The sequence below is a fragment of the Balearica regulorum genome, chromosome 8, assembly GCF_011004875.1.
Source record: "Balearica regulorum gibbericeps isolate bBalReg1 chromosome 8, bBalReg1.pri, whole genome shotgun sequence".
Classification (NCBI taxonomy): Eukaryota; Metazoa; Chordata; class Aves; order Gruiformes; family Gruidae; genus Balearica; species Balearica regulorum.
The window spans coordinates 859,281-1,359,641 of NC_046191.1; the positions used below are offsets into that span (position 1 = coordinate 859,281).

General features: G+C 46.2%; 3 protein-coding genes and 1 long non-coding RNA gene across 4 annotated transcripts; 3 read left to right on the forward strand and 1 right to left on the reverse strand.

Annotated features, from left to right (window-relative positions):
• The first annotated feature begins 54,750 nt into the window (after positions 1–54,750).
• Positions 54,751–344,988, forward strand: NEGR1 (neuronal growth regulator 1). Its single transcript, XM_075759106.1, has 7 exons — positions 54,751–55,172; positions 188,374–188,606; positions 234,979–235,104; positions 251,941–252,072; positions 278,441–278,561; positions 283,508–283,659; positions 344,396–344,988. Exons 1-7 carry the CDS (start codon positions 54,862–54,864, stop codon positions 344,518–344,520), a joined length of 1,200 nt encoding a protein of 399 aa, XP_075615221.1. The 5' UTR covers positions 54,751–54,861; the 3' UTR covers positions 344,521–344,988.
• Positions 344,989–420,336: 75,348 nt separating this feature from the next.
• On the forward strand, positions 420,337–431,847 carry ZRANB2 (zinc finger RANBP2-type containing 2). Its single transcript, XM_075759107.1, has 10 exons — positions 420,337–420,457; positions 420,850–420,902; positions 421,050–421,158; positions 422,432–422,514; positions 423,690–423,766; positions 424,343–424,480; positions 425,270–425,442; positions 427,562–427,648; positions 429,372–429,536; positions 430,054–431,847. The coding sequence occupies exons 1-10, from the start codon at positions 420,402–420,404 to the stop codon at positions 430,115–430,117; spliced, it is 1,005 nt and encodes a 334-aa protein (XP_075615222.1). The 5' UTR covers positions 420,337–420,401; the 3' UTR covers positions 430,118–431,847.
• A 2,679-nt stretch (positions 431,848–434,526) lies between these two features.
• PTGER3 (prostaglandin E receptor 3) lies at positions 434,527–447,103 on the forward strand. The gene is made up of 2 exons (XM_010311135.2): positions 434,527–435,450; positions 443,932–447,103. The coding sequence occupies exons 1-2, from the start codon at positions 434,614–434,616 to the stop codon at positions 444,217–444,219; spliced, it is 1,125 nt and encodes a 374-aa protein (XP_010309437.2). The 5' UTR covers positions 434,527–434,613; the 3' UTR covers positions 444,220–447,103.
• Positions 447,104–462,101: 14,998 nt separating this feature from the next.
• On the reverse strand, positions 462,102–463,718 carry LOC142602837 (uncharacterized). Its single transcript, XR_012836657.1, has 3 exons — positions 463,573–463,718; positions 462,814–463,063; positions 462,102–462,216 (listed from the first exon to the last, which is right to left on the reverse strand). It is a non-coding gene; the product is annotated as an uncharacterized LOC142602837 (long non-coding RNA).
• Positions 463,719–500,361: the final 36,643 nt, after the last annotated feature.

The following is a 500,361-nucleotide window of genomic DNA, read 5'->3' on the forward strand; positions in this document are numbered from 1 at the left end:
TTCCGTCGTCGGGAGGCAGAGGCACCAGTCTGTGGGAGCGGTGAGGAGCCGCGGCAGGAGCGGTGGCAGGTAGCGGGACTGGCCAGGTCTCGAGGGCAGAGCTCCCCCGGGACAGCCGAGCCGGGGAGCCCTGCCACCCCAGCACCCAGCAAGAGATGCTCCCTGTCCTGGGAAATGTCATTGATATCCCACAGCCCCCAAAAAAACCCCCAAACGACCTACAAGACGTTCCCTTTCTCTCAAATGCAATCAAAGGATTTATTTTGGTGTGGGACATTTTCATGGAGTGAGAATCTTCCCAAAAGCTAGCCCTTCCTTCAGGGAAAAAAATCCAGGTTGTGGCGAGCTGTAATTGCAAAGCATCCACTGCCTTTATTCCATGAAACCTTTGGTGACAACGAGCCCCTGTAGAGAAAACAGGGATGGAAATTTCCAGCAGAGCTGTGGGAACGGATGGTTTTTTTATGCTTGTGACTTTCAGAGGCACTTTGACAGACCCTGAGTTGGAGAGCTAAATTTTGTTTTCTTTTTATACTACCCACAGTAAAAAAAAAAATAAAAAAAAAAAATCCAGTCTTCAAATCTTAGGAACTTTTTTTTTTACCAGCAATAGTGGGAGTTGCATACCGAGGTGAAGAATAGTGTATGATCTTACAGTACATTTTAAATAGCTTCTGAAACATAAGCAACCCTAATTAACATTCTTATGGTACTGGAATTATAACAAGAAAGGCAATTTAATCTGTAAAACTCTATTTGTCACAATGACAATGATGAACAGAGGAAGAAAATGTTAGGAGGAAAATAGAAGAAGGAGTGAAAAGAAGGAAGAGTAGCTGCATCTCCAACGGTTATTAAGTGGGTGATAAAAATATTTTTGGAGAATGATGAAGACAAAGCAAAAACAACTGACCGTTGAACTAAGCCAGACAATTGGGGAATTCCTCTTTCTCCAAGTCCTTTCTTCTGTGAAACGCTTTAATTCAGGTCTGCTTTCCCTTAATCTTCACACAAACTGGAATAGATAAGAGAACAATAACGTCGCGATGCAAGCAAACTAAAACAATTCTTTAATCCTCTGGCCCACCTACATTCATGAACATCTTTGTGCATCTGTTTATGAAGTGGCAGAGTTCATGGCAAAGATTTCCTTTATTGGTTTTGAACAGCTTCAAGGACACCGACGGCACTCAAAAAATAGGGAGCTGTATCTAAATACTGATCGTTTCTCCAACCTCTATCAAGCTTGGCTCCAGCCAGAGAGCCCCCGAGGTGGAAGATGCCGAGCAGCAGGCTGCAGTGATCAAAGCAGCAATCTGAGGGAGGCATGGGCAATTGGAGATCAATTTTTCAACCCCAAGAGGCAGGAATTGTGCTATTTAAAAAGAGTTTCTTTTTCTTTTTTTTTTTTTTTCCCATTTTCTCCTGAACATGACTTCAATTACTTTTTGCTTTCAGGCTTCTCTGTCCTGAACTTTTCCTCACCTGCTAGTTAGACTCCAAAAGGAAAAATAGGGACCCTTACATGGATTTTGGACTGTTTCTCTTCAGTCCAGTTGCAAAAATATACTGAAATAAGCTACTGCCTTGGCAGACTTGCAAGAGCAGCCATAGAAAGGCAAGCAGCTCCTGCAGAGCTTCCTTTCGGAGGGGGTTCAAAACGAAGTTAGCAAGTGCAGATGGCACGTGGTACCTGAAACTGGGGCGGCTGGTCTTACGGTTTGCTGATTTTATGGGGCCATAAACTGGACACCAGTGTCCAACAGTTTCAATTTCTATTGCGCCGTTACTGTCAGCGTATGAAGTTGTTATTGAACTGGAGAGTTTTGCAGTCCCTGAAGTGCTGCGGCAAAGCAGACAAGCTGTAATTGCACCCAAAGGGACCAAGCTGCGGCGTCCGCCTCGGCGCCCGGACCTCTGCACGGTGCACGGCTGCTCGGGAACTGCTCGGTGCTGGGGCTGGGACCACGCGCACCAGCCCCTTCGATTTCCTTCTGATTTAGGTTCTTTGGGCTGGAGCGTTTGTAACACCCCGGGCTCCCGTGCGTATTTAGCTCACGTTGCAGCTGCTCAGAGACGGGTGGCTTGCGTGGCTACTTTCTTTGTATTTCCCCACGAAAACAGCTCCTCTGCTTTCTGTAAGAGCCCTGCAGCAGGGCTCCGGCCGCGTGCTCCCGCGCTGCCGGGCTGCGTGCCGCGTGGGGCTGGGACGCCTTTCCCGATCGATGGGAACATCTCGCTGGAGTGCCCGGCTCCATGTTTACACAGCTTGTTTGTTTGCTTAACTGGTCTCAATTTGTATTTTATGCATTGAGGTATTCTGCTCAGTTAACGCAGCTCCCCCAGGGCTCTTTGTTCAGGGCTCTTTAGCATTCCTACGACCCCAATAGCTTCAGCTTTTTCAGATTTTTCGGCTCAGTTTTCACCACTTGCTGATACTGATCCTCCGCCCACCTTTATTTATTTATCTGATTCTGGTTAGCCTATCTGATGGAAACGCACAGATGTAAATGTCCCAATATTTATTTTTAAACTTAATGCTCCACAGAAGGATTTGTTATTAACGGGAGCACCTGGCCATAGAGGCATTGCTCATTCTTCTGAAATACAGATTGATGATGATCGCGTTGCTTTTGCAGATGCTGCTGCAATGTTTATTCAAGTGATGTCTTCCATGCACCATGCATCATCTCTAGCTAGAAACCTATATTACTCTTTAATAAATATTGTCCCTCTAATGTCTTGGCGTGAGGAGATTTATGCACTGATTACTTCTTTAATCTTATTTGTTTAAGGAGCTCTTGTTTACAGAGCCCCTGACAGAGCTTCATGGATGGCAAACTGTGCCAAACGCTCCAGGGTCTTTTATCCCCTGCAGACATCGGCTGCGCCCGCTGCCCCAGCTCCGCAGCCACCGCCGAGTGCCAAGGGGGCTGCTGGTCCAAGGGCTGCGCTGGAAACCTCCCGGGGACACGGGCCGTACTGGAGAGCCTCCTTCTTCCCTTCCCCAGGGTCATTTTGTGACTTGCAACAGGAAACACATTAGTCAGCGGCAGCTTCTCACCCTGCCCAACATAAGGCAGTTCCCCTAAATACGGGAATTAACCGCTGCGTTGCTCTGCAGGCAGAAATTGCTTTTAACAGCTGCCCGAGGCTGAAAAACACCTTCCTGTCCACCGGCACTCTTCTCGAGGTGATGTCTGTCTCCTGCATGCTACGGCCATTAGTTCAGCACTCTTTATTTGTTGATTTTACTGCGGATTCAGAAACCTTTTTACTCTTCAATGGCGAAACTCCCCAGACTTCACTATGGCCTTTAGCCTAAACGAGGAGCGGGGAGCTTCATTTGGAGAGCGACTCCAAAAATGTGGTCTGATCATCTCTGTGATTTCCTTGAACATTTGACCTGTTGATTTCATAAAAGTACATGAGATCCGTTTCTGAAATGGCAGCTTTTAAATTTCATGATTAAATCAGGTAAGATGAAATGTTTAATTATTATAGAAACTTTCTAACATGTTAGTCTTCGTTATACCCTGTTGTTTCAATAATGGAGCAGATACCGTATTTCTTAGTGTAGATGTAATTAAATAGCCACTGCTACATCTTCCTGGGGAATGTAAAGCAGAGGCTATACTTGTGACACAGTATGAAAGATAAAATAATTCATTATCAATATTTTTGAATGTCCTGTCATACTGAGACGATTTTTTTACTCCTACCTAATGCAAAGTACAGCATAAAGACAATGTGGTACTCTCACCATAGGGACCCCAACGGAGAAAAATAAGTTCGTCTTCCCTCTCCTGTTACCTGCAAATGCCTTCATGGTCTTTGTGGCCTCCGACAACAGTTGCTGTCCCTACATTTCAAATAGACAGACACAATAAAGCTGAAAGATGGACAGACCACGATTGTGTGTGAAAAATGAATGAGGACCTTTAAAAGCAACACCTGATATGGCAGCCTGCTAGGACACTACGTGCAGCGGGTCTGTGGGTGGTCACCTTCCAAGGGAGGTGTCCAACCTCCAGCTGCAAGGCACGTGAAGTAAAACAGCCTCGGGGGCTGCACCCCGCGGTCCAACGCTGCGGGGCCAGACGGGCTGTGCTGGGGTGGGACGCCCTGCGCGGGGCAGGAGACGTGCTGCCCACCCGGCACCGGCTCACCCGTCCGCAGGAGTTCTAACCGAAAGCAGCGCGCGCTCGGGGTTTCTGCGGTGGGTTACCAGCGCTGCCCCGGTGCCTGGGGGCTGACCGCGTCTGAGCCCCAAATGCTGCGCTGTGGCAGGTGAAGCGACCCCCTGCCCTCGGGCTGGCTGCTGCTGGCAGCGGGCTCTTGGGGATGAGCGCGAGTGGGACCAGCTCGGCTGTGAAGTGGGCTGGGGAGGTGGAAACCCACCTTTATCCGTCCACCCCTTTTACGTCTTTGCTGCCCGTCCCTGCCCCTCGCAAGCAGGGGAACACCCCAGTCAGGTTGGTATGTTTGGGGAAAGCTGTTCCTACTGAAGCAGCCCAAAGCGGAGCCAAAAGGGTGCCAGAGAGCCTGGGGTCCCGTCTGAGCTCAGTCCCGGCTCCTTCCACATCCTGCGGTGCCTGCTGGCTGCCCAACCCGTGGGAGCTGGGCTCCACGAGGCTCAGTAACAGCCAGGATCTGCGTCCCCGGGCAGTTCATCTCAGTCGCATCCTCACGCGATGTCCCCAGGGCACAGGCCATCCTCCTGCCCCTCCCCGGGCCGGTCCCCTCCCGCCGGACCCCCCCTTGGCTGGGCAGCCGTGGCCGGAGGGTGCTGCTCAGAGGGGGGGCAGCGCCAGGCGCTGGGTCATGGGTGCTCAGCCCCGGCTCGGCCCTCCTCCCCACGCTGCTTACTCCCAGGACACCACCTTTGTTTCTAGGAGCTATTTCAAAGTGGGAGCAGGGCGTCGAGGCGGCCTTTTTTTTATGGGATAAAGCAGACAGGGTAAATCCTGCGCGTTTACCCCCTGCGAGCAACAGCTCAGCCCCAGCCTACACCGCAGCTCTCAGCTGAAGCGCAGTGAATGCCACAGCCACTCCGATGAGGAGGAATACCCGGCTTTCCCGCTTCGGCCGGGCAGCGGCAGGCCGTGCGTCTGATAAGGCGGCGGATGGTGCAGCCGCAGATCGGCTGGCCAAGGCTGCCTCTTGGTTTCAGTCCCCGTCTGTTCCCAGCAAAATGCAACTACGGGACTCGTGCTTTGAAAAATGTGAAGAAATTTTAAGTGTCTGTTGCTAAAAAGTTAACCTGTTTCAAAAAGCGCTGCATTAGTTTGATGGTTGCATCGTGAGATATGGTTTGGTGCTCCGTGGGTTAATTACTCAGAGGTTCAGGTTTCATTTAGCGGTCATTGATTTTTCTTTCTAATTTACATGTAGAGAATAATGTTTGTTAGTGTAAAGTTGAAAGAAAAATGAAAAATTGGCGATATTTTTAGTTTGGCTAACAAGGCACTACAGGCGGGATGAGACCTCTAAACATGCAAGTAATCCCACGTTAATGATCTCATTCTCACCTTCGGGTTAATCATATAGACAAATAGCAAGGCAAATCCTGGAATACTTATTCAGTGCTGAAATAGTAGAGGAGTGGCAGAGCTGGCTTCCCAGAAAGCCACGGTAAAAAATAAAATTTTCCATGGTGGCACTTGAAAGCGGTTCTGCCTTTTTCATTGGTTTTTCATTATTCATATTTTACTGTAGGATAGATATCTTAAAAGATTATTCTATTATTTATTGTTTTGTAGGTTGGGAATTAATTTACATATATTACTGCAAGGAAGTCCCCATTGGTAAGGCTCTTGCTGGAAAAAGGTTATTTGTAATGACCAAATTCGTCACTGTTTGGAATCTCATAAAGGTCACAATAGAAGGTTTTCACTTGCTTTAAATAAAATTCTGTGTTTTAAAAAGAAATGTGCTTAACTTTCATTTCATAGAAATATCAAACCTGTTTGCACTATAATTTACTTTTTGAGCTCTTGACATTTACCCAGCTGCCTGTCTTTGGAGAACAATCTCTTGATTTGGCTGGGAAGCGCTCGCAAGAACACTGTCAATTACAAATTAGAGCGTGATGCTGCGCAAAGCGCCCGCATCCTGCCGGCACGCAGCGCCCTGGGCAGCGCTCGGGCCGTCCCGTGTGCCCGGGCTGGGGCTGCTCCCCGGGACCACGACGTCTGTGCCGGGCAAGCACGGCGTCATCCCGGCCGGCACTGCCTTCCTGCTAATTAGATGTGACTAGGGAGCCGAACGGCACAGCCTGCCACTTGGCACGGCCGTCCTCGTCAGCGTACGCGGGCGTGTAAGCGGGTGCAGAGCCTCAAGTCCTCGTGGGAAGTTCCACCCAGAGAACCGCGGCTGCTCTTCATCCCCCAGTGCAGAGGACACCCCCGGGGGGGGCACGAGCCACCGCCACCTCCCGCTGCCAGGGAAGCCACAGCCAGGGGGGCTTTTATTTATTTAAAATAATATTTTCTTTTCGTGGCAGATGCATAATGCGCTGCACTTTGCCCCTTGTACCAGGTGGAGTTCAGTCCTCCACAAGTCATCAACGCTTGAGACCTACTATTTGCTGCTTCTGTTATCCAGCTGTTAGGGTCAAGTTTAAATTATAGCTTTTCGCAGTTAACTGTTGGGTTTACAGCAGATTAAACATTTTATTTACCTGCCATCATTATCTTAAGAGGATACTCACACCCTTCCATGGGCCCCTGCTGCCTGTGACTCTTAACAGCAGAGCGGGGTGTCTGGGGGGGGGGTGGCACCAGCATCCCACAGAGGGGATCCGAGCCAGGGACTGTGGAGGGGACTCGAGCTGCAGCAGCACTTTGCTGTTGGAAAAGACTGCTCTTCATCTGTTGACTGAACTATTTTTCCAGCAACCTGAACCTTTTTAGTAACAGCCTTTCAAATTGCTTATCAGGGTATTGGAGGTGCATGCATCAGGGCTTAAATCGCATTATCGATACAGTAATGTGCCCAGGGAGCAGAGCCATTCACCGTGGAGTCAGTGCTGTGTGAGGAGTAACAGTATTTAAAAGCCTAGTGCTGGATTAAGAAAGCAACTGAGTTAATGGGAGGCTCATTTAAACCGCACAAGCAAGCTGAGAGAGTGGGATCAGTCCAATTAGTTCCAGAAATACATCTGTGTAACATTTCCATCAGCTAAGGAAGGAGAAGATAGAAGCACTATACCACCCTGCATGTTCAATGCCAAAATAATAGTTATTTTCTCAGGATACATATCGGAGGGTGACTGCCAGCAGCTGCTAATTAACCCTTTCACGTGCCCACCCACTCAATTTGCTCCTGCCCCGCTCTCCAAGGGCATGCCCTGGGGCTGCCTGCAAGGGCCCTGGCCCTTCCTCCTCCTCCTCCTCCTGCCCCCAGGCCACTGACCCAGACCCCCCCAGTTCCCGGGGAGGTGGTGGCACCTCCCTGCACCGCTCTTGCCCGCAGCCCTGTCCGCAGGTGGCGGAGAGGAGCAGCGAAGCACCCGGGGTCCTGCGGGGGCACAACCCGCCCCAACCCCCCCCCCCCGGCCCCGAGTGACGGCGGCTGCACGGGGAGCCCACCCCCCAGGGGCTGCCCCTCTCCACCCCCCTGCTCCGGGACGGGGGCACCTGGGGCTCCGGGCTGCTCTTCGGGCATCTGAGCCCAAAGCCGGGAGCGGCTGGGGGGCTTGGTGCGGCTGGAAGGTGCAGGAAGTTGGGGGGTTTGTGCTGGAGCTAAATGCAGCCGTGGAAGTGAAGGACGTAAAGTAATGAAACTTGCCTAAAACCTCTGAAGGGTGAGTGTTGTATACGCTTATTTTTTATTTATTTATTTATCTGTTTATTTATTTATTTATGCTGGTTGGACTGGCCTGGGAGCTTAGCAGTATTCTAAATAATGAATAACGTTCAAACTGCCTTTTCCTTGCTTAAAGGAAACCTTTCCTGGTACACATGAATGAGGGCTAAAATGAAAACTATCATCTCTTATTAAAAAAAAGAAAAGGTAGGCTTGAGGCTGTGTTTTAGAATACAATTGTATTATATAAGCATCCGAGGGATGCGTGTGCTGGCTGAACCATTGTTCATTTTGCTGGAAAGATTATAAAATGCTGGTCTGCTTTTCTCCTGGTTTAACCTGGTGGTGTTCAGAGAGATATATTGATCTGAATTGAAGTGATATATCGTCCGGGCATCACACACACATGTGCTATAATCTCAATTTAGCCATTACCGTGAACATGTCATAAAGGATAAATAACTAACGTCAAGCAGATGTATTCAGAACTGATTTGGAATTGGGTGCAACAAGTGATCCTTTAGTCTGTTCTTCACAATTCTGATGGATCTCAGCGCAAACAGCACAGTGCCAGCGTCTGGAAACTAAGACATTGGGCATGAACCAATTTTCTGCTTTTACTTTCATTGTCTCCAATGACTTTTTTTTTTTTTTTTTCATTGATACAAGTAAAATTCGGGCAACTCTTGTTGTGTCTCCGCGTGGGAATGCCGCTCAGACCCGCGGGGGTGGGGGCCGGCGCCTGGCTCTCACCCGGCCCCCGAGCAGATGCCGCCGGCCATCCTCCTCCGGCCATCCTCCTCCGGCCATCCTCCTCCGGCCATCCTCCTCCGGCCATCCTCCGGCCATCCTCCGGCCGCGCCGGGCTGCAAAGCGAGGGAGAAGCGTCTTAGCCATTAACGAGTTATTTACTGAAAGCCTGTCCTGCCTTCTGGGGCAGTACGCTTGTTTGTAGCAAAAGTGTTTGTAATCTCTGATTGCCATCGGATAAATCTTTGTGTTTTGATACACGGTGCTTATGGTCCTCTTCCCTTTCATGACAGAAACAAATAGAGGATGATTTCTGCTCTGCCCTTCTTTGTGAGTGTGCTTCCCATTCAAACTGGGATTGGCGAGCTCTCTGCTGCAAAGATGTTTTTCTCAGCCGAGCCTAATCCTCCCCACTTGACTTTTTGAAATGCCATGCATCTCGGTGATTGAAGACAAAGCAGCTAAAGGTGCAGGAAGCGCTTCTGATGGCTGCCCTGCACCAGCTAATGAGGGATCGTTGCACAACCTGTGTTTAAAAATGCATGGCGTGGGGCAGGGCTGCACTGGGGGCCTGCCTTTCTGAATGCTTGCAACTGCACTGCGGAGGGATGCATCGGACTCCATCCGAACCAGCTATGCAAATTGCCCTACTCATCAACCGCGGGCTTCGGGAATATAGCTATAAAAATCATAACAAAAAATGTCAGGAACTTGCTCTTCAGCAAGCTGGCTCAACAAATGAGCAGTCTGTTTTCCACCTGGGGAGATGCAATCTACATCTACAGAGAGCTCACCAGAACATTTTGAACGTATATCTAATTAGCTCATGCTTTTCCCCAAAATGCTCCCATTTGGGACGGGAGCGATACACTTTGACGAGTCATTTGCTATTAGTTAATTCTGCGTGTTATCTGCTTCTCGCAGACGGTGCGAGAGCGCTCCGGGGAAACGAGCCCTGACTTGGCTTGATGTGGGGATCGCTGCGTGAAAGTCCGTGGGCTGGGGCGGTCCAGCGTGGTGGTCCTGCCCGCCCCGTGAGGTGGCAGCCAGCATCCCGTGTGTTCCGGACATCTCCGTCATGAGTCACTGGACGGACAGGGGAATGAGAATTGTCGGCTAAACTTGTCGCTTTTAGATGAGTTTCTCCATAAACTTACATTTGTTGGCAAATACACGCCACCGCTGTTTGTTGCAGTGCCTGGGAGGTGTTAGAAGACCGTAAAGCGTGCTTGGAGAGACAGGAAACGTTTTTGCCCCCAGATTTAGAGACCAAGTTGTCCACTTCTCACTCCTGTTCGTTCCCTGGGTTTCGGCACCCGCCGTGCCCGTGAGTGGGTCAGGTCTAACATAGCACCTGGAAGATTTCTCTTAAAGCCTTATAAATGTTATCTCTGCTTACCTCTGCAGCAAGCTATCAAGCGTAGGCACTTGGCTTAAAAAAAAGTCTGCGCGCATGCATGCATAATATACATATTGTGTGTTTGTGTGTATTAAAATTATGGCCCCAAAGCTTTTCAGGCACTTGGGAATTTCATTATAAATATTTAGCAAGTATTTCTCCACTCAGATAAAACATGAGACGATTCTTACCACATCACACCCTTCTGTGCACTGTCATTTTATTTTATGTGAGCTGTCGGGCATGATTTTGAATATAAGGAAAACTCTTTTGGAAAAGACAGGCTTGCTTGTTTTATGGCAAATAGCTCCTGTGTTCACCTTGATACTCACTAGAAGCAAAAGCAAGCTAACTTCTAACAGAGGAAAATACCAAGGTTTTTACCACCAGACTGACTTCTTTCTACCGTATAGCAGTAGATGGGGAGGGGGGGCAGAGACCAAAAGCCCCAGCTGGTCTCCTGTGTCTGAAGCATTTGAGGAGCACAGCGAGCGTGTCGCAAGCCTCAGCGGTGCTCTTCCCAGGGTCTGCTCCATCCATTTCCAAAGTAGCATTTTTAATAAGACACAATGGGCTGATACAGGGCTATCAAATGCACTGTGATTTTTTTTTTTTCTTCTTCTTTTCTTTTTTTCCCCCCTCCTTCTTCCTCCCCCCTTCTCTAAATTGATGTGAAAATCTGGCCTGTTTATAACTACCAAACTATATCTATGAGAAGTCTTGACAACTTTTTAATGACATCCTTAATGTAATAATTGTAGGAATGAAGCCAATAAAAAAGAACCTCTTATTGTTTTGAACAATGCAAATTTAATACATTGGGAATTAAAGTTTGAGCTTAATGAAGAAAAGTAATTTAGATGTAAACAACTGGTTGGAGTCAAAAGCCTGGGGATTTCAACAGACCATTATACATGACAGCAAATGCTTTTAAAACTGAGTTATCTAACAGCTTTACAGCAGTTCCCAAAATGACCGAACTGATCTACTTCAGACCGTGTGCTTCAACATGGGAAAGCAGAGCGCAGCCGCTGATCTTCAGGTTTTCACCTGCTGAATGTCATAGGTTACTTTATTTAATTAGCATAACTAATGTGAAATATATGGATGTATAAACGTTCATGACATAACGTGTATAATGCGTTGCCATATTCATGGATCCCTTTTATTTTTAAATGGCCCATCAAGTGACTGTATCGACTGTTAATGCACGAGCAGTTCCACTTTCCTCGCTCCTTCCAGCGAGCTCTCCTGTACAGTAGAGCTGATTGAAGTGGGATATGGAGGAAAGCCCCCCCGCCCTTTTTTTTTTTCCTACAAAATAATTAAAACAATAGCAAGGTGCAAAGGTCAATGTTCTGTGCTTAATTACTTTGGGGTGTCCTGGGGCTTGTTCGGAGCCGGTTTGAGGTTCCTGCTCCCAAGCTCTGGTGTTGCACCCTGGAGGTACAGCACGAGCAGCAACGCTGTTCGCTTGCCTACAGCTTTCAGGTGCTCTGCCTTAAAACGGCACCGGAGTCTGCGCTGGGATGCTCGTCTTATGCGAGGGTGACAGGCTTAGCCCTCGCCATCCCGGGCACCCATGGTGGAAAACACGGCTGCGAGCCTAATTCACACTGACTTCCCAAATTCCCCGTCCACAAAAGCAGGAGGAGACCTGCTCGACAGCCAGCAGCCTGACCAAGGTTATTCAGGAGCTCTTTGCTATTCCTTCTGTCAGTCCAGCAGTTTTTCCATCTGTCTATCTCATTATTTTGGAACAGGAAGTTTAGAGCAAATTACATGCTAATTATAGCACTGCTTAGCATCTACGTCTTCAGAGTGTTGCACTCAGGAATAAGACTGTCAAAATTATGTTAACAAATGAGAACGTGTCACAGGAAAAGCGCTCTTCCTTGTACGCGTTTTATATAAAATGTATATCTTCTAAGTCATTATTTTGGCTAAAAAAAATGATTTGTTAATACTTCACCCTAAGAAAAAAATATGTAAAGGTTTACAGTTGAAGTCAACAGCAAAAACCTGGCTGCCAGGGTGAGATGCATGGTTTCATAAAGTGCAACTCCCTGCTGCATGAACAGCCATCGCAAAGCCCCTGTAAAGAATGGCTTCAGGAAGAGAGGTAGGAGAACACTGTGCCAATAGGTAAATGGGTCAAGCTGAGCTCATGGTCAGCCATGTACTATATTGTGACATGCGGTCACAACTCTGAGATCAAGGGAGACTGCTTCCTGGCATGATGAGATTTTTTTTTTTTTTCCCTTTGGTATAAATATTGTTTTCCTCCCATCTAGTCAATTGGCTTTAAATTACAAGGGAGTCTAATGAAGAGAAAGAGATCTGCATGAAAATATTAATGTATCTTCAGAACAAGTTTAACTTTTTTTGTTGAAGTATTTAGACACTGCCATGAAGCACAGAATTAGATGGTTAATATTGCTCATGCTTTGTGGCGTTACTGACCGTTCTGATTCTGGCTGGTGACTGTCTCGGTGGAGAGAACGCGTGAGCCCCAGGGCAGATCTCCGAGCCAGGAGGGCTGCGCTCCTGGACGATGGTCGGCTCAGCACCTCGCGCTCGGGTCTGCTCCATGGGGATCGTTACAAGTTTCCTTTGGGTAACTGCTGCGCTGGTTAGGGAAGTTCAGCACATCCTCTCTGCTACTCGCAGGTGCTTTTCCCCTGCCCGCAGCACAGCGATGCGGACGGGACCCCGGGCTGTCCCCTCGGAGCAAAGCCGGAGGTGAGAGGCAGGGGGGAGGTCGGGGAAGGCGGCAGCGGCTCCTCGCCCGCGAGTCGACCCGTAGTGACGGCCGACCCTCTCTCTGTGAGCTGGAGAACAAGGAGATGCGGCGTTGTGTGAGTGCCAGCAGGTTAGACGCGAGGGAACGGGTATCCGCTCGTGCAGGACCCTGCGCTGTGGTTCCCGCTTCACGCGCAGAACCCAGGCACCGCCGCGGGAACCAGCGGTGGCTTTGCCGGCTCTGAGCACCGGGGAGAAGGCGCCGTGTTGCACAGTCGCTCCTGACGAGGAGAGCAGCTCTCCGGGCACGCATTTCCCTCTCTGAGAACGGGGCAAGGTGGAGCTTTGCACCTGATAAACGTTGTAATGGCGAAGTGGTTTGCTAAAGGAAGGTGTGAAAACTGTGGATGTTGTAGGCCAGCCTGCGTAAACTTATTTCCAAAGCACATTCTTAGCTTGATCGTGGACTTCTCAGAATAAAGACTTTATATTTCATGCCTCTGATCCCTGTCTGGGGCACTGCAACAGTAATAGAAAATGTAATGGTGGAATTGGGCTGAACATCTCAACTTCTATAGGCTTAAAGTCACAAATTAGTATGAAGATGGAAGTTTGCCTTAAGTTGTCTTAGGTTTTAATGGAGTTTACCTTTTTCTTTTTTTTAAAATGGAGTGTGTGCGTATGTAATTCCTTCTCTGGCAAACTGAGCACTTGACCAAGAATGGGTCAGTTCTTCTAAATTCCTGTTCATGTTAATGGGAGAGAATACTATTGGAGTGCATAAGCTTTACATAATAAACACAGAGAGTAAGCCTGAAGTCGTCTAGTCTAGCCCTAAGGCATGATCAAATGTAACAAAGCCACTGTGGAGCGGTGTCTCTTTAAAAATCTCCAGATATAATACAGCATCCTTCAGTCCTTCATATCCTTGCGATTTACGCCAGCTACCTTTCTTAGAGGACTTTGGAAAGGCATGTTTATGATTGGACATTTTCATGTACTTTCAGGGCTATTTTTTTATAAATATATTTATATGTTTATACCAAAGAAGTAATTTGCACACACTACTGGTATTTTCTATGACTACATATATGTGCCATTCATCTCTATGCCGGGGTAATTCCCACCACTGTTGCAGGAAGCAGAGGGTTTCAATGTCCATTTTTCTGTCCACGGATTAGTATATGGCTTTCCAGGGGACTGCTTTTATGTAAGTGGAATAAATATGCACAAATGAGAGTTCTAAATACTTGAAAGACTAAAAAAAAAATAATCTTACTTTTCATTTCTAGGAGTAGTTTCTCTCCCTGTAAATGCATCTTTACTGTGCATGCACCCTCCCCGGTGACTCTCCTCGCCTGGCAGACATCTCCCCTTGCGTGGAGGAAGAGAAGGGTTCGTACCCCAGAACGCCGCTTGCATAATGCCCCTGGGAGCTCACTTAGGATATATGGGTGGGGGGATTTTCCAAGGTAAAGTGAGTGCTGCAAAAGGCTGTTATGACTCAACCCCTAGCTCAGCAATCTCATCGTGCACTTAATATTAGTTTACAAGCTGGAGGGTAGTAAGTGCTGGCGGCAAAACAAACGGGCGCTGCATTAGCGCAGGTGGGAGGGAGCAGGAGCTGCGACATCTGCTGAAAGCCAGGGAGAGAGCTGCCCTAAAGCCAGCCTTACCTGGGCACAGCCCTGACTTCGGAACCTCCTCTGCTGATGGGCGATGAAATGAAGGGTACTTCTGAGCAAAATTGCATCTCCCCTTCTCTATATGAATTTTAAAGATTTATTGCATCAGTTGATCATAGAGAAACTTGTTCAAATGAATTTCATGGACTAATTGAAGCAATCATTACTTATTTTGTAAGGCAGGGCTTTGACACACACAAACCTTTCGGCTTAGTCCCCCTGGTATTTAGGGAGACAGATAACGGTTGCTCTCCTACAAATATCTTGCAGTTGCCAGTGAAAAGGCTGTTAGAAGAAACCCCGCTAGCCCCATCATCCCAACTGGGACTGGGTAGCTGGGGCTGCCCCCTTGGCCCCACGAGGCTGTGGTCGGCGGTGGGGGTGCTCCGCGGCGCCCGCCCTTCCCCTCCCACAGCACCACGGGGAACGGGGTGCTCAGCCTGAGGGATGCAGGGTCCATCAAGCTTGTGGATACCCCGTGTCGTGCTCCAAAACCAGAAGTAAGAGGTTGTTTCACGTAAAGTGAGCATCTGCCTGTCCAGACCTGGTACGCCCTGTGAGTTTTGCCATGGTCTGTTTAACTTATTAAAAGCTCGTTGCTTTTCATGAGTTTGTTTAAGGCTGCCGTAAACTTAACCACTGGGCAGAGAAAACTAACGTGCTATCGGCTCGTTTTCCTAGGAGGTGTTAAAGTGCCTTTTAGATACTAAACAAATTCTTTCTGCTCTGACTTGCGCCTCGTACCGATCCCGGCTCGTACCCGTGTTGCTCAGCTCCCAAGCTGCAAGCTCATGAGAGACGATTCCGAACAGAAATTTTATGTATGTACACGTTTGTGCGTGTATACCTATACGCACGCAGAAGAGGGTGTCTCTTCAGGCTGTGCTGGGTTCCGGAGGCAGCCCAGGGCTGTGACTCCAGCTGCTGGGGTGGAGGAAGATGATGATGATGCTGGGAGAAGGAGAACAGCACTGCCCGCTCCCCAGAGAGCTCCTGCAGCCTGGGAAGAGAGGGGCTCTGAGCAGCCCGACACGGGTGGGCAGCGCTGCTCTTCCTTCACACGCATCGCTCCTGCTGTCTCTAATGCCTGGCACTGCAGAAAATTGGGGATCATGGCTCAAAAAGAGTCCCGTTGTGTCACGGCAGTGCCCGGGGTGGGCGGCTGGGCAGGGCTGACCGTGCCAAGCGCTGTTGGTCCCTGGAGCGATCTCCATCCACATCACCAGACCTGCAGGAAAGTTGAAAGCACAATCAAGCATCCGGCAAAGGACAAAACGTACAAATTAAACCTTGGGAAAACCAACGCACTTAGAGCTGCCTGCCTAATTCCACAGGCTTTGTTCACAGATGGTTTTATTTAGATCTATGAGTTAGTGTAAAGTGATAAAAGAGAAACACTTGCTGGATAAATCACAGCACCAGAGCTGGGACTGTGTGAACTCTCCAATTAAACTTGACAACTCCTTAAAAAATTTAATCCCACAGATGCAATATGACAATTCCCAAAGTGTAGAATGAACGTGGTATGTTATATTCAGCTGCTGCTTCGCAGGACTGCCGAGTCGGCATTGTGCTTGAATAGTAGAAGGTGGGGAAAATTCAGTTAACACATTGACACCATATGCGAAAGCCTGTTTGTGTCACTAGGGTGTAAATGAAAATAATTTGGAACTTAAATGTTTACCAGTGGGCTTTATTTTCCTTCCATTTTCCTACTGGATAAGGGCAGCATCAGCAAGACTCAAAAGGCCTTACAGGAACTGACAAACGGCTTCTCCTTTTGTCAGAAAATTTCAAGAAAAAAAGAAAGAAAAAGCCAGGAGATTAGTTCTTACCTGCTACCGGACAACTGCCACTGTTTTTTAAAGTACTCCTTAATTTATCTCAAGTGTTTAATTTAAACTTTCCAGTAGCTGTGGTTTTGCGTTCTCCCCAGGTATTTGAGATGTTCAGCACTGTGATTAATTGGGCAGGCATGATTTCTTGTATTTAGAGACCACTTGAAAGTGGAAGTGAGAAATGAATTGCACCAGAAGGGTTTGGTCTATCTTTATTAATAGAGCAGATTAGATGGATCATGAAAACAATCTTCTAATTCGTAAGAGTCAATCTCATCTCTTGTTCAACAGGAGTTGTGATTATTGAACTTGAACCCCTGAAGCGTGGTGCCCGAGGGCCGCTCTCGGCAGCGGAGCAGCGCTGGGAGGGTGGGCGTGCAGACGGCAGGCTGGTGGGCTGCAGCGGCGGGTACCCTACGGAGCATCTCTCTGTGCAGCTCGGGGCCGAGCCAGCCGGCGTGGCTGCCCTGCGCGCCAGCTCTGCCGTCCTGCAGCCAGATCCCAACCCGTGCCGAGGCGCGGGGTGATGGCGAGGGGGAGGAGGGTTTCCCACAGGGAAATGTGGAAGCAGCTCCGAGCCCCGTTAAACTCTTACGTCACCCGGCGTCAGCGTCTCTCGTGCCTGCTGGTGTTCGTCTCGACGAGCAGACCTTGCTCTGCAGGCACAAAAGCAGGCGGAGGCTCCCAGCATCGTTCTTTTCCTAACGCGAATGTTAAAGTGGCACTAATTTTAGTTCACTTCTACATAGAAAAAAAAAAGATAGGAAAAGGTACAAAATACCTATGTGTTTACAACATTTGTGTGATAAAACTACTTCTGCCATGCTTGTCAGAGTATTTTAGTACAATTTCTATGGGAAAGATTTTTATTCTGCATAATACTTGAATATATGTAAAAATAACTTTACTCCATCACGTTTGAAGGTTTTGCTCAATGGGAAAAGTTGGAGGGGAGATGAAAGAAAAAGTGGTTTGTTGTTGTTTTTTTTTTTTTAAAAAGTGGGGAAAATAATTTCCTGTTATTTAAGCATTATGAATGAGAAGGAACTTGACTCTCGCTAGAGAGCTGTTCCAGATGTCTGAAAGAGACCACATCGTGATGGAGTCAACATACTTCTGTGCTGGGTAGAAAACTGGCTGGAAGGCTGAGCCCAGAGAGTGGTGGTGAACAGAGTTAAATCCCGTTGGCGGCCGGTCACAAGCGGTGTTCCCCAGGGCTCAGTCTTGGGCCAGTCCTCTTTAATATCTTTACCAATGATCTGGGTGAGGGGATCGAGTGCACCCTCAGTAAGTTTGCAGATGACACCAGGTTGGACAGGAGTTGATCTGCTGGAGGGCAGGAAGGCTCTGCAGAGGGATCTGGACAGGCTGGATCCATGGGCCAAGGCAACTGTATGAGGTTCAACAAGGCTCAGTGCCGGGTCCTGCACTTGGGTGAGAACAACCCCAGGCAAGGCTACAGCCTTGGGAAGGGTGGCTGGGAAGCTGGCTGGTGGAAAAGGACTTGGGGGTGCTGGTTAACAGTTGGTGAACATGAGCCAGCAGTGTGGCCAAGCTGGCCAACAGCATCCTGGCTTGTATCAGGAATAGTGTGGCCAGCAGGACCAGGGCAGGGACCGTCTGTACTGGGCACTGGTGTGTTCAGTTTTGGGCCCCTCACTCCAAGGACATTGAGGTGCCGGAGCATGGCCAGAGATGGGCAACGAAGCTGGTGAAGGGTCTGGAGCACAGGTCTGATGAGGAGCGGCTGAGGGAACTGGGGTGGTTTAGTCTGGAGAAGAGGAAGGTGAGGGGAGACCTGATCGCTCTCTACAACTCCCTGAAAGGAGATTGTGGTGAAGTGGGTGTTGGCCTCTTCTCCCAAGTAACAAGGGACAGGATGAGAGGAAACGGCCTCAAGTTGTGCCAGGGGAGGTTTAGATTGGATGTTAGGAAAAATTTCTTCACCCAAAGGGCTGTCAAGCACGGGGACAGGCTGCCCAGGGAAGTGATGGAGTCCCCATCCCTGGAGGGGTTTAGAAGACACGTAGATGTGGTGCTTGGAGACATGGTTTAGTGGTGGGCTTGGCAGTGCTGGGTTAACGGTTGGACTTGATGATCTTAAAAGTCTTTTCCAACCTGAACAATTCTGTGATTCTACTAATGGCAGAAGAAAGGACCATAGTTTGGTTTTTTTGTTTGTTTGGGGTTTGTTTTTTTTTTTTCAAATGGTCTAGCTACTTCATCTGAAATTCAAGTATGACAATAAATCACCCCAGAATCATGTATTCAGTAGGCAACAGCCTCTCATTTTTCTTTCCTTGTTACATCTCTTCTACATTCATCCACTGACTTTGACTTAAATATAAATATCTTCCAGTTGTTATGAGAATGGCATGAGGTCTATTACAAATGCAGAGGAGTTAAGCAAGCAGCACTGAAATCTGTATTCAGATTAACATTCAATTTACAGTGAGACGCGGTGTGAAATACCTGGAGTCCTAAGTATCTTTTTTTTTTGTTTTTTCTCCCCTGGACGTTTATTTTAAATCTTGTTTGGGTTAAATGATAAGGATGTACTTGCTACTCAAAGTCAAGCATAGCAACCATGTGACAAAAGGAGACATAAAATAATAGCGATGATTTTGCATCCTGACACAAACTAAAAAATTGTTGCTGAATGCATATCATAACTTGCCCTTCTCATTTTCTGAAACAGCCATTGCCCCATAAAGCAAATATGTGTAGCTTGGAGAGTATTAGCTTGTTCATCCACCTCCTTCTTATAATGTAATTGCTGTAGCAATGTTTTACATATCTTAGATTTAATGACTTAGTAGTAATCAGGATAATTTGCATATTTGGTGCAGAAACTAAGCTGGAGAACTTTTAAGGTATCCTGGGTTTAAAAAAAAATAAAGTTGTATCCTTCGTGTGTTTCTGGGCCCACGTTCCGCTGCAAGCGGAGGCTGACTCCTTGTCTCCCCGTCGCTGTTCGGGTGGTGGTTACAGCGCGCCAGATGTTATTTACGGTTAGCAGAGATCACGCTCCTGAGGTGACCCACTTTCCATGGGTCCGGCCATTATGGCAGGGCTTCATCTGGTTTTAACTCTCGCAATGCGGTAATCCTCTTGCTGGGACAGACGATTTATTGTAACCAACGCCACGTCTTGAAATGGGGCCTTGAAGTAATAAATTGCAGTAATGTGAGGTGGTTATGACATATAAAAATGCTCTGCAATTTTTCATGCTTATTAAATAATTGCAACTAGTGCGCTTTTTAAATTAGTTCCTTATCAGTACTTGCCAACTATTTCAAATAACAGCAACTAGAGAATTGTTTTCATTGGACTAAGACGTGTATGCTATTTTAGGTAGGGTTTGACATCGTTATGAAGGTGTCCAGAACTTGGCTTTATTCCTTTCCCTACAGTGATATTATAGGAGGAAACCCCCTCTGCTATACGATTTAACAACAAATGATTAAAAGCAGTAGCACTCTGGTCCCCCCAGCGCCGGCAGCAGAAGCTGATGTCATTTCGTGGGGTGACTTTGCGCGTGTACTGGGGTCTTGTATGAGCAAGAGCGAGCGATGAGAGTGAACTCCGAGGTTAGCCGTGCCCGGGGGGGTCACTCCTCGTTACCCATCCAAGTGCCTGGAGGACACGGCATCCGGAGGGACTGCTGCCTTCCCTCTTCACTGATGGCAAAAGGAGGCGTAGGGAGCTGTCTGCTTGTTTGTAAAATTAAGCCTTTTTTTATACCTCACAAAGTGCACTGCTTGTTGCAAATCATAATGAAAAACAGGGAAAATATTGTATGTTAGAAAAGAAAATGCTGCAGGATTCACTTCCTTCGTGTAACCGTGTCTCCGTCTCCAGAAGCACGTTGCCGTGGTTTTGGTGGGTGCAGAGGGCTGGCGAAGGGCTGCAGCCCGGGTTACACACCTGGATGCGGGGAGCAACCCTCAGCTCTGCGCAGAGGTGGGACAGGGCTCCAGCACGGTTTGCGTGCTGAGCTCGTCACGGACAATTAAAAAAGTACATCAGAAAAAATGGAGGGGAACAGAGAAGCCAGGTAGGTATTTGACCACGTTGGAGAAGCTCCTGAGGAGAAGCTGTTCATGTAATTGGTTTCTTTCAAACACTTACTGAACTTGCTAACTTGCTCGAAGGCTTCTTAGGCTTTGAGGTCTGGGTGGGGGATCGCCTGCGGGAGGATGCTGCGGCGGTCATGGCTGCTCCGCAGACGGCCGAGCTCGACCTCCTGCTATGGCCAGTTTTCCTCACCAGAGTTTGGGTCTCTACATGTCTTGCGTTCCTCAAGGATGCCACTCAATGCTGACGTGACAAATGTCATCGTACCTCGTTTCAAACTTTTAAATCTGAACGCGAGGTTCCACGTTAACCTTGCTCAGGAATCTCCTTACGCCTTCCTGTGGCACGCTGATGAACGCGCCGACGCACTCTGCATCACTGGGACATTTTCATGTCTGTGCTCAGAGTGATTAATTGCTGTAACCAACACTTTTAAAATGCAAAGGCAATTAAATAAATCATTTTATGTACACTCCTCTTCATATGAATCAATAGATGTTAAAGTGTCTCTAAAGCCTTATTTATCTTGCATTAAATCAACTGTAATTGTAAAAACATTCTGCAGCATCTGTGATCCAAATGTTGTTGCTGTTTGATCCTTTCCAGTCGCTGCTAGGGTGCAAGGCTCTCATTCAGGCAGAGTTCTAATTTCTGTTAACTTTATGGCTATGTAGTTATAATAGCTATACGATTAGCCAAGGAACTAGTGAATAGGAGAGAGGAAAGCCTGAAAATATGCTTTCCCCATCACATTTTTAAGACCTCATGAAACGTATGCGTTTGGACCACTGATCTAAGTTCTGAGCCTCACTTCCAGGCTCTTCCTTTTTCATTGCCCACCTACCCCGACACGGACAGCCCTCATGGAACCGGAGGTTCCTGCTGGGGTCCAGCAGCTTCTCTGAAACCTTTCGCCTGTACCTTGTCCTTCACAACGTATGAAGATGGCGAGCCCAAAAAACCCCTCCAGACCCCCTAATTCCGACGGCCTTGGAGCGGGAGGGTGGGTTTATGTCCTGTTAGAGCTGTTTAACAGTGCACAACAACTGCCAGAGGTGCCGAAAAGAGTGAAATGCCCGCGTCTGTGAGCGCTTCGCCTCTCGCAAGGAAGCAGCTGCATTAAAAAGATACAGCCCCGTTTCTTTCCCTGGAGGAGCACGTAACAAAAAGCCCCAGCTTACGTGATAGCTTTTTTTAGAATACTTTCAACCGTTTTGCAAAAGAGAGAGTATGCTTTGGCTTTGACAGTGTTAATCGCTATTGGAAGAAAAAATGAACTCTTTGAGTAATTATAGTTAACGCCTCCATTACAGCCAGCTCGGTGTGCAGGACACACGGAAAGCCGTGCAGAAAGAGAGGGAGAGCCGAAAACTGCTCCGAGGGGAGGAGCGGACGAGAAGAACCAGGAACTTGTGTCCTTGACCCTGTGAAAAATGAAAATGAAAGTCTTCTCCACTCTGGGTTTTTTTCCCCAGAATACAGCGAATGCACTAATCCGCAGGTACCTCGCAGGAGGGTGAGCCCAGCTCTAAATCTGTGAAGGATTATTAAGAGCAGGGTGTGAAAGGTGCTACCCAATAATTAATTTATGAGCGTGGCTGTCTGATGAGCAGCATCCCGGCGCCGCTCCGACAGGCTCCTTCCCCCCGAGCGTGCCTGCTGGGCCAGGCAGGGGTGCGAACCGGGGCGCAGGTGGGGCTCCCGGGGAGCGCAGCCAGCAGGGATTTGTTTCGGTAATCCCTTGAAGCCGGTAGCCATCAGGATGTGAAGGACGATGTATAGCAACATCAGCTGTCTCGGTTCTTTTACCGTCTCTGAAATTGAGGTGTGAAAGTTGGTGAAGATGGCGTTGCCCTCAAAACAGAAACGCAAGGGAATTCACATAGCTGGAGGGATTTATACCCAGTCAACGGCTAAAAGGTTGGAATCGTTGGCAGAGCTGTTGCTTCACAGCTGTATTGAAATTGCGCTTTGCATAGTTAAACGTCTCTCCTCCTGGTCGGGGGCTGGGGAAGGCAGTGCAGGAGGAGGTGCGGCTCGGTGGTGGCTTGCAGGGCTGCGGCGGCATTGCCTCCAGCTGTGTCCCGTCCGTCCCGTGCCGTCGCTCCCGTCCCGTGCCCCGCACCAGCCGCTGCTCTGCTGCCCCGGGGTTTCAAACCCCACCACCGCCACTCGCTGGCACTGCCCCAGGGCGGCCGGAGATGGTGACGGCTTCTGAGGTAACGTGTACGTAGGGGATAGGGGCTTCCTCTTTTTTCTTTTGGATAATATTTTAATGCAAAGTAGAAGTTACATTTAAATGGAGAGTTTAGTCTGTGAGACAATAGGTCAAACCTTGGGAAAACCAACACGAAAAGCAACAAGTCTCCTTTACTTTCCATCCCCCTTTCTTCGGAGAGTGGGCTGGGGTTTCAGGAACAAGCACAGCAGTATTGAAGCCCCGTGCCCAGCTCTGCTGATGACTCCCTGTTGCTGTTCATCGAGAGCCAGCGGGTGTTTCCAAACCGATTGACTAACTCCTGGCCTCCTTCCAGTGTCGAGCGCTGGCCTGGCCGGTCGCTAGCTTTCTGGAGACCCCTCTCTCCACCCCTTAATTGCAGATATTTTTGTCTTTCAGTCCTTTATGACCTTCCTTGTCCTCTGCAATTGCTTGTCTACTTCGTGACTCTCTCAGGATTAATTTCATTAGGCTCCAAAAGGTGCTTAGTGTGTTTCAGACCTCTTTATTTTCCAAATTGGGCCTAGGGGCTGAACCTCTGAAGTTAAAATTAATTGCATTATGCATCTGGTTATGATCGACAACTCTTTTATGAAGAGTTACCTTAAAAAAAAAAGAAAAGTGCAGATTATTTTGACCCTCTCTGGGCCATCATCCAGGAAACAGTGGACCCACATAGCGCTTCATCTTTCTCTTCTGATACATTCATGGTTCCCAGATAAACGAGTTTAAGCACCAGAAGCACAACAGCCACAGCAGCGTGGAGTTTAGTACGAGCTAAGTCGCTCCCCTTTGCAGACACACCGCTCAGACATGATGCTTGCTAATACACGCCCCTTGTTGTTAAGAGGTAACAAATATTAGGAATATCATGCTTATTTTAGGGAAAAAAATTCTTACATAGAAAATACATAGTAGTATGTAGGTCTTAGCAATGGTTGACTTCTTCACGTGACACCTACAAATTGAAGTGTTAAAGATTTTATGAAGATGAGACACAAATAATGGCTTTGAGGAGAAAACTGATGGATTTATTTTATATATGGTTTTCAAATTCAGATTCATGTCTTCCTGCCCACTCCCAGCGAGCGCTTTGAGGCAGGAGGCTTGAGCTTCTGCTGGGCTCCAGAGCAGAGGCTGCTGTTCAGAAATTGGTCATTTTTATATAGAGCTATAGCTAATAACTTCAAATATTATCAGAATGAGGTTACTGCTTTCACATCTTTCCTGGTGTTCTTCTCCCGATGAAGGCATGTAGGAAGCTTAGAGAATAAATTATATAAAAATCTCTAAAATTTGCGTAGGCTGACTCATCAAATGCTTCCTTTCTTTACTAGTGAAAACACTTTGTGTTTCCATGAGAAAGTAAAAAACTCTGCTCCAGCTCAGCCAGTTATTATTGCAAGTGGCCTTCTTATTAAGCAATTAATGGCAAGCAATTTTTGGTTAATAATTTGGTCAATTTAACCTGAACAAATGATACCAGTGGATCTTAAATACCCCTTTGAATACAGCCACTGCTAAAACCCTTACTGCATGTTTGGCAGGTGAGAAGTTGACCTGGTTACTGGAATGTACTGGGTGATTTTTTTTTTTTAATTCAAAGAGAACCATCTGGGGAAAAAAAAACCACCAAAAAAACCCAACCCAAACCCCAAAAAACCCAGGAGAGAACAGAACGGCCGTGGGTAGCTGCTCTCAGCAGGCACCCGTTGCTGGGTAAGGGACGTTTTGGATGCGTGGAGGTCCTCAGGACCTTAACTCACCTTCACCCAAGCTTGCACGACTGGAGGGGGGCTGACGCTCAGAAACCAGGAGGGGGAAAATCACATTAGCAGGACTAACGCGCTGGCTTCCTCCCTCCTGGGGGGAGCACTTTCGCAGGATGGGAAGAAGCCACTTAGGGAAATCAGGCTGAAATAGCCAGGATGCTGCTGCAGCACTGCCCAAGCTTTACTGCAGCTGATAACAAACCTGCCTGGGTCACCCTACTCTGGTGAAAAGTCCCTATATGAAAGATAATTCCGTACACAGAACACTTTGAAATAGCTCTTCCATGCTGCTATTGTGTTGTTTTGATAAATAATTCTTTGTTTTTAGGAAATTGTCTGATAACTTTGTATCTCTAGTCTTTAAATCCTGCCAGAGTGGGCTGTGAATTCCTAAGCTTATTGGAAATGGGGTTAACAAGCTAGATCCAACCAAGAGGCTGTCTAAGAGTGGGTAAATTTACTCCATGACAATAAGATATTATGTCTTACAGCTTTAGGAGTAACGTTGGAGAAAGAGGACTGAGCTATAGCAATAGCCTGTGCCATTTTTTCCATGTCTTATTTGCATGACGGTGTGACTAGACCATAAATTATTTAGGCATGACTTTTTAACGTATGGTTTATGGAATTTAGATCATGATTTCAGCAAGAAACCCAGAAAGGGCTGGTTTCTTTGCAGTTCCAACTCTCGGGGGACATCTGCTTTTCATTATCACATGCAATTGTGTACTTGAGGCAGCTGAGTCTGTTTGCACTCCCAATGTACAGCAAAAATCCTTCAAGGCTGAAATTGGAACTGATAGAAATATCAATGGCTTTAAAAAGCTGCTTATATGTCTGCACTTCTCTGCCCTAGATAATAAGTAGGCTCTTGGTAGCAGGAGAGGAATACATGAATATCGTGTTCATGTATGATTTAAAAACACAGAACCAGAAGACAGAAAAGCCCTTCGGGTCTCCACCTCTGTTGTGAACACGCCTAGGCTGGCCAGATTTCTCCAGTTTATCAGGGATTCTGAAAAATCCTGCTGGATTTCAACCCTCAAGTCCTCCCTGTACTTTGAGATAAGCATTCCCAGAGCAGGATGCTTCTCTCCGGCGTTTACTGAATTGCTAGGTTTGCCTACGTATGGGTGAAAGGATTTGTATCTGCGATCTTCATTTCATCTTCCCGGCTAATAAAATTCCAGTTGTTGTTTCTCCCATGCAGTAACGCGTTCCTGTGCTTATCGTGTGCAGTGTCTATGGCTCGGTGGCCAGGTGTCCCTGGGAATACCCCAGGGTCCCCCTGTACGTCCAGCTAGTGCCACCCGCACTCATCGGGTGAAGGCTTTTTCCTCCTGCGTGCGGAAGTAGCAATGCGACGAGGAGGAAGGATGCGTGGTCCTGTGGTGTTCCCACAGAAAAGCTAGTGTGGTTTTAGCAGCTGTTCAGCCCCTGGGCGCTGACGGAGGCGGCTGGCGAGTGGCACTGCTGGCAGGGCTGGGCAGGGAGGATGGTGGTGGCACCGCTCCTGTGTTGGACTGACCGGCACGTGGGAAAGGTGGCCGAGGCTGCCCGTACCTCTGCGCCTGTGCTCAGTGTTTCTGAACGTCTGGTTGCCTCTGGTCTCGCCCTGCCACTGAGAGCTGATAAGGAAGATGTCATGAAGTGGTTTCGTACATGGTTTCTCATGCAGTGCATCGATGCACATTTAGTTTTTGTAGAAAACTTTCATCATTTGATTAGAGAAAGGCTGTGCTGAGCAGCAGCATGAGAGATTTGGATAGACTCAAAAATCCCACTCCTACTTGGGGCAGAGCTGTCTTCTGGGAACCGGCGGGTACTGATGTACCCACCACCACGAACTGAGGTCGCTAGGGGAAGAGATGCTCCGCTGTGTGCACCTCTGGTCCAGAGCCAACCCATGTGTTCAGGAGGAACAAACCGTACCTGTGCCATGCCCAGCTTGGTGCTTCTGCTGCTGGAGGGACGGTCCTTGAGGCTGGGCTCTGCTCGCACCGTCCCTGCTCGGTCTCAGCAAGGCATGTAGCTGGGTTGGAGGCCCGCGTCCAGAGGAGCAGCACCATGCCCAGTATCTCCTGGGCGTTGGCATCAGTCTTCCAACAGCTCCCATGTCCTCAGTCATGGCGCGTTTCCTGTAGGAATAAACCCAGCTCCCTTACCCTTTGCTGTCCCGCCTAAGCGTTTGTAAGACCAGAACTTGATCCTTCAGATTTCAGCAGGTTTTGGTGCCTTGAGCCGTGTTCCCCACACGGACAATACAGAATGATTTAACTACGCAGCAGTCCAGCTGAGAGGTAAGAGCTGCCTGCCTGGAGAAGGCAGGGTCTCACCTGAGAGTCCCTGCTTTTTTTATTTTTTGAATGATGTAACTTATTAAAAAGCTCAACTTGGCCATTTCAATTGGTTGTCACAAGTTTAAAAAAAAAATAAAAAAAAATGCATGGCTCACTTTAAATATATGAAAAAAAAAATAGTAGTGGAGAGCATTAAAACTTTTCCAGGAATTATGTTTAGCCTGTAGACTCTCATTGGTAGTGATGGTCATATTATATCATCTTTTTCTAAAAATTTATGTAAATGTGACAAGATTCAAATTGTTGCCTTACAGTGCTAGTATAATTTTACTGTATTTCCCTGATTGCACATTATTCTATATTCTTGGAGTATTTTTGTTTGATCTCTTGAATGATAATTACTATCACTTCTTCATACGTTTTTCATCATTCATATGTGTTTCTTCTTCGAATCTATTTCAGGCCGCAGAAGGAAAAGGATTTTTTCCCTCCAAAGCTGATGCTAACTAAACCCCTTATTTAGCTGTTTAAAGCTAAACCACATTCTCTCAACCAGTTAAAATCTTTTTTTTCCTCTTTAAACCAATTTTGAGAAATAAATAATGCTTATCTATTGCTAGATTTTTTTTTTTTCAAACTAACTTGCCAGCTTGATGCTTTTAGATGTGTGTTCCTTGGCTGAAAGTTTTGGAGACTGCTCAGATGATTCTACTGATGTTGTCTTAAACATTCTTGTTAAAAGCTCACTTTGTATTATGAAAGTGAAAATGCAAGTTCATCTTGCTAACAGGGTAATGTGAAATGGAAGTATTTTGCATTTTACTGAAATGATGTGCAATTCCTCAAACCAGTATGGGAAAATAACCGCTCACATTTGAAGAATTGGTTCTGTTCAACTCCTTTGATTCCAAGCCAGGAGTCTACGCTTGCGGTGGAATCGGTTACCTTTTGGCAGGAAGCGCATCGCTTTGCTGGGAGTTGTGTCCCTCTCCCGCACCCCCAGCGCTTCCCTTCGCCCCACCCTGCTAAAAGTCGTTACGGGGTCCCGCAGGATTGGGATGCGAGGGTCCTGGGCTCCGTGTCACTGACCCTGACAAGCCTGCTCAACTTCTATGCAAACCAAAAAAAAAAAAAAAAAAAAAGTATTCTTTTCCCTGAGGTGCTATGGAGCTTTCTTTAATGCGTACAAACCGTCCTGGGGTTCTCAGCAAAACAAAACCACGTGTTGCGCTGAAGTGCCTTTTCTTTCACTTCACCTGGGGCAGGGACGCTGCAGATTAATGGAGCAGAACCCAGACCCAATCCATCCTGCGGTTGTGGTTTGATCGTGCCGCAGCTTCCACACTTATCTTTGTCGACACAGCTAGCAGCCTGGTGTTTGGGAGAAGGGGGTAGTAGTTCTAGCAGGGCTGTCACACACTAAATCAATTCTGCATTTGGTAAAATAGATCAAATTCTCCACGCACCTTCTCCGGGCTCGGTGCGATGCTGCTCCGGACTGTGTTTCGGTACCTGTTGGTCTCAGCTCCTCTCAGTCCCCGTCTCCACCGATGTTCGCTGCGCCGGATCCGTCGCTGCTTTACATCTTTGACAGGCACCTCCTCTCTCACGCTGCTGCCCTGCCCTAAACTGCGTCCTCTGGGGATGCTCTGCGGCCCTGCAGCCGGAGCCGCGTTTCCCAGGCCGTTACTGCCAAGGTTTTTGTGTGCCTAACAAAGCATCCGCATATCTGATGTAAAAGACAAAACCAAAAGATGTTTTCGCTCCCTGTGCACCAGTCACCCCAGTCACCCCACCCCTGCAGCCAGGGCCAGGCTCCGGCGTGGGTGGGAGCACCCGGGGTTCTGCAGTGGGGGCAGCACCCAGCTCCCCGGCTCTGGACGTGCCTTTCGGCAAGTCCTGCCCCAACACGGCGGGGAGGGTGTTTGCAACAGCCCTGGCGCAGGGAAACACGTACGGAGCGTGGGATTCCTTTTAACACGATAGAGCCCGTCATTGAGCAAGCCCGCACGTGGATCGGTGCAAAAGAAAAGCAGGTTTGTACTTACCTGTATAAACATAGATCATTTACGAACGTGGTGTTCGTAATCCACGTGGGAGGGCCCATGAGAAACAACACTGACAAAACAAGCAGGAAGGCATAGCAATAAATCAGGAAGTAAATCATTCATTTAGTCCTCTTAGAAACAGATTCATTTTTTTCAATGGCTTTTAATCTTGTTTTCAATAAGAAAAACCTAATGCTAGCAGTTCCTGATGTCTGCTGCTCAAAATCCAGACTTGGGGGGTCCAGGGGGAGAAAGCCATTCACAGGCTTATATTTTATGTTTAAGATATCCCTTGCTGCTGCTAACAATCAATCCAAACCATAGCCTCAACCAGCTGAAGGAATGTCCTGCGGAATATACGTGTCTCTGCTCCGTGTGTGTTCTCTGGGCTTTATTTTGAACACTGAGAGCCAACCAGTAACGAGCTAGCCCTGTTTTCTCCTGCAAATCTCTACTCCGTGTGAGTCATTCTTGTTTTCCTCGTCCTTCTTCTGAACATTTTGTATAAAATCACAATTATTTATTTATTTTTACCTCTCGTATCCCTACTATTGTTTCATAGGGCAGCATTTAAACCTGGAACGTGAATAGCTGAATTATGTAAATTAGATAGCGCAGTTGTACTCTAGCTCTTCTACTCATGTGTTATAGAAAAGCAGACTGTCTTCAGATGAAAATACTGTTCAAATCTTTCATATATTTAAGTGCTTTTATTTTTCTTACCTAGCAGGCTGAGTTTTTGTGGCCAAGGACACAACTTATTTTAGCGTGCATCTTTGCTTGGTCCATTTCTTGGCCATTTTAGGTCAGCAACCATTATCAGTGTCTATCAGTGGTTACTTGGCTTTTTTAAAAATATATATTTCAAAAGTGCATTTTCATGTCTGTGCCAGGGCTCACTGGTAGCCGTTGTGATTGTTTGCTATGAAGTACTAAACAGTAAGACAGAATTCATGCGAAGCCACCTCCAAGGTCTGAAGGCTAATAGCAAGACAGCTGTCGCAATGGGAACGGTGTGAATAAACTTGCTGAACTGAGCAGTGGGCTTATTGCAGCTGTTTCAGACATTGACCACAAGGAGGGACACAGCAATTTCTTTTCAAAGAGATTTGGGTTCTTTTTTCCCTAATTAAAATAATGAAATGGTATTTAATTACAAGACTTCAACTGAGTCTTTACTACATCTCGGAAACTGATTTCTTTGGATTGTCACATATTGTTTCCACCTATGATGCCGTGTGTCGCAGGAGTAGACCTGGTTCCTGAATTTCAGTGTGCAGTATGTTGCTGTGCACACCAAGAAGCTGCTGAGCAAAACCAGTAGTTTGATAATAAATGCAAGTATAGGTGGTATTTTTCAGTGTTCGTGATATAACCTGCCACATGCATAGCATCTTTACGCTTTTTACCTTTTCCATTCCTGTCTGAGCTATCTTTAATAACTTTACAAGTGTCTGTAGCTATAAACATTAATTTGAGTTTTACATTCAAATATGTGTATTTAAGCTTTTAAGCTCACCTTCAGCTGCGTGCTGAGAAATAGTATCAATTTTGTCTCCTTAGAGGCTTGGTGCCAACGTGCTCGCAAGTTGTCACACTGCAGAAATGTTCTGTTTGTAGAAATGGGCCTCAGACATTTTGGAAACGCTTCTCTGCCTGCAGCATCCTGCAAATGTGCGAGGAGGAAGATCCAGAGCCTGTCCCTCGCTGGAAAGGTGGCTTCTCTAGAGAGCAAAAGCAACTCTTGCTTTTGTTAATCCAAGTCAATAGAACCTAGCTTAGATGTTGACAAGCATGTCCCTGGCCATCCCCTTGAGTGGAAGACAAGCACTAACAAAGCAACATGACCACGAGGGTCATCTCGTCCTCCCATGAGCCCTTCTCCTCCTGGGAGATGACAGAATCGAGGCGTGACTTCCCGAAGCCTGACAGAGCTTCACCGTCTGTGTGCCTGTCGGTGCAAGGGGATCAAGACCTTGCCGCTGTCTGAATCCAAGAGATTCATAGGGAAATGTGTGAGGGAGGTCATCCCAGAGGACCCTGAGCGCTTGTTTGTTTAAGGCTGAATTCTTTTTAGAAGCTTGCTTGCCCCCAACACTGTTTGACATCAGTATCTCTCCTCTGTGCTTCCTTACTATGTCTTCCCTCAAAATTCCCCTTCTGTTTTCTTCCGTGCTGTGGACGTCACTGGGAATCAAGTCATCCTTTGAGACATGTGTTGCCATCTCCCCCATATGTATTGCTTCTTTTCAGGGTAGAAATTATGGATAAAGGGGAAAGACCTATGTAGGTAAACACAGGTACAGTTTTTTTGTTTCCTGTTTTAAAGGCTAAGGGTGTTTTTTCAGGACTCATATTCTGTTTTGAGAAGATAAGGCTGAAGAGCCTGGTGAAGGCTGAGAAGGAACTGAGGACTCACAGCAAGCCTTCTAGGATTAAGAATAGCTTGAATGATGGAGTCAGGGTCAGAGGAGGAGACAATTTTCCATGTAGTCTGTCCAAGTTCGTTGAAGGAAGCCTGAGGATGGACAATTTTAGGTTTTCATCTCACTGGTTGATTGGCTGCTCCTCCTGAAAAATTTATGACATTGTGGCTTGTTTGCTACCCAGGACCCACAGGTTCGAGTTTTTGGGTTGTTATTTTATACATATACTGCACTCTGCTATTTTTTTCCTGTTGCTCTTGGAGCACCTCTTTATCCAAGATGAATTTAAAGTATTAGTGGTTGAGCTCAGATCACCGTTCCCGTGGTTTGCTCGTGTGTCTGTGTGTTCAGTTGGGAAATGGAGTCAGCGCTGGATTTCCCCGCGCCCCTCCACTATAAAACTACAGATAGAGTCTGTCGGTCTCAGCCCCACCAGCGCTGAAGACAGTGTTTCTGGGTGAAACCATGGCCCATCCCAGGTATAATTAACTAATTAAGATAAAATCTAACTACAAGTGTCTGTGTACGTACACATGCGTAGATACACACATGAAAATCGGTATATCAAAGTTTAAAAAAGCTGTTGCAAAAGGATAGTGGATAAAGACTGCCAGAAAAAGGATGTGTTCTGGTCCTTTAAGTCTAGTTCCGATTAGAGTTCGTAGAGCGGGAATGAGTTGAAAGATAAATGTCATAGGAAAAGTGTAACTACGCTCAGGGCTTTAAATGATCAAAGCATTCTCTTGAAAAGTCTGTTGTCAAATTTTGACGCTGTGTCACAACTCTTTGTGTCATTCCTGAAGTAAAAAACAAAATATTGATGATTTTTGGAGATACAAACAAAATCATCCAAATCTGGAAGGTAGAAACACAGCTGCTTATTAGGAGGTTTTTTCCCTTAAAATATGTATTTTAACTGCCTAGATATAGTGTTCATTACTGCAGGCAAAATGAAATCTGCACATATTGAATTGCCTCTGGCTAGCAAATGTATTTCTGGGGTACATAATATTTTAAGCAGGTAGCACAGAACAAGTCTGCAAGTCAATCTGTCTACAACTAATCAAGTATTCACAGCATACTTCTAGCAAAATATTTTTAAAGGAAAAGTCACTTGCCAGTCACTAACAAGCATACAGATAAATTAAAGAAGTGATGTCTATGGCAAAAATAAGAAGTTTACAGTGTGATTTCTAATAAAAAAATCAAACCTAGCTTGTTAAAAAGATCTCTAGTCCATGCACCCGCTTGCTAAAAAATCCATCAATTGACTATATTTTTAATAAGGCTGTAGATTTGATGACTAAGAGCTGCGATTTGTAAAGAGTTTTAGTTTTAGCTGACCCAGACTCTGCATCTGAATTTGGTCAAAGTAAGCATTTTGTCTCATTTCGCCATCCACAGAGTGGGTTTGGTGAAAAATACTTCTCTTTTGTCAAGGGTTTTAAGATTTTCACAAGAAAAGTGTTAACAAATATACCTGTGTTTGAGGGCCAAGCCTTAAATAATGATTTCTTTCATACTTCACAAGGACTTTCTTTGAAGTCTATTGCACCACACAGAACAATAAAGACTAATCTTGCTGTAGCGTGCAGTCCTTCTAAAAGTGTAAATCTTCACCCGTTGCTACAAACCTGTTTTTCTACAGTGCGTTAGTCAGCACGACTGTGCCAGAAATACAGTTGTGTGTCCTGGTACCTTCAGAAAAGCTCCCGTTTTCCCTGACTGCGATGTGAACCTGACGTGTCATGTCCGAGTATCATCTGTACGGTTGAAGAGCGACCCCAGTAAATACGGGGGATATTTCTAAACTCACAGAGCGTGGAAGAAACGGGAGTGAATATACACTATCTACTATCATTTACGGAGGTGTCTCTTCGTTCCCTGATGTTCAGATTTGTCAGCTAATATCATGATTCCTTTTATTGAGTGATGCTGTAGAAGTATCTAAAAGATTTTCTTAGATATTTAACGTACTGGAAATGTCTGATCTTTATGGATGGTTGTTATTTGCAAACTCAGTTATACAACTTCCACAGACTTGTACTTTTAAGACTGTTTGAAAAGAGCGTCCACTGCTGTTGCACTGGAGCTTACAGGAGGAAAGCGGACGATGCTGGAGTGTCTTCTGCTCTTCATTGTGTAACGAGTTCCAGCCCACTCCGCGGACTGTGGCTTTGGCATCTTCAGAGTTTGCTGTACAAGGCAGGAACTTGGTGCTGAAACAACTTTCCTTCACAAACTCTCTCTGCAGGAAGTTTGGGTATATCAAGCGAAGCCTCGTTCAACTTGTTTTCAAACCGCCGGTGATCAGAGTTACTGCTACGACTTGTGCCACAGTGGTTATTCGGCATTACCTAGAGGAACCCAGCGATGGCTTCTCTCTGAATATGGGTGCGTTTGAATGTGCAAAGCTCTCAGGTGTCAGAGGAGTGATAGTTTTGTCCTCTAGAAAATTTCTTAGATTCAACAGGCAGCTAAAATCCAGAATAAATGAAAACATCTAGAACCACTAATGCTGGAAAACAACTTTTCTCCTTTTCCTCCCCTCCAACTTTCCATATCCTGATGTTTCTTGTGACTTCTCATTATCCCAAATCTAATGTGGAGGTCATTAGAGAGCTGAGCTGCAGGCGCACCTCCGTATTTGCTGTCTCCTCGAAGAGAAGCTGCTGTGCCCCTCCAGCTCAGCCCACGCCAGCCCAGTGGCCCCCCAGGGCTGCACCGAGGGCAGCACTTGCTGGAGGTGCCGAAAATAAAAGCATAGCTTAGCAACACAGAGGTTGTCGTGCTAGCCATAGCTGTGGACACTTCAAAATACTTTGGGCTTGAAAAAACAGCCGTTATAGTTACCATCTGTTATCCAGCTGCATGGAGGCAGTAGGAAAATGTGTACATTTCTGTTCATTTTAATAAGGATATGTTAAAATTCTCAGAGGGGACATGCCTTTAGCCTGAAGCAGTGCAATAAGCTATGCAGATAGTGTGTTTTTAAATTTAATTCATATGACTTCAGTATTAGAATGCGTCACCATTAAAGGCATCTAGAATTATTAATATTTCTGGTAAATATCTAAGGTTTTATGCTTTTATCCACACAGACACCTGATACAAAGTCAATCTGTTTTCTAATGCTCTTCACCTGATCTGTTAGAACTCTGCTAAGTACTGATGGCATCCGAGCAGGTAATGAACTTGGCTTCTGAGAGATAATACGATTTATCATATTGACAAATGCATAGACTTTATGAATAAGTTTTTGTATAACTGCACAACAGCAAAAACATCGTGGAAGACCTTCTGAATTTTTGTGCCTGACACCCCAAACAGATGAGTATCAGGGCGATTGAAATGACAGGCTCATTAGTATTTTAAGAGAGTTATAAATGGAGAACAGCAGTAACGTGGAGCTAGTCAACGGGTTTCAAAGGAGAGCAGGCTCAAAGAGTCGCAGAAAGCAGACGGACCGAGGCTGAGACACGCTTGCAGGCGGTTAAGGGACCGAAGAGGTGCACTTTCCCCAAAGTCTTGCCGAGCTGCGGCCGGTGAGAGCCTGCGTTACCTTCACAAGCCCTGGTCTTGGGAGAGGCTCTCCTGCTCACGGCGGTGAAGGTCCGTGTCCCCACCAAGCAGCAGCCTGAGCCCGAAGGATGCTCGAGGAGCCCGGGCTGCCCCTCTCCCGCTGTGCCGCCCCATCGGAGGGGGGCATCGCTGGGATACACCCCACAGCTTCGACTCTGGAGAGGTCAGCCAAAACCTGGTAAAGTATTACTGCGCGGCCAGTGACTCGTAACTGCCTGTGCACGAGCTAGATGCGTTTTACTGCAGAGCATCCATTGAACAGCAACGCGCACCAGAGCGTTTTGTCTGCACCAGGGCATCTAGATGTCTAAATACCACTGCAAAGTAGTGTCACCACCTATGTTTCCATAATCCTTTAATCATAACCTTTCTTTTCAGAGTAAACTAAACTCTTAAATTGTTGTATTGTTGCAGTATAAATCTGGCTGTTAGGTAGGCAGTACCTTGCCAAGAGATTGTTATCTTTTTTTTTTTTTTCCCCAGTGCCTCTAGTATAGATAAGGAGATGTTTGTTGCCTCGTTGCCTTCTGAAAGATAGTATTACTGATGAGAAGTCAGTTGTGCAATGCTCCACCTAACACCGAGCTGTTGATCAATAAAAGCCAACAAACCAGATTTGAATTTTATGGAATTAATTTCAAACAGCTAATATTAACCTGTGCTTCCAAATCAGGTCCCAACTTGATTGTTTTGGCTGCATCCAAGCTGCCTCTATGGAAAACAATCTGCGCAGTATTGCGAAGTGATCTTATTTTATTTATCTATCTGTTTTTAATGGTGAAAGAAGCATTTCTGTGTTCTTTTCTACATTGTTTTCCCCTGTGCAGCTGCAGGACTTATCCTGATCTCTTTGTACAGTTTCTGCAAAGATTCCTTTCATACTCCACAAAGAAATGCGATTACTGCAGTGTTCCTTAGAAAGAGCTGTCCTGTTGCTGTTGAAAATAACGCTCAAAATACAACAAAGTGGTTTGCTCAGTGAAGATAATCTTATCTTTAGAGTGTAACCAGTGAGTGATCCCCAGTAATGGGATAGATTTCTGGTGTTACACATGTAGTAGCTAGTACTAGGAGGAATCTGGTGCTTTGCCTTTTTTCTTCTGGGACTGTTCGGGCGCTGCTGAGGTCCCCGGGCCACCCCAGGTCTGCCTGGCCCCGCTGCCACGCCGGGAAGCGATGCTCAAGCGCCTCCATCCCTGACGGAGCTCTGCTCTGGGATTGACACTGCTGCTTTTCTGGCCTGGAAAAGAAAGGCAGAGCAATTAGTAGCATGCAGGACCTAATCCATTCTAATTAGAGGCTGTTATCCGTGTTTACCTCCCCACAGTTGCGCACAGCCTCCTAAGGAAGACTTGGGGAATTTTGATCTAGCTGCCACCTGCCAGACAGGCAGTGTGCCGTGTACGTGGCGCTGAGCAGAGTCGTGGCCATGTGCAAAGGCATGGTCACCTTTTCACAACAAAAATAAATCTAAAAAAATAATTATAATTCCATATTGACTGCTTTGACTTTATTGGATGTCCCTGCAATGAAAATATCATCAATCAAAGTGCTGAACTGAATATAGTATTGGGCTTAATTCCACTATTTTTTGCTTTGCCTCATTGGGATACTTCCTGAGCAAGGTGGTACGCAGTATTACTGAAAAGTCACTCTTCTTTCCTAGCTTTTATAGAAATAATCAAAATCATTGGATCAGATTTTTTTTTTTTTTTGTAAAACACTTTTCCTGTATAAGTTCTTCATCAAAAGAAAGGAAATAACTTGTCACTTAACTTATTAAATGATGGATTTTTAAAATGGATTTTGCCACTTATTCATGTTTGAAATATATATTGATGACAAAGATCAAAATCTTTCTGGAATTTGAGGGGGAAAAAAAATCCATTTTGAAATTCACCTGTCACGCATTCATTCCTTGTGGGATCTTGAAGACTTACGACATTTTCATTTGATATTAACCGAAATGGCACCCAGGAGAGGCAGGAGCAACCCCCACTGACTCCCAGAGGCATTTGGGCATCTCTCCTCCTAGATTTGGAGAGCTGTGGGGGTTTATCCAGGTATCCTGTATCATCATCTTGACGCCCAAAGGGATTTTCAAAGGATGATCGTATACTCATTATGTTTCAGGCAGGAAACATGTATGACCTATTCTGGAACAGTAAAACATTTTCTTGATGTCAGTCCCCAGTTAATGAAAGTGAGAAGACAATTACAGCAAGCTTTTCAAAAAAGCATGGCTTTTCTGTTTGGAAACCTCTGGCAAGGATCTCTTGCAAGAAGAGAAGTAAGACCGATGGAGCGTAAAGCCAGCAAAAGATACTGTTGACTGTGTAGATTCATAGTACAGCTTTCTTAATGAGATTACAGCCAAAAATGGTCATTCAGGATCTGAATAAAAGTAAATAAATAAATATATGTTGGAAGCTGATAACCTACAGCAAATTAAATTGGCCAACACAAATGCATTGAACATGTTGAAATTCTGTTCGTAGCCAATAACACGTCCCTTAGTGTTTGTAAGCCACTGGTGATATACGGTGCAATGCATACAAACTATTCAGTCTACAGTACACCACCAGCATTTATAACTACTGTCCAAAAAAAATTTTTTTTTACTTAAAATTATTACATTTTTCCTGTAAGTGCCACTAAAATTCAGAACAATCCTCATCAAAATGTAAATTTTTGTTGAAAATCATCTTCCATAAAAGTGCGAGCCACCTCTATTTTATGTTGGACCTGCCTTTCATTTCTGTAAATCGTTCCCATTGATTTACCTTCCGTGCTGTTTGGGAAAGAGATTTTATTTGTTGTATATCTGCAACACTGGCTGCTAGTAGTGGTAGTTGGGTTTAGCATTTCATATGTGTATCGCAGTGATTATACCGTGCTAAGGGTTAGCTACATATTCACAAATGGTAGAATTAAATGTCGTGTATCGAATATGCTTGAGATTTATTCAGCTGAAATATTAAACAACTAAATTTCAGTTTTTAATTGGAATAATGAGAAAAGTAAGAGGTCTAGGTTTTCTCTGGCCATAAAAATCATAAGTAGACCTCTCTTCTTTTTTCCCCGTTACTTTGCTTTGGTATTTATATTTGCTTTTTTTAAGTAGTACAACCCTAAATTAAGGGTTGACAACTTAATTACATGTGATTGATATGCTTATTTTGAGTGAGTCATTACCAGAATGTAAACTGCACATGCTCTTCTTTTTTGCATTTGCCGTTTGCAAGTAGAGGCAGGGGAGGAAGGCGTGCCGGTTCCAGAGCATCTGCCCGGCTCCCGCAGTGAAAACACGTGAGATGGGGTCGTCCTGCAGCAACGCCGAGCCCGTCGCTGGCGACGTGGCGTGCCTGGAAACCGCCTCGCCTCGCTGAGTCTCTGAACGCGGGTGACTCTGAGCGCTACGTGCTTGGGAGTGAAAGTCAGCCGGCCTCATAGGCACGGGTATGGAAACCGGGCAGGAGGAATTTCCTGCTTTCCCTAGAAACGTTAGCCGACGCAAACCAGAGCAGAAGGAACAACGCCAGCAGTGTTGTCTTCTGGCAGGGTCTGGAAGCAGCTTCCTACTTTCTGAAACGTAAACCCACCCCATTTCAGAGAAACTGCACAGCGAATGCCAACGGTCCCAAACAGACAAAAAATCCCCCAAAGTTATCAGCAAACTTCTTCCAGCTGTAGTTGACTGAGCTTTGCTCAAACACATCTAACTCCTCCCTTTCCGTAAACTCGTGCTGTCTGCCCGGGTTTGTTCAGAAGCTCATAACTTTTGTTAGATGATGTTTGTCAGCAGGAGGGCTTCCCATGAAGATTTTTCTCAAACATCTGGAACGTTGTCAGTAAGCAATACCGGTAAAGACAATACTTTTGCTGACGGAGAAATGCCACTTCAGCGAAGGGCTGTAACATAATTCTGTAACAAGCTGTATGATGTCTACAGAGCTTTTCTTAATGTTACAGCTTTAAATGTGTCACAGTTTGGAGGGGGATCAAACTACTTGGTTGCTTTAAACTTGACTCAGGTCTACTTGAAAATTAATGGATTGTTTGTAATTGTGTGTAATGGTTGCTGTGGCAGTGTTACAGGGACAAAGTCTGGTTTCAAAGTTGATTTGAAAGCTCAGTTCACTCTGAAGGCATGTCACTCCTTATCCGTCTGATGTCACACGTGGGGTAATGTTTGTGACACGGGCTTTATCTTCCCCTGGGAGCAGAGCAGCTAACACTGAAATTTTAGGCATCATTCCTTCTAATAAATGAAGTAGCCCATAAAAAATTAAATAACTGCCACTGAATTGTCAAGACTTTCATGCTTTCAAAGTCTTTCAAAAGCCCTGGAACAAATTTTGGTACCCTGTTTGATTTTCCTTCTAGCCAACACAAACACAAGAATGAAAAATGTGCATTTCTCAATAATTCAGGGCAGAATTATTATGTTTCTCGCTAAAGATGTACATCATCGTGCAGAGCTGCTGGAGTGTGAAGGGTCACACAATTTCTGAGACAAACTGAAGTATGTGTTTCCAGAAAAAGGCTGTGCGAAGTAGACTGTCACTGTAGGTGACATAGCTTAAATCTGGTTTAAAATTCTGTATGAAACAGATTTGCACTCAAACTTTTTTTTTTTAATAATATGGTTCTTCCAACAAAAACAACTCAAGCACTTGTTGTGAAAAATAACTCTTTGACCAAAAATTCTCAGTTGTCAAATAATGTCTCGGATTTCTTTTTACAAGAACATTTTCTTTTCACGAATACCAGCCCCACCACTCACCTACTGAATAAACCACCGCGCGTATAAAGTTGAGACTTCTCTGCTTCAGCCTGTCTTGACTAAAACCAGTAACAACATTCCGACCTCGAGAACCACGCGCGGGCAGGCGCGGTACTTCCAGAGTTTACGGTTCCGGTGTTCTCCGCAGCGGTTGATCCAAACTGCGGTCGGGCTGCGTGCGTGTGCTTCTGGTCTCTGACGAGAACACGACAAAGGGCGCCGGTTCCTCCGCCGTCCGTAGGCAGCGCGGCGGCCCCACGCTCGTACCGTCGGTGGGGTCGCGCCAGCCAGGGAGGAGTCCTGCCTTTGGCAGTTCCTGTCTCTTGCCAAGCAGAAGTGAGACTCCTTTTTATTGTAATGCAACAAAGGTTAATTTGTTCTAGGATTAAGTGGACAGAAATTGCCATTTGATCAATTTTCATTCATCGCAGGACTGGATAGTGGCTGACTATTTGGAGGGTGCTAGAATATTAACCTAAATTCGTCTTCTTGCTCAGCTCTCAGTTGAATGCCAAAACCAGAGCTATTTTTACATATGCTGCTTAAAATCCCTTTGAAGATGAAACACCCCTTCCGTGTGTTTACTCGCTAGGAAGCTTAGAGCCCAGACTGTGGGTAAAGTTTCTTCAGTTCAATATAGGAAAAGCCAGTGACTGTACAGCTACAAGTACATTCCTCTCTCTTTTTTTTCCCCAAAGTTATTTAATTACAAGTTTCAGAAGTAATTGGAACTGAATTTGAGGGGTAAAAGATAATGTTTTCTTGAAGCAACATACAACTAAATTAATGAAAATGGTTGGTTTAGGGTCAGTACTCTTCTCATGATACCTGCCTCTATAAATACAGCTATATTAACAGAGGCTTCTTAAAGAGGTCTGGATAACAGCTGACTGTCACTTCTTGAGTCACACACACGCTGAAAATAAACTTTGAAAACATGTCCCACTCAGTATTACTCGTATGGCTTAAGACAGCAGAAATTTAAGAATTGCAGTCGTCTTGAAGTACACAGGGTAAATATATGCCAGGGAGGAGTGGAGGAGAACATAATCGGATAACAAAAGGTTTCTCTAAAAACGGAAATAAACCTATGTATTGGAAACTGTGGTGTTTAAGAAAACTTCTGAAAAGATGTTAGTGAAATAGTAAGTCTGTTGCACTTTCTCAAGCTAGTTGGTATTAAAACGCAGCTTTTTCTCTCGCTTTTGATTTCAATAAACACTAAATACTTAGTTTGTATATAGTCATTACAGGAACACAAGTATCATACATAACCTAATAGGATTTGTTTTCTTTCCTAGGTGTCTCAGCATATTTTAAATGCTTTAAAATGCTCCTCGTGACTCCTTGATGGAGAGACTATCGATGGCCAACAGCTCTGGGCACAGGCAAGCTCGTGCATCTGTAAGGTCGTGTTCCTGGCAAGGTCTGGCACTCTGTGCGTGTCTGCAGATGGAAGGAGCCAGCGGATGGAGAATTTCCATCCTGGCCCATCAACAGCCCGAGGGAGCGCGCTGGGATGCACCGGCATCCTCGGGATTAAGCTGGAAAGGGCATTTGGTTACTGCGTAATGCTCAGAAAGCAAACATCTCTTGGAGGAACAGACTGGGAAAGGGAATGTGCGTGGCCCACCGGCGAACGGAAAGCCATTGTGCGTGGGCCCTTCTTCCGTGGATGTTGCTTGCAGAGATAATGAAAAGGAGAGAGCTGGGCCTTCCTGGCCCGTGTGGTGCAAGATGGTGTTGCGCTGTGCAGATTACGCAGGAATACCAAATCTGCTGCCAGAGGACCACCGTCCGACGGACTGGCCAAAGGCACCCTGGGAAGGCTACCGAATGGGACGCGTAATGGTAAAAAATGTTCAACTCTGCGGCAAAGAGAGAAAGATTGGTTCCTGGCTCCAGAGAGGCTTTGCTCCTCGCGCCGTCCGCAAGGAGATGACGGCCGCTACGACTGGCGTTGAGGTAAGGAGGCTTATTTTATTTTCTTATAAACGAAGTGTTTCAGTAACGTATAATCACTGCACAGCAGAAGAGCGCTGGCATTACGGTCAGGGAACGCCTTTCTATCCATGCGCTATCTGCGGGAAAACCTTGTGCGGCTGGTGTAAACCATCGGTGGGTCGTTGAACCTCTCTGGGCTCCGCCGGAGCCGGCAGCTCTCTGGAAGCTCCTGCTATAACCAGTGCAGTCTTCCGTGCCGTGCTTCCTGCTCTTGTTAAGGAGTTGCTCCACCGTTTGCGATTCTACTGAGAATATACCCTGAGGAAAGGTGGTGTTGCTCCTCGATAGTTGCACAGGATGAAGTTACTGAATGATACGTCTCTCAAAAGAAAGAGTCCCTTCGCGCGAGTAGAAATGTGATGGTTGGGTTATCTGGTAGGCTTTTCCTGCAGAAAAATGAAATTTATCCTTTAAGACAACCACCTTCTTTGATTTTTCTTGTTTTTCCTTTTAAGAAAACGGAGAGGGAACAACTTGATTTGTAAGAAAACTGTAAAAAAGGAACAAGTATTTGGACAACTGGTATACTTTAATAGTGTGAATGAAAGAATGAGGGCTTTTATGGATTTTTGGGGAATTCCAAAAGGAGAGTCTGTATTTAATTAAAATATAGCCATGGCAGGAAACCCCAGCCACAGGTTCTTTGGCCATAAGCATATCCAAACCTGGTGCACTTACAAGACCTCACAACAAGCAATTTTTGCATTTTTTTTTTCTTTGAGGAAGGGAAATATTTTTGTGTCACCTATTTTACATCGTTCTGTGTTGAGGCAGGGGTTTTGCAATCTCCATGTTTTATCAATATGTACAGTTAACTGCTGAATGTGTTTCCATTGTTGAAATTTTTTATTTCCTGGTTTTGCGAGCTAAATTGTTTTGGTAGCATTATTTAGTAGCATGATATGTTTATTCTAGTGTGTAACAATCCTATTTAGCTGTTCTTCACTATGCCCCAAGGTTTGGTACCCCATTTCATTACCATCCTTTCTTTGTCCACCAGCTAGCGCACCTGAGTATTGACCTCCAGGTGTTCTGATTTCACATGAATACGGAATGTTTCATCTGCAGAAGAGCAGTAGTTTTGTCTACCAGCTGAGTCAGCTATTTCCTTAATATAGTTACACTCTATCTGCAAATTTGCCGTGATCCTTGTTTCGTTGCACTGACTTCATTTGATCCACCATTTTAGGTGGAAATGAGAAGGGTGCTGCCAGCACAGAGGAATCGTGTTCAGTATTTCTTGTTTGCCTGTACGCGACGTGGTGAGCTGCAGAGCTGTCGATAAGCCTTCTGCGCTGTCAGGAGCCGGCTCTGGGCTCGCCATCTCCTCTGGCTTTTTGTTCTCCCTTGCCACGTGCGTTACTTTCTCTTCACCAGCATCGCAATGGTGTGGGGTTTTTTCAGTGATATGGTTCTTTCTGTTTGAATTTCAGTAGTAAACATCTTCAGACTTCATACCCGTGCATTAGGATTCCCGTACTTCTGGTACATCGTAACCTCTGGGAATTGTGTGTGAATGACACAGCATTGCTTTTGTACTAGAGGTGTTATTTCAAACTGCTATGGCTAATTACTAACAAATGATGAGAATTTGAACATCAGTTCCTAGTTTTTGCTCTGGGCAAACCCACTTTTCATAAATCTTCTGTGTTTTGTTTCCTGGAGGGGGTCAAATGCTGTTGGCGTTCATTGTAATTGCTCATTCTTCTGCCTTCCATGTACACGGAAGAGCCACAATCAGTTCTGGGATTTCAATTAAGCATTGAAATTATGTCCAAGATTATTTAAAATAATAATTATTGCATTGTTTAAATTGGTTCTTTTGTTGTTGATCCACCAGACTCAAACGTTTGGACCTTATGCGCATGGACAAGTAGAGTATCTCTGCCTATACACCTACTGATGACATCGGTGCTTACAGCTTACCACTGGCGTCATTGTCTGTGATTTATTCCGGACTAGACTTAGTTCACCTATATATTAGAGTTTACTATCTATGCTGTAATCTCTCCTCCTGTTGTGATGCTTTCCAAAAACACTAGTCATGAAAGCCAGTAATTAATTTTTAGAGCCAAACAGGTTAAGCGAATGCTGAATTTGAATATCCCTTCTGTTTAAGTTCATAAATCTATGAAAACAGAAAGTTGCTGCTGGTTTTGTACCTGCAGGCACCCAATCTTTGAACGTATAGGTGGGAAATAGGAAGCACCGTGTGACGCGGCAATATGGAGACTGCTGCTATAGTACTGATTGCTGTGCCATGTTGTGGGGTTTTAAACTTTAAAACAGATACCAAAAAATTGGAAAGCTATAAGAGAAAATATGACAAAGAACGGTTCAAGGTCTGAAAAACATGACTTCACAATTACAAGCTTAAAGGTAAAGGTGAAGAGTTGCTCCTTGCCTACCAGCAGCTACGTGGGCAAGATTTCTGACGGTGTCATGATTCTTCAATGAAAGAGGCATACCAGGAGTAACGGCAGCCACAAAGATGCCCCCGAAAAATCTTGAAAAAGTAGGAGTGACCTACCTAGGGGCATCGTAGAGTCTCAGACATACAAGTTTTGTTCATTTATTTTAAATCAAGATTTAATTTATTTTAAGGCAAGCCCAGTTTCCTGTGACTTGGCATTTCAAGATTGAATTCTTGGTGTCTGACAAAGGATAAGCTCATGTGGCGGTTTTTGTCTCAAGTGGAGCACTAATCGAGTGTCTCTGGTTCCTTAATTTCATAATGTTGGTAGGAACATATTATCATTTAGACCTTTGTCTTTGTGTCAAATGTGATTGAAATCAGTCAACCAGTTTCAAAGCTGTTCACGGTAGATAGGCACACAAATACAAATATATCTGGTGACGTAAGCCTCATTTTCTTAGAAAAAACAGGATAAAAAAATATGCTAAAGCTTACACAGATTTATGCTTGATGTAAAACTTCTTGCGGTGCTATGGTCAGGCATTTTATTGATATTTTGACTTGCAAAATAGTAATTTAAAAAATTCTAGGTAGGTCAATAGAGACGTTCACTTTTAGGACAATAATATCTGACTCAGCCTTTTAAAGTTCCTCTGATTTTGAATTTAGATTTACTATTTTGAAATGTGCTAATGAGCCTGTTTCATTGGTGGGTGTTATATAGGTGATTTTTGGGGTTTCTTTGGAATAACTGAAAATATTTTCTTTAACTGATGTTGACAAGCTTCTCTTCAAAATTTAGCCTTTCAAACAGATTTATTGATCTGTATCATCACATTCAGTAGTAGTCTCCATGTTACCTTCGAACAAAATTTGTTAAGATTACGTCTTTTGAATCTCTCTGCATGAAGCGTATATTTATGTGTGTAAGCATGCATATACAGATAAGTTATGTACGAGAAATAAGAAGTATGTGTGCTGGCAAGGTATACTTGTTTGATGAATTAAGCTTATTTTGTAAGTCCACCGTGTCCTAGCAGATTGTGGTTCATTTCTCACAGTTATTTAAATTTATTTGACAGATACAGTATCTTTTTAAAATGCCACACTGAGGATGGAGTGTGAATATTCAAAATACAAGCCATACTGCTTGCTTGAGATTGGTGAGATAAATCATGGTTTGTAGTGGTTAGTTTGGGGCTCTGTTTGTTCTACTGTTACTTCTCTTCTCATACAAATTCTTTAATATTCAGAAGGATAATTGGTCTGATAATGTGACCATGAAATTCCATTTCCATTCTTGACCATACATGCGTCCGAAGTTGACTTTATTTTCATTGTTTGATTCATGCGTTTTTCCTAATAATGTCATAACTGTACTCCTATTGTTGAACCCAAATGGCGCAGGTGCGTTTTCACTTAACAACGCTGTGAGAAGCGGAGATTGATTTTTCAGGGAAGTGATCAACCTTTCTGATGGCTGGTTTCTGTCCACCACAGCCACTCCTGGCAGATTCTGAAACCCCTGTTGTTAGTCAAAAGAAATGACTGATATGCAAATATTGTTTCCTATAGACTCCAGCGGTGCTGTGATTCGAGCATCAATTATGGAAGTGCTATAAGGCATTTCTTTGTACCATTGCTCAGAGATTTACAAAGTCACTATCTGGAGATTCCTTGGGTTTTTAATCTTAATACCTGGGGAGAAAACATGCAATCCACACAGACTTCCGATCTGATATTTTATTAATGAGATTAAATGAGTAAGCTAAATTATACATGTAAATCAAATAGAGAACAGAGTAGGAGAATATGAAGTCAGCACATTAATCAATGTATCAGGTTGGTTTATTTGATATGCTGTGATCTGTGGTCTTCGTATTCTCCATCCAGTGTGCTGCATACCAAAAAACCAGTAATCCCCCCCTTGAAAAACTCATTTCATATCATATCACTTCTCCCCTTGCTACAGGATAACAGACCTTGAGAATAAGGGAAGAGCATTATGGAAATCTACTTGATTTTAGGAAGCTTGATATTTTCCTGCAAAACATTTTCGTAAAGAAAGCTATTACACAAGTTAGGGAGATAAAGCTACTCTGGAATGGATGCATGATGGTTTGGAAAATCCTGCTCGGTGGAGTTACTGGTGGTCACTGTCAAAACGGCATGATGCACCGACCACGTGCTGCACCTCTGGGCTCTGGCTTGCATTGCTACTGCTCTGAATATTAGAAACACCAAATGATGACGGCTCAGAGGAACCTTTCCAGGGTGTCTAGTACAGCCCGCTGCTCGGAGCAGGGCCAGATCTGAAGTTGGATCAGGTTGATTAGGGTTATGGGCTTGCAGAGGTTTCGGTGGTAAAGATGTACCCAAGTGACCCCAAGGTAGCAGGGGCAATAAGCGCTGCCGAGCAGCTAGAGATCTTCCAGAAGACACCACCAAGAAAGACTGGTGGGGTAGCAGTATAGATTGGAAGAATTTGATTTGATTAGCCTAAAGAATTAAAGAATAATGCTTTTAGATGGGCAATTTAAATGTGACAGCTAGTGTGTACTCTTTATTGCGCTTTAAAAAGAAAAACCAGGAGATCCCGTAATATTATACTGGAGATGGCTGTGTCCCAAAGGAAAGTGTGTGAGTCATACTCTGGGACAGAAAAAATAATTTATTTTTTTTTTGGTTGGGTCATAAAGCAGGGGGTGGCGTCCCCTAATTGTAATAATAAGGATAGGGCTGATTATTGTAATACTGGTGGAGCCTTAGAATATCCTAACTTTAGCTATCCTTACTACCTGATCCTGGGTTAGAGCATCCTAACTTTTCCGATCCCTCTTGCTTTGCATACGCAGTCCCTGTCCTTCCATCCTCCGAGGCACAGGAGCATATGCCGCTTTTCTCCCAAGGTCAAAGCATTTGCGTGAGATGTCAGAGGTTATTTAGACAAAATGCTCCCCGATGAACAAATGAAATCCTAACACGAAGGAATGATCTGGGCTGCTGAGCACAGATTCACAGATTGTCCACACTTGTTAAGTTTTGACATGTAGCACATCCTGTCTTGTCCAAGTTATAAACTCTGACTGTAATATTGAGGCATCCCAATACAAGCCATTGTAAAATACAAAAGTCTTGATTAGGAAATGTGGTTTAAAATTTGACAGTTCCAGTAATGACTATTCTGCGCATCTCCAATCTGAAAAATACCACAGGAACAACTACAGTTTGTTTTATAAGTTTGAAATACACTGCATATATAATCCTTAGGCTCATAAAATGGTCTTATATTAGCAGCAAGGATACTTGGAAAAATGTTTGTGCGCTTCCTTAACACTAAAAAAAGCATTTTGGTTATAAGCACTACACCACGCTGTTAAACTAAGTGCCTTGACTTGCTTCGAGCACAGAAAGTTGCAAATTTTTGCACCACAAACCCCAGATTTCCTTCCTCTGCTCCACTTCCAGACCCAACAAGGAGGATATTTCCTCACCGTAGAACTGTAGCCAGAAGATGTATTTCTAGTAAGGCAGGATGCTCGTGTCTTGTCACCATTTTTTCTGAAATTTATTTAAAGCTCCCTCTTTGCATAGCAAACTCTGCTCTTTACCTTTGTGAATCAGAGAGCTCCAAACAATTAAAAAACCCCAACGCTTTCTATGCACATTGGGAATCTGTGTCTTTGCAGAGTTCTTCAATCTGAAGCTTCTTGTGGATGTTTTCAAACTGCACTCACTATGTCTTAAAATAGGAAAATGTAGGCTGATCACAAGTTGACAGTATTATCTATGTATTTGGCATCAATATTAGTGAGCTTCTGTCATTTGGCAATTATTTCCATAGTATACCATATGGTGCAGAAAATGTTTTCATTCACCCACATATGACTAAAGTTTTATTGATAGCCTTGTGCTGTGTGCAATCTTATCCCGGAGGGGCTTGGTTGAGCCAACCAAGAACCTAGAGACACGTGTGCACTTGTGTCAGGCAGAAGGGTCTAGATTTCAGGAGGAATATCTTGCCTAAGCGTGGCATTTCCATGCTTCTGTTGGGTTAAGAAAGCTGATTTATGAGGTGCTGGGTCAGTACTGCTCTTCCTGCCACCTTTGTAGATGCTTTGTAGAAGAAATTGTTCCACCTTTTTTTTTTTTCTTTTTTTTTTTTCTTTTTTTCCGCTGCACTGCTGAGTCTTCCTGCTCGAATGATGGACAGAAGATGGAAATGACTCCTGCCTCCTGCCTTTCGGTGTATATCACTGCGCATGTAGCGTAACTGTCTTTCCACTGCGGTGGGGGGTGCAGCACAAGTCAAGTCTTCTCAGACATGAGAGAATCCAGAGAAGTGACATTATGAATGCCTCGTGTCTGAGAAAGGTATAATTAGAGCTTGTGTTTTATAAATAGGCACCCGTGGATTCACTCCTCCTTTGAGAGTTCTCGGTAATATGCATTTTCTGCAGTCTAATATGGGCTGAGCTTGTTCTGCAGCCTTGTTCTGTCAATTTAAAAACTCAAATAAGATGACGACTCAAATCTATGGAAATTAGAGTCCCTTCGTTCTGGTGCTAATGGAACTACTGGCTTACAGCTCGTAGGTGCTACCTTAGATGATACCACACTGGGATTCTTCCAATTTTTGAAGTATGTGAAATAATTTTGTAGAGTATTTTACTGAGCACTTCTGTACATAGTCACGTAATAGACTATGCAGAAAATGGAAAATGCATTTTATGGAGATTTCAGCATTTCCTTTCAATCCTATTAGCGAAAAAACCCACTGTAGTGCCATGAATTCTGAAGTTATCTGTGAAAGCGATACTTATTTGAAAGGAAATTTCTGTTGATTTCAATACTTGGCAAAATCGCTATTTCCATTTTTCATGTATAAGAGATTTAGACAGTAGATATTGGAAAGGAGACATACAAGAACGTTTATTTAAAAATGTGAAAGCACTGGGTCTGTGTTTTCTGAGATTTATCCTTTCCTTGCCTTTCTCTGCATCCCCTCACCTCTTTTCAAATGAAATTTTCAGGGAATGCATTTTGTGAAGCCTTTTCATACTGTAACCGATGATCCAGCGGGATTGATCTAGGTGAGCTCTTTTACATAGCGGTTCTGCAGAAACATCAGAAATTGCTCTTTGAGAACTAAAGCTGGCAAATTCTTTGGGTGCCTTGGGTTGTTTGTTCACATTTTGGGCAACTTGAGACACGTTGTAAGAACATTGAGCAATGGCTGGATGCTTCTCGGAAGACTTTGCACTACAGCATAGTAATAAAGTCTTGTCCTTAGTTATGTGATGTTTTTGCCACGGGAGAGGAAGGCAGAAAAGCAGATATATTAGAAAATATTACCTGAGAATGTTAATTACCTGAGAGTTCCTAAGCTAATAGAAATCTTTACTTTTATTTTTTTTCTTCATAAAGATTTTAAATTAAATTTTTTACCTCTGGAAATGCTTTATTCATTACCTGTAAGTTTCTATTGTTCTTTGACCACTGTAAAAATGTTTCAAAATGCCGAAGTGTTTGTGAATTTGGACACAAAACATGACTCTGAAAATTCAGCGTAGGGGGTTTTGTTGTTCTTTCTTTTTTTTTTTTTTTTTGTTGTGTCGCATCCACGTCCCATCATCCCATATGTCCGTCTGTCCATCCCTGCCTGTTCTCTCTTCCTCCCCAGTTTAAAATGACTATCATCTGCTTAGGAAGCAGAAGCAAAGCTTTTATTATCAGGGACTTTTATTATCAGATGCTATGGATGATGCTAACCGAAGTCATTTGGCAGCTAGGTGGAAACACGTTGAACACTTTGAGATGCATATCTCAAAATCAAACAAATGTATATATGGAAATTGCCCGTTTGATTCTCGCAGAGCTCTGTAAAAGGATTTTGATTAGAGCCATTAACAGAATTACAGGACAGAATGCCTTCCACCACCACAGCATGATTGTTTTAAAAGAGGAGACACACCTTGCAGATGCTGCTGCGTGGATGTTGTTGGGAAGTGGAAGGATGACGTGCCTGTTTCCCGTCAGCGGTAAAGTGTGTAGAAACAGAGCCAGTTCCTTGACGGAGCCTCGCGCGGGGCAGTTAGCAGCTGGCGAGCGCTGTCCGAGGCACACAGGGCCACCAAACCAACTGGAACTCAGCGTGGCCAGGAATTGAAAAGACCGTGACTAAAACTGAAGAGTTCATTGAAAACCAGCAACCCACCAACCAGCCGCTGTGTCAGTGAGGGGTTCCCCTGAGCAGGTTGTTCCCCCAAAGCCCTGCGCCTGGATCCGGGCAGGCCAGGCAGCGTGCCACCGCGCTCTGCCCGCAGGCACCAGCCACCCGTGGGTGTGCTCGGCGCGTCGCCTGTTACCTCTTCCCGCGCGGAGTGCCGGTTACGCGATGCAGATCAAAAGTACGGATTCTCTTGGAGTTTGTTCCAGTCATTCAACTTCCATATTTTGTCGCTAGCAAGAAGGAACACTCCCAGGGGAGTTAAGCACACAGAAGGAAATGAAGCAAAAAGCCAAGTGTGAAGTTTGTGAATCAGTCTTGAGTATCTGTGCAAACTGTTAAACGAATACTTGCAAACAACAAATAAATTTAGCTTTTCTAAATGGGTCTAAACAAAAATATGCAGTTGAATCACAAGAAGTATCACGTGGCTGTACCCACCGCTACTAAGTTTGAAGTACCTAGCTCTTTCGGGTGAAACCAACGTGCTAAAATAGCCACATGCAATTCATAGCCCACTAGCTAATGTCAAAGGTTTCTGTCTTTCCTCCATGGAAATAATTTTTCTATGTGTGTACACATCTGGTGTGAGATTATTGTCTTTTTTTTTTTTTTTTTCTTCCCCTGCAAGCTCGCTAGACTTGGGAGGAGGTAGGAAGATTCAGATGAAAGAATTCAGTCTCTAGAGCAACACTGATTGGCATAACTGCTATTGACTCCTGACCTGCTCTTTTTTCCATTGATCTGCAAATAGCATGAAAGCCAGGGATGTGAATCTAAAAATGAACAAAACAAAATAAAAAGCTTCATCTTGGCTATTGTTGATTGAGATTTGTATGCTCTGGCACGAAATTAAGAGAATGTTGTTGGAGGAATGGTTTTTGTCCTTCTTATTCAAAGAGGGGCAAATTATTTGATTGTTTGTTAAGGTCAAGTAAAAGCAACATCATGTGACTCATTAAAGGTTACAGAGCTCTCCCTAAAATTAGATCTCGACTATTGTATCACATCTCTCTCTGGATGATCTGAGTACTTAATGTACCAGAACATTCAAATGGCTTCTTACATGGGACAGCTGTGTGAATTTTTTCACATGTAACAACTGATTCCCATGTGGTTACGGGTGTTCCTCCTCTTGACACCAACACAACACATTTGCTAAAGTTGCATCATAGCTTGGAAAGGTATTTCCCCCAAAGTTTAAGAAATAGCACTGAAGATCACATTCATAAATGTTTTATTTCAAAAATTAAGTGATTTGGCAAATGTTGTCTGACCAGCTGCGTGTCTGTTACAGGAGGAACTACATTTCACTCTAGACTGCAAGTCTGTAAGATGAGAGACTGATCTGATGGATCTGAACTATCTTTTTTTTTTTTTCCTCCTCTAAAAAGACTGGCATTATCTAGTTTGGGTACATAGCACGACTGAGATAAAAGGAAGAACAGAAAACCTTGAGAAACAGGTGTGTTGGTTTTTGTTTGTTTTGGTTTTTTAACTTCCCCCACTCAAAACATTTAATGTGAAAAATAGTGAAGTGTGGACTGATTCGGGAAACAGCGGAAGGGTCTGTTTTTGCAGCAGAGAGGAGGGATTCCACTGCTTATTACTTTGGCTAAGCCAGTCTGCTGTTATCAGAGGGCAGGTAAGGCAATTATCACTTGTTTTGGCAAATGAAACATAACATCCTGGGAAAAGGAAGCAAGATGAAGCCCTTGAGGTGCTCTTCTCAGAGCAACGGAATGGAAGCCATGCAAAGGAGATGGCTATTTAATGGAATGTAACCTTGGAGGGAAAAAGTGTGAGGAAAAGCCATAGAAAGGTCTTCAGGACCCGTTGAAGTAGGACAGATGCTGGTGGGTTTGTCATCTGTGTCTTGTACACAAAACCTCCTCAGTGAAGATTTCTCTGTACTCTTTTGTCTTGCCGCTGTTGTGACAAGAGTATGTTGATGCGGGCAGGTAAGCATTTGTTGTCGGGTTGAGCTGGCTGGTTTTTCAGGCGACGCTTCCCCATACACACATGATTTGGGAGAATATTCAGAGATCTAAATGCAGGATCTCGGCTTAGGAGTCCAGTGATTTGAAAAGGAGGCAAAGGTTTTGCTGACAGCATCTGAGAAGTAGGGGATCCACCTCTGAATAGCAACGGGGATGGCGAATGGATGACTGGCCTGGAGTCCTGAGGCTGGGTGAAAGACGATGTTTTCTGCTGGGGTCTGGTTAAAGAATTGCTTCAGTACTGCTCACCTGGTTTCCAGCTTTATCGACAGCATGAGTCTATACAACAGCACACTGCAAGAGCAGCCAGAAGAGCAGTTTGATGCATTAAGAGTGATAGAAGAAACATCCAGTATACCTGAGCATGCGACTGGGGCAGGTACCACCCTCGGATCCACAGCAGAGCCATGCTATACGCTTGGCTGTGAGATAAACCACTTCCATGCCAGTAATCCAGCCGGCAGGGAACGCGCAAAACAAGGTTGTGGAGTCTCCGTCTCTGGAGATATTCAAAAGCTGACTAAAAATGGTCCTGGGCAACCAGCTCTAGGTGTCCCTGCTTGAGCAGAGGGGTTGGAGAAGGTGACCTGTGGAGGTCCCTGCCAGCCTCAACCATACTGTGATTCTAGATAGTTATGCCAAAGACAGAAAATGGCTCTTGAAGCTGAGATATTGCCACAGGTGGAATATCAGAGAAGAAACTGAGACCAAAATCACTGGGTTACTCTGGAAACAGACATCCTGAGGATGCGGTGTTTGAAGAACTGCTTTGACACCGCTGATGTCAGAGCTTGATGCGTGATGGTAAAAATGATATCTGAGAACTATGCAGACAGGACGTTTACAGCTGTTTGGCTTGTGATGTTTTGTGGTTGCTCACTGCAAGAAGGATACATGTCTGGAAAGGTCCTACAGGAGATTAGTGCCTATCTTTGAATGCGGGATGATGACAGTGTGAGGTGTGGGACGGCTCCACGTGCTTTTAACAACTCCCAGTTAACGAAAGCAACTGAGACGTACAGTTGGAGCCTGTCCTGTTGGCAAGCCCGTTTCAAAATGCATGGTGTTGCCTGGGAAATATTCCTAACAATTTTTTTTGACAGTAGATGTTGAACTCCTGCTTGCAGGAAGTTCCTATTGTCATGATCCCAACGGATGGGCATCGCATGCTACGGCAGTTGCATGTATGCGAGCAGAGAGAACTGTCTCACGGCGGAGTTGTATTTAATGTTAAAAAGGCGTTACTGTATTATAGCAATCGTACTGACGGCAAGTCTTCCACATCCGAGATTTGTGAGCCAATCTCTCTCTCTTCCCCTCTCTCTTTCCTTATCAAGGAAACTCTGTAGCATCATGTGCCGCAGAAGTGGAGGAAGAATTCCCTTTTGTGTACGCTAGGATTTCTTTTGGCAGCTGGAAAGATCTAATGCAATGGGATGCAGTAAGGAGGGGGAAAGCTCACAGGAGGAGGAATACGGGTTTATCAAAAGAGCGAGCATTGGAAGTATCATGATTATTAAAGATTTTTTTACTTGCAACCTTCTACTCTCAAATCCTTCTGATGCAAATTGTGAGTAGGAAAAAATGGTGCACCAGAAAAATGTGTACTCTGTGGCAGCTGATGAGAGAGAAAGTACCGCGGGAAAATCAGTGCGCGTAGTACCACGGGCTGGCAGCGTGGGGTGGCAGAGCTGCTGTGAAGGAACAATTACAACATTGTGTTGGCCAGATGTGCATGAATTACTGTGAGAATGTTTCAACGCTGCCCTTAATGTCAGAGCAGTCCTGCAATTCCTGTTACATAACAGTGCATCGCTTATGCAACTTCTCTCAAACCGGCGGGAGGAGAGTAATTCCTGCACGAGGTCCAGCCTGATCCCGGAGAGGTGCAGCCTCCTGTCCTGTGATGAACGGTTAGGCTGGAAAGTGGGCGTCTGGGTAAACAAACCGAGCACACAGAATTCCTCACTTAGCGGCGTTTGTCAGAGGCTGACAACGTTCTGAGCGTGTGTTTAACACGCAGGAGAAAGCGACAGGAGGAGAAAAGGCTGCTAATTTTTGTGTGTTACAAAAAATAATCTGTCAGTGGTTCGGGGTTTGGTTTTTTTTCCCCCTCTCTTTTTTCCCCTGCTGTCCTGGTAGAATGTTGGGAAATGGAACCCCAAATATCGGAGTGGCAGATCGTGTATATTCCAGAAACGACTGGATCGTTTCTTTGGAAATTTTAGCAGCTCCCGGGGGAGGAGGAAGCCTCACCGTGGAGCTGTTGGTGCAATTTCCAGCGCTCCTGCCCGAAGCAATGTTTGACTTGCTGGCTTTTGGCAAAGTGGTAAATTTTTATTAAATCTTAAGGGGAGAGAGCGGTACCAAGGAGCAATTTCTGACGCGACGCGGCACACGACTACGCTGCGAAAGCGGGCGATGCCAGGCCCGCACCGCCCGCGGGGGTCCGCCGGTGCCGAACGGCCCCGAGCCCCCGGCGGGCAGCGGGGAGGGGGGGGTGGCTGTGCGGGGTGTGGGTGCGGGGAGGGGGGGCTGCAGGCCGGGATGCCGAGGGGCGGGACGGCGGCGGGGTAGAGGTGTGTGTGCGGGGGGTGGTGACGGGGGGGGGGGGGAGCACCGGCTCCGCGGAGCGGCGGGCAGGGCGGCGCGCATCCCTCCGCCGCCGCCGGGACGGTTGCCAGGGCGACGGCTGCGTGGCAACGGGCTGGCAGCGGGGGCCGCCCGCCGCCGAGCCGCCGCCGCGGCGCTCAGAGCGGACGCGCTGCCCTGCTCGCTAGATGCTGCGGTGGCCGCCCGGGAGCAGCCACGCTCCGCGCTCGGCCGCCACCGACCGCGGGCACCAACCAGGGGCCGCCGCAGCTACCGGGGGCAGCTCTCGGCCTCCGCCGGGCCCGGGGGCAGCGCGGAGCGGCGCGGAGATGGTGCCGCTGGTGCGGAGCGCCGGGGGCTCCCACCAGTGGCTGGCGATCGTGTTCCTCGGCCTTTGCTGTTTCCTGCCCCCCGGGCGATTCGCCGCTCCGGGTGGAGACTTCCCCGGGGCGGCCGTGGACAATCTGGTGGTCAGGAAGGGGGACACGGCGGTGCTTAGGTAGGAGGCGATCGCGGCCGCGATGGGGGGGTGGGGGTGGGGGTGGATTAGGGGCGCACGGAGTCGCCCGACCGGCCTCTCCGCCGCCGCATCCCCGAGAGCGGTCGGGGCTCCCGGTAGGGAGCCCCGACCGCTCTCGGGGATGCGGCGGCGCGGTTTGCCCCCCGGGAGGGTCGGGGGATGCCGCCGGAGCCGTTCGCCCGGTCCCCGGGGGGTGTGGGTGTGCGGGTCCCGCTGCGCGCTGGAAGTGTTTTCCCGATTTTTTAACTCCCATCTGTTCAGTCAAGCGCGGTCTGTCGGTCGAAGTTTGGAAATGGGCTGCTGGGTGAAATGATGCAGTTTTGGCTGCCGGCAGCAGTTCCGGGCTCCGCAGTCCGAGCGTCGCTGGCAGGGTATCGCTGGGCTGCAACACGGTGCTGAGGATTACGCCCTGTCAGAAGTATTTGCGATTTTTTTAATTTTAATTTTTGTTCACGTCTTGGCATTTCTCAGCGATGAACGTGGAAAGCTAGCTTTACGCCATTAGGAGATTACATGATCGCCGTAGCTCTGTTACTGCTGCTCCTAATGAACCTCGCGCTCCCCGTGCTTACAGCATCTTCTCTTCGGTCCGGTTGACTGGAGCAAATTTTGTTTACCAGTAGTCGTACACCATACTTAATCTGCTTGAATCCTTCTTTCCGATTGAGTTCATTAATCCCCTGGCTCGCTTTGATTATTTTTCCCCCCCAAATCTAACTTTTTATTCATGCCTTGTACTTTTGTCGTGATAATGTTGTAGTTCAAGAAAAATACGTTTTCTCGTTATCTGGAATATGATTGCAGTGGGTTGAACCTCACTGCTTGTGATAAATCTCCGATTTAATTGGCAGTAGTTTTAAGCTATGAAATATCTGGCTGTATTATTTACTGTTGTGGTGTCACTCAGGTCTCCAGATTACAAAGTATTTTAGCCATCTGCCTTTTTAATGATCCTACAATCTCCTGTAAAATACTGCATGAGGTATTTTCAGTAGGAATTTGGAATCGTTTTACAGCAAGTCAGCCTGCTTCTGGTGTAGTAGCTACTGAAAATACAGTAGATGTCTATGTAGGGCAGCTGACAAGTATTTTTTATATATACCTCAGTTACACTCTGTATTTTGAGATGTCCTGAAGTCCTTGCGTTTTCTGTCTGCAGAACTGGAGAACCAAAAGAAATAATAATTAAAAAAAAAAGTATTTTATTTGTACTGTTTCAGAGTTAAAGGTTGCAGAGAAGGTAACTTGGTGAGTTGGCGGCAGTTTAGGCGGATACTCGGCCAGCGCTAACCGTTATTAGGATGTAAACAAATCTATGTTTAGAACTACCTTGTTCAAGAATTGTGGCATTACTTGAAAGGTTACCTGCCGGTGGGTCTCAGCTGGAATACGTTCTGTTTCCTAGGCCTGAGATTGTGTCTGAAACTCAGTGTCTGTGCAGCTGCATAGGTTACATAAATGAAATTAGAGCTTTAAGATTTAAACATTACTTTGGTCTCCCAAGGGAGGCAGAGTATCTGTTTTGTAAAGAGGTGCTGCTAAAGGAAACATAACCATCACTACTGAACTCTGGAACAAAGCAGCTAGATGGTGAAACAACGTGCCTTACATCTGGTTTTTCATTCTTCTTGCTCTATGATTAACTTTCATTTCGTACGCCTTTTGTAGGCTTTCTTGCAAATCAGAGTTTATTTTGTTTTCAGCTGGTATTGCCGCTCGAAAGGGGAAATGTAGGATCACTGTAGGAAAGCACTTTGAGAAGAGTATGCAGAGGATGGGTAGGGCTGTTTATCTTGAGTCTCTCGCTGCACATCGTCACCGCTCCTCCTGAATCTTTCCTCAGTGGGTATTTGTAACATCAGTATACTTCAATATACAGTCAAATAATTGCTATTAGTATCCTGAGTATTTGAAGCTGGCGATTTATTTAAATACAAGTCCCGGTGAGCTGGATAAGCAATTTGGGTGTTAGAAAAGGAGTTTTTGTTTTTTTTTTTTCCTTCCAGCTCCGTAGCCACCTGAATTTAGCTCGTCTCAGTTACTGTACGTTGCAGCATCCGAAGTTGGCTGCGCGCTGTAGTTCCCAGCCTCTCACGGCAAGATGGCCCTCAGCTCCCGGCTGCTGCACGTGTTGATTCACCTCTCAGCACCAGGCTGCTCCGATTTTACCTGTTCTCCGGCAAGGAGGGCTTCAGAAGTTACCTCCTTACTTTGTAACAAAGGCAGCCCCGTGCTTAAAGCACCTAGCGCTCCTCTCTTAAATAATTAACGCTAGAACATGGGAGTAATTCCCATGGCTTTGAGTCAGCGTTTTCTTGGCTGCAGAAGATTAGGGTGATTGATGTGACGCGCGGTTAGGCGGAGGCGTCCCCTAAGGAGAGGGCGTTGCGGGCGCTGCGGGAGCGCGCACCCTGCGCGGCGCGCGGGGCGGCACGGGGCTTTCGCCCAGCCCTGCAGCTTCGTTACCTATCGACCCACGTTTTGAGGTCTGCAAGGAGCGTGAATAAACAGGGCCAGCTGCGCTGAACTGAGGATGAACTTCTACTTGCGCGTCTCCTTTTGAGCTAAGGTATTAGGGAAAAAAGCGCGTCGCCTGTTGCAGTGAGTGCGGTGGCAGACTGAGCGAGCCGGGTTCCATTCTCAGTTCTCGCATTAAGTTTTCATTGTCTTTACTAAAGATGAGGAATAAAGCCTCCTTTAACCGCTGAGGTTTTCCAGTGAAAGCCTCTAAGTGTTAACTCAAAAGAAGTACTGCAGCTCCCTCATTTTGAAAAGGTTAATTCGTAGGAAAGCGTAGTGAGTCAATCTAGCACGCAGCGTTTTTCCTAGTGGAAGCGAAGCTGCAAGCATCGCTCCCTGCCCGGTCCTCTTGCGCAGCCAGGTCCCCCGTCACCCCTCGCCCTCGCTGCACACCGCGACGTGGGCGCAGTCCCCGTCCTTGCCTCCCGGACCGCCGCGGGGCTGGGCCACGCTTCGCCGGTGCCGGTGCCGCGGTGCTGGGATGCTCGTGGGGCTCCCACGGCCTCCCTGGCCGGCGCTGCCCGCCGCTGGCAGAAGACGGGGCACCCCAGGCTTCTCACCTCCAGATGGACTGGCCCAACAGGCAGCTTGCCAAGAATGTCACCTGGCACCTGTTTTGGTGGGGAAAACATCGTAGCCGTTATTTTTTAAAGAAAATCTCTCGTTAGCCAAGGTGTTCTTTCTGATGATGAGGTATTTCTGTCGTCTCAATAATTAAAACCTGGTTCCTTTTTTTTTGTTTTCAATCAGCGATTGATCCATGCAGTCCCAACACTATTTGTGCCACTGTTTATTGAAGTTATAAGAAATTTTATCAGGAATGCAGTTGTTTTGTATGGCAAAATAATTTTGGGAAGCCACTTATTTTAGAAGTCCTGCATCTTTTCTATATTCTTCCCAGGCATGCAGTTAAGATTTAAAGAGAACACAGGAGGAAGTTATAAAAACATCATTTTATTACAAGAATAAATCGCTGCATCACAAACAGCTAGATATACAGGACACAGTCTGTATTTTCAGAACTGGATTTCTCTAGTGACCCTTTTCAAGACCCCCCTCTCAGGAGAGGGACCACCGTAGGTTTGAGCACGTCCGTAACGCTGACAGCAGAAGCGGCGAGTTCGGAGCGGGAGCGTTTTAATCGCAGAGCAGTTTGCTGGGAGCCGGGCTGGGTAACCCGCCGCTCCTGCCTCGCTGCCCCTGCGCGGGGCTGCACCCAGGGCTGGGTGCTCGGGGACTCTGCTGCGCGGGGGCTGCTCATCCCCCTCCCGCGGGCCCTGCCTGGAGAGCTGGCCGCCGGGGTTGCAGCAAGAGGCGTTTTTCTGCTTCGGGGAGAAATAAAAAAGAATTTCCCTCTGACTTGCTGTGCTGATGCTTATCTACGTGACGGCTGATTGGCGTGTGCGGCTCTCTTGGCGTTATACATCCACGAAAACGGGTATATGTTTATTAACAGCTCCTACATACCTCATCTGCAAATTGTAAAAAACTTCCCCTTAGATATCTAAATGTACAAATCTGAAGATGATCCAAATGGCTTTCTCCAGCAAGCAAAGTTTTTTATCCTGCATTTCATTTTTCTTAAAGCTTGTGGATAATAAAAGCTAGTTTACCTGATAGTACTTTTACACTGTGTAATCTCAGTAAGTTAAGTTTTAGAAGTTGACACAGTTTTAAAAAAAGCAAAAGATTTTTTTACCACTGTGTGATTATAGAGTGATTTATGAAATATATGCTCTGCAATACATAAAATAATGTGAATTCTTCACTGCAAAGAGTTAAACCTTGAGCTGGGACCGTTGGATCGAGGTTCCCAAAGGCTGCCAGTGAAGAGTAGGAGCGGTGGAAGCTGCAAAGCAGATAACCATGTCCGGTTGTGATTACAGAGCCGACGGCAGTTCTTGTCAAACCTGGCTGGGAAAACCAGGCTCAGTTCTAGGCCAGGCTTGTTAACCGGCAGATTGAACTTCATCCACATTGTTTTGACCACAGTAGTTTCTTTTGCCCATCCTGTGTGAATTTTATCTGAGGTTTAGGGCAGAAACAGTCATCTGAAAAGGGTGATTATAGGAGTTGTGGTTTTTTTTTTTTTGTCATATGTCAGGAGGTTTGGGGTGGTTTGGTTTGTTTTCTCAGTTTGAAATTCTCTGCCTGCAGCCGGGCTGCTTCTCCCTCCACCTCGGAGTTTCAGGTCTCTGTCGTGCGCCGTCGCGCTCTCCCCTGCCTCGGAGACTTGGGGCACCCATCGAAGGCTCCGCCTGCGCCGGCAGGAAACGGGGGACGGGCTGCGCGCAGCAGCTGCCGGTTTTACTGGTGTGTTTTACTGGCGTTAAACGGTTTGGCACAGGGTAGGCAGCTGATCCGAAACTATCCGTCTCTTTTGGTAGCTGCTTTTAGAGTTACTCAGCAGCTTCTTTTCCGTAAGTTTTTACTGCTGGTGGAAGAAGTTGCCATCTGGGGAATGGGAGCAGCAGCTCCTGGGTCCTCCGTGTCTCTCGGCGTCCTCGTGCGGGAGAGCCGCTGCCCCGGACGCAGCAAGCGTGCCTTCTGCCGCCCTGAGGGGGGCCGAGCTTTTCAGCCCTGAGACCCCCGGGTGGCACAGGAGGCGCGCAAGGCAGCGTGTCGGGGAAAGGCTGCTCCTTGTGCGGCACTGACGATGACTCAGTGCTTCACTGTGGCTCCCTCGAGCTTCGCAGAGGTCTCAGTTCTCACCGTCTATTGAAAACGACTTTCCCAGCTGTGTGTCATCTTCTTCACTCAGTACGAGTGAAGAACAAAACGGGATGCTCCCTGTTCTCCACCATGACTCTGCTCTGATGAGCGTTGACGGGTCAGGGGAGGGATGTTCACCTAATATAATTTTTCCAAACTAGGTGCCTTTAGGGGTACCAAATGCAGGGTCTCTGAAATCAGAGCCTGGTATGGGGATGAGCTCCCTTTTGGCAGGAGAAGTTTGGCAGCAGCATCTTAACCCACATCTCCTGCTTCTCTGGCTTCCAAACCACTCTGACTCCAGGTGCTCAAGAATGAAACTACAGTGTTATGGTCATCATCATGGATTTTATTTTTGGGGGGCTCCTTGCCAGCACTTCTCAAGCTATGACATCCCATGGGTGCCCAGATCAGTGGTCCTGAGGAACATCCAGCGGCTCTGGTGGAGATCGCTGCAGGTGCCTGTGGGACGTGAGTGCCTGTGTCAAGCAGGTCAAGCAGGTCAAGCAGGCTTCGACTCCGAAGCTGCTCAGGTCCTCGGGGGGATGTAGGTGCCTCATTCATATTTAAATTGCTGAGGGGGGCTAGTGACTTTTGGGGATTGGGAATTACTTGCCGGTTTTGCCTTCTCTTCCAAGAAGAGCTGCCCTTTATAGCCAACAGTCTTTGCCAAGGAGCAACGGTGGTCATGGAAAGCTGGTGACACATCTGCCAAACGTTCTCAGTCTGCTGCCATTTGTATTACTGAGAATTGGGCATTTGGAATGAAAGTTCTGCAGTATGAATAGCAGGTGAATATCAAGTATATATAGCATATTTAAATTTTAAGATAATACATATATTCTAGCGTTACAGTCCCTCTGATGCGTGTCCGCACGCCGGCGTTGGATACAGCTGGGTGCACCCATGTATAAATGCAGATATGTCTGCAGAGGGACGGGTGGTGTAATAAATACAAAAATTTTCTTCTTTGTGATTTTAAAACTCGACTTCCATACTCTTTTGGTATTCTTGTGCAGTTCAGCACCATAAATTATTTGGCTATGTGGAGCTTTGTTCCTACCTCTCTGAAATGTGACTGTGGTACCTGTAGACATATGTGCACACCCCCCATAAAATTAAGCTGTTGTTTGGGTAAGACTTTCACGTTCCAAATCCCTGTCAGTTATTAAACAAGCACATTATGGTGCTTGCCTCTTGTCTGTGCAGTAATAATAAATAAATTCAGAGTAAATTAAAATAATTTATCATTTTAAACGATCGCAAATGTTTCAGATGTTGTGCAGAGGAACTAACAAAACAAGGAATCAGTAAGGAACGAAAACCAGAATTGGTTCCAAAGGGCTGGTCTGTTGAGGAAAAACCAGAGACTTAAATTACTTTCCTCTTGTCATCTTGCGTAAGAGTTGAGTGCAGCCGATATCCCAGGGAAACAAGTCTCGGGGGTTCAGGCTGACTCGTTTCAGAGGCCAGCCAGCGACGCGCAGCGCTGCTTACCACTGTCTGTCCTGGCAGAACTGTGACCCAGCGCGGTGCTTGGAACCTAAAGTCTGTGCTGCGGCAGGCTGGGAGCGTCACTTCGGAGACATGCCAGCTCTTTTTGAGACTTGCGGAGGGAGATGGGTGAGCACAGTGAGCCGCGCACCCCACGTGTGCAGGCAGGTCCCGGCCGTAGACTGGAGGTCCTGCCTCGGCCAGGCAGGCTGGGAGCCCTCCCGCACTGGCAGGCGGTTGCCCACGCTGTTCCTCCTCCCTGGCACGGCTTGGCCCGTGCCCGCTGCCGCTCCTGCGCACGTGCTGCAGTCTTCTGTTATCGCGGGGCGTCCTTGTGAAGGATCCCCTCTCGTGCCCCTCCATAACGGGGCCGTCGCTCCTCGCGGTAAGGGAAGGAGAAGGGATAGGTGATGCACAGCATCCTCCCCGCTGCTCTGGCCACTGAGCCAGCTGCCACCGGCAGCCGCCCCCTCCAGACCCCCGCAGTGCGTGCCCTGAGAACGAACGTCATTTTGCTCAGAGCTGGAGGGGCTCCAGGCAGCGGCAGGGGGACCTGAACGCAGGGGCAGGTTAATGCGGCTGGCCACAGCCCTGGATAAACTCAGCGAGATTTTGCAGGTGACAGCAGCGGCGGTGGACTCGCCCGCGATGAGGTAGCGCCGCACTAATCGATCAGGTAATTGATCGTATCCATCGCAGGCTGCTGGTGCTGGAGCTGCCGGCTCCTTTACCTTGCTTCATCTCTGAGTCAAAACGATCTGCAAAGATAAGGTTGAAAGACAAAGCTCTGTCTCCCCGTGAGAAAGCTGGTCCTCACGCGCAAGGTGGGGAGAAACGCTTGTTAAATACCCCTCTGCTCAGGCACTGCCTCTTGGCAGGGGTGGAGAGGGTCCAGCGTCCTCTTCAGCTCTGGCTCTGGCAGCCGTTTAGCAGGGCTGACCACCGTAACGTCCACGTACCTGTGAGGACAGAAGGGTCGCCCTCGGAGGCAGAGGGAGGAACTCTTCAGATCTGCAAAACTTCCATTTCCTCCAGCTCAACCCAGACGTCAGTCCAAGGCTCACGCTAACTCAGTGACGTGCTGACGTAAGGTTGTGATCACGGGGACAGTCCTCCTCTGCCTCGTGGAGCTGTGCCTGCTCCATCTGTTAGCGTGGGGCGGCCACCCCGAGCCCTCGCTGCCGAGCCGCCTCGGGAGCAAAGACCGTGGGGGGGGCCAGGGTGACCCTTTGCTGGGGCCAGTACGGGTGTGCCATCGCACCCTGCACACCAGGCTGCTCGGTACGGGTGTGCCATCGCACCCTGCACACCAGGCTGCTCGGTACGGGTGTGCCATCGCACCCTGCACACCGGGCTGCTCGGTACGGGTGTGCCATCGCACCCTGCACACAGGGCTGCTCGGTACGGGTGTGCCATCGCACCCTGCATCACCGGGCTGCTCGGTACGGGTGTGCCATTGCACCCTGCACACCGGGCTGCTCGGTACGGGTGTGCCATCGCACCCTGCGTTACCTGGCTGCTCGGTACGGGTGTGCCATCGCACCCTGCGTTACCCGGCTGCTCGGTACGGGTGTGCCATCGCACCCTGCGTCACCAGGCTGCTTGGTATGGGTGTGCCATCACACCCTGCGTTACCCGGCTGCTCGGTACGGGTGTGCCATCGCACCCGGCATCACCGGGTGTGCCATCGCACCCTGCATGCCGCATGGCAGAGCGCGGCCTGAGCAGACCCTCCCTCTTGCGTCTCTTCTGCACAGACGTACCGAATCACACTCACATTTATCCTACCGTATCAGAAACTATCAGGCTATCTTCATTTGTCTTTTTTTCAAGTATTTTTCAACTCAGCAGAAAAAATACTTCTTCCTTTGACTGGGTGCACAGTTTTTTCCCAACACTACAGCCGCAGAGCGGGCTGGATTCGTTAGTGCGCCTGCATTTGCACGTGGGTGGATGTGTAAAACAGGCCCAAGGAAACGTTGAGCCGTCGCAGTAGTGTTTCTTGGTGCTCTTTCAGTAGTGCTTTGTGAATACGTAACAGCGCACGGAGCCGGTTGATGGCTGCCGTTGCTCTAGCTGTACCTCTGGGTTAGTGCGGTGTGTTACAACGCCGGTGGAGGTTTGGTGGTGACTTACACACGAGAACGGCCCACCAGAGAGCTAAACTCGAGTTTTGATTTTTATACCCGCAAAACTGTTAAAAAAATGTAAGATGATGAAGTAGAACATGCTCTGTTTTATAACAGAAAAACAGTCGATCTATTTTAAAAGATTTTCCCTTGGCAACAGCAGACAATCTGGTGGTCAGACAGCCAAACAGCTATCATTAGTCATGCATAATTAAAACAAAGAGAGTATCCAACTGTTAGCAGTAACAGTTTTGTCTTGGAAAATATCTCATTAGCATACAATACTTCTTGCAGAAATCTCCAGTAGTTTTTTCTCATGAAGATGCCGATGTAAATGAAGAAAATTCTATATATTTATGTATATATGCTGTATTTTTCTCTATACTTATGTAAATATACAGGAATACAATAACTGTCCAGTTTAGTATGGCATCTGTGATATGCCTGCTAAATTTACATAATGCAATTCTGTCAAAAGTAGGCAGGAACGTTATTCCCTCTACAAAACATAGGCATACATAATTTACTGTACAGTTGTATGCCTTTGATATTTCACTGGCTTCATCTTAAAAAAAGTTTTTAAACTGAATATAATTCACCATCATAAAACCGCACTGGAGACCGAAGTCCTCCCTTTCTGACCACCTGGTTTTCACTTGACACGAACGCTCCTGTTAAATTTATTCCGGGTACGGAGATGCCGATGCAGACCTTTGCCCTTTATTTCCTCGGAAAGGACTGACTGACAGCTTTGCGGTGCTGCACGGCACTGCTCTCCAGGCTTGCTTTAGATGCGTGAGGTATGGAGGAGCGATGGTTCTTCGGGCACGGTGCCGGTAAGGAGCTCCAGAGGTGCCGACGTCGGTGCCCGGTCCTGCCGTCAGCGCAGAGCCCGGAGGCGCTGGGATGCTCGCAGGCAGGGTAGCAATAGGAGCCAGGTAAGAGTGAGAAATACCCAGTTAAAGAAGAAAACAAGGCTTTAAACCACACTCCTATTTCTTCTGATTGGAGAGGGGAGCACCTGTAAACCAGAGGTCTGGAGACGCCCTGGAGCCTTGCTGCCAGCTGCGGATTTAGCATATTTAATTAAGCAAGAATGACACGGAGGACAGTTCTTCACATGGTTGAAGAAGGGAAGGGGAAGTTTCAAACCAAGTTCTGGTTGATTTAGTGTGGCGAAGGTGTCTGTGATTACACAAAGGGAAGCAGCGGTTATGTGCCGCTGGCCCCAGCAGCAGACGGCTCCCAGCTCCGGGGGGGCCCTGCCCTGCCCCCCTGCCGATGGCCCTTGCGGGGTGTGCGGGAGCGTGCGCGGAGTGTATGGAGTTAGTTATGTTTCTGATACCTGCTGGAAAGGGCTACTCCATCCATCCATCCATCCATCCATCCATCCATCCATCCATCCATCCGCTATTTGTTCTGTTGTGGAATAAAAATTTTGCTGGAGTAAACGAAGCAATATTTTTCTAAACCATTTTTTCCCCTTTTTTCCCTCTCTTTCTGCTTTGCCATGATGGTTGCCTAGAACCTTGTCTTCCACTTGTCTTTCTCCCCTGTGGTAAGAAACGGTCCATGTGCCAGTAGGCTTTGTACGATAAGGTTCCTTGTGACAGCTCGGTGCATTTAAAATCTGAGCAGGTAGTCCAGTACAACCCTTCTGTGAAAGCTCCAATAATTTTTTTAGCAGGTTTTAATAAGCTACCAGCTGAAGTGCTAAAATATCTATGAAGAGCTTTTACCTGTGTTTTAATAACACCGGTGGAAGTTTGCAGAGACAACATGTTAGAGCACTTCATTTGCTTGGGATCAGAAGCACAGGAACAAGCAGTGCTTACCTGTTCTCTGCAATTTGTGGTTTAATTTAGGGAAATTTACTCTCCTCTTTCAGAGAAAGAGACCTGGTAGCAGCAGAAGCACTCTCAGGAAAGGTGCACCAGCCCCAAATGGTAATTGCTCCGGAGCAGCCAGTCCCGCTGCTTCACCGTCCCAGCACACGTGCTGGTCTGAACTGGGGGCAGCTCCTTCAGGGAGCCAGACGAAGAGCAACAGCCTTCAAACCCCGTGCAGAGCTTTTTTAACTCTCAGGCGGGCTCTGCCCAGGGCAGACGATGGGTACCACCGCTTGTGTACGTGGGCACCGGGTGCAGCATCCCCGGGGGTGCCCAGCGCGGGTGCGTGCAGAGCAGAGGCTGGCACTGCTGCAGGGTGGTGCCCAGGCGCCAAAATCCTGCCCCGGGCACTTACCTTCTCCGGTCGTCGTGGCACGTGTGCCCAAAGTTGCAGCCTGGAGATGTTCATCGGAGGCGTAGTCACTGTGCGGTTGCGTAAAGGCACGGAGGGGTCTGGTCCGGGGCGGTCAGCCGGGCGGCTCTGGGCTCTGCATCTTCTGTTTCTTCACGGTCCCTTGCTAGCTGGAAAAGCCCTTGGTAGCTGTGAACCGCCGGAGGGTGAAGCCCCGTGTGCGATGTGTGGTGTGGGACGCAGACGCAGCAGCAGGCAGTGCTGCTGGAGCAGGGTGCGAGGAGCTGGCTGGGACGCAGCCGTCGGGGGAAGTGGCGCTGCCGCGGGCTGGCATCCTGAAACCGAAATGCCAATTTGCTAGTTGTAATTATCAGAAAGACGTTTAATGGGGAAGCGTCTAGCTGAACGCATTATGTTTGCTCGTTCTTTGTGACTGATGCTACCCAGTAGAAATGTTCAACTTGACACAGGAGCTCCAGACGTAACCTTAGCTTTCAGGCAATTGTGGTGTCACTTAATTTTAAAATAGAGCTGTAAATGCATGATGGAAAAATAAAAACATTAAATGTTGCAACCAATACTTTTGGTAAGTGGTACATCGCAGTCTTGGAATAAACACATTTTATGTTTGTGACACAGTTCAAAATAAAGTGTATATTCTTACCGATGTAATTCAATACCAGACCAGATTTTCTGTAATATGTGCTATAGAACAGCATGTCCTGTGCTGATGGAAGCTCCCTGGATCGGCGGCGGGTGGGAGCTGGGGAGGGTGCTGGGGAGGGTGCTGGGGAGGGTGCGTGTGGGTGTGCGGAGGGCGAGGTCTGTGCTAAGAGCAGTAGTGGGCTCGAGAACGAATGGCACCGGTCTCCCAGCTGTGCACTGCACCACACAGTACTCGCCTCAGCCCCTTCCCGGGGGACCGGCATGGTTGGTGCCTCCGCAGTCGCTTCGTCTGCTTTCCTCGCCCTGGACCTGCCGAGGCCGAGACTCCTCCGAGAGGCTGTGTGTCCGCGATGCATCCCATGGTCCGTGATGCACCGCCCGGCCGGTGTCCTGGCTCAGTGTCCTTTACACCAGCGGTACTCGTGCAGTGGGCTCACAGGTTCTCTGGTGAGGCTCCAGAAAGGTACGGGTGAAGCAGACTGTGAAGCACGGATGAATGGGCCATACTGCACTAAAGACTCGGCAAGATGTGGAACTGCTAATTTTCTCCAAATTGGCCGAATAAAGGTCAAGAACGTCTTCTTGCCAGCAGAGGAGAGGAGAATAACTCCCATGCCGTGGCCCATGGGAGCATGAAGGAGAACAGCAGAGGTTCGAGTGCCTCGGAGGAAGGATGAAAGGATGGGAAATTTTCCATACAGCTTTTTCTGCCAGTTCCAGGAAACCCAGAACTGAAGATGGCAGAGGTCATCGGTTGCGCCGAGCTGCTGGATTCCTCACCGCGAGTGAGCCTGCAGGGCTCTGATCTGCTTGGACTACAGGGCGCGCGTGGAAGCGTCGGCTTTGGCCAATGGCACGTTCACCCAACGACCACCACAAGAGCTGGGACAGCCTTTTGGTACCCTGGGCTTGGGGGCGGGACTGGTGCTATGATGCTGAGAGGAAAACGTGGAGTTTAACCAAGAATAAACATCGAAGTAACACAGCTTTCAAAGAGCTGCTTGTTGGATTTTTTTAAATTCTAGAAGTTGTGTTGACTCATCTTTGTGCCAGTCCCTCAAATCATGCTTATGTAAGCATTTCCTAATGATTTTTTTTGGTTTCTTGCCTATAAGTGAAGGTAAACTTAAGGAGTAGAAGGAGACTTGCTCTACCAGATTTTTAGATTGATAAGGTGCCTTTAGCTTAATTATAACAGAAATTGGGAAATGGTCCTAAAAGAGGTTGAACAGTGTCAACACACTTTGAAATAAATTACAGGTGAGGTTGTCCTGGGCTTTGAGTGCTTAAAGTCTTTAGGAGGTTGAATGCAACTCTCAACGAAATCCCAAAATAATTTGATATCCTGACCTGAGGCAATACGAAGTTTCCAAAGGCAGCGAGAAAGATGGATGTCTTGGCAAAAACAAACAGATAAATAAAAGCGCTGTCTTCTGTGTTTGTCTGCTGTGTCACAAAATCTGAAAGGTTGAGGTCTCTTCTGCAAGATCAATGAACCCAGCTTTACTGAAAGATTTCAGAGAGGCAACTCTATCAGGTCTAAAAGCAATTATTTCAGTTACTCCGTTCCTAACCATCATAATATAGCAGTTTTTAATGAGGGATTTGGATCAGATGAACTAAATTAGTTAAAAAATGAGCACAACTGTACGTGGAGGTCTCAGAAAGGACTTGCATTATTAAATTGACTTATTTTAGGGTCTGTGCTTATAAAGTATTGAGTTCGCTTACTTATGTACTTTAATAGATGTGATGAAAAATCTCATACCAGTGGGAGTTAAAAATGCAGTAGTTTTGCAGTTATCGTGTTGCTTACAGAATGAAATAATACATAATAATGCAATAATTAAAACATTTCTTTGTGTAATATTAATGCTAAATATTTCTGTTTATAAATTTAAAATGGTGGTATAATACATTTACAAAATTATAGGTTAATTTATTAAAAGTACATATGCATTTATCTTGATGTGTTGTGTCATAATTATCTTTCACTTATCATCGGAATTAAATCAGTAAACTGGGAAAATCATGTACTTTTAAATGTGTTATATAGAGAGAAATGTTCAAGTGTTTCACTGTCTAGCTACTACTTTAGGTTGTCTGGATATAAGTTAAATTGTATTGCAGCACTTAAGGCACACCTTTTATGATTGGACTCACCAGGCCACTTCTAATCACACTCCCACTTCAGCAGTGTAATTCTCTTATAATTCTTGTTCGAGACTGTTATTAAGTAAATCTAAAATTAAATATTAAAAATGTCATTGAAATGCTAATATAAACAGTGGGAAAAAAAGACTGATTAGTTTTCTTTCAGGTATCAAGGGTCTCTCATATCACAGTTCTTGTTTTATGATATATAAATAGACTTTTAGGTGCTGTGGGCAGTGATTGTAGGAAGCCACTGTGACATTCAAAATCTTTTAAGTGTGCTGTACCAACGTGTGAAAGCTAGCTTGCACACCTCTGCTATAGAAATTATCATTATATTCCTCTCCACAAAGAAAATCCCAACCTTTACAATTCAAGTTACTTTCATTCTTCAGGATTTTTTTTTTAAAATGCATTTTTGGGTGTAAATTTACATAACAGTTTGAGAAACATAGTGTATGCTGTTCAAATAATCCTGAAAAATTCTTCAGAAGATGTTGGTATGTCTAATTACACCATGCCCCATTAAGTCTGGAAGTCCTTTAGGGTGGTTTCTGGAGAGAAAGGGGCATGAAGTAAAATGTTGAGTTGATAATTCAGCTAGAAATCAGAAGATTAGCATCCTGTCCTGACCTCTACAAGGCCGTCACCCTCCAGGATTTTGGAAACACATAATGCTTATTAGAAAAAAATGAGAGCTTATCTACTAGGAAGACATTTACCTTGCACTCGTCCAGTCTTGCGTGGAGAGAGGCTGTTTGGTTTTTATTCGTTAACCTCACGGTTGAGGAGCTGCCGGACTGGGAACACGTCCTCTGTATAAAGCAATGTCTCTGATTCTCATGGAATCATAGAAAGGTTTGGGTGGGCAGGGACCTCCCAGCCCATCCAGTGCCACCCCTGCCATGGGCAGGGACACCCTCCACTAGCCCAGGTTGCCCAAAGCCCCATCCAACCTGGCCTTGAACACTGCCAGGGAGCCAGGGGCAGCCACAGCTTCTCTGGGCACCCTGTGCCAGGGCCTCACCGCCCTCACAGGGAAGAATATAGAATCATGGAGAGATCATCTGAAAGGCTTTTTGTTATTGGAGAGCTCTGTTTGCTTTCTGCAGTGGTCCAGCCGCTCCTCACCCCACAGTCAAGATCGGATTGCGACTTCTGCTTTTGACAGAACTTTGATTCTCTACTGGGCAGATAAAAAGAAGGGCACATAGAGCAGAAAAGAACGTTTACCAATAAATAAGAAACACACCAGGCATATTAGTACACTGGAAGGAGTAATTCCCAGTGCTGGGACAGATCACAGGGTTCCGATGACCGAGCAGCCCGCACCTGCCGTGGCAGGACATTGCGTTGGTCCTTCCCTGCTCCATCTCCAAGCCCTGCACTACCACAGCCCCGCGGCTCTGATGGGCGAGCGGGTCCTGGGGCTTCCCACGCGGACTCCGGGCATCATCCCACGTCACCCAGCGTGTACAGGTTCCACTGCCGTGAAAAGCAAAGAGTCTTTTATCTATTTTCCTCTGTAGCTGGTGAACTTTGCTTTTCTGCCCGTGACCTGTGGACAGGTGCGTAGCGGGATCAGAGTCAGGTGAGAGGAGAGAAGGTGATGGGAAATGACCGGTGGGGAAGGAATAGGTCACCAGTTCACAGGTGCGGAGCTTTGGTCACACTCGCAGGAGCCCGGCTGATGAGTAAATATGTTATGAAAGTGACCTAATTATGACGAGCAATTTTCCCCCTGGCTGGAACTATTGGACTAGAAAATTGTACTAGACTTTTCATTCTGAGACTATAACATAGTGGAGGAAGAGAGGACAAAGTATATGTTTTGTCACAGCTGCTTTTTTTTTTAGTATAGTATCTTGCACATGGCTGGAAATTAGTTTAAAATTAATTTAATTAATTGTATTTAATTTGCGACTGTTTTTTTACCTGCATAAACACCCTTTATGTTACATTTCTGCTGGTATGAAGGTGTGTGCACGCGAAAGACAAAGCACAACCTGCAAATGGAATTTGGATAACCAGGTCATTTGGGGTGGGCTGTGGCTCGGGGTGCCCCGGGCTGGGGTGGGTGCGTTGGGCTGAGCCTCCCCCCAGGACCTTCTGGGGAGCGGTGAAGGCTGGAGCACCTCTCCTGTGAAGAGAGCAGCTGTGGCTGCCCCTGGCTCCCTGGCAGTGTCCAAGGCCAGGTTGGATGGGGCTTTGGGCAACCTGGGCTAGTGGAGGGCGTCCCTGCCCATGGCAGGGGTGGCACTGGGTGGGCTGGGAGGTCCCTGCCCACCCAAACCAGTCTGGGGTTCTGGGATTCTGGGATGCTGTCTGCAGTGAGTGCGAAGGCGTGAAGAGGCAAGGGCAGAGGAAGAGGAGGGCAGGCATCACGAGCGCCCTGAGCCTGTACGTGAGTATCTATGAAAGGCCAAAAACTGCTCAAAATTTAAAATTAAACTTGGGGTGCAGGCGTGGAGCAGAGAAGATCCAAGAGTCTTTAGCATAGATTCAGTAGGTGGATTTTCTGATTTTTTTTTTCCTTACATGCTCTTTTCAGGAGATACAAACCCTGCAGCTCTCACGCAGGCTGCGGTAGCAGAGGGAGCACGGGCAGAGCCGCGGCGGTGCCGGTGCCGGTGTGGCTGCGTTAGGCAGCCTGGCGTGGTCCAGCCCCCCGCACACGGGTGACAGTCCGGTGACCCGGGGTACGCTCAGGGTGCTGGGATTATTTCCTACAGATTGCAGAACTGGTTTTGGAATTTTTTTCCTCTTCCTCTTTCATGTGTTATACTCAAATATCTGATTTTTTTTATTTTTTTGTCTCTAACACATTTGCGATTCATTTGTACTGATTTTATCAACGGGTAATGGATTTAAAATGCATCTTGGGTTTGGAGGTGTAAAGAGCACTTGCTGTGATATTCATCTCATTGAGTGCAGTAGTTTTGTGTAAATATTTCAAGTTAACATGCATTCTTTGATAAATACCAATAAGGCTTAAGTGGTAATATAAATAATTAGTATCTTCGGATGCCTGGCCTTTCTAAATATAGGTAACTGGCATACCAGAGTAGTTTTACTACCTGCATGTTATTTTTTCCTGTGCCTGTGGCCTTCTCCCCCCAGCAGTAGTTCACCTTTCCCTCCCTACCAGCTATTTTAGCGTTAATGTTTACTGCAATGAAGCTATTCATGCCCAGGGAACACATTATTCTGTTTATGAAAATAGTAATAACTCTGAACACTGCATATGTATTTGGGACTCAATTCAAATAACTCTTGAAATATCACATTTCCAATGGACTGTGCTGATTCCTGCTTTTTTAATATTAGCTAGGTAAAGTGAACAGTGAAGGAGAAGATTTTATATAACAAAATCTATTTTTAATTCAAATACGGTACTTCTGGAATGACTGTCTTGAAAAGCATACTTTTTAATATTTTAGACACATCCAAATACCGTTTCTTTTTACAAGATTAACCAAGTGAAGGATCAGAAGGAATATTGTTTTGAAGTGTTGATGAAAATAATGCTTGTGTAGAAAAGTGGAATATAATGTTAAGGATGGTTCAGTGCATTTATCTCTGTGACTCGAGGAAGTCGTAGCGCGCAGAAGAGCCAAGTCTCAAGTGCTGACCAAGTGGGAGGAGATACTCAGATGGTCCTTCATGGACTCCAGATGGTATTTTGATGTCAAATGCGTGGATAGTTGACCTGCTTATTATAGCTGCAGTGAATCCTGCAGCGAATCCACTGTCTCACACAGATTACAGCTCACGATAAAATATTTTTGGGTTGCGATGCTTAGAATTGTAAATGGATAAACCAAACCCAACCACCAGACAAAACACAGGCATAAAGCTTCAGGTGTTCACTAACTGCGAGTGTGTTTGAAAGCCCTGTGATTCCTTTTGGGGAGGCAGGGGGGAAGTGGAATAAGCTTAGATTCTTAACATTTTTTGCAAACCTTTTGAACTCTTAGATTGAGCATAATACATTGAAATAGTACAAAGTAGTATTATTTTTATAGTAGCAAATGATGTGCAGTATTTACTGTTGATCAAAGTTTCTCTTACCTAGAATACAGTTTCTGCGTAAATGTTTGCTGTCTTTGGAGAGGACTTGACACATTATTCATAAATCAGAAGCAGATAAATTACAATATCCAAAGCACATCTGCTAGTAAAAAGTTTGACTGGGTGCAGAGAAGCAATACAAATATATTCACAGCAGAATAAAGGATTCCTTTTTCTATTTAAGAATATTAATTTGACGGCATAATTTGACTACTACATGTTTAATGATATACATCTATACCTGTGTGATGGCAGAATCGACAACATTCTTTCTTTTGCTTCGTCTGGATGAGAATCAGTAATCTTCATGTAAAATAACAGCAGGAATTCAGCGCACTGATTTGTGAAGTTGTCAACCCTTGTATAAAGTTACAGCGTCTTGTGCATCGGTTAGCGTAATCGGTGGATAATAAAGAGCACCACTCAATTAACAAATAAGTGCCGTTGGCAGTACTGAAGTATAATTCTGGCTGTTTTTAATAGGTGATGCCTTCGTAGGGCTGGCTGTAGTTATTAGAAGATAATAAGTCGTGGGAAGGAACGGTGTCGGGAACGTGCAGCTCGAGTGCCTGCTGCTGACCGTCGCCCTGGCGCGTGCCGAGCGCCGGACCCGAGCGGCAGCGGGTGCCCTGGGGTGGCTGGTGGAAGGTGGGATATCTGGGGGCACTTCTCCTTCTGCCGGCTCCGGTTCCTGCAGACAGGCACGTTTCCTGCATCTCTTGTCCTGTAAGAATCATTTTTTGGTTTGGTTGGTTGGTTTGGTGTTTGGATTTTTTTGTTCGCTTTTTCTTTGCTTTTGTTGTTGGCTTTTTTTTTGTTTGTTTTGTTTTTCTGGCAGCAATGTATAATATTGCAGATTAAGAGTTATTTTCTAAAAATATTGACTGTAGCTGACCCCCACCTCCCGCAGACGAACATGGTTCCCCTGTCTAGCAAAGCTTTGTGATGCTGTACTGGGGGAGCTGTACTTTCTAGCATTCGTCTGTCTTTAAGGAAAAGTAGGTAGTTCCTGTCATGGTTCCAAAAACATTTTCACTAGCAAAGTTCTTTAAATAGTGCTCACTGAGTGAAGCTGCTAATTTGCATGACAGCTTGATTAAACGTAACCTGGTTCCACACTTAATTTATTTTGAAACTGTCCAATATTTTCATTCCATCCCATTAATTTTAAATTAGCAGACTAGCTTGATTAGATTATTTAAGAAAAAAGGTAATTTTATTATCTTCATTTGTGTAAGTTCAAATCCATACTGCAAAGGCATCTGAAAGTGGTTATAAATAACAAAAGTGTTTGCACCAGCATAAAGGTCTATTGAACCTGTTAGTGCGATGCATAATGAAATGAAGAATTAAGTCTATTAATGATCTTCTTTAAGTTCAGCAGAAGTTGGGCTGCAAATTTGGCTCCATATTGCAATATATATTCCACATTACAGTGTATATTCCTGACTCTGTGGTTTCTGGGAGAACTGAACCTGCAAAGATGCTATTTAATAGTACATTTTACAGAGATTTTCAAGAGGGGTCCATTTGCAATAGAATGCGGGAAGTGCTTTGGAGCTGGTTCGTAATTGCATGCGAGATTGCCAGCAAGACTTGTTTTGAACAATTAATGATACTGATACAAGTCAGTGTCTTTATGCTTATGTCTTTTGCTATAGGAAAAGCAAACCCGAAACATTCCCAGTAGGACACCAAGACTAGCATTGGCGTTTGTTCCTCTTTGCCGTCTTCCTAATCCCGAGTGTTGTGAAGACAAAGCGATTTGTCTATGTCTGTTCTGCCGGATGGCGGAGCGACAGGGCTGCCCTGCGTCCCACGGCACCCAGCCCGAGGTTGTGAACCACGTCCACTGCTTCGCTGCCCTCCGGGTGTCTGCGGGGGTGGAACAGTCCCAGATCCTCGCTTTTTCAGTGGATCTCGGAGAAATCGGCTCTTTGCTTTCCATTACGCTGGGGGTGGGATGCGTCGTGTTTGTACCGCGTCCTGCCGAAAAGGGTTCCAGCAAGATCTTTTCAAATTTATTTCTACGCTCATTTAATTAGCTTCTCCTTCCAGGGCAAGTCTTGCAGAGCAGTTAACAGAATATTTCAGATTTCTTATGAAAACGGACCCAATAGTTTAGGTTATCTACCTTCTGTTCCGAAAGGATGTTTGCATGAGTACGGCTGGGAATACTTCTCCTAGGTAAAGATTGTATTAGACATGATAAAATATATTCAGGTCACTGGTTGGAATGCCATTGTCGTTATTAGTGTCTCAGCACAAGAACAAATATGTATTATTTGTATTAAATTATACTTTCAGAGTACTGGAAACAATAGAGGAGTTTTGGTTTGCAGTATGGCTAAGGATTCATGGGCAGCGCTAAATACTTCTTTTTTATTTATTTCTTTAGATCCATATTAAAATTGTGTTGATTATTCATTGACTATATTAATTAATTGTAAAGGATTTTTAGAAACTGCCTTTTAGTAATATCTTGAAAATAATCGATGTGCTGTGGGAGCCTGCGGTTTATTTTCCAAAGTGATTGTAGCAATTAGGAGCCTAAATATTTTTTATTTTCCTGTATCTGAGTAATTTTGGAAAACAGGGAAAGAGGCTTTTGAAACTTGTAACCCGCTGATGGATGAAACGCGCTGAGACTCGGGCACTGCCGGGGCGCTGTGGGTTGAGCTGGCGGGAAGAACATCGCTCCCAAAGGCGGCGAGGGCACCCGGCTTGGGCTGCGCCCAGCTCGTGTCTGCAGCCGTACCGGCTTCGATTTCCAACCTGCAGGCCGTTGTTCCTAAAGGTATTTGGGAACATACGTGTATTTGTTTGAAACTCGTCCGTGGGGTGTTGAGTTCTACAAAACATCCGGAAGATTTTTCAGTTCTAAAGGCAGCAGTGATTTTTAGATCGGTTACGGTAAACTGGATATGTCGAGTGCTGATTGTTGGCTTTGGGGTTTTTCTGGGCACAGGGATTTTCTGTCAGGAACAGCAGAGGTAACAACAACATATAAAGACCAGATGGGCTGTGAAATATGACTGATATTTGTGCTAGTGCGTCACATGCAATGTTTCATCAGGGTGGGTTCAGCTTGCTTCACTGCTGGAGATTAATTACATTGCCTAGATTAGGACCCCACTCTATTGCTTTAGCTACTCTAAAAAAAAAGAAAAAAAGGGCAGGGAATGTTTTCAGACTGATCCAGCTGCCTGAAATCTGTCCATGAACATCTTGCGATGGGTGGGATGGTCTGTATCATTAAACTAAAATAATTTGTATCCCAAGAAAGTATTTGTTAATTTATGGGCTCTGAGACTGGTGGTCTAAACAAGACGAACCAATCCCAAACCCATAAAACCACGTTGGAGACAATCATATCCTCCTGGAGTGACGTATGGCAGACATGAACATCTCAGATCCACTGAATATTGCCTGGGCAAGGAGCTCAATACATTTCATGGTAACATTAAACCTGAATGTGTAGAGGGGAGACGGGAGTTTTGCCAAAACATAGTCAGTTTTCATTTTTTATGATCTGTCATCCAGCTTTAACATCAGTAGCTGCACTCATCCTGAAATCTTCTTCACTCATGACTCTCTGTCCTCTCTGGTTGTTTTTGTAATTATTATTATTATTATTATTTCCTTCTGAAGAGTCCTATTCCGCACGTTCGCTGTGCAGGAAGGCTTTGGATCCCCTCGGTTACTCCCTCATTTCCTATCTCTCTGCTCTTCAAAATGTAACTTGCTATCTCCGTGAAGATGACACACAGATACCTTTTCATTTCAGATTTGCATCCTAGATTTGCAAACTACAATCTCCACTTTATCTCCTGAAATCTCCTTGTAGGTACGTGCCGAGGCGCTGAAGCGTTGTGTTTTTAAAAAGATCGCCTGTCTTTCATTTCTGCCTGTCTCCCATAAACGCCTTTTCGATGACCATCCTGCCGGTAAGCCAGCAGCCTGGGTGTCCGGACCCTCTCTTGGTTCGCTCTAAACCTTGCTGATGCTTTCTGCATTACATCCCTGTGAAATGAAAACTCCGATTCAGGCTTTTTCATCTTGATTAATGAATTGTTTTTCCTTCTGATTTTAAGAAACACCATCTTGCATTGTGACGTTTCTTCAGACCTCTGTGACAAACGTTTTTTCAGACCGTCCTCTTGGTACCCTGCTTCAGTTTCCTCTGGTTCCAGCCTCTCCACTCATCGGGATAATGTATTTGCCTTAACAGTCAGGTTATCAGGTAGTAATAACCAGCCATGAAAATGAATGTCTTTAATTTGGCCACTGCCCTGGCTGTGACAGTGACAAAGACAGCTCATTGCCTGTGCTGGGCTGTAGAGCGCTCCATAGGTCTTCATTTGCAGCTCTGGCTGCGAGGTTTGCGATTACGGAACGGAAAACAATGAAGACAGAGAGGAGAACATTTTACATTTGAATGAGAGGACCAAGACATGTGACGCCAAATATACTTCTAAAAGATAATTTATTTCCCAAATCACTTTAACTTTGGAATTTGAATAGTAGTTATGGATGGAAACCACCTGCATTTAATCAGGAAGTGAGCGAGCGCTGAAGAAAATACTATGGGCGTGCTGGTAAATATTTATTTGTGATAGATGTGCGTAAGTGAAAGACAGAATTCAGCATTCACTAGGGCTGAATCCATCTTGTGATGTAATTTACAATTTCCAAATTATGAATATATGTATGAGTGGCTCAATATAGACTGTGCTGTGAATACTAGTAGTTGAAGGTCATGCCATATATCATTGGAAAGCTAATTTTCCTGATATATATAATAAGGTTTCACATTTGATCTCTATAGAATGATTACTGGAGCATTTTAACATTCTATTATTGTATAAATAAATGTAAGTATGTAAATATTTTTCTTAGACTTGATGAAGCAAGTACCTTTTCTGTGATGTATCTGAAATCAGATGTTGCTGATCCCAGGGATGTTCATGTCTATGAAACCATAACAGTGGGACAGGAGAGAGAGTAAATTGCCTGTCTGTGCATCATTTTAAACATTTTTCAATAACTTCTCTACTTTTGGAAAGAAGTGGACTGATGTCGCTTGGGAATCATTAAATGCTTTCTGCGGCAGACGTTGTACACTTATCTATGAAGGGTGACCCATCTGTGAGCCAGCAGATCTGGATGCTCGGAACCTTGGAGTGCTGCGAGACTTGGTTGAGATCACCAGTCCATAGATGTTATTCCATAGTAATGTACAATCTCAAATAATTCTGTGAAAAATCCAACAGATTCAAGTAGTTAACAAAACCAATTCAATGTATTTTTTTTTGCGTTCTTTTGTGAGAAAGGAACTATTTCAAAGCTGTCACAATCTTCTGAGATTAGTCTGAAAGGTCACCTGTAATAAGCACTGCCTATTACTGCTGTTTGATTTAGTAGTATAAAAACTCTGCTTTCTTAAAAAAAAAAAACAAAAGGCAAGCTGCAGGTTCAGTAAGGTTATGGTAAGCGGATTAAGGTCTGAATGGTTAACCGACCTGAGAAAAATCATCGCTGTGGAGTCAGCACGGAGTGGGGGTGGAAGGGTATTTCTGGTAGGGCTCTTCAGCAGTGAGCAACAGGAGCAGCTCGCTTTGGTGTTTGCACAGATATTTTGAAATTTGATACAAAATTATTGATGATAAAATTAGAAAATGAGAGAGTGATGAGTGGAATAGGATATAATGAAGAGGAAATCTTCTCAAAGGGAACATCTCGGTAAGCTGGATCCATTCTAAAATGGAGTTTATGTTGGGTCCTAATATAACACTATGGCAGTTCCCACACTAACAGGATCCAGAGCCGTGCACGTGTGGAGCGATGAATAGGAATACAAATGCTTGCTGAGACAGGTAGTGGAATATGATGTATAGTTCTGGCGCATATTTTCTCAAAGATGCTAAAATAACAGAAAGATGGCAGGAGACAGAGAAAAATATTATATGGAAAATAAAAATATTTCCAGGGAGAAGCTTAAAGAACTCAGTCTAATTAGTTTAGCAGAATAGAAATAAGCAACCTCGTTGTGTTGAAGAATGTTTTTATGTCAAAAAAACTCAGAAAATTCAATCTTGGCAAAAAAGCCGTAATGAAAACTAATGACTAAAAGCTGAAATGGAACAGTTTAAACATAAATACAAAGCAAGTGTTTTATAGCTAATTAACTACTGGAATCAGTGATCAAAGAAATAGAAGACTTCTTATCTGCTGTGGGTGGTTGCCTCTCCAGAAGATACATGTAGGCCCTTTTTGGGCTGAATGATGTCAGAAAGGTGGTTCTGTCCTTAGGCAGGGTTGTGGGGGAGGCTCCCTTTTACCCAGGGAAGGGGGCCGCTGTGTTCTGCGGAGCCTCGGCTCCCCTCACTAGCACCGTGTGTGTCCGTCGGAGCAGAGGACTGCCATTTGCTCATTCGAAAATTTCCTGTATCAAAACCTTTTTTCAGAGTGTTGCTGGCTGTTTCTGTGAAATTAATTCAGATCTTTAAGATATATTAAATTAATATTTAATTTTAAGGTTAAAATTCTAATTTCTTTAATGACCTAAATAAAATCTGTGGTGTGTAGGAGTGTGGTTGAGAATATTTTAGCGTAGGTTGTAAGCATGGAAAAACCCCTGAAACGTGTTCAAGAGACACTTGACCTGTGCCTTGCCGTCATCACACCTGCGGCACAGGTTGCAAAGTGCGACCGCGCTGATTCGAGCTGCCTGTGGAGTCAACCTAGTAAAATAAAAGCATTTCTTTGCCTTTCCCCCCATTATTTAGCAAACAATTTATTCATGTGTCCTCTGTTCATAAACCCATAAATCTTTTCTACAAGTAAACAGTCCAATTTATCTTTAATACTCAATTTTATCTTTAGATTGTGGAAGGCAGTACTTTTTAGAACCAGTGATTTCTGTCAGCAAAAAAAATGATGCCTTTGCATCCCCGTGTGATGGGCTCCTGTTTCATTCCAGAAAACCTGGCAGTGGGGACGTTTCCCTGCTCCGCTGGTACAGAGTCCTGAAGAGCGTTTGTATGAATTGTTTCACTGACAGCTTTCCATCCCGTAAGCATTTTAAAATATTGCAAGTAAACAAACCCAAAAAGCCAAGCCTGGAGCAGCAGCCGCTGCTCTGTTTTTATATTCTTTTTGGGCTCTTTTGTAGCTCGGCTTTGACTTTGTCACCTGCGTGGATAATGAACGCCGGGAGAGCCGGCTGCCACCACCGGCTAGCCGAGCGGGCTAATTGGAGGGGACTGCATTGGTGACAATTAGGAGGAAGAACAGCGGAGCAGATCAATATCCTTGAGAGCAGAGTTCTGTCCTTTGGGAATCTGTGCCAGAACGGGGCTGCCATCTTACAGGGAGATGAGGATACAGCCGATTGCTGTTGGTAATTTATTTGCTTTAACTTTCAAAACTATCAAGTATCAGATAAATAGTTCATGTAATAAACTGCATTAAAGGTTCAAGTACCAAATTTGGGCTGATAGTCTGCTGGCAGTTTCAAGATGCTACAGTGATTATGCATTTATATTATTTTCCTCTGTAAGAGCCTAACATTTATAGGCTGGATGTGCTTCTCAGTATTATAATTATTGTGAAGGTGATTGCACGTCTGCTTCCTGCGCCTTGAGGATGAGCAGAACGTTGCCGTGAGACGGCATCTTCCCGTTTCCCAAGGGGGCTGAGAGGAGCCTCCTGGCCTGTGCCGCCGCACCGGGCGCAGGACGCCTGGGGACGGATCCGGAGCAGGGGGAGGTGTCCCGGCCGGCAGCGCGGGTCAGTGCGGTGCCTGTGCCTGGGCAGGTGTGGTGCTGGTGCTGTGCCATGTTGTGCAGTGCTGGTGCGGTGCAGTGCTGGTGCCATGCAGTGCTGGTGTGGTGCTGGTGCCAGGTGGTGCTGGTGTGGTGCAGTGTGGTGTGCTGCTGGTGTCGTGCGGTGCTGGTGTGGTGCTGGTGCGGTGCAGTGCTGGTGTGGTGCTGTGTGGCGCTGCGTGGTGCTGGTGCGGTGCAGTGCGGTGCAGTGTGGTGCCATGCGGTGCTGGTGCAGTGCGGTGCGGTGCGGCGGTGCTCCCGGAGCAGGATGCAGCGTGCCCTGGCGCAGTGCGGCCGCCGTCCCGCGCGCAGCCCCCGTCCCTGGCAGCCCGAGGGGTCCGGCACTCGCTCCGGGCTCTGCTGCTCTCCTGGAGACGGAGCCTCCGGTCTGCGGCAGGAGACGCGCCCGTGTCTCTCGCCCGTCGCTGGGGACTCCTCGTCCCTGCGGCACCATCTCCCGCTAGCTACCTGCGCTCCTTCGTTACGGCACCGGCTGTGTGAAATGAATGAGTTTGTGCAGAAGCGCTCGCAGGGGCTGCTGAGGCAGAGGCTGCAGGAACAGGCACCGTTCTGCCCGCGCCGCTGTGATGGCTTCCCCGTCACTGAGGCTGTCGGAGGCGGATATGTCTATGAAGTTCTGGGTTTACTGAGCTGGTCTTGTCGAAATGCCAGTTGAGAACCGGTTTTCGGGGCCGGCAAATTGCTGCCGCAAAGGCGAGCTGGCTGGGCCGACGGAGGGCACAGGGTGAGCCGGGTAAAACGGGCTCGAAGCTTTCTGCATATTTTCAGAGTATAAAATATTGCTGAAAGTTTTCAGGAAGTTTCAGCTGATGTACCAGGTCTGCGGGGAGGGATCCTGGCAGGCAACACCGGGGTATTTCGAGGGCGATACAGACCTGCCTGCCTGCCTGCTCCTGGCATTACCCGGGTTTAATGAAGATATCCTATAATCTTGAGGATCCAATTTACTAACTGTCAGTGTTAATGTAATCTCTATAGAAGTAAAACTCCGCGTTTGACGTTAACATGGACGTAGACAGAATCCATTTCAGGTGAACGCAAAAATTCGGTCTGTGAGGTACCTGTGACTGTCACAGGTGAAAATATTTGCTAATGAAGTGTGCATTAGTCTTAGACAGGTAGAGAACTCCCTTAGTCTCTTAATTTACTTTGAATAATTCATTAGCTAGCACTCTTCACCCATGACAGTCATAGGTAAATCCCAGACTGGAGCTGCTAATTAAAGTTGCGAGATGAAGGGAAGCTACTAACGAGATGCTAGACGAGTCCTCGAACAATACAGAGGTAATTCCAAGCACATAAAGTTTTATTGTTGGTTTTCACACGAGGCTAAAGAAACGTGGGAGAATTTACACTTGTTACCACAAATAATTAGAAATGCGTGTGATGCAGATGCGAGGCTGGACGAGGGCAGCACGCTTCCCCAGGACCAGCGGGTACCTGCGGCACGTAGATGGGTCCTTAGGCATCATTCGACGTATTGATATGAAAAATTGTGCAATATTTCACATTTAACTTTAAAAAAAAGATAACGAATCTATGTGGATTTTATCAGACACATTCATGGATAAATATATAGCTAAAATACGACCTATGTCTGCTTAACAAAAACTTGTTACCCGTGCGATGATCTGTACGTGCACTGTTGTCAAGTGGAACTAAATAGTGAGCTTATGGAATGAAAACATATAGGTACAGTTTTGGATAGTAGAAATCAATATTTCTTCTTGTTTCTTTTACGGTGTGAAAATTAGAAATTTCCAAATTAATGTTTTGTGGAAGAGTACAGAAGATTGCACCTGTGTTGTTCCTGTTGCCTGTGTTGTTCCTGTTGCCTGGCTGATTCAGTACACAGAAATGTTTGATGTTGCAATACATTTAAATATGTTTTATGTTAGTTAGGAGCAAGATATCTAGAAATCTGTATGGGGATACGGGGTAGGATAAAAACACACTTTTAACCATTATTTTCAATATACAAACTACAACATGCTATTCAGACAACATCGAATGCGTTAAAGCAGTTTATCTAATTAAAGAAAATGTCTCATAAAAAATCTGTATAGCAGAGCTGCGTTGGACATGGGAAAAGTGAGTGTGGGGAGGGCCTCGTCCAAAGGGACAGCAGGATCAGGATGAGGATCAGGGTCAGGATCAGGGCCAGGGTCAGGATCAGTTTGGTGCGTTCGCTAGTCCTGCTCACGGCACGGCTGGAGCAGCGGCCCCGGCCCCGCAAGCGGCAGGGCAGGGATGTGCAGGGATCCTCTCCAGCCCGGCTGGGTGCAGAACGAGGTGCTGGGCTACAACCTCGCGAGCCTCCGTCTCTGACAGCAAAGCCCACCCAAGGGGATCCCAGTCCCTCCGGTTGCTTCTCGCCCTGCACAGCCGGTGCAGCGAGTTGTGGTTTGCACTGGGAGCATCTCTGGCTTTAGGGAAGGAGCAGCATGTGACACCCTCCCGGTAGGTTCTTCCTGAACTGGTTATTTCTCCAATTCACTGTTCAGCCACCCGAAACGTGATGGCCGGCTTGCAATGCAGCGAGAGCGGAGACGAAGCCTTGGCGTCTGCGCAAGGGCAGGACTGCAGTCGGGTGGCGGAGGACTGCGTTTCAGAACGCCACGGGCATTTGTAGGGCTAGGATCAAAAAGTAACGTGCCAGAAGAGCAGAACATGAAGTGTTTGACATAGAAAAAGTGCAGTGGCAGTGGTAAGGATGTTAAGATTACCAAAAAATGCATCTCGTCTTGGTGAAATACTGGGTAAAGCAAAAGCAAACTGAGTTTTACAGCACTTCAGTTTACCAGCCGCAGCAAACCCCACGTTGCGGGGGGGGGAAGAAACATAAACTACCGTACAACTACACTTGGCTCGTACGCGCTAAAAAGTAAACCTCTCCAGGGATTCTCTGTGATTTAGTGCAGTCTCGGTTTGCTGGAGGGATCCTGGCTGGTTGTGTTGGCAGCTCCTCACCGGTCGTGCCTGTGCCACGCGCTGTCCTGAACTATTACAGCTGAGGAACAAATATCTTACTGACGTTGTTCGTCATCATCCAAAGGAGATGGCCAGCTCCTCCAGTTGCTAATGAAGTTTGGAGTTTGGAGAACTTGAGCAGATAATATATTTTCATCATTTTTCTGTGTGATACCAGCAAATGTGGAAAGTATGATTTTAAAATCAGCGTGTTGACGCTATATAAGATTTCACTTGGAGGCTCTCTGCTAATTGCTGTTCTGATAAGCTTGGTGGTCCTGGCGCGCAGGTCTCTGCTGATGGTCTGAGGCAGCGGTGTTCCTTCCAGATGAACGTGAATTTCTGATTTCTGCCGTGCGTCAGGTGATTTTGCACTGACTGAAAGTGCTTTCGACCAAAGCCAAGTTATGATTCATTTCCCGTCTGTATTCAAGCAGGCTCTATTTTTGTGCTTACATAAAGAATGGGGTGACTACGGAGAATTTGCATGCTCTCCTGAGAGTCTTTCCAACTGCAGGTGATGGAGATGAAACAACCCCATGTCTATCCAATAATAAGACAGTATCCATTTCCCTACATCAGATTAATCAACCACACATCTAAAAAGGTGAACAAACTGTAGCATCTGCTAAGAAAAAAGAAAGACAAAAATAAATCAAGGGTTTGATTTGTACAGAACATTACTCAAGTATTTCAGAGTGTTTGTGCATGAGGGAGTTAAAAACGAGTTTGTTTTCTGCTGCAGTCTTTGCTCTGCAGCAATTTAAGAGAGGACCTCAGTAAATTAAAGGAGAAATGAGTAACAGTCACATCCTGAAAAGTGTCAGCAATGGCTGGTACATTCATTGTCTGGAGCTCTGCTCTCTGTGAGTGCCGAGCATCCGCTCAGCTCTTATGTTTGACCTAGACAACAACAACAAAAAAAAGCTCCTGCTAGCCACAAAGATGGTGCAACCATCTGATCATTTTAATTCTGATAAAGGTTCAAGAGTTAAAAGCCATGAGTTAAATTTATTGCTTAGTTGGTTTGATGTGCCTGTAGCTGCGACAGATCGTTGATTGACAGCGGGGACATGCCCCTCTACGTATTTTTAAAGAGATCTCAGAGTTCAGTGAGACCACAGAACAGTTGCTTCCATCATGGAGAGAAATCCGCTTTTCATATGTCCTCCTGCTGTTCTCCTGCTTCCTCTACAGAAAATACTGAATTTAAGACATTTTGGGTTTTCCAGATTCAAATCATTGTCTCACGGAGTATTCTAACAGAAAGAGCAAAGAAGGTTCAGTGGTGTGGTTTTATGCCTGGAAAGAAACTCAGAGACTCACAAAGTGCAGTTGTAATTATGGAATGGTCCCAAAAGCAACGGGACCCAGATACCTCATGGTCTGTGCAAATGCTTACCCGTGCAAAGCCCAGTCGCAGGTCTGAGTGCGGAACTAGGAAATCAAGACCGTTCCTTGTGCTCCAGTTTCACACCTACGGCCTGAAGCGGTAAAGAAGCAAACTTCCCCACGGATCCCCTTTGGCTCGATGACTAAATTCCCTTTCAACAGAGAGACATGTTGTGGAAACATTTAAATCATAGAATTGATAGCAATTTGTTCAGAGTTTTTATAGCTTTCTTGGATCGCCTAAAGATGCTGAAATGTTTTCTTTCACTTCAGTCTTGCTTTGACTTTGAAGAGGATGAAATGTGGCTGTACGCTTCAGGGGTGACACCGTTTAAAAAGAATCTTTGTATGTAAAGTACTTAATATACAGGGAAGGGAGGAATAATAAAAGCCTTATAAGCATTTGATGGTTTGATGCCGCGTGTTCTTCTAAGTCAGGATCAGAGCGGTCAGGCTCCCACAGGATGTCTCGCCTCGCCACGCTCTCAGCCCAGCCGCCGGGCATCCCCCTCCCGAGGGCACGAGCCACGGGGTCCTGGCCACGGCTGCCGTCCCGGTCGTGAGCGGCGACGTGCCCACTTCCCGGGCCTGGGGGATGATGAAGGCTTCGGGTCCAAACGCGTATGATACATTTAGCATGCCTTACTCTATCAGCTCAAATCACACGAGTGTTACAGCGGTGAATGATTCTGTACAGCGTCTCCTTGATGGTGATGGAATAACTATTAGGTTTCTCTTGCTAAGGAAGAGCTTGACGAAGTCCCGGTGGATGAGGGGGATTACTTTATTTCAAGCCTTGTTTTAATTCCTCTAGATCACCTATGTTCCAAAAGTAATATTTAGAAGATGTACAAAGTCATTGCCTTTTCACCCTACAGCCTTACTTTCCGTCGGAGCGATGCCTCACCTGCTGAACCCCAGTATTATTGTCTACTTCCACTTAAGCTGCAGGAATTATGTTGTTAAACAGTGCACTAACTCAGACGAGCAGTGGTTCTTTATGGTGCAGCCTGGCTTTAACCATGCCCATCGCTTTTACAAGTCCGCCTGTGATTTAGCAGTTTAAACCGTGCTGTCCCCTGGCAGACAGGGCTTGGGGTAGCAAACTTGGGAAAGATCTTGTGCAATAGCTTATTTCCTGTGAAAATGAGGAAATGTTAACATTGCACCTTTGTAATAAAGTACATTGAATTGTAAATGAAAAGCACATAGTTGTGATTTAAAATGCAAGCAGCTCCTGCAAATCAATACTAGCTATATAAAAAGAGTTCAAAATGATAATACAAATTAATCCTAGAGAGAAATATTCATAGTAGTCATGATACACTGATTTCTGCCAGTCACAGCTTGATTGCATTTACAGTTAACATTTGCGGTACTCAATAAATCCATGACTGGAAGATAATGCTCACATCTGAACCAAATACATCGTTGAAAAAGCCTTAAGACCATGAAATACAGAGCAAACCCCACGCCTTGCCTCTTCGCTCAGTTCCAGTTCCAGGGCTGAGGGTTTTTCCGGGCTTGGCCCAGCAGTGCCTTTGCGCTCGAGCAGCGTGCTTCAGCAGATCAGCTCTGGTCCAGGGGGAGGGCCGGACCTCTGGCTTCATCTCCCCCAAGGCTTTTAGCCTCCTTTGACCTTGGCAATCCGTAAGCGTCTGCTTCAGTTTCCCAGCGGTATATTAAAAGATAATAAAGTCTGTAGTCGGAGCTGTCGATGGGAAGGTGCTCCGCTGGCGGGAGCAGAGCGGGCTCCTCCGGCCAGCATCCTCGGAGGGGAGAAGCAGCAGGCGGGGGCGGAGGGAGGGGGCGGCATCCCGGGGGCCGGGCGGCAGCATCCCGCGCTCTGCAGGGGTACCAAAGGCTCGGGGGAGCCGCTGCAGGAGTGCGGAGGGTTTCCATCTCCAAGGCTGCACAGGCCATTTCTCACCGACGTCCTGGGATGGCAGTTTGCTTACCTGGGGCTGATCTGGACTGAAACTTCGTCAGAGAGAGGATCCTCTCCACAGGGCTCCTCGATCTATTGCACAGGAAAGAGGGACGGCGGATACGGTCCTTGTCTGTGCCCAAGTACAGCGAGGCAGCGCTTTGACATGCAGGCGATTGAGGCGGCCGTCTCTGCAGTCTGAAAGCAGCAGGGCTGCTTATTTTAGTCAGCCGGTCGCGTTAAATTGTGACCTTAAGTCAGACCGTTTTAAGGACTGTGCGATCATTCCCATTTCTCCTCGGCATGGACTGGTTTGGTTCATGATCTGCTGCATGTGAAAAGGGATAGAGCTCTGCCCGGGTATCCCAGGAAGAAACAGTTTGCCTTAATCTGAAATGAGGATCTTTGAGAGCGTGCCTCTCGCTTTCCACGGGCTGCGGCTCCCCTGCTTTTTCTCCTGTCACCTGGAAAAGGAGGTTTTCTGTTGGTAAAAAAAGGAGGTTTTCTGTTGGTAAAAAAGGAGGTTTTCTGTTGGTACTCGTGCAGCGAGGGCCCGTATCTTCTGCATGTCCCCTAGGACAGCTTCCCTGCCCGTGCATCGAGGAGAGGTAGTGCTTTCGTCAGGTGCACGTGCTCAGTTTTCACCAAACCGGCATTATTTATGGCAGAAGGAGCAGCCTTGAACTTCCCTGCTCCAGCGCTGGGATTCCTGCGAGAGTAAAGGCGGAGAGCCCATGGGAGCCGTGAGAGCCCTTCTCTTCTCACCGTATTTGCTTCATTTTGGGGTTCGAGACTTGAGCTCTTCCATGTGGAAGCTACTCTCATCCTGAAGATCCGCTCATGTCAGCTGTCCATGAATGGGCTGAGTTAGTGCTGATGATTTCTAAAGTACCTTCAAAACACAGAATAGATTTTAAACAACGAATTTGCTCCTTTTTCTTTTTCTTTCTTTAAATCAAACAAGGCATGTTTGGACAATGAATTAAATACTTGCAGAAACCTTAGAAAAGTATATGAAAATTTGCAGATGTTTTCTTAGAGGGGCTTTTTAAATATATGTTTTGATATGTAGCACACTACTAAATGTACACAACAATCTTAAGTGATTTCTAAATCCAGGCTTCGCTGCAAAACATGTGCCTTCTCCAGTACCTCTACAAAATTCAACCTCCAGTGAATATTTTGCATCGCATTCTTTCCGTATCACATCCTTCTAAATTCCTTTACCCCTTACTACGATCTCCATCGAGCCCTGTGCTGACACGCTTTCATGTAGGTGTGTTTCTGGGGGGTTATTTTGCTTTTTTTCTCGAGATCAGCATGTGGGTGCAGTAGATCTTGGCTGGCCTTGGCCGCAGCTGGCAGGATGCTCGGCAGCACGAGCCCCTGGTCCGCGGGCATCACGCTCTGCGGGGCGAGCGCAGCCCGGAGCTGCAGCCGTGCCGGGGGCAAAACAGGGACCGAGCGCGTTGGTCTGTGCTCCCGGGCGCGTCGCGGGCTGGGGCACGGTGGGCTTCGGCATCCGCGCTAAAGGAAAGCCGGGAAACAGCTTCGCATGCGGAAGTGCTGCTGATGGTTTCGAGATGATGAAGTTGGTATCTTCTCCTTCTCTTTCTCCCATTCTTCTTCTTAATATGAGGATTTTTATTTTGTTGATTCATAGGTTATCTAAATATGAATAGGTTCACATCAGTCAGCACTGCTAGTACCACAAAATGAATATAAATGTTGTGTTCGGTACTTTCCTAAAAGAATGAATGTGTGTCTGAAATGTAAATCCGCATTCTGCAGTCTTTCCTCATGAATCCTTGAAGCCTAACTCTTTAGAGTTGGGATTTTTTTAAACATTAGTCAATAATTTTGCTCTAGACCTCTAAATCGGTTTGCAAGAATTTATGTTATCTGTGGCATTCTGTTAATTCCAGTGGATGGTAACAATCCAGTATTATACAAAGCATAAAAGTTAGAAATGAGAAGTCTTTGCTCTTTCCTCCAGATGAATGTTGGAAATGTATAGAGTCTATTAAGATTTTCTATTTATTCAGTGACCAAGGTTTAAGTTGCACATGGCAATTACTCAGTGTTCTTCATACTAGCGTATTCTGGCGCACTGAGGGAAAATTATGGTGCGCTTTTGATAGTTTTAGAAAATGAACGGGAGCCAGATCCAGTAGCGTTTTGCACCGTGCGGAGGCTCTGGGGAGTAAAAAGAGCCTGCATGCTGGTGCATGTACAAAAAAAATGCATGCTGGTTTGTAGCAGCTACCATTGTCATTAAGACATCAAAGGTGAAATTAAAAGTTTCCTACAATTCCTATTTGTAAAACCAGAAAAAAACCCCTCCTTGAACCTAAAAACCTTCCCCTCCAAATCATGGCCCCTAAGTGCTGATTCAAAAGAAGAAAAAACATCTTCTCATTCCCGTTTGGCCCACAGTAGCCCAAGATTGACCCCCTCCTGCCCAGACGCCTGCTGTGGCGTCACTGGGAGATTTGCCTCGGTGACCGGTTGCGGCACAATCCCACGCTCTGTCACCCGCCAGCGCCGGGTTTGGGGGTCACGCGCGCGCCTGGGGTGCTGCCCTGCCCCGGAACATCCCGCGGGAGATGCTGCCTGGGTCTGTTATTGTGCCAGGAGAGCTGCTGACTGGTGAAAAACCACCTTGCTACAGTATCTCGGGGGTTTTTTTTGCAACATCTTTACAAATATTTGTATTTAAAGCTTTCTCATTAGAATTAATGACAAGTAATATGCGCAAGGAATCATTAGCAGAAAATGCGATTATTGCGTCTTACATTTAAAATGATTTAAGTCAGTATTCTTGACAAATAAAGCAGCTGACCTTTTATTAAAAGGGATGATTGGTGTTAGTAATTAAAGAAAGACACACTAAACGCAATACATCTTCAAAGTATCCCTGTATAATTTGTCTTTTCTTGCCTCATTTGAAAACCTTTCTTGCTTTTTTGAGGAGCTCTTCTAAGGATTCTGAGGAACTGAAATATTTTGCTGTTTAGTGAATTGAAAAATAATTTCCTAACCTTAGCCATAAAAGTTCTTGGAGATATGCGGGCTTCTTCACAACACGAGAAATCCCCTTTGTTGCAGCACTTTTGTCATCTGGAAAAAAAAAAAATCTTCCCTAGATGTTGTTGGAAAGAAAAGTGATCGTGGATGGTATTACAGAAGTCCAAGAGCCGAGACACCGGACTTCCATCACTGTAAAAAGTGTGTTTTCAGCTCTCTTGAGCTGTCCCTTCTGCCCAGGACACGGCAGCGGTGTCGGGTGCGTGGGCAACGTGAAGGCCATTGCAGCAATCCCTGTTTCCAATCAAAGAAAAAGAAAATATGGCTGAATAAGCTGTGTGCAGTCCCGGACGAGGAGCTGCAGAGCTGAATGTTTGCTCACTGTAGTTACAAACCTGCAATGTATTTTTAATCAAACCGACAGTTTGAAAATCTGGGGTGTTTTGACTTCCACTTTGACTTTCCACAGTGGAAAGTCACTGTGGTGATTTTGCTGTTACAATACTTGTATTTTACAAGGTATGTAAACTTATTTTTCCCACTCAGTCATTTTAATTGTTATAGGCAAATGAATCATCGATGCACACTTCTTTTACTGATTCTCAAGCAGCTCTCGTGTTGTAAAGGAAATACACTTAAGTGTGTTTTATGTTCATGAATTAAATCATCTCTATCATAGGCTTATGAGTGTTAGAACATCAGTATTCCATCACCAAAGTCGTCTCCCTTTCTGAAGTTTAAGATGGTGAAATCTCGATGCCATAGAAATCAGAGGGGACAGGAATCTGACATCCGATTTTATAAGTAGTGGAAGTCTTTGTTACTTAGATTAGAAACCCGTGGTCTTTCAGTCTTAAAGAAAAAGGAAAACAAAGTTTTTCCCTCCTCCTCGTCATCCTCACCGTGAATGCGCAGGAGCAGTGTAATGTACGTGCGGTATACAATAAAAAATGCCAAAGTTTTTCTTGCCTTCTTCAAGAAGAAAAAACAAACAACAAAAATAAAATGATACAGCATTAAGGCAGACCAGTAATTTTCTTCACATATGAAAGAACAGAATATTTCTTCTGGCTGTCTGAAATTTCTGCTTCAGCAGCTTTCCCTGCTCTGATGCTCAGGAAGGTAACACTGACAGTGATGAAATCGTGTCTCACCAGGTAATAGCTGTAGTTCTGCTGCGGTTCTCCCAGGAGCCTCGGGACACGATGGGCAGGAGATGGCCGCGTGTCAGCTGGCGTGTCGGATCAGCTCTGGGCTTCCTCAGTAACCAGGGTCAGGGCTCCAGCCACGACTCCGGCTTTTTTGGGCTCTTCAGCTACTCTGCCCCCCATAGATGAAGGCTGATCTCCAGTGGTGTCCTCCCTTCTCTCCTTTCTGCCTTCACCTTCATATAGAAATAAGTCTGATTGTTACGGGCATTGATTTAGTCTATATGAAGGGGAAGTCGGACTAGATGACCTTCAGAGCTCCCTTCCAACCTAAATTATTCCGGGGTCCTAATCCATATAGTTTTCTATTCCAGTAAACTCCAGCAAATTATTTAAATTTATTTTCATGCAGTAGATGCTCATCAAGGTGTTAGAAGTATGAATTCACGTTCCACTTCCATGCTGATGTCCAAGCCTGCTCAGGGTCAGTCACAACATCTGTATCATGTTTTATCAACTGAGATCAAATGTTGCTGCTACCCTTGGTTGAATGTTAAAATTCACACTGCTTTTTCCCAAGAAATGTCCAAGAGACGCCGTTGAGTGCTCTACCTTGCTGGAAGAGGCCAGACCTTACCATGGGCAGCAGCAGAGCTCCAGCTGGTGTCAGCAGAGCTGGGATGTGCTTCTCAGAGTTGCTGTCAGTGGAAATACGAAGCAAGTCAAGAACAGGAAGAAAAAGGTTTTTGTAACCGCAGTCAAAACAGTGCAATAAATTATTGAGGAGACTGTCGAAGTTCAGTCACGAAAGGCTTTCGGAGAGGTGGAACATCTTTCAGTGATGCACTACGGTTGGTTTTGATTTTGAATAGGAAAACAGATCCCTGAGTTACCTCTTGCAATATTTCTGATGAGCTTTCACTCATTCTGTGTGTTAATATGAAAACAACATGTGGTGAGCACCCTGCATTATGAGTGGCTTTCTATAAATTAAAATTGATTTTTATAGCCTTTGAACTATAGCTGGTAAAGCTCTAGTTCTCACTGACTTTCCTTTCTGTGGTCCTACATAAAATAGTAGTGGCTGGAGTTTAACTTATTTCAGAGTGTTTGAAGATGAAGACAGATGCCTGAGCGACTTTTGTGTCTTATTTCAGTGAGAATTAAGTCAATAGTGCTGAGTAGCCACTTCTTAAATTCCATGTTTGTCTTTAGGCACTTTAGGTGTCATTTTTAGTCTTGCCACTAGCATACTCTACACAACAAAAATTTTCAGTGGTGAGACTAGCTCTTCTCTTACTTAAAATTTACTGAGATTTGTTCCTGTTTTCCTTGCCACCTGAATTTTCCATTTCCCTCATAGAAATTATGATAGTAAATGTTGGTATTATAAGTGAAAGTTTTGACTTGTATCAGAATTAAAGAGAATAGATTCAACTGATCCGTATCATCTGAGCTCAAAAGCAGACTCTTTTTCTATTGTGTAGCGTTAGTGAACCGGTACATCTGACTTTATATTTTCTTGGATTAATTTCTCAAGCAATACTTGAAAGTCTGAAGCTTAGTGCATTTTAATTTAGGGTAGTAGCTTTTGACGTGCACATAAACATTCACCAAGGATCTTGCTCAGTCTGTGGTGATTGCATTGAATGAGGTGAATGAATATTAAGAGCAGACTCCAAGGCAACTTGATACAGCTTCAATGATGTCAATGAAACTATGGCAATTTAGGTGATTTAGGTCGAGAATAAGTCTAAAATATAAAATAATGATATGGAAGCACCCACAAGTACAAGTAAATATAGTTTCTATTCAGGAACGTCCTGCCTCACTGTACAACTACAGCTAGGTCAGATGCCCACACGTTAAGCATTGTACGGTGAAACTTGTGTGTGCCAGTTGCTGAGCAAACTCCAAGTGACTATTCAGGCCCTTGGGCTTTCTGGGGGGGTGGAGGAGAAGAAGCTGCGTGAGATGCAGGGCGGGAATTTGGTGTGCGGAGCAGAGAGATGCTCATCACTCGGGCAGCTGCTGACAGCTTGGCACAAGGTGAAGGAAGAGATAGATGGACATCGCAGTTTGGGGGTTTGGCATCCCCAATTCACCACCCACACACTCATTTATATTTGCATAATATGTTTTTAAACATTGCCATTTGCATTCGCTGGCATTTTTAAACCATATTATCTGCATATAAATACGTGGATTGTGGCTAAGATGAAGGGTCCTCAGACACATCCGCAAGTCTGAAAAAAGGCACAGTTTTATTATTGCCTGTTCATATGTTCTGCGTGTCTGTAAAAATGAGGTGTTTGCGTGCTTCCTTAGCTTTGGTTACAACGTGGGGACAAAGTTTCATTTGGAGATATTGCCATGTTGTTTTGAGAGAATCTAAGACTAGCCTGGTTTGCAATGTTTTGGAAATCAAATTCCTTCCCTCATCATATGAACAACATTGTACTCTTCCTTCTCTTCTTCAAACGATACATGCGGTATAGAAAAAGTATAATGGAGTTAAAATTTTCACACTTTGTGGTACATATTGCAGTTAGCAGCTGGTTTTGCACTCAAGCTTACTTTTACACTCTTAATGCGAGAAGCATTCATTTTGCCAGGATGAGCTGTAACAGAGCATAGCTTTACAGTCCGGAAGGAGGATGAGCTTTTTGTCATGAACAAGAAACGAAGATGCAGCAATATTGGGGCAGTGCATTTTGCGTAAAGACACGGGTAGGTCGTGTGCTGTGCCTGATGCAGCAGTGCCCGGCTGTCTAACGCAGCTCTGTCCTGCAGTTCACAAAACTGCATGTTGAAGCGCCTCGTTTTTATATGCTTCTCAACTGAATCTGGAGAGGAATTTTTTATTTTTTAAAATAATTTTGATTCTTCATTCGGTTTCTGCTAAGTTTATCAACGAACAGAGCGCGCTGAGAAACTGTGGGCATTCTCGTGTAACCACATCTCCACTCTAAAATCCCCCAGTTCTGCTCAACTGCTGCTCATCTTCTCTCTTTGTGCAGCATCTCCCTTGGGTGTGGATGCCTGTGGCGGGTGGGGATTGTTGTAAGGACTCTCCACCGATGACTCATGGGATGGGAATGTTGAGCGGTCCTGCCATGCAAATTCAACTCTTTCCTGAATAGAATTTGATCAGGAAAAGAAAATGGCATGTTTCAGTGCAGCACAAAGGCTGCATTGACTGTCATTTACAAAACAGTTCAGAAATTAGTAACTGTTAATTTTGGGTGACTAGCTGTACTTGTATTGCCTCCTGAACACACTAGGGGAACAAATCCCGCAATAAAGGATTGAGCCCTGGGTTTTCTGCAGTGAAGGCTTCCTGTAAGGATTTTGTGAGATCTTGCATTTGTTTTCTTCTTCAATTTTTCCTCTCTCAGACACACATTCTTATGATGAGTAAAGGGAGGATAGCAAGTGATAGCGAGACTATTAGTGAGAAAACAGATTTACTTTTGTAACTCTCGCAGAAATGACAGTAGAAACACAGCAGAGGGGCCATGGCAGTCAACAAGGCAGGGCTGAATCAGCATCATAGAATCAGTCATAGAACCATGGAATTCCAGCCTGGTTTGGGTGGGCAGGGACCTCCCAGCCCATCCAGTGCCACCCCTGCCATGGGCAGGGACACCCTCCACTAGCCCAGGTTGCCCAAAGCCCCATCCAACCTGGCCTTGAACACTGCCAGGGAGCCAGGGGCAGCCACAGCTCCTCTGGGCACCCTGGGCCAGGGCCTCAGCACCCTCACAGGGAAGGATTTCTGCCTCCCATCCCATCTCCATCTCCCCTCCTGCAGCTTCAGGCCATTCCCCTTGGCCTGTCACTCCCTGCCCTTGGCACCAGCCCCTCTCCAGCTTTCCTGGAGCCCCTGCAGGGACTGGAAGGGGCTCTAAGGTCTCCCCGCAGCCTTCTCTTCTCCAGGCTGAACCAGCCCAACTCTCTCAGCCTGTCTCCATAGCAGAGGTGCTCCAGCCCTCGGATCATCTCCGTGGCCTCCTCTGGACTTGGTCCAACAGGTCCATGTAGTGGAACCACCTTACACCTAGGCAAGTGCATGGGGAAGTGTGGGTGGGACAGCCCTGGGGAATGGTTCCTTGGCCTTACTGGGCGTCAACATGCTGGGTGCCTCTCTGAAATGCCTCGACACTAACGTGCACAGCATGGGGATCGGACAGGAGGAGCTGGAAGTCTATGCAGGCGCATAGTTGTGACTTTGCTGGAATCGCAGAGATGTGGTGGGACAGCTCTCACAACTGGGGTGCCACCATGGGGTTCCTTCCCCTCCACCCAGCACTGGTGAGGCCACCCCAGGAGTGCTGGCTCCAGTGCTGGGCTCCCCAGGGCTGGAGAGACGTGGACAGACTGGAGAGAGTCCAGCAAAGGGTCACCGAGATGATAAAGGGACTGGAGCATCATCTCCTATGAGGAAAGTAAAATATGCAAGATAATGTCTATCTTCACTAGCATTGCAGTCAGTGAAACTGTAGGAGTTTGAAAGACCGAATTTTGCTTATAGCTGGCTTTTATTTACACGCAGCACAAAGGCATGCATTATATATTACACCAGGGCAAACCATCCTTTTCCTGCGCAGAAATCTGGATGGTTTTCACCAAGTTCATCTGTATCAGAACTCATGAGAAAAAAATGCAGTAAGACATACATCCTTGTGGAAGGCAGGCGCCGTGACTTGGAGCATGAACAAATGGTTTTTCTAGTTGTAGGAAATAATACTATTTTTCCTCCATCTTAGCTCTCTGCCTCCTGCAACTTTTGTCTTTTCCCGTCACATGGTGTTCGCAGCGAGTGTGAATTCAGATGGTGAAACATGCTGTGAGACAGCCACCGTCTTTGTCTTTTTCAGCTGGCTGGAATAGGAGCATGCTCAAGAACGATTTATCTTAAGAGCAAGTTTTTTAATTGCTTCTTGTATTTTCAGACCTTCACCTGTCTGATGCTTTTGGATTTGAGGTGTTGCCCGCTTCGCGTGCCCGTTGGCGGGGCTGCAGCAGGGCGCCGGTGGGAGCGTTGTGCGTGGGCAGGCACGAAGTGGACCCTGAGCGAAGGACTCTTTGGCTGGCGCAACGCTTTGTTCACTGCATCATTGCGTCTTTTCCCCTTTCTTCGTGAGCACGATTAGTACATTTCCCAGAGCCCTTCAGATTGTTAACATCGTTTGGATCAGGTTTCTTTTTCTGATTGTCAGTCTTATTTTTCATACCTCCTGCTTTGAGGCAGATTTTCACTTATTGCCTAATCATTATTAAGAGATGACAACAAAAATATGTTCTGTTACCTTCCTCCTCTCAGTGTGAGCTCTCTTTAGCTTTGAAGTGTTATATAAAAAATAAGATAAGTTTGTGATTGGGCATCTTTGCTTTATGTGAGACATTTTTTTCTTTTAACAAGATGTGCTCTGCAGTTGCGAGTCATTTCTAGATCCTTTCTAGTTAAATTGGTGATGTTTTCTTGCAGCAACCTCTGGATACCAAAGCTAGTTGCTTCCTGTGGTGTCACTTATACAACCAAGATGAAGGGCAGAAATTCAGAATCTCATAAATTGTCAGTATTACTACGTGTTTTAAAACTCTCTGGAGTGGCGTCATCTTGTATCAACATTACATTATTGCTCTGGGACTGTGAACTTCCATAAGAAACAGTGGAACAAAGGGTGCTGGGAATGTTTGTGGTCGGGTTAGGTGGGCTGCAGGTGGAGGTGGCCTAAGAGCATGTAGAATAAGCCTCTGAGATCAGGGCTCCGTGTCCTAGAGAAAATCTAAATGACCACTTAGACCGAGTCCTTGTGCCAGGAGGTTTGCAGCGCAAAGAAAAAGACGGGGACACCCCAGAGATGAGCAAAGGAGAGGCACGAGGGTGAACTGATTGCTCACGTCATCGGAAGGTGGGAGGGAGAAGCCCTGAGCAGAGCTGACTGCAGAGTCCGTGCAGTGGCCGTGGGCTCTGTGGGTGGGTGGGTGCGTGGGTGGGCTGTGTCCTGCCCACGGCGGGATGCGGGGAGGGGGCAGCCGCAGGGTGCATGAGCAGCTCCCTCCGGGTGGCCATGGAAGGTGGCCACAGGGTTTAGATTTCCCCTCTTCTTTGTTGTCGTGCCCTTCAGTTCACCGAGACGCAGCGGTGCGGGAGTTGCTCGTTTAATAAGAGTACAGCAGGCAAATTTCTGGAAGGAGAGGGGGTCGGACCGCGGCAAGGCTCTGCGCTAGACCCTCCCCTCCCACCGCCTGAAAGGCACGTCACACTGGCATTGATTATACACAAATATGTGCATTTAGCTGCAATTTCGAGCTGCTTTCAGTGGTGGGATCCGTGGGGAAGGCAGGAGTGCAAACATTATTTGCTCTCCACAGGGTAAATACCTTTTGTGTTGCAGGCGGTGGTGGAAAGTTTGTGTGTGCATTGCACTTACCAACGAGTGCTTAAATCATGAATGCTGTTAGATTCCCTCTAATTGCCTCGGAGATGCCGTGACTCGTCTCGTTACTGCCAGCTCCTGTTTCCATGGGAGACGGTGACTTCTGATCCCGAGAACTTGAGCTTAGACATATTAATGGTGTTTGGTTATCGCGCGGTAACAACTCCATTAACTCACGGCGGTGCCGCCAGGGCGCAGAGCGGGTGCACGCACCGGTGGCCACGGGAGACGCGGGGCTGTGCAGGACCCACACCGCCCTGGGACAGCGCTGCACCGGGACATCTGCAATGGAAGAGGGAATGTATGCCCCGCGAGAGCTAGGTCACAGGATTTTTTTTGGAAAAAAACATAGTTTTGTTTAATTTCCACAACAAAGAAACAGAAGTAGTTTTAAATTGTGAGCACTTTCCACGACCCTTTCCATGGTTCCATTTGACTAATGTGTTTTCTTGGTAGTGGGCCCCAAACATCACAAGCGTTCCCACACTAGTTAGCTGCATTTTGTCTCCAGCGCACTGTTAAATGAGCTTTTTCTTCAAAAATTAATGGCCCAGCAAAGGAGGTCTGTGGCTACCTGCCTGTAATGATGTGTTGGATTTGTCAAGTTTTAATGTACTGAAATTCAGGATTAAACAGCTTTCTGTAAGAGATTTTTTATCCACTAACAAATATTTTTGTATATTTTTAGAAGAAATTGAATTTTATCATTTCTACATATTTTTCATTTTCTCCTTTGATTGAAGCATGACTGTTCTTTAAACCAGAATACTTTCCTGAGCTTTCACGGGCACCTGGCTCCCTGTACAGCGGTGCTGGGGGACTGAGCTGCTGGGCAGGTGCCTCATGAAGGCACACCAGCCGCATTTCCGGTGATTTTCCCTCTTCTCGGCAAATACACTCAGCTGAGGGAATTCGAGGGAATTCGTCGATGATGTGTCTCCCCACGACTTTCTGGATCCTTCCCTCCCTCCTTTTCTTGCTGCCAGCAAAGGGAAGCCCAAGCCCCGCAGATGCTCCTGGCCTTCGCCATCCCGTCTGTTTGCTTTTTCATCGTTCAGGCGTTATCATTTCAAGGCGAAAACTGCTCCTACCATTCCTAGTGCTGCAGGGTTTGCTCTCCTTACAAACTTGTCCCAGTGAAAAACTTCAGAAAAGATTGAACTTCCCAAGCAAGCCTGGAGAGAGCTCGCAATTAATTAAGGCAGCCGGTGCTTTTACATGAAACGTGGTGTAAGCTCAGGTGCATTTTGGTTTAAAATCACAAGTGAGAGGTATCTACCCAAAGCCCTGCGACACGGCGGCAGAGACACGAGCACCTCTGCCGAGCGTGACTGCAGCCAGCGACGCGCCCGGCGCCGCTTTGGAAATGCGGAGGGAGACATTTGGTTGGCGTGTTGGCCCTTGGATACACACAGCAGGGAGGCCTTTATCAGACGAAGTCTGTACAAGCAAGAACAGAGGTATCTAATAAATAAAATCCCAAACGTCTGAAAGCTAAATGTGTCACTGAGCTTTTCCATATGGTTATTTTCTCCTGCAAGTCTAGTATTTGACCCGTGGTTGTCAGAGTGCTCAGAGCTTCACCGAGAGAGAGATGCCCCATTTCATCTCCTGTCCTCATTTTTTAACCCTTGCAATGCAACATATTGTTTCCAAAACTATTGCCAAATCTGTTGCCGGAACAAAGCAAAGAACCATCCGCGCCCGTTTGCTCTGGGATGTGCGGGTGCCACGGAGCCCAGCACGGCCGTCGCGCCCTTGGGGCTGAAGCCCACGGGAACGCTGCAGCTTCTCTCACCTTGGGTTCGCGCCGTCGGGACCCGGGTTTCTGGCTCCCAAACCACCCAGGAGAACGGCCGTGCCTTTGCTGTCCAGCCTGTCGTCAAGTAAAGCACTTCCCTTGTTTCTGCACGCATCCCAAATTAATTACAGCTTTGGAAAAACTATAGTGGAAAGAAGGCGAGCAAGAAAAACATTTCCTTCTCTCTTCTTCTGTCTCAAACTATATTTTTTCTGTTTAACTGCCTTTCCCAGCTGAACACTTTAGGAAATTTAAAAGTGTTTTTGATACGGTATTCTAGTGAGAAGAGTTATCACCAAATGGCCTGTTCTTTTAGCAGTAATATCGTTCATGCATCCGCACCTGCCTCTCCATCCGTGGCAGCAGCTGTTTGAGTTGGAAACGGGAATGAAACCTTGATGGTTTCGTACCCCGAACCATCGCGCACGCAGTGGCGCAGCCGCTGCCGTCTGCCTGGGCTCCGGGTGACTTTCCAGAGGTGGAAAGCTGTGTTTGTGGGGACGCTGAGCAGCTTTTGCTTAGAAAAAATAAAGGTGGCTGATTTTTACATAAAGAGTTCAGCGTAAAAATTCCCTAAAGTGAATGAACGGTCAAGCTGCAATGAGCTAGTCTCGCAGAGGTTTAACTCCGAGCTGCCCGGCCGATGCGGGATGCTGTACGGGCGGCACGTGCTGGCTCTGCCAGCTCCGCGTGAGATGCGTTACGTGCACAAATCCCTCAGCTGCACTGCAGTTCAGGCACCATCGCATCCCTGTGCTTGACAGGCTGCGGTTAGTGCTATCGAAGCCCAGCTAAACACTCCCCTGAAGGGCCTTGCAACTTTGTTTTCCCTCCTAAAACCCCATAGTTTTATTCTGAAAGAACTCTGATACACCCAGATGTAGCCAAAGTGATTTTTCTCCATTAGGGTGGAGCCTCATTCCTTTTCTGTTGCTTTTTCGTGCTAGTTTTTATAGCGTGGTTTGAGAAGATTCAGCCATTTTATTCCTACTCCATTAAAAAATAAAACAGTGGTGCAAGCTAAGTATTATTTTGAAAAATAAGGTGTGAGGAATTGGCTGTGATTGCACAGTGGTGAAAAAAAATTTTGTATTTTATTGGAAAAATAATAAGTATGGATCGGTTCTGCTGTAAGGAGCAAGCTAGTCTTATTAAAGCAATCTAACTATATATATAAAAAGGGCAAATGTTTGTGGAAATGCTGCAGAGGGGAACAGGGCTTACCTTGCCTATCACTGGCAAAACGTAATTTTTAAGGTTAATCTAAATTCTCTTTCTCTCTCCGAAAAGTGTTTAGTATTCCTTGGAAGCTCTATTGATCAAGGAACTCTACTTAGAGTTGAAAACCGTCTGAGCTGTTTTTACAAGCGGGTTTTGTAAATGACAGATGAAATTGGGATGTTGGCTCGTGCCAGAGTCACCGTGTCAGCCGAACCCCACCGTTACAGATTTTCCTTCGCTTCTGCATTTGCTCTTATTCATCATGTGCTGGGGTGGGGGAATGAACAAAGTACATGGTAGAAATCAGTACAGGACAAATTTTTTCTACGCATAGCAAAGAATTAAATCTGATTTACTGACAAAGATTTTGATTTTTTTTTTTTTTTTTTTTTTTGGCAAAGATTTTGCCCGTTTGCTGTCGGTGTTGGGCAGCAGCCTGTGCTCCCCGTGCCCTGTTTTTAAATTATAGAGAAGTACTCACTGAGAACAATAAATACCGCTTCAGAGCTGCGTTTCTCCGCAGTGGGTTTCGGCGGTGCCCTGCTGAAGTGCGGGAGGGTTCGGTCACGTTCGGTGCTCAGACCCACAGGATGGAGCAGGATGGGGCTGTGTCACTTGCACGCGTGGCCGGGCACGACTGTGCACGTCACTCTGTACACACCGTGCTGGGAGTTACAGCAAAGATGTATTTATGAATGAGACATACAGTTCTTCTGGCAGTTTGCCTAACTCCCTCAGTATAAAACACAAGTTTTCAAAGCTAATGTATTTGCCAAGTGTTAATTATTAAAAATAAAATCTGACTGTCTTTGGATTATTGACTAAGCCACTAATTACTGATTTAGTTGCTCTTGAAATAATGTCCTTTAAATAAATGGCAGTTTGGATGTATTCAATAAATTATTGTCCTTTATTGAATGGTATTATTAATCTCCCATCACCATTTAAGTATTAGAATTTGAAACGAGCCATTCTTGGTGTTCAAGATATTGTTCACTTAGTCAAATCTTAAAGCAGGGTTTTGTGTTGTGAATACCTAATGTATATATTTATCAATATTTCTATAGTACTTGGCATTGAAGAACAAAAGCCTCTTGCTGCATATCCTCCATGTACCCTCCACAAATCCATGACTCAGTATCTTTTTGCGATTAAGTTGTTAGAAATTTGAGAGGAATAGAGAACGTAGACAGAAAATCAGCCCTTGAGAGCAACATACTTTGAGAATCTGTGAAAGGAAAAAGAGAAGTTTGACAGTGAGGACTCAAATTTATAGGCAGATATTAAAAGAAATTAAGACATCCTCTTTGACACAGAAAGGTGTCTGAAGTGTGAAACGGATTATCGGATCCAAGGACTAAACCTGCCAAGCATTGATGATGGTATGATGATACTGCCCGTCTGAAAGTGAAAACACAACGTGCTGGTAAACCTGGGTAGCTACAAGCTGAAATTTCCAATCCAGGCTTGCACTGAATCCTCTTCAAATTGTGTTCAATGTTTAGATTTGTCTTAATATAGAGCATTTTACCCATTTAATCTATAACTTCTGCTTGTCTAAGGAATATGGGCTTTCTCTGTTCTTGCTATACTGTTTATACTATCCTTGACTATGCAAAATATGGATAACCACCTCCATCCCTCGGTATTTTACCTATGGGAAAGACATACAGCTCCTAATGTAGAGATAGACCAGTCTTCAGTTTAGAAAGGGTGTTCTGTTCCCCCAAATGGGGAAGGATCCAGCAACGTGATAGGTAAAATATTGCGCTGTATCTAGGGGAATTGCTTTATCGTTTCTGCATAGCTTGCAGCTCTTGTTAGTGGAGTTACTGATGTGCTGCGGTTGAGGATTTGGCCCTATATATTTGATCATGGCACTAAGATTATGATAATTAAAATACAGTGGCTTATTCCTTTAATCTAGAAGATTAAAAAGATTTTCAAAGGAACTATCTTGACAGACCATATTGTTTCATGCAAAGTAACTTTTTAATATGTTTCCATCCTACATATTTTTAAATCTCAGATTCCTGAAGAAGCTCAACTCTGATGTTGATCTCGTGTACTTACTGACACCTCTTACTCTTCAGACACGGTGCAAGACGTGGGCTGAATGGAACCACGTTGTCACAGAGCTTGTTTTTACTCTACGTCTTGACCATAGTTGTATGTTGTTGTTATCTGCACATGCTCTGATAAAAGCGAATTTAGAACTACTCAGTACTCAGATACTTTCCAAAGGTCCACTGAATTTCTCATGTAAGACTAAAATACAACATATGTGCTTTGAAGTATTATATTTAACATCAGAAGAAGATTTTCTGGACTGGGAAATTTGCAATGATCAAGCAGCTTCACTCAAATGTGACCTGAAATTTGCCTCACATAGTCTCAGAAAATTCTGTCCTTTTAATCCAGTTCCCTTTCTCTGCAATTACTTTTAAACATGGTTAGTGCAAAGATTTTCTATTCCAATCACTTAAACCACTATCATTAATGGAGAAAGCTCAGCCAGGATTCTTTTTTTCGTTATGCATTCCTTTTTAAAGAAAATAATAAATAGCTTTTTCTTCCCCAGTCAGTGTGTCAGTTACAAATTCATGGTATCTGTCCAGGTTGAAAGGCTTGTTCTTCCTGACAGGTGTCAGGTTCACTGGTGATGCAAATTAATATTAAAGAACGATAAATGAATGACAGAGGAAATCTTGAAAATCTCAGCCTAAGACACTCAGCTGTGGACTTTTAATGCCTATAAAATATGAATTGCAACTAGACAAATTACTGAAGGATTCAGAGCATTGATATGTGAAGAGAACGAGAAGATCCAGCTGACAGGCTCATAGAAGAGAGACCAAAGCATTTTAGATGCCACCTGGACATATAAATAGTTTCCATACGAGAGTGGTACTTGTGGTACTTGGGTAGTTTAGTGTAAGAACTAAAATTTCAGTCATTATTACTCAGTTATTGCTTATAACACTTCTCAGCTAAATTATTTTACAGATACATACCTCTAAATGCTACTGCTTGAAAATACAACTTTTATCATAAAACCCATGGATGTGTATTTAGGACTGAAATTAAACAGAGAAAACTGTGCTAATTACCCAGGGCAAACTAGCATTTTGAGGATGTTTCTGTTGCCCAAACAATTTTTGGCATTATTCTTTATATTTAACATTGCATTTTCACTTTAGCTGAATGGAATGAGCCAGTGCCACAGGCTTCCAATTCCCCCTTGACCTGCATGAGGATTCTCTGCTAGTTAGTCTCAGAGGAGAGTGCTCCCGCAGGAGCAGCCTTTTCCTGTGAAGGCAATGTTTCCTTCATGTGAAATGGTTCCCTCGTGTAAGGCGTCTGATGCGTTATTGCTCCAAAAGTGTAATAAACAGAAAGGTTGAATCAGGCTGCATATATATGTGGGTTATGAATGTGACAGTAAGTGACTGTCCGTGATAACTGTAAGACAAGACAGAAGAAGGTACTCATTACTGGTGGTTATTGTCCATGCTGAATTGCTGAGCTCTTATTTATATTTTCTGAAATGTTTTTGCAAGGCGTGCTGCAGGCAGCAGCCATTCCCTGTGGGTGTGCGTACGTGTCTACCTGAACGGTGAAAGCAGATTCGTAGGGCTCCCAGGTTTCTGCATGGGATGTCATGCAGAGAAACGCAGACGGGGATTCTGAGCGGTGATGCACAATGTCTGATGCTGTTGGGATGCAGGTTGCAGCCCGGAGGTGCTGGGCTCATTAGACGTGCACAGCTCGCTCAATCAAAGCATCCGTTTCTTCAGGACTTCCAGGCGTTTGGTCTTCTGCCTGACATCAGAAACTTTCAGGCAGCCGCATAGTCAATTGTGAGGTTTTTTTGTTTATCCAAGGCAGATCTTTCCAAGTCTGAAGGGGAAATTTGTCCATGGAAATCTATATTTATGATGGTTTTAAGACATCCTTAAATATTCCATCTTCAGCAATTTACATTTTCATATGTTTGTAACAAGGACTGATGCTGTACAGACAGATCTTGTTCCTGGCCACAGGGTGTTTTTAGAAGGTTATCAGCCAGGCATATTGGTGGTGTTATTTGTGTAATGTCCATAACTGCTGGGCTTTTGGTTCAGTTTAGTAACAATGGTTAACGTACCCTGTTAGGTCTTTTACTGTTATCTAAATGCTGGCAACAAAAGCACCTTAAAAAATGACATCTATCTTACTACATTTCCTTCTACGTCATCTCAGAAAAAAGTGCAAGTCATTTGACATGGTCAACAGACTGTCATTTTTCATGAGAGGGGAAGTGTTCACCATCTAGACTCATCAGACCTTGTCTCACGAGTAACATAAGGTCTTCTTAAACTCAGATAATACTTCACAGAATCCCAGACTGGTTTGGGTGGGCAGGGACCTCCCAGCCCACCCAGTGCCACCCCTGCCATGGGCAGGGACACCCTCCACTAGCCCAGGTTGCCCAAAGCCCCATCCAACCTGGCCTTGAACACTGACAGGGAGCCAGGGGCAGCCACAGCTTCTCGGGGCACCCTCTGCCAGGGCCTCAGCACCCTCCCAGGGAAGGATTGCTGCCTCCCATCCCATCTCCATCTCCCCTCCTGCAGCTTCAGGCCATTCCCCTTGGCCTGTCACTCCCTGCCCTTGTCACCAGCCCCTCTCCAGCTTTCCTGGAGCCCCTGCAGGGACTGGAAGGGGCTCTAAGGTCTCCCCGCAGCCTTCTCTTCTCCAGGCTGAACAATCCCAACTCTCTCAGCCTGTCTCCATAGCAGAGGTGCTCCAGCCCTCGGATCATCTCCATGGCCTTCTCTGGACTCGCTCCAACAGCTCCATGTCCTTCTTGTCCTGGGGACCCCCGAGCTGGACGCAGCACTGCAGGGGGGTCTCACCAGAGCAGAGGGACAGAATCCCCTCCCTCGACCTGCTGCTCATGCTGCTGGACACACAGCCCAGGACACAGGTGGCTTTCTGGGCTGTGAGCACACATTGCTGGGTCGTGTTGAGCTTCTCATCCACCAACACCCCCAAGTCCTCCTCCTCAGGGCTGCTCTCCATCCATTCTCTGCCCAGCCTGGAGCTGTCCTTGGGGTTGCCCTGTACAACCGTATAATTTCCTCTACAACCATATAATCTCAGAAATAGCGTTTGCTTACACTGCCTCCACGCTGTCTCACTTGTGTCTGTTCCTATTGCCCTGTGCAGTTTCCCCGGGTTTTTGTGGCACTGCCTTTTTTTTTGGGTTGCAATCGTCAATGTCCAGCACAGGGAAGCGAAGGTCGATTCAGGGAGTGCTGACTGCCACTGGCACAGCTTTTCTCCAGCCCTGCAGCGAGAGGGAGCTGCTCTGTTACGTGTTTCTTCCCTCCTTTGTCTGCCAAAGAGTAAGGGCTGAACCCAGCCCTACCTCTGCATGGTGCTCAGCTCCAGGACACCAGCCCGAGAAGCCCTGGTCCACCTTCCAGAAATAAATCTGAGAAGTGGTGTGGTTATAATGTCTGTGTGAAATCCTCCTTCGTGGGGAGGTGCAAAGGAGCTCCTTGATCTGGCGAGGAGGGTATCACAGAAATTACTGAGTAGAGTGATTAAAGTGGACATTTTCAAATTAGGAATTGATCAGACTTTTGAAATGGCGAAGGTAGTTATCCATGGAAACGAAGCTACAGAGAAGTACGTTCTCCATCTCTGATTGCCTGCAGTCCAAGCGTAGGTGCTTGTCTGAGCGGTGTGGCACGAGTTGCCTGAGTTAGTGCAGGGAGGATTGGAGTACAGTCAGTGTCCTGGTTTGGAGGTTATGAGATATTGCCTGGAACTGCTTTCATGGTAGGAGTTTAATTTACTGACTGCTCCGGTGCTGGCGGCATCAAATGTTCGTAATGGGATTCAGTGGTCCTCGTGTCCTCACCCGTAATTGTGCTCGAGGCTGAGCCCAGGCTCAGGATCTCCATCCCAGATAATGCTGAAAGGACAGAGGGATGCCACTCTAGTCCACTTTGACATGAACTCTTTCCCCATCACCTGCAAGACATCTCAGCGCTTCTGTGAGCTTTTTTGGTGTGTTGACACCTCCGTAGGTTCACAGCCCTTCTTTCACGTGAGCAAATGCCAGCATTTCCCATCACTTGCCTGCTGTTCCCCAGAGCGATTACTTGCATTATGCCAATAAAGTCGTTAGTTAAGGGTCTGTGTGCTGCAACAGAGCGTGGAAACGGTGTGGGGAGCAGAAGTAAAGACTTGCGTTTAATAATTTGCTATAGTTCCCTCCTGGTATTAGGCTTAATTGTTCTTTGACTCTAATGCAGAGATGCGTTAAAAAGATGGCTCTATATTTCTTACAAAGATGGCTTTATATCCTTTACAAAGATGGCTGTCCAAAACCCATTCATAGAGGTAGTTGTTACAGAGTCTTTACATTGATTCATCCCTTTTTTATGAGGCACTGGCTTTTTTATGGTCCCATTCACCCTTTTTTTTTGCTATGAATTTTTAATTATTACCTCAGCGTCGCTGGGAAAAGCTGTAATTGTCTGAGTATTGGTTATAAAGATTTACTTTTGTTGGAGTCCTGTGGTACTTTACTGCTATAAAATGCAGTATTGTAGAATAGCACATGAAAATTTAGGTTGAGTAATTTTTTAGAATCAATAAATGCATACATGACTGCAGCTGCAGATATGTTTGAAGGCTTACGTACCACATCCGTCATTTATACTGAAACTCAGTCAGATATACAGAGCATTGCTATCTCAGCTCTCGTGGTGGGGACAGGACCGCTCTTGCTTACAGAAAATAAATTTATTGACATCTTGGTCTGTATTGATTAAAGCACAGCTCTTCTTTGGGCGTGCATTTTCCTGTGTTTTAACAAGACAATGCTATGGACAGTAACCTGAAACAGTGGAGAGATTTATTCAAGTGACCGCCCTGGGCACCGTGGAGGTTGGAAGGTCCGTAGTTAGCACACCTGCAGGTTTGCGTTTAACTCACACTATGAGGGTGAGACCAGTCAATAATAAATAACAGGGAAGGCCCCGGTAACTTGTCCGTGGCTATTGCCGTGCCCTCCCCATGCAACAGCTCCCTGTTGCAGTGCAGCCTGGGGGCACCGAGGAACAGAATATCAGGTAGGTGCATACCTTTCTGGGTCTGTTCTCCAGGAGGAATCAGTGTTCCAGAAGTCAGGTTTTACACAGTATTACCTATGAGTGTTCTGTTTGGTTTTTCCCTGATATATTTTTAATGGCATAACTCTTGAATTGCTTCTGGTCAATAACCCCTTTTTATTGTTGGTTATCTTTTATATGTAATACAATGAATTAATTATAATGGGGAAAAAAAATCTTTTGAAATACAGTTTCTGTCTGTGCTTCTCAAGCATATCTGTTTAGTGAGACAAAATAAAATGAAGTAAAAATCTAATATCAAATCAAATCAAATCTCCCTGAGGGGGGGTGCTTTGTTTCCTTGGAAGTTCAGCATAAATATGTACACCACTCATCCCAAATGTTCGGAAATAAACAAAAGTGAAAATTATTACTATTCGCCGTAGCCCTCATCCTGCTTTAACAATGTGGTACCGGCTGGACCATATTTTGTTTTGGCAATCGTAAAGACCGTGGTGGTGGAGTAAGGGGTGCTGCTGTGTGGGCTGTCTTCTCCTTCTTCTGCTGGAGTAGCCCTGGGGTAAGCTCTTGTGACGTTCCGAGTACTCCTGGGTGTGTGCAAGTTCTACAAAAAGGAATTATTTTCTGACCCGCACACGTTAATCACACCCTAGTTAATGCGCTTGAGATCTGGGGTGGGAGAGGTGAGAGATCTGGATGTCGGATGAGCCACGTTGCAGTCGCTGGGATGTTTGTACGGCTCCCGCCCGGGCTTGGGATAAATGCAGAGGTTCGGTCCCCACAGCTTTCTCTCCGGGTCCTTTCCTGAACACTGCGCTTATGTTAAACTTCGAGAAGGTGAGAGCCTAACCTTCGTTCCATTTCTGCACTGGACGGACCCTTCGGAATGACACCGCCGTTCTTCCTGAAGGGATGGCCTCATAGTTCATTACGTATGCAAATCAGGCAATTACTTGGTGGTTTGCAATTGCATGCACATTTTTGCATGGGTAATTCTGAAAATTGTGCCTCAGGTGTTAAATGTTAATCTTTTTCCACACATGCCACTCAATTATTTATTTTAATGCCTTTTTTTTCACATACGAATCTATGTATGCCTTGGCATGAGCAAAAAATTACATCCCTTGAAGATGCAGCACTATTAGAAGATAATTGCAATTTCCCATAGGAGGGAAGAATAGTTATTTTTATTTTTGATCTATAGTTTGTTTTATAATAGGAATAAGCTCTTTGTACAATATTTGCAATAAAAAAGCTTTGAGATTGATTAAATGCCTCAGGTTCCTCTTGGCCATTAATCAAACTTGGCAGCCATTTATTGTTTTGAACAGCGCAAAGCAGTAGAGATAATCCTTTAAATATAAGAAGTCCCTTCAATATAATGAAGTATAAATACTGGTGTGGTGATGTAAAAGTTATGTCTTTTAGTAATGACATAGTAATAATGTATTACTAGTAACCGACGCTCATAGTTTTTATTTGCTGACAAGCATAGGTTGTTTACCATTTATGTGCAAACAGTTTTTACTCAAAACAGATCTACCTTGTTACTTCTAGGTAGTTTAAAAAATAAAAGAAAGAAAGGAAAAAATGATTGGATAAAAGGAAAGAGGAAAAACCAAATCTGCTGCTACAGGGCCTCCCTCCCCACACCTCCAGACCAGCGCTTTTATTCAGATCACTGCAAATCTTCTTACGACATTGTTTCCCTCACCGATTTCAGAGAACAGCCCTTTACGTTAAATACTGGCAGTAGTCATCATTTCCTTTCCGAGTGCAGAGCTGCAGCTCGGCCGCTGGCCGGATTCTGGTCCTTTGGTAACGGCCAAGACTCTAGTCCCACCATCAGCAGGGGCCAAAAACACCGTTGGGTGAGCGTGGAGGAGTGAACAGAGCACCGTGATTCCTGAGGATGAGTGAGATTTTGTGTTATAGAATCCCAGAACCCCAGACTGGTTTGGGTGGGCAGGGACCTCCCGGCCCACCCAGTGCCACCCCTGCCATGGGCAGGGACACCCTCCACTAGCCCAGGTTGCCCAAAGCCCCATCCAACCTGGTCTTAAACACTTCCATATTGTGTTGCATTACAGCAAAATGCTGCAAAATGTTTTGAAGTATGTGTGAGGCTGCATAACAAACAAATTTAAATGCAAATGTCCCCAGAAGCTGTTCCCATTGCAGTGTGACAGTGAACCATTTTCTGGGCTCCCCAGATACCTGCGCAGCATCTTACCTTCCTGTGGCAAACTGCCCCAACTGTCCGGTTTCTTTTTAATTGTAGACAAAAAAGACCTTTCTGGAACATGCACCAGAATTTTTTTTTTTACTGGAGCTTTGGATTTTTGTAGGACTCTTGCTTACCCTAAATATTTTTCCTTCCTAGTCTCTGTCTGTTTACGGCTAGACCCAATTAGTCAGGCATCAATCAGTGCCGAGCTCTCGGCCCCAGGTTTAATGATGGCTTGCTTTGAAGCCTGCGTTGTTACGTCTGAGAGTCAGGCAACCGGTCTCCGTTGCCTGCTTGTGAGAGCTACACAAATTGCTTTACACAAGTGCTTGCTCTCTGTTGTGCTTTATTTGACATGTGAAGGGTCCCGCTTCTTGTCGGAGGCACTGGTACAGGGGCTGGAGCCTTGGCGATGGAGATCACACCCTCGATGGAGTTCAGAGCAAGGGGTAGCTCGTGTCCTTAGCGGACAGAGATCGCCTGTGACAGCAGTTTAATCTGCTTCCAAATGCACGAAGCGTACTGCACTTGCCGTGTGACCCTCTGGTTTGTGAGAGGTCTGAGCGAGGCATGGCCAGCGGTGGACACCCCAGTCCCGACGTGGCACCTCGGGCCATGTGGGCTTCACTAGCAGCCAGGACTCAGGTTCTGAGTGGAAGACTTTCCTAGTTACGATGTGTGCTCATGGAAGTCAGGTTTGGAAGCCCCAGTGATGTCCACAGATGCTCCACAAGGACCTCTTTTCCTTTATATATACAGTTCTTAAAACTTGACTCCTGGAGTTCTGCTGATTTTTTATTAGTAGTATTTTTGATCTTGATCTGTACATCTATTGATAACTACGTTTTTCATACTACTACTCAGACAGGGCCTAAAAATACAAAATTTACCCACTTCTGAAGCATCCTTCTATGTATGAGCACAGGAGAGTGCTGAGGACAAAGCACCTTGCCGTTCAGGTTATTACAGATGTGCACGCTTCCTTTTCCCGATCAGGGGAATCGCTGCTGGAGCCTGCAGGAGGGCTGCCGTGCCCTCCGCTCTCTGCGCTTCACCGCTCACCCCTCAGACTGCAAGTTACACAGAAAATCCCAGAAGTGACAAAAGAGAGGATGTGAGAGTCCGTTTTATGTAACTTCAGCCCCAAAGTTCACGGCTAACTGCGGGCGGAGGGCAGCAACGCCGGCGACGGGCAGCGGCCAAAGAGGCTTTGCTGCTGCTGCTGCTGCTGCTGCTGCTGCTGCTGCTTGGTGGGCTGGCACGCCTCGGCACTGGGACGCCTCTTGTTCTGTAGCCGGGATGATCGTGGACTGAAGTCACTCGCAGGAACACAAATTTGGCACGTTCAGCAGCCGAGAGCGGGCTCAAGAGCCGTGTCCGGGGGGGGGGAGGCATCCGCGGCCCCGGAGCAGCAGTCTGCAGCCGCTGCCTCGGTGTAACGTACCTGGGTTATTCTGAGAAGGCACTACAACGTAAAACATTCAGGCTGAGCAATGAAACAAAAAACGTAAAAACCACCCTCACCTGGTTCCACACGGCGTAAGCATCACAGAGCGGGGCAAGCAAGCAGCGGGGGCTGCGTGATGGCCCCGGCGCCGCAGGCGGTTGTTGGCAGGGGCGGTTTTTGGGGATGTGATGGTCCCCGTCTCTGGCTCCGCACCCCTCGCCGGAGGCTGGAGCAGAGCTGCAGCCCCTGGGAGCAGCCGTGCACGCCTTGGGCTCTGGGGTCAGGTCACTCGTTCTGGGCGCTGTAAATCCTTAATGTGGTATTTAGACAGATAATCTGGACAGCGCGAGGGATTAACTCTCCATTAACCGCCTCTGTCCTTGTGCCAGACTCCCTGCTCTCGCCATGACATCCCTATGGCAGCGTGGAAAGGGCTCTGTCTCCCAGCTTGTTCCTCATCAGCTGGTGAGTTCAGTTTGCCGTCCCCATGCCTCCCACATCTGCACACGCCGCGGCTGGTGCCGCTTTCCAGCGCCGAGGGTGCGTGCCGCACCGCGCTGCCGCCCATCACCATCTCTCCAAAATACACGCCATGCCTGCCCTGCGTGTCATGTGCAGAGCTTCGTCTCATGGCTCAGTCTGTTTTTTCATATTATATTTAATTTTGTCTTGACTTTTAAGGACCAGAACAGTCCTGATCCCTTACGGCAGCAGACTGCCTACCTGAACTGAACATTCGAGACGTGCGGCACTTTCACAGCAGGTATATTCCTGCTCTCTACAATTTGGCACACTTAACATAAAACTTTCTTTAAATATTTATAATGTTGCCAATGAAATTCAAGTATGAGGAATAATAATTAGGCTGGAAAAAAAAATCACAGCCCCATGACATAGGTAAACTTAACCTGTATTGAGCTAAACTTGAAAAGCAAGATAGGTCAAAGCGATATTTTATTTCTTTGCAGTCACATATTGACAATTGATAAAATACTGGACAAAATTTTGCAGGTTGCAGCTTATTTTCACATGTGGCAATCTGGGTTCCTCCCTCAAGCTTATCGTATAAACCGACTGGTTTAATTTAGGAGAAATATCACTTTCAGTAGGAGCCGTAGCAAGCTTTCTGTTTTCTGAAGCTTCCTTTCTTGCCTGTCATCATGGCACCACTGCCAGGTTTCAGACAGCACTGGCCTCTCGCAAGGATCCATCACCTTTTGACTATGACACATATTTGCTCTGCCTCCCCCGGACTGCAGACGGGTGGTCCGCACACAGGTCTGCTCTGGTCCGGGGGACGGAGGGGCTCAGCGCCGCGCCAGCGTCCCTTGCTCCCGCTAAAGATGCAGGGCATCTGCGGTGGATTTGCGGTCATTTGGCATTTCACTTTTTACTCATTATTTCGTTGTCAAGCACATGGTTCCCTTCAAAACTTAGTGGTGGCCACTGGCTGGAAGCACATATATTATCTTGAAACTTCGGGGACAGAAAAGGTATTGGTTCCAGGTCCGGAAAATGCATGGGGAACCTTAGAAGTTATTTGTCTGAGAAATTAAAGTCATCATTGGGAGTGGATAGTATTTACAGTATCTCTCTAGTTTTATTTCACAGCTTCAGTGTAAATCCTCACTTCCATATAAATTTATTATTTACCTTTGTTACTGGAAACCTAGTGTCACGTTATTTATCAAATATACTGTGTATGATTATATTTCAACTTCAAATTATTACTGGCAGATATGCCCATTTCCTGGCACCTCTCTTTATTACGCTTTGTACTCAGCAATTCATTTTTCCTGATCAAGTCAGTGTGTCAGGCATGCAGGTTTCATGATTTATTACTATGCGTCAATATTTTTTGTCATGAGTATCCAGCTGTTCTCCAGCTGTTATTTTAGCATGTGTTTTGCTTTTAGAAGGTTTTAACTGTACTGTAAAAGCTCTAATGTAATTCGTCTCTGTAATCCAATGCGATTATGTTGTGTGCCGTAATCATTACTGGTAGTCCTTTTGCTCTTCTTTTTTGTTTTGAATATATATATATCTCCTATAGCAAATGGCAAATATTTCTTCCTCTACTTAGTTGGAACATCAAAGAAAAGTCTAATTTTAGTTCAGGTAGTTCAGAGGTCAAAACAAACAGTACTTAAATATATAGTGAACAGTGAGCAATAGCATTATAAGGGAAATTATGTTCTTACATAGCACTAGTGCCTGTAGAGGTTTAACAGCAACTGTTTCAAGTCATGTTCATCGTTATAAGCATTTTCAGATACGTTTATTTAAGTACATGTATTTATCTTGGGGTATAATTTTAAAATTTGACTGTATCTTCAGTTGGTCACCCTAATTCAACCTGCGATACATTCAAGGAAATTCTTCCGTAAGAGGAAGGGTATTTTTCCCCTCTCAAAGTGTTTATTAAGTCCGGTTACATTATTTTATACACAGTCAAATGCTGCCTAATTTGTGCCTTCAGTGAAAATGTTGCATCAAGCTAATTGCAGATGTCAGTTTTTCTGCTATATTTGATCAAAAAGCTAAGTTAGTTTCATCCAGGGGCTTTCTGTTAGTTTGTGCTCGTCAGAAGGTTTGGTGGTGTAGGGTTTTTTTCAGGACAGCGGGCTTACTTTATGCAATAAAAGAGAAAAAACCATTTTACAATGAGAATGCTTGAGCAGCAAAACAAGTTGTCCAGGTTGCCACAGCTCCATCTTTGGGGATACTCAAACCCAACTGGGCACGGTCCTGGGCACCCTGCTCCAGCCGACCCTGCTTTGGGCAGGGCTTGCACTAGCACCTCGCCAGAGGTCTTTTCCAACCTCGGCTCTTCTCTGATAAAATGTGATAGTGATTTCTTACTAAGCAGTTTTGTACAAATATTTTTCCTATAAGTACTAAATTCTCCATCGTAGGTGTAAAACCACACTCAAAGTATTACAAACAACAGAAATGTCCTTAATGCACGTTGTAAAGCATTAACAATTTAAAATTTTTCATAATAATTTTGAAAATTTGTAAGTCAAATTATTTCTATTTGTCAGATGTACTATTGCATCGCTCTGCCAGTGATGTCACACCTCCACTGCAGTCCCTGACACTCTTTGTGGCTTTCTCCGGTGTTGGTAGGTGCACAGGACGCTGCTCGAGGGACCACAGCTTTCTTCTTTCTCTCTCCCTAGAGGTAATTCCAGCTCAGTTGTAGGTCAGCTTTGGTGTTTTTCCGTGACGTCCTGGAGCCAGGACAGCATCCCTGCTCCGGGTGGTGGAGCACTAGCGTTTTTAACGGAAAAGTTACTTTTCCAGCAGTGGACGCAGCTGGGCGTGCTGGCCCTGGGGTGGGACAGCACAGCTGGAATAGCGTGGGAGGGTGAGCGGGGCACGGGAGCTGGGTACTGCTGGGGAGCTGATACCGCTGCGAAAACTTGGTGTTGGGTTTGGCGTGTTTTGTTGGGTTAGTTCTCGGTAAGTTATCCTGGGCACTGTTTACAGAGTATACCAAAACCGCATTTTGCCTGCTGAGGAAGGAACTGTTTAATGAGTTTTGTATTTGGGTTACGTGACTGCATGTAGGAGGAAAAGGTTGGAGTAAAGTTGTGTATTCATTTTTGTATTTTTTCCTCTTCATGACAGTAGTGCCAATTATTTTCAACCGTGCAGTCTTCCAGAAAACGAAGTGAGGTTTTGCAGTTGTTTCCCGGCCTTGCGGTGGTCCGGTCGCACTGCAGTGGTGTGTCCGGCCGGGCAGTGCCGGTCCAGCTGTAGCTTTTCACTTCTGCGCGGTCCCGTCCTGGTCACCGAGATGACGGGGAGCGATGTGAGCCGAGCCGCAGCCTGCGGCCGGGCGTCCCAGCCCTTCTCGGTGACGTTTCTGTTGGAAGTGGCTAGGATTGCTTCGCTTCCGTTTTGGGAAATGGGCTCAAATGCAAATTTATTACATTTATTCTTAGGCATTAAATGGTGATGTGAAGCCGGGCAGCGCCGGGGCGGATTCTGGGGGGAGCACGGGTTTGCTGGGTTGCATCTCTTGGCAGTGCCCTGAGGATCTGATCCTCTGCCTGTTCTCAGAAGAGTCAGAGCTCCCTCTGCTTGCACGCCACTTATGCATCGGTTTAATTACATTTGCATTAGTATGTAAAGGCATTCGACATAAAAAATGTTTAGATCTGTATCTATTTTAAAGATGGTAACTCTGAATAAGATTAAAACCGCTGAGAAACCAGGATGCACGTGCTGTTTGGAACTGTATGTAGCTATGGAGGTTTCCAATATACATTGTTGCCAGTAAATTTGAAAAAAATAGAGAAAGGTAGATATCTTTATCTGCATTGTGAATTAAAATTAATTTCCAGTTTGTAAAAAAGTAATGCATTACTGTGATCAATTTAAATTCTTGTCTTAATTAATGACTTTGGTGATACAAAGCTTAATATCAGCTCAGGATACTATCCAAAATTCCCTAAGTTAGTGGTTTTTTTTTTCTTTATCTCAAAGTATAAGAGAAAAATATCATGTGGAAACAATCTTCTTGTACCAGATTGGAAGTGACTTGTGTATTAAACTTATAAGAGGCGTCTTTCTTGTGCTTTAATTATACAAAGACAGTATGTCTGCAGTGCTGTCACATTGTGTTCAGTGAAATGACTTGTCTGGGTTGCTATTCCAGTAAATCGGAAGTAATTGAGCAGGGATTATCCATGGCAGCGGAGACACAGCCATTCCCTTTGTTAAGCCAGCTCGACAAAGACTTTTTTTGTGAATAAGCATAAAGTTTTTTCTAAGGACTGGGACTCAAATCTGCAGCCTCTCTGCCCAGCGCTCGAGCCACCTAGTTTTGCGTGTGCCCGCGAGGGCCGTGCCGTTCCCAGTGGGTCCGGAGGGATCGCTAGCTGTAGGGGAAGGTCTCTGTGTGTTCACCACGCTGGGATTTCCCATTTGCCAGCACTCGGAGAGCACTGTATTATAAATGAGAGCAGCTTGCCGGGAGCTGGGCATTCTTCTTGTCTGGAAACAGCTGAAGTCAACGTGTTCTGATAAATTTGCAATGATATCTAAGAGCGGGTTTATTTCAAGTGCTGCTTCCACGCAGAGAGGAACCCTTCTTTAATTGTTACTTTCCTCCCGAGGTGGAGATTTGTAAATGTGTTCTTGTGAGACTCTTCGCAGCAACTTGTCGACATCTGAATTTTGAGGCGCTTTTCTGGGGGTGTGTGACAGCTTCAGCAAGTTACTAAAAAAGTGCACCTGTGTTCACAATAACCACCCAGTTTCTCTATTTTGAGAAAGATTAAATAAAATCCTTGTAATTATATCCTTCCATACTTCCCCACGCTAGGACTGCTTGGGGGTGGTAGTGTCTCCAAAGATACGGGTCTGTAGAACACTAGTCAGTGGGAGAAAAACCATGTCCCTTGTTAGTACAAGCAAAACAAAAAAATCCCAACCAAACAACCCCCCCAAAAAAACCAGAACGAGCAAACAAAACAAAAAAAAAAGAATGAGAGAGAACAAAAGTCTTCCAGGTGTGTTTTTGGGCCTGGGGGAGGATGCTCTCTACACGGATGCCGTGTTCCCATGGCATCTCTCCAAGGCAACGTGGATCTGCAATGGGACGGGACATCTAAAGTTTGGATCATCTGAATCCTTACCTCACAGCACTGAAGTGCTCTGACAAGCCTTGCAAAGAACACGTAGCACATCATTTAAGGGGTACCGCAGGGAATGTGGAAGCTACATTGGATCTAAATGTAGGTAAACTTGTCCGTGGGGTAAATCTGCCGGGCCTGTGTCGGTTTGCTAGGCTACGGACTTATGTTCAGAGAGTAAGGAAAGAAACTGCAGTAAGGGAATGAAATACTACATGCACAAGGAAATTCAAAGTAAATTTGTATTTTCAGGCTTAGGAGGTAAACGCTGTTGAGTTAAATATATCCTTTATTTTCAAAATGCACGGTAAGAATAGAAAATAACTGATGTACCGTCACGCCAAAGGTCTGTGTGGTCTGAATAGGTATTTTCCATAAAAGCTGAAGCCAGCAGCCGATGTTACTGCTAGTGAACCGAAGGGAAAGGCAGCGAAGTGCCCGTGGGCAGCGCTTCCCTTTCCCATTGGAATTCAGGTCAGGACTCTGCGAAATAACGGGAACGGGGCACGGTCCAGCGCTGCCAAGCACTGCGGGGCGGGGGAGCCGCTCCCCGGCCAGAAAGGGAGGAGAGGGACTGCCTGCAACTCGTACCAAAATGTGGAGTGCCAATTTATGTTCGTATTTATAACGGTTATTAATTGCTCAGTTTATAACCCAATTTACAAAATCTCAGTGGAGTGGTCAGCTTAATTAATCAGGTTATAACTGCTCTGCACTGAGAAAGATTAAAAAGGGAGACACATGTAGGAAAAGAAAAGAAAGTGAACGGGAAGATATGTCTTTCAAATGTTGCTGCCTGTAAGTATTTGAATATTCAGGTTAATAGTGTTGTGCAGCCGTGGTGAGTGAGGGCTGTGGGAGGATGCTCAGAGGAGCGGCAGTATCTTAGTGAGAGACCTGCCAATAAACCTGCGAACAAGGACAGGCTTCCCGAACCATCATCCATTCCAGTTAGAAACAGATACTCATTTCTGTATCATAAATTAATTAAATACGAGTATTTGGGGTAAAGTATTACCTCTCCTTTTTTCTCTGAGTATTCAAAAAGTAGCGGGGTCTGCTCTAACTAAAGGGCTTCTCCAATGCATAAAATATAGTTTCAATAAACTGAAATTTTGGGAAATGCATCTGTTGTTTGCTGTTCACACTGATGAATCGCGTGTGACTGCGCTGGCCGGGGGCTGCCGGGCTGTGTGTGAACCTGCACCCCCCGAAGCACATCGGGGAAGTTTTCAGCGTGGGGCCCGGAGCATCCTTTGTGCCAGGGTGCTGGAGCAGCCTGATCTCGACAGGGTTTACTGCACGCGGTCCCATGCCAGGCAGATCACGGGCCGTCAGCAGCTCGTGAACCTCTGGTACGTCACCCCTCCCTCTCCTCCATCAAACGCCGCTGGTCGCGGAAGCAGCCTTCGTGCTGGTGGCCAGCTTCGGGTGTACAGGCTGACGGGACGTGAGCTCCACCGGGTCCGCTGCCGCTTTGTTGGGTGAAGGGCAGCTAGACAGGCCTGTTATTGTTGAATTATTACTGAATTATTTGCAGGCAGTAACCACCGTATATTTTCTAATTCCTGTAGTCTGTGTACCTGAGAGCCGCACTGTCTTTCTATATCAAATTGTTGGTTTCTTCACCCTGAAATACTTTTGCATGCAGGTAGAAACAAGCTATTAGTTTTACCACTGGCTTGTTGCCATCATGCTAAAAGTGACGTACGCAATAGTAGAAAGCGTAAGTGTCTTGGAAATGCTGTTTAATTTCCAACCGCTCTCTTCTGACTTCTGCGTATTGCATAGATGGTTATCCTTTGCTGTGCTGGATTGCGTGAGGGCTTCGTAAAGGCTCGCTCACCCAGAGTTCCTGGGCGGCCCTTGAGGGCAAAGCCCAGCTCCTTCAAGAACTTCATCATATTTAACCCCTGAGGCCTTAAGTAGGAAAAGCATGTAATAAAATGCAACTGCCAGTAGGCTTTTTTGTAGATATTGTGGCTTTTGAGCCCAAGTGGCCTTTCTCCTTGTCATATAAGGTTGCTGCACGTTAAGGAGGGCTCCAAGACTTGCATATGGCAGGTCTGCAGGAGGACCGCAAGTGTGTTATGCGTGGTACTACCTTCCCAATGAACGACCTCGAGGGCACCGTGCACCATCTGTGCTTCCTCGGCAAACTAATAGAGATCTCTCCGATAATCATGAAGAATATCTGGTGCGGATCATGCTGCTGCTCTTCCCTGGCGCTTCTCCTGAGCACGTGGGCTCCCGTGCTCCGGGGGAGCTGTCGGGAGGTTTCAGAGGTGGCTGTAGCTGCCGACGGAGCACGTGGCGGGTCTGGGCAGAGCGGGGGGTTCCAGGCAAATCTGCTCGGTGGTCTGATGAGGAGTAAGGCAAAATAACCTACCTAGGTAGAGCTGGTTTTAGGATACAAAGTCAAAACTGCTGATGGAATGTCAGTGCACAGGAGAGCGGGAGCTAGCAGAAATACATTGCCTGCACTTTCCAAGTGTCTCTGGCCACTGGCTTTGCAGACTCTCCCGATCGGCTCCACGTTTGTTGGGTTGCTCAGTTCATCCATCCACAAGGCTACTCCCCTGCTCGGCTCCTGCCGGGGTGCTGCTCATCCTGGTAAAACCACCCGCTGTTCCTCTCTTTGGGAAAGAGCAGGAGAAGATGTAATCTACATAGCTTTTTGCTGAGTTCAGGAAATACACGTGTCGGGAAGCAATATAGCCACGCCATAACTTTCACATTTTTCAATGTTTGTAGAAAGCCTTAGAGAATTTGTTTCCTGTTGTGAAGGAAGGGATGTATAACCTAAGGCAGTGCCACCTTAGGCTTTTACGGTGGAAATTGCAGTAGGAAGTCGAAACAGAGAAGAAAGAAAACAGGCAGAAAAGGAACGTCCATGAAGCCGACCTGGTGGGTGGGTCACGGCTCCACCTTCACTGAAACTCCTCAATAGATCGTCGCTGCTTCTCTTAATTTTCCTTATCCAATAAACACGATTTTCCAAGAGCAGAGGAATGTTGCAAGGAGAGATATTCATTGCTTGATATTTCTTAGATAAAAAGAGTTTTGGAAGGTAAAGTATCTTACATGCCTTTCCATTTTACAATTATTTTTCAGTAAATTACCTAGATATTCTTTTTCTACTTTCAATTCTCAAATATCTCTGCAGGCATTATATAGGATTCAACCATATTTATTAAAAGAGAGAGCCTTTGTGTTTATGACCCTCACGTAGTTCAGCTTCTTTTTTCCAAGGTAAAAAAAGCAAACACAGCGTGCTCGGTGTGCATCTAATTTACAGGTGGTTCATGTCCTCTGCAACTTCAGGCTGGTAAATCCATCCTGATTGCTGCTAGGGTTTTGGTTTCCACATTGCGCTGCACAAATTTAGATGTATGGTGCTGAAGGAAGTGGCTATCATTTCTGATTTCCAAGCTTCACGAGAGTCATTTGTGAGGTGCAAAAAATGAAACTGCACTGGGACCAAAAGTTCAGGAGCTCCGGAGAAGTAACGTGCTTTGAGTGATGTGAGATACAGTTTTCTCCCCTATCATACAAATTATGAAGGAAACGAGATTGAACAATGAAACCCAGCAACAGCCAAGTCAGAAAAGTTTATTATATCTGTCGCTTCCACAGAAGTCAAAGCTTTGCTTGCATAAAAGCAGTATATTCTGGATATAAATAGTATGCCCTGACAGTGATATGGTGTCTGCACAAATACAGAGTTTGATTACGGCACCATTTGTTGCTCTGGATCTATAAACAGTCTCCCTGCATGCATGTAGCGGTGATAAAAAAATCAGTTTTATTTTTATATATATATATATATATATATTTAAAATCCCTCTGGAAGATAAATCTGCTGAAGGGAAGCAAAATGAAGGCTGTACCCTGGAGCTCCGCTGGCCTCTAGCCCGATGCACTTGGCGATGGTGCAACGCACGTGTCCCGTGAGCCCGAGCCTGCGCGGCGGGGAGCAGCGGGCACCCGGCGGGGAAGGGGCGGGAGGATGTCACCCCGCTTGTCAAAACCGGCCTGATTTCTCTCTCGGATTTGTTGGAAGCATTTTTAAAAAATACCAGGGGTGAGGATTTTCTAACTATTTTTAAATTTATTAACAAAAAGCACGGTTAAGAGCAGGCTCCTGAGCCCCTGTGTTAAATAAATTTCTCGGGATCTGATTTCACCAGGTTCCTTGCTTTTCTTTGCAGCAAAGGAGGGAAGTCCTGCGTCCGGGAGAGTTCGTTTTCAAACCCAGGGGGGCAGTTCTGGAGGGACTCTTTGGGTGGATGGCATCCTCCAGTGCCCACAGACCCGAGCTGCTGTCCCCGCTTCACCCCACCCTCACGAAGAGGCCAGCCCACCTTGTGTCTGGCATTGGGTTTTCTTCTGTTATTCGATGTAGTTTTAATGAAACGTAATTTTGTGTGAGTAGTGGTGACCGCTGGTATTTGCTGCACGAGCGAAGAAAGGATTCCTGCAAAAATTTGAAAAATGTCACCAACGTGCCATATCCCAAAGCTTTCCGAGGAGAAAAATCCCATTTTTATGATAGTTTAATTGTTCGCAGACCGGTTGTTTGTGAGAAGGTAATTCAGCGTCAAGAATCACTAATGCGAGCGAATTGCTGTGCGAGCACAGAGCAGTTATTTACCATGGTTACCCCGGGAGACGAAGAAAGGTACAATTATTCTGAGAGGTGCTGTAGATCCTGTTTACTTTTTATTCTTACCGTCTTTCAAATGCGCTGTTTTCCCTATCTTTGCACAAACAAACAAAAAAACCCAATTAGGCGTGTTTATCCAATTTCGGTGCAAAGTGTTTGTAATTAAAAAGCTCACTGCTGCCCAGGGAGGGCTGGAAGGGGCCGTCGGTGGAAAGCCGCCCTCTCCCCGGCCCCAGGTCTGCCCGAAAGCTCCGCTGGTTTCATCCCGTACGTTGTACTCAACCGCGGAGGATGCGCGTTCTGATCCCATGTCGCAGTCTGCATTCTCTTACCGGTTTGCGAACGTTGTCTGCCCCGAAACGCAGGTATCGCAGTGCCGGGGGAACCTCGGGGTGTTGGGCTGAGAGCAGGCTTTGGGAAATGACAGCTGCCAGGGAGGAAACACAGCGTAACACGTTCATTTAAAATAAATAATAAAATAAAATTTAAAAAGCACACAACGATTCAATTCTGAATTGCTGTCATAAACGATGATAATATGTACTTTTGCTTGGATACTTTCTCAAATTATCCTGAGGTTTAGAGACCCCCGGCATCGGTTCTTGTATGTTTTCAGGTCTCCCCTTTTTGCGTCCAGCTATCCCACATGGACGCTTATCGTCTCCTGCTGGAAAAAGCAGCATTTCTGGTCCTCGTACCTGCAGCTAGTTGTTAACTGGGGGTCTGCTGTTCCTCCTGTCTTTTGTCTGCCTCTCCCTCCCCTTTCCCTTCCCCGTGCCATTAAAATCTGCAGAGCCCTGCCTGGTGCTGCTGGTGAAGAGCAGCCTGCCGGCTTCTGGGTGCTCACGCTGCGGCGAGAGGCGCGTAGGAACGCGACGATCCCATAAAAGCTCTCCTAGGTGACCACTGAACGTACAGCCTTCATTTTGGGCGAAGGCTTCGTGGACTTCAGCCTTCTTTGTCCTGCACCCTCGTGTAGCAGATGTGGGTTTGATCGGTCTCACTAAACATACAGAAATACAAGGATGCTTTTTTCCCTGAAAGAGGAAAAAAACATCACTGCATTAGGAGCAGGTTAGTGGCAGAATTTCTAAGGAGTTGCTCTCTTTCGTGCTCCTTCTTTTGTGTCCTCAGCGTGTTACAGTCAGCAGAACAGAGAAAAGGAAGATGAATTCGCCAAGCAAATGAAAATTACTGGGTCCTGTCTTCTCTTCAGTCAACAGGAAGTTGATGGTCAGCGGTGTAATTAAGTACCAGTTATTATCCTTTGGTTTTTCATAAGTGCCTAGGCCGATCCGGTTACAAAATGCTTTGAGACAGAATTAAGTAAAATAATAGAATAGGCTGTGACTTTTGCTTGGCTTTTATCTTTTAGAAGTTTTGTTTTAATATTTAACAATATTTTAATATTTAATGTAACTAGAGCTTTTATATAAGCTTGTTATTCCAGACCCTCTGGTGTGATGCTAAGCAGCTGCCCAGCTAATGGGATTATTAAAATGCTTGATATGTTGTTATTTGGCTAGTTAGTAATACACCTGGCTGTGAACAAAGCCAGTCAGACACAACCAGGTGTCCGGTCTTGCTTCACACAGTTCCTTTGTCAGCCACCCTTTAAAAAGTTTGGGCTTTTGACAAGAGTCGTTTAGCTAGTTATTGTAAGTAAAGATAGGTGATACTATTTTCTCGCTCATCGAAGGCCAATGATGAAATACGCTTCCAGTTGCCCTGTAAAAGCTGTAGAGATGTGTGGGTCTTGTCTGCCTGTAAAATGATGAGGACTTGTTCTTCCCAACATTTTCTGACCTGTATTTCTTCCTGTACAAAACTCAGACCTGCGTATGGAGTTCTACCTTCTTTTCCTCCTTACAAAAAATCCTCCAAGCCACCACCCCAAATAACCAAATTTATGTGACAAGAATAAATGAATTATTACTAGTGTTATAGCCGTGGTACTCTGGTGTTTGCTGGAGTCATGACGTACAGTTCTGCGGTGCCAAACTGCTCTCAGCTTAGGAGAAGCTAATGTCCAGCTGCTGGCTTTTTGTGGTGGTGAATTCATGGGTGAAAGTATGTGTGTACCCAGGAAACGGAGTGTAATGAAAATCTTCTTGGCTTTGTCTGTGCAATGTCGTCTATCAGGTCGTGCTCACACTGCTAGGCTTGGTTTGGGGGGTTCTGGGTTTTGTGGGGCTTTTTGCAAGCCGGGCATTCGCACCCCTGCTGAGCTCTTCTCTCTGTCCCAGTGCCACCGTGGTCTGTAGGTTTGTGCAGGCACAGTGAGGGGAAAAAAAAAATCAAATAAAAACAAGTGACAAAACTCAACCCAGATTTCATGAAGGACCTATGCATCCCACAAATATCCCACATTTTCATTTCATTGAGGTATTTAAGTCACTGAATTACCGAATATTTCTTCAGCGATACGTTTGAAGGACAAAGCGTATTGGCTGGCAGGCAGTAGATTTTAGCATCCGTACTCTCTGCTCGTCTGCCTCCCGTACTATGAGCCAAGCAAAACTGGGGATGTCCCTCACCCACACGGGCGGGCGCAGCGAGGTGCGGGACGCAACGAGGGAACTTGGTGTTAATCCCTCCGCACACTCCAGGCTCTTTCTGTCCTTCTGCAGAGGATCTTCTGGAGTTTCTGCCCCGGTTGCTCCACTGACGCCCCCATTCCTTTTTCCTGTTTTGTTTTCAGAAGCCGTGGAGGAGTGAGTGCTCATTCCTTCTGAGACAGGCTTTCTAAAAATTTCACCTTCAGGATTTAGAGTACATTTTTTGGTACTATTATTTAATGTTTGGTGGAAACAAAAGATAAACAAGAGCCAATGTGAGCATCTATTAAAGAAGTGTATATGGGGATGCTTCCCGAGTACCCATCAGAACATGTCCCATCAGTAGAGCCTTCTAAAGAATCGCATAGTGAAATTTTCACATTGGATGTATTTGCATCACTGCTTGCTGAAATTGAATTTGAGTGGCTGAGCACATTTCTGCTTTTTACGGTGACAGAGCCCAATGTTTGAAAAAAATGTGATATAAAAGTCTTCAGACCTCTTGTAGGATGTAAAAGATGCATTTTTCTCCTGTGCCAGACCATCTTTGATTTTTCATAGCCTTTCTAATATTACTTTTTTCAATTAATTTATAGCTAGTTGACTTCATTCTTTCAAGTGGTGTCAGTCCTTACGCTGCCTCCAGTCTAGTATTAGCAAAGTCATTTAAATATCATTTACTATGAGGAACTCCAGGACCGATCTCCATCTGACATTTTCAGACTTTTAACTAATTTCAAATAGCTTGAGCATGTATTTTATTCCTCAGGTATGGGAAATAGAGAAAACTACAAACCGTTGTCATTTAAAATACAATTGAAAACAAAGCTAAAAAAAAAAAGAAGAAAAAGGTAATAGTTACTGTTCACTCTTTGTAAGGATTATGTGCATAGTAGCAAAACAAATCTTTCTTTTTTGACAGTTTGCTTTTCTTTTCTGACCTAATATGATGAATAATTTCTTGAAATACCATATACATGCACGTACAGATATATACATAGGACAGCATATATAAACGCACACATATATATGAATATATATATAAGATAATTATTTAAAAAGAAACAACCTGAGCCTGTTTAAGCAAAAAGGAACGCTTTCCAGCATACCTGCATGGTTGTCTTTCGGGAAGAGCACGGTACGTGTATGCCCCTTAGCCGGAGCTGACCTAGCCCAGGCGCTGGCAGTAGAGCTCAGCACGGGCTGGTTCCCTTTTCATGCAGCAGGAACCAGGCTGGCTCTGAGCCCAGCGCCGGATGCTCTCCCAGCAGGACGCACACTGCGTGTCCCGTACGGCGGACAAGCTCTCAGGATTCGATGGATCTCTGTATATCCAGGCGGGTTGTGGGAAGGCTGATGGCTACTGGTGATATTAAGGCAGCCAGTTGTATCCGGACTCAGAAAAGAGTGACGACGTCGATTCCCAGTGATTCTGGAAAAACAACCTAAAGACCAAGAAGGTCCTTTTAGAGCTGTGTGTCGCTGGAGGTCACCCAGTCACCCCCCGTTTCCTGTGCCTAGCACGCCAGCTTCAGGGATGCTCGGGACCCTGGCAGACATATAACGGTGCCGCTCTTCTCTGACGAACTGCTTCCAAGATTTGAAAAATTCTTTATGAATCCTTCCAGTTTTGCTAGAATTCCCCTTATTTTGCATGCCTTACAGGTTTCAATTTTGATAAATTTTTCTTTACATTACAATCATTAATGACTCTCCGAACTGTTCTGAGTTCTTGGCACCAGATACAGACCGATGTGGCTCCACCCCGTTGTTTTCCATTGCATACTCTCTCTGCTTCTTCTCTCCCAAATATGAAATGGTTTTCCTACTTGACTTGTAAAAAGCCATTCTTAAATCTCCTTTCTAGTCAATTAAATTCATTAATTAAAAGAAGATAAAGATCAGTGAGTAAAGGCTGAGCTAATATATTCTTCGTGCATTGTTATATCATGCTTTGTCAAACGTACTAGTAATTGCTCATTTAATTTATTCATTTCAGCATTACTGATTTAAATATCTTTCTGGACTTTTTGGAGTCAGTTGTCATTTTTTTTAATGTCTGCTGGTCGCGTATCAAAATGTCAGTTTATTATGCTCAATACGTTATCTATGACTTCAGTTTCCTTAAAACCACTAATTGATGTGACAGTTCTCACAAGAATTTAGTCCTGATCTAAGAATTATTTCAATCTTAATATGAAAAGGCAGCTCCTTTTGCCTAGGGGTTTTATTTATATGTCACCTTTGCATAATTGCAATGTCATGGGGACTCTTCCTCTCTCAGCTACTTCACTTTTCAAAGCATTGTTGAAGATAGTCACAGCCTTTATAATATGAGGTCAAGTTGTGAAGTCCTTCAGATAACTTCTCCTGGCACGTCGTATCAAGTCATTTGCTTCTTTTGCTCATTATTTGTGTGCAAAGGAACACGAATCACTGCGCTGCGGAGTAGCCTGGTCATCTTCAACAGACCCTGCTGCATCCAAAGAAGCTAATAAAAGGCTCTCTACGTTTGAGCATGGGAGAGAGAAATAGAAACTTTCATGAATGATTTGAATCCTCATGAAACCTGAAAGCAAACAGAATTGCACTGACAACCGTTGACTAGTAATGATTTTAGAAGCTTTAATTAAATATATAAATTGGGGGAAGACCTGCCTAGTGCTGGAAGAAGAATGTAGGCTACTGAACAAAGAATTAGCTCAAATGCCAAATCTTACCCCATCTTCTGAAAATATCTAGCAAAAGCCTAGTCCACAACAAAAGATTTTACATAAATGTTAAACTAGTTATTTTTACAGGAGATAAAAAAAAAAAAAAAAGGAAATACTTGATAAAATGTCAATTCCTAAAGGTCTTTAGACAAATCGATTGTTGGAGACCAGTGAGTTCAATGTTAGGAGCCAACGGTGAGGAGAGTTGTAAAGGAGGTTTATACCTAGAGTCAATCTAAATTACATATTTTCTCATAAGGTTTTCATAAAAAGATTTAATTATAAACTTCCAGCAATAGGTTATGGACATTGTACATTTGTGTACATGCATTTGTGTATATACATATATATAAATATACACAGAAATTATATTTCCACCCTACTTTTTTCTTTAAGTGGATCTGAGATGCTCAGAGGTCTGTACACAGAAGGTTTTGCTCTAAATGTCAAGGCACCGAGTTGGAGAATATATAGAGAATTTAATCAATTTCTATGCATGGGGCATCTCTGGAACACTCTGAGTTTTGGCATTCTGTGAATAGTCATTCTTTTCTTAGTCTCCTTTCTCCAGGTCATTAATGAAGATCAAAACCCAAGTGTCTAAACAGCATTCCCTTTCACAAAACAACCAATTCTTTCAATTGTTTCTCACCAACCAGGTTTCTAACAATTTTTGCTCTCCTCCAGCTTCTTTCTTCTCACTCATTTTCCTGGACGCGCGGGGATGCTCGAGCAGCACAGGCGTGAGCTGGCTCGTCATCAGCCCACTGCAGCTGGTGGGTGGTTTCCACATCTGCCTGTAGCCTGCCTGGTCCGAAAATAAAGGCTTGATTCCAGAATAACCAAATTATTGAAACATATTGGCCTTTTTTATAATGAGGACTCAGACTGTCATGTAGTCTTTCACTTCTCTTATGATACGTGCACGTACTGTAATACACGTGTAACAAGAAATTGGTAGGAGCCTTCCCTCTCGTTCATAACAAGATAATAGCAGAACTAGGCTGGACCTTTGTTTGTAGGCAGTAGAAGTGACGCTCAAACCAAACCGCACTCTGGTCTACAAGGGGAAACCAGGACCATCTTCCAAACTTGTCTTATTGGTGCTCCCACACTCGCTTAACATAGTTTTGGGGTTTGTGTGAACATGTACCGGCTCCTTTTCTGTACAGCCTGGAAGGGTGGAATTGGGGAAGAGGGGTCAGTTTGGTGGATGTAATTCAGAAAGCTAGAGCAAGTGAAGGGCAGTAAGACAGAAAGAAATGGAGGAATAAACCTAACCTGAGTTAAATGACAGTCAATGGGAAGGTACTTGAATCTCATCTTCATTTCTATGAATCTTTTTTTTTTCTTCTGTAATTTATATAGCCTGCCTCTATAACTTTACATTATTATTTAGATACTGATTTTAGCCTATAAACTAACTTGTCTGATGTTTTTGTACAGCTGTATGAAGCTGTGAACCAACCTTCAAAATACCTGACATTCAGTCATTAGGCATGGCTAAATATTTTAATATTTGGAACTAATTAACTATTGAACAAGGGATTTTTTTAATAGTGAATGTTGGTGGTTTATTCATTCTCCATTATTTAAAAGATTTTTTTTTTTTCAAAGTACCAAACAAGTCTGGCTAAACCAGTTACCAATAAAGACACATACGAGTAACAGTTTGGATGACTGTCAATTTTGCTAAAACGCCATATGCCTAGCTGGCTGTTCCTTGTAATCCTCTCTAGCTTTCATCAAAAATTATTTGAGCTGAGCTACCTTGTTTTGGATATTTACTGATGGATGGACTTGTCTTTGTGTATAACTGGCAATGGTAGCAATCAGGAAAGAAATGATGGTCGGGTGCTGAAGATGCTATCCTAACAATAAGTATTATTTCACGAATATTTATGACAGAAAAACAAGAAAATTCATGTTAAAAGTAGTCTGTGGTGGCGAGAGAAGGACTTGCAATACGCTTAACCTGAGGTTACCCTGCTTAAGCCATGGGGCTTTCTCTTCTGCTCGGCCTCTTTTTGTCTTTTAATTTAGACCACAGGCTGGAAGAAAGGAACATGAGAGAATGATCAAATGTTACTAAGAACTGTGATATTAGTGAAGGGTCTATGTATTTATTAATGAAGGTAAAAAGAACAATTACTTCTAATTTTACAATTTCTTGTAATATACTTTTGTGTGATGTCAGGTTATGGACAAAGGCAGATCGCATCCAAAATGCTAAAATTTTATATAAACTCTGATAGAAAAGTTAAGAAGGGGTCACAGGCATATCTAAAAATAGATTGTCCCGTGATGGCCTTTGGCTGGACTCCATTAACCTCAGCAATTTTCATTTTTTCTTTGAAATTTTCAATTCATTTCTAAGCTTTTTATCAGCAAGTACAGGCTTTTAAAAGAACGAAAACAGTAAGAATAGTGTAAGTGGTAGGACTAGTAGTGGTAAGAGTCGTATAATAGGTTTCAGAAAAACACGGGATGGAAATGAGAGATCTGCATAAAAGACGGCCAGAAGGACGTTCACGGGTGACAGAGGCCGGCGTCACTGCTGGCGTCCCCTCGTCAAAGCCGCGCAGAGTCTAATTGCTGTGGCTGTAACTCCGGCCGGCAAAGAGACTGTCCCTGCCAAGGTCACTGGTATTTTGCTCTGAATGTCAGGCTTTGATTTATCTTCCACTGCAGTATTACTTGAACCTGGGATTGTAAACAATAATTACAACCCGTCCTCCTGGCCGGTGTCACGGCACTCTGTGCACATCGGCGTCTTGCAGACTCTTCAGCCATTTCTGATCCACCTCCCAGAGCTTTTCATCGCTTGTTTTGTAATAAAGAATGACTGATACACTACCTTTGTGTCAGAAATAAGAACATGCAGACAACAACTTAGAAATGTATACACTCTGTTCTCTCATCTGCAAACACAATACACGTGTTATTTTTGTTCTAATTCTCACTTCACTTCTATTAAGGAACAACTTAAGTGCTATTGCTTTATGTTGCTGCCAATTTTCATGGCATTTAAAAAAAACCCAAAAGGTGCAGAACCTTGCAGGAGCCATCGCAGTTGGCTAGTGGTTTAAAGCAGCTACACGCAGCCTCCACGTGTTTCTGGAAATGTCACTAGTAGTCTTAGAAACTTAAAGCGTCATCCTGTGGACATATGGGGAACCTTTCCGATTGCAATATCCTATTTCTACTGTGATCCATTGCTGGATTTGAGCTAGTAGTGGATGTGTGAGAAAGCTGATTTTCTGATATTAAATTTGCGGTGAATGGCAAATGGGATACTTTCACACTTCTTACCTGTTTCAGGGACACATTTTACCAAGTAAGGCTGGTGTCTTACAAAATGGGGCCCCATGTCCTCTGTCTCTCTTTCTCCCACCCGTTGAAACATTCTCAGTTTCTTCCTTATGATCGTCCTCACACCCTTTCCGTGAGACTTGCCTGCAGGAGGAGATGCTGGGATTAGGAGATGCTGGGATCTGGAGACACTGGGATCTGGAGATACTGGGATTAGGAGATGCTGGGATCTGGAGATACTGGGATCAGGAGATGCTGGGACTGGAGCTGCCTACCTGTGTTGAGTTTTTGGAAAGCCTGACCGTGTTTGCAGCTGGATGCCGTCTGTCCAAAGGAGATGGCGAAGGCTGAGTTGCTCCCGCCTTTCGCAGTTTGGAAGCATTGATAGGGTCTCTTTTCTCCTTTCCATGGAGTTCTTCTCTTCGTTGAACCTCCCATCCTTCAGTCGGAGTTGATGCGAATGGGCCCGTGGGTTCCAAGATAACTGGGAGGGATGGGCAGAGGGGCATAGCACAATTATCTGCACCTGGTTTTGTCAGGAAACGAGGTGGAAAGGATTTCTACGGTCAGTTTACGTGAACACTGTGAAAAAAAATCAGTTTCTATGGAAATGGGGAAAGTTGCAACATTTCTCCTTTGAGTTTCAGAAAGCTCTTAATTTGTGCTGCAAATTCTTCTGCTTGCAGGATCATGCTCTTCCTTGCTCCACATCTGTGCACAGTAGGATTTGTGCCAGTCCATGGCAAGAAGACAGTCACTAGCTTTGGCTTTTATCTGAAGCCAAGCCATGCCTTCCTCCATTTCCAGTCCTTAAAACAGAGAAAAATTGTGTTTATCATCTGAACACGAAGCACCTGAAGAAAGATGCTTCTCAGAAAAATAATGTTTCTGTTGCTAGAGAGGTGTGGCAAGCCCTAACCCGTTAATATGGTGCTTCAGCAGTCTGAGATGCTCTGCTAACCTCCACCAATTGCTGGTAATTACTGTTCTTCTGATTCGTTTACTGATATTGGATTTATAAGACAGATTGTCTTTGGTCCCCATAATGAATTGTAAAGTGATGCCAATGTCTTTTGAAAAAGATGTGAGTTTACTAATTATATTTAGCCAGTGAATTGAAATTACTGGAGTGTCTGTTTGGGACCATTTTGGCAAGTTGCTTATTTGTAAGTAATGAGAAATGTGTATTACTGGAATTTTTCTTTTAAATTATTCCATTCCAAAGAGAAGTTGTTATAGGATAAAGTTATTATGTAGGAAAAAAACGAACATGACAGCGGTGCTGCAAGCTTAGTGATTGGTATAGATTCGAGGAAATGATAAATGATAGGATGCAGAGTAGCAATTCAAACATTTGACAGTTTTTATAATAAAAAAGCAGTTCATCTTATACTGAAAGTCTCTGGTAAAATTTGTAAAATTTCTGGAAGCAAGCCAAGCAGCGTCCTTAAAAAGGAGTGAAGCATCCAGTTCGTTCGGACGAGGACAGCCCTGAAGGAAAAAGCGGATGCGAAAGGTCTGTAGCACCACGTGCTGCAGGTGACGTTTTTGTAGCACGAGCTCAGGGACCGCTGGATGTGACGGACCTGGGCGAAGACCGGTGGGGAAAGGGCGCGCTGTTCGGGGCCGCAGACAAAGGGCTGCTGTAAGGGATACTTTAATTCCTACTGCAATTCATGTTGGCCAGTTTGGGTCCCTGCCCTGCCACAGAGACCACGACCCCGCAGTCCGTTGCGTCCTCCGCAGCACGGGGACAGGGGCTCTGGTGGCTGTCCGTGAGCCTTGGGGGAGCACCGTGCTCCTGCTCTGCACACCGAGGAGATGGCCGTCTTCCGTGGGCGGCTCTCCCCGCTGTGTTTCGCCATCGGCCATAAGACTCTGTCACGGACTAGAGAAAAGGATCACATTTATTAAGTGGAGTGAGAGGTCTCTGAGACACCACAAGCCGGTGATGGTGAGGCTGCGGAAGCAGCAACCCGGGGTAGCAGCGGCTGGACTGCGGAGCCTGGACAGCATCTTCCCGCGCGCAGCGTCCAGACCAGCCCCGGGGATGCAGAGCTGCAGCCGGGTCCTGGGCAGAGGGGAATTTCAGGCAATGGTTATGGCACGCGTCGTTAGCCAGATGGAAGGAGGGTGTGGAAAGGCCGGGTCTGGATTCGCTCTTGCTCTGCTTTTCTGGATAAGTGAATGTTTGGGAGCGTGACCAAACCACTGTTGTGGTTTCTATACTGAAATAAAAACATTATATTAGTGCAAAAATATACTTCCATAAGTCATAACGTGTTTTCCATAGATACTTTGCGAGGTGTGTTTGGATTAGGCCATCCAATCCTGATCAAATAAAGCCTGATGTAATCTTGGTGAAATATATATAACTAGTGAATAACATTTTACATGCTGACATGGAAAGGTTCATCTACAATCCATGGGTTTAAATCCCCGTGCCAAAGACTTGAGCAGATTGCAAGTTTTCAAACATTACAGCTTGCTCATGGATCATTCCTAACCACAGAACAATTGTGGAATACATTCCCTGGTTTGAAATGTTTGCCTAGTTAGCCACATAGTGACTGAAGTTTAGTATTTCAGATTAAATCACATGAAGGAATTCAAGATATAATCCAAAGCAATATGAAAACCCACATTATTTTGCCAGACTAGTTTTCAGAATAGCTAGCTAAATGGCTTTCCTTCAGTGTTACGTGTGGTCAAATACTGCACTGTGTTTCAAACTCCTCATTTTTAAATGAATTACTCTTGATTGAAAATGTGTCTTTTTTTTGGTTACACTAAAACAACAAAAAACCTGTGTGAGTCTAGTTAACGGAGAGCAAAGTTTGGATTCATCATAGCTGTTCCTTCTGGAATTCATAAATACAGCATTACGGTTATCTTCTCGGGGAACAAAAGCGTCCCTGTGACCGGAGCGCCAAGTCCAAGCAGTCTGGCAATCGAAACAGTGGCGACCTTTGATGTTGTAGTTACTCGGTTCTGGAGAGGAGATCACTCCGTGTCAGCCCTTCATGGGAGCTAACAGAGGCTTAACAAGTTAATCTTTTATACTCTTATTCTTAAAGTGTGTCTAAATCCTTTTCTTTTGTCTTTGTACTGCATTTAGATACATCTGATGGTTCAAAAATATCTGAAATTTCTTTCTTACAAAAGCACAAGACTTTCATATTTTTTTAATGTTCTTAGATGATTCCTTTAGAAATGTCATTCTCACTTTCAAGAGGTACAAGAAATGGCACGTGTATCTCCATTTAGGAAGTAATCCTCAAAAAAGGAGAAGGGCAGAATGGAAAAAAATAGGCTTATGATGAACGTGCACAAGTCTTTGCAAAAGAAAATGCCCGATTTGATTTTACACCAAAGATGACTTTAGTCTCAGCGTTGGAAACACACAAAGGGATTGTTGGTGGGTGGGCAGAAGTCTACGTGATGGTGACAGTCCAGGTTTTAGAAGAAAAGTGATGAAAATATGACAGGCCAGGTCTGGGTAGAGGTATGGGTATGAGACACTGGAAGCAGGCTTAGAGAAAAGCTAGTTGGAAAATAGGGGTTTAGATAGCATTTGCTGTAGATGTTGCTTGATGATTGTTCTTTCCAGGAAAAAAACAGACAAAGAGAAGAACAACCCCAAAACTAGTAAGTGCAATAGGAAACCAGATTCACCAAGTTTGTAAGAATTTCATCCGTTTACATGGGGGCTCCAACACCGTTATGTCTTTCAAGACCAAACCCGGAATCCTGGAAACTTCAGTGTGCAATCCATTAACAGCTGCGTAAATTCAGTGTGATTGCTTTTCTTTAATTTCAGTGAGACAACATGCTCAGACCTGGCCCAAACACAGGGTGATTATGCTAATGACATACATTAGAAACTAATTTAAAACATAAATAATGTATTTTTGACCATAAGATTACACTCAAGCTTAGATTTGATTCCTTCTTCATCATTTTGCTGCCGGGGCAAATGAGCCTCATGGGAGGTTTAATTTGGGTCCCTTCGTGATCCCAGACTCTGGCAGCAGAAATGAGCCAGGTTCCTCGAGGCCACGTTCTCATGCAACGTCATGCACGGCTTGAGCAACATAACGTTTCAGACCAACGCTTTGCCCTGCTTGCTCGCCTCGGTGGTGAGGTAACCGCAAAGCGACGCTGAGCCCCAGCTCTGCCGTGGCGTGTCCGCACCTCTGCAGGGAAGCGGGGGCTTCTGAGCCAGGTTCAGTGACGCCGTCCTTGACCCCACGTCCTCTGGACCCGTGCCCCCGGGCCTGTGATGCAGGAAGCAGGAGGTGAAGTTCCCCATAATGTGGTCGATGCACCAGCTGCGTGTGTCGGCGAGATGAGCGGGCGTCGGGAGTGGGGTGTAGCCAAGTGACGCACCCGGCACCTGGAGGTGGGGATTGCAAATTTAGAGTTGACCTAATATCCACACTTTTGAGAACATGAAGTCTTGGGTTAAAGACCAGGAGTTTGTAGATTTAAGTTGCCTAGCAGCCTTGGAAGACGTTATTTCAACTTTATTGCCGGAGGCTCAGTCATTGCCATTGCTTTCGATGGAAGAGTGATGTTTCAGCGCGCACGGTCCCCAGCTGGGGGGTCAGACCTTCGTTCATCCTGGCTGTGGCTGGCAGGCAGGAGCCTGCCCGCAGACAAACCCGCTCTCCTGCGCAGGCCAGCGTCGCCCGTGGAAGGAGATGCTGACGGTGCCCTGGGCACTGGCTCATGCCCGTTGCCTCCCCGGCAGCCGCGCCGGCACCCGATGCCACGGGGGCAGGACCCAGCCCCAGCCCACCGCTGCTCGGCACGGACAGCCCGTCTCTCGGCTGACGAGGAAAGTGGAATACTTTTTTTCTGCTTTCGTTTCGTGTCCTCTCGGTGCTGAAGCCAGATGCCCCACCTTTCCTTTGCTTAAGAGCATTAAAGCAGCACCAAAACTTCACGGGGGGCTTGTGCGTGGCAGCTGGCAATGGTTTGCGCTGGACCAGACAAAATGTTGGTTTTCTCTGTAGGAATTATTTTTTTAAATAACGGATATGGGAAAAGGTATTACGTTCACACACGCGCACCACTGTTTTGTTTTGTATAAAAATGTTTATTTGGGTTGTATGTTGGTGTTTTCTGTCCTAAGAACAGCACACCCGCAGTGAGTTGCTTCATGGTATAAAATTAATGTTCCTTCCTCACTTAGCATTTATTCATTACTATTGATTACTTGCTGTAAATGAGATGATTAATTTGGTGCTCTTGCCTTGCTGCACAAGGTGAGAAGGGCACATGAGGGGTTTTACTCTGCCATGACAAGAAAGTTAAGTGTCCGTTGGGCAGAGTCAAAAGTTTAAAACCAGAAGAATGTGTTCCTTGGTTTTCAGGAAATAGGGAATTAAAACGTGCGTGTGGCCGTGCGAGACGCTTACCCCTCGCTCCTGTTGCAGGGTCTGCATGCCCGTGGGCCTTATAGTCAACAACTTTACAGTACGTCATTTTGGATAATATTTTAGTTAAAGAATAATAAAGTAGTCTTTATGTTTGATCTCAGGAGTGAGGAACAGTCAATTAATGGACAGGATTGTCAGTGTAATCCTCCCAGAACCGGTGCTTTGTTAGTTCCAAGCTAACGAACACAGAAAGTACATCCCTGCTGGACTGTATTGTGTATTAGAATTATTTTTTTTTTGCTAATAATTGTAATTATTTATCACAGCTATTTACTTGTGCCACATAGAAATGCACAGACAATCGACTAATTACTTCAGACCGTCAGCCAGAGGGAAAGAGAAAGTGCTCAGGGCGACTGGGTTCCCCTTTCCAGTAATCTGTGTAATTCTGTTTCATAAAATGCCTGGCATCTACCACATGAGAGTGTGTAATCGAGTTACGGAGTCCACTGCTGAAGTGGTGCCTGCAACTTAGTCCTGGTTTTGACACCTCGAATTTCAGAGCCTTTTGAAGATGAAAGGTGGTGGTGGGCTAACTCAGCATCGCCGGCTTTGCAAGGCTTCTCCCAGTCCCCTGCATCAAGACCCATCTCAGTTGACATCGGTCAGGTCGTCACATCAGCGTTGCTGAGTCTTGTTAAACCCACCACGATGCTGAATATTCTGCCAGGAGTATTGGAACAATGAATTGCTAATTTCTATCAGAAGCACAGGATAAATCCAAGATGATGTCATTTTTGCCATGGTGGCTTCAAAACAGAATTCATGTGATTTCTCTCTGAGAATTTCTTGGAACGAGAGTTCAGCTTTAGGTGTTACATTTCTGCACCTGAGGAATGTTTCAACTTGTCTGAAACTTCTGCTAATAGTCTGAAAAGACTAGCCAGTCTTTTAAAATTGATAATTTCTCCCTACCAAATTGCTCACCAACAGTATGGCCAGTTGAAAGAAAAAGATTAAATTGCACAAAGATAATTTTCAAAGACGGTGATAGTTTACCCCATCTCTTCCAGGTCTGGCTGGAAATCAGATTGTCAGCTGCCATCAACATGCAAAGTCCTCAGGCTGTAAAGCTCACGTGCTGGAATTTGTGCATTTGAAATCAAAGCTTTGCAGTGCTAGAAATGTCATTCTAAACTCCTCTTTTTTTGATATTTTCTTTAGGAAAGAATTCCATTCAAACCGAAATGTTCCAGAGAACAAAACCGAAATGTCATCTTTTATATCTCTTAAAGCCTTATATTGTGAGGATGTACTACAGTCAGTATAACCCTTTAGACCGAGAAAGTTTCTGCACGTCAAGAATTTTGCCGTGGAACATTGTACATTGTCTTCCGTAAATGTCACTCTTTGTGCACTCTTGCTGGACTGAAAGTGGAAATACGAACTCACATGAAAACGCCTGCATATTAATATTTCATTTGATGTTCATAGTAATTACAATCAGGATTAATTCATTCAGTCTGAGAGCAGATACTATGCAGTATGGGAATTCTAAATTATTGATTTTTGAGTGAGAATGAATGTAGATGTGCCTTACTGCTTTAGTAAAATCCAGAAAGGGGGTGAAGGTGAGGAGGGACATCCCCAGTCCCAGTATCAGAAGGACAGCCCTAGTCCCAGTATCAGAAGGCCATCTCCAGTCCCAGTATCAGGAAGGACAGCCCCAGTCCCAGTATCAGAAGGCCATCTCCAGTCCCAGTATCAGAAGGACAGCCCTAGTCCCAGTATCAGAAGGCCATCTCCAGTCCCAGTATCAGAAGGACAGCCCCAGTCCCAGTGTTGGGACCACGCGCACTCCCAGTGCCCTTTCCCAGCACAGGGTGCATCCCCCTCCTCCCGCCCCCCGTAGCTCATTGCAGCTTTTGGACCTCCCCAACTCTGCTCAGCCCTCCTGGGACCTGCCTCCAAAACTCACGTCTCTGGCCCCAAGGGAGAGGGCAAAGACAACGCAACGGGTGCAGCCTGCTCCTCGGGCAGGGCGGGAGCCTGTGGAAGTGTTTTGGCTCTCCGGAAAATGCCCTTTTCCATTGACGGACTAGCAGAGACGGGACTCCAGCTCGGGCACACAGATGTAGCTGTCTGTAATAGGTTATAAGAACATTTTCTTAGCAGTTCTGCACTTTGGAAAGAGATCAGGGAAATGTTGCATTGCACAAAACTACTCCTGCTTGAGTCACGGCTGATGGGTTGCAACTTCACAGCTTTCTGCGCGTGTCTTGGGAGAAAAAAAAAAAGACTGAATATGAAATGCAGCCATTACAAGAGAAATTTCAATTTTGCAAGGGCTAGAAAGCAGCATTAAGCTATAATTAAAAAGTTATTGGAAACCTCCACAAGGCTCCAATTCAATTTAATTAATGCAGCTCTTCCTCCATCAGAAAGGCAGTAATCATTACAGTGGCATTTCAGAGGTTGCACAAATCTGGATTTTACCTATTTTGAATGCTAGATGTAATTATAATTTTCTCATATCCATCCTGCTTTTCTTAGCAGAAGTTAAAATCCTGCAAAACTGGACTTTATAGTGGGTTCAGCATTACTCATTGTTGCGCTGGCCTAGTGATGTCAAGGAAGAAAATTTCAGAGCATTATGCACAAAAGTTCTTCTGCTTAAAAACGGGAGACGACACAACTTGTGCTGGTCTGCATGTTAATAAAAAAAAGAAAATGGGCTGTTGAAGCCAAGAATTAAAAACCACTGTTGATTAGCTTCACCATTAGCAATCAGGGTGTGTTATTTTTCTGTCAGACCATTCTACAGACTTTCTGAGCCTGTTTAATAATTAGGAGAGCAAAGATGGAAACAGTTTTGGAGGTCTATGGATGGAAGCCCTGTGGTTTTCATGTTGCATGTACTCTTCACGTTCACCTTTGGACTGTGAATCTCAGAGTGGTCCTTGAGCAAACTCAGCAGCTTCTTTATGCTTAAGTAGTTTTTTCGGAGGAGTGCGTGAAACTCACCTTTTTAAACTAAAAGAGGGCAGATTCAGACCAGATATAAGGAAGAAGTGTTTTACAATGAGGGCGGTGAGGCCCTGGCACAGGGTGCCCAGAGAAGCTGTGGCTGCCCCTGGCTCCCTGGCAGTGTTCAAGGCCAGGCTGGATGGGGCTTTGGGCAACCTGGGCTAGTGGAGGGTGTCCCTGCCCATGGCAGGGGTGGCACTGGATGGGCTGGGAGGTCCCTGCCCACCCAAACCAGTCTGGGGTTCTGGGATTCAGTGAAATTCAGAAGGTGGTCAGTCCGGAAGGCTGAGGAGCTCCTCCTTTTGAGCAATAAGGTTTTGTGTCACTTTTGCAAAGACACAGAGGTGAATTCTTATCACAGGCTGAAGATGGAGAACAGCGTTCTAAAGGAAAGCGTGCCGGGCTGGCCTTTGTAGAGACGTGGGTTTGGAAGCACAGCAGAGCCAGAGCCGTGCTCTGCGTCCTCCCGCGCGCGGCGGGCCGTGGTTGAAGCGTCACGCAGGGATTTTGCAGAGTTCTGCGGAGCGCCTGGTGCCCCGTGGCGCAGCCCGCTGCTCTCCTGCTCCCCGCGTGAATGGGACCTGCTGGCTCAGCCCGCCCAGCGGGGCTCTGGCGATAAGGCGAAGGAAAACAAGCCCACGATCAACCTGATTTTCACTACGGCTGACTAGTGTAACCTTAAAACAATGCGGAAAGCTTTTGTACAAAGGTTACGTCTGCATTGTCTAAAATACCTATCCGGGCACTGGGAGATAGATGATAATCCTTATTATTTTTTCTTTTAAAAATACTTGCGTTTTGATCTTTTCTATGCAGAAGATCCAATTAATACCCTTTGTATAGGACATTTTTTTGGTTGCTGGGAAAATTTTTCTGGTATATTATTTGTTAAATGTTTCAAAAATGCCAGTTGTGGTTGTTCCAGCAATCCCTTTGCAAATCAATTGATTTTAACTGTGTTTATCTAGATTATAATAAAGTTACTCGGACCTGGGTCTTACACAGTTTGTGGTTTTACTTTGTATATTTTTCAAATCAATAATATACACATTTCAAAGGTGGCAATAGTCTCAATAATTAGGTGCCTTTTTAGTAGAATAGATATTGCTTAAGACCAGGAAATTGATTAAATGGATTCGCTCTCAGCCTAGGAATTAGGAAGTATTTTACCCTACTAGGAAAGCGTGGTGTAATCCCATGTAGACTGAATTTAGCAGGAGCATTTCTTATTTATTTCTGATCAGCATTACGTTGATGCTAGGAAAAAAGCTATCTAAAATTTTTATGTGCCAGATCTATGAAAAAGTCATTTTCACTTTACACTATTAATTTAAATAGATATATAAAATCACTGTAATTGTTTAGAATATCAGACAAAAATATTGGGAGAACAAAAAACCTAATCAGAAATATAAACATTTGTTTAGCTGAAATTGTCAATAAATCTTAGAGAATAAAGTTGTTTGGGTTCTTTTTGCATCTGTATTTTTTTATAAACCCAGAAGACCTTGACCTTATGGCATTTTCCTCCTACAACTTTTCAAGTTACAAAACTGCGGATACAATCGCAACGTCTCAATGGTGCAAAGTGTGTCTGTTGTGATATGTTTACGCAAGCCAAGTAGCATATATTTTGGATTTCACATCTTAATTTTTTAGCTTAGCACATGTCTCAGTCATATCCTACTGCTGGAATTTATAAATTAAGATAAAAGTATCCAATAGTCAATATGTTTCAATAAAAAGTATTCACTTACACAGGTAGCATTTCCTGGAGCTGTAACTTTTTCTCTCCCTATGCTAATCCTTTGCAGATTTTGTTTTGAATTGGGTACATTTAGACTAGTTTGCATTCAGCTGTCCTCGTTTGGTATAGCACAGTGTCACTAATCCCGGGCTGATACTTGCTGTCCTTTTATTCCTCTCTAGAGTCTAAATTACAAGAAAAACACTTTTCAATTCAGCGTGATTTTTTGCACCTGGCAGAATAACCCTAGCTGTAATTTTTTTCCCTAAGTAAAAACATATCAGCATGATAAGAATTTGCAGTGTGTTCAGCCTGCATTAAACAGGTTGGCGTATCGCAACATCATCAGGAAAAGATTTAAAACTTTGCAAAGTGGTATTCTGTCCCCAGCGAAGCGCTGTGCAGCGTTGGCCGTTTCTCCCCGGCTCGGCACGCTCCCTCTCAGCCGAGCGGCGCCCGCCTGGGGCTGGGTGGGAAGGACCAGCCGGCGGTTTATCCCCATCAACGCGAATCAAGCTCTTGAGAGGGCCAACGCAGCGGTGTCTTCCCATTGCATTACCATGCAGAAATTCCTTTCTTTAACGAGGAAACACGAGCAGCATTTCTTGTTACCGCACAAAACATAGCAGCAAGCAGCGCCGGGGCTGGGTTTCCCACCGCGGCACGGCCGGCGGGTGGTGGTGCTGGCCTCCAGGCGCTGGCACAGACCTGACCTCTGGGAAGAGGGTGGGAACACTCGGTGAAGGGGTTCAGCTTTTCCAAGTACTGGTATTTTCCAATATTTACCAATATTGGTATTCCCAGTATTTTTTGTGAGTGTCTGTAATTAATTTGTAAGTACTTTGGTGCTTCAGTGAAGGTTTTATTTTCTCTTGTGGTAAAAGCCTGCTCTTAGCAAGCAGGTCTCTGCAGTAACGGACTGGGGAGAAGAGCCCCGTGCTGCCCGCGCCAGCGTTGGGCTGCTGCTGCGGACGAGGGGCTGGGAAATGACATTTTCAGGATAAACGTGGCGGGATAGAAGTGCTGTGTGACTGATGATGAATGTCGTGTCAATAGTTGTATCCGTGGCTTTGTGTTTAATAGGCTTTTTTCTTCCACTAATTTGTCAAATTGCTTTTCAAATTCATTTATGTGTTTGGCTCCCACAGCATCCTGTGGTAATGAGTTCCACACTTTAATTATCCACTGTGTGAAAAAATACTTTCTTTTCTTTGTTTTGCACCTACTGTCTAATTCTTTTCTGACAATGCTTTGTTCTTGCGTTTTGAGAAACAACAAATAATCATTTGCCATGTCACGCTTTTGCTGCCGTACCTGATTTTCTATACGTCTGCTACGCCGTCCTCTCTTTCCCAGATTGAACACCGCTTTATTTTATTATCCTTTGAATAGAGCCTCTTCCTATCAGTTAACCATTCTTGTCACATGTTTAGGTCTTCTAAATCCTTTCCGAGATAGGATGCCAGATACGCAAACTGTGGCTCTCCCGTGGATTTTTTGTTGGCATGATGACATTTTCCATTGTCATCGGTGCCTTTCTGCGTAATTGCTGCCTGTCCCTTCGCTTTCCTTCTCCCCTCCTGAGCACCAACCTGATGTTGAGAAGTACCCACGGAGACTCCATCGTCCAGGGAAGTTTTCTCACTATGTGATTGAGCGACCTTTCGCTCTGCCTGTGTCGTTAGGGCTGGCTTGCTCACCTTGACCTTGCACTTATGCATCACGGCGGTTCCCTCCTTCCCTCGGAGTAGAGCTCCATACCACGGGGCTGGGCTGGAGCTCCTCGCAGCCAGGTTGCCTTTACATTGCTCCAAACAGTTGTGCATTGGCAATGAACTTGGTCACCTTTGTACCGCTCCTCAGCCTGGAAAAAACTGATCGGCCCTCTTTATTTGCATACGGGTCTGGTGGAAATACTCTTGCTGTCTGAATTCAGGCGTATACCTAAATGAGATGTGTTTAAATAGAGGGTCCTGTAACGTGCGATAAGCAACACCCAAAGCACGGAGAGGTTTGGTCAACACGTGCGCAGCCTTCATTTCCCCCGCGTTACGTGGGTTTGCTGTGGTGTACGCGGGGAAGGAGCGTGAGCCTGAGGACATGGCAGAGACGCTTCAGCACGCTGGCAGCGCGGCCAGGCTGCGGGGCGGATGGCTGCGTCACCGGCTCTCAAAAGATGAAGCGTTTCACCCCCAATTATGAGTAATAATTTGTAATACTTCAAACTACGTGGGGTTTCAAATCAGTAACGGAACCATGTATTTTCAGTGCCTGCATGGAAGGGGAATAGCGGGGCTGACCGGACAGGCCCTGGCAGCAGCGCAGGAAGGGGTGTCCGGCGCTGGCGGCGGTGGGGGGCTCAGCTCTGTGCTCTGCCGGGGGGGCCCGTCCCTCTCCCGCGCAGCTCCGCTCCTCCACTGGGATGGCGTCTGCCTGGGCATCTTCCTCCTGGCAGCGGCGTTCCTGGTAACACGTGCGATGGTCGGGCACTGCTGTCTCACCTTCACGTGGGCTGCTTTGTTGTGGGTCTTGGCGTGACGGCTGGCACTAAACAAACCCTCATCGTGCACGTTGTGTGCTGAGTATGAGCAGCACAGTCAGCTGTGAGAGTGTGTGCAATACAGCAAGACATTATATTTTTCTAGATAAATATAACCCTGCATGTCCATATGCATACATGCACATATATACCCACACGGATAAAATCATAGCTATCTATTGTAAGAAATACAAGTAGTGCAAAATCTTTAACAGAAATTAATCCTTTCAGCTGGCAAAGAAATTAAGATCGGGTCACCTAAACTGATGGGATTTCTGGCAAAGCCCTTTAAATGCAGTGCGTTGTCCCTAATGCGCAGGCAGGGTCAGTATGTGGCTCTTAGGCAGTAAGTGCTAAGAGGTAAGAGATACCTCTTACAGCTGATAAATATTGAAATTACTGTAATGAGATTCATAATGAAGTAATTGGCGGTTTTCTTCTTTCCCGTCACTGCTTAGGTGAAAAGTACTTTGGAGAGTCTCCTGTCCGTTTTCTGGGGTTAACGGATGGAGTGGAAAACCAGAAGTCTCAAAGCAGGGGCTCTGCGGCTCCACGTCCAGTTAAAACATTTCAGCATGATGAATTTCAGAGCCTTTATTTTTTTTTTTTTTCCCAAGACATGTCAACATTTCTATATATTCCGAAACTAAGTTCCTCCTTTAATTTGGTGAACTTTCTGCATAATGATAATTGTGAGCTTGGTTGAAAATTCTCATCAGTTTAATGACTCACCGAGAAGGACATGATTACCTTAGGAAACCACATCATCTGTTATTTTAACTCAAGGATGCCTTTTAGCTGATTTGTTCCTATACCTGTTTTCTCTTACTCATCTATTACACCTTCATGTGTTCCAGCTAATCTGAAAGAAGCCGTAAAGACCGTGGGTGTCCAGGTCTGGAGGGCTGCTGCAAGCAAAGAGTTAACTTGATTAACTCCTATTCCTAACCAGACAACTGTAAATAAAAAGTTTATTAAAACCGACTCTAAATGATGCAAATCTCTTGATAAATGTTCCCAGGCAAGCAGCAATACGTAGGCTTACCTCATAAAGATTAGAGGCTAAGTTCGAGGGTAATTGTGTTTTGCATCCAAATGCAATAAGCTTCCACCGATGGGGAGGGTGCAGACTGCTGAGCTCTGCGGAAAAGGCAACTGTCTCTTCTTTCTGCCGTACTGGAAATGCTTGCATTTACCTGTACATCCTATCGGCTAACCTTGGTTTAAAGCTTTTTATCTTGTTACCCAAGTAGTATCGTGAAATATGGCAGATGACAGCCACGACTTCCCTGTGAGAGCGGATGCACCGCTAGATAGCCCGCTTTATTTTGTCTTTCCCCTCTATTTTTATTTTTGGTTTTTGTACTTCCTTTCATTCAAGTTAAAGCTCAGATAGCAGACTTTGAGAGAGAAAAGGAGGCAGGACAAGGCTGCAGTACTCAGAAGTAAATTGTTCTTCCCATCCTGTCCTCTCCCAGCAGTACAGAGGGAAGGTGGCGGATGTACAGGTCCTTTACAACTCTGCCTTGAATCTGAAGTTCCAGAAGGATGTTGAGATTGTTAAGGCTCATCTAGGAAAAAATAATTAGTAAAATAAAACCAATTCTATAACCTACTCATTAAAGGGTAAAATCCTTTCACCTTACACCTGCAGAGGGACAGGGTATCCTTCTGCACTGTTTCTAATCTCTATTTTAATCCTTTGCTACCATTTGATCCTAATGAGATTAGAGACTTAAACTGATGCAGTATTACATTATTTAACATACAAGACTACTTCTGTAACCATGGTTTCATTTGCGTGCCTTTTTCATGAGAAGAGGAGCGTTCTTTTCAATAGGGCTAAATATATTTGTCAGGATATTCTGATAAAGCCTGAATCTCATCATGTTTATATTAGTGTAAAAACAAGGTAAACCCATTAACAAAACCAAGAGACATTTTGTACTCCGGTGTCATTTTGAAGCACTGTTTGGCCCATAGTGAAGGCTGAGAAATATTATTCAGAGAGTTATTGCAAAAATAGCATATCCAGGGTCATTGGGGGCTTTAGATGTTTATTGCCATTTCTCAAGACAATTGGGCAGCGTGCAGAGACATGCCGGACTGTGGAACTGTTTTCGGTGGACGCAAGCCTGGCGTGCCAGGTGGAGGTGAGGGCAGGAGCGTGGCTTTGGCAGGCTGATGGTCGGAGGGCTGGGCGTCAGCAGGGAGCGGGCACCGTCTTCTGCTTTGGGGTCTCTCTCAGAAGATGGGGACGATGTCACCCAGTACAAAGGCATTGCAATCTGCCACAATTTAAGTGGTTAAAGTGGCTTACCATCCAAGTAGGTCGGTTTAACCCAGGATGGAAAGGCAAGCAGAAGCACACAGAAGTGAAGAAGGCCGTTTTCAGAAAGTCCCACTGACTAAGAGGTAAATGCATCGGTGCGTGAGAATCGTCTCTGTCGGCGGCAGGAGGAGGAGCGACCCTCGTGCTTCGTGTACCTGGCTGCCCGCTCCGGGCTGCCCGTGCAGCGAGCACACTGATGGACGTGACTGCCATTCTACCTTGGGTAGGGACGGCATTTGCTCTTCATCTCTTGTTCTTCTGCGTTAATGGAATTCCCATTTTCACATTTAGTGCATAATTTTACAACCAGAAAAGCATTTCTGGTCATGTCAGAATAACTTTATTTTGCTTTGCTGTTGCAGAGAAGGAAAACATTGCAACTTCTTCCCTTCTAAATTTAAGATCAAGTCACAGTGAAATTGTCTTTTATATTGTTTTCAGGTGTATACGTACAGTCTATACAGCGTAACATAATGGCCTGTTTATCAGCTTGGGAAGCAGGAGGGAGAACACAGAACACACTTACCTCGCAGAACTTAGACCAGCAAACCAAAGAAGCTATTTCAACCACATGGGAGAAGGTTTAAAAGCATTGCAGAAGATAGGTGAGCAATTATTTTCCAGTGCAGGCAAAAGTACTTCATCCCATCAGATTATGTGAGACAAGCAGAACCTGCCATGGGCTTGTAAAAGCTTAGCTAAGCTTGTTAAGGACAAGGATAGCGCCTTTGCCAAGATCTTAAGTAAATATGGTCGGAAGCTGCACAGCTCAGCGAAGGGAGCATCGAGCAACAGCTCCCCGCTGCTCTGCAAACAAAGGATCCCTGATGCTGCGCACCTCGTGAGCCTAAGCACACCTCCAAAGGCAATTCTGTCTGACACGTGCAGCGCCCATTTGATTTGTCTTCTTTTGATAACTAAGTTTCACTACGTGAATTCAGTGAAAGGCAAAAATACATTTTTTTGTGTTGGAGTGATCTTTGACAGTGACTACCCATGGATAATAATAGACCATTAACTCAGACTGGGGTGTTGCCCTTAATATTCCAGAGCTTTCAGGCGCACTAACTGCATTTGGAGCCTGCTCTAACAATAAGAAAGATGACTGGTTTCAGAGACATTTGTAGTATATACATTTTCAATTAGTGAAAGAAAAACTGGTTAAATGGGGAGGAAAAAAAAAAAAAGAGCAAAACCCCAAACCAAAACAAAAAAATCCCAAACCAAAACAAAAAAAACCCCACAATATATTCTATATCTAAGCTTGAGCTGGAAAATCGAGAGATGCAGTTAAGTGGAGTGAGGACTGCCCAAGCAACACAAACACGGAAGAGACGGGGATGTGGCCGGGAGCCGGTGGTCGCATGGCCGTGTGGCGGCGCTGACCCAGCGTTCACGCAGTACCTGCTGCGGCTCTTGGCATGCTCCGGACGTGACAATGTGAGCTCGTGATCTATCTGATCACTGCAACCACTAAGCCACTTCTGGCACATGTGTAAGGTCAATGAGGAGTTTGGACTGTTGCCTTCAGAGAAACCAACCCAGGCATTGTACCGGGGCCTAGGTGTATTCACCTACTGTAGCAGCATTTTCAGACTGCAGCTGATGCCTTACTCCTGATTCTTTTCAATTTATTTATTTACTGGGGGATGTTTAAATGAGAAATACATACACTCGAACATAAAACTGAAACCACCCAAAACATTTTGTCCTGTGAAGGACCTCTATCAAATGCTCCACTCCTAGCGCTGGGTATTTCAGGTGGCTGCTGCAGTCCTGGGGGCTGCTCGGTGGTCCCAGGTTGGGAGGATGATATGAGAAAGGCACCCAAAGGTGTCTTCTCCAAGAACCACCACCACACCCAGCTGCCAGTCTTCCCCCATGTCCCATGAGGAGCACCGCTGCACCCTCCTCTGACCGTAAAGCATCTCAATGTGGTAAATTTTCTTTCCCTCCTGTTGAAGGAAATCTCAAATTACCTGTGGATTAAAATCTGTGGTTGTGGTTCTGAGTTACTGCTGTTGGCCTCTGTTGGGAAGACCTCATCTTTCCAATAAATGTCAAGACGCATCGATGTTTTGCCCCTTATTATCCACAGGTTCACATGGTTATGGTTGGTACCCTGGGAAGTTTTAAAAGCTTTACCTGTCCATTCTCTAATTTTCTATGCTTCTCTCATTTCATTTTTTTCTCTAGAAAAAACATTTTCACTTGGCTAAGCTAAAATACTCTTTTATCTAGGTTGTTGTCCTACTATGGCGGGATATCACTTCATTTAGATTATTGCTTCTCTTTAGAATGCTTTAAAAATTGTTTTTAGTCTCCAGCAATTGCACTTAAAGACTATTAAGGACTAATCTCCCTGGAGATTTCAGGACTCCCAACTCCTGCTGGCTTGTGGCTTTTCACATGAAGGGTTTACTTCTTTGTAGTGCGGCATAATTTAAGAACAGATTCTGGAATATTTACATGTAGACGCGTGGTCCTGCAGATGACTCCTGTTCTCGCTGTTGGCGAGGCATGGGTGGGAAAACCGAGTGGGTCTTTCGTGAATGCGTTCTGTGAGCTCTACCCAAGGTTGTTTTGGGCCCCCTGAAGAGCACAGCCTCTAATGCAAGGGACTGTAAAACGCAGAAGGTGAGGTAAAAGCAGAGAGCAGGCAGGGAGACCACGTGCGCTGGTCTTCGTTAAGAATTAGTGGTTATGAGATGGTCACTTCCAGTTACCGAGAAATCGTTGGCAGAGTTGGAAAAAGAAACGCTCGCACGCCGTATGCTATAGGGGACATACTTGTGCTGTTGGAGATTAATTTGATTACCTAATCTAATCAAGTTGTTTGCATAGCTACCTAATTTCTATTATTCTATTAGCATTAGAAATAGAGAATAAATATGCATAAATGAAAAATTACATTCAAGTAAAACAAAGCCAGCAACTATTCTTTCCCAGTGATCCAAACCAATTAAAAAGTTAGTCACATGTGTTGCTGTTTTCCCATATAAGAACTCTCTAAAAAAACTTTAAAATCTATTTCAATTCCAGTTCATGTATTATATTAATTCATTATAAAGCCTTTTAGTTAATTCGCTTTATCCTTAAAGGCTTATGAGTTTACAATTTTAATTAAATTTCATTTCATATACTACATTCATTAATATATTCCTTTAAAAGCATTTATAATTCATTGTCTTTATCCATTTTACAATTAAAAATGTTACTGTAGTTCGTATCTCAAAAATAAGCAGCAGCTGCCTCTCCAAGCAACGCTAAAGACTCTAAAAAACCTCCTACCTTATCTCAACATTTCTTTTTACTCCTCGTACCCTAATCCGTGCTTCCAGAGTTGTCAGTGACTCAACAAAAGAGTCTCTTCGTGGCAGGCAGCATCCCTGACCTTGCTAATTCTTCCCATTACCATAAGCTGAAGTACATTTGGTAAAGCCGTCAGTAGTCATGCAGCAATGGGAGGCTCATGCTTTTTCCAAGCAAAGAATCTATTTAGAGGATTACTTCAAAGGTCTGCTTTTTTTTTTTTTTTTCCTTTTTTTTTCCCCCCCCTGGAACAGTAGTGACTATTTTCAAACTAGGTACATTCATGGGAAGCTCTGCCATGTTTGGCGTGGCTGGACATTTGGTCAGGTCCTTACTAGGAATTTGCATTATTAATGTGTTTTTAATAACTGATGTATAAAGAGCAAACTGAGAATATTTAGCACAGTTACCATCCAAATGAGAGTTATAAAATTTCAGCATCTGGTAGTATTGCCAGTGGCCAGCTAAAGCCTCCCGCTAAGGCAAATCTGTGCAGACAACCAGAATTCTTCAGGCCGAAAAATACGTAGAAAAGAAAGAACGGATGTGCAAGGCTTATGTTTGGTATAGAGACAAGTACCAGAAAGAAAGGATGTGCAAGTCTCGTGTGGGGTACAGAAACAAATACCAGAATTTATAGGGAAATTTAAACACAGAAGACACTGTGGCCAGATAAAAATATTCTGGTTTTAATTCAGAATTTCAAGTTCAAAGAAAAAAGGAAAGCAACACACTTAGTTTGTCTATAATGTCTGTACACGTGTTCCCTGTAGGTTAGTTATGCCGAGATGGAAAGGCTGATTGACGTCCTTGGAAAATAAAGTAAGTCTGAACTGCAGAACACAATTAATGCCTCCAAATCCGATCTGAGACTGCCTCTGTGTATCGGTTTCGTTGAGGGAGCGTGGAGCATGAGCTCCCGAGTTCCAGACCAGGTCACGGTGCGATGTGATGGTCAGGGTTCTCTCGGCGGTGGAATACGGGCATGCAGCGCACGAGGTTTAAGGCATCGCTCCTCAGATCTGCCATCAGAAGCACGACCAAGACTTGTACCCCGAGGCTTAGGCCGCAGCCGGCTCCGCAGGAGCCTCCCCCCGTGCTGGGTTCCCCATCCCCTCCTGGATCCCGTTTGGAGCAGGGACCCCACTCCCTGCCGCAGGGTGCCAACTCCCTCTGCTCTGCAGTCTCCATCTGCGCGGCAGGCTTTTCACTTAGCCCTTCCTTTCCCACCAGCTAGTTCATTTCTGATGGTCCAGGGCGAGCTTCTCTGTTGGCAGGTGGGGATTAATCTCGATTAATCTGTGTATCTCTCATGATTAACATCTCGTGGTGCCACTCCACGTCTTGCTGCTGTGAAGGTACAAAGCCGGGCGCTTCTGTGGCTTGCAGCGGCTCTCTCCAAACTGCGCTCAGCTGCAGAGCGAAGGGACACGGGCTCGTTGTCCGTTATCCCGATGAAGGAGGCAGACGCTGGTCTGGGTGACGGAAGAGTGTGGCAGAGCGGTGTGTGATTCTCTAATGTCCCTGGGAAAATATATTCAGCAAGCAGAACCATTTTAAGGTAGTCCTTTTTAAAAAATGTTCACTTTCTTGTCACTTCTGATTATCTCGGCATATAAACAAATGTTGGTCTCGTGTTAGACACACACATTGCCTTAGGTTGCAGTGCTGAAAGCCTAAGAAGATAATTGAATTCCAACAGTGGCATCAATTTGATCAGTGCTCTAAATGGACATTCAAATTAGCGTCTTTCCTAACATAGAATAATTATGCCAGAAATTAGAGCTGAGATGCTGGCAAGTATTTGCATCATATTTTCAGCCTAAAGGGCATAGCTTTTGTAATGCTAATATTCTACCTCGTTTGTAAAGGTTTTGTTTCTTACAAGTCTTGGGTATCAGTGTACACATACCCTGGCTGTGAATGCACTGCAGATCCCGACTGAGTATTGAGTAGCACCACTCCACTGCTTCGGCGGTGGGAGCACTGTGCTGATTTACACCACTGAGAATCTGTTTTCTGTTTTCTTACATTTCCAATGTATCTTTTCTTTCTGAGAAGCCACAAGAGCTTCATAAGCTATTTTTTTTTCACATCATAGGAAAAAAACTAGGTAACACTTTCATCATTATACTTTAGAATGTAATTTCTGTGTTTCCCTCTGTATTCATAGAACTGCAGAGGAGGGTCTACACCCCGGTGTAGTGTAGGTACTCCTAGCATACGCACATAATTGTCCTGATCTGGGTCCTGTTGAAACTGGGGACCACCATGCAGACATGGATGATCTGGTCTTCAACACTTCTGCATTCCCGTTCTGCGTTCCTTTCCCCATGGGAGTGGAGTAAAATAAGCAAATTTAGTTTTTGCAGCAGTAGGGCACGGCTATGCCAGACAACACGCGTGGTCTGATGTTCCTCTTCATGGGCCTGTAGGGTCTGTGGTGGTTAGGGATGGCAATAACACTAAAACCTTTCAAGAGAGAATAATACAAACCCACACTCACCCACTGACCATGAAGAAGTCATCTCAAACAGTCTAATGTTTTATTATAGAATTGCAATCAACATTGAATAACAAGTAGTTTTGATTTGTGTTAATGTTGGTAAATTCTTCAATGTTGGAGTAGTGAAAATGCTATTAAATAGGTTAATATATTTGCTTGTCCTGTAACAAGATGTTTAATAGCAAATAAGTTGTTGAAATAGCAACAAAGTAGATTTATTTATTGTATGTCTGCCAACTGCCTTGTGCCTGCTAGTATTCTGTATTCTACTCAAAACCGATAAACATCTATTTCTTAGTTATGTTGGCCTTTCAGCATTATTATGCCTGTAAAATTTTAAGTTAATTTTATTAGCTAACCCTCTTCCTTCTTCTTTGTAGTTAAATACTTGGAGTTAAGGGATCTATTTTTACAGAAAGAAATTCATAGAACTAAAAAAAATAAAGAGATCAGAATTCTGAATGTCAAAATTCCATATGCCCAAAATACATACTCTTTGTTTCTATATTTAGAGCTGTGAACATGTGACAGTGTCTATGAAAGGAAGTGGATTTTGAGGCACAAAAAGGCTAGCGTTGTGTGGTTCCTGATGAAAGTAAAGTTACAACTATGATGGCGGTAACTTCTTTTTATTTTACGTTGGTTTGAGTTCATGATATTGGTCAAACTCAACATGACCCAGCAATGTGTGCTCACAGCCCAGAAAGCCACCCATGTCCTGGGCTGTGTGTCCAGCAGCGTGACCAGCAGGTCGAGGGAGGGGATTCTGCCCCTCTGCTCTGGTGAGACCCCCCTGCAGTGCTGCGTCCAGCTCGGGGGTCCCCAGGACAAGAAGGACATGGAGCTGTTGGAGCGAGTCCAGAGGAGGCCACGGAGATGATCCGAGGGCTGGAGCACCTCTGCTATGGAGCCAGGCTGAGAGAGTTGGGCTTGTTCAGCCTGGAGAAGAGAAGGCTGCGGGGAGACCTTAGAGCCCCTTCCAGTCCCTGCAGGGGCTCCAGGAAAGCTGGAGAGGGGCTGGTGACAAGGGCAGGGAGTGACAGGCCAAGGGGAATGGCCTGAAGCTGCAGGAGGGGAGATGGAGATGGGATGGGAGGCAGAAATCCTTCCCTGTGAGGGTGCTGAGGCCCTGGCACAGGGTGCCCAGAGAAGCTGTGGCTGCCCCTGGCTCCCTGGCAGTGTTCAAGGCCAGGTTGGATGGGGCTTTGGGCAACCTGGGCTAGTGGAGGGTGTCCCTGCCCATGGCAGGGGTGGCACTGGATGGGCTGGGAGGTCCCTGCCCACCCAAACCAGTCTGGGATTCTGTGATTCTATGACAAGTCTGATTGACTTCATCCACCTCCGAGAAGTGTAATAATCCCATGAAAATTCATTGGCTCTCATGTCTTATTGGTATTATGTAATAGAACATATGAATAAAATTATGTAGTGAAATATAGGAACAAATATAGGAAAGATGTGGCTCCATCATCATAGATGCCATCATGGGACTGGTACCCGATCATGGAAAGCTCTCGCTGTGTCTGCAGTTCAGAGGACGTTTCATTAACATGCAGCGTTGCCAGAGGTGCTGACGCTCTTTGTTTTTGGGCAGTGCCCGGGTTGCTCTGGCTTATGTAAAAATAGTGGTCACTTCTGGGAAATAATGATCCTTACTTTTTTGAAAAAATATTTTTTTGGTCTTTCATGCATTATGTTTTAAAATATTGTTTACCTTTTCACAGCCTGCTAATTTTTCCTTTTGTTAAAGGACCAAGGCTCGCTCAGGCTCTGCAAATATCATTTTATTAGTGCGGCTAATGTTCATCTGATTTGAATGTGAAAGTAGGCTGAAGGATGTTCGGTACATACAGGAGAAAGGCAGTGCATCCTATGCTATTGCAGATTTGCTCTGTAATAGAGGAATAACTAAATCCGTGACATTTTTTAGACTTAACCCTTCAGGAAATAATGTTTCTCCACCTTGGTGCTCTACTCCTCCATCGTTCACCCTCTGCTTGGTTAAAACACGGTCTAAGTCTTTGTTTTGGGGTTGCTGCACTACCTTCAAACTATCAAAAATAATCCTCTTTTAAACTTTAGTATCGCTCAAATTCCTCCTTTGTTATTGTTAACAATAATCTCTGGGGTGGAAGCAGGACCAAAGGGTCCGTCCCCGCAGGTGCCCATGGCACCGTGAGCCAGGAGCTCCTGCACGGCTGAGGATGGAGCTCTGGGAGCGGGGGGAAGCCAGCAGTGCGGGACAGCCACCCCCACATACCCCGTCCTCCGCCACCCAGCTCCCCTTCGAGTGCTTCGGGTGTTTAACACTGTGCCTTACAGCGTGGGTTGGCTGGTTGTTGCTGTGCCTCATTGCACATATTTTGTATTTTACAGTGCAGAGCAAAGCTGTATGACTTTGGTCCAAGGTGGCCCACCAGTACCTTGCTCCTGAAGCCAGACGGTTAAAAGGAAAATTTGAAAAATTTGAAATTTGTCAGAGTCAGCTAAGGAAAACCTCTCCCTGTGTTTAAAACGGGATTGCAATTCAACTGTTCTTATGTACCTAATTAGAGAAAATGTCCATGAAAGTGTGATATCACGTTACTGGTGATGTCTGTGCTTTTGTTTAAACGGGGCAGTCGTGTGCGATCGTGAGTACTGGCTGCTGCTGCATTGTCAGGCTCGGCTTCACTTGCCTAATTGCTATTCACATAACTAATGCCACAAATCCAATGATCCTTCTTATAAAAATGGGCAACTCGCGTAAACAGGATTGTGCGGCGTACGCTCCCTGCTGCAAGTGGTGTAAGTGGAGAACCTGGAGGAGGTTGTCTTCTGGAGTATTTGCTGGAAGATTGATAGACTTCATGTTTCTGACTTAATTCCTTTTGGGGCAAAGCAGGATGGCATTGTTTCACTATAATTCTCAAGTGGCAAATTATTTCAACAACTCCATGAGCAACCACATTTGCACAGTCTGACTGGCTACCCTACAGGCATAATTTAATTATGCTAATATGCTAATACACACAGAAATCTGGACTCACCTTTCAAGGCATCAGAGTACATTGTCCTTTTAAAGCAACGAGGTTGATGTGGTCAGATTTTATGTTAAAAGTGACGGGCGACAGGTCTGTAAGTGTCAGATTCAGCAAGTTAGCAACATTCAGATGTTCCCTAGCAGCGACGAGGCATTGCATGTGACAATAAATACCATGCTAAGTATAGCGATCACCATGATGGAGTGTAGTGCGGCTCTGGAAACTTTCCAGAAGATCAGGTTTTGCATCGTTATGTGCAATTCCTAGCAACCTAGGGAAAATCATCTGAAAATCTGTTCATCAGAAATCTAGTATAAAAACGTCTTGCTTGCATTGCTAATAAAAGGTACCTGTGAATATACACTTTTTCCTGGGGTGTGTATTTTAGAGGTTAAAATGTTTTTTGTAGCTTTATGGCACATCATGCTGAGAGGTGTTATTTTATGTCACAATATTCTGGTCAAAAGGAAGATTTGATCCTAAGATCGAATAAAGAACTTGAGTGCACTAGTGACGAGAACTCGCTTCAATTGTTCAACACTTTATTTAAAATAAAATTGATCACTGTCATTTATTATCGCTTACAGGTGCTTAAAGTCTTGAGTGTTCATTGAAAAATTCTTAGCTGTTAATTTAGAAATTTACATTCCTGCACAGGATTACCCCATTGCCTTTGGCACACGTGCACGCCTACGTCCCCCTGCAATTAGTGCTTTTGCCTACTGAGATCTGAAGACAGACCAGAAGAAGTGTTGGCACTACGACTGCCGATTCCTTGGGCAAACCATCGTGCCTCTGTTTTGCTAGTGGTGAGAGGACAGGAGAAGCCGTGAAGTTGTATCAGCATACGTCACCTTTCTCAGTAAAGCTGTACCACCCGCTGAACCCTAATAGCCATTAGCCATGTACAGAACAATATTGTATTGTCATTTTTATTACACTGAAATTACAAATGATGGGCTGAACTATCCCGGGGTGCACCCAGGGTTTTGACTCTTTGAGCAAACAGTTCAGAATCGGCTCTGTGCAGCCCCTTCTGAAGGTCGCGGTGCTGCCCGCGGCCCATCTGCAGCTCAGCTGATGTCCTGCTCGGAGACCGTCTCAGCTTCTCTCTCCAGAAAGTGGACACGGTGATGCTCACCTCCTTGGCAAGCTGACAGCCGCGCTCTATGGAAAGGGCTGTGGTTTAGATTGTTGTGAACAATAACGGCAGCGTGGCGAGAAGGGGTGCTCGTGCACGTTCGGCGTGCCTGTAGTGCTCCCCGTGCTGTAAGCGTGACCTTGAGCTGCCTCTGCTATCCCTCATAATGGAAACTATTCCGGTGTCTTTAATCTCTTTGTTTCCATGTTGGGTTTTTTTTTTTTTAAATTTTCTGCTTCGCCTTCCTGTAATCCCTTTGCATACCTGCGGTCAGCTGGTGAGCAGAACTGGGTACGGTATTCTGCGGTGTAGGAGTTGATGGTGCAAGAGAAGCTGTAGCATCCGTGAGAACGTCCCTTTTTGAGTAGCACGTCACTGCTGAATAGCTAACTTCTGGAAGATGCGAGGCAGCCCCGCTGGACTCCCGCTTTCCGTGAAATCCTGTCCGACACGTCCCTGTTTTATCTCCGTTATCCCTCTGCTCATCTTTCCCCATGCTCTACAGATGTGCTGCTCGTGGAGTCTCACCCGCTCGTTCACCTGCTGAGCAGCATTTCTGTCTGAAGACCCCAAAACCGGCCGGGGGTGTTTCCTGTACTCTCATCGCTTTTCTTTCCTCCCTCCCCTTCCCGGTGAGCATCCCCGCTCGCGCTGGCCGCTCGCTCCCCGTCCGTCTGGCACCCGGTGCAGGGCTGGCTGGCAGCAGACGGGCTGCGCACACCAGTATTTCCCTCATCCCTCCTATTGCTTCCCTCCCGTTCTTCTCTGTGGCCTCTGAATTCTCACCAGCGCCTGCTGAGCCAGGGCCGGTGTTTGCCGAGTTGATCCCCATCACCCGAAGGGGCTTTGTGACACAGCAGCAAAACTTAAGAAAATTGCATCTCTTTACCCCCTTCGTTTTCCTTTTTAAATCCACCCTTTTGCAAGATGTACAACACATCTTCCATTTTTTTATCTACCTGCTTTTAGTGTACTGAGGAAAGACTTATCGTAGTTGCTATCCTAAATTTGGAGCTGAAGCAATTATACTAAACCATGTCTACCAGATCCCCCCTCACCCTGGTCAAAGATGAGTCTTCCTCAAAGGCTCCAAGGGGGAAGAGTCAGAGATAACAATTAAACAGGGTGGAGCTGGTCTGTGAGCTCTCTGAGATCCTAGGCCCCTTCCAAGGGAGCTTTTGGCTTTGGAAAGACTCTGCCCAGAAGCGACGTGGCATTCGTTGCTGAAGGGTTGGTGCCGTGCTCTCGTCTCTCTGCGCGTGCTGAAGATAAGGTGAGTACGAGCAGTCTGCGAGCCAAGGAGCAGAGCCGATTGCAGCAGACTGTCTTTCAAAGTGAGGTTATAGATGACTTTGAGCAAGTCCAGATGTCAAAGAAAAGCATCCAGTCTCTTGATTACATGAACACGAACAGCATACTTCTGCCAACTGCAGCTACACAATTCCGTAATTAGAGACTGATCTTAAATAAATATTTCCATATTTATTCTTGTCATCATCCCTGGGGATGAGCGTATCAGCCAAACGAGGTGTTACTTGTTGTTCGTCAGTGATGGGTGGCCTGTCCGTCGCTGAGAAGACTAGGTGTGGAACAAACACGGTTTGTAGGACAGACTCCAGCGCCTTGCTGCCACACTGGAGAACCCTCTTCTAAACCAGGACTTTTTCTCTTGCATTTTTTCTCTTGTTTGTAAGCCGATGCAGAACTTGACTTCCCTCACTGGCCTGACACATTTCCCCTGAATTTGTGAAGTCTTCACTGGACACAGCACAAGCTGCACTGGTGCTAATTACCCCAATTTGTTTTCACGAGCCTAACCTAGCTCAGGGCCCTGGGCTTTCAGCGCACCCCCTTTTCCTTACGGTTGGAACCTAGGGTAATAATGGTGTGTAGGAAAAATTCTCAGAACAAGCTGTGTACAAGGAAGAGCAGCTAGAAATAATGTTTTCTTAGCTTAGTAATTTGCTGTGTGGCGCTGGAGCTGTGTGTACGTACGTTTAGTGCGCCCATCTGTAAGTACGGCATGGGAATTTTGGCTGAATAAGGAATGTGGGCTTTGGGAATCTTATCTACCTTCATTTTTAGCCCGGTATCAGTGATTTCAGTGTCTCTGTGGGTTTTTTTTTTTCTTTTTTTTTCTCCCCCCCCCGATTTTGTTTTGTTTGGTTTTTTGTTATACTTATCATCAAACCTCCAGTTTTGTAACACTTTCCCCCAGTCGTCTTTGTTAGTTTCTCCTTTGCTGCATTAAGATGCAATTATGTACTTTAGCTAATTGCTAGTTACTTAATGTCAAAATGCATAATGTGTCTGAAATGTCCTCTGTTTTTCTCTGTCAAAAGCATATGTAACACCGGGGGAAAAAAAAAATCAAGCTATTAAGGTTATGTCTTGTCAAGAATTTACCTAAAAAGCTTTTTTCCCCCTGATGGAACATAGATAACGTTTTTGGGTACAGTGTTACGATTACAGGCATTTAAAATGTACAAACTGTTTCTATTACGTATTCTTAGTTCTTGAGGGACTTCATGTGTAGGACTTATTTACTCAGAATTATAAATTCACATTTGGTTTGGCACATACTTAGGGGCTGATAAAGCTGGAAACATTTTTACAGACTAATGTAACTGGACAGCAGCAAGTGCCAAAAAGCATTAGGAAAATGGAAATCTGTTCTGTTTCTCAGCTGAATTTACCCTTTTATAGACACTGAATGTATTTGAATATTTTATTTCAAATTTGTGTGAGGTAGGTGGAAAAAGGTTTAAATTAATGAATGACATAATTAATGGCAGATAGAATAATGGCATACCTGGTCAAAATATGTTTTCTTCTAAAAACAAAGAGTTTTTCTCATTTCACACTGGAAGACTGTTGTATTTTTATTTAAGAGCTCTTAAGTCACATTATTTTTGGCACATAAAAATTGTTCTAAAAGAAAATTAGGAAAGATAAAGAGTCAGCATCTGGATGAGGGAATGCTGGAAAGAGTGGCCCCGGAGCACTTTAACATAGACAATTTTGCCAAGAATACAGGAAGAATAGTTTTGTGCTTAACTGGAAAAATATTCATTCTTTATTTAAATAAATTCTGTGTCATAGTCCAGGTAACAGGAGGCCAATTTAAGGCTGTGGGGGAAAAATAAAACATAGACAATTCCGATTCTGGCAGTTTAGTTCCTACCAGCTGTAAAACCTGAGCCTCAGAAGACAGTCGGGCTGGGAACAGGTAGTTTTTGTTACGTTCTTTGACTTGGTTTCTCCATAGAAAGAGCAGTCCCGCAGAAAAGATCTGTTTAATTCTTAATAAAAAATTACAGGAAACCTTCAGAACTTGGCATTCCACAGCTTTTTCCATCTAAATTACTAGCTCATGAAAATTTTAATGAGCAGCCTACCTAAAAGCATAAACCAAATTAAAAGCACGCAGGGAGTATGTTGTGCTTCATACCTCCCTCCATTCTGCTGTGCAGTATTTGTCAATTTTGCTAATGTTTGGCATCAGAAAATAATAATAAAGTGTAGTTTCGTCAATAGCTTTCTGTTATATCCACTGTGTAAAGGAATTATTGACACTACAGATAAGTAGTAACATGAGAACAAAATACTACAAGAATTCACAGATCTCGCAGGTTGCCTCTTCCACTGAGCTTCCTCTCAGCGAACATGCCGGCATGTTGCTGTCCCCTCTCCAGGTTCATGACCTGTAACTGCAAGGAGAAGCCATCTGGGAGGGTGGGACAGATCTCTGGTCCGTAGGGGCACGTTTTGAGGCCGGTGTGGCACGGGCATGGTGCGGCACCTTCCTGGCTGTGAAAGGTTCAGGGGGTTCTGGGACCTCTCAAAACTCGCTGCAAGGTACTTGGCCACCCCAAGGCCATGAAGGGCCTTTGAGAACCACAGAGATGATCCGAGGGCTGGAGCACCTCTGCTATGGAGACAGGCTGAGAGAGTTGGGCTGGTTCAGCCTGGAGAAGAGAAGGCTGCGGGGAGACCTTAGAGCCCCTTCCAGTCCCTGCAGGGGCTCCAGGAAAGCTGGAGAGGGGCTGGTGACAAGGGCAGGGAGTGACAGGCCAAGGGGAATGGCCTGAAGCTGCAGGAGGGGAGATGGAGATGGGATGGGAGGCAGAAATCCTTCCCTGTGAGGGTGCTGAGGCCCTGGCAGAGGTTGCCCAGAGAAGCTGTGGCTGCCCCTGGCTCCCTGGCAGTGTTCAAGGCCAGGTTGGATGGGGCTTTGGGCAACCTGGGCTAGTGGAGGGTGTCCCTGCCCATGGCAGGGGTGGCACTGGGTGGGCTGTGAAGTCCCATTCATGGTTCTGTGATTCTATGACCCATGGGACAGGGTCAGCCTACCATGGGCTCCTGTCCCGAGCTGTCCTGTTTAATGTTCAGTTTTTGCAGTGAGACATTGGCCAGTTAACTTTCACTGAAGCCCACATCTGGGCCAGGTTTGGGAAGACAATGTCTCCATGTCCATGGTAATAAAGGGCAACCACGAAATAAATAACACACAACTTCAACTTCTTCAGTTACGTAGGATTTTTCAATCCTACAAAACCACAAAGCATTACTTAGTGTGACCAACATATGTCCTTGGCCATAGCCAGCTGAGTAGCATTTAGCTAAAATAGTCAGAAAATGAGAAATCCTAACAGCGTAGTTCTCCGGTCCTGGTGGCTCTCCCTGCCGTCCCTACGGCTGGCTGCTCCGCGTTCCCATCTTACTCCTCTGCCTGGCTTGGCATGCCCCCAAAGCGTGTTCGCAGTTTCTCTGCCTACCTTGCCTCTACTTCACTCGAGCTCCCGTCTCTTCCTCGACGGCTTATTTTCTATTTCCAAGCTCTTTTTCTTCCTGTCTGTTTTACTTTCTCATTAAACTTGTCTTGGCTCTCTCCAGACTGACCCGGCATGTTTGGTTGGCAGGGTACATTTCACTATGCTGCTTTTCGTCTGCTTGAAGTACAAAAATATTGATATTTACAGAGCTTGTTGTAAAAATCAATATTGCACTAGGCAGAGCAGAACAGCTGCTGTGTTGTAAAGCCAGTCCTGTCAGCCTCAAAAACTGATAGGGTTTTAAGAAATCAGGAGAAGAGTGAGCAAATCTATGTTTGTGAGAGTTTGGCCTGAACGCACCGCGGTAGCATGATGCGATTTCTTGCCTTGCTTGCAAAGAGACGTGTGTGTCATGAAAAGACCCAAACCATTCTGCAAGCGTCGTTTTTGGCTAATGCGGGAGCACCGGTACACATCACCTGCCGTTGGGACTTCCTCAGTATATATTCCCTTGAAATTGTGGATATTGGCTGTCTGGCAATTCACACAGGAGAAAATATTAGTAAATGAGTTAGCTCATAGGTAAAGCTGGTAGTGGCTACTTTGCTTCAGAGAATAAAATTTTGTACTTTTACTATGCCAAAAGCAGGAGCATTGGCTCTTACAGAGCACATCTGGACCTTGGACTATCCGTAGTCCAAAGGATTAGTAGTGTTATCAACAGGGTAATACTAACAGCTTGGAAGGCACTGGCCAAAGTAATTCAAAGGGATTTTTTGCCAAAGGGAACAAGACGACGACTCGGTCGCTGCCTTCGAGAGTCGTGAAGTTCCCTGTGTGCCTTGGAGCGCCCTGGGGATGACGACGAAATGGAATTGCTGGGCATTCAGCTCACAACAAATAAACTAGATTCTTCTGGCGGCACACAAGCTGCCTTTCCGAGGCGGACGAGAAGAGAGAAATCCTTTCTGCACGTGCTGTTACCCAGTCCAGACAGGAGCTTAAGCCTTCGCTCGGCCCACGCAGCTGAACAGTCTCTAAACCAAACTACGTGTAATTAAGTACCTTAATGAAACGTAATACTGAGACTGAGATGATTTCACATAATTTTGAAATATTAAACAGCTTAAAAATTAACGCAGGGGGAGGGTTTTTGCCTCTAAGCAGCATTTCTTAAGCCACTTCCTGACTTCAGGACTTTGTTTTCAGCACTGCTCTTTTTGCATGGCAGTGGTACACAAACCCATGAACTGTTACTAATGCAAATTCCTCACAAATACCACAGCCTCATGACCCTCTTAGCCCTTAAAAGCCTTTGGAAACTTCTTCATCCTGGTTTTATTTGGCAAATTGTAGTCAATTGTATCTCATGAATTTCTATTTTCCTAAGCACTAGCTTGCTGCCCACAAATGCAATTTTACTGACTTCCTTTCCTTTGGAATTTGAAAACTTTATCCATCATTTCTGTTCCTTGAAAAAGGTTTTTACATTTTCAATAGAATATTCATCCTAAAGCTTAAGTTTGGTCAAAAGAATTAAAAAAAAAAAAAAAAAAATTCTTCCCCTTCTGTATTAATAATTATTTAATTTTCTATTTTCCCTGGTAGCTTTCTTGGTGTTTAGTTAGCAAATGAATTTACTCTTTATTTCTAAATATCATTTAGTAAACCTTAGGAAGTAAATTCTAAGGAAACACAGCAGGGTCCCTCTGGACACCAGCGAACCCTTTGTCACTGTCAGGGTGCCCGAGCGCTGGCACAGGGTGCCCGGGGAGGTGGTGGAGTCTCCATCCCTGGGGATATCCAGAACCCAACTGGACACGGTCCCGGGGGGTTGGACCAGGTGAGCTCGGAGCTGCCTGCCCACCTCAGCCAGTCCGTGATGCTGCCACGCTTCTTCACAAGGCTTTTAACTCCTGAGGGTGTCGGCAGTGCATGAGAGCAGCGTCCCGTTGGTAGAAGTTAGTAGAAATTTGATCACTAGCTTTGGTGATGCTGGTTTTTCCAATTTCTTTTAACAAAAGGCTTGATGACAGGAAGTAAGAATTTACATGGATGATGATTCATTTGTTTTTCATCCACATGGGAAAAGGTTAATTGTTGATGAAACATGCTTTTTGTTCCCTTTCATATCCTAGAATTTAGAAGGGGAATGAGAGCCTGGTTTCTGAGCAAGTCCTTAATAATTACTAGTATATCACTATATATATAATTCAACCTTCATAATTTGCTAAATAAGTCCATATTTCTCCACTTGAAGCTGCCTTAGGGAAGCTTTAACTAAGACATCCTTTTTTTCTTAATTTTTCTGAAATATCTATATTCAGGGATAGGTACATCTTGCTCATTCGAGACACTTTATGAAAATTAGATGACAGTGCTCTAGCCACACTTTCCAGTCTACATTATGAAAATATGATTTATATAGAATCGTTCCCTTAGGAATCGAGTCCTTAAAGTAATAGAAACTTTTTTAGCGTTTTCCCTTTCTAGACATGCCGTCTCCTTGTGGTTGCATCTTGTTAATGCAGGAGCCTCTCAGATACTTCACTAATTCCGTTGCTTAATCTCTATAAAATTTGTTTGCAACTGTAAAATATTTGCTGCAAATTCTAAGCACTTCAAAAAATCTTAAATATTCACCAGTACGTGCTACCCTATTCTCTATGAAGCCTCCACAGCTGGGATTTTTAAATCCTGAAGCAACTTGAATGTCGAAAGTCTGATTAATTCCTCTCTGTCTAAGGGATGCACTCGGTAGCTGGCATATTGCTGTCAAGGAGCTCTGTGTTTGGTACTTAAAAGCAAGATTTGTTACGTCCTTAGCTAGACGTCCTTCCAAAAGTGAGTGGGGACAGTAGAGCCTGGCAAGCTCGGAAGTGCCGCGGGAGCTACCAGCTCCATCAGTAACTGCCAGGGTGGTACAGGAAGGAAGGAGATGTGCCTCCAGGAAGGACACAGAGGACCAATGTCAAGCTTGTCTTTTCTAGACCGGGATTAAGCTGAGGATTCTTGGTGGACTCATGTGGCACTTCTGCAGCCCATAATGTGAGTAGCAATTATGGATTTTAAATGCCCTTAAATTAAAGACGGACAGTTAAAATGTAGATAATTGTTAAGTGCTGTAAAAATACTACCATATGTTTGAAAACTGCTTCTCTGATTTGTTCATATTTTCTCCTTTCTATTTGGATCTGTTTCATTCCAGCCTAGCCTAGCCTAGCCTATCCGCTTTATTTTTTTTTTTTCTGATAAATGACCATGCTGTGTACAATGGAGCTAGCTTCTGTCTAATAACTGTAATGCATTATTGCAGTGATTTCCAGTCATTGGTCACTCAACACTGTTGCTGAAGGATCGCTTGGATTTTTACAGTCCTAAGTACTTGCTAGGAGTAGAGTCACTTTGAAATCACGATGGAGTTACAATTCCTGTTGCAGCAAGAAGTACAGGTTCGGTATGAGACATAATGTGGTCATCTGCAGCAAAAGGAATTTAGGAGGCTGTGGTTTGTTTTATTGTATCCTCTGTTGTTCTTTGGGTTTTGAGAGAGAAGTGGGATGATGGAAGAGTCATGTCTTTGTGTCCACTAGTACGGCCCTTTGGCCACTAGCCATGATACCTCCTGATATCTTCCTTGTACACCACATAGGAGTCTAGTAACATAACATGAGAATGGAAGGACATTTAACTTATCGTTGTCTCTCCTGTTTCAGAAAATATGTGCTTGGAAGAAATCTGGTAGTAAAAATCCAGAGATCCAGCACTGGCTGTCGAATGTGGAGCAATACTTTCAAGTAGGCTTGGGGGCATGTATCACTACAGCTTCCTTGGGTGTTAGGTGGGCATATAACTTTATAAAAAGAAGGTTTTCAAGGTCCAGAGCAAGTTGGCCCCCTGTTGAAGTCACCCCTGCTCTGAGCAGAAGGGTGCTCTGGGGAGCTGCCGTCCCGTCCAGCCCCAGTTTCTCTCTGGCTCTGGGACTTCGGAGATGCTGTGGATAGGAGCTCTGTACTTAGTACGTGTGCCCGTGGGGCTGCTTCAGGCAGGCGCCTGCAACAAAAGGACGTTGCTCATATAGGCAAAATTCTGGTTTCTCCCTCTCCCTTGAGGCTGCCCACTCTTCCTCTTGCCTTACCTTGTGTAGCACGAGCGCCGCTCCTGCTTCAGCTGGCTCTGCAGTGAGACCTGGACGGGTCCACCAGCATACCCTTTGCTCCTTGCCGGTTTTCAGCACCTCCTTTTTGACTTTACAAGCGCCCTTAGGTCATCTGCAGCCATCCTTTCCTTTGCCCCATGGTCCATCCTGTAAGATGTGAGTGCCAGGAGAGGCAGCGTCTCTTCCCTTTTTAGAGCAATTTGGGGTGGCTGGTGTGAGGAGCTGAGCAGGTCTCAGCCCAGGAGCTGCCGTGTCCGAGGGGCTGGCACGGCGAGGGGAGCTCAGTGGGGCTCGCTTGCAAAAACAGTTCAAACTGTGAACTGGCAGAGTTCTCTGCAGGAAGCTCCTGGGAATGGGAATCCACTCCTCCCTTTGGCTTGAAAGGGCTTTTAATTTGTGAGCAAAGCGGGTAAATAGTACTGGTCTTGTGGAAATGGGTGACAGGAGGAAATAAAGTTTTGTGACAGTTCAGGTAAAGAAGTTTGACATTTGTACGGTTTTATGCAGAGAAAAGTTTTTGATGTGCTGATGCTATTTCGGAATTTGTCGAATTGCATTTTTAATTATTTGTCAAGGGCACCTAGAGTCTTGGAAATGTATTATTTTATGTTTTATAGGTTGAAATCTAAATAAATAAATGTGGTTGAGAGCTCAAATGACTGTCTGCACAGTGTGCAACAGCAGTTAAAATGCTTTGGTGCATTAAAAGTATGGAATATATTACAGCAGCATATTGAACAATGGTACAGCTCATCTGGAGCGACGCATTCAATTTTGTTTGCCCACCCTAAGCTATAATTAAGATTGACAAGGTTATCCAGAGAAGGAGAATAAATATTACAGGAATTTTAGATATGTTGACACATGACTAAAGAACTAGAAGAAATTAAATTTCTGGACAACAAATATGAACACAATTAAGACAAGGCTGCTTCAGAAAATGTAGGGAATATTAGTGAAGAAATACTTGGACTGCAAGCCTTTCAGCTGACTTTTGTGCCAGTTTGGCGGGGTCTCCCGCAGCAGAGCGGAGTCCTGAGGAACGGCCCCAGTAGCAACAATAATGGAACTGGTGTCAACTGGGAGGGGAGAGCAGACAGACAAGTGCCATGATTAGGTTGCAGGAGGGCTGGATTTTTTTATTTGTTGCTCTCAGCGAGAAAGAGCACTTGTTGTTCAAAACTATTGCTATTGGAACTATTACTATTACAGATCCGCCAGGTGTTTGCAGGTCCCTCCCTGCCGCCGTGCTGGCGAGGCGTCTGGCCACTGCGCTGCGATGTGCAGGCGAGAGCGCGTCCCAGAGCCCGCCGGCGGTCTGCTGCCACCACGGACAAGCAGGCGCAGCGGCTGATAATTGCGGGATAAAGTATTCTCCAGCTCCAGCAATTTCCATCTCTGCTCCTCCTGATACTCTCTCGGCAGAGCGATAAGTTTGTACTATTTTTTTGCATCAGCCACCTCTGCGACCATGCTAGGGATTCCCCAAACTGCTGCAGCAGGGATTCCCAGGTGCCCGCGCATGGGCTGATGCTGCTCAGCCTTTTAGACGGCGGCCGGCACTTATCAGATGGACGTGGAAATGTAGCTCCCCGTATAACTGCAGCTTTTCTTCTTCCCATCTGCCTCTACTTGTCTCTCCACCTTTGCTGCTGCTGCTTCTTTTTTTTTTACCGTAGCCAGCGTCACAGACGAAATCTTTCATTCCTCTTTTCCCCTGGGGCTAACCACCTACATCCTCTTTGAAGATCTATTTTCAGCTCCCTCCAGCAATTAACATGCGATATTGCAATAAGTCTGGGCCGCAAAATTATTGGGTCATTTCACTGAAATGCCCATTATAGATAAATATGCAATCAGGCATCTGTGGCGGTGCACCTTCAGCCCTCCATTATCCGGCGGTACATGGATAGCCATAAACACACTTCTGTACAACAAACGGAATTTGTATTAAAAATACTGGAAATAATTAAGTCAAATTCTTCCTTGCATATAAACACAGGGCTTTCACTGGAGTTAATTGGAGCTGAGTATGTGTAACAGTTAAAAGCTAGGTCATTATTTTTTACAGTGGTCTGCAGATATGTAATTTACGTGCAATTATCTACGTAAATTCTCCATCTTCTACTACCAAAACCAACAAAGGCCAAACATGCCTACTGTTTAAAAACTGTGAGGATCCAGGTCTCCACTCCTTTTGCTAGTGATGCCATCCCTTTAAACTGGTGATGTAAATCTTCGTAATCAGCCCCATCGATTTTATTCCCGCGATAGGTGTGAATTTATGGTCAGCACGTGTCGGCGCCCCACCGACACTTACCCGTCCCTCCCATCCGCCGTGTGCGGTGGTTTGGAGCGGCTGTCACTTGGAGAGCTGAAGCGGAGGGCAGTGAAGTGAGGGTTAATCCTCTCCCGCCTGGTCCCTGGGCTGGACCCAGCCTCCCCGCACCTCCCGCCAGCTGGGCGGTTTCATCATCCCAGCAAAATAACAGCGTGGTTGCCCTGAAACACCGTTCTGCCACTCCGCGTTTCACGTTCTGGGTCTCTTCCGCTTATTCATCAACTTTCCTGCGGGCTCCTCCCTGTAACCGAACCAGGGGCTTTGGAGAAATGGGATTCACATTTTTGCCTAGAGAAGTCAAGCAAGCTCTGAAATTTGCAGGATAGCAGTCCTTTCTGATTAATCAGATTTTATATAAAATTTATCACTTCATATATAGAAAACCCCACCTTATTGCAGGTACTTCCCTGTCATCACAGTGAAATGAATAAGGGCTTGGGTATCTGAAAAATGCCCATTGTCTAGCAGAGCACCATCCTCACAGTGTACATAGCTAAATGAAAATAAATTGTGTCTACGGTAGTAACAGGTGGGTTCAGTCCATTTGCTTGATGTTTTCTTAGCCTTTTAGCCAAAAACCCAACGAGTGCGATACTGAGGATAGGACTACCCGTAGCTTCAGTCCCACGTGAGTCTGAAGACGCCCATGGCAGCTTTTACGTCGCCGGCTTAGGCAGCGGTGGCAGGTGAGCTGTGGGAGTTTGGAGCACAAATTTACCCTGTTTCAGCAAAAGGCTGATTTTCCCCGGGGGTTGCGCCATGCCGTGCCTGGCACAGCCGCCGTCCCGGTTCTGAGCTCCCTCGGGTGCCCCGACACTCCTCAGCGCTGGGGCAGCACCGTAGACCTCTCCCCACTCGCTTTTCTCTTCATGTGCTCCTTCCTAATAAGGCAGTAAATTTCGGTTAATTATCTCTCCTATGTTATAAATCAGACTAAATTATTGATGTTTGCCTAGTTGTTTTAAAAAAGAAGCTGTATTTTAAAATTTTGTGATGAAGATGTGATTTTAAGATATGGAAAAGAGGTTAATGCCTGCGTGTGTTATTTATGGAAATGTTTTTTTATTCTGAAGTTGCAGATATTGCTTATGAGAGACAAGCTGATTAATCTCAGTTGCATGTGGCTCTCAAAGATTAATAACCTCATTCTGATTCATGCTATTTATGGCGCAGCTCTAATGTTTGGGTTTTTTTAAATACCGAAAAGATGTAGAGCAAACGTCTTCCAGCCATCCCAGCTCGCCTCCTGGATTGCCTACAGTCCGCCCGGTCGTGGGGCGGCTCCTTCCAAACGTTTATTGATTGCTAGTGCACGGGGCAACAGCCCTGACAGCACTCAGAGCGCACAGGCGGATGTGGGGATCCGTCTTTTCTCCTTGCTGGTTTTACGCCATTGCTAGAGTAAGGTCTTCGGCCCTAGTTCTTATATAAGAAGAAAAAAATATATAAAAATATAAAATTATTTTTTCATATACAAATATGTTTGCTTATAACATATTGCTTACAGCAGGGTGGAGTCTTTGTTCCTACGCAGTTCCTGTCAAAGCAAACCCCCCGGAGGACGAGCTGTGATGCGGGACCGATGCTGGCGCGTGTCCCACGCGCGTGTGCACCCGAGGACGGCGTTCCCCAGGGGCCCGGTGCCCGAGCGCTGCGTGCTGTCTGCGCGCGGCTGCTGCCTTAGTCAAACCGACCGAGAGAAGGAAACTCAGAAATCTAAAAATGGCTCAAAGTGGGCGAGCGGCTGAAACCTCTCTAAGCTCTCTGGCAAGCGGCGTTTAAAGTATTTGTCTGGGAGGGAGTGGGAAAGGTGGATTAGCAATCATAGGAAATGTAGTTGTTTATGAAGGAGTCACTCTTTGCAAATGTCATGGTGAGGTTCCACCTGTAGTTTCAATTATTTCTGCCCAAAACATGGTCAGGTTGGGGGTTGGCTTGTTTGTGTGTTTGATTTCTTCTCCTTCCCAGCACTCTGAATTCAGCTTACCTCTGAGAGTCAAGCTGAATTCTTTCCAGTTACGTTTAATAAAAAAATAAAAATAATAATAATAAAACAGCGCTGGTTTTTAAGCTCTGCAGGGCTATAAGCCACTGGCATTCAGCAAACACTTCTGTTCACGCCTCGGGTGTAACAGAGCTGTGCTTGCTGGCCGAGGCTTGCCTGGCTCAGGGAATTGAAGAAGGAAACGTATTTTTGCCATTAATTTAAATAAACACTGATAAATAGATGTATTTGTATGTGTGGGCCGAATTATTAAGCAAGATAATGTTGCTGCACAGTTCTTTTCAGTGCCGTATTCCTTTTTCGTTCCCTTTCCTCATGCAAGATGTTCGAACCAGCAAGAGCAGCCCCGGTTCGGGGGGTTCAGAGGCAGGCAGGCTTTGCAGCCACGAAATCCTGACGGCGAGCGCCTTGCTCCCTCCCACCCTGACCCCATTCTGCTGGCTGCAAAGCCCGAGTCCCCGCAGCGTGTAGCCGAGCTACCCAGGGCTGCCTTTTGGAGGGAGCACGGCGTTAATCCCGGGCTGGAGCGGGGGGCACGGTTAATCCCGGGCTGGAGCGGGGGGCACGGTTAATCCCGGGCTGGAGCGGGGGGCACGGTTAATCCCGGGCTGGGGAGGGACGGGGCAGCTCCACGGCGTGACGCGGTTATCCGGCAGTCACCTCCCGTGGTCTTGTTCAGCAGGTACCTTTCCATCATTCACAACGTATCACCCTTTGATGTTCGTGCTTGGGCCATAATTGATTTTAGCCTTAATTTAAACACCTTTCTGAAAAGACATATCAATCATAAATGTTTCTATACGATGATTGTATAGTGATGGATATACAGAACTGGCGACAGTTGCAAAATCAGTTACTACGTTGCATATAGCTACTTGTACATGACGACAGGGTCGTGCACGATTGTGTAGTGGATCGTTTCATTCTGGTGTGCGTATTGATCGGAGCGGGGAGGGGTAGGAACCCGGCGGTGGGATTGTTCAGCTGCCCAGTCTCGGGATTTATCGGGGGGGGGGGGTTCTGCACGGCCCGAGCACCTCCAGCGCTGGTGGGTGCCAGTGCTGACACCGCCGGGGAGGACGCAGCTTTGCCCCCTCCACGAGGGAAGGGGGGTGCCGAGGGCTGCCGTCACTGCTCAGCCCTCCCCACCCCCCGGGACGCTCAGCGGCTCCGTCCTTGGCCCCAAGTTGCATGGCTGGAGTCTGTGCCCAGGGGGCCTGTAAACGCTTCCGAGACTGTTCCTCTAGCCGTTGTTTATGAACCAAACGTGTACTCATCCTTTCTCTGGCCAACAACTATTTCACTTGTCAAAACTACATCATAAAACATGATTTAATCTAAAAACATACGGAGAAAAGTTTGCAGCTATTCTATCTAAGTATGAATTTTAATGTGCACTGTACGTTTCCCAGGATGATTACCTCACCTGTTAATAGCATCTTCATATACCTCATACAGAGGTAATCAATAATTGATTCGTTTTATAAAAGTCTATTTGTTCTGATGTGAAATTGTTAACTTTCAAAAGATGGGATTCTATCTTTCTACCTCTTTCACAAGTAAAATGAACAGAGAACATATTTTGAACATGAATAAGAAGGCTGGATATTTTTTTCAAAGGGAAACCATAAAGGAAAAAGAAAAAAGGAGTTCCCACTAGTTGTTACTATTAGAAAGCTTGTTTGTAGGTGATGTGCTAAAGGAAACTACTCAAGAACAGTTCCTTGTTACACCCAGGTTACGCAAACGCTGTCAGGCTGTCTCAAACTTTGCCTGGGAGCAGTCGTGCGAGCAAAAGTCAGCTCTGGAGAGATTCAAATGGCACAAAAGGATTTCCCAGTAATTATAAAGACAGTTGTATATAGGTAGTCAGTGAATGTTTGTTTGGATGGGTTGTCCATCCTTCCTCTGTGTGCACTATCACTTATTTCTTCAGGAAAAAACCCCAAACCAGCTGTGCTGAGAAATGCCCTTTTTCTGCGCCCAGTAAAGGGTACATTTAATTTCTCTGGCATTAGATGAAAGCTGACACTGCCCATCTAGGCTCCCTTTCCCACGAAAGCTCGGGCCGGGTGATCTTTCGAGGTCCCTTCCAACCCGGGCTGTTCCATGGTGCTGTGAACTGACTTACAGGGTCGCTGATCAAACTGCTTCAGGGCGATGCTGTGAGACAGGCATCGAGCTAGGACCTGACTCTGCACCCAGGCATCGGGCAGTGTAACCTTCAGATGATGGGCTTCGCTGTCCTGTAGGCAAGGTTGTAGATCTGGGGTGAAATCCTGTCCGTGCTGAAGTCAGGCGGCGCGCAGGAAGGAGGATTGCCTCTTCTGTTATTTCCCTTCCAGCTGAAGAGTAGCGTCAGTCTGGTTTTCCCGCGTGCGATGTTAGAATCATAGAATCATAGAATCTTTAAGGTTGGAAAACACCTCTAGGATAATCGAGTCCAACCATCAACCCAACACTGCCATGCCTACTAGACCATGTCCCGAAGTGCCCGCTCTAGTCTTTGTCGGGGGTTTGGTTTGGAGCGGGCCAGGTGAACAACCAGCCGCGTATTTAAAAGTAATCGTCATTCACTTCCGCTAAAATCGTTTGCTAGAAATTGCATCGCCATTTCAAAGACGGGATTTGAATGCAGTCAGCGCCACGTAATCATCTGCAGTGTGCACCAGCTACGTGTGCCTGACAGAGCGGCCCTACGGAGCACGCAGACGTAGGGATGCCAGGTTTTGTGCCGCTTTCCTCAAAGCTAGTCCAATGGGGGGTAGGTTCCACTCGACTCTTTTTGTGTTATAAATAAGTCTCCACAGCAAGGATGAGGAGCAGACAAACGCCGGGCCGCGTGCTCGTTCAGTGGAGGTGCCCTAGGACCCGCTCCGCAGTGTAGTGGGAGATAGTGGGAGATTTTAGCAGAAAAATCAGCATGTCAGAATCAATAGCTGTGATTATCCCGCAGTAGCTGCGCTTAATGGTCGTGGGCCACGTTCTTCAGGCTGGATTACGGCAGCAAGCGCGTGAGTGTCTGCTGCGAGAAGATAAAGAGCACCAGTTGAGTGGAGATGGCGGTTCTGCTAAGTAATCGACTTCCTTGGCTGCCTTCTGTAAAAAGCTGAATTCCTCCGGTAAAATTTCTTTTCACAATGAGTGAGTCAAGTGGAAATACAGCATGAGAAATGAGAATAGGCTTCTGAGGTGCTCAAAAAAATGTTCATCCTATTAGCAGTACAGGGACAAAAAATAACAAGCCTAGGCACAGCATTTGAAGACGTATAATATATTTAAGGCATCCTCTCAGATTTGTAGCAACTTATTCGTGTCTTAAACTCAGTCTGGTTTAAAAGACATCCATAGGCCAGTTCGTACTGTCTTACTTTGTGTGAGAGCGGAGAGCTGCCCCTGGCTGTCGCTCTTCCTTTGCTGTCCATGCGGGTCAGGGATGGCGTCCTGCACGTACAGACAGCAACGTGGCCGTCTCAGTCTCAACCCAAAGATACAGAAGATGCTGCTTTGGCTGAGATAATTAAAGCACGCAGTACTGTCCTTACATTCTGCACCACTAAATTAAGCATAGGCTGACACTGTTTCAGATTATACATGGGTTTCCTCTGTAAAAACTAGAAAACTAAGCACCACGTGACCCAAGAGCTCAGTCAGGTTTATTATCTTCCAGTCAATTCAAAGCCTTTGTGTTGTAGTTTGCCATTCTAAAAGCAAACACCTTTCCGTTACCTTGGACGGCGAGACTTATTTAAATCTTAAACGTGAGTAATATGGAAGGGACTGGATCCAGGATATATCCTTCAAATGATGGAAATTCAGAATATACGAAAGGAAATAGGAATACACGTGGCAGTACCCAGCACAGCCGAGAGCCGCCGTGGAGCAGCCCCGTAGCAGTTCAGTGCAGACGTGCAGATCTTGGTCCTGGAAAGCTCCGGTGGGGACCGGGTGGATTTTACAGTCCATCCGAGCGATAAACACAGCCCAGCATCAGCAGAAGTGTTGCCTGAGCTCTTTTCCCAAGGTATAGCTCGTTTCCGTGCTGCACCAGCACGGCGTGTGTAAGCGGCGTGAGGAGCAGTCCTCGCACGGTGTCCCCCCGCCATGACCCCCCCAGGGCTGCACTGGTGGGGTGGCCCGGAGCGGGACCACGGCGAGACCTCCCCCCCTCCCCGGGACATCTTTACTGGTGTCATTCATAGTGTATTAGGAGTGGTACTATGGAGAAAGCTGCTGTGAGGCTCATCCAAAAATCTGGTTATTGCTGGCGACTGGCACCTGAGACAGCCGTGCGCCAAGCCCGGGTATTTACATCGGCCAGCGCAGCTCATCTATAACCTTTTCTTCCTCTTCTACCTAAAGAGGTCATTCTTATGTCTCCCAAAGGATTCATTACAGTGAAGGACTGCAGCACAAGTAAATTTGCCTTTTTGTTTTTTTTTAATTACTAATATTCCAAACAGTAATATATTAGCAAACTAAATGTTCCAGGAGATAAGCACAGATAAAATCATGTATCAGCCCTAGCAGAAGTCATATGAATTGAGTAATTTAGTTGTTAGTTTGGGTGGAGAACAGTATTTCATGAAAGCCTTTGAGATTTTTAACTTTTATTTTCATTCTGCAGAGGGATGACGATAACTTCTCGAATATTTTCACAAAAAAAGGAATTGTTGAAATGGCCTCGTCTGCCAGCTGCACTTTCCTACATGTATTATGTCCTGACCTGAAATGCAGTACACCTCCGTGTAAGCTCTGTTCTGCCTCACAAAGAGCAAAGATCTCAGCCATAGATCACTCTGAGTGTGGAGCAGGAGCTAAACCTGGGTCTAAGGTACCGTCAGAAACTTCAGAGAAGTAGGATGCTTCTCTTGTTCCGCCTTTTGGCTTATTTCCATCGCGGTGCGCAAAGCAACAGTGGTCACACCCAGCACACCGCCAGGCTGCAGAGGAATCGCTGCAAGGAAAAGTGCTATTTGTACAAATGCCAAAATGCATTGCAGAATCCCAGAATATTTTCATTCGGAGTTTTTTCATAAGTTTTAACATATTTCCTTCATTTAAAAAAGCAAGGGGGTGCTCGAATTCTGCAAACACCGACATACCAACCCATTGCACCAATCTGCTGACCGAGGCAGGGCCCGAGGTAGCAGCTCGGGGACCAAGGGGAGCACGGCTGCCGTCACAGCGTGCAAAGCCCTCGGCGCCATTGGCAGGGCCGGGGGGCTCGGAGCGACCCCCCAGCACACAGCGGGCCCGGGGCAGGGGGGTGGCCAGGCATACGGGGGTGCAGAGCGTCCTGCGGCTCAGCCCCGAGTAACGCTCGGCTGCGCGTCGGCCGACGAGCAATTGCTTTGTGCTCTCAAGTCGTGTAATCGCTCTTTGAGTTTTGCTTGCTTTCTGCTTGCTTTTTTTACATGCATTTTCTTTCTCTGAAATGCTAACAGTTCCTCCTGTCTTCAGCGCGCAAAGAAAAGCAAATCAAACCAAAAGCGAGTTACGGGGGGGGGGCTCTGAGCGGCGGCCTCACCGGCAGAAATATTTGAGCTGACGCTCCTGAAATAGTCTCCGTGGGGAACCGGAGGCTGGGCCCGGTTGGCCTCTGCTGCAATCAGTGGAAAAGCTTATTCACACCAGCAAGTTCACGTCTGATCTTTCTCCATCCGTGTCTCCATCCCCAGTGCCTACCCCTTTGTGCTGGGCGGCTGCGGGAGGAGGCGAGCCCCCCGAAACGGGGCTCACGGAGCTGCCCCAGCACCGCCGGCGCCACCGTCGCTCCTCTGCCGTCAGTCCTGCTGTCCCGGAGGGGAGGGAGAAGCCCCAAAGGGGTATTACTCATTTTTCTTGTCCAATAAAAGCATTTTCTGCTGGTGAGCGTTGCAGAGGAGGAAGAGGTAGATGCAGACCTGCGTTCCGACCGGGCTGTCGCTGGGCTTTGTGGCTCGTGCAGCGTGACCTGCACGGGGCGGCTCGCCGGGGGCTGATCGGTCGCTGCCGGACTTGCCGACCCCGCTCCCGGCCGTGCAAACGGCTCCGGCTGCTGTGAGGGCTAAGCCTGACCGGGGACGCAGAAAGAGCTCTGTACTTGGGCAGCACCTCATGTATACCGTAAAGGAACGTTGCTGCTTTATTTATTTTCTGTGGGGCAGGGATGCTGTTCCATGAGAAACGATGCAAAAGCTTGTTTTTCTATCGAGAATACTCCAAAAAAAGTGACTCTTCTGAAAGCGTTGGCAAAAACAGTGTGCGTAAACCCGTGGGTGCGACGTTTGGGTGGGACTTTCGCTTGCTTTGCTTTGCTTTGCTCTGCTTTGTTTTCACCAAACTTTAAAATGTTTGTGTATGCGAGGCTGGTTAAACTGCAGGCTAATAACTTAGTTGTCTTGGTTAGACGTGCAGGTACCTCTGTGGCTGGTTATTTATTTATAAACTTGGCATCTCTGCTATAAAAAGATTTGTAATACCCCAATAATAAATGCATTCATCACCACATCTTCTGTAATCACTGCAGTTCCTGAGCCGCTATTTGGCACTCATTAGCTGAAACTCCCATTCACCTATAATTTATGAGAAGCATACAATTATGTGTTATCACTACTTCAAGTGATTACTACACTGTATGTTTTTAAGATAATGGCATGAAACACTCCATGATGAATTGCACCTCTCTAGGTAGCTTTGCTTCTGTCATTAACTCTATTCTTTTACTTCAACCAACCTGGAGAGAATTGTGTTGCGGGGTTGGTATTACCTTCTCAGAGAAGAGTCCCGGGTCAATACTGATCCGATAAAGGACATGACACAGCACACAATTATCTCCCGCCTTGTGCCTGCTATCTACTCATGCTCTAGATGTTATTATAAGGAAGTCCTGAAATCCACCCTGCTTTCACTTGCAAAGGCTGTTTTTTCATTACGCCTTGTTAGTGAAAAAAGCCTATTCGGGAAGAACATGCGAGACATAAAACCCGAATATTAATTCAGAAATCCCCGGAGCGCGGGCAGCTGCAGCCCGTGGCTGTGCCTGCCGGCAGCAAGCAGAGGTGAAGTTACCAGAGCTCTGCCGTGGAGCAGGAGCACCCACGCCCTCGCAGACATTTATTCCTCGCCATGGTTGATGCGCTTCCTCCTTGACAGCTGAGCAGGTAGAGCTGACCTCACCGTTGCGTTGGCTCTGCAGGCAGGCGTCATAAAATCTCCCGAGGGTAAGAGGCCGTGATGCAGAAGTGAGGAGGTTCACCACTCTTCCCGGTCCCAGGGACCAGCCTGGCGGCAGCAGGACCCTGCAGGACAGACCCCTCGGCAGCACAAGGGGCTCCCCCCTCGTCCGGCTGCCGATAACGGGGTGTCTGGGCAGGGCGACGCGGAGAATCCTCCAAGAGAGCGCAGATCTAGAGGAGGTTTCCCACATTTTTCTTTTATCATACGATTTAAATGAACGGTAAATAGCGTCTGCTCTTTGTCCCTTTCACACCCGCCTTTTGGGTTATTCTTCTAAAACGTTTGGGAGGCATGTGCAGACATGGAAGCAGGGCAGGTTTATGTCGAGGAGGTCCGTGCACACGGGACCCCGCGTCTCCTCGCCCAGCTGCACACCTGCCCCCTCTCCTGGGGACCTCCCGGGGGCCCCGGCGACCCCGGCTCCTTCTCCTGGGCTCGGAACTCGGGCGACATTTGCATTCGGCGCGACGATTCTCCAGTGTCGCACAGCTGCGGGTGGTGGGGCTGCGGTCCTGCCTGGCTCCTTTGGGCGCTGTGCTGCAGCTGGTGTGCGCCCCGCATCGCCACGGGGCGTCATTCCTCACCGAATCACGGCAGTTCCGTGGGCGTGGGGTATGACAGCTATCTGACACTCAGCGTTGCGTCCCGAGCGTGCGTTACGGTAACAGGCTCCCGTTGGAAGCCCTCGGGTTTTTGTCGGAGCTTATTGCGTCAGTGAGGAAACCCTTGTTTCATTTCAGCATTAAAAATAAAGACTAATTTAGCTGTTCTGAAACGGAAATAAATGCAGTTAATTAGTATCACGGCTCTTTTAATTCAGTTGTGTATTTCTGGATGCTAAAATCCTTCAATAACCTCCTGTGATATTGAAAATTTGGGATGTAACACGGTACGTTCACGGCCCTGATGTTTTCTCATCCTCTAGGCATGATCCTGTGCCTTGCCGTGGGCTCAGAGCTTATGGGTTTTTTTATTCCTTTAATTTGTGTTTCAGTGTCGTGTGGCAAAAAAGCGGGGGGGGGGGGGGGGGAATTGCCATCTGGGTTGGCTTTCACCATCAGAAGAAACAGCTGACTTATCTAGTCCTATAAAATTAACACCATTGGCTCTCGATTTTTTAAAAAAAACTCTCTCCCTTAAGAAAAGTGCAAAATAATAGAGACAAAACCACACAGTGAATTGTTTCCTTACTTCTATGCACTGGCAATTTCTTTGTCATTACTGGAAGTCAGTGTTTCTGTATCATAAATCTTTAGGAATTAACAAATATCAAAGGCAGCAGCCAGCTCCTTTTTAATATTTCACATAATATGATTAAGCTGGGAGTTACTCTCTGAAAATGAAACACAGACTATCAAAACCAATAATTTTGTGTGATGTTGTTTCTGAGCCTTCAAAGAGAAAATATTATGTGCTTCCAAGAAATAATTAATTAACAATTAAGAATTCTTAGCTTTACACCATACTGTTTTGTTCATTTTAATATGAAAATCCATCTGTGAAAAGGGGTGGGAATATTTTCACATAAATAAAACCAACAAATGAATTTATTGCAGTCATGATACTAACAGTTTCTTTGTCCTTGCCATGGAAAATCCCACTTCTTTGTGGCAGGAGGGAAACGCGCGTTATGGTGATGGCTGGCGGTTATGGTGAACGTTGGCGGCCAGAACACCCTGTGAATCTGGTCTCTGCCCTGGCTTGGGTGGATTGGCAGGGGCTGAGCCTGAAACCCATGCGGATGTGAATTCAAATAGCATCAGCTGTAGAGCAAATTGCATTAAAAATCTTGTAGAAGTAGAAGAGTGAACACTTTTGCTGCTAATTACTAATATTCTACTGATTTTCCAGTTAAAAATGTTTCGGATTTAGGGATTAATCCACATTTCATCTGCAGACAGATTTCCTAGAGTATCTTAAAGCATCTCAAGGCAGCAGAGTTTATCAAATCCAGAAGCTGGAGGTGTGTAACGAAAAAGCTTGATTTTGCTTTCTCTCCCAGAGTTTTCGCCCTGCTTTCTCTCGCCACCTTGTCTTGCGATTCATGCCCAGGCTGGCAGGTACCTGGTGACTTTGTCACACCCAGCGATAGAGCAGAAAATCTGGCGGGTTCTCTGGGCTAATAAACTGTACGTTGATTCTCTGGAGCGGTGGAAGTGGCTTAGGAGCAGAGCAGGGGGGTTAATAATGCTAATTACTCATGAAAATGCAGGTAGCACGTATCCCCATTTATTTCAGGCGGTTTGCCAGGTATAGAGCTCACACCGTTATCTGCTCCTTTTGGAAAAGTCCACAAGTCAGCAAATATTTAAAGAATTATCCTGGTTTCTTCCTAAGTTTGCAGATCTCCAATTCTGAGCCGCTGTTTTAGAAAGCAACGTAATGGACTGCTGAGAATCGCAGAAAATAGAGGGTAGTAGGTTCGGAAGGACGTCTTTATTTAAAGGAAGTGATTATGAGTAAGTGTATTGATATGGTGCTAAATGAATTATTTGACTGCAAACACTGGGTAAAATCTCTCAGGCGTGTCTGGTCTGTTCAGCTTGGAAGGGGAGGAGATGCTGCGGCACGGTTAGCTCCCCCGCTGTTGGTGTCGCGGCATCTCCTTCCTGATGGAGACCGGCTCTGGAGACTCCCCATCCTCTGCGGGGCAGACGCGCTGCATCTTTTGAACCCGAAGAGAAAACTTGCCCCAAAAAAGGATTCGGTACCAACTCCAGTTTACGGTGCTTAGAAAGCAGAACGCATGCACAAGTCTGAGGCAGAAGGCTCATTTGTGCACGGTAACACCTCAGGGTACGGTCAGAGCTCCTTCCGCCGCGGGCACGGATAGACACAGAGCAGCAGAGACGCTGGGATTGCTGGTTGCGGAGAAGGCAGTTGGCACCAGGGTGGGAGGAAGGAGAAGGGGTTCGGCAGCCGGGCGGGCGAGGGGCTGCTGGGAGCAGCGGTGACGCGGTGGTGTGGGGGGCCAGGAGGCAGCACGCTGCCGGCGGGGGCTCGCAGGGGATCAAAGCAGAGTTTGCAGCGTTTGCAGACCTACGTTAGGTGCCGCAAAGGTCACGAATGCGTGCTGTCAACTGGTGGCTGCGTGGAGAGAAAGGACCTGAAATCTATAGTGGATCCTTTAATCCCAGCTCGCCCGGTGCCGTTCAGAAATGCAGCGCACAAGGATGCGCAGTGGGTTCGGTGATTGGGGGAGCGGGAGCGGTCCAGTCCCCGGGGAGAGCCGCTCAGAGGGGTGCAGCTCCTGTAAGGAAACCCCAGGGCTCTCAGCGAGCGCCGCTGGCGTCGCTCAAGCTGAAGGCTTTGTCGGAGGGATGGCTGGGGACTTCACGCGCAGCGGAGATGTCAGGCTAAGCAAAGCCGGTTGTTTATTTTAGATCTGGTTTGGCTGCCATGAGACAAAGTTTTGGGGTTCTGATTTTAAACTCTGGTTTAAAGCAACTGCTTCTCTCCCCTGTTTTACCTCACTCCCGTTCACCAGACTTTCCAGAAACCGTCTTTGCGGATTTCTGTCCCATACAGGACACACGAGTCTCCCTCTGCAGGATACGTTATCCTCTGCACGTTTCATACGTAAAGAGGAAACCTGGTGCTTCTGGGGGGGATCTCGAGCGTCAGGCACGGAGTTGCCGGGGTTTGGTGGACGCCAGCCTGGTCACCAACCATCGGTGCATCAGTCTGAGAGTGTTCGGTAAATAAATAAATGATAATAAGCAGCTGCACAGGTTTTTATGCAGCATCCCATGCTTTGAGCTGTAGTAGACATGAGGAAACTGATTTCGAGGACAAAAGTGAAAGGATCACCTCTAATCGCGCCTGAGTTATTTTTATTGTTCAGAGAAGTTTCCTTAGAGTAACAAACTCTTAAGATGTTATTTGTAAGAATGCACAGAGAACCCAGAGAAGACCCAGATCGGATCGTCAGTAAAAGGGCTTTGTAAAAGTTCCTAGCAGGCGTGAGTTTCGGGCTCTGGAGCTTGGATGTGGCACTTTATGTCCTGAGCTCCTGGGTGGTTTTCTAGGCTGAACCCTGACCCTCGTGTTTCTCTCTCCCCTTGCTGCTGAGCTCAAAGCCAATCTTCTTTAAAGCAGAAAAATTTTAGCAACACTGTTTTTTGCAAGGGTTTCCCATGTTCTGAAGAAAGTGGCTATAACTCAATGCCAAAACCAATTTCACTGGAAAAAAAGATGCTGTAGTAAGCAATAACGACTCTGTTAAGTGCTTCACATCTGCTTTGGTGAGCACTCACCCACTGCAGGGTGATGGGAAGGGGATGCTGTCATCCCTCGTGGGCGTTACAGCGGCTCCTCCAGCACCCAAAGCACCAGTTACATAAAACCGTAACAATTTTCAAGTCAAATTATTCTAGGTTTTCAGGGAAAATAAAGAATTCCAGGACTTTCTGTAAATGAGGTGGAACTTCTAGCCTAAACTGCAGGAGGATGACTGTTTTTAGAGACACAGCCTCCACAGAAGTGAGTCATCTCCTGACCTGGAAGACGTGTCTCACCGTTTGGGGGATGAGTTCTGCGGAGGAAGCGTCTGGCAGCGTGTCCCTCGGTGTTGTCAGAGGTGTGTTGGGAATGACTCTGCAGCTGGGCAGTGCCGTAGCCCCGGGCGGCATTTCCCAGCCGGCTCCTGGTGCTCCGCTCCCACGGATCCCTGGGGGGGACCCGAGCGGCCACGGGTGAGGTGGGAGCACTAAGTGGAGACGCGTGGCCTGGATGGGTGCACGTACAGGGTTGCATGGCTTGAATTTGCCTACAGGTGTCTAGGACAGTTTCAAACTAACTTACCCTTTTCGCTTTGCAATCAGGGTCGAGTAAGTAGTTGCACAGAGGGGAGGATAAGGGCAGCTCTCGGTCCGATGGGAATGAAGACTTTTTTCATTTGAAGGACCGCCCCAGCCCAGGCACTATCCAGGTGTAACCCCGGAGAGCGTGTGGAAGGATGTATGGAGCCAGGCAGGCGCGGAGCATCCCTGCGATACAGGGAAGATGGGAGAGCTGTCTGCGCAGCCCCGGGCAGCTCGTTTCAGGGGCAGCGGGGCGGGAGCTCGACCCTGCCTGCGCCACGAAGGCTCTGGTGAAAAGAGACCGTGTGTGGTTTTAATTAAGCAACTGAGAAGAACTGTTTTTCAGGAAGATTAATAGGTCTATGTTTTAATTATGGGGAAATAATGGACTGGAGAGCTAGGAAGGTGGGAGGTACCAAAGAGAGAGGATTAAAAACTTTAAGGAAGCCGTGTGAGACTATATTTTTCTGTACTCACAAATTACAGAAGATCATCCCCATTAATAATGATCAGAAAAATAATAAAATACCTTCAGCCGTATATGACAGTTAACATTAAAATCTATTTTTTATGCTTGTTGAGTAGAGAATTTCTGATTACAATCATCAGTTAAAAAATAAATTGTTCTTTTTTCCAATCTTCCAAGTTTAAAAATAGAAAAATTATCTTCTGAGTTCAGCTATAGTTTAATCAATACTTTTCCAAGCAATGTAAAGGTAAAAAGAGCAAAAGTCACTTTTATTTAATGATTGTTATGGTTTCTTTAATTCTGCTACAGTGTTATTATTAACTTCTAAAAATAATTGGTCCTGTGCATAGATTTTAAAAATTACATTGTAGAAAATGCTGCCGTGATGTGCATGAAGTTTAAAAATAAATAAAATTTAAGGAAAGAGAGGAAAGGGGGAAGAGAGGGAAGGCCACTAATATATGCAGTTTATACTGGTTGTCATCTTTTCAGTAAATTATTTCCCATACGTTACTGTAAGAAAAGTTTTACTGTTGATCTTTATTAAACATCAGCATGCTTTGGCTTGACTTGTCCGCCAGCGATCGGTGGTGGCCAACCACGGCTCCCGCAGCCGTGGTGCTCGTTCAGTGGCGTGATCCCACCGGGATTTGTGTGTGCTGATCTGGAACTGTGCACTGATCTGGCGTCATTATTCAATTTATTTATGGCATTTGAAACCAGGAGAAGCTGAAGAAGCGTTGCGCTCTTAGCTTGAAGGCTCAGACTCATCCTGAGGGAGCTGCAGCGGAAGGCTGCCAGCTCTTCATAGATTCATGTGAAATCAAAACTCTGCTCAACCTCACTTCTCAGGTTTGCTGAAAACTTCTGTTTGAGTTCCCTGAAATGGTTGGAAGAGTTAAGGGGCAAATTGTTCCAGAGTGCAAACCCAAATTTTAAGTTTTTAGTAAAACTGGGATTGGCGACTCCTGGTTTAGGATTTGTAACCTATTTTGCTCAACTAGAGTGCTGCAGTCCTCAGGACATGGAGGATCTCACGGAGGACTTTGGTTAGCATTGTCCTGTGCGCCCCAGGAGCAGAGCTTGGACGTTGCACCGCCCGGCTGAGCTGCACCCCAGCACGTGCACGGGGCACACAGACCCGCTCAGCTCAGTTCCCGGTAGTTCTCATCCGTTTCCTTTGCGAGGTCTCGTCTCTTCGTAGCTGCCATTCCTCCCAATCCTCGCTCATGCGAGGCCTGGGTTGTCACCACACGTACCCCGATCCCGGCTGGCGCAGCGGTGTGGAGAGGGACACGGACAGAGAGAGTGGCAGGTGCAGTGAGGCAATTTGTCTTCTTGTAGGAGCTGAACCATCATGGGGTTTCAATCCAAAGAGCCAATGTGTTTCCAGATATGTTCACGTGCGTGCAACGAAAATAACAGAGTTATCACTTATCAGGCATTGGAGCAGGCTGCCCAGAGAGGTGGTGGAGTCACCATCCCTGGAGGTGTTCAAAAAACGTGTAGACATGGCACTTTGGGACATGGTGGTGTTGGGTCAACAGTTGGACTTGATGATCTTAGAGGTCTTTTCCAACCTTAAGATTCTATGATTCTATGATTATTATCTGCAGCTTAAATAATAATGTTGAAATACGTAGTTAAAATTAAGAAGTGCATCCAGAGATCAAGTATGTGAGAAATACAGTTGTAGGGAGAAATGCAGAGGTTGTGCAGGGGCGGCTGTGGTGTTGCAGTCTGAGTCCATGTGCACTGCTCACATCCCATGGGCTTGCTTGGGGTCGGTATTTTTGTTGATCTCGGTGTTTATTCTTTGCAAATGTTCATCTATACACAATTGGTTGGTTATGTCAGACAAAACGTATGTGAAAGACTGCTGCCTCACAGAGAATTATAAAGACATGGGGGGAAAAAACCCCAAGACTTCATTTAAAGGGGAAAAAAAAATCCCTATTTTCCTTATTTCTGTTCCTCTGCAATACGTACAGTGCAGAAGCATTGCCTCCAATGGCCAGGAACACACATGGATGAATGTGTAGTCCAAGTTGCCTGCAGAATAGTTTTAAGCAGTAAATGCATTTTCAGAAATGAGAAGTGATTTGCAAACAGAAAGGGATTAAATTTGTTAGATTAGAAAACATTTCTGAGATGAATCATTTGATTGCTTCTTCCATGGAGTAAATATGCACTTTATCCTTTGCATCCCGCGTGCGTAGTAGGAAAATACAGCATGTTGGCTGCTATTTAATGTGAAGGCTATTCTGTGCAAAACATTTCAGCCAAATTCTGCAACATTATCAAATCAGTTCACTCCCACAGAGTTAGGGAGCTTGCATGGGTTTTGAGTAAATGTAGAGAAAAGACTGCTTTGGGCTATTGAAGGAGCTTGTCTGAGGTAAAATATTTAACCTGTTTTCAAAGAACCTTATTTGGAATACAATTTCTAGTTTGAAACCGATGCACTTCCACAATACCACATGTTTCGTCAGGGTCTGAAAAAGACTGAAATGTTTTCTCCTAGTTACATTTGTAGAAATACCTTTTGTGTTTGATTTTTTTTTTTCATCATACTTGAAAATCTTTCTTAACAACTAAACATCTGTTCCATTTTTAGTCCTTGGTTTTCCTGTTTTATACAGCAATTGTATTCTGCCTACTTTTTGTTAACTAGTGAGGTATAGCAGAAAGTTGGGCTTAGCCGGTTTTCATCTCTATCCACGATAACCATGCACCTATGAATTAATAAAGCCAAATTTCTTACTTGTTTTAGAAAGTTATTTTGAGAAAATACGTTTATATCTCAAGAAACATAGCAAGAGGTCTCATGTTCCTTTCTGCACTGCTGTATCTTGCCTTTTCTCAGCAGGAAAGCCTTGATATCAAAAGGGCTGTGTTTAGATGAGAAGGTTTTGGGGAACCTTTGGGAATTTCATAGAATCCCAGACTGGTTTGGGTGGGCAGGGACCTCCCAGCCCATCCAGTGCCACCCCTGCCATGGGCAGGGACACCCTCCACTAGCCCAGGTTGCCCAAAGCCCCATCCAACCTGGCCTTCAACACTGCCAGGGAGCCAGGGGCAGCCACAGCTTCTCTGGGCACCCTGTGCCAGGGCCTCAGCACCCTCACAGGGAAGGATTTCTGCCTCCCATCCCATCTCCATCTCCCCTCCTGCAGCTTCAGGCCATTCCCCTTGGCCTGTCCCCCCCGCCCCGGTAAGCGGTCCCTCTCCAGCTCTCAGAGCAGGCTGTGAGAAGGTTGTGAAGATGCTTTGAAGCTGCCACCACGGCAGCCCTGCGCACTGCCCTTCTCAGCGTGGTTTTCAGGTGCTTCGCTTTGCATCTGATGACAATTCCACTTTTGTCTTTAATTAATAATCAAAAATGTCTACTTTCTTTATCTCTCTTTTTTTTTTTAAGCAAGACTATTTTTTTTCTTACAAGCTGCATGAGAGCAGGGACTGCAAGGCGAGGCTGGTTTTGTGTGCTGGGAGAGGAAGAGGAGGCTGATTTTCTCTCTTGTGGGAAGAAACTGTAGTGCTAACACTTTCCTGCATGTTTTTGGATGTGTGCATGTGGATAAACAACGAGGGAGTTAAATAAAATGGTAAACGCTCCCTGAAACTACAGGCTACCTTCAAAAGCACTCATTTATAACAGACTCTATCCAGCTGCTGCGGAAACACCAGCAGAAAAGAAACACATTGTAGAAAAACGTCAGCAAATCTGAGGTTTCTCTGCTTCTCCCCAGTCTTCTGTTCATTAGAATCAGTTTGAAAATGTTCCTAAGACTTTGAAAGCGGCTCCTTGCCTTCTCCGAATGGGAGCAGCCCCACAAAACTCCTCCTGCAGGGATTCACAGGCGTCTGCTGCGCTCTCCATCCTCAAAGTGATACTTCCCCGTGACATCCCAGTTCCCTGCTATATAAACCGTGGGGTTTTATCCCATATCGTAACGCAGATTCTCTCAGAACCCTTTCAGATTTCATGCTGGGTTCATTAATTAAATGAATGGTTATTTTCATGATCCATTTCTGAAGAATTTCAGCTTGATGCTTCTAGTTTCTTATTCCTAAAGGGAACGTCATTCTTCCCCTTAAACAATACCGCCATAAGCTTAAGCTACGAAATCACCATTTTCTCCCACCTAACAGTTTCCATAGTTGTGCTATTTTAATGTTTTATCAAAGAGATGAGATCTATTGCATTCTCTTCTTCTGTTGGATTTCCTTCATGTAAAAATCCTCTTTATCAAATAAAAATGTCCCATTAGTCTGGTGCACTTTGTATTACCTTCCTTCAACTTTTAAAGTTGTTTTAAAGCCTTAAATTCTATCGTGGGCATGGTGGTTAGCCTAAAATATGCCTGATTCACCCTCTGCGTTTCCTTCAGTGTAGATGATACCTTTATGACGTCCCAGTCACATAGCGTCCCTTTCCGATTGTCTAAGCAAGCCCCGCGTGCTCCTGGATTTGCAGTTTCAGGCTCTCAGCCGTGAGTCCATCGAGGTTCTTCTCTGCCCCTGACTCCGTTAGCTGCTCTGCCCTGTCCCACACGCTGGATGTCACCTTCGTTATGGAAAAGTGGCGTATTAGGGCTGAGCCCACTTAAATGTCCTTAACCTCAGGCTCAGGCTTTTTCATCAGCTCATAGAAGTAAACTCCTTCTGCGTGCTCTCCCTGCCCTTCGATCCGCTCACTCCTCGGCCACCGAGAGGGACTCTCCTTGCTGGCCGTTCCTCCTGGACACCCTTCTCCCAGTCCTGTTTCCCCATGCCCTCTACCCAAACTATCACCGTTCTCTTTTGCTCGCGTCTCATCTCCTGCCTCCAGCCCTCCTGTTTTTATGACAAACATTTCCTCATCTGTGGGAAGGTGGTCCTTGAGGTATCTCCAGTGTTTGTATTCTCCTTGTATTCTCATACTTCACACAGTCCTGTGCTCTACTGGTGTTTACTGGTTTTCTTCCCATCTTTTGGTTTTCTTTCCTCACTTGTTGCTCTGTCACGTGTTTTCCTGATTGCTCACAAAAATCTTCGTTCTGGCTGAGGTTCCTAGGCTGCCTTGCCTAGGGATTGCTTTCCCTGTCAAACACTGCAGCGTAGAACAAAGGCTGCATTGTCCAAGCATCCGTTGAACACCAAGTCAAATGCCCGTGGGGCTGAGGAGTGGTGCTTAGTGTCCTTCTCCCGCCTGTCACCAGCATCACTCCCCTCGTTCCAGATGACGGGAAAGTTTGATGGCTATTCCAAAGCCATCGATTGCCTTAAAAATTAGAGCATCTCCTGGGACCATTTTTGTCCTACTGCCCTGCGTGCCACTGAGTGGCCGCTCTTTAGCTCCGCCAGCGACACGGGTTCCTCAGCTCCAGCCCAGCTTTGCATCCTCTGGCATCCCCGCGGCCACCGCTCCGCCCATCCGAGGTTCAGGAGCACCAGCACCCGCTCTCCTCTGCAGGGATCCCGCCCCAACAAACGTCCCCTTTCCTTCTTATTTACCTCATTGTGCTGCCAGCGCTATTCACCAGCTTCTTACCGCTTTTCCCACAAAGTTTTAGGAATTGCACTTGACTCCGTGTTATTCTCAGGGCTTGTCAATACTATCTAACAGTCACAGTGCGGGTCTCCTCATCCCAGTGTGCAAGTGAGCAACTTATGATGGAAAGCTATTTTAGAGAGAAATTGCAAATGCTTCCTAATGCGCCATACAAAATATTGACAGCAGCAGCATATTGCAGCGCCTAATTACCTTAGTAGAAGGTTATACTTCTGTTCCGCATGGGCGGCTTTTTTTTTTGCTTGCATATCTGCAGAAAAGATTTTCAATTAACATTGACCTTTAATACTCCGACTGGTTTTTGAGTCTACAGATGGCGAAATGGACTACAAATGAGATTTTGCAATATACCTTGTTCTTTATATTTCTCAACTGATTACTTTCAGGCAGTTCGCAGTACCTACACCGGTGCATTCAGCGCGCAATTCCCCCGCAATCTCCGGTGCCATGTTCAAACCCCCGAGATATTGTGTAGAAATGCTGTCAAACTCTTCAGATATATGTGTTTTCATTCTCCAGCTGTACTTTTTACCCATTGTAAAAAAAAACCACACAAAGTCTTTGCTTTATGGAGGAATATTTCTGAACTAAAACTTAGGAGGCAAGGAATCTGGGGTACATCTGCTTCTGACTGTAGGGGTGGTGGTGTTCCCTGAGCTCTGGCTAAGGCGACTATTATACCCCGAAGAGCATGATTTTTAGTTATTGTTCTAATAATAATTGTAAAAAAGCTAAAACACAGCATAGTAAACAAATCACATTTGTTGGAGTCACTACCACACCAAAGATGTTTTAAAAAACATTTAGTAGAACTATGTTTTCTATTTCATTGTTGTTGTCAGCAGGGAGATCCATACTTGCTTTAAACGAGATGTCTTGAATCTGATTAACAATGACAAATCTAATAACCTTTTGAAAAGAAAAAAAATATTGATTTGGATTCTAAGATGTCATTATAGTTTTTGGTGGAAAAAAAGAAATCTCTTGGTCCCTTAACTAAGCAAGCAGAAGTTTATTGTGTCTTGGGAAAAGGACAGTAATTATGCACAGGCACGCATGCCTACTCCTGATCCTTTTGGGCTGAAACTGGAGCAGAAAGGGCTGCTTCGATGAAGTCATTGAGTCCAGTGCAGAAATAACTGACACTTTCTACCTATTGCTCCACTGAACACTCACAGCAGGAAAATATATTTGTTTATTGTGTGTTTGCAAGATAGGCTTTTGGTTTTATGACGATTTGTGAATTAACAAATGACTTGTGTTTTGAGGTTTGACTCATAATGTATTATAGCTCTATTCAGTCTAAGAATCAACAGCAAGTTGATGGTATTTAAAAGCTCTTACATTTTCATACTTATGGTTTCACCTTTTTTCCCAGGTGTTACTTGGAAGATGGAGCTTCAAAAGGTGCCTGGCTGAATCGGTCGAGTATTATTTTTGCTGGAAGTGATAAGTGGTCAGTAGATCCTCGAGTTTCAATCGCAACAGCAAATAGAAGAGAATACAGCCTGCAGATACAGGACGTAGACGTGACAGATGACGGTCCATACACTTGTTCTGTGCAAACTCAACACACTCCTAGAACGATGCAGGTGCACTTAACTGTACAAGGTATGTGTTTAAACCAATTGCAAATCGTTACTGGAGATGTACTAGAAAAAATAGTTCATGGATGGGAAACGTCAGCTAAGCACATTTTAAAGCTTTTTTTTTTCTTTCTTTCATTTTTCTTGGATATATGTAGCCATAGACCATATGTGCCTTTGGCTCTGGGCCCCTGCAGATAGATAATTAGCCCAGAAGGGTCTCCGACCTGCCAAAATCAGGTTTAAATCCTCACTCCTACTCTGCTGACAGTTGAACAAGGTGTAAAAATATAAGAGGAAAATACCAGTATGACAGTCGAGGTATAGGTCCCTGCAGGTATAGGTACTCTGCAGGGGTCTGTCAGGTTGGTACAGGTCTCCTGCACGGCTCAGAACTCGGTTGTTTTGCACGGTATTCAGCCTAGTCAAGGTTCAACCGTGTCAAGGTGCTGAGCTCACGGAACGTTTACAGCCTTTGCGTTTTAACGTTGATACCAAATATTGCCAGAAACATCCTCATTTCCTCTATGATGTCAAGACGTGTTCAGAAACAGCCAGTGCCGCCACTGCAGCACGCCGTGGAAGGGTCAGCTCTCCTCGGGGACAGGACGAGGCCGCAAGACGTGCTTTGATGAGCATGTAGTAAGAGCATCAAATAAGAGACGCCTGATGGACGCAGTGAGACAGAGGCCAGAGCGCAATCTCTCGGGCGCAGTTTGCAGGTGGGCACGGCCATCAGCTGTGCCGGCAGCCCAGCGCCCGGCTCCAGCGTTCCCACAGGACTATTTTAATGCGAGTTTTAAAGGAGGAGGATGAATTGGTTTGTGGGCTCCTTCAGAGGCGGCTCCTCGAGGGCAGCCCAGGGGAGAGCACCAAAACGCTTCATCCCGCGGTGCTCCCGCACCCATGGGCAGGGCGGCAGGTCGCTCCTCGGAAAGCTCGTCCTCTTCCCGAGCAGCTCGGCTGCAAGCAAGGATTCACCAGGCGTTTTATCCCCATCAGCAAGCCCCACAGCCCCGAAGGTCTTCTTCCTGCTCCCACAGCACCCAGCTTACCTGCCCGCGTGGGTATGTCCTACCCCCTTGAAGCTTCAGGTAGGCAGCTTTCTGTAAATTCTGTTGGCACTTAGAAGATGCAGTATTTCATTTGAGCACCTCAAGTGTCTTCTCTGGTGTGTGCCATCACAAGCTTTGTTATAAAAACAAGAATTATGCTTAAAAAAAGCAAAATTCGAAGGAATAAAGCAATTTTTTGAAAATAGAAATTCTATTAGATTTACCAATTTAATAGAAATTAATTAAAACCAAAATAAACAAGCGAAGACAAAACAAGCTGATTTTGCATTAAAATCCATAGGGTTTGTTTCTTCCAGTCCAGTTTTCTCACAGAAATATTAAGATCCCAATATAGTTAATAAGAACAATCCATTTATTTCTATTATAAGCGCTGCAGAACAACAGCAAGATTTACACACATGAAGATAATATTTATTGTATTGTTCCAGGGTGAACAATTCTTAGTTTTGATTGTCTTTATAATAGTTAATGTCCTTGTGCAAGGGGCTAAAAGAAAAGGTGGAAATTAATTGCATATATAAAACGTATAAACAGGAGCTTAAAATTAATTAGGCTAACTACAAGTATATAGAGAAATAATAACTCAATAGTTAAAAATATGCATAATTATTAAGCGATTGCATTTATATCTTCAGAAATGCAAAGTATAACCTAAGGCTTTAACTTATTAGTCTTTGGTGTAATCATCATTAACATTTTCTTTTGCATTTTTATGAGTAATACAGCAATGAATATAAACCAGAAGAATTTAAATGGCAATCTCTATTAATCCATATGGCACACCAAAATCCCTTATAAATAACGTGTATTAAATGCTTCTCAAACTAATTATCCTTAACCGCTGGACCTTTAGCCCCCGATGGTTTGTAAGAATGTTAGGCTCCAGCTCTGTGAGAGCCGAGAGTATTTGTTGCGTCAGGAACATTGTGTTATTAGTGCAGCCGAAAAGCCGTGGCGCGCTCATTCGTACCACCTTGCTCAGCGGCGGCTGTCGCGTCAGGACCCGTAAATGCGCTGTTTACGTGGGGGGGCTGCTGAGGGATTGCAGAAGTATTCGTACGCCATCAGGTTGGGAAGGTGGAAGGAAGGAGCTGTGACAGTATCAATTATTATTTCCGTTGTGTATATATATTCAATTACTCCAATATTATTTCAGTTATATTTTACGCAGGAAGTAGGGACCAGCGCCATGAAGCATAGCCAGAAGTGAGCCATTTTCAGGACAAAGATGAAAACAATCACCGTCCCTGTATCTTTTCCTGTGTAGCGCTCTCAGCAGGAAGGGAAACCTGCCGAGCTCCCTGCTTGTAGAGAGAGGTCCTGCGTCTGCTGAGCGGCAGAGCGGGATCAGCATCCCTGGCGGGCGCTCCATCCCACTTCGGTGATGATTGTGGCCATTTCTTTCCATTCCAGCTGATATCTTTATGTACATATTGCTATAGCTATTAACAATATCCAGCCATGCGGTGGATGCTCAGTGGGTGGGATGGGAGTCGCACCGACCCCTCATCCCACACGGGTGGGATCCCACCTTGAGTCAACATTGGGTTCTGCACGGTAATTTAGAGATCTGCATCGCACTTACTGCGGTCGTTACCTACCCAGCTCTGAGCAGGACTTGTGCGTGCAAGGGCTTTTAAACAGGTCGCTTCGTACTTACGCTGCTAATAAAGCCATCGCTTCACCTTCCGTGTGCTGGGACGCGGGAGGGGAGGATGCAAGATTGATGCGTCCTTTGAGGTGGAGAATGACCTGTCGGAAAGTAACCGAGACTGTAAGGAAACATCAAACAGCTAATTGGTGCTATAAGCTTATATATCCCTTCCTGCCGAATAGGGTTCACAGGGATGGTATAATAACATTTTATGGAAGTAGTTCTGTGTTTCCTTTTAATATTTTTCATGGCTTTGTATGTCAAGATTAGAAACAACTTCTGCTATTGGGGAGAAATAAATGAAGGGAAAAGCAGGTCTTTAGCCAAAGTAAAATCATTCAGTCAGAGGGCTGGGTTTCCTTTTACATTGTGAATAAATGATCAGCAGTAGACCTAGAGCAGCACAGGAAATAACGGGAGAAAAAGAAAATTTAAAAGCAAAGTTTTAGCCCTTTAAAATTCCTCTGCCCTGCAGGCTGTATTCTGTCGAGTGGCGTTGAAAGAAGACATTCTCCTGCTGAAAACAGCAGAGCTGGAAGAGCCGGGGGGGGGGGGGGGTGTGTGTGCATTGTGGCACAAATTAAATGAATAAAGACTTATGTCTGATCATAAGCTCCCAAATAAGTTCAAACTCCAGATTGCAAAATTATTTGCTGTGAAACTCCACTTTAAAAGCTGTGTAAATCCAGCTCTCTCTTCTTCTTTTTTCTGGGGTGTGTGTGAGGTCTTTCTGCACGCGCAGACCCAGGAGCTGTCATTTTGAATGTCCCCTTCTCTGCTATTGGGGCTGGCAATTTCCGAACATATTCATGTAAGGGTTTCAGAGAATAAATACATTTTAATGGGTTAAAGATGCCTTAATTTCCATGAGTAAAACATAGTAAAGAGGCCCAGGCCACAAACCTGACATTTCTGCCAGCCCTGGCTAAGCCTGTGGATGGTCCCCGCTTGGTCCTTGGCAGTTACGATGTTACGTTCAGTAAATCCATCCCACCCCCGTTGCTTCTCTTCCATTCTTCGCTCCTTTTTGGGCTTTTCACAATAGCATCCCAAAATGCAATTCAGGCTACATTGCATTAAATACTGTACACTTGCAGATTAAACCCCAGATCTTGTGCAGAAAAAGTTCCTGGCCAGTGCCAGGATCAATAACTAACCACGGCTGAAGGGAAGCAGCCGCCTCTCCATCGCCGTCCCACGCGCGGTACAGGGAGCGGCGAGACCTGGTGAGGTTTGGCGAGCTGGTCGCAGTCAACCAGGGAAGCTCTGGCAGAGCTTGAACTTGAATTTCAGTCTCCCGAATCCCTGCTCAATGCCTTAACGAGACCACCAAGTCAAGTTTAGATCACTGTTACTCATTACATAGTTACATCTTTTGGTACCAACAAAATTAATCAAGATAGTTGATAAAAAAGGAAAAAGCCTGATGTTTCTTTAACTCACATTTACATCAGTGAAAGAAAAATCGCATGAAAGAGAGGAGGATAATCAAGTTAACTTTATTTCAGTGACCTTATTAAAAAGAAGTGAGAATTATGAAGTAATTAATTAAAAGTTTAGAAGGTAGGAGTTTGTAATCAACTCAGTCTACTTCGGTGCCAGATGCTTGATCTGCAAAGTCATGAACTGCAGATGATTTAAACATCAGATGTTTGCCACAGTAAAGTATAAAAATGAAATACCTCTTACCACACTCATAATTTTTCTAGCAAAAGGTTGCGATTTCTGCCATTTCTAATCTGACATTTATTCTATCAAAGTTTAAATTGCATCCTCCAAGCTGTGTATCCCTTTCAATTTGCAAAAATATTAAGACATGTTTACCAACGTCCTTGAGAATTAATTTGGCTGTGGGGCAGAGCGGCAGGTCACAGCCCAAAGTCTCCGTTTCGCTCCACGTGTCAGGACGCGGTGGCGATGCTATTGCACCGCGCGGGGAAGGGCAAGTCACGCTTCTTGTTGGTGACTCCTGGGAGACAGAGGCCAGAACAGGGTGTTGAAAAGGGCCTCAGCTGCCAAGGCAGGGCTGCCAGGATGATGAGGGGAGTAAAGACCAGACCTGAAAGAGATTGCTTTGTTTAACCTAGCGCAATGAGGGCTCGGGGATAACGTTGTTATGCTTTATGAATGCACTTGGTGTGGCTGCCCGGGAGGGAGAACAAGCACACTGGCTAAGGGGGAGCACGGTCACGAGAGCAGGCAAATATAACTTAGCCATGAGCAGATTTTAACGAGATGAGGGAAGGTGCTGGTGCCCGTCGTGTTAGGATGGGCTGTCCAGGGAGAGCGGCCGGGGTTCGGGACACCAGTTCTGTGGGGTCTGGTGGGGCAGGGGTGGCCATGAAGTCGGTGAGTGAGGTGTGTGACCGCCGTCCTCCTAACGATGGGATGACGGATCTGACAGCTCTGTCCCATCAACGTGAACGAGGAGCCTGGTGCTGCTCCTGGGGACAGGAGCCAGGATCTGCTGGCACGCTCTGGAGGGAGGGCTGTTTATTCATGGCTGTATTTTAGTCTGCATGGATGCACAGCTTGAACAGGTCCGTGGTTTAGGCTTTGAGGCGTCGCTGACAGGTCTCATTCCTCTCGTCTCCAGCTCCCCATGGTCTCTGCTGCCCTTGCTTACCCCTACTTCTCCCTCTGCCCTCCCCATCCCGCAGGAGCCCGGTTCCTGGCTACATCAGTGCCTTCCATCAGCACCAAAGTGCTAACGCTGCGGAATCGGGGACATAAAAACTTTCTTATGTTAGTTACCTGACGTCTTAGTTTTGACTTTAATCCAGCCCATGCTGGTCCCAGACAGACCCTGTGCGAGTGAGACACGGCTCTTGCTCCCGTCCTGCCCTCTCTGCATCGTCTCATTTCTGTACATAATCTGCACTTGATACGCTGTGCATGTAAATAATTCAGTTATCTATGTAAATGCGATTTATAGATTCAGTCAGAAACTGCAACCTATATTTTTTATTTAAACATGGATAATATTTCCAAAGTAATACTCAAGGCCCTTTTTCTGTTTAATAAACCTCCTTAATGTCCCTTAAATATTAATGTATTGATTTAGTCTTTGCAATGTTTGCAAAGTCTAATTTGTTTCCTCAATCGGGCCAAGAGGGACTTGCATTTGGAGCTAACGAGATAAATCTTACCCAAATTTATTTAAAGTGGGACAAAATAAATATGCAAAAGACTTCTAAAATCATATAACAACCACTTTCCGGCTAAAACTGACAATCCATTACTCTTTTAAATTGCTAGCACTCGAGTAGGATGTCAGTTTTCGTTATAAAATTAACTCGATAGTGCCAGCCACTGTTATCATCTTGTCCCTGCTCAGCACAAGAAGAAAAAGACTTAGAAAAATTGTTCCAGAGGTGGAGGCGGCTGAGTGAGATTTGCTCGATGATAGAGACCCCCCAGTCGAAGGAACCACCCGCTCCAGCAAACAGCATCCTTGGACTTGCTGTTACCAAGGGCTGCATCCACAATCATTAATGCATCATTAATGACCCATCAGAATGTCTTCTGCAGGATTTGTATTTTTTATCCATTCATTAAATTCCTCCCACATTTGTACCTCTCGCGGCATTCAAATGAGCTGCAGGGGCTCTCTCTCTCTAAAATATGTATGAATGGCTTTTACCCTTCTTTAAAAGACTTAAATCTTGGAAAATGTTTGCATTAGCAGGTGATCTCATTTACAAGGATGTAAATCAGGAATATTTTATCTGAAGTAGAACAGGGCTGTGCTAGTCTGAAACTCATAATTCTGCAGTGTTGGAGGCGCTTTACAATCATGGCTGGAACTGAATTTCCATTATAAGCTTGAAATTTCCATCTTCTGAAATCTGCAGGCAAAGGATAATCTCCACAAAATAATCATCTGCTCTCTGGTCCAAAGTACATTAGTTCTGTTACATGTGAATTAAAAGTTGAATGACTTGTTTTGTGATCTGTGCGAGTCTTGCAAAAGGTGTGCTCGACAGAGTCCACAGGGTCTTTCAGCAACTTCTTGCATTATACGGCAACACCACAAGCAGGAGTAAGGAGGCAAAAATAGGGGGTAAACCAAAAAAATAGGGGGTAAACCAGAAAAAAACCCGAAAAAACAACTTAGGTTAAAGAACATAATAATGTACTGCAAAGGGCAAAAATGTAGATGATTAAATTTGGAGCTTTGCGTTCATTATGTTAGTTAGGTTCTTCATCCTCTCCTCTACCAAGCCAGAGAGGTCCATAAGCACTCGATGCTTCCTGCTGGCACAGCATCTCTCGTCCTTTCTAAAGCATTGGTCTGGTAAGCTCCCACCCTACAGACAGGAGACTTCTCTCAAGAAACAACCAGTTGGAAATATTGTGTGAGACCCAAGTTGTAAAAAACATTATGAAACTTTGAGATAGAAAAATTTCAGGAATTATTTTGGGAAGAAAGCCAATTGAGAACGAGAATTTATCACAGAGTGAGCTGGTGGCTGGGTCGGCTCTGCGCGATGGGTCCCTTCTGGTTCTTGCTGTCTTTAAGGCAAATACAGGTCAAATCCATTACTTTGCATTAGAATGATCTAAATTGGATGATGTGAACGAAAACTCTTGGGCCAGCTTTTATTTTTTTACTTTTATTCCTTTTTAATTAAAGTGCAGATAACCTCCATTGTCTTCCACATCTCAATGAGAAGGCTTTTATTAAGGAACTTACGATCAGAAGTGTTTGACTGTGAAAACTGTGAAAATCTTTTCGCGGTTAATACCAATCGGTCCGGGTCGTGGGAAGCCTTATCTGTTTTGGGGCTCTGACCGCGTGCCCCCCAGCCCAAAGCGTTAGCGTCGTGCTGGCCACGAGCAGCGAGGAGATGCTGACTCCACGATGTCCTGTGTCTGGGCATGGTTTTGGAGCCATGGGTCTCTTAGCAAAAAGGCACTCATAGCAGAACGTGATGTGTGATTGCATCGTGTAACGCAAGAAATGACCGAGGCTGCCAAACCTACTTCTTTTTAAAGATTTTGTGTTTAGCGAATGTGCCTTTTTTAAGATTTCCTGTCTGTTGAGTATGCTGCTCCCACTGAACTCGATGGCAAAAATCCCGATAGTTTCACTCATGAAATAGTCCACGCTCATTGCAAGACTTGCTTGGAGGACTAAAATTGAAATGCTGGTTTTTTCCATTGTGCTACCTCAGAAACACAATTGTCATCTGAAAATAGAGTGTGGCAATGCAGAGATTTTAATTACAATTAATTTATCCAAATGCAATTTCATTTGAACAGGTCCTCCAAAATGTTATTTTGTAACTGGAACGAACTGCAGGAGCTTTATTTTAAAGACATAGAATTTGGCTTATAACACTTTTAAGGGTTTGGTTACGTTCGAGTCCGTGTTCTTCTGACCGCCCTTACTGCGGGCTCTATTGTTCCCTCTCTGAGTGCTGCTTCGCCGTCCCGTTGATTCAATTAAAGGCAATTGGGCTAGCCTGGAAAAACTGAGATGGTAATTATTTTGTTATTCATTGCCATGATTTCCACATTGAAAGTGTTTTTGGAACTCTGTACCCTGAGTAAGGAGTATAATATTTTACTGAGCTTTCTGCTGCCTGTCACAGTGAACACTGTGATTACTGTGATTTATCTGATTTTTTTTTTCATTGGATTTCCTGTTATTTCAACTTCTGTAGTTTTAGACTGTCGGTTGTCAGGAGAAAGAAAGGTGTCCCATGTTTAAAAGGTTAATTTTTGCTTGGAGTGATGTTAACAAAGACAGCTAAATAGCCTTGGAGTGCGTTGGACACCAGTACCTGCAGTACTCTTACGCAGAGTGTCATCTTTTTCATCACCTAGATATGAACGAGGATGTAAAACGTATCCCACCTGATGCAGGGTAGGTCTAGAACATGTTGGTTTTATCTTGCAAAAAGAGTTTTAATCTAAATATTTAATGAAGTCTTGCTAAGGAGGTGCAAAACCAGTGATTATCTTCGAATGAATTCCCAACACTTTTGAAAATCCTTATCTTCTGTTCCTCTGAGATTGAGGAGAAAACACTGTAAAAGTATTTTAGAGTCAAAACTTTGGCACGGTAAAATACTTAGTCAATTCTTCCTCACAATATCCTAATCAAGGCAATTAAAATGTGCCATATCAGGAACTGTGTTCATTGTAATCAAGGAAAAAATAGACCCATATACAAAACCCGTTTATATAAAAACAGAATGGAAAGAAACTGGAAAATAAACCGAAAGGACACATCAAACATTCTCAAGCGGTGGCTGATGCCCGGCCGCACGGCTGTGTCCCTTCATCGCGTGAGCGAAAGCAGCACGGCTGCTGTGTCTCTGCGTGAGAGACTGAGGTCAGCATCTTGCTTTTAGCCTGATTAGAGCTAATAACATCTGACATACTAAATACCCGAGCTGAAATACTATAATCTGATAAAAACCTTTTGTCAAGTCCAGTTAATGTTTAAAACGTGAGACAAATGGAATCTGCGCTGAATTTACAGGTTTCCCAAAGAGTGAACTTTCCCTGCAGCATCCCTTGTCTGCTGATGCTGCTGAAGACGTGGCATCGTAACTATGTCCCTATGTACTTTTAGAATTAATCACTAATTAAAGTAATAAATATCTTATTCAAGGCTCCAGGGTGCCAGCGAGAAATAATTTTACTATATATAAAATGAAATGGCACCTCAGTAGCACTGCAGTTTGTTCTGTGGGAATTTCGATGCTTGACTAGCCGCTCCACCTCCGCATCGTTAGCAAAAAGCCGTCAGCCCTTCCCTCTCGGCGCAGGAGCTGTGCCCCAAGCTCACCGTCCCGCTGCTCGCTCGGCTGCCGCCTCTTCTGCCCGTGCCTTGGTGGATGCTGCTGCTGCTGGACGCGGGACCATCCCTGCTCACCTGCACGGGATGGTGGAGACCACGGACGCCTCTGGAATCGCCGGTCTCCTCGGCTCTGCGTGGGAAAGGCGACTTTACAGAGGCGAATGGAAGGGGCTGGGGGAGCGTTAGAAATAGTTACTGATGCTAAGCTTCTTTTTGAAAGAGGTAACGGAACAACGAGGTGAGCAGGGAGTGCGGGCTGTCGGACCAGCGAGCGCTGTGCAAAAGCTGAAGGTGAAACTCGTCCTGGGCAAGGCAGTGTCGCTGCAGCCATTGCTCATCTGTGAAGATTTGTTTTCTGTAGTTATTCACAGGGGGAAAGGGGCAGTGCTTTGAACATGAGCATATAGTAATTAAAAAATACTTTTTAGGGCAACTTTTTAGACATTAGAGTAATTTCTCAGGGGGAAAAAAGGGAGATGTAACTTCCACAGACTTTGTAAAACCAGAGAGAAGAGCATCACGGAAACTCCAGGACAGAACCAGTTCTGTGTGCTTCGTTGTGTGACATGACCTTTCCTGGTTAAGAGCGAAGACCCTGAGAATTACACATTCCTTTGCCACAATGAGGAAATTCCAAATTAGTTTTAAACTGCTTATCTGGCTATAATGCAGGTTAAGTAACTGTCATTATAAACACTGGAAATATTGTTCTAAGTATCAGGACAGACAATTACAAGTATATTAATAGAATAAAAATAACTCTAGCTGTAAAAACAATAAATAAAACACTTCACTTTTGAAAATATTAAAAAATAAGTGCAAGTTTTCACAAACACATTATTTATTGAAGTGGGAGGTGGGATTCGAATGAGTCCTGCAAACTGGGAGCAAGCTCACCTGGCTCCTCGTCTGGTTTTGCTTCTGCCCCTTTGCCCGGTCTGCGCGCTCTGGTCTGCCGGGGGAGCGGGGATCGTACGCCCCTGCCCGGGCAGGGTGATGCCAGCTGGCCGAAACGCCCTGACAGCCACAAAATGCTTTCAAAATGCTCAGGCTGGAAATGTTCTATGTTACTACAGCATGACGCATTCTGAGAACAAAAAGAAAAAGTAGATAGAGTTAATTATAAATCACAGCACCATGATACTCGCCAAGAAAATTTGCAATAACCAACATGCAATTCTTAGACATTTTTTTTGCTCAAAATTTTAACGACTTGTGAAATAGCATCTGCACGCTGACAGCGGCTGTTGCTGCGTACCGATGCCTCTGTGCTGAACCAGGAGGATGGAGCTGGGCTAATGCATCCTCCCCTGCACCTCCCATCCCCTCTTGCCTTCCGCTCTCAGTTTTGCTTCCCATTTTTTACTGCAGACCTAGAGAGGTGGCTTGAAAATGGGGTGAAAATAAAGAAGCTGGCAGTAGTTTCTCCTATGGAAACACTGCTAGAACAACGCAAGGGGCAGCAGTAATACATGAATTTTTTGCTCCTCCATCATCAAAGACAGGGCGGTTTGCTACCGGTTGTCGGTTCCCGTGCTCCCGGCTCGCGGTGCTCCTTGCTGGATGCTGTGACCTTTCTGAATTTGCTGGCAATTCATTCTAAATTTGGTCTCTTGCACTGTAGTGATCAGACATTGGAAGCTTATTCATGTGAGGAATAGTTCATTTATATTAGCTATAGACTAAAATCAATGCATTGACTATAAGTAATGATTGTCCTTTTATAACTGCATTCTTTTTAAACTTGAATTAAATTTATGTAACTATTGCTAAATAGAGAAAAGTATTACCTTCCATTTTACAAGCGTGGACCCTGATAGACTTGAGAGGATAAAATCAGACTTATTTCACGGTCTGAAATTGCCCTTCTGATGTTCAGCAATATGAAAAATCCAGCCAGTAAGGCATTAGTGGAGAGAAATAAGACTGGCGGATGGTTTCACCCACATTTGTTTGTAAGTGAAATGTCCACGATCGCATAGCAGATAACTGGCAGGGATAGAAGAGACTTCAGAGTTCTCGTGTGTTTACACTGGCTATCAGTAATGTATATACCGGGGTGCACAAGCACGTGCAGGTGGATGTGGATATGCAGGTTCCTTGTTGTATGTGTTCGTGTTACGGGTGAAACTGTGGCATGATTCAGTAGGACTATGCTGAATGTGGAGGCTGACTGTGGAGAGAGATTTCGCAGATTTGCCTTTTACAGACGAGAGCGTCCTGTAATTGCAAAGCAGCACTAGGTTAGCAGTATAGATCTGTAACCCAACAACTATTTCTAACCGATAAGAAAAAGATTTGGATCTGTTCACCACTGTCCTTACATTTTTTGAAGGTAATTCTGCACATATGTTGAACTTGATCTAACAGGTAAAAACTCTGTAGCATAAATCCAACCAGTTCTAAATGTCAATATTACAAACTTTAAAAACCTAAAAACATTGAAATTAGCATCTAGAATTTTAAGAGCCCATTAAGCATTAGTCTTATTGGTATAATTAGATACTAGCATCTGTAAAAGTGTGAAATGTCATTTGGGCTCTTCAGAAATCTGTTGACAAACCTGTTCTAGATTTTCCTTTCTATGAAATTTAAACAATCAAGCCATCTTCTCTGAGTAACAGTGCTGTAATTGGTCTCTAACATTTCATTCTTCCATGCACAGTCTTTGCCTGTACGTTTTACTTTGCTTCTGTTTCTGTGCACTCCTACAGAAGCAGAATTATGTATGATAACACTTTAAAAGGTGCTAAAGCAAGGAAAAGCAAAGGCTGCCTACGACAGAAAAATGGGACTGGGCCACCCGCTTGCTTTTGGGAAGGCACGAACAGTGTCCCTTGCTCCTGTGATGGCCTGAGCCACTTCTGAGGATCATAGAATGATAGAATGGTTTGGGTGGGCAGGGACCTCCCAGCCCACCCAGTGCCACCCCTGCCATGGGCAGGGACACCCTCCACTAGCCCAGGTTGCCCAAAGCCCCATCCAACCTGGCCTTGAACACTGCCAGGGAGCCAGGGGCAGCCACAGCTTCTCTGGGCACCCTGTGCCAGGGCCTCAGCACCCTCACAGGGAAGGATTTCTGCCTCCCATCCCATCTCCATCTCCCCCCCTGCAGCTTCAGGCCATTCCCCTTGGCCTGTCACTCCCTGCCCTTGGCACCAGTCCCTCTCCAGCTTTCCTGGAGCCCCTGCAGGGCCTGGAAGGGGCTCTAAGGTCTCCCCGGAGCCTTCTCTTCTCCAGGCTGAACCAGCCCAACTCTCTCAGCCTGTCTCCATAGCAGAGGTGCTCCAGCCCTCGGATCATCTCCGTGGCCTCCTCTGGACTCGCTCCAACAGCTCCATGTCCTTCTTGTCCTGGGGACCCCCAAGCTGGACACAGCACTGCAGGGGGGTCTCACCAGAGCAGAGCAGAGGGACAGAATCCCCTCCCTCGACCTGCTGCTCATGCTGCTGGACACACAGCCCAGCACACGGGTGGCTTTCTGAGGATCCCTCCCCCCGATTACATGGGGGCTTCGTGGGCACAGACTATCCCAAATCCACCATGGAAGCATCATGCTGCAGCTTGTCGAGGGAACACATCGCAAATCGCATCCTCGCACACGTCCCTGGTCCTGGGTGAAAGGCTTTGGGCAGGTCATAGGCAATACACAGAGAATCCACGTGTGCAGTGATCACTAGTGTAAGCCAGGCTAGAAGGGGCTGTCACCCAAAAATGCAAATTCAAAACCAATTGTGATATTTATCCTGTAACTGCCTGGCTTGTTCAGGGTGCCTTGGTGAAGTATGAACAAAGCTCTTACTTTTAATGAGTTAGATTTGCATTTGCAGCGTTCTGTCTTAAACTGGACTGTTATTTAAAAATACCAGCGTCTGCCTTTTCTTGCGTGCTGTTTCTCAGTAGCACCAAGCCAGATTTTACTGCTTGAAAAATATTTATTTATCCCCCCACACCTCTCCTCCCCACCCTGGCGTCCAGCTGGGACCTGGATGCTGCCCAGGTGGGACAGCCCAGCCCAGCTCTTCCTGGCCCGTGCAGTGCCAGGGAGGAGAGGGACCGCGGCGGCCGGGTGCTGCCTTCCTCCCTTCCCATCACCACCATTTGCTGGTGGCAGAAGCTCACCAGAGCCGGAGCAGACCAGGCTGCTGGGCGCCGGTTTGCAGTGTCGCCGGTGATGAATGTCCAAGGCCAACGGTTGTGTCAGCCCTGCGTGCCAGCGGGCGTAAATCCTCTAAGAGGCTGTTTGTCTCTAAAATATAAGTAAGATACTGCTTTTCCATACGGCGTGAGCCCAAACATCGGGTCTTATTTTGCTTTCATGCCCGTGCTCTAACGTGGTGTCACTCTAGAAAAGGCTGAGAAGAAAGCACAAACCCGACCAAGCCTCACACCTTGCTGCCCATCTCTTTTTGAAAGCCTGTGTTATTAGTGCTGATTACACAAAAATCAGCCCACTTTCAGGTCACTTAACGGTGTTTTCTGGCTGGGGTAAGGACTGACTGGCCCAATAAATGAAAACAAGACCAGCAAGACAGAAAATGTAAGATTATTCAGGTTCTTTATGGTTCATCACTGGGAAAAGATGTTTATTTTCATAGATGAGAGAAGGTGTTGGGAGAAGTCAGTGGGAAAATGTCAGTTCTCATCAGTGGAGGCTAAATCAAGTCCATAGTTTACCAAATGTCATTATGCGAAACAGGTTGATTAAATATAAGTTTAAAGTCTCAAAAAAGAAGAGGAAAAGCTCTAGCAAATAAAAGAAAATAGTATAAAGCAATATTTTATGTTGCTTTTTAACCACTGAGGGAAAGATTTGTATCTACACGATGGATCTCCATTGCTGGTCCCCTGATTCTGTATTTTTGGGACAGTCATTCAGCATGAATGTCCCCAAAATGAATGTCCCATTCAAGCATCCTGTTCTGCCAGCATTTTTTTATCCCACAGAATAGAAGGAAGGGGGGAAAAAGTCCACTCCAGATTGAAATCGTAACTTTATGGGTCTTGGTTTTCTCTTTGATGCTGATGTTTAAAAAGAGCGCAATCCTGAGCGCTGGCATCGTCTGTGAGAGGTGCGGAGTCCTGGGGAAGCCAAAGTGGGGCACGTTAAAAGGGTTCTCAAAAGAGGTGAGAGTTAATACAGAAACAAAGCGGTTCTGTTCCGCCTTAAATTTCATGATAAATATTTGGTGACAGTTAATGCAAAATTTTTTTTTATACTTTTAGCAGGCAGTTGATGGACATTTTTCAATAAAATAAAAAGAATTTTAAGTGCACATGCAAGATAGAGGGGACATATTCCTGGTTGCTGGCTGAGGGTGCATTTTCATTTACAATGTGACCTTTGTCACTGAAGATGTCCCAGGATGAAGCAGAAAGAACCGAAAAGCTAAACACAAAAGCATCTGAAGTAAAATTACATGAGGAGGAAAATGTAAGGAACATTCCCCATATGTCTTTTTACCAGTAAGAAATGGCTAAGTATAATAATGAAATATAGAATGGCATTAATGCAGAGCATGTCCCTTTTTTTGGTTTTGTTTTAAATGATTTGCTATTCATTTTTCTGTGTCAGACTCTTCCCACACTTTTTTTTTTCCTTTGAAGATGCATCAGTTGTAGGAGTGAAACTAGGCCAAGCACAAGCAGAAATGAAGTTGGAGTTATAAGCAGAGAGAGTAGTAAACTTTGGAGGACTTTGATAGAATATTTGCAATAAAACGAGCTGTATGCTTCATGCTGCATTTCCATATTTAATGCTGGAGAAGCTGATAGCACAGAGGATTTGTTTTGTCTTTTATTTCCTTATGTGATGCATAATATTTAAATCTGCATTGCATGCTGCTGCTCTGCTTCTAGTCATAGTCTGCTCTGAAGAAATTGTGAAGTAAGCTTGTATACCTGCTTTTAAATTAATGACATCCTTGAGAGATGGCATTATTATCCAGAACAGTGTAAAGGACTGTGATTTATATCCTTTGTAGCTAGCTCTGCTTTAGCAAAAGCTGATGCATGACCTCTTAGCACGCTAGACTATTTCCTAAAGCTGGCTAAATTATACATAGGCAGAAATATTCTACCTCCAGTGACCAGTCCATTAATAAAAATCCATGAACAGGAAGGGGTAGCAAGATCTCATTAGGAAAGCCAGATGAAAGCATGAAATGCACAAACTTGAAGTACTCGAACAACTGGAGACTCCATCAGAGAAACTGCACGTTCGGTCTAAGAAGAGGCATTCCTTTTGCCTCAGGAGCAGCCTTAGGTTGTACTGGAAAACATGCAGCAGTTTTCGGGCAATACACAGGGTCTCAATCCAGTCTCTTTTATAGTTTACCAACTAAGTGAATATATCCACACAAAAAATATTAAATGAAGATGGGACCTTTTTTGCCATTTATACCAGAGGCAGCATCTCTAGGCATTTATGGAAGATTGTGTTTGCAAGAGAATCAGTCTTGAAAGAAATACATATATTCACTGTCCTGTTCCTTGTCAGGTGTTTATATTGAGACTGTCTCTTCTAGCACCAATGCCCAGGGGTAATTCCCATCCATAGTGAGGCCCATCAGGAGAAAAACAATTGCCCCCGCAACCGAACAACTCACAAAGAGCACAGTCCATTGCCAAGGATTTTGTTGAGTCTGGGTATTGTTTCACGTTGGTATGTCTTCTACTGAGCTATGGCAAACTGTTTCTGCATTGCGTAGGTTATTTAATGAAATGAGGAACAAGAATTGTGCATCAGCTCTTTAAGTCCCACCTCCAGCGTGTAAAGATGTGATTCTTCTCTTTGAATTTACTACACGATACATCTTGTTTTTATGAGCTGGGAACTGGCAGAAGAGAAATATTTTGTTCTGTGAGTTGTGTTGGATTCATGGTTTTGGGAGAATTACCAAGAATGAAGAGCACGAGGATGGATTTACTAAAGCAGTCCCTTCTCATATACTGCCTTCTTTTTTGGAATCCTTACAGCTTACTTGTGATTTTATAGCTTAAGAGAGGGTAAGAGAGGACGATGATAATATCTGACATTCACAAGCAGAAAAATCTACCAGTTGGGAAGAGCAAAATCAAATGCATATCTTTAAAAAGAACTCATAGAGCTAATTTAGGAAAATTTCTGGAAAGGACTGAAACCAACTGAAAAGTAAAGTTGCGGATTCATACTGTAATATTGAATTGTAAGAAATTTGAGAGAAAGCTTTAAAGGATATGGATTAAGTGTTTTCTGCCTGGAAAATCTCCATTTGAAAAAGTTCATCTTTGATTGTAGAGCTTTCATAAAGATGTCAGGAAAACTTCTTCAGTTGTTACATATCAAAAGATTCTAGGACAGCAAACGCAGAGGTTACCTAACCGGAGCCATCTGGCAGGGATGCAGGGGTGCATTCTCTGTAGGGGAAATAAAGATGCTGCGGTTCCCCATTTTAGCATTTGGAATACCTTCATACTGAGGCTTAGTCCAGGAGGGTTTGGCTTTCAGAAGAGGGAGCTTCTGCTCCTCCCGTCTCTAGCTGGCAGTAGTAAGAGGGTTCCACCACCTCCCCAGGAAGCACAGCAGCCTGGGCAGCTCTGCCCCTGAGCATCCCCCTCCTCTCCAGGCTGCACGCTCCCACCTCCCCTGCCTCTGCCCCCGTGTCGGGTCCTCAGAGCGATCCATCATCTTCATGGCCCTGACTATGGGTTATTCTGCAGCAGCTTGTATGAATGTGTCTGAGTAGCAGTTACATGAATAGTGAGTTATTTCTGGGAAATGTCTCAGTGTGGGCATGTCTCAGTGTTCAGGTGACACAGGAGCCATTAGATGTAGAACAGTGGCCAGGACGTCCTATTTCTGGTGACTGACGTGGTGTAATCAAAGAGTTGCAAATTTGATCTGGAAATTGCCTGCATGTGGTATATGAAGCAATAATTACAATATCATTAATGAGTTGTAAAAAACACTTCAGTGGTAACTGAAAGTGTGATTTAATTTGAAATCACTTAACAGAAAGAACAAAGGGGAAAAAAATATAACTACTATTAACATTTGTTAATACTTCAATTTAATTATATCTCATCCAGTAGGCATGAGCAGCAACCAGAACCTACAAAGTGTGTCTCGTGGGTCAGGAGTCACTGGTCTTCAATAAGCAGGTTCATCAGTGGTTTATTAATATCATTAGACTAGATTCAATTACCCCTTGTTTTGTAAGTAAAACTGAAAAAATAAATCATCCAAGTATTTTTCATTTTGATGGCATGGCTTTAACCAACTCTTGGAGCCTTCCTACAATTATGGTCCTCTCTTCAGTTTTAGAAAAAACACAACCTTTATGGTAAAGGGTAATCCGAATTATTTTTCTCTTTTCCATTTGATAATTGCAGCGATGATTCGGGTTTTCAAGATACATTAACTAAGAACATATTATTGGGTTTCCTACCAGGAGAGGTGGTTCTGTCAAAGGCCAGGATGTCTAAGTCTTCACCTGGTGCAAGGTATAGAGCCGTCTGCAGAGACATAAACCGTCTCACACAAGGAGCTGAGCGAATGAATTTCGGGAGGATAGCTCAACGAGCCCCAAACATCACCGTACTCCAACACAGCTGCAGACTTACAGGATAAACTAAATTAGAATACTGTTTGTAGCAAACAGTAAACCGAAGCCCTCTTTGAGGCAATTAGCAAAATCAGAGCATCCTTTGAAGCAAAAAGGCATGAAAATGCCGTTCTTGCACTGATTTTCCAAATGCTTAATTTTACAACCTTCTTGAGTGTCTTACAGCCTGCTCAAAGGGCAGCAGAACCGAATGTCTGACACAGCAACGAGTTCCGTGAGTCGGTGGTGGGTTGGGGTTTTTATGGGCTATTCACCCAGCTATAGAAGCATGTTGTCAGTCACAGCAGTGATGAATGAGAATTATTAAAATAATAAATATAATTAATAGCGAGTTGTAGTTGCAGCCTGGCACCCTTTTGGATTTCCACGTTACCTCCAGCGAGGAGTGATGGAGACCAGTGGAAGTCACCAGGAATAACGGGGGGCAGGCAGAAGGATGAAACCGTGGGTTTCATCCAGATCTGAAGAAGCGCGTATGTTGCTGCTGTTCTGTGATACTTCCGCTTAAAATATCCGGCAAAACACCTCGTTACAAAGCGAAAATTCATAGTTTCTTTTTCCTGAAGTCATGATTCACGTGTTTATCCCTCAACGCTCGAGTAGAACTTTTTAATTTTTAAAGGGTTTGTTCTTCACATTTATGTTTTCATCAGCCAGTGCTCAGGGTTTGAGTACACCCAAGGATTTTATCTTCCTTTGTCCTGTGTGACTAAGAGATATGTTGTTTCCTTTAAAGAACAAGTCATATAACACGAACTGTTCATTTATATGAACAAATCTTTCACAGAAATGTTCTGAAGAGCTTCCTTAAAGGAACCATATAATGAAAACTGTATGACTTAAATTACTGGGGCTGTATTACTTGCGTATTATAATTTATGAAGCAGTAACAAGGATAATAAATGGTACAAGATCTTTTGCACCATACAAGAAAACTCTAGAGCAAAATGAAAACCGTGTAGCATTGATTCTTAATACAATCCCATAATATGACTCTAACTTCTATTATACCAGCTTATCACAGATCTTTTATCCTAGCTATTCAGAGAAAAGCTTAGGAATTTTTGCAAACAGAATAGCCTAGCCCCATGGGTAAATTTTGAAAACTGTGCTCCAGGAGATGCACATGCAAAATCTGTTCATTTCCTACAGTTTTTGGCATTCTTTTTTTCCATGTGAAGTTTTGAACATTTATCCCTTCGGGTTAATATGTTCATTTAAAAGAAAAAAAAAATAATTAAACAAAAACCTCACAGGAGAGATGTGAACTTGAGTTTGATTGCCCAGGTTTGAATGGATGACAAGGCACGCCAGGAGTTGGATAAAACAGGCGCATTCGTAAGCCTGTGATTTTTCAAACCTGCCTCAAGGCCCTCAGTGCTGAACACATTGCAGTGAGACAAAATAAACGGTTAAATTTTTGCTTACTTGTAAGCCCTTAATACTAAGGGCTAAAGTATGTAAATGTAAGATACTTATTATATTGTGCCCAGAAGATTACTCGTTTTGTTGTCTTAGGATTCGGAAATGTTCTTATTTTACTTAGAGTGAAATTTTAATCATCCCCACTTTGCATTTAAAATATGATATTATTTCCCCTTCTATCATCTGTAAGAGAAAACTGGAAAATTTCCTTAATAGTTGGCAGATTTGCTTTGTTATGTAAAATAAATCCTTGGCAAAAAAAAAATTATAATTAACACAACAGTGCCGTTATAGAATAAAAGGGCTGTTTTATTAAAAAAAAAAAAAAAAGTCTTTCTGTTTGAAATACTTCAAAGGAAAGACATTGTTTTGTTTTGATAGTGAATTGAATGTATTTAGCACTCTAAAATATTTTGCCCGTAAATATTCCAAAATCCCTCTACGTGCTAACAGCAATCGCTAGGTGCAGCGCGCCTCTCCGCTTGCTCACAGGTAATGCCCCAGGTTTTTGCAGCCTAAAAGTATTTGCCATAAGTCTCGTTTCAGATTATAACTTCTCTGGAAGTTAAATCATTTTCTGCAGAGACACCTCTGTAGCACTAAAATGTAAACGTCGCATTAAATAATATGGCTGGAATTACGTCTGCCTTTCGGGCTTCTCTGCTGACTTTCAGCTAAAAGGTGTCCTGTAATTATGCTGATAATCGGTGTCAGCCTGTTCCGGTCAGATGTGTGTTAAATATAATGCCACTACAGTATTGTCCTCAACAGCTTATTCTCTTTATTGTGAAAGGGGTTGCATAGAACTGAGGAGTAGGATCAGTATGTAAATATTGTAATTAATATTTAATATCGTAATAGCGATAGCATTATTCTATAATTAATACAGATAGTCAGTGCAAGGCGGTGGAAGAGTGCCTACAGCTCTAGGTTTACAGTAATTGCTCTCTATCCTACCTACAACCTTTGTGCTACTGTTGTTTACTTCCTGAAGGATTTAACTCGAGCTTTGTAAGGTGATGATTTTCTTCTAATTCACGGTGGATTGTACAATTTGCTTAGACAAATACACTCTTTTCTCACTGTGACTCAAAACCCAGGAATATCAGAGACTGCAAATTTCAGTTATTTCTAATATCAGACTTCCCCAGCTTATAGAACCTTGGTTTAAAATAAAAATAATATACGTGATAGATATCTTCTATCTAACAAGCTTTCCTACCAAAACCAGCTTTGCAGATTAAATGATTAAAAAATAAAATAAAATACAGAGGTACCTTCTAGCCCAAATTAGGGAGATGGAAAGATAAGAACTAAGTTTGGGGTTCATGCAAATATGATGAATCCAGGACGGTTTCACCCACAGACCTTTGGTCCTTTTTGTCAAGAATAATGCAGTGTTGAAGCAGTTTCTGAAATACTGATCCCGTTCAAGTCAGTGTCAGGATTTACACGCCATCATCTGAACAAGATCTTACTCATCATTTACTTATCACATGATATAGCCCGAGGGGTGTAACAGGGATAAGAGACCCCTTAATGACACACATGAGCAGATAATTATAATAACTCGTTAGAAATCAGTGTCATGTGCCTTCAGCTTTTCAGCTGTCCTTTTCTAAGCAGCCCTTTTTTTTTTTTTTTTGAGCTATAGAGGATTCTGTAACCTGGAAAAGAAACACAGGGTTTTGGTTTGATTGAACAAAACATTCATATTTCCCCAAGGAAATTTTATTATTTTGCATTTCAATCCTCAAAACCAAAACTTTCTTTTCTCAGTTCTGTGATGTGAACTGAATGTTTTTTTTCAAACTTAGGAATTCAGCTACTCATAAAAAAAATCCCATTATTCCTCCAGACTTACCGTATGAGTTTCCAGATGTATAATGCAATGTTCAGGTAGGGTTCAAGTGAGATAAAATGTGACCACGGTGTAAATTCTCAGCCTACTTTGTGTTCTGACATTGCATATTTTAAACAAAAATGTACAGAAAAGTTAAATTCAAACAGTAAAATGCACCCAATGTAACGTGGTTAAATTTTCAGCGGGGTTCCTTGGCTACATCTGAAGTATTTGAATGCGCATCAAGTTTGTGAGCCCAAAACAAGTAACCGCACACAGAAACCCTGGGTTTGTGTCTCCGCATTCACCCATGCGTGCGCCCATTTTACGAGTATAATTACATACAGCAGGGATGTTTATACATATAAGCCTGATTCCAGCGAACAGATGCAAAAATATTTAATTTTATAATAGCATTTCTGTGATAATTTTTTCCAAGGCGTTTCCACGTGTGCGGGTTTGAAAGGACTCTGGTTTACGCTTCGCAGTCGTGGTTTGGCCCGTTTGTCAGAGGAGTTACCCCATTTCTGACCATCTCTCCAAAACACATCTGTTCGGTTCCTCTCATCTGACTTTTCTCCTTAATTTCCATTTCTGGTGGCGACTGGGAAGTGTGCACCCAGCAGATTGCTGCACGTCACCCGTGTTTGAAAGCTCTTTAAGCACCCTCCAGAAACATGCTGCTGCTTCTGCTTTATTGCTTATTTTTCCAGACTTCTTTAAATCCCATTCCAGCCATAGTGCATGAGCTATAGAGAGTTATTTCCTTCATAACTCTACTTAGAATAGATACGCAGAGTCTGCTATGAACAAGAAGTAATTTCTTATTCAACGTTGGCATTAATTTATGTAAACAAGCAGTTAACTGCTAACTTTCGGTACGGGTCTGTTCCTCCCTCATCACAAAGGGCAAGATTTCCTTTCCCAGTCACTGGGGCTCTCGGAAGGAGCTCTTTACACCCCAGCGGCAGCTCAGCGAGCAGGATTTGCATTTTACATTAAAAAGGCATAATGCGAGAGGAAGCTATCTCCCTTCCCGCAGTGATGGATGGGAAAGCCGTATGAACTGACGTGGGGAACAACTTCACCACAGGGAACATGATGGAGTTTTCTTCTTAAGACAGGTCTGATGCTGTCTGGTTTGCAATTCAAGTGTTTCCCTCTTCTTTTGCAGTCCGGTATGATGGGAAACAGTATCCAATATGCATTCCTGGCATCCATGAGATCTTGAGGAAATCATTATTTATGTGCTGCACATTTTTAACTTCTTCCTAAGCACATTTTGATTGGCTTTATTATTTGCGGGGGGATTTTTTTTTTTTTTTTTTAAATAATGCCATAGTAACATGAGAAAAGGTAAATAGTAAAGCTATCTGCCTTTCTCTATGTTATGTATTAGTTCATGTATTTCCTCAAAATTCTTGTTCTTCTACAATATTGTTCTTCTACAATAATCAGTTCTGGTCCTCTTCAAGTCAACTTTTCTGTCTTTCCACTCTTCATCGCTGATGTTAGAAACCCAGTCCCTTCATTATTACTTTATATCTCATTCTTTATTTGACTGAGCTAAGCTTTCCCCTGCGCCATCCTCACTGGCACGTACTGGTCTCTGACCCTGTATTTCTTAGCACTGATCTCATCAGTAACATAGCGATATTTCTCCTCCAAAGTTTTCTCTGGCCACAACTAGAGACTGCTGTCGTTTTGCTGTGTGCTAATTTGGAAGCACCACTCGTAATCCCTTACACCTCTGTGACTGGAAGAGTAATCCGTCTACCTGGTCCTTGAGCCTCCTCCCCCTGCAAACGTGGCTCCCCTTGGTGTTAGGTGTGAGCCCAGCGTCATCCCTGCCATGACGCTGGTTATCAGCCCAACTTACTGCACTTAGGGCTGGTCACTAGACCTGGCAGTATCAGAACTTGACCACCTCATCATACACTCAAAAATATACTATAGATTTATTCCCAGGTCCTCACAGGAAGCTATTTGGAATCTTAGTGAGGTCAACTGATGTCTTCCTGTGCCTCATTTAGCATGGACCCTTTGTGCCAGGGCAAGGAGCTCAAATCTGTGGTTAGCACATCATGCCTTCCCTTCCGCCTTTGACAAAAAGCTAGCTTGAAGAAAACAAACCAACCCCTCCACTTTCGCAGTTCTCAATCCCTGCTAAGCCTCCAGTGGAGTTACTTCCCGGGAGGGGTGTGAGGCAGCAGATCGGTGTGCCCAGCTGGGTCCATCCGGGTGCCCCAAATGGCTCTTGGGGCTTTTCTTGTGTCTCCGCCCTTGCAGGAGCACACTGATCTCCCGATGGAAATACCGGCCAAGTAGGGTAGCAAAGCACGTCCGTAGAGTTTAGCTGTTTCTACTGATGCTTCTGCCATCCTGCCATTGTGCCTTCTCCCAAAGGGAAACCGACGTTGCCTTCATCATTGGCTACGCCAACAGAATATGCTTTGTCTTTTTTAACTTTGAAGTACTAGAAATTAATCTAGATGCTCGTTCGCACTGAGAAATGGTTATTTATTTATGAATCTGGTATGTCACATAGTTACCCAGCATGGACAAGCTACTGCTGTAATTTTAACCTAAGATGGAAAGTGGTGCTCTGTATTATCAAAGCAAAGTCATTAGCTAGATGTTGAAATGCTAATTAAACAGGGTTTTGAGTACTCAGCTCTGGAAGTCCATATTAACTGGAGTAAGCTACCTACTTTGAATGGTTATGATCCTTGTGAGACTTTTGCATAGTAGGACAGATTTGATTTATTCATTGTTATTGGAGTCTTTAATAATCAGTGTAATTTATAGGGATAAGTGCATAGAATCCTTTTACATTTTTCATTTTTATTGATTTCTGTAAGCAGAGACATTCAGGGTGGTAATTGTGCATTGTAACATAGTGTACATGTCACTGTAACAGTGGAAACAGAAATTGAATCTATTGCTGTGATTCCATGGCTGAAATGATGGTAAAATTTTCATTTGGACCTTTCTTAGCTGAGTTAAGTACCCTAACAGGGCACTGGCATTCATTTGACACTCAAATGCTTGCTGGCCCAGAGACTACGCTTGAGGCAATGCTGTAAGGCTTTCAAACGGTATGAATTCCATTAGTAGGACAATGCTCCATTGACAGTGGTGTTTCTGTTAATGAAAAGGCACGGGGTGATCCTGTCTTCATCTCAAGGTTATGCTGGGCTGAACGCGTTGGTAAAGCAGAAAGACTCACTGCATTTTTCTCTGAAGAAACCTTCTAGTTTGTAGGTGACACAGCAAAGGGTAAGAGGCTGAGTACACGAATCCTTGAGAGCCACCAATGTCGTGTAGAGCAATTCTGCAACCATTTCAGAAGTAAATCCTCGCCTACCTCTGTTTAGGCTGAACAAATGCTGGTTTTGTTGGCTGAAGCCTTTGAGTTCATTTGGAGTTGGAATAGTCCTAGCTGTAGGGTTAGAACATTTATTCATTGCTGATATTGTTTTCAAAGGCCGCACCAAAATAATATTAAAGTTGCAAAGTTAGGAACCTGGGGTGAACTTTTCCCTTTTTGTGCATAAATGCCAAAATAGTCTTGAACCCCACGATAACAGCTGGTGCTCCCAGCAACGCTGAGCACAGGAGCCTGCTCAGGGCAGGGTCGCATCCTGCACATCCACCGGTCCTCCCTGGCCTCTCCTGCAGCAGCTGGACACTGAAATTCTCTTAGAAGATGCTACATCCACTGTCTCTGGTTGGGTATCCAAAACTGTGGGGCAGGTAACAGTTTGATTTTAATTCGGTGTTAACTGTCTGTAAAATGTGAATATTAATAATCCCATTAATCCCCATTAATACTAATGCTTCCCATGTCATTGGAACGTCATGAAGATTAAATCATCCCCCTCGCAACACATTTATGTGCGATGGGGGCAGTTCTGCAGAAACTCAAGAGAAGAAATTAATAATGTGGAAAGCAATTCCAAGTTTAAATGTTAGATAATCATTACTAATTTCTAGGCTGCGTAGTGAGAACAAAAATAAATACTGAATAAATACCTACCAACTGATGTAATTCAGGGAACAAGCCTTTATTCACTTGAATTGAGTCAATTCATTCGAAACTTGCTCAGTATATATTTGCACACAGTATCACTAGAGAATCATTTTCCTAAGTAAAAATAGTATGTGATTGGATAACGAGAGGCATCCCTCAGGTAGAGAAACTCAGGAATGAGTCAGACTGGTACTCGTGATCAAACCTGTCCCAGAGCTGCAGGAAGAAATGTGTCGGAGTTGAGCGTGATGCTTGGATGGGGAACGGGGCACCGGAGGTGCATCACGCAACCAGTAGCATTCATCCTCGGACTTGTGAAAGCGGTCTCTGAACCCTGAGACCAGTATTTAGTTTTTAAAAACCAATCAACAGAAGACCCCAGAAAATGTGAAAAAGTGAGCTTAACTTTTGACCTGAAAAAAAGTCTGGAATTAACACGGAATCTCACAAACAATCAAATGGTAATAGGTGATAAATGAGCAACATTAATTTTTAAAGCAGGCAATATGAAAGACCAGTCTAATTTCCTTCTCTGAGAGGGTAACTCGCCTCCCGGCAGATGGGAATTGCATCTTGACGTTAGAGTGATGTTCACACAGTCAGGCCTGGCTTTCTCTTCCAAAAATTAAGAAAAGACAGCCCAGATCAAGTTGCTGGAAGGGGGGTACACAGCTTGTTCAAAATAATATCGAAGGAATGATTGTCAATAATTCACTGTCTAGTGGGAAGGACATGTTGAATGGGTCTACCGTGATTCCAGAAGGATTTAATATGGATTTCAATGGATGAATTGGGTGATATACTAGAGAATACATCTATATAATTTGCAGGTGACACCAAAGTGCAAGTACATGGGACAACAGCCTTCAAATTCAAAATGATGGATTTCAGAAATGGTCTGGAATCAATAAGATGAAATTCAATAAGGACAGTGCCAGACAGCAGTCTTTGGGAGAAATCAAATACACAAATGAGTGAAAACTACATAGGCAGCAGTGCTTCAAAAGAGTTACAGCGGGCCATGTATTAAATCTGAGACAACAACATAAATACTGCAGGGAAAGGGCAGATGTCATCTGGAGATGCGGTGGTTGGAAGTACCTGAATTGGAAATGCTTTGTACCTGTTCTGCTTTATCTGTCCCTGATGAAGTCTTAATGGAATGAGATGCCCAATTCGGGGAAGAATAATTTTTAAAATGTTTTAGACAAGGTAAAGAAAGTTCAAAGGAGAATAAACCTGAGATACATAAAAATAAAGAACAGTAGGAAAAACAACACGAACAAAAATGCGAAATATTTCATACCTGGGGAAAGATTTCTCTCCTGGAGAGATCTCTGCCATAAGCGACCAAGCCGAGGTGAGACTGACGCATGGCAGAGATGTCTCCCATACTCTTGATCTTCTCTCAGAGCAAAGGGTCGAAGTCGTTGATTGAGTCTGTTCCTTTCAGCCCCATTTCTAAGATGTCGTTTGACAAGGTACAAAAGTTTTTCCTAAGCACCGCTGGCCCATGTCACTTTTCAAGTCACCTTAACCTTTGAAAGATTTGACTTCCAGCTTCCCAAGAGTTAACACCTGACGGCATCTTTGAAGTGATATGATGATGGATGGCGGTGTTTGTTACCACCAGGTGCTCTGTGGGCAGCTTCGATGTGGAAATCACACCGGGGTGGGTCCCCAGGGGTCCCGGGGATTGCGTGGTCCTTTCCGTGGGGCTCTCCGGTGTGGAGGGAGGTGTGGATGAAGGGAAGAGGAAGATGATGCCGTGCGAGCGGGTGGCCCTGGATGCAATCAAGCTGCACGGTCATGTTGTAACGGGTGAGAGTGGACACGTACTGAGGAGTAAAGGACAATGAATTGCTTTTCAGATGAAAACAAGATACTTAAAATGCAAAGTAAGCAGAGACATATGGTTGAGATTCAAGGAAGGGGGAGTGATGCAGTCAGAGAACTGTCAAGGGAAATTATTTTAATAACTACATTGGGAATACAATGTAAATCTGTCATCCAGCCTTACTGGAGAAAAATCGAACCTGTAAAATTCTCCAAAACTAAAAATGCAGTTACAGGAAAGCATCCTCAATCGTTACAGATCTTTTCTATAGTTCATGTGATAGCAAGAGTGGCAACAAGTATATTATTGTTTGTCTGCCAAAAACTTCAAATATTTTCATTTTGTCTGTAAGGATTACTGATAGTGTTTACCTCCAATTTTGTATTCTAGAATTTTTTTCCTTGGTGCTTAGTATGTTGCATAAAATATTTCAGTGAAAAGCTCTATGCCCATTTATGTTTTAATTCATCTTTAAATCTATGCATACTGAATTTCCTCATTTTACCTGTTTCTCACTTCTCTGTGCCCTCTGTTTCTGCCTGTACATACATATATAAATGTACACAGCAACTTCAGCAGTCTACAACCCCAGACAAGCAGCCTTTCCATTTCGCTAAGACTCAACACAACTGTTGCTTTACCTACAATGATACGGAATGGGAAATAAGAGTTTACTCTGAATTGTTACATCACATTGCTTCTCTGGCTTGACCAAACTACAATTCTCTCTCTGTTGGTTTTAAATTGAACCTTGTAGTATTTAGGTTATTGTCTGAAGAGAAAAGAGGAATAGTGGGGTTTAAGGGAATAATATGTGCATGTCCTCGTACGATAACTAGCAACTTATTGACACCTTCTGGAGAAATGAGGACAGTGTAGCTTGTATCTAATGGCATAGGAAGAAATAAAGGATTTAGAATGGTTTTGGCAGACAATAATAACTAGGAAACAGGCTGCCTATAGGTAGGATTTTAACATCATACCTTGCACTTTAACTGCAGGAAGGGACCAGAGGGCAGCACCAGGTCGGTGGCACTGTGTTGGCTCACGCAACGCAGCCGCATGTTAGACCTGATCTGGCTAAGTTTGGGTTGGGAAGTAAACTGCTTCTTCGGAAAGCCTGGGAAGGTGCAGGTGTTTAATGGTACTTCCCAGGCGGAAAAGGTCTATGTGCAGATCTATTTATCCGTTTTTGCTTGTTTATTATTGTCCTCTTCCAGTCTAAGTCAACTTAATCACAGAGAGAGGTCTTAAAAAATTTCCTGTGGACCATGAGATTTTTCAGGCGTTCTGACTGTTTTATGCACAGTTATTCAGACTGTATTTTAACTGAGAAATGTTTATCCTGTTCCACCCGGTTGTTCCTTTCTTATGTGATGTAAACAATTTTCTTCTTGTCTTTTCTTAGTGATCATTCCCCTGAAATGCTGGCATATAAAATTAATACAGGGGAGCCACTTTTTAACTAGATTGAATGTTGTATTATTTTGACCTTTGATCATTTTCATATTTTTAATCAGTCTTCTTTTTTGAGGTACCTATTTTCTGTAACAATATACCATTAAAATCACAGTCTGCTCCAGGTGTGGATATACTAAATGTTTTAATTCACTAAATTGGAAAAGATCTTCAAGAATAAACTTCGTGTATAATCTTTATTTACATTTCTAATGAATTGGAATAACTTCATTAATCAAACAATATCACCGCTGCTGCATATAAGGCTTTCGCATTGGTTATCTGAGATAACGCTTCCCAGAATCCCTCCTCAGATTCTATTTAGTTCTTGCACGGAAGCAATTGCACCAGCATGACACGAGTCTCCAGTGCCGGACAGAGGGTGGGGGTTGTTGGGATGTGCCAATCCCTCTTAGAATCAAAATGAAAAGTAAATTTGACATAATTTGCCTAGGAAATAATTAAATAAATCACATATTTAGCGGTCTGTAAGATACACAGAAAGAATCCCTGATTTTTCAGAATACTTTCATATCAGTGAGTGCTAAATTAGCTTAAACAATACCACTAAAATAGAATATTGCTTGTGGCTCAGACTTTTTACTTAGACAGCAATCAGTCACCAACTGGGAAACCTTTAGTTTTAGCCAGTAGGTTATTGCTTCTTTTTTTTTTTTTGTCTTTTTTTTTTTTTTTTTTTTTACATTTACATGATTAAATCCTTAGCAGCGGTTTGATTGAAGAGCGTTGCTTACTGAAAGTAGTTTGTGATACATCTGAAAGCTTTTTCAGGTAGTGGGAAAAACAGTGTGTGAAAGAGAAGGTGGGAGTCCTGCTCTGCAGCTTCTGTACCCCCGAGGGACGTTTCACTGTGACGGTTCGCCTTCCCTTTAAGAAGAAAAGACCATAAAGGCATCATCCCACAAAGACAAATGTCATCCCCATTTGCACAGAAAGAACTTCCAAATAAAATAATTGTTTTTCTACCCGTACTCTGACAATCTTTATTTTGGATGAGGGATTCCCTCTGAAGCTCGAAGGCGTCTTGCTCGCACCTGCACAAGGCACACGTGTGCGCGGGTTTATGGGACGTGGTCGCTTCGAGGACTTGATGGCTTGCAGAAACATGTTTTTCTCATTTCCTTTTATTTCACTTTTTCAAACCAGAAAGACATAACACCACATCATCCCATTGCAGTGCTCTTAGTAGCAGGAATCAGTAAGGGTTTTTTTTGTAAATCAAGTGATTTGCTTTTCATTTTAACCAATTTCAGCTGTGCTTAAAACAGTTAAGAAGAATAATTAGACAGTCAACAAAAAAAGTACCTAATTACTCCTAGCTTGCTAAGCACAGCTGAAATTGTGGTTGAAAAAAGCAAACGTGCTGACGTTACAGGAAAATGTGTTCAGCCAACATCAACATCCCTTACACAGGCTGTGCAACTGCGTGGATGTTTCACCCTCAGCCTAAACGGGGCTTGTCCTTCGGGATCCCCGGGCGGCGAGACTGGGACGGGATTGCTCATCCTAATCGGTCCCTTTGCTGGAAACCAAAGACCTGGCGACGGGGGAATATGCTGCTTGGGGACCCAGCGATCTGGCGATGTCAACGCGCCTGTGAATGGCTTTCCACTTAAGGGAAGAAGATGGAAAGCTTTGAAAGAAAAATAAAATATTGCTAGATTTTTGGTTCAGTAAGGTTTTTCTGATTTAAAACTAGATTTTTGCAAATCAATTAACAGAAATGGCAATTTTATTTTCTACATTTCTTCTGCTTTACAAAGCATCAAACTGCTGATAACAAATCCATCTCGAGGCAAAGAATATAGCTTTTCTATTTCTGTATTTTCTCAGTGATAAATTGAGTACAGTAATGAAAAAATGTAGGAGAGTGATGAAAGGGCTGCAGAGAGAACAAGTGCTCGTCCTTTCCCTTCTCTCTGCATTTACCAAGTGAACAATATGAGTCACAGAAAATAGGGAAAATCTATGGCATCAGAAATTGAAGAATGATTATCTGCAGAGAGTCTGCCTCTTCATTGATGGAGCAATGGTTGCATGACAAAATAACTGTGGGTAGGAGATGAAGATCCTTCGATTTGCTTGGAAAAAAGAAAGCTGTCATGCTCGCCTTTCAAAGAACTTTCAGCATCATAACAGATTTTGCCCATCAGCCTTCATTCAGGGCGCATCCTTCCCACCTCGCCGAGCAGGCTCTGGTTGCCAGGTGGACCTTTGGGGCTGTTACCTGCTCCCCTCCTGCGGTAACTCTGGGGTTTAGGCCAACGCGCTTGTTCCAGAAGCACCGTGCTTGGAGACGCATCTCCATCCCTCCTGGAGAAGAGGTGGTTCGCTTCCAGTTTGGGGCCAACCTCTCTTGTACATCATATAGACAGTATTTTGCTGAGCTCTTTTACTTTCAGTCTTTGAAGAACGTGGATGGTCCATCAGCATCGGAGGTATTAGCAGAACTGTGTGAAAATCGTCCCTGAAAACCATTGTTAATATTTAATAACAGAAAAAGTCCACCTGATATTTTAGCCTGTTTTTGTTAAACTTTCTAGATTTACTAAAATATTTATGGAAAAAACATTCAATTTAAGTAGTTCTTAGTTAAACATTTAGGTATTCTAAGTGGAAATCGATCACAGTGATACAATTGATACATAGTTGTTAACATTTTCTTCATCTTTTTTGCTCATTAATTTTAGTAATAAATTTAGTGCTTTTGTAGTGGCTTCCATTACTTGAAATTTTACGCAGTGGTGCTACTCTCTGAATTTATAAATTTATTCCAATGCACGCATTATGAATGGCTTCTTGGCTTGATCACAGTCCTCCAAGTACGATGGAAGCTGTGCTCCCCGCTGCTGGGGTCGTTGCCCACAAAACCTGGGAGAAGCAGCGGCGTGTGTTGAGCACGGAGCCAAAAACCACCGTGTAGTTTTGGTTTAGTGATGCAGAGAAAACTCCTTGCTTCGATGAATCAATAGCAAATCTCTCACTGACTTCAGTAAACCTCTCAAGTATGACTTCACTTTTCATTCAATTCCCATATTCAAGGCATGGCTCATTTTAAGTTGGTTTTGACAATTTGAATAGATTTGCTTATTTGAGATGTTGCTGCTGAAGATAAATAAACTATTTTAATGCAACCCTCCCGGAGTCCGAGGTCTGTCGGTGCACACCACCGTCGTTAGCAGCTCAGCGGGTAACGAGGCAGCAGGAGGGATGGCACCCATGCAGGTGACCCTGCTGACGTCTTTCCAAGTCTCTCACGCCTTCAAAAACTGAGGTTAAAATAGATCATTACCTTCGAGAAGTGACACTGCCACAAGTAGAGCAGGTAAAGGACAATATTTCTGTGCCAAAATGAATTATTTAGGAAAAACCTTGTAGATGTGAATCCAGCTGTGTCAGCCTTTAACCAGCCAGCATCCACTTCCAGGAAACCTTCCTGCCCCTGTGACTCCAGGATACTCTTGATGGAAATACAATAAATACAACAGATAGAATACTTGCTTACGCATTTTTTATTTGATTTTTCTTTCCAGTTCTGCATTAGCGTGTTCCTGTGGCAATGTGGGTCATTTTTCTGTAATTTAAGGCTGATGTTCAAGTTGGTCTAAAATAAATCCATCACTGAAAACAGATAATACATGATAATAAATTTCTAGTTAAAACATAAAGTATATTATATTAGTTTTTACAAATTATGGTTATACTGCTAGTGATAGGTAAGGGGAAAAGAGATTAATCAAAAATTTACAAAAGTACTACTTTTGTGAGGTTTTCCTCACGCTTTAGTGTTGACATGAATTGGAAATAAATGATGAATCAAGGTACAGCCATTTTTCTTCACAGCCCACCCATAATTTATTTTATCAGAACCCGTGTGCCAATGCCGCTTCTGCGTACAAGACAAAGTGTGTTTAATAAGCAAGAGGTGGGGACCTTTGGGCAATGCTCTTCAATCAAACTGCTGTTAAGGAACTAATCATGTAAATGCAAAAAAAAGAGAAAAAAAATATTCTTCGTTTTCCCAGTTGGTGACTGATTGCCACGAAAATGAAGATTTGTGCCACACTAGCACGGGGTGCTGTCTGCTTCTTCATATTATGTACCCCATTGATTTAAAAACTCTATTAACTATACTTTAAAAATCATATATGTTTGGGGGGTATTTTACAACTCGCCAAATATTGAGCTCATGTCATTATTTTATTTTGTTAAACATGAAAAAATCTGTGGGTTAGCTTTGTGCAACATTTGATTGCAACGAGGGGGCTTCCGCTGGACAAAAACCGATGGAGAGTCCTGTAGATGGCCACCCGCATTTTTATGCATTCATAGACTGTTAAACTGACCCCGGGGGGTGCAGGGGGGAGGCAGGCGCTCGGACTTCTCCCACGAGCTCGGGTTACGCGTGGCGCCAGGTTTAATAATAATCTGTGAGCTTACAGGGCGTGCCTGCACTGCTGCCGAGGATGCAAACGCTCCCCTCCGGTAACTCTTTCAGCCGCCGCAAGGAGGTGAGGTACCACGAGTTGGGAGCGACGCAGTAATACAGGTCATAGGCATCGGTGTTTAGGAGCGGTGGATTGTTGCTGGCACGTGGGCAATTAACTGGTTTCAGTAGATTAATATGGCTGGAAAATTCTGAACTTTTATTTTTCTGTAACTTGCAGTTTCCCCTTATCCTTCCCAAAGAAAATTTCCTTCCCAAAGAAAAACCTTATTTGCCTTTGCCTCACGCTGGGAATTTGAGATGGGACTTCATCCATGAAGGGTTTCTTCTCTGAAACCCAGACCCTTTATAATGCAGCACTTGAAATTTTGTTTCAAACCCAACAAGCTGCATACAAATTTAAGTCTTTGCTGCTGATTTACTCTTGCTCATCCGCTCCTGCCTGATGAGAGCATCAGCTGGACCTCGGTAAGACTCCCATGACCATCTCCATCCTAAGATGCCCCCGAGCTCCCCCGTCACCAGGCTGAGCAGCCCCAGCTCCGCCAGCCTCCCCTCGGAGGAGGGATGCTCAGGACCTTCATCGCCTTCATGCCCTTGCCTGGCCTCGCTCCACTCTCTCCCTGCTTCTCTCTTCTGGGGGGGACAGCCCTGGACCCAGATGTGCCTCACCAGGGCCAAGCAGAGGAGGATATAGTAATATTTCTGTGTGGCGACTTTAATGTGCTCTGAAAATAAAAAAAAAAGTATATAAAAGTGGAGCAGGGTGTTGGGTTTTTTATTTTTTAGCATTGACAAATGATTTTACAACTCTAAAAAGCACAATAATCTGTTTTATGATAGATACTGTGGTGCAATATGTTCAACTATAAAAATGATTTTGTTGGAAAAAATCTTTTTTGTGGTGTTTACGGTTGGTTTTTATTTTAAAGTAAAGTATTTTAGATGTGGCATTTAGAGATGTGTAGGGATCTCAGACCTTGTTTACAGGTCTGAGAATGAAAATGGTGAACATGTTTGCCAGAGAGGTAGAGGATTTATGTAGATATAAATGATTAGAAATCTCGACAAAATTACAGGCATTTTAAAACAGTGAAATATTTTCTTTTTTCTTGGAGCATTCGAAGCACGCTGATTTATGGTAACTTCTGACTTTTGCATTGTGACACTGAGAGTTTCCTTCACTCACCGCTTGCCTGACAGTAATTTGTGCAAAGTCCAGCCCGTAAGGGGATTCTTTGCAATCCTCCCCGTTTTAGTTTGGGCTCGCAAATATTTGGCATCTTCTACTTTCGATATAAAGCCACTGGTCGGAGGACGTCCTCTCCCAAACCACACAGAAGCAGGCGTGGATCTACAGCTGGGCTGGGGGTCACGAGCAAGCGCTGAAGCTTCAAGAGCACTTGCGGAGCCCTCTGGCTAATTAGCCACCGCGCTGGATTAGCAGCATTAGCTGCTGCGTGGGACGTCCGCCAGTGTAATCTCCTGGAAATAAGTTACATCTGTTTCTGCTAATTAATACACCTCGCAGTAGTCACAGTGGTTCGCATTTGGCGATATTATTACTTTTTTTGTTGTTGGGTGAGGGTTATTGATGAGCTCTGCAGATGGTCCAGCCGGGCTAGCGGTTAATGCAATCCCCTCTTCTCCTTCGCATGCGCTTCAGACGTATCGCCTGTTCCTAAGAACCACATTTCAACCTGCAATTTATTTCTTTTCTTCATAAAAACTTTCCTGTGATTAGCTGTCCTTTTTTCCTTTTTTTTTTTTTTTTCTTTTTCTTTTCCACGTTTGAGTGTTATGTTGTGTCTGGTTATTCAGTCACAAGTTGCTTCATCCTTCTGACTGGCATGGGAAGAGTAAGAGAAGGAAAGAACGGGAAATTAGGGTTTCCTTACAAGAAATCTTCATACAAGTGCATATGCTAAAATTTATGAAAACTTGGGAAACAGAGTCATTTGTAAAGCTGAAGATTTTCCAGATGCCGGGGGATCTGATGACTGCAAACTGAAAAGTCGTATAGATTCTCAATTAGTGGCAAATGGAGTTCATCACTGCTTTTAATAACCCTCATAAGCACATTTTAATTTTTCTATGTATTTGTCATAAAAACTAATTATTATGTCCAAGCCATAAAAAGAAGAACAATAATCTATTTCTTATGTCATGTTAGTGATTTCTAGATACTATACAAGTTAATGAAATCAATATGCATATTAGGAAAGCAAAGCAATAAATTATTCTGTCTGCAGAGAGAAATCGATGTTTCACCTTATTTTTTTCAGTAGCTACAGCAGAGAGCTCAGGTCACGAACGTCCCTGACCTGTCACTCCAGCAGCGTGGGGTGCAGAGATGCAGCGGATGGTGACCCCCCCATGAAATGCAGCATCCTCAGCCTCGCCTGCTGCGGGCAAGCTGTCCGGTTGCCCAAGGGCAAGCAGCCTGGGGTGGCTGTACCACTGGCCGCGTTGGCCACCCCCGAGGGAACGGCTCTTGCAGCAGCCGGGTCTGTCCTGTGGTCCCATCGCTGCCACGCCGGGAGCCAGTGGGGAGCCGAGCCAGGGACCTGCTGCCGCCGTCGGTTTGTGGGATGACTCGCTAGAGATTGTTAGCCCGAGACTAGACCTGATGAGGTTTTATCTCTGCTAAACATCTTGAAAAATGTTTTGCATTTTCACAGCTAAATGTAGATTATTTTTTTTTTAAATTTTAAAAGGCAGATGTACAGAAATTATTACAAAATCTGTGTATGCATGGGAAAAAGTTGTCTGTTCAAAGACGGCTCTAGGAAGACATGGAGATAGTTGTGCTGGCTTAGTGCCCCTCCCCAGGGGCGGTGTGTGCTGGCGTGAGGAGGAGTGTGGCTGAGTGTGCCGTGCTGCCGTTGCGGTCAGCACCCGCCCTGCCCCGTGCTGCACGGGGCCCGCTCTGCCGTGGCGGTGGGAAGGGGTGCGCGGGGTGGGATTCAGCAGGTTGGGGGGATCAGAGAGTCATCTGCTCCCCATGCCGGAGAGAAACATCCCATTGGGAAATTGAAACGCAGGGAGCCTGAGAAGATAATAATCCTCTCCTCTTCCGAGCCCTTTTTTGAGATTCCGGTTGCATGTGCAGCTCAGCTAGCGCTTCCTGACCGCTCATGGTAACAAATTGCACGGAGATAGCCCGGTGGGTCATGGCCAACGAGTCCCCGGCGCTTCACACGCTGGTTTGTGCATCACGAACAATCATTTCCCCCCGCCCCGATGGTGCGCAGCCAGCTCAGGGCAGCACGGCGCCGTCATGGCAGGGGGACAAGGGCAAAGCCCACGTTGAGTGCCAGACCCGATTTGGCCAGTGTGCTGCAGTTCACAGCAGTGTTTGAGAAGATAGCTGTGGGGTCTTTCACGATGCCGAATGCCTCCGTTTCATTTTTCTTCAAGGCCTTGAGATCTGGGCAGCAGGTTGTCCAACTGAAATGCCTCTGTGCAAATGAAGGTAGTGTGGGGAGCAGACAAGAGGAGTTGGAGACAGACGCCTGCAGGGCTGTGACCTCACTGGCATCACGGAGACGTGGTGGGATGGCTCCTATGGAGTGTTGGGATGGAAGGGTACAGGCTCTTTAGGAAGGACAGGCAGGGGAGACAAGGAGGGGGTGTCACCTCTACGTCACTGACCAGCTGGAGGACCTGGAGCTCCCCTTGGGCTGGGTGAGGAGCTGACCGAGAGCTTATGGGTCAGGATTAAAGGGAGGGCAGGGACGGGGGACACTATAGTGGGGGTCTGCTACAGGCCACCTGACCAGGGAGACCGAGCAGATGAAGCCCTCTGTAGAGGCAGATAGGAGCAGCCTCACGTTCACAAGCCCTGGTGCTCATGGGGGACTTCAACCACCCCAATACCTGTTGGAGGGACAGCACAGCAGGGCATGAGAAATCCAGGAGGTTCCTGGAATGCATCAATGATAACTTCCTTCTCCAAGTGACAGAGGAGCCAAGGAGGAGAGGTGCCATGCTGGACCTTGTTTTTACCAACGAGAGGTTGGTAGGGGATGTGAAGCTGGAACTGGATGGGCTTTAAGGTCCCTTCCAACCCAAACCAGTCTGGGATTCTGTGATTCTAATTGGTTTAAAGTAGAGAAATTGGTATCACTGATGAGCTGGTTTGGAGCTGCTTCTCACCAAGACAGACTAGTTCCAATGAATTGTACTTTAGTGGTATCAGGGTGGAATAAAATTATGATTCTTATTATTAACATTATCATTATTATTATTATTATTGCACACTTGCTTTTATAGTAGCTCGCTATTAAGGCTTGTCTGAATTTCATTCTCCTGCCATTTGTTTTAACTGTTTTTGGAAACAGAAACAAATTTATTTCCCTCTGTTATAAACAGCCCAAGGGAAAATAAACATGTCGCTGTGTCCCTCATGTCACCCTCCGTTGGCATGCACTTCTAATAAAGGTGATTCGTTTATTTAACGCTGTAGTGGATATAAGCTTTGGTAAATATTTTTAAAAAACACTGTGCAAACCAAATAGGTAAACACCTTTTTTTGAGTATGTTCCCTGGGTTTTTTCCTCTCCTGTAACGCTGACAAATTACTTATTAGAGTGGAGTACGATAACTACTCTCAACAAAGAATTGGAGAAAGGAAATAATGGAAAATGCTGAAATTTTCCTATTATTGGTCATTTACAGAAACCTTTTAGAGAACATATTCATCCCCACATATGAAGGAAGGGGGTGGTGGGGATTTAAAACTGCACATTAGGATCATACATTAACACTGGGGACGTCGCAAAGGCTGCGTGACTACCTGTGAGGCTGAATTATCAGTTGCTCCTCCATGCTCCTCTTTTGCTCTGTGTTTTTCTCTCAATCAACCAAAATTTAAGTAGGCAGTGTAAGAGACTGCTCTCTGGACAGAAAATGAAGTTTCACTGAAATGTAAATCTTTTTCCAGAATGTTTAGCATGACTTTAAATTTCATCATCAAAACAAAAAATAATCATTCAGTTTTTCACATTTGTTTTATAAAACCAAAAATCTTCGGCTTTCATTTTGATTTGTTTTGACTCCCAGAAAATGAGCAAAGGTTGAAGAGCATTTAATCTTCAATGTGGCATGGGCAACTCTTCAATTTGAAATTTGCAAATGGGCAATTGATCCCACATCACTCCAAATATTTAACTGGAAGAATCAGACCATCGGGTGGGTCACAGCAAACCAGCTCTGCAGCCTCCCAGCTGCTCGGCCGTCCCTTCGCAGTGACTCCGGAGGCGCCCGCAGGGGTTCCCTTCCATTGCCTGTCGCTGCGGCGCTTGGCGGTCCCAGCACCCCCCTGCCCTGCCGTGTCTCGCACGAGCACCTGGCACCCGCTGCGCGTTGCACGGTTGCACTTAGGGCCCCGTTCGCGCTGCCTCCCGCCCTTCGGGGCAATGCCCCGGGCTCCTCGCTCAGTCCCCGCGGCACGGCGCTTTCAGAAGACTACAGAAAGCAGAGGTTTAGTTCTGATTGCCTTCTCTGCTTAGTTTCCACAAGCAGTCTACATACCTTTTCCTAAATGGGAAGGTATTCATTTAAAAGCATTTTCAGAAAAAAGCGCTTTTCATTTTGGACCCTCGTACAAAATTTTCTTGGGAGTTTCATTCGTCTTTCATCCTAGCTTGTTACCTTGTTTCTTGGGCATTTCTTTAATCCACGTACTGCCTAAGTGTTTCTTCACTGCTATATTTAATTTCTTTTCTGACCTTCACAGTTGCCGTGTGGGATGGGTGAAAGACTGTAGCTGTGGAAATGGAGAGTAGCTCTGCAATGGATTTAATCTGCGCTGGAAGCTCAGCATAGCAGATATTAAAACCTGAATCTGCTCGTAGATTTAGAGTCTTTAGAGGTATCATAAGAAGTATGTACACAAAATAAACATTTTTAATTCTTATTAAATATTAACTTTCCATTGTGATTATGCATATATATTCTAGTCATAATTAATAAATTCCACAGATTTTAGTGATCTGAATGTAATGATCCTTAACAGTCAGTAAATAGCAGAAAAATTAGCAGCATACTAATATACCAGAAATCATTATTTGTCTCAAACTGTGAGGTTCCAGAACTACTTACTGTAGAAGCCAATTTCTATCATGGGAAAGAAGATCTTCGTAGGAAATCATTGATAAAAGTAAAATTTATAATTTTTTCATGAGTACCAGATCATATTGTATCATTTCTGTAATTTTACAGAATTACATTATACAGCAGGACTGCGCTTCTGTGCTTACTTGTGTGTTATCTTTGTTAATGTATGGCTTGGATTCATTTGTTTTCTAATTCTGTTTTGGAAATGCATAAATGATGCAACCTGCTCAGCGTCCTTGTAATAAGACTCACAGACATCTTCTAGCATATTTTATTTAATTTCCCCACTATAAAACCTAGATTAAAGAAGAGCCCAGTCAATTAGAAAATGAACAAAGCACGTACTTAAGAGAAAATCACTTAATCTGCACTGTGTAAGTCTGGAAAATTCTCCATCTTCTAGCATGTCACAGTTCAAACCTTCCCTTAGAAATACTGCAAAATTCCTGGTGATAATCCTCAAAAAGAAACAAAAGCGTGCACACTTCTTCTGGGTCAGACTTCCCAGTCTTTAGCAAAACCTGGAGAGGGATCTGTGTCCCTGGAGGCAAGGACGGTGTGGTCTGTGTTCTGCACAGCGCTGAGTACAGAAAAGCGCTGGGGATGCAAACAGGGCTCAGACGCTGTGCTGCGGTCGCAGAGCTTCCCGCCTGCCATTCCTTCTTTTCTTCGTATTTAAAGCTCAGTTGCGGTTCTGTGGCAGATCATCCAACGGGGCACGGGGAAAAGGAGTTTGCTGAGATACAGGCACAAATAATAAAGCCAGAGAGGCGAGCGCGGTAGCAGGGGGTCGCAACGACGCCGGCGTGTCCGGGTGCTGCCCGAAGCGCGGGGGGCTTGCAGGGGGTGCGCCCTGCCCGCCTACTCTCGGAAAGGTGGTCCTGGGGCACGGCGCTGGGGGGGAGCGTTGCACCAGAGAGCTTCTGCCACCCTGACGAAAATGCAATAGACCGTATGCCTTTAGAACCATCGTCTCATGTATAGTATAAAGGCTATCATAAAATATCGTACAGTTAAAAATGAAATACAGCCGTTGTGTATTTTGGGTATGATGGACGGGGGCGTGAAGCGCTACCAGCCAGGTCTCTGCTCACGTCCCCCAGGCTCCGCGCAGCTGCGGGAGGAGAACTGGCGGTCTCGGTTTGCCCCTTGGGTGAAAACGTCCGACTCGCGCTGCTGGGAAAGAGTAGGAAATGTTGTCTGAGGGAGCAGATTCCTTCTGCGTGCGTGGGCATGCCAGGGCTGTTGTACCCTGCCTGGGCTGGTTGCTGCAGGCAGCAATAGCGGGAAGTCTGTAAAATAGAAGAGGGCTGCACCGTGAGGGCACCGCATTGCCCCCCGCCCCTGCGGACCCCGCGGGGAGGCTGCTGCCCGCAGCGGGGGGAGCAGGTACCCCCGGGGAGGCCAGTGCTCTGCTGAAACCCCGAGGCTCAAAGGGCGTTTGTGTGCTCTTGAGGGAGGGATTTTGCCTTCTGAGGTTTGTACGGCTTTTAGAAATAGGCGTTTGGTTGAACGTTACTGCTTCTGCAGAAGCAGAGGCTGGATGACATCAGGCCGAGGTGCCTCTGTCACACGCCGCTTCGCCGCAAGCATCCCTTGCGCCGCGCTCTCGCTCCCCTCCGCTGCAGCTCGGACCCTAAACAGCATCTTTTGTGCTCAAACGCTGCGTTGAAGTAGAGCTGCAGTGCGTATTGCAGGAGGGCTCTGAAATGTGGTGAACGGTGTCGTGCAAACTGCTGCGCACGTTGCTGTTTGCCAGGTCACAGCTAGAAACGCAGAAACGTTTGCACAGATGGATTGGTCAACAAATTAATTCCAGTCCAAAAGAAACAGTCAGTTAAGCTGCTGAAAGCAACTTCTTCTGTCCTCCCCTCTGTGTTTATTGCTTAATTATGAAATTATAATCAGGAAAAAAAATCAAATTATCATTGCAGACAGAGAGCATTTGGATGAAGAACTGAAGGGTAGTGGGGATTCTAGAAGAGAGGCTGGATAACACTTCTCTTTCATCAAAAAAGTCACTCTTTATTGAAAAGCAAGCATAGGAAGATTGAGCTAGGGCAATGTGAGCACGGATGCACCGGGGGGGGGGTGAAGCAGGTGATTCCTTGGGTTCTGGTGGTAAAGTCACTCTTGCCACACTCCCAGACGTAACACTTCTGTACTTACAAGCCAATTCCTCTCTCAGTTTTTATTTGTTCTGTTGGGATTGGCTATGTTCTGTATATAAGATAGGATTGATTGCATAACAATCTGAAAATGTACCATATGATTTAAGAAATATTACTATAAACAATGTAGTTCGTAGCTTGTCATCACCTTTATCTGGGCAAACTTTCTGAAGAAACAGAGCTGTATGTCCAGCCAAATGTTTTGCAATCTTGATACTACATCGACTTTGGACATTTCAGTGTGGGGCATGCATATTTTAAGAAACAAGATGGGTTCCCTTATGCTGAGGCCCCAGATTTTTTACCTGATAATTCTAAACTGTGATGAAAATACAACATCCTTCCCCATGTTCAAAAAGCAGCAGCAGCTAAAAACGCCGCTCTGCCCTACAGTCAATCCCACTACACTAGTAAGCTTTATTATGCTGCATCATTTCTGTACACATGAATGTAACTGAGAATATAATTCCAGTCCTTGGAAATGAGAAATGAGACCCTGCGATGAACCATAGACTCAATGTCAATCCCCTGCAAAATAACGGCACACGTAATTCTGGACTCCAGGAAGAAGTAGGAGCCAGAGACTCAATTCCTATTAGCATCAATCAGTCAGGCTTCAGGGATGGCAGATCCGGTCAGACAAAGCAGCTTCTCCAAAGAGCCAGGAGAAAAAGCAGGTCTTGGTCACCCGCTGGTGGGGACGTCTGCTTTGGGAAAGTCTTAACGGAGCTGCCGTGACGTAAACCAGACCAACAGGAGCCTCCAGGTGTTCACGCTATTCTGGTAGCGTAGGCAACTGGTATTTTTAACCCCGTAGGAGATCCGTGCAGTGAGCATCCTCATCCCCCAGCGCCTCCTGCCCCTCTGTCCCTCCCCAGCTGGCCATGGCAGGAGCTGCAGGGATAACGGGAATGATCTTCTGTGTGGTAATAACTGCACAGGGAAAGAGGAAATACAGCTGAGGTAAAGCAGTGGGTTTGCCTCTCTGTTGGTAAGACTCTTGCTAGGCTTTTGTGCCTTGTTCCACTGTTCACATTTCAGGATGATTCAGATATTCCTCAAAAGAGAGAAACAAATATTATCTAGGAAGCCTTAAAAAAAATTAAGCTTCTGGTGCTCAAATCATTGGCAAAGAAAGATGAAGAGGTGATTTATCATGTTGTACGGGTCCTTAGTCATAGGAAAGATACTTGATAGTAAGGGGGTGTTCGGTCTTGCAGACAAAACCATAATAAGATCCAATTTCTCAAAGCTGAGTTTAGTGGAATGCAATTTTGAACCAAGATGCTATTTCCTGGCAGCGAGGGGGTATTTAATTGCTGAAAGTGCTTACCAGATGTGGCAGTGCGAGCATCACCTGGAATTGCCGGGATAAGACTAGACAGCTTTCTAAAACATAGACTTTAGTCAGGCTTCTGGGAAAATTTCTAGAGCCTATGACTGAGTTCAGACTAAATTACCCTCCAGCCCCTCTGGCTATATAAATTCCACAAATCTGTTAATACGATTGAATTTCGTTCATACCAAATTCTGTGCTCCATAACCATGGCTTGCTCGTAGGATAACTGGGGAAAGATTTTCCAGTTGTGTGCCATGAAAGCATATGGTTTTGTCAAAATTAAAATATTTGACAAAATACTGTAGATTTGGGGTTAGAACATGGCAGGCAAAATCTATAACAAAGGCGGTGAGACTGGCAGCCAAAGTTAATGGCTGTCCTAAAACCCGGAGGAGAGGGAACGAGCTGGAGCTGCAGGAGGAAATCCAGGGCTGGGAGCCCGAGCGCTGGGGAAAATGTGCTGCGTTTTGTGAGCAGAGGATGCTTGCGAAGGAGGTGAGTGATAAAGCGCAAATAAAACCTTACGAGGAAAGGCAGAGGAGGACGAAGACAACGCTTGCATTAAGTAGCAGAGAAAAGAGCAGACTGTGTTGATCTTTGTCTTGGAAAAGAAATTTTGTTCGTCTATGTGAACTGAATGAAATCCTTTTACTTCAATTCTAGATTCCTGCCTATTGCAGGACTGCCAGCGTATTTTTTTTGGAGATTTTTATTTTGGGAGATTTGATTACAGTTGCTTACACAATGCAGCTTTTCTGCTGGTGTTCATTCCTTATGGCACTCTGCTCACAGGACCGGCGGTGGCTGTGCTGGAGGACCAGCAGCAAGAGCTCCTCATTCCCACCGAAATCCAGGTTACCTTATTTCTAATCTGTTTGTATCAGTCACGCTAAATCAGTTTACTGAGCAAGGAGTAGATATTTCATCCACCCATTTTCTGGTGATGGATGCAGGGAAGAGACGGGACTAAACGTAATCCTGACCCTGGCACAGCCTGAGCGCCGGGAGCCCTCCTTTAACTCGCTTTAGTCTGCACTGGCCACCCCGGTGCCATCGTGGCAGCACAGCATCCCCCAGCCACCTCCTCTGTCTTCAGTGACAAGTTTAAGGCAAATAAAAATCACCTGGAAAAATAGCATTAGGTGTCGGGTGTGAAAAATCCCTCTGTGGTGCTGCTTCAGTAATGCCAGAACACGAGCAAATCTCTCTCTCTTTCTACCTTCAAAGGTGCAGAACCTTGAATAAGAAGTTTAATGCTGTTGGAAATCTTACAGCGTAACATTTACTTAATCTGGAAGATACTTCCACAGTTCCAAATAGATATTGCGTCAGTCGATTGTATATATTTACTTGGGAGAAGAACTGTTTCGAGTTACTTGATTCCTTCACTTGACTTTCTGGAAGTATGTTTGTTCTTGAAGGATAAAGAAATAAGTAACTCAGATTTAGGAAGATATTTTAAAAATATTGTAGACTGACTAAAGCCACTGCATATGCCACATTACTCGTGATATTCTGCTCTCAGATGGATTTCTGCATTTCGGATAGGATGATCCCTCACCAGCTGTCTTTAGGAAGTAGATTTATTTTTCATACTCTGTGCACAGAAATAAGAATTCCTTTCAATGTTTTGTCTGTGGCCAAGCTGTACCATTAATGATATTTAATTTGGGCTGGGCTGGGGGGTGGGGGGGACCTGCATCAGCAGTGCCCCGTTGCAGGGCGTGGGGGACCCCGAGGACGGGTCCTGGCACGGCATAGCTGGCGTGGGGTGGGCATGGAGGCGGAGGCTGGTCACCTTCTCCTTTAGGACTTCTGCAGAGGGAAGTCGAGTAACGGGTTCATTGCAGGTCTCTGCAAAGAAATCTGATTAATAAATGACCCCTTTCAGTGGAAAGAACTCTTCGGTATGTTTCAGCCCCTAAATATGCTGACTGCATGCTTTTCCAGGTCATCAAGTGAGGTGGGGAGGAGGACTGTCACCTTTGTGAGTGAGACTGTGGCAAATTCAGCGGTACATCTCTGTTCGAGTGATGGGGTAAACCTGCTTGAACTTCACAGGCGGGTAACGCTGAATTTCACTGCGTTAGGACCTGGGAAGGGTTCGGCCTTCCCCAGACCTTTGTTTTCCCTCAAGACAATGTTTCTCTGCTGATTAAAAATACTCTACATATAGACTTTTAATTTTCTTTGCTTACAAATGCATAGCCACAAGCAAGCACTGAGAATTTCCAGGTTTTTGAAGTCTGTCTGACCCCAGCTTATTTCTGTGACTGAAATGCTTCCAGTCACTGGACCAGGGAAGGGGCTGGAGAACATCTGCAGGTGGAGATCCCAAAGCACACAAACCCCGTCAGTGCATATGAAAAAGGACACCGAAGGGATGCTAACAATGTATTCCAGGTTGCAAAAGTGTATGTATGGGGTCAAACGGTGGGATTTTGGCTGTGACGAACTGGAGCAAACCAGTGAGACAAGACTGTGGCATTCAGGAGAGGAAAGCTCCAGTCGGACAGAGACTTTGGTTAGGAAAATGGAAGATCATGAACTTTTTCTTTCTCATTGTGTTGGTACCCATTTACCTTGCAGAGCACTTTGATTTTAAAGCAGTTGTTACAGAAGGTTCTGAAACACCCACATGTACGATCGGTATCTTCTACAGATATTTGTACAAAATTTGTTATGTATCATATAGAGGACAGTGCTTTTTCAGAAACATCAATAGGGTATGCCTTGTTACCACATTGGTTTGATTTCTGGATCAAACGTAATGATAAGACATGTGAAGAAATACATATTTCTTTAGAAAGAAAGATTCATTCTGAAATCCAGAATTCCTGCCTTTGTTGCTGGCACCCTGAGTTCCTTTCCTCCCTGTGTACCATTACAAGAAGTGAAGCATTCCCTTAAGGGTAGGCCCTTTCATGCTTTCCATCATTTTCCATCCATGTGGAACCCTGTTCTCTTATGCCCAGATGTATAAATAGTACAGAAAATGGAGTTTAGTGAAGAATTCTGACAATAAAATGAAAGAAAATAAAATCTATCTTATTTTTTCTTATCCATGTTGCTACTGCAAGCCTAAAAGCAATACAAAGCAACAGAAATAAATGTATTTTAGTGTTCTCCATGAGCAGATATGACTCTCCAAGTACACACGGAGTAGATGTAATAGGCACCATTATTTTTAAAAGTACAAGAAAAATTTAATTTCATCTTCTTTTCAAACTGTCACGAGCAAGCTCAACCTTCTCTTAAACAAGAGCATCCATCAGTAGGAGTTTGCTGAGAACTCGATAACAATACCCGCTCTGCACAGAATAGAGGAAATTGCTGCTTTCTTATTTGTAGCTTTTTGAATCCAGGGCTGAGCTTCTGCAAACAGCGTGGAAATTGCTGCGGTCACACCTAAACAAGGCTTTTGCATAGTTATATTCCAACGGCTACAGGTGTTTTTACCAGTACCGGCAGTATGGGTGTCCCAGCTCTCCTCACCTCCCCGTGCACTGACTCAGCACCTTTCCCTTACAACTTTCTCCTTGTTTCCTTCCAGTTTCTCCGAAGATATTTCGTATCTCGAGTGACATCGTTGTGAACGAAGGAAGCAACGTTACCCTGGTGTGCCTGGCCACGGGGAAGCCAGAGCCTTCCATTTCCTGGAGGCACATCTCTCCGTCCGGTAAGCCCAAGTATCTCTCACCCGGAGCTCTCCGCAGCCTTTCACCAGGAACTTTCAGTTTTCGGGGGTGTGACAGCATCGCTTTTGTATGCCTTAAAAAGTGTGTGCTAACTAGACTTTCAGAAAGCAAAAGCTGCTTCGGATTTCAGCTGAGTGAAAACGCCAATACTACTGTAACACAGGAACGTAGAAATAAAGGCACCCTAAATATAATTATATTCTTAAGCTCATTTTAACAGGCTGCAGATATTAATCAATTCCAATTAAAAGCAAAACAAGGAAATAATCAAGAACACACAGGGCTCTCTAGAACCAGGAGCGAAAGTTAAAAACATTAATACATCGTGCAATAGATTTAATTTAATGTAACTGCCATTGAACCATTATTCCATGATACAGCATAGTTTGTTAGAATGGTTTTATTGAACAAATTCAATTACATGTATGAAAAATTGCAAACACAATGGCACCTAAAAGCACAGTTTCTATTTAATATTTCCATTTATACTTTTAATTCCTCCTAACATTTAAAGGAAAACTTTCAGCTAGCATTGCAGGCAGCTCTCCGCAGGCTGACTTGGTGCAGAGCCACCCGTCTTGCACTGGTTCTTTTACGGGGACTCTACAATGATAATTGATTTTGCAGTGAAGGTCTTTCTGTTTGCTCACACTACTTTTATGAAATCCATGTAATTGCAGGGAAGAACGGTTTCATGGACTGTCACAGCTTACCGCAGTGTCTCATAATCCTGAGTAACAGTTTGCTTTACAAAGCAAGATCTGGGGGAAAAAAAAAAAAAAACCCAAAACTTTTGACCTTTAAGACAATGACAATGAATTCTGCTTGAAGCGTCCGTCAAGGGACTAGGGAAAAAAATTCAGTGGTAGCAAAAAAATGGATTTTAACTAAATGTCAAATAAAGTTTTATTGGAAACCGTGGTGATACTTTAGAGTAATAGCTTAAAGCATTAGATTGTCTACAGAAAGGAGCTGTTACAATTTTCCTGGAGAGGAAAAAAAGCAGAAAAGGAGAATTAGTGCACTCTGGCTGGAGAAGGGGTCTGAGGAGGAATTAGATCCTCCTCATCTTGAACTCAGACAGAATTAGCGCACGTAATCACAAGGGCTTTCAGTGAACCCACTGATTTTGTCTCTTGACCAAAGGACTGAAAATGAGGACTGAGAGGAAAAATGTGATCACTCAACTGCAGACCCATTACGCTTACCACAATGAGAACTGAAAACGACATTTGAGGAAAAGACTAATCAAAGATATCACGGTACAGGGAGAGTCAATCAAAGTGCTCACGGTTCAACGACGATGTGGTCTTACCGAGCGCCTAGCACGGCGGGCAGGCAGGTATGTTGTCTCAGCACCGAAGATTTGAGGGCAGGCGGTTACAGCCTGGGCTTTGTTTCCCTTCCCGGCTGATCCCTGCTTCGTTCCGCCTTCTCAGCCCTTCCTGGGAGCGTATATGAACAGTGCCCATAGGAGAGAGCAACGTGCGTTTACCATATACTCTGCTGTTTCATCCTCTCCGCTGGAGCATCTTGACCAAGCAGTTGGCGGGTAATCCTGCAAATCCCATGCGCCTTCTCCTTCTCCGAGTTTCTTTGGGGAAGGGTGGCTTTTTGGATGGGTTTTGCCACATCTCTTACTCTCTCACCAGGAAGCAGTAGGTCAGATGAAACACAAACATGGGCTTGACAAATTTGGTACTCAAAAAAAAAAAAAAAATCACAGAAGTGAACCACAGTTCTGGATCCATCTCCTTTACACCCCCTGTCAGGTGAGAAGGAATAATAACGCCGTTGAAGTTGTTACAGACTCACCTCGCTTCGCCCCCTCCCCCGGGTGATTCGCACCCCCTTCCCTGCCCCGCCGGGGCTGAACTTCGGTGGCTTCACTCTGGTGGGGGGCTCTTATGGCGAGCTGTGAGCATCCTCTTCGGGGGGAGGAATATGACGTTCACGGTGGTGGTTTCTTCTTCCTCCCTTTAAGATCTGTTTGGGGTCATTTTTAAATGTTTGCTATCATGCTTCGACACCTTTGCTCTTTCTTCATTGCTCTGCAACTCCATATTACATCCTAATGTACTAGTTGAGGTGCCTTCTACGTCCGTCCGATGCTGTTCCTTTGTTCCCCGATACCACTAAGCCCCACTTTGTCCAGCTCCAATCTGCATTTCTTTCAGTGCCCACGGGTGAGCTGTGTACAGCCGTGGGGTCTCCTGTGGCAGCGCCTGCCCGCCTCTGCGCCGTGTCCTGTGTCCCCTGCTCCCACGCCAGCCTGAGTTTCTCTGCATCGCACCATAGAATAGTCATGAAAACCTCGTGGTACACAGGATAACCGCTCGCTGCTGCTGGCGGTGTAAAACTATGGTCGTACCATGGAAATGCAGAGGTAAAACAGATTAGCCAGGGATGCCCGGTGGGTTGGAGGAGATGCTGCCCCAGCTGAACCAGGCTTGACAAAGCTGCAGGCAGGGCAGGTCCGGTCCAGGCAGAGATGCTCTGACAAGCTTCAGTGCTGAGGCCTTGCAAACTCATTGCAAATGCTGCATTACAGGGCTGCATCGTTACAAAACCTGTGTCACCCCAGAGGTGAGCACCGGTGCGGCCGCTGTAGAGCACGAGGACGTGCCTTGCTGTCCCCCGGTTGATGAATGGACAGAACTCTGTCCGGAGTGGGAGAACGCAGGATCCAAATAACTTTTTGCTCAAAAATCTTGTAAAATGTGATGGAAGCGAACATATAATTTACAGAATATGTTCTGTCCAAATAAAGAAGAATTTCTCCATTTCAGTAGCACTGTACCAATTTTGTGCTCAGGTGTATGTTCTGGTGCACAGCCAGTTATAAATGCCACTCAAATCCAATTAAATATCAGTCTGGCAAACAAGAAGCCTGGATTTATTAGAAAACAAAATGCAAGAGAGTTGAAAACACCAGATTTCTCTAACAGTTTATATTCTGTCTGCAGCAAATTACCTTTATCTAAACATAAGCTTCATATGCACTTTACAATTTCTACCAGTTTTCTCCTGTAATTCCCAGTGGCACTAATGAGGCTTACATGCAAGCATCACATCTAGAATACAACACTAAATTATATTAATGAATCATATTTAGAATATTCTGAAATTGTTTGTCAAAGCTGCTACTAAAAGATAAGAAACTGAAATCTCTGAATACAAATGATTCAATGTAGACTAATTCCAAAATATTATCATGATGTGCATCAATGCAGCCTTTACTTGGATAAGGTTGGATTCAATTTTTTTGAACAAGAGATAAAACAAACCTTTAATAGGAATAAAAATAAAATGTATTTAGAGGTGATTTTTAACTTAGTACATAAATCATTGGCCTGGAATCTTTATTGTGCATGTTTAACGTGAAGTCATTATGTAAATGTTTTCGTTATATGAATATTCATTATACAAACCCATTATGTAAATCCACAAAATCTACACATTCAGCGTAACACCATAAGAAGTATGGGGCTGTAGTTTGTAATCTGAAAATCTTGTATTGTTGAAATGTCATCTGAATAAATTGCAGGTATTACTTATTTTGTTCTGACATTTAAGAGCAAAGTGCAGCATCAATAGTTTAAGAATGAAACCGGAATTTTAAAGAATTAAGGTCTGCCTGAGACATAACTCCAGCTTTTAACACACTCGTATGCACCGTGTGTGTGTTTGCAAAGCAAGCTCTGCCAGCGTTGCCAGGAGCGGTAACGACAAAAGCCATTCAGAAATCTTTTCATAAAACGTTGCTGCTTTGCAAAATCCAGGCGCTGTGTGTTGAAACTCTTTTCCGCTGCGGTTTGACAAGACTTTCCGAAGGCGACTTTCCCGGCCGCAGCGGGACGGATGCGGGATGCTCGGGTGGTGTCGGGCAGAGGGGCTGCGCGGGGAGCAGCGGCAGAAGCACGCACCGCCTGAGCGCTGTGCTCCTTAGGACAGGCCTGCTGGGAAAGCCCAACCTTCCCTGGGCTTATCTGAATGCTACACAGGTTAAATTCCATAGCTGCAAAAACTCTTATGGGAAAAGCAAAACTTTTTCTACCTAACTGCCTTAAAACAAAATGGCAATTCTGGAAAGTTCTTACCATAGTTTAATGGTCAGGGTATAGAGGGTTTTCATTTGGTTATATTTGTGTTCAGTTTTGGGCCCCTCACTACCAGAAGGACATTGAGGTGCTGGAGCGTGTCCAGAGAAGGACAACAGAGTGGTGAAGGGTCTGGAGCACAGGTCTGATGAGGAGCGGCTGAGGGAACTGGGGTTGTTTAGTCTGGAGAAGAGGAGGCTGAGGGGAGACCTGATCACTCTCTACAGCCACCTAAAAGGAGGTTGTGGTGAGGTGGGTGTTGGTCTCTTCTCCCAAGTAACTAGCAATAGGACAAGAGGAAGTGGCCTCAAGTTGCATTAGGAGAGGTTTAGCTTGGATATTAGGAAAAATGTCTTCACTGAAAGGGTGGTCAGGCATTGGAGCAGGCTACCCAGAGAGGTGGTGGAGTCACCATCCCTGGAGGTGTTCAAACACCGTGTAGACATGGCACTTTGGGATGTGGTCTAGTAGACATGGTGGTGTTGGGTTGACAGTTGGACTTGATAATCCTAGAGGTCTTTTCCAACCTTAAAGATTCTATGATTCTATGAATTAAGCAAATGGAGAGAAGCGGGGTGTCTCTCCACATCCCAGCGGGTTCTTTTGGCAGTTGCCACTACAGCACGTGCATGGAGGCATCGGAGTGGCTGCTGTCTCTCGCGGGGAGGACACTGAGAGCCAGCAGAGCCAGCAGGGCAGGTGGGGCGATCGCTCAGACGTGTATGGATAGGTTTTGCTGAACTAGCTAAATATCTGGATGGATGCTGGGAGAAACAAGGTGCTTCAAATGAAGACAACAGTGACCAGGATGGGTCTGTATCAAATGGAGAGAGAGAGACGGGGGAGAGGGGGGCATAAAAAGATTGGAAGAGTAGCCTCACTTTTGGCTTCATTCAGAGTGCTTGACTTCACAACCAGAATATTTACCACAAGTGTCGTTAGATGAAGTTTCATACGTTTCAGACAAATATTTTCACTCTGGGCAGTCGCTGTTGGCATCGTGGTGTTACCCAGCGCCTCACACGCAAGGCTGAGCTCCGCACATGCGCTCTGCAGCACCAAGCGAGGTGCGAGACTTGAGGGCACCCAAGAGGTTCTCCTCCAAAGTGCACTCCTGGTCCAAACTCAAATGCTGATACAGACCACCCAAAGTGCATGAATTCCACCCCTTCGAACGAAGGAAACCTTGTGCATGGTCCCCTGGAGGGACTCTCACGTGGTCCTGCCACGGGCAGGAGTTAAGCCTGCACAACCAGGACAGTTCTGCTCCGCAGCCAAGCCACCCAGACCTGTATTTTCCAGTTCTTCCCTGCTCTCTTGCCCTTTTCTCACAGTTTTATCCCCATCACTTCCAGTCTAGTTTCAAGTTATTTTCCTAAAACGCAGATAAACTGGATATAAAGTATATGCAGCGTTTGGGAGAACAGATTTTCAGAAATTATGAGTTTAGCTGAATGAAGACAGATTTTCCCATGTTGAGTGAAAGGCAAATCGCTAGCACCAGGACACTCTTGTTCATTCAGTCCTGTTTCCAGAGAATGGTGACACTGAAACATTTCTAAAAAAAAAACCAAACAAACCCCAAACCAAACCAAAAACCCCCAAACAAAAACAAAAAACCCCAACCCTGTAAGGACTGTTTAGCACATGCAAAATAACAGATTTTTTTCACTAACACTGAGGAAAGCTACACTTTTCCAGAAATTAGCCTGAATTTAGATTTGACCGTATTCACATGATCACTCTCCTCGACCACATTCCATTCACCGCCGGGGTGTACGTGCATGAGTGTGATATGACTGAGCTGAATCTAACGCCCGTCCTATTGTTTCTGGCCAGCCCTAAAGCTGTGAAGATGTATTGCATTAATGTATCATCATAGCAATGTCGTTCTGACGATATATTAGTGTAATACATCTTCGGAGCACTCAAATGATAGGGCTGTCTGGGAAGAATGAGCCTAAGAGTGGATTCAATTCAATTACAGGACAAAAGGCAGTGCCGGTCCCTGCACAGGCAGAGTGATTCCTGCAAGAGCCTTCCTGAAGCAGGCTGCTACAGAAAGCTGAGATTTGGGGCAGGAGGGGAGCAAAAAGGCTTTTTTAACACTTCGAGCTAAATCCTGAGAAAAAAAAGAAACAAAGCTTGATATGAGCACAGCTAATGTCAAATATTTTGTTCCGCTTGCACTTCTGCTAAAGAACCACCATTTTTCAGATGTTATCCACACGTGACAGAAATAAGAAGTATTTTGTTGGAGTGCAAGTACTCTGAACCTGGATTTTCAGGCTGAAAATACTTAACTGACGTGAATTATTATCCTATTTCCAGGGCTTTGTGTGTGTACAGAGTGTGAGCTTGTCTTTTAAAATGCTTCATCTCTTGCTTCAAAATGCTTTTAAAACTTAAAGTTTTAGAAACAAAAGTTTCCAACCTTTGTCTTTCATCCTACTATATTCTAAAAGTCTAACAGACACCATTGCTGGTGAGGGCTATGTCACACCACTGTTTCCCTCTGGTATATTTGCAATTGTGCATGACGTACGCGAAGGTGCTGTCACCCCCCGCTCAGCTGCTGCCTTTGCAGTGCGCCTTCCCCCAGCTCGAATCGAGTCGGGTGAAGGATCGTGCCACTGAAGTACGTTTTCCCAATTCAAAGTCCCAATTCAAACAGCCTGGCACTACTGCCCTCCGAAAAGACCTCTTTCGCTCAAGCTGCTTTGTCCCGAATACCTCTAAAATCGGTGATTTTTTGTTTCCTGGCTCATGGGTTTGGGTCTGCAGTGCCTGGATTCCCTGTTCCGTTGTCTGCCTCTCCAGGTGATCCCATCTCACTTCCCCAGTGCCTGGGTACGAGCCCTACAAGCGATGAAGGGTTTTCTCACAGTGGAGCTATCGCTTCGTCCGGGCGATGTCCTGCAGGACATGAACCTTTGGGGCCGAGCTGGTGATGCTCTCACCGGCTGCGGGGCAGAGCAAGCCCCTGCACCACGCGAGACGCAGCAATGATGTGCAGCCACCTTTCCTAAATGGAGGCAGATTTATTGCTGCGTTGGACCAAAAGCGAAGCTAGTTCCCTTTAGGTGTCTATGAAGCAGAATGTAAAATAATTCAGTGATTTAACCTGATCAGCAGTGACAGTGATATGCCTCCCTTATGCCATCGTTACTCATCTCGCAGGCAACAGCTTCATTATGGCGCTAGTGCTGTGCTCCTTGTTCAGGTGAAGCATTACCGGACTGAGCCGAAACATCTGTTCCTTGCAACCGAGCTGGAAGTGTTTGGAGACGAGCCAGGAAACCTTCAGAGATAGACCAGGGCAGGGATGATCAGCAGTGACGGGCTAAGATGGTCCATGATCAGGGAGGTTTTACTTGTGTGGTGGAGTGGAGGAGGTAGGCGGGGGACTCCTGCCCAAAGCTGTCTGCTCCTCTTCCACTCCACTTAGCCCCTGGCATCTGCTGGCGGTGTCTGTCCTGGCTTTGGGAGCAGGGCAGGACAGGGATGTGCTCCCCGCTGTCCTGAGCCACCAGAGGAACCTGGAGGTTGCCTCTTGGCTGTGTGTCGCACGCGTTGGCGCCAACTGGTTTCAGAAGTAACGCCTTCAATGCCAACGTGCTGTGCTGACAAAGATAACGGTAATTTAGGGCTCAGGTGCCTTGAGGCTTTACAAAGCTTTTGTGTCCTGCTCCTGGACTGGGTTTATGGAGAAGACCCCTTCTTTTTCCTCCTTAAACTCCTCATTCTGTGCCATTCGGGGAAGCGGCTCGGCTCTAGGTTCACAGCTCCGTGTTGCAATGCCTTACACAAGCCTGTTGCTTTGCATTTTGCCTTCAGCGGGGATGCCCGCTTCTCCCAGTCATCAGCTCCGGCCGGGGCAGTCAGGAAATCTTCCAGTGTGGTGTCGGAGGGCTCTGGGCTGCTGAGCACCCAGGTGGGCTGCAGAAACCCATGCTGTTCATCCAGCAGAGGATGAGCTGCTGCAACGCTCCCCTCTTGGTAGACAAGGCTAGTTGGGTGGTTGAACACCCTAAATGCAACAACTTGCACTGCTGCCTCCTACCCGAGCGCTTCCTCAGCTGCAAGGAGCCGGTCCTGTGCACGGCTGAGCAAGACCTCCCTGGAAAACACCCGAAGCGTGCGTCCCATGGGACGCGGGACGGCTCGCGGGGCACTCGGGGTCTTTCATCAGAGCTTACACAAGAAAAATAATGTACATGGGACAGCTAAATATCACACTGATGGGCATGTGGCCATTGCGAAGATGGCACGGTCCATGCTACAACCATGGTCCATGCTACATCCATGGTCCATGCCCCCCCTGTTTGGGGACTTGAAGTTTTGTGATTAATGTTTTATATGAATTTAATGGCCTGGCTTGTGATCCTGAAGGGGAGTTTGTCAGTTGGTAAAAGGCATCGCGTGTCATTAAATCAATGGTTCCCTGATATCAAACACACGGCTGGCAGCTTCCCAAGAACTCAAGGGGGAATGGTGTGGAGCTCTAGGCAGAGTAAATGAGGGCATTAATTAACAGTTTAAAGACAGCAGTGCAAACACTAGTGCTCGATATAAACTGCTTGTTGCTATTCTTTCCTTTGCATTTGGACAAAATGCAATTAAAAAAAAATAAAAATAAGTTCCTTATAAAAAATAAGGAACTTCCAGAATCACACCTCCCCCATACAAAAGACGGTGCCTTTTGGTTTCAGGTTGTGGGACTTCTGGGGTTTTTTTGGGGGGGGGGATTTAGTGTGAGGATCCAATGAAGTGACATTCAGTAGCACCATCCATTGCTCGGGGCCAAGTGACATTACACCGTCTGTGGTCAGGGGGCTTCTGAGGAAGATTTCTCAGAAAAATGTTATTTTTATCAGGACCTTTCCAGAAGTTTGAGCATCCCTTCAGGAACAATGGAGGGCATTCCTAGAAATCCTCATGTCTTCTTAAAATCTTTAAACAGGCTGGAAAAAATATTTCCTGTTAAAATACAGTTCTCAGGAGAATATTCAAACTAAGATGGTCAAATAGTTGGGTCTTTGTGAAGGAATGGCGAACCAAGTGTAAGATTACAATCTTAGCGAAATACAGGTTCAAACTAAACCTGTACAAAAGCATTGCACAGAAATAAGTATGAATTTTTTAATGATTTTATAACAAATGGAAAGGATTATTTTCAATAAACATAGATAAACTCATTCATAACTCATAAAATGCTATGAAAATTAGAATTTTAATACATGCTTAGTTTATTCCCTCCGATATTAGCTCATTTTTATTTGAGAAATACTGCACTTTTGAGTGAGCAATTTACAAATCTTAGCAGATATTTCAGTGAAACAAAATCTTTAATGTTCAAAACCAAACCAAGCAACTGCAGATTTCACCCTCTTTCCCCTTCCTTTGGTGCAGCGTCCCTCACGGCTGTTTTGGAGAGACTGCTCTTTTGAACAGAGCGTGATGACTTTGGGGCTCACACAGATTTTTTTTAGAGAAAAGTAACAGCTAATCTCTAAAGTGCAAGGAGATGCTTCTGTTTTCTGTTTTTCCTCTGGGGACGTGCCCTCCGGGAGGGCAGCGGGCAGGCAGGCGGGCAGGCAGAAATCCCAGGCTGGGCACGCTGGTGAACGCAGGCGGTCCAGGGAGGTGAGAGCGAGCAAGCCGCAGATGCCACATTCATCCCGACCATACCTGCAGTACCTACCTCCTGTTTTATTTCCCAGAATCATTTCTTCTGGGTATTTTAATGAATAAGTCATATTTTAAACATATGAAGAATTCTTTTTAACATGCACATTTTACCAAAAAATGGTGTAGCTTTGGGGGGATATGAAGAAATATGAAAAAAAATAGTCATTAATGATTCATTTAGCTCTAGTTTCTGCAGACAGAAGAGTCATATAAAATGGGAGGGATCAACAAATGTGTCTGAGCCAAACAGAAAACCGGTAGATAAATAAGAGGCTGTCGTTCGCAGTGCATCATTTTGATATAGCAATGGGAGGAAGGAACGTTCTAAAACCATCAGACATCAGCAGAGCTGCGACTCCCCCACCCAGGGGGACGCCTGGGCGGCACCGTCCGGGCTCCTGCCCCATCCCTCCCGCTCCCCAGCCCCGGGGCTCCCGCACCCTCCAGCTGGTGAGGGACAGACCAAGGCTCTTCCCAAAGCCACCAGAGGCGTGGGGCTTTATTGGGAGTAATTAGCCCCTTCCCAAGAGCCAACTCCCCACATTAAGTGCTATGAATTATAAATAAACTCAAGTGAGATTTAATCGTGTAGCTTTCTTATTAAAAAAGATCATTGCCCTGTTCTTCCCTACACGTTTTTTTTTTGTTTGTTTTGCAGAGAAAGGGTTTTTAGGCTGTTTTCAGACTGAAGCTGTCTGTGTTTCGCTATTTACCGCAGAAGACCCGGTGGCCTCTGCGTAGGAGGGTCTCTGCAAACCCCTCTCCTGCCAAACCTACTGTCTCAAGTGTTTGGGTTTTTTTCCTTCCAAATTAACATCTGGCTGACTGTATCTTCTCCTCAAGTATTAAAATGGAGCTGGCTCTCCTTTATTGTAATACTCGGCTGCTAAGGCAGAAAAGCCAGTCTGTATTCTGGAGTATGAGCTGGCCATGTCTTCCCTGGCATGAAGTCTGCAAAGAAAAAATTCAAACTTTCTCTAAACATCACAGCTCCGTGAATCTCAGACACAGAGTGCCGCACGGCAGCGGTTCTGCACAGGGACAGAAGCTGATGGAACTTTAGAAAACGAGGAAGACTAACTGTGACAACTTCTCTTGTAGGACCAACCTCTACACACAACATCTCTTGATAACTACCTGGCTGAGATTGACATTGCCCACACCATGAGCATGCACACAGCCGGCTCTCCAAATGCTTCTCTCCGTACCTATATATTTCATGTATGGATGTAACCTTGTTTGTCTCCACCTCTGAAACTTCCAATTTTGTCAATCTCTGTTCACATCTCTTTTCGTTTATCACCGAGCCTTTCTTACAAAATTGCTCTACTTGCTTTTCTTGTTTTGTGTTGTCAGCTGGGAGATCTCCTCCAGCCCTCAATTTATCTGCCAGTTTGGGATATTTTTTTCTTTACATTTTATCTGATTTTTCTTTTCAAACGTGGAGCATGGCTTCTCTAAAGCTAAATGGCCTTAAGCGATCAATGTTTAACTGGTCCCTAATGTGATGGGGCCATTCTCCTAATAGACAGCGAGCTGTTCGGATTACCTGCAGTTGTTCCTTGGAGAGGACTATACACTATCCAATTACAGCATTTGGTGTAACTAACTTTAAACCCGGAATCCATAATGAGTAGTAGAAATGACGTCAAATGATTTTTCTGGGTGAATCCAGTTGTTTAGTCTTGTGGTGGGTTGACCCTGGCTGGGGGCCAGGTGCCCACCAGAGCCGCTCTATCACTGCCCTCGTTCACTAGGCAGGGGAGAAAAAGTACAATGAAAAGCTTGTGGGTCGAGATAAGGACAGGGAGAGATCATTCTCTAATTATCATCACGAGCAAAACAGACCGAGCTTAGAGAGGGAATTCATCTTATTTATTACTAAGCAAAACAGAGTAGAGGAATGAGAAATAAAATCAAATCTTAAAACACCTCCCCCCACCCCTCCCATCTTCCCGGGCTCAACTTCACTCCCGGCTTCAACCTCCGCCCCCCCCAGCGGCACAGGGGGACGGGGAGTGGGGGTTACGGTCAGTTCATCACACGGTGTTTCTGCCGCTTCTTCATCCTCAGGGGGAGGACTCATTGTTCCCCCGCTCCAGCGTGGGGTCCCTCTCATGGGAGACAGTCCTTCACGAACCTTCTCCAACGTGAGTCTCCTCCACGGGGTGCAGACCTTCAGGAACAGACTGCTCCAGCGTGGGTCCCCCACGGGGTCACAAGTCCTGCCAGCAAACCTGCTCTGGCGTGGGCTCCTCTCTCCACAGATCCACAGGTCCTGCCAGGAGCTTGCTCCAGCGTGGGCTTCCCACGGGGTCACAGCCTCCTTCAGGTGTCTCCACCTGCTCCGGCGTGGGGTCCTCCAGGGGCTGCAGGTGGAATCGCTACACCCCCTCATCCTCCCTCCATGGGCTGCAGGGGGACAGCCTGCTTCACCATGGTCTTCACCACGGGCTGCAGGGGGATCTCTGCTCCGGCACCTGGAGCACCTCCTGCCCCTCCTTCTGCACTGACCTGGGTGTCTGCAGAGTTTCTTACATCTTCTCACTCCTCTCTCCAGCTGCAAAAGCGCTCTCTAACTGTTTTTCTCTCTTTCTTAAATATGTTATCACAGAGGCGCTGATTGGCTTGGCCTTGGCCAGCAGCGGGTCCGTCTTGGAGCCGGCTGGCATTGGCTCTGTCAGACACAGGGGAAGCTTCTGGCAGCTTCTCACAGAAGCCACCCCTGTAGCTCCCCCGCTACCAAAACCTTGCCACGCAAAACCAACACAAGTCTCTACAGTGTTCTCAGCATCCCACGGCAGCTCATGTCCAACTGCTCTTGATCCTGTATCTCCTCCCAGCCTCTGAGACCAAGAAGGACCTTATGGATTATGGGCTACTTAAAGCATCTGGTGATAGTCAGATGGCATCATGGTGGCCTCATCACTGGGGACCACCTTCTGTTCTCCCATACTGAGCCCAGTCCTCATCGTTGAGACAGTGCACGTGAGGATGAGCCGTGCTGGGATCTTCGCACCCCCTCTCTTTTGGACACAGTTCACTGGGCTCCGAGCAGTCTCTCGTGTGCATCTCTGAAGTGTCCTGAGTCCCTGATGCACCAGGACTGGCATCAGCTCAGCCTCGTGCTCCCCACTCTCCCTACGAGGATCTTCACTCTCTGCTGGAGGATGAGGTGTCGCAAAGATTGGGTCATAAAAGCCAGTCCTGAGCACTGAACAGGTTTTACAGTTCATTAACTGGGGCTGTATTGTAGTTATTTAATATCCTAGTGAATAAAAAAAAAAAAACAAACCCAAAACCAAACCAACCCTTGGCTCAGATGAAGTCCTTGGAGTTTTTCAGAGCTGCCCTGGACTTGCACCAGATTTTTCCTCTTACTGACTTACGTTTAACACCAGGGGAGGAAAATGCTACCCTTGCAAAACTCATCCGTCCGAGCCTTTGAGAACTGGTCCATATGGCGGTGTGCACATGTGCTACACCTGATGCCAGATACCATACGCGTGGTAAGAAAACACCGTACTAATTGTGTACTCTCCTGAGGAATAACAAGTGCGATGATTTATCAGGCATCATATCACACGGCAGTAGCAGAAAATATTCCAGCTTAACTCCTCAGGCGTTTCTCCTCCTGGCTAGAGCACCTGATCCTATAACCTAAGATATCAGAGCAGGTTACTTACATGTCATTATGTGTATCAGTAAGTCTCGTTAAGAGATCTTCCGAACACCCATCAGGAATTGCCTTGGACACGAGGCACTCATGTTTACGTTTCCTTTACTTCATCGGTTTTTTTCCCACCTTTGATCAAAGCCGTTGGCTGACACCACCTCAGGCTGAGGGACAGGCGCTGAGGAACCTTCCAAAATTCTTTTTCTCAGATACCAAATCTGGTAAGTCTTTCAGCTCCTCAGCCAGGAAAGCCAGCCAGACGTGCTCCTGACGTCTTGATAGGGTCCATAAGATGCACACGGTCGGCAGAAGGGCAGAGCGAGGTGTGGTGACCCCGGGCTGTGAGGCACCACAGCAACAATCAGCGAGAAAACTGAGTTGTCTCCTGAAACTTGTCTTCATTCACCCATGTCTTCCTACACAATTTATTCTCCCTACTGCTTACAAATACCCTTTTTTGAGCTGGATGGGCATGCAGTGTAACATCAATACGCTTACATATGCTTATGCGTATATCTTTCACATAACACGATTTAAGTTCTCCCACACAGCCATGGGAAATCTCTAGAACTAAAACCAAGCTGAAGAAGATGAAATACTGTGCAGAGGAGGAGGAAAGAGGAAACGTATCAGCGTATTCCCTAAGAAAAATATTTATCTCTAATATTTACTAAAAGCTTTCTGGTGTGATCTGGATGCAAAATTTCTGGGGACCTGAGGGTTTAAAAAATGACTTAATTTTAATAATTTCAAATGTGTGAGTTGCATAAAATACACGGGCTTTCCAGCGCTGTGAACCTGCACGCGCAGTTTGCAGCATAGCTTCGTTAACAGCCCAGCAGAAGATCGTTACAAATACAAGGGTTATGAAGAGTGCTGACGGGCGTTTTTGCAAATCACTCTGCCGGGAGTGACCGTGGGAACTCCCACCCAGCAGCGCCGAGCGTTTGGGCCGTGGTGCTCCGATGTGCTGCCCCAGCCCGGAGCGGCCGGCTCTGCGGAAGCAAAAGCTGGGAGAGGAGAAACCGGGTTATCGCCCGCTGTGTCGTGTTTACGTTAAAATGAGAGTTTAAAGCAGAGAATGTTTGGTTTGAGCTTAACTCCAAAACAGAATGACTATTTTCATGAAATTCCAGGTCTTGGAGATGTATTTTTTTTCTTTTTTTCCAAATTAATGTTGGAAATTGGGATAGGATACATCATAAATTATTGCCAGAATTCAGTATATAATACCTTGGTGTGTACCATATATCCAGGGAAGTACTGGCATCAGAGAGCATTACAATCTCATAATTTAATAGAGATTTTTAACCTGACACACAGGAGAATTTTGCATTTTATGTAATTTTCCTGGTGTTAGAAACAAAGCAGCAGTCCTGTTGGAAGGTCTCTCCTGTGCGCGGGCAGAGGCCCCTGTGCAGGCAGGGGCTTTGCGTCCCTCACCGCCCTTCAGAGCAACAGGAGATAAAACTTTCCTAGCAATTGATTCAACCTGGGCAAGGCGGGGCAGGACGAGGGCCACAATATGAACAGCAACAGCCGGGTTGTTTGTGGAAGGGGGTTTTTTTGTAATTTATTCTGATGAACAACATGGAAGAGAAAAAAATTCATTCTCATGCAATTTCTCATATCCCATAAATTATTTCATTGCATTTTATGAATGTTCACTTCAATTCACAATAATTTTCCAATTTCAGTCTTATCTTTCTGCTTTACATAACCAGTGCTTACTTGGGCTCTTTCCCGTGACAGGCATGGCATATTGTGCTTATTAATGAGTGCCATCTTGCTAAGCGATGCACTGTTATAATTGATGTTTTAAACCTTGCACACTTTAAAACACTAATCCGTGAACAGATAAGCAAATGAAATTCATTGCAGTGATGGACATGAACGTTATACTTCTGCTTAGTTCTCGCTACCCAGTTCAGATTTTTGTCATTGCTCCGTACATTGCAAAGTTATTAACAGGCAATTAAAAGCTTATCTGTCTGGGAAAACACTTTCAGCAAGTCTTTTTAACCTTTAGGCCTATAATTTCCAGCGTCTGTAGTCATGACCGCTATGATATATTGTTTTAAGATAAAAATTGTATTTAACATTTTTTGCTTTATTATGTGGTGAATGCCTTGTGAGGAATCTAAGACAATTAATTTGCTCCCCACCTAGAGCGCACGGCTCAAAAGACATAGAAGGATGAACCTGAACCGGGCAGCAGTTTCCATCTGAAGGATATCAAAGTGCTCACTGCAGCGTGGGAACCGCGGTGCGGAAAAGCTGCAAGGGGCTGGGGTTTGGGAAAGCACAAAAATTTCTGTGCGCTACGATTCCGTGTCAAGTGGAGATAAATTAGCTTTTGAATCATATAATTGCTCTTGCTCTCTACAATAATTAATGTTTTCGGTTACTAAGGAGTTACATACACAAATATTTCAGTTTGGTCTCACATTGGGTTACATCCGACCGACCTCCACCCCTTTTCCGAAGTGCTCACGCTGACCGTCCTTATTTCCCTGTGACAGGGCAGACGCTGAGGACTATTTCTTGGCTTTGGGTCCTTTGGGACAGGAGAGCCGCTATTTCGTGCTTACGTCATAGGATGAAGTGTTGCTTAGGGCACAACACGTAAGCACTGAGGCGTGCGGTGAGCAAGCCTGAAGGGGCTTTTCCCCGGAGGGAGGACGCGGGATGAGCCACCCACCTTGCACCCATGCGCACCCATTAGGGGTGATGGGGTGCTGGTTCCCTCCAGCACACGTCTGGCTCTGGGAACCCTCGGGGTGCAGGCACTGAGCCCCCAGCTGAGGAGGTTTGTCATCCTCACGTACACGCGGCTGGCCGACGCACGGCTCCAAGATCGGATGGTTGTTACCAAGTGATGGGGAGCTGGTGCTGGGGCAGCCGGGGGGGATCAGCCCTTTCGCTTGCCCCGATGGCTGGTTTGGCTTCTGATTGCTGCAGGGGGGCAGGTGTGCACCCAGGTGCAAACCGTGAGCTGAAACCTTTAAGGGAAGGTTTTGACAGGACCGTGCCTTGTGTTCTGTGAAGCCCATCAGGTTCAGCCCTGCCGTAGCAGGTTCCTCTCATGCGTCTGGAGGCTGCTGAGCTTGGCTGAGGGGCACGGTCAGGAGAGGACCCTGGCCACCCCCAGGAGCTCGAGGGGGGGGTTGCAGCCCCGCTTGGAGCTGGAGCTTCTGAGCAAAAGCTGCAGCGGCTGCCAGGCTCTCCTTGGATGTGTATCATCTGCAGCACTCTGCAAAACCCACCGGCTGCTCTTCGGGTGTTGGTGAACCTTCAGGTGCTTTGTGCTAGGCTTCCAGTAATTTCTTTCTCTGATTATTTCATTTCAGCAAAACCATTTGAGAGCGGACAGTACCTGGACATCTATGGAATTACAAGAGACCAGGCTGGGGAATATGAATGCAGTGCAGAAAATGATGTCTCAGTCCCAGATGTGAGAAAAGTAAAAGTCACAGTAAACTGTAAGTCGTGTTGTTTTTTAATCACTGAATCCAATGGAGAAGAGGGACGCGGCTGAGAAGAAAAGTCTAATACAGAGAATTGCTGCTTGTGGTGAAATTGTAGTGTGTTTGGGTTTTGTATTACAGTAGCAAAATGACCTGTGCTATTTGATGTACGAGTTAGCCTCACCAAAGGAGGGGAAAATGAGATTACGGTTCAAATCCTCCTTTTGTCTGCCGGGGGACAGTAGTGCCGCGTGCTGTCACAGGCTTTGCAGCACGTGCTCTCGCTGGGCGCTGGTGCTGAGACTCAGGTTTTGGAGTAACTTTTTGAGTAATTATCCGAGTAACTTCTGAAGACTGCTGTGGTTGTTGGCCTGAAGTGTTCCTGATTTAATTTGCCTCAGTTGTGCAATAATATAAGGAGATGAGGAACTTTTTTGAAATTCTGTTTGGGTGATTAGATGGCGATTGATCTCTGTGGAAATTTGAAGCGCTCCCAGCAGAGGCAGAAAGTTGCTTTGTGCGGTCGCCCTGGCGTGAAGGCGAGGAGGACGCCGGTGCTGCTGCGCGGTCCTGCCGTAGGGGTCTGGGTGGGCGGTGGGAACACCAGGGACCACCGAGGGGGCTGTTGCTGCTCCCTGCAGCCTGTCGGGTCTCACCTCCTGGGACTTGGCGCTGAGGAGGTGTTACCGACTCGGCGCCGAATGTGGTTTAGCACTTGGTGTGACATCAAACATTCCGAACAGCGGTCTTTTTCCTTCCAACATGTAAAAAAAAAAAAAAAAAAAAAGAAAATTTAAAAAATGGGGGCAGATCCTGCTTTCCCTGTGCTGCTGAGGCTCTGGTATAACGTGCTGTGACCGTCAGTCCCAAGGACAGACCGAGCAGCTCGAGGAGGCTCGTGCGGAGTCCATCGCCGTTCTCACTGCTGCCTTGGCCCCACTGATGCGTTTCCACCTACGCCGGCTTTGCTGAATTCCCAAAAGCGGGCAGTGCCCTAAAAACTAGGGGCTATGTGGGAGGAGCAACCGCGAGGGATGGTGTCCTATGGAACAAGTGACCGTTATTTTTGTGCAGTATGTTGAGGATTGTCAATAAAAGAAGTGGCAGATATTTGTATGGGTGTACCTGGGTGTTCGGGTGTTTCACACAAGCTGCACTCAAATGTTTTGTGTTGTTGGATAAATAACTTGCAGTAGGGACCAGAAGGAATGGCGAGCGAGCTCTAGTTTTAGCAAAACAAATATTGCATCTGTGTTATTTCATATCATGGGATTTTAATAAGGGTGAAACTAGCTGTCTTGGGAGCTTTCTAATTGTTCACAGAAATGGAAATGTTGGTAAGCCTGTTTAGTGGCTGTTTTGGTGTTTGGAGTTTTTTTATTTAAAAAAAAAAAACAAAACAAAACGGACAGAGGAGGTGGTAAACTCCTGGAATCTCTCTTGCTTTCTGAGCCAGGATCTAGACTTGCATGAGCCCTAGTTCAGATAAAAGCATTGCCTTAGCTGCCCACAGCCAGAACTCAAGTTTAAATGCAGTGTGCGGCTGATGAGCTGCTCTGCACCCGTTTGTGTCAAAGCTGGAACGATTCCCGACCTCCGTTCAGCGTTGTCTTATCATGCGTTTTGAGTCGGTCAGGTGTCTCTGGGTGGGGGAGATCAGCTCTGACAGCTCGGAAGGTGAAGCTGAGCCGTGGTGGTTTGTTCCTGCTCCAGCCCTTGGCCCTTCCAGCACCCACCGACTCCCGCCTGGCCAGCAGCAGAGGCTGCTTTGCACCTGGGTGGGATTTGCTCTCCCGGAACCCCGAGCCGAGCGGGTAACGGGAGAAGCGGCGTCTCCGTGTCGAAGGATGCGCAGGCTCAGGTCACGCTCCTCCTTGGTGCTCGGGTTTGACTGCAGCACGCAGTGTGAGGGTACCGCTGTCTGCGGTGAGACACGTGTTACGGACTGGTAAATCAACGCCCAGGTTCGGAAATACTTGAATAAAGTGTGGAAGCTGATCTTTGTCCTGGTTCAGCTACCTGGGCTGAGCTGGAAGAGTCCTTAGCTGTACTGTGGATGTGACATTATATCAGATTTGGGCAAACTTCTGGGTATTTTTTTAATATATATTCTAGGTATTTTTTTTATAATATTTCTTACAACTAAAGAAAAGGCGGGGGTGAGGGGGATAAAATTGAAGCAATGTAAAACTAGGATCTGGCTACAACACGAAACAGTCTGCATACGTGAATGATTTGTCATAGTCAGCTAATTGCTAATGCGCTTCTGTTTGGATTTGTACCTCGTCCCCCAGCCAGTTACACGCAACGCAAAAGCTCTCGGGACATCTGCTCCCTGCTGCTGATGCTCATCCGTTCTGACCAGGCAGAAAAACAGCTCGTGGCGTTCAGGAGAGGGTCGCGCTGGAGGCGGCTGATGCTGGGAGAGCTGGCGCTGCCGTCACCAGCCCCGTGGGCATGCCGCTTGCCGTGGCCGATGCTGCTGGGGCGAGATGCGCTCCCCGGCACCTCGGCGTGGGCAGCCCCGTTCAAAAAGTGTTGTATACAGCAAAGTGTGTATACAACACAAAATGTGTTGTATGTGCCATCGAACCGGCAGAATGATGCCCATTTGCTGTCTGAGCTGGCCTGGCAGGGCAGCTTTCTGCCAGTACAAGCTAAATATTTCACGGAGGAGAGCTGGGATTTGTCTACTAGTCACTATTTACACGAAGTGTTTCTCAAATTTATTTTAAAGTTTAAAATTTGGAAATCTCTTAACAAGAGAAATATAAAAAGAGAGGAAGCCTTCAGGTCCTTTTGTTACCCTGGGTTAGGCAGTTTCCTTAGCTGAATGTCCTTCAGTCCTGATTCTTCTTTTAAGAAAATATCTGTTCATTCTGTCTAATAAATTAATGAAGAGCAAGGCTTTCTCCCTCTATCGCCCCAAAAATCCCATTCTTTTATTTCCTCTGGTTTTGTAAACTCCATTAATTCTCCCACTGATGCCGTGCCGTGTGGGCTCAGCACCAGCCCCGCAGCCTCTGCCGCTCCTGCCCACCCTGGCGTTATCCATTGGTGGTTCTGTGGTGCAGGGATGCTGTGCCCATCTGCCAGGTACCTCCACCGCGTCTTTAATTCCACTTGCTCGAGATCTGGTTCCTCAGCGAGCATCCCTGAAGCGATGACCGGCACACCAATCTCCCCTCCTCCAGTCTTACATGGACCCCGTAATTTCACAAAATGTCCATCGCCTTTCCCACCCGTAGTGCTTACGATAGCAAATACTCTTGGAAGTAACGTGTGTGGCTCGTAATTCGCCTCCTGCTCTTGCACCCTGTGATCCGGTGGGGTAGGGATGGTCGTGTGCTGCAGAAGCATCGTCTCAGAGTCCTGGTGACCCCTGTTTCGTCTCTCGTACAGCGACGTCTTGACGTACGATCTCCAGCACACTGGATGATGATGGTACAGCACTACATTTGCATGAATATGATCGCTTAACCGCTGCTTCTGACAATTTTTAATACTGTTTCACTGTTATTAAAAGGAATGTTCTTTACTGCAGACCTGATAACTGTAGAATAAATCAAGGTTTTATTGTGCCCAGTTAATAGAATGTATCAATGAGCCCTGAGCAGTTATGGTGGATATAAGCATAATTTTGAATATGGATATTCATCGCATATAGCGGTTGTTCAGTCATCCAAGCATGTACAAGAAAATTACCAGGTTTAAATTACTTTCTGAATTTCAAGTTTCTTGGCTAGGCAACTTCCAACCACACATAAACAACCAGCTTGCTATCTGCCTTACAGCACATAAATTATAACTCTAATGACTTTACAGGCAATTTTTTTCTTTATACTGCTTCATATTGCATAATCTACATTTTCTACTTAATTTATGTCTGTCCCCCATAATTTCCGTTTTAAAAATGGTGGTCTGAGAATCCGTGATGCATTTGTCTGACAATTCTGAGAGAGGAGGCGGGGGGGGGAAGAAATTGAGGCTGCTGGTTTAGGAAGAAGGAATACTATACCAAATCAAGTTAAAATAGATAAGATATAATCCAATTTCATTTCACAAGTAAATCTTATTAGCATTTTCCATTACATTTTATAAAGCAAATAGTGATTTATAGATTATTATATTGAACCCCACTCTAAATGGACCAGTGTCTGGATTAGCAGGACTTTAATATGTCATCTGAGAGCTGGTCTGAAACTGTACAGATAGCACTGCAGCTTTGCTGACTTTCTTCTGGTTTACTAGTGCCATCCTTAAACATATGAATGGCATATTAAATCAATAAATCTTTAAAAATATTAAAGGCAATATTAAACGCGAGATTCTCCAGAAGTGTTGAGGCCACGCTGAGGTGGTGAAGAGATGTGTGCATTATGACACATGTATTTTAATTTATGTAAAATTGTCAGCTACCTAAATAAATAGCAACTGTGGACTTTTAAAGTGGAGCTGTATTGCAGTATCCCTTTTTCAGGTAATATACACCAAGGATCTGGTTTTCTGTAACTGTATCTTGACCGGCTCTGTTAAAGCTGGATCTTGCAGACTTTACTGAATTAAGATCCGGCGGCTTTGGAGAGGAAAAAAGCCCTTCAGTTGAAATTAACAGACAATAATTTAATTTCAGCCTTTGTGAACCCCATGATGCTGCAAATTGCCGGCCAGATTCATCGGTGCTTACCGGGGAGGTGACAATTACAGTTCCTGTGCTGAGGAAGCCCAGCTGGCACCGGGAAGCACCGGTGTGGTCTCTCCGGTCGGGTCTGTTGGTTTGGCTGTCCTGGGATCTTCCTGGCAGGACAGGTCTCCGTTTCTGAGCCAGGACTCCCCAGCAGTTTTTCCTGGCGTAAGTGGCTTTGAAGGAAATGATGCACAGGGCAGCCTGGGCTCGGCCTGCGGCAGTTCTCCTGCCTCCGATGCACCACAGTCTACAGAAGAGAAAGCTCGTCTGCCAAATTTTGTAGACGGTGAAGACAACCAATATAAAGATAACTGAAAATATTGTAGCCATTGAGCCATGTCTGCTTGCAACGGCATCTCTCTGTACAGATATTTCCCATTATATCTTGAAAATGGGAAATGGAAGTGAATAAACTACATGGGAACCTGTAAAAACTGTATCAACCTTGTAAGTTGTGCCCCTGATGACTAAGTGTTGCTAATCGATGTTTGCCCAGTCCCTCCGTAAGGCAGCTCCAATGATGGCAGCTCCATGGGCAACATACTCAATCACAGTCCTTAACCAAACATTTTTTCAGTGTCTAATGTGAACCTTCCTTGCAGAATTACAACCCCATTCCTTACCTCTGAGGACCAGAGAACAGATCAGTCTTGCCTTTCGATCTCTGTGGAGGCAGCAGGCTTGTGCTCCCCACGTTTACCTCCTCACGTTCACCAGCCCTGATTCACCCCAGCTTTATTCCCGGGTCATGTTTTCTAAGGGATTGACTAAAAGTTTCTTTTCTGTAGATCAGTTGGTGCTAGGGAAGGGCCTTCTCGAATAAGGTGTTTAAAACTTGAGCTAGCATGCCGGTGAGGTGTTGGGTTGCCAAGGATGTGGAAGGATTCGTTTTGGTGCCTGTTCGTGTATCTGGCTAGGGTGCTTGCCCTCCCTGTGACTGCAGGGCACTTTGGGGGGGCTTACCCCGGCAGCCCCAGTCACTCTCTGCAGAACAGCTGTCTCCCCTCCTCACCACGTTCATCCAGCTGATGAATCCTAAGTGTTAAACTCATTCCTGTTTGCTTTTGTCCATTTTTCAGGCCACTTTTTCAATTTACCAGGGTTGTTTCAGGGTTCTCATCTCCAATAACGGTAATACTGAACCCCCCCAGCAGCAGGCCCAGGACTGATGTCCAGCTGAGCAGGCAGGACAGCAGACCCATGAGCACAGCCTTCCAGACAACGTGCGCTCGTGCGAAGGAAGCCCAGCTTGCTTGTGCATGGGAGCCGTGGCCAAATGCTTGCTGCACTTAAACTGCGGCATCTGCTGCCGTTCCCTGCTACGGGCAGGAACTGATGACCTGACACAACCTATTCTTAACAAACCTGTTGGCGATTGCTCGTCTTCTTGTTATCTTCCAGGTGCTTTCACATCTCTGATTGCTTGAACAGCATTTTTATGGGGATTGGAGATAAAAAGACTGGCTTGCAATCCCCTGGCTCCTGTTGCTCTCCCCTTTTCTGAAAAGGGTTCGTGGTGCTGCGTTAGGCATTTGCTCTGCACGTCAGGGCAACGTGATGTAGTAGCTCTGCATTTCCGTAATCCACTTCTTGAATATAGTTTTGAAGTTTATTAGGCCAATTGGGTTTGTATCAGTTTGGTTTATTTGAGTACTTGCTGCATTATTCTTTCCTTTTCTTAACCTGAAATATAAAACAATTAATTGTGGCCACTGAATTGGTCAAATTCTGTGTTCGGAATGATTCTGCCTCCCTTACCCTTTCCTTTCTGTGCACGTGTTTCATGTTCTTCAGTAAATCGCCTAAGTTTTGATCTGGGTTGGGTTTTTCCCCTCCTTTCATCAAGTTTCCCTCTGCCCCCGGACCCCGGGTCAGCGTGTGCGGAGCAGGCGCCGCACCATGCGGGCTGCGGTGGTCCCGCTCAAGTCCAGAGCCCTCCCAGGCTCCGCCATCCCGGCTCTGCCGCTGGCTTGCAGCCGGAGCAGTGCCAGCCGTGCGGGATTGGGTTCTCGGGGAGCGGCGAGCCGTTAGGGAGGGTGTCTGCTGTACAGATCTGTGCCCCCTTGCTGCTCGTGTCCTTCCGGCTGTGATGGTTTGATAAGATATTTATGCTTTGGGGGTTTTTATAGCAGGAATGTGTGAGTTTCTTGTATGAATTTTAAGTAACGTGTTTGGTTTTTTGCTTGGACAGGTTAGGGTTTTTGCAGAACAGCTTATCTCATTAGCATTTCTTAGGAGTCTGCCTTACTGTTGCTATGGCGCTTTGCATAATATTATGCATAATACTCTGATTTTACTTTAAAATCAGACATACTGTACAAGCCACTCTAACCTAATTATATCTGTAACCTTAAACCCACTGGGGAAAAACATTATAGGACGTCAGTGTTTGTTTGGGGCTCCCGATGATACCTGGACACGTTGCTGTGACTTCATTTTCCCAGAAAGTGTCTTGCTGTGAACTGTTGCTGACCTACAGAAAACAAGGCAAGGTTTATTATTTTGGATTGAACAAAGAAAACTTCCCTCAATCAAGGTGAAGGCATTATTAAATAAAAAGGCAACCCCCAAATATTTTCTGAAGGTCTCGGTTCTCCTCTGCTTTGGTACCAAGCATAAAATTATTCAGAGCAATTTGCAGTTTCAATTTTCACCTTCCTTTAATATAAAAGAGGGGAGGAGGGGGGCTTCTGGTTAAGCATAAATAAATAACTCTGCTTCTCTCCGTTCTTAATAGCTACACATGTGCAGCTTCATATTTATATCCCCGACTGAATTTAGGACTTGGGGGTTATAGTCAGCATTGGCTTTAGGAGAGTAGGAGTCACTTTTTTGGAGAAACCAGGGAGTCTACATAAATGTATTTTGAGCCAGAAGTGCAAATTTATTTTTTTTTTTTAAAAAACAACATGGACAACATATTGAACAGTTGTACCTGTTTGTGTGCATCTTCATTTTTCCAATATTGTTTGCTTGTTAGCCAGCCTGAGAAGGAAGAGCCTTCTTGGGGTTGTACCAGAAGTTCACAATAGCGACTGCAGTCAAGGGTGATGCATCTCACAGCCTTAAGAGACCCGATACTTAATCAGAAATGGTTCCTCTCGGTGAGGACACTTCCATCCAATGACAAAGATTTTACTTTTAAACCAGCTAAAAGCAGTTCTCTGAAAGAACAAAACTGTGGAGAAGTTACTGCTTTTCTCTACTCTGTCATTTATATCAAGTAAATTCGGTCATGTCAACTCTTCAAACAGAATTGCACCCACGTGAGATGAAGTCATATGTTCATATTTGACCGTGGAACAGAAAGACCTTATCTTGGTGTTGCAGTGGTTGATGTTATCCATCTGGCTGAAATTCATACATTTAAAACTGCATCATGTAGGTCGGTCTCTCTTTAATCACGAAGTATTTCCTGATAGTGTAACGACGGAGAGCAATTTGCAGCTACTGAGCAGCCACAATTCCCACCGACTGTTTCGAGAGGTACGTGTGCGCGGAGCCTTGGAAGATTGAACTTTGCAATACCCTTCTGTAGTATCAAAATTACACTCGGAAAAGCTAAAAGCACCCCGGAGTGCGGTTCCACTGGCTTCTGTGAAACATGTTTTCCTAAATTCTCAGGCTACCTTTCAAAAAATGGGATTTTGGGGTCTAAATCACACTGGGGACTCCTGGAAATCTGACTGCTGGTTCATATTTGATTCTGTTAATGGATCAGCGGGGATTATCGCAACGTGAGCTTTCCAGAATGTGACTCCTCGCTCCGTTCAAGCCTTCTTGGTCTTGGACGTGCGGGTGAGGGGTAATGCTGGTGCACACCGTGGACTCACATGGTGGGTCGGAGTCTGCAAGAGCAGGAGAAAACCCTGGCCAGGCATAAGCTGTGTTCAAAGCATGACTTCAGGCTGCCCTGTTTTCCATAAATTTTCTGATTTCTTTGAGAAGAAGTTTTGTCCTACCTGCCACAGACCTGGGGCATGGATGGTGTCCTCCCTTCACTCTTTTCATCTGAAAAGCTGTTGCAAAAGATCAAAGTTAGAGTTGTGCTAACACTTTGAATGGTGAGAATAGTGCTGCTCCACGATGAGCTGCTGGGGCACCACGGGATAGCTTCTTGAAGGACGTGTTGGCAGTCTGCAAGACAGGCAGGTCAGGAGTGGTGTGGGGGTTCACGTGTTAGTCCATCAAGACAGTCTCTTGACTTGTTTTTCCTTTTATTGTTAAATATTAACCTAATTCAAAACATTGGATTCTCTGTGCTGTACAGATGTTCTAGTTCAGTAGTTATAACTTTTACATCTGAGGTACTATTTCAATTAAAAAGACGTAGGAATGCTCTCGGAGGAACGATGGAGAGGACATCTTTCCTGCAGTACACAGCAGACAGCTGAGAGCAGAGCAATAACGGTGTAATTAGTTTCTACATTGGTGGGTCAAATATATAAGAATACAAAGCCACCCACTCTAGCTAAAGGAGATTAGATGTTAGCACAGCTGAGATGAAAACTTTGATCATGATTTAAGTCAATAACAGTAGAGTTTGTCTTTGGGTCCAGCCATTCAGATGAGGAGCTGCTAGCAAAATATTTCAGGTGAAACTATACAAATAAGAACAGGGGGTTTTTTGCATAAGGTAAAGATCTTGGAAGAATTTTCTGCTATCCTGTAAAATGGAGTTTTTGATCATGCACAATGTAATCAGAGTTGAGGTTTTCTTACTTGAGGTTTTTTATTATTTTTGGTCAACATTAGGACTACCTTATTTACTTAATTTGCAAGCTATTCTCATCACAAGATCCCTCATATGAGTTACATGATGTCCTATCTCACGGTAACGCTTAATGAAAAACAACTTATACCAATTCAATAAAAACTGGTCATGTATTTAAAACCATCTCAACTGGTGAAGTGGGGAACGAATGTGGTTAATTTGATGAAAATATCTTTCTCCTCACTGGTGGAGAAAAGCCTCTTATGAAAGTAATGTTTGTCATTTTATGTCCTTCAGGTATTTTTATTAACATTTCAGAAGTCAGATTAAAACAATATAGTTCAAGTTTCTGACTCGAGTGCAATTTGGCTCCTAAATTAACATTGATTTCTTTCTGCGGTGTAATAGTTTACTATTAGGTTCTGCAAACCGCTGTACAGTTACTGCATACTTCTGAGAAACGTTGCTCATATTGAAGCGTGACAAAATTGATTATAATGCTCCTTCATGTAGATGGCATTCTGCTGCCACAGCACATAATCAAGGGCTTTGGCAACATGAAACGAGGGCTTGTATTTGAAGAAGTTAGAGTATTATACTCAAGACATCCCTCCAGCAGATAAGGAGCACATTTTTCATCTTAAAGAGAATCTGTGCCTAACTCTGCCAAGTGATTTTTTTAACTATTATTATTATATTTCCCCCCCCCCAAAGTGATTTCTGGGGTATTTTGGGGGGTACGGAGGGCTGCATCCTGCATTTGCCAGTGGTGCAGTGCAGATGAGTAAGGACAGCAGCCTGTCGAGTGAGCTGCCTCTTCTCTCCATAAAGATTTCGGGTTGACCAGAGGCACGTGAAGCTGCAGAACCAGGATGCAGCTTGGCTCCTCCAGTGGAAGGGAGATGCTGCTCCAGCGTAAGACCAGAATTGCTGCTGTAATGGCCCTGCTTTTGGATGCAAAGGCAAATGAAGAGTTAAAAACGCCTCACACTCCCCCTTCACTGTGTGAGGAGTATCTCCAACACCAACCTGTGAACCACATTGAGGAGTTAGAGAGCTATTAAAGCATGTGCAAACAAATCTTTCAAGCACCGTTTTCTTGGGAAGCGGTGTGTCTGACCTCGCTATTAAAAGATTGTTTCTATTATTCAAATCTGGATTTTATTGTTTCAGAAGCCTATAGGTGCTGATTATTTGTCATTTCTGCGGTGGTTAATTCTGAGGACTTCCGTGATTACCCATTTGAAAGTAATCCCTGTTCCTTTTCCCCAGGAAAACAAGTCCTTGAAATAAAAATTACTGTACTAATTTGCACATATTTACACTTTGCCGGTAGCTACAGGTCCGCATGTTGTATAATTCTGGTATACCAGTAAATGCTGTTCATGACGTTTATGCATTTCTGGGAGACTGTGCTGTAGCAAAGAAAGAGCATCTGTGACAAGCTCTCCTAATATCGGTGAAAAATACCACCAACGGTCTGTTGTTGCTGGTTGTGGCAAAGGCACAATGTAAAGGCCTCAAGGCATTGCTGGTGAAAGTGTAGGGACCAGCTCTTGAGTTAGTGGATGAAAAATATTAATGAAGTTTTTTTAATAACTTTTGTGTACTCTTCTACTTGCTCTGTTGTTTTATGGTAAAAATAAGATTACAGTAAGATTCTGCACACCTCTGTGCATCCACCTCTGGTGAAGCTGCCTTTCTTGCAGCTCTTCCTCCTGGCATCAGCAGGAGCGTGCTCCTCTCGGTGGGGCTGGCTCCCCGGAGGGTCAACATGCAGCTCGCTGTCATCTCTGGAGGTGCTAAAATTTCCCGTCCGCAGGTGGGATGTTAACCCCCTTGAACTTGGTGGGATGCAAAGCGAGGAAATGTTTGTAGTGCCTGAGGAAAAGCACTCCTGGGAAGTCAGTCCTGCCTGGAGTCGATGCTTTCTCCCAGCTCTGAACCACTGCTAGCTCTTCAGCCTCCAGGTGATCCCACTTTAAATACCAGAGAAAATACAGTTCAGGAAAATTGAAGTCTTAATAGAAGATGACTCATCCCTAAAGAGCTCATGCATTTCAAGAAGCAATTTGAAGTATACAGCAGGCTGTGTTAGACTCCAAACTAGAGCCAAAATTAATGGAGAGCTCTTCAGCTTCCAGGAGCGTTCACTTGCCCAGATTGCTCTTCAGCAAAAACAATTACTTAAAATATTTCTCGTAATAGTCAACGTGTTGTAAAGCAATATTTCTCCTAGTAATTGTAGTATTCCTTGTTGCTGCTGGCCTAAGACAGTGTCTTCCCTCTCCTTGGCAAGTGCAGTGCCTTTGAGGTGACAGTTTAAGGGGTTTTGAGTGCGGCTGGTGACACCAACTGGGGTCATGAAAAGACAAGTCTGAACAGTGCGTCAGTCTTGCAAAATTGTCAATCCCCTGATTATTTTTTTATTATTTTTTCCATCAGCAGTCATTGCTCCTTTGAAATGGTTCTGCAAAAGAAATCTGTTTAGTGTAACTTGTGAGTGCATGGGTACAGCCACGATGCCACGCAGCGACGGTCCCCGTTGGCTCCTACCCTGACTACGCTCGGCATTTCAACGAGACATCCAGTCCCTGATAAGACTGTAATGATATTGTTACAACTTGTTTGTCCCCTGGTGAGATTGCTAAATTAGGTTTTAATAACTTCTGCAATTTGGCTGGTATTAGCAAGTGTGTGATGTAGGCACTAGATCGGAGCTAGGGGAGCTTTGAGAAGTAATATTTCTGCTTTTATAGTTTAAAGCAAAGTGGTGCTGTTGACACAAAAGAAAGGAAAAATTGCCAACATCATTCTTCAGGCATTATAATTCATAAAGCCGGTTCTCTTCATATTTTCTGCCTCTTCTCAAATAAAAACAAACAATTTTGAGGCTGATCTGACCTTTTTTGGAACTTAGAGTTGTAGAGCAAACACGAGCTCTTGCGATGAAAGCTCTGCTGCCTGGCAGGCACGGCTGCACTCGGTGCTGCTTCCCCAAGTAACGTCACGGACCATATTGCTTTGGTTGCTTTGATACCTGTTGCACACTGTGCACAAAGATCACGATAATAATTTCTAGACTGAAAGAATTCAGTTCAAAATTCAGAAAAAATATCTTCAGAATGCACTATCTCCAGTGTATTTAGAACAAAATTCTGTTTAATATCAAATGTCTCAAAATTCAGGTGCTCACTGCTTCTGCACCTGGTGTTATTAATGGCACAAGAGAATCTCAAGAAAAAGAGCAAATCAGGAATTATCTTATTAAATGTTTAAGTGGGGAAATCCCAGTATTCCCGACTTCTCATGTAAAGTCAGGTCTACACCCAAGTGTTGACTTGGAATGTGTTGTCTCTTCTTGAGAAACATGTGACATTCTTTGGAAATGAACAGTTGTGACAAGAATATAAATGACCATCAGGGACAAAATGCAAAGCCCTGGACGTTTCTGGTGTTCGTAAATGGCTTTGGTCTTCCTCAGCACAGCACCGTGTCTGCTTTGTTTTAAGCAATGATCTCAGAATTAAAGGTGACATCCTTTGTACCCAGTTCATTGGCTTTTATCTGTTGAAAAACCAGAAAACTGAGGTGGAAGAAGTTACTTTATATGGACAATCTTATAAATAAATACCAATGGGGGCGGGGGGGAGACCCCTGAGGTGCATTTCTTTCAATACACTACCTCCTTTACCACAGCCAGCTAATTGTTTGGTGCCAAAAGTGTGCAGAGCACACGTGTTTAGTGAAGCGTCCAGGATATGGCTGGGCGGGTGGCTCCGTGAACCGAGGTGCTCGAGGAAGCCCGCGCTGTGCTTGGCCGTGCGGTCGTGCCGGTTTGTACAGGTATTGCGTGCGTCCGCCGCAGAAAGCAGAAGCCAATGCTCCCGGTCCCATGGCGCTGCCAGTCGAAACCATTAACAGCGATGGAGCATGTAAGAGGAAAGTAAAATGTGACCAAAGTGAAGGGGTTCTTTGTTGAATTAGCACGGATATATCTACACCAGCAGGTCCCCGTTGGGCTAGCAGGAGGTCTGGGAAGCCCGTCAGAGTTGCGGTGAGTTTTATTTCTCTAATTTTATTTCTAAACTTTGTTTTCAATTACACAAACGTTTCCTGATAGCATTTGAAAGCAACTGGTATTTCTGCGGCTTTATTGCTTTTAGCTAGAGACCCCACTTTGGACTTGACTGTGCGCGTATGCTTGTCACATCTCAGGATAGATTGTCCTGTTTCTATCAACTTACATCTGCCGCCGATTACTGGGGAGGGGGGAGAAACCAAAAACCCTTTATGTAAACTTCACTTCTTTTTAATATAGAGCAATAGCTTCTAGACCTTTCATGGCTCTTTCTCATTCTTCATGAGATACATATGTATATCAGCTATAACACACTGTCAGCGAACAGTGGTTTTCAATCAAAAAGACTGTCAGTAAAGCTGATTCACTAACAAGAAAGCTGTCAAGCTGTGACAGCTGCTGTCTTTGCAACCCCAAACAATCTGTTCAGTGCTAACTCTGACTTATGCTTCCATTTATTATACAGTAGTAATGAGTTCTGTCCTTAGAAATATCATTTTGGTGAGTACACCTAGCTACTTTGTTATCTATGTAAAATATATCAAATCAGATCCAAGGTGTACGTGGTAACTTTTCTGCAAAAAAGTTCTACTTCTGTCTTTTGAATTATTTTTTTGAATTCCAAATCTAGTTTCAGCACCTACCTCATTTTTAAGTTAAGCATGAACCTGGAGATTTCATTACTGCTGTAAGCTGAGAAGAATATAATTTCTTTTTTTCCCATTGTGTTGAAAAAGAGCATATAACCTTAAACACAACACTGGTATCTACAGAAAGGAGTAAAGGAATTTGTCATTATAGGAACTGTTCTGGTGCTTAATAATCCGAGGATCTTGGAGACTGCAAAAATTCAACCCAGACGAGGAACTGAGGAGTCAGGCTGATGCTGCTGTCTAGATGCGGATGCCAGTATTCGAATTGTCAACCTTTTCTTTTAAAACGAAAAAAAAAACCCCTAACAGAAAGAGCACCTTGACAATCTCCTTAAACAATCTCTTCCAGCAATAGCTTACCAGACCTAAATCTCCCTTGTTTCAGTTTTGGTTGATTATTACTTTCCTGGCCCATAAAGGAGATAGGGAAGAGCTGGTTTCTTTTTTTTCTTCTGTCTTGCATATTTAGTGATGCAATGTATCCCTAGTAAATCACCTTTATTAGCTCCACTAATCCCAGTTCCTTCTGCTTTTCTGAACTTCTGGTACTTCAGCTGAGACCACGCTTGTGCCCCATAAAGTCAGTGGTTTGCACTAGACAACGCGTGTGCTGAGCGTCCCGGGGAGGTACTGGCCTCTCTTCCCAGCACTGCGCGTTGTCAGATGCCTCCTCCTGCTTTTCTGCTCCACCATCTGGGAAGAAGGGAAGGTTGGTCACCTGAGAGACTCCAGGACTGTATAGCAATAAAGCTTAAACTACAGCAGAGAGAGAACAGTCTTCTATAAGCTAATTGTCTCAGGTCATCAGATGAATATAGTAAACTTCACCAAAGATCGGCATAAAGCAAACGATGATGATGATGATGTTATTTCTGAGACCTTAGAAAGGCTGGGTGAGGTCCTGGGGACCAAGACTTGGGGTCCCCAATGTTCAGAGGCAACTGGCAGTCGCCTGGCCTGTCTCCAGTCCCCAGACACATGCTGGACCTGCAACAAGATGTGTTTGTACCTGGGAGATAGCCTGAGGAGGGTAACAGCTACCGGGGATTCATCAACAACAAATCATGGTGTCTCGCTAATTCCCATTTGTCGCCGGGGAAGGCAGATGATGTCATGTGTTGACATTCATAAGCTTTTGATGTGTGGCACTTACCGGTGCAAGTGTGAGAAACATGGATGAGAAAAACCGTCCATGGTGAGGATGCAAAATTATTTAGAAAATTGTCATCAAAAGGCGCCTTGCCCAGCCAAAGGGATGAGGGTCCCCAGGGTTTGTTCTGTGTCCCACGCCCAGGTTTTTGATTAGCAATCGTGTTGCGTTTTCAGGTAGGGTCAAACTGCAAGGCTGGTGGTACAGAGATGCACCCCCCCAAGTGTTTCGGTGGGCTGGGCACTACACGGGGTAGCGCTGAGCAGCAGGGTAGCTTTTTCTTTAATTTTGATAATCTACGTATGGCATGGTTTCTCGTTGCCCTTGATGTCTCATGCCTGCCTTTATCTGCTTTTTGTGCTTCCTGGCTGCGCTCCGGTGGGACTCGAGCAGGTCTCTTGCTGCATTTCTGACCTACTCTGAGATATTTTTCATTTTTGTTCCAAACTTTCTTTCCTTGGAAAACTACCAGCTTGCTTTCATTCACTTTCTCCTCAGCTTTACTGCCAAAAGATCTACTTAGTAATTCCTGGAATTTGTTGAAGTCCGTTGCTTTTATCTTCCTTAGAGGGAGAGAAATAGCAAAGTAAAAGCGCTCATGTTTATTTGCACCCAGGCTCCCGGCCAACTCTTCCTTCTGGATTGGCATCAGATGCATGAAAGCATTCCCATTCCTCCTCCTCGTTCCTTAGTACCACTCCAGGATGCTGCTACTCATTTTTCCCCTTTCACCTCCACAGACACGTTTGAATAAATTGCTGAGATAAAGGAACGGCAGCAGAGTGCGAGGGCACGCTAATTGTGTGGCAGCTTTTCCATTAGGAACTGCCGAGGGAGGGAGGTTTGCTGAGCAGGGGAGCTGCTGAGCCCGGCTCAGGTAGGATGCCCGGCTGCCCCGGGCAAACAGACACGACGGCACGTTATCCTTCTTCCCCCACGTCCTGCCACGTTGGTGCTCAAACGTCCCCTTCCCAAGCTAGCTCTGGTCCTCCAGCATTCCCCAGGAATGTGCATTTGCTCCTGTCTATGGAGCGCTGCAGTATCGAACAGCAAGCCTGCGTGGCGTAAAACACCTTTATCTTTGCTCCCAGGTAAGCCTCGCGGCTGGGAGATGCTGCCCTGCCTTTCAGCACAGAGCTCCCCGTCGCCGGGCTTTCCCCCCTGCCCGCCTGGGGCCGTGTGGCCCCTCTCAACACGTGGAGAACCGTAACGCGATAGAGTTAATACAAATGGGGACTGAGAATCAGACCGGGGTGTGTGGCGTGTGGGAGAAGCTAACCCCGGCTGTTCCCCAGCCACCTTGTCCTGGGGAAGATGCTCTCCTGAATTTCAGAGGTGCCCTTCGCCTTGAAGTCCTCCGGCCAGCGCTTGCCAAACGACTCGCTGTGGGTGTCGTGCAGTTACGTGTTGCTCCAGCTCTGCTCTTTCCCCTCTCTACAGCGGGTGCGGCGTCGGGACTCCGAAGTTGTGCCTCTCGATCTCCCCACGTGCCACACTGAAAGCTTTAAACCCTTTTCTAGTAGATCCCCTTCATATATTTCAAAGACGACCATCAGCGGCTCTGCTGGGTCCTGTCGATACCATGTTTTACGCCATGAGACATAAAAGTTTGTTCTTCTGACTCAGGTAACTACAGCTGCTTGGCCATTCTTTGCTGATGAGAAAGTATCGATGACAACTTTTCCCTCAAATTACAGCAGCAAGAGCAACAGTGTATAAAAAGAGGGATTTCATGACAAGAGCTGTCTTGGTTATACTAACGCTCTTTCAAGTTGCAGGGTTTTTTCCATTTTTTGTTTTGAAAACTGTGAAATTCTCCTTTATTGCAGATCTTTCTGGGCCTCATTGAAAGCCCACTGAAGTCAATATAAAGACTTTGACTTCAGTTAAATTTGAATCAAGCTGCACTGGCCGATGAAAGATTAAAACCAACTCCACCCTATCAAACCCCCCCAAACACTGAGCATTTATATCCCTATTTGTTTTGTGCATCTGTTCCTTCTAAATTACCAACAAGTCTTGCATGCAAAGGCAGGATTTGGTCCATGTTTGTTCATCGTGGTTTGAATTATGCCCGCGGAAGGGTGAGTGCGGTGCCGTCGGAGGAACGCCGGTATGAGATGCCTCTGACTTGGCGTCCTCCCCCAGCTGCTCTGATGGACGTTACGAGGTCCCTGGCTGCGGGGAGCACACGGACCTGAAGGGTTTGTTCATATTGTGCATTTATATGCGGTGGCACGGCTTGTTCTATGAAATGGGACGTAACTATCTGCAGAAAGACGGCGAGTCATACCTGGGCTGGGTGGCCGGGGAGCATCCCCCGGCTGGGGCCAGCGCCCCGCTGACAGCGCAGGGGCTGTTAACACCCAGCTCTGCGGCCGAAGGGGGTTTGATGTGACGCTGTCAATGCTCACGTAAAAATATTAGTCTGTGTAGCAGCCTGGGGGAGCCCAGGTTGCCTAGCCCGGGGACGCGGAGCAGATGCTGGTGCGTGCCTGGAGCTGCCCGGGTGCTGTCGACCCGCTCGAGAAAAGGGTTTGTGTTCCTGCGCTAGAGCAACTCCGCTCTCGGGGCTGAAAATACATCTGCAGAGCTGCCTTAGCAGGAATGCCGTTAGCAAAATGCTTTGTCGGAAAGTAGAAGGATTAAATAGACGAGGCAGTAAGATAGAATCTGATGGGCAGAAAACCAAAGCAGTTCTTCCACCTGCGCGCTACCTTGCGTTTTCTTACGGAGCTCCCCAGAGGTCTTTGCTTTGCTGGTTTGGGGAGGTTTTGTTCGGTTTCTTCCTTTTCTTATCACGCCACTACTTTTAAAACACACTGTTAAGAATTCCTGTCTGCTGGCCTATTATTTATTAAGTATTATTTTGTGTTGCTGATTTTTTATTTTTTCCTCCCACGTGACAATTACTTGCAGATTTTAAGCTTTCCTCTCAAGGCTGAGGGGTTTGTATTCAAAAACATAAATCGTACCGCTGCCAGTGATTTTGATGGTCTGTTGTAGTGCAATCGATTAGACGGAGCTCGGGGAGATGCGCATTTCGGGAAACTCTGATGCGCCCTGTGACGTGCCAAATTACACGCAGGGAATGCTTGAGAATCCACTCGGTGTTTACACGATTGTTTAATTAATCAACATTGAAAGTATGCTGTCTTGTAAAGTTAAATCCTGAACAGGAAAGGGAAAAGGACAAGAGAGATGCTGGGTTACATCTAGAGACGCGGGAGCTGGAGTGAATCCTTACTGACACCTTGTGTGTCTGCATATAAAATTTACGTGCGTGCAGGCATCAAGATCCCACTGAATTTGGTGGGGTTTGATAAGGCATCCAGAAAAGATGGAAAAAAATAAGCTTATCAGTTGCGTAGCCCAGTGATTGTTAAAGGCATGTCTCAAATGTTGCCACACGCTGGAGAAGTTTCTGATACGAGGAGGCATTTATTAAACCACTCCGATAATTTGGGAATAGGTAGGGCTGCCGCTCTGAACAAATTAGAGAAATTAAATAGTCTAGATTATTGTAAGATCATCTTAATTTATATAAAAGTACAAGTAATGCTACTTCACTTGTAAAGATTTGTTATTTTACGGGTAAAACATTATTTGTGTGCATATATATATCTAAATTAATATATTTGAATATCACTATATCTGTTTTTCTGAGGCAGAAAACAGAACTCAGAAACCTGTTCTCCTACCTGAAAGTCTTTATCTTAACCCACTGGAGAGCAATTTCACTGACAAAAGACTATGTTAGGATGCCAAATTAAAATCTGATGAAAACTGGGAAAATAAAAGACTTTTTTGACATTTACAATTAATGCCACAAAAATGTGAGTTTAATCAGACAATATGGTTAATCACAAAGGTGAAATTGGAAGTTGCTAGCCCTGAATGCTAGTGTAAAAGTTAATAAATTCAGCTCATAATCATTATGCACATGTTAGTTATAATAATTTACTGTCCATACCAAATCTTTATAAGCATTGTAATTAAATATAAAATGCACATTAGAATTATAATGAGTAATTAGGGCAACATAACTAATATGCATAAAAGTCCCGAAGCTCATTACAATGTTAAAAGATGAAACCTGTTGTAGCCGGAGGTTTTTCGCACGCTTTCTGTGCCTGTCTGAATGCCGGTGTATTGCGTGCATTGTTTTAACTGTTCCTTTAGGCGTTTAAAAGCAAAATGAAAATATTTGGGTAGGAAAAACCAGATTCAGCAGTACTTTGCATCCTTTCTGGATGGAACATTAGTGGCAGAATTTGGTTTCCCAGCACAAACGCCTCACTCATGCGAACGTGTCGGTGATATCAGAGGGGCAGAAAGTCATTATAGGAGTGGGAGACGAAGACGATAGTTTCAACATCTTTCTCGTTAACACACAGGGGGAGAGATGGAGTGAGGTGAGTACTCAGCATCATCACGGGAGCCTTTAATAGGGGTATTTACTGAAACTTCGATTGTTTCACTAAAACTAAAGGGGAGGCGCACACGGGAGTGCGCGTCCGCGCTTGATGATGTGCTCCTCTCCCCCCGAGGCTCTCGCACTCCACGGAGCGAATTGCCTAATGAATCTGTGTCGCATGTGGTTGTGGGACGGGAATCACTCAGCCCTCACGCCGCTTTTCTGGCTGATGCCGTGTGGTGCTCCTGTCCTGCCTGCTGCTTTTCTCTGCTCCTAAATAAGGACAGTAGGTAGTTGTACTTTTCCCGTGCTCAGTTAGCAATAACTGACGTCGTGATGGCGCGAGGTGACGTAGAGGCACGTTGTGCTTTGCTGGGTAAGACTCCCGTGAAATGACGCCGAACCCGCGGCGAGCAGCTGTGGCATCTTGCGTCGCCACCTGGTTCGTGTCGGGTCTGGTTCTTCTCCTCCCTCACACGCTTCTCATGTCAAATCCTTCATGTAAGGATGCATAAATGTATTACTAACGGCCCAAAATGCATGTGTTTTGGGTCAAGAACAGCCTTACCTCCGGAGCCACGTCACGTAGGGACAAACGCCAAAGGGTGTTAGTAAAACTCCCGTTAAGCCGAGTCTCTGAGCACCCACTCGAGACAGCCTTTCCCAGCAAGGCGCTCACACGCATTTGAGAAATTGATATTAAGTAAGTTCCAGTAATTTATTTTCAAGTCAGAAACGAAGCATTTATTTTAAGTGCTCTGCTCCACAGGGATGAACTGTGGGAGAGGATTGAACAAGGATCCACCATAGGGAGAGTAAACCTACAAACACGAGGCACAAAAGCCCGGTGCTGCTGGCAGATAGATACAATCATATTTTTTTTCTTTGTTATTTTATATAACCATTATTTAGGAGATATAAAAATGACAAATACATTTAAAATTATTAGTCTTACACAACGCTTTCTTGTTAACGTCGCTGTTACGTCTTACTGCAGCATCTTCTGTCAGGCCACTAACTTTTGTGGGGTATTCTCGCCCCGTGGCTGTCACCCCCTTCCTCCTCCTCCTGCGGGCTCTTCCAGGTCAGCGGTCCCGCTCTCTGCGGATGCTCTGCACCTTTGAGACAAGTCGTTATTTTCTTGCTCACTTGTGTGTTTATTATTACTTGCACCGAAGCGCTCCGCACGCACTCGGAAGCACGTCTGTGTCTGCAACGCAGCCGGAGTCTCTTCCCTGGTAACTTGGGGAGGCAAAGCCTCCCGTTGTGGGGGCTGCGGGCTTTGGGGGAAGGATTTCTGGAGCCTTGCCTACCCCGTGCCGCCCTTCAGCCTCCGATTCTTTTCTGTTGGATCTTTAACCAATATTTCTCTTATTTTTCCACTATTATTCCAGCCGTAACTACTTTATTTTAAATTTGTTTATTAAAGCTGTTTCTTTTTCCCTTTTTAATCTTTCATCAGGTCTTTAAGCTTATGTCCAGCTGTATTTCTTCCTCACCTTCTATTGCCCACTCGGGGCTTTCGGTAGCAGTGGTTTGATCAATCAGCTGAATACGGCAGGATTGCATCATTAATGATACTAAACCATTTTCTGTAATAGTTTAAGTCACCGTTATTAAACTCCTGAATGAAAACATTTTCCTACGTGGCCAATATTTATCCTTGCTCTCGATGCCACGTCAAAGCCGCTCGCCGCCGGGGCGGTGGGTGACGTGCGGGGTTACCGTTGCGATGCGGGCAGCGATGCTGGGGATTGGGAAGGCATTAATTGCCGTTGGGATTGAGCAGGGTTTACATTGTCCCCCTTGGTAATTTAAGAGTGCCAGATCCCCCAGTCCCTGCGCGGGGCAGGGCGTGCGCTGGAAGCCCCACGGGCTGCTCGTGACACCCTGCACAAGGGTGTCAGCACAGCCTTGGCAAGTTTCTTGGCAATGCAAAAGAAAATAAAGCAAGCCGTAAAGAGCGGCAGAAGGGTCTGATGAGGTGGAGGTGGTCAGGCAGAGGGATAACCAGTGCTGCAAAACGCAGAGAGTCCTGTCGCAGCGGGGAGGAATGGGGTGAGGGAACCATCGCCACATCTGTTTGGGGAATTTTCTAAATTCTTGGGGTGCTCCCGGGGAGGAAAAATCGTGGTGTTTTCTGTATGCTTATTATAACCTCTCCCAAACACCTGCAGCCAGCCCCGGCTGGAGGTGGGATGTTGTCGGCCTCCGTCCCTCTCTGATTTCGCGCATCCCTGCTGTTCGGGGCAGCTCTGGTGTCAGGGGGATTGTTCGCCGAAGAAAAAAAGTATGTTGGGTAACTGCGATGGCAGAATTGAATTGAACCTCGTGAGCACTTGTTAATATGATATATGAGCTTTCCTCTTGCTAAATTATATGTATTTAGATCCATATAGTATTCCTTCTGATTGTTATAACCTCAGAATCTTTTACCTGGAGGAACACCCATGCAGCCCCAGGAGCCCCAGAACGCAGAGGACTGCAGCAATAATGTCCTCTCAAAACCGAGTCTTTGCTGGCTTTGTAGAAAATTATTTTTTAAAAAAATATGAAATAGTGGCGAGAACCTCTTCCCATGTGTTTGTCTCTTTCCTTTCCAAAGCACGCCTTGGCCAGCAGCAGGTATTCAGGTGGGTAATTTCATCTGGAGTTATTCGGTCTTCCACACCGATGGGAGCAGGAGGGTCTGAGGGATTTTTGGCTCAGCACGTTACTAATCAGTGCACCAGAAATGTGCCTGCATCGCATTGTTCTCTTCATTCTAAAACCAAGAAAATAACCTGACAATGAAAGATCAGAGAGAATGGTGGCTCTAAGCTATCTTCGGTTTGTGTTTTCATGCCAGTATTAACCGGGGATTTCCTAGAGCAGGGAATATTGATTTTAATTTTTATTCAGAACAAACAGAAGATGAAATCCTTCTGAAAGGGAGATCTAAGAAAACTTCCTTTTCAGAAGTTTTTCCAAACAAAACTCTGCCTCACTGGACAGAAAAACCTGGAATGGTGATTTGTAGCGGGATCCAGCTGGCATCCCCTTTCCAGCTGCACCAGGAACGCAGTGCCTGGGGCTCCTGCCTGAAAAAACATCGGCAAGCTGTATGTTTTTATGGATCATTTAATTTTAAAATTTATTACCAGTGATGTCCTGCATTTATTTAAAAGAAACAAACAAAAAAATCCTCCCCCTCCCCAAAAAACCCACAAAACATCAAGCTAAAGGTGGGCAGGCCATGTTGAGAAGCACGAAGGTGGTACTTTTGGGGGGAAAAAACCTTTCTACCTGACTCAGGTCTTTGCTGGCCTTTCGTTTGCTCTTTCTGCCTAACTCATGAGAGTTAAATATTGTCCGTATAGTATGCACGTGGTGTGGTACATTAATTTTAAACTCGTTTTTTTGCTAATAATCCTACCCACTCTGAATTAGAAAAAACCCCAAATATTTCCACACCCTTTGTATAACACAGAAAATGTTTGCCTCTTACTGCAGAGCTTTCCAAGGACCACTGCGCGGTGATGTGGAGAAAGGGCTGGATAATGCTGTTTCCCGCGGTTTCAGGGCTTGCAGATCCCATGGGATGGTCGCGGCTCCCCTCTTGCACAGGGTAGAACCCTTGGCCGTGACAGATCTTCCCAATGTCTTTCAGTACCCGAAAGACAAAACCCACAGTCACTGAAAATCTTCCCAGTATCTTTCAATGGTGATGGAAATACATGAGATATCCGTAGCTTAAACTCAACGCTCAGTTCATGAAAGCTTGCCCAACGTACGGACCCAGTGCATTATCCCGGTTCCTCTCCCAGAATTTCCCCCCAAAATAGATGATGCCTACTTATGCCTGCCATGGTCGGTTTATTCCGGGTGCAGCAAATCTCCGTCCATCCCGCGGGCAGGTGTCCCGGCACTGCTGGGGGAGCGCCCGTGCAGCGGGCAGGGCTGGACGTTGTCGCAGCACCCAGGAGGGCGGTGGAGAAGGCTGCAGTGACCAGTAAAGGAGCAGCACGGGGTAGCACCCCCGCGCAGGTGAGGACTTGCACCAGTGTAAGATGGGCGATCGGGCTTGTGCCACGGAAATCCCAAGGGGCAACGGGGGAGGAGATGCCGTGTTAGGTCAGAAACGGCAGGATGTCATCGCGTGCAGGAAGGCATCACGTGCAGACCACGTGGAGCAGCCTTCCTGTTCCACGTGGCGGCATCTCCCCGGTCGTACTGCGTCTCGTGTCGGGCACGCTCACTCAGGCAAAGCGTGGGTGAACTGGGGGACTTCCAGGCACCACAAAAAACAAGCACATTTTTTGGCAAGTGTGATAGAATTGAGTTACTTTTAGGCTGAGTTTCTTTAGATAAATGAGGACTGAGAGAACGAGCGCACAAGTCTTTAAATGGGTAAAAGTTTTCTTCAGAGAGAAATTGAGTCCTGCTCTTCGTATCACCGGGGACACAATAAGTAACAGTTCAAAACTGCAGCGAGGTGCGTACCTGTAACGGTGCGGATAAGCACGTGCTGGTGCGGTGCCATCCCGGCAGGCTGCGGGTCTCCCTGGAGCTCTGAAACCTCGGGCTGGAGGGGTCCATGGGAACCACCTGAGTCGGGCTGGCCCCGCTTTGGGCAGGGGGGTGGGCCAGGTCCCCCAGCAATCCGGAACCACGGTGTCGGGCGGGGTAAACGGGGGAGCGAGCTGCTCAGAGCTTTCAGCAACCTCCACTGACCGTGTGCCCGTGCAGTAGCAGACATTGATTTTCTTCCATCATCCAGGTGATGCTTCTGTCTCATTTAGCTTGCACAAGTTTTGCTTTTGTATGGTTCATCTTGCCCAGATTTAGCGTTATTCTTTTGAACGCTTCAGGAGCACAAGCCGATCCAGAGCTCTGCGGCGCTCTGGGTAGCTGCTGGTGCCAGGCGGTGCTGCGGGAGCAGAGGCAAAAGGCAACCGGTTCACAGCTCTTCATCTGATCAGTCTCACTCAAAGCTATTTTTTTAAAAGTCTTGACTGCACAAATGCTTCATTTCTCAGGAAGGAGTAAGCTTTCTATGTCCCTGTTATTTTTATGGAGTAATAAAAAAAAAAATCTTTTTTTTTTCTATGCAGATTATAGAGAAGTACTCATGCAAATTGGTTATACGTTTATTATCCACTTGAAATTTTAATGGTTGAAAGTTAATGAATTTGTGGATTGCTTTGATGTAATCATTGGGAAGAGAAAGTTGAGGGCAGAGGGTGTGTTCGCCAGCTGTGGGAAATGGTAGTCGGTCTGTCCGCCCGACTCAGGTAGGATGCGAGCGATGGGTGAGAGAGAACCAGTTCTCTGTTTAATCCCACCCGGAACATCCGCACGCGGTTTTGTTAAACGCCCAGACTCGCGTGTAAGGGCTGAGAGTGCGCGTTTGCTTTCCCCGGGCTGGGACAGCTGGATTCCTGCACGATGCCCTACACATCTGGAAATGAGCCGGTGATGGCGTTGGTGACGGACGGGTGTGCGACGAGATGTGCGGTGGAGGTGACCCGCCCGTGCGGGGATCCTGGCTGTCGCTCTGCTCTTCTGGGCATCTGATGTTCCTGTAGCGCGGCCGGGTCCCCTGAAAGGTTCTGGTCCCTTGGCGTGGCACGCTGAGCCGTGGGTGAGGGGGCGAAAGAAGCAGACAAGAGGCAGTCAGCATCTTACACGTACATAAAACACCTTAAAGCAACATCTGGAAAACTGCTTGGGAAAAAAATAAACAGATTTTTATTTATAAGTTCTGTGTTTTGGTTTTTATAGCGGTTTTATGATGCACATAAATTATTGTTTAAAAACAGAAAATGTAAAAGAAATTCCAGGGAGAAGGCAGTTGTTGTTCAGCCTTTCCTTTGATAATATCTTTCCTGAGGAATTTGTGGTGTTTTATTTTCAGCTTACTGTTGCTTTTTGCTGGCAACTGGAAAAAACTGACAATCGCTTTTTATCTTTATTTGTATCTGTAGTTCTAAGCCTAAAATGTTTATTGCTATTTGCAATGTTTACTATTTAAAAAGACAAAAAATACTTACTGAAACACCTCTGTTTCCAGTAGAATACTGGAAAAGTCAAGCTGTTACACGGTATTTACCGTTGGCTCGTAATTGCGAAGGTAAGTTTGTTCTTTTAATGCGCAAAACAGGATCTCAAAAGCCAGCGGGGCTGACGGGGTTTCTGGGGCATTTGCAGAAGAGGGGCGGTGCTGGCCACGTTCCCTCTGCTTCGGACCCTGCACCCCGGCGCTGCCGTACCCCTCCAGCTCGGGGGGGCTCCCGGGAGAGCCCGGCGGGACCCCGCAGCCTCTCAGCCACCACCGCTTGGGGCATCGTCCGCTTTTTGCCGATTCTCAGGTTTTAAATATATCTCGTATGACGCTAACACTCTACAAATAGCTATGCTTTATGTTGAGTAACCGAGTTGGAAAAAACAGCTTTTTTGAGCATGGGATTGATATTTCTTCATGTCTCAGTTATGTTTTTTACAGCAGATACACAGAATATATGTCAGAATCTGCTGTGTGGGATAATTTTCACACTGCTGGAAGAAAACGTGGTTGAATGTGAATCAAGCTGGAAAACGTGCGCCAGGCTGAGAGTAACGTAGAGCGTGCTGAAGAGAAGCGGCGTTAAACGATCTGCGTGCCTAGATGCAAATATCCATTTTACAATTCTTTTTTTTCAGTTGCCCCCACAATTCAGGAACTTAAATCCAGCGGTGTGATGCTTGGAGGGAACGGACTGATACGGTGCGAAGGTGCAGGAGTTCCTGCCCCGGTCTTTGAGTGGTACAAAGGAGAGAGGAAGTAAGTAGCCGGCACTCGCCGACCCACTCGTGCTGCTGGGGATGCTGCCCGCCCGCGGGGACCCGGGTGCAAGAGCGAGGAGACCGCCGGGCTGGGTTAGTCCCCCGTGATGACAAGGCCAGCAGGCTGTCCTGAAATTAATGCCGAGCTTTACGGAGCGGGTGCCTGGAGGTGTCGGCTACCAACGGCCGTGCTGCACGGCTTTTGGGGGAGTTTCTCCGTTTCTTTGTGGTTTTAGTTGCTACGCTCCAAAATGAGGCGTAATCAGGCTGTCCGTGGCTGGGCTGTGATGGTGATAATTGCAATAATGAGCCTGACGTTTAAACATGCTTTAGTAATTACAGCCTTTTAAGTATAATAACCTGAAAGGGACTGAAAAAGTCTACTAAAAGGATTTAATTTTGATTTTAAATTCATCTTCATGGGTTTTCCTGCTAAGGGTGTTGAGGTGGAAAGGTTGTTTCATGAACAAGACTTTCAGCCAAGCCTTAACGAGTATGAATTTTCACCCCGTTGTGCCATCAGTGGTCAAGACCCCGGGCTGATAGTCCACAGGCTCGAGCAGAGCTGCTGCACGTCGCAGCATCCAAGAGGGGCTCAGGGGAGCGCGCTCTGCTTGAACCCTAAAAACTGACTCTGCTTCTGGTTTATCTATAGTCAGCTTCCCTTTCCGTGCTGTGTAACGGTAACAGCCATCTCTGCAGGGGCTTTTTTTTTTTTTTTTTTTTAAAGCAGCTCATTGGACAAGTAGATTTTTTTTTTTTTTTTTTTAATAGGAAATTTTGTTTTACAGCTCTTGGCTTATCTGAGAGCTTGTTTCTGTTACATTTACATATCCGTGCAAAAGCAAGTGGACACTGTCCCTTGTAAGTGACTGTCCGTACGCAACTCCTAGCTTCTGGAATTTCCTGGCTTCCAAGTGCTGGGTTTCTCGGCTCAAACATCCCATTAAACCTGGGAGTTGACATGAGAATATTAATGGCCATTTTTCATAGAAAGCCATCTGTCAGCTCGTTCCTCACTGGCCAGCTGCTCCCCTTTAGGAGCATTAGCTGCTTCGTGAATTTTGAGAGCAGTCATAACTATCACGCTTTGACCATATCCTAAAGCATTCTTTAAAACAATATAATCGATCTTTACTATATGTAACAGTAAATGGTTTTCTTCTGTTGGAGAAATTAATCTGCATCTTATTTCCCAAGATGCACAATATATTGTACACACGTTCGGGGGAGCTGCAGCAGAAACATATTTTATGTAGAAAGTATTGCAGCACAGGTTTTAGCACTCTGGATTCAATTAGCCATTTCCAGCACGATAATCACCTTTCTATTTATAACAGTGACCAATTCCTTTCTTCCTGAGAGCACTCAGTGCCACGGCAGCAGCAGGAAAAGACTAAGCCGAGCATTTCAGGATGCCAAAGTTGTGCCTTCTGTTTTGTGCTTCAGTTGGTGTACCACCTGAGGCTTGCTATAATCCACAAGAATACTGTCCTGATTTGTCTTACTGCTCAAATATGATGTTAAATCTAATGGTCCATCCTTTTTTGGTAAACCGTTGTTGACAGATATGCTAGGCAGATATGCAGGTATAGGACAAGACTAAATTTATATACTGGGAGTGCCCACCCTGCTCTATTTGCTGCTAATAGAATAGAGACAATCTGGTTTTCTTCAGTTAGTCTTGGATTGGGACTTTTTTTTTCCCCCCTGTAGATCTTGATGAATTGTTGAATAAATGAACAGTGGGAGTTAGATCGGAAACCCTAAGTATATGTTCAGTGTCCAAAACAAGCCTTTTGGGTGTGTAAACTGCACTGTTGTTACCCAGATTAATGTAAAGTCAGGCCCACGGGATCATCTCGTCGTAGAACAGCCGTTAAAACTAAACATAGAAGCAGTCGCAGACTACATCCAGCTAAAACTACGGGGCTTCGAGGCAGAGAGCGTGCAGGACTAATTCTGCCCGATCCCTGAGCTCACGAGAGTTGCTGCTGTCGGGTAACTTCCCGTCGGCGCTGGGGCACGGCGTGCTTTGCAACGCTCGTCCCTGGCCAGTGCCAGGCGAGGGGCCCAAAGCCCCGGGAGCTGCACCCATGGGTGGCTCTGCAGGGATGGAGCGGGCGGGCTGAGCCCCTCTGCTCTCCTGCTGCAGCTGGGGGAAGGCGAGGAGGGGTCGCACGGGCACGTTTCAGACCGGTCGGCACTTTACCTCTCAGAAGCGGTGCCTTGAGCTCCGCGCGGGAGCCGTCAGGTGGCTGTGCCGACCCCAAGCCGGGGAGGGTGGGGTGAGCTGGGAAGGGACTGGAAATTTGGGGGAAAAGATAGTAAAAGCATCTTAAAATTATAAAAGTGTGCAAGGATTCCCAATGGAGAGGAGAATGGCTTCACCGTGCTGACTCCCGCTTTCGGAGACTCACAGCTGTTGATGTTATGTTATAGGGTTACGCAGAAATTAGATCTCAGACATCAAACAGCCACAGGGAAGAAGCCCAAAAGTCACCTTTCTAAAAATATTAATTCCCTTATCCTTGACAAAGCAAACAAGACTTACATTTGAAATAACAAAACTCATTATAATGGCTTAATATATTATGATAACATGAAGGGATTCAAATATGAAACCAAAGGTAGGTACCCCTCGGGGCTGGCACTGATGCGTGATCTTCTTTGGATTATGCGTAGGCATAATCTCTGGAATAAAAAGGAGGTCGCTCTTCCCTTCATAACTAGTGGTACCAAGCAGTAGGGTGAAGAACTGTGTAGGGTGGCTGCACACGACATAAGATGCCGTTCCAGCCCGAGAAGTAACTTGGTAAAACCCAGGCAAGCGATAAACGCCGTGTTCAGTCAATAAGCTGAGCAGAGCGGCACACGGGAGTAATTAATTTGAAAGTAAAAGCATCTGGTTCTTACAACTGCAAATGGAAATCCTCAAAACTGCTGAGTTTATGCTAACTAATGCCGACTCCTCGGTACGTTAATTATGTGGCTTATTGATATGTATATCTATCCGAGTCCATTTACTCCGGTCCCAGTCCCGCAGTGTCAGCCACGTCCTGGCAGGGATGTGGAGGGAAGGTGACGCCGTCCCGGCTGCGCTGGCAGGAGCAGGGCGAGAGGAGGAGGGGAGGAAGGGCTCTGAGCCGGTACCCACAGCGCTCGTCCTTGCGGCAGCCTGGGGAAGCTGACCACACCAGGCAGACGCAGTTAATTTTTTTAATACGAATGTCACCTCTGACGGGGCGTGGGGATGGCAGAAATCCCAACACCCCATTGTTTTCCAGACAAAGAAAATGAGTTAAACCTTACAGCTGTAAACAGCAGATGCTGTAGGTCGAACTGCAGTTACGGAGGGGGCTTGGAAGCAGCTGGTAGGAGGCAGCCCTAGGCGGGAGTGGGGCTGTCTCTGCGGTACCCCGAGGTCCCCTGGCAGAGGGGACGGGGGGTTCAGTCCCCGAAAGGCAGCGGGACGGGACGGTAGAGCGCCCTGCCTCCCCGAGCACCGCGAACACGCCTGGGCTGCTGCCCCGCTGAGGACGCTGCCGCCGGCCGCGAGCCGCGGCGTGCTGGCCTGGGAGGGCCGTAGCAAGGCGTGTTTTGGAGCAGAGGACGATCTCGGGTTTGGCTGCAGGGAGGCAGAGAGGAGGGACAGGCGTTGGCAGTTTGAGGAGAACGCCCATGTGCAGAAGCACGTGCGTTGGTTCGAAGGACAAACTTCTGCCTTTCACAAGGCTGCAGAAAAGATGAATCTTCTAACTGCAGGCTTCACCCCAAACCAGGCGTTACAGTCCTGGTTTTTTAATGTTTCTTGCAAAACCACGTGTGTCCGTGGGCTGCGCTGTGTCCTCTCCCCGAGGACGGGCTGCACGGGGCAGAGAAACGCCCTGCGCGTGCTGCAGCATCTAGCGATGAGCTGGGGACAGAGGCACCCGTGTGACGACGAGAGGTAGTCAAACCACTGCACGCGGGAGCGCAATTAATGATGGACTTGAAATGTTTTTAGACAGGATGCTAAAAGATTGCATTCATTCCCAGGATATATGATAATATCTTTCAATATATCAAACACAAATTGTATACTTAATCTGGAACTCTGCCCCTTATGTGAAATATAAGGAATTATGAGTAATCAGCTGTAGCTAGTATTCTAATAACGCGGTTACCCTTCTCAGCTCCGTGTTTGATCGGACGTGGTTTACCTACAACAGCAGCAACATTTAAATCAGTCCTTGGCTTTGGAAGCAACCCCAAAAGACCCGCACGGTTCCCATGCGATTCAGGAAGCTCAGGCCCAGGGAAGCGGAGCCGGGCGAAAGAGCCCTGGTTCGGCTTTTTCCTGCACCTCGTCACCCGGGTTCTGTTCAGGTTGCTGTCTCAGGACAGAGTGCTGCCGTAGCGCATCTTTCCTAATCGCAAGTCTAATTTGTAGCTGTCGAGGCCTGTAAAGTAAACCGTGGTCACAACCCTCCGTAGTCAGCTTCTGGCTGCCTAATCCTCACCTGCCGTCGGCTGGAGGTGCGTAAGGACACCGGCAGCATCTGAAAAAACACTCTCGGAAAGACTTACCAGAATACTTTTCTGCTCCAAATAGGTATTTAAATTTTTAGTTAGGTTTGCCCAACTTGAGCTCTCCATCTGAGAGTTTCTACCCTATGCTACGGCCAGGCCCGGGAGTGTCAGTCTTTATTTTCTTTATTTCCCTTGGACTGTAGGACACGCAGGCAGGAACCGTTCCCCTCAGCACCCCACAGCGCCAGTGTTGCTCATGGCCTCGCTGATCTGCCGCTATGATAATTTTGCTTGACAGACTACCTCGGCCGCTTGCAAACAGCTTACTGTGCTACCAGTTATGTTTTTAAAATAGAAAAGAAAAAAAAAAGAAAAAAAGACATTTATTGCTTATGGTATATGAGTTACAGAGATTTTCTTTTTGCTTTCTAGACTGATCAATGGTCAACAAGGAATTACTATTAAAAATTATAGTACGAGATCACTTCTTACTGTTACCAATGTGACAGAAGAGCATTTTGGCAACTATACATGTGTCGCTGCCAACAAGCTAGGGACGACCAATGCCAGCCTGCCTCTCAACCGTAAGTAACGTGGACATGTGGCAAATGTTCATGGTTGTTTGTTTCCACGTACATGGACTCAAAAGCCAAAAAATAGTCGAACGCTTTTTTTCCCCGCCCCCGGTTTCTTCACAAGGCGTATAAACACCACTGCGTTCCTCAGTGCCGGGAAATAACGCACCTGGTTCCTTATTCCGTGCTGCAGAGGGGTTTCTGTTCTGAAAACGATGGCGCGTTTTGGGGGTACCAATGAGTTACGAATCTACAAAAAACCCCACAGCTAACCCCAACCCGCCGGCGTGGTAGTGAGTCAGACTTAGCGTGACAAAACCTTTCTGCTCAGAATAGCAATGACGGGTCACTAAGCTACCGCTGTAAACAAAGGTAAAAACTTTTTCAGCTGGTTTCGGGGAACACACTGAGCTGAGAAACTGGGGGTGCCGGAGCCCTGCAGACAGGTCGGTTTGTCGGTCCTTGGCCGCTGGTGCGGAGAGGGCGCGGAGGACTTGAAGCCAAATCTTTTGGAAAAGACAAGAAGTACTTTAATAGGCAAAGCAAAGCATTGAGCTTTTTAGCGTGAAGGTTACCTAAAATGGGTGTTAAGTGTCCTGCCTGAAAGACATGTTTATCTGTGAATTTGTAGTATTTCACATTTGTTGAATATCTATCTGTCTGTTAGTGGCATCCGAAGACGTTCGTAGTTGAACTTCAGTGCTAATCTGTTCTACTAGTGATAAAACTGAAAGACAAAACTTGGAATATATCCGACACACTTTTCTCTACATAAAGATATTCCTTATTGAGTGGAAATGTAGATTTTTTTTTCAGTTGCTTAAATCCTAGGGTCCTTCAAGTCATGGAACTTCCTTCTGAATATTCTTCCTATGAATATGTATTGTCAGGGTATTTAAATTACTGCAGAAGAGACATAATAAGCAGAAAATAGCATACAGCCTTCTTTGCCGTTTTATTTAATAGTTGAGAAATCTTTAACAAAGTGGAAACAACGTTACACTTATTTTAAACAGAAAACGCAAGAGGTGAAAACAAAGGAATATTATGTCAGAGGCAGATGGTATTTGGTGTATTTGCAATGCAGAGAAGGTAAAATGAAGGTTTGGTTTAATTTTGAACAGAGCAGAGCTGAATCTGTCTCTTAGTTGCTGCCAGGATTTTATCAGTTTTAAATTGTTGATGTACCATGTAGCCACCCTTAAAAAGCATTTTGAGATGCAGAGGTTGAGAATGTCATATAAGTACCAAGTACATTGTCACAAATCATAAAAATAGATGTTCTCCACCATGAAAGAGATGGGATGTGTGAAGCAGAACAGTCTGAGAAAAATACTGAAATGTGGGTCTGATCCTGACCTCACGGAATGAAACACGGGGGTGATGTTTGCTCAGAAGTTTGACTGAAAGACCAAGATGAAATGTCTTATTTTATACTACTTTTTTTTTTTAATCTAGTCAAAACAAGGAGACGTTTCCAAAAGGTGGTGATCTAGATTTCAGTTGGGAATGAAGATAACTTGGTGAAGTTTTTCCCTTGATCATAGTTTGCATTAATGTTATCTAGAAAGAGTATCACTTTTAAAAAAAAAAACAAAACAAACACACACAAAAAAACCTTGCAGGGTAGCAACTTACTAAATATGGACTCCTTAATCCTTCAGAGAGAATTTTCTCTTGTGAAATGCTACTTGCATTTTATTTTATTGGCAACGATAGCTGAGCATACGCACTGGTCCAGGTACGTGGGGGGGAAGTGTTAGCTGCTAACGGTTGGTTGCTACAGTTGATGGTCAAATACAGGGTTAAGTATAATTTGATCATCACATTACTGGACAAATGTTAAAAATTAGACATTGACGTCTTATTTCAGTGTGTATTTTAAAACGTCCGTTGCATTGGTGCGGTGCAATCTGGGATGCAGAGCAGTTGGCATCGCGTCGTTAGCGCAGCTGCCAGTACCGGCTGCGATTCGGGACCCCCGCCGCACACCCCGCTGCCTTCCCGGGCGAAACCACGGCGGGTGCGCGGAGACACGGGGGGGGGGGGGGGGGGGGGTGTCAAAACGCCGTCACGGCACGCAGCTACGGCGGGAGAGCTTCAAATCCTGAGCGCGGATGCCTGCACACCTCCGCCGTTAGGTATTGGCACCTTGCCCAATATCGCTGAGTAATTGCTAATTGGCTGTTTCTGTCTGCTGTTGGGTTTGGGATTTTAAGAAAAATGTATATAGCGGAGTTAGAAAAGCTGTATTTTCTTTCTTTACACATCCTTGTACGATATATAAATGGCACCGTGGCTGTGCACAGCTGGGAGCCTTTCTCTGGGACAGAGCTCAGCACGTTCTCCATTACTGGCATCTGCATCCTATGCAGATATAAAACTCAAGGATGCCAGAAAAAGGATTATTTCTTCCACTTACCGAGAGGGCTCTGGTTTCCTGTGATCCATAAAGGCAACCTTGAGCTAACAGAAAGTCATAAAGCAGGTAAAGGACAAGGTAAAAGCTGACTTTAGCTGCGACATGGACTGAGCAAAGGAGACGGTAGATTAATGGAGCTGTACCTGGTGGTGCCCGTGGGGTGGATGGGGCAGGAGGAGAACTTCTCTGGGGTACGGCTGCTCATGTGTGGCCAGAGGACAACCCCACTGCTGCCGTGAGCTGGGGGCACCCAGCAGAAGGTCAGCCGGAGCCACTTCTCTCCCGGGGACAGAGAGCCAGATCAGTTTGCAGAAAAACCTCACGTCTGGGGAGTTCTGAACATCCCAGATCCCACAAACGTAACGAAATTTATCGTATCCCTAACCGAAGACTTGTATGCCATGTCTAAGATCTGGTTATTAATAATAAATTCAGCAGCTGTAAAATAGAAAGACTGAGTCTTACGGGAAAAACACAGAGAAGCAGTGGTTCCAATAAATTAATAATGAATGGCAATTTGCTAATTATTCATGGCTAAGTCCTCTGTAACATCCAAATGTGTTGTTTTCTGTGGGTAAGCGTATGAAGTACGCGATCCTCCCAGAGCACCCGCCTGAGGAGTGTTTGTTGGACGGTCCCATCCTGCCATCTATGGGCCTAATTGATCAGAAGTTTAGCACTGCCTACGCAGGCTTTTCCCAGAATTTCTGGTACTTAAGAAGAAGAAGAATGTAGTCCTTTCCTGTAAATAAAGCATGGATTTGCTGATTCATTAAACCCAGGAGATGAAGCGTTATGGTGTGTAGCCAGTGTAAGAGGTTCCCTCCACAGGGGTGAGGAGTCAACGGGGAATGGAACAGCCCTTTTTTAAATTAAGTAGATTTTGCTTTTAAATTAGCACAATCTTAATTCAAGACAAAAGACATTTTCCTACAAACAAATTTGCAAGACCATTGCGAGGGGAAGGGAGTTATCATTAACGATTGGCACTGAGGTAGGTTTATTCAACCATTTTTGTCAAGCAGCCCAAACTGAGATGGTCTCTGTTGCTGCTAAAGCGTTCTTACCAAGGTGTCTCCTATCCTTGCGCTCTCCTGGCCAGAAGCCACAGCTGGTGGTGGATTTCTTTCTTTCTCTTATCAACGCTGAGTCGTGGCAGAAGGTTTTCCCTACCTTACATCGATGAGGTTAAAGGTGGATCCATTGCTCAGCTTCTGCTTCCCACAGTGGGACGTGAGGTCAGATGCTGCCACCACAAGCCCTTGAGAAGATGCTGGGCCAGGCACGGGGCTCAGCTCTGCTCCATGGCACCAGAGATCCGGGCTGTGTAAGGCAGGTTGTAGGGTGCATTGTTTCGGTATCCTGCCTCGGTCCGGGGTGCAACACCAACCCCACACCTCTGCAAGCCTGTCCTCATCTCCTCTGCCTGAGCACTTGATAAACCAGGGCAAGAAACTGCATGGTTGTTGAAATCCTGCATTTTTAATCTGTGTGTAGATTTAATCTATACATCTATCGAAACTACAAACCTGCTTAAGAGATTGTTCATAGAGGCATTAAATTCACTCCTACATGTGTGATCTTTCTGTGTCCCCGGAAGATATGTCATCCACAGAAGTCTGGATTCATGTAAGCCATCACCTTTCAGAAGATGAAAATAATCATTACTTCTCGAGTAGATATGTGAGTGTTTATTCCTAAGTAAAGGTATTCTTTTTATTTTCTAAAGAGCACCTCCTAGACATTCCCTAGTATTTTTAGGAATGCTATAAATGTCTTCTCTGGTAAGTGGTACCTTTCTTAAGAAAACTTACAATACAGAGGAAGCATCCATGTCCATTACTAACAGCTGCAAAGAAATTACTTCCTTTAAATGGCTGGTTGTATGATCCACAGGTGTTACTGACGTTCAGGTTTATACAGAAATCTTAGATATATTGTCAGTAATCTTTCATAAATGGAAATAATTGTGAAGAGCTGCAGAAAAGGTCAGCAGTGACATTTGGAAGGAGGGGTATAGCAAGGTGTGTGAGAGACGTGGTAGTATTTTCTGTGCTAATTTAATTGCTGCAGCTAAACAGAACTACTTTACTGAATAAGCATCCAACTGTGAACTTACGGTTAGTGCAACATGCTTATAATCTTGTCTCAAACATTTCTACACGCCAGGAAGCACCAGACCATGCCCTCAATTTATATGTGTTGATTGCATTGTGTCCTGATTCCCACATAAAGATTCCTAACTAAACTGCTGTATTAATTTTTTTAATATTCTTCCAAAAATTTAAATTAACTTATTGTAAATTGCACATAACGTAATAATATGCATGTCCCTCAGTGGCACTATGTATAAGTGGTGTAGCGTTGGCTATATCTACTGGAACATCAAAGATCCAGAGATATTGAGGGTATCGAGAAGGGGAAGAGCATCTTTGGTCATAGGCTTGCCAAGCTGGTGAAGAGGGCTTTAAACTAACATTGCCGGACAAGGGGAACCTCAATCCATCCCACATCTACCAGCGCCAGCAATAGATGTGCAGAGCCTGGAGAAGGATCACAGGTCAGCAGGAGAACACCTGAAGTGCAGCACAGAGGAACTCCAGCCACTCCAACCAGTCAGTCAGCTTCATCAGGGCCCAACTGGAATGCCCCTAGGGAAATGCACGTAACGTGGGGAACAAACAGAGGAGTTGGAGACAGACGCCTGCAGGGCTGTGACCTCACTGGCATCACGGAGACGTGGAGGGATGGCTCCTATGGAGTGTTGGGATGGAAGGGTACAGGCTCTTTAGGAAGGACAGGCAGGGCAGGCGAGGAGGGGGTGTCACCTCTACGTCACTGACCAGCTGGAGGACCTGGAGCTCCCCTTGGGCTGGGTGAGGAGCTGACCGAGAGCTTATGGGTCAGGATTAAAGGGAGAACAGGAACAGGGGACATTGTAGTGGGTCTGCTACAGGCCACCTGACCGGGAAGACTGAGCGGATGAGGCGCTCTATAGACAAGTAGAAGCAGCCTCACGTTCACAAGCCCTGGTGCTCATGGGGGACTTCAACCACCCCAATACCTGTTGGAGGGACAACACAGCAGAGCATGAGAAATCCAGGAGGTTCCTGGAATGCATCAATGATAACTTCCTTCTCCAAGTGACAGAGGAGCCAAGGAGGAGAGGTACCATGCTGGACCTTGTTCTTATCAACAAGGAGGGCAGCCTTGGCTGCAGTGACCACAAAATGGTGGAGTTCAAGATCCTCAGGGCAGCAAGGAGGGCGCACAGCAAGCTCACTGCCCTGGACTTCAGGAGAGCAGACTTTGGCCTCTCCAGGGACCTGCTTGGCAGAATACCATGGGACAAAGCTCTAGAGGGAAGAGGGGCCCAAGACAGCTGGCTAATATTCAAGGGTCACCTCCTCCAAGCTCAGGAGCGATGCATCCCAGCAAAGAGGAAGTCAGGCAAAACCACCAAGAGGCCCCCATGGATGAACAAGGAGCTCCTGGGCAAACGCAACCACAGAAAGGAAGGCTACGGAGGGTGGAAGCAAGGACAGGCAGCCTGGGAGGAATACAGAGAAACTGTCTGAGCAGCCAGGGATCAGGTTAGGAAAGCCAAAGCCCTGATAGAATTAAATCTGGCCAGGGATGTCAAGGGCAACAAGAAAAGTTTCTATAGGTATGTCAGTGATAAAAGGAGGATGAGGGAAAATGTGGGCCCTCTCCGGAAGGAAATGGGAGACCTGGTTACCCGGGATATGGAGAAAACTGAGGTACTCAGCAACTTCTTTGCCTCAGTCTTCACTGGCAAGTGCTCCAGCCACACCACCCAAGTTGCAGAAGGCAAAGGCAGGGACTGGGAGAATGAAGAACCGCCCACTGTAGGAGAAGATCAGGTTCGAGACCGTCTAAAGAACCTGAAGGTGCACAAGTGCATGGGACCTGATGAGGTGCATCTGCAGGTCCTGAGAGAACTGGCGGATGAAGTGGCTGAGCCACTCTCCATCATATTTGAGGAGTCCTGGCAGTCCAGCAAAGTTCCCACTGACTGGAAAAGGGGGAACATAACCTCCATTTTTAAGAAGGGAAAAAAGGAAGACCCAGGGAACTACAGGCCGGTCAGTCTCTCCTCCGTGCCTGGCAAGATCATGGAGCAGACCCACCTGGAGACTATGCTCAGGCACATGGAAAATAAGGAGGTGACTGGTGACAGCCAACACGGCTTCACTAATCGTGCCTGACAGATTTGATGGTCTTCTACAATGGGGTTACAGCGTTGGTGGACAAGGGAAGAGCGACAGACGTCATCTACCTGGACTCGCGCAAAGCATTTGGCGCTGTCCCGCAGGACATCCTTGTCTCTGAATTAGAGAGGCATGGATTGGACAGATGGATCACTTGGTGGATAAGGAATTGGCTGGATGGTCGCACTCAGAGTTGCACATTTCTGGCTCATGTTGAGCTTCTTATCCACCCACACCCCAAGTCCTTCTCCTCAGGGCTGCTCTCTATCCATTCGCTGCCCAGCCTGTAGCTGTCCCTGGGATTGCGCCAACCCACGTGCAGGACCTTGTCCTTGGCCTTGTTGAACTCCATGCGGTTCACCTGGGCCCACCTCTCCGGCCTGTCAAGGTCCCTCCGGATGGCATCCCTTCCCTCCAGCTTGTCGACCACACCACACAGCCTGGTGTCACTGGCAAACTTGCTGAGGGTGCACTCAATCCCACTGCCCATGTTGCTGACATAGATGTTAAACACTGCCAGTCCCAGTACGGACGCCTGAGGAACAGTGCTCATCACTGATCTCCACTTGGACTGCAATTCTTTGAGCTGAAGGAGGGGAGATACGAGGAAGAAATTCTTCCCTGTGAGAGTGATGAGGCACTGGACCAAGTTACCCAGAGAAGCTATGGCTGCCCCTGGCTCCCTGGCAGTGTTCAAGGCCAGGTTGGATGGGGCTTTGGGCACCCTGGGCTAGTGGAGGGTGTCCCCATCCATGGCAAGGGGCTGGAGCTAGATGGGCTTTGAGAGCCCAAATCAAACTATTCTATGATTCTGTGATCTACAGAGTGGTATAATGGCCTTGCTGTGACACATGTCCTACATAAGGGACAGACAACTGTTTTCCATGGTCAATTTCTGCTGTGCCAAGTCATGAAAAATCAAAGAAAATCTAGGGTTTAAGGGGACTTTAGAGATCACCTCAGTTATCTGACTGAGGGCAGGCTCATGTTGCTAGTCGTTCCTGGCAGCTGTTGGACCTGCTCCCTCAATCCATAGTGACCATTGTGGTCAGGTTGTAGCCGTGCTTTTTTCATGCATTAGCAACTCTTCCTTCGTGTTCAAACCAGACATTTTCTTACTGCAGCTGAAACCTGTTTCCACTTCTCATAGTCACCATGGGAAAAAGAGAGCAGGGTTTCTCAGGGGTAAGAAGAAATGAGATCTGGGCAGAGGGCGGGAAGGACAGTGCCATGGCAAAATAATTGTCTCCAAGTTCATAAAAACTTCACCTGAAATGAGCAAGGGAATGATCCAAAATTGGTGACTTTATGTATTGATAAACGCATGTGTTTGTACTGCCATCGTCAGTGACAGTGGTGATGGGGTGGCCAAGCTTGCTGCTGGGACAGGTACCCTTTCGTCACCAGTTGAAATGGTATTTTAATGTTATTTGATTCGTGGGCTGCAGTCATATTCTTGAAGTGATTCTTCTTGAAGGTTTCTGTATGCCCTTATTCTTCCAGCATTAACAAGCTCCAGCTTCTTTTCCTTTTTTGATTTTTTTTTCCCCAAACACATCCAGGATCTGGGATGTGAATTTCTCAATCTCAGCCTCTCTGGAGCCATACGTTGAGCAAAGGGCCATGCAGCTGCACCGCCCGGGTTAGTGCAGCGGGTCCGTCTGTCGGGCACTCGGTTCGACACGCTCCCCGTGCACGGTGCATGGCCCCAGCTGCAGCCCAAGACCTCCTTCAGGATGCGCATTTGTTATTCTGCCTGGAATAATATTGTCCTGATGCAGACAAGGTTTGGGCTGCATCACTGGCCATGCTCCCTTCTCCCTGGCACAGACCTCCGGACCTCTTGCGGGAGTTGTCCCGTACCATCCAGGCTGCGTGCGAGCCCTGCAAGGCTGGCGCTGCTGCAAGTGGTCCCTATTATCAGTAATTTAGCTTTTAGTTGTCATGCAAAGACTGCTTGGGTCGTCTTCTGTTCGTATAGTTTGGTGTCATCGTTAAACTCAACAGTTTCATTTTACTGACTGAGAAATCATATTTTAGTGTATTTGGATATGTGACAGGTTTCTGCTAAGTTTTAGCTCGATAGCTTTGCCTGGCCTACCACGCTTGACATTTCTAGAGAGAAATTTATTCTCCAGGGAAATTCCCTTTGTGTCCACAGTTTCAGCTGTTGTCCAATTACCTAAGAAAGATTTTATTACTTTATCTCTCAAATACTGGCCTACAAAGCAAATCAAACTTAAATTTGCATAGTTCTGTGTTATGTCGCAGCTAGTCAGGCTGGTGGGCACCAAAAAAAAATTAAATTTAAAAGTATCTATACACATATAAACATTTAGATTAAAATTCCTGTACTCATTAGGAGGCTGTGCAAAGACTGCTGCAGTCAGTCAAAAGACATTTATTTATTTAATAAGGTTTGGATCAAGCCCAAAGTCTCCTGTAGACATCACTGTGCAGAGAACTGGTGCCATGGACCTAATTTTTCACTGGGGGCATCCCATGCAGTCCTGCCCCCAGGCCCCGCTGAGTGTGCTGGGCAGGTCTCTTCCTCCACGTCTCAGGAGAGGCAATGGACAGGGAGCAGATTTGAAATCCATTCTGGGAATTTCCAAATAGTTTGAAAAGGGACGGTCACACATCTGAGCCGTCATGCTTTCTTATGGCTTCTGACCTGCTGCGAGGGACATCTAGGTCCACACCTGTAGGGTTTCATGGTATACCCTTTATAAAGCCAAGCCAAATCTTTGTGTGATGCGTTGTCCCATCTGGAAGCTCATAATGTCTGTTGTGTACCTCTTCTCTTGCAGACTGAAGGTGATTTGGGGCTTTTTTTTCCCCTCTGTGTGTGCTCACTGGTGGGTCTTCTGGTCTAAGTCCTTGGTTTTGCTTACCACATCCAAGTTGGCCTAATAGGACCAGGTGCTACAGGAGAGGTGATCCGTCATGGAAGGGAGCTGTCCTGGGGATGGAGACTGGGATGGACACCCAGCTCCTGATCTCCATGTTGAAATTCAGAGAATGAGAGAGGCAGGGTTATAACTCTGGGAGTTGGTTCCTTGGGGACCTTTCTCAAAGATCAAGGTGTATTCATCCAGGGCATTTTAACTGAGTGATCATGTTCTCAGTGGAAAAAACAACTCTCTGAAAACTTTCAAGCATCCCCAGTGGGATTCACAGGCACGATAAAAAACCTTTCTTTTCTCCCCGTTCTCACACCGGGTGCAATGCAGATGTACAATGCAGCTGAACAGCGCACAAGTAAAACAGAGAGTGTTCTTTACATCACAAGTACACCTGGGGGACTAATTTCATAAGATATTGCTGAGACAAGGAACCTGGCAGAGTTTAAAACTCAGCACCTTAAATTCATATATTCATACAGAATAAGATAAACGGCCATATCCTCCATTTATGTAAGTCATAATAATTCTGTTAGATGTTGGGTTTGAGATCCTTCCATATGGATGCCAACTGCTGCTCCAGGTAACAATTACTGAGAGTTAAGGACAAATTTTCTCTAAATCCATTTTCCAGCTTGAGCTTTATTCTGAATTACATGACAATGACTGACTGAGACGGGACGAGGTAGAAATAACCTGTCTGAGCGAGGCCAATAACGTGTTTCTCCTTAACATTTAGAAGAAACTTTAAAAGCCTGAGAATGTATCTGGTTTTGAGGGGAAAAAAACCCAAAACCACAAACAAAAACCCCAGTGATCTTTGCTGTGGATCCTTACCGACATTGCCTTTATGTTATGTTTCATTGTATTTGTGTTTATGTTCTCAAATTGTGCAAACGTAACCACAGCTAACAATGTTTAGACGCATGTTCATACTGAACTGGATAAATCCGAGCAGTTGAAGTATGTCTAGAAGCATGTGTAAATGTTCATCTTAGGTATCAGTTAATTATGATGATTAAAACATTCAAGGTCATCTGTGGAACTTATTACAGCGCGCCATTGAAGGCAGCGGCTGCCTGTGCCCCGACCAGGGCGAGGAGCCCCGACGTTCAGAGCTCTGCTTGAGCTTGTGTTTCTTCTCAACGGGTGGAAAACCTTGAAGTAAATTAACTTTTTAGAAAAATTGAAAATCCCAAGAATACCATACGTAACAAATGGGATGAAACCAGAAGTGCTACAATGTAATGCCGTAAATATATTTTACAACACAATCTGGAATGCAGACTTCAACCTTGGCCTCAAAAATTTTGCAGAATGGAGGTGGATGTTGATAAAGGGGTGATGGGAAACAAAGGATGGGAAAATTCCTGTGTCAAGAGATTAAAGATTATTACTGTCTATCTTCTAAAGGAAAAGAGGCTTATTGAAATATTGGCTACTCTAGAGAAGGTGTATTAGGAAATTTTCTCATAAAACAAGCCCAAAAGAGCTTTCACTGACACTAATCAGTGGCAAATTTTAAACTTAATGCAAAGCACTTCTTCACTGAAGTATTAATAAGTGTAGAACTTATTTTCATAAAAAATTGTTGGGGCTTTAAAAAGGAATTAGCTATTGATCAAGGATATAAAGAATTTTCATTAAGATCATAGCATAGATTTTAAACCCAAGACTTCAGTTTTTAAGCGAGTAGTCAACAGGTTGGAAAATGCCATAACTGAGATAATTTGCCAAATAAATTCTATGTTATTTAACAAAAGCAGTTGCTTGAAACCAAACAATGTTTATCTGAAAAGTGTGTGTGCTTCTATCGTGTCAAGTGTCCTCTACAGATTACTAGAAAAAATTGAGGTAGAGATGGTCTCCACAGCTTCTATTTACATTTTCCTGAGAGCTGCTACATGTTCCTAAGTGTCTGAACAGTTTGTGAACGGAAGAAAATTAGAAAGAAAAAAATAAATTATTTTTTTTTGCTGCAAGAAAGCTAAAAATAGATTCAGAGATTTAAAAGGGAGAGCTTTTTCCGTGAGCCCACAGTACAAACAGTAATTAACCTCTGTACTGAATCACACAAGTAACAAAATGCTGAGGTATTTTGATAAGAATCTAAAATAGAGACCTCAATTAACGTTATCCTTAATTCCACCTACAGATTTACATGTCAAGATTTTGACTGGATTTTAAATAATAAATCGAATATAAAAGCTTATTCTTCTCAGGGCTTTTCTAAACCTGAAATGAAAAACATCGGCATCAGATGCTTAGGTATCGCTTGCAATATTAGAAATACTTAGTGAAAAAGACATGTGATGAATTTTTCAGAAATGTACTTTTTTTCCCAAACATACTGTCACAAATAACAAAGCTGATACCTTGACTTTAAAACAACGCTGTGAAGCATCTACAACAGTAATCTAAATTTTACTGTGCGGTAAGGTGCTGTTGCTGTTACAGACCTTCCCTTATCAATTGGTCTGTAAAAAGAGATTCAGAATTTTAGACTAGGCAATATGTAGATTTCACAAACTTCATTCAAAGACAAAACGCAAACCTGACAACTTGGTCATTTTAATTTACTCAGTTAAAACACTATTCCGAGAAAAAGAAAAAAATATTATTGGGGATGTGAGGGGGGGAAAAAGCAACAAACCTCACGAAGTAACCACACCATAAACTAAGGCGCTCCACAGTACAGCGGTGATGGCCAGCTTGTATTTATTTGGCCAACAAACGTACATCTGGTCCCAGCCCACTTCCTTTTGCTGAGCTTGCCACAGCGCTACGAGTGTGTAAGGAAGTGTCTGCCAGGCTGGAGAACTGACTCTCGAGTGAGGATCCAGCGATGTTTTCTCTGAATCACGCGAGACTGTGGTGTGGTTTTACAGCTACAGGTAGTCCTGCCCCTTGCTTCATCTTCTTCAGCAAGGAAATTCACCTTTCTTCCTAACCTAGAGTTTAAAAAACAGATTCCTGCTAGTATCAGAGCAGTATACTCTGGTATAAAAGTATGGCTGGTTTAAAATAGTACTTTTAAATTAATGGCTACATGGTTCACATTTTGAAGCAAAATAGCACGTTTTGCAAAATACCAAAATGTTTTCCCTGAATGCAGATTTCTAAATTAGGATGCAATGTGAAAAAGGGATTAAAGTGGCCCTGCGCTGCTTGTCATCATCTGTCTGAATTTCAGTATGTCACGGTTCCCTAATAGAGAAATTTTGCAGCCAGTCCATCTCTGTTTGCAAAGGAGAGGCTTATTCTTGACCCCTTGATTTACCCTCAACCAGCAGCCGCTCAATCTGCTCCTGGGCTCTGCAAACCTCGTTCCACAGTTTGGTGTGCAGCCAGAGCGGAGCATCGTGTCCAGCGCACGCAAGTGTCAATGCAAGTGAGAAAGGTGGTTCCGCTCCTTGTGGTCTTTCTCAGTAGCTGTTATAAAAATTCCCTGAAAGCTTGCGTTGCTTTAAATGAAATTCCCAGGCCAGGGACTGAAACCATCGCTCCCCAGTTTGTGAAGTTTTTGCCTGGGACTTTTCTTGGATGTAAAAATACTTTCTCTTAGCACAGCAGTAGTGAGCGACACTGTCGTTTGGGGAGGAGGGCAGCGAGGAGGAACGTGGGGTGTCCAACCCCGCGCCCTTGGTCCGACGCCAGCCTGAGCTGCAGCGCAGCAGGAAGGGGCTCTGGCTGGAGCTCGTTACAGAGCTGCTAACGACTTAATTTTTGCTCAATTTGCCCTGGCGCCTGGCTGTGATGCTGCACATGATGACAGAGTGGAAGGAAATTGCCCTTGAATAAACGTTTGTGCGATACCAGTGGAGCAAAGCAAAGGCTGGGAAACGCTGTTTCTACACATAACCCAGTGCAGTAAAGCGCTGCTTGGGAAAAGAATCGCTTAGGTTGAGGGATGAAGCTGGTCCAGAAATGGAACGGGTATGGATTTGTCACGCATAAACCCAGGCCGGGAGAGGAGGATTTCTAACCCTCAGAATAGCTGGCTTCTGCAACGGTCTTCAATAGAGAGCGGTGGGGCAGGCAACTGAGATGGTTTGGACAATGAAGCTCAGTGAGTTTATCAAAAGGATTTGTCCTCAGTGCTAAAGAAATGAACCGAAAGCCTCGGGTCTGGTCCATTAAAAAAAAAAAAAGTAGTCAAAAAAGAAGACACGGCTTGAGCACAATTCCTTTTCCACCGTTCCAATGAACACCTCACTGCAAAGCTAAAAAAAACCCAATTTCAGGCAGGGATTTAGTGCTGCTTTGACGTTGTTATCCTGTTTAACAAGTGGGGTATGTAGTTGACATTAATGAAAAGGATGGCCCAGGGTCTAACCCTACCTAACGTCCTCTTTCCAGCCACTCCGCTTCTAGGTTTCTTTAAGGCGATTTTTATTGTTTTGCATTTAAGAAAACAAGTCCTGCTTGTCTTTTTGCAGACGAAGATTTATTTCACTTTCAATACATTAGAAGTAGCCAGTTCGTTGTGCGTGTTATTAGAGCGGTGGAAGGACGTCGTGGCGAGGGTCAGCGTAGGCGTCCTCGTCCTGAGGAGGGACTGCAAAAGGACTTGGGCCAGTCCAGGGTCATCTCAGGCAGGTTCATCTAGATTTGGTATCCAGAAGAACAGAGAAGATATTTCTCTTTCCAGAAATAATACGTTCGGTTCTGGCATGCTAATATGATGTTTATAATATGCTAAGAGCGGTTCATCTGTGCAACGGGATTCTAAGCCGTGGCACGACACTTCACGAGCTGTGCTGACTCGGCGTGAGCCGCAGCAGCAGCAAAGCCAGCCTGCCTCTGACCTCGGCGGGGGGTCCTCCGTGGCACGGGTATCCCAATGCGTGCGGAATATTTTAAATTTCATTACCTTGACAAGGAAAAAATTATCAGGTCTGACAACAGCTATCACAGTCCGATATATCTGAATCCCTTGTGGGAGATGACAAGTGAATCCTTTGAGAAGCACATTTTTTTCTCTTCATTTTAACCCACGGATGTGTGTGCTTGGAGCCTCTGTTTTCTTGTAGGCTATTTGCAGCAGACTCTGATCCTCGTTCTCAGCTTTTAATAGCTCCCCAGGCAATAAATGCATTTCCTTCCTCTGAGTGTTTGCACGATGACTTGTTCTATAGATTAGCCAGGCACCGTTCGTCTCCTGTTCTACCTGTTTTCCAGCACACATCTCTACCAAAGGAAACACAGTCGTACTGCTCTACGACTCATTTGTAACTGGAACAATCCACGTGAAGGTTCACCGTGGTGTTCCTCTCTTTTTTCCTCTGGCTTGCAGCATTATGCGGCTCTCTGTTTCTCTTGGAAAGTTTGAAGTCAGATCTTATAATGTGCTGCTGCTTAAACTCTGATAGAGATGTGCACCCATAACTCCAGCTTAATTAAGTCTCTTTTTACAGAAAATTGTAGATGTTTTTATGAATTTCATCATGACATTGGCACATTTCACCATGTAATTTATAGAGATTTGTAATGATTCATTTGATAGGCATTGTCTGTGGATTTCAGTTCATCAGGGATCAGCAGAACCATAATTATGCAGTAATTATTAAATAACTTATTCACAAATTGCTGTGCCAGTGAAAGCAAATATCGGAGCAGTTGAACAGCATCTAGTTCTTCTTGGCATGTGTTATATACGTACGAGGATTGCAGCGATGGGGATGCTCACTCTAAACACAGTAGGAATGCACAGGTGGGGCAAGAATGTCTATAAATGAGAATGATGCTTTTATTCCGGAAAGAGTTGTCTATGCCTGTAGTCCCAGAGCTGCAAGCAGCAGGAGAAGACTTTCACCCAGGACATCCTACAGGAGGTCAACCTGGAGGAGGTTTAGGTCAGGAACCCACATTCCCCCTGCTCAGGGGGAGCATCTCTAGGGCTGACCCAGGGTGCAATGGACCCTGATGCTCAGGTACTATCCATGGGCCTGTATAGCCGCTGCAAGCATCAGCATCAGCATCAGCATCAGTTTGGTGCCTGAAGTTAGTACCAACCCTTCCCTGTGTCCAAGCTGTTGCTCCGTTGTTGTAACTCAGGCAGATTCCCCCATTTTCCTCCTGTTTTTCTGATAAACAGGGGATGAGTTTATCAGAAACGGGCAAAAATGGGCTCTCGTGTACCAGCACTTGCATCCTTACTGGTGGACTCCCTGTCTGACCCCAGCTAATATTTATTCGGAAATCGTGCTCCGCGCCAGTGCAACAAACTATTCGTGTTAGCCATGGCATAAATGCATGATGCAATTTTAGCGCATGTATGGCTGAGCGATACCTCTGACCGCACCAGAATAGTGTAACTGGCATTTCTGCAAGTGCAGAGCTTTGTAAAACAACCCAGCTTTATCATAGAGGTATAATTTAGTGTGGCAAGATATCCCATGGAAGAAACTGAGAAAAAATAGACTTACTCTTGCTGGTTACAGAGCACGACATTTGATAGTGTTTCTGGCCCACAGATCTTTTATACAGCCCAGATCAAACTTGCGTGTGTCAGAGCAAATGCTGTGGGGCGCGTTGATCAAAGGTCTTAAATATTGCGGCCAGCTGTCTCTCCTATAGATTGCATATAGCTTCCGCTGCGTGCCAGGAAAAAAAAAAAGCAAGTCTGCCTCTTTTCAACATCCAGGTAAAGTGCAGTCAGCCAGCAAGCAGAAGCATTTTTATGTGTCACTCGTTAAGCGTGGCTTAACGACATCCTCCAGCCTTGCGCGGGATGAATGGCAACACGCTGGTGCGGGCAGAGGGTTTAACTGGGAGAGGAAGGGGTCTCCCAGAAAATTCCCCTGCACCCAGGCTATTTTTATTGGAGTTGTGCGTATTCAGGGGTGGGAGAAAATTAACCACCCTGCCTATTATCATGAACCTGACGAAACCATTTGTTTAATAGTATTAGCAGTTGGAGGCATACTTCTGTATACACAGGAAGGAGGTGGTGCCGTGGTGTGCGTCGTATTGCATCTCTAACGTATATTTTGCCTTATTTCCTTCCAGAAATATAGCGACAGTTGTGCAGATTTAAAGAATGACCTCTGAGAACAAGAATATAATTACTGGGAGTCAGAGCAATGTTAATCATATGTTTCTGAACAGCAAAAATGCTAACAGATTTCTATATCTCCATTATTCATGGGCTTCCCATTTATACATATGAATGAAAGACCAAGCTAAAAGGATGCAGACTACTTTGTCACTTTTTCTTCACTTTGTTATGGTCTCAACAGCTGTAAAAATCATTCAAGCAGCAGTTTTCTCTGGAAAAATCTGAAACAGGAAATAAGGACTAATGAGCAAATAAAAAAATAATCCTTTATAATACTATAACTTGAACAACTAAATAAAAACATTGTGTTTCATGTAACTTTTGTGCTGTAGACATAAATAAAACGCTGATAGGAAATCGAAATTCAATGGGTTTCTCTGCCTCACCCCGGTTTTGCTGCCTAAGGCACAGGCAGCACAGGGGCGACGCGGCAGCAGGCAAGGGGCAGTAGGCTCATTAGCAGCCTCATTAGACCTTTGGCATCAGCAGAAGGTCATCTGCAGCGTAGCACCCCGGACGACTGGGTTGTCTGTCTTTCCTGTTTCTTTGTCCGTTCTGCAGTTCGGTTGTGCAGCTCTGGTCTATAAACTCGGTGCAGGAGAGCAGCAGGCTGGGCAGGGTGGATTAAGCCTTTCAGAAAAACTCCTAAAATGTCCTTTTTTCTCTTCCACGAACAGAGCCATTCCTTTTCCTCCGTTCATTTTAATTAAAAACCTGCTGTCCATTTTAAAGCTTTTTCTTTTACGAGAATCTCCACTGCTGGTGGCTACGCGCTGATTGACCATCCCTGGCATTTCGGGTGCACTCTCGGCAAAGCACGGCGTGTCCCACGGAGGGGACCGCGGCCGGCGCTTGCTTACGTTTGTGGCTCGATGGGCAAACCACCGCACACACGTCGCAACGGGCGGTCAGGCAACACGGGGACCGGTTGGATTACAACAGGAAGCTCTTGAAAACTTTCCCGTAAGGGATTGTAGTTAAACCAACAGCGGCTTCTGTTCCTTTTTGGCAGACCGTCCGCCGTGGGTCTGGCTGCAGCCGCTCGTGGAGAAATGGAGATGTTTCATGCGTGCAGGGGAAGGGAATTTCATGAATCATATCCTCAATAGTGCTTTTCTGATAAACGGTATAAGAAAAAAACCTGTAAACCATGCGGAAGATTTCATGAACGCAGCGCCTCAACAGGGATTGCAGATTGGTGGAGCCTTTTATTATCTGTTATTTTTGATAATACTCGGCAGTGCCTCGTAACTGGATGCACAGCGCTGAGAGAAACGCTTTTCGATGTGACATCAAACGAGCCCTGTTGATGTATGCTCTGAGCGCGCAACGGTGCCGGTGGAGGTGTTCTTCGTTTGTGAAAGTCATTGCTGTGTTTCATAGGCTGCAACGGGCGTCCCTAGGCTAGAAACCGGGTGCTTTAGAAATCTTTCTCCGCATCTGAAAGGGCCTCAGTTTCTTTGAAAACACCCCATCTTTATGTGGCTTTATGTAGAATAAGCAGTGTGTCCCCAACACCGGGGTGGCCGGGCCGCTCTGGTGTCCGGGACAGAAGCAGAGCTCCTCGCTGACCAGCTGCCCCTGGTTCCTCTCCCGTCGGAAAGTCTCTTCCAGCCCAGAGCATCCTTTCTCTCTTGGGGGACGTACGTTCCGCTGCGGTCGCCTCCCCGTCCCGCGGTCGCTGCGAAGGCTGCGGACAGCCCTGCGCGCCCAGGCGTGGGGCTCGCCAGAGAGCAAATATTTCGACCTGGTTTTTTGGAGTTCTTTGCCTTTTCTTGGCTTCTCTCTCCATGTAACCTTTGCCATCTCTGAACTATATTTTCTTTGCAATTAATGAACAAATTCTTTTTGCTGTCCTGACGTGACCCTTTGCGTGGTTTGTTTTACATTTTTCTCTTAGACTTGCTTTGCAGGAGCTTCTTCAGGCACGCGTTGCATGGGCTGCTGAAGGCTGTGAGTGCTGAGGTCCGTCTGAAATCTAAAGATTTCAGTATTCAAATTTATTTTTCAAGTCTGAAAAATTTCATTATTCATTCATTCAAATTTATTTTTGTTCCTTGAAATTTCTTGCGCTTTACTTTTTTAATTTTTTACTAGTTTAGCACTTGTAAATACTAGTGCAAAGATGTGCTAGTGATGGGCCCATAGACTAGGGGATACTCATTATGAATGGGTGCTTTTGCCAAAATTCCTTTGCTCAGGGTAAATTTCCCTGATTGAATCATTTCCTCAAAAGACAGGCATTCCGGTGAAAGGTAAAGCCTTGAGCACATCCCACCATGTTATAGATGTGAAATTGTTGCAAGAGCGGGGACAGAAACTGCATACTCTTACTGGCAAGAACATCGAATACGTGGCCGTTATTTTAAATATTATTTTGAATATTTTTAGTGGAAATATAATTTTTGGTTGTTAGTGGTTCACACTCCCCACCAATCAAATTAAATTTAAAACTTTTTTTTTTCCCCCACGCTATAAAATAGTTCACCCCACATAAAATATGATGATTTATTCTGGAACTTACTAAAATTAAATTAAAAAAAACCTTTAGTAGACTACAGAGTTAAAACAATGTGTGATTTTAGTATCTTTGATTTTTCATAAGAAAACAAATTCCATTAGAACTTTAAGTAAAACTTTAAATTCATCCCATTACGTTGGTGTGCCAGCCAAAACCATGCATGGTACTCAGGCCTGGGACTCCACAGAAATGCATTTCAGTGAGTGCTCTTAAAATTTAACTTTCATTGGGCTTCTTTTACAAGATAACACTAAAAGATGTCATTAATGTGGTTTTCTACAGGCTTCAAAATGTTTGAATAGCTATTGAAAAACTCCCGCTATCAAGCAAAGCCAAACTACTATAGGTGTAGAGCAGTGAGGATTCCTGAAGGATGGAGTAAGAAAGCAAGCTACCTGGCAATTTCAGGTCTCAAACTCAAGGTTAATAATTACTTATTTTTTTTAATGTCTCACGGATGTTGAGCTATTAAACACTTATCATCCCATAATAAAAGAACAAACCATTTAAATAAAATAAACCATTACTAAGCAATTAAGTTGTAATAACTCAAACCTGTAAAAGAGCTCAAATTGCAATTGCAAAGTATTAATGGTGAGTAAAAGATACAGAATAAATTAAGTTCATGTCTCTATCCCATCCACTTACACTTGACATCCAAAAGATATATTATTAAATATGTTTTTCCACTTACCACTGTACCAAACAGTCTCTGGCTTACCTAGGCTTAAGGACTTTCATTTCAAAATAAATCACGGATCTTTAACATAGCTGATAAACCCCAGGGGAGAGTAGATTAAATAAGCCTGGTTAATTATCAGAGGTCATAAATGAAAATAGTTATGAGGGGTTTTTTTAATTAATTAATGTGTTTCTGTTTAATTGCCAGTTTTATTTTGGACCAGTCATTGACGCCTCCAATACATGGGAAGTCTAAATATTATTACATCAAAATCCGACAATTTTACTGGTGCAGACTGAAATGAAACACGCTTTTTGTACTCTCCTGTTACAAAATGTTCTTCTTATGACTTGTAAGTGTGCTAGTCTGGCAGCATCATGTTTTGACACTTTCTCAGATCTAGAAATTGCACTTTCATCAAATAAGATGTTGCCGATGTTGGTAAGGACCCACTCCCTTCCTATAACAGAATGTATCATAAAGTTGTGCCTTCTCTTACATGCTGTGTGTAAATGCCATTCTATAGAAAATACAAATATCTAATCACACTTTTTCAAATAATCATACTTTTTCAAATAATTTGTATTTATGTTAAGAAAACTCAGGGGATTTTAAACAGAATATACATAGGGAAACTGTTTAGAGTGTTGATGATTAATAACTAGACTGCGAAATACTAGAGAAAACTAGAATAACATTAGAAGGAGAAAACTAGAATATGTGCCAATGCTACGGTTTTGTCAAGTTAAGTGTGTATCTTCTCTTGATTGTGTATCTGACTTCTCGATCTTCCTAAGAAAATACTATTGAGCAGACTGGATTTCTATGCTCTTGTGCGTGTCATATCCTAAAACAAGATTTCAAGAAACATAAGGTTTTAGCTAGAGGCAACCTGAGTTTGCTCCAGTAGCCATTTCACACCTGGGATCAAAACACCTGAAGAATGGCAGAAACCGATTTTACAATGTTGAGAGCTGCAGAAAACAATTAAAACATTTCATAGTTTGTGTTCATCATAGTTATTGTAAAATAAGTTAGACTTTCTGTCACTGCAATAGTGACGAATACAAAGAACTAAATTATATCTCAGACTTGTAGGGCATTGCTTTTTATACTGAAAACCAGAACTTGAGCACGGCATATGGCTTTACTCCTGATAAAGAATAGTTTCTATTTTTAAAAACTGGTGTCCTCCTAACGGTACCAATTGCGCCAACCAAACCAGTTTCCTTTTGGACCAGCTGCAGAGTGATAAAATAAGCTATCTTTGTAATAAAAAAATCAGGTTCATAGCTTTAACCCCAGACTTCTGTAGTGGTCCCAGTGATGGGCTGGAGCTGAGCTCGTGCTGGGAGGGGGCTCCAGAGAACTGGAAAGAGCATCATCATCTTTACACGGCTGAAGAATTATCCTTCCCGAATGGATCGAAATGGTCTTTATGGTGGCATTAACGTCCTCCTTGGAACAAACGTTGTTCGCCAGCTCCGGCATTGGCAGAAACGTGCTCCCGCATCTGCGGCCGAGGGGCGCGGGGGGACGGCGGCGGCCACGCGTCTGGGCAGGGGGCTGGTGAGCAGGAGCGGAACTGCTGAGCCACTGCCCGCCCCTCTCGGGGTGCGTTGGGCTGGTTCTGCGCCGATCACATCTGCAGGTTGTCATTTGGGGGTTTTGAAGACCTTAATTTGCAGAGGGTATCCTTACAGCCTTTATACACTGGGAAAAAATATACATACTATATTTTAAATATTTTAATATTAAATTAATTACAATATTTCGAGCAGAACTGTGCTTCAGAAGTGATATCTGCAGAGACACTTTGTTTTCTGTTACCTTGAAGGAGATCATTTTTTCAGAGGAAAACCATCTCAACAGACTAAGAATGCCAAGTGCTGAGTCCAGTTGCTTGACGTGTCTTGTCATTTCAAAATTGTTATTAGAAAAAATAGTAAATTTGCTGTATAAAATGCAGAGACAGAACCAGCAGACGAAGACTGAGGGGTTTGGCAAGGTACCAGAAATGGGAAAGTTGTCCAAAGTTCTGTGTATTGTTTACAGATAACGTGCAGAAAGCCGAGGTGGGGGTGCGGGGAAGGAAAGGACGGGAGTAAATGACGAGCACTCTTCTCTGCTTCGTGCTTGGGCCAGGGCAAGGCACGGAAAAAGAGGCAGGGGAACGAAGGCGTACATCTGGCGTGGTCCCACGGCGTTCCAGTTTTCTCCAAACTTCACATTTTTTATATCTTTACCATTGCCTTTCCCTTCTCGGATTGGGTAAATCGTGAATAAAAGCCCTACGTAGGTGAGCTACGGCTCCATGGGGGTTGTGTTAGAGACCCGCACCCGCAGCCCGGGCTGTGACTCTGCCAGTGCTGTGCAAATAATAAATTAACTGGCAACACCAAAGAGGTTTCAGTTACGGCGTCTTCATGGAACGCTGTGAGCCATTTTCGGTTTCACCGAATTTCACTTTAGACACTTTTTGTTTTAAACTTGCGATGCGGGAAAATTCGCAATATTTGCAACTGCAGAGTGAGATTTTGGTGGTTTTTCTTTTCTTTCCTTCATCGGCAGACCCCTCTGTACAAGACTGCGACGTGTCGTAACTGGGAGCGTTGTGCACCGGTTCGAGATCTGTTATGTGAAATTGTTCGTGTTACTGAAGTAATAAATTCCACAGGAGAAAATGCATTCTGGAAAATACTGATCGTACTCTTCTCTGTGAGATGCCGTAGGAATTATGTCTATTATAATTACACTGTGTGTGCGTGTGAGTGCCTGTAGTGTGTCCCAACCCGCTGATGAACTCAAGCCTGTGAGCGGCCGAGAGGGAAATGTGGCTTCGTTAGCAGCGAAGAGTGAGGGACAGGTCATCACTCATGAAAAAAGATGTTTGAGCTGAAGTCTGCCAGTTTGGGTAGTAATGATGCATCCGTCGCTATAACGTCTGTGCATTTTTAGGTGGAAAGATAGGAAGAATTTCTGGCACGCACACGGTGGGCAAGTCAGTGTCGGCTTTTGGTTGCCGGTGGGTTCGGGAGATGGAGGAGGAGGTGGGGTGCTTGCTGGTGGGGTTGGTACGGTTTTTATCTCAGTCACGGCGTGTGGGCTGGTTTTCTGCAGGCAACAGACTGAAACAACGTATTGTTTACTTTTGCTGAGTTTTTTGTATTCTCTTGGGGGAAAAAAAAGGGTTGGTTTATGTTATTAAGGCGCCGGGACTGGGAGGACGCCTGGGTCAGTGAATCTAATCCCCTTACACCGCAGGCTGCTCCGCCGTGTAATCCCTTCCATAAACTAATCGAGTTTCCCTCTCGGAGTCGGTTTTCCTTTGCACCAGCTCTGATGAGGAGGCAGCGTGAGGACAGCAAGGCTGCGAAGGCTCAGACCCACTTCTGAGTCCTGAATGCGTTCGCGCTCAGTTTATTCCCATTTGTTCATGCAAACAGGCTGATGAATTACTCTGTTACTCACTTATGCCCTAAGAAATTTTCTAGGCAAATAATTACAAGTAATTGGCCTCTGGTAAACTAATAGCCAGGTTTTATTTACTTGCTTATTTTTACCTGCCTATATCCTTTAATAGCTCCTTCCTCCTCGGATTTTTCTAGAGCCCTGAATGCCATGAAGTTGTAGATGTGCGTGCTTACCCTCCTTCAACATATCTTTAATCCTCAGTCCTGCTGTACCTGCTGTCCTCCCCTCCCCATGAATTTACTGTTGGTTTGAGAATTTTATGTGCAAACGTATTTAAATCCCTCTGACCTGAGTATCCTCAGCTGATTGAATTTTGCTTTAACTTTCATCTGGCAATTTCCATTTCCATTTCGTTATTCAGAATGCCATCTTTTAAGCTTTTGCTGAAACTGAAGCAAAAAAAAATTACGTTTAGGTCCATGCTTAATTTCTCTACCCTTCCTTTGTGAACAGAGGTGCTTTCGTTTTTCTTACGGTATCTATGGGTCTAACGAGTGTTTTGCAGCAGTTTGCTGTGGTTTCCTTTCCAAGGTGACGTTCAGCTGGGCATCTGGGCAATTCCCACTTCATCCCTGCCCGACTGGCTTTCCCGGACATTGCTGCTCTATGGCCAATTCTTTTTGCTCCTTCTAACTTTCCTCCTTCTGCTGTGTAGCCTTTCATGGGGTGGTTTGCCATTTTTTTAAGAGGTTTTCTCTGCCTGGGATCAGAAGGAATTGCTAGGTACGATCTCTCTCTCCTTTTGCTAAAAGGCAATGGTAAATGTCCTTGACATTAAACTGCACCTCCTTGTCCCAGCTGTCTTTAGTAGCTTATATTCTCCAAAGGTTCCTCTTTTGAGGATTAGAGCTGTAGTTACAAGTCTGTGGGGTTTATTCGTCCACTTTATTTAAACTCACTCAACTGCTGATTCTCTAACTCCGGATTATTTCCAGCAGCCAGCTCTAGCATACGCTCACCACCAAAACTGATTCCAAAAGAACATTACGTGTTATTTCTTCCCGTGACAACGTGCTACAGACACCTGCACACCTGTGGTGGGTTGACCCTGGCTGAGGGCCAGGTGCCCACCAGAGCCACTCTATCACTCCCCTCTTTCATTAGACAGGGGAGAAAAGGTACAATGGAAAAAAAACTTACGGGTCGAGATAAGGACAGGGAGAGATCATTCTCTAATTATCATCACGAGCAAAACAGACCGAACTTAGAGAGGGAATTCATCTTATTTATTACTAAGCAAAACAGAGTAGAGGAATGAGAAATAAAACCAAATCTTAAAAACACCTCCCCCCACCCCTCCCATCTTCCCGGGCCCAACTTCACTCCCAGCTTCAACCTCCGCCCCCCCCAGCGGCACAGGGGGACGGGGAGTGGGGGTTACAGTCAGTTCATCACGCGGTGTTTCTGCCGCTTCTTCATCCTCAGGGGGAGGACTCCTCTCATCATTCCCCTGCTCCAGCATGGAGTCCCTCTCATGGGAGACAGTCCTTCACGGCCTTCTCCAACATGAGTCTCCTCCACGGGGTGCAGACCTTCAGGAGCAAACTGCTCCAGCGTGGGTCCCCCACGGGGTCACAAGTCCTGTCAGCAAACCTGCTCTGGCGTGGGCTCCTCTCTCCACGGGTCCACAGGTCCTGCCAGGAGCTTGCTCCAGCGCGGGCTTCCCACGGGGCCACAGCCTCCTTCAGGTGTCTCCACCTGCTCCGGCGTGGGGTCCTCCATGGGCTGCAGGTGGAATCTCTACACCCCCTCATCCTCCCTCCATGGGCTGCAGGGGAACAGCCTGCTTCACCATGGTCTTCACCACGGGCTGCAGGGGGATCTCTGCTCCGGCGCCTGGAGCACCTCCTCCCCCTCCTTCTTCACTGACCTTGGTGTCTGCAGATGTTCTTACATCTTCTCACTCCTCTCTCTGGCTGCAAAAGCGCTCTCTAACTGTTTTTCTCTTTCTTAAATATGTTATCACAGAGGTGCTGATTGGCTTGGCCTTGGCCAGCGGCGGGTCCGTCTTGGAGCCGGCTGGCATTGGCTCTGTCAGACACAGGGGAAGCTTCTAGCAGCTTCTCACAGAAGCCACCCCTGTAGCCCCCCCGCTACCAAAACCTTGCCACGCAAAACCAACACAACACCTTACCCCTCATCTCCCCCTCCTTCACCTCCGCCAAGTCAGGCTGTTACGCCGGGAGCTGTAGGTGCAATTCGCTGTTTAAAACTCTCTAGTTGTCTTTATCAGACTCTGACTTTGCAGATAAACAGATTTCCTTGGTTCGACCCAAGAAGGCTTTTCTCTACCTTTCTCAAAGTATTATTATTATTAACCCAGACAGTCTGGTTCACCCACACTGTCATCCCTTACGTCTCTGTACTCCATCACAGCGCTGGTTCAGGACACAGCCCTGCTTGGGGGGGGTCTCTGCCCTGTCCCACCCCTGCTCCCGCACTGCGCTGTGCCTGGCCACGCTTGCCCCTGGCAGGGCTCTCCGCATTCCTTCCGGCCGTTCTGTTAGTTCTCCCAGGCCACGTCCAGTGCCAGGCTGTGATTTGTACACCCCTTCTCCTGACAGCATCGCTTAGCTGACCGCTGTTCTCAGCGCCGTTTGTACTTCTTCCACGCACTTAATCCATCAAATACTTTATTTGCTGTCCTCTCCTTTCTACGCTTACTTTGTTTTCTTTCTCCTCCTACACACAGTTGCAGAGATCTCTCGAGCTTCTCCCAACCTTCACCCTTTCTCTTCTTAAAGCTGCCTGAGTCAGGGATGCAGCCTTGACCCCAGCTGGTCACCGGTCCTTGGCTGTACCAACCCTGCTCCAAAAGCTGCTTCGTGACTTCCACAGATTCGCAGTGCGCGGCAGCACCTCTAAAATGACAGGACAGGGGCTTCTAACTCCACACTCGTTTGTCCCAAACCGTGGCTCTGAAGTTCTGCTTTCCACGGTGACATCTCTGGCAGCATCCCCAAGCATTCACCGTACGGTCAGCAGGGCACTTGTAAAGAGCGCTGAACCTTAAAAGGCAGTAAAAGGTACATTTGGACACACTTTAGAAAAAAACTAAACTGTCGCCCTTCATCAGCTTTTCCCAAAGTGTGCTGCTCTGTTTTGGCTGAATCTGTTCTGGCCCGTCTTCCTGGAGGAGTCGGGGCTCCCGGGGGGCTGGGCTCTGCCTCCGCGGCACGGTAGCTGCAGAAGCCCTGTCTGAGCATCCCTGGAGCCAGGCACAGGAGGGATGCCCACCATGAATTTTGACCTTCTCGCTTGCACGTCCACCGGGTCTTTGGAGTTGTTGGTGGGAATTGGCCCCGTTATCCCAAACTGGCAGCAGCAGTCGGTCTGCACGTGCAGCCGCAGCCTGAAAAGCAGGCAGCCTCCCAACCTGGCAGCGAGGACAAATGCAGGCTGGCAAAGAACATTAAGTGGGTTTGGGCATTAGTACATTTAGACCTTGACAGAAATTACCAGTTTTTCACGTGTGTTTAGCAGCCAGCGATGCTACGCCAGTATCCCTATGCCCAGGACGCTCCTGTTTCTATCTTTTTGGTCCCAGCTTGAATTAAAGCTCTGCTTTAAAATAATGAGATGCTTTTGGCTCACGTCTGCCTCACCAGAATAGGTGTTCCTGAAGATAACAGCAAGGATCCTGCACGCAGCAATTCAGACGGTACCAGGTCTGCATTGGACAAACTAGGAGGTGGTGTGAACACATCGCTTTTCCTCTGGTTAATGAAACAAATCTCAAAAGTTCTGCTCAGGGAGAATTCTCCATTGAAGTCACAGAAATAGCACAGAATATCACGTTTGCCATTATACTTTCGTGGTTTTTTCCCCACAACCACCCTTGAAAATCTGAGCAGTCCTGATATTGTAGGATTGGGGTCCCAGCAAAACGAAGTACAGATACCACTGCTCTTTCCTACACATCCCTGCCTCCCAGTGTTACTGAGAAGTCATTAATATATTTTAATTTTAATGAACCAGCCTAGCATGCTTATAGGGAAACCAGCTGGTTTTGTTTTCTCTCTATAGACCTGAACAATTTCATGAATAAAGATTTGCAAAGAGTTTTAGAACTCGAAACTAGAAATATATCCATCTCTCCAATTCCTTGATCTAATAATATATTTTAAAAAATGAGATTTTTGCAAGAATAATACATGATATTACCGCCTTCGCTTCCAGCCTCAGTGATGCTACGATTCTGTGATTTCATGCTACCTTAAGCACCTACAATTAAGTCTAGATCCAATGTTTCCAAGAGAGGCACAATCCTAGTAAAATCCCTGCTGGTTTGGGTATGGTATTTTGCCTTTTAATGAAAAATTGTACCCATCGAGTATGTTAATTTACTTGATCATTGCAAAGGATGTTGTTGTTCTGCAGCAAAAGGAACCTTTTCCTTTATAGGAAGCCATAGCAACGAGAAGGATTGACTCCTAAATTCACAAGAAAAAGATCCTGCTATTTTAGGGTAGCCAGAAAAATAACTTTTGTCATCATTGTACAATGCATTTGAAGCAAAGGTGATAATTATACATGAGAAGCAGGATGCAGTTTCTCAGAACATACAGATTTGGAAGGAATTAAAGACCACTAAATCAAATTATTATAAAACAGTCATTATAATCCAAAATCAAGGAACTCCTGATAATTCTTTGTTTTTTCTGAGTCTCTTGTTTTAACACCGCTTCCTTTTCTCCTGCTAAAATCATGTTTGCTCTATGCAGGAGTACAACCTCACTTTGCAGAGGGCATGTTTTTTTCTCTAGACAGCTGAAAAAAATTTGTCGTTATTGGATTTCCCTTTTTGCTCGCTTTAAGCACAAGCAGTGCTGCCCTGTGGTGGGCTTCATCCTGAGAATGAGACACAGGCAGGACCTTCATTGTGCAGAATTGGTGTCTTAAGCAGATTGATTCAAAACCCACAAATACATCGCTATGGCTATTGCAGTTTCCTAATCCCCGCCAACGTAACAAAGACCACGTTTTTTTAAAAAACCTGCACATTGCTGAAATCAACTTAGTTCGTCAGTCTTCACTGTACAATCATTATTTCTGTAGCTTTGTGTAATTTTACTTTACATCTGTGAAATACACTGAGAAAAACCCCATTTGTGCCGCAGTCGGTTAAGTGCAAACCTTCATCTGAAGCAGGACACAACCCTCAGAAGAATCCTCTACCACCATTTATGTCCTTCACCGACTCTGTGCCAGCCTTGCTGGAAGCAGCCAGCTCCTGCTGTCCTGCAGCCCATCACCCGAGGGCCGGGGCAGGGTGACAAACTGCACGTCCCCGGGACGCTCCCAGCCGGAGCAGGATGGAGAGCACCCTCATCTCCACCCTTCCTTCCCCACGGCCCCAGTTGCCGTGGTGGGAACTGGTGAGGGACGTCTGGGGACTGACCGAGCCGTCTGTCCACAGCTCTCGCTCTCTCTGCTGCCGCATACATCAACTACCCCTACACAGGGGCAGGAAACCTTGATGCCGGACTTTAAACCCTTTTTTATGTTAAAGACTGCTCAAGACGTTACCAACCCTGCACAGATTTTAAATTTCAAATAAAATTGTGACCTTGGAGTAATACACTTGAGATTCCACTTTACTTTAAAAATGTGATTTGAATTTATCAGCGACAATGATGTATTTGTCAAGATGTCAAATAAATATTTTTAAGATTGGAAAAATTCATCTGTATTAGCAGAATTCTTAGCGCCAGTAATTTGGTAAAGAAACTTCATAACTTTTTGTCTGGGAAAATATTTCTCTGTTATTTCACTTAGAATCATTTTTGCATCATATTAACCTGAAAAGTAATTGTAGGGGAGAAAAGAAAAATTGGACGAGGGTGGAGAGTGTGTTCAGCGATTACCTGCACATCCATTGTTGTCAACTCCCTCACATTTTTTTTCATTAGTTTCTTGTTATAGTCAAGATACGGTCAATGATCTTTTGAGCTTGGTAATTTTGTTAAATCTCTTTTATTAAGAGTATTGAATTGCTACATTGAGATGGTAGCTTGCTTCTGTGCAAGATTGATTTGGACTGGTATTTCATTTTGCATAGCACTATTCAAATCTAATAAAAAGGCACAGAATAATGAATTTTAAAGTAAAATTATAATGAAAAGCCACAGGTGATTGTTTCATTAGAGTGAATGGTGGAGAATAGTGCTCTTCTCTTAACTTTTTCTGTTGTTTGTATTGGTTGACCCAGGTGAAGTAAACATCTTCAAAATGTGTTTTATGTTTCTGATAAATGTTTTCTTCTGAAAAGACTTCAGTAATTAAAAAGACACGCATTTTTAAAAGTTCACTAAAGCACAAAAGTATTACTTTAAAACATTCTTTGTTCAAAATTGTTACCTTGACTTATATTCATCATAAGAAATTACCTTCAATAAAGTGAGCAAAACCCCCTTTTTCTAGGCAGGTTTCAGTAATTCCCAGGAGAAATGTTTCTGAGCTTGAGAATTCCATGGGTGGCTTTGCCAAGGTGGCCAGCAAAAATACTTGCTTCTTTGGAGTGTGATGGTGCTGACGTTGTACGCTTGGTGACACATGAACGACGTAGCCGGGAAAAGAAAGACACTGATGTATATAGTTCATAGGCACAGAAGTCTGGTCGACTGCATGTTTGTCACAGGCCCATGATGGCCGGCCCGATCTTTAAATAAAATTGTCGTGTCTGTTGCATGACTGTTTGCTGTCTCATTCTGTATTTGTCTTCCATGTGTGATTAACTCCCAAATGTTCTCTTTTTTTTTTCCTTTTCCCTTTTTGTAGAAATTATTGAGCCTACTACCTCTAGTCCTGTCTCAAGCCCAGGTCAGTATCCACATACATTCACGAAGTATGTTTGGGTACTTTTTCTCAGGGACTCATAACCGATGCATTGCCATAATAACCGGAATTGGTAACGGGCGGCTTTGTTGTGATAGTGCTGGACTGTCTCCTTCCCGTCTTTGTGCATTCATTGGTTTGTCTTCCCTCCAGGCTTCATATGTTGTTCTCTTCTTAAATTTCCCCTTCTGAGAAAAACCTCCCCCCCATCTCTGTTTTAATCCCATCCATTCTCTGTCCCAGGGTGATGCCGTGGATGTACCCGGGGCGATGCAGCCGCGCGGTGTAATGACTGTGTTTTCTCTTTGTGATGACCTGACTCTTCTCCGGTGTCACTGTAAACGTGAACGTTGGTTTGAGGCTTACAGATTTCTTGCTCTCTCACCACTGAAAGACCCATAGGATGGATCTAAGAGCCCGTTGTGAGGTCCTCCTCATTTTAGGGTGCCAGAGGGTGTTCCTGGAGAGCTTGGCAGGTGGTGAGAGGTCCTGACCATTTGTGGTGATTCCCATTTTCTCGGGTTTCCCATTGCTGCTCCCCAGCAGGACACCCTCGGTGGAGCTGGTCAGCCCAGCCATCGAACAGGGGCTGCCCTGGCCAGAGCTTTTTAAAAGATGGCTTCAGGTCAGCCTATATCAATATTCCCAACCACTTCCCAAAGGGTTTGGAAGGGGTAAGTCACGAGTGTCACGTACCCTGCTCTAGCTCCCATTGCTCTACGTTCAGCACCTTCCCCAGGGTGCAGTTACAGTGTCAGACCCAACGGGTCGATATTATTTCCATGTGCATAATGTGGTAAGATGTGCAGTGCTCAGGTCTCCTCCAAGGAGGACTCTGGGAAGCGTTATCAGGAGCGTCCGGGAGACAAACACAAACAGAATTTTCCTCTGGCAAAGCCAACACATGAAGTGTATTTTTACTTCCAAATTAAGATTTAAAAGATTAGAAAGACTATGCCAGAAAGCCATAGCGGTTGAGGTAATCTACTCCCCAGTTAAAAATACAGATTAGATGGATTTACAAAATTAAAACTAGGCAGCAGACTGATCCACCCACCTTAAAACGTGCAGGAGTAGAAAGTGTATAAACCTTCAGTGCTTTTAATTAAAGGGCTCAGGAAGGGCAATCTCTGATGTCCTGTGCAGAGACGCTCGCTGTGCACAGGCGCTGCCTGTCTGCCTTCCCACGTGCCCTTCCTCAGCACTGAGTTTTCCAAAGCACTTTCTCTTTTACGTGCAGAGGATCTACTGTGTCTGCAGTGCAAAGCCGTTCTTGAAAGTGACTGAGCAGTTTATGCATGACCACCGTTCATCACAAAGCACGGCAGCAGGAGTAGGAGGGGAGGGATGGACTTAACCTGCAACAAGCTGATAGTGTTTGCAATAAAAGTTCCTATATTTGTGATTTTTCACAGTTGCTTTGGACTAGCAAGCAGTTGAAAATAAGCTAAGAGATTACTTTTATAGCTAACAGAAGCCAGGAAGAAGAAAAGAGTCGGGGATGATATGGCAATCGTGCAAAGTAGTGATAGGAGAACCTCGGTCTATGTGTCGTTTAACGCTGGGTTCTGTAATTGGTTGAAAAGTCCCTTTAGCCTGCTCTGTTCAAGGAAAGATGGTTTATGCTCTACGGTTATGGCTGGAACGGACTCTGGTAACATTTGGGGGTTTAATCTCCATAGGTACATAGCACTACAACACAGAAGCACAGTCTTTTCTCACTTCGAAAAAATCGATGTTCAAATAATATAGCTTTGAGATGTGTTTGAATTCTTGCTGTCCGCAGAATTTTATCACAAATGAGCAAAATTATGTGTATTGTTTGGGAGCAAGGTGGAGATGGGGGAAAGGAAATGAATAGCATCCTTTTATAACGATCGTTGCCTTAATTCTGAGAGCATGGTGTTAAATAGAGAGGTCTTTTTCCAATGTACAGTATGAAATTGAGAATATGAAAGCCTTTGAACACAAGAGAGGAAAAATTTAGAAGAAGCTAAAGTTGCAATAGATATGAAACTACATGAGCCAATCCAACTTTAAATGACTGAGGAAAGGACTCTGAGGTCAGTTTGCAGATGAAAAACAACATCTGTTCTCCTGAAAGACAACAGGAAGGGTTTTTTGTAAAAGAAAAGCTCTCAAAATGGATAAAAATTTAGGATTGAGTCCTTCATCCTGGAAATCAGCACCGGTATCAGCAGTGGCATTACCACTGAAATGTTCTGTTTGCCTTACATAATTAAATAATGCTGTGATAGTCCTGCTTCTTTTCTAATTTTAGTCTGGTGAATCACTAGATAATACCATCACTATTGCTACGAAGTTATACAGCTGCAGAGGCAATTAAAAAGTTTCCAGAGCGTCAGAAACTGAGTCCCTCATGTGCTGCAGCATCAGCAGAGAAGACAGTAGGTTGGGGTGGGAGAATGGAGCAGAAAACCCAGTTTATTTGTCCGTAGCTGCTTATGACAGTAAAATAAGATTTGTGACTTTGTTTAAAGTCAGCCAAGGAGGTTTTAGCCAGCAGCGCCCGGTCGATCTCTGTCCATCTGCCCTGCTTTCCCTCATGCAGTGACAGGAACACAAAACGTGGATAAACTTGTAGAAACTCATTTTTCCTTGTGTCTTGCATCGGTCAGAATACAGAGCATCAGCCTCCTTCTTTCTTAATCCGGGCTTTGCAGCTAGCTGCTTAATTCCTGCTGTCAGTTATAACTTCACTTCATTGCAGCTTCAATGGATGTTTTTCCTGGAAAAGGTTTTGCTGCTGGAAGGAGACAAATCCTCCTCCAGTGTTTCAGTATCGAGCCAAAGGTTATGAAAAAATCAAAAACTGAGTCAATATGTAACTGCAAATAGATGAGGGAGAATTGCAGGCCAAAGATCTCCCATAAATCAAGATAAATGACTGCCGGGATGTTCAACATCATCATCACTGTTGGGAGTTTTCCAGGATCTTTCTTAAAGCCCAAACTAGGAAGTTACTTTTTGTAGAAAGTGAAGAATCTGTAGTAATCCTGAAGATCTTGAAAGGACCTTCTGCTGAGATTTTAGTCCAACTCTGAATACACAGTAATTACCCTATTCTCGAAACATCGTTGAAAATTATTTTTCATTGTTGCTAGTGTTTACGAGTATAGACATATGTATTTTTGTATATGGAAAGAGTAGTGTAAAAGGAAAATATCACTGACATCTTAAGATGCTTAAACCTGGAGCTGCTACTGCCTCTGACTCCTGCAGGTCACTTTTCTTATCAGCCATCTATTTTCTTGGTGTTGCTTAAGCACTAGTTAGCCAAAGAATAACATTAATAACTCCTGTCTAAACAGATGATGAGGCTCCAACGTTTTCTTCTGCTCTTACAGCACACAAACTCTGTCAGCACAGAAATTGGTACATACAAAAGACCTTTCATCTCACCCATTTTCCTTCTCATATTTGGTAGAATTACTCTAATCAACTGCTTTGACCTTCTATTGTTAAAAATTATTTATAAGATGCACATGTAAAATTTCATTACCGAAATTTTGTGACGTTTTATAGATGTTCATAAGCCCTGTGACAACATCCTCAAACTGTATTTCAACGATTACCTGTCAAAACCATTTTGGTTAAAGATCCTTACGGTTTCCTTACTGTTCCAAACAACAGGAGACAAACCATTTAAGACATTTATAACTAACGCAAAACCAACGCCGTGTTTGGGAGCCATGGTGATATACTTGTGCTTTCCTCTGCTGGAGAGGTTTTTTTACTTGTGGGAGTTTACTTTCTCAATTTTAAGTGACAACACTTAAAGCACGTAGAATTAGCTGCAAAAGTTAAAAAATTGGGGCCACAGTTGGTATCTATTCTGTCAGCCATTGCCAGGAGCTGTAGTTACTTACAAATCTCTCATCCTTCAGCATAATTAGTTCACAGGTGGTGTCTTGAAAAGTCTTTGAAGATGCTGCTGAATTCTTAACGCTGACTAAATAAGTAACAGTGACAGGTCAGAGAGAATAATTGAGGAATCTGCTTTAATTAATGATTTCACATGTTATGAGGCACTTTTATAAAAATTGGAGTTGGAGAGAGGAGGACTTTAACTTATTTAGTTTTCTCCGGAACAAAAGCGTATCTTTAAATGAGCACTCTGGGCATGTTGGCCAACTCCTTGACCTTCATTTACTTCTCTGTAATCTGCCTGACTGCATATCTAATACACTTAATAAGCCAGAATACCAAAATAATACCTACTTTCAAGCAGGCTCTGTTTCATAGGAAACATGTCAGACCCCCATTTTTTCTCTTATGCGGTTGCAATTCCCATTTTAATCAATAATGATCTGCATCAGGAAAACGTGCAGGGTTGGACTCTCTCAGAATTTATGGCATTATTTCTTGGCATTAATTTTGTTTCTACATGATGAAAGCACCATGTACCTTAAGCTAGAGATTTTTGCGTGTGGGCAGGAGACACATTGATACAGCAAATACTGGAGTGGAGACAAACCCCGAGGCACAAAAGGATGACCAGCCTTCAGAAACTGCTGGCCGTTCATCAGCCAACACTCAAAATATTTTCTTTTTCTTTCCATTTTGTGGAATTTCTGCCAAAAATTAAACAAGTATGAAAAGATGATCAAGATCTAGGATAACAGATCCTGGATCAATGCAAGGTTAACTTCTAAAATACATTAGAAACAGCTGTCTGTTTATTCAAAGAGCTTTTGACTCTCGGTGGCCAGTTCACTGCCTCCCACATAATCCCACCCTGGGAAGGAAGGCAGGGTCTCCCCGACTGCCCTCCATCTCCTTCATCTGATGGTCGAATCACCCTCCAACACCCAACAGAAGAACACCGCGGGTTCTTTTAGCCCAGTTAACAGATACAAAAGCATATATAAGGTTACTATGACTTGGTATGAGTAGGTAAGCATCAAACAGGTAAACAACCTCTCAAGAAAAAAAAAAGATCAATATATCGATCTTATTTGTTAATTATTTTAAAGCTTTATGTTCAACATTTCTGTTGCATTTCAGAACTCCAGGCAGATGTGAAATCCCAGCATAGTTCTCTCTGCCAGAAAAAATTAGTTTATGTATTCACCCAGCATTCTGCATCCGCACAGTTTATCCTGGGTGTAATGCGTTCCTGCGGGAGTGTGCAGCAGAGCAAGGCAGGTTCTTAAACCAGGAACACTTACAATTATCTGCCGGCTGCACTATGGGAAATAACTGCCTTTAAAGTGTTATATTCATCTGCCGTTACAAACAAGCGAACTCTATGTTTCTAAATCATTCGGTGAAAGCTGCATCCTCAAAGTAAAATCTGTGGAATTAAGTAAATGTTTCTGTTTAAGTGAAATGCATGTTTCAAATAACTCACAGTGTGTGCTCAGTGACATTCTGCAGTATTTAAAGACTGCATCATTTCAGAAGACCGTTTGAACACAGTAAATCAGAAGTATATTATTCACTGCTTGCTGAATAGATGCATCATTTAATATCAAAAGAGCTACTTTCTATCAGCTGAAAAATAGGATTAGAAATAGGTCATTTTTAGTCCATTGATTCTTAGTCTCTAAACCAGTATGTAAAATGCAAGAATATTTTTTCTGATACTGTATTGCCCACATGACTTCTGTCACGGGGGATTTCAATATTAATGACTTTTTCCACAAATACGAGAAGCCCATTTAAAAGGAGAAGCTGCTCAGACACTCGCCAATTTGTTTAACCAACAAAATCTAGAGTTTCACACAGAAATGAGAATACCGGACTATTTCAGAATATAATACATTGATCAATTTGCTGAAATTTCATATTTTAACCAAGATCTCTTGAGAAATGCTAGGAAAGCAGTGCAGGGACATCTGCAGTATAATGATTTCTGTGGTATATGAAGAGGGCAGAGGATGTGGAAGGCGGACAGAGATGCTCAGCTCACCCGCTGTTGCCGCTCGACCCTTTCTCCTGCCCGAGTGGTTCCGGTGCCGAGTGATGCGCCGCGCCTCGCCGGCTTGCGTGGCAGGCTGACCCCCAAGCTCCTCCACCTTTCTGGGGGATGCTCGTTGCTGTACGTCATTTCTCGGCTCCAAGGGATCTGTGTCGTTCGTGGTTTATCGTTACCCAAATTCATTTACAGTATTGCAAACGGTATCAGCGTTTGTCATGTATCAGCGTATACTGTGTGGGCACTACAGCATGGGAACCGGCACACCTCTGAGACACGGGGAAAGCTCTTTTCAGCACAGCGCTAACTTCCCACAGTTAATGTTATCTTATTAGGATAGGTATTGCTCTTTATAGCTCTGGCATCTGTTTATTAAATAGCAATATAGATAAAATGTGTGACCATCTCAGCCCACGTCCTCGAGACACCTCCCCATCTCAGTCACGCGGTGGTACCCGATGCCGTACGGGCGGCCGGGGAACCCTGGCAGGGGATGGACCCCCCAGGGCCGTGCGGAGACGCAAGGGCTGGAAGTGTCTGCTCTGAAGGCGAGCTGGGGGTAGTAAACCATCTATCTAAATTTTGTTCTTCATCTACCGATGAGATTTGGACCTACGCTCCCAAAGTATGCCGGGAAATCAGATGTTTGCATATCTGGCTTCTAACACCGTAAGTGTGACTCCGTTCAGGTGACTCTGAAACACGCCCAAAGCCGTGCACTGTTGTGCTCTTGCAGCAGCATCGCGCGTCGTGTGTCCGGACAGGGGTGCCAGTCTGCAGTCCTGCTCCAGCTCTGAAAGGGTCAGAAAAATGCACGGTGCAAATCGTCCAGCTTGCGACACTGCAAGACAGGGTAAAGCTGCTCTAAAAGGCTTGTTCTGATCGAGAAAAGAGAAGCGGGAGATTCCAGAATGTGATTCATTAGCAGAAAGAGAGCAATCTTTGTTTTTATTTATCACATAAGGGTATGTTTTATGTGAAGGTTTTATCAGCCAGAATTGGCTGACTACAGTAATTCTTGCAGGAATAAATATGCATATATCCATCTAGATGAGATGTGTAGCCATGTGCAGAAATTTGAAATGTATATATAACTATGTATCTATAACTTCAGGGAGGGTCCCAACTCTGTGCAGAATAGAAAAGAGCCTACAGCTACAGCTGGTTGGAAAGGATCTGACAAACTTGGGTTGTTAAGGGAGGGAAGGCTTGGGGGAATAGGGGACTTGTCAGAAAATGCCTATTTGAAATCTCCACGAATATGTCAGTTTTAAAGAAATTCAAATAAAAGCCTGTTGAGTTTTGAGTGGAAAAAAAAAATACTGGCTTCCTTCCAGGCTACCCGTCTTATTCCAGGCAACACTTCTTGTCTTGTCTTTTCACTGTCTGAATTTCTCACCAAATGGAAATTTCAGTTTCTTGCCAGCTGCATCTAGAGTATCTATGCAACATGGACATTTTGATGCAGTTGCCAGCAATATCTCCAGCTAGGGATGAAAACCAGCATCCAGAGACAATACACGATCAGCCATTTCCTTACTCTGAATCTGATGTTTAAAGGCGTATCTTTGCATCTTTATCTTTCCTTACTAAATACTAATCACAAAGCTCAGTCTACCAAACTGTTTTTTAAACTGGTTTTAGTCCTTCCTTTAACTTTCCAGATGAGATCTTAAGCATGCCGTCAGGCAATCCAAGGAAGACTATATGTTGTGTTTTTCTTCCAGTAGTCTATTCCGTGTTAAAGAAAATAGAACAAAAATTCAGAGGTAAAAACATGATAGTTGGGCCAAGCCCATGTCCTTCAAAGACCATGGTCATAAAAGGTTTACACAGCATCTCTGAACTATTAAACAAATATTGTGTTGTCACGAGTCGTCACTGCTCCCAGGAGCGGTGCTGTCTTGGTTTTAGCCTGCTCTTGTGCAGGACTACACAATTATTGAAGATGGACCTTCCTCAGGGTAGGGAATGCTTTTGAAGGCACAAATACACCAGTGAGGAGCGTCCCCTGAACATGCAGGTGGCTTAGACAGGCTTTGACTATGAGCAGACAGAGGTCGTTCGCTTGTGGAGTTGAGTGATGAATAAAACGAAGATGGTTTGCTCAGAGCTGGACCAGAGCTCGGAGTCTAGGCTCCATATTTTAAATTATAGACTCAAGGCACTTGCGCAGTGTCCTGCTACACCGTGACCTTTGCTTTCTTCCAGGCCCAGCTGCTAATAAGAATTTATGACTTGAATACCACAATTTAAAAATAAACAATTGCTTGTCGAGGATATAGGGCAATCCTCAGTGTGAGTGTGGCAGCACCGGCAGTTTGTATCTCTGAGCAGCAAGTCTTCATACGGACCTCACACCTGCTCAGGACACACTATATAGGCGGAAGGAAGCACGTTAAGAGCTCAGGCCCAATTTACCGTATGCCACTCCATTAATTCAGTAAGGTTTACAAGGAGAATTCACTTTGTAGTTGTTCCTGTGCTTTGGCACCTGTTCCTGTGCGTGATTTTCATTAAGTCCAGATTTTAACTGAGCCTCTGAATGTTACAGTGCCACAAAAAACTGTTGAGCCATCTGGTTAAAGTTTTAAAGCCGGTTTTCATTAAGATGAAAGTTTTGCAAAATATTTTACCATTTTTCAGCTGCTGAGTCAGACATTTCCATAGGAAAAAGCTGTTGGCACTAGGCAGCAGCAGACTAACCCAGTGGATGAGTGGCAGCCTGCTTCCTCCCACCCACCCACCTCCATACTGCACCGCATTATGATCGGCGACACTGGCTGATGCTGGCATATTCAGTGATGCCTGTCGTTCCAATCACCGAGACGAAATGATTGACCTTGACATCTTTTGTACGTCCTTCATCTCATTTTTGAGGTACATGACTCAGCTTGCACTTCTCTCTCAATCATATTCCACAATGGCAAGGATGCATCTCTTTTTGACTTTGAAAAAAAAAAATTTGATAGAACTTATCCTTCTTAGTATCTCTGATTGCAACAGAAATGATTGCCTACCATTCAGCCTCCTTATTCAACAAGCACAGTATATAAAACTACATTGAATGAGTTTTCTGCCAAACTGAGGCAATTCACAGAACAACTCCATTTCGAAAGCTCAAGAGCATGTTCACTTGAATGAACGGGGTATGGATTTTATAATAGGAAAACAGCGAGTAATTTGAATAGTCTGCAGTAAATTGTCAAAGCAAAGCACTCTGGTTATAGAGATATTTTAGGAATAAGCAATGCCCGTGATGCTGTTTGTAAGGTTTCCATACCTGCAGTCTCCCACGTCCTCCCCTCCCCGCAATGTGCAGTCCCATTGAGTGTTTCATTTTAAACGAAGAAGGAGCTCTGTTCTACAGAGACGTAGAAATCCTCACCCTGTTAAATGCAGATTATCACTATCCAGGTCTCATTCAGTTATTCAGAAAGTTCCTGTTGTAGAAACTCGAAGGATTTTAGCAACTTAAGGGTTATACGCAGTACAAACTAGGAAGAAAATGAATTGTTTTTGGAGCAAAATGTGTCTTTCTCCCACATGTCTCAAAGACAAACAGAGGCAGTTTTAAAGGCATCCAAGTCCATCTCCGTCTTCCCAAAACCATAGCTCTTCAGAAAGGAATGACGTAGGCTACACACTCAAAACAGAGCTCCCTTAATTCCCAGCGAGGTTAGAAAAAGGGAAACATGAAAAGCTTTCAGCACAGACTGCCAAGCTTTACCTACTATCCGGAGGGGAATACATTTCGTTTCCCCTTCTGTTACCGCATACTGCTTTTTGTCTTGTCTTTCTAAATCCTGATTTTGAGCCAAAATCAATGGCAGAAGGAAATTGCCCATTGCCCGGCTGGGAAATGTTTCTGACAGTCTGTGCGTGCCGCTTTCCCACGAACAGAGGGACGCACACGATGTCGAGTTTATCTGATCGCAACCCACAACATAGCGCTACGCTGAGAAGAGCTGAGCCGCAGCTCACCTACCAGGTGGTCACTGAGAATACGAAAGAATCTTTTTTCGGTGCTTTTTATTTTCTGTTTCAAAGTGCATTTTAATGGTGAGTGTCATGTGTTTCTACTGAAGAGACCAAATCCCTGACTTCACAAGGGTGATGAGAAAGGGGATGGAAAATAATGTGCAGAAAAGACTTTTCGCAGGTGTCCTGAGCCACCCAACAGCTCGGGACCTGGCGGCAGGGTCAGCACGCCATCGCGGCCGGGGGCCCTTGGCAGCGTGAGCTCGCACGGCAGCGTGCACCGCTTGAGCATCTTCCCTGAATGGTCCCGCTGACCTCCTGCCACATATTGCTTAGAAAACGCATCTGTTGAAGTTAACTCAGTTTTCACCACCACGTTTCCTTGCAGCCACATCGTCTCCGCCCATCAGTATCAGTGGTTCTCCCCAGGTGAGGGATGGAGAGGGCACGGAGACATGAGCATCTGCACAGCAGAAGGTGGTCAAAAGGTGCAGCTAGTGGGTGAGCCGTCCTGAGGATAACGCACGGCACACACTCATCCCCTACCATGAATCAGCATTAATTGGGAAGGGGTTTCCCACAGAGGCAGCAACGCTTTCCTTTTTTTTTTTTTTTTTTTTTTTTTGCTATCTCCACCAAAATATTGTACTAATTGATAGAGATTTTCAAAGCCATGAGTCTTAACAGGAGTTTCATGCCTAAAGCTCCCAGTCAGCTTTGAAAAATCTCAACTGTTGGGTTTGGGTTTTTTTTCTCTTCTGCATAATAACGTATGCAAAGCTGAGCCATAATGTCTCCAAAATCCTCTGGATTAAGCTGAAAAGCGGGTGGGGAAGGCTAGAAAAACCTCCTAATGCAAAATCCTCCTGATGCAAAATCCTCCACCGGCAGTAAAAGCCGCGGAGGTGAAGCAGCATCAGCCAGGGAGGTGGGGGCTCTGCAGAGGGGTTTGGGGAGCCCCAGCAGAAAGCCAACCCAAAGCTTGGCTGAGGGGTTTCGTTCCCCCTTGCACAGGCAGGAGATAGCCGCACAAGCTCAGAGTCCTCCCGACGGCCACGCCAGCCCCTGCTGCAATCCTTCGTCAGAAAAGCCCCAAATAATTCATCATAGGGAAAAGCGAATAAAAGATAAATCGAATGGCATATTCTAACACAAACCCCTTGGTTAAAGGGTGGAAATCTGAAAGTACTTTGGGAAAAAGAAAATGTGCACATTAATGAAAAGTAACAAAAACTTGATTAGATTATACACGTTTTCTGTATATTTTGTGGATGGCCTTTATGCAATGTTCGTTAAGTTCTCTTAGCTCACAAATGGCCCCCCAGAATTAAAGCAAAACAGCTCGTGCCCCTGCACAAGCAAGAGGCCTTCTGCCTCGAAGGATTAAACCTTGTCACAGATAGAGGGGGATGTATATGAAATTCATATGCGTACATCAGCCTTGGATAACATTCCTATGCAGAAGAGCTACTGAAATTCACTGACATGAGGACTCCATAGCCAGTCACACAGAAAGGAGGGTAAGGGCTCTGCAGTCACAAACCCCAATTAAAATAAACCATCATTTCTAGAGTCGGCCAACAGATTTACATGGTTTGTAAGCTTTTCTTCACTTTCTCCTAGAATCAACATCTTGTGAGTAAGGATAACCGTAGGCACTGAAGAGATACTTGGGTAGCTGAGTAAGAATAGCTACAGGTGTCGTTTGTACACGAGAAAGGGAGAAGTAAGGTGTTGGAAGGAAGAGAATCTGCTCTGCTAAGTGCTGCTGGGAAAAGGGTTTGTTATACTCAGAAAGTTAAGCATATGTTAATGAGGCAGGGAAGAAATTGTATTTCTATAATTTGTGCGATGGACTTGTTCATAGGAAGCACAGTCTGTTTCACGGAGCCTCATGCACTGCGCAACAGCCACATTATCTTAACGGGGGGCGAAGCGACAGGGGAGACGGATGCCTTCCCCTTGAGTCATTCTCTGATAAAGACACATCGCTTGGCTGCAGGATGACAAACTGTATGTTCAAAGTGACAAATCATTTAATTAAAATTTACAAGCGGTTAAATACTGTTTGACCCAAATGGAGGCAGTTATCATGAATCAATTTGGGAGGAGAAACTTGACTTTTCAGCAAATCAATAGCTCACAGCTACAGTACCTGGACAGTCTCTGCATTTCTTACGTCTGGAGAACCCTTTTGCTGGCTGCTGTAGAGTCTGGTTCAGAAAAGATCTCAATCAAGTTGAAAAGTAGCAACAATTTTACTTAGGCAGTGTTTGAACACTCTCAAGTTTCATGAATAGTTAATGTCACGTCAAGTGTTCAAGAAAAACGCTCTTGTATCTTAAGAGCAAATAGCTCAGATTTTGATGAGTTATGTTTTTTCATTGCATATACAGGCCGGTGGAAATTGCAATCATCTTTCATGAAAAGGCTCAGCAGTTTTTATTATAGGAAAGTAAGGGTAGCCATTGCATTTACTAACTAAAGTAGTAAATGTAAAATTGCCAGGGTAACACGCTTTTTTTATTTATGCTGCTGAGCACATAATGTGCTGGTAGTTTCATAAAAATATATATTAGAGGAATTTCAGATGCCAGCAAGCTGTAGATCTCTTTTATGTATATGACTTATCCAGTGTCCTTCTATTTAAGATGTACCCATTACAAAGAACAAGATTAAGCAGTATTGACATACAAGACAAACCCGAGAGATAATACCAGTCTAGTCAGTCATAATTCAAGGTGGTACCATGCTTTAACTCTTCTGGAATTAGTAAACAGTTCGACTTTGCTTTTGATTTCATCCATCACCTTATTATAATAAAAGCGCTATTGTTGATTAATCGATTGGCTATTAGCATGGTTCAGCAGTAGACTTCTGTGGATTCCTTTTTTTAATACACATTTAAAACCAGAGCAGTATATACGCTATGCAGAAATATGACCAAGAGAAACCCCAGAGAAATGCTTAAGAAAATCAGCAGAACAGCTGAATAAAAAACCCGCATCTTTAGAAATCATCTGACAACCACCTCACTGGAAGATTTGTTTAAAGATTGTCAGCTCCTCCAGCAAAAAAGTGCCTTTCTCATGCAGTCACCAAAAAAAGGCAAGAAATCATGTACTAACCTGCTTAACTCAATATCCTTTGTCAAGATCAGAAGAATGATGTTGAAACTGTCCAGAAACTGTAAAGTTCAGTGCAAAAAATTATCATTCACAATGCTATATGACATTGCCTCAATGTAGCAGAACCAACAAAATCTTCATGATATATGAGAACTATCAAAGGTTGCCACTGAATACATAGATTTAATATGCTGCTTAATTCAAGAGCTTATTTACAATGTCACACTTCATTTTGAGGAAAATGATTCTGACAACCAATCATTTAAAATATAGAAAGAATGTTTTACAAAAGGTCAGAAGTACAAATATTTTACATATTAACTACTAATACATTCATTTCCTCTAAAAGTTAGAAGGATCAGCCAATGTCTTCAAAGCTATTTATGATATTTCAGCACAAGACCCAACCTCTAATTACCAACGTAAGTTGTAAATAATTGTCAAGTATGCAGATGAGCCAAAAATTCTGTCAAATTAAAGTAATTAGCTCCCAAGTCAAATTTTTCTGTCGCATTAAAATGCTTTTCCTTTTCTCAAATGTGACATTTACAAATGAGGGCAACATTGTCAGAAGCAGTTATTGTAGGCTGCCAAAATTTTGTGCATACGTACCCGAAAGCACACGCCGTGCATATTACTTTGAAAACAACCTGTGTTTCTCAGCAATTGGCTTTATAACTCCATAGTTTTGCTACAGCATCACACTTCTGAATTGGGCAAATTTATCAAACTGGAACCCCTGGAGGCGACTGGAAAGTTACACACTGTGTATGGAAACCGGAGCGTGGTTGTCTGTCATGGAGGGCCGCGGGTCTTGGCTCTGCTTGGTTCTTCTTCACTGAGGAACCTTTCCAGACCTCGTGGTTTGGGATACAGACGAGCACTGGGTCCCCAAAGTTACATACTACCACACAGGGATGGGGAATGGGAACGGGTGGCTGGCTTCCTTGTCCCAGTGCTTTCCCTGGTGCTTTTCCATTCTTCTTCTCAACGTACTCTTAACTGAAGCTGTGTTTACCATGTCCAGTGGAAGATCGTGAGCCATTCTCCTCTGTTTAATTTTGGACTTCCATGCAGAACCCAACGTCAGTTCTAGACTTGATGTCTTCACCCTCTGTATATTTTTTCTATTTAATTTTAAGCTAAACAAGTGATTGTTATTTCTACAGATGATAATAAAATCTGGGCTAGATGTGTACTGTAGATATGTAGGCGAGGGAGTTGTCCCAGCCTGGAACACATCACATCTGAAACCAGCAGTATGAGCAGAAAACTGCGTAATATCATTAAATTCACTATTTATTTGATCTTTTCCTGCAAGTTTCCCTTCAAGTGATCCTTTTCTATTGCTAACCCCCTCTACCTCTATAGTTGTTTCTATGCCACATCTTCCAGACAAGACGAAAGGGTTTAGACTCAAAAACACAAGCTGGTTTTGTGGTTTCCTTTACCCGGACTGTGCCAAGAGCAACGCAGGTGAAGGATGCGTGGGGGGAGGGTTTTTACGGGGTGAGGGATACTCTGGTAAGACCTGTAGTTCACAGCTATAGTATGCCTCTTAGGACACAGAAATATGTTGTACTTACCGTGTTAGCAAGTGCATCTGTCTGCTAAGTACTTCTCCAAAATAAGTGAAAATTACTTACTTTTGAATAATGACAAATAAGTGTGCTGCAGAATTTTAATACATTTGTGCAAATCTAAAATAGTCTAAAAAAGAAAGTCTCAAATAAAAAGCCTGTCAACTAAAAAAAGTTAGTATGTATATGTGCTTCAGAAACAGTGTGTACATCACACTGGAGCTATAAAAAATGTCATCTTAGTAGAAGCAAAGCTTGGAAGATGAATGTGGCACCCATATTTACCCACCGTAATGCAGCTCCAGGGTTGGGTAACTATACACATCATATAAGCCTACAGTACATGGGACCTGCAATTGCCTAATATGTTAAGTTTTCACATCAATCAGTTCAACATAAATTAGTTCTGATATCAATTATAAAGTAGCATTTTAAAGTAATGGAGGGCTTCAGTAGCTACATCACTTAGAAAATTGATCTAAAAGTGATTTCGTGGTTCATTTTCAACAGAAGAACTTCTTTTCTCTTTTCTACAAATTTTAAGGTTTTCCATACATAAACACAGTAAAAAAAATGGTTTTCTCAACAAATCTGGGGCAAGAAGGACAATTTGAGAGTTATACATTCATCTTTTGGATTACAGTTTAAAATATACAGTAATTAAGAATAGTCCAAAGATCTGTATCTATTCAGAACTTGTGTCTGAGTCCATGTATGTCTCAGAACTAGGATACCTTTACTGAGATCTTGGGAAATATGATGAATCATAGAACAGCCCAGGTTCGAAGGGAGCTGGAAAGGTCACCTGGTCCAACCTTTCATGGGAAGATGGACTCGAGGAAGTTGTCAATCCTGTTCACAATTACCGTGCACCATCCCGTAGAAACACAATGCAACGTATTCTTGTGTCTGACCGCTCGGACGCTGGCGCACAGTGATGCAGTACTTCCCTACAGACGCGTAACTAGCGCGTTTTAAATCTGAGGTCATTATTTTTTACCATATCCTTTCCTATCAGAGCTAGAACATGTTTTTGCGGGTAATGAGCTGCATTCTTGTAAGTGGGGGCAAACATAAGCTGCATTCCTGGCTTTTCTGACTACACTGGTGTTATTAAATTATTTTTCTGCTGATAGATAATAGGATGCTGTATATTGTGCTGTTCAGTTTACACAACTCTGTATTGAGGCATTGCCTTTCTTTTATAAAGCATTGGTAATTCTGAAATCCACTGGGAAAATACTCAGTCATGTCCAATTCTCAATGCGAGGAATAAATGCTTTAGCCAGGAAATTCAGCAGGCTTCAGATGTCTATAGAAATGTCTTGATAGTGAAACTCGGGATATTTTCTCTAGGCTGTTTCTTTCTTTTTTTTTTTCCTGGCAACGAGCAGGAGGTCAGGCCCCCCAGCGTGCATCACTAGATGGAAGAGGCTGGTTACACGGAACGGCCCGACTATTTAAGCAAAAAGATACAACACCATGACATTTATTTCAGCACCATGTTATCTGCCAGGTTACTGGCTGACATAATTTTTTATAATAGAATTTAAATTATATTTAAATTCATAAATTTTATTTCAGTACTATGCAATTGTGTTCCAGCCTACTAAGCACAGTATTAATGGAAACATCTACGCTTAAGCTAGAGTTTGGGATTTTTACTGCAGGGGGGATTTTGGTTTGGGGTTTTTTGCCTAGCGGTGCTTACGGACAGACGGCATTTCTGAAGCCAACCTTGTAGCTTTGCCTGCGTAACCAAGCTGGCGAGACACCAATATGATAATCTCCCTTGACTTTTATTAGAATTTTGAGTTGGAATTTTCACCATTTCATGGACTATTTGTATTAAATAGGCCTTATTTTGCTAATGAAACCCTAGATAGTGTTTCTAGCTCATTAATACATAGTAGTAGATCATACAACTCTGACTAGCAAGCTAGGCTAGGTTTGCATTTATTCAGCTTTTTGTGTCCCTGCGCATGGCAGGGGGGTTGGAACTAGATGCTCTTTAAGGTCCCTTCCAACCCAAACCATTCTGGGATTCTGGGATTCTATGTTTCTATATGTGCTCCAAAGACGCAGAGTGGATCTGGTTCCAGAAAGCACTCTTTGCTTGGCCTTTGGGCTAAGTAATAACTTTTATTTGAAGGCAAAGTCACTGAAAATAACCTTACCAAAGATTACTGCTGCAATAAAACACAAAATAATCTTCAAAAAAATCTTTACTTTATTTTTCATAATCCTTGGGTAAATTATTTTTAGCACATCTAAAGAAGGAGAGGAAAGCTTGGCAAACTCAAAGAAAATGGAAATCAGGTTTTATTTCAAGCCGTAGAAACAACAGTGCCCTTTAACAATTTAATAGTTCTAATGTGGGAACCGTAGTGATGATTATAGCTCTTCAGGGTCTGATCCCACAAAGAAATGGCTTAAAACTGCAAGTTTATGTAAAGTATTTGAATCTGTTGTTGTTCCTGTTATGCAAAAAGAAAGAAGAGAAAGAGGAAGGAGACTAGAAGACGGTGCTTAGTCTAACGAAGTGAAACCACACACGAGTGGTGCCTGTGGAAACAGGGCAGTGAGATCCAGGAGGAGACAGAGCTCAGCCAAAGATAAATTTACCCTGGGAATAAGAAAATTCCAACCCATTCAGAAGTGTGACTGTGGAGAAACCTTCCACTGATTGCTCCCGGTGGAAGACAAGTAACTGCTTTTAAGATAGATCTTAAGATATTTATGGGGGGAATCACAAGACACGATGCACCAGCGGCGCTGGGTTTGATAAGCCAAGAGGCGTGTGCTAATTATAGGTTCCACAGCTGTGTTCGTTTTTCTGCGAGAATTAAAGATCTCTTTAAAGTTTTCGGCGCAGTTTGCACACCGCAGGCATGTCCTTAAGCCAGCAGAAAGAACTGAGAGCCAGTTTCTAGGCGAGGGAGGTGGAGCTGCAGCCCACGCTATGGGCTGGGGAGTTGCCTCCAGGAGCTGCAGTCTGAGGTGGCTGATTCTGCCTCTGCCACGAGCCACCCTCCCCGTCCTCCCGTGGGACCTGTTAGATCTCCGGTCCCAGGAAGAAATTAAATGTTTCAGTCGATGCTAATTATGATGCATTCCTGGGTTATTATTTTTTAAAGGCCCACAGAGAACATCTAGAAAGGCCTCTTCCCACAGGCAAGAGAAGTGGTGTCTACTGTTATTTTTAACAGATTATTTGTACACACTGCTCTTAAATCACTGCAAAGATGCAGATTCTTCATCCTTTTGGTGCAACCCAGGGCTCAGTCGGCCTTCACAGCTGTTCTGGGTCCTACCTGCTGCAGGTCAGACCTGTGGCCCTTGCTCTCGCTGCTACAGACACAAGCAGATCGTTCCCTTCCCCAGCGACAATCTTCTCGTGTATCCCACAGCTGGTACCAGGACTCCCGCTCCCCCTCGGGTTTTGACCTGTCCTGCTGTTCCAAGCTTTCCTCCCAGGCGAGATGTTCTCGTTGTCCTTCTCCGCCTGTGCACGTCCCACCCACGCCCGGAGCGGCCCTCCCGCGCTGAGGAGAGCGGCAGCACGGCTCCATAGGCTGCACGTCTGTTTACACACCCCCGAAATGTATTTCTTCTTTCATAGCAAGGTAGTGTGGATGATCCACTGTAATCACAGACGCTTTTGTGAGGAATTGTCACAGAGTCAATTCTTGTTCCTCCAGTACACATGCAGTTGGCTATTTTTGTTTAAAAGCAGAGGGGTTTTCTGGCCTTATTGGATTGAAAATTTTTTTTCTGGCCAAAAGATTTCTCTCGGTCACTAAGTTTATTTTGAATTTTAACCTGCCCTCTGAAACGCATGCAGCTCCTTCTCGTTACAGCACATCCAGCTTTGAGGTTCTTGCATTAAAATCCCAGCTCGGGTCACCCTGGGACGGTCCCTGTATTGCTGGTCAGCGCTGGGGGTGACGGTCGGGGATTGTGGGTGACGGTGCCCGCTGCCGTTTGTCCTCACAGCTGCGCTCGGGCTCAGGCCGCTCCGATGGACAGCGGGATGTCTGTGCCGTGCCGTGGATGACCTGCTCTGCTCCACCCTCCGGCCAAGGCACTGGGCTGATTTCTGCTGTCTCCTTTACCAGCTACTGGCAGGGATGGGGCGGTGATCCGGTTAAGCGCAGGTTCCTTCCAGGACAGGGGCTGGTATCACCTCCGTCTGCTAAAAGTCATAGAATCCCAGAATCCCAGACTGGTTTGGGTGGGAAGGGACCTCCCAGCCCACCCAGTGCCACCCCTGCCATGGGCAGGGACACCCTCCACTAGCCCAGGTTGCCCAAAGCCCCATCCAACCTGGCCTTCAACACTGCCAGGGAGCCAGGGGCATCTCAGACCTCCGCGGCTGGTACGCATCCGCAGCGCTGAAGTTCCTGAAAGATGCTTTATTTGTTCCGGTATGACTGCACTTCTCAGCTGTACAAAGAAATTCGAGATAACTTGAGTATAAAGGATGATATGTAAAGCCAAATTTTATTCTATTCCCTCACAGTAATTTTCCTCATAAATACTTCTTGGGATTATGAAATATTCCTTGCAGTAGAAATCGGGTACGTCAGGGCTGTACTATTTTATCCTGTTAAACACTAAGGCACTCTGTGTTCCGTGGCTGCTTCATTTATCCTATTAATGCATTAGAAGGATTCTTTTCCTTTGCATTATTTAATGGAAGGCTTCTTCATTTGATATGACCAAGTTTATCTGTCTCTAAATGAAATTCCATTAAAGATATACCGTACAACAGTGCATCAGGATTTAAAATCGGTTTTGTTTTTGCAGTGGCAACAAAAGCATGTGTGCACTATCGGAAAGATTAGTGAGCCTGCTTTGTCTGATTTTATGATACCCAGAGACATTTGCTTGAAGAAATAACTTGATAGACAGCGGCATGTGGGGATTCTATTATTTACACTGATTATCTACAAAACAGGCTTTTGTGTTAGGGCTGCTATTGTTAAGAGTTTCTCCAAGTCATCGTCGCCCATTTTTCATGTTACCTGAATCCATCGTAAATACAGAAATATGGAGTCACAAAACGGGTGCGCGCCCGGCCCCACTGAAAAGCCCACACTTAGAAACACTTCTGAGTAAGAACAGCAAGACCGTATAATTAGAGCGAGCAATAACTACAGGGATTTTTAGGTACCACTGTGTGATAATTGCCTGTAAATGGAGACTTTTCTACTGGCAACCCTATGCTAAAATTTAAAATGCAAGTTTGGAAACAAACCACACCTAGGTAATAAAGCTTTAACAATACCTTTTTGTTGTGAAAACAGTAGCACTATAACGTGCTTATATTCAAATGTACTCAAATGCAGTAGTTGGAGTTATAGTGCGTTCTTTAACAATTCAAGGGTGTACATTTACCGAATAGAAGATGTTAATAGCTTCTGTAGGTCTCTAACCATCATATCACTAATAATTAGATGCTGAACTCCTTCGAAAGCACACATTGACACTGAGGACCACAGCGATTCCTTTGGCACGTGAAGTAAAAATGTCCAAAATCAAGTTTTTTGAGTTAACAGGCTCTTATGCCTAAGTATAAGATATCCCATTTGCCTCCCTTCTTGGAGATGATTTTTTTTTCTGATATCTTAAATACACTTCAAAAATAGCATCCATTTAATTAGAATTAAAAGATTATCATACCCTTTCTCAACTGAGTTACCTAAACTTTGCCAATCCATCTGTAACTTTACATACAGTCAAACTACTATCATTTTTTAAAGTATAAATTAGATGGAAAATTTACTCACCATTTATAAGTTTGCAAAATTAGAGATGTTTGTTTCTCTAAAATAACACCCCCTTTTTTTATATATTAAATGTTCTGCTGTGAACAATAATAATCAGATTTAAAACTGGATTTCTATGAGAAGAGTCAATGACAATTTGGATAAAATGGATTTTGGAAGCTGACAGGAAGGAGGAATGAGTTTTAGGGGGAAAAAAAAAAAAAACCCTACAATTTTAGGGTTCCATTTGTTAGCACAGCTTTTGGAAGTGGGAGGGAGGCTGCTGAGAGGTGCTTGACCCAGGCAGGTCTCAAGGCAGCAAAACTGGGGAAAAGCAAACAGGAGACAGCAAAAATTATAGAATGATAGAATGATAGAATCACAGAATCACAGAATGGTTTAGGTGTGAAGGGACCTCCCAGCCCATCCAGTGCCACCCCTGCCATGGGCAGGGACACCCTCCACTAGCCCAGGTTGCCCAAAGCCCCATCCAACCTGCCCTTCAACACTGCCAGGGAGCCAGGGGCAGCCACAGCTTCTCTGGGCACCCTGTGCCAGGGCCTCAGCACCCTCACAGGGAAGGATTGCTGCCTCCCATCCCATCTCCATCTCCCCTCCTGCAGCTTCAGGCCATTCCCCTTGTCCTGTCACTCCCTGCCCTTGTCACCAGCCCCTCTCCAGCTTTCCTGGAGCCCCTGCAGGGACTGGAAGGGGCTCTAAGGTCTCCCCGCAGCCTTCTCTTCTCCAGGCTGAACAACCCCAACTCTCTCAGCCTGTCTCCATAGCAGAGGTGCTCCAGCCCTCGGATCATCTCCGTGGCCGCCTGTAGGATGCAGCCCAGGACACGGTTGACTTTCTGGGCTGCAAGCACACATTTCCAACTCATGTTGAGCTTCTCATCTACCAACACTCCAACTCCTTCTCCTCAGGGCTGCTCTCAGTCCTTTCTCTGCCCAGCCTATAGTTGTGCTTGGGATTGCGCCGACCCACGTGCAGGACCTTGCACTTGGCCTTGTTGAACTCCATGTGGTTTGCACAGTCCCACCTCTCCAGCCTGTCCAGGTCCCTCTGGATGGCATCCCTTCCCTCCAGCGTGTCAACCCACCACTCAGCTCGGTGTCATCGGCAAACTTGCTGAGGGTGCACTCGATCCCACTGTCCATGTTGCTGACAAATATTTGAAAAATCGTAAAGGTGACCTGATTCAACAACCCCGTGGCATCACGACCACACATGGAGCGCGACTGCTCCTTGCTGCTGCCCACCAAAGCTCTTCCCAGGCCCAGGACCGCATTTCCAAATTCAACCGTGCCGAATTGATGGCTAGATTTTTAACTGCATCCTCCTCAGCCTGAACATGGGATGCTCTCCTTAGAAAAGGGAGTAATTCTGTTTGCAAGATAACACGTTGCCGGTGAGTCAACCTAAGGGGCTGGGCATGCTTCCATATCCATACCATATATATGGAGATGCCTGCACTAAGTACTTTGGAGAAGTTGCTGACTTTGGAAATGCTTTGTTCCAGAGAGTTATTTGAGAACAGAAATTAAGACACTTAAAAACCTTTTGCATATAGTTAACAACCTCCATCAGTTATGGTTTTGCTTTCCCTATAAGCTTAATGAAATGCAGCTGTTAAATGTTCACTAAGTAGGTCTAGTTTGAACAACTGCAAAATGTGTCTGGCATGCCCCATCACATTAATAAGCAAGCAAAAATCATCTTACTTAAAATTTACATGACTGCGTGTATTTTTAGCTGGTTTTAAATTAGTACTTTGCTGTTTACAATATTTAGCATGAGTTATTTGTGGGTGTGTGAGTGGGTGGAACGGGAAGGGTGACTCTGACTATTGCAGAGGGCAGGGAGGGAAACGCGTCTCTTCTGCTGCCTCCTTGGACGTGTTTGCACAGCCAGGGAACCCAAAATCCCAGGCAAAGATCCCCACAATTATGAAATTACAATGCTGGGTGGCTGAGTTAGTTATGATGTTTTGATTGCTTCACTTTCTTTTTAGTCCTGTAAATGTCATATTTTATATTTTAACTCAGTCAGAATCAGTATCGAGAGGCAGTTTCAAATTAGATACAGAATATATCACAACTAGGGTCTTACAACTGACACAAGAAATGCTTCTTTCTTATTTTCTGTGCATACAGAGAGAGATACATGGAAATACACACAGGGGTAATATTTCACTTTAAAACATTGCTGGTGACATGTCTATCTCACGTATTTAAAATACTAAGCTTTAATATTTTAGTGCAACAAATAGTTGTTTTTTACTTCTGCAGTTATAGCAATAATCTTTTGTTCCCTGTATTCCTATTTTAAAACTCAAAAATTGCTGCATTATTCATTTAAATTAGAAGTAGGAAACAAATCAGCATAAGCCATTCATTTGACAGTTTCTGCATCTCTCAGCAGCCTTGTGTGAATGCCGATGAATGGGACCTGACAATACCCCTCCCCTATCAATTCCATCGGTCTGTTGGGGGACTCATCTTCCACATCTTTCTGCCAACACTCACTTTTCAGAGAATGACAAAGCCACTCTTTTAAGGACCTCGCCGGTTTTGGCTTTATCCCTCACAGCTCTGACTTAGAATAAGCTGAAGAAGTTGCATAAATCCATCCAGGCAGATGGACAACTTTTGCAATATTTCCTGTCTCCTTTCTCAAGGATTTTCAGATATATTGGTCTCGGTAGTGCTAAGTGACTCCTGGCTAGAAAATAGAAAAAGCAAATGTACAAAAGCAAAATTCTACACAACAAAAGTTACGCGCAGAGCATGGCTGCACAGGCGTTGAGAGAGAGCAAAACGTGGCCGTTCCCCATGCTAACGTACTTGATGTAGGTGATGCTACGGGGAGGTGGTGTCCCCCGGCATACCCCTCGTCCCCGTGTTTCCCCGTGAGCAAGGACTGGGGAGATGAATGAGCACAGCGCACCGGCGAGGACGTGTCCAGTGGCGTTGAGCTACCTTGTCTAATGGTTTTTTGTTACACTCGGTGAAAATGTTTTTCAGGGCCCCATGAGCCATCACATCAAATGTGTTTCACTTTTCCAAAAGCCGGGCAGAGCAGCTCTGCACTGATTTCTTCACTTGGCTTTCTACGCTGGGATAAATAAATCACTTATAAAATAGTCTCTTGCAAATGTATGCCTTCATTTAAAATATCAGCATTTTGCATTTCAAATGCACTCTGGGGATGTTGGCCTGGGCAGTGCTGTACGTTTCTCTCTCGTTAAAAGGAATTTCAGTGATTCATACCAGTAACAGAGGAACATCAGACTGGAGAGGACCTTCTGAGTCACCACATCCAGCTCTCAGCTACCACAGACACGGTCCAAATGCATTTCAACGTTACTTAAATTATCAGCAATTTCCAAGTGTTATTATCATGGTCAAAGCTCTGTTTAATCAAAGTCTCCATCTGGCACACACTTCAAAAGGGCCTCCTCGTTCAGATTTATCTATTTAACTTCACTAGTTAATTTTCCATCACTGTAAATTTCCTGTCTCAGGCGCTTAGCCTTGAGGATGATTGCATTTGCATAAGACCAAACAAATCGGTGTCTTCGCTGATTCATTTTTACACGAGATTTGAAGGTTTTGTTCTCCCAAGGTCAAGCTTTCTACAATCCTGCCTGGCCTCCGAGGCACAGAGAGAGGTTTCTCTTCTTGACAAACTTCCCTTTGGTCAAAACACTCGTAAGCCTGTTCCAGCGCTCTCCAAGCAGATTACCTCTCCTATCACAAGCCATTGCTTTCTAATTCAGTCTTTTATAGACTGTCGACGCGCTCCTCCAAAGCCATAAATCCTCGACTAACTTCAAGTGTAACAATATTTAGAGATGTTATCTGTAGGACTCCACTGAGCCTTCAGAGTCCCATTATCTTACAATCTTTTAAGAAAAGAATTTTGACAGCCCAGTCTTTTTCATCTTTTTTTTTCTTACTGCTTTGACCTTGAGTTAGTTTATTCCTTCCTTCCTGCCTGCCCTGTATATTTTCAATGTTGCACAAAAACTATTTATTAAGGCTTTCCTATAATAAATCATTAACCTGAATATAGTTAAATGAAACGCTTATTAACATCTGTCTGCATAATCCATTTAACAGAATTAGTCTTGCTTATTCAGACAACCTAAAGAGGTCCGTGCTTTTGTCTACAAGGCATCAGCATTAAAGCTTATAATTATTTCTGGTTAATGCAGTCCTTGGTGTTAGGAGATGTTGGTTTGCACATTTCAGCATAGTACTTTTCCTAATCTCTTGTATTAATTAGAGATAGTGATATAATATTACTTTGTTCCTTTCTATTCACCACCAGGAGAGATGTCTGAATATAATCCTATCTGTGCTAAGAGTGTGCTTAAGTATTTTTACAACTTCTAACTGCTATAAAACATTAGGATTATGTAGAATAATCACTGAATTAGAAAAAAGGAGAGTTTGATAAGAGCACGTGGACCTCAGAGGCATGCGCGTAGGGACCTTGGCCGGTGGTCGTGCTCTGACGGCAGCAGAGGACGTGGTGAGTGCTGACCTTAGCAGGGGTTTCTCCTTCAGCAGGACTGTGACACCGTGCAAATGACTCCCAGGACAGATGCTAGATGCGGTCTTGTCAAAAGTGAGAAACGCACACGCTTCTCCCGATAACTAATAACACGGGGAGTTACAAAGCAAAGGGGGGAACAGGAGCAGAAACCTTCTCGGCGTGTCTCTGTCCCTGCTGCAACGAGAGCGTCCGCTCGCAGAGATCTACCGATAATTTTAATGTGTTAAGGGAGATTAGACGAGCCCCCTGATGCGTGTAAGGACACGGTGCAGGACGTGCGCACAAACCCACTTCCGTAACCTATTGCCGTATGTCAGTATTGGGGGTTACCCTCGGCGGGGCGGCGATGACTTTGGCAAATCCCGAGGAGCACAGGGCTCCCCACGGAGCTGCGCGGGGGAAGAACCATCTTCGGGGAGCGGGCGCGCACGGGGACCTGCCAAACCCCAGCGGGTCCCTCCATGGCTCTTCGGCTCAGCGTGGCACCCTGCCCCTGCCCTACCACGCACACGGACAAGGAGCCTCTCCCCCGCAGATGTTACAGCCGTTTCCTCTGTCACGCGTGGATGGCAACCGCTGCCTTGAGTTCCACTCGGCCACAGCCAAATGGCGCCCGTGGGACCATCAGCGCCCAGTAACCCTGCCGCCGGGCGCAGGGCTTCCCTTCTCCGTTAGCGAGAAAGAAATTACTGTCCCTCAGTGACTGAAGCTGATCTATTTTAAACTTACTGCATCTCCTGAACCTTAGATCAGTTTATGTTTCAAAGATCAGACTCTTCATCACGCTCATTTTAATCTTCTTCCAAATGGAAATTCACTTTCTTTTCAGATACCGCTACCGTGGCTCTGAACGGAATTTGCACTGCCAGATCAGCACGAGGGGAGCCGAGCAGCTTGACCTTGGTTTCTGTTTCACATAGTTACCAAGACATTGTTCTGGAGGGGAATCTTTAGCCAGACAAATACCTCTCTGCGGGCCAACCGCTGCTCTCCTTCCCCTCTCTGTGTACCAAAAGCTTCACACACTGTAAAATCAGTTATAAAGAGCACGCTCCGTCATAATGGTGCTGATCAGTATTATGGAAATGCCCAGGATAGCTGCAGGTGTAATCACAGAGTCAAATAAATCATGCTTTTATTTGATGCCTAATCATACCGACCTCCACCATTATCTCGCTGTACAAATATTAAGACTGCAAGTGCAAGTGTGCGTGTCTGTATAAAACAATGACGTTCAATGCTAAGATCTTGGGGGGGGGGGAAGAAGCTGTGAGTTTTATGCTATTTTCAAACATTTATACCTTTTAATTCATTCCTAAATTAAGGGTTTTAGTCTGACGTAGAGAACCTTCAAGAAAACCCTATGAAAATTAACCAGTCCGAGTACAAAATGACCTTGCCTAGCATTACATAGCATTACACAGCAATGACAATGCAAGCAAGGACTACTTAGTACTTATCAAAAATAATTATTCATTCTAGATTAATGACTAAGCAGACCATATTAAGAATATTTAAATTTTAAAAGTAAGTTTATTTACTTTGTCAAGTTTGTAAAACACCACAAAAGATCTACAGAATTTTATTTATATTTGGGAACAAAATTTTCTTTTGCCAGCAAAGCAATCAGGTAGCCACAGGAGAAGTTAATCAAAACACCGAGGTGAAAAAGAAAAGGACTGCAGGAGCTTATCAACTTTTAAGAATTTTTAAGAGCAAAGCACAACATTTTAACCTGTATGCCACCCAGTAGATTTACCGTGACATTGTACTTGATGCAACCCATTTGCCCCTAACAGTGAGAGAGGGGCATCTGCTTATGAATTCACTTCGGAGACTAGAAACACTTGGAGGTTGCCAGAAGTCAAATTAAAGCTAAGAGGCATAATGATCTGGAAGACTTTCCCAATCAACAAGCCACCGCCCATCGTACCTGAGACAAGCGGGTGCTCCCCAGCTGGATGCGCAGGCAGCGCCCTGCCCGGTTCTGCCAGCCGAGCTGCCCAAAGGATGCTCTAATTCAGGCTGCTAATTATACAAGGAGGCTATTAAACAAAGCCGAAGAGCAGTCAGGCTTTTTGCACCGACGGATGAATTAGGGGGCTGAAGAAGCGCACCACGACGCGCACGCTGAACTGCTGGTCCTCCGCAGGCATATGGCACAGTTTTCCAGCTGCCACTTCCAGTTTGAATTAAAATAGCATGGCTTTTTAAACCTGCAGTATGCGGTTCCAAAAAAGCCCTTTAAAGCCAATTTCTGATCGGTTTTCCTGTTGGCACGCCATAGATTTTGGGGACACTTCCACGCTGACAGCAATGCCTTTGTTCGGGGGACTCCTGGGGCCACATGGACGCAAATGTGAATAGCTCCGGGTTTATTTTGGGGTTTTTTTTATGCCAAATGCCACTGCAGGTCTGACTGAGTGCAGCTACACCTGGCAGGTACTAACCAGCAGACCCTACTGCCAGCAGGGTCACACCAGTTTGCCCTTTTTAAAGGAATCTGAGGAAACGGAGCAGGTATTAGAGGGGCTGGAGAATAATTTCAAATTTTGGCTCAAGCTCTTTCAGAGCGTCAGTCCCAGCGAACCTGGGAGCCACGCAGCACGGCTGGATTTCATTCTTTGTTGTAATGCCAAAGACAGCTTTAAAGAAACTCGGAGAGCTGATTAAATGGTTTTTTTGAACTGCAATCTTGTTTGTCAGCCCCAGCCACGGTATCGACACCCTTGTTCCTCAGTGGGGGTGAGGTGGAGGACGGGGTGGAATCAAACGGGGCCAATGGACCAGCAGAACCAGCCCCCGCGCTTGTCTGGCATCCCCGTACCACGTGAACTCAGCCCTCGGGGCAGTTTATTCAAAGCCAGCAGAGTCCGGTCACTTAAACGCGTCCAGATTTGCTTCTCCTGCAGGTTCCTTTTACATCAAATTCTTCTGGTTAGCCAGCTTTGGGAACCATAACTCTTTTCTATTATCTACCCAAGTCTACGTATTTTTCCCCCATTAATTCACCTAGTACCTTTGTGCTGAAACAATCCAGATATGATTTAATAAGCTTCAGAAAGATAGTACTGGTTCATATGCAGGAAATCAGATTTACATAATTTTCCACTCGCTTTTATAGCCACCGTAGTTCAAATTATCTTTACGTTGGGGAAACTCTTTTAATATGATAAAATGAAATACCACCTACGCTATGCTTCAGCTTGCTAGCCTGGTTTTTGTAATAAATTAAATGTTGATTTGTCATACTGACTTATCACAGAAAGTTCCTTTTTAATGAGAGGAGAAGAGAGTGCCCCGTCCTGCAGTTAGTCACGGTTATAAGTCACTAAACCAAGCTTCAAAATCAAGCTTCAGCTTGTAATTGTTTTTTATCACTTGAACCTTTCTGCATGGAGGGGAAGTGAATGATTTTTGGTATTATCACATACTCTGCACCTAATAAAATGTCATACGTTGAAAATGGACCCGGTAGCACATAGCACAGATGTCTGTATAGAAAGCAAAGGGATGTTTATATTTCAGTGTTCAGACTGAACAAGACTTGAAATTCAGGAGACACTATCCTGCAGAAGCAAACAAGTTTTGGTGAAAACCACAGGTTTGCTTTATTTTCTTGGGTGACTGCCGTAGTCTCTCCTGCTCCTCCGGACAGGCTGTGATTTTAGTGAAATCCTCTCTGTTGCTTTATTAGCGTTGTTCATCGTGGGGGGGCTTTCCACGCAAGCCAGAGGATGGGTACCGACCCTGCCGAGCAAGATCCCGTTCCCCTCCCTCCCTCCCTCCCTCCATCCTTCCCGCACCGTGCAACCCTCCTGGGCACCCCGGCAGCACGGCTCGTGTCTGCCGTCAGGGATGCTTTACTTCTCCTCCTCTTCTCTGCCCAAAAGGGGAGCAGGTGAGGATTTGGTGACGTTTGCATACTCCGAAGCCCTGCGTGTGCCGTACCCTGGTGCCTCCCTGCCAGAGGTGGGCTTGGCACTGGCGAGGGGCAGCGGTGCTGGTACAGGCAGCTGCTCCTGGGCAAGGCGGTGGGACAAGCTTTGGCTTGGCCCCGGGGAAGCCACCTTCTGCACCGTTGGTATCTGTTCCGTGTAGCCATCTCCCGCGTACCTGCAGACCAGAGCTTCTGGCTGAAGTCTCCTCTTCAGACCATCTCTTGGTGTCCTCAGTCCAGCTAGCCCAGTGCCTTGAGGACACCTCAGTGCAGCAATGTAACAGGGTGAAAGGAAAGATCCTGCAGAAGAGGCAGGATCCTCCACGTGGCATCCAGCCCCCCCCCCCCCCACCCCTGGGCTCACAGGCAACCTCTCCCCTTTGTTCACACACAGCTCACGTTTTTAAAGTAGCCACATCAGTGGTTTCTCCCTTTTGTAGCTAAGGCTTTGGGCTGAGCATTCCCAGCTCACTCAAGATGGGTCATCAGGAATGAGCTTGGAAACGTCTGTTCCAGTCCTGCCTGTCCAACACCTCCATCCTCTGCAAGGAAAAAGCCTTGAGCACCAGGACGTGGGCACCGAGCTGGCTCAGTCTTGCTCAGCATCCACCAGCTGATCTCCATCCCTTTCTGGCAGACATTGAGTCAGTCCAGTCAGAAAAGCAAACTCTGCAGCTTGTGTCTAAATAAAGTGCCATTGACATAAGCGATGCCAGCTTGTAGAAATGGCACTTGATACAAGACTTGCACAGATTTTATGTTTTAGAATAATCCGTAGTATATTCATATAGCCTGGGAAGCAAAACCTTGATACCCGTGTTTAACCAAAGAGCACAGGATGCTCCGTATGACTGTAAGAGGTCTGGGTTTCATGCATCATGTAAAAGAAAATTATTTGATTTGAGAAATTTTGTTCCGACATCTGCCGGCCAAAGTGAGCCTGCAGTGTTTATTTAGCAGCTGAACATCCCCATAGCATCGCCCCGACAGCTTCGGCTCGGTGCAGGAGGAGGTAGCGTTTTCCCTCCTGTGGCTTTTCAAGACCAAAACTGCGGGTTTGTGCCCGGCTCCGTTTCCCGCGCCGCAGTCGGGACGGCCTGCAGACAACCCGCTCACAGCCGCTGCAAGTGACTGTCTCCTCACCTGTTTCCCGACACTGTGTTCTTATATTTTAATTCTTTTTTTTTTTTTGCATGCACTTACTGTAATTTTCCTTAGGAATTTGAGAAAGGCTTTGTATTAAAGCGAGTAAATACAATTTATTCAGAGACTGAAAACAAATATGAATGTCTTTGGCTAAGCACAATTGTCAAACTTTGGCTTCTAAAGTCAGGCAGAAAATGAGTTGTTTTCCAACAGAGCTAAATATATTCACCTCTCATTGATTTCAGCGGAGATCTTAATGCTCGGTAACTTAAAAACAGATAAATTATTCAGATGTTTAAACATGAAATGCTCATCCGATGTTAAGTACTCACATTTTTAAATGCTTGCCTTAATAACGATTTATCCTCTTTAAAATAAAAAGTAATATCCACCGAGCGGTGTAGCAGGAGGGCTTGGCTGCTTTTGCAGCATTTTCCCCAGTTCTCAGAAGAATGCTTTTGTTGCCCTAGTAGTTATCTTTTAGAAGAATTAATGACTACAAAGAATTTGGGGGTCTTGGAGTGGAAATTTTCACTTAACCCCTTTTTCTTCTCTTTGCAGCTCCCAGTACTGCCCAGTACGGGATCACCGGTGACGCCGAAGTCCTCTTCTCCTGCTGGTACCTTGTGTTGACACTGTCCTCCCTCACCAGCATATTCTACCTGAAGAACATCATTCTGCACTAAGTGTAAAGACCCATAAAAGGCTTTTAAGGATTCTCTGAAAGTGCTGATGACTGGATCCAATCTGGTAGAGTTTGTTAAAAGCAGCGTGGGATATAATCAGCAGTGCTTACATGGGGATGATCGCCTTCTGTAGAATTGCTCATTATGTAAATACTTTAATTCTACTCCTTTTTTTGATTAGCTGCATTACCTTGTGAAGCAGTACACATTGTCCTTTTTTAAGACGTGAAAGCTCTGAAATTACTTTTAGAGGATATTAATTGTGATTTCATGTTTGTAATCTACAAGTTTTCAAAAGCATTCAGTCATGGTCTGCCGAGTTGCAGACCGTAGTTTACAAAAAAAAAAAAAATATTGCAGTAAAAATGTGCTTCTTTAAGGCTGCAATACAAATATTCAGTTCCCTTCTTAAATAGCATTCTATCCACATTTACACAGAAACATTTTTTCTTTTTTGATAAAAAAAAATATCAAATAATATTGCCTTCAAAATATTACACACATATCTAGATTTTCTTCGAGCATGATATTCAGGTTTCAAGAATGAGCCTTGTATTATAACTGCATTGTGCAGTACTGCTTTCTGTTTTCTTTCCTTTTTCCTGCAAATTCAGCATGGGTGTGCCTTCATAAAACACTACTTTCCTCTTCCTCTCCAACAAATCTGGAATGTGTTTTGGGAAATGCTAAAGCATCCTTTTGAGCATAAGAAATCGCTAGTCGAGGACAAAGGTGCTACTGGCTAAAAGGAAAACCTCCTCTCCCATCCCCAGGGGGTCATCGAACTGCTTCAGACTTAACAGTTTTAGGCAATCAGTCAAAGATAGCACCAACTCCTTCGTAGGTTTTCCATCTACCACCACTAACCAGTAGGCAATCTCTGTAAAAACTAGTTTTCCCATTACAAAACAGAACACAAATTATTTTGAGACATCTTTTGAATGTAGGAACGTTCCCCTTAGTCATTCTAAATCAAAATTCGTAAATGGCTGTAAATGTGAGAAGCTGAGTAGTCCCTTTTGTATTACCGGCAAAAACGATGTGAATTGGTATTTTTCTGGCACTTAATTTTGTACTGGTTTGGCTAATTTAGCAATGATAAAGGATGCTTTTAAATAGTAGATATCTGAAAAGACATGAAGTATCAAGTAGAATTTTATATATATACATATATATATAAAATACAAATATATATTAAAACGAGGTTGCTCCAATAACTGTACTGAAGTGCATGTTGCCGTCCATGATAGAATCAACTTTACAGACAGGACTTCATTACCGATGTACTAACACTGTACAAATAGCTTACCCCAGCACGAGTTCCTGGCGCTGCAGTCTATCGAGATAACACTCGTTTCACTCAGTGAAGGATCAAGTTTTGAAATAGCATATAATGCTACTAACTTTTTTTTTTTTTTTTTTTTTAAACAGCCCCGGGCAGCATTAACACAAATCGTTGCTCACAGTTTACAGCTGAGTTTAAAAATGCCATCTGTGTAAATTGCTGGGACATGACTATGGCCAACAGCCCTTGAACGCAAGATCCTCTGGTGACCCCAATAGATGCTGACTTGCTTACAGAACTATTGATGACAAGAATAATAAATCCATTATCGGCATTATTATTCCCGTTTTGTATACAAACTCCAACAGGCGACGCAATTATTACACTACAACATTTTTTTTCCTCCTAACAATAGGGTTCCGTGGCGCGCGATACCCGATGGGCACTGCGCGTACTCAGCAGTTCCAAAGTCAGTTCGGAAGTACCCCAGTCTTTGAAAGGGCAGACGCTGAGTTTCGCTAGTCTCACTGGACACCGTCCCGTGCTCACGCGCAGACAGAACGTGCAGCAGCGAATCTGTTGTAGCTCCTGGTGAAGGGAATAAACAGAAATATGTCGGCTCCCAAATACGGCAATAAAATGTCCTGGGTCGCTCTGCGTATGTTCGGTGACAGATCCTACTATTCCCATCGTATTATTTACAGCCGTGTGCTGAGCAGTTACTATTTTCAGAAATGTGGCATTTTTTTAAAACCTTGAATAACATGACAAAATTCATTCTTTAAGGAAATAGTATAAAACCAATTCAAATTGTAGTATACCCAGTCCTGATATTCTGATCTCTCTTGTATTGCAGCTTTAAAGTGCTATATTTTAGAATCCATTCGCTAGAAACAGTGGTGCTGCAGAAAGTATCATGTCAGTACGGTTTTATGAAGAAAGGAAAAAGGGTGCGCGTAGCTCAACTCATACGCCTCCTCTCACGTAAAATTGAGAGATGTTTCTATGCTGTGGCTGGATCAAATTCTATATTTTGATGATATATTTCATTTCAATGATTCCTGGTATCTGGAACTTGGTATTTCCAGCAACAGAATAGAATGAACAGCAGCTTTATTAAATATGAAGAAAAAAAAAATTTAAGTATTGACTGTTTGCATTCGAGCCAGGTAAAGCCACTGGATAACATGGACAAGATGCTCAGTCCCACCTCTGAATTTTCCCTTAAATTTGGGGGGACGTAACTATTGTCAAGTCCAAAAAGAAAGAACCGAAACCCACAAACATTTCTAGGTGCCAATGGCGTCTCCTTAGATGAAATAGGTATTTAACTATCAGTCAGACCCGCGTGTTCGGCAGTGGACATGTGTGTGTGTGTGTGTGTGCAAAGCGCAGCGCTGGGCGTGCCGGGGTCGCACACGCTGCGCGTGCCCTCGGTGTCCGTAGGGTTAGTCTCCTGAAGGCTGCTTGTGCTCCGGTCCTACAGAGATACAGCCGTGCTTCACGCACCCACTAGTGCAACAGACCCAGTACGGAGAGTCAAACGACCTTAATTTTTGCAGGACTGGAGCTGTAGGCGGTGTTGATCGAATAAAGACACTTGGTTCTTGGTGAATCTGTTCCATGCGGTAAACTGGTAATTGTACAGATTGGGACTTACCGGGGCGTTCTTCCAAAACGGGCGGTGCAGGCTGCTGCAAATTGAACACAGCATTTTTACAAAATCTACCCGCCCTTTAATTCGTGGGGTGTATTTGCTTTAGGCAACTGTTTGAAGGTATGTTCTATGCTTCTTCAAAGGATTAACCCATACTGTTCATATCTGTCGGGCAAATATTATTATATCTATTCCCACCTTTCAAACATGAAAAATAAATGGCTTAGCTCCAAGCAGTAAAACTGAATATTTATATCAAGGTTGTTGTCCACATTGGAAACCCCAAAGTCTGTAACACCGTAAGTTCCTACTTGTGCAATAACTCAGGTCTGCAATTACCATTGCATCGGTGACACACAGAGACGCAATGATGCTCTAATTATACAGTTGCTGATCGTGATATTATACTAATACTGAATTAAAGGATGTCTCTCAACTTCTTGAACAAATGCAGTTTCTCAAGGGTTTATAACTTGGCAGGAAATGCATCCTTCAGAGCTAGACAGCTTTTTTTAAACTTTTCAATAGATATATTTTTTTTAGAAACTACGCTGTTTTTAAGATACAGGAGTGTTAAAAACCGTCACCAGTAAAAGCTGCTTTTTTGCACATTTTCAGAGCTAGCGTTCTAGACAAACAATGGTAAATGTTCTGCCTACCAAAACCTCCGCTTAGTCCACATAACTGTGTTATAAAGAATGTGTATACCAAAATATGTATTTACTTGGATAAACAAATTGCCTTAAAGACTAAGTATGCATTTACTTCTAAGATGGGATCAGACTTGTGCCCAGTCTGGAGGTAAATAATCCATATTTCGTAGCCTGCCATGGACGGTTTTGTTTCTTTGGAGAAAAAAAAAACAAAAAACAAAAAACATGTTTCTTTTAAAAGAATCTTAAATAATTTTAAAATTCTTGCATAAACTGACGTATGTGAGGAAGTTTAGGAAAAGGATAAATTTTAGCTGACGCTTTAGCACTGGCAATGCATCGCCTTGCTCACCGGGTTTGCCATGGGGGTGCTGCCAGAGGCTCATCACATCCCCATCCCCATCCCCATCCCATCCCATTCCATTCCCATTCCCATCCCATCCCCGTCCCCATCCCATCTCATCCCCATCCCCATCCCATCCCATCCCCATCCCCATTCCCATCCCATCCCCGTCCCCATCCCATCTCATCCCCATCCCCATCCCATCCCCATCCCCATCCCCATCCCCATCCCATCCCATCCCCATCCCCATCCCCATCCCAATCCCCGTCCCCATCCCCATCCCATCCCATCCCCATCCCCATCTCATCCCAATCCCATCCCCATCCCAATCCCCGTCCCCATCCCCATCCCCATCCCCATCCCCATCCCATCCCCATCCCCATCTCATCCCCATCCCTGTTCCCATCCCCATCCGCATCCCATCCTCATCCCCATCCCCATCCCCATCCCCATCCCATCCCATCCCATCCCAATCCCTGTCCCCATCCCCATCCCCATCCCCGTCCCCGTCCCCATCCCCATCCCATCCCATCCCCATTCCCATCCCATCCCATCCCCATCCCCATCCCCATCCCATCCCCATCCCCATCCCATCCCATCCCCATCCCAATCCCCATCCCCATTCCCATCCCATCCCCATCCCATCCCCATCCCCATCCCATCCCCATCCCATCCCAATCCCTGTCCCCATCCTCGTGCCCACAGACACTGAACCCCGGGTGTCCCTGAGCCAGGGCAGAGCGGGGGCCGGGGTGCCCCTGCTCCTGCAGCGCTGCTGGGGGAGGGGACGCACACCCACACCCCTCCGGCCACGCTACAGCTTGCAACATTAAATTCATTAAAACAAGAAAATATTTTTAAAAAATTAAAATCTTAAACCCCAGGAATTAACAACTCTCCATTCAGCCTTAATATTGAGAGTAGATGAATCAGTATTGACATCGAAGGGGGGAATTTCATTTCAGTGCGACCGACCGCCAGCAGCGCCGTTGCAGACGCAGGGATGCTGCAAGCAGGCGTAGTTTGGGTTGGCTCCCCTTTTCAGTCCTCTTTTACGTTTCTGGCTGAACACTGAGGGCAAGGGAGGGAATTTATTCTGCGACTGGGAAAGTCCATGACATAACTGAAAACAGCCAGGCCAAGGCAATGGCACGAGGGTCTCGGGATAATTTGGAGGGAATTCTCTAGAAATCCTGCTCCAAAAAATTTTGTATCAGCAAGGGCGGGGAGATGTTTGCCGGGGCACCGTCAGGGCTGAGCACACACCTCAGTTCCTGTCACCTTCTGCCCGATTCATGAAGAGCTCAAAGGCTCCTTCATGTTAGAAAATTCCCGTGTTAAAAACTGTAGAGATCAGCGTGTTTGCCGCCTCCCACGCACTCAGTTTTCAGGCCTTCCCATTTTAATGCGCATTAGGCTTTCCGGTGGCTGGGGGGTGTCAGTCCGCGTGGCAGGACGGGCTGTGGGGGCACTTCCCGTCCCTCTCTGGCTGCTCCCTTCTCCTCCCACGCGGGGCCGGGGGGTCTCTGCACCGGGGGGCTCCCGCGCCCGGGAGCTGCTGCGTGATGCGCGACGGTCCTCAGCCGCTCCGCGTCACCCGCACGCGGACGCCTCCGTCACTGCCAGAATTTCCCCTGAGGGTGTGCTTTGTGCCACCAGCCCCCCCGTGAGTGGAGCAATGCAGGAGGGACCTTCTCCTTCGCTCTCGCTCCAGGCTCGGGTCTCCCAGGAGATGGACTTGGAGCCCAACCCCAAACAGCAATGAAAATGGCACAGCTGAAAGTCGCTTTACGTGCAGTCCCTCGCCCCCGGGCAGCTGGGCAGCAGGTAAACCTTAGCGCCCGTTAGCAGAATAAATTGCATTTCTGCAGCGAGCCGCAAGTTAAAGATGGGGGGAGGAGGAGATGGTGCAGCGCTGCTCCGGCCCAGCCACAGGAATTTCCCCTCTTACCTGCCAAATATGAAAGTGCTCAGTATTCCTCCACTACCCTTTTTTTTTTTTATGCTGCCAGACAAAAAAATGCCAGTAATGATGATATATATTATATTTGGTATCTAGAGGGCGAAATCTGTTCTCTCCTAATGCACATCCATCCTTCTCCTTATTGTTTTTCAGCCAAAACCAAAACACAATTCGCACATTACACGATGCGATTTATGTGCAATAACATCAGCTTTCCCACTTATCAAAACCATTACAGTCATAAGCACATAACTCCCATTAACCTCAACGACAGCGACTTAAATGTGAACCACAAGTGAGAATAAACCTTAAAGATGTGACTGAGCAGCAGCAGCCCTGTGTTCTGGTCGGTGTCTAATGGAGAGATGGCAGGGCCATTCCTTCCCTCCCCCTGCCTTAGTATTATTTTTTTTTTTTCTTACATGAAAATAGACTTTCCTCTTCTACAGGGCGGTTAATTTAGGCAGGGAGGTGCAGCCATTTAGATGTGCTTAATATTTTTGACGTGTCACTTCAGGTAGAGATACTTCATCAGGCGTGGGAGAGGCGAAGCATCCCGGGGAGCCGCAGCGGGCCGGGCGAGCTGCTCCCACTTCATGCTAATGAGACAGTTTCTTGCAGGAATTTCGGCTCTGTAGAAGCTGCAGGAGGTAGCATGGTTCATTAGGCTACGAAAGCTTTAAAACGTTAAAGGAACTGGTTTTCCTCTCTCATTTAACTGAATTGCTAAAAGCACTGGGTTGTTCTTCCACGGAACTTCGAATTCACTATTTTCTTCATTAACCTTGACCTTTTTACATTTATAACGACAAGGGGAAAAAAAAAAAGTTAACTTTGGAGTAAGCTACTGCAAATTCACTTCCCCCAAGCTCTTAAAATTAGAGAGCCTGGGAGTTTGGGCCAGGGGAGCAATGGATCTCATTTGTGCTATTTTCTGTATAAAGAGGATTTAATATTTGTTTGCCATCAATTAAGGATTGCAAGTCCCTATGAATCATTCCTAAATTACTTTTAGCAAGCTGGGTGCATGTATCCACGTAAACCTCTGTGTTTATTAGTAGCAGAAAGACAAAGGGAGTGATGGGACGGACACGTCCCCGTGAGCTGCTCCCCGGAGCCTCGGCCACCTCGGGCACCGAGCCGCCTTGGGGCCAGGCGAGGGTTCCCGCGCTGCTCTCGGTGAGCTGGAAAATCAGCTAACAAGGCAGCCGGGGAGTTAGAGGCGATGCGGAGCTAAATTACACAGCGCGCTTGACACAGGCTTTGGACGTTTAGCTCTGGGATATTTGCATCAATCTTTTGGAACCGCTGCAGACGCAGCCTCGTGCTTTGGCTGTCGGTGAGCACCAAGCCCGATTCAGGAAAATGGGAACTCCGTCCGACTTTCCCCAGGTATCCCTGGAAAAGCGAACACGTAGTGTCCTGCTCTGCTACTTGTGCGTTTTCTAGTTTCATCAGGGCTTTTTTCCTCACATTAATTACAAAGCTGCCAAACGATGCTCTTACCACCCGCGGTAGCTGTGCTGTGCTGGCAAAGATGGAGGAGATGCTCGGTACTTGTTTCAGGCTCCGCTGTAGCAGAGGGCTGCTCTCCCCAGGCGTCAGCTCACTCTTGGCTCCATCTTCCCTTCCTGGGGAAGGGGCTGCAGCATAGCGCGGGGCTGGCACACTGCTGGACCCATCTCTTGGTCCCTGTCTCTTAGTCCCCATCTCTTGGCCCTTGTCTCTTGGTCCTCATCTCTTGGTCCCCATCTCTAAGTCCCCATCTCTTGGTGCCCATCTCTTTGTCCCCATCTCTTGGTCCCCATCTCATGGTCCCCATCTCTTGGTCCCCATCTCTTCGTCCCCGTCTCTTGGTGCCCATTTCTTCGTCCCCGTCTCTTGGTCCCCATCTCTTGGTCCCCATCTCTTAGTCCCCGTCTCTTGGTGCCCATCTCTTCATCCCCATCTCCTGGTCCCCATCTCTTAGTCCCCGTCTCTTGGTCCCCATCTCATGGTCCCCATCTCTTGGTCTCCATCTCTTAGTCCCCATCTCTTGGTCCCCGTCTCTCCTCAGCCGGGAGGTGAAAGGGAAGGGCTGGGGGCAGGAGGAGGAGGCTGCAGCTCTCAGACTGAGCTCCTAACCCATAAGATGAGCTTTAAAAGAAGCATCAGACAAATAGCCAGCTAAGACAAAGACGGGGTGTTACATCTTGTGTGGTGAGGTCTGAGCTCCCACCTTCTTCTCTAACAAGGTTCTAATTTCAACTTAAACAAACCTGAAAGCTCCGTGATGTTTTTCTGACTCAGCAAAACCTTCCTCCCCAAACCAGACATGGACATGCAGCCGTCCTTGAGCATGGGGTACGGTGCTGGAGTCTTTCCGTGCAGGCACAGCTTTATAGAGACGCAGCAGAGCAGAAATGTCTGAGTGTCAGTTCACCTCCCCTCTGATGAGACACGTAGTGGAAAAGACACCCGAGTTTTTACAGTATATTCATTTTTGTCATGGGAGTTTCGATAAGTGTCTCGGTCTTTGTTTCAGTGCCTTAAGCACCTTTTTGCAAAAGGCCACAATGCAAGAGAGTACATTTAAAAAATTAATTTCCCAAAGTTAATCACCCTTAGTAACTCATCTCCCCAGCACAGTCGCTCCCACGTCAGACATACCATCGGCTCCTCGGGAAGCGAGACGGCAGCAGCGCCAGTCAAGAGGCACTGATGAGTGCTGCTGGCACCGTATTTCTCTCCAGAATGTTTGAGATAAGGCACTTAGTTCTTCTGAAAAAAAATCAGCTAAGGGCTTTGACCTTATATTTGAATACAGAATTAGCACTCTGGTAAAGGTTAATGAACAGAAGAAGGGAGTAGAGAATTTTTGACCGAAATACTTCTGAAATGGATTTAGACACATGCAGGTGTCCGGGCAGGTCTGCTGCTGCAGAAGGACCTGCTCCCCTCGGCCCCAGGAGGAGGGTCTGCCGGTGCTTGGGGTGCAAAGCCACGCGCTCGGTGTGCAAAGCCGTGCCAGCGACGAGGCGTTAGCCCCAAGCCAAGGGACTGAAACCGGTTCCCCGTGGCAGGGCTGTTCTGGCTTCGCTGTCGTGGGGCGGAGGGTGACGGGGTTGCACTCAGGGCTGTCGGCTGAGACCCCTGAGCAGAGCACGGGATCTTCTGTGCAATGCCCAGCGTGTTCATTTTTCTGACGAACTGGGATCTTGAAATATAATTTTTTTTCTCTGCTCCTCATCAAGTTGATGCTTGTGAAAAGTAATTATTTTACCATATGGTGACGTGTGCAATTATTACTGTTAGGCTCTCCATCCCAGACTGGCCCCATTAGCATGGATCTCTTTCATGAGAGCTGACAACCAGGGATTTGGCTGATTCGGGCAAAAAACCAAACCAACCCCCCCCCCAACTCCAATGCTTTCTCAGTCTCTAATTCCTCTCCCACTCAAAAATCATGACACCATTGCTGTAAATGACAAATAATAATGATAAATACTGGGATGGAGTCTTAAAATCAATCACAAGAATTAGTTGTCAAGGGCTATTAATTTAATAATCACTTTAAATTATTGTGCTCATGACTTCTGTCATTAAAGGCATTTTACCTATATTTAAAGCTCATGCTATTAGCAAAACCTGGGAGTTGTGAAAAGTGCTTTAATATTCCAATAAATTAAAAATATTTTGGAAAGAAATCCCTTCCCACCTTCCACAGGTTGAGGCAGAAAAGCCAAAACCAAACCAACACCCCACCGGTTTTGGGTGCCAGCACTATCCAGTACCAGGCCAGCTACTTAAAACAGAGCCAGCGCCCTGGGAAGGGTTAATAAGAATAAAACAAGTACAGGAAAAAAACCCCCACAGCGTCGTTTGTGTTTGTTAAGTGCAGAGAGACACCATCTGAAAACAAAAGCCAAGCCTCTCCGAGGTAGTGAGCCAAATCTGTGTGTAATTATCCCTCTGCTATTCAAAATATTGTTATTAAAATAACTCTCGGCTCCAACTCTGCAGCTATCACCCCCAGTGCAGAGGACTCACAAAGAACCTGTGCTCGGTCTGCAGCAGAAGGGGTCTGCACTCCAGCTGCGCTGAGGTCCCGTTTCGGAGCTCGGGGTTGCTCTGTCCCTGCCCCTGCTCTCCGTGCAAACCCAGATCCCTCGGTTTTCTGCAAACCCAACTCCCTCGGCACAGCTTAGGTTTGGGCATCGGTGACCGAGGGGCACCTTTGTCACCGGGGCTTTGGCCCCTTTTCCCCCCATCCAGGATGAGTCCCTGGGAATAACAGGAATAACATCCTGTTGTAGGGAACATCCTGTATAGGAATAACCCCCTGAATAACATCCGCGTGTCAAATCCACGCTTACGGACAGGTGCCCTTCGTCGCTGGAGGCTGGACGTGTATCTGCTAAACCTGTGTCCCCCCAGGCTGGCGGGCTGACGCCCATGGGTTGCTCTGCGGCAGCACCCTGTCCCTGCCTTGGCTTGTCACCGACCTCCTCCGGGAGGAGGGGCGGCTGCTCTCCACCGCACAGCGCCCAGCTCCAAGTCAATAATATATGCAAATGCACTTAGCAAAACACTCCCGCAGATGTTCTTAATTAAACCAACCTAACCCAAGCCCACATAACGTAATAACCCCCAAAACTGCCTTCCCGCTCTCGTATGTTCTGAATCACTGCTGCAGAATACTACAGGAATATTATTTTTATAAGAGTGAACCATTTGCCAAATAAGCCACCTGTTAAACAAACACTCCCACTCTCCAAATATTGTTATTTTGTTTTCCAGACTATGCACAATCTGGATTTATTTTAGATGAAAAAAGATAATCACTAAAGTAAAAAAAACCCCAAAAAACAGTATTTTGACTATTTGAAACTATCCATCTTGTGTGCACATCTGCTCCTTTGCAAGCTGGCAGAGCTCTCACATTAAAAGAGAATCATAGTTACTTATTCAGCCGGGAGCTAATGAATTTCCATCATCAGACCTCGGCAGTCTTCACTTTTTTAACTTCTTCAGGCCTTGAATTGTCTCTTGTTCACCTGGCTTCACTTCCCAATCTGTGTACCTTCCCACAGGGACAAATCCTGAGCCAAGATTGTTTTAGCAAAGTTGACACAGGAGCAAGAACAGAGTTCGGCTCAAGTTTCATTGCACGATCACTTTTTCCATGCTTTAAAAGCCAAGTTCACCATTATCCCCCCTCCAGCCTGCCTGAACAAGAACATCCTGCTGCACACACCGAACGCACTCAGTTCAGTCTTTAGGACCCCCCTTCGCCCATCCACCACAGTGCCTGGAAAACACCGGATTAGTTCTACAGCATGGACATCCCCTAAAAAAAAAAAAAAAAAACCACCAAAAACCAAACCAAACAAACAAAAACCCCAAACACCCACACCCCCACCAAAAAAACCCCCCACAAAAACAAACCACAAAAAAGGGGAATGGAATGGAATAGGAAAGGAAAGGAAAGGAAAGGAAAGGAAAAGGAAAGGAAAAGGAAAGGAAAAGGAAAGGAAAAGGAAAGGAAAAGGAAAGGAAAAGGAAAGGAAAAGGAAAGGAAAGGAAAGGAAAGGAAAGGAAAGGAAAGGAAAGGAAAGGAAAGGAAAGGAAAGGAAAGGAAAGGAAAGGAAAGGAAAGGAATAATTTCAGTTGGAAGGGACCAATCACCTCGTCCAGCTGCCAGAAGACGTTAAATAGCTAACGCTGCCATTTGAGATCATATCTGGCCTCTTTTCTCCATTGCAGTGAGTAAGGCAGAGCACATCTCCGAGCCCTCCCGCCCTCCCGGCAGTCTCCAGGTAGAGCTCTGCGAGAGCCAGCAAGGGGCCGAGGCCACGGCACGGCAGCTCCCGGCCCCCCCGGCAGGTCTCTTGCTGCACCTCCACGGGCCCCGGGAGAAACCAGAGCACCCAAACTCTTCAGCTGGAATAGATGCAAAGAGAGAACAATCTGATGCCAGATTATGCTCCGTTTGGAGCACGAACATAAAGGGTTACAGTGATTAAGCGAAGGGGGCAAAACCAAGTGTAAACGAGGATGCTCTGAGACGGGGTGAGCGGTGCAGCTCTCGAGCTGGCTTTGCCGCTCCCGCCAGGTTATCCTGGGCTGCCGCTCCTGCGGTCTCTGAATCAGTGAGCTGATGTCTGCAGGGTTTGGCGTTTACTTCTGAAGGGCTTCTCGGAAACTGTAAGACTCAGAGTCTGCCGAGCGGCAGCTGAAGGACAATTTTCTCCAGGTGCTTTGCTGCGTCCGTCTGCTGTCCCAGACAAGCACTTTCACGCTGGAAAGTGCCGCTTTAGAGACGCTGTGCCGTGTCACCCTGCCTGGCCTGGGCGCTGGTGACTTCAGATTTCTATGGTGTGTCGTTTTTAGAGCTGGGGCTGAAATAGGGTCCCCAGCGACAGGCAGAATCCCCCCACACGTTTCTCCAGGCTTCGTCAATAAATGTGCGGGCAACAGAGAAAGCCTAAAATCTATTGCTACTGCCAAGGACGGGGTACAAGCAGCCACATACATCCTCCGAGTGCGTGCGTGCAGACGTTTACCAGGGATTTAAAACGGTGTCCTCATATCTGAAAATAATATCTTGTTGTCACAAATAATTATGCAGCACAGACGAAGGCAGTGGTGACATCCTCATCCACGCCAGGTTATACCTGCACGTAAAGTCCAGCTCACTTGGTGAGACTACTTGTGCACGCTATTGTACTTTGGGAATAATGGTGCAGGATATCAGCCCCGTGGAAAGCTAACTGATTGGCAGTAAAAGCTGGGAAGGTGATCACCTAAGTGCACAAAATGTGGCCATAAAGATGCACCGGCATTAGGAGTTCATATAAAATTGCAGGCACAAAACTGGACAAAACTGCTTTTCAAAATCAGCCCCATTATATCCTGCTCTCTTTCCCAGAGAGCCTTTGTGATAATAATTTTGCATGCTGCTATTTTGCATGTTCACACATATTTTCTTGCTCTTTGACACTGGGCACCTAGCAACTTGGCTCCATCACCTTTAGCTGATATTTTTCCCATGCTTTCTGAATACGGCAGCAGCAAAATCCTCCATGCAAGTCTCATACTCTGTCCTTACAAAGAACACTTTTTTTTCCCCAAGACAAATTCAGTTTTCATCCAGCTACAGGCTTGCCTGTATCTTTTAAACACTAAACCCCATCAGCCTGTGATTTTTTCCAAGTGCTTTTATGCATTTTGACTCTAATGGAGAGTCTTAGGGAATTTCACAAAGCCTGTATTACTCATTTCACTTTAAATGCAGCTCACAAATGAATGGTGTCTGTTAATTAGGCAGCTAACCTCCCCCCTCTCAAAAAAAACCCCAAGCCTAAATAATTGTAATGCTTCTCATTTGAAGGTACTATGCTGTAAAACATGTTAAAGATACTTTAATAACTGAGAGGCTTTAATTAGAGCTGGCATAAATCGAGCAAGCGCTACAATGCCCAGCATACTCACAAACCCATAGTACCTGCGTGCATGGAGGGCTGGTTTCACGATAATCTGGCATGCCTGGATGAATTAGCCTGGCGAAGGGACAGAAGGAAACGGCGCCTCGTTTCCTTGTGCCGGGAGGACTCAGGCACAGCCCTGGCCCCAGGACCCACCGCCCATCCCTACCTGGCTGGTGTTGCACAGGGGGGACCTGTTTGGCACTGAGCAGAGAGCAACCCGGGCAGGGATAACGTGTTCATTCTGCACCCGCAAAACGCCCGAGGAAAGCAGACTTCTGCCCAATTTACTGCCCAGATCTCTGTGTCTCTTGTGTTCTGCGGACCTCCTCCGCATCACATCCAACTGGGAGAGGGTACAGAGCCTGGGATGCAGCGCAGCCCTGGTACGGCGTGATGGATGGGCGTGATGCAGACCACCCAAAACAGTCTGCCGCTCTGGAGAGACTGTGGTCTTTGAGAATCAGCACAGAGGAAAGAAAAATATTTTGCATACCTGAGGCTGTGTTATTTTAACAACACTAGTGCAAAAAGAACCTGTTTGTTTGGAAATTTTGCAATGGCCCACACTTCGATAGGATAAAAAGAAGAGAGTTGCATCCTTTTAAGATAGACCTTTTCCTCACCTCTCCATCTCAGCCTTTTCCATAAAGAAATCCAGGACTCCTTTCATTCAAAGAACAGACTTTAAATTTCTATACTCATGTCAGGGTAGCATTAAATATTAAAGTGAGATATTAAAATTTCAAAGAACCTAAATTAAACCTGAGGTATTCAAAAATAAGTGTTCCTGAATATTTAATACTAAAGATTTCATAATTAACTTTAGAAATCTCTCACATTAAGAAAATGAGGAGCTGCCTAAAGAAATGTGACCATCACAGTGACCTTCCAGAGGGCTGCGGCAGATGCTCTCAGTCCACAGAAAGACGCAGGTTTTCTTTGGCCCCGATCTCTGTTTTTGGGAGGACCCAACCCAGCAGACGGGGCTGGCAGGGGGATGCTCTGTCCCTGGGACGGTGCCCACCGTGCCATGTCCCCCCATCACCCTCCACCACCGCCTCAAGCTGGGGACGAGCATCAGCGCGAGCAGGACCACGCCGCATCTCCTCTGCCACATGCCACTGGCAGCCGGGGCACTCTTGGGTAAAATTGATGCGGTTTCTTCCCTCCGCAACTGTTTAAAGGAGTTTCTTGGGCTCCGTGACATCTCTGTGGCTTCCTGCAGGAGCCTTGCCAGCCCTTCATCTTCTCCAAGCGGGGACACCACCGCAGTGTCCCAGCTGCCCTCTCCCCCATGCAACAAGCAGACTGGCTCGCAGCACCCAAAGGGCCGTGACTAACCACAGCAGTTCACCAACCTGAGGTTTAGGAAGTGAGATGAGATGTGATTTACTGTTCTTTTAGTTTCGAATGTACTACGAAAGTCACATGGACTTACTAGGGAGGGGAAGCAAAACAAAAATGGAGTTTGTGTGGCTCTGTAAGCAGGTTTTCCTTTGTTATTCATGAAGACAGGCTGACTTCTGAGGAGCAGTTACAGGTGACCCTCCAAAGAACTTCCAGCTGGACTGCTCTCCATTTCCCACCATCATAACATTGTTTCTAACTTGCCTGTCCATTAATACTTAACATCTGATCCTATATGTATATAAAGATTTGGGAGAGTGGTCTGTACCACCACAGGATCTGGCCCAACATTTCACTGTAATTGGAGGGGGGAATTAAAAGATAATATAAAAATTCAAATGAGGATGTCTGAGCTTGGGAAATAATTCTGTACTAAAATAGTTTGAGAAGATGTAAAAAAATAGCAATTAAGAGAGAAAAAAGATCCTCTTGATTTAGCTCTAAAATCAGTGCAGCAGCAGCAGCCTGCCTCTCCTCCCCGAGCATCCCCTCTGCTCCGGCCAGCCCTCGCCCTCCTCCTCTCCCCTCCCAGAGAGGCTCTTGCACCCTCTCCCTCGGTCAGCACGCCGGGCTGCGGAGAGAAACGTCCCTGTGAAGCCCCATCCTCTGGCTCAGCAATGAGCAGAGTTGCCCCAAGGCGGCAGTGACGGTGCCACGCAGCAGCCCATCACCATGCTGTCCCTCGGTAGTGTCCTCCCGCCGGTGGGAAGGGCAGGTCCCGCACCCCTCAGCCGCACGGACCGCTAATTCATGGCTCTCACCCCAGCCAGGTGGGGCAAGGGACTCTTAGAGCCCTAGGTGCACAAAATGGATTGGTGATTGATGGTGATGGTGATGGTAATGATGGTGCTGGCGATGGTGATGGCAATGGTGATGGTGGGGACATGGCCAGAGCCAGTGGGATGGCGAAGGGCTCGGTCTCCTCTGCTGACCAAGAGCACCTCCTCCATGGGGCAGCTGGCTGTCTCTCAGCGGTGGATTTCAGAGCAGCTCATTAATTAAGCCGAGTCCCGAGCCAGCCGGGACCCCCAGGGGCTGGTTTGCCCAGCCGAGCTCCGTGCCCAGGGGCAGGGCGGTAGGGCATTTTTCCCTCCCTTCACCCGAGTTCCAGGGCTGTGAAACAGCTCTAGTTATAATGAGTTTGGTAGAGATTTAAAGCATTATATAAGCATTACAATTTATTATTCTAATGACTCCATCCCACGTGCATTTTTATAGATGGAAAGTTGCTTTAAATCGACGGTGTGCCTGATTTTTAGCACTCTCAGAGAATTTGAGCGCAGCAAATAGGGCCCATGATGTACGGCACAGGTTGTACACAGCCAGACGTCTCCAGGTAGTGTCACAGGCAGCCAGCTGACTGTGTGTTAAAGCTGTGGACTAAGCCTGAGCTACTGTCTAAAACTGCATAACTAATCCTCCACAATTAGCAATACTCTTCGAGGAGACCGCTCCCTGGCTTACGAGCACTACGTGCTGCCTCTGCTCAGCCTACAGCTACAGCTAAGGGTGATCCTACAATTGAAGCCTCTTATGTCTGGGGAAATCAAACAGAGATCGGTGTAAATAGGATATAAATAGATGGTCGCTGCCTTCCATCACTGTGGAGAGGTTTAAATGCCTTCCCAAAGTAGAATATTGGTCTACAATAATGGGCAGAAGAAAAATAGCAGATTCAATGGTACAGACTGTAATTTAACATTCACAATTTGTCTAATCAAAGTAAACATGCCTTTTCAAATGCACATATAAAAGTCACTGAATTAATAGAAAAGGGAAAGAAAATCGTCAACTTTGTCAATGGTGACACAAAATAATTACCAGCCTTCAGAAGTTAACAAGTATAACGCTGCAAATTACCCGGGCTTGGATTACTTGTGCTGCAGCTCAGGGGAAGGCTGGGAGCATCCCGGGGCCAGGCGCGCACCCCTGCCCGCCCTCGTGCCGCCCCTCTCAGGGTGCCTTCCGGACACGGCTGCAAGCCCGGTCACCGCTCCCGGACCTTCTCTAACACACTCGTGCCCACAAAATGTCTCCTGGCTCCCACAGAAAAGGCTTCGCCAAGGCAAAAGCAGGAGGGGGAGTGCCAGACCCGGGGAGAGGGGAGCAGGCTTGTGCGGTCAGGGCATGCTGCGCCTTGCAGGCTGCTGGGGTTTATGATGAATGCTAATTTGCAGGACTCATTTTTAGAGCTTCGCTCAGTAATGTACAATAGACGTCGCAACGTTCACTTCAGCAAAACGTCAGCTTACGGATGGAGGGGAAGAGAAGGGGGTTGAAGAGATAAAACCATATACTGACAAAACAATAAAAGAAAAATCAATCTTTATGACAGATGAGCGAGTGAGATTTACAGTGTAATCAGAAAGCACAAAGAGATTCATGGCTTGCCGGAAAGGGTATCCAGGCAGCATTATTCTATAGATGGAAACACAATCGCGCTGGCAGGATCTGTTTGCTTATTTCTGAGCAAATCTTCCAGCACGTTTTGTTGAAGTGGATAGCTGAAACGCACAGATCTTAGCACTCCATCTGTATTGCTGTGCCTCTCCTTTCACCGAGCGCCTGAACTTCTCAATCCTTTGGCTTTTTTGATGCGATCAGCTGGCACAGAACATGCACTCAGAAAATTGCGGGAGATAAGACACAGCCCCAGAGAAAGAGGCAGTGCCACGCAGTCCCCGCTCCCGCAGTCGGAGCAGCAATTAGCATAACCATCAAGGCAGATCTGCTCTGGAAATGAGCTTCGGGCTATCAAGTGATTGCATTAATTTCTGTTCAGTTTTATATGATGGCCTTTATATACAGTCAAAATGGCCAGCCAGCTAGAGCTTAAAAAATACTGATCTGGGAATTGCATACCGTGTAAAGCTTGGTACATCGGCCTGAACCAGTTTAGATCACCTGGCATTGATTATCTGAAAAGCAAGAATCACACAGCAAGACCTTCAGGTGATTTAATCATCCATTTACTTCAGCAGAAAAATGAACTTTTTTTTCCTTTTTTGGTAAAGTTTCTTCTGTCCTGTGACGGCTATCCATTCCTTCTCCTCAACAAAAGCAGTGGCAATCATTTACAACGGGTAAATCTAATCGTCTCTGTGTATCCCCACCCATGGAAAGGGTCCGCAGCACTTCAAAAGCCTGGGCTCGGACACCACACGTTGACAAGATCGATTATTGGGTTGGACAAGCTATCGTAGGAAATGCGATCAGGTCTTTCCCCAGGGCATTGCTTAGTTTGGTTGATGTCTTTTATTTCGCATCGTTTTAAACTGACACCAAGCAAGGCAGAATGGCATCTCCTGTTGGCTTCTGCATTTCACTTCGGGGAGGTGCAGCAGACTGGGCAGGGCTGTTTTCCTAATGATGTGACAAACGGTGATTAAATGGAGAAATTAGTTCAGCCTCGTAGTTCAGAACAATTCCTGAAGACACCCTTTCAGGATGCACGGTTTCTCAGGGAGATGCACCTATCCCCCTCGTTACTTTGGGACCTCAGCACTATCACATTGAGCGTCTTGGTGGCACAGGGACATGAAAGCTTGGCTTGGTCGCAGTTGTGTTCCCCCCGAGATGCGGTCTCCTGCCCGGCTGTAGCATCCTGTGTGTTGTTGCTCACGGCTCCTTGCTCCACCTGTAAGGTTGAACAGACAGTCCAGGTGCTGCTGACCAACACCTGGACAAAACCAGAGCAGATCTCCCCAGTCCTGACCCGGGGAAGGAAGACTCCCTTTCCTCTGCCTCCCACCTGCTCTGTCTCCAGCCTTCCTCAGCACCTGCTGCAGTGCCTCCTACACCTACGAATCAAATCCATTTCACGCACCTCCCCCTCACTCCCAACCCTTAAATCAGGGTCCGCAGGTGAAGATGGCAGTGGAGGACGTGAGCCAGCTCAAGCTGGGAGTTTTCAGTAGTGGAGCAGAACCCCCACAAACCAGCAGTCGCTTTGTGTCCTCCCACAAGCTGCCAGGTCACGGCCAGTGCAGGATTCGGTCCGTTCCCCGAGCCCCACAGCTTGCTTTGTCTCCTCACTCACACAGAAAACACTGGCACTAAAGCCCCAACAGCACCTGCCAGACCACCTTTGCCCACCACACTTAGCTATTCTCCATGGCTTTTCTTTGTTGATGTTGTCATGCCACCTAGGCGAAACTCAGTCAGCTCAGGATTTGTGGCAAAACCAACAAGATCAGAATTAGTGGTGAGATCTGCAAAGATCAGCTCAGACTCAGCCAGGAGAAAACATGATGCAGAAGCTTTTTTCCCACCATCTCTTAAAAGACCTCAGAGGCAGGGTTCCAGAGCAGCCCTGTAGGGAATTTGCAAACCCACACACGAGCCTCCTGGCAACATCCAACTGCAAACCAAGGCACAAGGGTAAACCACATGGACGCGGCTGTGGCACACGTGTTGGTCTGCATAACCTACAGACACGGCCACCCAGGCGATCACTTAAACAGTGACTGAGGTAGAGCACCACAGAAGAACGAGGTAGACCCAGCAGACTGGTAGTGAACCTTCCAAACCATTCCCACTTTGTCACCAATACCATCACCACGGAGCCTCTGATATAATGACACGAGTTATATGAATGCTAACGAAGTAGTGAGCTTACGCAGCGCTGTGACAATGGACAGCATTGCACATGGGACAAAAGTGACTATGATATCCGATATGCTATTTACATACCGCGGGGAATTAATTCATCGTTCACGCAGGTCTGCACCATGACGGCAATAAATCAGTTGTCTGATAAAGGCAGCGGCACTAAAAAATTACATGATCTTTTGCCCTACTGACTCAGTCAGGAGAATGAGACAGGCTGGAAAATGCATCACACGCTCTCGGCCTCTGTCTCCCTTCACTCCTCCAAAGCCCCGGTTGGTGCCTGCAGAGCTGCCTTTAGAAAGGGTCAGGGGCAGAAATCAGAGCAGAGAAAAACCTTGAAGGCATCAAGTTTATGCCACACTGCAACAAGTACCAGATGACTGAATATAATCCTTAATTTTCCTAAGATAGTTTCAAAACAATGAGTTTATTATTTGTGAGCCAAGCCATTTGTTTATGCCCTTTTCTCCTTCATTCTCAGATGGTGAGCAACTATGGTTTTATTTTGCACAAAGTTCTTTTGCTAATATTCATCCATAATCATCAACAAAATAACTTAATATATGTAGGCGACTATAATGACAGTAAATGCTGTGTAGGAGGCATAATATATGCTTCATTGTCAATGCTTGCATGCTGAATTAAATACCCTATTCTGGTCAAATGCTAATACGTTCTATGAGCACTTTTCCATAAACAGATTTTTTAAATGCAGTAGAATAAAAAGGCAATATGAATAATATATTGAAATAATCCGATAGGTGCAAGTTTAAGACCCAGGGTTTTTCTGTAGCCCGTTGCTTGATATTGGCACTGAAATTATCTCCATGAAGAAAATATTCAGGATGGTATCACTGCCGCCCTAACTACGGTACACCGGTCAGTACATCATTTGTAAACAATACGTTCTTTTTTAAATGGCCTTTGCCACAGCTGGCTGCTCTGGAGGGGCCAGACTCGTGCCGGGTCACACTTGGACCTCTGATGAAAAATTAAGTGAAGTACAAAAGAGGGAGAATTTAAACAGATCCCTAGCATTCAAAGCAGCTTCGAGTTCAGCAGCACTTCTGTCTCAAAAACAGCCTTAAAATCCACGGCAGCCTCCGTGCCTAACTGCATTTTGTGGGGTTGGTGCTGTACTGGTGTTCAATGGCAGAGCACGGACAAAAAATGTGACTGCAGTGACGTGGCTCCTGCGGCAGACAAACAACATAGCAGCCGTACGGACTTTGGATTTGAACCTTTTATTGGCTTCAGCAGCAGCAGCGAGGGGTCACGCTGGGGAAAGGCCATGGAGCATCCGGTGCCTTCTGGCTGCAGCCTGGAGTCACACCTCTGCTTGCCCAAGCAGTGCAGCAGGGATGTGGCGGTCTCCACAAATTATATGCAGTGGCCAAGCGCTTTGAAAGCGCTTCTCCCCTTGAAGGACAACCCTTGTGTCAAAACGGGGGGGACAGGGCAGGGGCGGTGGAGCCGGTCGTGCCTCCTCAGCCCCCAGACACAACCGCAGCCAGGCACACGCACCGGGGCTGGGCTGCCCTGATGCTCCTGACTTTCCTTGGGATGTGTTTCCCATCTTCATGAGACATAGGCCAACGTTTGAGAAGCAACCAGGAAAGAAAGAAAGAAAGCAGAGTGCAAACCAACATCCCGATGCTGCGCAAAGGCAAAGGGACCACGGGGCTGCCTGGTACCAACCAAAGGTGTACCTGCAGACCTGCCAGAGCATCGTCTGAAGCGAGGGAGAGGTGGTTTGCCTTGGAGCACTGCTAGTGAAGACCCCACCAGACATGCTTCCCACCTTTTTTCTGTCTGTAGGAGCAACACGTGCCTCATCCGTCACCAGCCCGCTGGCCACCACTTGCTTCAGAAGGTTGCCAAGCGTGCTGGCCATCTGGGTGCCTTCGCGTGTCCCAGCCATACTGCTCTGGGCTCAGTGAGAACACCGAGCCGTCAGTGTTCTCACCGGGGCTGGGGGAGGACACCTTTAGCAGAGCTAGGGGAAGTTGTGCCAGCGTTAGCGTTTTCTTTCCAGCCGTACGAACCATGCCACAGACCAATCGGCTCGGTTATTTATTCAGTTCTTTTAGATCAGCGGGTGCAAGATACATTGCTTCTCATTATAGAGTCAGGCTTTTCAATTAAAATGTATAAAGCATGGACTTGGGAGTGTAGGTATTCCATACAACCAAACTCAGTTCCCCTGCAGCAAAACGTTAGCAGGGTTAGCTGGGTCTAGCCGAGTGTTCCCGGGGTTCCTGCACGGCTCAATAGCACACTGCAGCGCAGAACGGAGGTGAGCACACCCCTGGATTTAACGAGTACTGCCTTGTCGTTGATAGCTTGTATTGATTATTCCTCTTCCTATTGATTATTCCTCTTCCCTGATAGACTTTTGATTTTTCTCTCCAGTTTTACATTGCGGTAATTGGGAGGCTTAGGGATACGACATCATATCGAGCCCTGAGCAAAAATGCCCCAGGTACTAGTGCATATAGCTTATATTTTAATTACTCTACTAATACAGGGAGGATTTTACAGAGCAGTAAACAGCAGTACCCTGAATAACGCCTTGGTTCAGTGCCATCTGTTCTTCATTCCGCAAATATATTTTCCTTGGTGATCCAGAGCAAAAGGCTTAGTACATTATCATATGATAAGGCAATTTAAAAGAATAAATAAGTCCTGCAACACAAAGCTCAGTATTAAAAAGCCAACACGACAATAATATCTGAATGATACTACATATAGTAGAGCTAAAAATAGACTAGAAAAACAAAAGTACATCCAGACAAGTAATGACGGCATCGTTTTAAGGTGATTTATTAGGAACTATGAAGCAGTTCTGGCTTTGTGCTGAGCTGTGAACAGTGAAATTGGAATAAATAAAATAATCCTGCTGCATTAATAACTTGCTCTAAAGCCACAAGCACGTATAATATGCTCACTGGTTGCCAAGTAAGGACCATGATTTAAAGGATAGATCTTGTTTAAAGTCTTCATCTATCTAAAAAAGAAATGAGTGAAGATACAGATGCTGACCCTATGACCGTGAAGGGAGAGGAGAGGTGCGGCGGGAGCTGCTCCGGGCTCCGGGCACGCTGCTCCGAGGCAGCTCCAGCTCTCCGGAGCAGGAGCTGGAGAGGGGGAAAGGGAGGCAATGCTGTTACTGGGGGTACAATGGCAGTGTCAGGGAAGACATTTCTGAGGGCAAAATTGTAAATCGGAACTTTCTACCAGATGAAATAGACGGTATTTGCACAACCGAGGGAATAAAGCTCCTTTTTTCATCCTTCTCTTTTCAAGTAGATCCCTGCCTGTCACGCCACAGAGAGCCAAATGGTGTATTAGCAATCTGTAGCTTCAGCAGCTGGCAGTGGAGATGCTCCATGCAATAGAAAGTCCTGGCTCATTGGTTTGAAATAAAATAAAATAAATAAAATTAAATCAAATCAAATTTACAAAGGCATGTAGTGACAGGCCAAGGGGAATGGCCTGAAGCTGCAGGAGGGGAGATGGAGATGGGATGTGAGGCAGAAATCCTTCCCTGTGAGGGTGCTGAGGCCCTGGCCCAGGGTGCCCAGAGGAGCTGTGGCTGCCCCTGGCTCCCTGGCAGTGGTCAAGGCCAGGTTGGATGGGGCTTTGGGCAACCTGGGCTAGTGGAGGGTGTCCCTGCCCATGGCAGGGGTGGCACTGGGTGGGCTGGGAGGTCCCTGCCCACCCAAACCAGTCCGGGGTTCTGTGAAAATAGGGAAATGAAATGAAATGAAATGAAATGAAATGAAATATAAAATAAAATAAAATAAAATAAAATAAAATAAAATAAAATAAAATAAAATAAAATAAAATAAAATAAAATAAAATAAAATAAAATAAAATAAAATAAAATAGAAAAAAACCCTCTCTGCCCAAGATCAGTTTTAATGTGCTGGTGGATTTCCACAGATCACATGGCTAATGCCCAAACAATGACACTCTGAGGTACTTCAAAGGTGTTTACTCTTAATTATAAGCTTTTGCTTTACCTGCAAAGTATGCCACGCTTAAAGACATGTCTTTCCAATACCTCTGGGTCAGAAAAATGAACCAAATGCCAATGTGCTAGACCTAAAACTTAATGTTTCACTAGCGGAAGTTAGAAACAGAAAGCAACGCCAGCGTAGGTCTACTTCTTGGCCGAGGAACTGCGGTCCATGGCAGCCCAGAGATTCAGTGGGCACAGAACCGAGTGAAAAACGTGAACTGGAGATGGCCCTGAATTTCCTCACTTGTTTCAGAATTAGCTCTCCTTTCAGCCTAATGTCAATACTTAATGTTCAAACTCTGACGGGCTGGTTTGCCAATTATCATCAGTGTCTTTTGTGAAGCAGCTTACCCAGGCTTTTAAAGCTCAATTACAAGCGTGTTTTAGCAGACAGGATGCCTGCTACGTTTTTATATGCTGAATATAAATACATAAAATATGACAAAGTAAGACTGTTACTAGTAACATACTTTTAGAGAAGAGTATAAAACAGCCATTAGAAATCCTGTTAACAGCATTGGTCATTATGACAAGAGGGAAAACAGCTTTCCTAGGGACTTGATTTCTTTTTTTCCTTCTTAATGGGTACTACTCTTTCACCATCACCAGCAGACAATGTTGTCTGTTAACATTTACTCAGCAGTTATCGTTTTTGTATTTCTTCGCAACCATAGCGACCCAAGCAATGTTGTTGCTCCACTCTAGTATTTTCCCTTTGATAAATACGGGTACCGATCTAGCACCAAAGCAGCCCCTGCTCTCAATGACGTTGCAGAAGTTGCCAGCTAGGGCAATTCGGCTAATTCGATCCCGTACCATACTCAAGAAAGACTACATTTAAGCATCACCAAATAGGGTTTTGCAAAATAGCTGTTTCTCAGTTTTTCTTCAACAACAAAATCTAGTATTTTGAGGACCTCATGTAGATGGGACCTCCAATGTGTTTGCACAATGCAGTCCCTCCCCAAGAATAACATAACCGTGCCTTTAGCTAGGCATGGTTGTTTATAATACGCTTTCATTCTGTAAGGACAGAGCTGAAAGACAAAACTTGTATTAATGGGAGGCTCAAGTATATCCATTCAATACTTACATATTGTATTTAATTTACCCCATGCATGCAGTGCAAAATCAATTACAGTGAAACACCAGATTTAAATATGATGTCAATCCAACTATGCTATTGCAGTTTGATTTGACCTCTGTAAACCAGGGTCAAATTGTATTAGAAGGGAATGAAGCAAGAACTAGCCTAGACATTTCCAATTAAAACTGGAGCAGCACATTATTAAAAAGGGTCTGAATTATTTTTACCTGTGCTAAACAAACAGCAGATAGGATGAGTTCCATAACAGACAAACTAAAGCTCATTCCTAGGACAAGAGGAACAAATTATGAACTTAAGGACACACTCTTTTTTCTTACAGAGCAGCTCTAAATATAATAAAATGGTATATTTTCTATTACACCCAGGGAGCTGAATGCTGTCATATCTGTTAAACTGATTTGCATACCGGGTTAGGATATCAAGCCCATATTCAAAACCTAATCTCCCTGTTAGCTTCTAAAAGCTTAAAAAAGCTTGACAGATAAAACCCAATCTTAGCTATCAGGCACCAGCTCTTGATTACACAGCTTGAAAAACAAGATCAAAGCAAACGTCTAAGCAAAGTTACTGTGTTGTTAATGCCTCTCTCTCAAAAAATGAAGACAGCCAAGAATGGCATTGACACAGGTTACAAAGCTAAAGCCCGTTTGAAGCCACGTGCACAAGCTTCATCACTGCCCCACGTTCTCGTGCGGTACGTCTACAGTCAATAAGGTGCTTAGCATGGCAAGGCCTAATTCCTAAACTAATGAACAAACATCTTCTACAGGCTGACTTTGGTCTTCCATCTCCCGAGCCTCACACACAGGCGGCCTTTGTTTTGGCAGGTTTGATACGTTTGACCTTTACACGGCATGAGTTTGCTATTTAATTATAAGATGGTACTAGCTGGACTGCAAAACGGAATCGCTCAGTAGCAAACCCTGCGTGTAATGTAATGCTGCACACTGCGAGCTCTGGCAAGTATTACACAGTAGGACTCCTCTTGCGTTCAGGAAATCACTCAGCAGAATTACAGCTTCTGATGGCAAAGCTACTTAGAGGCAAATAAGGTCAAAAAAGCATTAAGGAGCATGAAGGGAAAGCCTAGCATTACTCACCGGTTCAGAACATAAAGCTTCCATGTCAACTGCTAGCGGTTAAAGTAAACATTTGTACAGTCCTTCAGCCGCGTAAATCTAATCAATGCTAGGGGATTATTGCTGGTTTGTAACGTGATGGCTTCTCTTGACAATGACAGCGGAAGGGGCAGGTGGGATGCGGTGCCTTCTCGGGCACCACTTTCCCCTGCGTGGCAAAAGAAGCGGTATCGCTAGTTAACCCCTGCAGGGATGTACGGACTGTAGATCCCCGTTTTCACCAGCTAATCCCTTGCAGGAAAATGAAGGAGTTTTCTGGTGTTCGTATTTAACAGACCGTAGTGACAGTCAATGGAAGAATCTGAGTAAATGTGAATTGAAATAGTACTTATTGAAATGAGCCTTAAAGAAAAAAAAAGAATTCAGTATGGGGGTAGTATGGGGGTAGTTGGAGTCTGACCCCTTTGTTTTTCATGGGACCCCATTACCTCATTTTGCCTTTGAAAATCGAGAGGGGGCGTCCATTCCACATAAAGTTGACAAATGAAAACAAATGTTTTTCCATTCATTTTAATATTTTAAATGTTTTAAAACCCCCACAATTTCTGCAAAAGACTGGTATTCCTTTTCTTGCAAAATAAATTACTGAGGTGAATCCTCGGTGTTATTTAGCAAGTATAAAACTATTCTTTCAAAAAGAATATCTTAAATGGAACTTGCCAGGTTTGGCACGTATGATGTAGAAATAGTGACTCACAATAACTAAATGCTCTTATTATAACAAATACAAAATCAAAAAAGTTTAATGAAAGTACAAATCCCTTGATCCTAAGACCAAAAGGAAGGAAGACCCAACTTTTGGGATCTTAGATGTGAAATCATGATCCGTATGGCAGAGGTGTTCAAGAAAGCATCGTCATGTTCTTTTCCTAGTACAGCTCTTCTTCTGTAGATCTGTCTATAACATACGCGGTCTCTGGATTTCCCGTGAGAAAGCAAATTTTGCCTTTATCGTGTCAACGCTGACTTCGCCATGACAAACTTTGCCTCCTTTGAGCTAGGCGTGTGGTTTTGGGCCTTTTTACCTGGCAGCGTACCCCTGGTAGCCAGCAGGGTTATTCTGCAGGGCTGCTCCACCACCCCGGCATGTGCAGAGGAGCTATAGATGCATACAATGGATTTACAATACCTGCCATGTTCTGCTATGGCTTCAGCTTCGCAGTCGAGTAACCTTAGTGGTTTAAATGAAGTAAACCGTGCTGCTGTTAGTAGAACAGAAGGTGGAAGTTGGCCCAGTGTATTCACTGACGAATCTCCATAATGCATTCATGGTAAATATTGGAGTTCCCTTCTCATTTCCACTCTACAGAAAGTGAGGTAGAGCCACTACATCAAAATATGTAAAGGAACAAAAGTCAACCTACGAACAGAGGTGTTTGACTCTCATTCAGGGCCACAGTAAAATAGACAAGTTAATACTAAGCAATTATAAAATGTTTCCGACAGTCGACTGTACTGAATGAAAGACTCACTAGTATTCCAAAGAAAGGAAGCATGCGCTGCATGTTCATATACTCAGACACAAGACACGAATATAAAAACCTACAGGTATGATTATATGCATAAGGGATAGCCCATACACACGCCTTAACTGTAAAAGAAACCATCATTTTTACATAGAGCCCCAAACCTCAGTTTAATTTAGATTAAGTAAATTTGTTCTGATTTTATTAATGATCAGACTGAACAAAAATCAGCCATGACAACCTACTTTTAATGAATATCAGAACTGTAAACATTTAGCTGAGGTAGTGGCAAATGTCAGCAAATAATGCTGTCTTTTATTCCAGGACAAATAAAGTAGCATATAGATAAAAGAAAAGCTAACTTCTGCCCTTATTTGTGCACGGGCAGCTTTCTCTACAAATAAATTGTTGCCTACATTACACAGTAAATCTAAGAATAATGCCGAGCGCAACTTGGAAGTGCTTCTGTACAATGTGCCATTCACATAATTTCAGAGCCAGATTTCACATTATGGACGATACCCATCGCACCTTTATCTGTCTTCTGCTGATGAGATTCCTGCTTTGAGCCCAATGTACAGTATCTGTGTCAAAAGATCAGATATTGTATTTGTTTGTTTTCTAGCTTGCTTATAGCTGATAACAGCATAAGCCAAGCGAATCCAAGGAAATATAATTCATCACAGTACACTGGTCACCCTTGCACTGCTGCAGAAATATATTCCCATGACTAGCGTGAATCCAACTGCATCAAATTCTGCTTAAACATCATCAGTCAGCAGCACAGAAAGCACGTTCCCAAAGCTCCTACAAGGGCTGACGGAGTGAAACCAGACTGCCTGCGCTGGCTCAAGCAGCCGCCGGGTCAGCGCGTTTCCCAGCTACCGAACCCAACGCCGCGAGCGCGTTCCTGTCGCGTCCGTTCATCTCTGGCCTGGCAAAGTCCCCACGCGGACCCTCGGTTACAGTAAGGATTTGGCCCTACGGCAGCGTTGCGGCACTGCGGTGGGAGGCTGCGGGTAATGCAAAACCGCTGCGTTTCCTCTCTCTGAGTGACCGTTAGCCACAGAGAAGATAAAGCCATCTTAATACGGTAAATGCACAAATAATGGGAGATGATTGAATTGCTTTTCCCTACGTTCACATTGCTTCTGTTAAGGATTGTATTTTATTCCAGAATCAGGTTGCGGATTGTACATTGTGTTACGATTAGAAAAGGATACTTATATATATATATATATTACTCTTTTTTATTCATTTCTAAATAAATCATCTCAAGATGACAGGATACGGTGAGGATTTTTAGTTTTTAAAAAATGGTTTACAGTAACTAAATTAAACGGATGCCTTATTTATGAGGATTGAAGGATTTTTTTGAAGAGAAACAATCCCCTGTCCAAAGGTACCTGAAGAAATCCTGGCAGGGGACGTTCTCCCCGGCGATGAGCTAAGGTAGGAAGGGTGTTTCTGTGTAAAGCCGGTCTGGCAGCGGGACGGAAACAACCTGTGCAGAAAGAGAAGCTGATGTCTGAAAGGCGCCTTGAGATACCAGGCTTGGGTTGACATTTCCCGGACCCTAGCGCTAGCCCCACTCCTCCGAAACCTCGGGCACGGCAGCCGCGGCCGCGCCGGGGCGGCTCAGCACCTCCACGTCCCGCGGGAGCTGCGGGGCTCGGCACCGGGAAGCGGCCGGTGCCTTTCGGGAGGGACTCAAGCCAAGAAAGAACATTACAAGAACGATGCTACAGTACACAGAGTATCTGTCTCAGTAACTGGGCAGATCTTCCTGTTCGCAATTAAAGAAAAAGCCTCTTAAAAATATCTGGAAGTTTTTTTCCAAAGCCATTCGGTAACTTCCTTGTAACCTTACTGCTGTACAATGGGTAGGGAGAAAATCGCTTTTCCATAACTCCTTCGTTAGGTTAACAACAGAACTTCTCCCAGGATTAAAATATAGCGACATTTTCTTTTTCTATGTTTTTTTAATTAGTTTAACCTGAAGTTAACAGAGTCCCTAATTCTTTCCAAATCTCAGCAACAGCCTGTAGGGATGAACATATTTATTTCCTGCATCTGTTCTCCAAATTAAATCAGAAAATGATTATGAAAGAACAGTTCTTGGTAGTCCCCGGGGAAGCTCTTATGGAAACCTTACATTATAGCGATGCTTGCTGCCAGTGATCTCTGTATTGCAGCATGGCTGGAGTCTTTCTTCACAGAACTTTTTTTTTTCTCCTCCTTTTATATTGTACTAATTGTAAGGGAAATATAACACCACTGCAGGGTTAAAATCTGGTTCCACTGAAGTCAATGGCAAGACTTCCACTTACTGCAATGGATGGAGGATTCCATTTCAGATGTTTATTATGCTGTCAGAAGACGGAGCAGACTGTGTGTCTGCGAGGCACACGGGGTATCAAACGATCAGCCGCGGTGGTGTTCTGCAAACTCATTTGCGTTTGCTCTGGCATTAGGAACATCGTTCGAGGGGTTTTTAATTGCAGATGTGAACACAAAGGAAGAGTCAGTGTGCCATTAATACAAAGTCGATGTTTAACACTCACTACAAAGTACCGTGTGGAACTAGGATCAAATCTGACAAGTCCAAACTTTAGCGATGTACAGCATTTTATGATGCATGTAGTATTTTTAGTAGCAACAGACTATGACGTTTGAGGGCTGCAGCCTAGTAGGATATACCAGTGTTTCTCGCTTCTATGTAATATTTTGTATGGGTTTAGAGAAGATGGCCTCTGTTGTGCATTGTTTGTGACATGTTTCTTATCCCAGAGAGGTGTATGATGTAAAATACGTCAGTGAAAAGTGTATATTTTATGTGAGAGGAAAATACATTTTAATAAAGGTAAAGCTTTGTTAGCTGTAAAAATGGCAACTGTTCAAGTGTACAGTAACTTCTTACTAATGTATGAAAATCTGTGATATTTTTGATTTGATTGTATTTGTATTGCCCAAATAAAACATTTTGGCTGTATTGTTCCTAACTGTTACTTTTCTTTCTTTTTTTTTTTTTTTTAAGAGGGAAAGTGCATTTATTTCTCAATAATGATGTACTTTATTCAGAAAAAAAAAAAAAAAACAACCAAAAAACAAAATAAGCAAATTTCCTGCATGGTGCCTGTAGTGAATTAGCCAGTTGCCCTGAGTGAAAGGGCCATCTTGTAACATGCAAAATTAATTTCTAGCTATATTTTTCTGCACATATTGCTATTTAATGGTAAGAAAGAAAGAATTGTTCAGCGTAGGCTTTCAACAGAGAGCTATTGGTAGAATAAGGCTGAGAGTCCTCAGAGGACTCTGTGAAGGGACCCCCGCAGAGGCAGAACCTGAGATGCGATGCAATATATTTGGTGATGGTGGCATTTAAGCCATCACAGCCTTTTTGTCTTACGTATTTCTTTCTTTAAGGGAAAATATAAATTAAAAAGATTCAACTAGAAGTCTGGACAGCACATATCAGCTGTATGCAAACCTAAAACCATGAAAATGTCCACGCCAGGGGGAAAAACAGAAAAACAAACAAACAAACAAAAAAAGGTACCATGGTCTTATTAGCATGTATAAAAACTAGGCTCCTTTCAAAAACATGAACAAAAATCCGATGCATCGCCTGTCCAGCATGTCTATTCGGGTGCAAGTTTACTGCTGAGGTTTCATTTGCCTGTCTCCTTGCAATCTTGAGTAGGGCAAGGGGAAGGAACAAAAGGAGCTTTATCAATTAAATGCTCTCGTCGTATGTTGGGATGCGTAGCTACAAAACTGTTCTATATTTCTCTGCATCCTTGAAAAAACCACTGTGAACTGAAACTGTGGATAAAGGTACAGCGGCAAAGGGAAATGGTTGCCAGTGCGTCGTACTACAAGCACTGTCCAGGGGCAGAGAGCAGGCAGGTGTAAAGAACTGCTGCTGCGGAGCCAACCAGATCGCTAGGTCAGCGAGCAAACACAACTTGATAAAAGTTCAGAAGAAAACAAGTTAACCTGAGGTTGCCTGGTTATCAGTAAATCATAGCAAGACAGGTCAGGGAGGCAGTGGGGAGATCGCGGCAAGAGAGGCAGCAAGCTGAGGAAGACGGGACCCCGTGAGCTGCTTTCCAAATGAAACTGAGCTAGAGAAGTGTCTCCGCTGGTAACCTACCAAGCCGTGAACTGCAGTTGTCTAACACAAAGACACATTTTTTCGAGCATCAGCTACACCAAGCATGTTTCCTAGCCAACCCTGCCAAGACAATGCTCGTGCTTTGAATTGTAGAATCGTTTAGGTTGGAAAAGACCTTTAAGATCATCAAGTCCAACTGTTAACCTAGAACTGCCATGCTTCTGTGGAAGTAGAATAATAATATAATAATAGGTCTTATAAAGCCACTTTCATTTCAAAAGGGTCTAAAAACAATTTAGAAACTTTTGCACACTCACGAATTGTTTCACCTGGCACTGAACTGCAGCTGCCTGTAGGGTGAAGCACGGTGACCAGGGAAGAGCACAGAGCACGCAGTGGCAGGTCAGAAGACGAGATGAAGAATATCATAATAACTGCACGCTGCTTTAGTAGGAGCTTATGGCAGGGATGGGGGAATGAGCTTGCACGCTGAGATCTGTAAGACCGCAGGAGATGGGGAGCAGCTGCATCCCAAATGAGTTTGGCTTGATAAATTGATAGTTCAGAGGGAATTGAGGCAGACTGAATACAAAATCTCATAGGAATTAGCACAGGATCTGAAGATACTGATGTTACACGTTCCCAAACAGTTGTACCTTTGATAGACCACACAGTACATCCTAGTATTAATTATGTCCAGCAAATGCTACACAAAAATTGCGAGCATTACTTCCTGCAGCATCTTTGGTCTCCCCATTGCAGGCTGTGGGGTTCCTACATCAAGCCTGGCAGCAGCGCAGCTCCAAATACAATGACTCTCCCAGTGTCTTAAAGAGATTTGTCAAAAGCTGAGTGAGATTTTAATTACGGTGATCCCAGTGGGCGTTTCCTTAAAATTTTCTTGATCTGCTGAAAAGAATCTCCTCTGTATCAAATTGCATGGTTTCTGCCTGGACAAAGTCACCAAGTCAGAGGTGTGTACATTAGCTTTGGTTACGCGTAATAGCCAGGGGTTGGTGTTCGCAGGCAATTTAGGTTCCCACTGGACTCCTGCTTACCTCCCCTGACTCCCACCGAAGACAGCGGGAGCTGATTCCGTCCCTGCTGAGTGTGGCCACTATCGAGAGGGGAAGATTAGAAGAGAATTTAAAAAAAAAAAAAAAAAAAAAAGGCAGCCAGGGATACATTTTCAAAGCAGGGGAGGGAGCCCCTTAAGTGCGGCGCTACTGATGGCACTCCAGAGTAGGTAACTCCGAAAACACACCTACCCCCGGCCCCGCTTGTCCCCTGCAGGAACCCACGGTGGGTCCCACAGTCGGGCTGGGCGGGACGGCCCGCGGTAACACAGCTTCCTCACAGCACAAAGCATCCTTGCCACTGCGGTACCAGCCCGGAGTTGTATGTTACACAAACAAATGTATGTGAGCATTAGTGCTAAGTGTTGGGGAAACAAATTGCATTGAGTACCGAACCTTAAAACTCTCCTGGTAATGACATTACAGTATTCCCAAGAATTAATTTCTTTCTGTCTTCAGGTTAATGAGTTGAAAACAAAAATATATGGTCTCAGGCAACAACAACAAAAATATTTCTCTAAAACACCCAATCCTTCCAATTGTCGGATTTATTTTACTCTTTTTACAATGCTAATGTGCAATGTCAGTCTGCTTATTTCAGGGAGAAGCACAAGGTTTATTTTTCCAGATCTGAATCGGATGATGTCTTCATTTAATTCTGTTTGTTTTTCCCAGAGTGCATTCACCCTTACCTGCTGAATGTTGTTTTCTCAACTATGGAAAGGGAAAACAAATTGAATTTTAATCAGAGGGTTTCTATTCTGATCACTGCTGGTCTACTTTCACTTTATAGTTACCAATAAAATGTTAAAGAGAGTAACACCGGTGGATTTATTTTGATTGATTGCATCTGCCCACTCTCTTGCATTTTAAGGTACCTCATTACTGTACGTTCAAGAATTTCATTTCTTAGCATGTGTAATAAGCCTTAAACTTCAGATAGCTAATTGGTTCAGCTGGCGTTACTGTGCCTTAGCTGAAAAGCCAATAAAAAGAAGCACAAAAAAAGAAAAATATTAATAGTTTCTACTTTGTAAAGAGAAGCTTAGCAGCCGGTTTACGCTTTAATTAATATATGGACAGCAAAGAATGCTGCCTTAAAAATAGAGATTACCATCCGATTAAAGACTAGCTTGCAATCCTTTTTTTTTTTTATCCCACACACATTTAGCTATTCGTGTCCCTTACAGATTCTTTACCTCTGAGCTTCTGCGTCATGAGAAAAAAACAACAACTTGTACGTTAAATTCTGTAGGAATGAAAAACGTACAAGAACACTTTTATTGTCATCTTTTACTAGAGGATCCTCTCTAACAATTATCCTTACTAAAAGTAAAATTTATTGTTCAATTTCTCTCACCAAAGATACTTGCAAATGGAGAAAAAACAAGGCAGAATGCGTTTTGATGCTCCGTGGATTTTAGTGGCGATAACTAAAATACAGTAGCTTGAATACCTTGGTCTATAGCAAGTTAAATGTTGATAATATGCCACCAAAATATAAGAGGGAATGTTGCTGTAAGATACTTTCAGGCATTTCTTGCTTCTTGCGGGTAGTGATTCAGATGAGCATCTGGCCTGGAGTCAGCAGCTCTCGCTGCTACTTCTCCACGCGCCGGGCATCTCAGTCTGGGTGCGTGCTCTGTGTCAGAAGCACTGCTGTGCCGGATGGCCTACGGGCAGCGCGGATGGCTCGGCGTGGGCACAGCAGCCGTGCGGGGCGCAGAAACCTGGCTCCTGCTATCCACGGGCCATCTTACGGGAGAGACCAAGGGACAGGCGCAGGCCTGTCAATCTCACATAGTATACGTACGAATCATATCTGCCCCCTCTCCGATGGCTCCGTGCCTTGCCACAGGCAAGCTAGGCATTCCCAAACCCACGTTTGCTCTTTTCCTCCCTGGATGCTCTGCCAGATACAGACAATAAAGCCCGCAGACAAGTTTTATCCAGCATGTGGACTCAGAAAGCAGGAGTCGTTAGCTGTGCACCATTCCCTCACTACAGCTGCGGCCACACCTCACGTAGCCCAGGCGAAAGGAAATCTATGCCGCTTCGCATCACCAGACATGGAGGAGGACACTCTCCTAAAACACGACACGTCAGATGTGGGCTAAAACACCATCCCCAGCCCCACATACCCTAGAAAAACAAACCAGCCCTGCCTCTGCCGCTGGTCCCTGTCCTGGCTGCAGGAACCACACGTGCAGCGCTCCAGAGGCGCTGTGCCACTGTCTGCCGAGAGCCAGGACAGCTCTCTACCAGGGGGTCTGCCTGGAGGGCCTCCGAGGAGCTGAGATTTTGGGGAGGGAAGCATTTCTTCTTCTTTTCCTCTTAGAGGTAAGAAAATATTATCTGGATGGAAGCGTGCAATGACCCACACTAACCGACGACCCTCTGGGGTGGCCAAGGGCAGTCCTCCACACCTCGTGTACGAGGCAGTCAGCATCAGGAGCTTGCTGGTCAGGCCACCAGGGAAAAAGCTTCTCTTAGATTCGTTTCTAACAAACGACGCCTCTGGAAAATGTATTTTCTTGCTTTTCCCACCTGGAAATGCCAACTAGGATTTTTAATGGGATATTTGACTTGCTTGAACAAACGCAGGCTTCATTAGTTGTTATTTTTTCCCGGTGATAGGCAGTGGTAAATCCCACTCCAGACTTTTGTGACTGTGTCTGATAAATGTTGCCTAGAGCCCTAGTGCTATCTTTTAATAAGCACAAATCTTGCTGCTACACTGTTTTCTTGTTCTTTCTTCCAAAAAAGAAATATCTGCTGATGTCTTATGCTTCCTCCCATCTTTCCTTTGCTGGTGGAAAGGCTCATTTTTCTAAGATACCTGAGCTGAATAGGTATTATTTTCTGGGCTTTAAAAAAAAGGAACCAAAACAACACAAACCAAACTTTGCCTTTATTAGCTGACTCGTTTCTTAAGACACCATAATGACAGTAACTGTTTGTAATGCCGGTGTAGCCCAGAAACCCTGCTATCAACACAATAGGCATAAAACGTTGCTTTGCGGTGTCTGTGGATCATTATAGCGTCTTACATGCTGCAGGGTGGAAGTTAGTGATGATTCCTGTCTACCACCTAACGTCAGAGATCACCTCTTGAAAGCAGATTTCTTTCTCTAGTGCTCTATAGTTTTATGGACCAACACACACTGGGAAAGCTCCAGAGGGCAAATCTGCGACACCGTACCACTTCACAGCTGAACAAAAACGCGCCTTTTCCTCCCTCCTCCTACGGAAGTGTTAGAGAACCGTCTTTTAAAAATGTGAGCTCTCCACAGCAGGTTTATAGGAGAAAGATGAGAAGGCTGAAAGTTCTTGTTTACTGCAAATAGTGTTCTGGGTCTGTTTTGCAAAGAACATGAATTTTTTTGTACCTTTATGTTATCCCTCAGAACACAAGACAGAAATAAAACTTTGGAGAACAAATCCCTGTGAGCAGCGTTAGTGAGACGATAAACTGGGCATGCTCCTCGCCTTTCACTGGCCCTAGCACTTTGGCTTTTCAGTGGCACTCGGTTATCCTCAAAGCTCAGCTTTCCCTCAGTTGGGAGAAAAAGCAGGCGAGCGTATCTCCAAATGTCACTTACTCGTGGCACTAAAATGAAGCATCTGTCAAATTAGACGATACAAGGACGGTCCTTGCTACCATTTAAATTATCACCACTTGGCATTTGAGCTGACACCTGCCTGGGAGGCAGAAGGAGGCTCCAGGACTGCCTGCAGCCTCGCGCTGGCACTGACACCCCGCGCTGCCCCTCCGCAGCACAAGCCAGACCCAGCGGGGGTCCCTGCCGCACCGCTCGCCTGCCTGGCCTGACCCAGCAGCACCGGGGCACGTGAGCAACCACCACACAGATAGATTCTTCGCCTTACGGGTTAGCATTGAATCAACAGAAAAGCAAACCATCGAGCTATCTGGGAATATCTAAGGAATGTAACTTTACGAATGGATTAGCTTTTGTACCTCAAGTATTGACGTTTTGTGCTTTGTACTGGCCAGATGTCAGCAGGTATTTCGGTGAAGCGAAGCGTCAGGCAATGACGCACGGCCCCGCACCCCACAACACGGGTAAATAGGCCCAGAGGAGGTGAACGTTAACTCACCATGCTAACTAACATTTGCATCTCATTCACAGCTGGCTCAGGCATGGCTGCACAACCCTGCGCTACGCTATACGGCCATGCCCCTCATCTTCTCCAGGGCTCCTTTTGCAGCTCCTGGGGTTTATGCTGGCAGAGACAGCAGGAACCGGTCGCCATTGAACTTCACCAGGTGCCAGTGCCTCTGCATTGAGTTGTAACTACAGTTATGCACATTTTGCCACCTTATTTCCTAATGAAGGCTGGGTTATGTCATCAGAGGCGGGGGGCTGTGCCTGTCTTCATAAAACAAGTGAATACTCTGACTGCTTTCAGCGAGCTACAGCAAAGCCTGGAGCCTCCCACCACGGTCACCACAGCCAGCCAACATGGCGGCCCCGCTCTCCTCAGCCAGCCAGCGCGCTGTCCCGCCCAGCTGCCAGGGAGCGGTCACCATCGACCAATCCCAGGCTCTACCTGGCCACCCAATCCAAACGGACACCACGGCCACCCAATCCGAATGGCTGGCCACAGCACCCCTTGTGCGATCAAGGTAGGTGATGCTGGGGCAGCAGGGCAGCTCCCTCAGCAGGCTGAGGTGGGGAGGAAAGTCCTCCTCAGCTCTTGGGAGGTTTGTAGGGTGGGATTTTACACCTGCACCGCTCAAATCTTACGAGAGTTTTTGGCATCTGCCATGACCACTACTTCCATTTCATCTTTGCTTCACAGCCTACAGAGAACCTCAGAGGCACCAGATCCAACACGGGTGCGATACACAGCGAGTCACACTGATGTGGCTATTGTGATTCATGGAACAGGGTAGTTTTATAACAGATTTTAATTCATTACCATTATTTTTAAAATGAAAACAAGACTATTACTGAGTAATTTGACTATTACTCATTGTTGATCGTCTTTGAGAAATCTTTTTCACTTGCTAGACTGAGGAACCTAAAAGGGTAGACTGTGTTTCGGATGTGGTAAGGTCAACACACACTGCGACCGTTCAGCGCCTTTGGGAGACATCAAGGTAAGTCAGGCTCCAGCACCCTCTGGGCAGCTGCCTGATGGCCCCAGAAGGGCAGGTCTCTGCCTCGTGCTCACCTGCACGGCTTCTGGACAAAAGCAATTTCTAACCACTTACCTGTCCCACATTAGTAATTATTCATAACAACTGCTCAGCTGAAGTTGGTAGGACTACAAAAGCTGTAGGTGTTCACCACGTGTCTTAAGGAAAGTAACGTGTGGACGGAAGAAATGCATCCTCATATTGGCTTCAATCGTCTCGTAGCCTCCATGAACCTACGTTATGCTCTTTCTTGCTTTTTATAAAACCTTTTTGGAAAAAACACCAAAGTTCAAACACAAGGTCATCCAAGCAGCTGTCTGTTATGAATGTGTTCTCTGGACACACTGTAGCAAAAGCTATCTCCACAGAAATCTAATTTAATACATTAATGTGGACCCATAAAATAAAGTCGCACATTGTGCAAGCAAAGGTATTTATGGCACTGGAAACTCACTGATTACAGCAATAAATATTACAGTATGTATCACAGGGAAATAATATAAAACCAGTTAATCCACAGGAGCAATGAAGAGAATTGGAACAATTCTGCTATTACTCTAATGCAGTCATTTCATAACGGCAGCCTTCACAGTTTCACTTTTCAAAGCATTAAGTCTCTATTCATTCCGTAATAATTTGGGGAAGATTCTCTTCTGCCATTTATCATGTGCATGAAGCTGCCCCTTGCTAGTTCAAACCAATGGGATTATAACTCTTCAACAGTCCCACCATGACACTAGCAAGATTTCAGCTTAATCTGGGGCCACAGTTCAGTCAGCGCCAACTGCTTCAACGGCGATTTTCTACTTAGGCTTAACGCTGGCAAAGTGCCGCACCCTCGCTGCCCAAACCTGCTTACACCACTCTGGCAGCATCCCATGGAAAGCACAATCCGCAGCTCTCCCTTACACGACTGTTTTACATAACACAGGCATAAATCAGGCGGGACAAAACTGCTGTTACTTAAGAAGGAAAAAAAAAATAAAAAAAACCTCTCAGAGTGCTTGCTGGCCAGCTGATTTATCTCCACTGCAGCTACAGACATTTTCCCAAACGGGAGAGGAAAAACTCTCAAAAATACATATTTATATCATTTCTGGGCACAGGCATAACAGGACCAGGTCCTCTACCTCTCCCCACCTCTTGTCTTTTATATAGGATCCAGGCTGTTGTCCCCTAATTTCGGGCTGGATTATGACCCTGATGTGCAGGCAGGTTTTGGATTATCAGTACCGTGGAAAAAGCCTGCAAAACATTATGCTCAACGTGCTAATTACTTTGCCAGGATCTGTAATGCGCAGGTGAACAGTTCCCCCTGCTGCACTGAGCTATGCTTATGGCTCCTCTCGCCAAACCCTTCTCCTGTTGAACAGCCTATCCAGCAGAAGTACTGGTCTGGGAATGACTTTGCATTAACTTACGGCGGTCTACTCTAAAGGTACAGCTGTACCTAGTGACATTCAGATAGTCAAGGGGATAGTTTCCTTGCATTTATTCCCTTCAGTCCTGCATTGCTGGGCTAAGACCAAACGTGATCTAGAAGATAATACGTAGTATGCTGGCATTCAGTGTATCTTGCCAGGAAACCATCACATTTTAAAATATTCTCCAATGTTTTAGGAATCTGTTCCGTGAATACTATATTTAGAATTTCTAGAAGCAGCTTTTATGCTCACACTGAGAGGTGAGCTTAGCAACATGAAAAGATGTGGCTGCAGCTGTTCTTTTCAGGTTCTGCAGTATCTGCCTCAAACTCAAATCAGTTTAGGAGCTCAAATGTGCAGCATCTGAATTTGGAAAATTTTCCCAATTGTCAAGCTCAGAATAATAGGACAACTGTTTCTCGTGCTGGGCACCATGTTACTTCAAAGTATTCTGTATATCCACAGTGAACTGTGTGGTTGTGGCAAGAGCTGTGGGACTTAACGGTGAGCTGCAGGTATGAAAACCAGGTTTGCTCTCCAGGTATCATTGTGCTACGGCTGGTTATCAGGGTTGCCCACCCAGTGCTCTTCAGCCATCAGGTGGTCCAGGAACTCCCAGCCCAGCATCGGCACCATGACAAGTTTTTGTGCAACAGGATGAAGGGCAATGAGGAAATGAAGGTAAACCTTCCTCACCTCCCAGACCTTTTCATGCTCTCCTAATTACTGACTCTTCTGTTGATCCTCTCTAATTTCAGTGGCCATCTCTCACATATTCCCTTGTGGGAGCAAAGCACCAAAGAGAACGATGTTTTAGGGTGGGCTCGTGCATTCCTTTCTTTTTCATGTCTGAATAGAAATTGAGTAGAGATACTAAGCAGATGTATAAACAATGCCACTCATTTTACACAGATGTGTGCAGCTTGGGCACTCTGTTTTATGGGAGCAGTTAATGTTTGTAGTGATAAAAAATAAAGAGCTCTGTTTGCATTGGAAAATGGTTTCTATTTCCTCTTTAAGACTACATAAGGGCTTTTCTAATGAGGGTTTTTCTTAGTAAATCATATTGGTTTTGTTTTCACTCTCAGGGCCACCGTCATTAGGTGCTCCATGAACAGGATTTGCTTTAGCCACCCTGATAAAGCTCCATACAGTAATAAATGCATTTCTTGCAAATAACAAACTGATCAGGACTGCTCAGAAAGCAAAGTTCTTCATCAGCTGGAAGCATATAACCCAAAAACAGTCACCAACATTGGTTAGTAGAGTAATCAGACACTTACCAAGGGCTTTCAGAAGCCTGACTACTGCTGCTGCTGCTGCTGTCTCAAGTTCTTCCCCCTTTTGACCATTAGAACTCCCAGTGCCAAACCCAACCATCCCAAGTATCAGTGTTTTTCTGCTTACCTTTATCATTTGCCTGGAGCTTCTAATTTGTCTAATTGTCCTCAGCTGAGGGGGAAGTAAACAGCTACTAGAAACCCATTTTGATACCAGCCTGCCTGTTCATCTCTCTGAGGTTTGTCGGCATCTTCTCAAGTAACCGCATTCCATTTAAGGGACGTTCAGTAGAGGGGTGCTTAGGGCCATCATGAGGCATTTTGGCACCCATGGGAGGATATGAAGTGGATTTTCTTCACCTGCTGAAAGAAGCTAGAACAGGTAAGTGGGAAGGCCCTCATTGCAAGCTTTGGCTTCAGCAGAGGAGTCACCCTGTTGACAATGCCTCACCTGGATCAGATCCTCATGTTTTTACCCTATTCCCTGCCCTTTGGTTGGCCCTGCTGTGGTCCGTGCATTCCCTCAGCTTTAACAGCTAGCTTCCAGTATGGAATACAGCCACTCTGCTACAGCAGAACTGTGAAGAGAGCATGTTCAATCTAAACAGGTTACAGTTATATTATCCAAATAAAAGTGTATTGTTTAGAAAAAGCTTTGAGAGCTTGAAGGAGAAAAATAACTGAAATTTTGTTCCTTCTCTCTCCCACTGTGGATTAAGTTTTATACTCTATAAATTGTCTAAGAATCAGCCAAAATAAAAATGCAGCTATTTCTGCTAGTATAGAAGTGAAGATAAGGGGAATGAGTGGAAAGCAGAAGGGATTGTATACTGTGTTATGAGAGTGACCTAAACTTATAAAAGGAACGCATATTTGTCAAACTCTGCCAGTGGAGTAAGGGAAATGGAGTTTGCTGGGCGCCTGCTCCCTGACAATGTGAGAATGAGTGTGGCAGCTGCACACCCATGTGTGCTTCTGAGCCCACAAACGCACAAGCAGAAGTGTAATTTGTTATGGTTTGCAGGCTGATTTCAAACGGGCCACACTAGCCGTGATTCCATAATCCTGTAAAAGCAGCATTGCCACTGAAAGAACCGTCCTTCCTTCCTTCCAGCACCACGTATTCGCTCGGGCTGTGTTTCTCGCTTGTGGTGGTACAGCCATTTCTCTGGCTGCCTCAGGAATTAACCTGGAGAACTAATCCTGCCTAAACCCAACCCTCTTTTTCCTTAGAATTTTCATCACTTCCATTTGCTCAATCCAGTTTAGTACTACCAAAATACTAGTCTGTATTTGCGTGATCAGAATTTGCTTTTTGCAACATAAAGAAATGGAAATGCTTCAATAATGACTAGTAACACCTCTCGTGAGATATTTTTCAGGGAGTGAAATTTCAAAGGTGGAGGAATATGACAGATGTTTGACTTCAATTCTGATTCTCAGGGTTCATCAGAGGGTTTTAAGTGGGGCTGCCGTCATTAAGGAACCTACAAACTCTAGAATCTTTCTGAAAATGCAGAGTAAACTTTGCTGTACTATTAAGTAAATTTAAATACACATTTCCATGATGAAAGGTTGGCAGTGGAGTCAAAAAGAAAGTTCACTCTCACTAGAAGGAATTTTAGAAGGAGACAAAAGCTGGATTCAGAGCTCATGCACCCATTTGTCACCCCAGTGCCATTGGTTAAAAACCATCTCAAAGCTGCTTCTTGGAATAGTCGTGATTAATGTGGTCAGAGCGATGTTTACTTGCAACCCAAGATGGGAGCAGCAAGAAGCAGTCTCAGACTGACAAAGACTATGACGGACTCTCGTCAGGAAATGTCTCCCACAATTAAGAATGCAGAGTTTTTGCCTGCTTCATAATTTTGGAGGATTGTTTTAATGCATATGTATATGCTTTTCCTCCAATTATTTTTCCTTCGTTTTTTTTATCAATGTATTTTGCTTTAGCAATCTGAAATTCCTATTTTTATCTTTTAAAAACAGCCTTACAGAGACATGCTGGATTCTGAGTGAAACTGATAAAACCACAGAAATTCAGAGATAATGGTAAAATTTGCCTTATGTATTTTTATTCTTCTCCCTCTGCCAAGTTTGAAATGCAAATTCTGGGAACCTGCATAGTGTAGCACTTAAAGATAAACAAATGCAGTTTCAAGTCAAAAATCTCATAAGAGACAAAACACGCTACAAGGATTCCTGGGCTCAGTCCACGCGTCTTGAGCTCCGAAATGCCAGAGAGGGCACAGCTCTTACATTTTGTCCAGAATGTGACATGTCAGAACAACCTACGCAGCAAATTAAAGCACACACTCGCTATGTGACATTTATCTAAAGTGCTCAGTTGCTAACTGGCACCTTCTCCCCGTTATTATTTTCTATAGTCAGCATTAATAAAATTCCCCATGTTTTTGATATTATGCATCTCATTTCAGCCACCAGTCCAGGAATTTCCATTAGTGATTTTTTTTCCTCAAGATTCCATATGCCAAAAGGTCAAAGGTGGAATGAAAGCCATCACCTTGCTTTTCAAACCCCATCCACTGCTTCAGGAGAGGCAAGAGGAATTGCCCAGCTCACCCGGGTCTGCCTGTTTCGGCAGACTGTTGAGAAAGGTTGAAACTTTTCTCATTCCAAAACTCGGAAGAGTTTTCTTCAGAGGAGCAATTCAAACTTTTCTATCTGTTGCCGAGTTCTCTGAACAATTTGCTGAATTCAAGTGTAAGGGAGAGGGGAAAGTTCAAGAAACTGCTAAGGACAATGCCTGCTGCACCTTGCAGAGTGCAGAATCATTTTCTCCCTCTCCCGGCACATTCGTGTCCTAAGACTGTGAGATCTTGAGCGTGGGCTGGGATCACTTGGAAGTTACTGCCTCACCGAGCCTGCCTGGCAATGCCCCTCTTACAGAGGTGCTGCTCTCACCAGGGGAACGTGCCGAGGATTTGCATGGTCCCACGCATCTTCTCTCTGCTCAGACACCACTTGCTCTAGCAGAGTCCCAGGTAGATTTTAGGCTTTTCTCTGCAATGCAAGTCCCTGGTATTGCCCGCCCTTCCCTCTCACACATCACCTGAAGCTTCCAGCAAGTTGGCCAGAAAGCTGCTCGTGACCTGGAGAGCGTAACCCAGCTCTGCCTGAGCTGCTGCCTACGCCGCCCTCGGGAGCCGGGATTGCAGCGTGGGCAGAGACAGCGGCAAAGCCGGGGCAGCAAGAGCTTGTCCTGTCCTGGTGCTCGGTGGATGAAGGCCGTGCTGCTTCTCGCTTTGCTAACCACAGGTGAGCTAACTGCGAGCGCAGATAGCTGCTGTATTTGCATTTCAGAGGACGGGCATGCGCAGCAGCTCGATGCCTGAGAGCAGTCATATATCATGACCTGAAAATATTCTGAAGTTGGCTTTTACATGCAGAGCTGCCCGTGAATAGTCTGTATGTTAGCGGGCGACAAGCAACGCGACGTCTTTGTTTTAGGTATTGCACCTATACAGGGCATAAGGTCAATAATCTTGACAATGTACTTTAGCCCTGCTGTTGTCTCCCTTCTCTCAGGTGTTGGTACTGCCCTAAGGGCCCTCTTGTCTGGGTGGGTTTTCTGCAAGTACATAGGCTGTAAGTGCACGTTCGCATTTTCAGAATGTTAATAGAACAGGTCAGGGACAATTGGTTTCATTAGATTACTGTATCTGAAGAGCTGCTAGATGCCTATTGGACTTGCTTTCTTTTCTTCCTGTGTTATATTTAGCTGTGACCTTGAATTTTGTTTTCTTTTGTTCATTTGTTCCAGAAAAGGATTTTCTCTCTTCCTATCTTGACAATGACTAGAAATGGATTATTTTTTTTTCCAACTCATACATGAGCATAGTACACTTGCTAACAAGATGTTATGGGCGTACAGCACTGGGCTGTCCGTCAGAGCACGTTATCCCCTCTCTCACTCTGGCTACCTAATACTCACTTTTTCCTTTAGATGGGCTGGTCCTTGAACACGGTCTCGTGTTAAACAGGACTTCTGTAAGAAGCCATCACTGAGAAATCGTAAAGAGTTCCCTTTTCCTTTACTGACTTTCCTTTGTGTTTTGCATTCTTTTTGTTAAGGACTCGTAAGCGCAGCAAGGAGACAGACTTGCAGAGTCACAGGCCCCAGCCATGGGACTGGCCCCACGTCCGCACGGTGGAGTCGGGAAAGGTAAGTCTGCCGAGGACCGTAGAGATTGTGTCCAGCAGCGCAGGGTGGGCAGCAGCAGCTCTCACCGCACCGTTGTTCCACCCGCCAAGAGGCTAAAACGCTTCTTAACACTGTCGTGTCGTCGGATCTGCCTTTGCTCCATGGAGACGTGAGCGTGTTAACCTGCTGCTGGCCCTTCTGCAGCAGCGTGGTGGCTAATGCCCAGGCTGCTGCTTCCACAAGCAAACTCAGGTCCTGGGACACTCTGGCCGAAGCTCCGTCCAGGTTACGTCTCCCTGGCTGGCTGGCGGTCAGTCACCTGTAGCTCAGGTACCTGTGCCGCCTTGCTGTGTCCAGTGAAACGCATCCTCACACAAGCAGCCTGACAACTCCAAGAAAAATCACTATCATAGTGTATGTATAAATATATACAGTAATAGTTTTTATTTCTTGATGTTCTAAAGTCTGAGGTTTTGATAATCAGTTATATACTCCAGAGGAAACCTCAGTAATTTCCATCTCCAGTTGCAAAGCTTTTTGGTCACCAAATTTCTTACTTACCTTAACAGCTCTTACACCTTTTTCACTCGTTGGTAGACTAAGCCTGCTATCACCATGTACGCAAAGGCAAAGGATACACTACGGCTCCTCAGTTGCCCTTCCCTTCCTAGCATAGTGCAACGGGTATTGGGGATGTGCTTCAAAATCTCTGTGAATCCCAGGACGTCTGTCACGCGTCTCAACCGAAGCGAGGAACCCGCTTTGCTACGGGGGTTCAGACGCAGCAAGAGAGGCAGCTGCCCCGCAGCCTGCACAGACAAAGCCAAAGCAAGCGCAGGCGGAGGCCGGGCAGAGGAACAGCTCGCCTGAGGCTGGACAGATCGGCACGCAGCTGCAGGAGCCGCATCCTGCTGCCCGCCAGCGCCCCGGGAAGCTCCCGCCCTTCCCGCTCGACAAGCAGAGCCGGGCCGTGGTCCAGCCTTGAGCCACCGCTGCCTTGCTCCGAGGGGAGACTGTTTAACCTGCCGCGGCCGGGAAAATGCATCGAACGTCAGGCTAAATGACAGGCTTTGAACAGAAATTTACCTCTGACTTCTAAGCCTGGATTCTGTTTCAAAACTGTGATGACATAAAGGTCAAAAGACACGGCTCTTATTTCCAGCAGACTTCTGTTTTCCTTTAGAGCTGTAATAATTCAACCTTCAAGCTTTCCCCACACCTGTATGATTCCATCTCCTTTTATAATGTGCACACACTTATGTTCAATAAAAGCAAATTCGATTTCTCTTAGTCAGCCTACCACGTACTGCTATTTAGAAATACTTAAGAAGAAAGGAACCATAAAATATTGAAGTGTATCACACAAAAACCATGTGGAGGACTCCAATCACTCTGAAATATACTTAATTTTTTTCTCTTGAACAGAAACTCAGGGTAAGCAATAAGAACATAAAAAGAGTGGCAATAGATTACACAGAGCTGAAAAATTGTTTCTCTGAATATTACAAGAATGTACCTATGATAAATGATCCTTCCCTAGTATTGTTTGCCCAGAAAACTGGTATACCAAAGCCAGTTAAGTTCCTCCTAAGATTTTTCTTATGCAAGCCTTTTCTCTAAACCAGAGCCCCACGAAGACACTGCCAGTCGCGTTTCTCTGCGTACTGTTTGTACTGCGAGACGGGGATGCTTCGGCGGTGCCTGCTATTTGAGGTTCTTCAATAAAAAGGCATAATGAAAATGTAGCGTCAGTAGGTGTTGCTGGCACACTTATGTAGCGTAAGGGACGGCAGCGATGCCGTACTTCTGCCTCTCCGCCGCCTCGCGGCACGGTGTTCGTCCTGGGCACCCAAGTACGACAGAAGAGCCGTGAGGTATCTCACAAGCGGACGACAGTCACACGCATCCAGGCCAAGCAGCACAGCTATGCCAGCTCAGGGATATTCTGCAATCCGTTAAATCCGGGAGCGGACCATCAACCACATCAATGTCCAGCGGAGCAGCCACGAAAGGGCTGTGTGCTCACGCTCTTCACAGGAGCGGAGGCTGGCAGCTGAGAGTTAGCCACAGGTGTTTATTTTTCTTCTCTGAGCATCTTTGACTCAGTTGTAACTGAAGAGAGCTGGAGGTAGACCCTGACGAAGAATTCCTGCAGCCCCGCGGCACCTGATTATCAGACGCGGCGCCATCAGTGAATCTGCAAAAAGCATCATTTGTCTGCCATCACCATAGCAACCAATAATTTTGATTCTTGTGCATTCGTGTGTGTGTTTGGTACCCGCGTTCCCCCGGCGAGACCACCGCCCCGTGCAGCCAAAGGAAGGGCCCCGCTCTGATCCCGATCAGCCACTGCTGAGCAGCCGGACTGCGGGTTTCTGAGAAACACGGCACTGTCGGGCTGACGGGAGCTCTCCAGATCTCCTGCATCATCGCGCCCAAAACTGAGGAGCAGTCTGGACGTTTTACTAATCTTTGGGGCATGGTGCAAAAGATCCAGAGCAGAGGTCAGCAGAAAGTTGAGATTCTTCTTCAGTGCAAACACAAGTCCAGGAGAAAAAAAAAAAAAGCATAAATCTCAGGATAAAGCAAAAATAATTCTAAAAAGATCAGACAATTCCTCCTTCTTTCTTCCCTTTTCTTGCTCCATAAATCATTTTATTTATGTAATGGAGAACAATCAAGCAAGCCAGATTTAGAAAACATTTTTTCCTGTCAAAGAGTAGAATGATTGATGCTGTGCAAAACCAATATCTGAGTAAAAAAAAAAAAGCTTTCAGGGATGATTTCCTGAAATCCACTGAAATATTGGATTTGGATGCTGAAAAATACCAGCTATTCAGACTAAATTAATTAATTAAATATTTGGGAATGGCCTGAATAGTTAGAACTGAAGCAAAAAAAATAGCGTAAGATTGTCTTCAATTTAGACCCACTCTCCATATTATAAATAGAAATGGTTTAGGAATAACAATGTAGCCCAACTATCTCAAGACAGAACAGAAGCCTTCAACTTAAACAGTGGAACTCTTATCAGGCTGCCTTGGCATTTGTATGACAATGTATTAGCACGGCACCGGAATAATAATTCTTTGCTGATTGTAAGCAAACCATTTTTCTAAGTCTTGTGTTCCATTCTCTTTTTAAGATAAAGCCCTGGTGAAGCACCGTACAATGAACATGCATTGCATGAAGTGTCTAATAGAATTTGGATTTATACAGTGCCTTTCGTACTCAGGTTGTCCCCAAGTACATCGCTTTAATGCAGTAAGTCAGAAACCGGTGGTGCTGGGAGCATGTAGGCAAGCATCGACTGCTATTACGTTCCAGCTATGGCTCACACAGAGCATTCCGTTTCTTTTTAAAAATGAAAATGAATAAATAAACACCAGCTTTGGAGCTGGCACTGGAAAGGTGCCTGTGATTGATATCCCCATATAAAGAATCAATGCTGTAGACAGTTACTCCCCCGAGTCAGTGTTCCCTGTCTAGGGAACAGGCAGTGTTCGTTCCCGGGACTGGCACGTCCCGTCCCTGCTGAAGGACAGAGCCGGGTTCTGAGCTCCCGCCTGCTGAGGGGCTGAAACGTAAATCTGAGCTTTCCCTTTAACCAATTTGTTCAGCTACATTCACGGCAGCTTTTGCTGTACCGGCTTGGGATCCTCCTGCGGAACCGGGACGCACTTGGTCTGACTGGGATGCCAGAGCTAGCCCGAGCTCCGCTGAAACCCTCGGCTTAAGGTCTTCTTCCCTCGGGGTCCGAGTGATGGAAGGGGGAGTGGGTAGCAGCGGTCAGCTACGGCCGGAGGGACAGACCTGTGAAACGCCTTTCTCTGGCTCCTCTCTTCATCAGGACGCTCTAAGTATATTTGTTACGTCCTCCACCCTGCCATCTGAGCAAGTCATATTGGTTTAAATGTGATAAATTAAATCCTGAGCATGGTTAGATTGACTGGTGCTACTGTGATGGAGTGGAGGCTTTCCTTAAAAAAGAAAAATAAAAATAAAGATAAAAATAGAGCGAGCGCGGTATTTTTACGTTAAACACCCAAAGGTCTGTGACTCGGCGCCCTGGCAGCGTGGGCAGAGGCGCAGATGGAGCCGGGAGGGCTGCCCAGAAGCCGCCTGCCCTCTGCCCGGGGCTGTCCGCTCACCCAGCCCGGCACGGAGGAGAGGCGGCTTTGCCTTTCCAGGGAACTGGTGGGAATGCCTATTAAATTGGGATATGTGTCCTTGGCCAGTTGAAGTACAGATGAGAAACGCATGTCTTGTCACTTGGCTGTGAATATTTTGGGAGTTGCCTAGCCCAACATGTTTCTTCTTTTTCTTGCTCAGATTTGAAGCCTTGGCAACACACAAACACTGCATTTATTCAAAGTCTTTTCCATACATCTTGCCTACTTGAAAATATGTTTCATCGATTAAAACATAAACTAATTCAAAGTTGCCAGCTCTCTGTTTGTTGTGACCCAAATCATCCTGTGATGCTCCTACTGCGAAAGATCACATGGATCAGCATTACTGCCACAGGAACGATGCAAGCCCGCCTGTTCAGCGTGTTGCTGCACGCTTTTTGCATTGAACCCCATCCGTCCGGACTTTGAATCGTCTGTCCGTGATCTTCGCACATTTTCTGCTTTGAATCCAGCCTCAGAGGTGGCGGCAACTCTGTCGTGCCGTACCCAGAACATGGCAGAACGATTTCAGAAAAGTCTGGGTGAGTTGCAGGGTGGTGAAGTAAAATATTGTAAACATGTTTTCCATTTTTTCTCTGTTGTAAATCATCACATCGAATTATATTTCTGTTTGGAAGGAGGCATTCCTGTTCTTGGAGATACTCAGCTATGCCTCGTGCTGGTGAGGCAAAAAGCACGCGATGCGGTGAAATGCACTGCTGTTCACAGCGCTCACAAAGCCGAGGGGCCAAACGGTGGTGGATAAGCTTCGGTGTAGACAAATGTAAGGTCAGGGATACGAAGAAGAAAACTCTGGACACGGTGACAGGATGGTGCTGAGCTCAGAACCAGCAGTTACAATTAGGAATGAAGCCTTACAGACATCTGCGCAGCGCTCTGCGATCGCTGCCTGGCAATAGCGGGCAGAAAAGCCAATAAAAGGTTGAACTCCATCAGAACGGCTATGGAGAACAAGGCCAACGCAACCTTCGCCATCACAGCACACCTCGGCACACCCGCTTCTCGCACACGACGCGTGGTGCCGGTTTGAAGGATGTAGCGGCCTTTGGGAAGGCACAAAGAAGGGCAGCAGGAAACATCAGCATTGCAGAACCGCTGCCGTAGGAGGGGACTGAGAGGCCGGGGCTCTTGGTCTGAAGCAGGGCAGAGCTGAGGTTTACAGACCCTGGCAGGCAGGGAATAAACTGAACGTGGAGCTGCTGTTCAGTCACACGCAACGAGGACTCAGAAGCAGCTGGTAGGACTAGGAGGAGGTTGCTCTAAAATAGATAAAAGAACATTTTTCTTCACTCGGCAGGTCATGAACCTCTGGAACCTGGTGCCACAGGAGACTCGGAGGCAAACAGGATCAGTCGACTCCGAAAAGGATTAGACAAATTCATGAACAGCAGGTCGATGGCTACTAAAGATATTAGGAAGGGATTTAACTCCTAACATCCCCAGTACAGCTCTTCTAGTTGCTGGAGGAGTACAAGGGAAATGGGCAGGAAAACTCGGTAGGACTCAGATGCTGTTCCTGCACAGCACTGCGTATCGGCACTGCTAGAGACAACACGCGCGGCCAGACCGCCCGTTACGCTGACCCAGAAAGGCGTTTCGATCGGCGGTGTGTGTTTATCTGATTGCTTAAGGATGGGCTGATCCTAAATTATAAACGTGGGTCCATCCTACCCAGCTTCGGACACTGATCTTCAGTAAAGACGAATCACCAGCCACAAGCACCTATTGCTCCTCACCGACTGCAACGCTAGTGTGGAGAACCAACTTTCAGATGGATAAAGTTAAATGAAATGAATCCTAGTAATTACACTAGTTCCAATGTATGTTTGCCCATGAATCAGCCCCTAAAGATCATTAGATGAGTTCCCAACTTGTCCCATACTTTGCCCAGCCATACACCTCCATCTCTTCCCATCACTCAACAAGTTAAATCTCCTGTGCTGGGTTTTGTGTCGCACATCAGACAACTTCGCTTGCAGGAGTGCGGTCAGACAGCGCCATGCCTTACTGTCTACAGCTTACTGCACGTCCACCCGGACGTCGTCCTCGCAGCTCTGCCTCTCGCATTTCACACTAGGTGACCTGTAAATTGTCACTAGACTTAAATTGTCCACAGAAAGCTCCACACTGGAGAAATTTTAGATATCTGCAAACTCAAAAAGTTTGAAAAGTTACTCTTGGTGATTGGTTGGGTAAGAAGGGATGGGACAGCAGGAGCACTGCACTGCAGAATTTTAAATCAATTATTGTGGACTTTGGGTAAGGTATTTACTGTCATTTCCAGGCTGCAGAAGGGAGTGTGACGTGTTCCACCCACCAACACAGGGGGAGGGGTTCGAGTTGTTCCGCAGTTGGCACAGAAGGTCACAACACGAGTAAAATTACAAGTTGGTGCTCTAGAGCATTCCCTGCAGTGGAACACGATAACCTTATTAGAAAAATCCAGGAGTCTCTTATTAAAAGGTGAAATAACGGAGGGTATTTGATGTTAAATGCCATGTATTTTTAAGCTCTTTATTGATTTTTTGGTAGGAGTTTCTAAATGCTGTAGGAACTATAGCTTTAAGGGGATGAGGCATTTACTGGTGGGGGGGTTGACCTGGCTGGACACCAGCTGCCTAGCAGGATGGGGAATGGGGGTTGGGGTCAGTTCCTCACACGGTGTCTCTGCTGCTCCTTCCTCCTCAGGGGGAGGACTCCTCACGCTCTGCCCCTGCTCCAGCCTGGGCTCACAGCCTCCTTCAGATGCATCCACCTGCTCTGGCGTGGGGTCCTCCATGGGCTGCAGGTGGATATCTGCTCCCCTGTGGACCTCCATGGGCTGCAGGTGGATATCTGCTCCCCTGTGGACCTCCATGGGCTGCAGGGGACAGCCTGCCTCACCATGGTCTTCTCCAAGGGCTGCAGGGGAAGCTTCTGGCATCTTCTCACAGAAGCCCTCCCTGCAGCCCCCCTGCTACCAAAACCTTGCCATGCAAACCCAACACAACTGGCGTAATCAAACCAATAATTTTCTGAGTGTCCATACCTCCTGTGATCACTTTACGTAATTCAGAGTTCCGTCAGAAAGAAGGGGAAGGTGGAAAGGAAGAGCTGAAGTTGATATGGGACTGAATGCAGATTATTACTCAGCATTTCTGTATGCAAAATACATGCTGTAAACTGCCTCTAATGACAGCTAATGAACCAGGTTGAGAGAGGTAATGCAAACAGTAAACAATGTTGTTACAGCAATTTATAAATACCTTTTATTAAACATTAAAAGCAGCTGTTTGATGCTAAGATTATTATGAAGTAAGTTGGATGATGAATTCAGTTTAGTTAGTTTGTGGCTTATCTTCTGAGGATCTTCCTGGGCCTTCCAGAAAGCATAGGAGTGTGGATTTTCTTCAGAAAAACTCTTTTCTCGTCCTGCATTAGCTTTAGAGTCACTGAATCACAGACTGGTTCGGGTTGGAAGGGATCTTTCGAGATCATCTAGTCCAACCCCCCTGCTGTGGGCAGGGACATCTTCCACTAGAGCATCTTCCACGGTTCGTCCTGGACAAGGTAAATATACACACTCAAATTCCATTGTAATTTATGCTCAGTGTGATTCTGCCACGTGTCTCTGAGACCACAGGATACAAACCTGAAGCTGCGGAGCAGTAACCTTGGTTTCTTTACAGCACGGTATCAGGAACCAACAGACCTGGAAGTCACCGCATGGAGAGCCAGAGAGCGAGCAGAGCGCTGCCTCGCTTTCCTGTGTCCTACTTTAAGATCTTTAGCAGAATATGCTATCGAAGTGTTACATATTATTGTTTCTGCGATAAACTCCTTACTTTGGCCCTTACAAGCTGTGTTCATCCACGAGCCTTGCTCACCTCGAGCAGCGTTTTATACCGTACTTTTCTTTTAGATGCCCAGGGAGGGGCTTTGCCTTGTTACGAAACGGTCGCTGAGAAGAACAGGACAGTAGGTGAGGAGCAATGACTCTTTACCACGCCTGTCTCTCTAGTGGAAAGGCGCGTTACCGAGCTCCGCGCTAACAGCAGCTCCACTCAATTCACCTTGGACCACAAGGGGTTTTTTTATCTCTTTGGCGTGTGCTTTAGAAAAGGATTATGTGCTGTTTTTCCACAAGATTTATGCACAATCTCTATCTCTTCTAGGTAAAAAGAAATGGCTTCACTTTACCCATGTTAGTCTGATGTGGATATTAATCTCTAGAAGTATCCACGCAGACTCTATCACCTCCAGGTATCTACTGCTAATATACAGAGCATTGAATCATAAGCGGCTAAAATCAAAACACACTGAAAATAATCCTTTTTTCCCTTCTCATTCCTTCCTTTTCTCCCCAAGCTCAGAACTTTGTAAGGCATTATGTGTCATGCCTTTGAGGAGGACTTTTTTGTTTCTTATAGGTCTCCAACTTTGAGATTTGTATCTTCTGACTTCTGTGAGAATCAAGCTTAAAATATAAAGATTTCTTAAAGGAAGGATTTGTATTTTTTTTAACTAAGACCCAAAGAATAATATCTACAGTTTCTTGGGGATAAATGACCTTCAACTTAAACAATCCGTCAGGCTACATTTGAAGAACACGCAAACATTTTCCAGAAAACTATTCTGATGGATAACTGCCACCCCTAGCAGAAGTCTCTGGATTTTGTTGGAGCACATTCATATTTCATTGCTACAGATGCCCAGGCAGCTGTGTAGAAATCCATCCGTGGTTGAAGCTGTTGAAACATAACTGTCAATCAGTCTGCTGGGAAAATAAAATAAAAAAGAGCTAATCCTGGAATAAAGGATATGCAGATGACTTTCATTTTAATGAAAAATTACAGCTAAAATGAAACAACAAAGTATAATACATAGCAAAGAAAATTAATAAATGTTCTGAGACATCTTTTCAGAAGTCCAAAGGAGCGGATTTAGTCTAGGAAATGGCTTTACGACTGATTGCTTGCTCTTCAGAGATGTTTTATCTGGTGAGATGAGAAGTTCTCTCTCAGCATGACAGGACAGAAGGATTCATTCTCCAGCGGTCGTCCGCATTGGCCGCTGGTATTGCCTTAGCCCGGAAGGAGAACTTCTAAACTTTCCCTCTTCACCTGCAATGATACCCACGAGTATCCAAATGGAAAGAGAGGTTGGATTTAAAATAGTATATGAGTCCCAGCAATCCAAGCTGGGGCGATCCGTTGATCACTGACTGGGAATTTTCACGCTGGAGGTTTGTTCGTCATAATTCTGGCTTGATTTGCTTGAAGCAGTCCGAGCAGGAATCCCCAAGTGCACTGCGCGTCTCTCTTGGATGGACCCCGAATCACCGGAGGGCTGGGGCGGGCAGGGACCTCTGGGGACTCTGGTCCAGCCCCCGGCCCGGTGCGGCGGGCTGCCCGGGGCTGCCTCCCGGAGAGCTCCAGGTCTCCAACCACGGACACCCCGCAGCTGCCTTGGGCAGCCCTTTCCAGAGTCTGATTGCCCTCACAGTAAAAACGTATTTTCTAAAGTTTAAGTCTCACATTCTAAGCCGCACACACAGAGCTGTACAACAGAATAATGCTTTGCATGATGAAAAAGACAGATTTTCTTCATGTATTTCTCATTCCTATATTTGAATGTCCTCAGTTTCTGATAAATTTCAATGTATTGTTTAAAAATAGATTCATTATTCATTTTAATTCCTTTCAACACATCCTGGGACTTTTTCTAATTAACTACTAAACCACTTTCACTGTACAATTGAAATGTATTTGTATTTGAAGCTCACCCAACATGCAGCAACTCACAACCAACATGCAGCAGATTTTTGCAAGCAGCTTATACAAAGAAAATGGCCTTTCTACTGTTGTATTTGAGTTAGGACTGAGAATAATAAATTTGCCGAGTTTTAAAAAACTAAGACTTGGATGTGAAGGTGGCAGTACAGTTCTCTCGTTACGCGCGTTCACACATGCACACATCCACTACTAAAACTCGTACTACGCAGTCTTTTTCAGACAGACAGTTCATAAACTTGAGAATTTATTTATCAATTCTCACCCTTTTGGTTATGCTTAGGAAACAACATTCATTTCATTTTTCTCTTAATTTCTAGGCAATATAGTGTTTCCCAAAGTTAACACTAGCAGTAGCAACTGCAAGTTATGACGATGCATAGTCAAAGTTGAACCCATCTGATTTTAGTCCATTGAATATCTTTTCCTGTTCTCAGTCCTGATTCCGCCCATCACCATCTTGACCATAATCAAGCAGCCAATGGATTAGCAATGCGGTAACAGCCAGTTACTGGAACATCAATATTTTCATGCTTTCAAATATCAGAGGTCACAGAGAAAACAGAGAAATATATGTGCTTTTAAATCAAGGCTTTGATTGTATTCTCATTTGAGAGAGTAATTAATTATCAGTATGTATTAGTATACATAATAATAGTTAATTATGGTGTATATACCTGTAAAACTTCTGTTACATCAAGACAGTTCCTTTAACCACGCAGCACTTTGCTATCGCAACCAAGGGATCTTTATGAACAATTGCAGATAACGCCGTGGTACGTATTTCTTGCTTCCGCAACAGCTACTGCATCATTTTCTGAATTTTCTTGTGGGAGTTCTGCTCTAGCCGTACGAGGATTATTTCTGAGATCCACTCCATTTGCATGATGTTGTACATCTGACAGCCCAGAATGAATAACAGAAATTTCTTCTGCATAAACAACAGGAAGCCCATGGCAATTATTGCCTTCTTTATTGATACATGCCAGATCGTTTCCTCAAACATGCCAGAAAAAACAAAGCTTTTTGTGGGGGATAAGAAGGACATATTTTCATTACTGATGGAAAGTGACTGTAATACAATAGGAATGTAAGTCAGGCTACAAAAAAGTACCTAAATACTAGGTAAGCTTATCCATAAATCACGGTTGTGCTCTTTGCCCACATTAGTATACTGAGCCACTATACCCCAGGTTTACCCCACAAAAACCAACATGGGATAAAATAAGTTTACAGAGCGAAATACAAAAAATAAAACATAAAATTTACGTGGCAGAAAGGCTGAGTAGGTAGGCTATTTCTAGCTGAAAATATTTTACTTAGACTAGAGTTATTCTGAAAAGAACTCTTTTCAAACTTATCTTTGCATTTCAATGGCATTGAAGTCACTTGTGTATAAAGTTTGTAGAAAAATATGTGACAATTTGACTTTTCAAGTGCCAGTTGTTGTGGTTTGACATCAAGCATACAGGGTTTGATCTAAAGCAGCAGATGGTTGGGGGAAATACAACAGCTTTTATCAAAGACAGGTCAGGGTCAGGTCTGAAGTTCCTCCCAAATGCGAATAGCCAAAGTATTGCTCTGTCATTCCCAGTTCTTTGCCTCACTCAAGCAGATCTCCCGCCTTCCCTCGGTCATTTCACAGACCTTCTTGGTGAACCTCTGCCCCATGTTTTAGAAGGAGTCATCTTCTGCCTTGGTTCTGCAAAACTCTCAGTCCTTGGAGCTATTCGCGTGGAGCCCACCACCTTTCCTGGTGTCACCACATAAATCAGAATCTCTTCCCAGAGTCTCTTCAGCAGCTCCGTCACCCCCAGAAGGCTGAAGTCCTTCTTTAGACCAGTGATCTCAAGTTAAAATTTCCAGAGAGCTCTGTAAACCCCACCTAAATGTGTCTTTACCTTCACTTCAGACTGTCAGACCCTCCAGAAGACCCTACATTGCACACAGTACCCACAGCACCTTTACAATAAAATGTATTCGCAACCATTTCTGTGAAGCATCTGTTGCACGTAGTCATTAATGACTTCTTCCAAAAACATCTGTCCAAGAGCATCGCACCTGGGGCACTGGCAGGTAGCATCTTCAGAGGCAGGGTCTGGGATGTGGCCTTGTGTCCCCGATCCTCACTCCGACTAAGCAATTCCGGGGTTCCAATCAAGTCAGAGCGGTGGTGTGAGAGCACATGAGAAGATTTTCTCTTTGAGCTTTGTAATTAGCTTCTGTTAACTTTACTCTGAGAACAAGGATTAATCAACTGTATCACTGCTTTGTGTGGCTTCATAAGTATGGCTGATTGACTGATTCTCCCTTTTCTTTATTCATCTGGCAAAGAAATGAAATGGGGACAGTCACTGTAATGAGAGATGGAGGATTATCCTACCGGACCAACCAAAGATGTCAGGTAGGGTTGACCATCTTATGTGGAACCAACCCCCAGTTCCCACAGTCCTTCTCTTGTAGGCCACCACCCTCTGGCTGGGCACGAGGCTGTGCTACTTCCACAGAGCTGCTCTGCAGGACTCCATGCTCTAGTGAGCAGATGTCAATGTAGGTCTGGCCAGAAGATAAGACCAAGCTCCCACCAGGTCTCGTTCAGTACTTGGTGCAGTTTACAATGGATTTCCTGTTAATCTCAGCAAAACTGGATCAGGCTTAAGAAATTGTCCAGCCACATGAGACACAGAGGTTCCTGTTTGAGTAGGACAAGAACTCAGTCCCACCTCACAACTGCCTTTGCTCCCCGTGTTCCCCAGTGGCCCTTGACATAGGCAGTGGCATCAGCAGCTCTTCAGGCGGCGTGAAGGCTGAACTGCCACATGCACGTTGTCTTCTCCACAGAGAACCTAAATATTGACTTGCACTCAGCAGACTGACTGCATATGGCATCTGTTTGATGGGAGGTTTGGACAATGAGGTTCATCATGGGATTCTGCAGAGACAGACCGTTAGTTTCCAGCAGTCACAGACCCTTCCCACTGCAGACAAGGGATGACCCAAGACCTTGACCAACATTACGTCCAGCAGCTGTCTGCTGGGTCCGTGCCTATACAGCCTCCTGTGCACCATATATTCCACATGATGTCATCTGCAACTTCAGATAGATGGGCTAAATTCATCTTTGCTTCCCAGTAAGTTTTGCCTACATATTCTAGCTTTGAATTGGGACCGGTGCATTAGCTAAAGATACAATTATGTCGGAAAGTTGCCTATTAAATTACCTTTATTGAGTAGCTTTTGATCATAATATGTTTGTTTATAAAATCTCAGCCATTACAAATGTGAAGGAGAGGAAGATCTAGTCAGCAGAATTCTACTTCTGGTAGAAGTCAAGATGTCCATCGATTTCATTGGTAATTGAAACAGAGCTGTAAAGCATAAATTGATCTAAATATTGGAATTTTACTGTATAAATGTCAAGATTCCTACAAACAGTAGCCAATGAAAGGTAAGATGAGTGCTGGGGGGGTGTTGTAAAGGCATTATGGGGAAATAAATGGAAATAGTTGGCATTGCTTTCCAGTAGATTATACCGATGGATGCTGATGAGGTGCTTGGCTCACATGGAGACGTGGCAGCATTTCCCCTTAAAATGAAGAGCTGCTCTTGAAGCATAAGGAGCTACAGGAGTTAGGGGAAAAGAGAGGGGGAAATGGAAACAAAGGAAGAATAGGCCAAAAGAAGCATAATTGCTAGCAAGAATTTTACCATAGGGAATGGAACATGAAGAACTGCACAGGACAAGTTTTTTTGTTCTGAACATACTCAGAGGAAACCTAAAATTACTCAAATATTTACATTTTTATCAATGGCTTTAATCCATTTTGCCATTTAATTGTACAAAGCCATCTTTCACAAGAGTTGTGTACTTTTTAAAATAAATTGTGGTTTTAAATTAAAGAAAAACTCAACATCACATAAAAAGCTACAGATGGAGTTTTTATATACAGTTGTTAGCTCAGTAGATAGAATATTGAATCCTTCACCCATTAAGCGTATCCTCACTACAGATTTGCTGCACCTGCTATTTTACATCTCAGTGTATTTGGTACTGAATATTTATGGTCCGTCCCCAGGGAAGTGCAGGCAGGGCTGGAGGGCACCATCACAGCACGGGGATGACACCTGCTGGAGGTGGTCACCAGCGCCCGGCCTCAACCGCATCCCCTCCAGCAGCAACTGCACCCCACCTGCACATGCACAGGGGAGAACAGACACAAGGAAGACAGTTTGTTATGGCGAGGGTGGTGAAACGCTGGCACAGGTTGCCCAGAGAGGTGGCAGATACCCCGTTCCTGGAAACACTCAAAGCCAGGTTGGATGGGGCTTTGGGCAACCTGGGCTAGTGGAGCAGGGTGGACTGGATGACCTTTAAAGGTCCCTTCCAACCCAAACCGTTCTGTGGTTCTATGACATACAGCAAGACATGCTGGAGGTACCTATAACCATTTTAATAAGTCTTTCTTCATTCGCATCCCAAGTAATTAAAGACACTTTGACATTGTACCAAGGAGACACAAGGTCCTCCCAGGGAACCACTCCAACACTGTGCTTCCACCTGATCTGCCCAGGCTGGAAGCTGGGGACAGTAAAGCAAACTGTGATGTCTGTCAGCTTGAACAGCTTAAAGCCTCTTGTTTGCCAGAGACAGGAATTTCTCATGCCCACGCAGACACCAGCATGGGTGACAGCCCTGGGCTAGCTGAGTCCATGGGGATGGCACCACACAAACGGCATGCGGACCTTCACCCTTGTCCTTCACTATGGTGGGATCAAGATCTGACTCCTGGACTGACACCGTCCCCTCGCCGTGAGCCGCTGTGTCTTCCTGCTGGAGGAGCAAACTGTAAAAGGACAATACTGGCACTTTTATAGTTGTTTTCGCAAAGACAATTCCAAGTAGTAAGCAAAGATGATTCACCGTTCTTACGCCTGGCAGTCTGCAGTGTCTCAGCACCAGAGTCCTTCGTACCAACCAAATCAGCTCACGGTTGTGTGAGGGGCCGTTTTTCATGTTTTCCTCCTGCAGCGCAAGCGGCAGTAACCAGCCCGGCTCTGTTCTGAGACGCGTGTTGGCAGCAGCGGGGGCTGCAAGGCAAGAGCGATGCCCTGGGACTCCCACTCCGCAGGAACGATTTGAGGAATTGTTTTTCATCAAACAAATTCAGAATAAATTTTAAAAAAAAAAAAAAGGAAAGAGAGGTTTCAAAAACCGCAGAGATTTGGAAGAACAGCTTAAAAGAGGAAATCGTCAAGATCGGTCAAAGCTGAGAAGGAACTGGTCAAGCGCAGAGCAGATGAGGAGGCAGGGAGGCAGTGGGAATGGGAGTGCACAATCGATACATAGGGATCCCTGAAAAATTCAAAACCTGGTAACTTTTTCCAGTGTCAGTGGACTTACTCATCTTACTCAGGAGACTTTGACCTTAAACAAAGAAAAAAACCTATTTTACCTCAGAAATAAATCAGATTTTCGAAGCCATATGGATGTTTTATTTTTGTCTTGGGCGTGTTGCCATGCAACTTAGAGAGGCATCAGCTCCCTCGCAATGATTGCCATGGAACTTCCATCCAATTCACTTCATTGTGTTACTTGATAGGAGTTTTGAATGACCTCGTACCCATCTGCCTACATTCTATTTAGTTCCCCACTTTTAAACAAGCAAACCACAACATCTTGACCTTCCTCTTGGAGCCACTTCTCCTCAGCTGTGCCACTGAAGGCAGCAGATTTAGCCTGGTACTTACGGTGGCTATTAAACCTCGAGAGTACTCTTGGTTCTTATTTTACTGACATTACAGCACCCTGCCACATAAACCAAAGAGACCCACAGAGTCTTTGGGTACAAAAATTGGTTTTCTGAGATATTGGGATCCAACAAACAAAGAATAAAGACCCAATAGCTAACAATATATATAGGACAGTACGCACTTCTTAAAAAAAGATAGCCATTGAAACAGATTAGCCGGAGATGTGTCATTCTGCATCCTCAGAGGCCTGTAAGTCAAAACTGGATATCTTTTTACAAACGGCTGCACCCCTGAAGAAAGTGTTTCGATCGGATGCAGGAACCTGTGGACGTCTGTCTGATCTCTGGGGATCAGGAGTAAGGCTGGAGAACTGAGCGGCACAGCAAGAGCGGTGAACAGTCATTATTAAAATCAAATTATATGCAGCATCCAGGCACAGACAGACTGTTAGAGTTTACAGGAGAAAAATCTTTGCAGGAGAAGTATTCTTAAAAGCTAAAAATACAGGAGAAGAGGGGAGCTAACTCTCTGGTAAACCCTTTCTGCGATGACCTGGGATCAAAGGACAAAGCACAGGGCATCAAGCCCGGCTGTTCGGCCGTTGTGCTCCTGAATGGGACCTGTACCATGTCACTCACAGCGTAAGCAGTTACCGATGTGTTAACTGGGGCTTTAAGTGGACAGGTTCAAGCACCGTAAGTTTTGTTTCACAAAGATTCACGGGGGACCTGCTATAACACCTTATGGTCTGTGGTCCTTTGAATCTGGGGGGGGAAATCACTCGCAAGAGAAGGCGCAGGAAGGAGAGGGAATCTGCCTTGCAGTGAAGAGACTTACCAAAATAACTGGCGGGGTTTGCTCACGTATCTGACGTCTGGGCTTGCTTACCAGAGGGATTTGGTGTGACACGCAGAACAAACTGTCCCACAGGGAAAGCCAGGGCAGGCTCAGGGCTTCCCGTGCGACGGTGTGCCCTGTCTGCGTAGGGGGTGACCCGGGGGACAGCGGCGCAGCCGAGGGGAACGTCCCCGTCCCGGATGGAAACACAGAGGAATGACTGGAACAGGTCAGGGAAACCCCACTGCCAGGACCAGCCGCCGCTCCGCACCGGACTGGGGCTGGAAATGTGCCTCACCCTGTTGTGTTGTTACTGCTGTTGTGTTATTACCACCATTGTGTTGTTATTACCGCCTGTTATTACCGCCGTTGTGTTGTTATTACCATTGTTATATTGTTATTACCGCCATTGTGTTGTTATTACTGTTGTTGTGTTGTTGTTGTGTTGTTATTACCATTGTTGTGTTGTTATTACCATTGTTGTGTTGTTATTACCATCGTTGTGTTGTTATTACCATTGTTGTGTTGTTATTACCATTGTTGTGTTGTTATTACCGCCGTTGTGTTGTTATTACCATTGTTATATTGTTATTACCGCCATTGTGTTGTTATTACTGTTGTTGTGTTGTTGTTGTGTTGTTATTACCATTGTTGTGTTGTTATTACCATTGTTGTGTTGTTATTACCATTGTTGTGTTGTTATTACCGCCGTTGTGTTGTTATTACCGCCGTTGTGTTGTTATTACCACCATTGTGTTTGGCACTGCCCATGCTTTATTTCTCGGGTTTCTCTGGGAGCTTTTCCCCCATAAATCAAAGAGAGCATCTGCCTCAGTTTCCCCTTGGAAGAGCATGGTGTTATGTTTAACAGCCGAACTCTCCCGAGGAATTAAAACCACGTTGTGAATATACGGAGCGTGTGGTTTGTAACTGCAGTCACTCGGTGACGATGCAGTGCTGCTTTCTCCGAGAAGCCACGGGTCGCACCCCTGACACGACTGCCGTTGTCCTTCTCCAGGGAGAGGCACTCGAACAATGCCACCTCCTGGAGCCTTCACTTTTTCTTTTTCTATTTTGGTATTTTTTTTTAACATGAGATAAAATTCAGACTGAACCATCTCTCTACACTGTCTGTACGGGAGCAAGATCACCGAGTGATTTTAGGGACGGTGGGCAGCCAAGTGAAGCCTGTATACAAGTATGGTGCATCTGCAGAAGGGACGTGCATACAAGAGAGTAAATCTCCGGGTTGTCATTTATTATAAATTCTAATGAAAATATAGAGAGGAATTTTTATTTCTTCCTTCTGAGCATATGTAGAATTTTAACACGAGCATTTTATTAAAAAGCAGCCTGAGTTATGAATCATTCATAGCAAGCGACTGACTCCCACACGTTGGCAGAATGACCCGTGGTTAGCTTATTCGCTGGCAACAAATAAAGCGGTTCTTAATGAACCCAGACAGGTTATTCTGAAGGCACCGAAGAAGCAAAATCAGGTGCGTTTTTAGGATTCAAAAAAGTTATATATTTTGTCAGGATCTCACTGTGTTTTTTTTCCTTTTTTGAATAATGAATGAAGTTGTTTTAACATAGTGTTAATGCTGGGAGTGCTGGGTGAAGAAATTCAATTGAAAGCCTGTCACAGGACTCTCTTGTTTCACTGACAAGAGTTGTCATGTTCCTCTGACACCTGATGTGCACAGCACCAACTGATAAATAGCTTAAAGATGAAATTGTCAGTCTCCATTACCTCGCACCGGCAATTACCCGGTGCCGGGCCGGAGACCCACCGGTCCCCCGGATGGAGAGGGAGGGTGGGAGCGCGTGGGTGCAGCGTCTCCTCGCCCCGGGGACCGCAGAGCAGCTTCCCAGCGCAGAGGGACTCGTCAAAGGGTGGTTGGCAACGATGATTCTGGGATGGTTCTTTTCGCTGTGCTTACAGCAGAGAAAGAGATGGAGAAGACTATGAATGTGCCGGGTGAAAATCAGTGAAGGAAGGAAGGGAGATAAGAGAACACGTGGATAGCTGTAGCTTTGGGGGGGGGGAAGACTGCAAATACTTGTAGAAATTAGCCCCAAAGTCTTAAGTTGGAAACCTCCTGGGAGGTAATTTAAATTGAAAAGTTTCCAGCCGTAAATGAATTTTATATTACTTAGAACTAAGATGACGGCACTAACCTAGTTTGCCACCTTCATTCCCCACTGACAGCAGGAGAAACATCTGAAACCCCGTGCCACTGGGGATTGCTTTCATAGTGTCCCTTGGATTCCTGTCATTTCTAGCTACTTCAGGGAGACTCTGGGAATGGCTCTGCTATATCCATAGCAACGTAGAGATTTTGCACAGCACTCGAAATTTCTGCCGTTAACAAAAAAGCACAGTTGCTAACACAATAAGGACAAAATTCGTCTCTACTTGCATTACACGGATCCAGGTATGTTGAGCCAGCACCACTTGGCTTTTGGCCGCGGGGAGCGAGGAGGAGGCTGGGACCGGTGCGAGCCCGGGAGCACGGCTCACGCACACGGCCAGGGCTCACTTTTGGGGGGAAACATTCAGGGTTTGGCAGCGTCTGGTCAGGCAAGACTGGCGGTCTGTGGTGAGAAGGACTCCCCCTTCCCCGGTGGGAGGTATTTCTCCTGGGGGAAGGGGACGTACGGGGCTCTGCTGTAGGGTTTGGGCTGAAGGCAAAGCCACGGCTGGCCCGGTCCCGTTCTGGCGATAGACCTGCTTCAGGTGGAGACCTCCCGAGATCCTTCTGCATCCACACGTAAACGTACAGCTCTGCTTCACTCCGTGTTTGGATTGAAGATTGAATCCAGGACCTGACCCAGCCTCATGGAAAAGTGTGATTAACACATCTCAGAAAGCTTTTGGGGAAAAAAAGCTGTGTCCTGGGGAGGTGCAGAGCACTGAGCTGCTGAGCGGTCAGCCCACTGAAGGCTCTTTAGCTTCTGAGCAGAAGACCCAGCACCTCTCGCAGTGGGCACCTCTCGCAGTCTGGACTCACTGCGTTTGGTTTGGTGTGGTGTGTTGGTTTGAAGCATGAGGTGAACCGAAACTGTACTTTGAACTCCTCATCCTATTTATAATTGCAACTTATGGAAAAACAAAGTTTACTCAAGGGTTTTCTTTTACAATAAAAGAAAGAAGAGGAAAAGATTAATTCTCCTCCTTTGTGACCACTCATTTCTCTGTAAATAGGACACTTGTCAAAATGACTTGGTGTGTCCGATGTTACTGTAATTGAGTGTTCCGGAAAAAGAGAGACTGTCTTCACTGAAATGTGCAAATTTGTAGCAGAATTGGCTGTAAAAATGAGGATGCAAAATTGCTTTTGCATTCTGGCTGGTAAGCAGCAATGCATGAGAATTCACAAATTCTCTGGCGGTGAAGGAACACGCTGGGTTCTCCATGGACATCCTGAGAAGCATCCCGAGAAATGACATCCCAAGCCCTGGAGGAGCCTCCTGACTATTCACTCTTTGGGTTTGTTCAGTTCCCTACCTGAACCAAATTATTGCTTCCCCCCCCTTTATTTTGCCAAAACAGAATTTGGAGAAGCAGCAAAATATTTTATTTCAGTACGAGGCAAAAAGTGAAGCAGGAGCAATGAACCACAGATGTAAGGACCCACTGAGAGCCCGGAGCAGGGGTCAGCAGCCGAACTCTGGCTAAACCGGTACAACTCCGTGTCCATTACCAAAAATATAGCTCAAAATAGTTATATTGTCAAATTAGTACACAGACTTTTAGGTAGAGTTTCTTTTGGAATTGTTCCTTACCCTTTAAATATGCTACTGGAACACTTCCATCAACCGGGTGTGAATGGCCTACGTTGCTTCCTTTTAGAGACAGAATGCCAAAGTCAGCGATACTTTGTGAAATCCATTTTATTTACATGTACACAGTAGAAAATAATGATTAAAACTGACCGGCTATGAAGCAGTTAATTATTTCTGTGACCAAGTTACACTTTTGTCTACTTAACGCCAAATTTCTAGGAGTAAACGCTGATCTGCTGAATCGTCCCCGCAGTGTTGTTGATTTCAAGGAGGGCAGAGTCTGCGAAAGGCCAAAGGACAGGCTTTGACGAAGCAAAGAGACATCCCCACAAAGAGCTGGCAGCTCCCGAAGCCCTCCAGGTACGGCCGAGCGCAGCATCCCTGGCTCTGGCAGCAGCCGGGCGCTCCGATGCCATGGTGACGGTCGTTCCTCGAGAGGGCGAGCAGAGGAAATCTAACACATCCTCCCGTCGCACCGATCCCAACCGCACGCTAATTAGCGGTGATACTGTGCAGCGTACGAAGAGCAGGGGAGGACGAGCACGGGGAAGGTTAATCACATCTTGTTTTGCTTGACAATGACTCCTTAAAAGATGAACCCTTTCCAACCGGGCTTTTAAGAATATATATATTAGCTCTTCTTTTTACATGCCTCACCTTTATTTCTGCTGCACTTGCCCATTGAATGCTTTTGTTCAAACAAATTTGTATTCAAAATAAGCTTTTTTTGAACCACGATAATTATAACTGTCAATTGGGGCATTATTTATTCTGCGTTTCACCTGCATGGTGTTCAAATACACGTTTTCAAAACTGTAAATATTGACTTATTTATGAATGTTTTCCTTAAACACTTCACCTTCCCTTAAGGAGGAGGTTTAGAGAGTATGTCTTCTGCTTTTCCTGCCGGGAGCCTTACTGTTCCTCCAGCGACACGGGAGCAGAGAGCTGCTACCTGCACGGAGCCCAGCAGCCACCATCCTTCTCCAACATCACCCCGTGCCGCCATTACAAGCTGTTCCCCGCTCGCCTACACCGTCAGGTCTGAGCTCTGGAAACGCCTTTCCCAGAGACACCGAGATGCCCGAGGAAGGCGGCCTCTCATCACGGTCTGCAGAGACCACGGTGCACCAGCAACTTGCTGAAAAAGGAAGAAATGACAAATTTTGGGGGTTTTTCTGTCTGGCAGACTCCTCTGACTCCAGAGAGGAATCCTTCCGTCCTTTCCTGAAAGGCGTTGAAGCGGGCCAGAAGAAAGAGGAAGGGAACGGAAGAGAGAGTGAGAGAAATCATCCAGCACCCGCAGAGCAGTTCCTTGGGTACGCCCTGGTGAGAAGCCGTTCCTCTCACACGGCACGCGTCCTGCTGAAAACAGAGGGAAGCGCGGCAGGAGGAATTTGGTGGTGGACTTTCAGGTGCATTGACTAAAGATTTCCAAATGACTCTGAATTTATAAGTACAAATGTGAAACATGTGCTGTGAAATACAAGGTTACAGAAGTTGTAAGAACATTTGCAATTGATCCCAAACCAAAAATCATAGCAGGAATACAGATGTGCCATCCGTCCGACCGTGTTTGAGGGTCTTTGGCTGCTGCGCTGTGAAAGAAAGCAAAGCGACCCTCCAAAACCAAAAGCAAATTGAGCAACTTTTCCTCCTGACTCCAGATCTCAGCAGCAGCAGCTAGTTCTTCAGAGAAAGCTGGGACAAGCTGCAGCCTTGAAGCCTCCTGCCAAGGAGGAAAAAATACTCCAGGACCTCCACAGGTGACCAAGGGGAGTGTGGAGCTACGCGCCGATGCAGCACAACGGAGTGAAAACAAAGATCCCGTCACCCTTCGGGTTCCCAGGCCAAGCCGGTGTACGTGATGCTCAGAAGCTCTCACACTGCAGACAGGGCTTCCCCTCTCCATGTGTTTACCAAGCTCCATCTTAACTTATTTAGAAGAATTCTTCCCCGATTTTATTTGGAAAGCCATTACAGACCTTCATCCTTGGATGGCTAGACTCTGTTGTCTGATTTCTATCTAAATGTATTCATGATCAATTTGTAACTACTTGATCCTGCCATTTATCCTCCAAGCCAGAGAATCCTTATCCTTTCTGACATTTACCATCTCTGAATGTATTAACAAGGAATCATCACCGCTCCTCTCACCCTTACTTGGCTAGGGCATGGCAACTGGTGTTCTCCCAAACTGGCTCCTTTTTAAAAGAAAATCTTGGGAAAAAATGTACCATTTTTAAATTTAAAGTACATTTACCTTTGTTGCTCTTAGAAAACCCCTCTGTATCCCTGGATTATGTCAGCTAGGACATCTACTCGTCAGATCTAGCTAGCCACAGAACACTTAGTTGTGGCATTAAAAAGCAATTCTTCCGATGTTACGGAGATACGGTGTCAGTTCTGGGACGGTGTCACCTTTGACTGCCCCCTTCCACAGAAACACAACAGCTTTGCAGGGTAGGTTACTTCTCCTGAACGACAAGGACAGCGTTACTTTCTTTTACATCTGCTTTGGAGATTAAGTTTAAAGATCTAAACCAGATCTCCTGCAGCTCTAAAAGAAAATCCTAACCTGTGTCGCAAATGTCAACTGAATTGTGGACAAATACATATTTGGATTTTCCTGTCAAAAGAGTGAAGTGTATCATGAGTCCTTATTTATTTCTGAGAAGGAGCATGAGAACTAAAACAACTGTCTGACAGGTAAAATTTGCTGGAGAAAATAATGCATCTTTATCACAATTCTGATTGCAGGAAAGGCTGTTGTCAACACCACCGGGAGCTCGGTTAGAGAATATATTGTTTTGGAGTAAAAAGGTACTGATGAAATATCATCCACTTTCACCATCCCTGCCCATTTGCCTATTGAAACTCCGTGTGATTTCTAAATTACGTGGTGGTGGTGGATGTGAAGGGCCACAGGCGAGGCATGTGGGCGAGGTGTCAAGGCAATGGACACGTGCGCTTTTCCTTTTAAAGCTGACGTGGTTTCACACACGGTTTAGGCAAAGCATTTCCCACTACTGGCTTACTAATGGCACAGAAAAATAATTACTGTATGGCACAACGGCAAATAACATACCTAGTACCAAAAAAGCTGCAGGATTTGTGTGAAAACAAAACCCGCATCTGTCATGTCAAACCTCCTTTTGCTCCACTCAGGATCTCCACCAAGTACGAGGGAAATATCCAGGTATGATCCACCCTCCCGTGGGAAAACCTGTGACCCTGGCTGTGTGCACAGGCCAAGGAATGCAATCCAGACCGCCTCAGAAAGAAAATCAGGAGACATTTGGTAAATACCCGTTAAGTATTCACAATTACCTTGGTATTCGGAGAATTGATCTGAAATTAATAAAAAAGCAATTCAACTTGGATCACACGCAAAGTATTAGACTTGGAAGGGGGAAATCTAATATACAAGTTTAAAATAGTGTTTAAATAGTGTTTAAATACATTTGCAACAATACAGCAAAAGGCATTGGCCTATGGTGAATGATAAACTGAAGCTCTTGGGAAAAAAAGGTTAGTATGATTTTAACGCGCACAAATAGCAGCACTGCACAAAAGCAAAATGAAATAGTCCTTCTATCGCAGCCAGCACCCGCACCCCCACCCCTGAAGGCAGGGGGGCGTTGGTGGGGACGGCCAGGGGCTGAGCAACAGCAATCGCCCAAGCTCTAGAAAATCAGGCCCAGAAGGAAAGTTTTAAAAATCCGTGGTGTAAGCATAGAGAAGAGGAGCAGTCCCTTCACGCGTGCCAGAGGATGTTAATAACAGAGAAGAGCATCGGGCCTTCTTCCATCAGCTGAGGGGAAGGCCAAGAGCAGTGTGCTTGTCTGCAGAAAGGAGGATTTAGGTCAGAAGTGTTCCTGACTGCTGCCCGCTGCTCGGCTAGAGGCCGCGGCCGGATTTGGGGCGGCGTACAGAAGGGCCTGGCCCGGGGTTACACCAGCAGCTGCCGTCACCGGTCGCTTTAACTGGCCGTACCGCTGAACCCAGGCAGGGGACTAAGCGACCGCTCTGAGCCCCTGGCAGCCCCACGTTCAAATGATTTAGTGAATATTTGCCAACCCTAGCCTTACTAAAACAAGCATATTTAAACTAATGTTTAAAACATTTATTTTGTGATTTTATGTACTCTCAGCAGGCTTGAATCACTCTTTAATTATTAAATTATTAAATGACAGGCGATGTTTAACCTTCTGTAAAGGTCACATCTTGAGGAAAATCCTTCCTCCCAAAGCATGTCAGCTTGAGTGACATGTCACTACCCATCACTTGCTTGAAAAACTCTATTACCGAACGTCTGTCACACTTCAAAATTGAAACAAACTTTGGAAGACCAGCTCTCCACATGCCATGGTACATCCTAAAACTGCCTTCCCGCACAGCAGCCCTCGTATTTCAGAGTAAATCACAAACCCACGAGCGTCTCAAATGCTTTATACGTCTGCACTTTTTAACGCAGGCACCGCATTTTCACTCTTTCTTGTTTAAAGAAGTGTCTGTCAAGTGGCATCATGGAGACGTGGTGGGATGGCTCCTATGGAGTGTTGGGATGGAAGGGTACAGGCTCTTTAGGAAGGACAGGCAGGGCAGGCGAGGAGGGGGTGTCACCTCTACGTCACTGACCAGCTGGAGGACCTGGAGCTCCCCTTGGGCTGGGTGAGGAGCCACCAAGAGCTTATGGGTCAGGATTAAAGGGAGGGCAGGGACAGGGGACACTATAGTGGGGGTCTGCTACAGGCCACCTGACCAGGGAGGCCGAGCAGATGAAGCCCTCTGTAGAGGCAGATAGGAGCAGCCTCACGCTCACAAGCCCTGGTGCTCATGGGGGACTTCAACCACCCCAATACCTGTTGGAGGGACAACACAGCAGGGCATGAGAAATCCAGGAGGTTCCTGGAATGTGTTAATGATAACTTCCTTCTCCAAGTGACAGAGGAGCCAAGGAGGAGAGGTGCCATGCTGGACCTTGTTCTTATCAACAAGAAGGGCCTGGTAAGGGATGTGAAGCTCAAGGGCAACTTTGGCTGCAGTGACCACAAAATGGTGGAGTTCAAGATCCTCAGGGCAGCAAGGAGGGTGCACAGCAAGCTCACTGCCCTGGACTTCAGGAGAGCAGACTTTGGCCTCTCCAGGGACCTGCTTGGCAGAGTACCATGGGACAAAGCTCTAGAGGGAAGAGGGGCCCAAGACAGCTGGCTAATATTCAAGGGTCACCTCCTCCAAGCTCAGGAGCGATGCATCCCAGCAAAGAGGAAGTCAGGCAAAACCACCAAGAGGCCCCCATGGATGAACAAGGAGCTCCTGGGCAAACGCAAACACAAAAAGGAAGGCTACGGAGGGTGGAAGCAAGGACAGGCAGCCTGGGAGGAATACAGAGAAACTGTCTGAGCAGCCAGGGATCAGGTTAGGAAAGCCAAAGCCCTGATAGAGTTAAATCTGGCCAGGGATGTCAAGGGCAACAAGAAAAGTTTCTATAGGTATGTCAGTGATAAAAGGAGGATGAGGGAAAATGTGCGTCCCCTCCGGAATGAAACGGGTGACCTGGTTACCTGGGATATGGAGAAGGCTGAGGTAGTCAACGACTTCTTTGCCTCAGTCTTCACTGGCAAGTGCTTGAGCCACACTGCCCAAGTTGCAGAAGGCGAAGGCAGGGACTGGGAGAATGAGGAACCGCCCACTGTAGGAGAAGATCAGGTTCGAGACCGTCTAAAGAACCCGAAGATGCACAAGTCCATGGGACCTGATGAGGTGCATCCGTGGGTCTTGAGGGAACTTGGGGGAACATCTTGGCAGATGAAGTGGACAGGCCACTTGCCATTGTATTTGAGAAGTCCTGGCAGTCTGGTGAAGTTCCCACCGACTGGAAGAGGGGGAACATAACCCCCATTTTTAAGAAGGGAAAAAAGGAAGACCCAGGGAACTACGGGCCAGTCGGTCTCACCTTCATGCCTGGCAAGATCATGGAGCAGATCCTCCTGGAGACTATGCTCAGGAAAATAAGGAGGTGATTGGTGACAGCCAACACGGCTTCACTAAGGGCAAATAGTGCCTGACAAATTTGGTGGCCTTCTAGGATGGGGTTACAGCATTGGTGGATAAGGGAAGGGCAACTGACATCATCTACCTGGACTCGTGCAAAGCATTTGGCGCTGTCCCGCAGGACATCCTTGTCTCTAAATTGGAGAGACATGGATTCGATGGGTGCACCACTCAGTGGATAAGGAATTGGCTGGATGGTCACACTCAAAGAGTTGTGATCAACGGCTCAATGTCCAAGTGGAGACCAGTGACGAGTGGCGTTCCTCAGGGGTCGGTACTGGGACTGGCACTGTTTAACATCTTTGTCGGCGACATGGACAGTGGGATTGAGTGCACCCTCAGCAAGTTTGCTGATGACACCAAGCTGCGTGGTGTGGTCGACACGCTGGAAGGAAGGGACCTTGACAGGCTGGAGAGGTGGGACCGTGCGAACCGCATGGAGTTCAACAAGGCCAAGGGCAAGGTCCTGCACGTGGGTCGGCGCAATCCCAAGCACAACTATAGGCTGGGCGAGGAATGGATTGAAAGCAGCCCCGAGGAGAAGGACTTGGGGGTGTTGATTGATGAGAAGCGCAACATGAGCCGGCAGCGTGCGCTTGCAGCCCAGAAAGCCAACCGTGTCCTGGGCTGCATCAAAAGAGGTGTGACCAGCAGGTCGAGGGAGGTGATCCTGCCCCTCTACTCTGCTCTGGTGAGACCCCCTGCAGTGCTGTGTCCGGCTCGGGGGTCCCCAGGACAAGAAGGACATGGAGCTGTTGGAGCGAGTCCAGAGGAAGCCACGGAGATGATCCGAGGGCTGGAGCACCTCTGCTGTGGAGACAGGCTGAGAGAGTTGGGCTGGTTCAGCCTGGAGAAGAGAAGGCTGCGGGGAGACCTTAGAGCCCCTTCCAGTCCCTGCAGGGGCTCCAGGAAAGCTGGAGAGGGGCTGGTGCCAAGGGCAGGGAGTGACAGGCCAAGGGGAATGGCCTGAAGCTGCAGGAGGGGAGATGGAGATGAGATGTGAGGCAGAAATTCTTCCCTGTGAGGGTGCTGAGGCCCTGGCACAGGGTGCCCAGAGGAGCTGTGGCTGCCCCTGGCTCCCTGGCAGTGTTGAAGGGCAGGTTGGATGGGGCTTTGGGCAACCTGGGCTAGTGGAGGGTGTCCCTGCCCATGGCAGGGGGTGGGACTGGGTGGGCTGTGAGGTCCCTTCCAACCCAAACCACTCTGGGATTCTGTGATTCTATGAAGTTGTGAGTGCTTTGAAGAACGAACAAACACTATTTTGCAGTACAACTTGGTGTATGTTCAATTACATCAACACAAATAGGCTTTCATAAGAGTTCAGTTCACCTGATGGAAGCACACTGCACTCAACTCATAGATCTGAAACTATTATTATGTCTTGGAAAGTATCAACAATGTATTAAGTGCTTTAAAGCGATGCTTCAAAACCCAGGTGCCCCAAGTTGCTTAAAAAAGAGCATGGCATGCAGACATCGTACCAGGAAGGGACGTGAAAAGCGGATGAGAGAGCTACGAAGCGCAGGCCACCTTCATTTAATTACCTGACTTTGATCCTGGCTGGCCTTTGTACCACAGAGGTTTTCTTCAGGAAAACTGATTTTCAGGGCCTGTTGGTAGGAATTGGCTGTCTAGAGACAGGCCAATTAAACAGTTTTCTGTACATTTTTTCATTCTCAGCTGTTCGGTTTCATTATGTTAAAATGATAGGTGATGTATTTCTCATTTACTTGGTTATTATCAATTCCTTACCCACATTTGAAGCCAGAATGTGCTGTGATAGAAACAGGAATCCAATAAAATTGTTCAAAAGGTACTGTGAAATGGGGAGCAGGTATTTAAATGAAACTTTGTGTAAGAAATACAGGAAGAGAAGATCAGAAAAGAAAAAAAAAATCTTTAAGTAAAGCTAATTGGCTAATTAAATAAAGTGACTATCCCACATAGTCATTGAGTTGAACACCAGACTGTGTCTGGTCCCAGCATCCTTCCAGACTGTAGAAGATCTTGTCCACTTGGGCCTTGCTTTTATTCCTAATTTATTTTTTTAACTTTTTTCAGTCCCCAGTTGGCTTTTCAGCTTTTAATATATCCGTTTTTTGAAGTAAACTGACCAAAGGGAAGTGACAGAAACACTCCCTCTGCACATACAGGGAAAGGTTCCGTTTTCAAAGTCCGGTTGATCACTTTGAACTTCTGGCTGCAGGTGCCTGGCCACAGACTCCTCCGGGAAGTTTCCTTTAGCAGAAGAGAAGGACTAATTAAATATTCTTCTCATTATATTTTAGTAATGTTTTAAATATTTAAGGCTGAAATTATTATCAGGTCAATTGCAGTTTTGCCTCTGCTTATTTTTTAAAGAGTGCATATTCTCTGCCATTTCTTAATATAAAAAGTAAGTTTTGCATGCCTTGACTTCCCTGAAGAGAAATCCAGGTTTATGAACAAATTCCTGTCCTTGAAATCATGGATAAGGGTTTTTTCTGACCTGAACAGCATGGGGATTTTGTCACTCAAGACAAAGAGAGGAATCCTCCAAGCTCGTTTTAAATTTTGCTTTGTAGAAGCCGACCCTTGTAGCTGCACAGAAACCACACAAAGGCTGTGAAATCCCTGAACAGGCTCTGCCCCTTCTTCGGTGTTTCTGCAGACACCAACAGGACAGAGACCCAAATTCTGAGAGCATTGTAAGGAATTCACGAGCCGTGGTTTCAATAGGAACCCGGGATTTCAGAACAACGCCTCTCCTAAGCATGCCGAAGTTCAATCCAATTCTTACTAAAGCCAACAGATACCGATTTTCTTCTAACAGACTAGCTTTGGACAATATTTTTTAATAAGCAGAAGGATATTACACATGAAGAAAACCTTCCATCACACATTAATTTATTCTGTAGGTCCGGATGTTTTTTTTTTCTCCCTGATATTACACTTCATGATTGACATTCCTGTTGCTTATGAAAGGGTCTTTCCTGCAGGTACCCAGGACTGAATTACCTCCTAGGGGCCAGGTTCTGGGTTTGGTTACTCCCTACAGTCCTGGCACGAGCAGAGCCTCACCCAGGCGAAAACAGGGGAGCAGCTGGGTAGCACCTGTTTTGCTGGAAAAGGCAGGCGATGGCGGAAAAGTCCTGCATGCAGGAGGTCTGAACAGAGACACGTACTACGTGACTGTGATGCACCCTGCCAGCTTTATCTCCTGTATCATGTGCAACTCAAAAATAATCTTGCGTTCGATTTCCAGTGCCAATCACGCATGGTGACAGTGATGCTTTTTTTGTTTTGGTTTGGTTTTTTAGAGTTATCAATACATTGCTATTTAAAATATCTCCCCTGAATTCCATAAAAACACAGGCTTTATCTGTTATCTGCAATAACAACAGTACGTGGAAAAATGTACGTTACTAAAGTGCCACCTGCTGTACTGACTAAACAGAACAGGATGGCAGGAGTGAATCCTTCTGGGTGCAACTGGATTCTCCAGCTCTTTTTTATTTATTTACTTCATTTTAAAGATCGGTGCTGACAAAGTGACCAAAGAAGATTTGTTGCCATCTAGTACAGTGCTAGGGCTCTGATATCTCATTTAAGCTCAGATGGATTATTCAGTGCCATCAAGGAATGTCCTTTGGAGAAAAAATTACTAATTGAGGTTTTAAATTTTGCAGGCTGCGCTGCCCGCCTGTGAAGCACCGCTTCTGAAACAGGCTGCGTACACGAACGCCAGTGCCGCGCAGGACCCGTTGCTGTGCTACGGGCAGTCCCCATCCGTCAGCTCTGCAGCGGCCGCCCCGCCACCGTCTCCTTTTCGTCCGGTACTTTCCCCTTGTTCTTCTAATTCTGGAGTAGAGAAAACCAAGATTTTTCACGGCCCTTGTTCAAAATTCCAGCGCAGCCCTTCACCTGGGACCTTCTCCAGATGCAGGAAAATGCAGGTTTAGTCCTTTCCGATTATTCTGGACATTTCGTAACTGGGAATTTGTACACAACCCTCTGCGGCTGACAAACCAGATGCCCCAACACATTTTTCCAGTGCACTCACGCCGTTTTATAAATAAATAGCAATAACACTGTCATCTTGCCTCATGACCTGGAGAGTAGATGTGATAAAAACCAGTCCCGTAACCAGATTCCAGATGATTTTTCCACAGGATGTGGCTACAGCACAGGAGGGAAAGGGAATAAAAACTGCCAGGAATGTAACATTTGCTATAAATAAGCACACTGCGTGTACTTAATTAGGCAATGCTGGTCAGCCTCGGTGCAGCAGATCGTGCCAGCCCTGACCCACAAGGAAGCAGGAAAAGGCCGGGGTCAGCGGTGTGGGCAGCACGCCTGGCCCGCACTGCTCCGACACGGCTCACGGCCACGGCACCCCGCTCCCACACGGATGGCTGCCCAACAGACCCGCCGGCAAACCGCCTCCTGGGGCTTGAAATACTTCTTTAAATGATGGATTTACTTGAACACTCTAGTATTTATACCAGCGCTCTTACTCGTATTTAAAACCCTCTGCATGTTCTTACGGGGGTTTCGTTAGGGCACACTGAGAAACCAGGCTGAACCTTGCACGCTCCCTCATCTGTGAACATGAGGCCTTATTTAATCTCTTTTTTTATTATGTATCAGCAACTGATGGGTTCCCTGTTTAGTTCACTGAGGTGAAGGTGTACACACAGGAACTCCCCGGCTCCTGAGGAGCCCTGGCAGTTCATCCCCGGGACTTTGCGGCGACAGAGCCACAGCAGCCGCTGGACGAAAATAAACTGCCGTGACTACCTGCGGTTCCGCCCCCGCAGGCTCCCTGCCCGCCGGGCCGCAGCCGCCCTGCCCGCGCCCGCCCCGGCCCCTCACCCCGCTGCCCACCCATGGCGGCCGCCACCGGCCGAGCGCACTGCGCATGCGCCACCCCCCCGACCCCCTCCGGCCCGCCAGGGGGCGCGCTTCCTTCACGCCCTCTTCCCGCGGCCGGGCTGAGGCATCCTAGCCGCTGCCTGACCAAAAATCCCTCCCGGCGGCCGTCCCGCTCGCTGAGGCAGCAGGGCGCAGGCGCGGCGGACAGCCCATCCGGCGCAGGACCCCGGTCCTCTTCCGCGGCGGTAGGCGCTCGGTTCGGCTCGGCCCGGCCCAAGATGTCGACCAAGAATTTCCGCGTGAGCGACGGGGACTGGATCTGCCCCGACAAGAAGTGAGCGAGGGCGGCGTCCGCCTGACCGTCCGTCCGTCCGTCCGTCCGCCCGCCGCGGGCAGGACTGCAGCACGGCACAGGGCAGGACGGGGCAGCCCCGCGGGGCAGCCGCAGGTCCGGGCGGCCCGGGAGAGCCGCGGCCACCCTCCCGCCGGGCCGGGCCGGGCCGGGCCGGATCGGGGCGAGCTTCCCCGCAGGGTTCCACGGCTCCCGGCCCCCATCGTGCAGCGGGTCCGGCACCAGCCCGTCCCGGGGCCGGGCACGGCCTGAGAAACTTAGTGGTTTAATTTGCAGCAAATTCCGTTTGAAACAGGCGTTTTTCTTTAAATCTCGTGTGCGCTTTTTGCAGCGTTCGGTTGCCTAGCGTCTTCGTTCTCTATTTTTATTTTCAGATGTGGGAATGTTAACTTTGCTAGAAGAACTAGCTGTAACAGATGCGGGAGAGGTGAGTATCTCAGATGATAGATCTTTTCCTCCTGGCCTGTTTCTGCCTTTTTCAAAGAAGAAGACATTAGATCTTTTTTAGTTAATCATAAAGCAAGACGTTTGTGAACTGATTCTTTTTTTTTGTTTTTTTTGTTTTCTTTTCTAGAGAAAACGACAGAAGCCAAAATGATGAAAGCTGGAGGGACTGAAATAGGGAAGACGCTTGCTGAGAAGAGTCGTGGCCTCTTCAGTGCTAACGACTGGCAGTGTAAAACGTACGGCCTTTTAAAAACCGCAGAGTGTTCTCTTAGAGCCACACAAAACATCTACTATGAGATAATTTTGTCAGTATGAATTTGCTGGTGCTGATGAGAGGAGAGTGATCAAAACTCACAGCTATTCTGCCAGTAGTGTTTTGCTGTGAGGACAGCATTCATTTTTGTTTGCTGGGCAGCAGTTACTTAATTAACATGACTGGGAAAAGATTAAAAAAAAATCAAGACTAGACAGGTGAAAGCTCATGTTTGTCTTTGATAAGCCGAGACACTTCTCAAGAAACGTGTAGATGGAAGTAACACCTTCATTGCAGTATGATATTTTATTGTTACCATTCACTTGATATTTAATGAGTACAGTTTAGCACATAGTTAAAGTCTTAGCTATTTCTCTAAGCCATCAGATCAAGAGCATTAAGATCTAAATTAGAGAAGGACTATTTTAATAAAATGCCTTGATTTTGGAAAGGCTCCAGGCTTTCTGGAGCACTTTTAAGGATTTCAGGTTTTGCTGACTGAGTCAGCTGTCTGACCAGCGAAACCTGGAACTATTTTTTTTGTTACTATTTTGTTCTGTCCAAACTTGGCTGTGTTCAGCCTGATGGGTTTCCGTTTGCGCTGCTCTGCAGCACGGACGGACAGGTCTCCTCCTGGGCAGCACCAGGGGGAATCCAGCTGATGGCACGCGTAGGATTGTCCTGTTCCCCCCAAGCCCGTAGCTGGGCTGTGCCTTGTGGGCCCCCTCCCCTCCGCTGTGGGACGGAGCAGCATCCCGATGAGAGCGTTGCGGATGGATGATGCACGAGCGGCCTTTCAGGATGCTGTAAGACAGAAATGCCGTACAGCACATAACTGTAGCTGTGCATCGGTGGGTGACGATGGCAGCTCATAAGTGTTATTCCTGTGGTAGCTTCTTCGTTAACTCCTCTGAGCTGTGAATGCCACTAGTGGAGAGTGATGAGGAATTTTAACGCTTTTCATGTAGTCTTACTTGCGTTACCTTGTCTGCCTACCTGCCAGTTAACTTTACCTCTTTCCCTTGGTTTTTTCCAGTACGGTCACCTTCCCGTCGTCCTCGTACTGGTGAAATACCTGTAGACTCTCTCAGTTCTTTGTGTCGTAGGGACTGTTGGCCTCGGAGTTAATCGTGTTGTACTAGTGCTAAAACTTGGCAAATACATTTTTATAATTTTTTTTTACATGTTGCCTCAGCACTTAAGCTTTTTGATTTGAAATGTTTCTGATTTCTGTTTTGTTCTTTTTGCCTCTGAAGATGTGGTAACGTGAACTGGGCCAGAAGATCAGAATGTAATATGTGTAATACTCCAAAGTACGCTAAATTGGAGGAGAGGACAGGTAAGGTGTATATGGTTTTAAAATACTCAAATTACTGTAAGAAACCTTTTTATAAATCACAATGTAATTTAATTAAAGGGATTATTTTCACAGCAGAACTAGCAAAGATGAATGGTCTTCCATATGAAAATAAATCTGTAGGTTCTTGATTACTTTTAGTGGTGTGTAAAGTATGTGATGGTTTCATGTGGAAAGTCAACAAATATTCAGCTTAAACTGCCTCTATATTTGATTTTGATGCAAAGATGTTTGGAAGGAGTAATGCAATATTTTATTAAGGTGTAGTGTATATATGGTGTCTATCTACAGAGGAATCGGCAGTCACCAGAACAGTGTTTGAAGGCTGTAGAGATGAGGCTGTGGTCTCTTAATGAGGTTTGGTCACACCATGACGCGTTTTAAGTTACTCCTGCATTAACAATGAACCCAGCGGTAACTAGAACAGAGGATATCCTTACAGTGCGGTCGTAACTATACTGTTACCACTGCAAAGGGGATCAGGCAGAGAATTTAATGCATAGAGTGTAATGCTAACGGATATAAAAAAAAGAAGCGTGGAGAAGAGCCCAGACCTTATTATTCAAAAGGAAAAAGAGTATTTTTGTAATGTTCTTGTTTAATATTGTAAGAATATTAGAGAATAATATTTATTTGTATTTCATATCATATTTTGTATAATTGCATATTTTAAATATGTAATTAATTTTTCAAGTTCTGGTGTCCTTCAGAGTAAACTTGCAGTCGTGTGCAGGACAGCTGGCATGTTGTGCACTCTTGCAGTAAATGAAAGTCAGCTGAAATTGAAATGAGCTGTTGAAGTTTTCCACTTGCGTTATAAAAAGGAATAGAAAGATTCCTAAGGCAAATCTTGGCAGTTGTACAGCTCACTGCAGCTACAGGATGCTTTTGTTCCCTGCGGAACACTATTCCTTCTGTGTTGGTTATGTGTCTTAATCCATTTTCTCAATTAGGTTTCTGAGGAACTATATTTAATAAACAAGTGTGGGAACAACTCATGTTCCTCTTGAGATCGTATTACGTTCTTATGGCATGTGTTTATAAATCCACCGAAGGCTTCCAGAACCTCTGTGGAAGTTTAGAATAAACTTTGTGCTTTGTGTAGCTGAATTTGGTGCAGCTCAAGAGATTGTCCTGTTTTACCCCTTTTTTTAAAGGATACGGAGGAGGATTTAATGAACGAGAAAACGTTGAATATATAGAACGTGAAGAATCAGATGGGGAGTATGATGAGGTAAGATTAGGTACATGCACAACTCTGGAGCGACGTGTGTTGTGACACCTGCGTTTAGGACACATACATTTGCATTTGGTTTCTGTACGGGGAAAAGCGCGAGTCAGAAATACGTTGTGACACATCTCTCCATCAAAAGCTCAAGTGTCACAGGTTTGAACTGAAAGCGAATGCATCTGTTTTGTCTGTTGGGGGTTAAAAACTAAGAATGAGTTCAAATTAAACTGGTACAAGCTGAGTTCGTTAAACTTCTTAGGGAGCTGGCTTCAGGGTCATGCATGTTGTTTTCAGCCAGATGTTCAAGACTGGTTTATAAAGATAAGCACAAATATAAAGTACTCTTTTGTTAAATTCAGATTTCCATTGATCTTGGCTGTGGGTGCTGATTGTATCCAAGACAAGCGTCTCTTTAGAAAGTTTCTTGTTGCTAATTGATGTTTCATGATGCTTCTTCCCTTTGAGTGATACCTTATTTTAAATTGATGTGTATTTATTTTCTTAGAGAAGTTTTACCAAAAAACACAGTTGGAAATTACTCTTGATTAAATTGTATTCTAATGGAATGAAATTTCTTAGTTTGGACGCAAAAAGAAAAAATATAGAGGGAAGCCGGTTGGTCCTGCGTCTATCCTGAAGGAAGTAGAAGATAAGGAATCTGAAGGGGAAGATGAGGAGGATGAGGATGAAGATCTCTCCAAATATAAATTGGATGAGGTAGTGTGTTTTGGATTTGGGTTTGGGGTTTTTTTAGCAATTATTTTTGAATTATTACTACAGTGCTGTTCAGTAGGTAAGGTTTGGTCTGTGTTTTTAGCTGCCTTTAGAGCAGTGTAGAGGAGTAGCTATCAGAGTAATGGTGCCTGCATTCAAAGATGTATAATTTTTTTTAAACCACAAAAAATTAAAAGCTTATCTGAGATCAGGATCAAAAATGTTGACATTGTTCTTTGGAACCTTTATGTATGGTTACCATATAAAGGGAATGTTCTTGAATTTTATTCTTAGTCTTTAAAAACCACGTCAGATTTATTTTTTATAAAATGGAATAAAATACTCGGAGATTTTTTTTCATCTTTCCTGAAATAACATGATCATCCTATACTGGATTGTCCACGTCTTTGGACAGCAGTCCTGCAGAGACATGCATATATGCTTATTTTTTACGCAGCAGTCATCAAATTCTGCATACAAAACATGTCTCTGCAGAATTGTGCTATGGTTACAGATTTTGAGTCTGAAAAGTCTTCCAGGCACTCCTTTAAAAAGTAACTGGTAGAAATGAGTGTCTGTGTTTTAACTTAAGTAACAGAAAATGGGACTTCAGATGGGCTTTTTTTGCAGGCTTTTTATTAGCTTGCTCTGAAACACACATTTTCAGTCACTCTTTACTCTCAAGTAAACACTCTTTTTAAATGTTGGGTAAAAAACACAAAATAAACCATAAAGTAAAAAAGTGACTGAAGAAAACAATCCACATATTTAAGTGTTTCTGCATTTTTTCAGGATGAGGATGAAGATGATGCTGACCTTTCAAAATATAATCTTGATGCCAGTGAAGAAGAGGACACTAATAAGAAAAAGAAATCCAATAGGCGCAGTCGTTCTAAGTCTCGATCTTCCCACTCACGATCTTCATCGCGCTCATCCTCTCATTCAAGCTCAAGGTCTAGGTCCAGGTAAACGGGTACAGGTCAAGGGTAACGCCAGGCAAAATGTCAGTATCTAACTTCCTTATTTACTTTTTTTTCTTGATTGCCTTACAGTTTTAGTTGAATAATGTTAACCATTTTATGTACAGAATTTACATGGATAGATAATGTTCTGTCCTGACCTGAGGATCCTCCCTAGGGAGGCTTCATGTGTCTTGTTGCTTGTTTTGGTAAATTTCAGTTGATATTTCAAATTAATTGAAAAATATAACTTGTTTTCAATTTTATTTTTAGGCTTGTTGGCCATGTGTGATTCAGTGGGTGAAATTTTTTAGCAACGTTGAGTAGAGTTGATAGAGAAGCAGAAGGGTGGTGGTGTTAAAGTGGGAGGAGGGGGCAGAAGAGGGCAGTGATGATGCAGTCCAGACAGATTCAGTGAAAGGACAGCATGGAAAATATCCTGGAAATGAAGACAAGAAACTTGAACTCAGCTTAATGGCAAGCAACAAAGCTTGGCAATGTTGTCAGAATAACGCTAAAGGTTTATATTGATCATGAGGCCACAAAAAAAGTCTGCTGGGTAGGCTGAAGACCTCACATGATTATTTAAATTCAGTAATCGGTAAATGTTTTGTAATCGTGTGATGTAAGTCACATAGTTTTTTAGCAGCCTTCCAATTAATACAAGGATGCTGCTGTTAGGTTTAAGACCTCAAATCGGTACTAGCTCATAGGATTATACATAAAGTTCAAGTGTCTTCTAATCTTCCTAGCTTTGCAACTGGACCTCTCTGCACTCACGGCTGTGATCACTGCCCAAATTCTTCCGACCCTCATACTAACTTGATGCCAGCCACTGTCTGTTTTGTCTTTCTCCCCATTGCTGTCATGCTTTTTTTTATACTGCTGCTTCTCTGAAAGATTATGTTCTTCATGGTACCTATTGTCAGCCTCCCCACTCCACCAAATGCCGTCTGGAGCTGTGTATGTGCCGCGTGGCTCCAAGGAGGAGCACTAAGCGAATGGTAGTGACTGAGCTGGCCAGCTGTCAGCAGTTTTGTAAATGAAGCGAGGTGTGGAGCAAGGCCTTTGAGGAAGTGGCTGTGAGGATGGCCTGCAGGCAGTCCGGGCTGTGTCTGGGTGCAGTCCTTAGGTTTAGGGCTGGGAAGGTCAAAGAAGACAGAACAGCTTCATCTGGCAATAACTTTGTTCGTTAACTCACAAATGTAGCTGGTAATGACTGAAATTTGCTAGGGATCTTTCAACACTGTCGAATTTCTTGATTCTAGCTACAGAGAATTAATTGGAAATATCAGTTGCCGTTTGCACTTCTCTGTTTTTTTTAAAAAGGTTTAAATATCATTTCTAGTTAGCATGTGTTCATACTGCCTTTTTTTTGCACAGTAAAATGAAAAAGACATGGTGACAATATAAACTAGGTGAATGACAGCATGTGTAATATATTTTTCCTGAAAAGATTATTAGAATTTGATTGCAATGCCTTCTTTTTTATGATAGTTACTGCAAGTCTGCTGCCTTTTTTACATATCTTTTGTGGTTTGTGCTTTAAAGAAAATCCATCAATGTGAAAAATTTGATAAGAATTTTGACTAGTTCCAAGTAGCGTTAGATATGTCTGTATTTTAGCCAAGAATTAACTACTACTAGATTTTTAATGAAGGTTACAAAAAACTTGAAACTGCTTACATAATGCTTGTGAGAACTGACTTGGGGAGAATTTGAGTGAGCTAGTCCTAATACCCTTACCTACTCTGCTTTCCAAAGAAACTGATGGGTTTCAAGTTAAGGCACAAATTAAAAGTTCAGGCATTGGTTTCATGAAATAGTTAATAGATACGCAGTTGTTTCATTTTGCCAAGTAACTGCAATCCTCACTAATTTTTGTGCTTTGTTTTAGGAAATGTAATAAAAAGCTGACTTTATAAATTTTTTAATGCACCTTCTTGCTATGTTAAAGTTTCTCTTAAAATGTACTATGGTGATACTGGGGGCGTAGGAGGAAATTGTCGCTTTTTAGTGACTCTAGGCCAAATTGTATTGCTGCATCATTGTCTCTGCTGCTGACAGTGGCAGTTCTGCTAAAAACAAGTCAGACACTGGAAAAAAATGTTCTGTGTTGTTTCAGGTCCCATTCAAGAAGTTCTTCCAGTTCCAGATCAAGATCTCGTTCCAGTTCCAGAGAACACTCTAGATCTCGTGGGTCGAAATCAAGGTGAATGAGGTAGCACTCTCTCCTTGCAGAGAGAAAAAAGGGCAGAAGAACCAACCGCTTGTTGATTTCATCGTAAAATTATGCCAGTCAAAAAACATTAACTCATTTTTATCTTGGAAGTCAGAATTCCTGGGGTCTCTGCACAAGGTTGTTACCACTACAGATGCATTTCTTGAGAATGCAAGGTTTTGGTTGAAGAGTTTAATTCTGATCTAAGCTAGACGAGCGGACGCCACAGATCTTCACTTTGAAGGAAGAAGAATTTGAATGCATGTTTACTTGCTTCAGTAATTTTTGCTGTTTTTACTGTTTCCACTTTGGCTACTTGATGTGGAAGAACATTAGAAAATACACTGTCCTCCTGGTTTTGTGTTTAGTGATAACGTATTTAACTTATCTAACTTCCACTAGATAGTGCTGCCGTTATCTTTATCAATGTGGGGGTAATGTATAAAAAATGCTGGTAGTAAATCATGGGAGAAGCTGACAGGAGTTTGAGCTAGCTGACACTTTCTGTATAGCCGTTACTGAACCATGCGGGGAAGAGTCACAAAAGCATTTAAGTTCCTTGAGGTGTCCTTGCACAGGCGTCCCGTTGGCAGGACTTCCCTCTTGCGATGGAACGAAGAACTGTCCCATCTCCATGCATGCAGAGAATCTTAAAACTGTAAATAAGGAAGTTTCAGTTGGGAAGACCAGTGCCAAACGGTTGCAGAAGCATGCTATGGATCCTTGCGTGAGGGTCAGCGTGAGATGGAATCCGTGCTCTTAGGAAGAGGAAAAGGGTGCCTGTGTCCCGCTAGATGCTGAAGGGACTCGTCAGCTGAGCTGGGTTATTCCCTTGTGCCGCACAGCATCCACCATGTCCTCGGTGTGGTAGCTCCTGTGAAATAGGACTGCTTTGTTGTTTATGCTGAGAACCCTGAAAATACTTTACCAACAACATACGCTGTGTTGTTTGGGGGGGGGTTAAATGTTTTTTTCAGCTTACTGAAAAAAAAAATCCTGTAGGTGTTTTTATTTAATTTTGGAATTATGGTTTAGGACTTTCTAGCTCTATTCTTTTTTCCACAAGTGGTTTTTTTCTTGTTAGATAACCAAACATGATTTTTGAATGCTTGCGAGGGAAGCTGATTTTTAAAATGTCAAAATGACTGTATTCTAAGAGGTTATTTTAAAAATATTTTGGTTGTGGACAGTCTTGCTCTCTAGCCAAATTTATTTTGAGATTTGTAAATACACCTTCTGAGGGTTTTAACTATTCTAGTAAGATGGGCATTACAAATTTCCAGTGTGAAATATCCATCAATATGAAGTGAAACGTTGTTAAATCAGCATTACATCTATGGTTTTCAAGCCGTTTTGCTTAGCGAATTTAGCTCCTGAGGAGGTCCTTATACAGGGTACTTCCTGTCCCAGTCTCCCATCGCTTCTTTGCCAAAATGCGTCATTCTGGCCAATGCTGGAAAGAGGCTTCCAAACCGTTGGTGGTCTGTATATCAAGAGTACTATTTAGCAAAATTTATTAAGAAAACTACCACGGCAGTAGAAGTCTTTATTGGCAGATAACTAAGGAGTAAGTATTAAAGCATCCACAAATTTATTTGACAAAACACTGATGTAAACAGAGTAGTAAGTGTTCATGAAACTGTCTTTTTGTTCTTTCTTTGTTCTCTCTATATTATACCAGAATTAAATCTGATTTATTTCTTAATCAATAAAGATCCAGCTCCAGGTCCTACAGGGGGTCTTCCACCCCAAGAAAAAGATCTTACTCAAGCTCTCGTTCATCATCATCTCCCGAGAGAAGCAAGAAGCGAAGTCGTTCTAGATCTTCTTCATCTGGTGATCGCAAAAAAAGACGATCGAGATCACGGTCACCCGAAAGGTTTGGGTTTATGTAGAATAAGAATGGGTGTATTTAAATGTGTGATTTTTTTTTTTTTTCTGAAGGACTGAGATTCACTGGGAAAGAATTGAATCTGATCAGTTTTTCTGATATCAAAAGTAGCTTTCTCACTTCCCCTACTTTTACTTCCTATTAAAACCTCTGTAATTGCTTCCCCCTCCCAATGAAACTTCCTCCTGGTAGGAGCATGTTCCATAGAAAGACCTGGGTCACCATTCTTCCAGTGTGTGAAAGCGTTAGCGTGTACGTTACTGATTTATTTTGATAAATATTGCATTTAGAAATTTTACTCTACTTTCAGTATTAAACTTACATTTTTAGTATTAAATTCACATTCATGAGCTTAAAGTGGTTTAAAGTTATTTCTATATTCTTATAAGGCCCCTATCAGATATACTTGGCTTCCAGCTATTATAGGATACAGACTACTCAAAGTGGATGCTAAAATTAATTTCAACTTATTTCTTTGCATGCTTTCTCCATTTGTATCTTACAGACGCCGCAGATCATCATCTGGATCTTCCCATTCTGGTTCCCGTACAAGTTCTAAAAAGAAATAACGTATTAAAGCTCACATTTAAAAAAAAAAAAAAAAAAATTCCAGTCAGTGCATGAGACATTTTTAAGAAGTTGGTGTCTTACTTGGTCAGAAGTGCTAAATCTGCTAGTAGAGGTGCATGTCTGTCCTTGCTTTCTGGAAAACTGCAGCTTTGTTCATTCATGAAACAAAAAGTGAGGTAGCATTTTAAGCCATAAACTCCCCAGAAGAGGTGGGAAGTTTTCCTATTTGAGTAAGGGTTTTTTTCTTGTTTTGAAAGACTCAATTACTCGATTCCTGGTTCTCTTAGGCGTATGAGCAGGCACAGGCTGGATATGTTCTAGTGCAACTCCTCTCTTCATGTGACAATTACAACAAAGTTGGAGGCATGAGCTTTCTGCATCCAGCTCCTGAGCTGGTTTGATGTAGCTCGTACGGGACCACGTAAGATGAGCGTAGCTGTAGGGCTGGTGTTGCCGCTGGATGACAGTAGTGAGTACTTCAGTCCAATTATTTTTTATTTTTCTGTGTTGAAGAAAAAGTATAGATGGACGCCCCTCTCTTTAGCTCTGCTCGGTGCAAAAATACCCGGTCCGTCATCCGATTCTGCCGGGAGTGAATTAGATTTCATTCCTTCAAAGCCAGGATGTTCGAGACCTCAGGCGCTATCCCCTCCATTGCTCGAGTCTCGTCGCTGCCGGTGCCTGTCACTGTGGAAGCGATTTGCTGCAGTCAGCAAAGTGCCCTTTCTGCAGCGGGCACCGGCTGCGCCATTCTTAACCTGCATGGATCCCGGACTCCGTGATCCTCCCGTAGAAAAGGGTCATTTAGGAACTACTCTTGAGATGGAGGAATGTGGAACTAGCTTCTTGGAATCACGTGAAGCTTCTGCAGGCCATCTGTAAAATTCATTTGGGGCTAAAATTTTCAAGGTATCTGGATTTTATTTATATTTAAAAATGAGAATTAATAAACTGTAGAAAGTTCTGACATCTTAAATGTGTTCTTCAATCATTATTTTTCCCTTAAACATAATTTATGGCTTAAAATGCTTTATTGAATCTATTTTGCTAGCAATATCACATTAAAACGTGGTCTCTTGAGCTCCGTTTGGTTAAGAAAGGTTTAAATATCTTCAGTGCCATCACAAGGTAAGTATGTTAAGGAAAAATCTTCTTTTTAAGCAAACAGCAATATATCTGCATTTATTTCAGTAGTAAAACTTCCAAACCCGTATTTGACCGCTGCTTTTTTAAATGAACTGCACAAAAACAAACGGAGCAAAATTTAAAAACTACATTCTGCTTGCTTTTTTTTTTTTTTAAGACATTTCTTTTGGACTGGTATATAAGCAAAATGTTTTTGGTGTAGAAATATTTTGATAATCTTTTTGCAGAAAAAAAAATGCTCTGCAGTTTCTTCTTTAATGCTTTCTTTTCTGTCTATTTTCAATGCTAACTGTGTGTAGATTGCACAAGAGCAGGTTAGTCTTGTAACTGTGCCTCTGACGACTTCAAAGTCCAACTACTAAATTGTAAAAATCAGATCTAATAGATGCTATGTTGTTAGCCTTTGGGTTTTTTCTTGTGCTTTGTATTACAATTGTTGCTGTACTTAACAGATGGAAGTTTTTAAATTTAGCAAACGATAGGCTACAGACAAAGGAAAATGATGGTTTCATTTGGCTCAGATAAAATGTAAGGCAAGATGATTCTGTAGACAAGTGTAAATAAAACCTGTGAGTCAACTGTGCAGCGAGTGCTTTCTCTTGGAAAACAGGAGCAAATCTTTCTGTATGGCCCGTACTAACAGGTTATGTTGTTGTTCTTGGCTACTGCAGTGCAAGAAGAGCAGGATGTGCACTTACCTGGCCACGTGTATCGTAGATCGTCAGGTTGTTTGAGTACTGAAAATACTTTTGGGTTTAAATGGCAGCGCATTTAAAATGAGCTTTTTACAAAACTTCAGGGTGTTTTCATCTGTATGTGTTCCGTATCTTTCAGAAACGTTTTAGAGGAAGCAGTGTGTTTGAACTACTGATTTTGACTTTTTAAAATACAGAGGCCCAGTGACTGTGGTAGTCTTCGCATACCTGTTATAAATGACACAAAATACCTTTTTTTAGTTAGTGGATCAGCAAAGACCTTGGAGCCACACTATTAGAACCAAACACGGTCCCACTCTGGTAAGACGCAAACCCAATTAAGCTGGGGCCGTGGAACGGCGGGTTGGCTGCCGTGGGTGTTGGTGTTGGCCTCAGTGGCCCAGCGCTAAATCCTCCTGCCTCGCTAGAAAAACCTTTTCCTTGCCCTCTGTAGCTATTGCAGTCAGATAAATCGCTGCCTGTAGAACAGAGCGGGTGTTTCTGGGCTGCCTTATCAAAGATCAGTGAAATTTGTCCTAGCAAAGGAGGAAGTGCTGATGAGGTAAGTTTAGGGCTGATGCACTTTTCTGAGAAAAGCGAAATACATTCATGAACGGTGGTGGTGGGTGTGAGTGGTGGTCTAGTAATTGAAAACCAGAAAGGGAGTCTAAACAGAAGCAGACTAGTCTTTAATTATATGTAAATTTGGCAACAGAGTAAAATCCACTGCTGGAAAATGTTTCTTCAGATAATGGATTAATAATAAAAAGCATTAAAATGTCCACATTGGTACATTTTAAAGCAAGCTTGTTTCATTTCCACCTGGCTCCTGTGCGCTGTTGTCTGATGGAAGCAACTGTGATGAAGGACCAGAGAGTAAAGTGTCTCTGCGAGGTCTGTCTGCCCGCTGCCCCCCCAGCTTTATTTTAGGTACAACAAACTGCTGGAAGTCAGCTGTGGTGCCGGGTAACCGGCACCGTGCTCATCCCTTCACTGCGGCAGCCACGTGCTGTGCCGTATTCTGTTGGGGTCCTTGGGGGGTGGCGGTGCCCGTGTATTGCTGATGAGCAGGTTTACATGATGGCATCTCCAATGGCGCTGTCGTCGGCTCACCTTTAGGAGATAATGAGGTAAATAACACTTGAGGAGTTAGGATAAATACTGAGGATGCTTATTGCAACCTTTCTCATTTCAAGGGAGCACTGCTGGATGAATGTTGAGCCTTGCAGGTGTACTGTGAAACAGTACGATGTGTTACACCCTAGGTGTGGGAAAAGGCGTCCTACGGATGGGTTTTGAAAAGGGAGAGCTGACCACTGGAGTTTGGCATTCCCAGGATGGCACCGCGTGTCACGGAGGGTTAGCGGAGGCAGTGTCCTCCATAACCACCTCACTTCAGCTGGAACCATGACAGCATCATGTCGTCTGCCATTAGCAGAGACTTAGTGCTTGAGTCCTTTTTTTTTTTTTTTTTTTTTTTAGCCAAATATCAGCTGAGATACTAAGAGATCCGAGAGTGAATATTCTCACGTGGCATTAAAAGATACTTTAAGTGGGAAAAAAAACTTTGACTGAAGCCGATGGAGGTCTGAGGCTTGTCACATCCCCTCCGGGCTGGGAGCACCGGTTGTTCTCTGTTAATGGCAGCACCTCCCCACCGTGTTTCCAGTTTGTTCCTATTCCAGGAGTTTCTCTGCTGGGGATGCTCCAGCTGCACACGTCTCTGCTTCTGGGGAGGAAACTCCAGGTAATGTTTTTAATCAATTCCATAGTTTGTTCTTGGATCATTGATCAAAATGGGTCACTGGTTGTGGAACTTTGTCTGGAATCCTTTAACATAAAGAAGGCTTTTCTGTTCTTTAATCAGAAATAACAGCTAATAGGGTATTTGTTTGGGGTTGGGCGGGTTATTTGTTTAACGTATGAAAGCATAAATATTTGTGCAAACTCTTCCAACATTTGGACAAGGGAGGAAGGAGAGGCAGTAATGCTCCTGTAACCGTTCACTGACAGCAGCTTTGAGCAAAGTCCTGCACAATTTACTAACTTCACCTGCCCTCCCGTTATCAAAACGAGTGGTAGTTTTACTGGGAAAAGAGATAGCTTACGCATGCATTTAAAAACAGTCTGTAGAGTGCTGCAGGCTTAGTTTGGGAAATGGAAGTAACAAACCGGTGCTTCCTCTCGCCGCCCCGGGGGTCGCAGCCCCCCCAGACCCGGCCCGGCCTCAGCGCCGCCAGCCCCGGGGCCAGCCGCGGTGCCGCCCGGGGGCAGCCGCGCTCACGGACCGGCTCCAGCAGCGCCCGTCGCCGCGACGGCGCTGGGGCCGGCCGGGAGCCCCGTCCCAGTGGGCTGGCCGAGGGAGCCGTCCCCGCGGCGGGGTGCGGCCGGGCCCCCAGAGCCGTCCCGCGGCACGGCAGCGCTCCCGACCCCGCGGCTGAGGACGGCGGGACGCCGGTGCCGCACGGTGCCGCGCGGTGCCGCCTCTCCCTTCCCCTCAGGGCGGGAAGGGCCGGCCCCCTCCGCCCGCCCCCCGCCTTAAAACGGCTCCCGCCCGCTGCGCGATAGGCAGTGCTGCGCCTCGCCTCGCCCCGGTGCGCCTCGCTGCCATGGGCCGGCCCCTCGGCGCCCCGCCGCCGCGGTAGTCCGCCGGGATGAGCAGCTGGCCGCAGTGCCAGAGCGGCCCCAACGGCACGGAGCCCGGCGCCATGCGGCAGCAGCGGGGCAACGGGACGGGGCGAGCGGCGGAGGGCTGCGGCGCCGTCTCGGTGGCGTTCCCGCTGACCATGATGATCACGGGCATCGTGGGCAATGCCCTGGCCATGCTGCTGGTCTCCCGCAGCTACCGGGCCAAGGAGAGCCGGCGGAAGCGGTCCTTCCTGCTGTGCATCGGCTCGCTGGCGCTCACCGACCTGCTGGGGCAGCTGCTCACCAGCCCCATCGTCATCTCCGTCTACCTGTCTGACCGCGCCTGGGATGTCGTTGACCCCTCGGGCCACCTCTGCACCTTCTTCGGCTTCAGCATGACCGTCTTCGGCCTCTGCCCGCTCTTCATCGCCAGCGCCATGGCCGTGGAGAGGACGCTGGCCATCCGCGCGCCCCACTGGTACGCCAGCCACATGAAGACGCGGGTGACGAAGATGGTGCTGCTCGGTATCTGGCTGGCCGTGTTCGCCTTCGCCCTCCTGCCCATCGCCGGCCTGGGCCAGTACAGGCTACAGTGGCCCGGCACCTGGTGCTTCATCAGCACCGGCGACAGCCATCTGACCGGGAGCCTCGTCTTCGCCTCCACCTTCGCCATCCTGGGGCTCCTCTCCCTCGTGGTGACGGTGGCGTGCAACCTGGCCACCATCGAGGCCTTGGTGTCTCGTTGTCGGACCAAAGCGACTGCGTCGCGCTCCAGCAAGCAGTGGGGGCGAATCGCCATGGAGACACTGATCCAGCTCTTGGGGATCATGTGTGTCCTCTCAGCCTGCTGGTCACCGCTGCTGGTAGGTCACCTTGCCGCCCGCCATGGGGAACCCCAGGCCTCCTCCCTCAAGGCAGAGGGCAGGGCGGCCCCGAGAGCCTGGGCAGGGTGGGAGGCACTGGTGGTTCAGGTTCCTCATGGGCAGTGCGGCCGTGAATGGCCTCTGAGGAAAGAAAGCGGGTACGGGGACAGAGGCGGGGGGAGGTCAGGTGTGGAAAGCTGGTAGGAGAGAAGCTGGGAGAGGTCCAAGGGGGTAGCCAAAGCACAGTGTATTTGGAAAAGTAAGATGAAGGAACTGGAGGGGGGAACACGAGCCTCCCACCGCAGAGGCAGGGAGGGCACGCTGTGCTCCTGCCCACACAGCCCTGCTTGGTAACACCACAGGGCTCTGAAGGTGGCAGGCCCAGGGGGTAACCAGAACCTGCCTGTTCCTCATTAGGGGAACCTGTGAGGAAGTTTATCGAGACCTTACTGTGATGGAGCCCCCTGCTCATGGGAGACAGTCATTTACAATGTTTTATTTGCTCCCACCCTGTAGCAAAGCTTACTGCAATGCTTTATGAGAAAAGGTTCGACTGGTGACTTTGCAAGTGCCCTCTGGTTTTCAGCAAATTGCTCACTGTATCTTATTTACAGCGGCATTCTGGGCTTTTTGTTTCCGTTTGTTTTTTTAAAGGACCCTTGCATTTCTTTCCACTATTTTGTTATTCCTCACGTAAGCCCCTTCTTGTCAAACTGGGGTAAACCCCTCCTCGCGCTTTAGGAGCGGAGGAAGCTGAATCAGCGTCTCTTTCTGCTGGGTGGGACAAGGGCACGCTCGGGAGTCTGGCACTCTGTCAGAAAAGGCCCGCTTGTTCCACTCTCTGAGGACAGTATGATTTTGGGGAGGTTTGTACTTGGACCAGGAAAGGGCTGAAGGCTAGCTACGGTAATTCTGAAGTTACGTGAAAGGTGCTTTATGGCTGGAGAAGGATTCTTGTGCACAGAGAACTTGGGGTCTCATACATAGTGACAAGAGAAGCGGGGCTGGCAAAGCTAACGGCCAATGGGGATGAGGTAAAAATAGAAAACAGTTTAATTTAGTAATGGTATCCTTGTAAATTAATTAAAATTCCATCAAATCTCCAAAACAACCCCGCCCCAAAATAGGTCAGAGGCTGTAAATTAACTTTCTAGAGATCATTAACAGCTTGTGCCAAAATAAACTGTAAAACCACACTGAAAATTCAGTGAGAACTTGAGAGCAAAGAATACTGTTCTGCTCCTCGAGCCCCAAGGAATGTCAGGTTTGATAAGCTGCACCAGGAGAGTGCCCTGTCACTGGTCCGGTGTCTCCGTGCATCCATTGCCTGCAGTCCCAGACACCTTGGCTGGCCGTTTCCATTGCTGCGGCGTGTCCTGCTGACGCGTGCGGTTAGGTCCCAGGGGAAAACAGTAGGATTTTTTTAACAGAAGTTAACTGTTGCATGCTTGTCCATAATTAAACAGATGAAAAAAATTAGAAGGCAGTTATTAAATGAAGGGAGTATGTTTGCCTCTCAGCCCTTGCTTTTGTAGCCTTTCCGTTGGGACGCAGATTCTGCCCAGCCCTCCCATGCTGCTCCCTCACCCAGCCCGGGACCAAGCTATTGCACCTGAGGCTTTAACCAGCCTTGTAGCATCGAGAGAAGATCCCCGAGATGAGGAACGCTTTTTCTCTTCCTTCAGAACCCGAGCGCTCAGAAAAATCAGCGAGGATGCAAGCGTGCCTCTCGGTGGTTTGCTTCCCATGGCATTTTTGCAGATTTAACAGTCAGAAGTCAGATGCAGCTGCCCCCGCGCTGCTGAACAGATCTGCGGGCAGTGTTAATGGGGTGAGTTAATGGCGCAGAGCCCAGGTCAGAGAGCCTGTTGTAAACACCGCTGGCACCTCCAGAGAACCTCGGGAGCTGCTAAGAGAGAGCAGGGCTTCTCCGAGGTTTGGCCACAGGAGGTGAAGCGACTCCCTGGTGAGGAGCCTGGCTCTTCCGAGTCGGCGGCAGGGCCAGCTGAGCGGTGCTGGTTGGCAACCCTTTGCACGCGTTTGACGATTGTGCGGAGGACTGCTGCACGCTGGGTGACACGGCCATAATCCAGAGCGAGCTTGTAAAACAGTTCACTTCCCTGTGCGGGGTCAACGCTTGAAAGCATATAGCTTGTTCTGCAGAGTTCTGCAAAACTTCTGTGTCTGGTCAGCGTGTTCTCCAGTCTTCATATTCTCGAAATCAAGTAATGCCTACAGAAGCGTTTTTATACCTACACTTCAGCGTTTTGTGTACAACTACAAAGTGGGGATTAGGAATCAGAGGGCAGATTTTTGGAAGAGCGACCGTGGAGTAGTGCAAGTGCATCTTCAGTGAAAGCCAGATTGTAGAACTCGTTTAACCCATAGCTGCATCAGTTAGCAGTTGTAAGAAATTTAGTTGAAATAGGAATCCAGGGATTTGCAGAGGAGACTTTTGGTTTTTTTAAAAAGGGAAATCTGAGTTTTATAACTGAGAACTAACGGATTCTGACAACTGTTACTGTTAGGCAAACAATGCCCTTTAACACAGACAGTATTTTTAGACTTGATCTGTTGATGAAAATGACAAAATCAAATGTGATTTAACAGAAAAGTGTAACTTCTGGCGATAGTGGCTGCACTCTAAATGGCTTAATGAAGCGTCCTGCCTTGTCTTGATTTATGCTGGATTTGGTAGAAGAGAGGAAGTGCATACATAGTGCAGGCATTCTCTCCTTTTGTTGGGCACTCAGGATCTTGCCTGAATTCAGCATGGAGAACCTGGGGAAACGCTCCACTTAAATAAAATACTGCTTTATTGTTAGTGGTTTCCAGTTCACGCTAATCTTCTATTTATTTTGGTGCTCACCTGTGGAGCGTAACCATTGAGCTAAACTGACAGCAGATTGGAATGAGTCTGAGGTAGAATAGAGGAAGCTGTGCCTTGATTGCACAGAAACACCAGTGCAGCACAAACTGGAATTCTCATAATAATTCTTTTAGAGCTCCAGGCTATAAAATTACTCATTCACAGAGTTGTTTCAAGGCTATTTAAAGCCAAAACACTCAGGTATTCTGCTGCTTTTCCTATTAAAACACTTCTTCTCCTTAGCCTGTTAGACAGAAGTTAAATACATTCTCCTTTACAGGTATTTTTATTTAAAATATATTATTTTGTAATATTTTGAGATGTGCAAACCATAGTTATGGAAGCACCTTCACTTAGAGAGAAAAAAGAGTGCTATCACTGAGCTGCAGGGAAAATGGATGACTCCTTTTCTGTGACTCGGTAACTCTTCCCGCTCCACTCCCACCCGAGGCTGAAAGAGCCGCCTGTTTCAGAACTGCCCCAGCATACGGATCGTTTCAGTTTGGCCAAGAGACTGGATTTTCCTGGCCTCTGTTTGTCTAGATAAGGTCACAACCAAGGGGTGGGAATTTGACCACATTTGTTGGAATCCCGCTAGACTTTGATGGGACCTTGCCATGATTCCCTGCGTTATTGTCCTTCTGTAAACGTCTTATTAAAACCCTCAGCCTTCCCCAGTAATTCTCTGAGAGGACTGCAAATGATTTCACCATCATCTGTTTCTCAGAAACAGAAGTGATTTGCTCGGGGTTGCTCTGCCAGCGAGCATCCCATGGGGTGGCAGATGAGAGCCCTGCACGCGGTTCTGCCCGAAGGCAGACAAGCATGGCCTCCTGCCGAGCCGGCTCTGAGAAGCAGCCCTTCCCTGGGCGTGCTGGTACGTCTGTGGTCCCCGCACACCAGGAGGTGTTGCGTTCCCCTACGGCAAGAAGGTTGCTGTATAACTTAGACCCTTTCTGGATTACTGTCGATCTGATGGACGCGCAGCTGCCGTGAGGGGGTGAACCAAGGTTCAGGTGGTGCAGATGCCAAACGTGCCCCTCTGTGGTCTGGTTGGCTGGACTTGCCGTAGCTTTGCCCGCGGCAGGCAGCGTGTCTGCTTTACAAAAGACATCCACGTCCATGCCAGGCAATGGGAAGTTCTGCTTCAGGGGTCCGCAGGCAGAGCCTGTAAGGGCATCTGGCTGCTCCAGCCGGAGTCTTGCATTCTGCCTCAGCTCCAGCAGCGGCGGCGGGAGAGAGTCCTAGAAATTAAATGAATCAAAATGACAGTTTTGATTTTAAAACAAGATGGTACGTGACTATAGGTATTCTCAGGCATTACAAGGAAAAATCATACCCTCTCCATCGTGGCTTTCTGGGGTTCACTCACCGCAGCCACTCTGCATTTCATCAGGAGACTCCTCCATTCCTTCTACGACTTGCTGCTTTATGTGTTATGAGAATTATTTAAGCAACAGATTAGGGCTAATGGGAGAGGAGAAGCAGTGTAAGAGGATGAATCCTCCTGTCTTCATGATGCATAGAAAACAGGTCTGGTTTTTTGGAAGCTATCTCAAGAAAAGATTTTACAGTCTGGGACCAGGAATTTCCCATCAGACTCTTACCCCACGTTCCAGACCAGCTACTTGGCTCTTGCTCGGCTGAAAAATACACACGTTTAAGCACATCAACTGTTTTATTCAACATCTTTTACTGCAGATAGCAGCAATTTCCAACATAGTTTGTAAATCTGGAAAAATATCTTTGGGAAAGTTTTTGTGGTTTTGTTGGGGTTTTTTTTCCCCCTAGCTACAGTGGAAGTTCGTTCTAAACTCTGCAATATAATAGTGAGCTGCCTGGGAGTCCCTGCAGTAACGCAGGCTGCCCATGTAAGGTTAAGCTAACGGTGATATATCACAGTGATGGTTGCCAGCTGGGGAGCCTGTGCAACAACCCTGAAAAGTTCTTGTGTACTACAGTCCAGCTTTATTAAAACACCGTAAAGATATATAACAAAACACAACACGTCTTGTCGTTGGCTGCAAGTTGGAAAACCAGAGCAGTGGAGGTTTAATGTTATTATACAACTACATTCAGTGATAATAGTAAAGCTTCATCTACTTTACTTGAATAAATACACTTATCAACTATATTAGTATATGCGTTTTGAGCCAAATTTTTTATTGGCATAAATTGTGTAGTTCCATTGACTTTATTCCACCTGATGTTGTTCCTCTACCTTTTGCAGTCTTTCTTTTAATTCATTTAGAAGACCAGTACAGGCCGTGATTAACAACCTCTAAGGATATCAAACAAACAAAATTTCCAGTAGAGCAATTGTTGGCCCAACAAATATTCCAGTAAAGGAATATTATGTAATAAAAACAAAAATAGGCAGCAGTTGTCTGCTTGGGAAATGTGCGTTACTAGCCTAATATTTTTGTAGCTCCATGGGTTCACTAACAAAAGAACAAGGCAACAAGGTCTGCAAAACAAGGGTCACTGCAGAGTTCCCAAAGGAAGAGCTAGAAGAGCTGATCTGGGAGAAATAAATCCGAATACTGGGCGTGACAGATGCAGTGTGGGTTCCGCTGGCGGTAACGTGGGCACAGCGTGTTCACGTAATGCTGCGTGGTCATGCTGCGGTCCCCATCAGGGGTGGGTAGTGCCCGACTCCGCTGGGCACAGAGGGCGGGTGCTGCAGGCAGCATAGACCGAGCGGTGACGGTGACAGTGTCCTAAACAGCCGGAGGTGGCAGAGGAAGTGGTGGGATTGTGGTGGCATGGGTCTGGTGCACAGTGGCTGTTTGATTTAGTCCAGATCTGTGTCTATCCGTATTTTTAAAAAGCTCTACCAATGGTTACTTATTTTCATTTTTATTTAAATTAAATGTAGTAGATGGAATCCTCAATTGCTTCCATTAAAAGAAACAAAAACAATTCTACTTTGCTGTCCAAGCTGCCCTGTCTTCCGGACTCATCTAAGTCTTTCCAAGGTCAACACACGGTTATTGATCTGGCACCCAGAATATCCCTTTGAATGGAAAAATCCTCCCCCGTAGCCTCTGCTCCCGGTGACTCTTGCTCTGCCTGTTCCAGTTTCTGGGGACAGCAGCGGTCCAGACATGACCTTTCTGGGTGACACTCCGCTCTGAAGACAGCCTGCTGTGGGAAAACCTTGTCTGGGATCAGTCGGCCTGTGCCGCTGCTGGTGGGGGTTGTCTTGGTTCTTGCGAAAGGCTGGAGTCAAGAAGTTGGACAGGGCTGTGAATAACTGACTGCCAGTCTTGTCCCTCGGGCTGTTCCCTGCGTTTTCAGGACTGGCCGCCAGTTTATTTAGCGTGTGGTACCACTGACCTTTGCAGAGACAGTGAATGAGAGCCGTTGTGCGTGGCTATCCATCTCCCTGACAGCAGACGCATCAAAACGGGCGGACCTGCTGCATCTCAATTCTGCAGGAGTTCCAAACAGTAAATTCAGACAGGCAAAGTCTTCGAGTCATGCCCGGAAGAGATCTGCAAGCAGAAAAAGGACCCGCGCAGGAGAAGTTAGGTGTTCAGTAGCCGTGCCCTCGGAGCGCAGCACCAAGCGCCAGGTCGCTGCACGCTGCCTCACCTCAGGCGGTGGTAGGGGCCGGTACCCAGCCAGAAGGTCTGCGGGCAGTTCCCTGGCCGACATTGTGAAGATGCACCCTCCTCGCATCAGCTCTGCCTTTTTCCGTGCTCTAGAGTACCCGAGCGTCGTGGTGCGTCACAGCCGGGGTCAGAGCACGGCTGTTTTCCCCGTGGCGCAGCTGGTACGCCGGCCTTTGGCACCAAGGTGTGTGGCAGGTGCCTGCTCAGGAGGCGTTTTCAGCCCTGTGTTTATAGGCTCCTGGAAAAAACATTGCAATACAAAATGTAATGTAACTTACCTGGAGAGAAGCAACTGAAAGCCTCTAAAGGGATATATTTTTAAGCAGCTGTAGTTGGTACAGAAAGCTCAGGAGAAAACTTCAGGCCACAGATACTGACCACACCATGGAAAATTATATCTATCTGGCATCTTTCAAAATGTGATTCATATTTCCCATGGTTATATACTAGCATATCACACCACCAGCTCTGGTGAGCTCTCTCACCAGCTTTAAAAAAACCCCAGACAAAAAAGGCTTCTCGCTGGTTTTACCCGCACGAGCAGCAGGCTGATGGCAGAAGCCCTGGAGATCCCAGCTGGGATCTCTGCTGCTCACAGGTTTTGTGTGCGGCCCCGGCAGTGCCTCACCTCTCTGGGCTGTCACACTAGACTGAAGATGACCCTGTGGGTTGAGGCTCATGGCACGGATAGCTGTAAAGCATGTTTATGTATTAATTTGGAAAATGAGGACTTAAAAGTATTGTTACTTTAATTGATTGAATCGTTATAGTGCTGTCCTCCCTGCTGCCTGTACCGTACCAAGAGCACATATCTTCGCTAACATATTGATGATATTTTTTAAAAGGAAAAATAAAACCGCTGACACTTGGAAGTGTGAGTGATAAAATTACCTTAGAGTATGGATTTGGGGATAAAGTATTAATCAAAGCTGCCTCACCCGTGGCTTTTCTGAATCAATGAGTGAGTGTTGCAGCATCCATGGTTCGGCACCACGAAAAAGAGAAGGTGACTGGTGCTTACGTTCTGACACATGCCATCCACGTAATACCCATGGCAGGACCCCATTTAATCCCCAAAAATCAACCTGCAGGTAGCTCGTGGCTCCCAGGGCAAAGCTTGCTGCTCTGTGCTGTGAGGTATGGGAGCCATCACTTACGGAGAGCTCTGCTTCTGTGAGCGTACGTAGCGTCTCGGTCATGCCGTTTTGGATGCTGTGGGAAACAGACTCCTAAATAAATCGCTCTGCTCACTGGGGGAGCTGAACTGAGAGGGGAAAGGAGGAAAAATAGGTCAGGTTAATACAAACAGCAGTCTGTGGCTTTTGATAAAAAAGAAGGGTTTTTTTTTTTCTGTTGACTCTCAACTCCTAGCCTAAAACACCTTTATTAACCCTTTTCTTTTAATTTGGCTCAGTTCATAATCAGAGTAGTTTACTTTGAAATCAAATTCTAAAATTTAGAAGTCATAGAATAAAACATCTTAGCTTTAAAGAAAATGAAGACATTTTTGTATTTGAAATTCTTTTTCCTGACATTTACTGTTCAGAACATAATTTTGAAGAGCTCTACTCATCATGAGTTATTCAGCTGGTCCTTGTAATTGTGCTAATATGATAATGATAAAATGAGTCCCTTTAAGTCAATTTTGCAAGGTCAGTAGCTTCCCTTTCTAGCCAAGGCTGTCTTGAACCTCTGGGATGCAGCACACAGCTTTCTGTTGTGTCTCTGCAGGGAAGCAGCTTGTGCTGCCTCATTTGAGCGTGAGATTAGAAATAAATCCGAGTGATAGCTGAAAGGTACCACGTCTGTCGCTCCTTTTACACACGCACACTGGGCTGCTCTCTCAGTGCTTATTTGCTCTGATCACAGTTTGAATTGGATGAGGGAGGAAAAAAAATTTTTGTCAGGATTTTGTCGTGAGGGATATTTGCACGTAGTGATACAGAGGCAACAGTTTCTTAACATACGTTGCCTTTGCCTCCTAACTTTCCTTAGGTCACGATGTTGAAGATGATCTTCAGCCACACATCGTTGGAACACTGCAAGCAATTCTCCGGTGACGCCCAAAGCTCAGAACTGCACCGAGAATGCAATTTCTTCCTGACAGCCGTGCGCTTGGCCTCGCTAAACCAGATACTGGATCCGTGGGTTTACCTGCTGCTCAGAAAGATCCTCCTCCAGAAGTTCTGTCAAGCAGCCAACGCTGTCTCCAAGTGCTCCAACAACGAGTGGAAAGAGAGATCGATCACCTTGTCAGAGGAAATCCGACGGACAGCGGCGTGAAGGAACATCCATCCCTTTGCATGGAACCTGCTTTTGCCAACGAGCAGTTTTAAATCTTACTGTGAATTGGGGTATCTGTAACAGGTTAGCATCCGCATAAATAGCTGAAGGTGGTGTTACAGAGTGGGCTTCTAGTGCCAAATGATTATTTATCCAATGTGCCAAAAATTCTCAAATACAGAAGAAGGAATTGATTTTGTTTCTACATTCTGTTGTTATTGCCATTCGCAACTGAGCTGCAGAACATGACGTTTTGTGTGCGTAAAATAGAGTTTGGAGGGAATTTTCTTGTGTTAAGGTAGAAAAAATGGTTTTCCTATGAGGGGACACTTGAAACAGATTCAGCAGATTAAATTACTGAAGAGACCCACTCCTATACATATTTTAATATTCAGATTATCGCCTTCAGAGAGTCCTTCTTCCTCCATTTTTCTGGAGGGACAGAAGAAAGGGGCAAAAAATAGAAGAATTAAAGGAAGACAAAATTAGGAGACTTTATTTGGATTTCAGTGGCTTAAAACCGAAAAGGTTGTGTTGCACCGATGATGGTGCATCATTCTCCTTTGGGAGCTGAAGGTGGCACGAGTCTCGTGACGCATGGATTTGTCCTGATAAATCCTCATTCTGCGTGGATGCTAAAATAGGCTCATGTGCCGAAGAGGACGGAGCAGTGGGGCAAACAGCACAAGTGAGAAATCCCCGGGGGGTTTAAATAGCAGCCCGTGAAGTACCCAGGCATAACAAGAATTGCTGTTTGTAAAGCACACTATAAAACTGCTCTGAGCAGATGGAGAGGGTGATAAACAGGTTGTAACAGACAGTAAATGTTCTTCTTCCTCTAGATTAATGGCAAGGGTTTACAAAGCCCTTGTAAACAAAATACTGTTTTCGTATGAGTTGTTTTATTTGGAAATGCACATGTCCGGGAATAAAATGAACATCTGAATGGTTTTTAAGTAATGGGGATGCCGCTCAAAACTTCTTCATTACTAAAATGTCCTACAAAGTGGCCAAAATAGTACCCCAAGGTTCTTTATTTCTTCCTTCCTCCAAAAAGACAAATTTGGGAGATATGGCAGCTTTGGGAATTTTTGAAATAAAGCAGACGGAAGAGGTGGGTAGAAGTGTGTGCATTAGTCAGGTCTTTCCCCCAGGTAACTTCCAGGTTTTATTAGAGAACTGAGTTCTCATCCATCCGTGTCACATCCAAAGTTTATTTTTAAAAGGGCTACATCTTTTCCTGGTTTTCTTCACCCATTTGCAGATGGTAGCCTCTATTGTCTCCTGTTTCATGGCTTTTTGGGTGAAATTAGATGCAAATAGAATAAAATACAATATATCGTATAGGTGTACACCATATACTATGTGCCATATAGTATCAAATTCAGGGCCCCTAAAGGCAAATGTAATCCTGCATCTGCTAGGAATTCCTTGCACAGAACCTCTTTCATTTCTCTTCCTTTGTTTATAGAAGTAGCTACTCACTTTTCTTGTTCTGCTGCCGCGTTGTCTAATTCCTTATCTTCCTATCAGTCAAACAAAAATAATTAATCTGACAGCAGAAACCACTGTCTACATAAATCTAATTTTATCTGGGTGGCGTTCAAGTGCAACCTAACAGCTAATGTCTGTCTTTTTAATTCAAGAGCCAGCCTAAAACCAGAGGCACGTTTTGTAAGACACTGCCTGCCTTTTATCAGTACTCATCACCTTCTTCAATTTAATGAAATAAATTCCTTTTTCTGTTACTGTGCATGAGCCGGTGTTGAGCACAACGACCGCATGCGTCCACGTGTCGACGGTGCTGCTAGCCCCAGCTCATTTACTGACCAGCACTTTGGGGAACACGCTGAAATAAAAATTTTACTCGTTCTCTTTGAAAAAGTGCCTTGCAGGATTCATGCTTTTTTAAAAAAATTATCTGGGAATATAAAAAGCCTGTTCTTGTGTCCAGAGCATTCGTCTCGTTCGGTTTGTGTACATTAGCTTTCCCAAACAAATAAACAAACCCGGTGGCTTGTAAAATATGTCAGGATGACCTTAACAGTCAGAGTGAATCACTCTGGGTCAGGACCTCTCTGAGCAGCGGCACTTGCGGAGCGCACAGCTCCTCCGGGATGCTGAGCGGGACGCATGGAGCGCCGCGAGGAGGTCGGGATGGGAGTCAGCCCGGCCCCTCTGAGCAGCTCTGCGGGGCTGGGTGCCGTTCTTCCCACGGGGGTCCCTCAGGTACGTGGGCACGGGGCACGGCTCACGCACGGAGACGGCTGCGGGCAGGGACCCGCGTCCGGCGCTGGAGGAACCGGCCGTGGGCTGGTGGTCCCTCGGTGTCGGGGTGGTCCCACTTCAGTTCACTGCAAATCAGTCTGGGAGGCCATGCCTTTTTTTTAGTGAAACAGGACACTTCACTTTTACGTTTGGAAAAAGGCAGTTCTGCCCACCTTTGGGTGCGGTGAGATGAAGAAGCTACTTTACGTATCAGAAAATGGGAAGGAATGTCTGCTTTCAAATTGTTTACAGAGGAGGGGTTGAAGCACTATTTGCCAGCCATGGCTGCCGTAACGGGACGCGGCTGGGGGAACGCACTTTCACAAACCAATTCAAAGAGCTTAAGCGTAAATGAAAGCTTTTATTTCCCATTTAGTCTGAGTGGGAAGATGTCTTTTTGTTGCGTTTCTTCAAAGATGCCTTTTATGTGATGTATTTAAATTCCACTACAGCAGCGTTTCTCATACTGGTTATAATATGTTGTACTTCTGTCAAAGATGTTATGGGAACTGTAGTATATGGAAAAATGATTTTGAGATCATTGTTCACCTTAAAAACTAGCTTGTTCATGTACCAAATCCATGTGTGTCGTATCAGTCAGAATAAAAGTTCGGCAGAATAACTGGTCCTGGTTTCCTTGATGGCTCTTGCCTGGCACACAGCGTCACGCCGAGCGCCAGCAGCCTGTGCCGAGCCCGCCGCGCCCGCCCGTCACCCCTCTGCTCGTACAATACAACAGGTCTTGGCACGTTTACGTAGATCAGATTTTATCTGCGCAGTCTTCCAGCTAGTGCCCTCGCCTGCGGGAACCGTGCTGCACCGCTGAGGAGGTCGGGCCGCTTTGCTGCCCCGGTGCGGGCTCTGCGTTTTACGTTATTACCTTGTTTTACTCACATTTTGTACCTTGACACAAACTTTCTGAGCTTCGGAAGCGGGCTGGTACAGAAGACTCCACTACTGTGCTGGAAGCATCGTGAGGATGACCAAACCCAACCCGCCACCACGACAGAATTCGTCGTGCTCCTCTGGCGAGCCAGTGCAATGTCCCCACGTGTTTCTCCCGAGTTAAATTAAATGACTTTCAGAAGAGAAGCAGCAAACAAATGATTATGGGCAATTTCCCCTTATTTCAAACGCCCTGCCCGTTCCCTTCCGGCCCGATGGCTTTACAGCACTTGCCACGGGCGGTAGCCCGCTTCCGTGTGGCCTGACACCCCAGAGAGACGGCCAGTAGCTCCTGGACGGAGCAGCGATGCCCAGCGAAGGTCACCTTTCAGCTCTTCTTGGCTGCTGTCCTGAAAGGAGATCCTCCTGGAAAAAGGAGTCCTTCCTGAAGGACTTACTGGAGCGTCCCGTGGGTGGGCGGGTGCCCCGGGGCAGAATCCTGTTTATGGTGTAAACCTCTCCTGCAGCTGGGGCAGAGCCTGAGCCGCGCCGTGCAGGACTCGATGTCGATGGCCACAGGCTGGTGGAAACCCTGAAACGGGTGGTGGTATCAAAAGCACCTTTATTGAAATTTGCTCAACCGAGTGTGTCACTGCAGAACTGGAAATACCATCGCTTAATTTTTACCTATTAGTGCGCAAACATGAGCAGCGGGCAATCGACAGCGATTGCTGCAGCGAAATCTTTCACTGCTGGGGGACCTGAGCGGAGCACGAACAACCTCATACGGGGATGCTTCGACATAAAAAGGGACGCTCCTTGTACCAAACGGCTGAAACCATGAGTCAGGAAAAGGCAAACGGGGGTAAACGCGAAGGGGAACCAAGGGCAGCGTGGGGTGATGCCGGGTCTCCCATGACCGGAGCGGGGCGAGCTCAGCCCCATGGCGAGGCGCGAGGGAGCAGCGCTGGCGGCCGGAGCTGCCGAAGACGGTGCCGGGAGAGGGAGGCAGCAGCCGGTCTCAGGAAGCGTCCCACCGCCTCGCACAGGCTCCTCCGGAGGGTTTAGGAGCAAACCCCTGGCAGCAGCTGAGCCGCCGCGCTGAGCCGGCCGTGCGTGCCCTGCGGCACAGCTCCCCGCGGCCCCCCAGCCAGCTCCGGCTCAGCCTTGCTGCAGCTCCACACTCGGCGCGAGTCACGGTGGGAGAAACTCCTCGCCATCCAGCCTTGGACCCACAGAGCATCCACTTTTAAGTTTCCTTTTATTAGCTAATTTGATCTCAGTTAAAAAAAAAAAAAAAAACAAAACCCAAACAACAAAAAAACCCCAAACAGCAAGGAAACGACTTTTTTTAAAAAGCAGAATGCAAGAGAGCATTAAAGGGCGTGAAATGAAAGAGATGGGAACAGAGAAAGCAAATCTATTTTATCTTGAACAGCAGCAGGAAGAGCAACAGCCGATAGGTCTGGTTGCCCAGAGACGGCAGAAAGCTCTCTGCGAGGATAAACAGCTTCTTCAAGACGCACAAGTCTCTGCCCAGCGCTACAGGAGCTTTGGTGGGACGTGAAGTGCGTTTTACAGGCTCAGATCCTGCCCGGGCTCCCTGATGAAGTTTTCCCCAGAGGAGCAGCTGATCCTGGGCACTGCCCTCCCTTCGCCCCCGGCTCCCCCGGCCACGTCCCTCGGCTCTCTGCCCCGCGGGGCCGAGCAAGCCCTGGGGAAGTGGGTGGTGGTTTTCCACGTGCTTCCTCCATCTGTGGCTCATCGTGAGTCTCCGTGCAGAGCCACAGCCGGTGCTCGATCTCACGGGGGGCACGTCCCAGCTCTTGGGGTGCAGGTGCTGCCCTGTTTTTGTTTAACAGATCCACCAATGCAATTAAAAAAATTAAATGCAACAGCTGTTATTTGTCATGATGTGGAACCGAGTATTTTAAGAATACTGGTTTGACAAAGGCAGAAGGTAACAATTTTCAAATTAAGTGCGTGTGCCTCTGGGGTACCCCAGGCATCGACGACACGGCCTTAGGGGTGAGCTGATCTCTGGGAGGTGGGAGCATCTGACCGCCTGCAGGTAAGGTGCTCCGTAGTCAGTGAAGTATTTTAGATGACACCAATGCAGTAAAAGATTTGGGACGATGGATCGCCTACGTGAGCTGTACACCCCAGGCCGCAGGGGTGTTCCCCTGGCTCGCAGAGACCCCTCGGCCCTCCAGCCCCCCAAGCCCCACGTGCCCAGGACGTTCCCCAGCTCCCTCCAGTAGTGCTGGGCTCCACTAACCCGGGCTCTGAGCTCGGCTGACGGTCGATACATGAAATGCTGTTTATTTCCTATACATATATATATGCATGGCCATCTGTGCGCTGTACAGATACACCAGCGTGCTCCTGCACTTGTCCCTATCAAATCCCAACCGCAAACCAGGCCCCCCCTTCCGTGGGGCAGCTTCTTCCTCCTCAGGCGTTCAGTAAAGAAGTTCCCTGGACGCAGCAGGAGCTTCTTGTGATGGCCGAGCAGGTTTTCCACCACAGCGAGGGCTGGTGCGGCTGCGTGACATGGACACGACAAGGTCGGACCTCCCAGCTCCCGCGGACGGCGTGCGAGGGGGAGAGGAAGGAGTAGCTGCAGCCGGGGCTGCAGAGGGAAGAAGCCATCCCTCAGCTGCCTGCTGGCACCCCGGGATCCCCGAGGACTTGCAAATAAGCAATAACCCAGACTTGGCTTGTGAAACACCAGCTTGCAATCCACAGGCTTCTCGTGTCCAGCAAGCGTGGGCCTGGTGGATCTTTTCCAAAAGCTGTTGGCAAGAGCAACAGGACCGGAAAGGTATTTACAGGCTGCGTCCTGCGGTTCGCCGCCGATTTATGGGCACTCAAGTCACCATGTAGCTTGCTGGAATTAATGTTCCTGAGATTCTTCCTTTGAGATGGCCAGCTGAGTGCCAGCTCCTTTCTGTGCAGCATTAACCTGCAGCCATTTCACTTGAGAACAACAGGTTGTAAATTAATCGGCTGCTCCTTTTATGGTTTCTGAGGTTTTTCTGGGCGGAAGCGTGGGCACTGCAGCGCGCACCGTCCTGGGGGTTGTGCTGGAAAGGGTCAGAGCTTGTCCTGGCTTCAGCAAGCAGCGGTGGGTTATCCCCCCACTGTCGGTGCTCCTGCGGGGCTGAGTTCAGCCCTTGCCCAGCACCGCTGCCGTGAGCGTATGGTTATCCTGCTCCTGGGCTGCACACGCTGCAAAACTAACGCTGGCTATCTTCCAGCCAAACACCTCCGTGATCCCTTTTCCTCGGTGTTTCCAGTCCTCCTGGGGAAGCGCAAAGCCGAATTTTCCATTTCTGCCAGGATTTAACTCCTTGTGAGGCTTCCTGAAGAGACCCGCCGGGTGCCAGGCCCACGGGGCTGTCGCAGGCACCTGACAAAGAGCCCTGCCCGCACGAGCACTCGAAAGGCTGGCGGTGCTCTGCCTGCCCGCGCCCGCATCCTGCCTGTTGCACTCCTGCCCTTGCCCAGCGCTGCCTGTGAAAATACAGAGCGCCGGCACCTTATCCGTGACAGATCTTAGCAGCCCACGGGGTCCCCGTGCACGACAAGAGCAGCAGCAGAGGCAGCTCACAGGCAGGGAGCTCGAAGCAGGCAGCTCATGGGCAGGCAGCTCACGGGCAGGCAGCTCAAAGCAGGCAGCTCACGGGCAGGCAGCTCGAAGCAGGCAGCTCACGGGCAGGCAGCTCACGGGCAGGCAGCTCAAAGCAGGCAGCTCACGGGCAGGCAGCTCACGGGCAGGCAGCTCGAAGCAGGCAGCTCACGGACAGGCAGCTCGAAGCAGGCAGCTCATGGGCAGGCAGCTCACGGGCAGGCAGCTCAAAGCAGGCAGCATGCTCTGAAGCGGTAGCGGGGCAGGACTCCGGACCGCTGATTTGCAGCTCGCACTGTAGATCCAAGGCATTTCTGGTTGACCCCAGCCAGTGGCACTCCTCTGGCCGGCTTCATCAGGCTCTGGTTTCCCTCGGAACATTTCAGATTTTTCAGGGATGAAGTCAAAAGGAGAATTAACTCCAAGTTCCCCCAGGCGCGTCCCCGCCGGCATCGCCCCAACGCACAGAGCAGTCTCAGCAGGCCCCGGCGTCGATGCTGATGGGGGATGCGCAGAAATTCAGCCCTCGCTTCGGTCCGCTGCAGAACATAAAAGAGCCGCTTTGAATATAAAATATGTTAAATATGTCCAAATGCACTTTATTAAAGACAATGTATTTATATTTTGGGCCGCTTTGTTTTGATAACAAATCGTAGCAAAGGATAGAAGCTCCAGCTATTCTGACTTTCTGTAAACATACGGATGTAACAAACCCTTCAACATCCAGGCTGTTTGCATGGAGGGGAGCCGCCGTCACTGCATCCATCCATCAGGAAAAATAAATTCAGCATTTATACAGGCTCTTGGGCTTGCAGATGAAAAAAGCATACACACCATTTTAGAGTGACTTTATAGTGTGAAGACATAATTCCCAACATTTTGCCGTTTATATGACAGGTTGCATTTTGCCTGATGCATTTGTAACTCACTGGCTCCGAACGCGAACAGGCTCTACAGAACAGAGCCAAAGCCGTGCCTAGAAGCCCTCTGCCCACATTTGGGCAAGGGTTTTTTTTTTTTTTCCCATCCTGCCAACTTCGGGGACGGCCGCAGCCCGTCCCTGCCACGCGCGAGCCGTGCAGCGTGCCAGCGCCGCCGGTCCCTCGTGCCCCTCAGGTGTAAGGGATCTGAAACCTTAAATACTGCAACTTAAAGTATTTAAAGCTAAAGGGGCCTTTGAAATGTTAGCATCATCTTTTACGGTACGTGGACATCACGAAGGCAAGGACATATAGCAGGTTTTTGTAGGGCATCTTGTTTAGCAGAATAAAATGCCACAAGGTTCGGTGGCTCAAGGCTAAAACCAGAGTTTCAAATTTCTGTTTAGGTGCGATGTACGGGAAACAGCGAATGTGGCCCTGGACTAAAACTGCCAGAGATGACGGTGACTGCGTCGCCTGGAGCCGTGGTGACTCTTCCTCAGAAGAGGACAGGTAAAGCCTGACGTCGCCCCGAACCCCCTCGCTGCCCTCGAAAGCTGCTCATTCCTCTGCAAAATCCGCGCTGTCACCTCGCGCCTAACGACGAGGGGGAGAGTCGCTGATTTGCAGGGACTGGATGTGTCGAAACACTCTGGAAAGAAATGCTTTAGCCTCAGAATAACCAGGTTTCTCCCCCTCCCATCCCTTTCCCGCTGCTGCTCTTGATCTTTCGAAGGCCCTTGACAAGAAGATGAGACGAGGCTACAGACTCTGCGAATTCCTGTCCTCTCCAACCGGCGCGTCTGCCCCGTCCGTCCCTGCAGCCGGTGGTGCCCTGAGCCAGCGCAGCAGAAGAAAGCTTCATCACTTCCACAGCGACCAGCTTCAGCTGGAGCCGTTTAATGACGGTGTGTTATCCAAACCATAATAATAATAAACCCATCTCTGCTTCCCTGAAGAACGTCCTTGTGACTTTGCCGGACCCGGCAGCAGCCCGTGTTGCTGCCGATGCCAGCCCAGCGTCACGGCCGGAGAGGCGATAAAGCAGGTTAAACCTCCAGATAAATTTACATTGTGAAGGGCAAGAACTTAACTGTCCTTTTTGTCCTCTGCCGCAGGTGACAGAGCAGGACGCGGGCTCACCGACCGCAGAAGGACGGTGGGTGTGTGCAGGGGCAGCTGCCAGCGGTGCCACCGGCGGGGCAGGGGACCCTGAGGGCTGCTGCACCCACGGGGACATCCCCCACACAGGGACAGGGGGACACTGTCCTGAGATTAAAACAACAACAATAAAAAAAAAAAAGAAAACGCCCCTCTGAAGCTAAAGGATGAGTGAGAGGTTTTGTCCAGAAACGTGCAAGTCCCACATCTGCAGGGTTCCTGCTCTCTCCTAAACCCCCTGAGATGGACACCAGCCCGTGGTTCATCAAACCAAAGGTCTGTTCAGAGTCTTACTGCAGCGCATCTTCTTCCAAGGCATCTTCAGGACAGCCTGAGCGCAACCTCCAAAGACAATGGAGAGTACAGACCCAGTTAACACCTGAGAAATTAGGATTTCTTCTACATATGTAATAAAAAACTCCAACATAAAGACCAACCCAAACCTGAATTACTTCAGATCATCTTAACTCATACATACCCTTTACCCTTGGTGATTCAACCAAAATCCCAGAGAAGTACATCTTGGGTTATGGAAATGCGTCGCAACCGGACAGGGAGGTCTGCGGGAGACATAAACCATCCTGACTCCATCAGAAGTCACTGAACCTCCGCCAGCCTGCAGTTTGACAGGATTTCACCCCGTGGCAAAATTTAGTTCTAGTTTTAAAACAGCCATTCCCAAGTCTCATAAGCTGATCAGAAATTTAATAAAGATAACACGGTGGTCACTTTTAGGAAGTTTAATAAACCAAATTTTGATTATTTTTCTTATTAAATCCATGCCCAGTTCTACAGTATCTCTCGCTGCCACTGTATAATTAAAGCACGCGTTTGGTATGTGATGAAAGTCACGACAATCTAACTGAAGAGCTTCTGACGAGTGTTTCCCACCGTCCTGCCCAGAACGACCCAAAAGACCGAGGACAGCAATACGGCAGATTTTGCTGCCCGGGCTGGGGTGTCAATCCACAGGAGTGAAGCCAAAGACACGAGATGACTCTTGACCAACGTACCCTCGGGCACGAGCTCCTGCAGAAGCGATACTCCATCGTGTCCATCCATCTGTCCCACTCTGCTCTGCGCCACTCACCGAAGGCTACCCTCAAACCTACCAGCGTTGGGACTCTCCTTCCAGACTGGTGCCTCCAGAACTACTGTGGCTTCGATAGCTAATGAACCCTGAGACACCAGCCTCCTTACAGCCCCGCAGACTCTGGCTCTGGTTATTTTGGTAAATCCCCCAGAATTAAGTTATGGATGAGTCATTTCAATCCAAGTAAAGAAAAAGATGTGATCTGTGCTGCAAAGGCAGCACGCAGCTGAGATATTCGTCTCCAAATTACACAAGTGGGTCACAGAAGACACTCCCAAGTTTGCAAAGCACATGGGTGCATACCTTTGAGGGAGGAAAAATAACCCAAGATTTTATCAGAACCTTGATCTGATCGAATAAACCGCAGCCAACAGCCTCATCAATGTTGACCTCAGGCAAGGAGGTGCCCCAGCGTGAGAAGAAACCACTGCTGGGTGCAGTCAGAGGGACCGTTTGCATCATGATCACATCAATGTAAACAAGGAACATATACAAATACTCAAGTCCGTCCAAGCTGTCCTTTTGCCCTCCTTCATGCTCAGAATATGGTTTGCCATTTTTCATAAAAAGCACGTCAATGCCACGGGGGGCTTTGGAAACCAGTACTTCCATGCATCATCTGCTTATGAAATAATAAATCCCATTGTTCATCTAAGATCTCTTTGCTATTAATATGTCTGTTGGTTTTTATTAGAAACCCACATTGAGGTGATCACTGGGTTGCAGCTCTGCTCTGTAAGTCACCAAGCGTGACTATCCTTAAGCTTTTCCACGGACCATGCTCAAATCCCCACTCCGTGGGTTCTCTGTGGTGCTCCATGTCCCTGCTGGGAATCCCAGAATCCCAGAATCCCAGACTGGTTTGGGTGGGCAGGGACCTCCCAGCCCATCCAGTCCCACCCCTGCCATGGGCAGGGACACCCTCCACTAGCCCAGGTTGCCCAAAGCCCCATCCAACCTGGCCTTGAAGGGGAAAGCCCACCCACTGCCAGCGAGCCGGCCAAGCCCACCTGTGTCCCGCCACCCACAGGCGATGGGCATGGACCCTGTACGTGCTGCAAAATCCAACCCAGGCTCTGTGGCGGTATTTTAAGACTCAGAAACCAAGATTTTGGCTTCCGAGCCTGGATTTAATTGCTCAAAGCGATGGCCTGACCGTTCCTGGCCTCGGCGCCTGTGCTGTGCGTGGTGGGACACAACAGCTCCTGCTTCCAGGAGAGTGCCAGCAGCCGCGTGCCTGCAGCCCCGGAGCCGGGACCACGGAGGCACAGCTTACTGAGCCTGGCTACAAGCTGTCAAGGGCTCAGGAGCATTTATCCCAGGATAAACAAATTAATGGGGCAGCAATATTCAAACACTGGTGACCATATCCCTGGGCTCCTGCTCCCCGCCCCCCCCAGCTGCTCCCCGAGGGTGGCACCGTCCCCTCCCTACCCCCAGTGCGCCCCGAGCCATGTCCCCGAGCAGCCCCAACGCCAGACATCGGCAGCGACCCCCCATCCTTCACCTGCTCCAGCCTTGACCCTGGGCTGAGAGCACGAGGAGCCGCTGCAGGGTCTGAACAGGAGCTGAGCCACCAGCGATAATTCAAACCCCCAGCAAGCTGGCAGGAAACGCAGCTCTGCCTCCCCGTGCCTTGCTCCCCCAGCTCCAGGCTGGGACGGGGTACGGCAAAGCCGCACGCACCAGTGCATCGTGTGGGCTCCGTCGGTGCATCGCACCAGCTTGGCCGGTGCATCGCACGAGCTTGGCCAGCGCATCGCGCAGGCTTGGTCAGCGCATCGCACGAGAGTTTGATCCGTGCTCTGAGCTTGGCCGGTGCATCGCACAAGCGTGGCCGAGCAGCCGTAGGCCATCGGGATCCCCAAAGCCACACATGGCTGTCAGCAAAATGTCCGACGAAAAGCTGTCTTAAGGTCAACAAGACGCTCTAGAGCCTGCGCTCGCCCGTGCTCTGCACTTCTTCACCCGTGCTCTGCACCCCCCCCGTGCTCCCGTGGCGGTCGAGGACGTGCAGGCTGCGGTGGGCAGCAGGATGAGCCCCGGGTGCCTCATCCATCCCCCCCGGCACGGCCGCTCCGCGCGGGCAGACCCTTCCAGCCGCTCCACCAACTGCGCCAGCGCTGGGCTGAGCCTGGCAGGGCTTGGTTTTAATCCCCTGCTCTGAGCAGAGCCTGCGTTTGACACTGCATTTGTCAGACGGTCGGAAACCTAAAACGGCCACGATCTGTTTGTACACGGTCACCTGGGGAAAAACAAAGCCGAAAAGACGCTGGGTGCCAAGTGCCAAACAAGCTCAGCTTGTCTCCTCCGCACCCCCTCACCTCGCTTTAAAAACACAGTTACAAAACCACCACGGCGGGGTTTGGCCCGCTTCCCCCCTCCCCTCGTACGTATTGACATAGCAGAATTATCTAAGTTACTGGAAATGAATTATTATAGCAGCTATGTCAATAAAATAGTTTGATTACAGTAACAATGTCAAAGTTAATAATTCAGCTGGTATTTTACTGGACCTCACAGTCATTGCTCGTTATCGATCAGTTTTATTTAGTCGCTGGGTCTCAGGTACGTATGCCTTTCACACTGAGCACCTCAAAATAAATTGCGGGGTCACGCTGCGCCCTGCCTGCTCCGGCTCCCTCACCTCTGCTCTCTTGGGTCAGAAAGTTCACGCTTTCCAAATAGAATAATAGTGCTACCAAATGCAGTACTGTTTTTGAAATAGATGCATACATTTCAAAGTCGATGCATGCATTTCGAAGTTGATGCATACATTTCAAAGTCAATGCATACATTTCGAAGTCGATGCATGCATTTCGAAGTCGATGCATACATTTCAAAGTCAATGCATACATTTCGAAGTCGATGCATGCATTTCGAAGTCGATGCATACATTTCAAAGTCAATGCATACATTTCGAAGTCGATGCATGCATTTCGAAGTCGATGCATGCATTTCGAAGCGAATGCTGCTTTGACATGACGGGCTGAGCAGCATCTTGCCTTTCCGGTCTCGGGGCTGGACCCTGCGCCGGCTGGCCGAAGCTGGGTGATGTTACCCACCTTTCCCTCTGCTGCAGCAGTTATTTGAGCACAGGTCAAAATTCTCCTATGTGGGTGTAAATTCCTTGTCCAGCTCAGCGCCCCGCGAGGCCTCGGGTAACCCCCCACGCTGCGCAGCATCCCGACGAGCGGCCGGCGCCCGTCCCCGCACACAGCACGCCCGCGCGGGTGAGCGAAGGAGACGGGCACCGTGCGTTCCTGCTGGGCTCGGGGCTTTCTGCTGCACGAGGCCACGGTGCCGGGCAGGCGCGCGGCCGGGCGGACCTGTCACCGGTGCCACCAGCGTCCCCAGCCGTCCTGCCCGTGCCGAGCTGTTCCCCGCCGGCAGCCACCCGGGGTAGGTGCAAATCGGGCGCTGCAGGATGCTGGCGAGCTGTCTCTTTCTTTGTATTTTTCACCCAAATGAGGGAAAAATAGTAGATGACTCTTTGTAAAGCCTGTAGTGTTTCCAGCAGTGATACTCAATGATAACTACAAACCACCCGCGTTGGTTCTGACATTTTGAAACGCTCCAAAGAGCAAAGCAAGCGCAAGGCGAGCCGCTTTGTTCATCTGAGGACGTGTCTGCTAACCGGCACGGCATCGCCTGCTTCCCACGTCACGCCTTCTGCCGCCCCGCACGCACACCAACGCGCAGATCCCCGTGCCCGGCGCTCTCTGCCGCGGCACGCGTGGCGTGGCGGGGGGGGGCACCAGGTTACACCTGCGTGCACGGGCTGGAAGGCGCAAGTGGGCGCAGAAACCTGTGCAGCAATTTGGGAAATGCCGGTTAATCATTTACGGGATATTTTATTTTGCCCTGCCTGGGGTGGGAGGTCTCGTTCGGGAAGGGTCCGTGCCCCCCCGCCCTCCCTTCTCTGCTGAGCTGGGCTCCGCTGCGTGCGGCGGGGAAGGTCGGGGGGGGTCCCCCTTGCCACGGGAGCATTTTAACTCGAGCTTTCCTTGATCGAAAGGCTCCCGAACCGCCTGGGCCCACGTTACCCGCAGCGTATGCCAGCTTGTAATGTAATTCTGAAATCAAAGCGCTTACACGATGCACGCTGGCTGAACCCGAGCTCCCAAAATTAAAAGCCGTTTGTGCAAGTGGCCGCTCTGCCGAGGCTCCGTCCGACGTGCCGCACCGGAGGGCTGGGGGGAGCACGGCCTGAGGAGTTCCCAGACATCCTGATAAGTAAATAAGGAAAGGAGCACCGGTCCTCCCCGAGCCCCCCGTCCCGGAGGCTGCGCTCTCCCTGCGACTGCCCTGGGCGCTCCCGCTGCTCCCCAGCTCTGCAGAAGGACAGCTTTAAATCCGTAAAGGATTTCCCACAAAAGCCATCCGGTTCGGAAAAGCACAAAACGAACAGACCGTTTCCTTACGGACCTCCCGGAGCAGGCGGCCGGCTGCATCGCTCGTGTGCTGCAGTCCCGAGCCTACAGAAACGGGGAGTTTTACCGCGCTGCTGCGGTTTGCGACGCGGGGCCAGCGCTCACGGCGGCACGGTGAAACGCAGCAAACCCCGGGGGTTGCACGCGAGTGTGCAACCGCCGCAGCCCCTCGCTCCCGGCACGCAGCGCTGGCCGTCCTGGCACAGCCGGAGGAGGCTGGGGCCTGCCGAGACCGGGCAAAGCGTCCTCCCAGGGAAAGTACCTGAGTTCAAGGAAATAATGAAGATTTTTTTGTAATTTAGTGAATATAAAGGCATTTGAAGGAGCCCTGAAAGCTACAGTACCGATGAAAGCGTGGTGCGCTTTGAGCTGTAAGCACACACTTGGCATGGTTCAGATGAAGATTACCCTTCTGTACTATTTATGAACAACCAGTGGGCCAAATTCCCCCCCTGTTTTTATACAGAACATTAACAAATCATTTTAATTAGCGTATTAAAGCAAAACAAATGTGTTTGAGCTTCGCCTTGCCATCTGACTTTAAGTGCATTTACAGAATCTTTTCCCCAGCCCTGAACTCTCAGCCCAGCATCCCGCGGGGAGGCAGATGAAGGCAAACCCAGGAGACCCCCCCGCTCCTCTCCCCCCCACCCCCCCCCCGCCACGTCCTGCCGCTCCGGGGACGTCTCGACAGCGTTGCACATCGCGGATAAACCCTGCCCGCGTCGAGACCGATCTGACCATCCTTGCCCGAAGGTCTTCCCTCCCTCCTCACGGTGCTGAAATCAGAGGTCTGCTGGGCTTTGGGATCGCCTTTTTCCTCGCCGGGAATCTAAATCCAAATGTTTCTTGGATTTTGGCCTGGAAAGCTTTTCTCACAATTAACCCTCATTTTAAATAAATAGATCTAAGGATGAACTTACGGAGCTGCTGCTCTCTCGTTTCTTGTTAGTCGCTGTTCAGACAGCAAGAAGCGTCGGTACCTGTTAACCCACACACGCCGCTCATCACCCGGCTACGGCCATCGGCCGCCGGAGATGCTCAGTGACAGCAGCGTGTGTCAAAATGCTGTTTAAAAGCAGAAGGAAGTGACAGGTTTGGAAAGTATTTTCCTCTACGAGTCGCGTCCCCCCGCTCTGTTCCCACCCCCACCTGCAGAGCTGAAGGTGAGCGGACACCCAGGACCCCGCGCCAGCGCACGCGTGGGAGGAAGGTGACGGTTCCCGGGCGGACGCTCCAACGGCTCCCCACACGATGGGAGCGAAGGGTAGGAAGCCTGGAGGACAGAAGAACAATGAAAACCCAAAGCTGTCCTTTGCGCGCTTCCCTGGCGTCACCCAACGACGTTTCAGGAGCAGCGTCAGGCCCCCAGAAGCAAGTGCCACGCCACCGCTGCAAGAACAGGTGTTGCCTCTGGAAATCTGGGGTCTAATTCACAGCAGGCAGCCCAGGGCTTCAGAAACACCGGCCATCACGTTCTCCAAGCGTACTGCGAGACATAAATACATCGATTGCGTTCAGCAACACATACGCCATGTTCCCTCCTCCCCTCCCTAGAGCCTGTGACTTCAGCTGCTTCTGTCCCCGGCACCGAGTCCCCGTCGCTGCGCGGAGGATGAGCCTGGAGCCGAGACCCGCGCCTGAAAACACGCTGCCAAGTCCCAGCGCGGTCCCGAGCACTTTGGTGTCGCAGGGGTAGCAGAATTGGCATCATATTCATAGGCAAACCTCAGATTTAAGTCATTTCCAGTGTGCTAAATTGAAAAGCCCTCGTGCTGAAGAAGGGATCCAGAGCCGAGGACAGGGCAGGGGCAGTGTCTCTGCCAGGGCTCGGGGCCCCTCGTACACCCCCACCAAATACACGGGACAGTCGTTCCCGGCTTCCGCTTCCATCACGCCGGAGAGGGCAGCCGACGAGCTGCGGCCCCGCACCATCGAGGCTGGCGGGAATCACCCAACGCGGTTCGGCTCTAGGTGCTCGTAAGGACTTCAGTTCCCCCGATGCCTCCGACCGGCTGCGGGCAGCCCCGCAGGGACTCGGTTATTCCAGTGCCCTCGGGCGGATCAGCAGCATTTTACTGCCACTGCAGAGGTGCGAGCAAAGCACGAGGTGCAAGGACGGGAAGCGAACCCGGTCCCGGGCACTGCAGGGAAGGTGGCTGGTCCGTCGGACACGGCTCCGTAACAGCCCGAGAGCCCGCTCGGCTCCGACAACTGCAGCGGGAACTGTGCAGCCGTTGGGAACCCAACTGCTCTCTACTAACAAAATAAACATTTAGAAATACCGTGGCATCCTGTTTTCCTTTTCTTTCTGAAATAACTGGGGTAAGCAAAAGCCCAGAAAATAAAAGCCGTTAACCCCAGTACGAGGGGTTTTGTGCCAGCGTGACCGTGAGGTTTCGTGTCGCCAGCAGCAGACGAGGGGCGAAGCCCGCTCAGGCTCCCCGTTAGACATTCCCCATCTGCGTTCCCGGTACCACGTCTCTCGAGACTCGCCCTGGCTTCCCACCGGGCATGACCTTTCCCGGACTGGGAGCCCGCCGGCGCCGCTGCCGTCATTGAGAAAGGGCGGTGAGAGTGCAAGAGCCGGCGTGCCAAGGGCCGGCGTGCCAAGGGCCGGCGTGCCAAGGGCCGGTGTGCCATGGCAGACGGCGAGGTGCCGCCACGGCCCCCAGCCACGGGAGCACCCGCGCTGGCTCTCGTGGCCGCCGCTGTCACCACCCAGCTGCAGCACAGCAGCCAGGAGTTTGATTCCCAAAGCACTCGGGTTGGTCCGTGCAAAGATCCCGAAGCCTGGACCCGATTACAACGACGCGTTACAGAGAACCAGACAGCTGGCAACGCCAGGTCTCGCCTTCCCACCGGTTTTCTCCCATTTCGTATCCAGCGGAAGCCCTGCAGCCAGGCAAGGCACCGCCAGATCCCGCCTGAAGCCGCCCAGGACATGCTTCAATGTCCTGATTCTTTGCGTTGAAAGTGAACTTTATTTGTGCTTATATTCAAAAGCTTTCGGGGCTTATTTTGGGGGTTGTTTAGCTGATACAGGTGATGCGTGGCAGAAGGTTCAGGCACGTCAGCAAGGTTAGACAAAACACAGCTGGGAGAATAACCTCTGGATATCTTTCATGGACGGGTGCTGGTAAAGCTTGGTTTTAATTTTAGTTGTTTGTCAGCAATCCTTTTTCTTTAGGACGCAATGTTACTTTGGCAATGCTCCTCAAAGGATCTTTCCTGAAATACTGAACACGTTTCATAACAGAGCCTGGCAGGCTCCGTGAAACGCTGATTGTGTAATGAAAAGGGCGATCATTAATTACCATCCCGCGCAGGACGCGTCAGAGGTGAGAGCAGAGCTTTGCTGCTGCAGACGTCTCTCGCACACGTGTTGGTGAGCGAGGTGGGGGTGAGGCGACCGAGATCCGTGCCGCAGGACGTCACCCCCGCACCCCCCCGTTCCCTGCGCCCACGGGGCAGGGGGCTCGGCAGCGGGAGCGGGGGGCAGGGGCAGCTCCGTGCTCCCAGCGCCGATAAACCACGGGGTCTGGCTCGCTGGCGCTTCTGCTTCGTCACTTCCCACGGAAAAGGGCTCTCCTCCCCAGAAAGCTGCTGCTTTATGGTAGAGGGGAAAAAAAGCATTGGAAAAACCATCAATGGGGGAAGGACTTTGAAAATGTCTGGATAGCACTGAAGTTTCAGATCTTTATTTAAATACTGAGCAGGTGGCAGCCCAGTCGATGCTGCATGCAAAGGAGAACTCCCGCACTGACTGACGGAGCGAGCAGCAGCCCTCGCTGCAGCGCTGGGAGACACAACCCCTCTGCATGCATAAATTATCAAGGCATAAAAAAGTTTGCCAAAAGAGCTATAAAGGGATGACAGCAAAGCACTTCAAAGAACTTTACTCTTCATTAGCAAATCCAAAATTGAAAGGCCTGAGCTATTACGGTAAGGCGTAACAGCAGCACCGTCAGTTTTCACTGAAGGGCATCTTAGCAAGTTCCTGGAGGTCTAATTAATTTTCCTCGCCTCTCCTCCCAGCCTCCCCAGCTGACAGCTGAGGTCAGGTACAAGATGCCCAAAAGCGCCCGGGTGGTGGCCGGGTGCGCCCGGGGTGCAGAGCAGAGCAAAGGAGCCGTGCGGGTCCCCGGGGCCGTGCTGTCGAGCCACCGCTTCCACCCGCCGCTGCCCCCCGCCCAAACCCACCCCGCGTCTCCTCTCGTGTAGATGACAACCGGCAGCGCTCTCCAACCTGAAACGCCTGTGTCCCAAAGCAGGGAAGGCGGCAGAGGGGCTCCTGGCAGGGCTGGCTCTCCGCCGGCTGTCCCCGCTGTCCTTCCCGTCTCCGCAGACTGTCTTTGGCCCAGCACCGCGATGCTCTGCCAGATGATGGAAAAGCCGCAGAAGGCAGCGCGTGGTGGGGAGGCTGGGTCCCCCGGGGCCCTGCGGGGAAGGGCTGCAGGAACGAGGGGTTTAACGAGCGCCGGAGCAAGCTCATCAGTGCCTGCGGCACCGAGGTCTCCGTTAGCACCGACAGCGCGGCTGGACCACAGCAAGGGCTCCGTGGCAGGATGCTGCCAGGGAAGTACTGCTCCCTCTTCCCACCCCTGTCCCTTTCTTCCGCCAACTGTGAAAGCTCAGTATAGTGTTTGCAGGATGTGAGGATTATTTTTGTTATTTTATTTTGGCAATGGATTTTACAGTCATGAAGAACCAGCTCATCTTGTTCCCCAGGGGAGTACACAGGTTCTGCTGTTTCAGAGCATACAATAAAATTTGCGTAGCCCGTCCCGGCCATACGAAGTCAAAATGGACAGCTGTTTGCTTTCTCCGGGCTGACACTGAACCACCGCTTTACGTGGCCGAGCCATGCCATTTTTAACTGCAAAACACCCACAAGTTGAGCAGAAGCAGAGGCCCTGGCCAGGGTTCAAAAGGCGTTTCCTTGCCCGTCCCAGGTCCTACCTGCACGGATCCAGCTCCGCTGCGGCCGGGGGCAGGATCCTGCCCGTCGGGTCCACGAGGAGGGCACCGAGAAGGACGTGAAGGGTTGCAGGGCTTCAGGAGCAACGGGAGCAAAGCAGAGAGGCAAAAAACAAAGCCGGGGGTATAGGGAGGGCTGTTTGCAGGGGAACAGAAAGAATGACAACGGCCACAACCCTTGAGCAAGAACATGGCTGTTGCCAGCTCTTCGTGGCAGATAACGCACCGCTGAGCCGGACGGAGGGAGGGGAGTGAGCTGCGGCGAGCAGTGCCGAGCCCACCACTGCGGGGGGGCTGCAGCCCCCTGCCCACCCCAGCCATGGCACAGCCCCCCAACCACAGCCCCCTGCCCACCCCGGCCATGGCACAGCCCCCCAACCACAGCCCCCTGCTCCCCCCAGCCGTGCCACAGCCCCCCAACCACAGCCCCCTGCCCACCCCGGCCATGGCACAGCCCCCCAACCACAGCCCCCTGCCCACCCCGGCCATGCCGCAGCCCCCTGCCCACCCCGGCCACGGCACAGCCCCCTGCCCACCCCAGCCATGGCACAGCCCCCTGCCCCCCCCAGCCGTGCCACAGCCCCCTGCCCACCCCAGCCGTGCCACAGCCCCCCAGCCACAGCCCCCTGCCCCCCCCAGCCGTGCCACAGCCCCCTGCCCACCCCAGCCGTGCCACAGCCCCCCAGCCACAGCCCCCTGCCCACCCCAGCCATGGCACAGCCCCCTGCCCCCCCCAGCCGTGCCACAGCCCCCTGCCCACCCCAGCCATGCCACAGCCCCCCAGCCATGCCACAGCCCCCTGCCCACCCCAGCCATGCCACAGCCCCCTGCCCCCCCCAGCCGTGCCACAGCCCCCCAGCCGCAGCCCCCTGCCCACCCCAGCCATGGCACAGCCCCCTGCCCACCCCGGCCATGCCACAGCCCCCTGCTCCCCCCAGCCGTGCCACAGCCCCCCAGCTGCAGCCCCCTGCCCACCCTGGCCATGCTGCAGCCCCCTGCCCACCCCAGCCATGGCACAGCCCCCCAACCACAGCCCCCTGCCCACCCCGGCCATGCTGCAGCCCCCTGCCCACCCCAGCCATGGCACAGCCCCCCAGCCATGCCGCAGCACCTCTGCCCACCCCAGCCCCCAGCCCCCAGCCCCCTGCCCAGCAGGCTCTGGGAAGGCAGAACGGCCCTGGGGGAGCAGCAGGGATGGGAAAAGACAGGATTTGCCTTTTCCTCTGGGCACACGTCAGCTCCTCGCCACGGCTGTTCGGAGCCCCTCGCTCCCAGCCCCCTTTGCTTTCGGCAGAGGAACGCCCGCCGTCCCCTGCCTGGCCGTCCTGGGGCTCCAGCTCCCTTCTGTCCCCTGCCCCCCGCAGCACTGCTCCTCTGGGACGCGGGGTCAGCCACTGCGAGACACCAGCTGCCGTCTAAAATCGCATCAATGGCCATTGTAATAATGACGGCGTATTTTTGTATCAGACGTTTACCCCAGAAAAGTACCAGAGCCGTTTACAGAATTATGTTGTTACCAGGTTTGTGACAGTACGAGACACGGGCACCGGGAACCGGTGCTGAAACCTCCCCCGGCTTTGTGCCGCAGCTCTCACCGGGCAAAAGAGTCGCTTTTAGACCCGCGTGTGAGGCATCATGCACCCCTAATTCAGGTGACATGAGAAGCGTCCCTGGATAAAATGCAGATCCTAGGAAATGCATCCTTTATTACTTGGTTAGGGCATTCTGCGCACAAAAGAAGCCTAGATAAAAGCTACCGAGGCGTTGGGCTGCCAAAAGCCATACCCCCTCCCAGCCCGTGTTTTGTCCCACCTCTCAGGGGGAGCCTGGGTCACTTCCTAATTCCCTGTTTCCCCTAATTCCCCATTTCCCCTAATAATTCCCCATTTCTCCCCCACCAACAGCATATCCCAAAGTGTCCTGTGCCGAGCGAGGCCCTTGGAAAGGACCCTTGAGCATCTCTGACTGGACCACTACGGGACGTGCCTGGAGGCAACATCTTCCACCTTTTAATTTAATTAATTAATTTAATTGCCATAAGCCCCAGGTTCCTGAAGCCACCCAGGAGCCCTCCTGCGTGGTCCCGTTTGGCCCTGAACCCCTCAGAGCTCCGGAGACCCGACGGTCTGACACCCAAGAAACTGGCCTGGGAATTGTCTGGGTAGGACTCGACTCCGTGCAGTCGCTGCCCACATCTATTGCATTTTAAGGTCCGACTTCACCAGCGATTCCTGTTTCCTGCTGAGAAACGGAGTGCCATACACCGTATTGCAACACGCTGCTCCTCCCTTTGGCACCGGCACCGGGCTGTCCTCGCCTGTGACAAGCCGAGCCGCAGGGGCTGCACCTTGGATTTCGCAGAAGACTTATCGAGCACCATAAATTAAGCACAAGAGCAGCAATTTATTCCTTTTTTGGGAAGCTTTGAAGGAAGGATTTTTTTATCTCCTCCGAAAAATCTCTGCTGCTCACCGGTCAGTAACAAATCCTCCCCCTCCAAAGGCAGAGGAGAACCCAACCCGCGACGGCCGAGGCTGAGTCAGCAGAGAATTTATTTGTACATTGCTCACTATTTATGTTTTTTTTAACTAGGTTTTCTAATGTTACTTAATGGCCAAGTACACTTCATTTTCTTAGGTTCCTCAATGCGCAAGTAATGAGGATTTCCAAGGCAGAGCAGGCTGGCGGTGCCCGGTCCAATGCACGCTCGTAAACCACCGTTCTCTGATGGTCACATCGAAAAAATGTGTGAACGTTTTCTTCCCAACCTCATCTCACTTTTTCCCTTTTCCTTTGTCATGCATTGTGAAGGTTGCTCTTGACTTTTTTTTCACTCGAGCATCTATTAAGAACTGTCTGAGCTCGTTACCCATTTCATTTCCCTGGGTGCGGGAAGAAGAAAGCTGCCGGCAGTGGAGAGGAGCAGCTGGGGCGCCCGGCCGTCGCCTGGTTTCTCCCTTGCACAATGTCCCACAGACTCAAAGAAACAAAACAACTCAAGGGTCTGAATTTCAGGGAAACCTGAGTACCTGGAAAGAGCATTATCTGGCTGCGGCTCAGAGGCACTAAATCATTAGGAGCTGGCTCCTCGCGTCAGAACACCTCGAGAGGCTGCAGCATTCAGCTGGGGACTGGTTTGATCAGAGGAAGGATGAACACATCCTAAAAAAAGAGGGGGAAAAAAAATAAAAACCCCAAAAAACACCACCAACAACAAAATCAGAAAAATCTACTTATTTCACAGCTGTGTCTAACTTCCAAATCTACCTCCAGTTCCAACTTTTGGTTTACATCCATCCAGCCCAGGGGAGAAGAAGAAATGCTGAGCCTTGGTGATGTATTTTCCAGGGACCCAGAGAGGATGAACCAGCAATTTCGTGGCGTGTGGCCAACGAGGCTTCTGCTGCAGCTGCTCCAGCCGTTATCTTCCCCAGCACGTAACTTAGGTGCAGCGCTACCACATCTGTCATTTCTTTTAACATACACACACATGCTGTTTATTTTGGTTTCCATGTCCCTCATCAGAGCATCACACAGATTTTTTGCAGTATTATTCGATGGTTAACATTTCTGTCTCTGTCTATTGTTTTTCTGATCTTTTTTCAAAGACTTTTAACGAGGGAGAGCTGGACCAGAGGGCCTGGGAAAAGCTGCTGGCTGTTCCCGAGGGCCGGAGCCGGGCGCTGGCGCTGCTCCCGTGCAGGGCGAGGGCAGCGGTGGGGGCCGGGCAGATGCTCCGACCCTCCATCCCGGGGTGATGCTGCCGGTCCCCCGCCCCGGGCCACCTGCGGTGGGGTGGGCGCTGGGATGCTCCGCAGGGAGCCCTGCCCTGCTCCTCCCCACCCGGGCAGACTCACCCAAAGGAGGGCTAAAGAGGTCGGCTTCTAAATTTTAGCACTCGCATGTTTTCAAAAAGCAACCTAGCGCATTTGGGGGGGGGCAACTCAGACACTGCTAAGCTGAATTATTCCATTAGGCCAGGGAACATAAATAGTACGTTTACCCGAATACCCAATAAAGCTATTACTAATTCCAAAGAAAGAAATCTGAAAGTTGTTTCTTTTATTCTAAGTGTTTGCAGACTGAAATTAAACCAGTGTTGTAAGCAGCAAAGAAAGATAAGAAATTAATTTATTTTTTTTTAATTTCAATTTCAAACATAGCATTAAATATTAACTGGTGTGAAGTGTATTTTACAAAACACATCTATTCATTTCCTGTGTGGTGCAGAGAGGAATGGCCTTTCGTGGACCAGAGAAGCTTTGATGGGTTTAATGAAACAGTGCGCTAATAAGAGCCACGGAGCAGGACCGTGGGGACCCCCGTGCCGGGACCCTGCCCGCAGCCCCTCGGGGCAGCAGAGACCACCAGTGCTTAACTCCCCCCAAAGAAACGTGTTTGTCTATGCAAACCATAGGCGAGCGAGTAACACCCAACCACCCTGGCTCTGCTCCAGTGAAGCAACCCTCAACCGCAGCCGCTCCTGTCCGTACACTACATTTATTTGTGAAGATGCACGGGGGAAGGAAAAAAAAAAAAAAATCAGCTCCTGCCATGGGAAAACTCATTCCTGAGCTGGGGCTGGCTGGGGCCGCGTGCCCGTGCCAAACGTCGGGGGGGACCAGACCTGCCCCGACAGCCAGCCCTGCTATACCAACATCGATATGCAAAGGTACGCACACGTGGTTATGGGCAAAGCCTAAATATCAGTAGAACGACGAGTCAAATAGCAGATTCTTTCTTTCTTATTGTTTCTTCTAAAAACGACAATGATTTCTCACGTGCTCTCCACATGCACGCCACCTTGGAGCGTATGCTGTGGTTTGGCAGGACACGTCGCACCTTCAGGCTGGCGCAGGAGTTGAATTTCTCCTGGAAGGCAAAGGTTCCTCTCAAAAGGTCGCGGCAAGGCTCATTTCTTCCTTCACTCGCTTGCCACGGCTTTTGCTAAGAAACCTAGCGGTGCAGAAACAGCAACGGCTTTGGCACAGCATGGTCCTGGGTTACCGAAAACAAGTCTGGCTGTAATTAGGTCATCCGGCAGCCTTTCTGCTCTAAAATGCGTGTGCTAACACCACCCCATCTTCTTCCTCGCCATCGCCATGCGACGCCGCAGTCCTGAGGCGGCGTCAGTCAGAGCAGTCACCGGATCCAGATACCTCGTCTCGTAATTCAGCTCGTTTTCATCCCGTGCGAGCGATGCGAGCGGTGCAAAGCGCTTGCAAACAGCAGCAGCGCTTCCAAGGCCGTGGCCACCAGCCAGCGTCCCTTAACGAGCAGCTCAGGCACCAGCACGGCGCTGGCAGCGGCTCCTCGGCCGTTACCACCACTCCGGGCTTGAGGTTTGCACCGTTATTTTTTTTCATATTGAACCATGAGGATGTAAATAGGAGAACCATTCCGGCCGATTAGCCGCTGGAAATGGGAATTACGCTGGCCAGGGTGTAACGTGCTGAAAGCAGCACCCTGCTTTGGAGAGCAGGATGATGAAAAATGGCTCGACATGGCTTCCCCTCTTAACTGGAACCAGGTGCTGTGTCTTAAGCAAGTAACAGAAAATAGAGAGGACTTTTAAGAAGAACCCTTATGTTCCTGAAAGGTGTTGACCGGGGCAGACCAAGCTCCCCCCCAGGTCGAGCCTTGCCTGCAGCCCACGATCCGCCCGTTTCCGCAGAACTGCCCTCTCTTTCCAAACTACGGATCCGCGTGATGGCGGGGGGCGGCGAGAGCAGCACGGCGTCGTGCCGCTGAGACGGGCTGTGGGGTTTGGGGACGAGACGGCTGATCGGTGCTGAAGCTGGGCAGGAGAGGTCGTTACCCAAGGACGACCCGAGGACGGGGCTCTTTGGGGGTGATGCCTTTCCAGGCAAGCAGCAGCGATGCACAATGAAAATCTCATCCCGGCTGAACACCTTCTGGGGCCGAGATCCCTGTGGGAAGAAGCCTGGACGTCACTGTGGATGCTCCAGTGAGAACTCCTGAAGACACAGCTAATGCGACGCTTAGTTATTTCCGTGTACTAAAGATATGCGTAGAAAATAGGGAAAATTTATAGTGCTTGTATAAAAACGCAAGGAACAACTTGACCTCTGCTGCTAACATGATCCTCTGAAGCGGCAGACATGAAAGGGTCTGGAAACAAGCACGGCGATGATTAATTGGATGGAGGACTCCTGTGGCAGAAAGGGTGGAGGAATGTTTCCTTGGGATCACCCTTCCTTTTTAAGGAACACGAAAACCAGAGGACTCTCCAGCATCATTGCTGTGCCTCTTCCCGCAAGGCTTCTGTACCCAAATCTCTCTTCAGCAAGGCTGCGGCACCGACGTAACTTCTGAAAGTCTCTCTTGAGAAGAAAAAAAATCCTTTTTATTAAAAGAACTGAGAGCGCCATAATTTATCATTTTATAAAATTCTGGCTTTGCAGACACAGACCGATGCTTGGGTTTGCACGTGCGTTTATTACGCGCAGGGAACATTCCTGTGAAATCGGGCAAATAAAAGGGGAGAGGGCTCGTTCCACCGGGAAGCAGAGTCAGCCGCAGCTGCCGCACGGAGAGCTGGGCCATCCAGAGACGGTTGGTGCCTTGGGGAGGGGGTGTCGCAGTGGCAATAGGTGCTCTGGCTTTCCACCTTTCATTCGAACTTCCAAAGCCATTAACTGCATTTACCCCGATTTTATGATTTTTTTTTTTTTTAAAAAGAGTTTCTAGGAAATAGTAATATATTATTCCTCCGAGAGCTCAGACTGTTTAGCCACGTATTATTGCTGCAGAACCCAACCATAAAACTTTAAAATGAGTCTCCTGAGGTTAACGACTTTTACCCTCGCGCACGGGGGAGGACACCGAATCCAAATTCTGCCCCTGGTACAGACGGGGTTAACTACATTTGAGGCCTCTGGTGCTCACACCGTCTTTCCAGATCTGCCCCCGTGGGAAGGAGGTTTGCCCACACCGCGGTCCCCCCGGCACACCCTGGTACCGACACACAAACCGTCTCCATCGGTGCACCTGAGCCTTGCCGCAGGGCAGCAGGCACCCATCCGGCACCCGTCCGGCACCCATGGCTGCTTCACTCACTCTTAATTAGCCGTTTTTAACGTTAGAGAGCACGAGCTATCCCACGAACCACCAGTATTTGCTGTCACATCTGAAGCTACGGGCACTTTGTATCTGCATTCAGAATTTAAAATATTAAAGACCCTAAACCCCAGCTGTCCGGAGTGCTCATGCGAATATCTCAACCTGACGTCAGTTCGTGCAGCTTCCATAGATATAGAGATATAAACGGATTTAACAAAATTATAACCCCCTGTCACAATTATGCTGTGTGTTTGTTCTTATGCAGTTTTATTCGTCTCTTTGCACGAAAGCACTTAAACCTAAAAAGAGAGCTCAAACAGAAACTAGTTACCCACATGTCTATGCGTTTATTTACACGCACGAGTATTGATTATTTAGCAGTTAGCCAGTTGCTATGACACCAAACATCACCGATCTACGAGCAAACAAGCGCTCTCTCCGTAGTTCATAAATACCAATTATGGTAGAGCAGCTCAAAATTTTCCATTCGGCTAATCTCATCCAATTTCTCCCCCATCTGATCTCTATATGACTTTCTTTGCTTTCCATTAAAAATTTACCTTTTCCAAGCGCCTTTCTCCATTTTACTCAATCTCCATTTACAAATGTGCTGTCATTTCGTGGCCCGTATCTCCGGCAGCCAGAAGCCCCACGGTGTGCACCGGCATCTCCTGCAGCGGCCGCGGGGAGATGCAGAGCCAGCATCTCACGGGAGGTACCTTCGAGCTGGCGATGCGAGCCCCGCTCCTGCCGAGCACAGCCAGGGAATCTGGGAGGAGGAAAGGGGAGTGATGCTGCAGTGCAGCTGAAAGCATTTAGCAATTTTCAAAAGGAGTAAATTAGCCAGAAATCAAAATAATGGTGCTTGGGTTAAAACAGTGCTGCAGCCATCTGAGCCAAAGCTGCTGCACCCTCAGGTTAAGGCTTGCACTAGTCTGTGCCACCGGTTTAAAGCTCCTGAAACAACAAAAGGGACTAAGAGTGTTCACTAGGGCATGAACAACCTGACTAATGCTCCAGCCACCCGGACACCTCGCCCAGCCCAGCGGCCTGGGGAGAGCCAGGGCTGCAGGGTCACAGCGCTGGAAGTTCCCCAAAAACGAGGGCACGGAGCATTACGACACTTTTTTTAAGCCAGAAAGAAAAAAGGCACACGCACGCTTTTCTTTGGCGATCTCAAAGCAGCGCCCTGTGTGCAAGGTCAAACGTGGCTGAAGGGAGCTGGCCGGTGGGGTGCCACGTCTCTGTCCTCAGGGAGCTCACGAGAAAGAGGAAGACAGATGAAAGACCGTCTCTGGACTCCCAGGAGCACAAGACCAGGTGCCCGAGAACCTCACCAGAGAGACAGGAGCTGGGGGGAGACGAGGGCAGAAGGCAAATTTGGGAGATGAATACCCAGCCTGCCGATTAGCACACGTGCCCAGTGCTCTGAACGCATCCAGGATGATGAGCTCAGGCTTCATCAGTACTGAGACACTAATAACGGCGTCTGGTGAAGATCAAGTCAGCTCTACAGCTTCCAGCCACTGATCTGCAGGTCTGTGTTTTCCTCAGCTGCTGGTGAAAGCAGAGTATCTGACGAACGTAACTGGAATGTGGATCACATAGGGGATGGGTGGAAACTCATTACATAGATAGATAGATGATAGATAGATAGATAGATCGATCGATCCCTACCAACTGATGTAGCTATGCTGCTATTTCCAAATTCATTCACTCCCCTTTCCCTTCCACTTGACCTCATGACACTGAAGCCATCTCACAGATTTGACTCCATCACTGCGCTCGTGCTGCAATCGCAGTCCTCGTGGGTTGGAGAAGGGTGATTTTCAAAGTGTAAGATTATCTTTCAAGATCCCTCAGCCACACAAAAATGGCAAGTTGGCAGATATCTGTCCTCCCCAAAACTAGAGGCTGAAAAACCATCAGATGAATCAATATTGGACTCCAGTAGTGTCTCACAGAAGCACCGCCTACGCCTTTTAACCTCAAACCTCTAAGAAATGGTCTCACTTAAACTCAGTAACTTGAGATATCCTTTAGAGTTTATTTCTTCAGAGAAAGGCGATATCCCTCTTTCTGTCCAGGCTGGAAGGTCGTTGCTTCTAATTTTACAAGATGCAGGATGGAGGAGGGGAAGTGAAGAGTCTGTTGACATGGGAATAGTTTTAAAGATATTCCAGAGCTGTGTTCTGGTGAGATTCAACTTATTTTTTAAGCACCAGTAAATTGTTTTTGTCATTCTAAATCAACAGCAGAGTATTTAGTTCAGCAAGATCTGTGTACAATACTGGTGATGGAAAGCAGTGAAAAAAGTTGTTTAAAATTTAAAAAAAAAAAAATCCAAGTTTTTTTCACACTGGTAGCAAGCCAGGTTATGTTCTCCTAAATATCCTGCCAAGATATACAATATATGACAGTCTCAGCTTCCAGAAATTCGGAAGACCCGGCAGCCTGCAGCGCTGCTGTGTCCTGAGCATGTCACAGAGCGCGTGAGATACGGAGGACCGACGTGGTCTTTGTGGTGGGTCTCAGACCCCAGCACCTGGTGGGTCTCCTCGGTGCGTTGGGATGCCGGGGGCCAGCACGGAGGAAAGCCAAGGGCGCGGGTGGGGATCGCGGCGGTGCTCACGGGGGGGTTCCCAGGGCCACGGCCCCGTGCGCACAGCGTGGTGCCTGCAGAAGGGGCTGTCCTGATGCGCTGGACATCGTCCTGCTGCTCCCCAGCTGAGCACTGCCCGGGGCTGGCACAGCCATAGGAGAGCTGGATCGAATAGGAGAAGCGGCTGGCAGGAACCAGGGCTCCAGCAAATCCGTATGGCACGAGAGGGGAAGTCGAGAGAGCAAACGTCCCCACGCAGGTCTCGTCCTTGCCTGGGAAGCAGCAGCAGTGCTGGAGCAGCACCAGCCCGATACCGGCCAGGGGATATTTGGAAGGGAAGACATCTCCGGTTTCTGAAACATCCTTGTGCAAACCAGTTTGGCATTTCTCTGGCTCTGAAACCATGCCCTTGCTCCATGCCCTTGCTCCACAGGGAAGAGGACAGAGAGGAGCTGAGATCCAGCGCTCACATCAAGGGAAGCAGTATATTTACTTGCCAGAAGCCCTAGCAATGTCATGTAAGACCTCCCAGTTCATTTCAGTTTATTTAATACAGTCTGCCTGGAGTCTGCGTGCCAATTTTTCTCTGTAAAGCACAGATTTCTGAGCAAATTTTCTGTTCACAGCCATTTACTTGGGGCTCAGCACACCAGACCGAAGAGGTTCAAGTTGAATGTGTCAGAAAGATAATGCAAAGTTCTTCCGCTAAACCGCTTTGAACAAGAGGCTTGATGACTTCTTTCTCCCCACAAAGTTTGCTTCTTCTCAAATGCGGAATAAATAGCTTTTCTCTGGGGGACAAAGTACGAAAAGCCTTGGAAAAGCTGACGGGAGGTCGGCTCTGTATGTGGCTATAACCTCACATGAGAAGAGAGACAGGGTTTGAGCTAGAAGCTGGTGTGAAGATCAGCAGAACCTTGCGCTGCTGGTAGACCAGGACCCCGAAACCGGGGTGGGCATCTTCAGGCACGGAAAGTAATGACCGACTGGTAGCTCTGCTCGCTCGTTGCTCTTTCCAGCTTCGTGCCTGGCACAGCTTGGGCTCAACCTGGACCTCACCTCAAATCTGAAAACACGCCGGATGCGTTTCGCTGAGCTTTGTGACCTGGATCGGTCAGAGAGCGCTGGCCGGGAGGGTGATACTGCCCAGGGCCACCGAGCATCAGCGCCGGCGTCCTGGCCTCACCCTTGCCGAAGGCTTTCCCCGATGCGCAGTGGGAAGGGGAAGCTGAAGCAGCTCTGGAAATTTGCCATCCGCAAAAAAAGAAAAAAAGGTCAAACTTGCCACCGATGTTGGTGGCACACATCCCCTGCCACACAGCTTCTGCACCATGATGGGTCTCGCCTGGTTATTCACTGATGGAGCTGCTGTACGGAGCTTCTTTGCCGAACTTGGAGAACATCTGCCGCACCTCTGGGTGGCCGCCGGAGCGGGGCCAGCCGTCACCTCCCGCTCCGCTCACACGCAGCCCTGGGTTTGAGCCCTCCCTGCATTTTTGCTGGAACGACACCAAACGCCCGCTGTGAAAAGCCATTTTTCAACGCGCTATCAGCTTGTTTAAACACGTGATAAATCTGAGCAAAATGTTGTTCCTATTGAGACAAGCTGAGAAGAACCATAAACTTCAAGAGGCGACTCGTGAGATTGCACAAGTGGACAGGACACAGCAGGACCCTTGTATTTCGTCATCCCCGGCCTCTTCTGCAGCCGCTGCCAAGAGCCGCCTCTGAACGCCGAAAACACCGAGCCAGGCTCGCCAGGGCCACGCAAGTGTTCAGACCTCCAGAGCACTTCTGCCCTCAGAGCCTCAGATGCATGCTTCTTTTTTATTTTTTTTATTTTTTTTTAAGACACAACGTTTAAATTTAATGTTATCACTTAATGCAAATGCATGCCATGGGCAAGCTGTCCTTACGGAGCTGCAGTACGGGGAACAAGCAGCCCTGCGGATGCTGAGTGGTACGGACGGGCAGCTAAGCACCATTGACCGGGCTTTTCACAGGGGAGGGGAAAAAGCATGGGTTAAAAAAAAAAGAAAGACTTCTTTAGAGAGAATACTGCTCCCCTTCGGTGATCAAAACAAGGGCCAGAGTTCCGAAAGCAGTCTGGATTGACCCGCTGGGTCTCCCGACAAAGGGGGGCACCCAAGTCCCCGCCACGGCCAGACCCGTCTCCCTCAGAGAGGAATATTTTAACCGCTTCTCTTCAGAATTCAGATCCTCCAGCCTGCAGCAAGCCTTGAAGGAACAAGTCTCAGGAGAGGGGACGACTCTTCTCCTCGCTCACACCACCTCGCTATAAACCTTCAAGAGGTGAGCTGAAGAGCAGCCAGCTAACCACGCTCCGCAGAGACGCACGGGCGCCCAGCTTCCCATCGCCCGCCCGAACCACCGCCCGTCACCGACGAGGGCGACCCTGGGCAGAAGGGGGTGTTGGTGCAGACAGGCTGCTGGGCAGAGGGGGGTGAAAAAATTGTAAAATAGTAATTAAGAAAATGAAAGCCGCCTGAACCCGGAGGCACGCAGACTGCAATAGCACCGTGTCGCTACAAACGGGAGTCAGCCAAGTTTTGCTGCTTTACTGTGATTTGGTCGTCCTTATCAAACCATAAAAAATGAAAACATCTGAAAGATAACTCGTACATGCTTGGGGGCATTTTGTACACACGGGTTTTCGCATTTGTCTTTTTCCAGCCGATATTTACTTCTACACACTTGTCAGCGCAGTGGGTCAGCGTTACCAAAACACATTTGTCATCCTGTTCGGGAGCACTAACTCTTCACGTGCACCAGCACCCCCACGCAGATGGTCCCCAGCCGAGGGGAACATCACCAGCCAGTGATGAGGTCATCTGGATCCTGCTCTGCAGCTGGCAAACCTGGGACGGTCACAGAGATTGATTGCCTTCCTTCACAATGGACCAGTAAGAAAAAACAGCTACCCAATTTGGAAAAGAAATGTCCATGTCCACAAGTTTTCCAGATTAAAAAAAAAAAATTTTGTTAATATATGTTACTTCTCTCCGTGTTGCATTTCACAGAGGAAAATTTTCAAAACAACTTTGACTTTTATTAGAGGACAAATGTTATGAATTTTTTTTTTAATATTTTTATTAAAATGAATCAGCTGTTCCATCTCCAGTCTGAGTCCATATCCTCAGAACAGAATCCATAAATACCTTCAGAAGATGACCTTGGGAGCCAAGGACTGAGGACTGATTTGAAACAATTGTTTTATACACTCGGGGAAAATGAAAGTCCTAGGCTTATGGGAAGGGACCTCAGGAGGTGTCCAGCCCACCCGCCCACTCAGAGCAGGGTACTCCGAGATGCTCAGGACCTTACCCAGCCCGGTCTTGACAACCTCTGAGGACGGAGACTGCACATCACCTCCGGGCCACTGCCTGACAGTCCGCGTGGCCAGAAGGGTTCTTTCAACTCACCCCCCCTCCTCTCGCCGCCCCCCACCCCGCTGTGAAGATCCCCGCTCTGATGACCCCGTCAGGCTGCTGCCAGGTCCCCAAAGCCACCCCCAGCTGAGCAAACCCCGCCGCTTCTTCACCGCTCCTGGCACGGCCAGAGCTCCAGCCCCTGCCCGTCGGGGGGCCCTCCACCGAACCCACGCCACTTTAGTCCCATCTTGCTTGGGCTGGGGGGCCCAAACCTGGAGGCAGTGTTTTCCCCGTGCGGTCAGACAAGTGCCGAGAACGGGGGGGGGGGGGGTGATCACCTCCGTCCGTCCTGGCCGCGTGAACGCACGCCGGGATGCCGCCGGCCTTCCTTTCTCAGCTCGAGTCAAGTCACACACAGATAACGTCTTTATCTGCTGAGAACCCTTCCTCATCCCCCTGTCCGCCGCAACACGAGGGGTTGTGCTGCCAACTTCTATACTTTGAAATCCGGCTGATAGGAGTTAACGATTTGCAAGAGCGCAGAGCTGTCCCAGGCGTTTCAAAGCCGGTTTTCTGTCTCTAGTGCCAAGTCAGGACTACAAGACATTGCTCACACGTGCTGAGCAACACTCTCAGCTCTGTTCAGTTCCGCTCCAGCCACCAAAGCCTCGCTGACGCTGCAACGTCTCCAAAAGCCACAACCCCTCTGCAACATAAGCTGCAAATATTAAACAGGGCATGAACTCCGAGGCTGAAACCTGGGCCCTGAAAAATGAAATAAATCCCGGCAGTCGGTGCTAATCCTGTTTGCTTCAAGAGCGTTTGGAGAAAACATTCCCTGCGGTGGGCGGGAGCCTGGAGCCGGGCTGCAGCCCCGAGCTGTGATATCAGAAAAGGCCTGGACGCTTCCGTTAACATCAGCTTCTCTTCCTTGTTGTACATTCGGAAAATTAATCTTCCAAAACCTGTAAGTTTTGTGTTAGCTCTTTCTCCAGAAGAACTTGACAGAGACATTTATGTGTACCCACACGTAACCCTCAGCGATCCCTGGCAGGCTCGTTCCCTCCAGCCCGCTCTGGGAGCATCTCTCGGCACACCCAAAAGCTTTCCCTCTGGCTCCTGCGGCGCTCGCGCGGGAGAGGCACCAGCCGCAGGGGCTCAGACCCGAGAGGCAGGATGAATTCCGGGTCCCCGGGGCCGCTCCTACGCCCCTGCACAGCTCTGCCGCTTCCCCGGGGCCACGATAGCCCCCAGCCCGAAGCACCGCACTGGGGGTGCCGGACGCATCCCGAGGGGGGTCCCGATGGGGGTGAAGGGAGAAGGTGTGCGCCTGCCCTCTGTAAATGCCTCGGGGAGAGGGAGCGGAGGCGTAAGGGACGGCTGCTGCCGGGATGGGACCGTCCCGTCAACGAACCGCACGAGGCCGTGATCCGTGGGAGCAGAGCGGTTCGGTCCCGCACCCCCGCTGAGCACCACACCACGCGGGACGGCAGCTTGCTGTCGGCAGGAGGGAGAGAGCGGTGGCACACAAACCCGGCTGGCGACAGTTTGTCCCGGTGGAGGCTGGGGACGGTGAAACCAGGCTGGCAGACCCAGCTCTGCAGCCAGGGCCGGGGCAAGGGTGGAGGTGTTCAGCTTGTGGGGCCGTGCAGCGGGGCACAGACAGGCTTTCCAGTCTGTCCCGCCGTAATATCCCAGCTTGTCCTGTCCTTGGAACCCGTAACTTTCCCTTCTTTCCCTGATGGAGCAGCCCGAAGGAGGAGCAGAAGGCAGCGGCACATTTTATGAGGCACGTATGCAGCGCTGTACCTCTGTGGCCGGTTCTTGGTGGGTAAGAGGGAAAAGAGAGGCAACGCTGAGCAGAGAAAACCGGGACACGAGCCCTCCCCAGCTGCCTGAGCACCATGGCACACGCTGGTGTCGGTGTCTCACCGAAGCAGGATGTCCAAAACTCTCGCCCCAGCAGAGCTGGTGGGTGCTGCCCGCGGACGGGGCAGAGGAGAAGCAGCTCAGGCGGTACCTCGTGGCTGGCACGTGAGGAGCAGGGCTTCCCCCCTTCCCTGTAATCCCGGGGGTGGTTCAGGCCGTGACTTTGGGTTTGGCTCTTTAAAGGCAAAGCCTCGCCAGCGAGCGATGCACCCAGAGCCCCAGCGCACACCCCGCGCAGAGCCCGGTTCCTGCAGGGGAAACTCATTCTCCGGTTAGGAGTGGGGACCCGGCTCCTCACCTGGCAGCAGGCAGGCAAAGGGAGAAGCATCCCTCTGGATGTCAGGAGCGTGTATACACAGGAACACAAAAGTACTAATTTTTTATTTTTTTTTTTTAAACAGCGTATTAACTAAAACCATAGGAAGTCCGCTTCTCTCTCATTTTATGCCAAACGCAGCACAAAGTTACAGCTGCGCTATTGCGGTACATCTGACCAACACGCTTTATGCCACATCCTTCCTCACCCGGTTGTTAAGGCTGAATTATTTTTGTGCCATCCCTTCAAAGAGTACCAGGAACAGAAATTCTCAGCACAAAGCTAACGTTCATGCCTCCGGCTCTGCTCTCAGCTTTCATGCTCCTCCTTCCCCCCATGCACAGTTTTTCTGGATTCAGTTGTGTGTCTGATATACAATTCGCCAATAAATAAAGGAGAAGACGAAGGAAAGATGTTTTGGGACAATGTTATTATCTCCCCCTTTGTAAATAACACTCAGTTTCTATATTTTCTTTGTATTAACATATATTTTTGTTATATGCAGTTTATATTTAGTTACATTTCTAGCAACGAATTCATTTCCTTGGGTACCCCTAGACTACCAGCAGTGGGCAAATTGCTTGTGATTTGACAAACTGGATATCTTTTGAAAATTCCAAATTTTATTTTTCCCCATTAACAACAACAAGCACATTTCATTCCAAATGAGGAGTGCCGTTACTGTAGCCTGCGCAAAATTATTCCACAGTCACACCAGATCCCTGTCAGGTTTGGGAGAAAAACAATTTCACCCACATAACAGCGTAAGGAAAATGTTCTTTTGCATCACACAGAACAAATGAGAAAAACCTGAAACTAAGCAAACAGCAGTTGCAAACGGTAAGTAATTAAGTTACGTAGCTGACATCCGCGCCTCGCCCCGCTGGGTACGTTCTGACACGCGGCAGGAGAACCTGCTCCTGCTCCAGCCGGCCAAGCTCCCCGCAGCTGGAGCGCAGCCGGAGCGGCAGGACGGAGGCCGGGCTGCATCCGCAGCGGGAGCCGTGCTGGGGAGCAGCAGGAACCCCGCCGCCTTCGGCGAGGGCCGCGGCTCTCCCTGGCACGGGGGCAGGCAGTCACCCGAACCCGCCGGCGTGGGGATCGCCGGGCTCTCCGGGCAGCTCTCGCCTGCACGTTGCCCTCCTGGCAGCCCCGGCTTCCATGCACACGCAGCCGGGTGCCCCCGGGAAGCCGGCAGCACCGCGCGAGTGCCGGAGCTTGGGCTGCGCTCCTGCTGTTGCCGCTCCCGGGGACTCACCCCCAAACATCGCCTTCCCAGAAGCAAGAAGACCCGTTTGCCATGCCCTGGCAGCGTGCCTTGCTTTTCCAAAACCACAGCCTGCAGAGGCCAAATTATCTCCGCTTCATCCCGGGAGTTTGGCAGCGCTGCCTGTGCCGAGCTCGGAGCAGGCGTACCGAGAGCAGGAAGGTGGCCCCGTGCCACGGCACCCCGGCCACGCCAGAAGCCACGGAGCAAGGGACCCAAACAACGCGCCGTGAGAAGCAGGGGAGCCCTGCTCGGAGCAAAAAGGGACCCCAACCCCCAGGTCGTTACCAACAAATAAGTCCCTGGGCAGAGCGTGGCTCTGCATTTCCTGCATCTGCCTCGTCTTTCCCTGCAAGCTCGAGGGACGATCTGACCACGAGAGAGTTTGTCCCCGGTCTGAGCACCGACGGGAGTTGTAACGACTGTGGACCGGTTCAAACCCAACTCCCGTCTGCAGCCAAGCAGTTCATGCTCTTACACAAACCTGGAAAAACATATCTGCCTTCTGACCCATGAGCCACAGTTTAAAATTATAGGTTACTAAATTGCATCTTTAATGACCAAGTCCAGAAGCCCAACACTAATTTTTTTTGTTTTAAAGACTAAACCAGAGAAGACGACAAATTGCTGTGTCTCAGTGGTTTTTTTGTAAGGCAGGAAGCGATGAGAGTGAAACAACTGACCGACCATGAGACGTACCTGGCGCTCCCGGTCAGCAGCCGCAGAGGAGCCTGGGGCGTCCCTGCACAGCCGGACCGCTGCTGCTCCCTGGGGCTGCCCCGCGGCCCCCAGCCCCGCAGATCCAAGCCGACCCTTTGCCGTGGCTCAGGAGACCACCTCTCCTCCACCCCAGCACCACCAAAGCCTGTCACCGTGACGGGGCTTTGTTTGTGGTCTGTGCTCCTCATGAACTAGAGAAGGGGGTTACCTTTAACGAGTCCTCCGGAGGATCACGAGTCATGCCAGACAAGGCTAATTCCGCTTGTTAAACAAATCCAGCTGAAGATGTGCCAATATTTGCTCAATATTGATAAAATAAACGTTTTAAAGTGAAAAGTACATTTATGCAATTGTTTTATGGAGGCTTTTTAATCAAAACGCTGGAGCAGGTTAGAGAATTAGAGAAATGAAACAGGTCTTTAAGCGCAGGTAATTTGATGAATAGTCCCTTGGGGGAGTATACAATAGCAGTAATTCATAGCAGGGAAGATTATTTTCTGTTAAAGGAAGGTGCAGTAAGGAACGTAACACAGCCAGGGAAAAACACAACAGAAAATACAGCCTAAGCCACAACAACCGTCAGTGCATCCCCCACCCCCGTGACCGTTCAGCACCTTTTTCCCGCTCCGTTCCCAGCACAGCTCCGTGTGCCCGGGGCTGCCGGGGTGCTTTGCTGCGTTTCGCCGGGCATTGCCAGGGCGCACGGGCAGGTCCCCGGTCTTTCACCCGGACCACGGTGCATGTGAGGGCAACGCTTTGGCTGCTCCACGTGATAAAGTAACTACATGATTACAGCCGGATCCGGATGATCCTGAGTGGGATGACACCTGAGAATGTCATTCTCTAGTCTTTTCAACTCCAACCAGGCATATTACGATGGCACCTTTTAAATAATTGCTTTGCTTCAGCAGCCCCGGGAGCGGTGAATTCCTCAGCGCTTTACACTAGTTTTGGTGCACATGCCATACCAAACTGAACTACATCATCTTAGCTGGAATACACGAAGACAAGCAGGCAGGCAATAAATATATATTATTGCTCTACAAAATAAGATAAATGTCTCTAGGGATATATACGTGGCCTTTAACAAAAGTTAGCATCCATCCCATCCGAAGCGTGCGGTAATTATTTGGTGCATGTCCCTTTATTCCATCTGTTTTATCCTTCTCCCACCCCTGTTTTCATAACTTCTAATGATCATTTGAAAATAGGAGTTTGTGTTAGAAACGAGAAGAGTTTTCAACATAGCAACAAGGAAAGGTATAGGATAAACACGCTGCTGTGTGAAGATTAAGCGTGGAAGACTGTCCAGCCAGCTAAATTCCTATGGATTTCATTTAGCGGGTCCGTCATGCCAAGATCTGTTTTGTTCCCAAACAAGGTCTGGCAAAGCCTTCGCCCCGCTGCAGCGCCCGGCCTCTCCGCAGCCCCGCAGCCTGGGATGCTCGGCGAGCGGGATCCTCCCGTCCTGCGCCTCGGGACGCCGCCGGCCGTGCCCACCCGCTGCCACCGGAGCCGCGGCTCCTCCGAGCTGTCGGGCGGACGGGTGGTTCATCACTTTGGGTGCCATTCCAGCCTGGCAAAAGCCCTTCCCGGGATGTCACGTCCCGCTGATCTCCAGCTGCAGCTCCTCCGAGTGCGTGTCCACTGCAGCACATAAACTTCTTTCTTTCTCTTTTCATAAAATAATTGAGGAAGTTGTTAATCGAGAGATTAACGAACGCCCGTGATTTATACGCAGCCTTATGTCCATCGCATTACCAAATTCTGAGAGGCTTGCACAAAGTCAGCTCAGCCTCCTGTACAGCTGAGCAATAGTACAATATTCATAATCTCACCATATTTAGTTGAACTTTTCGACTAAGGAATCCTGGGAGTGGGGGTATGGTAAAACCCCCACCAGCTCTGGGCGAAGGAGGGGCGGCACCGGGTCAGACACTCACACAAGCGTCCAAAGACGCCGGCACGAGAGCTTAACACCCGATCTGATGCACGCGAGGGGGCTTTCCGGCTGCAAAGAAGGTCGGAAATGCCGAAGCCCCTCCACTTGCCTGTTGCAGCCCCTCGCCTCCGATGCTGGAGCACGCAGGCAGGCTCTTCGCTGGCAGAGCGTGCACCCGCGTGGAGCAGGTTACGGCATCACGAGCTCCGTGCCGTGTTCGGCGGTGGAAACCTCGGGAAAATGTCCACAAAATAAGAATTTGACTCTGAGCCTGGTCTCCTAAAATTATTGCTAGTCTTCAGTACTAGGGATCAATCAGCAAGTCCACAAATAATTAGTAATAAATTAACTAGTTCATTATTTGCCTGTAAGAGAAGGATGTTTACATAGATACAGATGATTTATTGGGCCGTGACAGTGTCCCACCTTTTTAATGAGCAGGTACTTAGTAACTCTTTATGGTCTGCTTATAAAAGCAGTGAAAACAGTAAAAGCGTAGGGCTACAAGAACAGTATTGCTGATGTCGTCTAGGGATGATCTTGGCACTTCATATCTACAGAGGTCAACTCAAAAAAGACTGATCGAACAAAGAAAAAGAACAAGCAAAGAACAAACCCACTGCTAGTTGCGCTAAAAAATTTTCTCACACACCAACTGAACAAAAAAACCGCATTGTATTTGACCTGAAACAGAAGCTGGACAAATCAAAGTCACCTAAAAATTATTTTTCCACATATACCATTAGCAAAATTACTGCTGTTTGTACAGAGGCACGAGAGCAAGGGGATGCAGGAGCATCCTTGTACCTACAGCAGCCAGCCAGGTCGGCGACCCAAGAGCCCCGCGTTAGCCGGAGCGGGCGCACGTGGCCGCACAGACACGGGCATCCCGAGCAGCCGCTTGAGCTGCGGGTGGGAGGCTTTACGCGAATGGCAAAAGGAAGGAAAATGTCGTTTTTTCTTTTCCCAAAGTGAATGAACTGAAGATAAACACAACTAAACCCTCTCCCAAGGGTCTCAGAGAAGAGCTGAGGAGGCAGCTTTTCAACAGTACCACAAAAACCACCTGCGACGCGTCACAGCCCATCCCAAGACAATCCCTGCCGTGAGCGCCTTGACTCCGTCGGCTCCCCCTGCTCATCCCTGCGGGCTCACACGCCGCCAGCGCCTCCGCCTCGCTGTTCTCGTGCAGAACTGCCTGGTCTGGCCGGCTCCGAAGGGACGGGCCCTGAAAACCCCAGCAATCACGGCGGCGTTTTGGGTACGTCCCTTGGTCCTCCATGCTGCGGGAGGAGGTGGGATCCGGACGAGAGAGAAACCTTTTCCCTGCTGCTGCTCACCTCTCGCGTTTGCACTCCCGGGGCCCGCGGGCTGCAGATCGCTGCAACCCCCTTCTCACATCCAACATCTGAAATTCCTTCCCGCAGTCACCATCTCTGGAATAAAATCTTGCTGCTATAGCAACAAAGCCATGATAAACAGATTATCCCGTCTTCAAGCAAGCCATATATCGTCCGAATTCTGCTGCGGCGCTCCTCCCTCCGGGGTCCCTGCTCTCCCCCCTTCCTTTAAAAGAGAGGGGCTTACGCGCTGCCAGCTGCAGGGCAGAGGTAGTCGAGAGATGACCGCTTGGCTGGATGACGAGTACCACTCATGTCTACCATTGCTTTGCTTTTAACAACTTTGAACTTCTACATAGTTTTCACACTAAAAAGTCAAGTAATCCTCCCGAGCCCAGCCTGCCAGCTTTGCAACGCGCCTGCTTGCTGCCAAATCACAGGATCTCTGTCTTGCTGCCTCTGCACGGCCACGCGCAGCTAACGCCAACTGTCCGTGACAATTAGTATCTGTATTAATCACCATGTAGTTTTTTGATACAACAGAGAGGCAGAAAAGTAGAGTTAAATCATACTTTTGTAGAAAATCTGCACGGGGGAGCAGGAACATCCTGTGTTCCCTGTTATGAGATGATAATACTAAACAGGACGTAATTATGTCCCCATTGGTTGTGGTCATACACGTTTATTTGTGGGATTGAATATCTCTATTCAAACTCAGCCAAGCCTAAAAAGAAAACCCCAAAGGGTAGTTTTGCCCTCTGAAATTAAAAAGTTTCCCCTCTGAAAAGTGACAAAGAGTTGATAAAATCCAGTAATAACCAAATAAGCAAAACTACCGAGGGGATCTCATGTGCCACGGCTGCGGCACGGTGGAGATGGCTGGAACGGACGGCACTTTCCTCCCGGGCAGACACGGGGAGGATTGGCTGGGTGAAGGGAAGAAGCCTCTGGAGATGGAGCCCCTGGAGAAGGGGGTCCCACCAGTGGAGCATCCCCCTGCACGAGGGTTGCCCCAAGAGGAGGGCTCTGAGCATCCCCAGAACCTTCCTTGGCCCCAGGCAGCGGGTCCGTCAGCAGGAGGGACGGGAGCAGGCGAGGGGCGTCCTGCTCCCGGGAGAACCAGGGTGCTTCTGCTGTCACGGCATAACAGGTCTGATACTTCCTTCTGCAGAAAGCACGGCAGGGGCCGAGGGGGCTGTGCGGATGAGGGGCCGGTTGGGCCGTTGGCAGCGGTGCCGTCCCCGCGGGCTTCCGCTTGCTGCCGGGGTGGGCGCTCGCCGCTGCTTCCCCTAACCCGTTTGCTCCTGTCTGCCAGACCTTCATCGGGAGGAAGGAGTAAAGCCAAAAGAAGGAGAAAAACAACTGTCACGGGAGGATAAATCAAGACGCCAGAAGGTCTGAAGACTGCCTTCAGCCTGAGCTCATCCCCTGTGCAGCCCAGCTGCAGAGCTCGCCGGGGCCAGTAGCAACCCCGGCTGACGGATGTGCAGCCAAGGGGGCTTTGAGCCAGGTAGGCTGTGCACGGAGCCACTGGCCTGACTCCCATTTTCCCCTGAAGTTCCTTTTTCTGTTACTTCATCCATCCATGAACAGCTGCTAGGCGTGCGAGCGGGATGGCTGCCTCACCTCTGCTCCGCAGCAGGTCCCTGTCGGACTCACCCGACGGCTCGCGGGCAGGGGACCGTACGGGCAGTCGCACCCGCCACCTGGAAGGGTATCTCTCTTCAGAGCCTAAAACATTATTTATTCCATGATCTGTCCCTTCTTAATGGAGGAGGGAAGCTTCACTACCTTCCTCCTCATTTATTATGGGCATTAAGTTAAACATTGTTTCCTCTTAAATTCAATCTGATCAAATTAATATCAATATTGTACTGAGCCAGGCTAATCCAATTAGTGTCGATATTTAATATATTTTCTGCAAGTTGTGGCTGAGAATGAGCTTCTTGCTTTCCATCATTGAGTCTGGAAAGAAGAAATAGCGTTTTCTTCCAGCTCAGGAATCCGTACCGAACACGAATAAGCCAAGGCACCTCTGTGGGCGCCCAGGCACGGGGCTCGGCGAGCGCGGTCAGAGGCACCGAAACACGGAGGAACCGCGAGCGGAGGAGCTGCTGCTGCCGCTCCCGCGATGGGACGGGAGAGCGATGGGAACGGCCCCGGCACCGCATCGGCTTCACCTGTGTCCACGGGCCGTCGAGTGTTCGTTCGAACCGCGGATGCCATTTCTGACGGGCTGCAAACGCGTCAGCGCGCAGAAAAAACCTTCCTCGCCTCCCTGGTCCCTGGGTGGCACATTGCTGCGCACAGCTTTATTTCACGGGTCCTTTGCAGACACAGGGAAGAAGGAAACCTCCACAAGTAATCACCTGTGTAACGTACCTCCTCCTCCTCCTCACGGCGTCCTCAGGCGTGCGTCAAGCACAGCGGGAGGAGGTGGCCGGAGAGGCTGGTGTGCAACCCCGGCGTCCCTCCCCACCTCCAGCCGCCTGCTCCAGCGAGGAGGTTCAGAGCCCGGTGGCTCATTAACAAGCCAAAAAGTCCTTGGATTCACTTTTGTTAGTGTTAGCTGATTGCGAAAATGCTGGGTTAGCAAGCTGCATGAGTTACAATACACAACAGTGGGTGAAAAGTAAATAAAATAAACCCCAGATTCCTGCATGCAGCTGTCACGACGAACACAAAGAGCTCAGCATCAAGTGCTATAAAAGGAGTTTCATCCTTGATTACTGCAACAGAGTTACGGCCCGCACATCAAACCGGCCTGACGAGTAATAAAAATCTGCTGCACGCGGATACCCTAACTAAACCGGGCAGGAAAAACTATTCCCTGGTGATGCGAAGGGAGCAGGCGTGCAGCTGTGGGAGATCGAAGGAAGGCGTTTAGAGCAGAACTGCATCGTATTTTGGTTCTAGTAATAGCAGCAAGTCAAATTTTTGTTTTCCTTTTTTTTGTTTGGGACCCAGCAGCAAATAAATAATCTCATTTCCCCCAGGTGCGTGTTCCCGGCGAGAAGGAGAGATGCTCGGGGCGTGCGGCGGGGGGGTCAGCTCAGGGTGCTCCTGCTCAGCCCCGGAGCCACGTCCCAGCGTGCTCTGCCCCGCAGCGTGTGCTGCAAACGGCTGCTCCAGCTGCGCCGAAAGAAGATGTCAAAGTCTGCAGGAACCCTTCTGACACGCTTTCACGGCCAGATAGAGAGCAGCGGTGGAAGTTCTGGAGTTACATAAATATTTTTCTTATACGGTTAAACACAACCACTTTATCCTTCCTCAGCACGGCAATAAAAAGCACATTTTAAACAAACAGCGTTTCAAATAGACGTTTTGATTTTGCGTGCTTCACGCCTTTTTTTCATTCATCGGAATACATTCCGGCTGTAAGTTCTGCAGGTGAGACCGCCCAGCTCCTTCGGCTACACCTGGAAAAACACGCCGCGTTTTCCCAAATCCTTTGATTCGGGCTCAGTTTTAGACCGTAACTTCTTGCTCCCTGGTTTGTCCTGGTCCACACTGCTCGCTGCTGGGCGGCCCAGCTGGGGCACGGCCGGGGGGTCAGCTCCGGCTGGGAGCTGGGCAGGACGCCCCGACCCGCGCGCTGCAGCATCCCCCGAGCCGGGCGCAGAGCCTCCTCCTGACGGCCTTGGCAGTTTGACATTAACGGGGCTGATTCGATTACAGGCAGTAAATTGGTTACTTGAGGAAATAGATTTTTTTTTTGTTGTTGTTTCCATTAAGGAGACATTCACAAACCACCGCAGATTTCTGAAAGTCTATTTATTTTCAATAAGCAGCTGCAAAATAATTTGCAAACAAATTTCAACCCCACATATGTTTGCGGGCTGTTTAGCGCCGTTTCGGTCGGGAGGTTTCGCATCGATCCGACGTGCCGCGCGCTGCTCTGCTCTCGCCGCCAAAGCTTTGCACATATTTCTGATCCAACGTTAATGGAGATGGCTTCGTACTTGTTCAGGGAGCAATAAACTCTCTAGTTTACACGTGAGCACAGCTGAGTGTTTGTGTGCGACACAGTCACATCCCAGCACGGGGGAGATGATAAAAATAGTTAACGTAAATGTTCCCCAGGCACATAAGGGTTATGGACGGAGGAATAAATATTATGCTCAGCCCAAGTACACTTTGCTAACCCCGTGGTCCACTTTGCTGACCGAATCCAACCAAATCCGATTAAAACCCAGTCGGCCGTTGTTGCGACACAAATCCCTGAGAGAGGGGTGAGCTTTTCCCTGGAGAAACCGGGGCTGGCGCCTTAGGCAGGACCGGCTCGTGAGCCGGCTCGCACATCACGGGGTGGCAGGGCTCAGAAAAGGGCTGGCGTTGGGAAACCTTGGCGATAAAGTACGCTGCAGGTCTGCGGGAGGCTTGGAATTAAAATCTGAATAAATCTGATGAGTTGATTTCAATTCAAAAGAAGTTATTACAACAGCCCTTGCTTTCTCATTAGGACATTTAAGCAGCCCCTATTAAAAAATTAGAAAATATTGAGCATCGTAGGGCTTCTTAACACACTGTTTAGGATATTTCTGTTTAAAATGATTTCCGTTTAAACACTTCTGTTTAAAAATGTCATTATTAGTATTAGATGTCCGTGTCCAGATTTGGGACTGCAGGTTTGAGAAGCCCTGAGACCTTCCCCCAGGGACAACCCTCACGGCCATGGAAACCCACCTTGGTTTGTAGAAAATCCCCCTGAAAAACAAAGAAAAATCACTTCAATTTTCCTTGATTCGCTAATACTTGTCATCTCCTGCAGCCCAGACCAAACCCAAGAGAGCTGCCAAGAACAAATAACTACCGTTTCCATAGATTAGGAGATGAATCATTCATGTTATTTTTAGCAGGTCATTAAGGGCTGGCAGCAAAATTTGCAAACTGACTTGTGGGGCTTTTGATTCGTGTTAGCATAACCTTTTAAAGAAAACATAAACTGGGATTTAGAACAAAGGAAATGGAAGGGCTGGAAATAATATCTCTAAGTTTTAAAATGACAGTGAGAGATTAAAATAAATAGACTTCATGTGAGCCTCCTGCTCACTCACAGCTCTCTCATTTCAACATGAAGTGGCTAAACAAATACGAGTGCGAGGTTTCATATAAAAGGTAAGGATTCCTTATTCTCTTTTACCGTGCTATTGGCAGTACGAGTCTGAGCCTGGACTTGCACATACCTTCCCAAACCTGGAGGGACTTTTTGCAACCGGGATCCCAAAGGTGGCTTTGACGGGGCGCTAGCCATCGGCCATCAGCTCTCCTGTATTTCGCCGTAAAACGCGCTCAGCCCGTGGCGTTAACGGGGCGTTCGCCGCGCTGGTGTTTGGCACCTGCGGCGGCTGCAGGTTGACGTGTAGGAACGTCACCTCCGACGGAGCAACGCCGACCGTCCTACGGAGCCTTAGCTATTCGCTCGCCAGGAACAATGGGCCAAGGAGGCTCACAGCACTGCCGCGCTCATCCTCGTTAGCGTTTAATACCGCGTTGTTTCCGACGCTCCTGCTGCTGCCATCCCGACCCGTCCTTAGGCAGCGCAACCCGTGCAGCGGCAGTCAGAGCCGCCCCTCCGTGCAACCCAGGTGAGCAGCATACGAGGAAAGAGGGGTGCCGCTGCTCGGGTTGGGGTGAGGAGGGCACGGTGCTGGGGTGTCCCTGCAAACAGAGCACCTCGCATCCCCCCCGGGGCCACCCCACTGCCGGCCTGGCCACCGCTGGGAGCAGGAACGTGGCCCGGGGGGTCGGGGTCCCTTCAGCAGGAGATGCTGTGGCTGCCAAACCTCGCGCAGGATGGAAATGCCGTCAGGAAAACAGGCGAGCAGGCAAAGGGGACCTGTGCAGCCTGCACAGAGGGGACCCTCACCTTTCAGCGAAAGAATGGCTGATGGGTCGTGGGAGGCAGGAAACCCCTGCACCCTCTGGCTGGCCACCCACCCTGACTTTTAGCAGCTCCGAAATACGCCCGCAAAAGGACCCTCGCTTCCATCCTGGGCTCCGCTGCTCGCAGGAACCCTGGGAGGCCTAAAGCTGGCTCCAGCTTCGTCAGCTCCTGCAGCGGTCGTCAAATTAAAGGGCTCTGGTTCAAGCCTCAAAGGCAGAAAGGATGCTCTGCCACGGCGGCTGCGCTTGCAGGGAAGTAAATGAGAGCACACGATGTGCGGGGAGATTGCAGGAGACGAGTTTTGATGAGATGACGTTCCTGTCTTTTGTGAAGGGGGAAATTTGGTGTCAAAAAAGATCGGCGCTCAAGAAGGTGGTAAAAAGCGACGTACCTGAATATCTGAGGGCAGAGGAGAGCTGCTGCCTCGTTAGCCGCTTCACAGCCTCCTCATAGAAAGCCCCATCTCCTTTATTAACAGGATCAATCAAACTCATTTCACAATAGGTAATGAAACAGTACCTGTCCACTTAGAGTAATGCAGACAACTGATGAAACCAGCTCTCGTCCTCCCCCGCGTGTCCCCTCGTAGCTCGTTGTGAGGTTCCCAGCTCAGGGCACCCACACACGGCTGGCTGGTGGGAGCAATGCCCTGCGGAGAGTGACGGAGCAGCCGCCGCTCTTCCCGACAGCCGGGCGACGCTCCCCGCTACGGGGGGACAGACGTACGGCCGGACAAACGCCGTCCTGAGATGGGCCGGTAGCAGACGTCTGCGGACGTGGAGAGCTGTTCTGACTCTCTGGATGGGGGACATATGAAATGCACGGCACCGGCCGGCGGTGCAAAAAATCCTGCAATGCTTTTGTTTGGATTTTTCTTTGAAGAATGGATTTAATACGGAGTAAATTGAATTTAACCTTTGCTGTAAATGGAGGCATTTGTTTCTTTGGGTCTCAGGGGGAGTTTTCATTAATTATACTGAGCCCAGTGGCCAAGTTGGCAAGAAATTTGTTTCCTAGGAAAAAAAAAGCAAGCCAAAGATAGACTTCAGTGTGGTTTTCGTATACGACAGGAAAAAATAACATATTTCAGCATTAGGGATTAACAGTGAATTTTGCCACCTGCAACGTATCTCTGAAAATTACGGGCACCGTGGGCAAGCTGCCTGCAGAGAGCAGAGGCAGGACCGAGCTGGAGGGGGACGTGCTGTCACTGCAGGACGGCAGTGCCCGACATGGACCGGGCTCAGTTCCCTCCTGCTTGTGGTCCTCCCGAACCCCCAGACCCCGCCAACACGCACCGAGGCGCAGAAGCCTTCCTCCTCCCTGGTGGTCTGCCCCCAGCCTGGAGCTCCAGTCCAGCCCAGTCCAGAGCCTGGGGCTGAAAGCGCCTTTCCCAGCGAGGGGTGTCCAGATTTCTCTTTTCTCCCAAGTAATGCTGAGGTGGAACTGAGTCCCACCAAATGCTTCGTGGTCCTCCATCTTCTGGTTTGCTTCTTCAAGGACTGGAGGTGCCAGGGCAGGGCTCTGGTGGCACAAGTTTGCTAGGAAAACCAAGGACTCCTGCCGGAGACATGCCCGGAGCTCCTGGGAGGACCTTCAGGAGAAGCTGCTCAGAGAAATCCACGCTGGACGTAGGCACCAACACTGCTAATTCAGAGCTGCGGCCGTTCGCAAAGACACCGCTTCAGCTAAAGCTTCGGTGAATTATTTTTGGTGTTGAAGCCGTTGTGTAAGATTTCATGTTAGGAACAGAAGCTGTTTCAAAATAAGCCTTTGGAAAAGGCAACAGCGCCAATGAAAACCCACGTGTGAAGGAGGGCACCAGCACAGTTCTCCAAGTTCAGACATTTCTGGAAGGAAGGCAAGGAGGAAAGGAGAAAAGGAGGGCGGTGCTTTTCAGTGGACTTCAGTTTGCTAATTAAACTTTCCTTTAAAAAGGTGAAGTTCTTTTAGGAAGGCAGTCTTCCTCGTGGGGAAATTGGTGAATCGGTTTCTCCCCCTTTTTTCTGGAAGCACACATGCGAGATGAAGGACAAGAAGAGCTGCGCCGAAGGAAAGCACTGAACGAGCAGAGGCACCTCCTGACGCTGAGAGAAAGACACAGGTGCCTTCACGTTTGCTGTAAAGAGAGCTCAACAAATCAGAAGAGAATGGGAGTACCAATGCAACGCACATTCTAGAGTGAAAGAATGGAAGGGATTCAACTGAGCCGGTCATGAAGCTCATTGGCTTGGAGGGTCGATGTAGACTAGATATTAGAAAGAAATTCTTTATTGTTAGAGTGCTGAGGCCCTGGCACAGGGTGCCCAGAGAGGTTGTGGATGCCCCATCCCTGGCAGTGTTCAAGGCCAGGTTGGATGGGGCTTTGGGCAACCTGGGCTAGTGGAGGGTGTCCCTGCCCGCAGCGGGGGGGGTTGGAACTAGATGATCTTCAAGGTCCCTTCCAATTCAAACCATTCTATGATTCTATGATTTTTCCTGTGAGGTTGCAACATGTGAGGCATCAGCGATGTGGCCGTACTGGGGGATCTGCAAAGAGAACTGGAGAGAAGGACGGGCTCCTGGAGCCGGCTCAGTGAGAACTCGCTGTGCCGTTGTTGTTTTGTGGAAGTGGTGAATGTAAGAGGATATTATCCCCAAGCCAAATCTCCCAAAGACCTCAGGCTGCTGGTCAGAGCATGCCCCTACAGGAAACACAAAATGAGTCCAAGCAGACCATGTCCCATCTAAAAAGCAACAAGATAAAATAAAGTTCAATGAGCCAAATATTTGGAATCTGGGGAATTTTTTAGGATTTGGGATAGCTGATTGCTTTTGCTTTTACTTATGTTATTCTCTCTCTTTGCTTCTTTTCACGTTCACTCTCTTTTCTATCTTGCCTAAAGCAGAAGCATCTTAATTTGACTTTCTGAAATACTTCTCATTATTTCGGACAAATATTTGTTCGGATATCTCAAATGGTAGTTTTTCTAAATTTTAAACCCAAACTTCGCACTTCCTCATCTTAACATGTTGCTGAAACTAGCTGTGAATTTGCTGCTTGGATGAACTCACTTACCAAAGCAGGCGTACCGATCCTGAAATGAAGCCTGGGAACAGAAAATATTACTTGTGGCTGGAACCGATCTGTTTCTGCTCTTCTCTATGTGTCCAAGCGAAAGAATTCCTTTTACGTTCATCTGTCCTCAAGAAAGCCGAGAGGAGGAGAAGAGATAAATGATTAACATAATCTAAATATAAAGATTTTCTTCATTCTTAGAGCCTTTGTGACACACTCTCTTGGGAAATACTCCCAACTCCAATGGAATTTCGCTCCATTCTTCACAGCTCTCATAGTGCTCTTGTGAAACACATGAAGCCTTTCAAAGTCAGTAATCACAATGTCAATAATTGTGACGTGGTGAGAACACAGGCAGACATAGAAATATTTTTTTTTAAAAAAACCCCCTAATTGTTAACCTTTCCTTCCCAAACTCTGCAGCGCAGCGGGAAGGGGACCACTCCGTCTGCAGCCACTCCGCGATGGCACCAGCACCGCCAGCACGGATGGGCTCAGCCCGTCACCCTCTCCCGCTGGTCTGGATGAAGTCCACCGGGGTGCAACGTCTGTGGGTGCGGCGGCCCCACTCCAGCGGCAGGCACAGACCCGCAGACCGCTTCAAGGCTCTGCCAAAACTCCCGTTCCCACATTGCAGTCAGGCACTGTGATTTCTGACAGGTAAAGGAGTACCCTGCGTACTTGGGAAAGCAAATGCAGTCGGTAGAATTGCCTGTAAAATTGATTTTTTTTGTCCAAATCAATGAATTGCCTAAAGAAGGGAAAGGGCAACCCGCTAAAGGGCTTGGCTACCTTCTTCCACAGTGTGTCAGGTGGCTTTTGAAACGCAGCTGTCAGACCTTAAAATCCCTTATTAGCGCTTCAATATCCTGTTAATCAGAATATTTTAAGCATCCACCTGGGCTGTTCTTCTCGCTGCTGGCAGGACCAAGCCCAGGTCGCATCCCCTGCCCTGGCCCGCACCCCTCTGCCTTACCCCGGCGGGTAGCGCAGCAGGGCTGGGGCATGAAGAGGTGTCGGTATGGCAGAGAGAGAGAGACGTGCAAACAGCTTGCTTACACGCTCAAACCCAATAAATACGTGATGGAAGACTGTGCATGCGATCGGATGGTGGGACTGACCTAAACTTCTCATTCGAGACTGGCAGCTGGGCTGTAGATCACGGCGGGGAGCAGCGGAGTGGATATTCCCACTCCTTATACGGGACCCCAGAGGATCCTTTCCAGCTCATCTGCCAAAGGACGAATTCACGACAAAATTGTTACTGCCAGCGTGATCGTCTCGGCTATATATAGTGGTCTCCAGAGTGAGGATTTTGCAAATCTAAATAACCCGATCATGGAGAGTTACTTGAAGAAGTTAAGAAAAATACGTGTCTGAGAAACCAGGTGGGATTTGGTCTTTAATGTGGAAGATGATCCGAACTGCATACTGTTGTACCTTGAATAAATATTACTGCCGCTAAGAAGTGCAACACATTTTCTGAGAGGAAAATGCAGTTTAGGTTTGGATTTACAGATTATCCTTGGACATGTAGGTGTCCGATTTCTCAGGGAATTAGGAATCTCAATTCTCTTGTCCTCCTTTGAAAGTCGCAGATTTCAGATGCAACAAATACTTCTACATACTTTAGAAATACATTTAAATAAATGTTGCAAGGTTTTACTAATTGCAGTGGAATTCGCTATGAAGGAGGGCTGGTAATGCAAGAATTAATCCCGTGCCGATGCAGCACTGTGTTGAAGCTGGAGCGTTACCCACGACACGCGTCTTGCCGGTGCCCTGACAAACCCGCTCGCCACCGAGGGGTCTCACCTTCAGCATCTCCGCTACCCCAGGTTTGGTTCGGCAGGTGGGTCTGTGGTGTGCCGGGAGGATGAGGAGCCGGGGGGGCATCTTCCCACAGCAGCCCGGTGTAGCACTAGTCGAAAGAACAGGGGGAAAATGAGTCTTTTTTTAGTTCCATTTAAAAACTTAACACGGCATTCCCTGGGGACAGGGGAGGAAAGCGAGACACGCTTGTGCCCACCGCCACATTAGTGCGGCTTCAAGTTCTCCCGCTTGTCGCATCCAACTGAAAAGCTGGTCAGACTTAATTTATTCATTCCAAATCACCTTGATATTTAGTCGAGATACGGGTGAGATTCCAGCCATGCACTCCAGTTTCTTCATTAATTCTAGACACTGATGTAGACTTAGGATTTTTAGGCTTTTTAAGAACAGCTTGCTCAGCGTTCACAGGCAAGAAATGTACCCGAAATTTCTATTGACCAACCTAATTAAAAGAGAGGAAATGATTGCAGAATCCTGTGTGATTTCTGAAAGTTATCGGCATTTATAGCCATTAATTCATATTCACTCTCTCAAGTACTGCGCATCCATCGGCAAACAAATTTTCCGTGTTAATAGATCAAATACTCTCAATTAACAAGCGTTGCTAATCAGATTTTTTTCTTTCTGTAAACGGCAGGACTGCACCGCAAGGACACACCACCTTCACTTGCGTGCGACTCGCACTGCGGAGGGACGCGCTGCGATTTGTTTCTCATGCACGGCTGGGAGAGGGCTCAGAGCTGCAGGGTCCCGGAGAGCCAGGAGTCCCCGTGCCTAAGTCTCTTCTCCATTTTGCCAAAAAAAAAAATGTTCCAGTTTCCATTTCTACAAGCTGTGCCGGGGAAAAGGAGTCGGGCAGCGCGGTCCTGGGTGCAAGGGGAGCCGGGGCTGTGGGGAGGCGTCACGGCAGCGGTGGAGAGGCAGGCGTCCGTTCCCACATACGAAGCCCTGAGCCGTCGGACTCTTTTCAGAGAACAGTGTCAGGCTCAAAACATCTCTTTTTTCATCAACTCTTTCCCTTTCTTTCCACTTCTGTTCTTGGCGATGCCTTGACAACCCCAGCCCGGACCAGAAAACTCTCACTGAGAAAGTCAGCGTTTCCATTAAACGCGCTGGCTTGGAGGAAGCCGCGCTCCGGGGCAGGGGATGAACAGCCGGGGCGGTGTTTCCTCCCGCGGCCGGCGGGGAAGGCTGCCTGCTCTGCGGGGAGCAGACGCCGGCTCGGGGGGCTCCGCCGCCTCCCGGGGTGCAGAGCAGCCGAGGGGGAGACGGGGAGGCTGACGCCCTGGTCGGTAAGGCTCGGGTCAGCGGTGCCGGGCGCTGCGCAAACCCCCGTGTGGGTAAACACCCAGGGAGGAAACGCGGGCAGTTACGCAGCCTTTTGGTTTAATAAAGCAGGAATAGGATACAAGAGGTGGAAAATGTGTTATGCAACAGAGGAAAAATAAATTTTCATGGGTGCTTATAGAGCTAGAAATGACAGCTGAAAGCTTTGGAAGGAAAATCTTTCAATGCCCCTCCCTGCTCCGCCAGCGCGGGGCCAGCCCGGTGGGATGGGGATGTGGCTCCTACCCCAGCAAGTGCCGGAGCGACCGAGATGCTCTCACCTCCGCACAGGCTGAGCGGAGGGAAACTCGGGGCACCCGGAGCTGGGATGGGCCGTGGCAGGGCTGGCAGGGCACGAGCCCCGGCTCTGTTTCCATTTCACAACACCTGGTGTCTTAGCAAGACATGAGAGAATCAATATTTTCCTAATGGAAGAGAACAAAAGGGAGGCACAAAAATTGCATTTGTAAATCAGCTACTGCACACAATAACAGATAAAAAAAATTATGAAGCACTTAATCAGGCTCAAACTCATTTTAGTGTTTCACAAAGACATGCCTGAAATGGTGAGGAGGCCGTACCAATAGAAAAGTGCATCTGCTTTGCTGGGGTTAATGCCTTCGAGTCCACTAAATCCACGAATGCGCAGGATACCGAGCTGCCATTTCCCAGCTCGTGCTCCGACACGGACCCACAGCAGCAGGATAAGATGAAGCATCTTCATATTTCTCTGCTCATGGTCAGAGGTGACAGCAAGGGCCAGTCTGCAAATCTGCAAAATGGGCAAGTGTCTCCACTGAAATGGAAAGTATGCACAGTATTGCTTGACATTTTCTACATATACAAGTTTATATAATTATGACAAATAGGGGATTTCAATTACAGCAACTTTCCTGTAAGTAAAAGCTGGAAGTTTCTAAGAAGTATTCTGACTAATGTGGTACAGCTCTTGGCTGTGCTACGGCTGGAAAACAAAAGCCCTTCATCAAACAGTTGCAATTGCGACTGCAGCCGATAAATGCCAAAAAAAGCTCCAGTTAGCGGCATGTGAGGCTGGGCGAGAGCGCAGGATGTGCTGAGTCCTGCGCTTGCTGCCATTTATAACGCTGGGGCCAGGACTCAGGCACCGCATCTCCTCTGCGCAGCGCTGCGGGACGGGATAGAGGTCCCAAGACCTCCCGTGGAGGATGCCACCGCTCGCCGGGTCGCCCAGTGCTCCCCCAGAGTGCCCCGGCTGCTCCGGCATCCTCCACGGGTGACCCGGGATGGAGACACCCACACGCTCCCTTCCCCAAGTACCCCTCGGGGCTGCGGAGGGGGCTTCGCAGCCGCATCGACCTCGGGTGCAAGGCAGTCGGTCGGTACGGGGAGAGCAGCAGCACCTCGCCTTGGCGATGGTAAAATGCCGGTGAACAGCCGGCGGGGACGACTCCGGTACGCGGCGCGCAGCAACAGGCTTTCAGCACAAGGTGCACGGGTGGCATTTTATTTCAGTGCGGCCCACCGGCTCTTCCAGCCGGGCCCAGGAGAGAGCAGCCCAGCCGAGCCCCCCAGCAGTGCCCAGGCAGTGGGCGAAGGGGGGCACAGCCCCGCAGCCGGCAAGGCAGGGGCAGCATCTGCGGCAAAACCGAAGCCGTCTCCGGGATTCGGGATCCAGCTTTTTCCGGCAGAAACCACCTCCTCGCAGCCGGCACGGCGGGGGCTTGCCGAGGAGCAGCGAGCTGCTGCTCCTGCTCCCGAGGGCTCGTGCGGGAGTGGGGCAGCCCGAGTGGAGAAGCGGTTGTGAAAGACGTACGGCCCGCGCCGGGGCAGAGCAGGAGCGTGTGCCCAGTCCTCTCTGCAGCGGGTGACGCCGTGCTCCAGCGGCCCTTTTGCATTTGCCGTCCGCTTTCAGCCCTGGGCCAGCGCGCGGGTGCGCTACGGCAGAGGAAGGGCAGGCTCCCGCAGAGCCGACTCTGCTCTCTCCCTGAGACAGCCCCTCTCCTCAGCGGGTTCCCACCGGTGTAAGGACAAGGACCCTTTTGCCTTTGGAATCCCCCACCACGCAGATTCGCAGCGCGTCGAATTCCCAGGGCAAGGACCAGACCTGCGGCCCCAGGGAGGGATTTTGTGCCGGCGCTGCCACCCTGCAGCACCTCCACCTTCCCCCTAACGCCATTAAGCCACCTTGCAGGCTGCAGCTTCTCCAAACAGACACCGTTTAATTGGTCTTATTTCTAGGCTTAGCGCTACACAATTATTTTCCAGGAAACAAATGTAATCTTTATTCAATACAAGTGTGATCTGGGCCTCAACATAAGAAAGAAATTCTCCTTGAAGTGTAATGCAATCTGAATCCACATCTGCAAAATCTAATCAAAGGATGAAACGCACCCTTTTAACTTCATAAAGAATGCGATATGTGAAACGCGTGACGGATCTGGAGTCAGCCCACGAGCAGGGGCAGATGGGATGGCTCCAGGAAAGTCAGAGAAAGAAGGGATAGTTAGAGACAATCTCAAAGGATTCTCTTCTCCCCAGACGTATACTCAGCTCGTTGCTTTCTCCGGCCACTGACTTCAAGCCCTCCCCAGCGTCTGGCAGGTCCAACGCGAGGGCAGCCCTGGGCGCGGGGAGCACAGCCCTGTAGCCAACACACGGCGTGTGTTAAGAACAATTCCTTGAGCATGCAGCTGCTGGCAGTTCCCTCTGTCCTACCCCCAAATAAACGGTATAAAGGAAACTCATGTCTGCAGGAGGCAGCAGCTGAAGAGTTAGGAAACACCCAAGCTATTCATTTCATGGTAGATAATCTTTTGATAGAAACCAGACACTCGTGCCTCCTCACAAGCAGCCGAAGACCAACCGTTCCCACACCAGGACCCGGAGCTCGTTACATGATGTAGTGGCTGCAGAGTTGATTGATAGAAAAACATACGTATCGGAGAGATTTCCTATGGATTGCCTTCTACTCCCTGCCAACCTCGTGTGACCAGTAACCAACATTTTGAAGGAACAAGAGAAACTAAACCAAAACCCAAATGTTGCACGCAACACCCAGCGACCTTCCTGAACCTGCCGCAAGCTGCGGAGTGTCCGCCTGGCTCCGGCAACACCCACCGGTCCAGCACAAAAGCAGATTGCCCCGTAGCGAGGACCACCATCATGAGCGGTCCGTGCGAAGACAGCAGCTGTGCTAACAGAGCGCCTGGGAGAACCTCAGCGCAAGAGAGAGTATCCTGATTGTAAAGCTGTTTTACGTAGCAACACTTAAAACTTGTTGGCTTGATTGCAAGAAGGGAAATGCTTCCTGAGCTGGGGCAGGGCTGGAAGGGGTCAGCTCAGCCCCTGGTCCACCAGAATGAGCCACATGGAGAGCGCAGGTCGTACGGGGATGGCAGGACCCAGCCCATCGCCACCACCGCTCCCTGCCCCAGGACCGGTTCCCGCTGATTTCTTGTCCCCTCCACGGCCCCGACCTGCAGCTCGGCCTGCCGGCGCTCAGCTCTCACGAGCCAGGCGCCGCGTTACGCCAGCGCGGCAGCTCCGCTATTCGGCGTTTCAGTGAAATCTTATTTTGACATCCGTGATCTAATTTGGAGACGTTGATCACGGATATTCAGATGAATAAAGAATGATGGAAAAAAATGACTTCTGGTTCCTGACCTCCTGGGAAGGGGACAACGGCAGGCCGCTCACCTTGCGTGGCTTCTCTCCGCACAGGGGAGTTTGGGGTTGCCAGCCCATCACTGCCACCTAAGGGTGCCTACCGTCCCTGGGACACTCACATCTCCCCATTAATTCCTCCCAGACGCAGGCACGTCTTGAGTTTATCCCTTCTGAAACTGCCCGTCATCACTCGTTACATCCGAGTTAGTGAAGGCACTACAAAAACTATCATCGGGACTGGGAACATAGAAATTAAATCAGATATTCAGTCAAAAATGTTGTAACCACAAACACGGAAATTTAAGAGAGAGATTAACGTGGAAGAGAAGATGGTTTTCACTGGAGCAGGGAGAGTTGCTACCTCACAATACGACCACGATGCCTGATGCCTTCGTCACCAGTTGTGGGTTTTTCGAAAAATAACAAGA

Coding starts and splice junctions, on each gene's coding strand:
- NEGR1 (XM_075759106.1), top strand. CDS start 54,862: ATGCTGCGGTGGCCGCCCGGGAGCAGCCACGCTCCGCGCTCGGCCGCC. Junction 252,073..278,440: donor AGTAAAAGTCACAGTAAACT/GTAAGTCGTGTT, acceptor CTTTTTTTTCAG/TTGCCCCCACAATTCAGGAA. Junction 283,660..344,395: donor TGCCAGCCTGCCTCTCAACC/GTAAGTAACGTG, acceptor TTCTCTTTGCAG/CTCCCAGTACTGCCCAGTAC.
- ZRANB2 (XM_075759107.1), top strand. CDS start 420,402: ATGTCGACCAAGAATTTCCGCGTGAGCGACGGGGACTGGATCTGCCCC. Junction 420,458..420,849: donor TGGATCTGCCCCGACAAGAA/GTGAGCGAGGGC, acceptor TTTTATTTTCAG/ATGTGGGAATGTTAACTTTG. Junction 429,537..430,053: donor AGATCACGGTCACCCGAAAG/GTTTGGGTTTAT, acceptor TGTATCTTACAG/ACGCCGCAGATCATCATCTG.
- PTGER3 (XM_010311135.2), top strand. CDS start 434,614: ATGAGCAGCTGGCCGCAGTGCCAGAGCGGCCCCAACGGCACGGAGCCC. Junction 435,451..443,931: donor CCTGCTGGTCACCGCTGCTG/GTAGGTCACCTT, acceptor AACTTTCCTTAG/GTCACGATGTTGAAGATGAT.